The 531,067-nt window shown below is 38.6% G+C and overlaps 1 protein-coding gene and 2 long non-coding RNA genes across 5 annotated transcripts; 1 reads left to right on the plus strand and 2 right to left on the minus strand.

Moving 5' to 3' along the window:
• Positions 1 to 98,789: 98,789 nt before the first annotated feature.
• EFNA5 (ephrin A5) lies at positions 98,790 to 369,113 on the minus strand. 2 transcript variants are annotated; one of them, XM_019727980.3, is made up of 5 exons: positions 367,201 to 369,113; positions 145,577 to 145,869; positions 108,730 to 108,795; positions 108,243 to 108,323; positions 98,790 to 103,260 (listed from the first exon to the last, which is right to left on the minus strand). In XM_019727980.3, exons 1-5 carry the CDS (start codon positions 367,323 to 367,325, stop codon positions 103,139 to 103,141), a joined length of 687 nt encoding a protein of 228 aa, XP_019583539.1. In that variant the 5' UTR covers positions 367,326 to 369,113; the 3' UTR covers positions 98,790 to 103,138. The 2 variants fall into 2 exon arrangements, with proteins under 2 accessions (XP_019583539.1, XP_019583540.1); XM_019727981.3 differs by lacking the exon at positions 108,243 to 108,323.
• A 189-nt stretch (positions 369,114 to 369,302) lies between these two features.
• Positions 369,303 to 377,298, plus strand: LOC141570678 (uncharacterized). Of its 2 annotated transcripts, none has more exons than XR_016020705.1 (3): positions 369,303 to 370,663; positions 374,356 to 374,447; positions 377,008 to 377,298. It is a non-coding gene; the product is annotated as an uncharacterized LOC141570678 (long non-coding RNA). The 2 variants fall into 2 exon arrangements; XR_012494977.2 differs by having other exon boundaries at positions 369,303 to 369,785.
• Positions 371,921 to 449,575, minus strand: LOC141570399 (uncharacterized). Its single transcript, XR_016020706.1, has 4 exons — positions 449,433 to 449,575; positions 412,086 to 412,207; positions 377,292 to 377,389; positions 371,921 to 374,244 (listed from the first exon to the last, which is right to left on the minus strand). It is a non-coding gene; the product is annotated as an uncharacterized LOC141570399 (long non-coding RNA).
• Between the last annotated feature and the right edge of the window lie 81,492 nt (positions 449,576 to 531,067).

Here is a 531,067-nt window from a genome sequence, read left to right on the forward strand (position 1 = left end):
TTTACTTATGCTTAAAAACACATTATCTTTTGATTTCATACCCCCTTCAACTGTCACTCCATTTCTTTGCTCCAATTCATAGGAAAATTTTTCAAAAGAAATTCTCACATTATCTCCCATTGATTGCCCCCAAACATTTGTTTTCTGTCCCCATCAGTGTACTGATATTGTTGTTATCACAACCACCAGCAACAAACTCCACATTGTTAATTCTGTGAACAATTTACTTTTCTAACCTTATCTTTATAGGGTGCTCAGTAGCATTTAATAGGTTTGTCTATTTCCCTGTTCCTGAAACATATTCCCTGCTCTTCAGCCTGTGGTGGTTTTCCTCCTACCTCCCTGGCCAGTCCATCTCAGACTTCTTTCTTGGTTCCTAGACATCCAGTTGACCTCAAATATTGGAACACTCCAGAGCTTGCTTCTGTGCTCATGTATCATCGTTTGGAGGGAACAATAGATAATAATATATGAGGTGAACCAGGTAAGTTGTCCAGGAGAAATGGACCATTCTATTCATTTTCCATCTTTGCCTGGGAGTCAGCCAAGAAAGCCAAGAGAGTTTAGTTGGGGCAGGAAGAAAACCTGTAATGGGTGATATTAAGAAAGTGGAAGTGACCAAGAGTGCTAAATGCAACCAGAAGTTAAGTGAAATGAGGAGTGAAATATATCCCCTGGATTTTTTGACAAGAAGATTATTAACGACCCTAGAGAGAACCAGTTCACTGGACATAGAAATAGAAGACAGTTGAGAGTGGATTGAGCTGTGAGTGGTGAAGGAGCAGAAATAGCGAGAAGAGATTACTATTAGACAACTAGGTACTATTATACTTTAAAATTCTTCAGAATAAGTGATGAGATTTACATGTGTATGTAAGTTAGCATTAATCAGACCTTAATGGAAGGTCAATTGGCACTTAGAGGAATTCAGTCAGGAAACTAGCCTACAGAGACACTAAGGCATACTTCACATATTATCTCAGTCTACCCTAGACAGTTAATTAGTGTAATGATTTGGGAAATATTTTTTGTTGTCGTTCATGATATTTGGAGAACAAAAGAGATTGTACGGGTTCTGCTACCCTACCTAGAATGTGTTAAAGACTTCAGTGAACCTAATAGCCTTTTAGTCTTTAGTCTAAATAGCTCTAGTCTTTTAACTAGAGCCTAGGCCAACAGCTTCTTGTGCACCTTTGTCCTCCAAATGTATGGGGCTATAATGCCTAATCCAGCTAGAAGTCCTGCAGATTGTCTCGGTGTCTGCTGTGGAGTAAATTTTTCATACAAGTGCAAAAGGACAGCAATTAAGGACTCAGTTGATTTTATGAGAACTGGTTGTATGAATTTTGTACCTATTTTCTAATAAACATTTGCGTAAGTAGCAGATTTCCAGTTGACACTTGCATTCAATGTATCGCCCCACGAGGAAGTGAGGTTATAAGGAGGAGCTGTAAAGCCCTATCTATAGCGAAGAATCGGAGCCTACAAATGCTTACCAAAATAATCTGACCATGGTTGAACTGCAAATGTGAATTGAGGTCACTTGATAACAACTTTCTAGAGAAGTGTAGCTATGAAAGGAAGGAGAAAGATAAGCGGTTGTTAGATGGAGGGCGAGTGAGCTGCAATCAAGAAAGTGGTTCTTATGTTTGTTTACTTGTGTTTTTAAATGGAACAGATACCAGCATATTTAAACATTGATGAGAGGAGTCTAGAGAAGGTGAAATATGTAAGATAAGGAATAAAAGAGAAAGAACAGTACATGGCAGCCAGGAAGCAGAGAGAGCAGGGACTTGTAGCAAAGGCAAGGGAAGCCTTAGAAATAACAGATTCTAGAAGGATGGGGCACTATCTGGTAGCTTTGAAGGTTTTGTGGCAGGGATTTGAAACAGATCTTATCTATTTCCTCCTAAAGTGAAATACAACGTGAAGTCATTCTTTGGGGTTGAACGAGGTGATAGATAATTCACAGATTTTAAATTGTCCAAAAACGTATTGATTAATGGGAATTCGGTGTAATATGTAGTTTCTGTTGTTGGTTATTCTGAAGAGATCACTGTTGTGCTTAGATAAGAAAATATAGGAGAGAAAATCTGAATTCATGGTGGAAATTTACTTTACTTTTTCCTACAGTTGTCTCATTTCCAGCACTGAAAATGGAGAAGGTCATTTAATCAGTTTATTTGGGAATTAGATCACTGCCTTGTAAAAAAGGACTGTGAGGCCCATCGCCACATAAATACATCAGTGAAAGGGCATAGTCACTCATGCAGCCATACCCTAAATTCCAGGTGGGGAGGGATGGGAAGGGAGAAGGTCAATATGAAGAGTATAAATTTGTTTTATTTTATTTATTTATTTATTTACTTTTCGTTTCTTATTGTATTTCTTAAGTAAAGCAATTTGGGAATAGGGGCCTGCTTGCTTTTACCTGGTTTTGAATTTAATCCAGCTTTGGAGATATTGTTTACTTTGCAGCTGTCATTCTAGCTTCTATTATATTCCATTTCAAAACCAACATTTTAAAGTATTATCTTTTAGAGGCCTGTCATATGGGAAAGTGCCTGCTATAAATTGCTGGAGAGCAAAATTATTTAGTTTCTATACCAACAACTATTTTTCTTTTACTATTAAATGGAAATAGTACTTAGCTTCAGTTTTCTTCTTAACTTTTTATTCTATACGAAGCTCCAGAAAACCCGTGTTTGACAGGGAGGTTATATGCAAAATGCAAAGGTTAGAAAGTACATGAATTATCTGTACATATGGTCTGGGGTTTGGGGTATCGAGCCTTAGAAATCTGGAGTATTTCATCCTGATTAGAAAGCCCTGTGGAATGCTTCGGGTGTCTCTCCACATGGTGGAAGAGATGGGAGAACACTGGCACAGGCTCTTCCTTCCCACCCAGTTTAACTGATTGAGACAGGGCAATTTTGTTGGAAATGTCTGCTGGCAATCTGTAGGTCTCAGCTTGCTCCTTTAAGCCTTGCTGAGAGAAAGAGCTATTGGAACCGAATCAAGGCATGAAACTTTTGCTGCTCTAGTTTAAAGCTCATGAAAGCAAATGATCTCCAGGGCACTAATCCTTTCACCTTGGTAAACATGCAACAAATCTACTCCAAAGAAAAGCTGAAAGACATCCCATTTCTCCTCCTGCAACAACTCAGATACCTGTAGGCTCCAGACTGACTAATAGGTGTCTCATGAGTCTCCACAGGAGGAGAAACATCCTAAGAAAACAAAAAAGACAGAAGTTTGAGGGTAAAAAAAAAAAAAAAACCCAAATTCCCAAACTGACTCTGACAAGATGCCCTGTTATTTCTTCGTCCTTACCACACAGATAAAGATAGTTTGACAGAAATCAACATGGGTTGCTAATAGTCATTTTGCTTTCTTTTTAAACACAACAGGATGTCAGGTTTTGTGTTGTTTTACTTTTTAATCAACCCTGTTCTTTCCTATTTACTGGCACAAACTCCCTCGGCAACTTGCTGTGTCAGGGAGTGACTTTGAAAGGCAATGTATTAAAGTCTAACTGAAGGAGTTTTTTTTTCCCCCTGTAGATCTGTTTACCAGTTTTAATTATTAATTGAAAATTGTTTGCAGTGGGTAAAAATACACGCTGAACATAGGGGATGAAAACACAAACACACCCAAATCCAAAGACTTTTTTCCTGAGTCATTTATTTCTTTTAAAGTACTGGTATGGATCACCAGTGTATTTGAGGAAATCAGGCAATCTGTACCAGTGCTTTTAACTCTGCAAATCTAGTATTAGGCCAAACTAGTAGTTTTATCAAGCCCTTCTCAGCAAACAGGAGCATGAAAAATAGCATTTGATATACAGTCCCTAGAGAAAATGGTGAAGCAACCTGGCACCAAATTACAGAAAAATTCCAATTATGAATGTTGTACCAAGGTTTTAATCAATAAAGCTGTGATTTTCCACACCAGGGATACGTCACTTGGTGAAATACCTGAGCTTGCTTTAAAAACTAGGCTTCTGGGCAGTGGGGAAGCAAAGAGGGAGGAGGTGAGGGGCTTCCTCTCTAAAGGAATCCTAATCCTAACATCTCTATAAAGAGAATAAGAGAAATTCACTGCGTGAACAAAGGTAGGAAACCATCAGAATGAAAATGTCCTTCAATAGAAAGAAAAGAACAGGATGAAGATTTAACCAAAGAGTAAAACACAGTTTTATGTTTCCCCCCTTTCACCGCTCCCTCCAATATAATGATGAGAAATCCTTTGAAAACTTCTGCTATCACCCATTAAAAACCATTAGCAGAGGTTTGTCAATGACCATGGATTTTCCGCCATCTACAAATGAGACATGTATCTGGAGGACTGAATTTTTCCCCTTCCTTCTCTGGAGACAGACTGGGACACTGAGGTAGCCAGAATAAAAATGTAATGAAGACTTGACAGGCTGGCATTTCAAAGTCATGGGAATGGATGTTTGCCTTACAGAAGGGAGAGGATAAGGATGAATGGGAAGATGGAATCTGAGATCAGACCAAACCTTAGAAATACACGGTGAGGTTTCTTAAAGGCTGGTGGTATGACCAAGGGTAGACATATAAAGTACCCATTTTTGCCAAGAGACCTGAAGAGAAGCGAGATTATAGATATTGATATAAGATGACCTCCTAAGGAACTAAAGGAATTTATTATACAAGAGCTTCAAAGTTCCCCCTACTGCACTGTCACTACCTTTAGTTAACTCAGTCCATCTTAATATCAGTCATCTCGACTCCTGTGGCAGTGATGTGGAGAATGAAGGGATGGAGTGATCAAAAACCGTGTGCCGTTTCCACAGACAGGCTGTCTTGGCAAAGAATAAAATGTCATCAGTTCACCATGGGGCCTGATTCCAAGAGTAAAAGAGGGTAACTACAACAAAGAAAACATTGGCCTAGAGGAAAGGGAAGTGACCAAGAGGGGACTCTTGGTGCTGAGGACAGAGAAGCCCAAGATGAAACCATTGTCTTGCCTATTCTAAGCAAAAATGTGACTCATGAAATGTGGGAGAGGTGGATGCTTGGGTTACGTACACCGTATCTCTTCAGAGCTTTCTTCCCTAGAGCCTTTGATAACGTCTTCCAAGTTATTCAGTTTCTTGCCAAAATGTTCAGCCTGAAGATTTTCTAAAGCAGTGGCATCATCTAATACAGTGATTATCAACCAGCAGCATAAGGACCACCAAGTGGAACCCAAAAGAAAGGCTAGAGTTGAAAAATATTTCCTCAACCGAAACCTTGATTTTCTCTTCCATTCCTTCTTTTTTTTTTTTTTTTCATTCCTTCTTACTACTGACTCATTTCATAAATATTTATTTATAATGAGGCTAGAACATAGCAAGATCATTTTTAGGAATATTTGTGTGTGTTTTCTGAACTCCTGGGACTTTCCCCCTAGTCAGCCAGAGGCAAGCACATTGCCTTAAGGATAAGTCAATTTGGGCTATTTGTTTTTAATTTCTAAAACAGTCTCTAGAGAATCAAAAGAGAGGGCCTGAGGGAAGCAAATAATGAAGTTCAGGCCATCAAAATAGAACAGATAAAAGAAGAGAGGAATGGGGAAAACCGTAGGAGGAAGGCTGGGGAAGGACAGGCCTAGAGGCCCCAGAAAGGAGGAGGTCACTGTGGAATGTAGAGAGCGGGCCACTGCCAGGGACCTCATGAAAGCTGCAGGTCACCTCTCAGGATTCCAGGAGCACAGCACAACATCTGGGAAGAAGAGCTGTGTGAAATATTCTTTATGATGCTGTAAAGCGAGGATCTCCATTCAACAGCTAGCTGCCTGCGTATCCCCGGTAATGTTTGGCAGAAGGACCCTCACTGTGCCTGGGACTTTCTAAGCTTATCTGGGCTGCCTTACATGAACTACTCTCCCTTCCCTTTTTGCACAAACCCCAAACAAGTACAAGCCCTCAAAACAGAAAAGATGATCCATCCTGGGTCAACAGTGGTGGCTTCAAAGTATAGAAGGAAACCTCAGGGCAAGATGACAGCGACAAAAGAAGCATTACAACTTTACTGAGCCTATGTGTCAGACATTTTGCTACCTGGACGCAAAGACGTATGACACAGTTACAGCTCTCAAGCAGGTTGTAATTGTGGGGAGTGGGGTGGGGGAGAGAATGAATACATAACCTTAATAAAGTAGAAAGAATATTGTGTTAGCTGTGGAAACAGAGAGAAGAATCCCCTACACCAGAATTGTACTTAGCTGAGTCTTAAACAATTAATAGAATTTAGCTACAGGAGAGGTGTATTATTTTTCCTATTGTTGCTATATAAAATTACAACAAATTTAATGGTTTAAAATAACAAAATGTATTATTTCATAGTTCTGGAGGTCAGAAATCTGAAATGGGTCTTACTAGGCTAAAATCAAGTTGTCAGCAGAGCTGTGTTCCTTCGGGAGGCTGTAAGAGAAAGATCTATTCCTTGCTTGTAGAGGCTGCAGCCTTCCTTGGTCCACAGCCCCCTCCTAGAAATGACCTCACTCTGACCTCTGCCTCTTTCATCACAATGCCTTCTCTGTCTCTGATTCCCTTTTCTATTAGTATCCGTGTGATTACATTGGCACATCTAGGTAATGCAGGCTAATCTCCCCATCTCAAGATCCTTAACTGAATCACATCTGCGAAGTCCATTTTGCCATTTAAAATAGCATTCACAGGTTGCAGGAGCTAAGAAGAGGATGTTTTGGGGTAACCATTGTTCCGTGTACCACAGGAAGGTTCCGGGCAAAGGCAACAGCCTAGGTAAAACCCAGAAAGCACAGAGAACAGTATGAGTGAGACCCTCAGGGTTATAAGGCTAAAACAAAAAGGAACAAAGCAAGAGTGATGAAAGAGTTTGAAGGGGGCAGGTCAGGAAGAGCTTTGAACTCCATTTAAGGAACTGAAATTTATGAGGACAGCAGTAAGTAGCCATTCATGAATTTTAAATAGGGCCATAACATCATCAGATTTGCCTTCTCGAAAAATCATTCTGGCTAAAGTATAGTGCAGTGTATAAAAGCCCAAGGAAGATGTGAGGTTGAAGGCAGGGAAACAAACCAACTGTTTTTATGAGCCAGGTAAAAGTGATTAGAGCCTGAACGAAGGCAGTATAGTATATAAAGAGGAGTAGGTGTGTTCAAGAGAAATCAGAGTGCCTATCCGCAGGATATGTTGGTTGATTCTAATATGCAAGCAACAGAAGAGTCAAAGATGATAGCCAGGTTTTTATCTGAAGTGACTGCATATATGGGGGTGCTTCCCTCAGTGCCTTTCACTGAATACAAGAATGAGGGGAGATGGATCAGGCTTTAGATGGACGTAGATAATATATTTCATTTCAATCCTAATAGTCTACTCCTTCATTCCTGTCTTTCAGCTCTCAGCAGTTACTTGTGTGATGCCCAATTATTGAGATTTTTGGAATGCCAAGTAGTCCCCCTAATTCAAAGTGCTACTTATGTATTATTTTGGCTTCATCCAATCCAATGTGTTTGTCTGTCTAATTTCTTCACATGGTGTCATTTATCCTGGGAAAATTTGCATGGTTTGGGATTGGCCTGATGGATTTCTGGTATACCAGCAAGATCCCCCCACTTCAAGACTTAAGCACTTAGTCCTCCAACTACCTGGACCATTGCTTGAAGTACTCACAGCTTAGCCCCATTCCCGGAATTCGTAACCTGAAGGGAACTGCCCACACACCCAAAGTTACATTCTCTCCACAGAGACAGCACCCGTCCAATGACTGGTCCAGCCAGGAGTACAAAGGTCCAGCCTCTAGCTTCAGTTTGAGACTCAATATATATCTAAAGAGTCATACTACCTTTCCAGCTCCCTGTGGGGTCTGCTGAAGGCTCTGTTGCAACTGAGTCACAGTTCAATCTCTCCCTCTGCACAAACCTACTTTTCACACCTTCTTAGATATCATCCACCACTGTTACACTAGTGTTTCTCCCTCATCTCACACCTAGGACTGCATGGGAGTGGGATGTCCCATTATGACTAGTTGATGGAGGAGAAAAGCATGGATGAGTTAGCTTAGTATGTAGATGCAAACCAAACATGGCCTGCCATTGCACTTTCATGGTGGCTCTAAAAGACATCAGTGCAGAAATTATCCCAGTGAAGCTTCAGGTGGTGCTACTAGGCACCTACTTTGTGTGGAAAAAGATATAGCCTGAGGCAAATGTATTATCCAAAGTAGCAAATGGCTCTGCTGGTTGATCAGGAGCTTAGAAGGAAAAAAGTTGAAAAATCAGGGACAAGGAAGCTAAAAGGTGTGTGGCTACAAGAGTGGGCACTCAGTCTTCACCTCAGAAGAGGAACCAATCAACAACGTAGACAAGGTGATTTGGGCAGAGGACATCATACAGCCTATGTCATCAGCCATCCCAATGTTGGAATAATATTTTCATGAACAGAGTAACCCCACTGACAGGGATGGCGGATATGATGGTTCAAACAGCATGGACTCCCCACCCACTAAGAATTATCTAATTACTCTACTCATGAATGGACAATCTGCCAGCAACAAAGACAACTAAAACTGAGCCTCCACTTTGGCAATATCCCTGAGAGAAATGAAATATCACATGGTGGCAAGTCAATTACATTAAGCCTCTTCCATCCTCAAATGGGTAGTATAATAGAATTGATTCTAGGGTAGAAGAGGTCCAATGTAATAGACTTGACACCAAAGAATGTTTCACCTCCTCAAGGATGGTGCCATATTAGGAGCTCAGTGTTGGTCTCTTGCTAGTAGCAATTTATCTTGCCTGGAATCGGTTGAAATATAGTGCTTCCGTGAGGGGAGACAGTAAGATTCCCACCATATTTTAAGCTACTGCTCAGTCGCTTTGGACTCCTTGAGCCAGGTGATCAACAGGTAAGAAAAGGAATCACTTTGCCAAAGGAGTTATTTATTTGAAAATAAATGGACAAGTGCACCAGCTATGATCTGATAAAGGCATGGTCATCATTCAGTGTTAAGGTCTGAGTCAACCCACCAGGTAAACCACCTAAACCAACAGCTGAAGCCAAGAGGAATCTAGAATGGGTAATAAAGGAGGGGGAGGATATAAGTTGCAGCCCTGAGACCGAGGGCTGTGGTGGGGGCTATAGGTCATCTTACAAACCTTACTTGAGTAAGTTTCCCCAGGAAGAGAACTCAATTGGAATGCTGGAGGTGTCATTCCCAGATGGGATGAACCTATTATCCAAGTGGATCTGAGCAGTACGAACGGTGGCATCCTTTTTAGAACTGAGGCACTCATTGCCCAACTGACCTCTGTATTGTCTGAAGACAGCCCAGGGTCAAGTCCCTTCTCAAAAGAGCCATCCCAACTGGAGAACTCCATGTGAGTTTGGCTGGGTGGTTGTTGCAACTATATTGAAGCTTAACTTTTCCCTGTGTAAGGTCTGACTTCCTTCTTCTCATTAAAAGTGTCATTCCCAAGGCCACTCCAAAGAAAGCAGCTACACACAAACCTCCATTGCAGAGTCGGCTTCCCATGGAATCCAAACTGTAAAAGTTGGCTTTTTTTCTTTTTTTTTTTTTGGTGTTTGGCAGAACTCAATCTATTATAAAGCCTTCTGTACATTTACAGAACTGTATAAATAAGAGCTCTGATATCTGTAGTTGCGTAAGTTTGAATCCCTCATAATTTCCGTATTGCAAACAAGACCAGGTAACCAAGCCTCGTGGTTCACTATTCTTAGGTAAATCTAACGCTATTTATACATTAACAAAATATAATATACCTGCAAGAATTCCAAAGAATATGATAGATTCTGTCTGGGTCAAAGCTAACATGTTTTAGAAAGTACTTACTCTGCATCATGTACTCTTGCAAATATTTGCCAGAGTAGACTCTGTTATATTTTTGTTCATCATTTGTTAGCTATCTTGCAGACAGTAGCTCAAGTGTCATTATTACAGAAAGAAAACTTTTCCTCTGTAATTTCCTACTACTAGGTTATAAACGTTTCTTAAAATATATTTTTAAAACGTGTCTTACCATACAATGTTCTATCAATACAGAACAATATTCCACATTGAACTATTATTAAAGATAAGACTATAGAGACCAGACATGGTGGTTTTCTAGGATCAATAAGATAATTCTGAGTCTCGGTAACCTTGGTGTCTTCATTTTAAATATCTCATGGTTTCAAAAGTGACATAAAATATTTTTTTTTATTAGTTTCAGGTGCACAAGACAAAGCAAAACTTAGACGTTTATCATTTATATCCCTCCCACTGTGTGAACCCCCCGCCCCCCATCCACTATCCCTCTGTACGTTCCCCAAATTAATTTTCAAACCCCCATGACCATCTTGTGGTTACCGACATAAAATATTTTATTGTCACCAGTTTGCGTTATGCTGTTTCTACAACTACTTGGACTTCTATTTAAATGTGTCATAGGCTTTTCTCAAAATTATCATGGTCAAAAAAAGTTCTTGACTTCTCTCTTCTGTCAAAAAAGCCATTCTTCCCCAATTTCAGAAAGTAGCCTCACCACCCATCTTTTTGGTCAACTCAAAATTCTCTTTGATTCCCCTTTTCCCCGCTCCAAAAACAATTCATCAGCAAGTTCTTTCACCTCTGTCCCCAAAATATATCCTTATTCTACCCATTGCCACCCATCAGCACTGCTCTCACCCTGTCAGTCCACCACCATTTCTATCTGCAATAACCTCCAAACTGGCCTTCCTACCTCTATCCCTGCCCCTTGTGGACACATAAAACAATCAGAAAACATTTTTTTTTCTTTTTAATGTAAAGCAAAACACATCATGACTGTTTAATCCCCAAATACTTCCCATTCATCATAGAATAAAATAAAAACTCCTTATCATAACCAACAAGCCAGGCTACCATAGCTACCTTTCCTGCCAGCCTGAGCTCATATCATATCATCTCCTCCACATTCTCTAGCTTCAGACTCTTTGGCTTTAGTTATTATTGTAGTCATTGTTCAAATATGTCAGTCTCCTTTCCACCTTGGCACTCCTGTTCTGTTCCCTCTACCTGGAACATTCTGCCCCATGGCCTCTTGTTTGCGACAGCTCATCATGAAGGTCCTACTTAGCTCAACTGTCACCTCCTCAGAGGTTTCCCTGATCAAAGTAGATTGCTCCTCTTCCCATGCACTCATTACTGAGTCCTCTATTTTATATTTTATGGTCTTTTCACTATCATTTATTTTAGTTTTATAGTAAATGTTTCTCCCTTTTCTGGTATGTGAAAACAGGGACCTTACCTGACTTTTTCCTGTTGAATATTGTTACCACACTTAGTACTGAGTGATCCATAGATACATGCTGAATGAATATATAAATGATATAAATAAATAATAATATAAATACATTGATATTTATTAATATATACAGAGGGTGCCAAAAAAAAAGTATACACATTTTAAGAAAGGAAAAAACTATTAATATATACTCATAGCAAAAGATGAATACAAGTCATATTTGACTTCTGCAATTATAAGAGGTGCTCAAAGTGGTTACCATCAGCGTCCAGACACTTCTGATTGTGGCGAACTACTGCTTGAGCAACGTTAACCAAAGTGTCCACTTGTATACATTTTTTGGCACCCCTGGTATGCATGAATATATTATAAAATACATAATTATATAATATATTCTGTATTTAAAATAATATAAGTATATACATATAAATGAATGAATTATATCTCAGTAGATAGGGCAAGTAGTTTAATCTCATACAGAGAATGAGCTTTAGATTTAATAACATGCGTATTAGATTAAAGGTGTCTCCATCAAAATTACAAGGTATATACTTCTGTGTGGTTTTCTTGTACAAGCAAGAGGTTACACTCCAAACCATGTTTTACAAATTCTGAGACAAAATATTTTCTCACATTTTACATTTCTATACATATTGTAATCCATGAGTTTATTTCATGCAATAAGGTTTCTTTTACTCCCAGTATTAAAGTGATGATGCATCTTATCATGAATGGTGTCTTAGACTTGCAGGAATAATAGTAATAAGAGCTTAATAAATAGTGTGGAATTAAATCCAAGGAGGAAACCCCTACCTTGTAAACAACTGGCCACACAGGAGGGACAGACAACCAGAATCACAGTAGGGTCAGTGATAGCTGAACAGCCTTCTGTGTGTTGATCTAACTGACTCTGACAGGAAGGCAGGGGACTAAACCCCTGACTAGGATCTCATTCGTGCCAAGCTGCAACCAACCAATTTAAATGATACCTGGATCAGAAAGCAAAAAAATCAATGTGAATGCAACGTTAACATTACAAATGAAATCTCACTAAATTGTAAAGAAAATTGAAATTCTTAAATAATAACAGCTTTGTCCTGTGAATTTCTGATAACCTCAGTGTCTCTGACGTTTTCCACTTATACGTCTTTTGTTGTTGTTCTATTTTATTCTGTTTCAAAACGAGAGAAACCAGTAGTGCTTACTTTTTTATATTTAGGCAAAGTTAACACCCAAGAACTGTAGAGTGAATTCAAGTTCACACTTTTTCTGCTGCTATTAGTGAGGTGAAGAATATTTAACTATAGCAGTGAGATTTAATAATTTCTCATAGTCCTCTTATCTGAACACACATCACCCCCTGAAAGATACAACAAAGTCCCCTGGTGTCACGGGAAGAAATCAGAAATAGCAGTCCTTGTTTCTCTCATCCCTGTCACTTGGGAGTGGCCAGTAGGAAGCAGGGACAGGTAAGTCATTCAAATGAACATAGAATAGAAACAAACTCCTTATTTATCAGTCCTAGAACCGGTACATTCCCTGGACCTCGGGATAGTAATTGGGCTTGCTTCGCATGCCTATTCTGATTGGTGTTGTCATCCTGCAACACTGGGGTAAGGATTTCTAAGGTCCAGCCAAGCTTAGAAAGAAAGAGTATTATCATCAATTAACAAACTGGAACAATTTGCATAGATTATAGTGACCAGAACTGGGAAATTCCAGGCGTAAGTAAATGCAATTTTTAACCATAACACTATGTTCTTACAGATGTGGAGGGAAATAATAAAGGAAATTAGAAAAGCTTACTCTCTAATTCCTACAGTTAATATAATTTTTTTTTTATAAAGGATACTTTTAACAATTTTCTTGACATTAGTTTTTGAGTACCAACAATGAGCCACATACTGTTCAAGTGCTAAGGTAAGTAAACAAAACAACAACATCCGGCCCTCATGAAGCTTATATTCTAATGAAAAAAATTTTTCATAAAAATATCAAATATTCATCCAGTGTTCATCATGTGCCAGATTCTGTTCTAAGTGAATTTTTAATGTATTAGCTCATTTAATTTTCATAAGAACCCTGTAACATGGGTGCTATTGCTTCCTCTAGTCTAGCAGGAATCCTAGGTTGTGGGACTGAGTTTCTAACACAGTGTTCTAACTCTAAAGCCTGCATATTAACTATCATTCGGTATTGCCCCTTCTGTGCTGCACTGCTTCCTGTGCTTTTAGATACTGGGTTACAAGGATGCATAAGCCAGAAAAAGTCCCTGTACTCACATAACTCACATTCTGGGGTAGAGAGACAGACCATAAACAAATAATAAAATTATTTCCGGTAGAGATTAGAGCTATGGAAAACCAAAGAATGTTTGAAAGTAGGGCAATATCATATAGGACAATCCGGAAACAGCTCTTCAAGGAGATAAGGACTAATGATAGCCAGCATCACACAGAAAACATTGGGCTCCAAGGCAAAGCATCAGCTCCGAGTATCTTGGGAAGGACAGTATGCCAGATGCAGAGTGAGAATGAATGCGGAAGAGAAGAAGATCAAATAAGAGAGGCCATGGCCAGATCTTAGAGAACTTCGCAGGTCAGAGTAAGGGATGAGGATTTTACTCAGAGCAAAGGGAAGCCACTGAGTGTTTTAAACCAATAGAGACACAACATAATTTAGGTTTAGAAAAGATTCTAGGTAAAAGAAAAGAGGAAATACAGAAACTTCTAATTGATGCTATTTGGCATTTGCCTTAATTTGCTCATTAATTAATTTTCATTTTCTAATGTTTGCATCTTCTAAAAGAAGCCTGAGAGTGGGTGGGTTATCATTCTACCCACATGTTTCCGGCATATGCTCATTAGCAGAAACGCTCCACCATGGAACTTTAGAGCAACTGCTATAAGCCCTCGAAGAAGGATTATAAACAGACCCAGTTCCAAAAGTGGAGGCGGAAAGAATGAGGAAGGACAAACTACAACACACTCAACATCAAAATTGTCCTTAAAGAAGCATGGGGATGTGCAGGCCACCTGGTTTCATGCCAAGGTCTCTATCCTCTGTTTGGATTACCGTCATTATCCTAAGGCTTCTGGTTTTTGGTCTTCAACTGATGTGCTGGAATGACATTCATTTCCCTAGCTCTTTGTCAGAGTGACATTCAATAGAGTCAAGACCCAGAAGCACTCAGGCAGTGGCCAGTAAAACAGGTACTGCCTGTAGCACTAAGCAAAGGGCCCCTGTTAAACCAAGAATTATGCCTTGAGTTGCTGTATCATGGAGCGGTTTAGGGGTGCAGGATCTAGGGGAAGACATCCAGGGGTTGTGGTGAGGTAGGCTACTCAAGACAGTGGCTGTATGCCAACTGGTAGAATTCAATATTTTAACAGCTCTTGTGGCCATAGTGATATCACTGTCTGCATCGCCCTCTCTCCCAGACCCTGGGGAATTTAACAAAGAGCATTCTGAACTGGGTGTGTCCCGCAGAAACAGGCAGTAGCTGGTTTCACATAAAGTTATGTCAGCTCTCTTCTAATACTTGGGCTGTTTACACAAGCACAATCAAATGTATTGGCTGGAAAATTCCCCTCACTGTGAGAGAACAGACGCCCATAATACATTTTTGCTGGAAGAGCTAGCTGGACCAAAGCAGTTCTGTTAGGAAAACACCACCCACCTCAGTCTGGTCAGCCTTGAACCAGACTGTTGTCCTCATGCTCACACCAAGGCATAGTACAATAGAGGGTATCTTGCCAATGAATTTTAGTTGGTTGGCCAACAGTTTAGTAATAAAGGCATTGGATCAGGCATACTCACAGTTATTATTCTTGAACGCCGAACAACACAGAATCTACCTTGGGTAGCATGTAAGAAGCACATTTCTCTCTCTCAAGGAGTTTTGATAAATACCCACACCCCAATTTGAAATAATCAGTAACAGAACTTCTGATGAAAGTCAAAGGCATCTCTCCATCTTTGAAATCTTTAAACCATATAACTTTTCAAGTGTTCTTAAGTGATTATTTTATAATGCACATAATAAACATATCAAAATGCAATGAAACACTTAGATCCATGGAACATAAAGAAAACTGTTGTGTTAGTAGATGATTCTCCTGGTGTTTGGGGACATGTTTTTGCTGGAAGTGCCCCATGCATAAATGCAATATCTAGCTCTGTAATTTCTTCAAAGACCTTTTTTGCTTACAGTATATTGCTGGTGTTTTTCCCTTACAGGGAAGAAGTGGGAAAACCATTTACATTAGCCTAATTTTATGGGTTTTGTAACATTTTTCCAGCTATCTATTACTTTTATACTAAGGCTATTTTTTTTCTTTAAAGAAAAATAATATAGTAAAATCTAATTTGTTTTTAGAATTGTGTTAAATTTGGCACCATGCATTCTTTCTTTGTATTAATTATATTTTATGTACATGTAATTGTAGCCACTTTTTCAAATTATAGTTTATAAAATCCATAGTCTCTAAAGTGAATTTCTATAAAGATTTAGTAACAAAACTATATATCTACAGTTTTTAAATTTACTTAAATTATAATTATTTTTAGCTGTCAGCCCAGTTTTTAATTCAATTTAAATATCTGCTTCCTATTACATTACTATAGTACAAATTTAAGAATAAAAACATGTTAAAAGATCAAAGGCAATATTAATGTCTAAACCACTTTAAAAATTGATTTTAAACTTTTTGATCTATCATATTTAAATAAAAAACTTAACATACTTTAGCTGCTTTTTAGACGAGAAGCATTCATGAGGTTCATCTAAATAGCCCTTCAATTCTGTGACTGGCTTGAATCCAAATTTTGCAATGAAAAAGAATAAAAGTGGTCATAGTCTCAATTATTACCATATCCAAACAAACATAAAGCAATCAGTAGCTTAGGTACCTACAATTAACAGAGTTATATTTCTAATAACTCAAGGCACATCATCTTCTAGTAGTTGCCCAGGATAAAATCTATGCTTCCAATCTATATAATTTTCTTACAATTAGTTCAATACATAATCATGTCAAGGACATTTTAGGCAACTGCCCAAGATGCATTGGCTTTCATTGGGTATTTGATAATTGCTTTCCCAACCTCCAGCCTCCCTTCTTCAACAGCCCTGAATTTCATTTGGACTTCTACCCTTCTTTCAATTTCTATCTCTAAACCACTCTAAGGCAATCAGCACATCATCCACCCCTGGCCACAGTGATGGGTTCAGGATGGGATGTGACCACCACTGCTAAGTCGTTGAAATTTAGATCTGTGGTGGGAGCTGTCATCGTTTTTCTACTGCTTTTATCCTGAAATGATGAAGATTCAGAAATCAATGCAGTTCTTTGGCTACTGCCAGAACTGAGAAAAGAGGCAGTAGAGAAGAGGCAAAGCTGGGAGATGGAAAGAAACCATGACATTATTTGGGCACTAAATTCAGTTATTTCCCCTTGCTTAAGCTGGTTTCAGTTGGGTTATGGCCCACTCACAGTCAAAAATATCCTGACTGTTGAAACCATTCTACATTTATTACTAATCAAATTATTATTAACCCTTAAACTCAACAAGAGTCACAAATTATGTATGCGACTCAAAGAGTGAAAAAATACTTTTTGACAATTTCAATAAAAGAAGCCTTAGGCTCACAATCATCCTATAAAGGCTATTTTTCTCCCGCTGTACTCTTCCAGTTAAGCTAAGCCTCAGTTTCCTAATCTGTAAAAATGAACAGTGCTGAAACCCACAAAAATGATTGGTACTACCATATATGGAGTACCATGAATTCAATCTTAGTTTGGCCCACAATAATCTTATAATGTTTTTAAAGGAATTTTTTATTTGTTTAATCCCTTAATCACTCACCACAGTGATTATTTTCAATATTCATTGACTCTCCTTAGGCCACCGATCAATCCTAATCCTCATCTAATCCTATGTGAACTTTTTCAGGTTCTCTCCTCCACGCTCCACCACTTACAAAACTCCAAACTTTTGGTAGCTAGCTATATAAACTGTGTGAGTATGCGTGTGTGTGTGTGTGTGTGTGTGTGTGTGTGTGTGTAGCTACAGTTATGTCGTATATATAAACTAACATCCTGTACTTCTGGAACCAATTTCATTATCTTCTAAACAGTATATATTCCAAGCACTCTTTGAGGAGACCTGGATTCTAGAGTTAATGGTAATCATCATCCTTATTTTACATTTATTGAGTGATTACTATGTACCAGGCACTATCCTAGTGGCTTCACATTATTAAATATAAAATCCTCTTAACCTAGGAAGTAAACCTATTGTCCTCGTTTTACATTTAAATAAACAGGAGCACAGACAAATCAAGGTCACACCTTACTAGATGGTAGAGCTGAGATTCTATCCAAATCAGTCTTATGCAGCACCTATGCTCATAACTACTACCCCGTAGTACCTCTTATAGGCTCATGAAGATGTTGTCCAGACAATAACTTGTTACATTTGTATATATATAACATTAGAATGTATAAACAGCTTTTATATTAAAATGCCATATTAAATTAATGGTTAAGTTACTATTATTTCTGTTTTACAAATGCAGAAAAAGTTCAAAGATTTATGGGCTTATTTACCCAAGGTCATTAAACTAATGAATGGTGAATCCACATCTCCTTCCACACAAAGGAAATTTAGATCAGAAAATTATTTTCCCATGGGCTCCTTCTATAGAGATACATGTTTGAAACTTTGATGAAAATAGCTGGTCAAACTCATTTTCTGTAACTTTATAGCATAAATGGTACTTACCCTCTGGGCTATCTGAGAGACATCAGCATTAATGATCAATTAATATTATAATTTCTTTTATTTTCACTCTTCAGATTGATACCCTAGCCTCTGCTGAAATTGTTTCTTTCTTGCTTAAATATATTTTGATTTTCAATGTCATTATTTCTGAGTCTGGCTACATAGCTAGTAAGGTGAGACTACGATGTTGGACAATTAAGTTCGAAAATTTGTTGCAGCAATGTTACTAACCTTTTTTGATATCAGAGGGATTATTCATTATGAATTTTTACCAACTGCACAAACAGTTAACCAAATTTACTATTTGAAAAGTTAGACAACCTGAACTTTTCGCCAACAATTCATGTCTCTTGCATCACAACAATGCACCAGCTCACACGGCACAGTCTGTGAGGGAGTCTAGCCAGTAAATAAATAACTGTATTGGAACACTCTCCCTAATCACCTGATCTGGCCCCCAATGACTTCTTTCTTTACCTGAAGATAAAGGAAATATTGAAAGGTAGACATTTTGATGACATTCAGGACATCAAGGCTAATACAACGACAGCTCTGATGGCCATCCCAGAAAAAGAGTTCCAAAACTGCTTTGAAGGGTGGACTAGGTGCTGGTGTTGGTGCATAGCTTCCCAACGGGAGTACTTCGAAGGTGACCATAGTGATATTCAGCAATGAGGTATGTAGCACTTTTTCTAGGATGAGTTCGTGAACTTAACTGTCAGACCTTATATCAGGAGAGACTACAGTACAGTTAAGAAGTCGAGATAGAAGATGCATCTCACCAATTCTTCAACTTTCCTTTTCAGGTCACAGGTAATAGAGAAGTAAACCCATATTTGGCTGTTTTCTATCTGGGAAAACAAAGGTCTGGCTTTACATGACTCTTGATTGTATAAAAATTGACCCCATCACCACCAAACAAACAAACAAACAAAATAAAATATCCCCTTGTTGTGGGTTGAATTATGTCCCTCCAAAAGAATGTGACCTTGTATGGGAATAGGGTGGCTGCAGATGTAATTAGTTAGGTTAAGATGAGGTCATACTAGAGTAGGTTGGGCCTTTAATCTAATATAACTGATATAACTGGTGTCCTTAAGAGAAGGAGAGACACACAGAAGATGACCATTTGAAGGCCAAGGCAGAGGTTGGAGTCATGCTGCCCTAAGCCAAGGACTGCCTGGGGCTCTGAGAAGCTAGAATAGGCAAGGAAGGCTCGTCCTCTAGGACTTGATAGAGAGCACAGCCCTGCCAACACCTTCATTTCAGACTTTGGCTTCCAAAACTGTGAAAGAATACTTTTCTATTGTATAAGACCACCTAGTTTATGGTGCTTTGTTATGGCAGCCCTAGAAAACTAACACCCTTCTCTTTTCTTCACTCTCCTCTTATTTCTACATTCAAAAATGAGTCAGAATATACTCGTATACAGACATATATATCTTAAATATACATTTTAGAAAACATACTATGATTTCAATGAGAAGCTTTGAATTCAGCAAAGGAAACAATGAAGATTAGGAGAAATGGTTATTTGTCATTTAGCCTTTGACAGAATTACTAGAAGCAAAAATATGCATTTAAATTCACAAACTGTATCTTTTTATAGAGCATAAAAATTTATCTAGACAAAGTACTAGATAAATCCACTTTAGTGATTTTAAAAGACCCACTCTTGTCCTCCAAACTATCCCCAATCTATTCTTACCATATTCTTGTCCCTGTAAAATTAGAGGTCAGAGTCCTTCACAATAGCCAACTTTTACAGATGGACGCTCTTTGTTTTCTTAATTTCAACTGCTTGATCAGTTAGACATGCCCTTTAAACTCTAAGCCACAAACTGATTTCTGGCACAATAATTTAACTTCCAGTATCTTAACCCTGCCCCTCTTAGCTCACCCATCTTTCTTCTGTCTGTGGGATTAACAGCCCAAACTTGATATGATTATTAGACTATGAGTGTGTGAGTGGACATAAGGGCATCCTAGCAAGCACTTGTCTCATTTTAAATTGGTCTCCAAGAGTGCTGCATCCTAGCCTCACTACTTTTATTTTTTCAACTACACAAAATGGTAAAGCTGTTCAATGAATAAATTGTATTAACTCCTGCTATAGCAAACAAGATGCCAAACATCCTTCTTTATGTTGGACAAACAGTTGAATTTTCTCTGACAATAAAACAAACAAAGGCCTTAAGCACTGGACTCACCAGTTTGTAAAAATCAAAAGGGGTCACTTAGTCTCATTTCCACCAAAATTGGTAACATCTGGTAGGCATCCTCTAACATTTAAAAAAATATTTGCAAATAATACCATTCAACAGGTTTGGGTATGTTGTGTGTATTTTGTAGCTAACTGTACCTGGCAGGGTTATCAAAATGTTGTTCTGCTTAGAAACTGGACCTTCCACAGGAAGGATAAACATTTTTTTCCATCTAATTAAAACCATCATGCTCTATGATTGCAATAGCTAGGAAAGTAGGAAGATTTGGAAAGCATACTGGCCCTATCTTTAAGCACTGCTAGCTGCCCATGACTGTGCGAAAGCACACAGCGCTTTCTGGGTGGGTGAGAATGCACGTTGGACTTGCATAATAGAACAATTGTTCCTCTTCCCATGTACAAGTTTCTGGTTCAGAATTGTATCTTGAAATTGACTGTGATCCAGCACTTACGAAAGGCCTGCCTAAAGCATCTGAAATTTGAGAGAGACTGCCCAGGGGACTTGAAAGCACTTCCTCCTTCTGGATTCTCCTAGCTCCATCCCCGTATTAAGCCAGATCTTCAACAAGTGGAATACTTACACTTCATTATCTGTGCCCCCTTCAGAATGCCTTCACTGAGTAAGGGCTTAATATATCCTCAGCCTTCAAAGAGAACTCAGTCAAGAAGGTCAATTGGAACAACGTTACTATAAGATGAAGCTGCAGTTGAAGACATTGTTTATTATTAAACTCTGTACCAAGATCCCGATAAAAAATTCTCTTTGACTTTACATCCTGACATAAGTTTTTGTCCACAAACTAACGTATATACTTGCTTTTGGATTAGACAATGAAGATTATGTAATCAATTTATTTCCCTCTTGCTTTAGATGCCAAAAATTTCAAATCAGTTTAGTTCAGTGAATTTGTTTATCTACTATACCCAGTGCCATAGCGCCTCTGTTTCTTTCTCCATTTGTTTTATATAGTTGCTTACCTCTGTCTTAGCACATGTTGTGATTCCATTTTACAAGGGACTTCAATCCTATATTTTTGATATAGGATGGCAATTAATCTTAAAAACATATACATATAATATATATTATAGTATATATTATATTACATATATAATATATGTAATATAATATGTATATTATATATTATATATGCAATATTAATATATTACAATTATATAATATATTATAATTTATAATAATATATATTATATAATATATGTTATATATGTAATACATATATATATATATTTCCCGTTAAGAAAGGAGTTGAAAAGACTCTTTGGAGACAACAAGTAATAAGTCTTCCTTGGAAATGCAATGATAATGGAAGAACAAAAATTATCACACTACTGTATTATACTAGCCAAGTAACAATATTAACACTTAGTACTATGACTTTTTTGTAAATCTCCTTTTTTTGGTCTTGGTGATTCCCAGAAGTATACAAAATTCAAAAAGAAACTGAAGATAAATGTATGCTTTCTGCTCTCGTCCACAGAGCATTAATAGCTTTTGGAATTGAAATTGTTTTATTAATTTCATTAAATTGAAAGAAAGTCCAAGGCTTTTATGAATAATTCAAGTTTCTGTAAGATCCTAGAAAGCCTTATGGAAAGTACTGTTAAACTTCAAAAAATGCCCTCACAGTAGACCATACATTTAATTTTCAATAACATTGATTTATAGTTTTATAAAGAAAAATAATAAATATAATGAATTACCTTCATATTTCCTGATCTCAGTCACTATAAAATAACTGCTGTAGTTTTACATTTCCAGTGTGAAATATTAAATGCATAAATCAAAACAAAATTATTTTTCATCTTAGAGAGAGAGAATGGTTCCTGAGACTGACAAATTCATTTTATTTTAAAATTAATGTTTTAAGAAAAAAATCCCCATTGAATCCCTACCACCTTAAAAAGGGGGGAAAAAAGAGCTTGCATTTTACTATTTTGCTTATGATGTCTTTCACAATAGGGACTGTGTGTAAAAAATTATTAAGGTCCCTACAACTCTAAACCTACCAGGAGCCAAATTATACTTCCTTGCATGAGTCATCTTCCTTTCCTACTTCCTTTCTCATGGCATTTCCTTTTACCATGATTGTTTTACCCTAAGTTGCTACCCAGAGATAAGTGTCACCCACAATATGTTTCTCCAGTGCCACTACGTAGACTGGCATTTTTGTAATTTAAATATTCCCTTACAGCTACAACTAAGTAATTATGTAATGAGAAGAATATTATCAGCTAAGAACAATCCAAGAGAGATACAGATTTTCAAATAAGCAGAAACAGATGCATTTACTTTCACATTTTATGAACTTTATCCCCTCAATTTCACTGAGAACAAGAAACACTATTTTGCATCCTTGATTAAAAAGAGTAAATCTAATTATAAGAATTCATTTTCACATTTAAGTACCTCTCAGCTTTTGTGAGTGTTCAACATTCAGCCACAAGAATCTTTCAGGAGTAATGACGGCTGAATACTAAAAAGGGCCAAATCCTTGAATGAATGGATAACACTAACCTAATAGGTCAAGAAGAAAAATTAAATCATGTAAGGACCATGATATTGGAAACCTGGAAACAACATACGTGAAATATTTTCTCTAAGGCTCAGTTTACATGCTAAAAACAGATACATTTAAATCACCTTTTTAAAATATGTTTATCTAAGGGCTTGCATGATTCCTAAAACTATCATACATTTTTTTTAGTCAATTATGAGTATAATTAATTCAGTGGTTATAAAACCAGATAAGTTTATGGACAAATCTAATTTTAAAAAAATATATGTTTCTCATGTGGCTAAATACAAACTAACTCCTACTAAAAGAATTAATGTGAATAAGACAAGGAATCAATACCTTTTTAAAATCTTTATAGTAACTCAGTATAGTTTTAAGATGGTGTGCTTTCTGGGGGAGTTTCATAAAGAATTTCTTTAGTCCTGAAATAGCCGTCTGGCAAAGATCTGAACAGGCCTCTCTAAAAATAACAATGGCTGTGGACTTCATAAACATTTTTAGAAATTAAATAGCTGCTAACTTGTTCCATATGGAAGCAAATTCAGAGCCCAACATGTTGTTCATTGAGATCATCAGAACACATATACCAAAGGAAGAGGCAAAATTGTCCACAGTCGTTCATGAGAAGCCAGAGGAAACAGATGATCTTGAAACCTCTTTAAAATATAAAAAACAAAAAGCAAAGGGCTCTAAAAACCACATGATAGATACTCTTGCCCTAAGACTTCCTAGAGTTTCTTATGTCAGGCAACCTTTGAAGATCCCCAAATAGTAATTGGTACTCATTGGATAAGGGCAATTACAAAATTGCTAAAATTTTGGACAATAGTCAGGGTTATGTCAATCGTTTCTAACTATATAAAGGGTTATATATTGTTTATGTTAAACCATAAACGAATTTAATTTTTTTATTCAGACCAAAAGGATAGTATCTCATAAACCTACTTTCGTAATATACTTAAAACATGAAGAAACAGAGATTTTAAAATGCTGCTTAATCGATAATATGCTTACAGAGACATACTGTTATTCAAAATGCCCTATTTGTCTTTTAACTCAGAATTTTATGTAGTCCCAAATAATTTTCCCAAACCCCGGTTTTGTTTTTGTTTGCGTCTTATTTGTTTTGCATTCTCTTCATATAATAAAGGAGAATGAGAAGGCAGAAAACTAACAGCACATTCTCCCATCTGTTAGTCTGTTTACCAACGTTTCAGCATCAGCTTATGCTCGCCAAGGGTTTACTCGTCCCAGTGTTATATGAGTAAATTGGGAAAATTGGTTTCCTCTGGTAAGAAACACTTACACTTCAAAGTATTTTTCGTACATTCGTACTCCTAATTTTCCCTTTTTGATCTTTACATCTGTTGTTGTATAGATCCAAAAGCCCTGAGTTCCCTACGTCCCCTCCAACCATCCCAAACACATGGTTAGTATTTAAGATCCAGAACTTCATTTTCATTTTTTTCTACTTACAATTTTGAATGAAACTGTCACAAGAAATGAAATTCAAAGAAAAGATAATATCAAATATGTCTTGACTAAATTTATTCAGGGTTTTACATTCAAATCAAATTGTGTGTGTGTGTGTGTGTGTGAGTGTGTGTGTGTGTGTTTAAATTAAAGGGGGGTTAAATTTCTGAGGCTGTTGCCATAGAGAAAAGTAATAGGGAAATCTATAGGAAAGAAATTTAGGAAGTCTGGTGCAGCTGATTGCATTCACACCGGGGAAACACAGCGGGGCTGTGATATTATTACCTATATGATCGTTACAGCATGTTTGTTCTTGGATACCAGCAGAAGGATAGGGAATATGTCTGAGGAGAAGGGATAAGATAAAGACATAATCTTTGTAATATGTTACAAAGATTAAAATTGCTCAGAATTAAAATTTGCTGTGAGTTAATAGTTGGATGCTTATCTCAACAACAAAGAGCTTCAATTAAACTATTTTCATCTGATGGCGTGGACATCAAGTGGCTCTTTGGTTGGTGGAATGCTGGGTTGAGACAATTTCTCAATGTGTATTTATCAAATTTAGGACCATTTTGTAATAGTTGGAGTAGACAGCCATAACATTATAAAAGTATGTAATTTGAAGAGAGCATTCCCTCTTTTAAAATGTTTCCCGTGTGCTATTGGGAATTTTGTCATTAAATATTGATTTTACATAAAAGCTTAGTAAAAGTGTTTACTTGTAGGAGGTGGAGGAGATGATACAGCATGTATCCAAATTCTTCTCGGTGTGTATTATTTTTCTTTTGATCCATGTGAATCTATTACTATGTATTACCTATTAAAAATATTTTTTTCAAATAAAGAAAATATTTTGTTGAAACTGTAGACGTCTTCTAGAAATTTCAATTGAAATGTAAATGCTTCTAGATAAAGAGGCACATTTTTTAGCTTATAGCCAGATGGGTATGAGAGGAACCATCGACCCAGAATGATCCTTCCTTATCTGTGAATTCTTTGCTTCCTTGCAGAGTTTGCCCAGTCAGCCTGATTCACCACAGCAACCCTGACTATCTGTACTTAGGGCCATGGATGTCATAAAGAGCACAATTTTGAACTTGAGACAAGAAGGGATTGGTACTGGACAAAGAAGAAGATGAAGGGGTCACTGCAAGGAGAGGTAAGACTGCAGGCCGCATGCTCTACTGCACTACCTATGGTTAGCCCTGCCTGTGTCCTCACGTATACAGATACTGTGGGTACACCCCACACACACATACACACACTCTCAAATGCCATCTATAATGCTATAGAACCCGGTGGAGAACCAAGAGTCATTCCCAGGCAGAAAATTATGTCTATTTTTGGCACCTCCTAGTTTTTTTGAGAAGCAATCCTTTCCTTGCTGAATGTTCACTGATCCCACCACGATTTAGCTTCCTTCTCCTTCAGTGAAGCATGTTCTGAGCAGAGCTTAGAACAAGAGAAGAATAAGTATATTAATGTTTGTGTCTATGAGTATACATAAGTTATGCTAGCTGCTATAACAAAAGATTCCAAAAATCTCAGTGGCTTAACAAAATAAAGGTTTATTTGTTGTTCACATCGCAGTGCAAAAAGGTTGGGGAATTTCCCTGGGCAAGTCTCCTCTGAGTAGTAGCTCAAGGATAAAAGTTCCTTCCATCTTTTTATGCCACCATCTTCCATAGATGGCCTTCATTGTCACCAAGGAAAGGGAAAGGAGTATGGACAATGATACAGGAGATTTTATGGCCAGAGTGGGAAGTTGCAAACACCGCATTTGCCCACATTCCACGGCCTCTAAATAACTTAAAGGGAAGTTAAAAAAAATTTTTTTTTCTTTTGCGCAGAGTAGAATGAAACAGGATTGATGAACATCTAATCAGTCTGTTATACAAATCCCCCCCTGCAGTCATAAAATATTCATCTGTCTTCCTCTCTCAGTATCTTCTGGTCATTGCATCAAATGCAAAATCCTGCACCTCTGAACAAAGCACAGCCCTCTCCCCAAGGCTGGCTGTGATTAATCTAGTTGCTGCCACATATGAACCAAAAAGACAAGTTTTCTGTTCCTCATGTGCACGTTCTCTATACAATGGTGGACACTCCCATTTAGAAAGAGGAAGAATAGGAATCAGAGAGTAGTCAGTGGTCCTTTCCAGTTCCAAAATTATGCTAGGCAGATGGGACAATTCCTTAATTTGGCTTTGATTCTATTCACTAGGAGAAACTACTTTGTCAATTGTTCTCCACAGCCCCTGATTCCATCTTCTGCCCATTTTTCTGGACCATTGTCCTTTTTGGTGATATCTGATGGAGGTGTTTCAGAGCATGGCCTCTTTGGGGGCTGTAGAGCATTTGAAGCCCTGCCTGCTTTCCATGGAAGGTAGAGACCTGTCTTAATATGTGTTCCCTAGAAATAAGACCCTTGAACAAGGATCTAGGTGCAACTAATTGACTATCAGTTAATTGAGAGCCAGCTAAGAGAGGCACACACCCTTAGTATATATAATCTTTGCCCTGAGTTACCTGGTTCAACAATTTTTTAAACCCAGTTTTTTCCGTTTAGGTTTTAGAAACCACTTTTCCGAGCAAACCTTTCTGGACTTCATCTATTCCTTTTCATTTATGTTTGTAAACCGGCCAGTTCTTTCCTGAGCCCATCTCTATTTGTAACACCTTAGAAAATATAGTCTCTAATAGCTGGCCCACACTAATATTCTGATTCATTTCCACCATCTCCCCTAGAGCTGCAGGCTGAGTAGGGACTTGTTGTGACCTCCAATTTATGGCAGGTGACAGTTGTACAAGATATTTTGCCACTGTGTCACGTAAACAGCCCTCTTTCCAGATTCCAATGTTAGTTTTCTCACTACTTACCTATCAACAGTTAAGTCAGTGCCACCCAATTTAACTTTGTCATGGCAACACTTCACTTCTGACATAAATGTCTCTATTAGAATAAATAACCTTAGCTACTATAACAAACAACCGCAAAATCCCAAAATGTGTATGTGTCATTTGTACATAGTCTGATGTGAATGGGAAGCTCTCCTAGGAGGCTTTCCTCCCATGAGTTCCGGGAGTTCAGGCTGTTTCCATTTTGTAATGGTGCCATATCGAATAGAATAGTCTCAAACACCGAGCTAGGAAAGAGAGCTTAGAAGATCAAGCAGTATTTTTAAGCCCAGGCCTGGAAGTGGTAGGCATACCTTTCACTGACATTCCTTTAGTCCAAACCTGACTGCAAGGGATGTTGGAAATGCAGGTTTGCATTACCCAGAAAGAAGAAATAGGGGTTCATCTAGCTTGACTCAAGCACAATGACTGACAAGTCTAATATGTTACCACTCTAAAGCAGGACTAATCTAGAAACAAATAAATTAATCTCTTACAATAAAATTCCGTATTGATTATTGTGGGGGCAGAGCCCCAGAAAGTAGTTTCCAGGCTCTCGGCCTCACATAGACAGGTGCTGGCTCAGGTAGTAAATGGCCAACTGTGATTGCATGGCCATCAGCTGTGGCTAGTTGGCCGTCAGCTGTAACCAGTGAGCCATTAGCCACTAATATAACTGCCGTGGCTACGCTAGGAGAGAGAGAAAGAAGAGAGAGAAAGAATGGGGGCTAGCAAGAAGATGGCAGCTGGGCTGGCAAGTGTGGATGGCGGTTTGCGGACAGTGTGGATCCAGCCTCCAGTGAGAGTATAGTGCCGCCAGAGAGAATATAGTGGTATGACTCCCCTACCTATGGCTCCGTGGGTGTTCCTTTTTGGCCTCACCATATCCTGCGTTCTTGTATGGGGAGCGGGAGCAGAGACCCCGCAGGTCTCCCTGCATGACATGGCGCAGCGAGCAGGGTCTCCCTCAGGCCGCCCCGCACGACAATTATAGACCAGATTGAAGGGACCACAGTCATTTGGTTTCTCATTCAAAATTTAAGGTTTTTTCTGTATAAACCATCTCTATTTTAACTGAGAAGTAAACAACCGAGAAGAATTGAGCAGAGACACTCACTCAATTTGATGACTTATCTTAAAGTGATGGCATGTGTGTTTTTTTCCCACTAATCTCCTATAAAGTAGAAACCTTGCCAATCCCCCTTAGAATCAGACATGGATACAAGACTATCTTGTTTTACTTTCCTAGATGCACGTTTGTTAAAACTGATATTCAACTGCCTATAATACTAAAAACCTTGGAGAACAAAATATCCACGTTACCAATCACCTTTTACCAACTACCTCTTTTCCAGAAAAATATACATTAGCTGTTAGGTGTCAATGTGCATAAAATAGTATGCAAGCTAAGAAAAAATAGTACAACACACAGTCCAGAGAATAAAAATTAGCCCCGGGCCTAACGACGATTATAAAAATAACATAATAGGTACATTTTACTTAGGTGAATTCAGTATCCATGGTCAAGATTCAGTTTTAAATATTACAGAATACTGTGAAATTACAGTTTGTATTATTTTTCATATAGTATTTAATTTTTCATACATTACATTTTCATATAGTACTTACAAGGTCAGACAATTAAGTTCAAGAACTCATCCTAGAAAAACTGCTACATACCTCATTGCTGAATATCACTGTGGTCACCTTTGAAGTACTCCCCTTGGGAAGCTATGCACTGACCCCAGTGCCTAGTCCACCCTTCAGAGCAATTTTGGAACTCTTTTTCTGGAACAGCCATCAGCACTGTCATCATATTACCCTTGATGTCCTGAATGTCATCAAAATGTCTTCCTTTCAATATTTCATTTATCTTAGGGTAAAGAAAGAAGTCATTGGGGGCCAGATCAGGTGAGTAGGGAGGGTGTTGCAATAAAGTTATTTGTTTACCGGCTAAAAACTCCCTCACAGACAGTGCAGTGTGAGCTGGTGCATTGTTGTGATGCAAGAACCACCAGGTTGTCTAACTTTCTCACGTAGCCTTTTCAGGACTTCCAAATAGTAAATTTGGTTAACTGTCTGTCCAGTTGGTACAAAGTCATAATGAATAACCCCTCTGATATTAAAAAAGGTTAACAACATTGTTGCAACAAGTTCGTGAACTTAATTGTCAGACCTCATATACTATGTAGGGTTGTACATACAAAACCATCTATATTATACTTCATGAGAGATACAAGGGATTTTTAAGGGTAATTTTAACTGTGTAATTTTTACAAGTGTGGGCTTTTTCAATCTAATGCCCTGGCAAGATACAGTTCCACTCAATTGTAATCTCAATTCTGCACATAACCTGGCTCCTGACTCACCCTCCCTGCCTTCTAACCTGGTTTCCTCTCTGCTGGTTCATCTTCCATTCTGGTCCTGGACCCGTCTCCAACTTGGTAACAAACATCACTTTTTGGGTAATCTTTTTGCTTGATGTACTGGCATAGGTGTTGTGTAAAACAATATACTGACAAAGACTTGAACATTTTCAAATGTTTTCTAAGCCAGTCATTTCCTGCAGAATGACAAGATCTTGTCCAAAGCAGAGATCTTGATAATGCTGTATATACATCAGACTTAGACCCAGACTCCAGAGCAATTGTGCAGATGAGGTCAGGCCATTACTGACTGAAGAGAAATGACTTTTGCTACCGCTCTGTAGTCCTCATCAGCCAGTCAGCTCTTGTCCTTTTTGGTCTCCGCCACACTTTTCTCTGTCTTTAATACATCTTCCCATAAGTTTCCCTTTGCTAGGAACAGCCTTCATTTACAGCAGCAAGAATGCACTTGACCAAAGTTTTTCAGTTCCTGGCTCCAGTTTCACCTAGGAGTCTGAAAGGCTTGCCGCTTTGAATTAAGAAACACTCAAAATATTGATGAAAACAGTAACTACCATTTATTGAGTGCCTACTAAGTACCATACGCTGTGCGAAGAGCTTCCTGTGTATTAGCTCATGTAATCATCACAGCAACCCTATGAGGTAAGTACTGTTATTGGCTTCATGTCATGAATGAGGACATCAAGGAAAAGGAAGTTCAGTGATTGGCCCAAGGACACAGTGCCGGGAACAGTGGAGCTGGGATTTGAATTCAAACATTCTGGTTCCACAGTCTGTGCTGTTCCACATTTATTCCCCGATAGAAAGCTCGAGTTTTATCTGTCAATAAACAATTTCTTGTTTGTAGTAGCCCCAAGATTGCTGTCGGCAATGACAAAAATATAAGGAAATTAGCATTTCAGCTGAAAAAAACCTTCCTTTCAAGATTGATACCTTCTGGATGTTAGACCTGAATAAGTTCTTGGATGTGTTCACACTGATTAACTAAGGATGATCACTTAGTCCAGCATTATTTCAAAGATTACTTACAGCTATTTACCCTGGCAGAAAATCAGTAGGAGTTGTCATTATTTAAATCTGTTTCTGAGGCACTACACTCATGGAGCTATTTCCTGAGTGGGTGCTCAATGAGAGAAGACAGATATTCAATCATTGAGACCCCAGAAGACAGAGTGAAAAATGCAAAGTTATGTAAGACTACGTCACAGTAGGTACGCATTTACGCATAGATTTAGGCATGTATCCCTTGAATTGGGCTGTGTCAATACAATGGCAGGGAAAAAAAATCTATTAATTTGCTCATTCAAATAAGTCAAAAATTTAGTCAAAGTACAGAATTATGGACAAATTATTCAGTAGTACATAAGCTTAACAATATATGTATAGAAGTGTGTGTGTACATATACATACACATACACACCCCAAAATGTTTTCTAACAAGACTTTGTAATTATTTATTTAGGTGTTTGATGAATTAAAGAAACCTAGAATATAAATGGGAGGTTTCATGTGTCATTGTTACACGTGTAGGTGCTTCCATTCACATTATTTGGTAGTAGAAGGAAGAACCTCACAGAGGAAGAATTTTGTTTTTAAAAGCAAGTGTCCAATGACAGAGAAAGTAAAATTAAAACAGCACAAGGACGATGAACTGAATTTAAGTTCTTACTATTCAGGAGGCAGTTATCCGACTGTGCTCTATTTAGGCATCTGGGTACTTCTTCCTGTAGCCTGCCCTGTGGGGACAATACTTGAACTCCCACCAGCAGAGTTCAAAGACGGGGCAGTAGGCCCTTGGCTGTATGATATAACCTGAAGGATATGACAGGAGTGTTTGCCCCAGGATATCTGCCCTCCCTTTCACCTACACCCTCCCCATCATGAAATTTCCACTTCTGGCCTCATTGTTAAAACAGATTCATTACTTGTGAGACATTACATCCTAACTCAGTACTTGTCACTTATACAGTGTTCCCATTTACTGAGAAAACTAGAGCACATGTGCCCTGGCAGAACACAAGGTTCTGAAGGAATGTGACACTGTGTAATGGGTACAGGAGGGGAGAAGGAAGAAGGAAGTAATAGGAGCCATCCTGAGTATGGGCATTGCTAAGCGAGAGGACGATCAGGATCTAGAAGCCAGCTCCAAAAAGGACAGCGGGAAGGACACTGAGTAACTCAGCTAGTTGGGGACTGGGGAGAGAAGGGTTTTACTCCTGTCCAGCAGATAATAGAGAAAGAAAGGAGAAAAAATTACATGATTTGTGAAAATCCTTCAAAAGTTTTATTGGGAAAGAGCTCAGACTATAATGACTAAGAAGTTTAAAATTCATTATCTTCTGGCCATCCGCATTTTTATCTTCATGAATGTGTTAGGCTGCCGTAACAAATTACCACAAACAGGATGGTTTATAACAGCTAATTTATTCTCTCACATCTCTGGAGGCCATAAGTCTGAAATCAAGAGGTTGGTAGGGTCAGGCTGTCTCTGACGCTCTAGGAGAGAATCAGTTCCATGCCTTTCTCTAATCTTTCGGTGTTGCCAGCAGTCCTTGTCATTCCACAGTTTGTAGACAAACCACTCCAGTCCTCTGCTTCATGATGTTCTCCATGTGTGTCTGTCTCTTTGTCTCTTGTCCTCTAATAAGGACACCAGTCATTGGATTAGGACCCACCCTAATAGCGCATGACCTCAGCTTAATTACATCTTCAAAGATGCTATTTACATTTAAGGTCACATTCATACGTACCCTGGGTTAAGACTTCAACACAAGTTTTGGGGGGAACAATTCAACCCACAACAATGTTTTGTTTTGTTTTTTTCTCTGAAGAGCAACAATATTTAAGTGTTGGCTAGCATTCTTCCCAAAGCCTTCCCGTAATTCAGGGATCATTCACTGGAGGAGTAGTGGCCACTTTGTTAAAGGAGCAATTGAGGAAAACTCGATCACTGTCATTATGAGCCTGAACAGCTCCTAGAAATTTAAGACCATTTTCTTATTACGTCCTTGCATTTGGTGCTTTACTGGCGTCAGAACTTCCATAAAGTTTTCAGAGTTTCACCCTTGGCAATAATCCAACACATGAGCACAACAGTAAGATGTTGGCAGAGAGGCATAAAGGACCATTGTTAAGTTGAGGAGTGGCAGCCCAGGAATAAGGAAGAAAGAGAAGAGCTAATCTCAGGGGCAAAGTAAATTGCACACTAAATCAGTGATATCCATAATACAAACAAAAGTGGCTTAAAAGACAGGTTCTTGTTTTTAAAAAGAGAGAGAGAAACAGAGAAAGAGAGAGAGGTTTTGAACAGGATGAGAACCTGAGCTAGCAACTGGATTTAATGAACACGTAAATACAGTTTTGATTCTATAATTTTTCCCATCTTTAATTTTTACCACACACACACCCAGGTTCCAAGTAAAGCAAAGAAACTAATTACCAGATCATTCGTTGAATAAACGAAACTCAGGTTGTCCATAGCATCCACTGAAGATGGGCCAGCATCAACACACCTCCACATCCATGCCAGCCGGTCAGCTGAGACAAGTCAGAGTCACCGTCCTTCAGTGTTTAGGAGTGAGCCATTAATCGCGAAAGTTTCAGAATAACACTCTTAAGTGAAATGGACACACGACTGAATTAGAAAACTTGAAAAACTTTAGAGATATTAGGGATAACAGTGGTCTCTCAACCATTTAACATTTAAAATTAGATAGAAAATGACTTTAAGATCTGAATCTACACATTAACTAATACTGTAAGAACTTAGGCTGCACCCCCCACCCCTACCTCCCCCCCCACCCACACACACACCAACTTTCAACAAAGCTGGCTTTTATAACTTTTTATTTATGAACTCATCTAAGTTTCCTGGAAATTAAGTCCTGAGCTGCTTCTTCTGGTTTAATTGCCAAAAAGACAGAAAAATGTTATTGAATACCTACTATGTGCTACGCACTGTTCTGGAAGCTTGTGATTCAAAAGTAAACAAGGCAAAAAGAATCCTTACTCCATGGAGATTACATACTACGTAGTAAATGAGACAGACCAGAATGCCTCATTTCAGAAACAGGTGTCCAGTTGGTTATAAAAGAGATTTTGCGGTTTTGGCTTTTTCCCTATTACAAAAGTATTTTAATATAAGGTACTTCTAGTAATTAGAAGTTCATTCCTGATTTTAACACCCTTTTATAGACACCATACAAATGAATGCAAAGATGTTACAATGTGTTTCATAAACTGCATTAGAAGGCCTGAAAATTAATCTTATAAGGTCAAAATTTTTGACAAACTTGCATTATTTGGTACTAAGAAAAAAAAATGAACAGTGTGCAAAGTGGAAAGGGCCACAAGCCACAAGACAGTCAGACCTGTGTTCTCTCCTAGACCTTCTCTGTCTTCTCAAGTTCCCTGAATGGGCTTTGATTTCATAATCTGTGATATTGAGGGTTAATTTGATTCATCTTTTTAAAGAATTGTTTAGACGTCACTGGTATTCCTCAGCGAAGCTTTGAGTCTTGCAAAACTTTGACTTAAAAACTGAATTTTTCCAAATAATTTTAAAGGTATTTTTGAAGTAACATAGAGCAATAGCAGTCACATAATGTTTTATACCAAATTTTAGCCCATTGCAAACTGCCAACAGGATAATTTATGCATTCAGGTTAATAAATGCTTGTATAGGCCTCATAATGATCTCTGGGCACACATTTGAACTTCTTGAAATTGAATTATTGACCAAGTAGGTTGTAGCTCTGACCCAGTCCTTCAATAAATTTGTTTCTTTCTATGTGCACTTGGTGAAGAATGATTCGAGGAGGTACCTGCTGCAGCACGGGCCAGCTGTCCTCTGTCAGTGGCAGCCCAGAGTCAGCCAGATCCACTCAGTGTGCATTCTAGCCACAGCACAGGTCAGCTGTGCAGCAACGAAGAACACAGATCTTGTGACACCATAATGCAAGTCATTTTCACATTTTCTTCAAGCGTTGTGAGTTATTACCTCCCTTTCATATTCATTATAAAGAACGCAAACAGGTTGTTAGGTTGGTGCAAAAGTGATTGCGGTTTTTGCCATCATTTTTTACCTTTCAAACCGCAATTACTTTTGCACCAACCTATTAGCTATTGAGCCGAATCCAGACTTTTAAAGAAAATTAATCATTATTCCACTTTCAAATTTCTAGATCAGCTTATGTGAAGAAAATCCTAAGAGTTCAAGGTGAGCTGTTAAAATCATTTATCATTTGCACCTATTTATCGGTGTGAATCAGGATATTTTCTAAATTGTGCACGCCATGCAAAATTTAAAAAAATACAATTGAAGATGCAGACTGCATCTGTCATCTATAACCCAGAGTTCACATTTTTATGCCCATTAAAACAATGTCATGTATTTCATTAATTTGATTTTATACTAAGCAAATATTACAAACATGAACTTTTAAAATAAGTTGTCAACAATGACACTGCTCTCATTTCTTTTCTGTATAAGGGATTTTACATGATATTGAATTAGAAGAAAATGCCTTTTTTATGAAAAATGTTTTATAACTACCGTTTCCCCGAAAATAAGACCTAGCCGGACAATCAGCTCTAATGCGTCTTTTGGAGAAAAAATTAATATAAGACCCGGTCTTCTATTACATTATATTAGATAAGACCCGGTCTTATTTTACTACAATAAAATTTTACTTATAGTAAAATAAAACCAAGTCTTATATTAATTTTTGCATTAGAGCTGATTGTCCGGCTAGGTCTTATTTTCGGGGATACATGCTATTCTAGTCAGAGGTTGTTTTCAAGTAACAGAAAACTACTCAAGCTAGCTTTAAGTAAATAGTCACAGTTATTGGACTATTATTATTGGAAAACACAGCACCTCCAGTTTGCCTGTTCACAATGTCCTTAGGCCCTACATACTCCCTTCAAGGCCCTACGTACTCCCCCACCAGTGTAGCTTTCTGATCTCGGGTTCTACAGCTCACGTCCTGGCTGATTCTGCTCCAGCCATGCTGGCCTTCTTGCTGTTTCCCAGCACCACCCTTATTCCTGTCTTGGCATTTTCTGCTCTCTCCCCTTGGAATGCTCTTATCCCAGCTATCACAGTAGCCTACTTTCTCACTGCCTTCAATTGTCAAATGTCACCTGAGAGATGCCGTCACCTTGGTCAGGCAATAAAAATGCCATCACTTATATTTCTGGGTCACTTCTCCATCTGGACCCTCCTCTATTTTCTTCTAATATCTCTCTCTCTCTCTCTCTCCATATATATGTAGGCTTTCCTCATTCTTTTCTTACTTCCTCTTTCCTTCCCTTCTTTCCCTCTTCTCTGTTCTCTTTTCTTCTTTCTGCTTTCTCTTCTAAATTATAAGCTCCAGGACAAAGGTAGGAACTTTATCTGTCTTGTTTACCACTGTATCTGTAGAACCTAGAACAGACAACCCAGAGCCCCAAAAGAAGTCGTTTAATCATTATTACTAAATGAATAAACAAGTGAATTAATCAAACAATTAATTAATTAATTAATGAACAAACGAACACAGGCCATTCAGTCAAATTACAGGAGTGAAACTGAGAAGTCAGAAACTTAAATGATTTCTTTCATCTATTGTAGAACCTCATGTCTTCTCTTGCTCTCTTATTTTTTGTTTTTTTGTTTTCACTTATAGATTGAACTCTCGTGTTCCTTTCTCCAAACTTGCTTTTTCTGCTTATTAGTCAATATGTACATGGAAGAAAATTACCTCCAGATTCAACATGACCTGCAGTTCAAGTACTCACCATTCTCCAGTTGTAATCCTGTCTCATAGTGTAAATACTCAAATGAGATAAAGCATTTGGCTCAGCTTAACCTCTAGATTGACCCAACCTTTGTCAGGTCCCCAAAAGAGGTGGCATGGAGCTCAATATCACATGGAACAAAACTTAGCCTTCTAGGTCCACCACTTTAGCAGGTACTGTCAAGGGTATTGGTGGCAACTTAAAAGGGAGACTTCTCTTAGACCCAAATAGAATCTGCTAAACAACAACAACAAAACAAATAGTGAGAAAGATGACTTCAGATAGTCCCACCTAACTTTAACACCATAATATCACAATAGAAAAATGTAAATACATTTTAAGAAGTTTGTAGCTTTGTTTCCTTTTTCATTTCTTTTTATTTTCATACTTAGGATTCTTTCCATTGCAAATCATTGACACCTTAATTCAAACTTGCTTAAACAAAAAAAATGGTATCTACCAGCTTACATAATTGAACAAAAAAGAGGTGTTCTGGATTCAAGTAAGGCATGATCCAGAGTTTGGATGGTTTTATCCATGATTTTTTTTGTTGTTCTTTTTTTTCATCATTTCTTAACTCGATATCATCAATGTTGGCTCCATTCTCATGGCTTCTAACTGGCTGTCAGAAGCTCCCTTGGCTACATCCTCAAAAGCACAAATAGTCCTAATGGACTGATTTAGGTCGCACTTGAAATAATTACAAATATTAAAGGAATGTCACTCCTTTAATTTTCACTCCTTCTGTAATTTGACTGAATGGCCTGTGTTCGTTTGTTCATTAATTCATTCATTCATTCATTCATTCATTTGTTTATTGGCTTAGTCTTTGGTCACATGGTCTACCCCTAGTACTGGGAACAGAGCCTACTCGACCAGGTTTACATGAGCTAAGATTAGAGGAAAGGAGTGTCTACCAATGTATAACCTGGATGCGAAGCAGCAAAACAATAAATTTTCACCAAAGTTGACATAGTACTTAAATAGTGATGCCTGGAAATAACTTCACACAAGGCAACAAAATCTGATCTTCTAATTTTGCTCTGCTAACCTTACATGAACAGATACTGACTATCAAAACCAAAGCATTTTTTCAGTGGTCTTTAGATTAAAACATTATATACTTCATATTCACGCTTTACACTTTATATTTGGCTTAATTACTGATTCTGCCAGTCAACCCTCAGTAAAGCATCCATAAAACCCTACTCTCCAGACATGTACACGGGGAGGGAGAGTGAACATTTAATGAAGTAATATTTGCTGGCTAATGTTTTTACATTTACAAAGGCTGGGCACATCTGCATGCAAGTCTAAAATAAAATTAAGAAAATGATCAAGAATAAGATTTGATGAAAAGAATCCAAAGGAACCCAAAAAGTAGATGCATTTCTTAACCATTTATGAGATTTCAAATGGCACTTATTGTCTCCTCAATGAGGGAAAACTATTTGTCAGTTCGTTCCACCCACCACTAACCAAACAAATAGCTCCATTTCATGGACTCATGATCAAATGATTGGTGAAATATTTCAACGTTCAATAGATTGTCTAAGCATCTATGCCTAAACAGATAGAAAATTTGAACCCCAATTTGTTTTGTGTTATGACTGTTTTTAAAAGAGCAATCAGCAGTTTTTATCTAGAGAGAAAATTTGCTATAGAGGTTTAAAAGTTGGGCTCTGGTGTCAGACTGCCTGGATGTAAATCTTACACCTGCACTTAACTTGTTGTGCCTCAATTTCATCATCAGAAAAAAATGAAGATAATAGTAGCTGACTCAGGGGGTTGTTGTGAGGATTAAAAGAGTCAATCCATACGAAGCTCTTAGAAGCTCCTGGCTAATAGGTAGTACCCAAGGAGTGTTAGCTGTAATTTTCTCTCTCTCTCTCTCTCTCTCTCTCTCTCTCTCTCTCTCTCTTCATTTTTTTCTTAACATGAAGAAATGCTATTAAATTATTGTATGAACACCTCCTTTCTATAAAATGCACAGCACAAACTGGTCCAGCCATAATTGAGATATAATCACCAAAGAGATGGCCTTTGACAGAGATGGAGTAGCTGACAAGTTGCTAAACACAATGTTAAATTGTTTGTTATTGTTGAGGAGTGGGAAGCTTCTCTTTTAAAAGACTCCCAAGTTTAAAGCCAACATGATTAATATTCACAGCAGACAGACTCGTTTATACAGCCAGAGACACTGAGTGAGCCTGGATGATGGGAAAGCATGCTCATTCCTGAGCCTGTAGTGACATATACTTACATCTCGACCAAGCTCAGGCACCTCAGGCTTGTCAAGGAAAGGTGTGTCCATAAGGCTGTAAAGATTTGAACCTTACAAATGAGCATCATGTAGTCATAAGCATCCGAATGAGTCATGGCTTATTTTATGGGTGTAGCTCATCTTCAAAGAAAGATTGAACTGACCATAAACATCAGATCATGGAACATAAGCTTTTCAAAGGCACCTCATAAAAAGTACAATAAAAATAAATACAACTATTGCTTAAAATTCAAAGTCTCACACAGATTTATTGTGAATTAGATGCGTCATTGCTCATCTTCTCTTTTTGGATGATATCTATACCATTGAACTGAGTTTCTAAAATGTTGATAAAGCTATTTGTGTTAACGTACATAATCAGTTATACTCATAGGAGACAACCTCAATACAAGCATAGGATATGAGAGAATTTGAAACATTTGCATTTTCACTATGTTTTCCAATTTTCATTGACTATTAGGAATCTTGTTGACATATATCAGTTCTTGGCCCCTCGACATGTAATCTGTCATGAACTCAATAATACCCAACACTTAGAGTGGCCAAAATGCCAAAGATTTCAAGCTAAAAGTAAGTGTCTATATATGTAACCTTCTGAGGGTTCTCAAATATCATAGAAATTAGAAAATTTTATTATTTTCACCAAACATGCATTAGACCCATACATTTGCAACCTTAGGTGTTGTCTTCAGCTCTCAGCAGAGAATACAGGTACCATGGCAAAAAAATATCCGAAGTTCAAATGTAGATTTTTTTTTCGGGGTGGGGGGAGGGAATGTGTAGCCCACTCTGAATTTTCTGAAACTAGACATAAAGATCATTTTCATGGAAAACAGAAATTATATTTTTGATAGCTCTCAGTAAATGTGAAATCAATTAACACATACTGTTTTAGCATACCTGTTACTTCCCCAGCACCTTCTAGGTTCTGTAGGAAATTTAGAATAACTATGAGAAGACATCTCTGCACCCTAGGAGCTTATATTTCATGCAAAGATTATACTATGTGCAAACAACATCAAACATTAGACAGACAATTTAATAGGGTTTTTGGTACAAATTAACTATTATTGAGGTTTATAGGAGAAGGAGAAGAGCAAGAGTGTAAGTTTGGTAAAATTCAGCAAAATTACATGGAAAAATAAGTCAGGCACTGAACCTCAATGCATTCATAGAACAAAGAGGAAAGGTGAAAAATGAAGTCTGTTGATATGGGACGCCAATAGGTTATTTAAGACACTGGCCTCAATAACAATAACATCATCAAAATGTAGGTAAAGAATAGTTGATTCTTACAAAAATCCCCATATTTCTTTGATAAATCAGAGGCATAAGTCAGGGGTAACTCCAGGATTTCAAACTTGAGTAGCCTAGAAATCTTTATTAGAGACCTGCGTGGAGAATTAGAAACCAGAGCTCAAAGGCAAGAAAAGTTCCATTTAAAAGATATTAGAGTTGAGGTAATACCAAGATGTCCCATTGTTGATGTCTGGCACACAAAAGGAAGTGATACTGGGAGTAGAGTTTGGGAGAGAGATCTGGAAGTCATAGGCTGAAAATTACAGTATCACTGAAATTCCCCCTATGCAGCTTCTTTAGTAGTCAAATATCTATACTCCCTCCCCCCAGGAACAGCACTACAGTGCTTTTTTTGTTTTGTTCGTTTTTGTTTTTGTTTTAATGAGAGGCATCCTACCACTCTGGAATTACTACCATTTTGTCTACATTGAGACACCTATGGTTATTACACTCTAATGGATCTGAGCTAATGGAGTTATATTTTCTAAATATCCCTCCCTTCCAGTACCCATAGACTTTATCAGTACCATGCGTCAGATATGCCAGATTTCATTTTTTCTATTATATCAGTCATGCTACTATCAGCTGACCTAGTGTGATGATGAAGCATTAATATTTTACATACACTATTATTCCTGAGAGTATGTTGAAGCATAAGAAAATGTCAATGTTTTCAGTTTTACTTATTCCCATTATTTGAGTCTCAGCAGTTATACTGAAGTAACTTTATAATATCCCTATTATATATATAAAATCTAGAATTTATAGCCCCAAAATATACATAGAATTGTTTAAAACTATATTGTATTTTCCAGTCCTGGCCAAGTTATTTGAACTTTCATTTAATACGCACAAGAATCAGAGATGTGTGGCCTAGGTGATAAAAGCAAGACTAAGAGATATAGTGGACGAGGGGCAAGGATTGGGGAGACTAATGTTGTATATGTGAACCATAAGTAAAGCATATTTGCAAACAGCATTTCCCCATAGGCTTTACCATGGAATCTTAGCCCTTTGGGTTGAAGGGTACCTTAGAAATCCTCTAGTGCTCACATTTCTTAGGAAGGATTCGGGCTGGGGCAAATGCACAGGGATTTTCTCAGTGAAATCTCTTTCTTGTGATGTGCTGCTCCCACTTGGAGCATAAATTTAAGCTTTGTGTTTGAGTATTTGTAAAAGATAACACTGAAAAATTACAAGACCCCGATTCCTAAGCTTGACCGCTCTTTTCCTACCAAAACTTTGAAGGATTATTAAAAAGTAAAAGGTCATAAATATAGTAACAGAATCACTGAGATCATTGTTACCTTTTATAGTGGACACTCCTAGATGGCCTTTGAAGGAATTCTGGCTATAAGTGGATAAATGGAGGTCAGCTCTGTCTCTAACTAGCCGACTGCTCAACCTCATTTGACCTTTCTCCCCTCAGTTCAGCTAGATGCTCTGAAGTTCATATCCACCCCATCATGTTATAATTCCATGCATATTCTCAGAAAGTCTCATGAAGCCTGTCAAAAGTGTTCATGATGGCAGCCTCCCAATTCAGTTTCCAGCTGAGATTACGATTTGGCAATTTTATGGACATGTGAATTATTGTTCATGCCTTGATGATAACTCTTTAAACTTAGAGAAGCTGCTATCCAAAGCACTTACTTAACATTTGATCAATTCTTGAGCATAATATAACAATTCATGAGAACAGTGTGAATACTAATTTTTCAAAGTGAAAAAAATAAACATAAGAAAAATTAAGCATAGCTATTAACCTCCGGAGGCTATTTTGATCAATAGTATAATCCTATGCAGAGCTGGAAGAAATTTATTGCCATATATTTTAATTTCGCCTCAGGTGAGGCAATTTGCTTCCATATCTAAAACCACGTCACTAACTGTAGCTTCCAGGCTGCCAAGCTATTTGTTTGCATTTAGGAAAGAAAGAAATTGGGAATATATGTAATTATTCAATTTCTACTTTTTTTAGAACCAAAACATTTTGTAATTGTGAAATCCCTTTCTCCCCTGCATCTGCGCACATATTGTTGGAAATTACAGAAATGGTGGATGGTAGTCATCACTAGAGAACTTCGTTCATCTTATTACCTGGAAAACCAGATTGCCAAATTAGGCCATTGAAATATATTCTTACATACGTCAGACCAAACAGACATTTGTAAAGGAGACTATTTCCCTCACTTCAATGGTCCCCAATGGCAAAAAACCCATCCCCAGCTTTTGAGCATTTCACATCTCCATGGAACCTGCTGGGTAGCAGCTAAACCTGTGGAAACAACAATGAGTCATAAGAGTAAGGGAAGCCCTGTGTCAGCACTTGCTGAAAGCCGAAGCTGAAGTCCTGTCCACACTGGTAGCAAGACAGGCTAGGCTGAAAAAGTGTCTTACCACACCTGGTAGTTAGCCGGGCTAACTAAAGGTCAGCTTTGCCTGCCCGTTCCCTAAACCACAGAGCATGTTGCATCCAGCTTGCAGTGTCTTCCTTGGTGACTTTCCCTTGGAGTCCAGAATGTCCTGCACCAGGATAGGCACTTGAATTTTGAGTTCAGCTCAGGGCGTCCTCTTCCCCTTCCGTACACTTTCCACATTTTTCTGACAGGTTCCCTCTCACTTAATGGAGCCTTTCAGTTACTGCAACCCCTCATCTGTCTATATCTATCTTAACTTAGGGAGGGGTGGTTTACATGATGAGCATCTCTCCAACCAAATCGTCTTTCTTCAGTGTTGAGAAGGAGCTGATAAAGTAGAGGGCCCGTTCAGCCTCGGCACAAATGTCTGACCAGGACAAGCTTGCTCCAGCTCAGCCCAGATGATGATAAACGTGGGCTTCACCATTTCACACTCTTGAATCTAGAGAACAATTCAGCTGAAATTTATATATAGTGTGTAATGTGAAGCTTGGCTAAAAGCAAAACTACTCTTGGAAAAAGATAGACAATTTCCAACAAGGCTAATTGAAAATCCCAAATCAAAGATAAATCGGCTCTCTGAGCTTAGAGGGACAGCATCCAAAGCAGAGGTCTTCAGAGCCCACCCAGCAGAGGAGTCGCCCTCCCTCCCTGCCAAGAAGAGAGACCAGGATTCCTCTGTGAGTTCTCTCTGGATGGGGAGAGACGGCTCGGGCCCTTGAAAAAGGCATTAATCACATTTGGTTCCTTGTACCTGAGAAAAAATAGCTATCTATGGGATCTGATTTTTTTGTGTTTCAAACTGGAAAAAGCTTTTATGATGTCTCTTGATGAAATATAACCACTCTCTCATTCTAAGCAGCCTCTAAATTCTTAAATGTGTGTAAATGGAAAACATGCTGTGGGTCTTTATTCCACCGAGCAGCAAGAAATAAATCAGAACTCTCCCCTTCTTACGCCCCCACGCAGGCTCTCCCCTGATACCTCACAGATGTGCAGCGTTAGAGGGAAGAGCAGAAATGCTTTATAAAATTAGTATGTGGAAACCGCTTTATTTACCATAAATGCCTGGCCCGGGGCTTTCTCTACAGTGTCCAGTCACGATATTAAGCTGAGTCCTTGCCTTCTGCTTACGAAAAAGTCCTCCCTCATTTCTGTCAGACAGGAGGGTCTCCATTTTCCATATAGGAAAGGCAGTTAGTGGTGGCATGATGTCCAAGGTGAAGACGCTACAAGTTAGTGGTCAACAAAACATTTAATCCACAATGTATAAAATGTGTAAACCATTTGAGCATCCTGCTGGGTCCAAACTTCTAAATAAATATCTATCATTACTGTAATTGATGTGAAACTGGATGCTGGAGACCCAACAGATGAATACAAATGCTAGAACTTGCCTCCCTGCTTCATTCATATCTCAAAATATGTAGAAGATATACCACAGAGCTCAGGAAAGGCATTTAACTGATTTTAATAGCAGTCATTACATTCGAAAATGAGACTTCCCCTTGTAATGGAGATGAACTGGGAAGACACAAAGGAGGAGGGGTAACTAGTGCAGTCCCCCCGTGCCCTGCCAGAATCACTGCTCCTCATTCTTGCTTTCAGCAGTTAGCCGGCTCCATTTTTCAAAGATTACCATCCCCTAATTAAACAATTAGGGCTTGACAGTTTAAATATGTTATTTTGTTCTTTTCAAGCATAAGTGCCAGCCACTAAGACAAACTATACCCACCACCTTCGTTTCAGCAGAGCCATTGTTATCCCAGATAGAATGCCCTAAAAATAAAATTCATTTCGTATGTGAAGCTTCATCAAGTCAGGTCATGTCTGCTCCTCAGGGCAGACTGCAGTGTACTAATTTCATTATGCTATTTTTAAATGTGGCCTCCTTGGATCTCTCAGTATGGCCTACATAGCTCAACAAGGCCCCGAGTTAATGTTTAGGGCTTTCTTGCTAGTTAACCTCTGCCCACCCTGCCCTCAACCCTAACCTCAATCACCTTTTCAGGCCTGGATCATTAACGAGGAATAAGCACACTAATGATGAATGTGTCTACACTTAAATCCGCATCACCTACTGGACACTGTCTAACAGACGAGCTAGCAGAAGTTCAAATTGGCATGGGTTTCTTGAATTCATTATTAAAGTTACTCCAGCTTAAAAAAAAAAAAAAAATCCACAAAAAGAGAGACTGGCTTTCTAAGATATCATCTTAAGCTATTGTTGAATCTCTATGTACTTATTTCTGTTTTGCCTCTTGTATCAAATTCTCTTTTTTTCCGTTGTAAAATGAACACATTCATACGTAGATGAAAAGTGTAGAAGAGCATATCATTATCCACGACTTCTAGTTTCAACTAATAGAAACTCAGCTCGAATTTGATATGCAGTAAAGGATGTATTGTTCATGTAATCAGAGATAGAAGTGGCTTTTAGGCACAACTGGATTCCGTTGTGGCTCAAATTAATGCCATAAGGACAAGATTCTCTCCCTAATCTCTCAGTTTTATTTTTTCCTGTTTCAGCCTGTATCTCTCGGAGACTCTCTCCTCCTGGTAGCCCATGACAGCCCCCCGCTTACACCCTACCAGCTGAGTAATGCTGATGAAATAACATCTCCTTCCTCTCAATTGTTCTAGTCAAAGTCCCCAGATTGAATCTTATTAGCACGGATTGGATATGTGCCCATCCCTGAACCTATCAGGGTTCAATATGGTCCAAGCCACCTGCCCGATTGAGCAGGTTTATGCTATATGCCCACCCATAAAGCCAGAATTGTAGATCACCTCAGATAAACCTCATGAACTGAGGAGAAGTGAGGGACGGTTCCCCCAAAGAACACCAGGTGTATCATCAAAAGTAGAAAGAACAAATGCAGAGCAAATAACAGATGTCCGTGCCAGAGAACTATGTCCTCACAACTTGAAAAAAGAATCATACTTAGAAATCATACTTAGAAAGATACATACTTAATCCTAGAGGAGATGGAAGGTCCCGGACTATTTTTGAAAACTTGGATGAATTTGTACTAATTGAAGTAGTAAAATAATTCCTACACAAAAATTCAGAAACCGTCAGGAGATAACGTGGGGAATAATGAAAAAAATGATATAGGACAGAGAGAGAAAGACAAATATATGACATGAAATCACTGGAGAATAATGTCCACAAATTGCAGTCTGCTCTGCACACTCATATTCTGCATGTGTTGTCCCACTTCCCCTTGTTTCTGATGAGAACTTCCTAATCTTATTGGATTTCCCTTGTAGATGAGGAGTCATTTTCCTTACTGCTTTCAAGATTTTCTTTTTCTTTTGACTTTTGACTTTTTGATCATAATGTGTTTGGATATGAATCTCCGTGTTTATCCTACTTGGAGTTTGATAAAATAATGGCTGAACACCTCTAACTTCGATGGAAAATATTACATGTCCAAGAAGCGCAACAAATATTTCTTCTGCCTATTTCTTTCTCCTCCTCCTCTTTGGATTACTCCTTTTTACACATATGTTGGTATGTTAATGATGTCTCACATTTCTATGAGGCTTTGTCTATGTTTTTTTATTCAATGGGGGCTAGTTTTCTCTCTTCTTCAAATTGCAACCTCTCTATTGATCTAACTTGAAGTTTACCGATTCCTCTGCCAGTTCAAATCTACTTTCGAGCCCTTCTAGTGAATTTGTCATTTTGGTATTTGATTTTCCATTTTAGAATTTCCATTTGATTCTTTTTAAACTTTCAGTCTCTTCATTGATATTCTCTATTTGGTAAGACACTGTCATTATACTTTCCTTAATTCTTTAGACAGTATTTTCTTGAGTTCCTTGAACATACTTTTAATGCTTTGAAGTCTTGTGTCTGCTAAATCCAATACCTTGGCCCCTCAAAAGCAGTTGTGGGTTTTCCTGTGTATGCGCCATACTTTCCTGTTTCTATGCACATGTGCAATTTTTTTTAATTGAAAACTGGATATTTTAGATAATACATTGTAGCAACTCTGGATACTGATATCCCCCGAGGGGGGAAATTGTTGTTTGCTTGATCATTTGTCTATTTGTTCAGTGACAAGGTTGAACTAACTCTGTGATGTACAGTCTCCGATGTCTCTGCTCAGATAATTTTTCCCTTGTTTTTATCTTTTACCCTGGCTTCCTAGGGGTTGCCTTATTGGTGAAAGGTTATTTGAAGCCCCCGTGTTCAGTTAGGTTGTACCCTTTATCATTGGATATCTGTGTGGCTTGGAGGCTGTTGTCACGATTCAGGGAATTTATGAGTTTGCCCCACAATCAGCCAGGGACCAGTAGCGTCGAAGTTCCCCCTCCAGGTGTTCCTGGAAGGGTGCAGTTTGGGGCATGCACAGTTACCAAACTGCCAGGGATGCATATGATATTTATTTCTAAGCCCACCTTTCTAGATATTGCCCCCAGGGCCAGAGCAGGTATTGTTCAGCCAGTGTCTGGGCAGAGGTTGTGCTAGGGAGGCTTCCACCCTGTGCTAATGGATCTGTGTGCAGCTTGGGGAATGATTTCAGAACAGCCCCAGCTCCTGCTCTGATTGCTTCTGAGTGGATGCCAGGCACATAGGCACAGCCTTCCCAACCCACAGAGCTGGCTGCGATTCCAGGAGGGTGATTCTTGGCTGTCTCTTTGTATGGTTCTCTGTTAAACTCCTGGCTGTACTGTTAGTTCACTTGTTGCTGCTGGTGTCATGCAGCTACCAGACCTCTTACTGCTCTCCACCGAGATCACTGTTGTGTTCAACAACACCCTTAGGCCTGGAATTCTCCAAACTCTGTTCCAAATATAGTCAGTCCCCTTCAACAGAGCTGTTTACAACCTGCCTCTCTCCCTGAGCAGAACCTCTCCACTGCTGCACAGAGCTGGGAACAGGGCACAGTGGCCTGCCTCTCCAGCAGTGACATCCCTGCTCTAAGAGTGGGTGCTGGAGTGGGGGGTGGTAGCCCCTGGTCTTCTCAGCTTGCACCCCCTTCCCAGCATGGAGCCTCCACACTGCTTGGTCAGGGGCAGTTGGGGCCCCTGTATTCTTGGAGTAGAGCTTCTGCCCTATCAGGAAGAGCTAGTGAGGATGGGAACCTCAGTCCTTTTGGCCACTTCTGCCCTAAATGGAGTTTCTACAACATGGGAAGAATGAGGAGGGAAAAATGATAAGCACCTTCAGCCTGCTCCTTGCAGGGTAAAAGGTACCCTAGGCTGGGAGCTGGGAGAAGAGGTGGCCTTCTCCCCTCCCCCCTTACATTCCCTTGTCTTCTTGGCCACACTACACAGAGTGGAATTCCCAGAAAGGACTTTCCCAAACACAGAGCTGGGGGGTGGGGGGGGGAGGGGGTTAGTGAGTGACTCAAATGCTAAGGACTCATTGTTCTTACGAAGATTTAGTAGATTTTCTTGAATGAATATTTCTCCATTTGCTGTAGGCCCTTAGGACAATTTCCAGAGCTTTAAAATGATTATTTTTTCATCATTTTCATCAGTGAAATGGTTGTTTTGCTGGGAAAAGAGTCTGTCAGTCTCCTCACTTATTATTCTAGAAGTCCCTTGTGGGGACAGAGCCAGGAGTGCACTTTCCAGGCTCTTGGCCTCACGTGGAAAGGTGCTGGCTCAGGTAGTAAATGGCCATCAACTGTGATTGGATGGCCATCAGCTGTGGCTAGTTGGCCGTCAGCAGTAACCAGTGAGCCACTGTCGTGGCTACACTAGCAGCAAATGGGGGCTAGCTAGAAGATGGATTGCAGAAAGGTGGATGCTGCCAGCGAGACTATAGTGGTATGACTCTCCTATCTATGGCTCCGTGGGTGTTCCTTTTTGGCCTCACCATGTCCTGCGTTCTTATGTGGGGAGCGGGAGCTGACATCCCGCATGACACCCTGCATTATATCCCTCCACCCTCACATTTACCTACCGTTGCTGTTAGTTACAAATCCACGAGTCAAAAGCCATTCAAGAGCTTAAAAAGTTATCTAGTCTATTTCCTCTGCCTTTGAGCAGGATAATACCTTAGCCAGGCAAGATAGATGAGAATCTATACTGGTTTTGAAAACCTCCAGAGGAAAAAAATTTCACAACCTTCCTTAATAGCCTAAATTAATGCTTACCAACTCTCACTGCCAGGCATTCCTTTCTTGCATATAACCTAAAGCACACGTGGTACAGCTTAAGGGCCTTCGCTCTTCATCTGCCCTGGAGGTGATAAAGAACAGCTGGTCACCACACAGCACAATTCCTCTCCAGGAGGAACAGCCTCTACTCACTTTTTAAAAAACTCCTCCTTTGGTCCTGTCCCTGGAATAAACAATCTTAATATTTCTCATACTATTTTTCAACCCCTGAGCGACCTTTATGCTCCCTTCTAAAATTGTTTCACTCTTCACGTTACCCTCTTAAGACTGGAAGTGTTTCTCAAAGTGAGGTCTAAGCACTCCACACGATTCTCCTGGAGAATCTGCGCATTCCTCGACTCTGGATCCGAACCTTGGCTGTGGATGTAGGTGCGAATCGGCACGCCTCACACGCTCCCTAGGTCATTCTGATGCACCAAAGTCCAAGACCCTCTGTGCTCGATCATAGCCTGTTCTCCAGCATGAGATAGCAGGTTGCAACACTTGACCTGCACAGAAGAATCACATGGAGCTCTTAAAAATCCCAATACCCAAGCTGTACCCCCATCCAATTAAATCAGAGTCTCTAGGCATGGCACCTGGGCCAGCACTCTTTAAAGCTCCCAGCTGAATCTCAAGTGCAGCCAAGGTAGCCAGTTTCTCCAAGGAAGGGACTCATAGTGTTGGTATCCCAGCGCCTCTTGACACGAAGCCTAATGAATGGGATATTTCATTGTAAGCATGAAATTATCTTCATCATAGTGAAGATAAATCTTTTTGCTACCGTTTGTTTTGGAGAAGAGTTGAATTTGAAGAGAGGTGAAGACTTCTGATTTGGAAACATGTAAGATTAGTGATGCTGAAAGATGCCTGTGTGAAGATTCCTGCTAGTCGTTATGAGGATTGGAAACGTGGACGGTGAGTGTTAAAATCTTCACACTAAATGATCTCAAGTCTCCTTTCATGCACCACCACCTCAGACACACCGGGCCTATCCTGAGTCTTATTCCATCATCTTACTGGGGGACAAACTACAAATTTTACACCGGAGTGTATCACTTTATGCCCAGGCCATGTGCCCCTCTCCTCTTATAGGAGATAAGAAATAAGACAGACACCCTCAATGCTCACATACAGACAAAGCCTAAGTGTGAAGAAGTTAACACTCCAAGGGGCAAACCTTCATTCAACCAACGAAAGATAGAAGCTGGTAGATAAATTTGTCCCCCTTTCTCCACAACCTTCCAACCCCCGCCATATAATGTTCTGAAACAAAGGTTATAAAGCTTCTAGAGGGTAGTTCTGAGGGATTCACTGTCAGTTGCATTTAGTGTTGGTGTGGGGACAGGGTCCCAGAGAGCAGTTTCCAGGCTCTCAGCCTCACGCAGAAAAGTGCTGGCTTGGGTAGTGGATGGCCATCAGCTGTGACTGGTTAACCATCAGCTGTAACCAGTTAGCCAGTTAGCTACTGATATAACTGCCGTGGCTTGGTTGGTTAGTTGGTTAGTTTGTTGGTTGGTTGGCTAGCTGGCTGGCTGGCAGGCAGGCAGGCAGGCAGAGAAGTGGCTGGCGGGTTGTGGATCGTGTGGATCCTATTTTGGGTATCTTGTCCGGGCTGCCAGGGAGACTGGGGTGCAGGAAGACCCCTTGTTGGGGTACTGGTGGATGTTTGCTCCCTGTATCTCCAACCCAGCTGCCAACGAGAATATAATGGTACGACTCCCCTATCCATGGCTCCGTGGGTGTTCCTTTTTGCCCTCACCATATCCTGCATTCTTGTGCGAGGGGCAGGACCAGAGTCCCTGCGTGACAGTTGGCAAACTCAGTAAGTAATGCTTCCTTTTATTTCTCTCCCTGCTTCCCTGCTTCCCTGCTTCCCTGCCCCCATCCCCCATTCCTATCCCCAGGGATCACACTCCCTCTTGGAGCGCTTATTAACTATGGCGTATAAGGATCATAACCCTACTAGGGAACCCAAGTTAAGTAAACGGTGTTGGTATATATTCATTTTTATATCTTTACCTATCGCAGTGCCTAGCACAAATTGGGTACCCAATAAATATAACGTAACATGAACACGGAGCTGATTGCTGAACAGAGGAGAGAATGCACCACAACTATGCATGATGAGAGTGTTTTGGTGAGAGAATAACCAAAAGATGGTGACTTAAGTTTTCCATTTAATAGCCATGGGGCCATGGGCAAACTGGCAACATTTTGATGTTTAGCTTCTTTACTTTATAAAATGGGATTCCAAGTTGAATCTGAACCTCATGAGGTTCAAAGGAAAAAATACATATGGCAGTGGTCTGAAAATTATTAAAGCAAAGTATTAAGTTACTGTTTTGGTATCATAGTGTTATATGGTGGCTTTTTTTCCTTCAGATTTTGAGAGTATTAGCAATTAACACATATTAGAAATAATTAGAAATAGCTGTGTGAGATGGGATAACCATAATCAAGAATTGTGAGTGATTACTTGAGTTGAACATTTTTATTTTTGCTTCATGCTACATATATTTTTTGAAATATACAATATTATTACTATAGTTACCACACTGTACATTACATCCCCAGGACTTATTTTATAATTAGAAGTTGTACCTTTTGACCACCTTCATGCTTTCACCCACCCCAACACTCCCACCCTATACCCTCCCCACCTCTGGCAATCACCAATCTGTTCTGTGTATCTATGTTACATTCAGGATTTTGTGGGAGTTTTTCATTTGTTTGTTTGAAATTCTACAATGAGATCATAAAGTATTTGTCTTCCTCTGTCTATTTCACTTAGTGTAATGTCATGAAGGTATATTCGTGTTGTCACAAATGGCAGGATTTCCCTTTTTGGTTGGGTAATATTCCATTGTGTAGATACACCACATTTTCTCGTCCATTCATCCATCAGTAGACACTTAGGTTGTTTTCATGCCTTGGCTATTATAAATAATGTTGCAGTAAACATTGGAGTGAAGATATATTCTTGAGTCAGTGTTTTCATTTTCTTTGGATAAATACCCAGAACTGGAATTACTGAATCATATGGTAGTTCTATTTTTAACTTTTTGAAGAACTTCCATACTGTTTTCCATAGTTGTTGCACCAATTTACATTCCTACCAACAGAGCACAAAGTTTTCCTTTCCTCCATATTCTCACTAGCACTTATTTCTTATCTTTTTTATAATACCCATTCTAACAGGTATGATATATCATAAATAATATCTCATAGTTTGATTTGCATTTCTCTGACGATCAGTGATGTTGAACACTTTTTCATGTATCTGTTGACCATCTGTATGTCTTCTTTGGAATATATTCAGATCCTCTGGCCGTTTTTTAATAGGATTGTTTTATTTTATTTGCCATACAGTTATATGAGTTCTTTATATATTTTGGTTATTAATCCCTTGTCAGATACATGGTTTGCAAGTATTTTCTCCCATTCAGTAGGTTGCTTTTTCATTTTGTTGATGCTTCTTTTGCTGTGCAGATTTTTAGTTTAATGTAGTCCCACATTTTGTTTTTGCTTTTGTTGCTTTTGCTTTGGTATCAAATCCAAAAGATTATCACCAAAACTGATGTCAAGTTGCTTATCCCCTATATTTTCTTCTAGGGAGTTTTATGGCTTCAGGTGTTATACTCAAGTCTTTAATCCATTTTAAGTTGATTTTTAAGGCATAATATAAGATAGTGGTTCAGTTTAATTCTTTTGCATGTGGCTGTCCAGTGTTTCCAACACCTTTTATTAAAGAGACTTTCCTTTTCCTATTGTATATTCTTGGCTCCTGTGTTGTAAATGAATTGACTGTGTTGTGTGTGTGTGTGTGTGTGTGTGTGTGTGTGTGTGTGTGTTTCAGAGCCCTCTTCTCTATCCCATTGATCTATTTATCTATTTTTATGCTAATACCCCACTATTTTGATTACTGTAGCTTTGTGATATACTTTAAAATCAGAGAGCATGATGCCTCCAGCTTTGTTGTTCTTCTTAAGATTGCTTTGACTAGTTAGGGTCTTTTGTGGTTCCCTACAAATTTTAAGACATTTTGTTCTATTTGTGAAAAATGCCATTGGAATTCTGATAGTGATTGCATTGAATTTGTAGATTGCTTTGGGTAGTATGGACTTAACAATATTAATTCTTCCAGTTCATGAGCATGGGATTCAATTTTTGTCTTCTTCAATTTTTTTCATTAATGCCTTCATAATTTTTAGTGTATAGAGCTTTCACCTACATGGTTAAATTTTTTCCTAGGTATTTTATTCTTTTTGATTACATTGTAAACAGCATTTTTACTGATATGTAATGGACATAAAACATTATATTAATGTCATTGTACAACATAATGATTTTATATTTGTATATATTGAGAAATATTCACCACAGTAAGTCCAGTTATCGGTCACCATACATAGTTACACAATTTTTTTTGTGATGAAAACTTTTGAGATCTGCTACCTTAGCAACTTTCAAATATTAATTATTAACTATAGTGACCATCGTGTATATTACATCCCCATAACATTTATTTTCTAAGAAGTTTGTTTTGACCTCATTTTGACTCCCTGCACCCATTTCACCCACACCCTGCATCAGGCAACCACCAATCCATTCTCTGAATCTATAACTTTGGAGGTTTTTTGTTTTGTTTTAATTCCAAATATAAGTGAGATTATATTGAATTTGCCTTTCTCTATCTTACTTATTTCACTTAGCGTAGTATGGTATCCTTAAGGTCCATCTATGTTGTTGCAAATGGCAAGATTTTCTTCTTTTACATGGGTGAATAATATTACGTGTGTGTGTGTGTGTGTGTGTGTGTACACGTGTACCAGAGGTGCCAAAAAAATTTATACAAGTGGCTACTTGGGTCAGTGTTGCTCAAGCAGTAGTTCGCCGTAATCAGAAGTGTCTGGATGCTGATGGTAACCACTATGAGCCCCTCTTATAATTGCAGAAGTCAAACGTGACTTGTATTCATCTTTTGTTGTCAGTATATATATATATATATATATATATTATTACAATTTTAATAGTTTTCCTTTCTTAAAATGTATATACATATATATGTTCATATATATATATATATATATATCTTATGTCGAATATATATACATATATATTTGACATAAAAACATCCAAACCTGTACAAAATTTTTATAAAATTTTATTTGAGCCAAAAAGAGGATATACCTGAAAGCAAGATCTCAATCTTGAGATAAATGCTTTAGAAAATAAGTTTGACATTTCTTTTACGCATTTGAAATTAAGGAGGAAACATAAGGAGGATTACATGGAGGTGGAAGAAAGCAAGGTGGGGATTGGATTACAGGATAGTTAACATGATTATGTGCTCTCTTGAAAGTGGTTACAGCTAATTTCAAAAATGTGTTTTCCTAGATGCACAGAAACAGTGGACAGGGCTTGCATAAGGCAAAGATAAACCTTTTAATAAAGAAGTTAGATGCCTAGGATGTGACTACCCACTATGACCTGCCCAGATAAGAATTTATAATTAGGCCACCCTGTGAGGTTACATTCCATAGAACTCCTTTTTACAACCACAATGTATAGTCACCAATTTTTTTTGTCCATTTGTCCATTGATGGACACTTAAGTTGTTTCTATACCTTGGTTATTGTAAATAATGCTGCAGTGAACATGAGGGTGCGGATAGCTTTTCAATTAGTGCTTCTGTTTTCTTTAGGTACATAATCAGAAGTAGAATTATTGGCTCAGTGGTAGTTGTTTTTGATTTTCTGAGGACCCTCCGTACTGTTTTCCACAGTGGCTGAACCAATTTACAATCTCATCAACAGTGCACAAGTGTTCCCTTTTCTCCACATCCTCACCAACAGTTGGTATTTCTAGTTTTTTTTATAATAGCCATTCTAACAGGTGTGAGTTGATATCTCATTGTGATTTTGATTAGTATTTCCCTGATGATTAATCATGTTAAGCATCTTTTCATGTACCTGTTGGCCATCTGTATGTCTTCTTTGGGAAAATGTCTATTCAGATCTTCTGTCAGTTTTCAATTGGATATTTTGTTTGTTTGTTTGTTTGTTTTTGCTATTGAGTTGTATGAGTTCTTTATATATTTTTGGGTATTAATCCCTTGTCAGGAATACATTAGCAAACATTTTCTTCCATTTAGTAGGTTCCCTTTTCATTTTATTGATAATTTCCTTTGCCTTTGCTGTGCAGAAACTTTTTTGTTTGATGTTGCCCCACTTTTCTATTTTTGTTTTTGGTGACTTTGCTTTTTGTGTCAAATCCAAAACATCATCACCAAAATTGTGTCAAGGAGTTTACCCACTATGTTTTCTTCTAGAGGTTTTATGGTTTCAGATCTTACATTCAGGTCTTTAATCCACTTTGAGTTGATTTTTGTGTATGGTGTAACATAGTGGTCCAGTTTAATTCTTTTGCATGTGACTGTGCAGTTTTCTCAGTATCATCTGTGGAAGACACAACCTTTTCCCTATTTTATTTTTTGCTTCTTTGTTGTAAGTTGAATATATGTGGGTGTTTATTTCTGTTTTTATGTCATTACCATACTGCTTTCATTACTATAGCTTTGTAATATAGTTTGAAATCAGAAAGCCTGATACCTCCAGGTTTTTTTCTTCTTTGCAAGATTGTTTTGGCTAGTTAGGGTCTATGGTTCCATACAAATGTTAGGTTTCTTTGTTGCATTTCTGTGAAAAATGCTATTGTAATTTTAATAGGGATTGCATTGAATCTATATATTACTTTGGGATGTATGAACATTTTAACAATACTCATTCCTCCAAGCAATTGCACATGATATGTTTCCATTTATTTGTGTATTTTCAATTTCTTTCATCAATGTTTTATAGTTTTCAGTGTGCACAATTTTCATCTCCTTGAATAAATTTATTCCCAGGTATTTTATTCTTTTTGACTCAGTTTCAAATGTCTTTTTCTTAATTTCTCTTCTTGATAATTTGTTATTAATATAGAAATGTAACAGAATTTAGTATATTGATTTGTATCCTGCAACTTTACTGAATTCATTTAATTCTAACAGTTTCTTGGTGACACCTTTAGGGTATTCTATATGTAGTATCATGTCATCTGCAAACAGTGGCAGTTTTACTTCTTCCTTTCCAATGTGCACGCATTTAATTTCTTTTTCTTGCATAATTGCTCTGCCTAAGACTTCCCATACTACGTTAAATAGTGGTGAATGTGGATATCCTTGTATCTAATCTTAGAGGAAAAACTTGCAGCTTTTCACTTGTTTAATATGATATTAGCTGTGGGCTTGTCATATGTGGACTTTATTATGTTGACATATGTTCCCTCTATTTCCATTGTATTGAGAGTTTTTAATCATAAATGGATGTTGAATTGTGTCAAATGCTTTTTCTGCATCTATTGAGATAATTATGATTTTTATCTTTCATTCAGTTAATGTAGTATATTACATTGATTTGTGGATGTTAGTCATACTTAGATCCAGGAAATGAACTTGACTTGATCATGGTATATGATCCTTTTAATGTATTGTTGAATTAGGTTTGTTAATATTTTGTTGAGGATTTTTGCATCTATGTTCATCAGAGATACTTGCCTGTAATTTTCTTGTGGTGTCCTAATTTGGTTTTAGTATCAGGGTATTGCTTTCTTGCTTTGTAAAATGAGTTTGGTTGTGTTTCCTCTTCTATTTTTTGGAAGAATTTTAGAAGAATTCGTGTTCACCCTTTTTTAAATGTTTGATAGAATTCACCAGTGAGTTTCTTGGGAGGTTTTTGATTATCAATTCAATCTCCTCACTAGTAATCAGCCTGTTCAGTTTTTCAGTTTTTTTGTTCTGTCTTGGTAGGTGTATGTTTTTAGGAATTCATCAGTTTCTCCAAGGTTGTCCAGTATGTTGGTATATAATTGTTCACTGTAGTCTCTTATGATCCTCTATAGTTCTGTGGTATCAGTTGTAACGTCTCCTCTTTCATGTTTACTTTTATTTATTTGAGTCTTCTCCTCCCCCTCCCATCCCTTTTTTTGATTGTTTGTTTGTTTTTGGTGAGTCTAGCTAAAGATGTTTCAATTTTGTTTATTTTTTCAAAAAAGCAGCCCTTATTTTTATCTTTTCTATTGTCATTTTAATCTCTATTTCATGTATTTCCACTCTGATCTTTATTTCCTTCCTTCTTCTAACTGTAGGCTTTGTTTGTTCATCTTTTTCTACTTCCTTGAGGTGTAAAGTTAGGTTATTTATTTGAGGTTTTCTTGTTTCTTGATGTGTAGGCATTTATTGCTTAGAACTACTTTTGCTGCATCCCATTAAGTTTTGGTATATTTTATTTCTATTTCCATTCATTTCAAGGTTTGTTTGTTTTTTCTCTTTTGATTTTTTCTTTGACCCATTGTTTATTCAATAGCATGTTGTTTAATTGCCACATATTTGTGAATTTTTTAGTTTTCTTCTTGTGATTGATTTCTAGTTTCATACCATTGTAGTAAAAAAAAGACGCTTGATATAATTTCAATCTTTTTTTTTTTTTTAAGACTTGTTTAGTAGATTAACATATGATCTTTCCTGGAGAATGTTTCATGTCTGTGTGAGAAGAATGTGTATTTTGTTGCTTCATGATGGAATATTCTTGTATATGTATGTAGTTTAAATGCATCTGGTCTAATATGTCATGTCAGGCCAGTGTTTCCTTAGTAATTTTCTGCCTGGGTGATCTATCTATTGGTGAAAGTAGGGTATTAAAGTCCCCAACTATTATTTTATTGCTAATTATTTCATCCTCTAGATTTGTTAATATTTGCTGTATGTATTTAGGTGCTCCTATGTTGGGTGCATAAATATTTACAAATGATATACCCTCTTGTTGGATTGACCCATTTATCATTATGTAATGACTTTCATTGTCTCCTGTTAAAGTCTTTGTCTTAAAGTATATTTTGTGTAATGTATTTATTTGAGTCATCTATCTTTTTTTTCTTGGTAAGTCTAGCTAAAGGTTTGTCAATTTTGTTTATCTGTTCAATGAACTGACTCTTAGGTTTGTTAGTTTTTTTGTTTTTTTTTTTTTACTCTTTTTCTATTTTCTATTTTTGCTTTTTCTGCTCTAATCTTTGTTATTTCCTTTCTTTCGCTTCTTTGGGGCTCAGTTTGTTCTTTTTCTAGTTCCTGGGAGAATAGAATTAGGTTGTTTATTTGAGATCTTTTTTTTTATTTTTTAACATAGGAGTTTATTGCTATAAACTCCCTCCTAGAACTTCTTTTGCCACATCTTATCAGTTTTGGTACATCATATTTCCATTTTTGTTTTTCTCAAGATTTTTTTTTTTAATTTCCTCTTTAATTTCTTCTTTGATCTTTTGACTGTTAAGCAGAGTGTTAACTAATTTCCATGTGTTTGTGAGTTTTCCAAGTTTTCTTCCTGTTACTCATTTCTCATTTTATACTATTGCGGTCAAAGAACATACTTGGTATGATTTCATTCTTTTTGAATTTGCTAAGACTAGTTTTGTGTCTTAACATATGGTCCATCCTAGAAAATGTTCCATGTATGCTTGAAAAGAATGTGTATTTTACTGTTGTCAGAATATTCTGCACATGTCTGTTAGGTCCATATAACATACTGTGTTAGTCAAATCTACTTGTTTCCTTACTGATTCTTTGTCTGGATGATCTAGCCATTGGGAATTAAAATACCCAGTTTTAACTGTATTGTTGTGTATTTCTCCCCATTAGCTCTGTTAATTTTTGCTTTATATATTTGCTCTGATTTGGGGTACATAAATATTTATAATTGTTGTATCTTCTTGATGAATTGACCTCTTTATTTTTTGACCCCTTTGCTATTAAATAATGATTTCTTTTCACCATTTTAAGTTTAAAGTCTATTTGTCTGATATAAGTATAGCTATTATAGCTGCCTCTGCCTGTTTTTTCTTGTTGTTTGCTTGTAATATCTTTTTTCATTCCTTCACTCTGTCTATGTATGTTTTAAGTGAAAAGTTAGTTTGTTATAGGCAGCATATCATTGGATCTGGGTTATTTTTAAATCCATTCAGCCATTCTATGTCTTTTGATTAGAGAATTTAATTCATATACATTTAGAGTAATTATTGATAAGTAAGGATTTAATATTGCATTTGTTAATTGTTTTCTAGCTGTTTTGTTGATCCATTACTTCTTGCTACTTATTTTGCTGTATTTTTTGTTTTGAGATATATATGGTTATTTTAATATATTGGTATCAGTATGCTTTGACTTTTTGTAATGTCCTTTTCTGTTACTACTATAGGTTTTTCCCTTGTGGTTACCGTAAGGTTTACATAAAGTATCTTAAAATTAGATTGTCAAACTGGTAATCCAATTTTGATAGCATTACTAAACTTTACACTTTTACACCTCCTCCTCACATTTTAGATTGTTGATGTTACAATTTACATGTTTTTATATCATATGTCAAATAACAGATTCCTGTAGTTTACAATTATTTTTCCTACATTTGTTTTTTAACTTTTAACTAGAGTTGTAAGTGAATTATGCATCACAATTACCATCTTATAGAATCTAACTTTGATTATATATTTACCATTACCATTCAGTTTTATGCTACCTTTTTATGCCTTTATAATATTAATTAATATCCTTTTACTTCCACTCAAACTATTCCCTTTAGAGTTTCTTGTAAGGCAGGTCTAACAGTAATGAATTCTTTCAGGCTTTGTTTATTTGGGAATATCTTTATCAGTTCTTCATTTCTGATAGACTGCTTTTCCAGATATAGAATTATTGGTTGGCATATTTTTTTGTTGTTTTTTGTGGGGTTTTTTTTTCCCAATATTTTGAATGTATTGTCCCAATCCCTCCTAACCTGAAATGTTTCTGTTAGAAACCTGCCTATAATTTTATGGGGGTTCCCGTGTATGTAACTTCTCTATTTTCTCTTGTTGAGTTCAAAGTTCTTTCTTAGTCTTTGACTTTTGACAATTTAACTATAATGTGTTATGGTGCAGCCCTATTCAGGTTGAATCTATTTGGAGTTTTTTGGGTCTCCTGGATCTAGTTGTCCTTTTCTCTCCCCAGGTGTGGGAGGGTCTCAGTTATTATTGCTTTAAGTATACTTTCTGTCCCTTTCTCTTTCTCTTCCCTTTCTGGGTTTCCCGTAATGCAGATATTGTTTTTTTTTATTGTGTCTCATAAGTCCCATAGGCTTACTTCACTCTTTTTCATTCTTTTTTCTTTTTGCTACTGAGTGGATAATTTCAAATGTCCTGCCTTCTAGGTCACTAGTTCTTTCTTCTGTGTTCTCAAGTCTGTTTTTGAAGCTTTCTATTTAGTTCTTTAGTTCAATCATTGTTATTTTTCAGATCTAGGGGTTCTTGTTCTTTTTTTTTTGGAGGGGAGGGAGGTAATAGTTTTTATTTTTTGGTTGAAATTTTCATTTTGTTCATGCATTGTTTTCCTAATTTGGTTTTGTTATCTCTGTGTTTTTGTAGTTTACTAAATTTCTTTAAGGGGATTATTCTGAATTCTTAGTCTGATATTTCTTTTTATATTGTATATCCATTAACAAACTATTGTAGTTATTGTTACTACTTTTGATTTTTTTACCTTTACACTAGCTTTATAAGTGATTTACCCACCATCTTTACAACAGTAGATTATTCTGAATTTTACTGTATAGTTACCTTTACCCATGAGATTTATACTGTTATATGTTTTCCTGTTACTAATTAGCAAAGTCCCTTTTTAACATTTCTTATGAGGCCAGTCTAGTGGTCTGCCAGCCTCTGTTGTATTTGGAGAGTATTCCAGTAGGCTTTTAGATGTGTGTTAAATTAGAAGTCTGCCCCTTCAGGCTGAATCTTTAAGATAAGCTACTTGGTCTCTTACATAAAAACACTGAGTGCATTTAAGTCTGTTGCCTCTGTACTGTGTCTTGGAGGATGGGGATAGCCAGGTAAGAACTGTGTTATAGCCCTATGGAACCTGTGAAAATAAGCCCTGCTGGCTACCAGAACCAGGTGATCAAGAATCATCCCCTGAGCACATCTGCAAAAACTGGGGTGCCAGATATGTGCATAATCTCCTGTCTGTAAGATACTGGTGACCTGGGGTGAGGTAGAGGGAGATTGCAGAGGGGTGCCAGCTGACTCTTACCATCTTGAGAGAGTATATCAGTAGGCCCCTAGATGTATGTTAAATTAGATGCCTGCGCCTCAAGCTGAAGCTTTTAAGATAAGCAAATAGGCCTCTTTCACAGAAAGACTAGGCACATTTCAGCCAGCTACCTCTCCGCTGTGCCCTGGAGCATTAGCTACAGTGAGTCCAAGCAAGCCCTATAAGATGTTTTTCAGTTTGCTGTAGCTTTGTGTGGCTTGTGGACATAAGCCCCAGGTGCTTTCAAATCTAGATGTTTTGAGAATCTGTCTCTCAGGTACAGATCTTAAAAGTTGGAGCTCCAGATGTGGACTTCAAACCTTTCACTCCTCAAACAAAAGCTGGGATTTGTGAGTTCCCTCCTGATTTGGAGTCACAGCACCAGGGATGGGCTTTATTGGAAATTGTGTTTTCATCCTCTCTTACCCCTTTTGATGTAGGATTTTTCTTCTTCATCTGATATGTAGGATTTGGTCAGCTAGTTTTTAGATTTCTTTAGAGGGAATTGTTCTGTATGTAGCTGTAGATTCAGTGCGTCCATAGGAGGAGGTGAGTTTGGGATCCTCCTACATTGCCATCGTGAACTGGAACTTTTTTTTTTTTCTTTTCAGGAAGATAGATGAAATGCCTAACAACAAATATCAGGACAAGACTTTTTCTTTCTTTTTTTTTTTTAAATTGCACTTCTAAAATGTTGGGTAATAAATAGTCCTCCCTGGATTAAGCACTTAAATGACTGGCGCAGAATCTTAGTAATCACACCAGCTAACAAACTGTGTTTGCCTTAATTTGTATCTACTAAGCAGATGAGTAAATAGGTTGAGTAATTATGCTACGATACTTGTATATGTTGGCTGTTACCAAAGGTTTTCCCAATCTAGGCCATTTCATTAAGGGACAAAGGGATGGAATCTTTGTTGAGTCAGAACTGTGAAGGAAGTTATACCAATGATGACAGAAACCTCTGCTCAGTGTTTCCAAAAGTTTGGGATCCATACCCCTACTATCATTAAAGATTGTAAATGGTAGATAAACCTGGCATCAAATAACTTTGAGTGCCATATGAAGAAATGTATTTCCCTTTCAAAGTTCTTTCAAGATTTTAGAAAAACTTAGATAGTACAAAATATCTCCTAAACTTGCCAGTTTCCCTTTCTCCCTCCCTCTTGTTATTTTATTTTACTTTTTTCTTTTTTAAACTAATAGCAAGGTTACAGCTCAGAGAATTTGACAGCAACACCTCACAGCTAGAATTTACTGAAATTGGTTTAATTTCATTATATTTATTTTCTGTTATCTCAAGTCAAGTGATAATGACTTGTCCCTTTATAGTAACATAAATTTTCCTTTTAAAAAAATTGTATTTAAGTTTTTTCAAAAAGTGAACCATTTAAGGAAAATTATAAGCAAATAGTACAGATGGTATGCAGATTTTAAAAGTAAAAATATGAATGTGGTCCAGAACTAAAGTTTAAGAATCATTATCTAGGCCTCTGCAGAGTACAGGAGACCTCTTGTTCTGTAAATACAGTATTTCTTGTTTTGTATGGTTGCTACAAACTTTAATATGAGGAGTAGAAGGAAAACTCTAGTTTTTTAACATTCACTGGTAAAATTATATTTTCTCCTCAAATCAATCCTAGAGGGGTTTCAGCTAGAGCTTCATGGGATACGGCTATTAAGGATAACACCTGATCAATGCTCATCAGAGAAAGTTCAGAATAGGAATTCAACTGGCACTGTAGGTTTTATTGAAGGAGGAACTCAGTCGTATTCTTTTCCATGTAAGATTGTGTGTATGTGTGTGTGTGTGTATATATATATATATATACACACACACACACGTAATACATATATATGTATTATACATATGTATATATATATATAAATTCATATTCTTTCTCTACAGTATGTCTTACTCATGTGACAGTTTATGTACAGAGACCTAGAGCAATTAATACAAAACATTCTTTAAAAGAAAGTTTCCACACTGCAAAGCTAATTATATAAAAACATGTTAGAGAGGGGATTAATTTAAGTATATTTTTTTCAAACCACTAATGAAATAGCTATGTGCAAAACACACATATAAAACAAAAATTTGTGTTCTAACCCATACATGGGTTTTTGTTTTCATTACCTTATCCACTTTTTTTTTCTCTCTCCTTGATGGAAATCTACATTATTTACTTCTCAGGTATTTTCTGTCTGGTCATTTAACTATGCCAGATGTCTTTAAATAGGTCAGAAGAATGACAAATAAAGCGATCCACATAGCAAATAATTGAACAAACATATTTTTATAAAGTGCAAATTTCTCTAAACCAAACAATTTTTTGTCAATAAGTCTTATAGACAGCTCTATGAATGATGAGTTTAGTCAATGCTATAAATCACCTCAGAGATGGCAAGGTTAAAGGATAGGCTCATTATTTGAAAAACCAAAGTGAACAGCTGAAGTACTTATCTAAGAGGTTAGTTAAAATTACGGAAAATGTGCTGTTACATAAAAGAAGATGGAGGGGGTTAGAGAATGGGATTTGGGACTGATTGTTGTAATCAGTTGTCCATAATGATCAAAAGCATTGGATAAGTGTTGATGTTATTTGGCTGATACAGATAAAATCACAAATTCCAATGAATCTTAAGAAAGAAGATATACATTGAACCAGGATTTACTGGGATTACCACTAGTAGTTTTAGTAATACTCTTTGTTATAGTTATTATGGGATTAACATTTTGAGTTAAATGATTCCAGTTTATATCCCATGGGGCTTCATTTAAAATTAATGAATTGTGGAAAAGAGCTCCTAGGAAGTAGTTCTTTTGTTGGGCCAAACCACATTAATGCCAAGCTAGAAAGTCAGACCTAAGGGCTGTCATGATCTCATACAGTGCCCTTGGGCAAACTGGAAAAGGTGCTTCATCCTTTGGGTTTATGCAGCTCTTCTTCAGAGCACCCAGTTTAGCAGATGGGGTGTGGGCTGGATTTCAGCCCTCACTTCCTCCCTCCCTTAACCAGTAACCTACACAATTGTATGCAGCAGTCCTGAACAGAATCAAGGATTTCTAAAGCATTGTCAAGGATATGTCTTTTTGAAACTTTTTTTGACTGCTCATTTGAATGTTTAACAACTAGTATCATCAAGTCTTTTCAATAATCAACTACTTGACAAACTAGGAACTAGGTCACTTACCTCTGTGTACTAATAAACGTTCTAATTTTTTACAAGAAGCCCACTGCTGGTCTCATTTGTGAAAAAAAGATGCCCTGTTATAGCAATAATCATTGAAATTTTCCTCAAGGAAAGCATTAATTCAGGACTTACAATGATTTCATCATTGACTGAGTGGTCCTGGGAGCACAAAGTCTCAGATAAGAGCAGAGCTTATGTGGCAATTCAGTTTCTATCAGGTGGAATTATGCCATAAATCCACAAGACAATAAAGGTTAGATCCACTGAATTAACATCTGTGACGATAAATACAAACATATTTTAATGCAATTTGCTCTGCCAGCCCAGGATTCAAATGTGATTGATTTTAAACTTAAAAATGTCTTTAAAATTAGATTTTAGGATTAAATTCTGTAGTTCTCTGAAAGAAAAATGGGGGAGGGGGGAAATATATTTAAAATATTTTGAGCTTGTTTAGATGTTACTGGATATATAATGGGCATATATTTTCCTTCCAGATCGTTAGGAGTCTCAGAAACCTTTTTTTCTTAAGCAGGGGGAAAGAAAAAACAATCAAGAAAGGAGGTGACCTTTAATTTAAGAAAGCTAGAATTATCATATCATGCAGTATATTAAACTTACAAAAATGCAATGTCCTCATCTGGCTTGCTTTTGAGAACAAAATAATCTGTAAATTTGACATTATTTGTCTAAAATACATTAAAACCAAAAAAAAAAAAAGTAAGCTAAATTGTTGTTAAATTTGTGCAAACGCAGTCACTAAATTTTAACAGTAAAGCATTATTATTCAAATGAGAGTGGATTTTACAATATCCCGATGTAATTGTTTACAATGCAGTAGAATTATGGCACTGTTAAGCAGGACGGGACATTGTGAGAAAGAGTATGTTTCCAATTTGAACCATTTTTACTTCTGTGAATTTTTTTTCCTTTTTTTTTTTTTTTCGTTATAGCAAGCATGGGAAAGGATTTAACATAGAAAACAAGGGCAGATGTCTCCTGCATTGTATACTCAAGGACTTAGCTAATTAATATTTTCCATGTGCTGCGGACTCAGAGATGGAATTAGGCTCTCTTCAGAGGTGCACAAGCTTCCCTTTTTCAGTCTTTATGAGATGTCAGCTAGAACAGTCTACAAAGATTCGCTCCAAGGAATATTTTTAAGAGATTTGTTTTGAGATGAAGGGCTGCTTGAGTGTGAGGCATCCTAAGTGGTCCTAAGCCTCCAGCTGTGTTCCTTAGCAGTCGGGGTTAGGGAAGGCTGCTCCCATATGACAGCACAGAATTAAGTTTGAAACAGCACTTAAGGAAAGGTTTGAGGAAGAAGACAAGACCACTCTCCATCCCATCGGAAAAAGCACATTGAATAAACAGTTTTAGCAAGAGGTCAATGAATGCCGCCTCAAAGGAAAGGCCCTTCATCTTCTTAGATAAGCAAAAATCAGTGTCTGGGATTTGTTTGTGGATGGCGCTCTGCTTCCTGTTCCCCTTACAATCCTTATTTATCCTTCCTATTACTCAGCGATTTTATATAAGTTAAACTGTCAGCATATGAGAAACCTCTCTGCCAATGAGATGACTTTTTTCCTTTCCAGAAAGCCTTGCCAAGTTTATGAGCCAAGAAATAGCTGAATTATAATGGCTGGAACTTCAAAGAGAAAGAGTGAAAGGTATTAAAATATTTTGGTAAAAATTCCTGACTCGTAAAATCAGCAGGGACTGATCGATATGAGAATAAGATAGTAAATTTTATGGATGGGACAGGAAGGGGGCTGAATATCTGGTGATAAGAAGGTGCCCCCAGGTGGAGCCTTCCAGCCTAGTTATTCTCCATCTGGGAGGTGGGGGATGTGACTGTAAAATTCAAGGGAGAAACACCACCAGATAAACAAAATTGCTTTGTTTTTCTTTGGGCTTAGAACAAGTTGCCCTGCTGTGTGTTCCACAATTATTTTCTTTGTTTTGGAATCTTCCAAGAATCTCAATACAAAGCTCTTGATCACTCCTCCGTTTATATTAAAATGAGCCAATTTATTAATAAGCTGTTTAGTTGTTTATGTGATATGCCCTCCATGACACCTATAAGCGCCTTTTATTTTTATCCCTCTAAAGCCTTCTATCTCTATTTTTGCTCTCTTTGTAAAACCTGCTGTACAGAAATGACCTTAAACTCAACAATGTTACTTCTCTCAGGAGACTTTGCACTTCAACAGAGATTAAAGTTTAAGACTAACAATACCCGTTACCTTCTAAATGTAGACAGTAGTATTTTATTAGAGATATCAATTAAGAATTGTTTGACTGCTACTAACAGAGACAATGGCTTAAATAAGCGTAGCTTTCATCCTCAAATTCACCTTGTGGTCTAAGATGAGTGTTATCACTATGTCCACATCCAGGCAGGAAGACAACAGGGGAGGGTGTGGCAATGTAATATTGTGATTTATAATAAGAAATGTATGTGGCTAGTCTTCGTCCCTATTTCTGGTAGAGCTCTTAAAACCCTTGGAATTTCCTAAGTGATGAGAGCAATAAAGAAATATTTTGTTATGTTAATGAGATGGCGGTCCCCTAAGGATGGGGGCTAATTGCCAGGAGACCCAACCAGTGATAAAGGGGTTGGAACTTGCAGTCCTACTACTGAACTCCCACCTCCAGGGAAGGGAGAGGGGCTGTAAGTCAAATAAATTACCAATGGCCAATGATCTAATCAAGCATGACTATGTAATGAAGTCTCCGTAAAACCCCCAAATGTCAGGGTTCCAAGATCTACTTGGTTGGTGAACACATGGCGATTTGGGGAGAGTGGCATGCCTGGAGAGAGCATGGAAGCTCCCAGCCCTTTTTCATACCTTGCCCTATGCTTCTCTTCCTGCTGGCTATTCCTGAATTACACTTTTAAAATAAACCAGTGATCAAGTAAGTAAAATATTTCTCTGAGTTCTGTGAGCCACTCTAGCAAATTAATCGAACCTAAGGAAGAGGTGTTGAGAACCTGTAATTTATAGCCAGTTTGTCAGGAGTACAGGTAACAACCTGGGCTTGCAACTGATGTCTGAATTAAGTTGGTAAGGGCAGAGGTCTTGTAACCTCCAATCTGTAGTCAGTGAGTCAGAAGAATGGATAACAGCCTGGGCTTGGGACTGGCATCTGAAGTGCTGGGGTGGGACACCCTGTTGGTGTCCAAGAATTGCTTGTTGCAGGTATGGCAGACCACCCTGCCACATTGGAAAATAAGTCTCAACACCAATTCAGGTAGTATATATGGATACTAGCTGACTGTATCCCTTATACGGTGTCTCCTCAGAAGTTCTCCAAACAATTTGGCATACATTGACCATAACTTTTTGCTTGGGAATGTTTCTCCTCCATAAATTCAGGAGTATTGGTATTAAGAAAAAGGAGAGAATAATTTTTGGTTAGGTGACTAGAAGTTTCTACTGAGCCTCTTAAAATGCAAACTTCCTGACAGTTACCTACCTGCTTCAATTATGTCCAACCCAGTCCTTTCTGTTAGCCCATTTTCATCACTTTTTTTAAAGACCGCAATTGTAGTTAGTATGTGAAATGAAACAGTGATCCCATAATCAAGAATATAGTTCATTCTTCATTCTAAGTTTTATAATAAAATTAGCCGACTGCGCATGTTCGTTGCTTATTAGTCTCTCATGATTAGGCAACCCTTAATTTTTCACAGTAAGGGGACACTAGATTATCATGGATAACAACAAATAAAGGAAGCTGGTGAAATGCCCAAATTAAACACTAGTTTTCAGAATTAAAAAAAAAAAAAAAATTCCCACTTAAATTTCAATTGAGTTTCACACATACGAAAGTAAATGAAGAAACCAACTACTTTTCTAAAAAATCAAATTCTGTGTTTGTAGACAAACTGACACACGTAAGAAAATTATAGTTTGTATAAGTGAAAAAGACAGAAGGAATTCTTCTTGTTGTTTAAAGGAAGTTGTCAAAAAAAGTGTCTTAATATTTAGTATATTAATGTGAATTATATAGCATTTAGGGATAAACAGCTAAGGTAATATGTTTTCAGTTTCTTTCTTTTGCCTTTCCCTGCTTACACTAACAGTGGGGTTAATGAGGAACCAAATGGTAAATTCTAAAGAAATCCAGTGTTAAGACTGCCAGAAACATGCATGGATAATGCTGCCTGAAGGAGCAAGGGAGGATATAATCAAATTCACAAAATGTATCATTAACAGCCATGAAACTCTTCGATTGGTTATGTAATACTCTAGGCTCTTCCCCTGTTAAATTATGACCTTGGCAGAGGTCACCTCATGGCTTTAGCTCAACCCAGTTTAAGTCACAAAGACCTCTGGTAGACCTCTGGACACAGCTGGCTTCAGACCTTGCTCTATTCCTTAGATGGCAGAAGGCTTTGGGCAAAGGACTCAAACTTTCTGAGGCTCAGTTTCTCCACCTCTGATGTGTTGTTATGAAGATAAGAGAGATAACATGAGGGACAGACTTGGCACATAGTAGTAGCCTGAAAATTAGTTGATGCCAGGGAGACAAGGGGAGAACTAAAAGCCAGTTGGAGACTTGTAGACAAAAATATGTTGTTCTTCCTTTATGATTGCTTGGTGAAATATAATAGTCAGTCAAACAAGTGCAGTTATTAAAGTTTACTGTATATACTGTACATGCATCATCAACTTGAATGGTCAATTTTGAAAGACTAATTATAATAAAATAAAGTTAATACTACAACTGTAATGAACATTATTCTTAATTGAGTTATAATTGACATGTAACATATTAGTTTCAGGTGTGTAATATAACGATTCGACAGTTGTATCATAGATAAATGATCACAATATCTAGTTAATGTCCTTCACCACACAGTTACAAAATTTTTTTCTTGTAATGAGAATTTTTAAGATCTACTGTCTCAGCAACTTTCAAATATACAATATAGCATTATTAACTGCTGTCACCATGCTGCTGTATATTACATCCTCCAAGAGTTACTTATTTTATAACTGGAAGGTTATACATTCTACCTGCTCACATTTCTCCAACCTCCTACACTCCTGCCTCAACCGACCACCAATCTGTCCTCTGTATCTGTGAATTAGTTGAGGCGGGGCAGGAGGGGAGAAGTCAGTGTTTTTTTGTTTTGTTTTGTTTTGTTTTAGATTCCACATATAAGTGAGATCCTACAGCAGTTGTCTTTCTATGTCTGCCTTACTTCACTTAGTATAATGCCTTCTGGGTTCATCAGTGTTATTGCAAACTTTAGGATTTCCTTCTTTTTATGGCTGTATAATATTCCATGGTATATACAAGGTCAGACAATTAAGTTTGCGAACTCATCCTAGAAAAAGTGCTACATACCCCATTGCTGAATATCACTACGGTCACCTTCGAAGTACTCCCCTTGGGAAGCTATGCACTGATGCCAGCGCCTAGTCCACCCTTCAAAGCAATTTTGGAACACTTTTTCTGGAATGGCAATTATAGTTGTCATTATATTCCCCCTTGATGTCCTGAATGTCATCAAAATGTCTTCCTTTCAATATTTCCTTTATCTTCGGGTAAAGAAAGAAGTCATTGGCAGCCAGATGAAGTGAGTAGGGAGGGTGTTCCAATACAATTATTTTGTTTACTGGTTAAAAACTCCCTCACAGACAGTGCCGTGTGAGCTGATGCATTGTCGTGATGCAAGAGCCATGAATTGTTTGTGAAAAGTTCAGGTCGTCTAACTTCTTGACCCAGCCTTTTCAGCACTTCCAAATAGTAAACTTGGTGAACTGTTTGTCCAGTTGGTACAAATTCATAATGAATAATCCCTCTGATATCAAAAAAGGTTAGCAACGTCGTTGCAACAAGTTCACGAACTTAATTGTCTGACCTCATATATACCAATCTTTATCCAGCCATCTATGGATGCACAGTTAACGTTGCTTCCATGTCTCAATGTGTCAGCTGTTGTATGCAACAGTGAACATGGGATGGGGGTAGAATACAGGTATCTTTTTCAAGTTAGTGTTTTCTTTTACTTTGGATAAATAGTCAGAACTGGAATTGCTGGATCATATGGTAGTTCCATTTTTAATTTTTTGAGGAACCTCCATACTGTTTTTCCCCCACAAAAAGTGCACAAGGATCCCTATTTTTTGACATCCTCGACAACACTTGTTATTTCTTGTCTTTTTTATGATAGCCATTCTAACAGATGTGAAGTGATACCTCCTTGTGGTTTTGATTTGTATTTCCCTAATGATTAGTGATATTGAGCATCTTTGCATATTCCTGTTGGCCATGTATATGTCTTCTTTATTAAAATGTCTGTTCATATCCTCTACCCATTTTTTACTTAGATTGTTTGATATTTTTGCTATTGAGTTGTATAAGTTTTTATATATTTTCAATATTAACCCCCTATCAAATATTTGATTTGCAAATATTTATTCCCATCCAGTATGTTGTCATCTCGTTTATAGTTTCCTTTGCTGGGCAAAAGCTTTTTGCTGTGATTCAGCCCCACTTGTTTATTTTTGCTTTCAATTGCCTTTGGTGTGGTGTCAAATCCAAAAAATCATTGCCAAGTCTGATGTGAAGAAGTTTACCACTCTGTTTTCTTCAAGGAATTTTATGTTTTCAAGTCTTAACATTCAAGAATCCATTTTGAGTTAAATTTTGTGTGCAATGTAAGATAGCGACATTTCATTCTTTTGCATGCAGTTGTCTGGTTTTCCCCACACCATGTACTGAAAAACCGTCCTTTCCTCATTGTATATTCTTGGCTGCTTTGTTGTGTGTTAATTGACCATATATGTGTGGGTTTATTTCTCAGCTGTCTATTCTACTCCATTGATCTACATGTCTGTTTTTCTGCCATTAGCATACTGTTTTGATTATTATACCTTCATAATATAGTTTAAAATCAGGAAACATTATGCCTCCAGTTTTATTCATCTTTCTCAAGAATGCTTTGGCTACTCAGGGTCTTTTGTGGTTTCAAACAAATTTCAAGATTTTTTTGGTCCTATTTCCATGAAAAATGCCATTGGAATTTTGATAGGGATTTTACTGAATCTGTAGATTGCTTTGAGTACTATGGACATTTTAATATCTGTCTTCCAACCCATGGGTGTGGAATATCTTTCCATTTTTAAGTCTTCTTCAGTTTCTTTCATCACTGTCTTATAGTTTTCAGTGTACAGATCTTCATCTCTTTGGTTAAAATTTTTCTTAAGTACTTTATTCTTTTTTATGCAATTTTAAATGGGTTTGTTTTCTTAATTTCTCTTTCTGATAGTTTGTTATTAATGTATAGGAACACAACTTGTTTTTGAATATTGATTTTTATGCCCTTCAACATTTCACAATTTATTAGTTCTATCAGATTTTTTGGTGGATTATTTAGGGGTTTCTATATATGATCTCATGTCATCTGCAAATAATGACCATTTTACTTTTTACTTTTCAATTTAAATGACGTTTCTTTTTCTTGCTTAATTGCTCTCCCTATAAAATCCAGTAAGTACAGTGCTGAATAAAAGAGGCAAGAGTGGGCATCCTTGTCTGGTTCCTGATCTTTGTCTTTTGATTGGATAATTTAGTCCATTTACACTTAAATTAATCATTGACAGGTATTGAATTATCATGTTTTTGTTATTTTCTGTTTTTTTTGTAATCCCTCTGTTCTCTTTTTCTTGCTCTCTTCCTTGGTGATTTGAAAACAATTCACATTTTTATTTTATGTATCCCTTAACAAATTAGTGTACTTAAAGTTATTTTTACTAGATTGTATTTTAACCTTCATACTAGCTTTATAAATTATTAACCTACAATCTTAGAACTTTGAATTATTCTTAATTTTACTATATATTTCCCTTTACCAGTGAGATTTATACTTTTATAGGTTTTCCTGTTACTAATTCCTATTTTGTTGCTTTAAAAAGTCTCTTTAATTTTTCTTGTAATGGCGATATAGTGGTGATCAACTATTGTAGCTTTTGCTTGTCTGGAAAACCCTATATCTGACTTCCATTTCTCAAGGACAACTCTGCCAGGCAGATTATTCTAGGTTAACAACTGTTTTTCTTTTATCACTTGGAATGTATCATGCCACTTCCTTTTGGTTTGGAAAGTTTCTGCTAAATGTGCTTATCGTCGTATAGGGGATCTCACGTATGTAACAAGTTGGGGTTCTTTTGATCTTCAGTTTCACACTTTTTATTAAAGTATAGTGACATTCAATATTATATTAGTTTCAGTGTACCACATAGTGATTCAACATTTATACACCTTACAATCTGATCGGCATAAGTAACCATCTGTCACCATACAAAATTATTACAATATTATGGACCATATTCTCTATGCTATACATTACATTCTTATGACTTATTTACTTTATAACTGGAAGTGTGTACCTCTTATTCCTCTTCAACTTTTTCACTCATCCCTCTACCACCCTCTCCTTTGCAACCTTCAGTTTCTTCTCTGTACCTATGAGTCTGTTTCTATTTTGCTTTGTTGGTTTATTTATTTTGTTTTGTTTTAGATTACACATGTGAAACCATGCGGTGTCTGTCTTTCTCTGATATTTCACTTAGAATAATACTGTTTAGGTCCATCCATGTTGTCGCAAATCGCAATATTTCTTTATTTATTGGTTGAGTAATATTCCAATAGACAGACAGACAGACAGACAGACAGATAGATCTTTATGGATAATTGTTTTCTGATTTGGGGGTGGATACCCAGAAGAGGGATTACTGGGTCATATGGTAAGTCTTTATTCTTAAGTTTTTGAGGAAACTTCATATTGTTTTCCATAGTGGCTGTAACAATTTACATCCCCACCAGCCATGTATGAGGGTTCCTTTATCTCCACAACCTCTCCAACACTTGTTATTATTTGTCTTGTTGATAATAACCATTCTAGCAGGTGTCAGGTGGTAGTTCATTGTGGTTTTGATTTGCATTTCCATAATAGCTAGTGGACGTTGTGCATTTTTTCATATATCTGTTGGCCATTTGTTTGTCTTCTTGGGAGAAGTGTCTGTTCAGGTCCTCTGCCCATTTTTTAAATGGATTGCTTGTTTTTTTTTGTTGAGTTATATGAGTTCTTTATATATTTTGAATATTAGGTCTTTATCAGACATGTTGTTTGCAAATATCTTCTCCCATTCAGTTGATTGCCTTTTTGGTTTGTTGATGGTTTCTTTTGCTGTGCAGAAGCTTTTTAGTTTGATATAGTCCCATTCATTTTTGCTTTTACTTCCCTTGCCTTTGAGGTCAAATTCATAAAATCCTCTCTGAACCTAAGGTCCATAAGTTTAGTACCTATGCTTTCTTCTGTGCAATTTATTGTTTCAGACCTTATGTTTATGTCTTTGATCCATTTTGAGTAAATTTTGGTATATGGTGACAGATAGCAGTCTAGTTTCATTCTTTTGCATGTGGCTTTCCAGTTTTCTCAGCATCTTTTATTGAAGAGGCTTTCTTTTCTCCACTGTATGTTTTTGACTCCTTTGTGAAAAATTATCTGACAATAGATAGATAGATGTATTTCTGGGTTCTCAGTTCTATTCCATTGGTCTGTGTGTCTGTTTTTCTGCCAAACCATGTATGCTATTTTGATTATTGTCACTTTGTAGTCAGGGAGTATGATACCTCCAGCCTTCTTGTTTTTCTTAGGATTACTTTGGTTTTTCAGGGTCTTTCGTGATTCCATACAAATCTGACTTTTTTTGTTCTATTTCTTAAAAAAAAAAAAAAAAATGCCATTGGGATTTTAATGGGGATTGCATTAAATCTGTATACTGCTTTGGTAATATGGCCATTTTAACTATGTTGATTCTTCCAATCCATGAACATAGAATATCTTCCCATCCCTTTGTGTCTTCTTCAGTTTCTTTTAATAATGTCTTAAAGTTTTCAGTGTATAGGTCCTTCACATCCTTTGTTAAGTTTATCCTTAGGTATTTTATTATTTTTGTTATGATTCCAAAACAGTTCTTTTTTTTTCATTTCTTGTTTTGAAATTTCATTGTTAGTATATGGGAACACAATGGATTTTTGTACATTGATTTTGTATCCTGCAACTTTACTGTGTTTATTGTTTCTAGTAGTTTTTTTGGTGGATTATTTAGGATTTTCTATATACAGAATCACATCATCTACAAAAAGTGACAATTTAACGTGTTCATTCCCAATTTGGATGCCTTTTATTTCTTTCTTTTTCCTGATTGCTCTGGCTAGGACTTCCAATACCGTGTTGAATAACAGTGGTGAGAGGGGGTATCCCTGTCTTAGTCCTGATTTTAGAGAAAAAGCTTTCAGTTCTTCACCATTAAGTATAATATTAGCTGAGCATATAACATTAGCGTATATGGCTTTTACTGTGTCAAGGTACTTTCCTTCTATACTAATTTTATTAAGTGTTTTAATCATAAAATGGATGTTGTATCTTATCAAATGCTTTTTCTGCACCTTGTGATGTAATATGGTTTGTATCCTTCATTTTGTTTATGTGGTGTATTATATAGATCAATTTGCATATGTTGAACCATCCTTGTGCCCCTGGAATGAACCCCACTTGAATGTGATGTATAATCTATTTAATGTATTGTTGTATTTGATTTGCTAGTACTTTGCTTAGGATTTTTTGTGCCTGTGTTCATCAGAGATATTGGTCTGTAGTTTTCCTTTTCTGTGTTATCCTTACCAGGCTTTGGTATTGGGGTAATGTCCTCATAAAATGAGTTAGGAAGTATTGCCTCTTCTTCAATTTTCTGGAAGAGTTTGAGGAGGACAGGTATCAAATCATCTTTGAATGTTTGGTAGAATTCACTAGTGAAGCCATCTGGTCCTGGATTTTTGTTTTTGGAGAGGTTTTGGATGACTGATTCAATTCCCTTATTGTTACTCAGTCTATTTAGATTTTTCCAGTTCTTTGTGATTCACTCTAGGAAGGTTATATTTTTCTAAGAATTTGTCCATTTCTCCTAGGTTATTTAATTTGGTGGCATATAGTCCTTCACAATATTCTTGTATGATTTTTTATATTTCTGTGGTATCTGTCATAACTTCTCCTCTTTCATGTCTGATTTTGTTTGTCTCTTCTCTTTTTTCCTTAGTGAGTCTATCCAGGGGTTTCTCAATTTTATCAATCTTTTAAAATAACCAGGTTTTTGTTGCATTAATTTTTTTATATTGTCTTTTTGTTTTGTTTCACTTACTTCTACTCTAATTTTTATAATTTCTTTCCTTCTGACTTTGGATTTCATTTGTTCTTTTTCTAGCACTTTAAGGTGTAATGTTAGATTATTTATTTGGGATTTTTCTTGTTTTTTGAGATAGATCTGTAATGATACAAATTTCCTCTTAATACTGCTTTTTCCTCATCCCAATAATTTTGATAGGATGTATTTTGATTCTCATTTGTTTCTATGTATCTTTTGATCTCTCCTTGTGTTTCTTCTTTGTCCCAGTTCTTCTTTAGTAGCATGTTGTTTAACCTCTATGGATTTGTGTGTGTTTTTCTGCTTTCTTTTTGCAGTTGCATCCAATTTCAAATCCTTGCAGTTGGAAAATATGCTTGGTCTGATTTTGGTCTTCTTAAATTTGCTAAGGCTAGTTTTATGTCCCAAAATATGGTTTATCCTTAATAATGTTCCGTGTTCAGTAGAAAAATGATATATAATCTGGTGTTCTAGGCTGAGAGGCTCTGTAAATGTCCATTATGTCCATGTACGCTAATGTGTCATTTAAGGCTGATATTTCCTTATTGATTTTTTGTTTGTTTGTTTGGATGAGCTATCCTTCGCTGTCAATGGTGTATTTAGGTCCCCTACTATAATTATGTTTTCATAAGTTTCTCCCTTCAGTTCTTTTAGTTGGTTTATATATTTTGGTGCTTCCTGATTGGGAGCATATATATTGATTAGTGTTATGTCTTCTTGTTGTATTGTCCCCTTTATCATTATGAAATGTCCATCTTTCTCTCTTGTTACATTTTTTTTATCCTGAAGTCTGTTTCATCAAATATAAGTATGAATACACCTGCTTTTCTCTGGATGTCATTTGCTTGGAGTATTATTTTACACCCTTTCACTTTAAGTCTATGTTTGTTCTTGCAGCTGAGATGTGTTTCTTAGAGCAGCATTTGGTTGGGTTTTTTGTTTGCATTATCAAATCTGCTACTCTTGCCTTTTTATTGGTAAGTTCAGTCTATTTACATTAGGGTAATTATCAGTATATGAGGATTTCCTATAGTCATTTTTTATTTTCTGATAGTTTGGTGTCTCCACTGTTTCTTTGCCTATGTGTTTCTGTCTGTTATTTTAGTTTGGTTATTCTATGATTTTTTTCCCTCTGTTTCCTCTTTTTATATGTTATGTGTCTCAGTTCAGGATTTTTTTTTTTTTTTTTTTTTTTTTTGAGTGGTTACATGAAGTTTATGTAAAAGAAAGTTTCATATATACAGTAGTCCTTTATCTTTGGCATGCATCATATCTCCATTCCAGTTTGCAAATTCAGACCTTTACCCTCTCTCCTTTTATGTTTTTACTGTTACAAATTATCCCTATTTATGCTGTGGGTTCATTTCTGAGTTACAGTAGCAAATTCTCTTCTTCTCATTTTCTTCTGACATTTGTTATTTTTAAGTGTATAGTAAGTGCCTTATTCTGTGTAGGGGTTGCCATTTCCTGCTTCTATATGTCTGTTAGTACTCTTACTCATAGTTTTGTATCCTTTGGTCTTTTTTGTTTCAGGTAGAATAACCTCCTTCAGTATTTCCTGTAATGCAGGCCTTGTTTTGGAAAATTCCCTTAGCTTCTGTATATTTGGAAAGTTCTTTATTCCTCCTTTATGTCTAAAGGATAACTTTGCTGGATATATTATTCTTGACTTGTAATTTTTCTCTTTCAATAGATTGAATGTTTGATTCCACTCCCTTTTAGTTTTTAGAGTTTCTGCTGAAAAATCTGATGGTAATCTAATGGACTTTCCTTTGTAGGTTACCTTCTTCTTTTCTGTGGCTGCCTTGAGAATTCTTTCTTTGTCATTAAGTTTTGAAAATTTCAATATAATGTGCGTTGGAGAAGGCCTTTTAAGATTGATGTAATTAGGTGTTCTATTTGCTTCTTGGATTCCAGAATCCAGTTGTTTCCATTGGTTTAGGAAGTTCTTGTCGACTATTTGTTTGAATAGGCTCTCTGTGCCCGTCTCCTCCTCTTCTCCTTCTGATAAACTCATTATTTTTATATTCTTTCTGGTGGAGTCAGATACTTCTTGTAGAGTTTTTTCTTTTAATTTTTTTTAACTCTCTCAAGTGTCTCCTTCCATTTGCATCCTTTCCAGGATTTTATCTTGGATATCACTATTTTTTTTCCCCTCCATCTGTTCAGCTCTATTTCCTAAGCTCGCTATTTCATTCTTCATCTCTTTTATTGAGTTCTTCAGCTCCATAATTTCTATCTGATTCTTTTTAAAATTTTTAATCTCTTTGGTATTCATTTTGTTCATTGATTTTATTTGTGTTCATTAAACTCCCTGTCCGAGTTTTCTTGCATGTCATTGAATTTTTTCAGAACTGCCATCTTGAATTCTCTGTCTTTTAAGTCACATATTTCCATGTCTTTAAGTTTATTTTCTGGAGATTTTTTATTTTCTTTTTGAGCTGCCTTGTACCTTGGTTATTCATAGTAATTAATGGATTATTTCTCTTCCTGGGCACCTACAGGAGTGAATTCTGCAGCAGGTTGATAGGAAGGTCTTTCTTTTGTTTTCCATTAAATAGCACTGGAGTGTTTTATTTTCTCTTGCCCAGTTCCAGCTTCTCGCACAGTTGGAGATATACTGGGCAGGTGAGCATCTTCCCTGTGACCAGGTCACCTCAATTTCAGGGTCCCATCCTTGTGGGAGGATGTGGTGGGCAATGGGCTTCTGAGCCCCTGAAATCCCAGGACTGCCACTGCAGCCAGATGCAGAGCTGTGTGCCTCAGCAGCTCTGAGTATCCCTGCTAGGATCAGTCATGAAAAGTGGTTGCAGGGTGCACTGGGAGAGGTGGCTGGTGTGTTTGTGGTTTTTTTCTCCTCCAAGTAATGACAACTGCCAGACTACAGCTGCCTTGCCCTCCCTTGTCATTGGTATTAGCTGCAGTGTGTGTGTGTGCTGACCAGGAATTGTCTCTTCAGTTTGCAGGGCTGTAGATATTCTGCTCTTTAACCCAACACTGCTACAGTTTCTTCTGGGGCCTGCTGCTAGCACTGGGAGGGTGCGAGGGCAAGCTCTGAGAAGTTGGGGGGAGGCAGCCAGGCTCTGTGGCTTTGTTTTCTCCCTGGCAGTGAGGGCTGTTAGAGCACAGCTGTTGCATTTCTGTATTTGGTCTCACCCTGAAATCTCTGCCCTGGTCACTAGGTTCAGCTGGTAACTAGGTACTATAAGCTGATCCCTTAGGCAGAATTTCTGGGCCCACAGAGAGTGCACTTGGAGTCTCAATCCTCCGCTGTCCCAGGAAGGCAGTGAGTTTCAGGCTGTATTTGGGGTCCTGGACTCTGCACTTCTCCCTTTCCTCTAACCCTGTTCGCCCCCTTCACCTACTTTCAGGTGTTTCAATGAGCAGATCTACAGACATGTTTGTGTATTGCATAGGGAATCCTGTGTTGAATTATAGCTATTCAACTTGTTGTAACTTCATGCTGCCATGTTTTTGACATCACTGGGTTGTTTGTTTTATTGATGTTGAGTTAGTATGTGTTCTTTATATTTCTTGGATAGTAACCCTGTTTCACTTATATAATTGTAGATATCTTCTCCCATTTAGTAGGTTGTCCCCATTTTGTTGATGATTTTTTTCACTGTGCAAAAGGTTTTTATTTTGATGTAGTCCCATTTGTTTATTTTAGCTTTTGTTTCTGTTGCCTGAGTCCTATCCAAAAAAAAATAAAATTACTAAAGCAATAACAAAGAGATTGCTGCGTATGTTTTCTTCTAGGAGTTTTATGGTTTGGTGTCTTATATTTAAGTCTTTAATCCATTTTGAGTTTATTCTTGTATATGGTGTAAGAAACTAGTTTCATTTTTTTGCATGTATCTGTCCAGTTTTCCAACACTATTTATTGAATAGACTGTCTTTACCCCATTGTATACTTTTGTCTCCTTCGTCATAGATTGGTTGGGTATATTGCTGGGCTCTCTATTCTTTTCCATTGTTCTATTTGTCTGTTATTATTCCAGTATTATGGTGTTTTGATTGCTATAAGCTTGTAGTATAGTTGGATATCAGGGAGTGTGATACCTCCAACTTTATTCTTCTTTCCCAAGATTTCTTTGGCTATTGGGGATCTTTTTTGGGTTATATATAAATTTTAAGATTATTTGTTCTAGTTCTATGAAAAATGCCATTGGTGTTTTAAAAGAGATTGCATTGAATCTACAGATTGCTTTGGATAGTGTGGACATTTTAACCATGTTACTTCTTCCTATCTTCTTCAATTTCTTTCTTTGATGTTGCATAGTTTTCCAAGTTACAGGTCTTTTACCTCCCTAGTTAAACTTATTCCTGAGGTATTTTCTTTTGATGCAATTGTGAATGTTTTTTGTTTTTTTTTTTTAATTTCTCTTCCTGATAGTTTGTTATTGGTATATAAAAATGCAACCAATTTCTGAATATTAATTTTGTATCCTACTACTTAACTGAATTCATTTATTAGTTCAAATAGTTATTGGTGGACTCTTTAGTGTTCTCTCTGCAAATAATGATGTTTTTTACCTGCAAATAATTATGTTTTTGCAGATTTGTTATCTGCAAATAATGATGTTTTACTTGTTCCTTGCCAATTTGAAGCCTTTTATTTCTTGTCCAATTGCTGTGGCTAGGACTTCCAATACTTCCAATATGTTGAAAGTGGTGATAGTGGCCATCCTTGTCTTGTTCCTGATCTTAAGGAAACTGTTTTTAGCTTGCACCATTGAGTATGATGTTAGCTGTAGGCGTGTCATATATGGCCTTTATTATGTTGAGGTATGTTCCCTGTATTTACACTTTTCTGAGAGTTTTTATCATAAATGGATGTTTGACTTTGTAAAATGATTTTTCTGCATCTATTGATATAATCATACGATTTTTATCTTTCATTTTTATATGGTGTGTCACATTAATTGATTTGTGGATATTGAACCAACCTTGCATACAAGGAATGAATCCTACTCGATCATGGTGTGTGATCGTTTTAATATATTACAGAATTCGATTTGCTAATATTTTCTTGAGAATTTTTGCATTTATTTTCATCATGGATATTGGCCTGTTTGTTTGTTTGTTTGTTTGTTTATTTTGGTGCTGTCTTTGTCTGGTTTTGGAATCAGGATAATGCTGTCCTCAAAAATGAGCGTGGCAGCCTTTTCTCCTCTTCAATTTCTTGGAATAGTTTGGGAAGGATAGGTATTAATTCCTCTTTGAATGTTTGGTAAAATTCACCTGTTAGCTATCTGTTCCAGGACTTTTATTTTGGGGGAGTTTTTCATTACTGATTTACTTTTGTTATCGTGTTTCCCCAAAAATAAGACCTAGCCAGGCAATCAGCTCTAATGCATCTTTTGGAGTAAAAATTAATGTAAGACCCAGTATTATATTATATAATATTTTATTTTGTATTATATTATTATATTATATTAGACCGGGTCTTATATTAATTTTTGCTCCAAAAGACGCATTCAAGCTGATTGTCCGGCTAGGTTTTATTTTGGGGGAAACACGGTATTAGTTATTGGTCTGATCAGATTTTCTGTTTCTTTTTTATTCAATTTTGGACAATTATATATTTCCAAGAATTTATCTATTTCTTCGAGGTTGTCCAATTTGTTGGCATAATTATTCACTGTATTTTCCCATAATCCTTTGTATTTCTTTGTAATGCCAGTTGTCGGTTCTCCTCTTTCACTTACGATTTTTATTTGGGTCCTTTCTCTTTTTTTCTTGATGAATCTGGTTAAAGAGTTTATCAACTTTGTTTATCTTTCAAAGAACTAGCTCTTGATTCCATTGATATTTTGTATTGGTTTTTTTAGAGATTAGTTCATTTTGTTCCCTTCTGATCATTTTTATTAACTATGTTATACTCACTTTGGGCTTTCTCTTGTTGTTCTTTTTCTTCATGCCTTTATATGTAAGTTTAGGTTGTTTATTTGGTATTTGTCTTGTTTCTTAAGGCAGGCCTATATAGCTTTGATTTTCCCTCTTAGAATTCCTTTGGCTGTGTCTCATAGATTTTTGGGTCATTGTGTTTTCATTTTCATTTGTCTCAAGGTTTCTTTTGGTTCCTTTCTTGATCTTATTGTTATCCTATTCATTGTTTATTAGCGTGTTATTCAGCCTCCATGTGTTTGTGTGTTCTTCAGTTTTCTTTTTGTGTTTGATTTCTATTTTCATACCACTGTGATCAGAGAAAATGCTTGATATGATTTCAGTTTTCTTAAATGCACTGATACTTGTCTGTGGCCTAACATGTGGTCTATTGTGGAAAATGTTCAAAGGTCACTTTCAAAGAATGTATACTCTGCTGCTTTGAGGTGAAATGTTTTAAAAATATTAATTAAATCCATCTGGTCTAATGTGTCATTTAAGGCACTATTTCCTGTTGACTTTCTGTCTGAATGATCTATCCATTGATATCAATGGAGTGTTGAAATCCTCTACTATGACTGTTACAGTTGATCTCCCCATTTATGTTTCTCAGTACTTGCTTTATATATTTAGGTGCTCTTGTGTTGGGTGTGTGAATGTTTACAAGGGTTATAAACTCTTGTTGGATTGATCCCTTTACCATTATGAAATTTCCTTGTCTCTTCTTATAGCCTTTGTTTTATAGTGTATTTTATCTGCTATAAGTACTGCTACCAAGCTTTTTTGTTTGTTTGTTTGCCTGAAATATCTTTTTCCATCCCTTTACTTTCACTCTGTATGTGTCTTTCAATCTGAAGTGGGTCTCTTATAGGCAGCATATGTATGGTTCTTGTTTTCTTATCCATCCAGCCACCTTGTGTCTTTTGATTGGGGCATTTAATCAATTTACATTTTAAGTAATTATTGATAGATATGTAGTTATTGCCGTTTCATTATTCATATCTTTTAATCTTTCCCCCCCTCTTCTTAAAGAAGTAATTTTAACATTTCTTTAAACATTAAGTTGGTTATGATGAAGTCCTTTTGCTTTTTCTTGTCTGGGAAATTTTATCTCACCCTCAATTCTAAATGATAGCCTTTCTAGCTAGAGTAATCTTCGTTGTAAATCCTTGCTGTTCATCACTTTGAATATTTTGTGCCAGTCTATTCTGGCCAATACAGTTTCTGTTGAGAAATCAGCTGACAGTCTTACGTGAGCTCTCTTGTAGGTAACTAACTGCTTTTCTCTTGCTGCTTTTAAGATCATCTCTTTGTTATTAACCTTTGGCATTTTAATTATGGTGAGTCTTGATGTGGGTCTGTTTGGGTTCCTCTTGTTTGGGACTTTCTGTGCATCCTGCTTGTACTTGTACGTCTGTTTCCTTTACCAGGTTAGGGGATTTTTCAGTCATTGTTTCTTCAAGTAAGTTTTTAGTGCCTCGTTCCCGCTCTTCTCCTTGTGGTACCACTATGATGTGAATGTTTTTATGTTCGATGTTGTTTCAGAGGTCACTTAAACTATCCTCATGTTTTAAAATTCTTATTGCTGTTCTGCTGGGTATTTTCTGCTATCGTGTCTTCAGATTGCTGATTAAATCCTCTGCGTCATATAATCTGCTCTTGATTTCATTAATATTTTCTTCATTTCAGTTATTATATTCTTTATTTCCAACTGGTCCTGTTTTATGCTTTCTATCTTTTCGTGTAAGTTCTCACTAAGTTCATCTACTCTTCCCCTAAGATTGAGCATTCTTATAACCACTGTTTTGAACTCTGTATCAAATAGGTTGCTTGCCTCCGTTTTGTTTAGTTCTTTTCCCGGAGTTTTGTCCTATTATTTGGTTTGGGACATGTTTCTTTGTCTCCTCATTTTCGCTTCCTCTCTGTGTTTGTTTCTATGTATTAGGTAGATCTGCTACATCTCCCAGTCTTGGCCAGGTGGCCTTAGGTGGTAGGTGTTCTGTGGGGCCCAATGGTGCAGTCTTCCTGATCACCTGAGCTGGATCTTCCTGGATCACCTGAGCTGGTGTTCCTTGTGTGGGTTATGTGTGCCCTCCTGTCGTAGTTGAGCCTTGCTTGCTGTTGGCACATCAGTGGGTGGGATTGACCCACAGGCTGACTGGCTATGAAAGCTGGCTGTGATTACAGTGGGCACGTTATTGTTTAGTGGCTCTTCCCATGGAGTGGGATTCACATTAGTGGGCCTCTGGTGCCCGCCAAGTCCACCTTTTGCATGTATCATTTGTGGAGGTGGTTGGTTGGTGCTCTGGTGTGGTATGAAGCTGGCCACCACGTGTTTTGGTTCTGGGGACTCTTGGAAGGTGCTCCAGTGCATGTCCAGGTCAGCCACTTCTGTGCCTGACGTAAGGCCACCTGGTAGGAGCTACAAAATTATCTGTGGTTGGTAGCTGCCAATGATGGGCTTGCTATACTTGGGAGAACCTATGCTGCAAATTGAGGCTGGCTGCCACTAGTGCCAGGCCTGTGGCTACTCAGCAAGAGATTCAGGGCACATCAAGGTCAGCTGCTTCTTATTTGGGGTTTGTCGACCTTTGAGAGGTTTTAGAAAACACCTCAGAGCCATCTGAGGCTAGCCATTTGTGAGGAACAGCCACTGAAAGAGGTTCAGGTCTGTGCATGAGTTGGTTGGAGCAGAGTCTCAGGAAGTAACCGGGGGGTGAGCAGTGTTAGCCAGCTTGACAGAGACTCACATTTCATGCCAGTCTGCACCTGCAGGCTGTTGGAGAGGGTGGGATGTTCACCAAAAGAATAATGGCTCTTGCCAACATTTCTGTCCTGGGAGAGCTGCCCCTCTAGCCCTCGCCTTAAAACCAGACAACTCAGTTCCTCCCTGTAGTCCTGGCACTTTTTGAGCTGCTGTGTCTTCTTTGGAGATTAAGACAAGTATCTGTGAGCCAGTGAGTCTGTGCTCCAGCCTTTTATGAGGACACCGGGGATGATAGCAGCCATCTATCTAACCTGGATGCAGTCCCCACTGATTTTCACAGCCAGACATCGGAGAGACTCCTCTTCCCAGCACTGGTGCTCTGGGCTGGGGAGCCCAGTGTGGGGCTGGGACGCTTCCTCCTCAAGAGGGGCCTCTCTGAATTCTTTATTAGGCAAATTAGTTATCTGTATTTAGGATTTTAGGATATGTATTAGGATTTTTCTGGGGATTTTTTTGTTTGTTTTTTCTGTTCTTTCATTTGCATCATTTGACTTTCTCTGTTGCAGAGACTTTCTCTCTTCTTTGTTTTTCATTTTCTTTCTATGAATTAGATGAAATTGCTACCTCTCCAAATCTTAAAAGAGTGGCCTTGTGTAGGAGTGACCTCTGTGTAGATTGTTTGTACCGGGTGGTTTGGGCAGACTGGCTAGAGCTGAAACAGGTGCTTGGCTCTGTGTGTAGCCAGGTACACTGGCATCCTCCAAGGATTACAGTCAGGCTTGTATATATGTTAAATTAGAAGCACCTTAGGCTGTGAAAAAAGGCTAATAGGCCTCTTTTATGGAAAGACTGGGTGTCACAGTCTGTTGCCTCTCTGCTGTGTCCTGTGGGTGATAGCTGGTAAGATATCTTTCTCTGTTACAGTCCTGTGAGACCCACAAGGGTAAGTCCCTCTGGCCAGCAGAGCCAAGTGATCTAGAGATGTCACCTGGGCAGCAGCAGCAAAAATTGGGGTACTGGATGAAGATACAAGCTCTTTTTCAGCAGAGCTGGAGCAAAGCAAGAGAGCTCAAAGATGTCACTTGCTGGCCTCTATCTTTGGAGAATATTTCAGTAGGTTTCAAGATGTGTGTAAAATTAGATGCCTGCCCCTCAGGCTGATACTTTAAGATATGCAAATAAGCCTCTTTCACAGAATGTCTGGGTACTTTTCAGTCAGCTTCCTCTGTACTAGGTCCTGGAGTGGATGAGTGTGCCTGTGCAAGTCCTTTAAGACAAGTCCAAACTGTTTCTCAGTTTGCTATACCATTGTGGGTCTCATGGATGCAAACTTTGTTGGCTTAAAAATCTAAATGTTTTGGGGGGCCATCACTCTGGTACAAGTCTCAGAAGTTGGTGTGCCAAATGTGGGCTTCAGCTCCTGCTCTACTTGGAGAGGAGTTAGGGGTTTTGAGTTCTCTCCTGATGGTTTCTCAGCCTCTTCTACCTACTTTGTTGTGAGATTTTTCTTGTTTGTCTGCTCTGTATGAGGAGCTCAGCTAGGTTTTATTGTTTTGTTTTCTCAGGAAAAAAAAAAAAAATGTTCCATATGTAACTATAAATTCAGTGTGGCCATGGTGGACGTGAGTTCAGAATCCTCCTCAATTGTCACCTGAACAAAAACCAATGTCATTTTTTGTGATGACTCATAAAGTATGCTATCCTGTGTAATCGTGGGATGACCATGACTTTAGGAGATTTTCACTGTAGTGCCAAAAAAATACTGGTGAATAAGATGCCCAAGATCAGAAGTTTGCTGTGTTAGTGCTGTCTACCTTCACGTGTCTTGCAAGTGTCATTAACTGGTTCCTAGACCAAGATGTTTCCATTAGGCCACTTTTACACAACATATAAAATGTACATCTTGAGCTGATGAAAATAAGTCTGATCCACTCCATAGTAAACATCCCTAATTGCTCATTTTCCCCATATTTTTGATTACTTGGTATATCAAAGATGTGAGAAATGTTACCATCTCTGGGTCTATTAGAAGTGACCGTAAATTGATGACTGATGACTGTGTGTGTATATGTGTATTTTGAACAAACACAACGGCAGTTTGCTTAAATAGTTACTCTTCAAAGGAATAACTTTCAAAACTCATATCGATTCCAGAAATTCTGAATTTATTCAAAACATCTCCAGACTTTCACTTGGAAATGCTTAAAATTCCTGAAGGAAAATTGTATTGATACTTTACAAATTATATCTCATTTGTACTTAGAAACAGTACTACCCAGATAGATTACCCTCTGTACTTATCAGTTTTGCTTTTGATGACTTTTGACTACTTCTCATAATTAAATGCACCTTCAAAGTACAAAAACTGATCATTGCTGAGGACACTGAAAAGATTCTTAAAGCAATTACAAAAGGGGAGTGTTTTAAAAAGTTTTAAAAACAAAGACAGTAATGTTGGGAGTGTGTATATGGCTTCCAGAGGACTGTACGGAAGCAAGAGACTAATTTGGAGGGATACATTCTGTGGGTTTCTTTTTATAAAGTTGTCACATCAGGTGTATCATTTGTAGAGTCTTCCTGATCCTGTCACACAAGAACATTTTCATTATTTCCTCCTCCATTCTTAGGGAGTATGACAAGCGACAGGGATCAGGGTAGAATTCGGGAAAGCTAAATATTTGCAGCTCAGGCTAAGGAAGAAGAAAGGTAAGGAAGAGAAAACAGGAGAAGCTAAGCACTAAAAGCCAAATTAGGAGGAAGAAGTTACTATGTTCAAATATTTCCTAGGATTGTTTCAACTGTTCTTGTTGATGATGGCTGTTATTGAGTATTTACCATGAGACAATTGCCATGTTTGTTACTTGATATACAATATCTTATGTAACTTTTCCAATAACTGTATCTAAGGGAAGTGTCCTTTACAGTCCTTCATGAGTAAGGAGGTGGAGGAATTTTTTTTCCTGTAAGTAAATGGTCTAGACAGCATTCAAACTCAGGTGTCTGATTCCAAAGCTAGTGATCTCTCAAATCATTACCAAGAAGCTAATAGAAGCCAGAATTCCACTCTTGATTTTTAGGAGGATGGCAAGTTCAGGTACTAAGACACTCTTTTAAGAAATTAGGACAACTTGTTTGTCACTCTGTGCCTGTTTCATGTGATTTCTGTGGATTCCATCAGATACCTTTATTTCAGGCTTGGCCATCTTTTAAGATCTCAAAGCACATTCTTGGTATCCGCAGTTAGCCATTGCGGTACTGTTAGGTACTGTTTCATTTAATTGATTATGTTTCCCTTTAAAACTGTATTCATGTTTTCTACATAGGTGTTTCGGTCCATTTCTGTTTTTACCATGATTCTAGTACTTCTATACCACGATAGGACACTATTAGGCATTAATTATCTTAATTCATCAAATACCTGTCAACTGGAAATAGTTGATACAGACTAACACTGATATTTCTCTATAGAGCAGTATTGCCTGGGATTTTCCATTCCTTTCTACCCTTCATCCCACATGTCACTTCCCACTCTTCCTTTGTAAACTGAGATAAAAGGAGCCAGAAAGGAGGAAGTCTTCCTTCCACCCGACTTCTAATTGCACCTAACTACAGAGCCTACTTCAGTTGGTCAGTTTCTCCCAATCTCTGTCATGGATGTTTTATCTATGGATTAGGACATCAAGTCCTTGACAGTAGAGATTGTTTCCAGCTACGTGTTGCACGCAGCTCTGACACCATGCAAGGACCTTCAACTGACCAACTGTAACCGTGGTGCAAAGAGCGTGAAGCAAGTCAGGCGCTTTGTCTTAACATTGTGATGAGCTTTTTGTCCTGTGAGCTGTTACTGGACATGGTGCACAAGTATATTGTTGGGATTCTTGGTCCTTTGGAATTAGAATGTACCGACAAAGATTTCAGCTTTGGGGCGTGATTATGCTTTTTGTTTTACTAGAAGGCTACTTATTTTTCCTCTGAGAGACTTTTGAGTTTTTTCTGCTAATAAGGTGGCATGGGCAGAGACTTTCCTTCCAAGAACACTTCTCCTTTCTATTAGGCTTTCCTGCCTCTTCATTCCTCTCTTCTGCCTCCTTCCCTTCTAGCTTTCCCTCTTCTAGCTCTGTTTCTGATTCCCTGGGGTGACAATCCCGGATCTGTCCTATGGGAATCCAGATTCCAACTATTCTTTTTGCTCTATGAAACACCCATCATCCATTCCTCAGATTCTAATATCTAGACAGATGTGTGTGCTCCATTAAGGGAGAAGTGCTGTGGAATGTGGTGTGTTGTGTGCCAAGACTAATCTATTCTGTAGATGTTGGTACTCAGTCTTGGTTGACTGGGCAATTCCCGTGTAGCTTTTGCTTAATGTCTGAGTGATTGGAGGGAGAAGGACTGTGCTGTGTCTTTCTCCTTTTGTGACTTACTGTTTCTGCTCTTTATTTGAGATTAGGAGTGAGTGTGATTTCAGATGAACACTTAACAGTCAGTCAGGAAGATGAAATTTCACTGAGATGCAGAACACAGGAAGAGAAAATGTGTGAAAAATCACGTTGACGGGGTTGTCTTGGTAGCTAGTAAAGCAGAGAGAGGAAATTCCCGCACAGCAGGCTTTAATAAAATTGGCAGGCAGGGATGTTGGACTGTGTGAGAATACTGGGGCGGAATACAGAGCTGGGGGGAGCAAATAAAGGAATCATAGGGGCCTATCAGACATTCTTTCTCTGCACCTAATTTATTCTTTAAATGAGTTTCCAGATGAGAATTTTCCCCCCATAAATTAGCATCGGTAGATTTAAGAGCATGGTTGTGCACTTCCAGTACAGGGGGTTAACCAAATATTAGGCAATATTATGGTTTGGTACTAAATACTTTCAGTGCCATGGATAGTTCATGACGAGTGTACATTGATATCTGTGTATTCCAGACTTTGAATAAGGACATTCAGAGTCCCAAAAGAGAGAAAGCAGGACACGGTCATTACGTGCCGAAGGGATTCGTCATGTCATTCTGTTAGACACACACACTCACCATACTCGTTCCTCAAGGGCTTTAAAAATATCATTTGATTTTCATACAGCTTTTCTGGAGTTTTTATATTGATCGTGTCAGGCTAGCCTATTACCAGGATTAACGTAAAAGTCCTATTTCCTTGTTGCCTGAGTCACTTGAACAAGAACCTGCAGCATTTTTTTGATGATTCATAAAGTATGCTATTCTGTACAATCATGGATGACCACGAGTATAGGAGATTACCAAGGAGCCACCCTTTGCTTATTGGTTTTGCTTATTTTTTGCATTCGTTCTCCACCTACCAGTTTGTAAGATTCTTGACAGCAGACTTGCTTGTCGTCTTCCTAGATGTGATAGGCACACTTAGTACATTTTGTGGCACATAATAGGTGCTCAATAAATACTGAATGAATGATGTTTAGAGATCGGGGCAAGTTTGCCTCGTATGAATAAGTCATCTAAGTCAAAGGGGGCAGCTAGTCCAAAACTTCTTTATATAAGCTGCCTTTATGTCAATCTCTGTCTTTTGAGGCTTTCATGTGAGAGGGCAGCATGCTTCCAGGGCAGACTGCCAGAGAATAGGAACTGGAGCATAGAGTGTCCCTACATGCCGGGCCTGGCAGGGCCACATAAGGAGTTTTTTGCCTTCAATAGATGAAATATCGGTGGGGATAACAACTTTAACATTTACCTTTTAGAAACTTCTGCTGAAGGCCTTCCCCAAATTGAGGTTGGTAGCTGTGAGATTGTCAGCTTTAGCCTCCACCAAGTGCTTTTTAACACGTAAATGCCTCCGAAAAGGCAAAGCAGCCAATTTTGCTGGTAACTCCAGGATGAAATAAACACTGTCCGTGGAAGTAGGAAGTCATTTTACAAAGGTGTCTGTCTCTCTACGCTGCCTTACCTCCAGAGAAGACCATGAGCTTAGGCACAAATAGGGATAAATGGCTATTTCAGCTGAAGGTATCTATTAAAAGAGGGGGAAAATAGGCTGGTACCCCTGCTCTGTACTTGGTTCTGGTAGACAGAGAGAGAGGCCTTCAGCTCCTGCTGTTCTCAGTGGGGTCCCTCCAAGAGCAGTGCTTGTGTTAACCACTCCACTGTTTTGTCCCCATCTCCTTATCTGTTCTTGTTAGAATCTTTAAATCTTTATTATTCATGGATGCAAAAAAAAAAAATCCCATCATTAAGCCATCATAAATATTCATAACACTGCAATTGTGTGCATTTCATTAGCCACTTGGCAAAACTTCTCTGAAGTACCAGAGTTGGAAGGAAATCTGGTTAATGAGACCAGAGCCCAGGAAATGCAGGGTGGCTTTCCTACTTTTTGTTATTTGTTTTTAACCTGAAAACAAACGCAGAATATAAATAATAATTAAAAGAGATAAGCAGGGGAGGCATTCCCTTTCCGTGAAGGGCCACACATTCCTCGGCTTTGTCTTACTGTGCTTTTGTGTCAAGCAAAAGATAAGGGTAAACACTGCACTACAAGAGAGGGAATCACGAAGCTGCATTGCTAATGGATTTATCCCAGAGCCTACAAAGGCAGGATAAACCCCCTGCTTTGGTTAACAGGGACTTCTCTTCTCAAGTTCTGTATAATTACTGACATCAGGTTGGGGAGTTGAGATAAGCGAGGCTCTTTCCTTGGACTTAAGATAGCAGATGGCCATCCCATTTTTAGTGTCTAAAAAAGAGTTATAATCCATCCATCTCTCTCTCTCTTCGTTAATCCAGTTTATCTAACCTGTGCACTCTTCATCAGTATTGAGAGCTTTTTGGGAGTAAAAGCGAACCCAGGAAACTTCTGCCGCCACCAAGTAGAACTGGGATAAGGTACTCTTCCCCTCTGCCTCTCCCTCCTATCAGGACACACAGATGTGAACCAGTGGGGGCATTTTTTGTTTTGTCCCACAAATTCATGCCTTGAAATGTTTCTGTCCTGTCTTTTCAGCTTAAGGATCTCACTACTGAAAAGGAATTTTTAAATAGCATGAGTGTGTAGAGAGAAAATAGTTATACCAGTATGTTCTGTGGCCCTTGCCTGCACTCATTTAGGAGGCCCCCATGCCATTACGGACAGCCTTTATGCTTGATAATGAGATGCCTTCCCTGCATAACAGCTAACAGGTGCCAGAAAATATTGGTTAACACTCAAGACTGCTCAGCAGGTTCTGCTTTCTCCGAGGAGCTTATGCCAAGTAGAAATGAGTTTCCACCAATCCATGTATCAGACTGGCTGCTGTTGTGCCTCGCTCTGTTAGGAAATGTCACGTGCTAATGAGGGAGTGCTCCAGATTCCCAAGGAGAGGACCCATTAAGGAACGTTCTCCTTGGTCTGTCTGCTCCTGTGGAATTAGAGTGGATCCTTTTTCACCCCGCTATTGATTCTCGAGCTCATTTGTGGTGGTCATTGGCATTCGTCTCCATGTGTGTTGGCCCATCTCAAATACTTCTAATTAAAGTCTTACTCTTATAATGCCTCCCTGTGCTAACTGATGTGGGGTATCAGCAGGGAGAAGGGGTTCTTTTCCCTGCTTTCTTTTGCCCTCATCAAAAAGAAAAGTTGGAGTCTTCAAGAAAATCAAGTGTGTTGTTTTATATAATTCATGGTGTCAATTTAGATGTACTGACCTTTGAAATATGGACAATTTCTTCAATCCTATAACATTGAAATTCAAAATCGGGTTTTCAAAATTCTAGCAGTGTTAATTACTCCCTCTGTGCTTCCATTGCACTTTCTTCATAGCACTTTGATTCTATCTTATCTGTTTAATAGACTATTTTGCTTGCAAGGAACCGTGATTCACTCAGACTAACTCAAATAATGAAGACTCACCTTAAGGATGGCCCATGCTAATCACGGCGTTAGAATCTCATGAAAACCTCAACATAGAAGCCAGGTAACAACCAGGCATCCCAGTGACTGGAATTAGGCAGTGGTTCTGGGTTTAAGGCAAAAGTTAGGGCTTGGCTGGAAGAAACGTGACTAAGACGTTTTCTGTGTATCTGTTTCTGTTTTGTTTATCCCCTTTTCTTCTGACTCATTCTGTTTGTAATACATCCCCTCTCAAGCAGGATTTACTAATTGTCCTGAGTAACTACTAAATAGCAAGGAAGGGCTGAGCTGTCTTTTCCTTGCAGAACACACATAGGACTAGCCTGTGTGTTGGCTGCCTCTGAGTCACATGCCTACTCTGTCCAGTCAGCCGTGACCCGTGGATGTGATGATGTGGTCTGTCATGTGGCTGCCGAGGACTGCCTCCCTTCTTTTCCTGAGAAGGGTCTGTGGCTGTGACAAGCTCCCTAACTAATGTGCATAATCCCTAATGATTGGGAGCTTTACCTGAGTGAAACAGTCTCCTATGAAGTACTAACCTGTAGTGCTCAGCCCAGGTTCTGGCCCATAGCAGGTGCTCCACAAATTGTACTGCATGAATAAGTGAATCTTTATATCCTCTTTCCCTGGGCTAGTTTTGGCTGACGGGAAGTAACTTGCGTTCTGCATGTGACTTTTATATCATTTACTTGCAAACAATAGGCAATGGCAGAGGATTCTGGATTTTTTCTAGATTTTGTCTCTTGATCTATAAGGATCAAGCCAAGGGGGGCCAGTCAGTCCTCATAGTCACGGCCGCAACCTGTGAATACAGGCTGCTGCTGTTACAAGCACCATAAGCTGTGTGGCCCAGACAGTGGGACGTTACTGTTCCCAGTTCTGGAGTCTGGGAAGTCTGAGATTAAGGTGCCGGCATGGCTAGGTTCTGGTGAGGGCCCTCTTCCTGCTTTGCACACGGCCTTCTTTCTGTGTCCTCACGTGGTGGAGGCAGAGAGGAGCAAGCCGAGGACACCAATCCCGTCATGAAGACCCCACCTTCATGACCTACCTCCCAGAGACCCTGTCTTCCGATATCATCACATTGGGGATCAGGGTTTCAGCATATGCGTTGTGGACGGACACAAACATGCAGTCCACGGCGAGGCTAAACCTCATTGCAGATGAGAAACTTGCAGTGATTCCAGCTGTTGTCTCTGTACCCTGGGGTAACAGGGAGACTACAGAATAAGCCCCTACTGGCTTATTCACAAGAAAAGCTCTTTTGAAAAATATAAATTTGTATTCTGGTTTCAAGGGGGAGGGGGTCTGGGCCTGTTTCTTTAGGGGGAAGGCTGGAGAGCCCTCCTCAAAAATACGAACTCCTCCCACTAAGTTGTGTGCTCTTCAAGGCCGTGGGGAGACATCACTAATGTTGGGGCCGGGGCAGGAGGCATACATAGGTCAGCCATCGTCCCAGGGTCGTAAGCTCATCACATGACTATGATCAGTCCCTCATGGACATTTCCCAGTGGGATTGTCTCCAAATGACGATTGCATCGAGATTCTGTGACCACAGTGGGCCGCGCAGTCAGGTAGCACCAAGTACAAAATTATGCTGGGCGGAGGCCTCCTCCTGCCTGGCATGCCCCCATCACATAGTTATCGTTCAGTTTGTCCTGCATGTACGTCCATCTACTTGATCAGGGCAAAGAAAGGGATGAGAAGGAGAGGAAATATTGTACTGATTGGCAAAATCTTCTGCAGCTGTCCCACCAAAAAAAAAAAAAAGAATAATTCCTTTGAGGTAGGTTCTTGGCTCTTTGCATATTGCTTGAAAGGAAAACTTTCCAGTACTTGGGGGGCTGTTTCTGAAAGGCTATCTATACCCGCTGCATATAGTAACTCGGGTTGCTTCATGAGTTACCTTTGCTTCCTTCTCCACTGGCTTTTGTGCTTCCCCAGGGCATGTTGGGGAGTTTGGGTCAATTTCTGTGCAAATAGTGCTCACCCACTTTTTTTTTTTTTTCTCCTCTCTGTGGTGCTGACAGTTTGGGCCGGAGCAGCGTGGAGTGTGAGCCTGCTGTGAACAACTTAGCTAAAGAGCCTGGTGTCCTCAGTCGACAGAGTAGATAATAAGTCCTGTGGGCAGGATCGATGAGAAAAGGAGCAAAAAAAAAAAGTAGAACTAAGAGACGAGGACAGCCAAACAGATTCCAGCTAAAACTGATTCAGCTTGCTAATGAATCCCCGAGCTAGTACTGAATTCTTGATACTCTCTTCACTTCTCAAATCAAGTTACAAAATTGATTCCATGCCAGTTACAAGGGGCAGAGCTGTCACTTACCAGGGAGATTAACTCTTGCTTTGTTGAGTACTGACGAGGACCAGAGAAGGGCAAGACCCAGGCAGAATGCACGGCGCTCTAATGCGTGGCAACTTCAACATCTGAAGTAGAACTAAATCGAGGGTCTGTAATTTGCACCAGTGTACAAACTAGAGTGAGGTAAAGCTAAAGAAGGAATTTAAGGAAATCCCAAACCAATATGGATTTGTGTCATCTCTATGGATCCTTGTGCCCAGACTGGTTAGCCCTTGGGAGGGATGGATCTTAGTCTGCCAGTGCTCAGAGTCCGCATTTTCATACTTAGCCAGCTGGACCCATCAAGAGCGTTTGGGGCCCAAATATTAGTGTAATGACAGCTTTGCTTGGTTCCAGAATGTTGGGGAACTCTGTGGGTGGGAAGGACAGGTGAGTTGAGGAATAGACACCAAGGATCCAAACTGCCCCGCCAGTGACACACCCCGCCAATGTAGACAGTTTCCCATTTACATCTGGGGATCTGTAAAATTCTTTATACACTGTGGTCAGATCTGCGAATGCCACAGTGCCTGGCTGGCTATCCCCTAGCAAGATTTCTTTTAACCACTACATTTTTGCCCTATGGCTTTAGATGTTCTCATTCTGATGTTTAAATGTATCTAAAGAGACCCTCAGAGCCGTGTCAAATATCACACAGCTCAGCATAAACAATGGCAAGAAAAAAAGTGCTGTGAATATATAAAATTAGAAAACAAAAGTAAGAGTGTGAATGTGTGTATGTGGATCAGGGGAAACTACTGAAAGAAGTGACAATACAACTTATTTTTTTTCTTATAGGCTTCCAAATTTTTAGACAAGTTTGAATGTGCACATAAACGGGGTACATTGAGGAATTATAGAATTTAAGTTACATTTGAAAAGTCCACTTTTAGAATAAAACCATTGACTCACAGACAAGAACAATTTGGGAAGTTGCCTAGAGCCCTTCTGCCAGTTACACTGCATTCGAAACTTCTTAAAGAAGGGATAAGCACTTCATTTGTTCTCCTTCAGCGGGAGCTCTTAATCAAGTTCTTAGGAATGAAGAGTAACAGAATGGGGCCTCTTTCCAAACCTTGGATCAACTTGACTCGGCTGCTTTCCTTGGGCTACCTGAGTTAAGTTGCTTTTTTTCTGTATCTCCAGGGAAGAATGATGGCAACCCTGCTTCCATTTAATTCTTCCCAAGCTTGTTGGAAAGAATCATTCGTGTATGTTTTATTCTTTATGCCTGTAAGATCTTGGGATGAAATACTCTCAATAAACCACAAAGCCTATTACTATTTTAAGTACCTGCATCTTCCAGGAGAAGGAACACACTGGCTCCCTGCAGGAGAAATAAATGGAGTCAGCTTTCTGGCTGGCACACAGTCTTTAGGAAAAAATTGAAAAAGACACAGATCTTCTTGTTCTGTCTACTGCAGAAAATGTGCCCAGTTCTAGTAAAGCAAAGCACAAATTTCAAAGGAGTTACGTGTTCCACGCTACACAGATTTTTTTTGTGTTTTGTTTTTTGGTCCAAAAGAACAAGCTCTGAACACAAAAAGGAGAGGGTACTAGGGTGTTGATAAAACGCTGTTTCTAAGATGTGTAGGAGACGAAACATGTTCTTTCTCTTATTAGAGTGTCTTGTTTCATGGTTGTGAAGGAAAGAGAATGACTTTGACTACCTGCATTTCAAATGATACGGCAGTTTGAGGGAACACCTGGCACTTGTCAACAAAACAGCATGCAAAAATATTTTGTTCTATTTTCCCATTGTAATTTCTTAGATTTTTTTTTTTTTTGGTCCCTCTCTTTGTGTTCTTGTCAAGATTGACAAGCATCTGTGTGTTACCAAGTGACATGGAGTTCTTGCTTGAATAATCATGACTAAAATCCAGGATATTTCAAAGCACATTATTGACTCCGGGAGCCACCCACTAGATAGACTCCTTCTGAATTAACTCTGACTGACGGCATCCGTGAGGCAGTGCTTTTACCCCCAATTGTCAGGTCCTCCCAGGTCCCTACCATAGCTCTGGTGTTGGCATCCTCATCCCAGGGTGTTTTGTACTGTTAAAAAGGTTTATTTTATGAATGTTACAGAAAACCCCACGTTTAGAAATTAAATTGAGTCAAAAGCAGACAATGTGGCGCCGGTGTCACTGTTGTTGACCTTCCTTTGGGTGGGGCCCACATAATGCCATTACTGGGAGTAAGATGGCAAAACCCATGGGACACTTAGAATGCAGACAGCAGTGGCTTTCGTGAACTGTCATGATATCATGTTTACTCTCAGCATAGACTGAAGTTTTTGGGGAAGACAGTTTGATAGTCTCGGATGAAAATTGCCAAAAGGGTCATTACGCTGGGATATGCTGAACGTGAGACCTTGAGTCCCCTTTCACTTGCTACCGAAAGGTGGCTCCAAAAATTCTGTACAGGAAGCGCTCAGAGCAGCATTTGCACAAGCCTACTGTTTTTACTTAGATGCTGTTTGTTTGTTTTTAGAATGGTTTGGCTATTTGGCTAATCGCCTCGCCCCCACCCACCAAGCAAATGAACCCTTGGTGATGCTGTTGACAAATTCCTGGGGCAATGCAATTCCTTTCAGTTTTTTTAATCTTGTGCATTAATTTACACACACACACACACACACACACACACACACACACACACACACAAAAAAAAAACTTATTGCAAATTTACTGCTGGCAGGGTCCATCAACAGTTACAACTCCACTTTTAAAATAGGCACACATGTATTTAACCACTGAACAACTTGGCTAATTTACTGGAATGTATCCAACTAAAAACTGGCAGTGAATATTGGCCTGATTATTTATAATCATTTCAGAAACACTTGTTTTCCACAAGGAACAGTGCAAAATCATGTTTTTCATAGCATTTTTGCTAATACTTTCCTGAAGGATGCTTATGTTATCAGCAGAATGAAACTAAGCCTTACAAACATCTCTAAGAAACTTTTGCAAACAATTGCTGAAAAACTGCTAGAAAGGTCAATGAGCAATTCATCAGAATTTTCTTGAACTTTTTTTATGACACCTAGATTATATACATTCCTATAATAAGATGAAAGACTCTAATCATTTTCACTGGGAGATTGAACTACATATATGTGTTTTATTCACCAAAATTTCCCGTGATTCTTTTTGTCAAGCACCTTAGATGACTCAAGCATTCCAAATACTTTGTTACCAAGCAAACTAAATGTGATATTCACATAGCACTGCTTATAGTCCCATCTGTGGTCTAGCCTGCTTTTCCATTACACTGTACAACACTATCAATTCGGAACTGGCCTTTTAATCAGGAGTTCACAGTGACTTTCAAATTATCTTAGTCCCCAATTTTTCATTTTATCCCTTATCTCTAATCTGTGGGTTAGGTATCCTTCACCTTGGTGAGATCCTACACATCTCTCAACAGGCAGTCTCAGCCTCAGGAGCGGCTATCTGATTATTCTTTAAAGGGGAATCTGAAATTGTCACCTTTTCAATACTTCCCCTACTTCCTTAGGGCACTGTGGTAATTTATCTGGGCCAATATCCTCATAATTTGCCTCAGTGACACTTGGATGTTGTCTTGGGTTTTCTCATTTCTACTGTTGCCTTTGTAGATATGAAAATTTATTCTACGCACTGCACCATTCTCTTACAGCCTACAATTGTTATTAACTAACCAGGTTCTGTTTTGTAAGCAGTGCCTAATCCTGTTTTGACTATTTGTAAAGATGGTTTCCTTTACCTTTTAGCTTCTACTCTTAAAATTCCAACTCACTTTTTAAAAAAATCTATTTCCCTCTTATTTATGCATAATGTAAATTCTTGAATTTTATCATTACTCTACAAATCATTACTATATCATGCGTACACACAATGGCTGCCTTATGTTGTAAACTTTGAAAGTACAGATTATAAACATTAGCTTTATTCTTCGCTGCAACTGAGCACGATGTCATGATCACTTAAATGCTTTTGATGATGGTGATGATGATATGACAACGTAATGCTGTTCTGTTTGAAACTATCAAAGGTGGTCCAGTACATCTTTTTTTTTTTTTTTTATGTGAGTTGTTCCTCATTCTACAAAGCTGTCATTCTTCATTAGCAAAAAAGGTTACAGTAAGTTATAATTAGTGTTTAGTACCCTGTCAAATAATTAAGCATAATAAAAAGCTTTCAATGAGTTTAATGTTAACATGGTGTAATTAAAGCCACGTCTTGAAATGCATTTAAGTGTCTATTATGTCAGATATTTGAGGCTTTTTCCCCCTACAGATGAAATTTTTAAATTGTGCTCATAGCAATGTCATCATCAGTGACAAAAACTCACATCACTCAGGTGCAAAATGGGCTTGACAGTACCCAACAAGAGCAATATTCAGAAAATAAAACCAATCACTTATACAACCCTTTTATTTACTGGAAAGGAAACTGAGAGCCAAAGATATTGTGTGACTTGCCCAAGGTCACACAGTGTTTAATTCTTTCTTGATAGTCAGAAATGAGGTTTTTGGGTTGTACTGAAGTGATTATTGTTATTACCATTATTTCTTTCTGATGTTTAAGACGTTTACTGGAAAAAATGTTTATTATGTCTTTTCTTGGTGGGGTGAAAAAAATACTAGGTGCAAAGCAAAAGAACGTAATTTGTATTTAGTTCTCGTATTTAAGTCATTTTAGGATGTGGGGCTTGTCATAGTGCCTATTTTAAGGCTCAAATACAGAAACAAGGCTGAAATCTCACCGTTTTCTCATTAGAATAATTGGAATGTGCCTAGATACTTGGCCATTTCTAACCCTGCATTCTTTGAGCTTCTCAGGCCTTCTTTGTATTGTCTTTTCGGTCCACAAAGATTGTGAAAAATCAGCAGAGTACAAGTAGCCCCTGAAAATAAAGGCGTCATTCAAGGAACAAAGAAGTAGAAGGAGGGCTCCAATTAAAATGATGAAAATCTTTAATTTTTATTTAGGTATACTTGTACGGACAAGTGTATATACAAATACAGATTGTATGGTTTTGTCTGTGTGTGGGTTGTTTTGTTTTTGTTTTTACATTTTTTACGTTTCTATAATGTCAGCATTTCAAAACAGCATTCGATGAGGCAGTGCAAAGGGACTGCAAAGCAGGGCACCACAAGCAGAGGACCACACGGAGCTGGACTTCACACCCAGACGCACACACAATGAGTGGCTTCAATGGGGTGTCAGGAGTAAGCATGGAAAGCGGATTTTGACTCATGGGTAACCTCCAACATGCCAGCATCTATTAAACTGTACACACAACGGGAGCGAGCCCATTGTAGGGAGATTTGTCTCACATCCGAGCAGCTCTGGGGCAAATGCCTGGGAAAAACTCAGTGATGCCAAACCAGAGACAGACCTGCCCATTCACGGTTCTGAGGGAAAAGAAAATGTGGGAGGAAGGCGAGAGACAACAAAAAAATAAACACAAGAAATAAAAGGCGGTTGTAGGCAAACGGGGTGGTGTTGGTGGAGGTGGTTTTCAAAAGCAAAACTCGTGACCACAGCTCTGTGGACCAATGAATGGAGGGAAGGAGTTTAAACTGTTTCACTAATTTGGGAAAAACTAATAAAAATGGTTGCGGCTGTTGCCAAAGCACCAGAGAAAAACAAAGTCCCTGGAAGTCCACAGGTGCTGGGTGACTCTTCCTTTCACAGTGACACAGAGGGAAGCAGCCCCCATTTAACCTTCTTCAACGAACCATTTGCAATCGTTCCCACGTGGAGGCTGCGTGCTACTGGCAAGACTTCCTGAGAAAAATGAATCTGTGTGTGAAAACCACCACAAACAGAAAACCAAACCAAAGTACAGAACCGTTTCTAAATTTCCTAAACTTTTTCAAACCAACATGCTGGGGGCGGAGGGAGGTGGGGACCCCATAGGGCTCCAACATCAGACCTTGAAAACATTGAGGACAAAATATTGATCAAAAAGTCATGTTGTTCCAGGTCCCAAGACGGTGGAGTCTTAAGATTGGGAGGGCGATGACCACATGTGAGTCCTGTATGGAGCAGTGTCTTGGCCAATTGTGACTCTTCTCAAGCAAGTATACATTGGATGTTTCAAAGCTTCAATGCATGTTTTGTATCCTGAAAGACTATTGTTCTCACTTACAAAAGACATAAGAATCAAATTAATACTTTATTATCAAACACTATATACAACAGAGGTTGCTAATAATACAGAATTTAAAGAACGCAGTTTTTTTTTTTTTTTTTTTTTTAAATGTTTTACTTTTCTTTCCTCTGCCACCCAAGAAAGTACAGTACAAAACAATAGTCTAAACTAACACCAACTGTTACCTGGTCTATTAAAGGATACACGGTATCCACTAAACAGACAGATCCTTATTTCCCTGCTTCATGTTGCAAAGCCCTTGGCAACCAGGGGCAAAGGTTGCTGGGGGTTGACTAAATGGAGCTGAGAGGCAGCTAAGGCTGCCCTTCAGACTTTTGAATTGTTTTTGAAATTAAAAGCTGCTATAAAGTTGCACTGACATCCTCCAAGCCCCCAGAGGGTTGTAAAAACACCACAAAAGGCCACCAGCACGTTTTGGACAAGATGAAAACTGATACCAATCATCTCCTTGAAAACTCCATGGCAAGCACTACCCACAATCACATCACTGATAGGTAGAGAAGCACACTGTCTACTGGCGTGGATAGTCTTGCTAATGTTTTTCTTTACTTAATTTGTAGTAGCATGATGGTGAAGTAAAGGGGTCTAATTTCACTGTGAAAAATGAACGACAGTGGCAGAGAGGGCCGTGAGTAATTATTTCATCATTTGTTAGAGACAAATGCTAGAAAAACCACAGAAGTCACCATTTCTAAAATGATATTAGCACTGCTAATGTAGTCATGACTAATTGGAATCATTACAGGATCATTTGATTTGCTTGTGGTTATAGAACATGCAGTATTATTTTGGTTCTGACTATTGATCCATTTTAGAATGTATATTCCCCCTCCCCACCCCACCCACCCCAAATCCCACTGGACCAACAAGCCTGTAACTATTAATAAAAATAAGTAGTACTGGCTATTACTGAGAGTATCGAGCATATAAATAAAGGAAAAAGAATCCAATGCTGTGAACTTTTGTTTCAGTGAAATGGTGGCCGCCTTCTGTGATAACACTCTGCCACTCCAGAGAAGTTCCTGATGTCAGGGGAGTAGGACTGATTGCATCTGCGAGGCTGGCAACCCCACTCACTGGTTCCAAGTGAGCTCAGACCCAGCAGTAACATCCATTCCCACCGGATCAGGTAAGCCCAGATTACATTTCCACATGTGTGCAGCTCTCCAGGGTGCAGTACCTGTACAGCTGCCTTTCCTTCACATGTTTTTCTAATTCTGAACTACTCATAATTCTTAGCAAATTCCCATTCATGAAATCTGTCCATACATGAAATCTGTCCATAATATGACCCCCCCTCTTTTACATATACAATTTTTAAATGTATTTTTTAACTGTATTATTTAAAAAAAAAAAAAAAAAAACACCCTTATTTCTGGAATCCTTCCAATTTTTTCACATCTTACATGATCATTGCATTATTATTATGTTTTTGTTTGTTTTGAAAGGCATGGTTTCTATTGCTATGTCGTACAATAGCAAACAAGGCAAGATTTCTTTTCCATTTGGTCTGACACTTTTCCCTGTCTGGGCTTTGGAGTTGAAAGTTCATGACAGCCTCATCAGTAGAAACCCCCAAGGCTTGCATTTCCTGGTAACCAGCCAGCGGAAACATCCCTCGCTGGCCATGCTAAGATTCTTTAAACAGGGTCATCCTGCTTGCTTCTCCTTCTGCCCCCACCCCCACAATGAAACAAGATAGCCCCCCATATTTCTAAATGTATCAAGGGATACCACTTTTTCTCACAAGTTTAAATAGGACAAGCATATATACTCACTCTCAGCATAAAGTATATCTAAATAATGTATTTTCTATTCTAGTGGATTTTTAAAAAAATATTTTGTTAAAGTCTTTGGGACTCCATCTTGTTTATCTCCCACTTATAAACACGTGTTCCCCCTATGCTTCAGGCTGTGTCAGAAAGGGAAAGAATATAAAATCAACACTTGAATTTTTTTATTTCAAACTTTGGAATTTTTATTCCAAATTTCCCTTTAGCCCTCCCAAGTAGTGCTGACTGACTCTCTGGGTGGCAGGGGTTTGTGTCCGAGCCCCTGGAGTCATGGAGTGTGGAGCAAAACATGGGTACTAGGGTGGGAGTCGGGGAAAGGCCACCGCACACTGGCACTCCAGCAAAGCCAAATCACATCTCCTCTGGCCACTGACCTCCTTACCTCGGTACATACTATGCCCCAGAGGAGTGTCCAAAGCTATTCCACTGTGTACTCATCAACCTTGGCTTGTCAGCCTCAGGGAAGGTCACTTTAGTCATAAAAATGCCTCTTTGAGTTTCTTTAAAAAACAAAACAAAAATAGTTGTAGCACCACGGTGATCTATAGTCAAAGGAAAAACAAAACTCTGGTGTACACTGTCCAGTCACCAAAAATATTAGAGGCACTCATACATACATACACCCACCAAACTTCATTGTCTTTGATTTCACACTTGCTCTGTGCTAGCATTCCGGCACCCTACCCGCCTCCTAGAAAAAAGGCTTCTTTGACAGAGCACAAGTTTTGCTGTCAAGAAGGCTTTAAGACAGGCATCCTAAAAAAAAAAAAAAAGTGTCTGAACCTTTCAGAAGCCTGTTCATTGATATACGCCTAGAGGAAATGGTGTAATAGTATATCCATTCTTAATACCTCCCCTCTGGACCTGACACGGTGACATGATGCCCTGCGTGATTAGCTTACAGACCTGAACGAGAAGGCATAAATATTGTATGGGAGAGGAGAACCCTCCCGGGCCTCACAGTCACTGGCTGTATCTGACACAGTGCGCTTACGGAGGTGAGCTCTTAGAGGAGAATGCACAGGAGCTGATGACCACTGGTGTCACAACGACAATTTGGCATTTTCGTCTGGAGTCCATTGAATTTGGAACGGGTGAGAAAAGTCAAGGGCTGGGGGTGGGGGCGGGGTGGGGGAGGCAGCAACTACTTTAGCCCCCCCCACTGATCCCCCAAGTTGTTGCTTAGAATTCAGGCTGAAAGAAAGAAAACCAAAAAATCTGACATCTGCCAAAAAACCAATCACAAGTCCCTTCTTAGGATGAGCAGTTAGGTGGATCTCTGGTGTTCCAAGACCCTGATGTTTTCTGTGACAGGTGACGGGAGGAGACTGTGCTATAATGTCAAAAGCATCGCCAGGAGGAACAGTAGGATTGCCAAAAGGCGGCTGGGTATCCTTGGTGTTTGTGCCGCGTTCTCGCCGCGGGATGGCTCGGCTGACTCATGTACGGTGTCATCTGTTCAAATAGAAAGAACACATTCCAGTGAGATTTCACATCCTTAATAACTCTCTTGCAGCAGCCTGCTGTTAACAGACCTTGCCACCCTCTGCAAAGTAAGGTAATGAACCTTGTGCCACCATTGACTTTCATGTCTGCATAATCACTCATTATTTACAGCAAACAAAGGAGAGGCAGAGAAAATTGGACTTTCTCAGCCACAGTAACAGTTTCCTTGAAAATTGAGGGGAAGCATTGTGCACACACTGCAACCTTTGGCACATGAGCTTACTTTGGTTTCCTAGCAGTCAGACACACTTCGCACACACGTGAGATACCTGAAGGTACCTTTTAAACCCAAGATGCCTTTGAGAAGCAAGTAACATGTTTGGGAGGTGGGGCAGTTATTTTGGCATATTAGTGGTTAACAGGAATGGGTGCCCGTCTTTCTCTGTTCAGCACTTCCATAGTATCAGTGTTGAATGCCTGGTTGCTGGGAGCCTTGAATTTTCAAATATGAAAAAGTAAATGCCAACACAATAGCATTTAAAATAAACTCTACATAATGCCCCCTAAACTTCAGTGAACCGGTGTGCTTACAATTAGACATCAATTACGGTGCTGTTTCCATTACAGACCCTGTAGCTCCAGGGTTAAGTGACTTGAACTGAACTATGTTTTATTTTTATCAGGCTGAAGCTTGGCACATAAATGATCGTCATGGATGCAAATCTTCCTCTGAATAAAATGGATTCAATGAGGTAAGCTTCATAGCTATAAAGTGTTCTGTGAGGCTGTTATGACTTGGGCTAGTCTTCCTGATCTGTGTGATTAGCAGGCGTAACTTGCAAGCAGGAACTTTGCAGTAATTAGGACCCAAAGATAGACTGCAGGCGTGCCTCCAAGCCACACTATGCTCTCATATGGCACATCTATCTTCCTTCCCCCGGGCCCAACTTATGCTTTTAGACTAAGTGATCTCTGAACTACATTTTTGGGGTCAACAGTGGGGTTCCGGGGTAGATTTTCAGCATTGGGGGAATCTTCCTGGGGGAGCTCAGCAGTTGTCATCCTGGCTTCGCTCAATGGTCAGAGAAAACGGTGACAAGTGAGACTTTAGTGGTTACTCTCAATTTTGGAGACCTCAAAGGAAAATCCTTAATTATCTCTGAATGGTTCACCTCAAATCCTGTAATGGAATAGCTATCTCTTGGTCTAAACTCATATTTTCATACTGCACAACATGTCCCAACAAGGATGCTTTTTCTTCAGTGGGTGGAGTCACACTCCCTATTATTTGTCCTAAAGTGACCACTTTTCGGCCCCTGCTTCTGATATGCTCATGTGGGCTCTTTCTGTTCATCACGTATATGAACTAAGAAACATGTTTTCTCAGCACTGAGTTGTCTGCCCTGGAGGGCTCTTATGCCAGCCTGTCCTCATGTAAAGCTGCTGTAGCCCTCTGCCACATTTGCTCCCCTCTCCTGGCCCTTAGCAAACCTGCATCGCGAGACTATTAGACTAAAAAAGGTTAGGAAGCAGGAATGGGAAGTTAAATGGATGTAGAGGAAAATACAGAGCCCCACATGGTTTAGGAAATACTGGTGGACTCTTCTTTTTTTAGTCTTGCAAAGGTATTAAGTCTATAGTTAATGGGAGGCAGATGTAAATGCCCTTAATAGTCCTGAAATTAAAATCCATATTACTTTCTTAAGAGCACCAATATGTTGTCAATCAGAAGAATAGCGTACTTCAGGCTTAATTGTAACAGAACCATCTACCACAAGGCATATTGCAGAGTTCACTTTGAAATAGGACTGATTTATACTCCTGAAATTACATCAGCTGATGGGTTCTTCTCCACCTCATTTTTACTAAGCTATTACTTAGTCCTCGTCCTTGTAAAGGTTGGAAGGGAAAAAGGTACCCAATGATACTAGGTACTCAGTATGAGCCTGAGGGGGGCCTGCATTCTCTGTCGCTCTGGGGTGAATGAACCTTGCAGGACATTGCCAGAAAAGCATTTGTTTTCCGTATAAATGATGCTCAATGTGCTTTTCAGGCCTCTAACCATGGACAGTCTTTGTTATTAGCCCTTTTCTAAGCAACCAACTAGTGTGGTACTGTGATGCCCTCCAAGGGGACAAATCCATCCATGAGGGCCTCACAGTTCTTCTGTCCTTCCTGCAACACACTGGCCCTGGCTCAGGAGTCTACAAAGTATCCTTTGATTAAACCAGGGCATTAGTGCTGTGAGAGTCTATGTCCCCCAAGAAGCAAAACGAGAAACAGGCTGCCATGTGGGTAAATCTGAACGATTTCAGAGTTCTGAGGAGGAATGTATAAGCATAGTCTGTCCCAATAGAAATCGCCCCTGACCGCTGGAGAATTTCTAACACTTGTAACAGTGACTGTGTCTTGGAAGAATAGTCCTCTTCAGAAGCCAAATCAAAGTTGGCCTCCTGGCTACAGGATTCCACAATTCGAGGGTTTCGATGGTTAACTGAGAAGACACTCGTAATATTTTGGAGCAGATTATGTGGCATATGTCTGCCCTGTATCATTCTGTATCCCTGATGATAGGAAACTGGCAGGCAGAGTGTGCAGGCAAACAACAAAGACAAACACATTCCAAAGACAGGTGAATTAGTACACATATCTGAGCACATGCAATGGGATCCTTTCAGGCTCCCTGGATTCAGAAAGTCCGGGTCTACACTCAGCCACTCAACACACTGATGCAGAGCTGCAAGTCTAAATTTTCTGAGGAATAAGGCAAAGTATTCAAATGTATTATTGCATTTTTATAGGCAGGGATCATAGCTCAACCTTGTCTTACTGTTTTCCGTGAAGATGCTCACCAGAAAGCTCTAAAATACAGTCACGACTGACCAAGGAGCCTTTCCTGCAAGTATACTTATGCATGTCCACTCCCCGACCTCCATGCACACATTCTCTCTCTGGCTACATTCTGTCAAACTTTTGCACACCTCCATCAGTTATATGTGCATAGATATGGGGACCATCATGGTTTTTAAGTGCTCAGTGGAAAACAGATTGTTTCCCAAAGGACACTGAAATACGCTCGCGTATGAATGCATTTCAGTATCTTGCATTTTATCATTAGTTGAATTCAAAGGTAATTTTCTTATTGTCAGAACAGTCCTCAATGTGCCTCTTCATTACCAGAGAAAAACATACTGTTAACGTTTCTAAACACCCTCTTGCTTTCTTGATAGGCAATGGAATTTACGTGGAGATAAGACTGGAAAACTATGCCACCATTCTGTAATAACATGCATGAGAAAATCATAATTCAGGGTAACTTGTATTTATAACATGCCTAACTCTGCTGGCTATGCTCTGCATTGACAAAGCCAAGAGGATGACGTTCTCTTTATCAACATCTCTAGTAGCAGGTAAGAGAATCCTACTTTTATATTAACGTTGGAATGGGAGTTGAGAGATCTGAATATTAAACCTGGATCTGTCTTTAGGTGTATAACCCAGACAAGTCTCCGTTAACAGAGATCCCATCTAACTCACAGGTCCTATGACGGTCCAAGTCCTCAGCTTCTGAGGAGTCTGGTACCTTGAAAAGCCACAGTGATGCTTCCAGATTTCCAGGACACAATTAAAATGTCTCCACATTAGCACTCATTCCTTACAGCTTTCTAAAGGGCTAACTGATCCCTAGGGAGCCACTAAGGACTCTGAGCGCTTATTGTACACACCTCTCATTTGCTCTCTGGGTAAGATGCCTGCCTTAGAAAAACAAGAACACTTGGGGAAAACACCTAACTCCTCCTGTCAGTTACAATGGTGAAAGCTATTGTATGTCCTGAGGCTAAGTTTCCCTAAGGCTCATTGACTGTGTGTCCCAATAACAACACTCAGAGGAAAAGGGGACCTCACAATCCTTTAATTTCTAGGACCATAAGAAAGAGAAGTCCTGCTGCAAATAGATGGAAAAAAGTCTATGTTTACATAAGGGAGAGGGCTAAGATGGAAATAATTTTATTTCCCTTAAGCTTTGAGATGGTCACAAGAGATGGGTGAGGAAAGGAAAGGACTGGGAGATGAGCATACAGGGGACACCGAGGCACACTCCTCAATATACAATAGCTAGGGAACTCCCACCCCTCACAATCTATAGCTGCATTAAATAATCAGATTGAATTTACAACCAAATGGATAGTTTACCTGTTTCACTGTGTATAGTATGCTACAGTGTAAATGCTTCAATGAGTACTTTTGTGGGTTCTGTTTGTCCTCAGTGATAAGAAAGTCTGGGTGTGTGGTAAGTTAGTAGAAAAATATCTACCCTAATACTTGTTTTGCCTCAGCAATCAAGGATCACATTTGGCTCGACAGACTACAAAATACGTTTGTGGGAACAGCAGGTATGTGAATTTGTGGTATTAGGGAGGCAACATGGTTATAGTTCTCTAAATCAATTGCTATTGACAACCACAGCACAAATATTTGACATAAAATGAAGTTCTTTAGATCACTTCAGTGATGCATGTGGATTTTTAGAAGAAAACTAAATATGTTGAATTTGTTACTGTTTTGTGCAATAATCTTATTTTATCCATAGATTTGGACATAATATAAAATTTTAGAAGCATATACACAATAGAAAATTGTTCTGTCTTATATGAAAACAGATCCATTAATATTCACAGTGATTCGCCAGCATGCTCGGAGGATATGGTAAAAAGTAGTGCGATTTTAGCAGTCTGATGGGGCTTCTACATTAGAATACTGCATTATATCAAACCCATGTCCAAAAAAGAAAAGTCATATTTTATCTAACATGCACTACACAAAGATACTGGAGGAATGGGAAGGATATAAGTAATATTAGCATTGCTAGCAATGAGCGAAAAGCAGAGCAACTCTAACATGCAAACATGCAGAGAGGAAGAAAGGAAAAAAAGTACTGAAGCACCAGAGAGAGATGCATTTGTTAAAAGAGATTCTCTAAGCATACTAACCTGCTGGTTCTAATGAATTTTCTACTTTGTCGTTAACATCGAAAACACGATCATGAACACCTATAGTTTTCATACAGCTATCTATAACAAAAATAGAGATAACAGCCAAATATGTTAGTGAAGACACCCTTCAACTCCCGTTTCTTTTTTTTCTATCTCTCTATTTTTTTTTTTTCCTTTTACTTAGGTAGAGATTGGTTTACAATCAATGGCATGTATCCAAATGCCAATATTATTCCCATTTGCTGTGCGCGTACAACAGTCTAAGAAACAACAAGTTAGCAACTGCTGTGTACTTAAAATAAAAGCTTCATGAAGAATGATGAGGAAAAAAAATCTGATGAAAACTAAAACATGGATGTTGATATACAAAACAGATACCACACAGGATTTAACAGTAAAAAAAAGTGTTACCGCTGCGGACCAGACCACACACTATCGCATGCGCAGTGAAGCCGCCCTCTGAAGCTCATTCTGGCGAACTTACTTGTGGGTCTCACAAAGACTTTGAGCTTCAGACAGGACCTTCTTCCATTATCTGGGATTGCAGAGGCTGTGGATAAGACAAAAAGAGAGCAGGAGGGAAAGGAGAGAACAGATTATTCTTCGTTTTCAAATGCACACGGTGAGTCTACAATGCATTCTTTCCTGAACAAGAGGAGCCCACTTTTAATTCTTTCCAGAAGTTAAAACAAAAAAATACGTTTCGGATTGATGTAGACGGCTACAGAAACAGCTACTTTCCTACCCCTGTTTTCTCTTTTCAATATAATACAGACAGGATCATGCAAGAATGTTGGTAATCTACAGAAAATACTGCGGATTTTTATTTCAAAGGCTCTTCCATTTAACGTGATCTGTTATCAATTTTCTCTAAAATAAGAAGATAATGCGTGAGCCCTCCTGCTTTCACAGCGCTCCTCCTCCTCTACTGCAGGAAAGGGGCCCAGCAGAGCCCAAGGTGAAAGTGCTGGCAGAAACCAATAACAGATAGTTACAAGGCCAACTTAAACATGACCTACTTCTGCTGGGGAAAGCAAAGCTTTGTCTGTCCTGAAAGCCTGTCTGTCAGTGCTTTGCAGGTAATTCAATTAGAGGTTTTACTCAGAACTTGGCTCCACATTCTATATGACTAAACCGAGTCCAGCAACTTCCATCATGCTCTTATAAGTACAATATGCTATTGAGAAAGGACTATGCAATGGTACATTTATTCTTAAAAATTTGCCACAGAGAAGGATGGAATTAATAAAGCGGGCTTACCAAAACATGACAACATGTTTCAAGTTATAAATCATTTGAGGAAGAAACTTTCTTCTCCTCTTCAAGATAATAAGACTGTAAACTTTCCTTGCATTTGAAAGATTATCTCCCCTCAGTACACACAGCATATGTCAAAGGGATTTCCAAGGGCTGTAGCACCCTTAAAAATCACATATGTTTACTAATGCATTCTAGAAATGACAAAAATTACAGAAATGAGTGCTGCATACTTTCTTCCCTATGTGTTTGCTTCAAGTGGTTTCTTTGTTCCGAAAAAGCAGATGACATCAATCAAAACACACATGGCTTACAATTCGTTTGGTATTAATACCCTCAGTGACAAAGAGACGACGGGTGTTTGGTGTGCCTTCTCTTTCCTTTATTTTTACCTTTTCCTATTCCTTAAGGGGAGCCCAGAAAACTAAAATGCTGATTTTGCAGGTGAGAGGATTCAAGAAGCAAATTCCAAACTAATTTTACACAAGTCTCCTCATGAAATTCCAGATCCACGTCCTTTTAGAGGAGAACTGATAAATTCACCACCTAAAAGACGTCAAGCTGCAAAGAACTCCAAGTGTTGCTCTTCAGCACCTGTTGAAAACTCTTCTAATTCTAAGACAAAAGTATACAGAAGAGATGTTTTCGGCCCTCCCCATCTCCCCCATTCATTCTGACAAGCAGTTAAGAAGTGTTAACAGCTGGCTTTGCTGTAGGCTTTCATTAAATCAAAGTCGGAAAAACTCCCTCTACTGACATTTACAGTAACTGGTGTGTTATTTAAGGCACAATATTTGCACTCTGTGGTTTGATCCAGGAAATGGTGTCCTTCCTGTGGACCCCAACAGCAAATGTGCATGTCACAAATACGGTACACATAGGTGACTCCGATTCACTAGGAAAACCATGGGTTCTTGAGAGTTTCTGTCTTATTCATGAGAGGTGGTGTGGAAAAGTGACACACAGATATTTACACTGCCGTTCTACAGATTTCTGAGCTGAGATGAACTCACTTTTGAACTTGATTTGCACTGATTTTACCGAGACACGGCAAGAGATTAACAGGCTCAAGGCAGAATCAAATGTTTAATTGTTTTAGTGGGGAAACTTCTTGGAATGAGTACAGTCTTTCAGATTTATATGTAGGAGAAATCCTATAAATCCAGGACATAAAAATCATTGTAAGTTGCCCAGGAAAAACTGACGAGTTCTCTCATCAGCTCTCAAACAGGGACAATTTGCCTCAGCCATTGAATGAGCTACATTCTTTTGTGAATTAATGTAAAATGTAATACTTATACTTATGTAAAATAAAAACCTCTCCTTCCCATCGAACTTCTCCATTAGTTCCTCATCTCTCTAACACCGGAAAAGTTGTAACAATGATAGCGTGACTGACACCTTATGGTACTGTTTGACTATATTATACGCTAATCCTTAGAAAAATTGATGAACAAAGACTAATAAACACACTGTGAATACACAATGCAGATTACATTAAATCAGTTGACTCTACAACCTGACCTGATTTCAAAGTAAAATCTTAACCCTTAGAGCCAACCTGAGAGGGTGTGCCTTGCTAGGTCAGTATAGCTTGGGTTCCTTATTTATCACACTGAAAAGGAAAACCAAAAAGCATAAAAAACTTTTTAAATGCTTTTTTATCCATTTATCAGCAAAACTCAATGTTTTATGCTTTAAAAAGTGAGAGTGTGGCTTTATTCCATGTTACGTTTCAGGTTTCTGAGCCCCACAGCCCTTGGCTGACGTAGGATGCTTTTATACCACTTACAAATATAGGTTAATTAATTATTAGTAATATTTGAAGATATGAGTGCTCTACTAGTCACAAGTAAACGAAAAGCAGAGGATTGAGCATTAAAAATACAAAATAACAGACGCATTGAAAATGTAATTTTCACAAAGAAAATCCTCTCAGGATCAATATGAGTAAAAACTTAAAATGTGCTTGGCTTTTGTCAGAAGGTCAGTAGTAATATCCCTATGATTCTACAGATATCACTACATAATGACCATTATCTTAGTTTAAAAAAATTTATATTTAAGTTCTTATGCTGCTTTCCTTAGAAAATTAATAATGAACATTTGAAAACTGATAATGATTAATTACTAAACATGTATTATACCGGGGGTGCCAAAAAAATGTTTACACATTTTAAGAGATGTTACCTATGCTCAAGCAGTGGTTCGTCATAAACAGAAGTGTCTGGACACTGATGGTCACCACTTTGAGCACCTCTTGTAATTGCAGAAGTCAAACATGACTTGTATTCATCTTTTGTCATCGGTATATATTATTACAATAAATACAGTTTTTTCCTTTTTAAGATGTGTATACTTTTTTTTGGCATCCTCTATATATTACTACAGCTTCATCCATCCATCCATCCACTCAAATGCTTTTAAAATTCCTACTGTGTGCCAGTTACCCTATTAGGTGCTGCGGATACAAAGATTTATGGGACAGACGGCTCCTATTCTTGCACTGTGCTTTTTCCAGCTGGGGACATAAATAGGAATGACAGTTTAGGGCACCAGCAAGGATCTGTGTGATAACTGAGGTCTGCATGAATTGCCAGCCCAGCTTTGGGCAGGCAGTTAGCTTATCTGGGAGGGAGAGGGTGTCACACACATGTTTAGCAGAGGGAATTTTACTGAGGCTTTACAGGTCCTCCAGAAGCTAACCAATAGCAACTGGGACAAAAGAATGAAAACATTTCATCCCCAAGTTCCCAAACTGGAGGTTTAGCAACCAAGAAGAAGTATTAACCTGCAACAGGTAAATAAAACCTAGATCTGAACTCTTCCTATAAAGGTATATGGATTTTCTCATAGAATTTGTCAAATTAAAATGAGAAATTCAACTCATGTCTTAAATATTTGTCACACAATCCAAAGCCATATCCCTTTACTCAGTTTACTACTGAAAATGTACATTTGGAGTCAGGGAGCTGGGTGTAGGGACATGGGGACCATTAATACAAATACACCCTCCCACTCCATGATCTTAACAGCAACTTTATAAATCAATCCATAGGGTCCCTTCCCCACTAACGATCTGCAAAGTACCAATCAAAACCTTACAACACATAATGAAATATAACCTGGGGGCCCTCTGGTTCTCTATTTAGAGTATCCTGCTAATAAGGCTGCAAGGGCTGCTTATCTTCATTCTGTTCCCATGACTTCAAACCTTCAGCCTTCCTGAAAACCCATTTCCTTGGTCTCCTGGGGCTCAGGTGAACCCTGCTCAGCACTTTGCAGCCAATTTGATACATAAAGGGGACCACATTCAATGCCCCAAAGCAGTACTTCCAAAACCTGTATTTAGGATTGCAAATATATGGGATATTCACGTCACAATTCACTTGAGGCCTCTCAGTCAGATATGGCAAGAGAATATTGGCATGGTGCTTGAGGTAGGCAGTTTCTGACCTGCCTTCCTCCCCACCTCCTCATGTGCGCCCTTTGTGTACTCGCCTCCCCTGGAGAGTGGGCTGGACCGAGTTTCTGGCTTCTAATGAGCAGAATTCAGTAAAAGTGATGGGGTGTCACTTCTGTGATTATATTGCAAATGACCGGCTTCCCTCTTGCTAGCACTCTCTCTCTCTCTCTTGCAGTCTCTCTTGTTCATGAAGTAAGGTGCTGTATTGTGAGAGGCTCATGTGACAAGGACCTGAGGGGAGACGTCCAGCCAAGAGCGAGCCTGCAAGAGCAGGCAACAACCTGTAAGCAACTGAGTCCAACCACGTGCGTGATTTAGAATGAGAATCCTTCTCAGCTGAGCCTGGGGCTGACTGTCGCCTGGTGAGAGGACCCAGCTAAGCGGCCCCTGCAGTCCTCACCCACAGACACTGTGAAATAATAAATGCTGTCTTAGACACAAATTTGGGGGTCATTTGTTACTTGTGCTAACGGATACGATGCTATATATAAACAACTCCGTGCAATCAAAGACTTCCCACGCTGACGTGGGATTTGAGGACAGAGGCACTGCTGTGTACTCTGCTAAAAGTCCTCCTGGCCCTCGCTCCCACCCAGCAGCTCCTGCCTTATTCTGCTGCCTTGTCTAAACAACTGCATCCCCTACTAGTTTACTTCTCGAGCTACTGTTACAAGGTCACTTAAAATAGGCCCCGAAGAGTGGTAATTATAAACTGCTGTGCTGTTGAGGAAATACTACAAGACATATCTATTTGTTTTCACTCCAGCATTTAAAAACCTGTTTTTCACTTTCTGTCCCTTGCCACTTAGTTTGTTTTTGCTAATGCAGTCAACGTGTGCTGTCCTTGCAATTAGCATGATGTCTCCCTTTAAGTTCAAATCACCAGGTAAACCTAAATGAGCTTTGATACAAAATGTAAACTCAAATCATAAGAGGCAATGCCATTTGTCAGATGAGAAATAGAATGTAAAGGTGAGCTTAAAAATACCTGAAGTCAAAGAACTTTATAATGAGTTAAAACTTCGTATCAAAAAACTCCTATCAGTTATCTTTTACACAGGCTAAAAAGTTGAATACATACATTATGAGATTTCAAACAACTCACAAATAATCAAGGTAACAAACATTCTTTTTCATAAAGAACTGGAAGTTTAGCGGGAAAGCGGTGAGACTCTATATTTTTTTCACATTTTCAGGCCCAATACTATTAGTCAACTTTAACATCTCTGCATAACCTTATTAATCCTCAAATCTTAATTCCAAAAGCCCAAATCCCTCTCCTTTTCTGTGTCCCTTGTCAATCTGGGTACTTTGAGAAGTTTTATTTTTAAGAATAGTCAGCTGCTTTCTTCTTTTTAAAGAAATGAGAGTGTGTGGAAGCATTAAAAATGCAGTTTTCCATTATGTTTGCCACATGCAATCTTTCTCAATTTGTGCAAGTCAAAAGATAGGCTATTATTTGTTAGCAGAGCCCAGTTTTTCCTTTGTAGGATTCATGTGGTTTAACATACAACACAGTTATATGCAAATTAGAGAGGTAATGGTGGAATTAAGCATTAATATTCCTTTCACAATAAATGCTGAAAAAATAAAGCCCATTTAAATAAATGGTACTACTGCAAATGTCTTCTATAATTTAATGAATCAATAAAATCTATTTTGTGTATGTGGGTAGAGGGTGGGAAACAGAAGTGGTGGGAATAGGACAGAGCTTAACCAAAGCCAAATGGACTTCTTGGAAAATGGTTACCATACCCTCAGAAAAAGTCTTAAAACAAAAGTTAGGCCTCTTGTTAGGAAAGAATAATGCAGCAACAATTTGCAACTGGCTATCTGCCCCTTTTTGAAAACAGAACACCACCTATTTTCAGATGGAGAACAAAATCGCCAGTTATGACGGAGCACATCTCACCCTTCTTCTACCTTTTGAGATTTAAAAGTCTCATGTTTTAATATCCTGCTCTTGGCCCCAGGTTTATCAAACTTGCGTCCTAAGGGCACCCACAGCAGCTGGCTCCATTTGCTCACACATTTCATCTCGAGCAGCCCACAGGGTCACCAGACTTAACTCACTGGCAGGTTAAGGTCAAAGTCCCAGATGTAAAACTTGAAAATGAGGTTACTAAGGAAAGGTGGAAGCTTTGGCGAAATCTAAAATATCATGTAAATAGTAGATATTTTGATATGGCTCTGGGGTGCTTCTTTTTTAAAAAAAACTAGAAAAGGAAGAAGGGTGTGCTTCCAACAATATAATAAGGGTAAAACAATGTTCTCGGCAAGCTAAAACTTGGTTTCAATACCAGGGAACTGTAACAGAGACAAATAATTAGAGTAAAGTTCAGGGCAAGGGAAGTAAAATAAGTTCCAGCTGTGCAGCCTCAGACAAAAGAGAAAACACGAGGTACCACCATGCCCCCACGGCTCTCCCCCCATCTCTCTACCCCCTTAGGCAAAGTTCTCACTGCAAATGCTAATTTAAGTATTATTTAAATTCCAGCAGCTAAGCCTCAGTAGATCAATTACTTTCTCTTAGCAACCTCAAATAAATGGCTGAGGACAAGTTCCTTTCCACCGATTTGTAGGAATAAACAAATAGGACATTATTGTGCTTTTGTACACATTTATATGAAGTGTGGGCAAACTTTTACGTGCATTTTAAAGCTCAGTGACAGCAAACTTGTTTCCACTGCTTACTGAATAAGCACATATGACTTGTCCCATATATTTTGATATCTATTAAGTCATGACCAAAAATAACCTGGATTTCAGAGAATGCTTTTAAAATCTCCTCTATAAGAAACATTTCTAATTCTTGTTCAGGAAAATTCAAGTCAGTTTAAATCTGAGATTTGGCATCTAGACTTTATTTCCTTCCATGATGTGATTGGAGAAATCCAGTCCACATAGGCACGGAAAGCAAGATAACATTTAGATATCATTATAATTAACAAAACCCTAAACAAGGAGATACAGTCAAGTCCCTTATTGGATATTTTACTATTTAAAAACAAAGTCACGGAACATCTTTGAACAGTTAGGAAAAAATTAGTTTCTTATTATGAACTAGTGTTGTAACTATTTTCTGAGATCTGGGCTTGCCTGAGGCCACACTATTGAAATGACAGTCCCAGGCCATGAAGGTCAGATAGTTCTTTTTCTCTCATTTGTAGTAATTTGGTGAATTTTACCTGCTGTACCAGATAGGTATAATCTGACAAAACAAAACAGATAAGCAGAGTGATTCATTTACAAAAACTTCTTTTCAGCTAGAAGCCGCGTAATAAAAATACTAACGATAAAAACAAAGATTCAGACAAAAGGCAGAATTCCTAGAATCCCAGAGAGGAACTATTTGTATTATTCTTCCCCACATGCTCTTGGTACCACCTCCTTGTGTCATATGCTAGTGGGGTGACTATTAACTGGGAAGTAAAGAAAGCTACAAATCCCATTACTCATTTGTGTAGTATTAACAGAAGCAATGTTAGCATGTAGCACTAATGTAGTGTGACGGTACATTACTAATAAATTGTCAAGTTAATACAATTTGAAGAAACTCCTAGAAAAAAGTTAGTGTTTCTTTGAACCTTTCCTATCCACCTTGATGCTTATCTTCCTTGGTGAGATGTTTTAGAAGGGACTGGTTTAGTGGTTTGAGTGCATGCATAACGATGAACTTTCTCCGTGGTTCACCCATTCGTTCTGACTTATTTTGTGCCTTCTGGTCAGCTGCTTAAACCCACCCAGACCTTGTTTTCTCTGACCTTTGGTTTCTCTGGCCTTCCCCTCTTGAAAAAATATTTAAGTATGACCTACTTTAGAGGGGCACTAAACTTTTATATTGCACTTGGAAACTCAAGTGACAGATCCCTATGGATCTAAAATACCATGTTACTACTCCACAGATTAATATCATCAGCTATGCTATGTCCACATTGCTCCCTCTGCCCGGCAGTTTCCCTAAGCAAGTAATCTCTAGTTCTGAGTACAAATTTGTAGGAGGGAGAGGGGATTAGGTTATGGATAGTTGGGATAAAAAGTTATTTATGAGTCATAAGGAAAAGTACAACCCTTTATTTCTAGCCTAAATTAGAAAAAAACGAGATTCTATCATAGTTTTGTGTGTGTGGTGAAGGCCTTTATGTGAGGATGCGAACTGAAGCTGGGGTGAGAATTCAGAGAATTAGAAAGGGCATTGTAAGACTCAGGTTCTGTGAGTTCTTTTTTAATCCATGTTAACAGTGTGAGCATGCCACTATGTGAGAAGGATGCTGCCCGACAGTGAGGACGTAAATCCTGCGGAGAAGCAAGCAGGCTCGGAGGTGAGACCACCTTTGCAGCCGCGCAGGCTGTTACCGCAATGGCGCTCAATAAAACCAGCCTGGAGGTGGGTGCAGACACTGTACCATGCTCGCACCAGTCTGTGGGTACTGGGCTGCAGTGAATGGTACCTAATCCTGTCTCCAATATTCTTTTGCATCATATTTGGGTAAATATCTTGTTTACACAAATCAATTATTTCTTCAGTTGTTTTTCTTAGCCTGTAGGCCTCATTCTCCCAAGTATCTCCCATTTCTGGTGATAAGGTATGTATCTAGACAGGTGTAGCCAGAAGCCTAGAGAACTGAACAAATTAATTTCTCTCTTTAGAAGGCTAAGTTCTAAAAAGGAGGGAGTCATTTAGGTACCAGGATTGTCTATCTGGCTTCACACCAAAACTGCTCTCCTTGATGAAGATTATATGTTGACAGAGTGAATAAATGCAATGATAGGGACTAAATTCTATTTGCTCTGGGAGCCTGACTAGCACCATTTCCAGTCAAGTTAATGGCTGTGCAATGCAGAACAGCAGAACAGGACGACCCCACAGAACAGCAGCTGGGGTCGTCCATACTCTGCCCCCAACTTTGATTTCCTTCTTTCTCTCTCCTACTCTTTCCCCTCCTTCAGTCCATATTAATAGCAACAATATTTCCTCCCAGAACCTCGCCATCTCCCTTCAGTGACCTTCCCCTTTGCCTCTCAAGATCCCAGCTCCCTCTGGCCACGTGAGCTATTTCACCATTTCTCCAACACGATAACCCTCTCTTAGGTACTTGCACCAATTTGTGTCTGTCCCCTTGACAGCACGTCCCCCGCTACTGTTTTGCTGTTACAGCGCATCTCTGCTACTGGAGGTTTGAGCTCCCTGTAGGCAGGAGCCATGCAGGGTTCTCAGTTTTGAGAAGTCACTGCTTTGTTCACAACGTGTTCAATTAAGATTTGAAGAATGAATCTAGAGGTTAAAAAAAAATAATAAAATAGATCTGTGTATCTGCGACATGATTTGTTGAGCAAACATAAACCAAAACTCACGTTTAAAATAAGGAAAGAAAAACAGAGGAGTGATGGCAAATGTCAAAGAAAAATTTTTTGAAACCCTCCTTCCTTGGAAGGTTCCTCTCCCTTCTCTGCTGACTCCTTCTTATGGAATGATCTTGGAAACTGTGACCTAATAATCAGCCAAAGCCCGGAGCGACGTACAAAATTCAAATGTATCATTTTCATATCTGTGAGGATGTGGTTGCAAGAGATAAGAAATACATGAAAGGAATCTGGGTATCTTTAGAGCCAAAAATATGCAGAAGCTCATCAAGTGATCAGCCTGTGTAGGGGTGGCAAGCCCCTCCAGGACACAGGAGAACAAAGACAAGCTGATGCTAGAATCGAGTGGCTTCTTGACGTAAGGACCGAAAAGCGACGTTGGGGTGATCATGATCAGAGGTAAGGTGAGGCCATCCTGGCTGCAATCCTCTAGTCACTCAGAAGCCTGGCAAGGTTAAGGAGCCTCAGACGTTCCATGAGGACGTAACCCCCCAAATTGCTAAGGGATATAACTCGACTCAGCCACAGCTGAGTTTAAAAACTAACTACAGGCATCTTTAAAAGAATCAATACCATAGACGTAGTATCGTGGTAAAGATGCATCTGAGAATGTGAAACTCATACTTTTAAAGGGTAGGAAAACTTTGGCAATTTGGAGTAACAGATCAAACATGCAATTCCAATTTAAATTACATCAAGGAACAACGGATTTAGACTTTGACTAAGTGAAATCTTAGGTTGACAAAGTTTTAAAAAATTTAAGAGAACTAAAACTTCATCGTATTTTTAAGTTTAAATTATTATAATGTTAAGAATTACTTAAGTACCTAGGAAGGCTTTATAGTCAAATGATGTAAGTGCTTATAAAGGAAACAGAATATATTAAATATTTAATGGTTAAAAGAGTTTAATTCACCCAGTTTGCAAATGGAACAAAACATTTTAATTTACTAGTCTTATATGTACAATAATAAGATGTATAAGCTAATTTGAAGAGGCTAAATTTGAAATTTTAAGGAAGAATTATAGTTTAAATTGTTACTTTAATAAGTCAAATATTAAATTTTAAATCCAAACTAACCCTTGGACTAACCTCTCCTATGGACAAAAACTATCCTCTGTGCACCAGAAACTCCTATGATCCTTCTATTCCTGTCACGGCTCACATGCTACCTCCCCAGAGAGGCTTTTCCTGATCACCCCAGCAAAAGCTGTCTACCCTCTCTACTCTCCATCTTTCTGTCACCACGTCTAACTCCTTTTACAGGTCCTAGCATAATTGGCAGTTAGAGAGAGATTGGTTTGTCTCTCAATTAAACTGTAAGTTCCAGATGCAGGAACCATTTTTTTTTTTTTTTCAATATACCACTGTGTTTCTAAAACCTAACATAGTGCTTGGTGCAAAATAGGCATACAAAAAAATATTTTTGAAGAAATGAATAAATAAATGAAGTAACAACTAAATAAGCCAGAAATATGCAGGTCCATATTTTACAAAAATAATCAAAGGGACTAAGGTTTTCTAGAAACCTGAGATAGTCACAGACTGATTTGCTATGTTTTTCACTCACTCTGAATATTACTTTTATATTTCCTGTTGCTATAAGGCACAACAATCTCATAGCTAGATGAAAACTTTGCCCAATTTATTGTTGTAGCAAACTTTTTAAGAGATTTGTTTACTATCGAATTGGCCAAAAACCCTAGTTCAGCAAGAGGATAATGCTGCACAGATGGTAGCAAAGTGGATAATAAAAGGTTGACAAATTACAATTATAACTAGCATAAAGTATATTAAACAAATCAATGGTGTATTTTTAGGAGCTTCTAGTATTTGAGAAGTCCAAAAAATGGAATAAAGGATAACCATACTTCAAAATATGTTCCTATTTTTTAAAGAAATTTGTGAAGCTACGTTATAAATACAGCATTCTGTCCACTATATTAATGATAATTTCCTATTTAGGTTTTAAGAAATCATTTACATTTCAATGCTGGCTACATGTCATAAATAGGAAATTTTTGTGTCGCTTCACATTTTGGGCAAAAAATATGCATTCTCATATTTTTCTTCTGCTATAGTTGAAGAAAATGTACATACTCTTGAGTCACGTTATCTTTTTAATCTAAGAGGTCTCAGATGAAATTGGCTTTGAGTTTGCTAATTACAAAACTCAACAGGGGTTTTTCCTTATTTGGAGTAAGTCATATTTCTAGTCATTAACCCCAGCTTTAAAAAGATTAAAAAGTCTGAATACAAACAACTTAAAAGTTTGAAGAACATCCTTTCCCCTGTGATACCTTTAGACACTTCAAGAGCACACTTCCCAGTACTATCTAATTACAAATCTTTTGCCGTTGTGGGGGCCGGGGGTGGTAACACTCATACATTTTGAACTTCGCGACTACACAGTTCTGCAGGGAGATGAGAAATCGGTCATTTTTTTTTTTTTTCATTCTATATGTTGGAAAATTTATGTCAATCGGAGCTACAAGGAAATCAGGGTTCTGAAGGGCAATCCTGCGAGCTGCTTTTCGCAGGGCCAAGCCACCGGGTTCAGATGCTTTCATTCTGGTGAAAAGATCATTACCAGGCCGCTCTGGGAAGTTGGCCCTCCTGTAAGTGTGCTCCTTTGTTATGAATATGGAACAGATGGAGCCAAATCTATCTGCTCCGTAGGAACAAAAACACTTACAACCCAGCTCTCTCTATTAAAGACTCTACTTAGCTCCTTTATACCATCGGCTTTCTGTGCACTGCTGTGAGGTTTTGACTTTATAGAAAAAGGCACTTCATAAAAGCAACAGTCCTTACTCTTAAACCAAAGTGGCCTAAGAACTAAAGAAGATGAATACAGGGTTTCACCCACAGGATTCCTTGGAGATATGCAGATATTCAATTAGGGGTGTGTGAGTGTGTGTGTGTGTGTGTGTGTGTGTGTGTGTGTAGACACACATGCATATAGACGGAAGACTGTATTAAAGTCTGGTAAGTGTCTGCATTAAAACAACATGAAAATATAGAGGAGAGTGATGAAGATGTCACATTTCCCATTACGAGGATGGCATCTAATTGCTGTAGCATAATAAAATGCCAGGATTTAATTTTGTATACACGTCCGTAAGGCTAGCAAGGGCTGTCTTGAACAGAAAAAAAAAAAAAAAGAAAAACGTGACTATGCATAACAAAATCATTCAGGTAAATATAATTAATAGTTAGGGTCATACCACAAAACAAAGGCTATATGATGCTTCTTCACTATGAAAAATAGTAATAATTACATTCAGCATCATGACAATTGGCTTTTATAATCTGAAAGATGTAAACACTACTGGTAAAACCGATGTGTATGCTTCTTTACCATGCCGATGGGTGGAAGCACACCAAAAGGCCATACCTACAACGTGCTGTTGCTGACATAGGCGTATGAGCAGATAGCTAGGTGAGTGTCACAGGCTTCTGGGTATGGATGCACAACCGTGTATGCACTTCCCCTTGTTAGCAACGGGGAAGAAGGGAGTGCCTGTCTTATTTCATTGCATTTATTATACTGATGCATTTAAAGTCTGGTTGCCTCTTCGGAGATAATTGAAAAAAAGAAATTCTGTGGAGGATGCTTTGATTCTGACTAAATCAAGTCTTCGGGCAAATTTCCTCCTGCCAGTGGAAGCACAGCTTGCCTGAAGTCGTAACCTTTGTGGGAGGAAAGGAACTGGCCTTGAAGCAGATCATGAAGCAGATGTTTTATGCCAAATCAGAGTCTGGGGATACGTAGGCTACTGCAAATAAAACTCTTCTTCTGTCTGTTCAATCATTTCAATTCCCTGCAGTGTGAAATATGAACTTGCCAACAAATGGCCAGCGTGCTGTGCCTCCCAGCAGGGGGGGTAAAGTGCCACAGCTGTGCCAGACATTGGAAATCTCGGGACGCGCATGACATGTTCATTACTTCTCTGGTACAGCCGGAGCCAGAACCAGGCCTTTCTCCAGAACCCATATGCAGGGCAGGAGCTGGACTCCCTACTACACCCAAGAGTGAAAGACATTATTTCCACCAAAATGAGACACACACCTTGGATGAGACACACACTCATCTCTTGGATGACCCCAGAAGGTTAGTCTTTAAACAAGAAACCAAAGAGCAGATCCTCTCTGGGTATAAAGAGATTGAAAAGAATATGTCTGCCAAAGATCACAGCTTGTTCCGGACTTTATTAGCAACCTGCTCTGTGAGCAGTAAGAAAATTAAATAATGAAATATACTTTGAGCCTCAAAGCATCTAGGAGAGACTGAAACGGCCCAGTGAAGAACTTATCGGGAAAATATCTTTATCAGAAAGATGCAATTGTGGAAACTCTCTGGCTCACCTGTTACAGGCAAATGTAACACTGGTTTCTCCTACGGCATTGGCTTTCTAGTTCCTTTTACATTACAGTTTCCCAATAATAAAACAGTTTATCTAAATGAAAGAACAGTAAAATTAGACTAATAAGTTTCAATTTGAGGTCCTTTGCAGCTCATTTAACATATTCACACATACCCTTATAGCTGCAATCCTAGATTATAAATATACCATATTCAGTTCTATTGTGGGATTTTTCAAAGGTTATTCACATGCTTTCTAGTGCCACATTCTTTCACGTTTTAATCATGAGCTCCTTAAATAGAAGTCATTTGCATCTGTAAACATTCCCTTGCAGTAGTATTTAGCAGTGTATTCTCTCTGTGCAGAGCTATTTTAAAAGGAAAATAAACCTTAATATGGAATAACAATCAAGCATAGGCATAAAAAGATAAATTAGAGGATTGAGAAGGCTCTGTAACTCTTTTATGCAATTTCTGAAAAAAAAAAATGCTTGAAGTTTTCCAATCTTAAAATAGCCCAGATCATCTCGTTTTGGACGATGGATTATAAGAATACTACTCTTATGATCCAAAGCATGACCCAAATCATAAGGATAATTTCAAGAGACAAATGAGTTGGAAATAATTTATTATTTTGAAAGAAGGCCAAATAAGTACACATGGTACAAGCTCAAAATGATAGACCATTATCACAACTAATGGCCAAGTTCTCATTAGCTTAGCATTTCCAAACGAATGCTGTACTCAATAAATCTCTTGCAGAATGGTTACAAACGATTGTTTTAAGGGATTAATAATAAGACCTATATTTTTATTTTAGGATTTTTTTGGCACCAATTACTCATTTAGAGTATTATTTCTCCGTAATGTTTCTTTTTCTCTATTTAACTTGACCAAATACAAATTAGAAACATGAAATTATTTCTTAATTGATATGGAGCTTGGTGGGAGGGAAATTCATTTCAGGATGCATAATAATATTATAATAGTACCATTTATCTACTATTTCTATGCACTAGGCACTGTGCCAGGTTTATTAAATTTAATCCTCTGAACAGTTCTGCCAGGCAGGTATTATTATCCTCATTTCAGAGACGAGGAAACTGAGGCTTAGAGGGATAGGCAGTTACCAATGACATACGTAGCTAGTGTACGGCAGACCGGATATTCAAATCCACGTCTTTCTGATACCCAAACTCTACAAGCTCAGTTTACAGTAATAAGTCATACTTTTCTTCATGACCGCCCTACTTCAAAAATGTGTTTTATAATTGCCCAGAAGCTCCTAAAAGCCCTCCCAAAAAAGTCTAGGGGGTAGGTTAAAACTTGGTAGAACTTGACTGTGTAATCTGAAGCATTCACAGTAGGTTTCAGTAAGAAACCCGAGTGGGAGTTTTGCCTGCAGAGACAAGCCCCAGGCATCCTTCCTAATCAGCTGCATGTCAGGAAGTCTTTTCATATTACTGTAACTGATGTACTCCTCAGTACCCGCATGCACCACTGTAGGAAGAAATAGGAAACAAAACACAGTAACCCAATTTCCAAAAAGAAAACTGGGTAAATTGGCAGCATCCTAAGTACACATTTCCAGTGAATGCAGAGATTTCTCAGCCTGGAGTCGCTGTCCCTGACCTCATGGTACCCCTTGGGATCTGGGCGGTTCTTGTCTGCTCCCACCCCTGTGGTGCCTTAGCCTTGGCCTGGAGGAGAAGTAAATGAGCCGACAACTTTGTGGCACAAGAGCCAAAATTAGCATGCAAAGCAGAAATTCCTCTTATCCAAAACCCAACTGAGAGGGCTCTGTCTGGAGGAGGGGCATGCTGAGCCCAAAGCCACCCACCTATTTACACATCGACAGTCCATGGCCCGATGCCTCAGAAAAAGAACAGATGCAGCAGAGTTACTAATTTTCACCTTATATTCAATAAATACGAGGGTTTATTAATAAGATACACCAAGGGTGACTTTTCTATTTTTCCTTTTTCTCTTGCAATGTAGGTATTTGACCCATAAATGTCCTCCTCAGCAGCACATGTACGGTTTCCGGCACCATCCCTATTCCTAAAATTATTCCCCTTAATGAACAGAATCCCTACAATCCCATCCTGCCAGAGAACGAAAGGATTCTGCTCCACTTTGGACAGATGGACAACAAGAGTCCAGAGTGAGGCTGGTAGAACTTGAATTAGATCATGTTACTCAGCTGCTCAAAATCCTCCACGACTCCCAGCCCCCACCTCACTCAGAGTGAAATCCCAGATCTTCTCTATGACCCCCCCCCATCATCCATCACACACCCTTACACACATTTGCAGAGCTGCCCCTTTCATCCTGCTCCAACCATGTGGGCATGCAACTCTTCTCAGGCAGGTCCTTGGTGTTTTGTTTCCTCTGCTGGAAAGCCCTTTTGCCAGATAGACACATGGCTTTCTTCCTCACTTCTTTTAGGTCCTTCCTTAAGTGTTAACTATTAGAAAGGTCTTTCCTGCTGGTTCACGTTCTCGTTCTCTCTCTCTCTCTCTCTCTCTCTCTCTCTCTCTCTCTGTCTCTCTCTCTCTCTGTCTCTCTCTCTCCATATAATCACCCTATATAATTACATAATAAAATTGCTCACCCTCCATTATATATAATTACATAGATAGGTCACACTATATAAGTACATATTTAAATATATTTATATGTTAAATTATATAAAAGCAATTTCCCTACCTTTATATTTTCTATTCTCCTTACTCTGTTTTAGTTCTTCATCATAGCATTTACCAACTACATGACATATTTCATATTTATTTATTTGTTTGTTTACCCTCCTCCCCACCCCTGCTCCCCAGTCACGTGTAGATTCTATTAAAGCAAGGATTTTGACTATTTTTTTCTCTAGTGAATTCAGAGTCTAAAATCCTGTCTGGCTGGCAGTATGCACTCGACAAATATCTGTGGAATGAAGGAAGGAAAGAAAGGATAAATGAATGAAAGACAAAGTCACCCCAAAAAAATGCTGGTTTGCTCACTGACATACTGTGAATGCCCACAAAATCACAAGTTTGGAGTAGAAAAAAGCAAAATAAAAAAGCCAGTAACTGAGTAGGCAAGTGAGTTCCCTGCACTGTAGGTAGGTCCTTAAGCTTGCTATATGCTGTGAATAAGTGGCTTATTTTTCAAGACAGGGTTATTCTTTTTCCAAATTCAATTTAGATGCACAAAAACATTTGCATAAAGGAAAATGATTTTAAAGTACCATTGAAAAAGGTTCTACTAATAACCTGGTGCTTGTTTTCAAGGCATTTCTGTGAAGGGTGAAGGCAAGTGACAGCAAAATATCCGCCAAGTATCAAGTTCGAGAAGAAGGTCAAGTTTTTGTTGGTGGCTTTTATTTGGAGTAATGCTGAGCCGCTGCAGCCCTGAATAGTAGCCTGAAAATGCATCAGAGGGTGATGCAGACTCGGAGGTGAACTTCATCACCATCATCATCAACAGCCAAACACTGATCACTTTTGCATCCTTCTATCAGTACGAACCTTTGAGCCTAAATCACTTCATCACAAAACTCAAGGTTGCGAACCCAGGGACCATCTAGTTCAGTCTCCTCATTTTACAAGGTTAAGAAACTGAGCTTCAGAATTTTAGAGAGGCCAAAAAACCTAAAGTTCATCCTACTCAGATATTGAAGTATCTCAGAAGAGAAGGATATTGAACATGTTGATTTGGCCCAGGGACATTTATCAAAAGAAAAGAAAAAGGGCTCACTCAACCTACAGAGGACAGAACTAGGGCAAAAAAAAAAAAAAAAATCCCCAAAGCTCCTCTTAAATACAAAGAACCAAATTATTAGGAATTAAATATTTAATGAGTTTATAGTATAGCTAGTTCTGCTAAAATTTATGAAATAGTTGTGTTCAACTTTTTATTTGCTGAACATATTCTTTAGAGTGCATGTAAAATCAATGTGTATATTTATGTCCCTTTTTATAGAAAATAGTATAATTTTACAATTTTAAATAACTGTGGACGGTTATGGCTACTGCATCTTTTCTTGTGACATAAGGTTGGTCATAGCTCTAATTTATTTTTTCTCAAATATATGGCCAGAGACGCAGTCTCAATTAAGTTATTACTCCTGGAGGAAAATAGGAGGCACTTTACAACTCTCTGCTTTATGATTCTATTTCCAGAAAGCACAGTGGTGAAAAGTGGGAGCTGTCTGTGATACTAATTTGAAAAACTAATGAAATTATTGGGCTGTTATTTCTCATAAGTAGCTACCAGCCCCTATTCTCCACACAGTATATACTGTATTATACATGTACAACTTCAGCCAAGGCTACAACTTGCTCTCAGAAATAAAATATATACCCTAGCCCCACCCCCACCCCCACCACCGCCACCACCTTACTAAGAAAGTGGTTTATAAAATTTTATCTCAATTCTTGGGCATCGAGAATTTCATCCCACTCTCAAGGAACTGTTCTTCCCACTCACCTACAGCTAGCTATGTTTCCAAAACTTTCAACTATTTCTGTTCTTTGCAATCCATTTGATCCTGAAAAGTATATGTAAACTGGATTTTTTGAAATCAAATTGTTTAAAAAATGCTCCAGGGCTACTGAAAAAAAATCAATGTCTGTAAATGGAACGATCACTGCAACTCATCCTTTGTGAAATCCTAAGGTTCACATGCCATGCTTGTTTAAGATGATATAGACCTGTTCACAGTTCCTCGAGGGGATAAAAATCAACATTAATTATTTCTTTCCATTCCATGTCGGTTGAAAATTTCCTCTAGAATAGAAAGCATAATTTAAAAAATACTTAGCAGTATCTACCTGGTCATTTTTAAAAAATCTGCACAGACCGAAAATTCCAGAAAGCTGGAATCCTCACTGCCAAAGCCTTGGTGGGCTGTGTTGGAATCCCCTGGACTCTCACAGAAGTAGACTGTCCCATGCTTTATCCATCCCCCCTTCCCTACTGCATGCCACTATGCTTATAATAAGCAAGAAGATATCCACTGTCCCTGCCCTCAGGACCTTAAATTTTAGACATGAAGACACAAAATTCGAAATTGCCATCATTGTTCTGAAGGAAGAAACACAGAGCTTCACAGCAGAAGGAGGCCAGAAGCTTTGGGGTGAGGTGGTTCCATCAACTCTGAGCCAAAGAACCTAGTCCAAGGTGCTAAACTCTATATCAAACTTGGCACAGAGACATTCAAAGTCTCCAAAGGGGCAGCTTCAAGTAGGACCTTTCGGCAATCTAGATACATTTGCTAATTGCAAGAATGTACCAGACACAAAGCAGTTAAAAGCATTTACCGAATACCTACACCATGTTCACCCAAGGAACTGAACTACTGCAGGCAGGGGCTATGACTCAGCTTATGTTTTGGATTATCAATGCAAGAAGTCCCTATATAGCTATATCCTAGAGTAGCTTCCAATGATACCAAGACTTTGGGGACCCTTTGGGCCCAGCAGGCAGAATCTAATGATTCAAAGCACCAGGGGCACTTTCCACACAGGCCTGTGGGGGAGCAGAACTCCTGAGCGTGCAGTGGGGACAATGCCCTGGAGCTGCTATGTAGGCAGCATGACGCCTTTTGCAGAACACAAGGTATCAGATGAGAACACAACTGCGTAGTACTGGGGAGTAGAAAACTGGCTAGTTTTCATTGCAAAAATAGGATTATCAATATTCAGGATCAACTTTAAAGGCATATTAGTGAGTGCCTCCCTTCCTCTATTCTCAAGTCCATGTGAGATGGACTTGAGAATATGTTTATAAGTAGAATTATTTGGGTAGGGTAACTAGTCCTTGAAGACAACTAGTGAAACGGTCTATAAAAGTGGGACGAAGTCCAATAAAGAACAGAAGAATGGCAGAGTAAGCACAGGTATATCTCAGGGAAAACAAAACCCAGCAGACTACAAATTACATGCGCATCATAATGGTCTACTTATTTGTTAGATCTAATCAAAGTGCTGTTTTCATGTTTTAGATCTACATTTAAAGTAAGACCAGGAAAGTGACCAAGTTATTTTAAGAACTTAACACAGCTCTCATAGGGACAACTAGAGGAATATAAATGGCATAATTCACTGCAAATACATGAAACTTTGACGGAAGCACCAATTAACCTATATTTGTGGCTCATCTCAAATGACAATTAGATGCAAGGATGTGGATTCCACTACACAGAAAGCCTGATTTTGCTGACTACCATGTTTCCCTGAAAATAAGACTGGGTCTTATATTAATTTTTGCTCCAAAAGATGCATTAGGGCTTATGTTCAGGGGATGTCATCCTGAAAAATCATGCTAGGGCTTATTTTCTGGTTAGGTCTTATTTTCAGGGAAACACAGTGGCTATAAAGGGCCGGATGATGAATGGTGTTAAAATAGATCTCACATTCCTCAAGGTTCAGAGACATACATGCTTAGTATATTTTAAAGCTGAATAGGGTTTTATAAATAATCTAACCTCATCTGATGCAAGCAAGGTCCCTCAAGATGCTCTAACGAGAAAAGGATTCCAAAATCTAGTAAGTTTGGTGAAGTTTGGAAAGTAAGACATACTGTCTTACTCTCTTTGGAGAGTTACAATGGTATCACATTTTAGGCCTCAAGAAGTTTTGCAGCAGGGAGAAAATTAACTTTAACCCCAAATTTCCTAAACTTAACTTGAACTTGACATCACAAATTGTAACACGTTAGTAATTTTCTTGTTCCTTGGAATCATCTCCTGGGACCCCCAATCTAGCTGATTTTACATTTGAAGAAACAGACTAAGTTATATGACCGTACACAAATCTGACTAGTCGGGCAGTGGTAGAAATGGAAACTTGACCCATTCCACTGCATTTCTTGTATTCTGTTGATGTCAATGAACTAAAGCTGGAAATCAACATCCTATTGGATGTTTTGCATTATTTGTCTAGAGTCTTTGCTTTTTCACATTATCTCCATTAAAAGAAAGAAAAGCAATTAAATGTGAGAGAAATCCTAACTGAAAAATATGAGTCCTATTCTTTAACTTGCTGGAACATAGTAAAGCCTACAAAAGTACTAGACAAAGATAAAATATTACTGTACAACTGGAAATATAAATATTACATTGATGCTCTGCCCTGTTATACTCAAAGGAATTATTACATAGATTTTTCCCCCCTTGTTTTGAGCAATTCTACGTACTCTACACTACCACACATCAATGAAATACATTGTTGTTTTGGCCAGTGGTTGTTTTTGCCTATTCAGCATCATTGCCTCTCTTTCTTAGGCTAAAACCCAAACAACTACAAAAACTTTGAAGAACTCCTCTTTCCTTATTCCATGCAGTCTTTGTGGGGTTGTCAATCAAGGTGCTCTTTATTCTTTCCAAACGATAGGCATATATGCCAGTCAAATTCCTTTTCCCAGGAACTTGAATCCTTAGTAGAGTAGCACAAGTAATGGAGAAATGCTAGAGCTGAGAAAACTGAATGGCTGGGTCTTGATGAGATAATTCTAATTATCCACTTGTTTCTACGTTCTAGATCCCCAGCATTGCCTTGATTCTTGTCCATCCTGAGGTCTTCAGTTAAAGAAAAATCAGTCTTTTAGTAGGAGAAAAGTTCTTTTTCTGTTTGTTTCAGAGAGAACTGATAAATATTGTTTGCCAGTGGAGAACCTTAATAAATATAGTACTCATCTATGGTGTACTTGGCAAATGAATGGGTAATTATCAAATATTCATAATTATTATAAGAGTTACACAGTTGGCAATGAATTATTACAGAAAGAGAGTGGACATAAAAATGAAAAGTAATATTAACGTAGTTTAAGTGTGATGGGTAAAAATATAGCTGCTCAAATACCAGGATTAGACAGGGATTTTGCTTAATTTATCTACAAACAAAGCTTGCCAAAATTTAAAAAATATGGGTCGGGTGATATCAACCTTGGGCTGCGTATTGGTTAATCTATTTCTGATGGTGGAAAGAATTATATTAGCTTGTGTCTTCATTTTATAATTTTATCAGGAAGGTGACAAGCCATGCTTTTCAGATATGCCTTGAACTGAAGTAGAACGTACAGTAAAATATAGATTTCCTGAAATGAATTGCCAAAACCATTAATCTTTATCTAAGGACCCATAATAACAGTTTGTTCTCAGTAGCAGGTGGGGGAGGAGAGAAAATGTCTTCCAGAAAGCACTTTGGCAGTCAATCTGGTTAATAATAAAACTTGATGAAACATCTGTGATTAATATTAATTCTAATTCTCCCTTTAATGGATAATTGTGAAAAAGATAATTTATCCCATTTCATTAAGACTACAGCTGAGTTTTTCAATTTAGGAAAGAACATTTCTCCATGTTTCTCAGGTATAAGACTCTATGGGGAAAAAACAGGTGCACAAAGCCTGCCAATGATAAAGCAGTTTGTAAGTCAGCCCTAAAAATTATTTTGTACAAATTCAACTGACCACTGCCGACTTGAATGTGACCCAAAGAATGGGTCTCTAAATGACAGGCTGGTATTTTTGAATCTTCACGATTGTAGAACATTTTAAATGAAACACAGTGAACTGAATTAACATGGTTTGGTCATATTTGATCCTGCAAAGAATGTGAGAAAAATGCCCTTGTGAGTAAATGACAGTAAGCTATTTCTGACCACCAGTGTATTTCAAACTAGTTGATGATAGGAACTATTTTTGACACATGCAAATGTATAATTTAAAGTACCCATAAAAATTTGTCATGGAAGCTATCATTAATTTTGACAGAAACTAGGAAAGTAACTAATTGCCTTTCAAATATCAATATTAAGAATACCATTTATTAAACTAGCATTTTAACTCATTTACATATGGAAAATTTGAGGTATGAGTTGAAGCCTTTTACCCAAATTAACACACCTAATAAGTGAGGGAGTCAAGACCCCAATCTCCTCATTCTTATCTCATCTATTCCTCTAAACTTAATAATATTTTACAAAGAAACCTATTAAATAATAGTCTTATTTTCTAGGAATCAGGACATATTATATGGCTAAACACATGATTGCTGTCTAACCCAATACATGAGTAGTAAATAGTAATTAAATACACATCATTGTTGACCTTTAATCATAACCAAATCACGGCTCCATTTAGATATACTCCTTTTTCATCAGACTCTAACTAAACAATCAGGGAGAAGAAACCAAAAACTGACAAGCACGAAAGGTCATGGACAATAGGCACCCATTCTCAATGTAACTTCCAAAAAACTTCATGTCATAGAAATAGAATATTACAGGAACTACTCACTATTCTTTCCCTTTTCCACAAGCACACATCTTCCTTCTAAACTGTTGGTCCAAATGGATATTTCTTATCACTAAATATCTCACCTGTTTCCTATATATATGTCACTTCCTGATTCTTGTCCTCACTTCACAGCTTACTACTTTGTAAAAGGAATTCATTTTATAACAAAAAAAATTTTTTTAATTATGTAATACAAAAACCTCAGGTTACTTGGTTATTGTTTGCATCAGCCCAGTGAAATTGTATCTTATTTATGGATGAAGCAAGTGAGACAGTTTGTTTAGTGAGGCAGAAGGAAGGATTTGTTACCACCGTCTTGAATGAGCCGACTCCCACCATCTTAGTCTTTATCTTAGACTAGCTTGGTCTCTCTCTCTAAGCTAGTTCCCTGGGTGGTAAAAACATTCACATAACAAACACCACCTTTTCTCACACTGATGCTGCTGTTCCATTCACTCAAAGCTTGAATTCAGACCCATCTATTCCCATTTTAAGCCAATGTTCCCAACGTATGGCACAAAGACCACTTGCAGCAGAAACCACTGGAGAGCTTGTTAAAAATGAACATCCCTACTGCAGCCTCATAAAATTTAATGAACCAGACTTTCTGGAAGTGGGTTCCATGAATCTGCATTTTTACCCCCTGCCTTCCCCCCCCCCCCCACACACACGTGGGTGACTAAAGTTAGGATAGTGTCTTGGGCCCTGAGGTCTGAATTTCATTTTGCCCCTCAGGTCAGCACTTCCAATCTTTAATGTTTTCCTCCTGAAACAATCTTCTCTTCCTGTTTGTTATGAACAGTGTCGATCTTGTAATTCACTTCTTTTTGCTGTGATTTTCATGAATATATTTTTCTCACAGTGGACTGTGAGCTACTGGAGGATAAAGATTACATCGAGTATTTTCTATTGTCCCTCTATGGTGTCTGCTACATTGGCCTGATGAGTAAACACAGCTCAGTACGTACCATTTCACCAAAAATAAGACCTAGCTGGACAATCAGCTCTAACGCGTTTTTCACAGTAAAAATTAGTATAAGACCTGGTATTATATTTAGTATATTATATTATATTATATTATATTATATTATATTATATTATATAGACCCAGTCTTATATTACTATATTATATTATAGTAAAATAAGACTGGGTCTTATATTAACTTTTGCTCCAAAGGATGTATTAGAGCTGATTGTCTGGCTAGGTCTTTCTTTCAGGGAAACATGGTATTGATAAATTGCTTGTCTAACGATGAAAATAATATGTAATACTGAAGTGTATCCTTCTATAGCTACTGTAGATTTTCTATAAATTTAATGATGCACAAGTACCAACAGCCTGAGTAGATTATAATAAATGGATTTATATATTAATAGTATTCTGAATATAAATATTTCAGGAAATAGCTGCAATAAATCTTCTAAAATGAACTTTAATAATAAACTAACACTTTATATCAAAAGGTCAGAAATTCTGCTATTTTATTAAATTAAATCCAGCAAATGTTATTGATTGATCAATTTTACTTAATAAACATATCATAAAAGCTATGCAAAAATATATTAAAACTCTGCAGCCATGGCAATGAAGCTGAAGGCAATATAGAAACAATAGGAACTCAGGTAAAGGGTATTAATATCTCTAAAATTAAAATAATTTCTTCATAAGTACCAGTACTATTTATGGAAGAAGCGTTTGAACATCACTTGCTATATATGGGTAAGAGCTAAGAGCATGATTGTTTGAGTCAAAATGCCTTTGCTCAACTTGACTCCACCACACAGGTATGGTGTGATTTTAGACAAGTTATTTGACCTGACTGTGCTTCAGTGTCTTCACCTGTGACGTGGGAACAATGACAGTGCCTAACACACAGCTGTGATAAGTGAGGCATGGATGAGATAACATGTAAGCGTGTGGAACGGATAAGTGTTCACTACCTGTGAGCTATTATTATATAACCAGCCAGCATCTAGCCCTAAAATAATTTATTTCAATGTATTTATACAATAAGGGACAAATCAGTATCACCTTCAAAAACGTACTACTCCCTACTGCCTGCTAGGTAAGTTCCAAACTCTTCAGACCAGAATGAATGACCCTCCATAATCGAGCACAACCTATATGGTTTCATTTTCCAAATACTTTCCTTTCTTGTCAGACCTGTCTTTTCATTGATCCCAGAGTCTGTGCTGTTCTGATTTCCTTATCAAGAGAGAGGAGGCAGGTGAAAGAGGAAGCCCACGTGAGCTGTGGGAACCTTGTTCTCTGGAGGGTTGCCAGGTGGTCTCCCCAACTCTGGCAACAGCTCTCATGAAACAGTGTCATCCGTGATCCCTCCTGCGTAAAATTTGAAGCTCACACATGGCTGCCATAATTCCTGTTATAAATTCTCAAAGTCGCCCTATCCCTTGTAGAATCTCTACTCCTCTTTCTTGCATTTGTAGAGATGTGTAATAACTTCAAGTGTGTGAAAAAACGGGTGGATTTTAAATAACAATAGCAATAGCAACTAAAATAATTGAAGCAATCTTTTGCAGCTGCTGTGCGGCTGAAGGACAAGGTAAGGCAATCCCTAACATGTCATATTAATAAGCTGTGATGTTGAGAGTCGGTCACGAAGCTTTGCAATATACCTACCAATGTCTACCCCTTGCGATTGCTTCTGTTAATCCAATTTAAACCTCTGAAACACTGACCAGGGTGCCAAAGAGACATACTTTCAATTGTCTTGCTAATCACTAAATGTTTTCATCATAATTAAAGAAGGGAAAGTGAATGACATTTTATTATATCATGTGCTGACCTCACACACCATTCAATAGTGCTCTACTTTGTTTTAAGAACCCATATATCTCTTAGTATGTGAATCTCAGGAATCAGATGACATGAAACGTTCCTCTATATGTCACATTAGCCATTTTTAGAACTGGGTCTGCCTTAAGTTCCAGGGTGTAGGTAGGACTTACATAATGACTTGCCAAGGATGCTTGAAATCTGTCTCTTGTTAACTTCTTTTAAAATATTTATTATGAAGTGAATAAAGAGCGTAGGCTTAGAGTAAAACTGCATGGGTTCAAATCCTGACTCCACTGCTAACTACATAATCTCAAGCAAGTTACTTATCCTCTCTCAGCTTCAGTTTCTTTATGTATATAATAGGGATAATAACAGTACCGACCTCACAGATGAGGATTTAATGAGTTAAAATAAGTATAATGCTTCATACAGTGCTTGGCACATAGTAAACTTGCAATAAATGCTAAATCACTATAATTATGATTATCCGAACAAGTGTTAGGGGAGTAATTATCAGTCAAGGTATGAGTAAGCCTTCAGCAAAAGGCTGCCTATACAACTATAACAGCTTAACTTCATTTGAATCATTGCATTTATTACATGGTCTCAAAATTAACTGAACTGCCCTCAGTATATATAGCAAGGCCTTTAAGCAATCTATTAAGAGTTTTTTAAAAAAATGCCTATTCATTATTTTTGGCCTCTATTTTACTCTCCTTGTTTAGATTTCTCCCTTAAAAAGTAGGCCTGAAATAGAGCAAGAAGTTCCAAATGCTAGGTTGAGGACCCACAGAAACTGTTAAAGCAAAACACACTGGAAAACTTCATCAATTCAGACTGTAGGTAGAGCCTATGATAATACACTTAAAGGAGAAAATTAACTTTCAAATACTTTGGTTAAAAAAAAAAAAGAAAATCAGAAAAATCATATTTACCTTAGAAGCCAGATATTGGAGCTACTAAAAATTGGGCAAATTTAAACTAAAAACAATATGTATTCTTTTTTCATGATTCAGAGACATTATTTATTTTTAAAATTTTGGGAGCAAAAGGGAGTACTAACTGTACACTTACTTAACGTTAATGTAGATAAACCTAGTTGGAAATATTGTGCATCTCTGAAAACAGTAAAATGAAAAGATATTATCATTCCAATTTCTAACAACAATAGACTGGCTGGTTATTCTCCAATTCATGATATTTTGTTTTTGGTGCTCAGAATGAATTAATATTTTGTAAAGTTTTAAGTTTTAAAACCAAACTTGGATATAGCATATGTATATACCTATATTAAAGTTCTGTTCCTAACATGAAATTTCTACAATCTGCCTAAAAAGTAGTCAATGGAAAAGATGGCTGTTGCCAAAGTCCACATATTTCCCTTATTAAACAGAGGTAAACCATATCTCCAGAAGCCATATTTCAAGCTCACAGGATACTCATGAACTAAAATAATGAATGATAATGCCTTGTTCTCTCCATTAATATTAAAGAAAAAACAGAAAAGTTTATAGCCACTATCAGCTCTCTGAACCATAAATCTCAAGTTTTGAGAACTGCTTCCCAAAAGGGTAGGGAGCGGGGAAGAGTTGTGAGAGAGCTTTACAGCCTAGAGATATTTTTTAGCAAGCCAGCAAAGCACTGACACAAATTTCTACATATCTCTGGCTGTGAAAAGTCTCATTTGTGGTGATTTATATTTCCTCATAAAGAACTCTGTAGATAATATAAGCCTGCTGTGAGGCTATATGACAACTTTCAAACCAAGAGTTACACGACCATTCTGTTAAAATAGAGCAAGAATAGATGAGTGGGGAAATCTGTAGAAATAGTATTTCTTCTGATGAAAGGCCAAATACTGTTCTTCCAGCACGTACAATGTTCAGAGAGTCACCTTTCACTCTGCGTGCATGTCTCATGGATAATATTTTGGTTGCCTATACGAGGAAGTGTTATTTTTTTCTGAAGATTGACTATGCGTTTGGTCTGTGCGTGCTTGTGTAATTTACAACAAACCACACTTAGACATCAGCACACTGGAGTTCAGTTGCCTTAATAAGTTACTAAGGGAAACACAGACAATAGCATGCTGACAACCCAAAGTCAATGAAGTATAAACACTGTTATTCCAAGTGTCACTAGTGTGTTATTTCCATTTCTCTTGGCATCTGCTCTATGTAACACTCACATACACACAATACAGCAGCTCATTAAACTGTTTTCAGTTAATTCTGAAATCAAATTAGTACATTACATGTTTATAAGGCTGAGAATTACTGCTTCCCCGTGAAATTACACAATTAATCAGGTGCATTATTTCTTGAGGAGATGTGACCACTTTTGACATTTAGGGATAAAAAGAACAATCCTTTAATTTGTTTCCATTTTAGCATTTAGTCTCAGTGGAGTAAAAAGAAACAAAAGGTGGCATAATTCCACCTTCCCCCTCAGGAGGTTAGAACGCTACACGTTCCCTCAGTCTCGCAATAGCGTTTTAAATTCGCAAAAGGAGCGCAAATAAAAATTATTTGGTTTTTGAACTTCTTATCTGAGTGTCACAGCCTTTGAAAACTTCAAACAATGGGAAGAGTACTTAGGAGTCTTCTGCTTATGACTGATATCATGAATTTCCATAGAGCCCCAATTCAAGAGCTTTTAAGGCTCCCTTTGCGAACTTTAAGAACACTCCTAAAGTCAAAATCTATTAGGCAGTGATGTTTGCTCCAGTTTCCTTTTTCACAGACCTGCCTGGCACTCATTGCTTTGATTCTTTTTAACAGTACCTCACCCTTTAGTCAAGTCATTTAACAGAACATGCATTTCTTTTAAAAATTCTCCCCACATGACCAAATAACATTGATCCAAATGTACAAAATAATAAAGTGTTTTCAAATATCCTGTGTTCCTATCAACTGCCTCCTCCACCTTTAATTTTCCTCAGACTATCTGACATGTGCTGGGTGACGTGTTCATGCCCCAGCTGTGCCTGAGCTGAACATTCTTGTTCAGAAAGTTCACAGGGCACCTGGCTATAAACAACCATTTTCAGAAGACAAACTTACAATTAACACAGAAAAATATCCTGAAGTCCCTAAATATCCTCTTTCATGTTCTTCATTTAACCTTCATTTAAGAGCCCTTGAAATCCATTCATGCTTTCCTAAAGACGGCAAGGGACAACTTGAAGCAGACGCAATTCTCTAAAACTCATTCTTTAAATGAAAAGGTGCATTCTTGCAGGTTCACTAAAGACCATGGGAAGTACACAAAGGGAATAGAATGACTATTTTCAGACAGAAATCTGATATAATCCCAGACAAACTTCCAGTGTCTGAGGGGAGAAACACTTCTATTGTATGTTCAACATATAACAAAACTTAAAAAAAAAAAAAAAAAATCTAAGTAGGTTTTAATGACTAAGATATACTCTGTATCTATATCTGAACAATTACTATTTGATGTTTGTGCCATAAAATTCCTTATCACTACAGAAAATATTAAAATTTGTAAATTTACGAACACTGCCCTTCAACTTCCTTCTCAGTTCGTATAAATATGCCTTGCTGAATAACCTGATCTGAGCCTACATACGTAAAAAAAAAATAAAACAAAAACCAGGAGGTGAACTAGTAGTTAAACACAGTCCTTCTGAAAAATGTTAGTTATAAACCCTCTGAATCTCAGCAGAAGTATATGCTAGAACATTTAATGCTAAAATAAGACTCCAGTAATCAGAAACATTTTTCAATAACAAAAATAAAATGCACATACAGGTTGAAGCAAATATTGAGTTGTTCATTTTAAGAAAGTACATTGTACTACAGGTCACCTCCCTGCAAGAGTAAAAGACTATGAGAGATGAAACAGATTACCTCCTGCTTTGATAAATGTGCTGTTTTGACACTCTTCTATTTCAATAAGAGCAACTTAGAAAAAAAGGCGGTTGGTGTGAACTGTCAGGACCCAAATAATTCTTAATGTAGATTACTAAAGTAAGCTGTTGAAAAACAGACATCTCAAAGGGAAAGAAGACTTCCTTCGGTTTACATAAACCTGGCATGTAATTCCTTCAGAATATAAGGCATGGACTTAAAATGTGAATCTGTACTAGGCATTTATGATTTTTTTTTTTTTTTACTAAACTATCAATCAGGACTATTTAAATTGCTTTAACTTGTCAAAGGATGCAAACACTTTTGGACGTGGATGATTGAAGTTATCTATTTGGTAGCAACTGGTGCTTGAAAAAAATATTTCTTTGTGAGTCCTGGAAATAAGAAAGATTGTGATTTAAAAACAAAAACAACAACTATTACTGTATACCCATTTTACAGATGAAAAAAAGTGAGGTTCAGCGAGGTTAAGTTACCTAAATTCACACACAGTTACTGAGAATATAGGAGGATTTGAACTCATGGCTGCATTCACTGCAGTCCATGCATTTTTTTTTAAACCATGTTCTGCTCTCTCCTTTGATGTAATGTACCCCCAGAATACAATAAGAAAACATTGTTAAGAAACTAGGGAACTGCTGCAATGGGCTTCTAAATTGTCTGCTTTTCTCAAACACTAGTATATAAGAAATTTAAAAAATAATAATAATAATTGCTTTATTGTTCTCTTTGGTTTACTATTATGGCATTTGTTCATTCAACAAGAATTTATTGAACACCTCTTCTACATGCTGTTTTCTACTATTTTTTTTGTTAAAAATATACAATTTTAAATCAATATTATGGTTTAGTAGATTTCCCACATTATGGACAGCTTGCCTGATTTTAGAAACACTTCTATGCGAAGCTACACTCTAAGTCCCAAAAAACTCACCTGCAAATAAGTTTTTGGAACATATCCAGTTGGCAAGTGAAGAGCTTTCTTTACGTTAGTAGTCTCTGGATTTACTGAATACTCTTACAACTTTTAAAGAATAGTCAATAATATATTGTACAGCAAATGATGTCTGAAGCTAATCTTGATCAATTCAATAAGATAGCGCTTAAGAATTTAGGTTACTTACTTTGTCAGTTTTAAAAAGGGTGTAGTGCTTATTAAAACTGCCTCACCGTTAACTTTTAACTAAGGTACATAGAGCAGAGAATTAGCAGTTAACCACCATGCATTCAAGTCGTTGTACTCGTCGTACGCTATGGATTTAAGAGTGATGACCATAGTAACAGAATGTCCCCATGATTTTCTTTCTAATTTTGAAAAAAGTATGTATACCAAAAAGACTGCAGCAGAAGTCTTCAGCTCCCTGAAAGTTCTCTTCATTAACGATATGTTCAGGATTTTCACATCAAACAAATGGACTTTTTGAGGTCTGTACTTCTATCATATCAATTTAAAAGAATAATACTAAAAACAACATGTCTGTTGAAGTTCAGTTGCCAATAAGCTTAGAAAGGGTGTGTTCCTTAACCATCTCCCAGAAACTCCTGGTTTCCATCTGGATGCTGTGACAAGAAACTATCTTTACTCTGAGTATCTTGAAAGAACATTAGCTATACCTTAGATGTAGCAAATGCTCAAGAAATTTTCCGTCTTTTCAGTATCACTTTCAGAAAATGACAGTGTCTTCCTTATTGGAGGTCTCTCATTAAAACTCATTCATTCCTGTATCAAGTGTGGAATCATGATTCAGTCTGCATGCTGAATACTTAGTGGATTTAAAAAGAATTTCTTTGAAAATACAACTTTTTCTGGCTTCTAAAGTCATCATATTAAAAGGATGAACCATCTGGGAAGATACAGTTGAAATTTCTTTTGGAGATGGAAAAGTATCCTTTGGAGAGTTGAAAATGCATTAAGTGTGTTTAAAATGTATCTTGCTACTATCTGATTTGGGTTTCTAGCAGTTTATAAAGTAATATTCTCTAAATAGTAGTGCTAATTGTTCCTAATCTTTGTTTTTAAATTCAATATAAAGTATGTGTTTCCATGTTAAGTATATGATACGCTGGACTCCATCACTTCCTTTTAGTTGCTTACTCACTCAGTTTCCTCTTAGATCAGTCACTTGTCTGTGCAAACCTTTCTCAAGTTACTTAGCTTTTCTGTGCCTCAGTTTTTTCACCTGTGAAATGGGAAATAAAAACAGTACGTAGCACTGTTTTGAAAATTGTTGGGTGCTTAGTATACAGTGCCTGAAAAAGAGTAAGTGCTATATAAACATCACTTCCCATTATTTATTGAACATCTATTATGTGCTAAACAAATAATTACAGGGCACAGAGCAGAAACAGCTATAAACAACCATAAATATATAATGTCTGGAGTGATAAGTGCTTGAGGAAAAATAAAGCAAAATAAAAGTGTAGAGAATGATAGAGGAGGTATCTTTATATAGGGAGGGCAGAATATCCTCTCTGATAAAGACATTTTTTAGTGTAGACTTAAGAAAGTGAGAGCAAAGGACACAGATGCCTGGGACAATGAGAACCCCACGCAGAGAGAAGATGAAATACCAAGGCCCTGATGTCTGGGGTACTGGACAGGTATGAGAATGGGAAGCAGGGTGGGGGTAGTGGGGCTGGAGCAGAGACAAGAGGGCAGAGAGGGTAGGAGATGAAGTCCAAGAGGCCAAGGGTGGGGGAGACAGAGAAGTACCTGCCAAGGAGAACCTTGTTGTCCCGGTTAGAGACTTTGGATTTTTGTTTTGGTGAGACAGGAGGTCACTGGAGGGCTCTGACAGAGCAGTGACTTGAGTAAGAAACACAGAAGCCTGCTGCATTACTGGGGACCACAGATGATGGGGTTTACACAGCGTGGCAGGGGCAGAACTAGTGTAATAATTCTAATACACTTCTCCACTTTGCATGTGCCCTACAGATAGCCCTTTAACTGGCATTTATTGAACACCTACTAAGTAAGGCTTTGGGCTGGGCCATTTTACAGATGTTCTCTCTTACCCTAGTGGTGCAGACCCTTCGGTAAAATAAAGATTAGTATAGTAAAGCTCCAAGATGTGTTTGAAATCATCTATTGCAAACACATTATTTTACAGATGTGGAATTAGAAATCCAGAGACATTGAATGATTTACCCAAGATTGTATAACTAGTGAAGTCAAGAGAAGTGCCTGGGACTCAGGTTTCCTGACTTTACAAAAGAAGACATTCAAAATGAGTGTTTCTACTGACTTGCAAAAATAACTTATTGTGCCCTTATTTAGGTTATTTCCCTTTGCCTCTTCCAATTTAAAAATAACAACAGCAAAACTTCTTTTAAACATGTTCTCATCTGGTTAATATTTATAAGAATCATTTCTAAAATGAGTATTTTTGAAGTTTCTAAAATAACTCTGCTTAGGAAGTCTATATAAATGACTATTGCCATCACCTATTGGCGGGCAGTTCTCCAAATCTATCACTGAAAGAAACACCATGGACTTTCTGTAATTATTTCAGTATGCCAATCACTTACCAAAATAACTCCTGTTGTTGACAAATGGGCTCAGCCTGCCTTAGCAATACTCAGCAATTGTAACAACTTAATATACTGCCTGTTTCCAAGGAAAGGACATAGCATAGAGTCATTGGGGCAAATAAAGAATCTAGAACAGGGAAGAATATTTTATTCCTAAAGTAAATTGGAAACTTCATTTGAGATATCTCCAACTACTGTATTTTCTTAATTTTGTATACCTCATAGAAATTAAGGAGGAAATAAATCTTGTTTAGGATAAAGCAGAACTTGATAACAATTCCCTAATTTGTGTCCTCTCTGAGTCTAAGTGATGAGGTGGATACCCTGGTATGAAATACTCCTCTCCCCTTCTCCCAAATCCAAGTTTGTATATGAATTTTGGTTCTCTACAGTCACCACTAAACTTAACCCTTTCTCTAGCACCCTAGAGCAGGACTGCCAAAAGGCTATAGCTTTCTTTTTTTCTCTCTTGGAAAACCTGGAAGAGATTTTTAAGGCTGTGAAGAGCTGAAACATATCCCTGGCCTAGTAAGAACATTTTGTAAAATTGAATGGTGGGCAGTCACTGTTGTTCCTGAGACCAGCAAAGGAGCTTTCTGTGACATAGTGAGTATGAAAAGAGCCATTTCCCAATCCTTTTGTTCATTCCATGCATATTAGGAGAGAGGAAAATTCAACTGAGGACCAATTCTCCCCTAAGAATCCTTTAGTGTAATTATGACCACAGTATATTAAATGTCTGTAAGACATCCACATTAGCTCTGCTGCTCCTACTCTCAGCAGTGAAAGAAAGAGGAAACCCTTTCGCTACTAAAAAGACAGAGAAGGAGGCTCTTGTGGTTCTAAAACATGGTTAAAAATTCAATTTAACCAACTACAGGCCACTGTGCTTCTTGTAAATGAACATCTCCTTGCTGCTAATTTTGTGCTATTTTACCTTTCATTAAAAAGAGGTAATTCAGGTTAAACTCAGCTGAACAGGAAAAAGCTCTTGATATTTTCAAGCATTTTGGAACAATTACTTTGACAGGAATTCTTGACAGTTAAATGGCTCCGTTAAATGAATGTTATAGAAGACACATAATGATTTTTAGTGAAATATTGAATTCAACCACAAATGAGGAAAAACGAGTCACAAGCGCTATGGGTACATCTGAATAATAACAACTCGCTTATGAACCTCAGTGGATTCCATAATTTGTAATAATCATGCAATCAACTAGTTAGCTGGTGAGTGCATTTCCCATCTTAGTGCTTGTTGTTCATTTTGGGGTTTTGCTTTCGTTGTTGTTTTTTAATCTGAGCTTTGGAAAATTTAGAAACTGGCAATAATTTCCTCCTACACTGATATAATAGTTTAGAGCTAGGCAATTACAGTGTTTCCCAGAAAATAAGACCTAGCCAGACAACCAGCTCTAATGCATCTTTTGGAGCAAAAATGAATATAAGACCCGGTCTTACTTTACTATAATATAATCTTACATAATATAAGACCAGGTCTTATGTTCACTTTTGCCCCAAAAGACGCGTTAGAGCTGATTGTCTGGCTAGGTCTTATTTTCGGGGAAACACGGTAGTGAGCTGCTGTCCCGCTACTGAAGTCCTCCTCTTTTTCTCATTTGCTGAATGAGATTCTTTCACAATGTAAAAAATCGGCAAAAGGCAAGAGCCTGCAGCCTGAGAACGTGTGAATTCACTGTATGCCAGCGTTTCCTACAACCGTGGGACTCAATATTCCTTTTCTGATTTTATGCATCGAATGTGAGATAGTATCAAGGGTTTTACATGTTTTCTCATGACTAATGACTGAAATATGCACTGAAATAATAAAACTGGTACTGTTCAATTTCCTTTTTAAATTCAATTCCAATATAAGTGAGAGTGCCTTTGTGATGGTGAAATCCAGCTTATTATAAAATTCTGTTTTCTGGAGGAGAGGAGGAGCTGGAAATCCTTGTAGACTTAAAACACGTGGATTAGGGGTGGTGGGGACGGTTGGACTGGAGAAATGAGTCAGAAGAACCGGAATTCTTCTTCACCTTGTTAATCTGGCAAATGGAGGTGAAAGTCGATGCTAAGCATACGAGGTGGTCTCGCTTGGCTCTCCACACAGTGTGCCACTGCACGTCCTGATTCTCCCAAGCAGGTGAGGTACACCCTCCACCACGCTCCCACTGTTCCCTGCTTTTACCTTCATTCGGCAACGGTCTGTTTACACTTTGTCTACTGACATGTCTGCTCCCCACTAGACAGTTACTCCTTGAGGACAGGGGTTGTCTTTTCATCTTGTGTCCCCAATATGTATGAGGCATGATAAGCTATTCAATAAATGTACTTTTGAACAAAGACACTTTTACCTCCTTCAGCTGACAGTGAAAATAGGTGGGAAAGGTCAAATAACTTAAAAACTTGATATTTGTTAAAGTAAAGTCCAGATGGACACACAGCAAGCTGCCTAAATGAGACATTACCTACAACCTTGCTAACTCAAAGTGCGGTCCATGGACGAGCAGCATCACCCTCACCTGGGAACCTTATAAATACTGAATCTCGGGCCCCACCGCAGAGCCCCTGAACCAGGATCTGCATTATAACAAGATCCCCAGGTGCCTTATGCACAGTGAGACTTGCGAAGTGTTTACCTGGAATATATGACTAGTCTGGTACCTGAAGTAGTGATGGTGTACGTGACGAAGAAAACGGAGACCATGGAAATGTGATTAATTCAGAGGTCTGCAGAGAAGGCTTTAGAGCTCTCTCAGGACAGAGTTACTTAATGCTCACAGGTGGGAAACAGTCACACCAGTTCCCTTGGAACCCTTTCTAGATCCTTCTTCATGATCTTTCCTGTTTAAAGACACAGCTGCTCTTAATACTTGTCTTTTCTCTTTGGTGCAAAGAGAGTATTTATCGTCAGCATGCTGACATTTGCAGGAGTTTTGGCTTTCTCCACTGAAAATGTGGATGATTGAAAGGGTATTGCTGACACCTGACTAAGAAATCCAATGACTCTAAGCTATGTAAATTTAATTATTTCCTTTATTTTTCTTTTTTCAGGAATCTCTTTTTCTGTTCCTCAGCTTTGGAGAAGTCCTCGCAATTTTCATTTGAAAGAAATACAAGTCAGCAGTGGTTCACTGAACAGGCTGACACGCAATTTCATAGGGGGAGAGCGCTGTGTCTTTAATCTAATTTGTGCTCTCAATTCCCAGCTTATGTATCTGGGGACCCTGATGTATGCATTTACAAGGAGACATTTGTAATGCAGAGTCCAGCTCACTGCAAGTCTCTGAAACATGGGTAAAAAATTACTCTGGATTCTTGCAGCTGCCCTACAACATGATAAATCTGTATATACTCACAGATGTAGAAATATTCCCGGCCTGGCCTGAATTCAAATCCTAGAGAGAAAGGTGTGAAGAGCTGGAATTTTTCTGAGAACTTCAGCGGTCCATTTGGAGAGTGAGGCCGGTTACACTCCCATCTCTTGAACCCTTTGGAAGTATGGTCGCAGGCACTGTAGCCATCAAAGTTCACCATGTAGAGGACATAACGCTCGGTCTTATCTTCCGGGACCGAGTCCTCATAGTGAGGGCAGAAAACGTCCAGGTAATCATTGATGCAGACGTCGATGTGGTAGTCACCCCTCTGGAATCTGTTGGAAGAAGGAAAAGCTGAGATGACTCATAGAGGAAAGTCTTTCTGTTTGCAATCAGTGGTTGAACCCTTAATAATGCCAGGACTAAAAGATTTATTATAAGTTGTTTCTGCTGCATGCTACTGTGATTTGGGGCATGGTTTGAAAGGTTACTGTTCCAAATCGAAGCCACAACAAGCCATTGTACAGAGGAATTCTATTCAGTTGGTGCAAAATGAATTGCTGCTTTTGCAACTATTGTTAACCTGGTAAAGCACAATTACTTTTGCACCAACCTAATAGTATATGTTTGTTTCAAAATACCCTACAAATGGAACCCTTTACAGTCATTTTAAGTATTAAAGATAATTATGTGTTGTTTTCCTTTCATTCCTCAAATCACACATATTGAAGCAAAGTTGTTGTATTTCTAAAATAGTGTTTCATTCAATAAATGTTTTTGAATAAATGAATAATTAAAGAACAAATAAATGACTGAATCGTTTCGTTATAATTGAGACCATCCTCAATTTTCTATGCAAACTGAGAGAATCAGAGTCATAAAATGGAGAGAATTAAAATCATAAAAGTTAAAAAGAAAAGCCCTAGAACAACACTTCCACTTTACAGGAAAATAAAAATCTACGGCACACTGACCACATAGTGAGTGACTGAACTAGATTTGTAACGGAGACTTCAGATCCTAATTAAATATTTCCCTTAGTAAATCTGCTCATGTCACAAACTCATTTTAGCCAATCTCTTTTCTTGATGCCCTATCCCTTTCTATAGTAAGAAAACTGAAACCGTCTACATCGAATGACACTTCCTCCATTTCTTTTCATTTCATAGGTTGTGTTCTAGGGCTGAACTGATGAGTAATGAAAAGTAACAAGCTAGAGAAAAATAGCAAAAACCAGAGCCACTTCATCCTGAAATAGTAAAATACACACACTCACATGCGCATGAGCGCGTACGCACACAGGCATACGTCACACTGTCTGCTCCAGTCTTATCTTACACAAGTTTTGCTTATTTGTTTTAACTAATATGCCTTTCCCTGAAGTATTTCTCAGGACCCAGTGACTGGAAACAGGAATTGTTATGCGTACAACTTTCTAAAATCAGGGTGGAAAACCAACAAAACCCCTCTGTTTTTCGCCAGTGAGAAAATTCTTCTCTGAGCTCTTAGAAGGTTCATCATAACATTGTGTTACTGCTGAAATACAACGCCCATAAAGTCATATAATCTTCAAGCCAGACAGTCTCAGCGTGAACACTTCTCAGTGACGGCAAGCTGGTCTTTTCCCATTTTCGGACATCTTTGAATGTTAGAAAGTTTCTCTTCTGTTGAGCATAAATCTGCTTCTGTATGACTTCCAGCCAGTGATCCTAATTCTGCTGCCTGAAGTGACAAAGCACAAATCTAATTCTTCGTCGACCAGGTAGTTCATAAAACATTTACAGATGTCAGTGATGGCTCTCCGTAGCCTCCTTTCTCTAGACTTGAAAATCCTGATTCCTTTGGTTACTGCGTGTATAACTCCCAGGCTCCTCACCATTCTAGTTTCTCAACCCTCATGCCTCCAGTTTCCCAGGGTTCTCCTAAAAATGCAGCATCCAAACGGAGCAAGGACCTTTCACAGGTCATTGTGATCCACGTCCAGCCCAGGAGAAAAACTACCCCCTTCACTCTGGGTGCTAAATAGTCACTGACAAAGCCAAAATTATTTTCTGAAATATAACACGGTACAAGTGGAAGCACTAACAATGAGTGAGTAGACCCGGATTTAAGGATTCTGCTGCAGGTTGAATGCGAAAATCATAAACCATCCCAAGCCTCAGTTTCCTCATATTAAATTGGAATCATAATGAGAAGCCGCCTCGCTGACCTCACACGGCTGCTTTGTCTTAGATATGGGAATGTATGAAAAACACCATGTCAATGTGAAGCATTGCTATTAGCAGGACATATTAAAGCACATTAAAATGGGTAACAATAAAAAACTAACTTTTAAACAACAGCAATAAGAACATACAACAGAAATAAAACTAATCCTCATTTCCCTTTTTAAAAATCCAACATCATACAAAAATCCTCAAGTCTGCCCTCAAATATCAAATGACCTACAGAAACTCCAGTGGACCCAAGCTTTTGAAAAGCAGCATGCTGATTTATATAAGGGAAATAAGGAAATCAGTTCACTTTTCAGGGAGAGGATCTCAAAAGCTAACCATTTTTAAAAACAAAAAACCCTTGGAAGTATTTATTTCTGTATATTTACAATGATCACGGAGCCAGGTTTACTTTTCCTTCATTACTGGCAGACAACGATTTCTCAAGATGCGAGGAAAGCCTGTGTTGCTTTTAAAAGATTTCTGGACATCAAGGTAACATCACTGCCAAAGTACAAAGAAAAGACACTGCAATGTTCAGATAAAAGGGTGCTGGGCCATGAATCGCCAGCACTCAGAGTAGCCCGACAAGCTCTGGAGGAGAGCCAGACAAGAGCTGCAGCAGCAGGAGATGCCCAGATGCACTTTATATTATTATATTATTATTATAGATTTTAAAGACATTCAAGGGGGATGTTTTTCCTTTACCGAAGTGTCACTCATTTTAGCTTTTACTAACACTTGATGCTGCTTAAAACTGAAAATAAAAATTAAAACCTCCACTGTCAGGACCCATTGTGTTATTGCTGAATTCTACAAATTGTCCTCCTTTTCTGACTCTCCAATTTGGCTTCCCTTTTCCAACTTTCACTCTTGTAAACACTGCTAAAAGTTGAATAAAACAACAAAGCATGAGACTGAAGACCCATTTTCCATTGGGTTGACCATTCTGGTGACATTTTCCTTTGTGTGGGGTGTTAAGTGAATCACTGGGGAACCTATTTTAAAAATGTGATGGCCCAGGAATTAGTATTCTACCCTTCTATTCATAAATAGAACAAAGATGATCATTCAGCATAGAACTAACTTACACTTGTTTCAGATCTTTAATTTACATAAATTAGTTTACTAATGTTAATTTCAAAGGGCCAATATAAACAAAAACAATGATTAGAATTCATAAAAGCCATCTGCATAATGTACGAAGTACCATCCATAAAAAAAGTTGAGGGTTAAATATTCTAATAGTATCCCAAATGAAGCTCTCTGGCTACAAAGTAGCACTGAACCATTCTTTTCCACCCTTCTGTGAAGAAGCACATATGTATGGCTAATATTATTCAGTGCTTATTATGTTACATTTATTATCTCAATTTAATCTCCTTCCCAAATCCCACGAAATAGACATGGTTTGTACACCATTTAAAAACGAGGAAACTGAGATTAAGAAGTCAAGTAATGTTTTCAAGGTTATACAACTACTGTAGTAACAGGTGCAGGCAGATTTTAAATCCAAGCAACCCAAGTTCTGACCTCCTCTGAACTGAAGCTCTTCACTTTTCCACTTCCCTGCGAGACTAGATTGCTAACATCAAGCTCTTAGGTCTACTCTGCATTTACCCAGAAGTATGATATGGTTCTCATTCTTGATGGGGTTTCATTTCATTCTTCACTCACTGGTGCAACAAATATTAGCCACATCCAAGATGTGCTATATTATGGTTTTATATATGTTGTCATATGAAATTCTTATGGTTATAATGAGTTTCATTTGACCAGTGAGTAAGTGACTTTCTGGGAAGTTGTTATCCTCTTAGTTCAATTTTTTTTTTCCATAGGAAATAAGTAGCAGAGTTAGGATTTCAACCCAAGTTTTTCTGGGTTCTGAAGCATAGTTTCTTTCCGCTTAATCACAATGGTTCCAAAGCCATTACCAGTTGTAACTCCCCTCCTCCAATTTACACTGATCTTCCAGCAAAGTCTGCTGCAAGGTGGCCCGGCCCTTCTATCTTCCTCACTAGGTTGACACCAAACTCCTAAACTGAAAGCTGAAGGGCACATCAACACTTAGAATAAGCCTCAGATTGTAGGGTTAGCTCCTGAATCACACACATCATTCCAGTCTTTCATAGAATAAAGGTTTCACATGAAGAGATCCTTTTTTTCATCCGCTTTATGAGCTTTAGCTCATACTAAAAGAGCTAAAGATCAAATTCACATCTAAGAATGATTTCACATGCCAATATTTACAAATGTCATGGGTAGCAAGACCACTGTTTTAACATATTTGTAAATTTCTTAGAAGTGTTCTTACAAATGTGTCCTCTTTACTCCTAGCCTTAATCTCATCCATTCCATCTGTGGATCTCTACCTCTCTGAAATCATTGTATCTGTTGAACATTTTACCAATAAGCCAGCAACAATAACAATACAATCTCTACTAAATTATCACAGTGGTTTATAATGTAAAAGCATGCATAGTTACCACACTTAAAAAAGTGACTGTGTTGGAGTAAAATGATTATTGCCCTGACTGTGTTCTCACAATACAAAAGTCTCAAGTGCCAGGAAACAACTCATATGCATAGAATGATGTTTTGTTCTCCCCTAGGTTCGTGTACTCAGGTCAGTGTTCCATATTGCATATAATAGTATACATACTCTGTTATAGCAAGAATACACGGTACACATTTATCAAAATTTGGCAGAAGACTGGTTGAGGATGTCATACATATTATGAAAGGGTCATTTTAGTTAATTAAGAAGAATAAAATTCAGCATGGAAACTAGTTCCTTATAATCAACTCAATTACCAAAAATGAATTATGTACTTTATGATAGTTCTTGATGACCCAGAGGCTGCCTGGAGGATTACGGGGAAAATAAACACACACACACACACACACACACACACACACATTGGTGCTACTGATAGTAAAAATAACAATCAAAGTTGGATTTGAGCTAGAAAGTCTATATGTAGATATGTGTGTTTGTTTTCAGTTTGTTACCTGATGCCATTCCACAACTAAACATAATTTCAATTGTTCATTTAAAACTATTATTAATCTCTCTCTCCTTCTTTAACCTGTCTGGAGAAAGCGAATAATGACTTCAGTCTCGGAGTTCAAATGAAATAAATAGAGGTGAGGTAACAGGTGACAATCTATCTTTCCATATAGTTATCAACAATGTACCCCTCAAGATTCTACTAAGACAGGGACCGAAACATTATTTCATGACCATAGTTAACCTGAATAAGGACTTTGCTCCTCCTAACTATTTTGTTTTCAAACTTAGGTCCGTCCACTGGGGACATCTAGTACTTGAGTACTCCAGCCCTTTACTCCAAGTGGAAATTCTCAACTTACTCTGTCTTTGATTCCTCTTTGCTATGGCACATAGACATCACCTGGCTTTCTTCCTGAGTGGATGGTTTTCTGTGTCATTGACCTTACCTCCTCCCCTACATCACGTGCTCTTGTGTTGTGGCCACGGACAAATGAGGAGGCCAAGTCCAAAAAAGACGCAGGTGATACCTTGGGTTTCAGGCTGTGGAGGAACAGCATCAGATCACCCTTCTCTCAACTCCTCTTTGGCCACTTTCCCCTGCAGTGTCCTTCCCCTCATGCCATCCTCATTTGCTAAAGTCAAAATGCATTTTATTTTAGTAGCTGGAAAAGGAAGGGGATGGTGCATATTTAAAACATTCTAAATTGGCCTTTAGCATATGTTGCTGGCACAGCAGAGTGCCTGCTTCCAGGGAAATATGTACTGAGGTATTTTATCAAGCAGCTCCTGAGTGAAGTTTCTTCACGCCATAAATATAGAAACCGCATTCCCGAACGGAGGCACAGGGGTTGTGAGAGGTTAGGAAGCTGGGAGACACTTTATCCCCCTTTCATGTAGTGTTTTAAAGGATTCAATAATGTTATTTCTCATGAACTAGATAGTTGATTATTACATTTTAAATGTATTTTAATCTGTCAAAGAGGTGATTGTTTTAATATTCCTATTTGACCAGTACAATGTCACTTCTTTAATTACAAGGCAACTTAATATATTACATTCTGAAATTGAAATGTAAAAGGAAATGATTTATGGTCAAAGATTAAGCAAATTTATCAGCTCGGGGTTCCTCCCAAATTTTAAACTAAATCTAGAGCGAATATATCTTGGCAGCACTGTCTTTTAATTCTACTATTATTGATTTAAAGGCTAATTTCAGAATAAGATGTCTCTTTTTAAACAGAAGAATTTCTCATTTGTCCTGGAGGATCTAACAGGCCCTGCAACAGACCTGGGATTTGATTTATAAATATGTTTTGTGAGGAGATGGGCAGGACGGCAGTCTCTGTTACATAACACATCCCTTCTTGTCTCCTTCTGTTACTCCTTTCAGCACAGAATGCAAGCCTTATGGTTTTCATGTCCTAAATCTGAAGATGTGTTTTGTTGTTGTTGTTGTTGTTGTTGTTTTCCCGCAGCAGTTAAAACATGTAATATAAAGCAAATCAAACGGGGGGGCTAAATAATAATATTAGGTTGGTGCAAAAGTAATTGCGGTTTTTGCAATTGTTTTTAACCTTTAAGCAGCAATTACTTTTGCACCAACCAAATAGCATCACTCAGGGCTGAAGACAGATCTGTTTTACTGATTTTGGATATGTCCTCTCTCTCATGGGCTGAAACATGCCTCTTTTTCACATATATTGGTAATTGACCTTTATTTTTGGCTCTGATATAGTCAGTCCTGGACGCTTTTACTGTTACCAGGCCAGTAGTTACGGCTGAATGAGGTATATAGTACACAACGACTGAAACACATCATTTCAGGAAATCTAATCCAGCTCTTCCAGGCTCTAGAACACACCAATCATAACTAAAATTCCCACCGAAGTGAAGATTTACAAGTTGGGGGAAAAAGATAAATAAATAAATAAATAAACAAAAACTACTCAAGGATAAATTTCAGAGATGTTTCCTACGTACTCTTTTGCAGTTGAAATGCTGTATGCTACAACACATACATTTTCAGCCAATGAAGCACAAGATACTGGCAAAATATTTAGAACTCAGAGTTGGTGCTGTATTTATCCATTGATGAAAATTCCAGTAAAGTTCTTACACATGCGTGTTTTGGTAATTATAAATTCTGTAGTATGAGAGGTCTGTTTTCAATTCAATAATAGTTGGCCATGGAAATAAGACATAATTTACTTGGCCAGATGTTTAGAATTCATTAGTTGTTTAGTATACTAACCTGCCCTTTTTTTTTCCCGTGCGCACATGCACAAATGTACTTAAGCAAGTGATTTTAAAACCCCACATTTAATACTAATTATTCATATCAAATAGATGGATAAAACGCTCAAATAGTTTTCACTTGTTGCTTTTCTAGTACAAGTCACATCAGTCTGAATGCCTTTTTAAAACTGGGAAATCCCAAGAGTATTACCTGTTTCAAACACAGGGCCCACAAAATTTTTCTCCTCCAGTGTTTTAACTCATTTGGAGTTTGTTTTATTAGCTTGACTGAGGAGCTCCAAAGGAAATAAAGCATTAAATTGGCAGAGCCTAAACAAGACTTTCCTTCAAGAAGGGACTGGGAGCTTTGGGTGACAGTCTAATTGCTTCAAAGCCCCCTCAGAGGCCTTGGGCATGGAGTAAGAATGTGTCAACAACAGCCCAAGGCAGCCAAAGAATTAACCAGGCAGAGTTCTGCAGACCCCACAATCACAGATCACTTCAAACGGTTTTCAGACAGGGATTAAAATAAAATAATGAATTATCGTCAGGCAATCAGTTAGTATATGTCCCAACAGAGGTTACTTCCACAATGCAAAACAAGCTTTTTCTCAACTCCTGCTGGCTAGGAGCTTCCTGACAAAGCTGCCCTTATTGCCTTATGTTATCCAGAGTTTTCCATCATGTCAAGTGGACAGAACAGAGCACCGCCACTTACACACAGATCCAAAAGCAGATGCAGGAAAATCATTGAACAGGTTATCCAGCCACTGTCCTAGGAGAAAAGGATTAAACAAACTGATTCTGTTCAGGGGATGAGGGAGTCAATCAAACAAATAAGCCACCTGCCAAACTGCTTACACACAGGTAACCCTTTTGTATCCTTTTGGGATGGAGTTACTCAGTGGAATTTCAGGCTATTTCTAGTTTCAATAATCAAAACACAACCAAAGCATTCTAACAAATGTCCTTTCTTTTAACCAATTTGAATAATGATTGAATAGTTCTTATGTATGCTAACAGTGAAATAAATATCTGTATTATGGCTTGATGATAACGTATTGGAATCATTACCAACTAAGTCTGAAATTTGGTCCTGACATTTCAAAAATCGGGGCGAGGTATTTGAGACCTGTGCCACATGGAACTAATCTCTATTAATCTATTGTTAAATAAACAAAAAACAAACTGGAAGAAAGGGAATAAATGTTTCATTGCTTTCTTTCATTTGATCTTCATAAGACAAGGGGACACATATTTGGTAATGCTAGGGCACAATAATGTTTCATACAAAGTTTTAGGATGTAAAGCAGACGTTGTTGCTCTTTCTGTGTAAATTGGCATATAAGAAGTAGTTACCTTTATTTGATTTGTGAGAACACTGTGAACAGCTGGATACAAATCTGAGACACAGAAAGAGGCTAAGGTGAGAGAGAAATACCCTAGAGTCATGAAAAATCAGGTGGTGGGTATAGTCCAAAAGTATTGAATTTGTTCAAGGTAAATTCACTGATTTCAAAGAATGGGGCTGCACTGAAAGCAAATCACTGGAATTATTTTTATAATATTTTTGTGCAGACCTCTTTTTATCACTATAGTACAGAGCTCCTTGGAAACAGTGCTGGTGTGTTTACGCATCTCGGTATCCCCAAAACTTAGCACAGTGTCTGCACATAGTAGTGACTTGGTAGATGTTTAAAGGAGGGAAACTGCAGCTGGAGGATATAAGAAGCAATGCTTAAAAACAGGAAAACTGTGTAAAGTACCCAAGAATCTCCTGTGTTTTGGGTCCCATGTCAAATTTAGAGAAGAGCTAAATCATATTATAAACAAAGGTCAAGATCAGGAAACAAAATAATGGCAGACTGCAAAAAGGAAAATGATAATCAGGACTGTTGTTCAAGCAATGCCAGAAAATTATGCCCAGCCGAGTAGACAACTTAAGCACCTTAAGGCAGAATGAAAGTTTCTCTCTTGTCATTAAGTCCTCTATTCAATTACCATTTATCGGGGTAATTAAACACTGGAAAGTGATGCCAGGCTAATTGTTAGATTATGATAATTACATGTCTTTGCTATGCTACAGCTGATCAAAATAAGATGTGGTCCCGTGCACTTAGCTAAAGCTGCTGTGTAATCGTCAGACTTTCGTGGAGCGCTAGGCCATTTATTACTAATTCATTACAAATCAGGCGGAGAAGCTTATTATTTGTAATGCTTCACCCCCCCCCGCCCCCCACCCCCCCCACCCCAGTCTCCTGGAACAAGACTTCCAAAAGGTTAAGCACAAACTGCTGCCTCTCATTGGCCCGTTTCCATCCCAATTACACAGCTGAGCAGCATTAGGTGCCTCTATTTGAGAGGGTTCATCAGACTGCTTCACAAAATCCTGCAACCGCCTATCCTAGTGGCAGGAACATCCACGGCTCCCTTTCAGCCTCTGCCAACCACTGTTCTGCTCTGAGCTGTGTCCCAGCAACCACGAGTTGGCAATCCAGAGGGTCTTTGCTTCTGAGGCTCCCTTGTGCTCAGGTCAGGCCTAGACCAGGCTGGGATATGGCCAGGCTGTGCTCTAGTTGGCAGGAAGCACGGGGTGTACAGACGGGGCCCCTCCTACCAGGATATCCAGTCTCTGCTCCTCAAGCTAGGGTCAGGAGAGAAATGCAACTTTCTCAGGAACCGACCAGAGTCTTCTCAACGCTACCAAATAGTGACTCAGATCTTTCTAGAGAAAGACTAGAACTAAGCCATTGTTCGGAGGCCCTTCTGGGAGTTAAAAATCTCTCCTTCCATCCCTCGACTAGCTATTCCAGGTCACTGTGGAAAGACGGCAAGGCAAACAGGAATTTGAGATTCTTCATTTGTCTTTATCCTGAGCCTTCTCACGCTCTCCCCTGAAGCCATCATCAGAATGTGTTCACACGGGACTTTGCTAAGTAGAGGAAGCACTGAGCTTGCATCAGCTTAAAAGTTTAGCAACTGCTACAAAGGTCGTGTTGTGGTATGGTTCTACTTTAGGTTTATTTTTTCCTATTACTTGGGCAGTATTAGAGACTGAATGTTTGTGTCCCTAGTTCCCAAATTCATATGCTGAAGTTCCAGTCCCCAGTGTGACTATATTTGGAGACAGGTAAAGTGAAATGAGGTCATAAAGGGCGGGGCCTTGATGCAATGCGATTAGTGTCCTTCTAAGAAGAGACAAAGAGAGCCCCTCTCTTCTTTCCCTTCAGTGCCTCTGCAAGCCAGGAAGAGAACTTCTACCAGAAACCGACTCTGGGGAACTCTGATCTGGAACTTCTAACTCTAGAACTATGAGATAATTAATTTATATCATTTAAGCCACCAAGCCCATGGTATTCTGTTATGGCAGCCTGAGCAGGCTAATTCAGACAGTGTAAAATGTAATTAATGATCGAGTTGGGGGTGGCGTGGTACTGAATTACATCACTGCCAGGGACATCAGAGATATAAAGAATCAATGAAAAACAACTAGGTGATGATGGCCTGGAAGGAAGGAAATGAGGGGGAGGGATGAGAGCTGTTAAGCCAATGCTGGTACCCCCAATATCCTGCACGTAGGAGACAATATCCATCTGCTCTTCTGAGCAGATGGCTGGTCTCAGGGGAGAAGGCACATTATTTTCCTAAGTAAGGATAGTTTCACCTCTGAAATTAACTTACGGCACCACAAAAATGACTGTATTATCACCCAGTAACTGTGTTATCTCACTGTTTCAGCAAGGCTTTCGCCCACAGATAGAATGAAGGGTGTTACAGACAAGTCACATACTCCATTTTACCCTTCCTTGACCCTGGAAATTAAAACAGAATATGCTACCACCTTTCAAAAATCATATTAAGTGCATTCTGGGGACAAGACAAACCATGAGGTATCCTGTTAACACCAGAACACATAAAACTGTCATCTATGCACACATTTACGGGTAGCCTGTGGTTTAAAACTAGGGAGCTGGGGAACAAAGGTACTTCGGTTCATCACATAAAAATGGTTTTGCAGTACTTAGTATTATCATTTCCTCCCCATACTCATTAAAAGAATATCCATTCATTCAGCTGGATTCTCTATTTACTTTTATGGCCTAGACCACAGAAAGATATATGCAAGAATAATGCAATCATAAAAAATAAGAAACTAATTGCTCTAACCCAAGGAAACATAAGGAAGAGAAAGAAATAAACAATTCACCATTTATTTTTTAGAAATAAATCTCAGCACTTTAGGGGATTCTAAAGTGCTGTAGTATCTCCACCTACTTCAATGCTTGTCTACGTCAATGACAGAGACCAGAGTTGCTGTTTACCCTTTCCCCTTTCATTTTAATAAGCTCTACTTTCTAAATGTCCATCTTGGAAAAGAACTCGAGTTTAGAGCAAATGCACATGACCCTCCCCTTGAACTTGCAGAATGTTTGGTCCCGCTACAAGCACTGAGTGAGCCCCTTGTGGGGACTGGGAGCTTTCAGAGGGATGCTTAGTGCCAAGACACAAAGACAATGAAACAGAGGGTAATAACGGGCACACGGGGTGACAACTCAGCAGCCTGGGCCTTGAGGACAGGGTCACAACTGGCTTTCTTCTGCGCTCAGAAGTATAAGCCCAAATCCCAAAGTTTCTTTCACATGCAACATTAACATTTTATTGCTGTTCAAATGGTTCAAGTCCGAGAGAGAGAGAGAGAGAGAGAGAGAGAGAGACAGAGAGAGAGAGACAGAGAGAGACAGAGAGAGAGACAGAGAGAGAGACAGAGAGAGAGAGACAGAGAGAGAGAGACAGAGAGAGAGAGAGAGAGAGACAGACAGACAGAGAGACAGAGAGAGAGAGAGAGACAGAGAGAGACAGAGAGAGAGAGACAGAGAGAGACAGAGAGAGAGACAGAGAGAGAGACAGAGAGAGAGAGAGAGACAGAGAGAGAGAGAGACAGAGAGAGAGAGACAGAGAGAGAGAGAGAGACAGAGAGAGAGAGAGAGAGAGAGACAGAGAGAGAGAGAGAGAGAGAGAGAGGAAATGTGAGCTACTGTGGAGTTACAAACTCAAATGTTGATGAGCTGGGTCAAAAACAACAAAGGCATGAATGAAACCTAGGGGAGTCATTAAACAAGCCTGGGTCTTAGCACAGCATCTGTATCCAGTATGAGGAGAACCGTGACACCGTCTCATTGATCAATTTATTTACAGAAAAGGGCAATTTCATTGATTGATGTTTTCATTCAACATCTGGGTATCTACTCTGTGCACGTTAAATATTTAAATAAAATCATAACCCATTTTGTATATTAAAACAAACTTAGATTTTTTTTTTTTCCATTCCACATGTATACGTTTCAACCCTATCTCTGGAGGCAAACATGTAGGCAAAAGGGGAATTCTCTTTGGTACACTCGCAGATTTTCTGTCTCAGAACACCCCTTAGCTGAGAAAAGATTCACAGCAGCAAGACACACCCAAGGATGTTTTAATGAATCTAGTTATTAATTGAAAAGCACAAGTCTTGGGGCGGCCAGATGGCTCAGTTGCTTAGAGCTCGAGCTCTGAACAACAGGGTTGCCGATTCGATTCCCACATGGGCCAGTGAGCTGCACCCTCCACAACTAGACTGAAGACGAGCTGCTGCTGAGCTTCTGGAGGGGAGGCCAGATGGCTCAGTTGGTGAGAAAGCGAGCTCTCAGCAACAAGGTTGCCAGCTCAATTCCTGCATGGGATGGTGCGCTGCTTCCCCTGCAACTAAACGGTGACTGGACTTGGAGCTGAGCTGCGCCCTCCACAACTAGATTGAAGGACAACGACTTGGAGCTGATGGGCCCTGGAGAAACACATTGTTCCCTAGTACTCCCCAATAAAATGTATTAAAAGAAAGAAAAGCCAAGTCTTGGTCACTAAAGATGCTGGTTACTATGGTTTTATGATGACCAGAGAAAGTAACATGACATGCGCCATCCAAGTGGGCAGATTAGATGCTCCATCTATGCTGCTAATAAAGAGCGTATCCACTGTCGGTGTCGTTAAGCTGCCGGGAGCATGCACTAATTTGCAGAGGCTATTGGACGGAAGGGAGACGGTGTCCTAGCTGAAGAAATGCCTTTTCCTTCTGCCCATGCTAACAGTAAAGCTGAGCTGGAGTTTACTATGTGACTGGGTGTCCTGTGAAGCTTACACACTCACCCCAACTTAGGGTTTTGAATCCTAAGAAGTTACAAACTATTCTAACCCACTGAAGGATATGGACTGACGATTGGGAACTATGGGAAGTGTTTTTTGTTTTATTTTAAATATGCATTTCCGGCATAAAAGCTGAAGGAATAAACTTACATATGCATAGCAGCATTTCCTGGTAGACAAATAAATGTAGGGTTTTGTTTTTTAAACCGGGTGGTGGCTTCAAGATGAATTAATATCTCTAAAGATATGAGAGATGTTTGGAACTATATGGAAACATGAAATACTGCTCTTCTCTGGTAGACAATTAGGACATTTAAAAATTCGTATCACATGAGAGAAAAATGTTGGTTCTAATGACTAGAAAAATTTATAGGGGAACTCAAAATTAAGACACATCACTTTTGTTTTACTTAATAGTAAATTGCAACCCAGCATCCCCAAGCACTCACTGAATTCAAAAAGGAATTCTCAGTATATTTGTAATTATGCATTTATGTACACTACTGAATCTATGAATTCCTCTCACATAAACTTTCTATAATTAGTTTTGACACAGCAACCACCACAATTAAGTTATTAGAGCTGAGAGGGACAAAATCCTAACTCACCACTGCTTAAAAACATCAGGTTTTTTAACCTTTATAGTCCTAGACATTACTTACGTTTACTCGTCTTAACCTACAGTTATTGTAAATTTCTTAATGCACATAGCGTGCGTGACGTAGGCTTATCAAGAGATAGCCTCTCGTTTCCCCTTGGCACTTGGTGTACTCAGTAATAATTTCACACGCACCCTACTTCTGCATCAAGACTACAGAGAGACATACTAGGGGAAGGAACTTTGAGACACCATCTCATCCAGCTGTTTCCTTTCAGGACTGTTAATTATCTAGACTCTTTTTAAAAAAAACAACCTCGAGGGAGAATTTGAGTCTTAAATAGTAGCTCTTCTCAGGACCTGTAGATGTCATTCAAAATTCAATGCATAAAGAAATTCTCTATTCAGGAACATCCAGCTTTTCAGTGTTGTTCAGAGCATTTCCATCACCCCCGCCTTATAACAAGGTTTGAGAGAAAAATAGAGGAAATTTAGCTCATGTTTTCCTAGGAAAGTCGAGCTGATTGTATTATCGACTGTCTACTGCATTAGCAATTTCCAACTGAATTACAAACTGTTTCGCGGCATTATATTGCTATTGTTCAATACCATTTTCATTGCCCTAATGAAACAAAGCTATATAATATAACCATAAAGTACTGATTACAGTTAACCATAATGAAAGAGAGCGAAGGAAAGACCTAGTTTTAAAATATGCAAAGATAAGAAACGCTGATACTCAGCGGACATCTTTTTAAAACTCTTTTTGGCTTTCTGGATTGAGATCTAAACAACAGTGGCAAATTAATTCTTCTTTCTCTTCCAACAATACAGATGGCATTTCCCATAGGATAGAATTTCTACAAGATTTCCCAAAGAGCAAAAGTTGTCCAGGTGCTAAAAAAAATATGTAACAATGTGTATTTTACTCTTATTGTAAAAAGTGCCTACTTTAACCAGAGTATTCCCTAATATCATAGATGAGAATATGTAAATTTTTCTCCCGGGTGCAGGTTTCTCCCTGTTTATGGGTGAGCTCTTTCAGGGAGTGCTATTATAAAACCACTAGGGTATTTCTTATTGGCCCATATTAAATCAACCAGCAACACAAATGTTCAGGTTGCTGTGCTGGGCTGAAGGCTGCCCAAGTTAGATGGCAAATCCATGGCTGAGATTTCTGCCCTTTAGCAAAGGCTGTGAAGGTTACTTGGCAGCCCTTTATACACCCAGCAGACAGAAGCGGAAAACAAAGAGTTGGATGAACGAGCAGAAGTGACAGAGAAAATTCTTGGGTCTTGCAAATTATAACATGGCTAGAAGCTGTAGTGCTGGACAGTAGCTAACCCCTGAATTTGTGCCAGAGCTACCATACACCTCCCTCCCCCCAAAACAACCCTCAGAGTATAATTGGTATGGTTGACCCTTAAACTATCTGGGAGTTAGGAGCACCAACCCTCCACACAGTTAAAAATCCACGTATAACTTTTGACTCCCCAAAAACTTTACAGTCAGCCCTTTGCATCTGTGGATTCAACCAACTGCAGATCGAAAACACTATTTTTGATCTGAAGTGGGGAGACCACAGATATGAAAGGCCAATTGTATTTATTGAAAAAAATCTACATGTAAGTGGACCTGGGCAGTTTAAACCCATGTTGCTCAAGGGTCAGCTGTATACTGGGAAACAGCACACTGCTATCACTCCCGAAGAATTCCTTGAACTGAGATGGTGATGGTTAATGAAATAGCTGTGTGGTGCTGGAGTAGCAGATGTGATCTGTGGCTGCCCAGGTCCCAGACCCAGACATTTTACATCTGACAAATCCTTCCTGTCATTTCCTTAGTGGACATGGTGTCAATGTAAAGAACATTGGAAATGCCTGAGTGACAGGATCAGAGACTAATTCCTCCAAGACAAACTCTGATCATGGGACAAACCATCCTCTGAAGATCTGTGTTTGTATTTCTATGAGCAATACCGATAATAGTGTCTGTCATCCGTGTGGACACAACACGCTGAGTTCTACATACTGTATTTGACACATTGATCTGGTTTCGGAGGTTCAGGAGAGTCACCTCAAAGCTCATTGCATTTTCTAGTTTTTGCACCCCTGAAAAAAGGTGAAAAATAAATTCAGGGTGGTACATGTTAAACCTCTTTCAATAATGTGTATTGCCTGAAAGATAAAAGAGAACATGCATTTCTCGTTCCCTATTAGAGCGCTAATTTATGCAGGTTCATTTGCCTTTTGCGTCTATTGATTGGCTTCTTGTTGTCTCATCTCCTGCTCAACTCCATTAGAATCTTTGCTGACTTAACAATAATGCAAAGCCAGACAAAATTTGTACAGATTTTTATGTGCTTTTGCATCTACAGACTATTTTAAAGTTTGCATAAGCCAGACATTGTAAGTAGAAATTATGGGTGACGTGAAAAAGTATTTCACTTCATCAGAACCAAATTTTCAGGGAAGATGAGAATACTTAATAGTTGAACTCCTCTTTTCAATTTTAAATAGTCAAGTGTGAACATTTGCAAAGAATCCTGGGCTTTGGGCACGCTGAAATTAAAATAGAAGAGCAATTTGAGATTACAGATTATAAAACCAGTAAGCACAGCTGCTATATGCAGGGCAGGAAATGGCTCTCCTTTTCCAAATCCATTTGTGAGAGACAGGCAAACATAGAAGTAAAATATACTTTACTGTGAAAACTAGCAAAAGGGCGAACACCCTGGAGAACAATTTTCAGACATGGTTTGTTCTTTATTTGCTCCCACTCTCAAATAATGCTTTTATTTAGTGCTTCTCTCTGGAGGAAAAAAATAAATGTATATGTATATAGCCCCACATATTTTTCAATATTGATTAGTCTAAATGCTTTCTGTTTATGGGTTCAAATAAAAAAAATCTAATTTTAGTCTCAGGATTAGCGATAAAATAACTTACTTAAATACGACGTGATCCCAAAGCTGTGAATCATAGGACCAAAGAGTACAAAAGTTGCCATCTTAAGGTATGATGTTTAAACTCCAGAGAGTATTTTAACGCAGTTTGTACAGAGCACAGATGTGCTGCACTGAAGGATTAATATCTATTTCTTCTGGTTTGCATGTCACTAATTTACCTGTGTCTAAAAGGAAGAGGGGAAATGTGAAAGTCCAGTGAGAATCTGCTCCCAGCCTCCTTCAGGATGATTACACTGGCCCCACGGATTTGACTACAGAGAAATCACAAGATGTTGAGCCTAGGAATGGGGAGACTTCTCGCTTATTGAGCATTCTAGAACTGCTCAGGCAGGGATGTTCGACAGGGGCAGAGGGACATCTGGCAGGTGTGGAGTTCAGCCACCCAGACCTCCCTAAGGATGCTTGCAAATCGTACAAGATGTCCAGGAACACTAATAGGCATTCTCTGAACCACTTGGGAGGTGTCACTAATAAAAAGTGGAAATCAGAGTGGAAAGAAAATTTAATTTCTAATCCTCCTTGTGGCACCTGGCTTTTTCAGCACATATGGTTTGTAAAGTTTGCTAATGTCTGGTGGTTATCAAGGAAATCAGAGTTGATTAAAGATATTTCAACTTTACCTTCATTTCCCAGACTTTGCAGACATCCATCTGATAACTGAGAAGAAACAATTATCCTGATTGGTTGTGGCAGGCAGCACAAGAAAGAGGTCAGAGAAAGGGACTGACAGCCACCTGGCTAGATTCAAAGGGCTCTACTCATAACTGGTAATCCGGTAAGTTACTTTACCTTTCCGTGCCTCAGTTTCCTCAACTGTAACATTGGAATAATAATAATGCCTCACTCCTAGGGCACTTGTCAGGATTAAATAAATAAATTAAATGAGCAAATCAGGACTGTAGGTAAAGTGCTTAGACTGTGCTTAACAAATAGGACAGATAAAAGGAATATGTGAAATTATATGCCCGACGAAAAGGAGGTTTTCGACAAAGAATTTTAATACTTTGAAAAATATCTTGAGAATCTCAAAGATCTTTAGAGATAAAAATTGTCATAGTTATTGAAACATCTCAAGTAGATAGAGTGTAATTATAACAAATTTTTGTTTATGAAAGAAAAGTGATTTCTGATAAAGGTCTAACTATTACATTGTTTTGTATACCTGAAACTAATAAAAAAAATTAAAGCAAAAAAGTGATTTCTGAAAGAAGCTTATAGAACGGGGGAGGGGAATATGCTGACTCTTGGGAGGGATTGTCTATGCATACACAAAGAGAACTCAGTCACCTCTGGGAAGTGTGTTGGATATATAAATACATGGAGGAGAGATGGGCAGTTGTCTATCTGGTGTGGTTTCTGAGACACAAAAGCCATCTTCAAACAAAAATGCCTTCCCCAAAGTGAATTTCAGTTCTTAAATATGTATAAAGTATTGTTTTGCTTAGGAGGGAAATCCTACTTGCCAGCCACTGCATTAACGTATCTTCATATCTCTGACTCATTAATACCTGCACCTAGCAGAAGTAAGACCCCTGAGAGATGAAGGAACATGGTAGGTACATTTTGAGGAGAAAGAGTAAGGGCCCTGCAGGGTTGGGAGAACATGCCTCAGAAAAGGGACATCAGACAGAACGACAGAGGTGTAGGGTGACACACTAAAGAAATACTTGAGACTTCCCAATTCTGCTGAGGTCAGCTCTACAGATTGTCATCATGTTGCATTAGAATAAATGACATATCGCTACAAGAAGGTCTATTTTAACTTAAAATTACACTTCAATTGAGCAATATAATATTAGCTTGACCTTCCATCATTTCTTAATTTGGTTGACGTTTCACTATTTATCTCCTGTCTCTTTGTGTTAATTAATTCATTCAATACAAGTACATCGATTGCCTCCTGTGGCTCAGGCATTGTACTGAAGGAGGAGAAACAAAAATGAAGCAAGATGTAGTCCTGACCTAGAGGAACTGGGTCTAGTGGGAGAGACAGTCACACAAATAAATCACTGCAATAAAATGTGATAAATGTCATAAGAGAAATTTGTACCAAATGCTTGTGGAAAATAGGAAACAGCAAAGATTTTGAAAGGGTCAGAAAGACCTCACCGAGCAGCCACATCTTGGAATGTGGACAGAAGGGGAGGAAGTGGGTTTTCCAGGCCAGGGAACAGGTACAAATCCCAGAAGGCTTGAAAGCAAGGAGTTTGCTGAGAGGGCAAATGAAGCTATCGAGGGAGGTGAAAACTGTATTTTGAAAAAGGGGTTGGGTACACAATGAAGAACCAGAGAAGAGTTTTAATAATATAAGAACGCAATTGGATTTGTATTTTAAAGTGATTGTTCTCCTAGTCCTGCAGAAGACAGAGTGGGTGGGGAGAAAGCCTGGAGTAGTGAGATCACAGCAGTCTACTGCAACAGACCAGGCAAACACCCACAGACATCACTAGCGTCACTGAGGAGCCTTACTCCGCTGCACCTGACAATAAACTATTCACTTATTCATCCATTCAGCGACAATTTGTAGAGGTCCTATTTTGTGCAAGATACTTTGTATTGTGGAAGCTACAAAGTAAGTCAGACACAAACTCTTCACTTCAGCTTCTTATGATTGCCTAGACATGACGAGCTTGAAGTAGGGCATTTGTGGGATTAAAGAAAAGGATGTGAACAAGAGAAAAGTTACAGAGGCAGAAACATCAGAAGACGTTTAAAAGTATTCCCTAATATTTGTTCATTATTTTGCAGCACTTATGTAGGACCACATGCATTAAAAGTTAATGTGCAGTGGCTGAAAAAACAATGGAGTTAAAAGTCCTGGGTTTAAATACTGTCTCTGCTTAAATACGGTATGAATTGGTCCAGTCACTTAATCTCTCTGGATCTCAGTTTTAAATAAATAAATGAAAAACTAGCTGTCGTAAACGTTCTATCATGCTCTTTCAGTTTAGCACAGAGATCACGCAGAATAGTTAGTAAATTTTTGGTGACTGGATTATTTCATAAACTAAAGGATAAGACTTGGTAGATTGCACCCAAGTCCACTCCAGGATTTCCATCCATTACATTTTAGTGGCGTGAAGAAAAGCCCTAACCAAACACTCAGTATCTAGCATCTAGCATCTCGCACCCAGGGGGAGCAAGGAGGCCACGATAAATGAGTGTCTGGTGTCAGGTATGGAAGATCGGAAGGGCAAAAATACGGCGAAAATCGTGTAAAGGATTCCACTCTTTCCTCATGGACAGTGCAGAACTAGGGACTATTTAGGTGGTGGCAATTAATAGAAATGTCACCACTGATTAAAAGCTATAAGAGAAGCTGAAGTTACAGTTTAGTACATGATCATTTTACCCCCACACCTGCTTTCAACCCTACTAAGGGCTGAAGCAGCACAACAGGAAATGGCAAGCATTATGATGAGAAAAATCAGTGAGGTCACCATTTAGAAATTTCCCAAGTATCTTCTGAACCGCTTCATGGAGTCTCTTAACATCTACAGTCCTTGAGGAGCTGTCCAGGTTCCAATATCCCTGTTACCGGGATATAAATATATAACATGCACTTAATCAAAACTGCTTTACACCTGTTCCCTCCTACTAAAGACGATAGGAAAAAAACATCTGTATTGCTCTCTCTGGACAGATAAAACTTCTCTTCCAAAGTCTTTCGGAAGGTAATTAGGTACTTTAAGTGTGGGGTAATTTAAGATTTTTGTCCGACTCCAAAACTGTTGACAATATGTTAAGCAGATGGAGGTCATTTCTTTTATTTCTCTAACTTTCCCTTTTGGCTCTCTGATGAAGGCTATGCTGACATAAGTGTTTTGTTGTTATGCATGGTAGATAGACCTGCCAGTCCCAAAGGTGAGGCAAACCACGTCCTTTCAAATGATCTGTTATTTTTGGCCATAAATTTGGATTAACTATGACAGAAAGCCTTGAGACATTTTATATGCCTCAACTTCAGCATTAGGAGGAAGAAGGGGACTTATAAGACATGGAATGGGGTATGCTAAACAAAAATGTGTTTTGGACATTCTGATTCATTGAAACAAAATGGCTTTTTGAGCACCCTGGGACCTCTGTATGTTTGGATTTAGTATCCCAAAGGCAAAGTTCTTGGCTTTAGAGAAAACAAAAAAATCTTCAGTTCTTGGAAAACTGCTGCTATCAGCCTCATTGTGAGTTGATTTAAATTAAAGTCACAGGTCTTGAATAGTGAACCACCTTCTGCCATTCTCCCTCTTTTGTCTTCCTTCTCAAGTAGTTTTGCTGACTAAATATTTTCTCCTCCTGATGTCGTTAAGCATGTACAAAGCTATAATTCATACATCAGATTCATAAAAGCCTAATGCCTGGAAGTATTGCTCAGTAACTCAAATATTTTTCTGCTTTTGCTCCTTAAATTTGCCTATAATTGATAAACTCATGAAACACTGGGAAATTAAGAGGCCTAAGGGTGAAAACCAGGGCACTGGATGTATGTGGTTCATCTACCAAATCTTCCAACAAAGAATTCATTATTTCACATGAACTGGACTCTGTTTCGTAAGAGACACTTGGGGGTGTTTAGAATGCTAAAATTATATAGTATTTTTGAGGTCAACCAGAGACCACTCAAACCAATGAGGATATGAGAGTTTTGCTTATATGAGGAAACTCATAAATAATATTTAACAAATCACAATCCTTTATCATTCATCACATCTCTTAAGAGAACAAAACAAAGGTAATAATGATTTTGGAGGCTTTTCATGTTCTGTAGACAATTACAGGCAAATGAGAACTGCATGACCTTGGCATTTGATCCCTTAGTATTAACCGTTTAGGAAGTCCTAGAGAGCTTTCTTCTCAATGCGTTGAGGACCACACTGTTCTATCACATAAAAGCTGTAGACCTCACCAAGCCTGAAAACCTTAAATACAGTTTATTAGACTATTAAAAGTTTATGACATCACTTCTCTGTTCTCTGGTATTCATCAATAAACCCCCATTGATCTCTACAGGAATCTGAACATAGCCTCTTGTACAGTAACACCTACGTGCTCAAGCTTCAAAGACTCATTTACTTCACATGTGTAATTTGCTCACTTATTCTTGCTGAGATAATGCTCCTGGTTTAATTGCCCATAGAGCAACTGGATAAATCAGCTATGTTGGTTTGTATTAGCTGTCTCTGCATATGTGTAATGCAAAAAAAAATTTCAAGGTTGTTCAAGCTATAAACTGCAAAAATGAGGATAAAAAATTATTCCCATGAACTACAAACAGACCCAACAAATATTTCTAAATTTTGCAAAATGCGAAAAAAAACACACCTTAAAAATATACTTGGTGATATCAACTACTTTACAGTTTTGGAGGTAAATACATAGTCTCAATATATGTTTATATATATAGATTTATTTATATGTAATGAGAGAATGAATAATGAATGAATTGATGAATAAATAAAAGTTTGAATGAATGCATAAATTATAAAGATAACTCAAATGTGGACCCACTTAAAAAATATCAGACATTTGCTTGTACAAACTCAAGTCTATATTCACTTAATGATCAGAACTATTCTGAAAGAAAAATATTTTTATATAAAACAAATTATTATCTCTTATGTATTATAGTAAGCCCCTTAAAGAGTCATTTTCTAATTAATCTTCCCTGTGGTGGTCATTAGTGAAACATGAGTTACAGTGTATTCACATAGGATAATTCATGAACACACACACACATGCACACACATAAAGACTTAACTCAGAAACATAGTTCAGTAAAACATTTTAATCCTTCAAGTAACAGAAAAATAATGCTTGCCTGGTTTTTTTTCAATCTTAAAAAAAATTTATATGAACCTCCTAGGAGGTTCTTATATGTTCCCTTATGTAAGAATAACAAGCCCCCACTATTTTAAATAAACTTCTATTTGATCTTCTGACTTCCTTCTAAAAACATTTTACTTTAAAACGATACGATACATAGTATGAAACTAGACTTGAAATAAATGCTATATATTTGACTATAAAACCGTATGTAGAACATGGTTACATTTTAGCTTGAGTTCTAAAACTAGCAGAATTTTCAATTAGAAAGATGTGAAGTCAATTCAGATATATTAGATATCGATTTGATAAAAGGAATTGCTTTTTTGATTAAAAAACTTCTAATGTTTGGTAAAATCAGACAATGACCAGACTAACAAATAAATCTTATATCCAGAACAAAATTTATTTCATATGAAAAATAGGAAAATGTGCTTGTGCCAAATGGGTTTTTTGTCATTCTGATTTAAGTAAGGCTTAAAATATGCTAGGCCTATTATACGTGGAATTCTGTCTAATGCACTGTATGTATATACATTTTACTTAGGAATCAAACTATAAATTGAGTTCCATACGTACAGAACCAAATAGAAACCTATATATAGGTCATTGATTTCATGATTTTTAGAGCTATTGACTAGGTGATTTTACAAAGGCACTAGCAATGAGGTCTGCCAAGTTTCCACTTTTGAAAATTTCAATACCTTGTGGTCTCAAGATAAAATAAACAAGAACTCAGAAACTCAAGCAATTCCAGAGATGAAAAGCAGACCCTAACGGCAGCATGTGGAGTGGAGTAAGTATCACTGAAATACTTGTTGATATGATTCAAGAGTGCTCAAGGCCATCTAATGCCACGGGCCACATGCAAAATCAGCAGAGGCCTAACCTGGCTAATTGTTCTCCTGATTGTGATGGGTTTCATTAGAAGAATAATCAGTTCTCAGCAGCCTACATAAAAATGTCAACTGAGAGACTGAGGTGTGTGTGTGTGTGTGTGTGTCAGAGACAGACAGAGACAGAGAGAGACAGAGACAGAGAGAGATGGATGCTCAGCTGAATGAATACAGATCACCATTAACCCACTCTTCAAACATTAAAGGGGTTCCAATATGAACGAAGCCAATAATTGCCTTCATAATTAGCATGAACATTTTCCTCCTGTCACTTTGCAATTGCTTTTATACAAACTCAAGTTGATGCTGACACTGGGGCATCAGCCCCAGTAAAAATATATTCGTATTTCGTCACTGAAAATTTGAAGACTAAAAATCTAAGTCATAACCCATTCTATAGCCAACTTTTGAGTAGTTATTTTAAAGTAGTTTATGCTAAATTCAATGAGAAATTGTTTTAAGATACTTTTTCATTAACTGTAGCTCCTTATTTTCATCTAAATATTAATGAAAAAATATAAAAATATAACTTTTTAAAAATATAGATGAAGACTATACATTTAATCACCCCAAATGCTATACTGAAATCAGATAATCATTTCAAGCCCTACTTTGTGATCTGCTTCTTTCAATGCCAGATTAAAATGAGTTCGGCCTCTGTGCAAAGAATCTTTTACTTAAATGGTAATCTACTTCAACTACTATTTCTATGCTAGAGATGTGAAACCTTGAGATTTAGAAATAGAAAACTTCCAGAAGTTATTAAGCTCTGAAAAAAAAAAAAAAAAAAAAAAAAACCCTTAGGGAAATTTGATAATATGCAAATACTACTATTTTTAGTGCCCATAATGAATTTAAGGTCATTTTGTTACTGTGAGAATGTAAAATGTATTATGTATATCTTTATTTGCTCATAAATGTATCATGGTCAGTATAGAGATAGAATAAAGCAGACAGTGTTCCAGGGAAATATATTTCATAAATGTTTTGTAAATATAATTTTTACTGTTTAAACTCTCTTCCCATGGTGGCTACAAAAATCAAAGAGAGAGAGAGAGAAAAGAGTGAGAGATGGAAGTATTTAGGTATGAAGCACTAAAACTAGGCTATTTTAAGCTCAATTCCATGGACAGAGGTGGTTTTATCTTCACTTAAGTGTTTAAAGGCATGTGATAACATTAAATGCAGATTTCCATCTACTTGATGGACTTGACAAAATCTCAAATCCTCATCTGGTGCCTCCAAATGTAACTGTCAGTTAGTTGATGTCAAAACCTAATGTCTCTGCCATGGCCTTACACATCTGGTCCCTGTCAGTGTCAACAGGGTTTGGTGGATGTGGTGTCATGGCAGGCAAGATGATTTATATACACGGGCCCAAAGATCTCAGAACTCATTTGGAGGATGCATTTCATCTGGTATACTTGCCATCAGCAAATGATTGACTGAAATTAAACAAAACCTCATATCCTGAAATTTGAGCAGTCTCTGCTCCTCCCCTCGCTCAGATCATGAATATATTTAGTTAGCCAGGGAATTCACAAAAGACCCATGTCAACAGTCTATTAGTGACAGAGTGAAAAAAAATGTGCATTAAACACCTCCATGCTTTAGCCTCTGACCTCCTTAAGCTGGCACATTTTTAAAATTCTTCATGGGATAAGGAATTACCAGCCACACTGGGAACTCATGAAACCGTGGTGTTCAAATCTGACCAGCCTTTTCCTTGAAAAACTTTTAATGTGGGAAGATCTGACATATTATGTATATCAGAAGTGGGCATTGCTTTTATCAAATACGTTACTTAAACTATTGTATCAGATTAGAATGGAAAATTCCTCAGTCTCTGCCTTTAACCTATCTTGATTCCATCTCCCTAGGACAACACACAGGCATGTAATATAAGACACTCCAAATGTCTGTTTCTTGGCTGTTAAAGCTCATCGTTGCAATCTGGTAATGGATAATTCTCTCCACTTGACTCAGTGTGAATTATCATTTTTCACAAGCCTCGTAATGATCTGTAAAACTAACACTTTGGTCCAGTTCACATTAGCATATGTTCAGAACAACTTTAATGCACTGCCACCCTGATTGGGTACAGCCAAACTTCTGATTTTGAGTACTTCCTGCAGAGAAATTCCATCCACTGACTGGAGATTCTTCATACTCCAAGACTATTTGATTAACACAGTTTTAGCTTTGATGGGCATAACACAGATAAGAGGTTTTAACTGTCCCTTTAACTTAGAACCTTAATTGAAAAAAAGAATTAGGGACCCAGTAAATGGCTACAGATCCATATTCCACATGGAGAGAGCTAATTAAGAGCTGTGGGGTGGTGAGTGGCGCTTCAGCTCCTAAAATGAGGCGTCCGTGTATATCAATCTAAAGTTCATTTAACCTAAGCTAACTAGGGTGTGACATATATTTTTATCCCGGTGCTCTAGGCTATTTCCCACGTATCTCTTTTCTAACATGCTACAGCTTGCTTAAGCTTTGAAGGAAATAAAAAAAAGTAAGTAATGATTGTTTAGGTAAAGTCAGGGCAGTGAAAATCAGCTCTTGAAGAAGGCAGCTGTTCCTGCACTGTCATCTATCCAAGCAGGCTTGTTCGAACACGCAAAGCAGCAGGTTACAGTGCTTTCCATCTAGGTAAAGGTGTAAAAAGTGGCATGTGTAGCAGCAAGCAAACAGAAGCAAAATCTTTTCGGATCTTGCTAAGCCTCTAGAGAACTGGAGAACATACCATTTTAAGAAAAGATGTTCTGAAAGCAAGTGCTGCTGCAGCCACGCCAGTGGTGGAGGTATGTTCGTTGCACAAACCATGCTCGCCCCAGCAAATCCATCTGGCCTCACTACTGCCTCGGGTGGAGGCTGATCCATCACCACTGTGGCTTCCTTTACAGCTCACCTCCCGTCCAAGCGCACTGCCTGAATATCCTAGCTTTCCCCTTACTCAAGATGGCCCTGCAAGAACTTTGGGGGTTTTTAAATCCATTTTCTTTAAGGTCAAATGCTGCTTATATATTCAGAAAGTTCCCAAGAACCTGCATGATCTTGAATGTCCATTTTGACTCTTTGTGCAGTGGCTCGGGCCTGCAATTGTAATTATATTGAGATGTAAAGATGGGATTCCAAATATATCCTTGAAGATAAAAAGTTTTCCTAGAGTCAAAGTCTGAATAAGAGTTATCTCGGGTTAGCAGAGGCAATCTAGGTAGGGTAGGCAGCATGAGGGAAAAGGTATGGAGGTGAGAAACAGGATGCAGGGAACACGGGCTACTTGAGTCTTTGTGGAAGTAGTGAGACAACAAATTACTATGGTTATAAACAAATATAACAGAATATTTGTTTTTCATTATGGCAATTTTGTGATGCAGAAAACAGTGTTGGAAAATCTTACTGTAGGTCAGTATCATGAATCATTTGCCAAAATCATAAGTTTACTAAGCACAGAACTCCCTTGTACCTCACAACCCAATTTAAAACATTTGTTAAAGGGACCAAGTCTCTCTATGGAAGGGTGAGCTTTTTAGGAAGTTTTTTGTTTTTTTTTTAATTGCCTCTCTGTTACACGCACCAGAAATTCAGAAACTAATCACCCACTGTACCATTAGGGGACAAAACAGAATAATTTTAATCTTTCTCTGGAAATTTCAGATATTACTGATATTTTAATAAACGTTTTCTAGATTTTTTTTAAGTTTGATTCTGTATAAAAACTCTTCAGGCATGAGTCTTGATTTTTACCATAACATCGAAACACTTCTTTGTCAATGCTCATCTGACAATTGTTTGTTCTTTGACCGAAAGAACATTTCTTCCTTCCTTTCAATTTACTTTTTTTAAATTAACAGTGTTTTATTTTAGGACCTCAAATATCAATGGGAGCACATTTTGTAATGGCCCAGGACACACAAATAATGAAATGCCCCAGAGAACAACAAAAGTCTCGAACTACAAATAAATAGAATGTTAAAGTGAAGAGGGACTTGGAGCTCATACATCCTATGCCCATGTTTTATAGCTGAGTAACTGGCACCAAGAGAAGTGGACTCACTTGGTAAGATCACAAAGTTTATTAATGACACCTCAGAGTAGAGTGAATTCCTGAGTTCCAGGACCGTGTTGCAAAACTTATACCCTGGAGTTCTGTGAGTGCAGGCAGAAGAGCTAATGACCCTGAATGCACAAGCGTAGACGGAGAGTGATCAGAATTGAGTTGTCAAGCAATGCCATAGACAGAAGATAAAGTTCTAAGCTTCAAGTGTGATGGGTGGGTTTAATATGACTTCCTCAGTGGGACCACACCTGGCATCTCACCTGAGGGGACATCAGCTGACAACAGGCCCTGCAAGAGGTTTCACTGGGGTTGGTTTTAATGGCCACGACTCTGTCTCCAACAGACATCAGAACCTGCCTGACATTGGTGGCTACAGGTGGTGTCATGCCATTGCATATTCTTTCTTCTACTCTGTTTTGTGCGACTCAAACACTTGTCCTTAGAAACTACATTTTTGTGCGCAGTTTTTGGCTTTTCTGGTTTCACGCTGTCTTTTGAATGAGGAAAGGCTACTGTGCCACACAGATGACACTAGATCCAATAAGAAATTGCATGCGGGAATGGTCTGCTCTGCTCATCAGAAGAGACAACCTTTCTGTCCCTCATTTAACAATCTGTATTGTAATAAAAGCAGATGATTTTTAAAGGTTTGGAAAGTATCTGCTTTTGTATTTTGCAGACGCCATCCTCATACTGAAGAGACTAGAATTTAAAAAAAAAAAAAGACAAACACTAAAATTAATTTTTAAAATGGACCCAGCACCATGGAGCAAAGGATTGTGGGTCCCATCCATTTGTGTATGTCTTCTATTATTGCCTGCTGACTATTTCTGCTCATAAGGGACCGTGAACTATCCATGAGTGCAAAATGGATACAGCACAAATTGATTCAGTAACATCACACAGACATGTATGAATAATGAGGTTCAGTTGCAGTCTGTCACACAGCAAGCATATCAGTATAACTGATTTATTGAAAACTTAACTGGGTAAAGCTTCACTCTTAAGAGAAGGTATCAGCTGCTTCTTTACTTTTTTGGTAAAAAAAAAAAAAAAGAAAAAAGAAGAGCAAACTCAGAGCCTTTGTAATTTAAAAAGCGGAAAAAGCTAAACTGGCATAGAGCTGACCTATTTCCTCTCTCTTAACCAAAAAAGAAGAAAAAGGAGGAGGAAGAGGAGAAAATGATACCAGCATTACCATGACACTTGAAGGCTCATCATAAATGCTAATCAATTTCCAATTCCCTAAGGAAAGCTGTGTCTTGGTATGGGTGTCTTATGACCGTTAGATAGATAGCTAAATCATTACAACAAGAGAAAATGAGCTTTTCCTTAACCCTTTCTTTAGAAATACCCAAGGATATTCAGTGAGAAAAACAAAAGAACACTGCATTCCTTCCACATTTGTCCTGCAGATATGATGGGCATAGGTGTCCAAAGAAAAGGGGAACATTAACCACCTCAGGCACAACAGCACGCTGACTCTCTCCGTATTCCTTTGTGTTTTCAGAGCAGAAACATCACATTCTGACTACCCGCGCATTTAAATATAAGAGGTGGGAACCAGACTACCTGACGCCTACGATTTCTTCCAATTCCCAGGTTCTAGGAGACATTGAAATTTAAAAATAAAAGATAGAACAAGGAAAGTTAAGATTTTCTAAAAAGAGAGATTGAAAGTAAAAGCATGGGTTAAGATACCCATAATTATAATATGTCATTCTACACAATTTTCAGATGAAGCAAGGACAAAGTACACAGATGTAAAGATTGAACTTGCCTAAGAGTAGAGAAAAAGCTATTCAGTAGAATGGGTACCACTTAGGTCCATAAAGATACCACCTAGTAAGTCACTGAGTTCAAGCGGCAAATAGCATCTCTGTGAATCTAGTCAATGCACCCTTAAAGGGGCCCTGTGTGCCAGATACTAAGGACAGAGAAAAAGACCCTTCCTACAGGTTGTAATGTAGGGAAGAGAGTACAAGGGACTCAACTAAACAGACCTGGAATGGCTTATAGATGCAGCACGACTTCTACAGGTGAAAAGTGTTTAATTTTATACAATAATTACAAAGAATCCTAGAAATACCACTTTAAACAAGGCATTATTTTAAAAAGTGGGGGAAATTAAGCAAATCCAGCAATAACTTGATTAACCTATTCAGTCACATAGGTTCATTAAAAAAATCAATTATTTAATATAGGCATTAAGTAAAATTAAAATTAAAAAAAAGCATCTGTAATTTATACACTGGCCCTAGGGATATCTTTGGAATCAAAGACAGCTTAACTGAGTTCTGAAGTTCTCACCAAGTACTTGCATGGGTTTTCAAAGAGCCTTGAAAACAGCTAGGCACTTTCTGCTTCAGGCCACACATTAACTAAATTCCAGAGTGCCCCACACAGAACAAGCTCTCACAGAACAAGCTCTCGATCAATTAGTTCCTGCAACTCTTCGGAATGTTCTTTTTGTACAGTGTGTAGTTAAGCCCTGGGATCTCTGTAGAGATCTTGATATACACATACATACTCTGAAACTCCACGGGCCTAAAATGCATGCATTTGTCATCTTCACAGCAAAGAATGAATAACTGAGGAAATTCAGAAGCATTAAGGAGGACAGAGTAAATGGAAGAGCGTTCGTAGAGAGGGAGAAAGAGAGGGAAAAGAGAGATGGGAATAACAGAAAAACAAAGAGGACATCTTTTGTTTATAGAAACGGTTTCCGGATTGAGATCTTTATTTTATGTTGAGAAATCAAGTGAACAAATGGGACAAATGCTATACTGAGCAACTGATGTCACCATTTCGAATAGAAACTTGCTCCACAATAAAAACCCACAATGCAGAAAGCCCCATAGTAGACGGCCCCAAGTGCACGCACACTGTGAGCTACACCTAAACCTTCACAAATAGTACTAATATTTTCTTGAGTCCCAGAATTTAAGTCACTAGTCCAATATTTGTGATGATCCAAAAATGAGAACAGAGATGAAAACACCTGGCAAAGTATACACTGTGTCTGGCTGTGACGGACAGTATTACCCAGAATGCCCTGCTTCCTAACACTGAGAAGGGTTCCCACCTGCCCAGTAAGTAACCCCATAGACTCGGCCAAACCAAGTTCAGTTCCCTCTTCTTCCCTGTACTCCCAAATCCATTATATGGACAGTTCATACCTTTTATTGTGCTAAGATTTGAAAGGTTCATGAACCTGAAGTTTATTCATGAAAGCAAAGGAAAATGATACAAAGATTTGTACTGGAGAGAAAACACAGCTGACTGTAAGGCTGGAGACCTGGGTTCCAGTCCCCATTTTGTCACCAACTTCCAGTGTGACCTTAAATGTGGCTATACTCTCCAGGGCTCAGTGCCCTTATCTATGAAGAGAGGGTGCTAAAATGAGATGGGGGGGAGGAGGGGAAGCATGGGCTCCAGCTCTACATTCTTTCATTCTAAAGTAGCATACTTTTTATTTTGCTGAAAATATAACCACAATCATGCTCAAAATATTTTGAGAAAGTTCAGTTTGGTCATTTCTCTATTAAAGTAACAGTCATATATCACTAAATGATAAAGCAGTTTACAACATAATGATATACAAATAACTTTGATCATATTCACACATTCTAGATGGTATTATAGTATGAAAATAAAGTTTATTTTCATCAAAGCACTTTAAAAATATATTTCTAATTTTCTTCAATGACAATGCATTTATTTTATAATCACAAAAACAATATTAGAATTAAAAACTAAACAACTATACCTAGCTATTTTCAGGACTATTTTCCAAGATTTTCCCAACAAACATTTGTGATATACATACATGTGTGTGTGTGTGTGTGTGTGTAAATTATGAAGCAGAGATTCAGCGAAAAGATTTGGGACACTTAATAAAAACAATTGACCTAAACATGTTAGAGAGTAAATAAAAACCTGTTACAGGGCTTAGGAGAAATCTGATAATAAAGTACTCAGGTAAGAAACAAATAAATAAATAGAACTATTGCTTGAATTAATTTGAGAAGCTCTATCTATAAGAAATGTCTTGTAAGCAACTTAAAATCCATTAGGATTGAATTTTTCTATATTCTTTCATATGCTTCCATATCCTGTCTTTTAATAAAATCTATACATTTTGCTTCCTTGTGAAAATGATCTGAAGTTACTAAGTTGACTTCAAAGGCATAATGTGACACCTGTCCAGCTGTACCAAAGCACCTGACTGTGAGCACATCACATGTAGCATCAACTACCTCCTATTAGATCAAGGTTTACTCTCTCCATGACAGCAGCAAGGTGAATGGGCTGAATGCATTAAGAAAATAATTTTAGAGCTCAGGAGAGCTTTTAGAAAGTTGTAATATCCATCTTTGAACCAGAAGCAGTAATTACAGAGAGGGAATAATAGGAACGTTATGAGGTTGAAACAGGAGGCAGGGAAATAACTGAGGTACACCCTGCCCCAGCCCCTAACCTTGGAGACTGGGTGGGCTTCAATTCTAGAGCCAACACAACCGTGGTCCACTCTACTGTTCTCCAGAACGATGTGTCTCAGCCTATCCCTATACTCTCCATTACCCCTGTCACAACTCAGGCCCTGGGGTGCCTCCTGATATATATAGATGAAAGTGTGCGACACACCCCTATGCCAGGACAGACTAGAGCAAAACTGTGTTCTAGCAAAGATGGGGGCAAAACACAGAGGTAAAGCAGCTTCCAAATCTATTGTGTGCACTTCCTCAGGGGACAAAAGGGAAAAATTCTTTACTTGATTTTCCAGAGAAACAAAGCATCACAGAGGACTCAGGGCCCAGAAATTCTCCTTTCCTGCTGTAACTCCCTTCTCTGGGGTGGTGAACAGTTTCATTTCCTGCCTGAGCTTTCTACAATGAACTCTAATAACTCAGCCCTCTGCTTTCCTGACAGTTTAGTTAAACCCATAGAGCAAAATGTTACAAATAGAATCCCCGGCAGGAGGGGAGTTGCCCATAGGCTCAAATTAACTACCAGTCCCAAAGTAGCTAACCTTCACTTATCACAAGGAAAGAACTCCGAAGCAAAACCAAATCCTTGAGCAAAATTCATCATGCTAGGAAAGAAGAGAGGGGAAAATAAACACCTCAAGTCTATAGCCACCATTTCCCACTCTCTCTCCTTACTGCAGTCCCTAACAGAGACTGTGGTCACAGCCATCCCTCTGCCTAGAGAGGCAAACCTGTTTTGAATGCAAAACTCCTTTTTTCTTTCTCTTTTTTTGTCCTTGAGACCAGCACTGAGCTCACTGAGGAAGCAGGGCCTAAGGGTTTACACCTGTGACCCAAACTTTCCATTCTGTGTGAGATTTTAAAGGAAAACAATTCAAGGGAAGTTTCTGAACCACTGCTTTTCCTTAGGCCAATGGTTACCGACAGCGACAGCAGCTTTTTTTTTTTATTTTCAAATGTGACCCAATTTATGACTTATAATACACCAGACTTCACCTTCACTTCTTTCCAAGTCCCTCCCAATGCCATCTTTTCTTACAGACGTAGAGAGAGTGAACATCAGCAGTGAAGCCCCTAAAGATAATGGCTGAAGATTCCCTAAGATGACAATCCGATGTAATTTCTTTGTTCCCTAGATCTTGTTCTAGCACAACTTATGTAGAACACTAGTAGAATTAATATGGACAGGAGAAGCCTAAAAATGAGTCATGGATCACTCCGAATTGGGCAGAACACCAACATTCTACTGCTTGAGTCCAAGGACAGCACATAAATGTGTGGATTTGCCTCACAGTGTGAGCCAGTGTGAGCCAGGATGGTGTTCATGAAGTCGTGGCAGTTAGTGTGTGAGAACTTAAGTCCAACACCGATGAAAAGCCCATAAACAGGTAGTTAAACAATTACGAGAGGTTTTACTCCCCAGCACATCCATCACAGCAGCCTAAGAAATGTAACAAACAATAATAACGATACTCTCCTGTCCACCTCTGGCTTTTCCAACTGGTTTGTAGACACGTTCCCTCATTTTAAATGTATTGTTGTGGGTGGTCTTGTACATTGAAAGAGGAGGGTGGAGGCATGGAGGAGGGTACTCCCAAAGATAACACACAGGATCAAAGCAAAACAGAACCTAAGATCCTCACCAAAGAATAAGGAAAAGGGGTGTGAACTAGGTTTCATGACTACTGGTGTCAGACTCCGTGCTGTGTGTTCTACAGCCACCCCGTCTTTCCTCATACATCCAGCAAGACTTGGAGTAAGAACTGTCATCTCATTACCATCTGCAGTTTAGGATTAAGTCAGGAGCACTAGGAGACTGACTGATTTATCAAGTCAACCGGTTTCTAAGTATAGGAATAGGAATCAACCCCAGGTCTTTCGGACCCCAAAGCACATTTCATGACATCATGATTCCTAGGGCGGTGCCCGAGTCATTTAGAGACACATCCCTTTGCTAAGGCAGTTCGCCCTTGCGCTGCCAATACTTCGCTATGCTACCAAAGTTCCACTGTGGATTTAGAGACAAGAAACAGCTCGTAAATCGTGTTAAGCCATAGTCTAAGTCAAAGATGCAGGTATTAAGTGCTGAGTCACTGCTATGCTTTGCAGAGATAATACTGTGTCTTCCCTGTCCCCATATTCTAGCCAGTCAGCAAGGCTTAGAGAAAGATACCTCAAGTGGAACTGGACACCAGAGCTAAAATGACAGAGATGACTTCTCTAGCCCGAATTCCTTTCTCCACTCCCATAGCTCAGCAAGCATCAGTGTCTGCCTGTTTTGATGAATCATATACATGGGAACACAGCTGATGTTTCTGGGCCAAATCTGGGTGAATGGAATGCTATCATTCCCATTGGTGTTGCATGAGGAATAGTCTTGCAAAATGAGTTTAGAGAAACTCGCTTTGTGACACTCATCTTTCCTACTTTTTGTCACCGTCAGTGAAGTCAGGTCTTCTGTTAATGCACCACTCACTTAATGTCTACTAGAGCAGATACGGCAAGCTCGCAACTAGCTGCAATGCAAATTAGCGTGGTGAGTTAGTATGTAAGCAAGACGCACAGAGCCTTCAACATTCAGGGTGGACCACCAGGGAGGGGTGCACAGGTGTTGGCTTTTGAACTGTGTTGTAGAAGGTGTGACAGCAGAGTCGGGGAAACAAGAGAGACACTATTCTGGGCTGATAAAAATGCCTAAAAAGAGACTACAACCCAAGTTAATTGTGAAGAGTGTATGTTTGTCTGAAATATTTCTTTTTTTCTTCCACAGCCCAAGTCTCTAGCCCATGTCCTTCTTTGGGGGAGCTTAGTCTCAATAAGGAAAACCAATCTTTAGAAGACTACTAAGAGGTTACAGAGTAATTTACATTTAAATAGGTAATTACTGAATGAAATCGAAATATAAGTCTAAGGGAATGATTACAATGGAGGAATTGCGACAACATGACAAGTGAGGGGCCCTCTCCAGCATCTATCAAATCTCATCACTGAAGGCAGTATTTTCAAAGTGAATGATCTGAACTTTTACCAGCTGTGAGAACTACAGATAATATGTGGATATAGCATTAACAAACAATGAATCATAGAACGAGAACATTATTCCTCTATGAACCCTATCTCAAGTAGTCCAGGAAAGTCTCAGTATGGTGTTAATAAGTTTTTAACACCTAACACTGGTGAATCTCTACTTTTAACAAAAGGAGAGAGGGGTTCAGGGACAGAGCTTCGTTTGCTTACTTATGGCAAGTACTATTACTCATCACAAGGAATATTTAGGAGAAAGATGTAAAGTTTCCATGGAAAAATATTAGGTCTATATTAAGAAATATATTAAGGTCTATATATTTTTTAAAAATATTAAGTAAATTCTATCTGCAGGTGACCCTGTCTCATAGCCTGTTCATAAGGCAGCTTTACTTTTTGGCTTTAATGACCCAGAAGTAAAATCTAAGAGTGACAGTCAGAGGAAAAGCCAGCTCTGAGCACTAATGGCAGCAGACCCACAGGTAGGGCATGGAAGTGCTATCACGCTCTCCTTCCCAAGCAGAGGCAGGAAAGAGATCCGAGGCCCACTGCCCAGGTCTTTTCCTTCGCACAACAGATCAGAAATAGTCAGAAAAGGTAATCATATGCATGCATACATGCTGACATCAAAATCACGCTTTGTTTTTTGTTTTGCTTTGTTTTGTGTTTATGGTAAATTCATAATAACATTATAGTTACAGGAATGAACCATTTAAATCCAAATTTTCAAATGCAACACAGCATTGTGTTCCCTTTTCATGACCTATTTATGCTTCACTTAATACTCAACACCACTGACATCCTTGTAGAAATGATAATGCACAAAGCCATATAGCTTTCTTTTTTAAAAGCAGAGTTATGTGAAGTGTGCTTTAAAACACATGTAGAGAAATGTGAAAGCACAATTTTTTAAAAGGAAAGAAATCTTGACTGTTTTGTTTTGTCAGAAAGAAAGTTTAGCACCCAATAAAAAAGAAATTATACTTACAGCTTTAAACAGGCAAGACTCACATTGTCAAAATGCACATTTTTTTTTTTTAAATAGTCTCCCTTAGGCAGGGAAAGTAAAATTGCTTTTAATGACATAACTTTTTAGATTGTACTTGGAAGGGAAGGGTGTTTATGAGAAATAAAGCTGATGGGTCACAGAGCAAAATAAAATGGAGTAGTTCCTCACTTCTCAGTGCATAACTTGATAAGAAGGCAAGCCCTGCAAGCCGAGATCATCCATTAAAGATCCATTCTGCACAGTACCACTGCCAGGTAACCTTCCTTTAGAAGGTGCTTTTGAAATCTTCCAGGTCTAAACAATCACACCCTTTAGCAATTAAGGAATGTGCCCTAGGGTGTGAGAGTTAAAACCTTACCATTTTTGGTATTCCACCAGCTTTAACACTTTTTGGGTTGAAATATACATTACAACTTATGAAATTAAACTCATTAGGTAATCCTTCATACTTTAATATGAACCCATAGCCTACATTGGATGTAGAAATACCCAATTGAAAAGTTATTAAAAAAAAATAGGTCAAACAGGTTATTTAGGATCATAAAGCATTAAGGAAATAGAGTTGCTTCACTAAATGTCATATTTTCAAAGGAGCAAGGCTGAGATGTTGTCAAACCCGTTTGTGTTGATGAGTGTACAAAATTTAATTACTTGTGCGTGGTGGAGGAGAATCTGGTTTCTAGCACATTTGGTGAGATTTAAACCACATTCTGCTCCATGAGTACTCAGCAGGACCAACTACATAATTTGCAGGGCCCAGTGCAGAATTAAAATGTGGGATCCCTTGTTCAAAAATGATGAAGGATTTCAAGGTAGCAGTGCATACCATTACATCAAGTGCCAGGCTGTGTGAGAGGGCACAGGTGCAACATCATGGAGCCTGTTATTCCTCTTTCCAGCCTCTAAAAAAGTTCTTTTCAAATCAGTGTCACAGACGTGCCCATCCTCCATTCAAATGAAAATAGATCCTCAAACGTCCATTCCCCTTAACAGATTCAAAGATGGACATAATTCTGGTATTCTCTCTCTCTCTCTCTCTCTCTCTCCCCCCGCGCCTGAATCAAGACTTCTCAAAATATTTCAGTTTCCTGCTGCGGACTGGAGCCAAGGGCTCACATGGTCATCAACAACAGGCAGTTCAGTATATTGTAAAGGAAGAAGTTAACAGCCATCTGAAAGTCAAGGCCTGTAGCCCACCACCGTCTGGCTGACCTTGCCACAGTGGCGGCTTTCTTTTCTTGTTAATGTGTCTTTCAACACTAAAACAGGATGTCAGCTATGAAAGAAAGTTCCTGCCCTTTTCCTACCATGAACCCTAGAGCCGCTTTCACGCCACACAGGAATCCCTGTTACTTTCCAGTGATCAACTGTACATTCTGGCTTAACTTCACAATGAAGCAAACGGACAATACCTTAAAAGTAAACAGACACACTCACGGACACTAGAAAGAGAAGTCATTCTACAGATTCTGCCTCTGAATTTTAGCACCTTTTCTTGATTTCTCCATTTTGGATGCTTTGAAGGATCCTCTTTAACAAGTCTTTCTGGCAGTGAAATATGAAGAGGTGATGATTTCCTCCAAATTAGGAGGACCTTAACAATTAAGTGTTAATGTGAACACGGTTAACAGTAATCCAATTATAACCATATTCCACAAAGGGCAATAGGAAATAATTACTCTGATTCTCAAGTGATAGTTGTAGGAGAATGAGATTCTCGGTCTAAAATTCCTTAGGAGGGGCTCTGAAACTTAGAAGCACATCTGCAGCTGGAGGAGCCTTTCCTTCCCTGGAAGGATAACCCTATCGCTGCCAACAGAGGCACTCTCTGGCTGTCTGCTTTTGCTCCTGAAAAATGGCTGCAGTGGGGGTCCTGGGACCAGTAACCTATGGCTCCTGAGGCTGCCAAACTGTCCTGAAAAGGGCTTATCTGAATAGCCAGAGATGCTGTTTTAAGCCTCCAAGCTGGACCAAAAGCAAATGGCATCCAATCATCATTGCATGGCTTCTAAGGATGATGAAGTGTATCCCAGGAAATGACTAATCTCCAATTACCATATGCATGTCAGCAGGACCAAAGAGAGTGATGTAATAGCAGATAAACCATTAATGCCTATCTCAGTCTTATGTGATTAAAACTGGAGGACTAAACAGAGAAGCTGACAGAATCAGTCAATTGCTAATGTTTTCTCCTAATGATGCATAGATGGGACTTTAAAATGTTGTCTCAATTCCATGCTAACCCTCGATTTTAGCAGTCCTTCAATCCATAAATCCTTCTCCACTTGCATTCATCAAAGATTAACACTGCTAATCATGGATAAAATGAACTTTTTGAAATTTCATTTCTCTATTCCCTGCTCTCTGATGGACATCCACAAGAATGATAAAATGAAATCAGGAGAAAGATTTTTTTTTTTTTTTTTTGGTCTCTTTCCTTCAACACAGGCCCATCTGTTAACCAGTTCTGATGATTTCTTTCTTTGTTACCTGCCCAGAGCTATTAGAATCTATCCCAAAACCAAAGGCTCATACATGGGTGAATTACCATCATCATCTCCTACCTGCTCTCCCTTGTTCCCTTCCTTTCTCCCCTCCCAACTCAGCAGGCCTTCACAGACGAAGAACCCAAATGACTCCTTGACCTGTAATGGCAAATCCAATCCATGCTTGGTCCTTCAAAACCCGTGAACCTATCCAACATGATTCCAGGACTCCTCTGTCAAACTGGTCTTCTCATCTGCCCTGTGAACTCCCACCTTCAGGCCTCTGTTGATTCTCCTTTTGCCTACCATTCCCTCACGCCTCCACTGGGCTTTTTGCAATGGGTAAGCTCCACTCTAATGCTTCCGCCACATTCTCGGCCCACAAACAATTATTCCCTTTCTGAGATCCAACAGGACTCAGAACATTATCACTTGAAGCTTGTATTTATAGAGATTACCTTTTTAAAACCTGGAGCACAATCCCAGTGGCATTTTATATTCCTTGGCATTGACAAGGACCACATCTCCACCTTCTTTATCCTTCATTTTGAGATCCATGATCTATAAATTCAGGCTAGTCAGTTGAGGACAGAAATATCAATTCTCTGATTGAATAATGCAGCCTGGATAACTGATAATGAACTTCTTCTACTAATAGGTTGTTCCACTTGCAAATTACGGGCAAAGTAAGGCAGTGTTGCTTAGCAATGCCAGACCATGGGGTTGTGATGATTCACGACAGTATACCATCTACCAAAAAGTGCCAAAAGGATGCATTTGGTGATCGGTTCAGATGTAAATGGTAATCAATGAAAACAGAATTTAAAAATCAAAGAATTCAGAGGTAGGGTTTCCGGGCAGGAATTCCCACCCGTTCTCATCAATTTTTTTCCGCTTCCCAGTTCCAAAATCCCGAGAAAAGTTGATTGGGAAATCAGGAAAATCGGCTCCTTGAAACCAGGTGGTTGGTAGTATTGGTCTGCACTTTGTGGAAACAATTCATCGTGGAGAACAGAAAACAGTTTATATCTCAGGATTCAGGAACCGGAAAGCAAAAACAATCCCTGAAAATGGTCGGGAATTCCCACCTGGAAACCCTATTTAGGGGAGGCCGGATGGCTCAGTTGGTTAGGGCAGAAGCTCTCAAAAACAAGGCTGCGGGTTCAATTCCTGCATGGGATGGTGGGCTGCGCCCCCTGGAACTAAAGATTGAAAACAGCAACTGGACTTGGGGCTCAGCTGTGTCCTCCACAATTAGATTGAAGGACAATGACTTGCCTTGGAGCTGATGGGCCCTGGAGAAACACAGTGTTCCCCAATAAAATTAAAAAAAAAAAATCAAAGAATTCAGTAATTTTCTTCACTGCTGGGGATTGTATCTATAGGGAATAATAAAGTCAATAATATTATACATATAGCTGTTACACAGAGTTGAAGATTTCTCTATTGTTTCTTTCAACATTTAATAAGTGACTTCTGTGTCAGGATATTTTAGATATAACTGTTATAAGCCATCCTTGCTGTCAAAATAAATAGCCTTAAGTCTGGACTGGTAATATAAAAGTTCTAAAAATTGCAGGAAAATCTATAGCAAACACATGCACACACGCACAAAACCACACATGCAAAATATGAAATGTAGCCGAATAATGTATTACTCCAAAATAAATGTAAATGCTGAGGGAAAGGAAAAAATCCAATCTTTACAGGGGTTGGAGCTAGTTTCACCTACAGTAACTGGACATCTTGCAGACCTCAGAACTAGTCAGACCAGTACTTCCAAACACTTGTTTTATCACAATAGAGTCATTTAAGGATCTATGCTTGCAATGAGTTAAGACCCTCTTTCTCTCAGCTACTACAATAATCATGTTAATAGTCATGTTAATAGTATTAGTAATGATAAAAACTGTAACATTGTGGATGTTAAAACATCCAAAGTTAGTAAAGGTCTCTTGAGATTTTTTTTCTCAGAACGTCAAGGAGAACATGAGATAGTTTTTACATTCCTGGTTGCTCATTAGCAACCATCACTCCACAGCTTTTATATTAAAAGCATGAGCACTTGAAGACTTGAGTCCTTCATAAACTTTGCCCAAAGGACATTAGCAAGAAGCATGCATCAGGTGACAGGGTAGTGCCTCCCAGGACAGGGGGACTTGTCAGCCGGTGCAACAGGATCCCACGGACCTGTCTCAATCAAGTTAATTAGAGACATCTGCGGCACAGAGATCAAGCCAGGCTGGCCCTGGGAGCTTATTTGCACCAAAAAGGTACAACTCATGTGGGAGGTGAGAGGGCTCGAATGACAAACAGATAGCAATCAGTAACGTGAGCCGGCTCCGTCATCCGGAGCCTACTCACCACTGAAATAAAGCTGGTAGGACCGAGGGATGCAAATGTCAAACCGATGAAAAGGCTCAAGGATATTTGAACAAACCTTTGATATTCTTAGCCCCTGCAGGAATCTCAACACTGTAAATGGAGCCCCCTCCACCTCCACCCCCAGCACCTGCTTGAACTCTTCATTCACCTATGCATTACCTCCCGGGGTTGCTCACACTCATTCCAGGGACCCTGACCACTGTTTTTTCTGCAAACAACTCTGCCCTCTTCCAAGATGTTGTTACTGATGGAGATTTAGCTCAGGGACACACTGTGTTTGAAGTTGTAGCCTTTGTACAGCTGACACTTTGAAACCTTGCCTCTGGAACTTATACTCTACAACTCAAATCTTGGCTAAAGAAAGCCACACCATTCCTCAGCGCTGCATGCCAGGCCAGGTTTGCAGCAGGCTGGCTCTACTGAAGTTAGTAGAATTTAAGTCTTTAAAAATTTTCTTTCATTCATCCTTTTCTTTTTTTTTTTTTTGTATCATTCTTAAATTTCCAAAAAACGATAGCAACCAGCTTCTCACAGATTCCACTGATTCTGCTTTGTGTATACACACTGAGAAGAGCTAGGTCTTCACCAATGACACACAGGCCGTTTTCTCTGTTATTATTAGGGTCTCGTGTTAATGTTAACTGCAGTTCACTGGAGAGGCTGATAGAAGTCAGTCAGAAACTGTGGCTATGATAGACCCAATTCTCAAAGCTGAAGGAATCTGAAAATACAATTAGCTTAGTCATCTATAATTTGGTGTGGGATGGATGTCCTTCCATGACACACTCTTCCACCTCCGGAACATGTTTTGCTTGAATGTTCTAATTCATTAACAATTATGTTTTCATTTGACTTTAACATCCCCATAGTTAATATACCACTCTCATGGTTTAGCTATAGAGCTCCATGAAAGCCAGACTGTCAACTGGTGGCCTATGGACCAATTTCAGCTCCGTAGCTTTAAGTCTTGGCCAGCACAGTGTTTCGGAGTAATCTGAACAAATATTTAGAAATCCAGAGGCCTCATTTAAGTACAGGTTCCTGTCTTCCTGTGAAAATTAGAAGATCTGACATCACTGGCTTCATATTCTTCTCCATGGAAATATTCTGCTAAAATGGGTGAGCAGCCATCCCTTTCAGCAGGGTCCTGACTCACCCAGTTTGTATATCAGGCCTGATTTTCTCACTTAGGTATCTGCATGGTTGCAGCAGCATGTAAGTTTGCATCCAATGCCAAAGAGTCGCTCTCTGTCACGTCTCAGAGTTTGCCACATAACCCAAATTTTACAGGTTCTCTTCTGCTTTAAAAAATATTCATCATCACAGAATAGCCAGAATACTGTATTCAAGGATTTCAGACAGACTGACTTCCCAGAGGATCAGAAACCCTTGCTGAGTTTCCCTCTAAGCACGATTAAAACCATATAGGGTAGGTGTGATCATGGGACTATGCATCTCTGCACTAGCAATTCAGAATGGTTCAATTGCAATTCTCCCACCTATAGCATCCTGGGATGGCTTCACCATGGTGGAGAGCCTATCTCCAGGTCAACAACTTTCATATAAGATGCCAGGCCTCAAGGGTCAAATATCGGCTATTACAGGGACTATCACTTCCATCTTGTTAAATTTGTTTTGGAATGAAAATTACTGACACTAGGCTACCATGTTCCAGACAAGAGTCACTCATTCTGAAGACAGAGGGTAGAGCAGCAAGTGTTCCAGAATGTTGGCTGACCTGGCAGCGGTAGGGAATAAGGAGAAGCCATAAAGATCAAAGACAGTATAGATGCATGACTATTCAAGGACGTTGTAAGTGAAAGGACAAATTATGGTAACGCATACCTGTCCAAGTGACAACCCTTCAAGGGCTATGAAACTTTCATAAAAACCACTCCCTATTAGAACACTGCTCCTCGATTACCGTAGTGACTGTGAAATTTGATGTTACTTCCTGCTTCTATACTATGACTGTACCGTACCAAGTAAACTTGTAGGCTAAGACGTTCACTTAATCAGGAAGTGATGACTAATAAGTTATTAAAGGATGTATCCTCAAGTTACTACCTGTGGCATTTGTAACACGTTCCCTGCTGAACAGAGGTGTCATAGTGACAATGAATAAACAACCCTTTTTTTCCCCCTGTAAGTTATACAGTATTACATGTTAATAATTAATTTGTCTTTGTTAAATAACACATGATCTTTTCAACTAGGTACTGGTGCAACCTCACCCCATTCTTGTGAGGTGGCTAATCATTTCACACACTTCACACTTACCCAGCTATCAGTATCACTGAACTTAGCTGGCTACGTGTGAAATGGCAGATGGTTTGTAGTGCTCAGTAATACCTGATGAAAATTTAGCACAGGAAACTATATAAGGGCTTTGAGGGAGGATGGTGGTTTATATGAACTTCCCTAGAAACTCAAGAGAAACAAAATGCCACTGCTGTCCATATCAAAGGATTTGGTGAGGATTCTGGGAGAAAAATGTCAAGAGATTTTAAGGCTTTCAGTAGCACAATATTTTCAAAGTGCTTCAGAAGTTATTTTAATCTGCTGCATTGCTAAAAGGGGAGCAGGGCCTGAAAAGCCAGTAATAATTCTGAGAGCTGCTCACGGACTATATCAACAACCTTATAACCTTGCCTAAGACTTACACGTCTGAAGATAGATTTGTCTAGGGAATCCACAACCTTATTACATATTTCTCATGAGAACATCCCATTTGTACCACCCGCAAAGTGAGTAAGCCCTTTGGATTGTTTTACCTGAGATTACACTACTTTAGAGTCTTAAAATACCCAGGCTGAATTGTTTCTGGAGCAAAGGGATGTTGTTAATTAATATCAACACTTCCCAGATCCTTTTAAAATGTCTAATGTCGAAATATTTTACAACAGTGAATTTCAAACTGTGTTCATGTTTTTCACAGCATGGCACCTGTTTGAAATGGTATAGTTTAAAAATCAATAAAACATGAGATGGAAGATACCAGGGTGGCTTGCGAGTTTATACAGAGCCACACTCTTGAGAGTAAAACTCGAGTACATAATGCTTAGAACAGAAATACGTGAACCTTTATAAGTCTATGTTTTCATAACTCCCTCATGAAGTAGGGATCCAGTGCTATTTTACTGATACACAAAGCCATCAACTGGCTTGTTTAGAGTTTCAAAACAGATCCCTCTATTCCTGTTTTTTCTCCCTTCTGGTTTAACTATAAAACAAATGAAAAGGACCAGTTCAATAAGAATATCTGAGTGGAATTGAGTTGGGACCAGGGGGGAGGGTATACTTTATTACCTTTCCATCAAGTGCAATGTCTAGAATTTTGTGTGTCAGGATTTTATTACTCTAACTCCCTAAAAAATACTTTATTTTTGGTCTATTTAGCTGTCTTTAAAATGTTTACACACACACACACACACACACACACACAGAAACATACAAACCATGTTGTCACTGTGTACAACAGAGGCATATTCCTTTCATGTTTATTATATCCTGATTCCTCCATGAAATGATTTGATGTGGTCAGAAACAAGAGTCAGATCTAACGAAACCATCAGATCTTAGACAGGTTAAAAACAAAAGAGCCAAATATGAAGAGGATGAGAAGTCAGTTCCAATAAAAATGACTTCAAGTCATACATTTGCTGACTATTTATTTATTTAGCCTGTATTACTATGTGCTATGCGCCGCTGGGCCTGTGTAGGGAACAGGAGAGGCTATGTGACAACTGCACACAAAACCTAACTGAACGTCCTAATGTCCAAAATAAACAAAAAAGAAACACAAGGTATCACACAGTCTTAAAAAGGAGCTAGTAATGGTTTGTCAAGAGGTTTTTCTTGGTAAGAATCTGAGGAGAAATTTAATGAATAGGTCAATATATATAAAGAAGATATTAGACATAAAAACAAGAGTATTAAAATACAGATATTTGTTTACCTACCCTTAAGGCTTTCTCTTCTCTTAAAATAGATAATTCCTAATCTTTTGAACTAAGTGATCAATACAGTAACACTGGAGAAACCTTATCTTTCTGGACTGTTTTCAGGTACAAATCTAGACCTAAAATCGCATGTGCAACTACAAAAGAGCAGGACAAGAAAAGGTCATTTTTTATACAGGGTATTAATACTCTAAAAAATTTTCTATATTGTATTTGTAATCGTAAAAGAATCTCTGGCAATTACATTTATTACATTCCTTTGTTTTTCAGGTGTCTTTTGGTGATACATGTTATGTTTTTATTTTTTTAATGTCTCTATATAATCCTACTTTCTTTTGGGTGGACCTGATAATAATAACCAAGCTACCAGGTGAAAGGTTTCTCAAGGTGTGGCTTGACTAATTTCTACCTGACATGCACAGTCTCCTTTTTATAGGACAGTTCTCATGTGACTAATCTAGGCCACAGGATATGAATGGGATTTTTTTTTTTAACTTAGGTAAATGTCTCCAGACCTTTAATTACATAGTACTTTATTTGTTAAATTATACAAATCAATACACCCTAAATCAAACACATACTACTCTAAACAGAGTCTCCATTGGTTTTGAAACTCACTTTAACAAGCTATCAATCAGAGGCTCATTTTAAAGGTAGCATTACTGATTGGGAGCAGCGGGATTTCTGGCGATTTTTAGTGATAACCACTGCGATATAGGAGCAGGTTTTCAAGCCCTAGAAAGAATAAAGCCTGACCAAAAAAAAAAAAAAAAGCATGAAAAAAAAACAAAAAAAACCCCTGACAGATATAGAATGCCAGGATAGAAATACTACTCGTTATGTCATACCTAATAATCCACATGTGCCTCATCACACAGCTGTTTGCTATACCCTGTTGCCAAAGAAAGCTCCTGGCTTCTCTTCCTCAGCCAGCAATTAACATGCACATCAAGCGCGGGGGTGGGGGGGCATCTATGGAAGAAGGACAGGCGGCAGGCAGGGGATCTGCAGGCATAAAGACCTAAGCGAGTAATATTCTCAGCATTATTCAGGAATTTTAGTTGCTTGCTCAAATTCACCATCAACAAAGGGCCTATTTCCCAAAGGTTTGCACTGTGTAATTAGCAGCAACAAACACTGCCCCTGCTCAGGTCAACCTATGGGATTAGTTACAAAGGTTTTGTAAATTTCAGAAGCTATCTACACAGATGTCTGGGAAACACACACACACACACACACACACACACACACCCCAGTATAATGGATGCAGTCAGAGCCATTAAGTAGTTTAGGATTTGTGAGACTCAGACAACCAATACATTTTATGGGGAAAGTCATAAAAGTCAGACAGGAAAAAATATATAGCATGAAAGTTGCAAACTTCTAGACAGCATATAAAAAATGCTGAAAAGTGGCAGGGGCAAAGGAATAAACATACCAACCAGAGCTCATCGGTCTTAATAAATAAGACAGGCTCACCTGAGTTTACTTCTGGACCCAACATAAGTCCCTTAGTATCTAATTATTTTTGTAAAAGGATTGAATTTTTTTCATGCTCCCATTTATTGTTGCATTAGATTGATTCATACTTCCTTAGTCTTTCTAAAATAAAACTTTCATTTATTTATGGAAGTTTTTATACTTCTCTAAAGTACATATGCTCCAAAACATAATTATTATGTTTTATATGTAATGCATATAAAATTTATAACATATAGGCTCCAAACACATATAATTAAGCAATGCTAACCTTTCGATCATGAAGGTATGCTATACTAAAAGAGATGCAAATACATGCTGATAATTCATATTGATTAAAACGCCTCACATTAAATCACCAAAATTGTACACTTCAAATATCTTACAATTTTGTCAGTTATACCTCAGTAAAGCTAAAAAAATCAAGTCCTTAAATTCAAGGAACTTATTTTATTTTAGATTTAAAAAATAATTTGTAAGTGGAGAGGTCTGGAAAAACATCGTGAATAAAAATGAAGGCTAATGACCTCATCTTAATAATGAATTACTCTAGTTTGTAGAGATTTGTTCATGCTTAGTAGACAGCAGTGCTCATTTTTTATTTTTTTATGATGGTTATTAGTGTTTAAACAGGCTGGCAACTTTCAATTCAGAAGTAAAAACTATTGTCTTGGTTGCCAACAAAAATAAAACACCTCGAACCCCAGGGTAAATATGTAAGCAAGTGCATGATAATGGATTATAAAAATAGCACTTTCTTCTACATCTAGTGCTAATTAAAATCTGATCAGAGTAATAATTGAGCAGTGCCCAAGCTACCATTGATTTTTCTTGTCAGGTTTCAATTGTTTCACACAAATGCACTGACCTCAATAAATGAAAACATATTAAAAAAAAACCAAAAACTAAATTATAGCTATCCTTATTCAGGACAAAAAGTGATTGACGGTAGCCATGGGGTTTTGAGGTTACAGGAGACATGAGTTTTCTAAGGAGTCACTCACCGCCACTTCTCTTCATGAACTAGAAAGCACCAGGCAAGTCTGTAAGACTTGTCTTGAGAGGATTCCCCCACCAAATACACAATCCCCTCCCTAAACAAATCCCAATTTAAATAAAAGAATAGTATTATCCAACCATGTTCTGAGTGAATGTAGTTAAAGCTCTTAGGCACACTAAGAGCTTTACAGGTACAATCTCAAATCTCCACAGCATTCTGATGAAGTAGGATCATTAGCCCCATATTACGGATAAGGAAACTAAGTCTCAAAGAATCTGACTCCAGAGCCCTCATTCTTCATTTGCTGCATAAAATAAAATAAAATAAAATAAAAACAATAATAATGAATACCAGAATATTTTGAAAAGCAAGATAACGGAACTAGGGTTTCCTGAGTACTGCAATACTTGCAATCTGAAAAATATTATTTTATAAAAAAGGGAAAAATACCCAAACTCAGTTAAATAGTACTACTAAATTCTGCAGTGGGATGTCTAAAGAACCTACAAGTGCCTGTTTCTATCAATTTTTTAGAAAGTCATTAGAAAATATAGAATAATACATATTTCCATCTCCAAAGTGCAGATATCCTACAGATATACTTCATATATACAAGGCTCTATTGAAATCAGAAAAGCCAACCTATTACTATTTTGATATGATTAATGAAATATACACTAATGCTCAAATTGAAGAATTTTTTTTCCATAAATCAACATATGGCTAGAACTGTCTGCATTTTTATCCAGTCAATATCCACTCTTTCTATTTAAAATTAAATTCGACCACATTTTGCGTGTACCTCCTTCTTGCCCTATAAAAGGCTACAAAGTTGTATCAGAGATGCTCCCTGCTCCCAAGGAGTCAGGTGACAGGCACCAAAAAACACCAACTATCAAATGTCAACTGTAATATATGACAGAGTATAATAAAGGCTAGAATTCATTTTTTTTTAAATGCACTTCACCAAGCTACATGCAAAGCACCATCCTGAGTACTATATGGATATCAAGACTAATGGCACAGACTGTTCCTTCTGAAGCTTTTTAGTGAGAAAAAGGAGGTGTTCAATAAACCAGCTATGTGAATACCTGGTTCCCTTTGATAATTGCATAAAAGGCAAACAAAATCATAAAGACAACTTCACGGGAGCCTTCTCAGAGGAAGCCACAATTGGAGCAGAACCAAGTTGGTGAGACACTGAGAAGACTGGGCTTGAGTAGGAGGAGGCAGAAATAGGGAAGAGCGAAGTGACAGACATATAAACAAGTGCCAGATTGAAAGGAGCTTTGGATGCTGTTAATCATGAACTGTCTTCACTTTGTTACGACAAGGAGTGATCTTATGTTTCTCAATATATTCAGATTTGTGACTCGGGGGAGGTAATTCTGGTAGCAGAACGGGGTGAACAGAAGTCAGGGAAGGCAGTTAGTTACAAGACTCTTGGACTAAGTAGTCCAGGAAAGACTAGCTGAGGGCTTGCACAAGGGCCTGGTAAGGGGAATGCAGAGGAGTGGAAGGATTGAGAGAGAGTGCGGAAGCCGACATCACAGGATGACTGACTGCTTAGCAGTGAGAAGAAAGGAGAACTTGGAAACCACCGAAATCTAAACCAAGGGAAGGAGACAAGATAGCCCTCAACAACAGAACAAATGAGGATACGTAGGTTTGGCAGAAAAGAGAAATAGGTGTGGTGACTGACTTCTTGAGTTTAAGGAGCTGACAGGGAGATATCCTGGAGAGAGTCATGCAGTCAGTGAATTCAGCACGTATTTACTGAGCTCCTACTAATGGCAGGCACTGTTCTAGAATCTGGGGAGGTAACAGCAAACAAAACAGACGTAAGAGCTGTACAGCAGGCAACAGGGAATTAGCATCTCCTGACCAGAGGCAAAAGCCAGATGTAAGGACTGAGATGTGTCCAACTGTAAGTGAGGAAGCCCCATGGTTCTCTTGGATTCAGGAGAGTTGAAAAAAGGGGAGAAGATAAGCCACAGCATTGAATGCTGGAGTGGGATAGGAGTGACAACCTGGCTCAATGACAACTGGATCAATGGCTCTGATAATAAGGATGTCATCAGTTCCTGCTGAGACAGCCTTCTCCATGAGGCTAGGCCAGGATCCAATGAGGAAGAAATAATAGCAAGTATGTGTTTACGACGTTAGTGGTAAAATAAAAAGAGGACGGCATTGTTATGCATAGTTTTATACCTAGTTCTCTGAGAATGCAGAGAAAGTAGTGATTCCTCCTGACTAGGAAACCTGAGAATGTGTATGTTTTGCACAATATACACAGGAAGAGAAGTAGAAAAGAGATGATGAAGAGAAATAGAAAATAGATGATGGAGAATTGGGGTTAAAAAACGGTTCACCCACTGTCCTACCAATGTATTTCCAAGTTAAATTTCTGAAAAAGATAAAATGTGCTACATAAAAAACACACACCAAAAAACAAAAAACTGTTTTAGTTTAAATTAAATAAATATACTTATCTGTTATTTGGGGAATAAAAACTTAGCCTTGGCTGGTCATCCATCTAGAAAATATTCGATTTTAGGACAAGAAAACAGTAAATCTCTTTCTTGTTTGAACGGGCATGAGAAGTTGAGGATGGCAGACCCCTGGCCCCACCCTCACTCTGGGTCTTCCTCATCTGCTCTCAGCAAACACCCACCTCCTGGGAACCAAATTAAGGATGCATCCCAGGGATTGGGCCTCGCTGTGTTGGGAGTTGCCAGAGTGCTCTGAGCAGCAGCAGGAATTCCTCTGGGCCTTGTCATGACATCATTTGTGCAATGTAGCCTGTGATGGCAGAAAATGAAGCTGGTATTTATACAGGGTATTAGGGAAGGACCCTCCCGCGCCAGGCTTAAGATGACAAAATGTCAGCCTCAATCATCTGACAGGCTTTGGTCTCCCTTTGTAACCTCTTTCTTTTTGGCTGCTCTTTTTTTATATACATATGACACTAACAGAAAAATAAATTGAAAAGAGCACTGAGGCAGAGTGTATTTCACGCACTGGTGCCAATGTTTCATATCTCATGAACCTCGGGAAAACAATTCGTAGAACTAATTAGTTTACAGTGTTTAAGCAGCTTGTTCCTCGTCTTTAATCTTCTTTATGTAATACTGCGAACAAAGCCATATTATCTTCTGATTTTTTTATACAATTTAACAAATATAATCTCCCTTTCCTTTCCAGAGATTACTTCATTTAGACATCAAACTATGTTGTTGTTGTTGCTGTTGTTTTCCTGGGGAGAAGGGATATAAATAGATTGACATCTATTCGCATAGGTCTCAATGGTCTGCCATATCCACCCAGGCCCTAATCCTCTTTGTTGTCATGGAATCCACCTGGCTTAATTATATTTACAGTCTGCAACTATACCTCATAGCATGCAGGTTTCCCTTAACTCTGCACATCTTCCTGAATCCTATCTATAAGTCACATCTAGGCTGCTGTCTCTTTCTCAGATTCTGGATGATGACGAGGCAATCTTGCTTTGCCTGAAACTGAGCACCAGGTCCCTAAAGAATGGAGCCCTGATAAATCTCCCCTCAGGTATTTTTATGGCCCACCAAAAGAACAGGATTTACGGGCCCTCGTGACCTAAACCCAAGTGAACAGAAAGAGATACATGTGTGCACAAATTAGTTGGGGGAAGAACAGAAAACTTAAGCTGGGAAAGTTTTATCTTAAAATATGGCTCATCAAGTATGATTTTTAAGAGAAACTGAACCTCTTTGTGTTTCCCTGTTCTAGATGGCTATTTAATTGCTAAGCTGCTATATGGCTATGACATATTAGTCTAAAACCTGGCAACTGAAACCCAAGAACTGGTTAAGGCTAGTGTTGAAATAATTATTTATCTGATGGGTGATGTAGCACACACATTATTACTGGCACTACACCAAGGATTTGAAGCACCGTTATTCCCTCAGAGAGACCCTTTCCAAGAATTTTTTTAAAAAATTATTTTATACATTTGAATCCACAGTATTAAAGCAATTTTACAGTCTCAGGAAAACACAGTGCTCGGTGCAAATTTTGATTTTGCTTCCCTGAGACCTGTTTACTGTCCCATGGTACCGATCTGTTTTAAGTTCATTCTGTCCTAATTGTCAAGCAGATTCATGGTAACTCCTAATTAGTGCAAAACAGGTAATGGAGCTGCGACTTTGCAACTGCTGAACACCTTTAGCATCTCTCTCAAGCTGAGCTCAGGAGCTCTCGCTGCTCTGCTGCCAAGGTTAATGGTTTCAAGTCTTCTGAGAATTATGGAGTAGGTGCCCACAAGGAGAGGGGATGCCTGGTTCTCCAAACCGCTGCTTCTACTATAATGGAGTCAGCATAAAACACTGCCAGCTTTCGGCAATGTTAGCACAGGAGAAATTTCTCACTGCACAGCCTCCAAATCATATCGAAGATCAGATTCACAACTAACACAGAAGATGTACCTGGATCCAGTGCAACAGACCCCACTGGAATTAGAGGGACTCATCAGACAGCTGAGGTGGTCTCTGAGAATTCTTCTGAGTTTAAGATACATGAGTCAAATGGCACAAACTATGGAATTGCCCCAAGATTTTACTCTAAGAGCATTAGTCCTGGGAATGAGACCACTAAGAAACCCAGTGATGCAATTCACCTACTGTATGACCTCAGGCAAATTAATTCAATAGGATGGTGGTGAAGGATTACAGAGGTGGTACATCTAAGGCCCAGGGCAGCCAGGTAGGGCACACAGAAGATGATAGGTTATTACTGTTGTGTCACTTATGATTCTTTTGCATTTGCACCACAATTCTGAGACACAGCAGTGTTTGCAAGCAAATGCAGTAATGACCCAACTGAGGTGTAAATAGAAAAGGAAATATATCTTACAAATAAAGGTGCCATGGAGAACCAACAAGTAGAAAAAATGGAAGCTGAGAGAAAAAAAAAAAAAAATTCATGAGAAATGGAATGACAAGGCAAAAAAGGGAAGAAAAGAAAAAGGAAGCAAGAAACAAACATATATGAAAAGGGGTTTGAATTTCTAATCCTGTTCTTTTACCTTGAACTTCTTTCGGCATCCTTTTTCTGCATCTTGAGTCTACACTATATGGCCCAGTTTTAGCCTGGCTTCAACTTACAGCAGTCCCAAGGTAGAAACGAGTAGAGAAAAGAAAGTTCCCTCTTGGCTATGAAGAGTGAAAAATGTTAAAATGCAAATTCAATGTAAAGAAAAAAGAAAGACTATAAACAAATTTCTTAGTAGGGAATTCTTAGGCAGAAGTGGGAGCCAGCAAGTAACCCCTGAGGTGCACTGGTATCATGTAAGTGTTTCAAGTTTGTAGGATGACAGATAAACAGCTAGCCCTGCTACTACTGAATGGATCTCTCTTTTTGCAGGGCCGAAAATGTTTGTGGGAGAACTGAGCCTTGAGAAAGAGTGAATTGATCTGTTAGCTTTTTGTGTTGGACCAGAAATAATTACTGCCATACCCACTTCCTATAGATTATGTTCAAAAGCTACAGATACTCACTTATTCTGTCTTTACTGTATTCTATAGGGAACTAATCGGAACTGGGGTTTGCTTCACTGACTTTCACTTATTTTAAAAGTCAGGCTTAGTAGGAAGAAAAAGTCAAAGAGCTTGACCAAGAAAGGAAGAAGTATGCATTTAGGGTAAGCAAACACTATTTCAGATAAAGTGCTCCATGGGTCTCGACCTCACCTTCTACAGCGTATGAATTCATTTCGCAATATTCCTTTTATAAGCGAGATCTCTGTGTGCTTACTTTCAACAGGGGTTGGCGATTGATTTGTTTCCTATTGAACCTCGCCAACTGAAAGCTGAAGGGGGGATGGCATATTTAGATGCCCTTAAACTCTCAGATTCACCTTTAAAATGTGCCAAGGCTATGTCACATTCAGGGTACATGTTGTGCAGTTTGTGCTAGACCAGGATGAGAAATGAGGGTCTCAGAGGCAAAACGGTATTAAAGGGCTTTACAGTAAAACAGAGTCCAACCTCTATTGATTCATTTTCGTCAAATCAAATTCCAATTGTCTGATGGACATGAAATACCAAACAAAAAGAAAAACAAACCAGATGATTCCTGAGTGTGTATACAAGAGTAACTAGGACCAGGAAGAATAAAAAACAAACCTGCCAAATTCAATCCAAGGGGTTTTCACAAGCATCCACTTAAGCTGACTGGCTTGTCCTTTGGTGTCAGGACCCATGAGAGACGATAAAAGTAAAACTTTGCAGAACACACAGCCTATCCTTGAGAACTTACCAGGTTCAGGTAGTCGGAGAGAAACAAGGTACAAGAAATAACAAGATAATAATTCTAAGGCTACACATAACTAACTAGTAAAGAGTGGATCAGGTAATATATGGAAATACGAGGAAATAAGAAAAAAATGACAACGGATTACGGAGTGGCAGGGTTTCTAGAGTTCACCCATATTCACTTTCTTCTCCTGAGCACATGAAAGTATAGACAGGGAGAAACCTGCACCCAGAGGAAAAAATTTGCATATCCTCTTTCATGATACTAGGAAATACTCTGGTTTGAAGTAGGCACTTTTAAAAATAAGTTTAACATTCACATTGTTATTTCTTTTTAGCACCTGGACAACTTCTGCTCTTTGGGAAATCTTGCAGAAATACTATCATCACCTTAGAGTTGTGAGCAGAAGGAAGGAGAGTTGTTTGTGAGCTGAAGCAAGACACTTAGGTAGTGTTCGTTTATATGGAGGGTTGTGTTGAGATGACAAAGTCACAATATTAAAGACGCCTCACTGAGGCTATCTTGAGTCACTGCATGGAGAATAGTTACCTACAGTAAGAAATAAGTCTTGTTATGCCCCAGAAACCCTGGAACTGTTTGTTACTGCAGCACAACCTATCCTGTCCTGAAAATTGTATGAATGCCAAGGAAGGGAAGACCCAATGCCTTTAGCATCTCCTCATTGCCTTTTCCCCTTGGTCTGGGAATATTCCCACACTCTGGCCTGTCTGCCCCCAGTATCGCTCATTCAAATCTCCTCACTGCTGCCAGAGCATTCTAGGACCCACATCTGTCCACATCTGTACTTGAAGCTCCAGGGGGATTTTCCTGACACAAAAGATAAAGAATGAACTCCTTGGCATAGGCGTAAAAGTCCATGATAAGCTGGCTCCCAGATTTTGCCAGCGTTATTTTGTCCACCAGCTCTCATGCAATATTCCGGTCACCAGCATCCTGATCCAGGCGCATTCTGCTTGCCTCCATGAACTGCTTCTCCCTCTTCTTGGTGAGCCCCTAATCAACTTCTGGCAAACATTCCCTTCCTCTGTGAGGCCTTCATCTCCTCTGTCCTTGCTCAGCACTTTGTGCATTGTGTTACAACCCAACACACTGTTCCTTACAATTTTTTTGTCTGTCTCCTCCCACTGGATGGGGAGTTTCTCAAGGCAGGGATTGATTCATTTTTGTTTCCCCCAGAGTACTTAGCACAGTGTCTGACAAGCAGTTGGTACTTTCAGAAATAATGAATGAATAAAGGAAGGAAGAAGGGAATGTGTGGATGGATGTGTTCATGGCAGTAGTAGGACGAGGACAGGAGCAAACTGGAGGTTTATTGGATCATAGGGAACCATAAATGTAAGCAGCTAGGAGAATGTCAAATTATGAAGACTGGTGGTGAACACACAATGTGATACCGTGTTTCCCTGAAAATGAGACCCAGCCGGACAATCAGCTCTAATGTGTCTTTTGGAGCAAAAATTAATGTAAGACCCGGTTTTACTTTCTTATAAGAAAATAAGACTGGGTATAATATAATATAATATAATATAATACCGGATCTTATATTAATTTTTGCTCCAAAAGACGCACTGGAGCTGATTGTCCGGGTAAGTCTTATTTTCAGGGAAACATGGTATATAGATGATATATTACAGAATTGTACACCTGAAATCTATGTAACTTTGCTAACAATTGTCACCCCAATAAACATTAATTTAAAAAAAATTATGAAGACTGGAAATTTTTTACTTGATCCAAAAGGTGATAGGAAGTTACTGTAACTTCTTGAGCAAATGATGAAAATTTTGCTCAGCCTCATAGCACCTGGTGACTTGAATGACAGCTATGTTTATATCGCTTTAATTCCCCCTTTGACTGTAAAAGCTCCCTGAAAACAGGGGCTATGTCTTAATCATATTTGTATCCCCTCTAGCAACAAGCATGGTGTTTGTATAACAGATGCCAACAAATATTTGCTGAATTTAATTCTAGAAAAATTACTCCCTATGCTGTGAGGTTGGAGAAACCAGCTAGCAGGCTATTGTGTTATATACAACATTACATGGGAAATGGATTTAAAGTGAGTAGTACCTACGGAAATATGGAAGTAGAAATCCAAGACAGTCTTATAGTCCCTGATAGTCTCTAATAGAGACCCTGACAGCTTTCAGGGTCTCTAATATAAATTAATGGTTTGAGCCTGTGGTCCTGCAAAAATGGTGGTCCATTTGGGAGGAAGATTTGTTTTTCCCATGAAGTAGATGAGCTCTCTGCTGGAGATGTGGCTTCTAAAGTGGCAATGGGACAAACAAAAAGAAAATATACTATAGCTACAAGCAGCTAGAAATACTGATTGTTGTATGCAAATTTTATCCCCCATCTTGGGATGTAGTTAAATATTGATTCATTAATTAATTCATCTACTCCCTTATTCATTCATTTTATATTTATAAGTTATAAACATCGTACAAGTCAATGATGTTTCCAAAGCTTATTCAAAAGTCTGCTTGGATTCATTGTCTGTTTCACATTGACCTTGGTCACTTAATCCTCAAAGGCAAGGATGGTGAGTGAGGTAAAGGAATGATGTGTGTGTTTCTTCTACTGTGTTTTGTTTCCCAAGTATCTGGTTATTCACTATCAGACAGGGTTGGCAGGGGCCTCCTCTTGTTGAAGCATATATGTATGTATGTATATATATATACATATACATATATATATATATATATATATATATATATATATATATATATATATTTTTTTAAACTATGGCTGTCAACATGTAGTTCTACAGGCATCTAATTATTTTACCAAAGTCAAATACGGAACTCCACGCAGAGCTACACCTGGTTTTACTGTGAGCCACTTCTTCAGAACACACACACACACAATGATATAGTGAAATGATATCTTTAAAAGAAATACAAAGAAGAAAAACAAAAGAAATCTGTTTTAAGAAACTGACTAAAACTCAAACCTCAGTCTTAAACCGCCCAACATAGTATATATGTTGGAAACAGAATTCAAGATATACATAATATATTGACAATATAAGCATTACCATTGTCACGAACACATCTAATACATGTAATACATCATTTCATCTATAGCAAACTCCTGTATTAACCCAAACAAAATTTAAACAAAACTTCAGATTTAAGTTTTCCTTGGGTTGATCTTAAAAGAATACCTAAGAAAGTGTGATTCCAGTGTGAACACAGAAGGTACCTGGAACTTATTTCATTAGGCCCTGAAACTTCTGAGCATTTGTTAGTTGATATGACTCACAACTACCACCCACAAGGTCTAACCACGAGGTGTAACATCAATATTTCACTCCTGCAACTGAACATAATCAGTTTTTCACATCACTTATTTGTGATAAAAGGAGAACAAGCACACACCCATGGCAGAGAGCATGCCTTCCCAGTATATTCGTTTTTAACCCATCCCACCCACACTTTCAATTAAACAATTATTCTTCCTCCATGAATCGCATTGCACTTTCCAGAAAAGAAACACCAAATTGATCCTTTCAAAGGAAATCAAGCATTTCTTTCACCATCACCCTGCAGCACTGAGATACCAGTGAATGGTGCACAATTCACCTCATGCTTGGGGTGGGGCCAGCCTCCAGCTGCACTCCAGAGTCCATCAGATGTGGGAGTGTCCTGGGGGGGGGGGCACAAAATGTTGACTCATGTCTGTCACTACACAGGTAAAGAAGTCAGCATGTGCACACACAAGTCCGACACAGTACAGTGCATGCTCAGATTCATCTTTCCTTGCTGGGCCACCATTCTTTGAGGACAAGAAACGCAGTGTTAATCCCCGTTACACAAACTCCAACATAACATTATCTTAACCATTGCAGCAGCGTTATGGTACCTGTCCGAGACGCGACTCATTATACATGTGAAAACAGGATGAGATTTCATTAACCATTTTCCTCGATAATCTTAAAGCCCTGCTCCAAGACAGCAAAAGGGCTTTGTGCCTGCTTAGAGCTTAAAAACATGTTTTGCAGTTATTCTCATTCAAGCCACATCTTGACATGATTTATGAATTAGGGAGCACAAGTGTTATCAGAATTCAGTTATAAAATGTTCAGGCCCTCTTGCCTTTGTCACCACTGGGGACAGCACAATTGCTGATTTTCCAATGTCTAGCCAAACTGCCTCCACGGTAGTGGTTAGCGGACAAGGCTCTTCCTTTGGGCATATTAAAAATTATGAGATGGGATGTGCACAAGTGGCAGGACTCTTAATTCTAGTATTTTCTCAATGGCAATAAAAAAAAACCACTTCCACTATGTTCTTGCCTTTATTCTTGGGAACTTGAATAAAGGAAATATGCAATTTTTATGACTTAATATGTATACCACAGAACCTATGCACAAAAGTTGCCACTTGAGAGAGGAACTGGATAATTGGAGAATAGGAGTGGGAAGGAGACATATGTTTCACTGTGTACCCTTTTATACTTCTGATTTTTGCACTATGTCATGTATTATACATTTTTAAAAAATGAAAACAATTTAATTTTAAAAGAATAAATAAAAGCATAAAAATTACAAAACGTTTCCAGATTATATTGAAAGGAAATCATCCAGTCTTACGAAGTTATATAAAATTTTTTTAAAAAATTCTTAAAAACAAACCAATATTCACAACTGATTTTGTAAAAATGCTTCAAAGACCCTATATCTAAAACACTGCATTTGGACAGATGCTACTAAGAGTCATATACTATCCTTTTACTTACTATTCAGCTAGAAAGATTATTACCTATTTCAATATTATAAAAGTCAAAGTTTTTTTTAAAAGATGTGTTTTTAAAGCTAAGTGTATTATTTTTCCCTCTAAGGTATTTTTCACAAACATTCAGCATTTCAAGCAAATACTTATTATTTCTTTTATCTACTATGATCATCTATTCTCTTCAGTATGACCCAAGAACCTTCATGAATGTAGTTCACCACATCATTCATTCTCACACACTAGGATCCCACCAGAGAAAGAAGCCACCTGTTTATGGTCCTCAGAGAACAAAATTAGACTGATAATAAGTCAGGTCCTTCAATTTTACCGTGAAAGAAAATTATTCGTATGGCCTATTCTTATATTTGATTTTAAACTGGAGAACTTAAAACATGCTAAAAAACAATGAAGTCAAGATTTGAAGCCACCAACTAGGGAAAAGTAAATATATCCTGTTTGTTCCTTAATGCCCCTTTGCAATAATTACTTTTATTTGTTCATTTTCTGGAGCAGACACAATAGTTGTGTCTTTATCTTTACAACCAAACACTTTTTAGTAAACAGGAGATAAAAGACCAATAAAAACCTTTGTTCTCCCTGCCTTCAGCCAACCTTTAAGGCCTACTTTATCTCCAGAGTTGTTATCTGAAGTGAATTACTGATAAGAGAAATTAAAGGACTCAGAAGCTGAATGTGTGAGGTAATTGCATAGTGTTTCCCACACCTTCTTTCTGTTCAGCTGCCCCGCTAAGCCTTCTCACATTCCCACCAGCCTGCTTTGCAGTCAATGAATGCAAGAAAGTTGCCTAAGTAGAATAGCTCCAAGGCCTAAATTCCTTTTCCTCGAGAGAAATAAATAAATAAATAAATAAATAAATAAATAAATAACAAGACTCTGGAAAATCAAAGTCATACACTTACATTGTACTTATTTGAATCTGCAAATTGCTAAGTGGCAGGAGAATATTAATTTGCACTTTTAAAGGACCTTCATGTACCAATAGATTAACTTTAATAACTACCTGCAAAAACTGTATGATGAGCTATTGGTCCTTTTTTCTGATTCCCTTGGCCGTAAGTGGTATACCTTGCCTTCAGAATAGCAATAGTGTATGTTTATTGAACACAGGCACAGTTTTAAGGACTTCACATGTATTAACTCATTTAATATTCACAGCAATCCATGGGGTTCATATGATTATTGTCCTCATTTCATAAACGAGGAAATGAGGCACAGACACTTACCAAGGTTATACAGCTAGTTAATGTTAGTGCCGAGACCGAAAACTAGGCAGTCTGGCTCCACAATCTGCATGCTAAACACTATTTTGCAATAAGTTTAATTATCCTGAAATGACCAGAAACAAAGTATAAAACAACCTCTTTTTTTTTAACCTCAATAATCTTTTTTATGATGTCAATGTCTCAGCAAGCAAACATGCATGAATTCCTAATCTATTAATGTTCTTCATTGTTAGTAAATAATTTAATGAATCCCTAGAACATTCAAAGTGGCAGATATCTGAGAGGAATGTGAGGTACCTCCACGTATGACAATACCATGTGTTTTCAAGTCGTTTAAAACTCATGACCTCTCCTCACCCCCAAAATAGGAATGGAAAAAAATGTTAAAAAACAACACATTTCCAATTATTCCTGGAAGCCAGGCTCATCTAATGCCCATGGTCTCTGGTACAAAATGGCTCTTGGCCTGGTGCTGACTGATTGCTGCGTTCAGTTCAGGCAGAAGAGAATTCTATGGCCTCCTGGCAGGTGGGCTCCGTAGTCACAGACAAAAGGAAAGCTTTGGGCACCTCAGGTACTGGCCTGCGATCAGACCAGGAAGTCGACCTCCTGACTGACTGTCCACATGCCTATTCTCTCCTCCGCGACCCTCAACACCATCTTCCCCAAACCCCCAAATTAATTTTAAAAACAGAACAAAAAAAACTGCACTCGGCGGCTCTTTGCCACAGACAAGATGAGAGGGCCTGGTTCAAATCAAGCTTCTGAGAGGTCCCTGTCTTACTGGGTTCTTCCATTTTAGGCTGCTTGTATTTCAATAGAGGAAGATCATTTGACCAAAGGAGGGAATATGAAGTCCCTTATCACCACCCTACCTACAGGACACATAGTCCCTACCACACTCCTCCTTCCTGCTCTCACAAACACAGCCTGTAGCAGAAGAAACATGCCTTTCCTGGGGAAAGGCTGTCAACTCCTGCTCAAGACAACAGTTAATACAGTCTGCCTGGGATTTGCTAAGCAAGAGATGTATTTAAAGAATAACTGCAACTTCCCTAAATGCCTAACTAAATTGCTAGGGAAGAACATGCTGGAAAAGAAGTTGGGGTCAGAAAACCTACGACAAAAACCAGATCAGGGTAGGGCTTTTGGCTTCTCCTCCTCACCCTGGCCACAGTTTGTCCTGCTGAGATAAAATGGTTTTAGCAAAGTATCAAGTAGACCTTTCATGCGGTTGGCTCCTAGGAGCAAGTCATTCCGCATTTAGAGTCCTGGCCTTATGCTAAACTCTGGACAATGTCCCCTGGACTCCTTTGGCTTGGCTCACTGCCTGCCCTCCTCCTGACCAGCTCTCCTGAAGTAGGGACCTGTGGTTTTAATACGGGCCAAATGAAAGGGCTTGTTGCTACAGAAACTCTTAAGTTTTCTTTCTTTAGTGTTTTAACTCCATTAGTTTCTTAATCATAAATAATAGATTGTTTTTAACCTAAATCATAGAAATCTCCTACCCCTGCTTTATTTAGATAATTACCCTAAAACTTGTGATTCATACTTGTTGATTGTAATCATTGAAGCCTAATGTTCTCTCCCCCGTTTGGGGCCTAACTCCTGCAAAATTAACACCTGAATTACTGGTTGAATGGCCACAGACTCTATAGAGCTAACGGATTTATTAATTAAAATCTATTTTTCCTTATTCAGGGGCCTTGGGGATGCAGACGATGCCCCAGCAAGGTTGCCAGTCGCAACCAAAGAAGCTCACGTGGTTTTCCAGGCAAATCTCAAGACCCCTTCCTCTCATCTGAGATCAGACAGGGCAAAATTCCATGAATCCCCCAATAAGTAGGGACAGCTCTATGCCCCTGCCCAGCAGGAAGCAGATACAGAAGAAAAGACCTCCTGTCCCTCAACTTTCCATAGAGATTTTATGGGGATCATGTCTCTCAAGGGGAAAACATGGCAGGCAATTAGAGATAGGCATCGGGTCTCTGCATTCCTGCATGTCCAACATAACCCACAGAATGTGACCGCCCAAAAGACCTCCCCTCTCCACCCAAAACTTCCCCTTTTCATTGTAATCATCTACCCCTATGAGGAAACAAATGGGTACAAAATACCGAACTAGATTAAACCGGCCACTCACACCTGCACAGTAAAGGCCACAACGACCTTCATTTCACCTGGACCTCATTATAGCATCATTATACTATCATACATATGCCCGGAAGTTCATTAATATCATTATAACAGACTGAATTCTGGGAAGGAACAAGCGCAGTCTAAAAAGATGAAATAATAGCCTCTTGTTAATCACAGATGTCAATCATGTGGTCCCAAACCCAGAAAGGAACAGCCCATTCTAGAGAAAACAGATAAAAACTCCAAGTCCTCGCCAGTCTGGGCCCTTTTGAGCCTCTGGAGCCTTGCCTTTGCCTGGGGCCCGCTCCAAACCCTTTGGAGTGTACTAGCTCTTGTAATAAACTATTCTTTCACTACTTCATTTCTGTGTCTCGTTCAATTCTTCGCTTGAGATGCCAAGAACCTGGACACCGTGCCAAGAACAGCCCACTGTCTGGTAACAGTTTTAGACGCTCCTGGGGTTGCTGCCATTTATTAACACAGTTTGGACCTAGAAGCTGGTTGATAAGTGGCCTTGGGCTAGAGTAGTATATAGGCTCAGTTGATAGCATGAGCAAAGTGTTCAGTCTGACAGTGTTTCTGTCTGTGGTGGTAGGCAGGCTTTTATCAGAGAACTGTTGATGTTCTCCAGGGCAAATAAATCAACACGTCCACATCTCCTAACTCACCTAACTCATTTGCAGGAACAAGCACACATTCTGTTGCAAATGGAAAGTCAGCACGGGGTCAGAGGCAGAGACCTAGGAGGGAGAGCCATTTTATAGCATTACCAGGCTGGTACAAAATTCCTCTTTTTGCCAACCACATCTATAAAGTAAAAAGACCCTCACACATTATTGGAGAAAATAACAGTCATGAAAAGATAGGTGGCCTGGACATAATGTTTGCAAACTTTTTGAATAGGTAGGAAGTTTGAAACACGGTGTCAATAATTAAATGGGAACCTGTCTGGTCAATGCTTTGCTTCAGTGAACGCTCTAAAAAAAAAAAGCACGATGTATATCTGTTTGGTGCCTGCATCTCACAGGCCACCTGAGAAACATCAGGAGATCTTAGCACCCTCTCAATCTGACCCAGTTAAATCTGAGACGATAGACCACCTGAGTGAGGCCCACTACATAATTTACAGGGCATTGTACAAAATAAGAATGGAGGTCTCCTTGTTCAAACGGCAGAAAAAAAAGCCATTCAGGGCACTAAAATGTAAAGCTCTTTCCTTTTTTCCACAGTCACTCAATTTCTCATAATGTTATTCATTTGCTATTTAATATTGTTCTAAAGAAAAACTAAAGTATTTGATTAGCATAAATTATACCATTCACCTTTACACAGTACAATGACAGTGTTGATTGCCAATATAAGCGCATTTAATTTGTATGTAGAATCACCAAAATGACACAACCTGTATATTGTAGCTCGTATATGCATTTTGTGCCTACTACGTACTAGGACACAGTAAAAACACTTCATGAAGCTACTAATTCAATGGAAACTAACTCACCTTTTAAAATTTTACTTCTTGATACATGCATATCCTACCAACACTCTGTGGGAATGGATGGCTTCCATAACATGCTTACCCTGCACTGGCTTGTAGTCTCCCTGAACTCACATACATCGCGCTCTGTGTTTAGGGGGTATTGTGAACTCTATATGCAAACCGTGCCCCAACAGGTGAACACATATTTTATATACCACTTCGGCTCATGCACATGCTCCACTTAAAAAACACTGGTTCAAAGATAAAACTAAGAATCTGAAACGGTGACAGCAGAGTTTTAAAACAAGTACTGGGCCCTTCTCTGTCACTGTGTGACTGAACTGGTCACATGCCTGAGGCTGGCCCTGTACTCCAGACCCGGGGCCATTATTGTGAGAGGGCCTAGCCCTGATCACCAATAACCGGGCCTTCCAAGGATGTAGGTTTGATGGCAAAAAATTGTACTGTGGTAAAGCTGCAGGGCATAGATTGCATGTAGTGATTACCCTGTAAATTACCTGTTCACACAGTTTCCTGGGGTTGTGTGGTTGGGGCTATAATTATATGAGGCTGTCCTCCTTAAGGAGGCTCCAAATGTCGCCTTGCTACTAGCCCAGGAAACAATTCAGAAAACTATTTATAGCAGCCAAAGGAATGTGTGATCTCTCTTACTGTGAGCTCTTCTTTCCCACTGGAAACAGAGACAAATACATACAGTGAATCGTCACTTAATGTCCTTGATAGGTTCTGCAACTTTAAGTGAAACGCCATATAAAGACACCGATTTTACCACAGGCTAATTGATAGGAACAAAAAGGTAAGTCCCTATGGCATCTTACCCACATGACAAAATGACATTAGTTGATTAGTTGAGAACCTGCCGCATCTGCTCTCTTCCCTTTGTTTACAACACGCCATAACCAAGCAGCAAGCACAGATTTAGTCAGTCATTCTAAATCAAAAAGGACACACAAAAAAATACGTAGGAAGATATCAAAATAACAGAAGGCAAAGAAAGATGAGTAATATCATAAGAAATCAGGAGAAAGTGAAACAGGCCCTAGATACTTAAATCCCCAACAGCCACAGCGGACGCCAAGGAAGCTACCCCTGATATGGGCACTGCCATGAGCACACTTCTCTTCCTTCCAGTCCCTGAACGGCAACGGGTTTCGACTAGTTTGAATTAAGGAGCCAGACTACATGTGCAGCCAACAGCTGGAATTCAGCAACTGTTGTTAATCCACCTTAATTGCTTATTATTCTATCAGTTCTTGTTTGTGCTTTTGTTATTCAAAGTAATTTTCCCTACACACACAACCAAGCATGGTTTCTACAAGCCATGGCCAAAGAACTCTGTGTTTCAATCCTTAGGGGTGTTATTGTTTTGAAACAAAAGCACATTGACACTGGATTTTTAAAAAAAAATAAAGTTAGCAGTGATGCCCACAGATGGGCAAACGTTGGCCTACATGTACACAGAGATGCGAGAATTAGCCACCTCTAAATAAGAACAAGTCTTCTTTTGGTGTTTTAAGTAGAGGGGCAGTTAGCATGGTTGCTTTATTCCCTCAACTATTCTTCCCCACCCCACCCCCCTTGCTTTAGGAAGGGATTTTCACTCCAGCAGTTTATTGCACTAGTGAATAAATGAGATCCCAGAGTTCCAGGGAGAAAAAAAAAATTACCAATATAAATGCATCAGGTACAAATTACCAAGGTAAATAGGCCCATAGAGACTGTAAAGCTGGCAACACCAACTGGAATATCTGAGAGGGGCCAGCAGGAGAAAGCCCACGGGTCATGGTCCCCGTTCTGCAGTATATACTGTGCAAGCATCAGCCCAGACCATTCGTACTGCAGATGCAGGAAGCCTTTGCGCACGGCAGCGGTGCCTGGGCACGGACAGTCGTCTTCCTAAAGCTTCTGTTACAGTTGTGTCTCTCTCCCTCTCTTTTTAATTCTCCCCAATGCCACTCTTGGGTAGCATCTCTCAAAGCAGGTCCCCTACCTGGGAAGACCACTGCAATATAATTTCCATCTATAAGTTGGTCCCTAGTAATAATTTGTTTTGTGGGGCTTTGTTTATAATCTGCAATAAGGCAAAACTAATACAAATTTTTCATTAGTAATTGTGATCCCTAGGCCATGAAGGCCGATCTTTTTATACCTTCCCTATATCCTATAACATATGCCTTAAAGAATGTATTTATGGCTTTGCAGATTCTTCTCACCAGAGCGCTTTACTGCCAAGTCTTTCTTGTTCTCTAATGACTTTGCCAGTGCAAGCTGGGTACCCCTGTGAGCTTCTTGAAAAGCAGAGACCTATCATATACTTGTCTCCCCCACGGTGCTTCACTATTTACTGAACACAATTCAATTTCCTCTAGAGAGGAAGAGACAAGGCTCTCTGTTAGCCTGGCCTTGGGTCCACCCAGCATGTCCTCATATGGTACGGCTAACTTACCTTCTTCTAGGTCTATCCTGAACACATACTTATTAGTCTTATTTATTTCCCTTTTTGTGTCATGGAATCATATCCCTTAAAAATTAGTCTGCTCTGCCCTGACTGGAACATGAGACACTGCAGGCAACTGAGCATATGCTCAAATATGATAAAAGAGCTATTTTATGACAAAGGTCTTTAAGGGATATTTGCCTTGCCCTTAAATCACCTTGACTGTTTCTTCACACAGCAAGAAAAATATTCCTTAAAAACGTATTTCCTGGGAACATTTTGGCCAGGATCATTCATTCTGGAACCTGCAGGAATGAACCTGTGAACTAGTGGGGAGAATTCACAGTGGAGTCTGTTTCAGTTTCCAACTCTTAACTATTTATTCATACCGGGTGTTGTCTTGGTTTTATGCTTCCTGTTTTAGAGCATGCATGAGGCCAGGTAAAGAGACACTGTATGCATAATATAAACTAACATGAGGACAATTTCTACAGGCCTTCTTTTAGTATATCCTTCATATGTCATTTCCAAAAAACCACAGACTTTTCTTACAACAATTTATTTGTATAGGTTAAGCCTCATTCACAGAGAGTGCTTCAAATATATGATTTAAAAATGTCTTTTAAAAATATTCCTTTGCTCATTTATGATACTTCTTACTGCCTTCATAATATCAACTATATAACCAACAAAATATAGCCTTTATCTGTAAATTAAGCCTCTTACTCTATTTGTGTAACAATTATTATATGGTTTGAGATGATTTTCAGATTTACATACATTATATCCTGTTATATGAGAAATGACATGTAAATGTAAGTATTATAAATTATTAAATCAGCCTCTCATTCATCGGTTTGGTAGCAATGAATCAAATTACTCTGATTAGCAAAGAAATTCCCAGGAATTCCTTGTTTTTTTTAATTCAAAATAGATGATTTCAACCCTTTAAAAAATATTTCAGTATTTTGCAATCATTCACTGTTTGAAAAAATTTTAATTATAATATTTTAATAAGTTATTATTAACTAAAATTTAAGATATATATTATAAAATATATTTCTATTGTGGTATCTTAACCCTCACTCTGCTGAATCTACAATGATGTTTATAACCTGATTTTAAAGAACGCTGATTTTGTATGCAAGTGAGAAGGGTGGAGGGAAATGCTCCATTTTAATTCGTGGCATTCAAAAAATAAGACCATGACGTCAAAACATAGGTGACAACTAGGTGAAAAAATGTAGTGGATCTAGAATCCTGTGAGATTTGATCAAATTTAAACTCTTTCTTGCCTTCCAGAAAAGTACCACAGCTGGTTTACAATTCTGACACCCCCTCCCCACCACCATTACCTTCCTTGGGAGCTGAACTCAAGGAGGAATACCTCATATGATGGGTTTCTAAGATGACCCTGGGCATTTCCTATTGAATCCAGTTAATTACCAGTTAATTATGCCAACTGCCACTGCTAGCACTGAGGCATTGTTCCCTTTCCCCCAACACAGGGCAGAAGCCAATCCTCTCACTTCACTGATCTAATTTCAGTTTTCAAGCACCCTGCTTTCTTCCCTCACCTTCCTCCTCCAATTCTTTCAGAAAATGAGAGGAAGCTAATTAATGTTCATTTTATCCACTTCCCCTTATGCCTCACTGCAACAGGAAGTTGCTGTCTCTGTTGTGTTTAGCCCAGTCTCATCTTAGCCATGAGCTAGCAATACCATCGTCATTTAGGAAGAACCCTCATCATACTGCAGTCAGCATCAAAACTGCTCCTCAACATTCTAAATTTATCTAGCACATCTTCCCCATCTGATGTAAATGAACTGGTAATAATTTTAGTAGAGGAAGCAGTGCTTCAAAGAATTGCGATCCTGACACTGAGGAGGTTTATGCATTACATTACAGAGCACAGCTGTATCCTGTTGTTTTGTCATGGGGCTTTTGACAGCACATGACTATAGTTGCTGAAAAGCATGTTGGCATATATACACATACATACCTACTTGGGACATGCAAAGAAGAACGTGGCTGTGCTTTAAGTGTATGAAACTGTGACTTCTAAATTCCTTTCCATCAAATGCCAGTAGAAGCACTTGATAAATGGCCCCTAGGAGAGCACTTGTTATTGCCTCAGGATGGAATGACTCGCAGGCATATGACACTCCATCAATATAGAGAGCTGGCAGATTGAAAGGCGGGAAGGACCATCCCTGATATGGTGCATCTGCTTACTAATAGCAGCGGTGCTTCAATCCTCTTCCCATTCATTGCCTACAGAAACCACTCCTCTGAGAGGCACGCCAGTCAACAGATGGTCTCTGGCTAAGGTGTAATCAGGAGCAGCTTGCTAAATTTACCCAAAACAAATAGAATTACAGGCTTTTGCTCGAGTCTGAAATTGAATTGAGAACTTGGGTGATGGATAATGGAAACTAAAATGGAAGAGCTCAAAATGTATCACAGTACATTGGGAAAAGGCCGGCATGGTAAGAAGTCTGCTTCGAACTTCACTATTTACTACCACATCATCTATTATATTTCCGATAATCTTGTCTACCATGCAGGATCGTTGGCTCTATCAAACTTTCCAGAATTGGTACAATTGTCACCAACTAATGAAGTCATCTGCCTTTATCAGATGTGTAGTAAACAAAATACTACCCAACAGTTTGAATATGTTTTCCCCAGTTACAAGGTCTTCATTCCAGGATTACTGTAAAATGTCAACAGTTTTAACCATTCTTGAATTCCAAAGGTAAGGGTCACTAAGGGCTCTGAATACTCTTGATTTTTTTTATATACTGGTGTTCTTAAAATTTATCCCTAGAATCCCCTTACTGTGTTGAATCATGCACTGCTTAGAATAATAATGATGTAAAGCCTTAGAAATTGCCTGGAAAAAAAAGATAGCATAAAATTAAGAGTAAATGATTTAACCTATGACTGAATTTCACTACCTACATAGTAAGGACTATGCCTCCCATGCAAATCACCATGTAAGGATGCTGTAAAAATAAATGAGGCAAAATATGTAATGACACTTAAGTTCCAAAGAGATAAGGTCTTAAAAGGTAAGGCCATTTTTAACCCAAACTATCAGTTGTCCTTTAAAATTACTTTCTTCATAAACATTGATATTTATCACTAGAGAAACTTGTTTACTCAGTTAAAGAAACTAAAAACCTCAGTGACATCATGCATGAAACTTCCTTTAACCTAATAATTAAACGGAATTTCCTCCTTCTTCATGATTAAAAAAAAAATCACATTATGGAAAATTTTATTTTCATACATCAGTCAGACTAACATTTTCAAATATCAGTTAATATGAGAAGTGTCTGAAAAGCTTTCTGGTTTCTCTCAGAATTTTTGTTTTAAGGTACTCTCTGCCATGCAAAAAAGGAATCCCCAAAGAAAGGTCTTCTGTGTGGCAGAATCAAAGTATTTGAGGAGGGGATATTTTTTAAATAAGGCTTCATTCTTCAGGTTTGCATTACAGATGGATGAGTTAAAATATCTTTTGGTATAAATGTTTTTAAAAGGTGGATAATTTGAAATGAAAATAACTCTTTTTGTTAACTGTATGCCATTAAATAAACACGATAAAATGTGTTCCTGTTCTTAGGGAGGGAATATTTTTAGTGATATGTTATGGAAAAGTACTAGATGCTAGACCCACCTTACTAAAATATGTACCCTCTCTATAGAGAACTTGATATGCTATCCTTTCTTCTTATATAAAAATAGAAAATGAATTATGGAAGTACAAATAATATCCATGTTTATATGAATAAATATGTTGAGCAGCAGAATAATCTAATGGAAAGAGCACAGATACAGATATCTAATTACTACATAACCCTGGGCAATTCATTTAACTGCTCTGTGATTCAGTTTACCCATCTGTAAAATCAGTAGAACAGGCTCGCTACCTGTCCCCAAGGTAACTGGTGAGAGCCCATGAAAATATGTTGATGAAGCCTATTTAGACACCAAGCCTAAAAGGTCTGGCACATATTTGTGGAAGTACAATTACAATGATTTTCATTACTATTCTAGCAGACTCCGAATTTCAATCTTTGGGAATAACTCTTACTATTTTATTTTATTTTATTTTATTTTAAAATGCTTCAAAAACATAGCTATAACAGAAAAACCTCCCATACAATTCTCAGTAAAATTATGTCACTATAATAGTGCCATATTTATTATTCAATTATCGCTTCAATAAACTACTATATGTATATAAAAGTAGCCTTTGTTTTCTGTATTTTTAATGTAATTTGTTCTGAAAAACTACCATGACATTAGTATAAAATAAACAAACCCTGAAAGAGAAAGCACCTAACAAGGACTTGGCAATAATCTCAGTTTAAGGCAAAAACGTTATGAATTTTTAAGATGAGGGACCTGTTACATACCAACTAAATATTCATAGTGTATAATCTGTGAAGCAGTAGGCATTATATATCTGCGAAAAAAATATATACTGTTCATTATATGAAAAGCAATTTTAAATAATATCAGATGATTTAAGTTAAAATGACTTAGAAGAGCTTCATGGTTTCTCCATGTTATTAATTTCATATACATCTCATTAGAGAGGAAACTGATTAATATACAAAAGATGGGAAATTGTAAGGTGCACCGTGTACTGATTCTCCATGCAACAAATCTGCAAACACTGCCTACGGCATGCTGTATCAGAAATCTAGGCAGCTGGAAATCACAGCAGACAAGAAGTTTCAGGTCATTGATCTCAGAATTGGAAAATTTCCCCTAGTGAGCCTAAATGAATCTAGCACGTATCTTCGACACACACACACACACACCCCCATACCCTCAAAAAAGTAGCATGTCACTGAGAGAGATCATTAGAAAATGTACGCTTCTGTAATAGACAAAAGGTATGGCTACGTGACTAATTGGTAGCAATGTTCAATTATTCAGGAAATATTCATTGAATACATTCTATGTACATGGCACTGTGAGAATAAATAGTAACAAATATAAAAATAACTAACAATTATTAAGCACTTTCTAGTCTAAATTCTTTACTTCATTTAACTCATTTAAAACCTCCTTCCTAATTTTTACACTCCCTCTCTTTTTCTTTCTCCAAAGTAAATTATCATCCATGTATTCCATTTGAGAAAACTGAAGCACAAAATGACTGAATAACTTGTCCCAGTTGACAGAGCTAATAAGTGGCAGAGTCAAGATTTGAACCCAGGCCACACATGCAATCACCACACCACATTGCTGTAAAGCAGAACCACAAAGGAAACACAGGAAGCACTGCAAGCTATTTGGCACTCATGCTTCATAATGCAGTTCCCACTGGCCAAGATGACGCCCAGCTTGGGACTCACCAGCCCCATAGACCTTCCCCAGATTTCCCTCAGGAATTCTTTTCTCCTGCTCCCTCCTCCCATCCATCCAGGTGTCTTGTACATATTCCAATTTTTACACTTAGCAGATCTATCTTGTCATTACTTGCCTACATATTTTCTTTTTTTTTTAATGTTTGGAGCCTGGCCTAGACAAAAGATGGGAAACTATAAGGGGCAGTAAAGAAAAGATTAACCTGTCCTTAGAACATAACTTAGTTGGAGAAATAGCCCAAAATCTATTGGTATAAATGTTTTCGCTTGTTAAAGGCAGCATGTGATAACGACAAACAAAAAAAGTGTTATTTCAGCACCCGTTGCTAAATTATGGATTGGGGTGAAGATGGGGGCTAGAAGCTGACTCTGTCTGACCTTAAAGGATGAGAATGATTCTGATAATTGGAGGAAAGGAGAGGCGTTGTGGGGGTGAGAGACCAGAGAAGGCACAGAGAAAGCATTGCCTGAGGCATGTCTAGGTGGGACAGACAAACCAATCTGCAACCCATGTGGGAGACTCAGTGCAAGGAAGGCAGGGGCCAGAATGAGCATCCAGTCCCTTCAATGCCAACCTAAGCACCTTCTAATGTACTCCTTAGGTACTGGAGAGTTTCAAGTGGGAATAACATGATCAGAAAAGCAAGACGGGAAAAACATTTTGGTTGTAGGAAAGACAAAAGTGGATAAAGAAAAATAGTCAAAATCTAGTTTTTGAGGGTGAAAAGTACTCAGAATCTCTCTTAGGTAAGAAAAAAAGGCAGTGACTCATTCACCACTTGCTGACATATCCCAACTTTGTCCACCAAACATACTATAACCAATAGTTTTTAATGTAAGTGAAACTTCACATTCATTGTTGCCTTATTATCCTATGTGCTGAGGGCACAGAAATGATACCACCATCTTCAGGGATAAGAATTTCAATTTTTGAAAATGAACATAATATGAAATAAAGAAGAAATTCATAAAAATGATAACATGTTTGTTTGCAAAGGTCAGCAATGGAGAACTATTGTTCTTCTATAATATAATCTGTGAAAAGAAAAACAAATGCATTTGTTCAAAAACAAATTATACAATCAGAGAATGGAAAACAGGACATAAGAAGTAATTTAATCCCACAGGATTTTACAGATGATCACCTTGAGAGGACCGGAGAAATTAAGCAATCAGCCCCAGGTCACACAGAAAGTTGATAGTATAATCTGGATTCTAAATGGAGTCTCCCAACTCTGCTTTGCTTCTGCGATATTTCACATCTATAAAAATCACTATACTAGAAAAAGAATTTCTAGTATATATTGATGCAAAACAAAATTTAATTCTTTAATAATACCTACATTGTTAAGCCGTATTTAGGCCAGGAGCAGAAACCTTATCTTAAAAGCCATCTTGTCTTGATCCTGTCTTGCTTTATCTCCTAAGGGCCTGTGATCGGTGCCCTGAAACCCTTTGTCAATGAAAACTCCCTGAAGCATTGAAGGGGGAACAGCCTCGTTTCCCCACTCCTATAAAACTCCATACCCCTCTTTGCTGGAGGAGGTTATGGTCTTTTCTAGCCTGACCTCCCGCAGCTCAAACATGCCAAATAAATTCTAATAGACCAATTTGGGTCTCCCACACTCATTCCTCCGGCTGTGCCTGATACACATGAATTTTAAAAGATTAAAACAATAGGGCTAATGGAAATGGATCATTCATTCACCCATTCATTCAGTAGCCTTTATTACTTAGGAACTTAGGGAAGCAATGTGGGAATAGAGGAAGGATTCAGATATAAATAAAGATTCCAAACCCTACTCTCTCTGTGTTCCCAGTCTGGAAGTTGTGTCGTAAAGTGTAAAACACACACCAGATTTTGAAGACTTACTGTAAAAAAAAGTAAACATCTCATTAATGTTTTATATTGATTAGGTGGTGAAATTTTTTGGAAATTTTTTGGAGATTAAATATAAAATTAATTTCACCTGTTGTTTTCTTTTTAACTTTTAAAAGTGTAGCTATGAGAAAACTTTAAATTACATCTGTGATTCGCCTTCTATTTCTATTGGACAATGCTGCTTTGGAGAACCAGCAAGGAGATTAACTGGCTGTCTGTGGGCTCTGGCACACCTAGGAAGGCTGGGAAAGGAGACAAGAGGGAATCTAACCATTACAGAGATAAGGATCTTAAGAGGGAAAACAGACTAGTCTTCAGGGCATTATGTTGTCTCATAGGAAAAAAATCTGGGGAGTTACCCATGAGAAAGGAATCTCTCCCACCATCTTCCATCTTCCCAATATAATATAACGCCTTTGGGCAACTCAGGTCTCCTCCCTCTTCCCACTGAACTAAACTTGTAGTTGATCTGTTTGTTTTCTGTAGAACCCTGAGCCAAGTAAAGTGCAGATGGATGGCTTCTTACAATATAACTGAATGCACGCCAGTCCTTATGTTAGAAAAGCATCCACTTTCAGAGGCCACAGTTACCATGTGAACATCTTTGCTCCTCGTGTATGATGTCACCAGATTACAGAAACAGCTCTCTGGGACATTAAGTGCTTAACACACACACAATATCACCACAGAGTTGTTAGGTACAAAGCACTATTTCCATGCATGCCTTATGCTGTATAGTTTATTCAATCCCTTAATATACTTTTTAGATATAAATGTGGGCCTCATCTATATTACACCAACCTCAAATACACGAATTGTAGACAGACTTTCTGAATGGCTTCATGGTTACCAAACTGGCAAGAGTTGAATAAGTAAGGTCAATTTTACCATTTTCTAATCCTCTTTGGCCACTGAGATATAGCAATAATCTTAAGTAGATTCTTCTCAAAACTAAGGATGAATAACACTATTTTCAAACAGAAAAATATATACTAAAAAGCTAGTAACATAAATATGTACAATGAATAAATCCTGTTTTCATATCAATGAGAAAAAAGTTCTAGAAGTTAATTTCACTTCAAGGTGTTTCAGTATTTAATTTTAATAATTAAACTTGGTTTTCATGTCTAGTGTCATTAAAGAATCAGGCTTATCCACTACTTAAAGCATTTCATTTCATCATTCATTCATGTATATATTTGTAGTATTTCTTTATTGTATGTCATAATTACTCTGATATTTATGCTTTCTCAATTAAATGAGTACATTGGGTATTGTACTCTAAATTACCTAGGAGTAAACCATTTTTTAAATTGTATCTGGAATAGTGCTATTCTTATAAATTTATTTATAGGATGGCTTTGCTCTTGAACTAATCAGAATTTGTGTCACTTATGTAACAGTGTTGACTAGCATGACATGTTAGTCTTTAATGCAATTTTGTCTAAAATTTTCTTATATCCCCTTAAAACATGAGTAGATGTATTTGGATGCTCCTTCCGACTCTTTGATACAACTACTAGTTCTTCTCATCTCAAGGAACCAACACAAAAGAACATACGTGGTGCCAATTCTTTCTACATTCATTAGAAACACACTCTCATATACATATGAATAGTTATTAAATGACATTAAAATGTAGATGAAAAACACTGGAACGTGTCTGCATGGAAGGCAGAAAATTTTGCCTGTTATAGTCATTGCTATATCCCTAGAACCAAGAAGAGTTCTTGACACATAGTACATGCTGAATAAATATTTGTGTATTGAATGGCACATAATAGGCTCTCAAGATATAAATGTTTAATGATTGAATGATTCATGGTAATGGTGAGGCCATTAGTTATTAACAACACGCTACATAATTACCATTTCACTATATGCTACAATGTGAACATTTTAAATGGTAGCTGTCAGAAATTATTAAATGTAATGACAAGTCGGTACTTAATAAGTTTTCTTGGATAAATGGACGAATACATAAACTACAAAGACTGGGTCAGGGTTTAGAAAAATAAGTCATTGAGACATCATGATTTCAAAACTACATGGTTATTTTAAAAAGCTGAAGACCAGAAGAACTGCCCATTTTTTTCTTATAAACCTTGTGGGATGCAAGCTTCAACATAGTGTCAAAGTTGTGATCAGTTTCTCCAAAATTACATATAAAGACTGGGATGACAATGAGCCATCAGTCAGGAATTTATCAGGATCAGAAATCTCTTGTTGACTGAGAATATTCTCAGATACAAAAATTAAATAAATAAATAAATAAATAATAAACAAACTAACTAAATGGCAACTTCAACCATGTGAGCTGGGTGGTCATCACAACGATTACATAATTATTTCAACATATGATGTTGAGATCAAGGACATTTTGAATGCTTTTTTTTTTTTTAAGTAAATGGTGTCATCTATCTTGCAAAATATACTTGCTTTTGCAGTCTATTGTATTTTGCTGTAGTGATTCCCCATGCATATCCATTTTAAAAGTGCTGTGTCCTAACATCAGACAAAAAGGTACAAAATCCCTTTAATTTAAATTTAAATCTTTAAATTGTCTTAAGTAGTCTGATAGCACAGCTGTAAATTCAATCTTACTACAATCTTACTACTGCCTATTTAACATCAAAAGTGTCCATTAAAAACAAACTCACAAAAATTCAGTTATCTATCAATGCATACAGGTATTATTTTTCTCTTAAAAAAAAAGAAAATTAAAAAAAAAACCTGACTAATAATGTGATTCAGGAATATGTGCAGATGTTGTTTGTTCAAAGGGAAAAGAAACAATTATAGCCCCATTCACTCACAATGCATTCCCCACCATTTCTATTAGCTTACATCAGAGTACCACTTTACAAAATTTTCATTTGAAAAGATCCACTTTCCTTAAGATCTTGTGCACAAAATACCCAAAAGATGCATTTTGGGAAAAGCAAGAAAATGTCATGATGCTATCTATGGCTGCTGCAAGACTTGTTTCACTTCCTTTTGTAAGAAGTGGAAAGTCAAAGGAGATTTCAAACAGTGGGCAGATGTAAATGGCACTGGACTGAAAAGGCATAAAGCAGCATTCAACAGGGAAGTCCCACCCCACTGAGTCTGTATAAGCGCTCACTCCATCTCTGTTGTAGTTGAAGACAGCAGCTGTCAATCAATCCACGCTCTGTGGTTAAAGAACCCCATGTCTGCTCCTCAGTAGGGTGTAAATTGCTCCAATAGTTTAAGTAGAAGCAACTGATTTGCAAGCTGAGGAGAAAAAACTCCTTTATTCTCACATCCTCTGAAGCCAGTGCTCTTGCCTGTTTTCTGTCTTCTCTAGAAGCTTCAGGCTCTTGTAGGCCACCATTACAAGGAGCCACAGAAGGCACAAAGCTAGAACATCTCACTCAGGTTAAGAAGCTAAGGACATCATGCAGATTTTCAGTGACCACTGCCATTACACTAGAGCAATGAGATAGTTTTACCAAAGCAATACAAACACCGTGGTGTTGTCAGGACGCATATACAGGACCTGAACTCTAGGGAAACTGCTCCATCCTGCAGTAAACACCAAGAATACAGTTTTGAATTCAAAGGTAACCTTGCCAACCACTATTTCTGAGTAAATCACTTAACCTCTTTTACACTTCAGGTTGTTCACTCAGTACTACCTCCACATGGGTTTCTTACCAAGAAAGAGTAATAAACATAATTGTGGAGCTCTTTGAAGACCTAAAAGCGCTATAGAGAAAAATCTACTGTGAATTTAAGTCTATGCTCTTTGGGTGAAGAAGTCTCCAAGTAGCTAGTTTAGATTAGGTCTCTCCTTTGGGCTGTTCTGCTATTAGAAGCACTGCCCCCTTGCTAATGGGTGTCCATGTATGCAGTAGCCTGGAGCCAAACCAGGACCCAAAGGGCAGACTGGCGCCAGGCGTGGGCTGGGGATATGTGCGCCCCCTCAGCTCCTTGCTTTGGGACCCTGCCTCTGCAGCACAAGTTACTTAGCTGTGAGGATGAAGCATGTGCTTCCGGTCCAGCTGCCATACAGGAGCCCAAATGTAGCCAGAAGTTGTGGACTGGGAAAGAGGGAGGTGGCTTTTAGAGACGTAGCTTAGCAGCCTTCTGAGCCAAGAGGAGAGAGAGTGTGTGTGTGTGTTAAACATGATCAAAAGAAAAATGCCTGTTGAGATTTATAAGGAAACACTTACTCGGGAGCTCAATTAATAATAATTATAATGTAATTATAATTAGATATAATAATAATGAGGAGCATGTTGATTCTGTAGATTTTGTTTCCAATATGCTTTCCTCTGACTTGCTCCCCCACCCCACCTTCAGAGCATTCCAGAAACAAGTACTGTCCCATTGCAAAGATGGGGGAATTAGTCAAAGTTGCTCTATTGTATAGCAAGTGGAAGCCAGATGTCAGAAGCCGTATGCTGGGCAGATGTTAGAGTTTTAAAATGAGGACTACCTGAACAGCCCTGGATGAAAACATGGTATTCTAAAAATAGGATACTGACACCCCACTGAAATCAACTGTTCATGTATTTATTCTACGCGACGAGTGTTGTGGGGCACCAGCTTCTTGCAAGCCTGCAAAACCGCGCTCATTTATTCCTAAGATGCTTCCAAACAGAGGCCTGTGGTACCTGTCCGTTAAAAACAGACTTGCCACTGAGATATTGCCTCTGTGTGGTTTTTCCTTTTATTCCAAAAATTCAAATGGAGGGATAGAAATGTTGGGTGGATAGTTATGGGTGGATGAGCAAAGGGGAGAGGGAGTAAGTGTCACATGAAATCTGAGCTGCGAGATAAAGTAAGAGTTGAGGATGTTGCAAAGCAGGCCTGGGTCAGTGTCACACAGGTGCTGGAGCTGGAATTCATTTCCTGAACATCTGTGCTGAACACAAAAAACAGTCAGGACCTTGAGGGGGCAGAAATAACAAATCTCACATCACCTTAACAAACACAACAAAATAAAGCCATTCCTGTTTTTCGCTGTGTCTGTCATACAAAACGACATCCCTGTCCCCAAATCTAGCTCTGTGTCTTGCTACCTCATAAAACCCCAGTCAACCTTCCCTTCTTTCCTGGCACCAAGGTATGAATACCCCTGATCTGCCAGCACTAAAGAAAGCAGCACCCAGACCAGTCCCCTATATCCCTCATCTGGGAAGGTTTCCTTTCTCTCAGAATTTGAGACTAAATACAGATTGAGGTATTCAAGTGGGAATTCAACAGAGATCCATCTTAAGGAAAATTCTAAGTGCACAATCAGAAAGAAAGCATGTGTATGCTTTTCTGTGTCAAGAAGAAAGTCAAGAGAAAAAAAAAGGTTACTGTTTCAGGTGAAGTGATTTCCCCCTTCTTGTGGTAGGCAGAGACCACATCATCCTACCTGGAATGAGACTCATTTGTGAAATACCTGTCTTTAATCCAAACTCAGACTCTACAACCTGAAGAGAGACCCGATGAAACAAACATAAAAGGGCAGATTTATTTTTCCATCAGCAGGGAAACATCAGTGTAGTGGCTAACGGTAACACTAAATACAGGACCGTGCCAACTGTTTTTATTGTCAGACCAAAAAAAAAAAAAAAAAAAAAAGAAAAAAAAATCCAAAAAACCAAAATCCATTATTCTTTCTTCACAAGGGGGAAAAACAAATGCTCAGAACTCTTCTGTAGATTCCAGCCCCAAGGCTCCACAATGGTCTTATGAGGCTCTAGTGACCTGCCTCCCCAGTTCTTCCTTCCCTCTGACAATATACTTCTCTTCCCCTCTTGGAGTGGTGTCATTCCAGCCACACTGGGGTTATGCTCTGACTTCCATGTTTAAATGGGCCATTCCCTCTGCCTGCAACTGTCCTCCCTCAGAAATCAACATGGCTTACCACGCTCCTGGCTTGTTCTGAGACTTCCCAGGTTTCTCCTCACATTTCACCCCATTGGAGAAAACTTTCCTGACCATGAAATTAATATAACTCTCCCACACCCGTGACTCCTTTCCCCCTGTCCGGCTTTGTAGCACTTAGGACAGTGCCTGGCTCATACGAGGTGTTCAATAAGTAGTAAGCAGTTCTTTTTTATTGGAAATTTACTATTTCTTGAAGACAGCATCTTCCCAAATGATATGCAACCTAAAATGTAATTCTGCTTTCCACATGAGAACAAGAAGTGGGCAATGGCTTTCAAAGTGCTCTGTTTTATCTACTCAAGGCCTGGACTGCACAAATCAAATCAGTGAATTATAATATAGAACTCTGGGTACTTCCTAATCTCATAACCTTGTCCTACTCATGCTCCTGGCCCCAAACGTACCTATCTTTTTATGAGATATATTGTATACAGGAGAATCCGGCACCAGGCAACTCATTGCAAAGTAGTTTTTAAAATGAACAAAGCTGATTTCACTATGCAGCTTGCTACAGCATTCATTTGTTGAATTATCTGTTATATTGTGTTACTTATCCTTACAATTCAAATTACCTATAGTCCTAGACATTGTGGAGTTTTTGTTTGTTTGTTGTTTGTTTTTCGCAGCTATGACACACAGAAATTAAGAGAGCAAAATTCCCAAAAGTCAAATAAGAAAATCATCTGGGAATGGAATGATGTGGCTTGTGTCCACATAATGACTCCCGCCCTCCAAAAACACCTGTTAGTCTGCTAATGTGTTAATTAAACAATGTTTTAACTTTTAACATAAGAAATAACCACTTCAGATTATTTCATTCACAGTATTGACAGCTTTTGTTCCTGTCAAACTGCCTGTTTGACCCAATATATAGGCAGCTATAAAATGAGAGGATGTTTTAAGTAGCAAGACGCCCACATCTCAGCCCTTAATTAATTATCTGGGAAGCTCATGATGACGATGATGTTTCCCCTCAATGGTGGAGTCTTCCGGGCTCCGGTAGGCCTAGCTAACCTGGTGTGAGCGCTGCAAACCACAACATTGAGACAGTAAAACCAGAACTCCTTCCCTTTATGGAGGCCGGCTTTAAAGAACTGGAAAGATGTCTGAAAAGAATGAAACATTTTACAAAGTCCAGTGTCTAGAACCTCAAAACCCCTGTTCTCAGTGAAAGAAAGCAGACATAAAAGAACACATGTTGTATGGTTCCGTTAATATGAAATATCCAAAAAGGCAAATTATTGGGACAGAAAGTAGATTAGAGGTTGCCCAGGGCTGGGGATGAGAATGGGGAATGAGTGTAAATAGGCACAAAGCTTCTTAAGAGTATGATGGAAATGTTATAGAATTAGATTGCGGTGATTAGATGGTATGACTGTAAACACACTAAAATTCATTGGATTACATATTAAAACCCCTTGAGTTTCATGGCATGGATATCGCATCTTCATAAAGCTGATTTAAGAAATGAATGAGAAAAAAAAAGTCCAGTATCTATAAAAGCCTATAACTTACCATGGGGGAAAGTACTAAAAGAAAATGGTGCTGTCTCAATGTTCCTCATGCACATTATGGCTTTTGTTCTCCCCACTCCTGTGCATTCATGATGAGCCATGAGAGGGTCACAGGGGTTTCAAGCACAGCACAGGTGAAAGCATGAACAGGTAAAAAGTTGCCTGGGTCCAATAGGGGTAGACGTCAGGGCAGGTCACTTTAACGCACTCCCTGGTTTTTAGTTTCCTTGTCTGTAAACAGAAATACTGATAGTACCTACCTCATAGGTTGTTATAAATACTAAATACAATATTTGAAAAATGCTTAAAGTGTCGGATACTTCCTAAGTTTGCTATTATCGTTATCCCTTTAGTCTCTACCAGTGTGCACTATATCGTTTTCTGTGTATGCCAAGATATGAGAAAAATTGGGAAGCACTGCACATGAATCAAACGACACACATCAAACTGCATTATGTCTGAATCATTTCCTATGACAAGTCATCTCGTATAGTAAGTGGCAATATTGTATTATTCAATATATGTGATAATGTATGAGAAAAAAATTAGTTGGCTACAGAAAAAGATTTTTTTCCAAAAATAAGAAGGTTGAAGGTCACTTAGAAACACATTCCTAAGGATCTACTGAACTCATATTTTCATTATAATCTCGTAAGTTTGAGCAGTATAAAAGTACTTTGTCTACTCAATTGTTAGGGCCAAAGTAGAATTAGGTTCGGTTTTTTGGTGTGTCTTAAAAATACTGTATTTTTTTTCGTGCAATGAAGTGTACCCAGCAGGGATCCAAATGATATGTGCAGCGACACAACACAATTAAAAGCTTTTTAATGAAGGCACTGTAAACAGCATTTTACTTCTGCTGTAGAATATTTCAAATACAAAATTAGCAAGCCCCAGAGACTGGGATTTCTGCTACAGGAGAGATGAAAGGTTAACTGTTTAAAAAGGAAAGAATATGTTTGACATACTTTATTTGGAAAATAAAAGGGTTTCCTAATAAAAGCAGAGCCCCACTTGATGCGCCTAATGCTCCTTCAGTGTTTGCATACACAACCGAGTAATTAGAAAGCCCCACTCCAAAAAAAAAACACACACAAGTGAATACAAAGCTATTGCAGACATCGGTCCCTTGTTTACCAGGCTTGCTGGAGGCCCCTGGAGGTCACTGTGATTGACAGGATTTTGGTGCTGGTAGGAGGGTTGATAATGCACACACATTTCTTGAGATGAGAGCTCCCAAGTCCTGACCATGCTTAATAGAAGGGCAGCTACTATGGAGAACAATGTAGCAGGCAAAGCCTGGGGGACTACTGGGCAGAAGGATGTTCAAGGATTGCAAATGACATTCCCAGTCAATTAGCACCCATTGGGAAGCTGAGGTACACTATGCCAAAAAAAGAAAACTAAAAATTCCCAGGGCAAGGATCTTCCTTTGCCAAAGGCAAGGCACCCTGTAGCCATTTCCATTAGGTACACTTCAGTAACCCCAGCTCCCAAAAGCATCCTTCTGAGCTGCTGAAGCTCAACTCATTTCGGAAAAGCAACACTGGCTTCTATAAGGTGTGGCAATGTTATTTTCATTAGGCATGTCTGAAAGGCAGAACAAAAAACAAACCCCACAGCTGTAAGTCACAAAGCCAACTTTATCTCCTTGTCATACTTGAATTCCTAGAAACTCAATGAAAAGTACTTTCTCTATTTCCAGTCATTGAGAGCTACAATGTTAATTATTCCCAAAGTTCTTACACTCGAAGATCCCTGTGACCCAAATTTAACAAGAACATCCAGCCTATTTTATTGGATATAATGATGTTTGGGACATGTGGTTACAGAGAATGAATCTATTTCCATGATACGTTATTAAATTAGTTTACTAAATGTAACTTCAACCAAGGAAGATGTCATTCTTCGAGGTATACAAAAGACAGTGGCCATAGAACTTGTGTTTTCCTGTCCCTGTGCTAGACTTCTGCTTCTTAATGAGACCACCTATTGGCTGCTGCCCACGCAAATTTTCAAACCATCAAAAAACCCTCATTCTACAAGTCAAAGCCTGGTGAGCAGAATCATCGTCCAGTTGGTGATTCTACTTTATAGAACATCAATTAAAACTACAGAAGTAGATATACTGAAGTGTAAAGTTTTACGAAATTGGAAATTTACCTTTTCATGATTCTTTCGGCCCCCTCAAAAAACACAGTCATTCCTTGAGGGAAAGGAATAAAAATAATCTTTTCTTGACAAGGTCACACCAGGTTTTTCCTAGCTTAATCCTTTTTGGAAAACTTCTCACTTAATCCACTTCATCCTGTAGAAAGCCTTGTTCAGAGTTTCTATATGATATTGAAACAATAAACAGACATGTAGGGTGTCCAACTTCTAAGGAAAATATATACAGAGGTGTTTTTTTTTTTTTAAAGGAATGTTTTCTCTTCCAAAAAAAAAGAAAAGTGTTCTTTCTTTGGGTCATTGAGTGATGCGCTCCCCTTAAAAAACACACATTGCAGAAAAATATAAAATTAGACAACTAGCCGAACACCATAAATAAAGCAAGTATTTTAAAGACAATTCAATTTTTTTTTTAATGAAACTTGGCTTAAGTGAATTTATGTTAATATTTTCACTTGCAAAACAAAATAATTTTAAGAGGCTTGTTAAAGCATTTTCATTCTGAGACCCTCAAAACTGAAACTCAATCTTTGAAGGAAAGCTTTCTTTCTCCTTTGAACTGTTAAGCACTGCTCTGGCTGCTGGAGGTGTGATGAAGTACATGCCACAGCCACAAAGCCCAGTGACTCACTTTCCCATTCTCTCCTGATTTCTCATTCATAGCTTTGTTTCCCTTCTTAAAAAGGGGGGAACGACCCTCCATTCATTCGCCACAAGGTCCACAGAACCATTTCAGGGCTTATAGGGACAGTGTGTCACCAGGACAACTGAAATAAACACGAAAGACAGATGTGAAGGCCAGAATTCTTCAAAGGCAAGAGGGTTTGACACTTCATAAATCACTGTGTCACTCTGGTATAACAAAAGCTGGTCTCATGTACTGTACCCGAGGCTTTCTCTCTCTGTACTTGCTGGTGAAGTCTGTTTGCATACCACATCTGGCTTGTCACTAAAAGCTTTATAAATGCAACAAATCAATGAGAGTGATAAAAAGGCGAGGTCTTTGTTCTTAATACAATAAAGCCCTGTTAAAAAAGAATCCAGGTAACCCATTACTAAAAAATTCAAAATATTAGAATTGTCTCAGGTATGAAATGAAAATACTTCAAATTTGAACATACGTATATGTATATGTGTATATATACACACACAAAAAAACATATATATGATAAGTTTTATGGTCTCAGTTATCTGGTTACTTTTAGTGTATACTCTGCTATTCTCAAGACAATAGGCCCAAAAAACTGAGCATCTATTGGTACCTGTATTCCGGTTAGCCCAAATCAACTATTTTGTCTTTTGTCTGGTAGGCAGAGGAAAACTCCTACTGAATTTTAAAAAACTCAATAAATGTCTGTGAGACTGAATAATTCTGCCATCTTAAGACTTTCCTCTGAACAGGCTACACAGTACCCTTCAAACTATAATTAGCAAGTTCTCAGGCATGTGTGAGATGGTGTGCGAGGTACCAGTCAGGTCTGCCTAAAGCAGAGTGAATTGATAGTAATGACTAGAGATCACAATGTTTTTGCTGTTTCTTTTAATAAATTATCTTTACAGTGATAGCTCAGGGGAGTTAGTAGTTCTTCATACCCTGATCACATAGTCATATACAGTTTTTACCTGAATCATATTGAATAACACACCCATTTTATTTATTTCCCAAGCTTCAGCCTTCTTAAATTTAGTCTGTAAATATTAATTATCAGGTAACTGTAATATGATTTGAATCTATTCAAATCATAGTGGAAAATGAACATGTGCCATTTTCTCATCAGACCTATATATTGGTTTACACTTTCTTGTTCTGTTACAAGAGTAGGCAAAACACCCTCATGTGGCAGAAAGGCACCTATCAATAACTAGAATGCAGCAGTGGTTCCCAATGTCTTCAAAAATGAAAACTCCTACATGAAAGTAGCATTTCTTTTATCTGAACACTAAAAAATGCAAAATGACAAAAACCACTCTAAGTGCAGTAATATTTTTATACAAATTTCTATTTTACTAAGCCCAACAGCATGCATATATGTCTCAACAATAATGCACATATATGCCCATACTTCAGAGTCCACCATCAAATTTTGTGATGCAAGGGGATGTAAAAGACCCCCTGGAAACATCCACAGGTCAACCAGGACTCTATGCTCCTCAAACAACCTAGTCCCATGTCTCTTTCTCATTTTTCTGGTCTCAGTTCAAATATTACCACCTCAGAGTTATCATCTGCCCCATGCCATTTTAGTAGCTTTCCTCCACCTCCTCTTCTCTATCACATCGCTAGTTTTTATTTACTTTAGTTGTTCACATCACCATCATGTCCAATTCTCTTGTTTATTCATTTATTGGAAGGTTGTCTGTATTCCCCCCACCCTCAAAAGAAGCTTCATGAGAGAAGGAACCCTGCCTTGCTGACAGAAGGGCATTCCCAACACCTAAAGCTCACCGAATTTAAAGACCACTTAATTTCCACTGATATAGATTCTGTAAGATAAAGAGGCAAAATGGCTTAATTTACCAAGTTAATGTTTCTAAGCTCCATTACTACTGATAAAACAAAAAAATTTCACAATAGCAAGTTTTTATACAGCCTGAACAAAATTGTGTTTCTTGTTGTTGGTGGGTTTTTTTGGCTTGTTCTTTGCTTCTGAAATGTTTTACACATGCCCAATCCCTCTGGCAGGGCAGTTACCTTATTATTATCTGGAGTTAGGAAACAACCGTGGTATCAATCAATTATGAAATGTGTGTGCCCCCCTCCCTTTTTTAGAAATAGTCTCAGATACTCATCTTGTTTGTCTTCCATTTGTTTAAGCACAAAACAATCTAAGATGTGTTTAAGGCGTCTGCTCTCCTACTGCTTTGCAGTAGGCACGCTGCTCGCAAATGCGCCTGGCCCTTTGTGCGAATACCCAAAAGGCTCCATCACTCAAAAGCTCTGGTTCACAAGGGGGACCAGCAGGTGGAGGGCAAAAGAATCAGCAATGAGTCTGTGCCTCCTGCCCACTAAGAAGCAACAAAGTGGCATAAAGAGAGGATTATGGTTCCAGGCACATTCAGTCTGACCAAGAGGCTCTATCCTTAACAGAGAATGCAGAGATCATATTCAGTGCCCACATGCTACAAGCCTGCTGTAATGCTCAGAAGGTTGAAGTGCACTTATCTGTCGTCCCTTCCCTTTATTTCTTTATAGAAAAAAATCCCTTTGTAATAAAAAATGAGAGTCCCCTTCTCTTTATGCAGATGAGTGACACATGGGTGCTTTCACGTTTGGTTGGTAGGGAGAAATGACAACAGGTAGTCGCAGGGACTGTGGATTACTATTGGCAATTAACAAGAGCAGATACATCTCCTTTCTTCCAATTCTTTTCACTCTCCTAATAGGAAATAATTAAATTGTGTGGCAATTTAAAGTAACAGGTCACTTTCTGAATATCTTTAAGGTAGTGCAAGAGAGACATTTAAAGGTTCTATTTCAAGATTTGGATCTTGAAAACCAATCTGTTGGGTTCTTCTGTTTGGTAGTTCATCAACCAAAATAATAGTTTAAACTCTTCCTGCCCACATCAGTCCTTGCTGTAGTTGAGGTCACTGAGCCATGCACACTCTAACTTAAATTTACCATGAGTGACTCTTTAACTTGAAATTATTCACCTGTGTTCCTGGCAGAGCAGATTTGTGAGCACAAAATGTGTGCGAGGTAACATAAGGCCATTCTTGGCACCATTTGTGCCCGTAGGAACAATTACTCACTAGGTGGGAAGGGATGTTAATAATGGCAAAACACTGTTGTTTGTCTAGTCACAGAAAAAGGCCCCCAGCACAGGTTGAGTGAGTCATAGCAGAGCAGAAAGGGCCTGGAAGTAAGCAAGTGTCTAAGGACCTTAATGCAACAACAGCTTAAGGTAGGTAAAAAACAGAGGGCATTCTGTATTATTTACACATAATCTACTCCAATAATGTAAACATAACTAAATGCACACCTAATGATATTGAAGATACAGTGAAGATAGGGAAGAACTCTGAAGTTATTTGCTTCATTAAAAACCTAGATTTTTATACATGAGATACAGTCAAACGTCATAATTTAATCCAAGGAGAGATAACTTCACTTGATATCCTCTCAGGCCTGTGGTGTACCGGCAGAAAATCCCTCACTGCAGAGGGACTTCTGTTTTACCTGTATCCATCTATCTTTGCCTATAGTTAGTAATGCCACTTGACGTCTTTAATAACTTTTGGAATAGTTGCTTCATACTCATGAAAGTCACCCTAGAAATTTCAACTGTAGTAAATAAATTTATAAAAAGTAGTAGCAAGTGAGCTCAGTTTTTAATTATTGCCGTACTGTTAACACAGATTACGCACATATACACATCGCACTTCTACAATAAGTGAATAAGTGAATTACACTTATTACTCTTAGAGTATTTGCACAGCCTCAGAGAGAAGGGTATGAGCTTTGGAGGCTGAGACACCCTAAAGGAGTTTTCTTTCATATCCAACATTGCCTAAGGGACCAGAAAATTTACCTCTCTGAGCCTCTGTTTCTTGTGAAAAAAATGAAGATAATTATAGTACAACTTGCAAGGGTTGTGCGATTATTGAGATTATGAGATTAACCAGCTAATGTGTGGAAGGAAGGAAGCACAGTGTGTATAGTATATTCTCAATTTATGCTGCTTTCTTATCTCCTTGTTCCCTAATTCATATGTTAACGTGGATAAAATCAAGGGTTTTTTTTTGTTTTTTGTTTCTGTTTTTTTAGCAATGAGCACCTCACTTAAATTTGAACTTGAAGCAATAGGAAGGTCTCTGTTTTTCCTAAAACCTATTTCTAAATTTTCTTGCAAAGCTTTCATTTAGGTAGCAAATTTATATTGTCCTACAGATGTTTATGAGGGACATGCAAAAGGTTCAGAAACTGCCCCCCAAAATGAAAAGAAGACATAATGATGCCATTTTGCTTATAGCCATCAATTGAGGATCATGGAAAAACAAAAACAGAAATTTATTATTTAGTTTATGCAAGAAGTTAAAAGGATAAAGACCTTGACATCATTCTAGAATAATTCTAGAATGTAGATTCTAGAATTTAGAATGGCACTGCTTTTTGCACTAACAGATTTCACCTAGAAGAGTCAAAGACTAAGATGAGAAGCCTGATTCTGGTTCTAGATCATGGGTCTACAGAGTTGCATTTTCTCTGCATCAATTCATTCCAATATAAGGTTTACACAGAAACATTCTTCCTGAAGCTAGGACTGGACTTTACATGGGATTTCTGTTCACCCTGACAGGAGAAAGCAAACTAGTCCAGGCTTGGCTGGGTCTGAACATGGACACACTGCCATGGGTTACTCTGCCGTATTCCACAAGGCAAAAGGGCTATGACTTCTGCCTTTCTAGAATTCATCTTTATATGTGCTTTTATAGTCAATCATGGAATATAAATAGATTGTCTGATTAAATCGTTTCCCAAGTGAAAAGTGTACAGAGTGGAGTAGAACAGGATTTACTTCTGAAAGTGAAAGCACATTCTTTTATTCTAACAATTAAATTAATGGAGTAGCAAGTCATCCCAAGATCAGGAAAGAAAATTCCTAAATAATAAGATGTTATGGTAAAAAGGGGCATATGTGAATAAACTGTGAAATGCAATGTGAAATTTTAGTTTCTTCAATTATAGTAGTAACAATAGTTTAGAGTGCCAGGAAAATACTGCCAAGCCTATTTGTAGAAAAGTCTACAAATTATGACAAAATGGTTTAAAGGAAAAACAAAGGGACTCTACCTATGCTGTTCTTTTAATATAATGACTATAGGTACCACATGGACTTACATTTTTTATATAGAATAATCAACTACATTAATTAGAACATGACAGATTTCTACTTTATTTTTCTCCTGGGTAAATCAGGGGAAAATACTTTTGTGTTGGGAAAAATTATTTGTGTCTTTTTTGCCCTCTAAGTTTATGGCCTATAATAAATATGGCCTTATATTTTGTCTAAAAGCCAACAAACCCAAATATCCCGCATTTCTTGTTTTGTTTGCAAATTGGCCAATCAGATAAACTTTATTTTCTTTTAAAAGACCTATTTAAGATTCTCCTAGATTGATGTTATGTGTTGAGAAATGGGATGAAGGAAAATAATAACAATCCTAATAATAGTATATTGATAAAATTAATTTACCTTTTCAGGGTATTCTCAAGTACACATTTTATTTCATATGCACAACGACCATATGTGGCAGATCTGGAAGTTTATATATTAATAACCTCATTTAATACATGGGGAAACTAAGGTAGAAAATGGGAAAGGATATGAGGAAGGTCAGGTAATGCCTGACAATGGCCAGGTCAGGCAGCAGGTTGGACTCCAGGGCCTTCTCTCCCCACTCTTAGAATATGAAAAATGCCACAATTTTCTCCTCGAAAAGTAAATGTTGTTCAGAACATTCTCCACAGGTATTATTTCAGAAACCAGGAAATAATATGATTTGCAGGAAGCAAAGCCTGGCAGATACACAGATGAGAGGAAATAGTGCTGTCACGGTTAACACAAAATCATTATCTCTAAATTGACACGGAGCTGGTCATTTACAGAAAGGGCAGAGGAAGCTACTCTTTACTTTAGTCATCTGTAAAATGGGACTATTAGTACCCACCTTGCTTATCTCACAGGGTAGGGGGAACAACTGATTGGGGTGACACAGGGAAATATCCTTCTTCATCCACAGAGTTCCTAACAAAACTAAGCCAGAAACAGGACCTCTGATCCTTGCTCTATGTGACATTAGTTATTACACAAAAAATAACAATGGCTTTTACTAAGCTATAGACATACAGGTTACTCATGATTAGGAAACAGTGTTTTGTTTTGTTGCTAGTAGCACAATCATCATCAATTTAATTTACTCAGAGCGTCTCCTAAGTGCACTTAAAACTCCATAATGCAAAAGAAAAAAAATGTAAAATTCAGAATTTAATAAAAATGAAGGGTGAAACTTGTTGGACTAAGTTAAACTACGGCTGTCTTCTGTACGTAATATGAGTCTAAAGTAATAGTCTCAAAAAAGAAACCCTCTAGCTAACTTCCATTCACTTGCATTCTTGGTTGTATTAATAGTTCATTAATTTTCTATCTCTATCCTCTCACAGCTGTAATGTTCTTCCTAAATACAACAATAAAAACCATTTGAGAAATTAAATGTTTAGCATTTCTCTCAGCGATGTCATTATAGTCTAAAGGATTACAAATGAAACGTAGTATTTTAATTCTATCAGACACATCAACTTAGGTGTAAGAAGGTTACCCTATCATACATAATAAATTATTACAGACAGATAGATAGGTATGTTTTAGGCTTTTTAAACTGTGGATCAGGACCCCTTAGTGGGTAGTAGCTTATTTTTCTAAATAGAACTGAACAGAACACATCACAGTTACTTACATACGGTAAAGGAAGTATTCTTTTGTGAATTTTTTATTTCAATTACATGCGTATATTTGTGTACATGTGTTTTCTCGACCATTATAGAACCAATTTCTTACTACAGGTCATTGTAAAAAAAAGACTTTAAGAAACTCTATCTAGTACAATTATGTAGTTTTCTGTGTGTGTGTATTGTTTTTTTTTTGTAAAGGTGGTTCAGCGTTCAAGTTATTTTGGCTTTCTCAACAATTACTTTAGATCAGCTGACTACTGATCCCACTATTGGTAGACATATGATTGGTATGACTTGAAAAACTAGTCTGAATCACCGAGTTGTTGGAATGAATGGGGTCTTTCAAATGATCTAATCCAATGCACTCTGTTTACAGGTGAGGAAACAGAAGTCCTGGGTGCTGAGGATGCCACAGAATCAGGTTTGTTGCTGTCTGTACTAGACTCAGTTTATGTGCCAGGCCAGATAAACTCTGGCTGCCACCACTAACTACACCACAGCCCAAGGCAAGCAGCCGCCTGGAAGATGAGCCCGCCATGCTCAGGCACAGTCCAGACGGGGCCCTCAGAGGCTCTGGCTTCCCCAGAAGCAAAATACAGGCAGCAGGACTGGAAATGCATGGCATTTTGACCAGTGAGAGACAAGAAAAGGTGGAGACCCTGTAGGTGAACTGCTTGTCTTTTGTTTCTCTGATGAATTGGTCCAAGGAAGAGAGTTTTTGAAATACAGCCTCTCTGGAGCCATTCCATGTGGCCAAATGCCTACTTCTGTGTTGTCCTGAAGCGATAGCTGGCTTAGTAACACATCCCCTTTTACTGCTCTCCCACCTTTCCTGCCTCAAGTCATTCCCCCCGTCACTCTTGCTTTCCTAGAATTGCATGCTCAAGCATCCCCCTCCCCCAACAAGGTGTTACCACCTAAGTTATTGCTTCACACTCTGCCTTCTAGAGAGCCCAAGCTAAGACGCTGTCCTATATACAAATGCAGATTCCAGTATTCATTAGTAACATAGATATTAAGAAAATAGAAGTTGTAGGTATTTATATATAGGATCGCCTTATGTGTTTTCACATCAAGAAGGTTTTTAGGCAAGTGCAAATTTTCTATCTTTGGTGTTAAATGAAGGTTAGGTTTATGAGGATCTCACTCATGTTCTTCTAGCTTTGGTTAAGTCAGTTGTAATAATCATGATAAATTAGATTCTGAAACAGTAACAACCAAGCCCTACATTTCAGTGGCCTAGAACAATACAGATCTATTTCTTGCTCATAATGTATGCCCATTTCGAGTCAGCCAGCGGCTCTGCTCATCGTAATCACTCAGGGTCCAGGTAGACAGACAGATACCATCTTTAGAGCCAGTCCTGGTCATGCCAGAGGCGGAAAAGAGTATGGATAGTACAGCGAAACATACTGCTTCTTACAGCTCCTGCCTAGAAGTGATATCGGTCACTTTCACTCACACTCGGTTGAGCCCAGCTAGTCACGTAGTCACATCAAATTTCAAGTGGGTGGGGAAGTGCAATTCAACTATATGTCTGGAGAGTAAGAGAACCAAAACCTTTTTAAAAAGCCCAAATGACTACCACAGAGAGTGAACAGTAAAAGTGATCTCTATTATAGGAACATGTTGTTCTTGGTCTCTAATCCACTGACTTGATGTGCTTTCAAATGGCCTATGCAATATATTGGGGAATGTGAGAAGTTGGCTTAAAAGCCAAGTTAACATACAAAATTTAACACAGATATCAAGACACAGTAAAAAAGATGAAATTGGAGATCTGGGCTCAAATCCAGGTTATGCCACTTACTAATATCATGGACTCAGGTAAGTCACCTAGTATCTCCTAGTGTGGTTCCCACATCTGTAAAGGGGAGACAATATCCATCTTGTAGGTTTGTCGTGAAAATAACAGAAAATGTGTGATACTGTTCCACACGGGCCTGGCATACCCAGTCGTAGGCGCTGACCAAAGGCAGCTGGCACAGATGGTGGTTTACCAGGAGCTGTGCATTGCCTGTCCTGTACAGAAGCACGCAGGTGTGTTAGTATTTGCTTTTGCCATATTTGTATAGGTATTTGGATAGAGGCACCACTTTATAAAGAGTTTTAAAAATTAAATTTGTTAATGAGTGAAAGCTGTGAAAGGGGATACATGTAGCATCTGACAAGACGCTGTTTAATAAAGGTATTTTTAAAAAAATCCTCCTGCACTAAGGTTCAAAAAAGGGAACTACACAAGAGCAAGAAAAGCGGTGAGCCTCTACCTTAACCAAAGTTTATGTGAGTTAGTCTGAGGGATTTCGATTAACTGTCATCTCACCATGAACCAGTAAGACAGGGCTGTGCCCTAAGCCCCAGGTTATCTTAACCACTGTAATTGAAACCTAGAGTTCGGATCAAGCGATATAACCTTTACCTTATGCATTAGACAGCAGGACCACATACTACTGCAGTGCTCGGGACATCCCATTCCCCCCACCCCAATAAACCTCTACTGAAAAATGAAGGGGGGCAGACAGGATGGTGGGGCTATAGAAAACATGACAGATGAGGAATGGCTGAAAAAATTAGGGATGATTAGGCTGGAAGAGAGTCTGTCTCAAGAAACACAATGTTCCCCTTCCAATACCTGAAGGGTTGTCATACAGCATAGATCTTTCTCTGTACTGCTCTAGAGAACAGGCGGATGAAGCACTAGGAATTACCCCTTGGCTACTGGTGAGATCACGGCTAAGCAGAGGCCAGATGCAGACCTGCTGAGGATACGGTTGCTATTTCAAGTGGGTAGGAGACAGAGCTTAGGATGTCTCATGTGCTTTATTTCCAACCCTAAGAATCTATCAGCCTTTGGACATGCTGTACTTGTTCTAAATCGGCATCCTCTCCTTTCCTTTTTAATAAAGACATTATAAAAATAATAATGTAATGTGCAGGAATTCATTTACACTGCTTATGCTACAGAAATCTTGATTTAGTAGATATCCCTTCAGGTTACGATTTCTGCTGCTGGCTGCAATATAATAAAGATGCTGACAGTTGTGAATTACTTTACTGAGTTCTACAAATTATCAACTGCAATGGTAAATAGGAGAGAACTGAAAGGTAAAGCAGGTGGCTAGGTCAACAGGGGTAATGTCTGCCTTTTTGGCATAATTTAAGACCCCCTGCAAATGATGGCGAATAGATGCCTCTTCTGAGTAAGAAGAGAAAGTATATATGGCTTTAAGTTTCAGGACATACGTAGAGGTTAATGGAAAATGGGAACGGCTTTGTTTTATGGGCCCTACTGAAGATGGATGACAGGGTAGATGGGCAAGAGGAATTATTTCTTATCTAGAAAAAGCTGAGGTTAAGAGATGAGGCAATGGCGTGTGAACGCTGCCCGGGACAATTATTAGTGGAGAGCTCTGACTAAAGGTGAATGGCCTGCTGGGAGATGGGAGACATCTGATAGGTAAAGTCAGTCTTGCCCTGAGGCCATGACCTCATTAATAGTTAAACAGCAGCACTGAAAATTAATGACCCACACCTGACTGCCCAGTGAAATGGCACTCCTCTTCACAACCATCCGGAAATCTTCACATGCACATTCCAGCAGGGAGTCTGGCCGCCATGGCTGCAGCAATCCCTGTGGGAATTATCTGGGTTAAATGAATGGTAGCTGGACAGATGAAGAAATAGCCACCATCCAGCCTCCACGATGCAACGTGGGATAGAAGCAGCCTGGAGTTTCTAAAAAGTGGAGATTAACCATATTGAAGGTATTTAGCAAGGAAAAACCATGAGCGGTCCTCTGTCGGAACTGGATGTGTGGACTGAATGGCACTAATCTGAGTAAGGAAGCCTGGACACCACAGTGACCTCCACCCCATCTGCCATATGGCTGTCTGACAAAAGTGATCCGTCAAGCTTCCTGGTTGCCAAATACGCTGGCTGGCTTTAAATCACCAGGTGGAGGGAAGAACATCTTTAAAAGAGCAATTTAAACAACCTCCTAATTTTAAATCAGAAGACTTTTCTTCTCCCCAACCACAAGTTCACCTAAGGTGTTCCGTTCATACCACCTTTAAGGTCTGAGAAAGCAAAGACCGCCCCCACCCAGTCTCCAGGTTGCCTTTCTGCTTTGTGCAAAGGTTTTTGAAAATAGAGTCCAATAAATTCCATGCACGACAGCTTACTGCAGTTAAAGAGGGAGCTCCTGAGATGCACCTTTTTATTTATTGGGGTTGGGGAAGGGAGGTGGTAATGTTTCCTGTATTGGATGCCTTATACTTTGCAGACCTTTGGGGACTCATCTCTGCTGAATTCTTTAACAGCTGAGATGACAGGGATGTCCATTACCCAAATGGACAGCACTCTCTATTGATCAGGGCTCCACTTAGCCATCTCATTTGTCATCCTATTGTCTCTCATCTTCCTTGCTCTCCATATGAAGGGGGAATCTTTTTTCAGGCATTAGAGAGTTAATCTACATTCCAGGCACAACTGAGCAATTAAAACATATAATGAGCAGAACACTTCAGCGCTTTACCTAAAGAGAAGCCTAAACTGGGCCTCTCCCTATCTCCCCTACACAGGCCATAGGAAGTTAAAGAAGTAATCCAGTCCTGGAAAAGCCCAGAAGAATAACTATAATACTCTTCAAACCTTAGCTGTGTCAAGTGCTTGCTTTGCCTCTATTTCTGCTTTCGGAAACTCATTTTAAAAGCTAAAAAAGGAATATTACAGGAAGAAAGCCCAAATCCCAACAAAACAAAGGAAGGTCTACCTAATCTTGCCAGTTAATCATTTGGGGAAAGTCTTGCTCTGCATCTAATTAGATCTACGCAGTTAAACATCCGTCAAGAACTCTCCTATAAAGAGTATGTTTTATGTAGTTCTTGTATGAGGAATTAAATTGGGTATGTGGAAAGCAATGTTGATCCATTTAATGGACTCCCCCAAATACGCATCTATATCAGCATCCTTGTCACGGAGCTGGGCAGCTTCTTTATCCTTTCGCTAAAATGCAATAACAGAAATAATTAAACATCTTTCAGACCTGAACTGCACAGTCATTAGGCAACTGTCAATGACTGGAACGGCCATCAGAGCCTGAATCGCTCTTTACCAGGGCTTTTCTGGCCATTTCTATTCGGAAGGCTTTCCATATCCAGATTTCCCCTGAGAACCAGTTTATGATGCTATAAAGACTGTCAACCAGAGGCAGGAGCTCCCCAACACCTGAGCCACACACAGAACTATCAAATATCATTTAATTGCTAGATGACACTGTGCGTCTGGGCTTGAATTCTGATCTCCAAATATTATCCACACAACTTTCTTCAGAGATAAGATTATGATAACAGCAGATAAAACTAATTAAACCTGGGAGCAGCAAACACTTCAAGATCTTGACTTTCACCATAAATAGTTTGAGGGTATATAAACTGTAAGAGATTTGATGCTATCTTCCTTTTCTAAGAAACATTATTTGAGGCTTCTTTCCTTTTGTGTTTGTGGTTATTTCCACGTGAACACATGAGCTAAGAGACAGCAACACATACAATTGGCATGAGCTGTTAATTACTTTTACATTTAGTGTTGAAGAGCAAATGACAAAGAGTATAAATCTAGTTCATTTTTAATACATAACACTATTTGTGCTTTCATTGATAAACTCAAGCTCGCTATCATAAATACACTCAGCACAATTTTTTCCTTTTCACATTTCAGAGGCTTACTACTTTCTAGCTGACAAGATACTACTAGGGTCTCTATCTGTTTGTACACATATTATGTCTGCTTTGTGATATGTTTGCAGCACAAAAGCCAAAACACCAGGAGGAAGTGCCAAACCTTAACCCCAAGTTACTTCTGGTAGACCACAGATAAGGACAACAGCACTGAATCGGGGTGAAATTAACAGTGTTTGTGAGCTCCCCAGAAAGCTTATCAATATCTAACAGCTAAACAGAATACTAGGAAATTTATCAACCAAATGATGTTCTAAAGGAAAACAAAATTAATAGAAAGGGGAGTAGTATAGCTTCAAAGGGAGCCTGATTCTATACAGCATGACATTCTTTCACGAAAAAAATAAAATAAAAGCATAATGAAAGTTTGTCACTATGGAAAATACTCCATTTTCTTTGTAAAAATGACGTTCTATACTTTTCATGAAAAAATATGATATACCCTCCTACATGTATGCTTTTCTCAGAAAAAGGGATAAAAAAAATTAGAACCTATTTATTTCTATTTAGCTATTTAGGTCTCTGTCATACCCGGGGTATAAATAGAGGGTCATAACCTGTATTGTCCAAGAGAAAGGGGGGATAGCAGAATACCACTACATAGTGGTGGGTAGGCAGGTAGACAGAGGCCTGCAGACCTAGAAAGCAAAAATAAGTGTCACATATACCAAGTGAACAATGACTATTTGTAGATACAGGAGAAAAGAGATTGGAGGGTTTATGACCCCACCTAAAAAACCATACAGTGTGCAGTTTAAAAAGTAAGTTATTTACCAGTAATAACAGATGATACAGAATACTGAAAAACTTTCGTGTAATCATCTTACAATATTTGGGCCTGATTACACCCTATTAAAACTATGATGACCCTAAAGAAAAAATACAGAAAAAATCGAGTCAGGAGTAAAATTTTAAAATTTGTAGAAAATAAAACTGATTAGTAAAATTATGATTAAGTTTGAAAAGAAAAAATATACTGATCTTTATTATATGAAAGAAGGAATATTTTATAGAGAGCTGAAGCTAGGCATTCTTAAATTTAGGATAAAGTATAGAGTTCTCACAAAGCAGCATAAATAATTTTTACTAGCTATAAGAAGGAATTTCCAGATTTGGAAAAGTCATATGCAAAGCATGCATTATCTGATCCATTTTCTTACTCAATGACCATTATCTTTTGAGGTCCTTTTGAACTAAAGAGGGAGCAATTAATTTTTGTCATGAAGATCATCATGATCATTACTCACAATTAATATTTACAGAACAGCCACTGTGGGCAAGGTCTAGAGGAAATGCTAGCTAGCATCCCTTGTTTTGAAAATAGCTAGAATTCCTCACCCACCATCTAGTCTACACTTCCTATTTCATCCTCTAAAAAGCATTTCCTTACTCTTTCAAGCCACACTGCACCCTATCCTCTCCTCTAATTCCATAGCATCTTCTACATTCCCTCTTCCTACTAGCCAAACACTTGTCAATGGCAAGGACCACTGCTTGAGCAAGTTTGCACACTTAGCACAGAGCACCTCCTAACAGAGGAGGTATTCACTGAACTTCTAACACCATACAGCATTTCAGCTCTCCTTGTTCTAGTCCTTTACAACATCCCTACTGCAACATCCCTACTGCCAGAGAAGCAGCTAAGTTTAGTAAGACATTGAATGATAGCACATGGAAGTCTTCAACTATTCTGCTCATTTGATACCATTTACCTGTAGCAACAATGGGCTTTCCATCTACACAAAAAAGACAAATCCTAATTGGGGCAGAGGCCAAGAAACTAAATTTTTCTAGGCAATTCAGGTGGTTGTGATCTGTAACTAGGGTAGACAAATACTGACAAAGAGTTATAACTTCTTTCAAATCCTTTCCTTCATTTCCTACCACGAGCCATGCAATTGCATCTTTATATCGCCTGTGGTCATGTATATTGTTAATAAAAAGTATTCAATATTTTAAAATTTTCTCCCAAGCACACTTTAAACATGGTTTATAATCTATTATTTCTAATGAATGGTCAACATACCTACCTTGAAATGAATAGACAGCATGCCCAAATTCTTAAGTCAGACAGCATTTCATATTAATATGTAAAAATATGTAAAATGGAAGCTCAGAAATCTTTCAATCAGCCTGCTAATATGTCAAGGGGGAAAAATACATTTTTTCAGCACTATGTACCTGACATGATTCTCAGTTTGGAGATAGAGAAAACACAGATAGTTTCCTCAAGGAGCTTATAATCAGTGTGATAAAGATTTTTTTTGGTAAAGTTAACAAGCAACAACAATTTTTTTTCCATTAGTGTGTTGGTTTACAATTTTAAAACATTTGCTCATCCGTAATCTTATTTAATCTTCATGATAATTCTATGAGAAATTTTTCAGATGACAAAACTTAGGTTCAGAGAGGTAGAGTGATTTGTTCAGCTCACACAGTTATTAGGTAAAAGAGTCACGGCAAACCAAATTTCTGAATGCTTTCCCCTAAATCCAGGGGCAAACATTACGCTAATTACTGTGTGTATGCAAAAGGATTAAATTGTGGTCCTGAGACCTCGAAGGAGGCTACAATCTGGTTATGGAAGAAAGCCAGATACACACGGATGATCAGAATATACTTTAGTATTTGCAAATAATAAAATGATGGGGGAAGAGTCCGCCGTACTCCAGGGTTACAAAGAAGGAGCAGATGGAGATTTAGAAAGGTGGAGAAGGCTTTTTTATAGGGTTGGACACTGGGCTTAGTCTTAAAAGGATGGGTAAAGCTACATAAAGAGGGGAGGCAGAAGCTCTACAGATAATGTGTCTCATTACAATCAATTTGGAAAGTTCAGGCTAAAAATAATTCCACAAAGTATGCATCAATTTTCATTTACTATATAATTTGAGGCCAAGAAAATGTCACCACTTATAGTCAAATTTAGTCCAATATAAGGGAGGCATCTGTACTCGTCTCTCAGACTTATCCATTCAAATCCATTTTCTTCAAGAAAAAAAATAATGAATTAATCATTGAGGTATTTACTGAGCCTCTCTACTATGTATAGAGCACTATGCTTAACACTCGGAGAAGAAGTACTATCTTTACTCTGTAATAGTTTACAATCTCACTGAGCACAGACACAAAATGTTAGATGCTCAAATTAAGTATCAGGTGACTGAAGAAAATCATAATGGTCAGACCAGTAAGTGCAATGAATGTTAGAGGAGCGAGATTTAGATGAACTGGATGCTGGGATGGTAGTTAAGAGAACAAGCAAAGGTGACAGGGATGGGGTGAAGAAAATGCATTCAGTCAACTCATCTGACGGACCGTGTCGGGTCTACTGTGTGTAGGAACTGTGTTAGGCCAGAGATACAAATTTTACCAAAACATAGAGCAGGCATAGAAGGTTCAAGAAGAGATGAAATTGTCACTCTATGCTATGTTAATAATTCTGTATTCCATCAGGAAAGGCCTGACTCAGTGGCCGTGACATCATAGCAGCATCTGGGTCTGTGTGTAGGGGTTAAGGGGAGAATGCACACTTTTCTATTAGTGGTTCCTTTGAGGCACTCAGCATTTGTCTTTTGTTAAGGCTGCCTTCTTTTGATATGGTTTCTGCATTACGGGCTTACACAATTAACAACTGCATACCTGGGAACAACAGCCACTGTGACAACATTCACACAGAATGTACACTGGTATCCTAACGAAAAGGCAGACTTTAAAATCCCATTCACGCCCGGAAAGGTCATACCATACCAACATGTCTTTGGAAGCTGCCCGGGAGGCACTGGTTTCTTTGAATGCGGCCCTGATCATTTTCTCAGCAAGATAATCCTGCCTTCATGCCTGGACTGTTTTAAGGCCACACGTGCTAATTTAATTTATGGTGTTAAGAAGAGCTGCACCATTTGCGAGGGTTGTGGAATGGGAAGGGCTACCCCCAGCTTTGTATCCACAAGGAATTCCCCTGCTCCTCTGAACATGAGAGAAGACAGAGCAGTGGAAAACACTAACCAAACTCTGACCGCAGCCTGGCTGCTGGTAATGTACTTAATCCATGACCACCACAGGCATGGAGACTAACTAAGCTTGGAAGGAAGTGAGATTTAATGGGGAAGACTTGGAATCACCTGACTTTGAAAGCTCTGAAAAGGATTCAAGCTAGTCAGCATACCATTGGAAGAAAACTCTGGTTAAAAGGACAAAGGCCGGGAGGGACATCACTGAAAGGCATTCGTGCCAGAGCTGCAGGTCAGAAGAGGCTTCTGGATGTGGTTTTCGAAATCACACCTTAGCCAATGGCTTCCTGCCTCAGACTACACATAGCGATTGTTAAGGTGTGAAGTCTGCCTTTCATGGAGAAACGCCCATCAGCTTTTCTTTAGCCATGGACTATTTGTTCTGGATGATTCTGAGAGGGCGAGGGAATGCTAACTCCTAAGACAGATGACCTGACAGATAGATGGACTCAAGGGAGGCCAGGATCTCTCCTGGGGCTAAAGTGGGCGAGGAGGCAAGTCAAAAAGCAGACAAGAACAACACAAGAGCAGGCTACTCTTTAGGCTTTATAAACACACATAAGTATGCCTATGACTAAAATACAGAGTCAAGACAAAAGAAGCACAATGGATTTATTCTAATGTATAATCTAAAACCAGATTGAGAAAGCATGACAAAACCCATTTATGTAAGTTTGCTACTATAAAAAGAATCTGATTCTCTCACATATCTAAGAAAGGAGAAGTCTTATTGAAACGAAAATGATGTCACTGAAGAAAGTTGATTATACACAACCTTTTTGCCCTAACTTTATGAAAACATCATTGCAAAGATTATGAGCAGACTGAAGAAATAATGCAAGTGTATAATACACATGAAAATGCCCCCCCTTATCACTGAAGTCATCAAAGATGTGACAAGTTAGTCATTTTTGCTATAAATAATTAAAGCTAATGAAAAGATCACTCAGTACTTTCAGACACTTTAAGACTATAAATCTGTAAGAGCTTTATTAAAAGCAATTAGACAATATACCTTCAAAATCTTCAAGTGTTAATAGATCTTGACCAAAAAAAAGTCTAATTTCCAGGAGTCTAGCCTAAGGAAATCATTAAAATATGGATGAAGATTTCTGTTTAAAAGTTTTAATTAAAAAAAAAAAGAAACTTTATAAAGATTTTATTTTTATTTTTCCTCAATAATTTACTGGGCTTGAGGTTGAGTTTCCTGCTTTAATCTGTGTGTGTGTTGGTGTGTGTGTGTGTGTGTGTAAAAACAGTTATAATATTAGTGAGAAAAATTAAGTCACATACTTCTATCATATGTAGACAGAAAGAATACTGAAAGTTAATGCACCGAAACTCTAACAGCAATTATCAATGGATTCTTATTTTACTTGTAACTCATTATAATTTTACAAATGTTACAAATGATAAGTATTATAATCAGAAAAGTGTAATCAAAGTCTACAACTGCAAAAGTAGAAATAAAAAATTACCAAAGCTACTCCACGAATTATTTATGAAGGAATACCAAAAATATTGGATTACAGCTGATATGGTCAATTTTCTCTGACTCATATAACATGGACCTGAAACTTGTATTGGTTTATAGATTGTATAGAAAGGGCCAGATGGTTATATCTGATCTTTTGTGTACACACACACACACACACACACACACACGCACACCTCAACCTCAAGCCCTATAAACTGTAATGAGTAAAAAGAAATAATTTTCTAAGTAGCCAGAAGCCAACTCTATAGATTTTGTACTTGATAAGAGGATAAGGAAACAATTAGAGCTATCTTTTAGGAACCTGACTGAATGACACACGGGGAATTTTCATGGCTCACCTGTAGAAACAGGCCAGCCAACATTTTAATTTTTCCTCTCTGACCTATTGATATCTTAAGACACCTAAATTAGTTTTTTATTTTAAGTGTTTGGTAGATAGACTACAGTTTTACTTCACATATATGTACATATATATGTTTGTTACAGTATACAGCAAACATCCTTTAAAGTCACATATTCTCAAGCAGATAAAAAAATAACACTGAAAATTCTTCAAGAAAAATCATCTTTCTAAGAAAATGCTGACATTCTATTAAAATCTGATTATTTGCAACCTTTCTATTTCCCATATACTCAAAGAGTTGAGCACACAATGGGGACCACACTAAGGAAAAAAATACATTGTCACAGAATGTATTCTTAAATCTGGCCTGGTTTAAAAGTTTTTCATGTCATAAGACTGCTTATAAAATGTTAAAATCTCAAAGAGCAAGACATAAGAACCCCCTTACCCCCAAAACTGCACAGAAAGGAAACTGCCAAAGAGAACACCAAGTAAACTCAGATAAGAGCTCCATTTTCTCTAGTCTTACGGGCACACGGAGAATTTCCTGTGGCAAGGACAAGTACAGCTGGTGTCAAATTAGTAAAAGATGGCAATGAGAGGATGTAATTACTTAGGGTCTGTTCTTTGAAAATAAAAATGATGAACTCTGATTTTCAAGTATAATGAGTCTGCTGCTTGCACACAGGCTGCTCATAAACTACCTTTTCACTTTCCTTTTTAAATCTGTGTTCTTATGGGATAAGGGCAGGGGCGGGGGTGGAGATGGGGGTAGGAGGGTGGAGGTGGTGGTGGGAGATACAGGGTCATGCCTTCTCTGTTGGGAAATATGACTAATGTGTGTACTGGAAGGAGGAGGAAAACACTCACCTAGTTATCAGCCAGCCTGACTCATGTCTCTCTGGATTTTAGAACACCAAGTATCTAGAAACGCTGGTTGGTAATTTAAAGAGATTTCTATCAGCTTTCACAACATCTGAGCCATGAATGTGCTTCTAACCTCACTTGTAATAAATATTAGTTCACTTATTGAAAGTGATTTTAATCACCTCAGAAAAATTAAAGTAGTACACAGGCTTGCCTCACTCACAGCCTAACAGGAAGCACATTCGTGACTTCGTTCTGTCTGTCCCGAATGGCGAGGCGAGACTCAAATGATCAGAGGTGAGATGGACTGTCACAAGTGAAAAATCAAAGCGATGGTGTGATACCAGCCCACTTCTGTACTTCAAACTATTGCTACACAGCCTGGCAGCACCAGGAACCAGTGCGCCCGAGAGCTGGATGAGGCCGGCAGGGAGGCAGCCAAAGGCCTGCCAAGCCCTTCCTGGGCAGGGCTGCCCGGCAGAGCTGCACAACACTTGGCACTTGTGGTGCACATTCCCGGAGCTTCTACTCTGAGAAAAGCCCAATTCACCTTTCACCTATTAGTCTGAAAGAACACAGTAGAAGGAAAAAGAAATTGAGGACTCCAGGTTAAGAGAGAGAGAGAGAGATTTCAAAGTAATTTCTTCAAAGACCCTTTTATATGTCTTTTAAGGAAAAATTTGAATTTAAGTGACGCTGTCAATCATTTGCTTTTTGAAATATGACAGTGCTGTTCTAACCCTAACTCTTTCTCCTGGCTTGATGGAAATGGGGGGGCGGGGGAGTTATTTTCCATACCCAGAAATTCACACAAGGACTATCTCAGCAGGGGCAAGTAATTACAATGTTTTATTTTCGGTGTTCTTTTTAACTTAGCTCTTTTTCATTTACTCATGATTAAACAAACTTTTACATAGAGAGTGTGCAAATTTTTCTGAGGCTATCATTTGGGAATACCACAGACTAAAAGAAGGAAAGAACACAGATTGAAGAGAGAGTAACAAAATGGTGAATACTCCTAAGTATAACTAAACATTTTTTCTTATGACTTCCAACTTTTCAGAAGCTATGAAGCCAAAATGTAAACCACCACGATAACTTTCATATCCTAAATGCGCTATCCTTTGTGAGATTATTACTTAGGTTTTAATATTTGTTTCGAAAATGGTATTAAAAATGCCTACCAGATAAGCATTCCGTTCATTCCACAGATTCAGAAAACTAAAACAAAAATCAAAAGGTACAGGGAGGCAGCTCTGGCTCCCTAACCCCAGAGAGGGCAAGAAATCAGGGGACAGTCCAGGAGTCTGTGCATTGTGGGCAGTGCAGGTATTTGAGAGAGAAGAAGCTTGTCAGGTGGGCCCTGGAGGGAATCCCATTATATCTGTGGGGGTCCTGACATTTGGGGTAATCTAAACCTTGTTATTGTGTGAATCACCCCTGGTGGGATGGGGATTTAGAATGGATGCCTCTTTACCCAAGCAATTAAGATCATTTAGGAAACAGAAAATGGGCAATAAGGACCTCCCTCCTAGAGAGCACTTGCTGGTGTTCAATCAGACAGTTCCAATGACAGCTGGGTAGTAGAAATGCAGCATTTGCTGAATAGCACACCGGAGTAAATGCCGGGGCTCAGTCCCCCAGAGGGCTTTGAAAATCTCTTCAGGGGCACAGCACAGACATCGGAGAGCTGTACCTTCGTGTCCATGGGGTCCCTGAGCACCTAAGAACCAGGCAGAACAAGGATGGTTTTTCTGTGAGTGACCTTTGAATGTGTCAAACACAGGGCCTCCTTGCAGACAGGGAACAAGCTGGTACTTGGAGTGAGGTCATGTTCTGTGAATGACTATAAAATTCTGAACTTCAAATGACACATAAGCAGTACTTGGAAAAAGCAAATAATGAATGGTTGTAAGCTCTAAAAAATTATCTTCAGAGCTTACTTAAACAATTTGAAGGGGGAAGAGCAAGCAGTTCAGGGGCAGGTCCCACAGAATTAACAACTCCCTCCTCATGGCTCTTGGAATATTATTCTTCAGTTACAGCTCTCTCACCATTGAGTACTATAATTACTTATTTACTTGTAATGCTCCCTAAATGCCTTGAGAGCAGAGAATGTCTTATTCGCATCGTGACTTTAATGTTCAGCACAATGCCTGGCACATTTTAGTTGCTAAATATATGGTAAGGACTCATCTGAACAAAACTTCCTCAGATGTGTGGTCAACAAACCCCGCAAGACGACCATCATCTCTGATCATTTTTCATCTCACAACATGTCTACACCTCCTTCAGTGGTCACTGTCCACTCTCTATTCTTGATGTTGTCTTTGAAGCCATGTGACTCGTAAAAAATCATGGATAACAAGCACAGCTGAGAACTTCTAAAAGGTGAGTGACAAGCGAAAACATGTCCTCTGGGCTCCTGAAGCCCTCCCCAGGTCTCAGGTAATTGAGGAAATAAAAGTCACACATCAAACCTCTTACTTTCCTTAATTCATCAAAGCCACATCTTTCACAAACATTACCTGCCTGCCATGGTTATCAGAGCTTGGCTGAAGGCCTGGGTGTTGATTCAGTAAAACTGGCTGCAAGCCAGCTGTGTCCAGGGCGATGGGCCACATTTTCAAAAGCACATGCAATATTTCTAATGGTCTTCTACATCAGGTATCTTGAGTGCAAAATCCTATTTCTACCACTCTGATTAAAAAGAAATAACTGGAAGAAAAATATTCACTGAGAGACAGTAGAAGCAAAACAGAGGTCATGAAAATATTTCAGCACCACTTGGGTTTTAGGATGTCAGTCCTATCCGTTTCAGAAGTTAGCTCTGCTTCTACACTTGCATCCATTCATTAAGGATGAGGATGCATTTTCCTCCAAGATGCCCTTAGAGGACTATGTGGCTCCTAGACAGTTAATTACTTCAGGCCAGGGTCAAGAACCTGCGGTCAGAAAGCCACATGGAGCTCCTCGGCAGCTTCTGTTCAGCTCTTCAATCTGCTGGCATCAGACGGCAATTTTCAACAGTACCCAAGTAAGTGCAAAGGAGTTTTGTTGCTAAGGGCCTTTGATGGCTCTGTAATCAACTCGTCTTCAATAGGCCTTTTGCACGAACTGAAAGCAAGTCAAACTTTTGGAAAGCCATTAGCTTTCTCCAAGTGAAACACTATCTCTTGCCTCCTACTGTTGTTCCTGTGGAAAGGATTTCTATGAACTAAGAGAAAATTTTGTCCACAGCAATTTGAAAACAGAGCAAACAACCCTTCTACAATCCTGTCATTAGTGTTTTGTTTTTAATTGAAACTCAACATCAAACAACATATTTATAATCAGGAGAGGAGAGAGAGTAAACTTAGAAAAATGGATTTTCAAGTAGATTTTGCTACACAGCGAGACTGAGGTTGTTTTCCATTTCCATTAAGCTATCCTAAAGTGGTTATATTTTCAAATGCATAAGTGAAAAAGTAGAAAAAGGCAGCCTTCCTTCTTGTCCCACAATATAGAAAAGAGCTAGTAGACAACAGTCTCAAAAGATAATACAATTTGTAGGGCTGCCCTCTAGCACTGGCGCTGCTGCTCTGCTCATCCTCACGGATCAATCTGGTTGTCTCCAGCCCATCTGCTCGAGCGCTGACAAATGATGAATTCCATCTCTGAATCCGTAAGCAGAAAGAAGCAGCTGATAAACAGCTATAAGCGGAAACGTATGCACCTTTCATACGCAAGACAAATCACTCATTCTCACCAAACGCTTCCAATAGGAACACTAATTTTGTGTTTATTTGCACAGCATATGTACTGTGTCCGAAGCAGTGCATTAAAAAAGATCTCAGGCAGCCAATTGCTTTGATTACATTTATTCATCACAGTATTACAAGGGCTCAATGGTACAGGAATGAAATAGGAAGCTAGTGAAGACTGAAACACATCAATGGCTTGTCAGGGTTGGAGATTTTTGTGGTGCATTAACATACACACACACACACACACTCATCCCTGATGTAGGGAAAAATTTTAATTTTTTTTTAAACAAAATAATGTGGTCATGTATCTTAAATCTGCCATATGCCTTTCCTGTCAACCAGCAGTTATTTTTATTAATAACTCCAAGAACATATTGTGGAATTCTTTTTGTTTTCAGATCCGGTCATGTGACTCCTGTGGCACCAGGGAACACTGGGTAAATTGTAACGTTCTAACATGCCAATGAATGGTCCCTTTTAAAGTCAAGTTGGTGATGAATTGATATTTGCTAAGGCCTAAGCAAGCACAAGGCACTATATATACTCCTTCTTCTGTGCTCTCTGAAATGATGGATGGAAGTGAGAGGCAGAGAAGAAGTCACAGAGACGAGCTCAAGCTAACAACCCAGCAACTACAAGTGGATTGTTTTAATCAAGCTGCAACAGAAGTGGCTTTCTGTATTACTTACTGTGGTTTCATTCTCCTACTGTACACATAGATCATGGATATACTGTACCACATTGGCCTGGCTGAAAATTGGATTGTAGTCAAAAAGCAGAAAAGATACAGCTTCCTTCGGGCCTCTCTTAGAGGAAGGTCATTTTAAGCAAGACATTTTCACAGAGATGCCAGAACTGGAGATTCATACTCATCTTCCTCAGCGATCTAGAGGACAATCAAGGTGGGTTTGCTGTCCTTTAATAACACTGGTTCCTTCCTACAACAGAAACCTCTGGGACAACGATACAGGGGTAATGGTGTCACACAGCATCCTCCAAGCCATCTAACAACAAAGCTCCCTTGGTCAGGGGTTTTCAATGTGCAGTTTGTAATGTTGGGGCAAGAAACTGATGTTGTTCAAAAAAATAGAAGCCTCCCTCCTGAAACTAGTGCATGCTGTGTAAATAAATACAGAATTAGTGTTCACCCTTGGCAGGGCATTTTTGGCTAAATTGGCTACAGAACATTAAAAAAGACATTCAGTGGATTATATAGTCACATCAAGTCCCTTGTGATTTTTAACCGTTAAAAAAAAAATCAAACAAAGAACATTTTCCTTTTTGATGACATATACTAATTGTGAATATTACAAGAGGTGATTGTATAATTGTGCACTTTCCCCCCAGAAATTCCGTGGTAATATAACTTTGGCAAAATAGTTTAAAAGAATTCATTATTAAAATAAGTGTTTTGGCGTAGATGGAATCACCAGTTTTTTGAACCAAAAAAATCATACCCTAAAACAGCATTCCATTTCAGGGACGGTGATTAGTTCTTTATGTAGTAAGCTTCGAGTTCCTACTGTGTTTCACCCAAAATAAGACCTAACCGGAAAATAAGCTCTATCATGATTTTTCAGGATGACATACCCTGAACCTAAGTCCTAATGCATCTTTGGAACAAAACTTAATATAAGACCCGGTTTTATTTTGGGGGAAACACGGTAAGAAAGTCTCTATAAAGTTCTGTGATGGTTGCCTAATTTAGGAGACAAAAAAAAAAAAAAAAATCAAGTGGTCTAAACTTTGACCTTAGAACAAGGAAAATGAAAAGAGAGATAAACTAATCTACCCATGGAAGCAAGCTAGCATAACTGAAATTAGACACAAAGTTAAACCTCAGAATCCAATTCATTATTTAAGTTGGGATAGAGTGGGGGAAAGCTAGCCATGTTTTCTTTTAAATTCTTTGAAGTTTAGATTCAACATAAACCTTATGAAACAATGAACTTCTAAAATAATCTCTTCTTTTCCCACACTTGGACTGTAGGGAAGAATTGGATATCACATGCACAAGGCTACCACAAATGATCAAAATCTATTTTCCCACAATTTAGCCACACACATTTAACATAAGATGATTATTTTTACAAGGGTAGCAACCAAATTAAAGGAATGGAGAAGATATACCTGCAGAGCTCTCTCTCTCTCTCTCTTTCTTTCTTTTTTTTTTTTTGGTAGGGAGAATAAGTTTCTGAAAAGACCAACAGGTGAAGCTTGAAATTTGGGAAATACTTGTTTTGATTCCTGTTATACAATGGGCAACAAGACTCTGCCTGTCACAGAAATGAACCAGTGCTGAGGAGGACAGCTGACGTGAGATGTGAGTAGAAGTCTCTAGAACAGGTCAAAAGACTGATGCTGAGTATCTGTTGCACCGGCCCTTTGTTTTAAAACCAGATATGCAAAATGTGAGACCATCTGTGTTTCCTCCTCTGTAGGAAGCAACCTTTCCAAAGTGTGTTGGCTTTAGTGGATTATGGTGGTAGGACTAACACTCTAAATTTGATAGTGCTGCAAAGTGGAATATGGCTGAGATTTAGCCAACAAAAGTGTTTGAGAGAATTTACTCCAGACAAGATAAAGATCTCGAAGACCGCCAGTGTCTCAATTAAGAATGACATAATTCACATATTGAGTGGAAAAACTACACAAAACATACACACTTCCACATACACATTTATGCAGGCTGGATATTTCTTTCTTATACAATGAAACTCAAGGAGAGTACAAAATTTATTTAAAGTTTTCCAAGAGCCTTGTTTCCTAAAATAGTGATTCTAATACATTTTAGAGTAATAATAATAATAATAATTTTTAAAAAATTAAGTCCAAATTGTACTTGCTTTACATGCAGTTTTAAGAACACTTATTTTCTTATTGATTAACAATTAATAGTGGTCAAAAGTGCTGAGGCTTTCCAATATGTGGGCACCTCAACAATCTCAGTTCTGCCTGGTAATTAATCAAGAAAACATTATATAAGGGTATTGTAATAGCTATATATGGTATCAGAGGGGTAGTAGATTAGGAGAGGGGGGTTATCATTTTGTGAAGGGTGTAAATGTCTAACTATTACATTGTTTTGTACACCTGAAACTAATTAAAAAAAAAGAATTATATGACATAATCCTTCTACTTAGGTGAAACAGATGTTATTTCATTTGATCCTGATCAAGTTTAAGACAGCTAAGGCAGAACCATCCTCATTTTACAGATAAGGAAATGTATGCTTATAGTTTGCCAAACTCGGAGCTAATAAGTGGCAGCTTTCCAGTCTCCTTGAGGAGATGGAAAGTAAGTGATAAAAATCTAGTCCCTAACATAAAACTGAGGTGATTTTTGTGTGTGTGTGAACAGATGGACCTGGACTATCATATTCTGTGCTCATCCAAATTGAGCAGCCCCCCTTTTCAGTATATCTCACACCAAATTCAATCTTTTCAGACATCATCTGAAACATGATGCATCCCAGGTTTCTCACAGTGGCAAGAGGAAAAGGGGTGTCCCTGTGTGCTTTCTTGCAGTGGCCCTGGGCTAAGGTGTGGTTTCCTGAGTCCTGTTCTCTCTACTCACGATCAGTCAGATTTCTAGGCCTCCTATACTGTCAAGATTCTCACCACCCACAGGGCTGCCTGATCCAGACAAAAAGTGCCTATCTCAAACATAATCAGGGATTGGCAAGTATGCAGGACCCAATAAAAATGGAAGTCATTCCTTATGAGGGATATACCTACCTTTCAGCTTTCAGACTTCTGCCATTTAGATCCATTGTTAGGATGGCAAGCTGTACTCAAGTAGTAGACTGCTGGTTACAGGGCCTTCTTACAGCCAAAAAGACATTAGCAGAGAAGACTCTAAAATAGCTCTCATCATGGGTCAAGTGCTCTCATAGGGTTCTACTAAATACAGAGATACTTTTAGATGTACTCTGGTTTCTGATAGGTACACAAAACTGCTAGTCCTTACACATAAGCAATAACTCTTGTCAGCAATATTCTCAGAGATGTCAAATATCAATTTAACATAGAACTATATCAATTTAATATAGAAATATTATCACAACCCAATAATCTAGAATGTTTATTTTAATATGATTGAATTACACAATACCCACAATAAATTACCATTTATATAATCTATCAGTGTTTCCTCATGTTTATATGCAGGAGAGGCAGTGTCGGGACTTGAATACAGGAGACTGAAGTTTATTCCTCTTTGATTATGCTGTGGAGGACAGTGATTATGTGCTTATTGCCTACTCTGTAGGTAAACTCGTTCATCTTTCTGAGCTTCAATTCCCCCCGACCCCATTTCTCAAAAGGGATAAAAAACACACAGCTTGCAGTTCTGGCATGAGGGCTACATAATAAAATGTATGTGATATACCTTAATTATAAGGCACTTACAACTTTTGTTCCTATTTTGCATATTGAAATAAAATTTATGCATTTTATTAAACATTCCGACTCACCACATTTTTCAGTTTTATTTCAATTAGTCTACCATCATGAGGGAGCCCAGTCTCAGCTGAAGCCACCTCAAATGCCATTACTTGATAATCTACAATGTAACTTCCTAGACTATTTCTAGGCCAGACCAGTATTCTGGTATTTTAGGTAGACTATTATATTTTAGTAATAGTCCTGCTAAGTACAATGGAGAATATATAATCAGCTTCCATAACTGTCAACTTAGCAACCTTAAAAAGCTTTAGCGTACAAATATCAAATGCTATAGAATCCGAAGCCTATAAAAACTGTCATTTAATCCAATAGCACCCTGCATTCACAAGGGACTTTAATAAATATCACGTAAACCTTATATATAGCATGCCCTAAGAGCTCTTTACATGTGTAATTATGTGTATTAACTCATTTCATAGTCTTTGCCACCCTATAGCATTGGTACTAACCAAATCTTCATTTTAAAGAGATTGAACTATAGAGAGGTTAATTCATCAGCCCAAGCACTCGAAGTGGCAGAGCTAAGATTCAAATGCAGGACACCTGGCATGAGGGTCCATGCTCTAAACCAGGAGTCTGCCAGCTTGTTTTTGAAAGGCCAGAGAGTAATATTTCAGGCTTTGTGGGCCACGTGGTGTCTGCCATAGACAGTCCATAACATGTACTTTGCCAACTCCTGCTCGAAACCATTACACTCTTCTGCCTGTCAAGTGCTTTATAATTTCCTAAGTAGTTTTACATGTAACCCATTTGATCTTCACTACAATCAGTAATGACATGTCCTACTGTTTCCCTTTAGTCGGCAAGAAAACCAACCACAGTGTGGATCTCCGTTAAAGCAGCAGCAGAGACTAGCTGAGACCTACATGCCTGGACTCTGGATTTAGAGATCCACCCACGGACTCTTTCTGATCTCCTACAGCAACTTCCTACAAACCTCCACATTCTTCTCCACCGTTCTTACAAAACAAGAGTATCAAAGTGGAAATGATGACAGCCAATTTACCCCTCTCTGCAGTACTGATGCATTCCATCTCTCTCCGATCCCACAGAAGAACTGATGCCTCTGAACATTTATTCTTAACTTTCCCTACATACTTTTAATACACAACATGGACTGATAAATCTCCTAAGACATGATCATTCTTTTAACTCTGAGAAGGAACTACAAGCAAAATATGTAAGCTTAAAAAAAAAAAGTGCTAGATTTTACAAAGCTAAAAGAATCCCCACTACTCCCTCCCTATGACCAACACTTTTAGCTAAAAGTGTACTTTTGTGACAATCTTTCTCTTTTTTCTTTCTTCTTTTAATTGAGATCCAAATTGTTTAAAAACATTGTCAAATACATATACTATAAAATGATTTTATTTGATTATTTATTTATATTTTACTGTGGCTCTTTGGCAGACGTACACAATCCTGGCCACTCATTGTGGCCCAAACACTGTACAACATGACCAGTGTTCTCATGGTCTCTGATAAGTTCTGCAGGGAAATGTGGAAAAATACCTAAGAAATACCTAAGAGCCTATCATAGCTTTATGATAAATGGTAGTAGCAAAACACGAGGGAAAAGAATAACAGTTAAAATACAATGAATGATAATAACAATAACTACCAATATTAACTGAAGGCTGATTAAGAGGTAGGCGTTGTTCTATATATACCTGAGAACACCTAATCCTCACGCAACCCCTGCAGGAGGTACTTGGATCATTCCCACCAAACAGGTGAGAAAGTTAATGCAGAGAAAGGTGAGATAACTTACGAGAGAGAAGAAAGCTGGGAGTGATAGACTTGGCTATGAGTGCTGGCTCCAAGGTCTATGTTTCAACCATTCTAACTGTTTCACTAATGCAGTAATATCTGGGGTCCACATAGAGCAAGATACTATTGAAAATGCTGATAACTCAAACTATATCAGTCCAAAAACCATGTATATGAATGGGCTTCATCTTACCGCGGAACTCTATACAGTCCTAACACTCTCTACTTTACAAAACCAAGGGAATATATTTTTTTAATCCAGAAAAGACTATGTTTTGATGTTGTCTACGTGCACCAGAAGTTGCAAACAGCCATCAGTGGCATGGTGAAGTGGAAAAGACTAGCCCATGCCACAGAACTGGATTTTTGGGTCCAGTTCCTGGCTCTGCCCCTTTGAGCCAACCTTTCTATAAGTTGTAGCATGGGGACAATAATAATTGACCTCTGAGAGTTAGTTTGGGGCATAAAAAAGGATATGTGTGAGGACACTTTGAGGACCGTGAAAGGATAAAGAAATGCAACTTGTTATTTTATTTTTACATCTCTCCTCTAAGGAATTAGGTATTAGATATAAATTTCCCTCCAGAGAGGAAATCCTGACCATGAAGCAATATAAATACACCAAAAAAGACAGAGTGATGAAGATAGGAAAATTATTGCTACTGATCCACTAAATACCCTAGAACTTAAGGTATTATTTGGCTTCCCCGGGGACCATATGAAACTGTGGCTAGGGAGCAGCCACCCCTAGGGTGGGGTGAGTACTAATGCCTGCTCTGTAATAACTGGTGGCCCTGCTATAGTTTTAGAGAAAAAGAGTTTGCTACACAAGGAGGGGAAAGATGGGAGCCAGGAAAGATCTCGTCCCTACTCCACCAATGCCCTGCTGCTTCCTGCTTTCAAAGCTTGGTGAGAGTAATCTACTCCAAAAGGTCAAGGTCATAGTAACCCCAGGGAAGATAACCCATCCATTAGATTTATATCCCTAAAGGGGAGAAACCATCTCCATTTCACGTCTCCCGGAGGTATAGCTGTTTTAACAGACAGAGGAGACCTTGACCCTGAACAGAATCTTTGGCTGGCCTAACACAGACTGCCTTCTCCTAGTGGTAGAGCAATTATCTGGCAGGACACTATGCTTTGTGGCCACTGCTATTGACATTAATGTATCTTCTTCAACATCCAATGGGAATTCTACAGAATTCACTAAGTAGATAACAGAGGTGAGGAATGGATTCCATTTATAATTTTCTTGTACTAAATGAAGTATATTGAATAAGGATTTTTTTCTAAATTATATGTACATTATAATCATTCTGTGGTATTAATTCATTATAGAATTAGTGACAATGTATTTACTTAAAAAAAAAACACACCTTACACCTCCTAGGTTCTTCCACACATCATGATATGTCCTATCTATCTTTGCAGCTGTTTTTTTGATTATTATTTAATCTGGGATGCAAAAATCTTTTATGATACTTTATAAAAACAAATTAATACCTAGAGTTCAGAAATAATTACTTTAAAAAGTAGAACGCTGTATTCAGAATATAGTTATTTCAAAGAACAGGCAAGCTGTGACTGATGTACTGAAAGCTAGGTGATCACCTTATGATCGATCTGTTAGCCCTGCTTTTAAAATGGTACTGACAATAACAGCTCATTTACTGAAGCATGTATTTTTCTCCTATATTTCAAAGCTAACAAATTTTAAAAAGGAGGAATTAATTACTCTGGAATATAAACAGATGTATGTTAAAAGCACACATCTAATACGTATTAGAAAGAAAACCGATTAAAGCTTCGAGCACCTTTTTAAGAATCCTCCCATTTTGATGTTCCAATTAAATCCTGTATCCAAAATAAAGGAAGTATTACTGCCAGTGATTTTTCTCTGTCACTGATATGGGTACAATTAGTATTTGCATAATACACATAAGATCCTAATAAAACAAAAAACTACTAATAGTAATTTTGAGGTCTCTCTACTTATCCTCATGGAAACATTAAGTGAAAGATGGAAACAATTATAATCATCCCCTCCCCCCAAAAAAAGAAGGTGGTGGGAAGAAACTAATTGATAGGCAAAGAAAAATACCAGTGATGTACACAGAGTTCTCTCTTTAATCCTTTATACCTACCAATAATTGTGTGCCCAATACTGTGAGATGAACTTTAATCCCAACAACCCTACGAATTAGGCACCATTATCTGCACTTTGCAGACAGGAAAACTGAGTCTTGGGAAGGTTATGTATCTAGGCCAACGTCAAAGTGCTACTATGTGCAGAGCCAAGATTCAAAGGCCTACACTGCACACCTTTGGAGGAACACTTGCTATTAGATTCTGCAACAGCAGCTTCTCTGCCATTTGGGAGGTATTGAGATCACTGGGCTGTCTCTGTACATTTCTCCAACTGAGCTCTGAACAACAGACATGTTTGACTCAACTTAGAGTGGGGTCTCAGCCACTGTCTGTAACCTGGGCCCTCTCACAGTTTCCCACCTCTCGCTCTCTGCTGGACACTTTTTTTGACACATCCTGCAGAGACAAGTGTAGAGAGTAGAACAACTTAAAAAATGAAAATGAGTCTTGGCAAACTCTCGGCTTATTAGCCCACACGCCAGTTCACAGATGATTGGAATTCTCAAATCAGATTACCTGACAGGCAATTTCATTATCTTTCTCTGGTACACCTTCAGAACAGCGAGATAGCCAGATATACATCACCCATTAATCTGTTTGGTCAGTCAACATGCAGCTCTGTAATCCTGTTTGTGCAGTTACCCAAGTTCAAGGTTTTCTTAGTGCCTCTGTGTCTGTTGTTATATATTATTTTGTGTAAAGAAAGAATGGAGATTTTCTTATATTTTTTTGACCTATTTAAATTCATCATTTTATTCTACAATTGAATCTGAAAATCATTGAATTCCTACCCCTTTACTTCTCACCTAGTCATCGAAAACTGAATATTAAACATTCTGCCACATAAACTGACCACAACATGAGTTTAATTAACCTGTAACAGAAGAAAGGAATGCAAAGAATGGCTAATAGCTTAAAGTTAGATATAAGATACACACATTCTTTTATAATGGGAGTATATGCAGCTAATCTGATTTTCCTACAAGTCTTCATTAAATCTCAAGCTAAAAATAATGGAAAGGAACTTCTTTATAAGATACCAACTTAGTGCAAAGTTCCATTTCAAAAATGGAGTAAAAAAGACATTCTCTCTACTTCTTTCTCATCTTACATCCAGGAAGCTGAGCACAAAGGGAAAGCTTCCTTTGGGGTACAGGGTAAAATGTCCTGGTACGTATTAAATGTTACCATCCAGCTCACCAGTCAATCCTTCCCAATGAAGATCTGGCATTCCAGGAAACTGGACAACTTAGTCTATGCTTCTGGATACACCTACGTTTTCACTTCCCCACACTTTTGTTCCCCTCTAGAATATTCCACTCCTGAACTCCTGAATCCCTACCCCACTTACTGCCCAGTTGGTAAGTCAACCCAGTAGCCGTTCTTTGGCCTCCATACATCATAAACTGCCCTTTTGTGTGGATAAACATAGTATCTCTATCAAGACTGTCCATACCTGGCATAGCCAGTGTCTTACCTACCTTTGGTTTCTCCCACACCAACTAATAGCAAGGAGAACTAAATTTAATCAGTACTTAACTATGTGCCAAGCATGTAGGAACTATTACAGGTACACATTCTGTATTTATTGTCACAAGAGTCCTGTTAGATTTTACAAACAACAAATAAGTTATCTGGTGACAAAGTACAAAGTAAAATTCACTTTTTCTATCCTTCAACCTTGGACTTCATTCCCTTCCCCCACAATAGTCTTAAATTTCTCAAATCCAGTTGTCTGAAGCAAGAGGAAGTTACCCGAACCAATGCCCTAATGGAGCCAATTCATCACTCTATTTCACATTCTACTAATGAAAATCCACAGGAAGACATTTTTTTTATCAAAATTTTGATCTTATTCAGATCGCTTCAGCATATCTCATCTGCCCTAAATTATCCACTATGTGGGAAACTGTCCCCATCGAGGTTGGGCCACTTAAGAAGAAATTAAATGACTGCTTGAGCCCAAACCTCAAGGCTCCTCTCCCAAATATCCCTCCTGTCACCACCTACACCTCTCTCCTTTATTACTTTCAGTATGCTTATAATGGCATGTCCCTTTGTGTGATTATTTCCTAATGGTCACCTCCCCACTGAACCGTAAGCTACATAAGGGCAGCAGCCATGGTTGTTATCGGTCCCAATTTAGCCCTGGTGTCTGGCATGTGGTAGGGACCCGGTAACTATTTGTCAAAAGAGAAGGGGTGAGAGAGAGACGGATGGAGGACAGGCAGTGGGCATCCTAGTAGGAATCTGGACCAAGTGATACCTTCAAAATTATGCAGTCCAGTGGCCAATGCTGAGGGCTGACAGATTTTCGGAGGCTTTGGTGTCTACAGCAATGTGGCAGAAGTTATTTTTGCTTTCTCATGTCTAAATGATGGCATATGTCAGCTGGCCTACACAGAAGTGAATTCAGTCCTGGTTAGTTGTGGGATTCTCCTACATTCTGCCAGAACTACTTTCCTCTCCATGCGTGCTGTGGTTCTCCGCTATACTATGGGGATATTTTTTTTTTAAGTCTCTTTTTACTACTAATATGAAATATTTTGCTTAATAATAAATGACCTTTCACAGAGTTCCTTAAAAGACCAAACAGTTTTATATCAAAATGTTACCACTGTATATGTTTAGAAATGTATTCAGCTTTGAATAACTGAAATATTTGGCCTCTTATAATAATGATGTAACTAACGAGGCTGTCAAGCATAGTGGTTCAGAGCACAGATTTACAATCAAAGAGACTTAGGTTCAAATAATTGACTTGCAATGTTAGGCAAGATAAAGCAAGAACTACACTGCAATCATATGATAGTAGCTACCCTACAGTGTTGTTGGGAGGATTAGGCAGTCAAATGTGAAGGGTTTAGAATAGTGCCTGACACACTGTCAATATAAATGCTTATTATTATTATTATTATTATTATTATTATTATTATTTATTTTGCACTAAAAAGTCTGGCCCCCAAAAGATTAAATGATTCACCCAAGAGTACATGGCAAGATTCAAAGATAAGGCTAAAATTCAGGTCTCAACTCCCACCCACCCTTGACTTCATCACTCCATGACACACAGGTTATGCTATTGAAAAAAAAAATGTAGCTGGCTTTTTTCTTTTTCTTTTTCCTTTTTCTTTTGCATATTACACTGAGCAAATAATTCCCTAGCTTTCAGGAAATAGTAATTTTTAAATGCTTACTACCTGATTATATTCATTAAAGATTTCCAAATGGTCCCGAGTCTAGCAAAGTAGAAATCATACCATTATATTATTACAGAGGTGAAAGAAGAGAATATACATTTCTCTTCCAAAACTTCTATGAGAGTCAATATAATTCTCATTATACTTTCCCGGCTATTTTATTATCCCTTTCTTTATTAGAGGTTTAGATTTGAAGCTGCTCTTACTTAGAAAAAGAATAGGAAAGGAAAGAGACTTAAATTGCTCTTTGTCCATATTGAGGCCAAAGCTTTAGCAGATAAGGGCAAAGGGAAGGTTAAGTCACAATGGTCAAATGCTGTGACCTAATTACATCTTGACTTACTTATTTTCTTGGCCTTTCATTAATGAGAATCATCCAACGTAGACCAGTTATTATGCAACAATGAAAGCTGTATATATGTTAAATGTACAGCTTTCTCTTGATGCAATTTCTCTCTAAATGGGAAATATTTACTGAACAGAAGAATCTAGGCTGAATGTAAGGAAAGAGAACAAAAGAAAGCTGGCTTATATGAGATATTTTTTCCCTTGTATATGTTCTGGTACTTTTATGCTTAAGCAAAAAAACTGATGGTAGAAATGAAGAGAACTCTGTAACTAGATGCGTGCTTAGATGACAGAATGGCAAGAAGAGATGGTAGCGATAATCTTGTGTTTGAAAGAACGGACACAGAAAAGGGTTCAGTAAATCACTGAGATCAGGAATGGCCACGGCTGGGCCACATGCCCTGACTCCATTGCCTCAGCCCCAACCAGGTGCCCTCTCCCAACACTTACCATCTTTGCAGCCGCACTCAGTTCCACTTCCTCCAAAACCCTACCTCCTAGCAATTTCTGCTGCCTGGGAATTTATTTTTTGATTATGCATTTTGACTCTTCTTAAACCATCATTTAACTCGTTCATATATGTCTGTCTTACCAAATAGAAAAAGAAAACTATACATTTATTGAGGGTATCTTATTTATTTGCAACTTTCTTGGGATATAGTAGAGTAGAAAGCCCATAATGAGCATTTACTGACCGAATGAATGAATTCCTCTTGACAATAATAATGTTTGTATACAGGACTCTCTAAAGGCCCCCTCGTACTTTTTTTTCTCCCACAATATAATTCATGACAGAATGATAACTTTAAATTTAACAAAGACAAGATTACATCTGTTTTTAAATTCACTTCACTACACAGATCAAGTTTTTAAGGAATACGTACAATCCAAAGAATACTTATATTCTCTCTGAAGGAAAATATGGTCTCAAATAGAAACATTTAAAGGTCATTCATTACATCCCTGGAAGGAGTCCTCCTGCAGCCATCCTGGTGCTCGGAGTAAAATTACTAAAAGAAAACAGAATTGTACTACACTGCAAAGATAACTATTGAAACATACATTGATGCCTCTAGAAGAGGAATTATCCTTTAGGGAGTTTGTTTGCTTTAAAAAACACTCTTTTCTAAATGCTTCCCCCACCCCAAATCTGAGAACATTGAATATGCTTTGAAACTATTGTGCATATATATTGCTTTGCTGAATATGTGTTCTGAAATTGACTAAAGGAACAGGTTTGCTGTGAGGATAATATATTCATATTGGATCCTATCTCAAACTTGTTACTGTAAAACACTTTGGTGTTCTAAGAGTATTAGAGTAGTTATATAAAACTAGATAGATACTCTATTTTCTCAAATGCTCCAACCCTGAAGATTCAAGTGTCTTATGCTAAAAGTTTATTTTTTAAAAGATTGCTTTTACATTGAAAAGCTAAAGAATGAATTACTTCCAACTTCAAATTTTATATAATGCTTATCAGCCAATATATGAAGATTTTCAATTTTTACTTAAAATACAGTCATTCTTCTTTTGTTTAGGTATAGTATAGTATAGTGACTTGTAAGAAAAATATACATTTGGTCATTCAGACAACCAAAATATATCCCTAATACATATTTGGTCTTCCTCCACGGTTCCTGTCTCAGCGCTCCCCAAACATTTGAAGTTTCCTAAGTGTTAAGAGCAATAAAAAGTATCTTTTTTATGTTAATGAGGTGACTTTGGGAAAGCACCTAAAGATGGAGACTAGTTGCCAGTGGAGACAACTATATGATCAGAGGGTTAGAATTCTCAGTCCTTTCCCACAGCTCCTGGGATGTGAGAAGAGCTGGAGGTTGAGTTCAACTACCAATGGCAAATGACTTTAACAATCATGCCTTTGTAATGAAGCCTCCATAAAAACCCAAAAGGATGGGGAGAAGGTTGGTGAAAATATGGAGGTTTAGGGGAGAATGATGTGCCCAGAGAGCTTGGAAGCTTCCCACCCTTTCCCCTTACCTTGCCCTGCACATCTCTTCCATCTGGCTGTTCCTGAGTTATACCCATTTATAATAAACTGGTGATTTAGTAAGTAACATGTTACTCTGAGTTCTGTGGAACACTCTAGCAAACTAATTGAACCTGAGGAGGGGGTCACCGGAACCTCTGATTTATAGCCAGGCAATCAGAAGTACAGGTAATAATCTGGGCTTGTAACTGGCATCAGAGGTGGTAATAAGTCTTGTGGGACTGAACCCTTAACCCGTGGAATCTGACGCTATCTCTGGGTAGATAGTGTCAGAACTGTGTTGAATTGTAGGACACCCAGGTGGTGTCTATGAATTGCTTATTGTAGGTGTGGGGGAACCACCACCACCCAAAGATACACTGGAATTAGGTCCAGGAACCCAAAAGATGTAGTGTCAACCATAAAGAGCAGGTGAATTTGGCTTTTTGTATAAAAACATGTGAAAATACCCTGTTCCTAAATTTTTGATTAATCTAATATTCCTACCTTTAGTATTACCCACTTGTTCTTTCTACGGAACTACTTGTCATCTCCTACCTGCATCTTGAAGGGGGCTCACCTTTTGGCTGGTACAAATGTTAAGTCAAGCTATTTGTTTTTATACATTCTAGTTTCATATATGCTACTACCTAGATGGGCGACACAGCTGTGGGGCTTAATGCCTTTGAATATCAGATTCTTCATCTGTCAAAAGGGATTAGATGAGAATTGGGCTCTTCTCCTTGCCTGGTCACCAATCACCCTCCCTCCGTATGATACTGGGGGGACAGACTTCATCTTTTCCTAGAGGGAGACTCCTGGAGATCAGAATCTTAAAGATGAATCAGACCCAGGAATCACCTTGAGGCCTACCTCTGAGGAGCATTGTTGGGTCAGGAGTTCTGTATGTGAGGGCTAATTCTACATCAGGTTTCTAATCTCAACCAATAGAGAATAAATGCTTTAAACACCTATGAAGATTTAACTGGCAATTAACTACTCCTTGGTGAAGCATTAGATAGTAGACAGACGCAATATAAAGGTTATAATCTGTGTTTACTCTTCTAGGTTCCCTAAACTCTATCCCTTTTAGGGCCAAAAGATCAAATTAAGCATATCTGGACAATCTCAGTGCACAAAAAAACTGCAACCTACCTTTCCTGTTGAAATGTGTTCTCTGAGTTAGGATTCAAAGACATGCATTTGGTCTTCAGAGGGTCATTAATAAGATACAGCCATAAAATGCAATTTATAAAACTCAAAGTAAACTCGGCTGTCCTACCTGGTACCATGTATATTAAGAGTCATGTGACAAACACCTTTTGGTCATGAGACTATGACAACTATGTATACAATCAGGTTGCTCTTTTACCATAACCAGTAGGAAACTAAAAGCCAAATTTAATGCTTGACTGGATATTCTGGATTTCTCCTAAATTCTCCCTAAAATATTCTCATCTAAATTTCTGACCTCTTTTATAATCTTTATTTCAACTGAATTTTTTTTAAAAAGATGTATCTTTTTCATCTATAGCTTCAAAATATACTTGGAAGGAAGTGAAGATATATAATACATATATACCAATACCTCAGCCAATCCTCTCCCCAGGGTGAAGACATATGTCACAAGGGCCAGAATGGTGGTAAAGAGAAACACAAGGAACCCAAGGCAATGGGGACCCCGCAGCCTCCTTCCCACCCAAGTCTATGTGTCCTACCACCTGTGGCAGCGGTGACCCAGCCAGTGGTGATGGAAGGGTTCCCCACATCAGGAAACAGTCATGTGGATTCACTACTGAATGTCAACCGCACCAATGCTTCATACCTAACTCTATTCAGCTAGGAATTTTCTTTGAGCTCAGCAATATTGCTTCTTGATCCCTTGACAAAATTAATGATGTAGAAATTCATTACTGACAGGGCAAAAATTTTTGCCACAATGTTTATAAGCTCTAATAAATTATGGATAATTTACCAAATCAATACCAGTGAAATGAAGCCCGCTTTTTCAGATTTTCATTTATCATTCTATCTAGTTCCCCTTTCTGTCTCTCACTTCTCATTCTCTCATTTCCCTCTCATTTCTTTCCTCTCTCTCTCTTTCTCTCTCTTACACACGTGCGTGCGCGCACGCATGCACACACACACACACACACACTTTCCATAACAGAATTTGACTTGAAATAAAAATTGCATTATATATAATTGTTGTGTTCTACTCTGGTCTCAGGGCTAATAAAGAGCTGGAATTAGACAAAGTAATGAATGAATTCTATAGAAAGTAAGTGAGCATCAGTATTTAAACAAACAAACCATTTTCAAAATCCATAGCAGACTCACCAGACCACAGCGAGTAACAACAACCTTTGTTGAGGACCCACTATGCAGAAGACTGCCTCCTCCATCAAAAAAATTGTAATCTAGTCCACGAAATAAAATTGAAAGAGCTTCCCTTTCTATATTTTATGTTTTGGTTTGCAAAGAATAAATTGGTGTATGACCTTATAATGCCGAATTATTCTTAGCATCCAGATAATTTCTTGTGGTAATAATGGGAAATTATACTCATAATGTAATATTTATATTGGAAAAACCAGCATTAAATTACTGGGCTGACTGTTTGTGTTGTAAAATGTGAGAGGAAAGGCCTCATTTTCAGTGGATTCACAAAACCAACATGAAAGTCAGTGGGATACAAAAACAATCGCCCTCTGGCTCTGCAACCAAATGATGTAGTCATGAGATCAATGCAAATGTTTTCTTAAAGAGGTACCAGAGTCTTTGTGAAACAAAACAAAAAACAACAACAAAAATTTAAACCCCTTTGAAGAAGCAGGGCTAAATTAATAATTCCTTCATTGTAATGATGAAATCTTTTAGAGAGATCACTCTTATTTTCTCTTTTTGAATAATTCCATACTAATGACTCTATCTGAAGTAGTCTGACATTTTCCGAACAACCCCCCTGCCATCCCATCGTTAAAATGTGGGTTATCATCACCCACTCCTTTTGTTCCCCACCTGTGGCCACAAGCCTTCTCTTCCAAGTCTTGGGACACATACTTTTTTCTCCTTTCCCAGAGTCTCCTTGTATCCACACTCATGTCCCTTTCTTGCACTATTGCAGCAGCCTCCTAACTAGTTTTTTACATCTAGTTTCTCCCTGCAAGATTGCTCTTTCTAAATCACAATTCTCAAATATGACAGTCCTGCCCAAAAGTCATCAGAGCTCCCTCCCCACTATGTTCCTGGTACAAAAACTTCTCAGTCTACTGTTTGAGGACTTCCGCAGTGGGCGGGCCAATGTTTACCTCCACCCTGCTTCACTCAAAGCATCTTCACCACTGTGCTCCACACAGATTATACTTCTGGAGAGAGATTTCTCTCTTCAGCTAAGGAGAACGGGTGGGACAGGGCCTGAGAGGCCCCTGGGGGGTTGCAGAGGGATACTCTGCAGCACCTGTTACTTCCCAGCCTTGAACAACTGGGTCTATTTACTCAAGTGTCCTGCATAAATTATATTCTGGAAGATGCTCCTGGCAAAGTGGCCTGAACACTTACCGACAGAACTTCAGAACACTTACCATTACAGACAGAACTTCATGGCTCTCTCAGTCTTGACTCCTAACCTCCCCTTTATTCTGCCTTTCAAAATCCTAACACTTCACATCCATCTCTGCTGAGAAATCCTTTCTACCTCACCAGCATATGAGACTTCTCCTTTCTTTAAATCTCAACAGAATGTGACATATACTTGATGGCATTAATTATATTAGTCCTGCTATTAATGAATGATAGTCTACTTGCCCTGTTCCCATTATTAGGATGTTAAACTGCATTGGGGTCCCAAAAGCACCCAACTTAAACTATAGGCACCCAGCGCATGTTACACTATTGAAGAAAAGACGGTTAAAAACCACAGGTGGGATACTCATACTTTATTTGCTTTGATTAGTTTTCTGATCTGATACCCTTCATCACATAACAGTGCAATCTAGTTTCCTAATAGAACCATCGGTAATGATCTGGGAAGGCTCCTGCAGGGCCTCTCGTCCTGATCCTCTTCCTCTTCTAGTTTTCTCGAGGGTCCTTTCTCAGATTTAGAATTATTGCTAAGGGTGGACTATAAATGTCTAGCATTAATTCACTGTCCAAGAAGTCTTTAGCTGGAGTTTCATAAACTTTGACTCTAAGAACTAAACATGACAAGCCCAAACTTTTCACTCCCAGTCGCCTTCCCAAGAAACCATACATGCCTCAGCATGTGTGTTTGGCCATTTGGTAAGTTGTATGTGACCTTTTCAGGGATGTGATGCTAAAAGATGGAAAAGTAGAACTATTCTGGCAAATGTGAAGCCTGATAATATGATATTATTCCAATACAAAGTTCACACTGGAACTCATTGGCACCGACCAGGAAGTGTGATACAATACTCTTTCTTCCACGAAAACCTTCTGTGGTTTCAGGGTGAGGACAAAGAGAATGAAGAAAAATAAACACATTATGAAACTTAAACCACACCAGGAACAAAAAATAGGGATTGAAAGACCACAGAGTAGTATTTTTATGGGTAACTTTCAATTTTATCAAGATAGTCAGGAAAATAGTATGCATAGCTATGTTATGTGGCTTAAGTGCCAAGTTTTCATTTTGTTTTTACATTAATATTACGACTTCTCATATTTCATCTGTTTATGTTTACATAAATTACACTTATATCAAATCCAGATTTGGAGCATCTCAGAATAAATACTTGGGTAATTCTTGTTAATATTTTCAGAATTCAATTTTTGATTTTTAATGTTTGTCTGGGAAATAATACCTATGTGTATAAATTTAAATTTCTCACATTACTATATTGCTACATCATGTTTTCATCCTTTGCACCAAAAACTTTCTGTATCTAATATAAAATGTATGTCCATCTAGAAACACATATTTTTTCCAATTTATAGAAGCTGAATAATGCTAGATATGTTAAACACACACACACACACCCCTACCTCAAGGGAGCTTTTCTTTTTCATATTCTTTTCTAAGTGTTAAAGGGGGCATAAATCTTAAAACTTATGTGGCTAAATGATTAAAATTCTGTAAATCACAACATAGGTGAGTGACACCAGAAAAGAGCAGAATCAATCAACTTTCCATTCTAAGAAAGAGGAGGGAGGCAAAAAAGGTTAATTTTACATGATGCTGCATAATTTTAATTTAACTGCTGTTTCATTCAGTGCCTAAAAACAGTGTTTGGGAATATCCTTTTGTCATATGTACTGAAGGGCTTTGCTATTGTCCCTCAGGAAGGCTGGCAGCTGGCCCTGCACTTTGACCTCCAACCCTGCCTCAGCAAGGGGTTCATTGATATTCCCAGAAGCTTCCCTCAATGGAAAAGGACCATTTAAAAAAGAAAGCCCCACCTCACGGGCTGGTGGTCCTCCCGCTCCCACCCTCTGCTCCTGCCCCCCTAAGTGGTGACATGCAGGTCCAGTCAAGCCCAACAATTCCTGGGCCTTCATAAACGCACTATTTTTCATGTATCGTTGATGGGTCCTTTCCCGCTCATTCAAAGCGGCTTTCACAGTCATGTTAGTGGGTGAGAGACTTCTATTCTGGACTTAGATTTGATTAATTTGTGCCATTCATGTGTCTAATTCTCTACACACAAAGGGAATGAACTAGCTTGGACTCTATCGACAAGCCATTTCTGCCAGGAAAGTTCAAAAGTAAAGGAAAAGACTGTGTCAGTGGAGGTGGTTTCCAGCTTGCTAAAAGCAGCTTGGAATAAAACAAAATAAAACAGTCTAGCTTAAAAAAAACAACAACAACAAAACACAGCTAACATCTCCAATGCTTTTGTTGATGATATTTTAAAACACGTAAGCAAATTCCTAGATGCTGCATTCCTTGTCACGCATGTGTAGATCTTTACAAGTGGGAGCACCCAAAACGACTGCAGCTTTACAGAAATCACACACATACCAAAAAAAAAAAAAAAGAGACTCCTGGCTTCCTTTCAAATCCCATCAGTCAACTTTTATCAAACATGGGGGAAGCAGAAGATGATAAACACTGCCTGCAATACAGTTTGGTTTTAAGCTTTAGGTTTCCAATGATATGTACAAAAGTGTGAAAGTATTAAGGAAGAGAATATTGATCCAATTTTCTATTCTTACTATGTAATAAATACTTTCAAATATGTCCCTAAATGCATTCCTTTGTGATTCCGTTAATTGATCTTGGCTAATCCTTACAAAATAAGGACAGCAAAATTTTAGTGCCCGCAATAACCTTCCTTCTACAGTTTCCCTTTTTATTAATAAGTCCTCATTTAAATTTGACAACATTAAAATATTTACTGAAAAAATCCATAAAATTCTATTCAAGAGCTACTTGAGCTTTTACATAACATTTCAAAGAACTTAAAACTAGACCTGAATTATTTGAAGTCAACGGGACGAGAGCGAGCTGTCCTATGTGTAGCACAGCCCTGCATGCGTCCTTTGATAAAAAGCAGGACCCTGCTCCTTCCATGATGTCACGGATATTCTGTACCAAAAAAAGTCCCCACAGACCAAATTCCACTTCCTTTCTGTATTGCCAAAGATGAAATAAATCTTTAAAATGCAGGGGAGAAAAAAAATGTATATGAATTCTTCAAGAATATATGAGCGAGCCTGCAGGGAATAACATTAAAAAAAATCAACAACACTGGCTTCCACTTTTGCCGATTTATTTCTATGACCTTGGGTTTACCCTCCTGCCAGAAGTGGAAGATGTGTGTGCACGTGTGTGTGCATATACTCAGACAGACTCTGGGACCGGAACATGTCATGTTTCTACTCTGGAAAGGTACGAGAACACCACACCAGGTCACTGGAGTTTGAGACAAAGCACCCCACTCCCGTGTGTCCCAGGCTGGGATGCCTGAAACCAAGACAAAAGAGGTCCCTAAGACAGGGAGGACAAAGGGTACACATTCCCATGCAGAGTTCTAGCAACAGTCCATCCAATCTCACAAGGACAACAGGACCTTAAAATACCAATAACGGGGTTCTCTGAAGAACATGGAGAGAAAATACCTAGGTTGAGATCTCTGTGTAATTTCTAGGCTACACTAGGAAATTGAGGTGTGTGGCACTGAGCACTGGAAGTGTAAACCCCTAGGCCAGGCAGCGTGCAGCTTGGATAAAGAGTGTGTTTCTAGTATTTACATTCAAGTTTTATACAAACATACACATGCCCCTCTGCATATATCCATATATACCCATGGATAACAATATTTACATCTACCTTCCTATAGGGAAGAGGAAGAGAAGGGGGAGATGAGGGATGAAAGATAAAGACCTTGGGGGAGAGAACAACTTGTGGGAGAGCCAAGAAAGAACTGAGAGATGCCTGGACTGGGACAAAGCCTGCAAAGTCCTACTGAGGTAGGTAGTGAGGGAAAAGAATGGTGAAACAACATGTATAGAAGCTCTGCAGTGATACAACAATTAAAGGGTGAAAACTAAGAAAAGAAGGAGACCACAGAGCACCTGACAGCTGTAGTCCTTAACTGCCCCAACTTGGAGATGCAATCACTCCTTCCATCGCCCATCCGCAAACTCCAGTCAGGAATGTGCCTGAGTGCCTCTGAGCAAGTTCTCCTGGACAGAAAACTTACAAATAATTGTGAAAGGTACATGAAAGAATTTGAAGTGGTAACATAAACAAAACGTAAGAGTCTGTTAGTTGTCTGAGTGTTGTGATGAAAGCAATTCACTGAAAAATGTTTTTTTAAAACTCGATAATAGAGTACCTCATATATATATATGTGTGTGTGTGTGTGTGTGTGTATATATATATATAGTAATAAAATTTCAGTTCTGTAACATTATTACAAGCCCTCCATATTCTTAAAACTCCATCTTAGTTTCCAGATTCAACAAAAGATCTATGATGGAAGCTGGTTCTGAAAAGTCCTTAAAAAGGACAAAGTCAGGAGAGTCAAAAAGTTAACTTTTGTTTTAAAAAAAAATCTTTTTAATACTAGAGGAAATAGTCTGCTAGAAAAGGCCAGTGAACTATTAAAATTCCTCTCCCTAGTCAAGTATATACTAATTTTCACTATGAATTGAAATGTTAGAAGATCTCTGGCAGGGAGAAAAGTAGGCCAGAATTATCTGGATTATTGCCCTAAGTCCAGAAACTTGACGTAGCATAACCAAGGCCTACTTAAAAGCTGGTTCTATCTGTTTAACACCGAACTCTGAGCGGGGAGTTACTTCCTAATGGTGAAAGAAACTGTTTCCACATTTTGAGAGGCAAGGCCCGTAAAGCAAGGGCCTCTAATTTCTAGTAATTACCCTGGTACCTTAAAGTCAGTAATTACATAGAGAACCATGCCCTGAACAGGCCTTCAGTTTCTTCCAAACCCAGTGCGTGTAATTAGCCTTGATTAATATCCCACATTTCACATCAACAGAAACAGTGCATCCAAATGATCCCCACATTCTGCTACCTCAGGAAAGCTCACTGTTTGAATTCTGTGCCTTTATCAAGGGAACATGCTAAGCCAATGGGATCAAATGATGCCTTGGCACCCACCTTGGTCTAACTATTCAGAGGGAAGCAGCAATGCCTTTCATGTAATCATCTTAATCCCTTGTATCAACTAATTAATACACAGGGAAAGCTTTTACTTGCATGTGAGCAATTATAGCAAGTTCCTGGTCGGTGTCCAAATGGATTCACAATATAATTCACGAACAATGAGGGTCTGGGAAAGACAGCTTCCAAAGATGACTTTTCAAATGAAAAGGAGTTTGGGGAAGTGGCAGGAATGAAATGATTTTGTTAATAGGAGAGAGAGAAAACAAAAAAAAATAAACATCAGTTTCTCCAAAAAACAAATGAATTTCAATTTCAGAACCCTATCTTGCACATGACTTGCTGAAACAGGTCTATTTATGTACGCAAAAATGAGACCCAACAGATAACAAGAGCTTTGAGTCTATGTCCTTATATAGCTGAAATGCCACCGAGTTACTTACAAGGGGCATGAAAACAAAGAAAACTGATACCACTAAATAATTAGTTTCTATTAAAGATAAACCAAAAGAGAATCACTGCCCACAGCCTTCTGAGAGCCAACTAAGATTTGAGCTCAGTGATTTCACATTCCTCCCTGGGAAAGGGGGGAGTACCTGTTGCACAGGCTTTTTTAATTTTAATTTTTTAATGCAGGAGACAATGCATCAGTATTTGCAGCTGCTTGAGAACTAATCCCAGAATCGGGAGCAGGGGCCACAGGGGCTGGGGGTCTGTGAGCGACTGGGGAAGACATCTTAGGGGCCTGCACAAAAGTATATCCGAAGCACCAGCACCTGCTGAGGGGTTTCTGCTCTCCAGTTGCCCCAGCCAGAATGGGAATCGCTCCAGCGGCTGGGCAGCTTGTAATCCAACATGGGGCAGAGGGCACAGGAACCTAGTGGCTCAGGCATTCAAGAAAAGGCTGTCCGTCATAAAGCACCACATTGTGGAAACAAGCTCCGGGTATGTACCGTGACCGTTCCCTGCACAGATGGCTCACTGTCTGGGGAAAGCATTACCCAGCACAGTCCACTCAGCGAGTACACTGAATCCAAGTTTCAAGGAACAAAACGCTTCCTCAAGTCACCCCCTCCCATCAGACTATGCTAAAGCGACTTGAAAATTGCCAAGGGTTGTCTTTTTTTTTTTTCTTTCCAAGAATAAAATGCTAATCACATAGGTTTGGGCCCTCTGAATTAAATACTGTACTGAGCCACCCTGGGAACCAGACGGTATCCTCCCGTCTATAAGACTAAAGAATGAGCAATCACCAGCCCATGGAATTTTCATGATCCAGTTTCCCCACCTTCCCATCGCATACCCACTGGCAGGAACCAAAGGGCTGTCACCCTGATGAGAGAAAACAAAGCTCTGCTCTGCGTTATGAAACAGGTTTTTCCTTTCCCATAGACATTCCTTTATGGCTAGGTCATGTAAAACAGCCAAATGCTCAATGAACACACTCGGTCCTGTTCCCTGCAGGTGACTGTGCCCTTCAGCTTGACCTGAGATACAGGGAGAGGGAAAGAAAACCTCTCTCCAATTTCTAAGTAAAAGGTGACTAAACAGCAGCTATGCCAAAGCAGAGCCTACTGCTAACAACAGAAAGAAACTGAAAAGAGCAATGTGGACAGCTGAGCGATACAGGTGTGGACTGGGACCTGAGAGGGCAAAATTAAATGCTTCTGGGGTTGAACGTGGAGCCACATTGATAAAAAGGGCAGACTGGCAGAAAACGTGATTTGAGCTGCTCTGGCTTCGAGAAACCTGTTCTTATCTGGCAAGGGCACCCCCTGCTGGCCGCGGTGCTGAACGCCGCTTCTTGGTCCAGCTCCAGACAGGCCGCAGATATCTTTGGATACGGCCGGCAAGGGGCAAAGAGCTCTAGCCGAGCGAGCCCCTTGTAAAGCACACAATGGGAGCAAAAGGTCCCGTCATAGCAGTCACCGCCCAAAGCCACAATCTTTGTCCAGTCATGGTTCTCAGCAGTCAGATAAATCCCAAGCAGGCTGAAAAGAAAGCATATGACCCTGATTGCTGTTTTGCCTGTGAGTTTAGAAAGTCGGGGAGGATGGGGGACACAAAAGAGGTCCCACCAAAAAACGATTTAAGTCACTTGCTCATACAGTGCTTGATCACTGAAGGAAATCTTGACTATCCCTTTAAAGGCAAGAGTTTATTATAACATTCTTAATAGTAATTATTTAAATCCTGAGCACATGTCACTGCAGCACTGGATTCAAATACATTCAAACATTAGGGCAGAACTTATCGCCAGCAAAATGTAAGACTAAAATCACTTTTGCATTCCCATTGTTTCTCTTTTACATGATGCTACTTCACACACACAGAGATATTTTCATGTTCCTTCCAAGTTTTCACCCCCCCATTTCCTTTTCACCTAGTTCTTGTACATTTCTTTTGCTGCTGGGTTCTTACAAAATCATCCTGATGTGTTGTAATGCCAGCCCACTGTCCCCTATAATGATTCCCCGCAGAATCATAGCTCTCAATGTCTTTGGCAGGAACCCCATGTAACACGGGCTTGTGTGTAAGCTCATCCCTACTGTCATCAATTGGGGACACTTACTTACGGGAAACTGCCAAGACATTCAGCTAGGCTCCATCCACTAAGACAAGCAGAGAGGAACCTGTTTGTAAAGGCCCAGTAGGTCTCTCCCACACTGGCACAAATGTCACACTTGAGTATCTTTAGTTTACTTTATCTGTCCTTAGTCTTAGTGAGTTCACCAGTTCAGGCTGAACTTGGCTTCTCTCTGGGACCTCAATCTCAGGTCTGTTCCTAGCTCTCAACTTCAAACACAGGGGACAGAGAAGGCAAGGCATCTAGGCGTGAGCAGAGAAATATAATGGGCAAAACAAACATGTTTCATCTCCTTTGGGTCAGTTGGTCTGGTTTTCATTTTCTAGTTTACATGTGAAACCACAGGGGTAAGAAGTGCCAGTGGAATACAAGCCCCAAGGACAAATGTTCTCATTTCAAAATTTAAAAAGAATTTCCAAAAAGCTGGAAATCTCGATGCTCATCCTTTATTTAATCATCCTTGCTGAATTTTTTTTTTAATTCCGTTTTTTCACTGTCCAGGTGAAAAAAAAAAGGGTCTGTAGTCATTATTTATTTGTTCAATGAACATTTATTGAATGTTAGACCTGTTTTTGCCAAAATATCCTATGTGGACAATATATACTATAGCAGTGGCTTTTCTTCACTTCTGTTAGCTTGTACTATAGATGTCTAACCCCAGGAATAACATGATTATTTGGGCTTCCATGCTGTGGTGTAGAGAGCTCAACCTTTACGTATCAAAAATGTCTAAAAGTGAGTGTGTGGGTCTATTTTTACTTATAAAAGGGAGAGCAGAACAGTTTTAGAATGAACAAAATGAATTGGTACCAGTTTAGGGAATAAGCTTCTGCTTTGAATAGAGCTGTCAAGACATTCACAAGCTGTTTGGCTCTGTGTCCACAGGAGGCTAAAGGTTTCATAATCAAAAAGTAAGGATTTTTATTCTTTACCACTCCAATAGCAAAGCCTCATAATACTTGGGGTGATTTTAGTGTTTCTATTATTACCGTAAAGCACGTAAATACATATTCATATTTATACTCCCATACACATACTATGTGCAAAATAATCTATAAGAGAAACAGAATCTTAGGATCATTATTGCTTTATTTTAAGTGTAGGGATAAGCATGATAGCTACCAATAGCCCTTCTTAGTGAATTTAAGATGTATTCAAATTTTCTTCAATAAGGTCAGGTAGAAAAGAGTTTCTTGGAAGAACTCTGAGGATTTGTACTCATGGTTTCAAACATCACTAAATGGTAAGCAGAGTGTTAAGTAGGAAGAAAAGTCCTTCATGAATCAAAACCGCTTTTTTGGATACTAAGTATATTTTTCTCATATTATAACAATACTAAGGCCCCTCCATTGCCCAAAAAAAAAAAAAAAAATCAATAAATAAGCTCTGACTGATACCAAACCCCTTTAGATTAAGCTCAATATGCCATTAATATGAAAAGAATTTGACAGTTTACATAAGGGATGTGACCTGGTGCCAACCACCTCTGGCTTCTCCATTCTCCAGATGGTAGCAGATTAGTAGGCAGCCTTTATTCCCATAAGAAGATTTTTTTCCCCCCCATGGAAAAACTATAAAGGCCAATTCTGTTCCGAACTTCAAGTCTCCTTCACAAACGTCTACTCAATTCTGGGCCTTAACTAATGCCTATTAAAAGAAGCCCTTGGGCCTGAAGCTGTGGAAGGGGGGAAAAAAGACTAAGGCAAACTTAACTCTAATGCCGGCCTTTAAAAGATCTATTGACAGAAGCAGTGGGGAGAGTTTGAACTAATGTTAACTTAAAGAAAAAGGCTGGTGAGATTCAATTGTGGATGTGAATGCTTGCTTGGGTTTGATCTTGAGGGGGCTTAAGATAAGGGAGATAAAACCCTAAGCCTACTTACATATTAAAAAATGCAGTTGTGCTAAATTCACTCCATACCACTGTTCTCAATTTGATTTATGCCCATCATCACCAAAGACTTTGAAGGGCATCCCTGTCTAATATGGTAAAAAGCCACAGCAGAGGGCACTTGCTCTGCTAATGCAAACATGAAAAATCATTTCCTGACAATGCATGATGTTCTTTCACATTAATTCTTCAAATATAACAAAGAATAAAAGCAGAATTTCTCTTTGGTCCTTTTCTCGAGGTATAAATATAACAAGCGGTTAATCAAAAAGATCTGAGAGGTTAAAAACAGACCTGAATCTGTACGAAAGTCTTCCCCCAATGGACGGGAAGTAATCTTTGAATAATCAGGGGGGAAAAATCATATTTTATAACCAAATTGACCGTAGTAAAAATTTTGAAAACATTCAGCCGCATTAAAAATCCAGAAAGCTAAGTAGATACCTCCCTAAATGTTTTGCTTGTTCTGTGGTCATCTGGATACATATTATTTTTTCTGAAGAGGAAAAACTGTTTTCTAGGAATCTTTTGAACACATGTAGACTTCTTTTTGTTCCAATTAGTTCATAAAATGTTAGAGATACTTTTTAAATATTTCTATTCATATTTTCACAATGAAAACAAGACATATAGCACTCGGTCCCTACCCTCAAGGACTTTACATCCCACTAGGAACACTGGACCAAAGAAATGAAAAGTTTTAGTAAAACTTCAAGATATTAGGAAGAAAGAGATCAAAAAAAAAAAAAAAAAGATACACAGGGTCAAAGATTCCAACTATTTATTTAGCATGACTTACTTCGAAGAACATCAGCATTTGCTGATAGCAAATAAATGTTTTCATGGAAATCTCAAAGGCAATTAAAAAAAAAAGCAGGATTTATTTTATTCCATTCTTTTCTGCAAACTGCCTCATTTCCTTAAAAAGGAAATGCCGAGCAAACAGTAACTTAATTGGTCAAGTTAAGCACTCACACAAGGAAACCTACCCTGTAATGATGGCAACGCAGAACTCCTCTAAGTTAAATGTTTAATTTTCCAAAGTCATTGGCGTGGTACGAAATGGACTGTTTTCAAGCCTTCAATTCTTACTGCAGTGTTCTCACAAAATGTCCATTTTCACTGTCAGTATCAAATTCTTTTTCACTGAGAAAAGTTACCTCCAGTAAAAGAACTATCCCCCAATCCAATAAGAGGGACCATCCTGGCAATCAGATAACAAGTTTAGGAAACGGCTTAAGGAAATGAGCTAATAACTTGACTGCACACCAGCAGATTATCTCTGATTGCTACAAAGAATGCTATTAGGGGGCACTATGTTTTCAAGTGATCATTTTTCCAGCCTGTTACAGAAAGGTTAATCTGCAGCCTTGTTCACAAAATCAATTTTGCATCATGCCAAATACAAAAGAATTGCATTAAAAATCAGGAACTATGCTGACGTTTCATTCAATTGTCTTGAAGGAGACTAATTCAGAAATTTTCCTGTTCATAAACTTAGTCATGAAAACAAAGGCAATGCAACCATAGTTGTTTATAAAGAAAGGCTTTTTTTAAAGCTGTTAATCTCAACATTCTTTAGTTCATGAAGATGAGGGAACGTGATCAGAGAAGCTTGCCTTAACTATTATTTAACTCCAAAAGTACTAAAACCTCCTTCCTTTAGGACCTCAGGAGAATTGCTTAGATTGTATTATACAACACCAAAATATGATGAAACCCTTTCTCTAAGCCACAATCGGGCAGTTAAATCATTACACACACACAGACGCCCCTCATCTCATAGGTTAACATTCCAGGGTTACCTCTGGTCCCAAACAGAAATCTGTCTCAACCTGCCCACTACCTCAGCTTTAGTTGGAGATTTTTTACCTGAATAGTAAGTGTATACATAGTTCACTCTTAGTTCAAAACAATCTAGTGGCCAATTTTACCAGTTTTTCACCCTTGGCTGGCAGCAGATCAGACTGTGAAATGTTAATCAGAATACCTTTTACCTGCAAAATGACTAACATAAATGCCAATACAGATTTCCTCAGGCCCTAAGGGGGTTTTCAGAGGCACTCTGGCCACCTGGTCACTCTGAAACAAGTTGATTGTGAACATAAAACTCAAACCTTGCTTGTGAAAGGAGCCTGGGAAAACGGGAAATCTGCCATTCCCAGATGAAGTCAGTTTTTCGGCTGGGCTGTTGTGTCTATGAACAACATTTTGTAGTTCCTATGAAATCTAAATATCAGATATTACTGCAGGCCAAAAAAAAAAAAAGAGGAGCCATGTGCCCTTTTCTGATACAGAAAACCCAGTGAATGTTTCGCGATCAGGGTTACATCCAAAGGGCACACCGAAATGGGGAAATTTTAGGATGCCTCACTCCAGCTGGATTACATCCTACACCCACTTATCGGAGATAGAATTAGACCAAATGTCAAGAGGAAAGAATGGGCAAGCTTACCCCTTCGTGTATAGGGAAGAGCCAGTCTTAGTGTTTTGCTGACATTTTAAGCATAAAAGGGTCTTATTGTAAACCCTGGACCCCCAGACGTGCTGCTTCTAGAGAACTCTGAAAGGAGAGATTAGTTGGGGGAGCTTCAGCATGGGAGCCTACCTTTCAATCATGTTAGACACAGAGCTTTAGCCACTTTTTTGCTTAAAGTCATGCATGTGGTCAAAAGTTTAATTATATCACTGGCTGCATCAGCAAGCATATTGTCTGCAGTCCACAGGAGGCATACAACCTTTCTGGCGCACTGGACTTCAGACATTGCTGTGGAATACTTCCTGAAATCTTGGGTCATGCCTGACAGTTGGCATTTTTTTCCTTAACTGATCAAAGAACATAGCCGGGATCCTGATAAGATTATAGGAGGTTTCTCTCAAATCGTAAACTTTGGAGAGAGAGAGTAGGAGCCTCACCAAAGCAGCTGAGTTTTTAATGGATGGAGTCTAAATATAATGCAAACAAATTGGAATCGTTGACATAACTGACTGGTTCTTTGCCAGCCTCTCATTCCTGCGTTCAATCAACAAGAATTCATTAAATGCTTAGGTGTTGAGAAGATGCAAATAGTGCCTCTCCTAGAGAAGTTTACAAACTAAGCCAGCCAAAAACACCAAGTAATTAAACCAGTTATGAGTCAATCAGACTGGTTATGCATGTAGATTGGGCCCAGATCTATGAAGTCTGAGGTAACCACGAGTTTCATTCTGAAAGTTGAGCAATGCTGATGGTAATCAGTTTGGGGCTGTGGATTTGAGGGGTACAAGGCAAGAAGCTGCTGCCCTGGAAACCAGCTTTCAACCCAGAGAGGACCGGGAAGGGGCCCAATGGGGCCAAACCCAGCTGCCAGTTCCAATCGGGAGAGGATTAAAAAAAAAGTGAAAAACTATTCCAGACCTTTCCATAAATAGATTTCAGTATGAATCTGAGTGGTCTGAAAGTTCTAAGATATGTCAAATACCAGAAAAAATAAATGCTAAATGGCATAAGCCAGGCTAATCAGTCAAGAGCCATCCTGATAAGCACCCATTGTTGGGAACATCTGTCCAGCTAATTCCAATGATGACAGACACTGGTTCCACACAAATACACACACACACATACACCTGCCGAGAGGAATTCATATTTCAGTTAAAGGACATAAGAGCACTGTGACACATACAAGAAAAGGCCACTGCTCTGACACTGATAGTGTGTCCATGAAGATACAGGCTGACTCATAATTGAGCAGAGCAGGCCGGGTGCTTAGGCCCTACAGGATGTTTTATTATTTTTTTTAATAAAAGAAAAAAAATGATTAAAATCAGCCTTAATTATATTAATCTTTCTACCAACACAGTCATAAAACGGAATTTTTAATAATATATATATATATATATTTTAATGGAGGCGAGGGTCCATGTAGACGAAAGTGCTGGGGGCCTACACAAATCGTACTGTGGCTCTGATCAAAACTGCAACTTTCATTATGCCTACTGGATACCATGACCTCTACATAACCTCTCTATTCTTCCCAACAGAAGGATTGGCATGGTCCTCATTTTAGATATGTGGACACTGTAGTGCAAAAAGCTTAAGTCATATTGATACAGAAGACTGAGCACAGATTTCAGAAACAAACACAGCTGAATTGGAATTCTGGCTCCTCCATTAACCCATTGTGTGACACTGAGCAAGGTGCAACTTTCTAAGGCTGAGCATTAGACAAAAATGTATGCAAAGAGCCTCGTGTGAAATAGGTAAAAAATAGTGGTTATTACTATAATCATTTTACTATAATCATATCACTGCCAAAGATGAAATAGCTAGTGGCTGAACCAACTCGGGTCTGCTGCTGAGGTCTTTTCTTCACGCTGTGTGCTCTTTGGACCTATACGACAGACAAAAAACCCTAAGAATTCCATAGTTGTGTGACCCAGCCTTTCAAAAACGAGAGACCATCTCCTTGAATAAAATCATTCCATGCAGAATAGAAAAAATTTTAAAAACCGCAGTTAACAGCACCACAATCGTTCTTTTGCCTCTTACTAACAGAAATCGGCAATGTGACTTGGTAATCTCAGTTCAGAAAAAAAACAAAACAAAACAATGCAGGATGAATGAATTGTTTGGTTACAATGATTTCCTCCACCAGAGAGGGTGCACCCTTGGTTCACTCCCAGCAGAACTTTATATGCCCTACCTCCTCCATCTGAGCTGCACTTCTGGCCTGCGTCATTCAGCGATTTCACTTATTAGTCAACCACACTTTCCACAGTTGTTTACAGTATTTCAACTATCTAAGAAAGAGGTGGAATGTTTAATCAACCACAATTCCAAATACTTCTAAAAAAATTCTTTATTCATAAATCTCTTAACAGTTTGCAGTCGTCCGTAGCGTTTCCTGGACATTTCAAGGCTGATTTTTATATGCTTTTGATGAGGACTTTAACAATAATTCAGCCCCTCAGAAAGGTTTATTAGAGGACTAGATAATCGTGCTTCTGAAAGTACTCGACATGTCTATACGGCTCCACACAAATTACAATTTAAAGAGTTCTTTTCAGTTACCAGCTGCCATTGCAATTGAAAATACTTAATTCTAAAAGTTAAATCTCTGACCAGACCTCATGAACACTGTGAGGAATGTTCCATTCAGAGACAATTCTGATAATATATCAAATTCTGTGTTCGAATTTAAAAAATTAGGGGCATTTGCATGAGAACAGGGTCTATACCTTAACACACTCATTTTCTCCTGCTATTTATTCCCCTTTGCATGGATCATTTCTTCCTGGTTATCTGAAATGATGATAAATTGGGGTGAGCAAATGCAAAGCAAAAAGAGAGGCAAACTCATACCTTTTCACAGGAAAAAAAAAAAAAAAGGTGGGGAGAGAGAGAAAGAAAAGAAACAATGAAAAACAAGCACGCACACATATTGTATAGTACCACTTCATGAGCTGTGTCCATGTGAAAAGCTTGGCTGGTTTGGTCAATTTGTTGCCCTCCAAATAGTAGGAATCTCTGATCTTGAAATCAGCATGTTCCAAGAAAGTAAGCTTAGGGAATTTCCTGATCTCAGCACTGAGCTAGTAGTATGAGAATAATTTTTACTGTAAGTTTGTGCTTGGGGTGAAACTGGGATATGACTTGGAACAAGACATTTTTAAGACGTGTGCGTGCGTGTGTGTGTGTGTGTGTGTATAAAAAATGTATCATAGCACAGTTGTAGCAAGATCTAGTTAAAGTTGAGCAATTCAGGCTGTGATCAACATAGCCAGCCAACCCACGTAATTCAGATCCAACTCCTTCCTCCCCACATGCTCATCTGCCAAAATTTCATTAATCACTTCCAGAAATATCATATTTTTCACCTTGGAACAAACGAATCCAGGGTGAATTGTTTTATTAACACAATACTGAAGAGACTTTAGAAATAATGCAGTGTGCCTCTTTCCCCCACTTGCTTAAGTTTCATCCCCCTGTGATATGATCCTGAGAGATTAATCATTATCATAGTCCTTCACCCTTGAGACATATGAAGAAATAACAAAAAGCAACAGAGACGCACTGTGCCTTTAGGGATGGAAACAGCCAAAAACAATTAAAAAAAAAAAATCCACTGGTCGAGAGCATCTCGAATATCTGATTAAGCTGCAGGCCAGATTTATATTTCAGTTCCAATGAAAAGTGTTTAAAATCAGTTCCAAAGCCACCTATACTGGTGACCCAGTGCTGCTGGAGCCTCTACCACCAGGCCCAAGGCTAGGATTGAATTTCCCCAGACAGCTCACTACTGCAGACAATAACAGTTGCCACATTCAAGTTTCATATGTTATAACACCCTGTGATTTAGACTCAAGTTCCACTTGTACAGCTGCCTGACTTCGTGAGTAAATGGGAACAGAGGGTAGAGTCTAGGTCCCCAGTGTAGGGAAAACAGATCCTTTTATATCTTAAGAGACAAATTGGCCGTCCCAGGACATCCTGAGCACCAAACCTCCTATATATCATTTTAGCAGCCAGCATAGCTCTGCTCAATATTCAGAAGAGGATGTGAGCTGCATGTGGTAGATTCTCCTCAGATCACTGGTATCAATTGAGGTCAATGTCAACAAGTAAAAGAGAATCAGAGAAAGAACCTCAAATCCTATGTCTTCAAAGACAGGGAGAAAAAGAACCACTTTTCTGCATTGTAGCTGGAAAACAAACCCTAGGGGACAAAAGTCTCATTCTAAGTACGAGAGTATAAATGAATTGTATGTAAGTGGGAAATGAGTGTGAAGAAGACTGCACACTTTAACAAACATAAGTTGGCAGTAGCTCTAATAGAGTGATACAATATTAAAGTCAGTTTTCACTTTGTAATTAGTTTAGTGGTGTGTGTTTTTGACATGCTAAGGCATCCACCTGGTGCCTGGCATATAGCAGGTAGTCAATAAATATTGGTGGATTGAACAGATATTTTTTAACTACTCGTATTTATAATCTGTCAACATATCTGCATAAGAATTAAGTTCCTTTGGGGCTAGGTTATGTTTTGTTCACTTTAGCACACATAAACAGAACATTACAAGTAATAAATGACTTAATGTTTAAAAAACAGAATACGGGCCTTCTGAAGACGAAAAGACTTGTACATTACCTATTTTTTGCTAGTTTAGGAAGCTAAGCTGAAAATGTTTTGGTGTTGCTTAACCTAAGCAACCAGAAATAATTTTCCACTGAATTTTGCTACAGGCCCCAGAGTATAAAATACTTGGGAACAAAAAGTGACTCTTCCGTTATTGTCCACATTATATTCCTTTGAGATAAGTTTTTGATGTTATTTTTATTTTCATCCAGCCCCATAAAATGAATGGTTGAGAATGAAACTAAGCATAATTTCTGAGGAATTTCTGAAGATCTTGTATGAAGAAAAAAAAGTAAAAATAAATGGAACTCATTCTCTTTTTCTCTTTCTGTTCCCTCTCCTTCTCTCCTCTCTGGCCAGATCGATGTCAATAAATTCCACATTCCACCTCGAACAACAGATGAATAGAAGATTAGCTTCTCGCGGAAACAGCTGTAAATAACTATAATCTAGTTAGTAGGATTCCTTTATGACTAGATAGGTTATAATAACAGGAGTCCTAACTTTCCCCGATCAAAAACTTTAATTCCCTCCTATAGAGAAACAACAGGACATCTTCTAAAGTTCAAAACCAAGGTCATGTGCATAACATTTATATATGTGAACTAGCAATAAAGAACCAAGATAAAGAATTTTAATCCTATATAATCTAGGTACACAAAGATCCAAAGGTCTCGTAACTAAATATTTTTCTGAGAAAAAGTGAGAAACTAGCTTAATATGAACTAGTACTCCTTGTCCTAAGAGTGACCCTCCCCCTACAAAAATGTACAAATAACTTTGGCTAAGTTTAAAACAACTCAGAATGAAGTAGGAATAATTTATTTGGCCAAAAATTCTGGTTCAGACTGAAGTACCTTTTTAAAAAGAAAAATATGAAATATCAGGTTTTAAGGGACCACTAATAATTTAGATATTAAAAATATTAATTGTGCACTATTTACTATGCACCGGCAAGGCAATGGGAATATGAGGGGTATAATGTCCTCATGTTTTAATGTGAACTCGCTTCATCAGACGTCTTTCCAGTGAATGAGGGTTTCGATGGAAATGCCTGTTGCCTGGCAACAACAGAGAGGGCACTGTGTAGGATCAGATCCACCCCGGAAGGCCAGCGTGGGTCATACCATGGCTAGCGAGCAAAGGCACAGTGGACACAAGAGAGAAAGGGTCTGTATTACGGGACATCAGCACTGCCATGGAACATCAGTTTGTACCCTAGAAGAGAGACATGAAATTTGTTTGTTTCCAACAAGTATTTTATTTGGAAGAAGACAGCTCTTATCCAGTAAGAACGTAGAATGTCTTTTATTTGAAGGTTAAGTGAGGCACTAATAAATTGAGTATATTTATTCCTTTAACCACTGAGTCTAGAAACCAGATATGATAAATGCAGGTCAACTACAGGTAGACTATCTGGTGACCACTGGCCTGCATACTTAATCGACACCTCAGAGCAGAGCGGGGGCCCTACCCCCAGTCATGGTTCCAAGAGAGCCCATCACGGACCTAGGCAGCCTCGATGTCCATGGGGCTTACACATCTCTAGGGAAAGGCCACATGCAAACACTCCCAAAGGTTCCAATTAACTCCATGGGAATACTAAGAGGTCCAGGATGCTCTGGGAATATCAGGATTTTCCCTACAGAACCAATCAGAATCCCCTTAGGAAGGCCACAAAGCAGAACTCGGTCCTAAGGAGATCAATGAAGTGGGCAGTACGCCAACAACACTGCTTGAGTTATCCTCTGAAGCAACCTCAAACTTTCAAGGTGACTGGAATCCAGCATTCAACACATTCACCTAAACCAGAGGCCTCTAAACACTAGGGAGTCAAGCTCACGGAAGACGAACCCCTTTTTGATGTCCTTATAGCAAACCTGGCTGTCGAAAATTCAGTCCTTTCAGGAAAAGGAGCACAGCCAAGACAGAGGCCAGGCAGCTGGCTGCAGCATTTTCCCTGAGATTTATATATTCCCTAATCTTTTTAAATTTAAGCATTAGTAACCTTTAAATGCAATAAGTGGACATTTCTATTTCAAATATTCTTTGAGTCTTTCATCACCTTCTCAACATCACCCGTCTCTCTCTCTTAGTATAAAACTCAACCATTAAAAAATGTAATGGGCACAATTAATATCTCTGATTTGTTTTCCTTCTCAACTGACAGCATTTTCTAGCAGTTATTGCTGATAAGCAATTTGCTAGCAATTTCCATAGCAATTTTCTTGTTTGCTAGTGACGGGATCTTTTGTGAATTTCCTAGTTTATAGTAGTTAGTCAATAAATATTTGTGGAATGAATGAATGAATGAATGAATGAACGAACGGACCAATGAACTGGGTGCTATCAGAATACTACTGTGAGGTTCCACATGAAGAATGTAAGAAGGAGACTGACACATCGCTGGCATTCAACTATTGTGAGGCCAGAGCAGAAGTGGTGCTCATGCTGGAAGGTGTCAGAGTGGTCGCATAATGAGAGCGAGTCTTCTGGTATTCCACTGTAGGAAAAAAAAGGCACATCAGATGGAGAATAGTCAGGAGGAAAAGTCATCCTCCAACAGATGTGGACAAACACAGGATAGGATCTAAAGAACAGTTTTGTGCAATATCCATGGCAATAGGCAGTGGGTATAATTTCCTGTTTCTCATTTGTAAGAAGAGCGACTGAATGGAAATTCTAAATTAACGTCTATAAAATACGAAAGCCAAAGACTGTCTCACTGACACGCAAGCAGCTGGCTCATTCCTCTTGCAGCACATAAGGGCCCAAAGGGGTTCTTCTCATACCCCCAATGTCTTGCCATTTCTAATAGCAGTGACAGCCAATTCATAGCAAGAAGACAAGTGGTTTGCGGATCTGGAAAGATAAATTCTTCCAAGAGTGACTGGTAGTTCAGTGACCAAGTTAGGGTACTGATAAATTCTAAATGCTATTAGGCCCTATGTAGAAATGGAGAAAAATAGGTGAATAGCAACCTTTTCTCCCCTGAAAATTGAAAATAAAGAAACAGAGTGCTCCTAATAAACCTGAGACGACTCAAACAATGACACTAGGGCAGATATTACATCCACTATCCAAGACAGGTGACAAGTAACCACAAAACCAAAGGGAGGGGGCCTTTATTGAGTTAGTGAATCCTTTAAAATAAAGTCAATCTCCAAATATGAAAAAGATAATTCTCTTTCCATGACAGAAGTTGAGACAGTGCCATAGCAGAAATTAGCACTGTTTCAGAACTGTGGTTAGACGTTAAGTTACATAAGAACATCTGGATGGTAATAAATCAGTGGAAGACATTAGTATATGGTATAAAATGAAATTACATTTTGGGGACAGTTTAGTTCACTGGTATGTTTAATGCTTTGAATAGCACGGTAAGTAAAACTGCTGAAATGAAGATTACTACGTAAAGTAGATCACTCAAAGAGAAAAATCAGACTGACATCAAAATCCCTACCAAACTAATGCTGGAGTGGGTGTGATTTTAAAAAAGTGTCTTCTCATGCCACTGGACTGAAAAATACTATGTTTGCAATATTTTCCTTTGTTTCTGAATTATTTGGTTGATTCATGAATTGCTCAAATTCAAGTATCTCTGTTTTATTCAATCATGTTCAGTGAAGAATTGAGCCTGCCAAAATAAAACTCACTACATGAAGATCTGCAATTATGGAAATAATTGCTCACAGTATAGATTTTTACAGGCACTTCACACCTACCGTGTTTCCCCGAAAATAAGACCTAGCCAGACCATCAGCTCTAATGCATCCTTTGGAGCAAAAATTAATATAAGACCAGGTCTTATTTTAATATAACATAAGACTGGGTCTTACATAAGATCGGGTCTTTCTTTAATATAATACAATATGTGGGTTTTATATTAATTTTTGCTCCAAAGGACGCATTAGAGGTGATGGTGCAGCTAGGTCTTATTTTCGGGGAAATACGGTAGAAATCAGGGAACGGGAAGCTAGGGGCTAGCCTTTCCTATAGAGAACTAAAGAAAAGATGGTAAACAGATACATCTCCAGCCCTAATTAGGGCTACTGAGTAAACAACTGGAATAGCAGACCTCACAAATCCACTTTTAGGAAGAACAGCAGGAGGTTGAGGAAGGACTTAGAGCCATAAATAGAATGTAAAAATGTAGGACATGCTGCTCTATCCAGGCACCTAGATGAGAGGATGGACCTTGTGCTACTGTATCCCAGGAATCACTGAAGGGTTTTCACCTGACTACTTTTTTATTATCCCTCTCCCACAAATAATTAGAATCCATTAATGTATACATTGCAAATGCAGGGGCTAGTTTAAATGTCGTTCTCAATTTTATGACACAAAGCAAGGGGACAGTAGCTCCGATGGTCTTGTATTTATAGCAAGATGCCAATCTTAAAAGGGACACAGCTACTCTATAAAGGATAAGGGAAACCAACACTCCTTCAAAAATTAGTTATTTTAAGGGAAGATTTTTGGTTTAAAATTAAGAGACAATTTTGATTTTAAAAGTCTTTAAGCATATTAGTGCATCACCAAAGAATACTGCAGAGTCTCTATATCTGGAAAAAATAACTGCAGAAGGTAACTGCCTTTCAGATATGACTAAATGTAATCTTACAAGGACACAGGAGGATCAAGTAGATTCTTTCTTCCCCAAACTCCCCAGACCTGGATGTCAACGCAGACTAAATGGACACACCAAATCTCTTAGAAAGAACATTTATTTTCACCTGTATCTGAGCAAAATGTTGAAGGGGATATAAGTTAATTTTCTAAGCAAAATCATAATTGCCATTCAAGAGACACTTAAATGATTAACATGTATGACACAGAAAAATACTTGAGAGCATGCTTAACCAAACCACACACTGGTCTTCCTTTTCTCTGTCTATCCTTATTGCCTCCTTCTTTTGATGGAAAATTAGGGAAGTACTGAAAGGGGAAACCTCTTGGCCTCCCAAGAAACCCGAAAGTTATTTCAGGACTCTCAGAGGACTTCTTGACCTACTTGCATGCTGGGGGGAAAAAGGGAGGGGGCCGGAGAAGTGGCAGAAATAATATGTAAGATTTTTAAGAGGCATGAACATTAAGCATTTACACTTGAAACTGTATAGATAACAGTGATTATGCTCTACACCCATATGACTATATCTACGTGACTAAGACAAGGTCATTGGTTTTCTCCTTGTCTTTGCCACCTACAGTTTTAAGACAAGACGACTGTTCCTCCCTTCTGGGGTTGCCACTCTCTAACAACTAGGAAAATAATCCAGGCAGCAGAAGATGCTAGAAAACAGGTGGTCTCACAGTGCCCTAAATGAACGACTGCAGGCCCCACGGTCCCAGGCATCAGGCTGCAAACCAACATGCACCATATAAAGTAATAAAAGCCAGACAAATGAGGAGAGCTACAGAACTTCACATGTGCAAAGATGACACTTAAAACTCCCAATGACCTTCTTCCTTGGCTCATGCAATCATTCATTTTAAAATACGGGTTGGCAAGAAATTAGTCAGGGAAACCAAACCCCTGTCTGGGAAGACTGTTCAAGTTCTACGTGCTGCTTATGGGGTCAGAGTTAGTCTTCAAAACAACCAGATTTTATTTTCATTAAAAACCAAAACCATAGAGGCAGCCACCAGGCATTCTGTCATATTGCTCCCCGGTTAGAATACAGAACTGGGAAGGCCATTCTGATCACCCCAATTATATCCTTATGTCCTGGAAGATCGTCTCATGATTTTTCTTTTCTTCAAGTGATGTTCATCGCCTATTTATCCTGGTCTCTCTGCACTGACACTAATCTGCCTTGAAATTGGCTGATTCCGCTCAAGCCATGTTTACAGGGAAGCGAGTTTCATCAGGCCGTTCTTGTCCATAGACCCGTTTATGCTCTACAGCAGAGAGATTATTAAAAACTATATATTACGTGCATACACTTTTAAATGACTCAACTTGGGGAAGATAACTGTGTCATATCTGCATTTCATTGCCTGGGCTGTAGAAAGGAGCCAGGTAGCATTACAATCTTGAATGAAAATTGTTTCCTAAATATATTATCCTCCATATGAAACACTTAGCAACTGTTAGTGCCCAGGAGACCAAGGCTAAAGGGGAAAAAATGTGTGTAATAGAACGCAGAGAGGGAAGGGAAAAGAGGGGCAAGACTCATTTAAATCATCAAGCTGAGCAATATCCACAAGGAGAGAAAAACAAATGTTCTATGTTTTGCACAAACATAAATTACATCTAGCAATTTAGCTAATTCCTCTTACTGAACAGGTGCTCTGGCTGCAGTGCAACGTGAAAAGCGTGCACGCCACTCTGGCTTCTCGAAAAGGTACCAAGGGTCCTCAACTTACTCTGAAAAAGATTTTCCACATTCGCTAGCACTGCCATTACCGACCGTTTTTCCAGAGCCCGTACCAGGTATGTGGCAGTGTGAGAGTGAAACCTACCCTACACACATGCCATTTCAAGAGGCTGCAACTTTGGGGCAAAGAGAAAAAACTCCAAGAAGTTATGTAGCTAAATGGTCGTGAGTCCAGGCATGTTAAGCCAACTGAATTATGTTCGACAAGAAGGATCAAGACAAATGCATTAAGTCTACAGATAGCCACAAACTCTAAATATAAGTAAGAGATTTAACTTTCTCATAAACTGAGCCCAAAACCGCTTAAAGAACCAGAGTCAGTCATTTAATTTCCAGATGCTCTTCTATTCAGGCTGTAAAAGCAAAGTAACTGCAAGATTTAAGAAAGCTGGGGGTGGGGTGGGGTGGATATAATCTAGGAGCCTGCTAAAATCCAAGTGACTTAAGTAGCCTCCAAAAACTGAAACTAATTATAAACAAACAGACACATAGACACACACGTGCACACACACACACACACACACACACCAGTAAAAAGAAAAAAATACTACTTTTTTTCACAATAAATATTTTAAAACTATGTGATGAAGTTAAACTACATGGAGTTTCTTTTGCAAAGAGGTACAAAGCTAGTAAGTGGAACATCTCCCAAATGAGACTTGAAATCAATAAGAGGTAATTTGCCTGTATCTTTGTTATTTTATCATCATCGTTTTGTGTTTTTTTAAAAAAGTCTAGAAGAGACCATCCTTTAACACTCTTTGTATCTCTACCTTGGCTATTGATGTTGATCCCAAAACAGAAGAGTGGTTTCTTCTGTAAAAGCAATCATCTTAGGTACTAAAGTATCTGTTGGCTTGAGCATTACCCCTTGCTAAGTAAACTAAAATGACTTGTGTTGTTCTGTCTTTGCTTACAGTTCCTAATTCCTAAATTTCTCCTCTATAAACCCTGTCAGGAAAGAATTCCCTCAGTACTCCTGGCTTCTCTTGACAATGAATGGCTATGTTCCCTTGTCTTATGTAAATACATGACCAACACAATATTTACATAGGACCAGGAAACACAGCCATGCCTTCTCCTGCCTTGGATACCTCACAACTCTGAACACACCAGGTTACACATCTCAGCATGAGTCTGCTCCAACAGGAGGGGGACCCAGACAAGGTGACCCAGAAATACCTTAATGGATGTTAATTTTGGCTCTCATTGGAGATGGTGATCTTGGATAGACCAGTTCGGTTTCTATACCTTGGTTTCCTCTCCTGTACAAGAATGCCGTCTACCAAAGCAGTTTAGAAGATAACTGTAAATGACTTAGGAAGACTGTCAAGACTTTTATAAACATGCTAAAAGAAAACAGGCATACCCCTTCTCCTCTCCTGTGGGGGGTCATTCCTTCTTATATCCTCAACTCTACCCTCCAAACCACAACTTTAGGAAGAATGACATTCTTGAAATGCTTCCAACTACGTTCCATCCAGAGGGAGGAGAATGTATAGTTCTGGGTCAAACAGCAGTGATCTGGGATCTCTAGTGACCAGCATGGTTTTATCCTAAAGGGAAACGGAATTCACACACAGGCAAGAACGTCATATGCTCCAGTGCCATAAGGCTGAATCAGGCTCAGTGCAACCACAGCTGCTTTCAGAAACTGTTTTGACAAATAATGTGACCAGAACTCATTTAGATAGTCATTTGGATAGTTTATGTGCCCATACTTATGAGCATTTTCCACACCAATAACCATAGACGCTTGTAACCCGTTTGGTTCTTAATGCAAAAATTTTAACAGTTGTGTGGGTGGGACAAGAGGGGAGTGTATGTGTGAAGTGAATCTATCATTGTACACATTTTATTACCATCTGTTATTTCAATGACTTTTAATTACTCAACATGCAATACTCAGTGCTGAGAATATATTTAAAAGCAAGCTACCCCATTCAGATAGTTCCTATGGGTTTGGGTAGGTGGGGAGCAACAAACAGAGCTATAAAAATCAGCGATAACAAAGTCTTCAACCTACATTCATGCTTTACTTGGGTGGAACAGAATTTTTTTTTTTTTAACTTGAGCCAAGACTTAAAAGTCAGTGTAGAATTGACCAAAAAATCTAGATTACCAGCTTCTCATAAAAATATGGTAACATTGGGCAACACCATTCATATTAGTATTCATGCCCAGCCACAGAGCTGAGCAGCAGCCACCCCACAGGAGGCCTAGACTCTCCAGATGACCGCAGTCCCCGTCTCCTTCAACAGCACCCGGTCTGCCTCACTCACATGTGCTACCCACTCAGCCTTATTGGCGTTGGAGTTGGAGACACCTGATGTACCTCAAGGAGTTTCACACGTGGCATGTGCTTAATGAAGATCGACTGAATGAGCCAATGAAGAATCAAACTTTAAGAACATCAGAGTAGACAAGCCCCAAATATTAATAGATAGTAATCCAGTTCTCAAAGCAGTTACTTTTTCTACTGCCAATTTTGTAGAAGTATTAAGGTTTATTTGCAAATAGATTGCCAATTTTTAAAAAGGAGTTTGTCGTGTGGAGAAAACTTCAAGTATACCAATGTTCACTCGGCACTAAACCACAGTACACAGCTGGTACACAAACTTGACCTTGAAGTCAACTGATGGACTGGCAACGACAACCTCCATTCTTGAACAAAGCTAAGCCAAATACTGCGTGGTTGTTTGGAACAGAGACAGGCTGTAAATACTCTATGAATTCTGTTTCTTTTTCTTCTCTGAAAAACAGACCATACCCAAACCTGCTGCTTTAAAAATTATTTAAAACTGGCCTTGAGAAAATGAGGCAGACCAACAACATGATTTCTTTGAGATGGTTTTAAACGTATTCCATGGAGGTTAGGGGAGCGCCAGATCCCAGTCACAACACGACTACCAAAGTCTGCAGAGACAAGTTCGTGCAGACCAGGACCTCGTTAGAAGGGGAGGACCTCCGAGAAGGGATGGGGCCCTTTCAACATGAACAAGTCGGCAGTGGCGAGCAGGACTGGCTGATGCCGTCCACAGCTAAGGAGGTAAAATGAGATCTGTGACTGTGACCAAACCATCACAATTCCTAATTTCTCCACCAAAACGACAAACCAGGGAGTCCTGTGCCATGTTTTTCTGTGGATGAGTTTAGCTCACAAGCCAGAGTTAAAACAAGGGAAAAAAAAAAAAAAGCTTCTTTTGACTCATTTTTCTGACTAGCCCCAAGAAAGCATCAATGAAGCAAACTCGGTCAAATTTAATGTTTCACAAAAGCCAACGGTGATAAATACGAAAAGGGATGTGAGAAACTAACCTGCAGAAGAAGTTGTAGCAGGTGATCTCTGTTCATGCTCCTAGTTAGCAGTTTCTGTGTAAGTCTTTGCTGTCCAAGGATGTGCATTAGCACCTGTTTTGAAACAGCTCTGAAAGCAGCTGAGAGCTCATGACTCGGAGAAGACAGTCATCAGATACAGCTACTCGACCACTATGAGCACTCCTAGCTGTCCATCATCCATCCAGGACTCTCAAAACGAGACCCTGCTGTTTCCAGGAGGCAGCGTGTCCCCAGTGGAGGACTGGACTTCAGTGTTGAGCCATTGTGTGGCTGTGCACCAGAAGAACAAACCTGTTCTCTCTGGAAGGTGAGGGATTTCCAGGCAATCTGCTTCATTCCTCTAATGTGGTTGATAGTGCGAAGACTACGACGGGGAAATGGCACTGCTCTTGACTTAACATCCAACCTCTTCCACGATTCCTAGGGCATGCCCAGTTTTGTCAGAGTTTTTAAACCTCCACAGCAGAGGCTCTTAGTTCTGACTACACGTTAGAATCACCTGGGGGAACTTTTAAACCCACCAACACTCAGCTCTCACCTGACTCAAATTAAATCGGACGCTCTCCCTCCCCCCAAGGTGATTCTAAGTATGCAGTCAGTGTTGTTGAGAACCACAGATGCAGGAGGATTAAAGTGAAAAATGAAACAGAACTAGAAAGGAAATGCTAACTCAAAAGAACAAAGCAGAGTAAAACATGGAATGTTGCTATAAAAGTGCCCCTTCCCCTCCTAAATTTGTAGGGTATTACAAATTTACCCTACATCTCCCAGGACAGCTCCGATCTATTAATTCCTCTCCTGACCCAGCTATCATCCTCTTTCCACCTGAAAATCCTTCAGTTGTTTATAATCCCCTTTTTTAAAGCTACTAAATTAGAATTACATTCAACCTTCTGGAGAATCCTTGCTTCTAATAAAATGGTTATTTGATTAGTAAAAAAAAAAAAAAAAAAAGGTAAGACAAAATAAGACACGTGCTCGCCTCTCATTCTTATTACTGGCTCTTTGAAAAATTAAACTTGAATGGAAAAAAAAAGGCATCTTGTTTCAAATAATACTGTAAGCTTGGGTATACTGGCCTCCTTGATACAATCAGCTTCATCTGTACTAAAAATGCCAACATCTGAGATAGTACTAATGATTGGGAGGATCTTTTATCAAAAATGAATTTTGAAGGTAAGATGGATTGTTCAAGATCATGTATGCGGACCCATTCATAATTACCTTCTAAATGATGTTGTAATTGGATGAGTCACCAAAGCTACCTTAGGCCAATACTGAGGCAAAAAGGGCTACCTGGTGGTGGTCCTGAGAGGCTCAGGGCCAGGAAAAGGGAAGCAGGAGGGCAGGCAGGGGTGGAGGGGCCACGAGGAGAAAGGAAAAAATGAGTAGTGTCCCTCCCTGCAGGGTGTGACAGTAAGGGGTTTGGCTAATGTGCCTGCTGCTGTAATCACCACCATCCGCCAGCCAAACCCTTACACATAAGCTCAGAGATTCAACTTTTTTCAAAAGTTAATTTTTTAACGCAAAACCCAAGTTAATAAAATGTTCCAGTAATCCCCTATCATCAAATTTTACTCAATTTGTGGGATGGAACTTCATTTATTCATATTTTTAGCTACCAAGTCAGTGCCTGCTTCCTTCCAACCATTTTCTCATCCTTCCCCCGACACAGGGTATCCCACAGATGTGCCCTGTTGTTGGCCTCGGCAAATGGGGCCCCTGGCTCTGTTCCAGATGCCGTGGCACTCCGCTTGAAATTAGAACACAAGAATGGAACACAAATCAATGCTCCCCAATACAGATGACACTGAGGCCTTTCCATTGCTCATTTTCATGACCTGGATACCAAAGGAAACTTTTGGCCCAAACGGCGGCTGAGTGGGTGTGCCATTTCTTTTATTACTGTATCTCATATCAGATAGTTTAATTTTGTGTAATTTGTGGCATATGGCTGGATTACAAGAAGAAACAAAATGGAATCAAAGAAAATATGGAAGAAGAAGGAAGTGGAGTCATTGGTCCCCCCTGCAGAGGCCAAAAAGTACATTATAAAACCAAGATTGAAACTTTGGTTAAAAAAAAAAAAAAAAAATTTAACTTTGATTACACAGCTGGGTTGGTTTGTGAATATGGTAATAAGTATAACCTTTAGACTGGAAGGCAGAATAAGCAGATGGAACCTAATTAATAGTGAAAAATTATTAATCTGTCTTCCTAAGAGGAAGAAAAGTCAGTCATACTTTACAAAGGAATTTCTCTGTACAATTTAATAAGGGCAGGACTCACTATACCACTGGGGGCTCATTATGAAATAGACATGTTTGATGTAAGCCTGCACCAAACCCCAATAATTAAAATCATCTCACCCTATCCTATAAAGCTTAAATGTACCATTAACATGAAGCCCAATTGTTATATGTTGCCACGCACCCTTTTAAATCCATTATTCAATAAATATCCGTTATAGAAAGAGAAGCAATAACATTTTTTGTTTTAGGAAGCTGAGAAAGGGAAAGATAAAATTAATTTACTATGAACTCAACTTTATTATTTATCAGAAATTATAACACTTCTTTAGAGAAGGGTTCACCTTTTGGTAGCCTCCCTACAATGCCACCAGAAAGATCCGTTCCATTCTGGGTCGACACTACACTACAACAGGGGGATTAGAAGCACACAGTTCCAAATCAGACAGTTCATCCCCAGCTCTGCTACCGTGTTTCCCTGAAAATAAGACCTAGCTGGACCATCAGCTCTAATGCGTCTTCTGGAGCAAAAATTAATATAAGACCCGGTATTATACTATATTAATTATGTTATATTATTATATTGTATTAGACCCAGTCTTATATTAAAATATTCTTATATTATATGAAATTTTTATAATATAAATTCTTATATTAAATTCTTATATTATATTAAAATAACATCGGGTCTTATATTAATTTTTGCTCCAGAAGACGCATTAGAGCTGATGGTCTGGCGAGGTCTTATTTTGGGGGAAACACAGTACTACTAGCTGTGTGCCACAGGCCAAGTGAATTAAGCATTCCAATCCTCAATTCCCTCATCTCTAAAATGGGGGAAAAATACGTACTTCAAAATGTCTGGCACATACGTATTAAATAAATGTTACCTATTGCAAGAAAATGATACCTACACCTTAGAAAGTAAAAGTGAAAAACAAGGAGCACTTATATCACTAGGTGGTGATAAGCAAAAAGACTTATTATACTCCTAGCAGGTGATAATCAAAAGACTCCAAATATTTATTTTTCTTAAGTTGTCCAGGGAAAAATACATCCTGCTTTCTATTTTACCATTTTTCAAAACAAGATTAAAAAAAAAAAAAATTCAAGGGTACTGAAGTAAAGCTACAATTTTATTTAAAACTATTTTGATGTAAAAAAAAGTGTAATTTTCTTAATAGAAAGTGATTAACAAATGTTTCCTTTTCTATTAATTATCAATAATAATTTTGAGGTTTTGGAAGGGAGCCCAAATTTATCTTTGGCCTCAAAATGTTTGAAAAGTTATTTAACATGCATAACTTTGAAATTTCTCTCTCTCCTGGCAGCAGGAGGCACATGGCAGTAGCAGGTTTGGGCCCAAGTCCTCCATCCCTCCCCTGTCCAAAGCAGACAAGGGGGAAATACTGAGGACTCTATTTTTGTCAACACCGACATTTTATATTTAAGAAAGTCAACAAAAAGTGATCCCTAAAGTGAAATCTCACTGGCATTTCACTAAACACACCAAAACAATCCACCAAAAATTGGATCAAGGTAGATCAGGACCCCAGGACTCAAAGACCCACATAGTTCTGGCACTTAAGGAACTGTGTGGACTTGAGTAAGTTATATAACTTCTCTGAGCTTATTTCATCATCTGTAAATTGGGGTTAATAATCCTTTCCGGACTGATGCAATGATTAAATGAGATAATATAGTTAAACTGCTACGCACATACAATTATTTTAGAAAATAGCTTGTTATTTTAAATTTTGATTAAAACACCCACCAAGAAAGAATTCAGTAAGGGCAATGAAAGCTACTATTTTAATCCTTTAAACATAAAATGTACTACCAAAATGAAATTATATCCTATATACATCCATAGCATAAGGTATACATGAGTAGGCAAAGACAGATAACATATATAGCCTTGTCTTGGTCAAATTTGGTTTCTGTCAGACATCCTAACAAATTCCAATGTAAGCTGCTTCTCAGCCAACATTACTTGGAAATGGATTCATCTTCCACAAAATTATTTCCTTCCACTGGCACTGACCCATCACCACAAACATCATCTAGTTTTTTCAGAGAACTGAATTAGTAGCTGGATGCAAAAGCTGAAGAACATCTTGAAACATGGCCATATTGTATCACACAGAATATAGCTTGGAAAAATATTACTTTTCACAAACAAAAAAAGTGGCTAGAGAAAAGGAAAAGAGAAGATTAAAACAAAATATCTCTAAGTAAAAAGTGTAAAAAAGGAATGGAAACAAAAACACTGAGAATTAAGTGCACTCAAGCCTGTGCATTGTTGCTGCTTCCAGGAGATGCATTTTGAATATAACAAGATGAATTTCAACAGACCATGAACCAGAGATTTTCAACATGATAAAGGGGAAACGATATATATTCAATTTTTACAAGCACTGAGTGAGCAGAAAACTGAAAATTCTTCAGCTACTGATAATATGCTGATAGAAGTGCATCTCCCAACAGAATTCCTAATGAACTGCTAGAAAAATGGAGAACTGTTAAATAAACTAGAGAGAACAAATGATATATAAAGCACACTGACAATAGGTTAAATTATATATAAGCGCACTAACATAGATCTCTAATAACTTCTATAGTCATTTCCTATTTTTGAATGAGAAAATCATTAGATCATTTGAATAATTTATTCAACCATTTACAATAACTTTTACGAGCCTTCAAAGACAACAGAAACTCATAAAGTAATACATATGTAAGAGGTAATGTAGAACAGCTACTATTTCTACTGTTTAATGAGTGCCCACCACAAGCCAGACATCAAGCTAGCGACCCGCCATCCCCACTACCCATCTCTCAGTAACATGGCGGGGGAGACAGTGTTATTACCCACATCTCACGTATGAGGAGGAAGAGGAGTTAAGCAATGCTCCTTACCTGGGGTCCTGCCCTGGCTTCTGTATTGTTTTTAACATATTATCTATCCATAATGAGTGGCTCAGACAGCAAATTGAGTAAAATAGTAAATACTCCAAAAGGATAAATGATAAGCAATAAACTGAATTTATCTACGAATGGAGAAAATTCAATTCTGGGAAAAGACTAGTTATACTTAAATATAGAAAAAGCAAGTTCATAATGGATCACAGATTCTCTGTGCAAAACCAGATGTGATGGGAAATACAAGAAAAAAGAAAGCCTGGAGAATAAAACGGAATTATTCACTTGAAACGTTTGTATTTCCCTTTCCCCTTCTGCTCCCCTTTCCTTCCTTTCAAAAAAAAATCTATGTGGTATAAATGTACCCACAAAGCAACTTCTGAACACATAAATAGACATCAACATGTAAAAGTTCTATAAAAGTCAGAATTCAGACTCAGAATTATGAACCCTGCCATGACACTGATTTGTTGCTCATCCAGTTACATTTAAATTCTCTACTCTTAAACTTCAATATAACATGTTTCATTCTTTTTGTTTAAAGTAGCCAATAACCTAATTAAAATTTTAATATTTCATTGTATGACAAAATATCACAAAGCTTAATTCTTTAGCTACATCTGAATATGGAATACTTCTTCTGAATTATATTCACTGTCTCTTAGCTGAATTTACTGAGCTAAAGATGTTCAAAGAGGCCAGAATAGAGACTCAAATGAAACACAAGAAGTCTGGGTCGGGGATATCCTGCAGTTCAAGACATTGATTCCTTAGTCAGGAAGCATTGTGGATATATTAAAGCAGATAAAAACATGATGCTTACTCGGTTTTACAGTGGCTTACATGGTCTACAAGGAAATGGGTAAGGAAACAAGATAAAGATCAGTAGGCATATATTTGAAATGATGTGTGTACAAGGTTATTTATTACAGCATTATTTATATAGCAAAATACTGCAAACAATCCAAAGGTCCATCACTAGGGACCACCTAAGTAAACTATGACACATCCACACAATAAAATGGTATGAAGTTATAAAGAATAATGAGGAAGTTCTCTATGTGCTGATGTGGAAAGCTCTCCAATTCCAAAAGCGAGGTATAGAACAGAGTATATATGTTCTGAGTATAAAAATGCCTTCAGTAAAAAATTAGGGTTTATAAAATGTATATTTGTAGGTGCTTATATTTGCACAAAAAATTAGAATACTCAAAAAACTAATAAAACAGGTTCTCTATAGGGGATAGTGGGAAACAGGGATGAAGACAGGAGTGAAAGGCAAGACTTCAATGTATATCGTTTTATATCATGTCGATTTTTTAACCTCTTGAAAGTATTAACTATAAAAAAGTAAAATAAGATAGAAGTTCTGTTATAGACAGTTAGAAATTGATAGAAAGTTTTTGATATGTAGTAACTGATTCACCATAGCCTAGAAGGACTTAACAAATATATTATAAAAAGTAGCTACCTATAGAACATGTGACAAAACTTTGGAGATTTGATGAGGAAATTGGAGTAATTGCCAATGTATTATGTTTCCAGGACAATCTTACTGTCGTGACGTGGCTATAAAGACTCCAGTGAGAGCTCTCATTTTCAGAAACACATTTTCCAGGGTGTGCCTTGCAGGCAACTCAATGGCAGCTGCCTCTATGAACAAACCTGGTAAACCCTAAAAGTATCTGTACAGTCCAAAGCAGCAGCTTCCTGTCAGAATGCTCCCCAATCTCTAGGAAACCTTCCAAACCCAGTAAAAATAAATATGAAGTAGGCAGACTCAAGCAATGGTAATTATAACACAACCCAGAATGACAGAAGAACTTGGATGCTGAAGCTGCTCATGAGTCATCTGTATGACCGGGATGAGGGCTCAGTGTCAGGGTTAACCACAGGCTACTGCCAGAGGAAGTAAGTGTGCGCCAAGGTTTGAAAGTGACAAAAGAGAAAGAATGCCAAGTTGATAAGAGATGAATTGCAGTAAGATTTCAGAGGGCTATGTGAATAGAAGAGTGGCACAGGGCTGAAATGTGGGCAACTGTAATGGCACGCATTTCAGGAAAATGAAAATAAATTCCACTTGGAAGATGATCCTTGGGCTACAAGGCGTCAGTTACAAACCAAGAAGAGGAACTGCTGGCCACTGATGACTATTCACTAAAGATTACAAGCTAGTATACTGCTGTGGCCCAATGACCAACAATAAACTGAAGGTTATCAGCACAGTTATGAAAAATGTTGCCCTCTGAATGTACACATCTGAAGTACGTTTACAGCTGCCATTCCATCTTAAATCTGAACCCTATGCCCTAAAGAGCTGAAGACAGTCCAGAGGAGAGAAACGACATTCATCAAGCTAGGGAGAGGTCAAGAAGACCTATAAAAATTAGAATTCTTTTGTCAAAACTGGGAAAAGTGATGATCAATTTCTTACTACTTTCACACCTGGGAAACCTAAGTAAGTAAAGCAAGCAGTCTTTATAAAGTATGTGGCAAACTTGGAGAACTCATTACTCCTAGAGAAGGTATAAGCTAAATCTAAAAGTGATTTCTAAAGACATTTAGATTGTTTCATACATTCATAATATAGTGTTACTAGAAACAAAGACCATTTGTGATATATTCCAAGGCTGGGAATCCTTGACTGGCCACCATCTTTTGGCCCTGCTGACAAGCAAAGAACTCACAAGGAGCCCCACCTCTATTTCAGCTCTTAGGTCCACTGGCACAGTTGGCAGACAGAAGGGAAATCTCAAAGGAAGCTAATATAAATAGTAAAGCATATCAGGAGAGACTCACAAGGTAATTCACTACCAGTCTCTGCTCACCACTGATTTGGGCTGCGTCATCTTCTCAGGACTGTGGAAATAAACACTATTCTGAAAAATCAACTCAACTGAATCAAGTATACAAAAGCAAGCAAGGTTAGGAAATCTGTATACTTTAATCTCAAGAAGACTGCAAAATAATATGAAAAACTTCTCAGTTGATTGGGTAGATACAGCAATTATCACCTTTTTAAAGAGTCCATGAGACTTAACTCCAGAAAGGATTGCCTACAACTGACATTAAAAACATTTCCTAAGGGTGAGTGCGTAAACTGTGCTTTTACTAGCTGCTATATACTGTGCCAGGTGTTCTATGTCCTTTACCTCATGTTTTCTCCTTTTACTTTTGGTTAATACCTTTACAGAAACAAGAAGAAGAAGAAGAAAAAAAACACACGATAATTTGTGGAGATAATCTGGAGTCCTGAGAATGTGACTGCAAGATGATGACTCATTAAGAGAATAAACTATACATGCCAAAATACTCATTAAACATATTCGATGTTTTCTCAAAAACCTGTTTTTGGAGAGTAATTCACATCTATCCAGGAACGAATTATTATTCTCTTTCTAGCCTTATTGCATGTATTTAAATTTTCTTTAATTTACTGAATACTTACAATGAGCATTACTCTGAATTTAACACTCCGGTTAATCTTGAGAGAGAGATGTGAGTTCACAAGAAGCAAAACTGAAATGGGAATTTATGATTACTCAAGGAATATGCACTTATTAATGGAATCCGAAGCAAAGATGTGTCCAACACAAGCAGCCCTTTTCACTAGTCTCCAGGTGGTGCAGGAGTTAAACACGGAAAATCAACAGACACGTCACATAACTATCGAAAACCTGGCCTTTCACAAAATATTGATAATTTGGAATATTGTGGAGAGGTAGTGGGCAGGGTTTGGGGCTTCATTACTTCTAAATAGGCCTGTTCATGTACATTGATGTATAGTCCTAACAAATAACCGTCCCAAGAATGAAAAAAGGTGAAGAAACTAAGGGACAAAGACAGACGTCAGAGCCTGTTAACTGACTCTAGAAGGGAAAGTGGAATTGCTTCTCATTTGGGGGTCAAATTTAGTCAAGAAAGCCAGAATGTCAGGAACAAAACAAAGGAACATTCAAGCTAAATGAACACGACAATTACAAAGCTCACATACTTTATTTAACAGAAGAGTGGTCAGCCCTGCCCCTCCTCTCCACCAAACACCTCACTGCTTGGGGACAGGACTCATAATCTGACTTAATTACCAGGTCATTCTTATCTGGATTCAACCAGAAATCCTCCAACTGGTCCTCGGTTATAAATGGAGACAGGACAGAAAAACCAATTTGTGATTCTGGAAGTCAGGGCAGGCTCCCAGTGGTTAAAAGTGGCGAAGGAGAATAGAAATTTTCAAAAGGGAGCAAAAAGACAGAAAAAAAAATACTAATTAGAAGAGCACAGTGACCAGAGGCTGTGGGCTTTAGGATAAAAAGCCGTAGACATTGGCAGGAGGCAGGAGAACCAGCCATCTGGAAAAAATCATAAAAAGTCAGGCTAAACCTACAGACCTCAAAGGCTCCAGAGTGTATTACCAAAGAGTTCAATAACTGGTGTTCTTAATGAGCGTCCTGGTTCATTGAGAAAACTCACCATACTTTACCGGACCGCGTCTGGTAATGACTGTGACATTTTAGAACCATTTGCAAGGAAAGCAGTTATAACTGTTTCATTGTTTAAAGGATTAAGTAGATTTAGGCAGAATTCCTCTTTCCTGAACACCTTAGATAAATTAGTTACTATAAGAAAAGTTGCAGTTTTAGATGTATCGAAGAGTCACTATTCTTTTTAGTGGAATTCCACCACCACCACCCATTCTCATCTTGGCTTACAAGAGAAAGAATACACAGAATTACTTATGGATCTCCAAGAAAATATCATGGCAATTTTTGTCCCTTACTTTCACATAAATTTACAGGTTCTTCTAAGTGACAGGATAAATCGCTGTGTCTGTTGCATGAGGACTTAGCACTTAGCAGAGATTAACAGGCCACACTTCAGGAGAATAACACTCTCATTCTGAACGATGCACATGAACCAAACAACAGTAAGGTTCCGTTTTAGTCATTTACTTGCATAAAATGCAAGTTAGTCATTTCAGCCCCTGCTGAGATGCGACTCACCTACTACGTACTGGCCCCAACAACATGAAAAATAGTAAACCACCAAACCTGTCCTCAGTGTTTTTATACATTTTTGTCCATGCCTGGTAAATGTCATTTGTTAAGAGCAGAGAAACGGTACAAGTGGAAGCACACTGTAGACATAATTTGTGTCCGTCCTGCCACTCCACCCATGAGAGGTTGTGACTGCTGTTAGCAAGTGAAAACTGGTAGACATGAAATTTCTTTGACAAAAGCAAGCCAAAATAATAGAAGACATTAGCTTTATATATATGTAGATTTACAGAGCTGCAGCGTGGTTCCTGCTCATAGAGCAAAGTGAGCTAATCTACTTTGCAAGAGACAATGACCTTTTAAAGTAAGCTGTGATAGGTTTATTCCTTACATTACAAAAAAACTATCTTTAGCAGAGTCATCAGGAGAAGGTGATTTTGTAAGGACTACTTCCGGTACTCCATTTTCAAGGTGAAATACACACATTTCTCACATCTTAGAGGACGCGAGCCAGTACATTCGGCATACATGCAATAAAATTCAGATAATCAACAGATCTTGAGTAAGACATTATTTGAGAGTTAAATATCTATAAGAGAATGGCTGTTGCCTATCACTAACACTAATCTTGATATATTTTTAAACAATCCCAACTTCATTTTTTAAAAGTCACAAGAAGAGGGTTGGCTATGTAGATTTCACATCTTAATTCTCAGCAGCAATAAGAAATACACAGGAGCTGGGAAGAAGAAACAAAACACTAGTTTCAGTGTAGGAAATAATTCAGTATTCTGCCTGCCCTAGAAGCATCTGTCTTTAACTTCACTATCTTTAAAAAAATAAATAAATAAATAAGTGGAAGACAGAATGGAGACATGAGTCAAACACATAAGATAGAATAATCTAGAACTTTTTTACAAAATGAATAGTTCCAGTTGCAATCCTCTTCCCATGGAGACATGTTGTAACATAAATCAATGTAAGTCTATACTCCTCACTCTCAGGTTTATTAGAATAGAGGGAGATCATAAGGGGAAGAATTTGGGCGTGAGACTGAATTTTTTAAATGCCCTAGATGATTCCGGTATACCCCACTAGGTGAAAACCACATATCTATTCAGATCACAATAGAACACTCCGTGGCTCACAATCTCATGCATTTAGTCAACTAATTTCATAGAATGCTTAATTAAGAGATATTTTGATAAGTCACCTAAATGGGTTCAGAATTTGTCTCCCCCAATCTACAAATGGTTATCTTCTCCCTATTCACAAGCACCTGCAAGCCAGCAGCCCATGACAGTGACCCAAAGCAGTCGAGCTAGCTGATTCTTCATAACTGTTTGCTTTCGCTCAAATAGGGCAGCGGGAAAAGGGACAGCCGCCCTACTGGGAGCAAAGCCATGTGGGACAAATTAGGTGCCGCTGTAAGATTTAAAAGCTAGGGGGGGAAACGGAGCTAACTAGAGGCAGCTGTTAGGATGTGGTTTCTGTGTTTATATTCTTCTCCTTCCCCCCTAAAGCCTCTTATGGGTATTAGGAAGGAAAGCATGTGTATGACCCAACGGAAAGGATCAGCTCTCTTGACTATAGATGAGGCCAGAGACAATAACTCAGCGTGTTAAGAGACAAAAGTTACCTGCCAGGGGAATGAGGTAAACTACTTTAAACCTTTATTTGATAATTTCTGAAAATCTTCTCTATCTAAATACAGTAGTACAGCAGAAAATTGCACCGTTAGCAGATAGCAGTCACGATAAATAAGACAAACCCTACTGGAGCCATAAACCTGAGTTAACTGGAGTTAATTTAAAGCTGACCTATCAGTCTGCAAATGGTACATCCTGTGGCTGTTGTGACCTTTGCACCCACCACCCCCAATTCCACCTTCAAACTTTCAGCCAAAGATTTCAATATGGCTCATTGCCAGCACCTTTCTCCTTTTTTGGGTGCAAAAGTGGTTTTGGTGATCCATACATATTTCAAGAGGCTTTGACTTTTGGCTTTAACTGAGAATTAATGTCACATACTATTTAAAATAACACAGGGAACGTATTGTTCTTCCAAGATCCTCCCTTTCCCCCTGCCTGCCCTGACCTCTCTTCCTTTCAATATTGTCCTCAATAACGGGCTTTCTTCCCTCCTTGTAAAGCCAATATGGGGAACTGAGAGGAAGCAGGGGGAAGGGAAGTATTTCTGTTTCTCTTGGCACTGAATAAAATGGTTTTCTAGGGGATGGAGTATCACTCCCATTTTAATAAAACTCTTGTTCTCTATATAATATCACTTGGGTCACTTCAAGGTGAGAAGGTGATCAAAAACAGAGACAACAGTAGGAGACTACATTTGTGAATAGTAAACAACAGCTCACATGCTGCAAATCAACACAGCAGGACAAGCAAGCCCTCTACCCAATGCTCCAGCTCCTCAAATACAGCAAATCTAACACTTTTATATGCTCAGAAAAATAGCTGTTGCAAATACCTAATGCAGTAAAGCCACATTTTACTTACCTTTAAAAAAAAACAACTGTTCAATTTCCCAAACTCGGGTATTATCACCTGTCATATAATGAACATCCATCGAAATTGACTTTCTCTGGCTCATATGATTTATTTAAAGCTTTAACGCAGAATAAAGAACAGACTAGAATAACATTGGTCTTAACTCTTAAAATAGCTTTTCTCTTCCCACTGGGTGAATGAGTAAATTAATCCACTTGATTCACAAAGGAAAACTTTTATTCCTCCCTCCCTCTATCCCTCTCATCCATCCATCTGCCCATCTACCTGTTTCGCTTTGTTTTCAATTGCTTAATGCTTCACCCTCTTTCATAAATCTATATTCTCATATATTTGGTACATTGATGTTCTCTGTTTCTCTATCCAATCTTTCTTAAAGGTAAAGAGATGTCATGTAACTCTATTAATAATAGATATCAGTTTGAAACAAAAATCATAGTCATCCTGGTCATTAGCCTTGAGTTTTAAAGCTGTGTTTAAAATGTTAAAAATTTCCCACTGCAGTGAAAGCCAATATTAAGTTATGTCCTAAAAGAGATTCACAAGTTCAAATGAAAACACTTAAGAACCAGACTACTATCATTAACGACGTATTTCAACACATGAGGATAAAAATCGGAAAGGTTGGTGCTTTCCCTCCCTCAGAATAGTAGCATGGTCACACACACGGAAACAAAACAGCTAATACACTAACCCGCCATCTTCTGGGGATAGCACTGGACTCATTTCTTCTCCATTTCCAAACATTTGCAGTAGAGTTTGAGTCTAGTGAATCAATACCTTAGAAAACTGGTTTAAGACAATACTGTCTATTTTACTTTCTAACCATTTAATGTACAAACTTTTAAAACTAATGATTTTTTTCCCCCATGGATGTCAGGTTTTAGTAACCTAAAGCGCAAACAATAAAAAATAATCTGGTGCTACATTTAAAATCAATACTCATCATGAGAGAGACTATGATATTTGGTAGCTAAAATTCAAAGTCTGTCTTCTTTTTCTTCTTCGCCTCTCAGCAAAGTTTGGTGGGGGGAGGGTGAGTGGGGCCACAGGAGAGAAAAAAGACACAAATAAATCTTCAGTGTCAAAAAGGGCCTCACTTGGATTATCATGTATGGCCCATATCTAAAAAACAAAAAACCACCTGGCCCAGACAAACTTATTACATCCCTCAATGTTTCCTCATGTCCTTAACACTCTTCTCTCATATCCTCCCAAAGCTACCACCTTCACAACAAAATGCAGATAAGCCGTCAGAGCCTGACAGTCCAATCCATCTGCTCATAAATGTCACTGAGTTTTTTAAAAATGCAGCACCATAAGAGGAAAATGGCGTCCAGCAAAACCAAAATGAACACAGACCCAGTTCTTGTCTAAAGAGTGCTGGCAATGCGTGCATCCCTGCAGTTAATTTTGAAGCCCGCGTTATACTTCTAATATAGAAATGTGTAACTTTCACTGAAGCACAGGCTTCAAAAACGAGATGCCTGATGCCAGCCTCTCTAGGTGTCTTGTTTGCCATGCAGATTACGTGCTTCTCAGCTCAGTCCCCAAATGGCTCGGCATTTCCTAACCCATTCTGTGATTCACTTGTACCCCCTCTTGAGTAACCGTATGAGACCTGATCTAGCCATCGATGGAACAAAACAAAGCCCGATTCCCATGCTGCGGCCCACAGCCTCATATACAATTTAAAATGATAAGCCTCATTCACCATAGAAATACACAGCTCAAACCCTAGGCTTCCCTCTCCCTCACGCAGACATACTTTCAAATGTTATGTCTCACGCAGGCAGGTTTTTCTGCCTATTTCCGTTGAATATGCTCTTTGCAAAATGTTCTCTTTGTCACATGCATGTCATGGTGTCAGCAGGCTGCCAGCAGCGGGGTTCCAGGTTCCTGAGAAGGGGGCTCCCTGGAGATGGAGGCTCAGAGGTCCAGCTTGGACTGCCGGCAAACACAAAGCATGACCCAGCTCTCAGCAGAGGAGTGGGAAGGGAGGCAACTACAGCGTCATGGCTGGGCATTACGTCCCTGCAGGGTGAGACACAGCCACCAGTCCACGGGCGGGGCTCACCTTCTACACAGAGGGAGCAGAGCCCCAGGTGGCCGCAGCCTTCCTCCCTTATGCACAGTGGTGCTAAGGATGGCCATGAACAGGCCGCTCTGGGCTCGGCTGAGTCCAGAAGCTGAACGAAGACCTCAGTCTCTGTGAGTGTCCAAATACCCAACCAACAGAACACTACGGCAGGTCAGGGGATTCTCGGCTTTTTAAAGTAACCCTCACTAGTGCTTTCTAATCGCGATCTGCTCAATCAATGGGCACTACAAAACTTCCAGGTCTTCATGTGCAATTCCTGAGTGTAATAGCTCTTCTTGTGAAACACGGATGTTATATATTCCATACACATCTCTGTGCAGCTACAATAATTCATAAAACAAAGAAATCTCAAATAATCAAGTGGCTGTTAAATTAGGTAAGAAGGAAATTGGAAGGAGACCAACTAAAATTACACAGTGTAATTAAAAGGGTGTCCTTTCCATTTCTAATAAAATGTTCTTGGTTGTTACCGTTTATGACTGTGTACAGTTTTTATGCCAGCATTCAATATCACACAAAGAAACAAAAACAATGAAAATTCACTATCGATCATTTCCATTCATTTAAACAAAAACCGAAATCTATCATTACAAAAATCACCTATAACACTGATCATTAAAACTGTCTGCCCTGCTGGCCCAGGCTGCCCTCCTTCCATCTTTCCGGGGCTTGGCCTCCTTTGATCTTCCTCCCCCAGTTATTCACATTTCTGGCAGGAGTCCGTAGATCCATGTCAAAATGAGAAAAATAATTCCTAAGAAGAGGGCTTAAAACGCAGCAAGCACCCCAGATACTGATCCATGCAAAGCGGGGGAACAAAATCACTCCAGAGCTTATGTGGGACTGAGGCTACCCTACTGTAGATGCCCAGCCGTGTCCACCATTCCATCAATGGCGTTAGGCAGAGAGAAAGGGTCACTGTTACAATTATTTCTATCAAAAATGACCTGCCTCCCAAGATCACAGGCCTCCAAATTTACAACCCTCCTGCCTTGCACCGTACCACCCCTCACACCACCCGGGCCCATGCCAGCCGCCACCGATTAAAATAAGATGACTGAGCGGTGCCTCTTGAAAGGTCGCGATAACAAATCCAATTTACGATTCTCAAAGGGACAAAACCAAAAGGTGGAAGAGTCTGAATAAGTGAAAAATTGTATTATCGTTTAATTTTATTCATCAACAAGATCACCTCTCATTTAAGAAGCTAGGCTAGATAGCAATGTTCAATGGAATGGAAAGGGGGGAAAATTGCAGGCTGGGGGGTGCTGGGAGGGAATCCCACCTGTCCTTCAAAGTATAACCCTGAGTTAAATTCTCTTCTATTATTTCCGTCCTTAAAATAGTCAGATAGCAAGATGTTCAAAGGAACACAAAGCAGTATAGTGGAGCTGCCTTCTTTCAAAGGACGAGAGCAGCAATTCAAAGAGTTATTCAGGTCACAGAGAAATTACACTTCTTTATGCATCTATAAAGAATTCAGAGTTTTCCATTTTTATTAGCATTATTATAATAGTGAAGGTTTTCAGGCATATCATGAGAGGAGCATTTACAGAGAAATGCTGAGCAGACCAGCCTCATACAGCACCCGCCTCTCTTTATGAGGTGCCATAGCCTGGCAGACATTTTGAAAAGCCTAATAAACACATAGCACTTCAATTGCAAGATCTTTTTAATTTATGTATACATATAGCCAAACACTTTCTGTGAAAAATGATCAGTTATGATGTCAACTATTAAGATATACCAGGATGCCTTGTCTTTATGAAGGCAGACTATTTGGGGCCACTCGACTTAAATAGAATTGTCACGCTACCATTGAATTATCATTAAACGTCTCATTTTTTTTAAATCCTTTCTTAAATTTTGCTACGGAAAAACTAAAATTATCTCTTGATTTTTTTTTTTTCAATGCACTTGGTGTCAAAATCCCATGTTTCTGACATGAATTCCGTGCACATTGAAAAAATTTAATACAGTCATGTCACCAACTGCTCACTTTATTCACATTGTTCCTGCCTTCTTCCCGGCCCTTTTTATGCCAGCCCTGATAGCACCACTGAGGCATAGGCACACATTCAAGAGGGGAGGACCAAAAAGGTCATATAGCAAGCAGAGAATATTCTAGCAACGCAGGTTTCGATCTTTGCTATTTCAGTGTTATTCCCGCTGAGCCTTGCGTGCCAAGAATACCACTGGCACCGTTCAGAGACACTCATGATGACTCAATGGAGAATCAGGAGACCGCGGCACTTAACTATGTGCCTATTCCCAATGATATTCTGTCTCAACTCATTTCCATCCTCATAGAAACATGAAAGTGGGGCAATGACAGATATGAAGCCCAGCATGAACTGTCTGGCAGAATTCTGCCTAGCAACACAGCTTCATCACTCCACCACACAAACGAGGCCAGAGTCTACGGACAAAAGTAATGACATTAAAACCAAGCTGAAAATGCCATCGTTTAAGGAGGAGCTACAAAAATCGTATCACAAAAGACAGTGTTTAAAGTAGTTCTACATTCAATCACTAAGTACAAATGAAACATTAGTAGATATCTTAACCCACAGTGAACCAAATACTGTGTCAGCATATGCTTTTTTTGCTATATAAAATTATGCATTTGCCTACAGAAACCCATGTTTGTAAAAATTCCATACAAGACAAAATAAAATGATTTACTCAAGTCTTGACTTAACATGGTCTTTGATATGGGAAAAGAAGGCTGAGGTTACATCAACGATTCAAATTTCGTATGTAAATATATTAGGTTTTCTTTATTCTATTTCATCGATGGACACATATGTCTACAAGGTTATTTTAGTTTAGGTTTTTTGTTTGTTTGTTTGTTTTTTACCTTTATGGAGTCCAGGTTCTAACTGAAAATATGTGAATATGACAGGACACAGAGCATAAGCTTACAATTTTTTTTCCCCCCGAGATGATACGGGTTTGTGCTGTAGTCACACTGATTTTTCAATTGCTTCCAAAGATGAATATTGGAAGAGAGCAGGCCAGGGCTGGGTGGGCATTTTTACTCTTGGGAGGCAGTTAAACTAGTTAGTCTGATACAGCCTGAATCTACATCGTTGACCTGATTAGTGACAAAAAGCACTTTAGTGGCAACGAAGGAATGAATGAATGTGCCAGAAGTAGTTATTTCAAATAATTTTCACTGCTAGATTTCATTTAAAGAAACTGAATGGGTAACTGCCTCTGTACCCAGTGATGCTACAATTTTGACAACATACTAACATAACACTAACATAGGATAGAAAGTGGTTAAGTAAGGGACGATAACCAGATATCCTTCAAATGTATCTACTTTTCTTAAGAAGTTAAAGGATTTTTAACATAAAATTTACATTTGTTCAATATTATCATTCAGTAGGAAACGTCTAGCTATTTTTTTTGTTACGGTGTATGTTATGCATAATAAAGCACTTGCCTGAAAAATATTTCAGGTGATTGGAACTATATTTCTCTTATTCATTTCTGATGTTTCTTAGAAAGTAAATTTTACTGATAAGTGTTAAACTTGATTAATTATAATTTCTATAAAATTTGTAATGAATTGTAGTCTAATAACATAATGAAATTGTACAGAATCAGGAAAATACATGAATCATTGAGGAATGTCTAATAAAGCCATCCTAACTATGGACTCTGGACTCTTACAAACAGGAAGTTTGTACATTATTACAACATGCAATCTAGCCCAAGCAAGCAAAAAAATTGACTAAGAAAGTAAATATTCTCTTTTCAAAATATAGCTGACCCTTGAACAACACAGGTTTGAACTGCATGGGTACACTTACACACGAAGTTTTTCAATAAATATGTATAGCACTGTAAGTGTATTTTCTCTTCCCTATGATTTTCTTAATAACATTTTCTTTTCTCTCATTTTATCATAAGAATGTACTATATAATACATATAACATACAAAATATAGGTTAATAATCTACTATGTTATTGGTAAGGCTTCCAGTTAACAGTAGGCTATTAGTAGTTAAATTTTGGGGGGAGTCAAAAGTTTTACTCAGATTTCTGACTGCTCAGGGGGTCAGCCCCTTATCCCCTGTGCTGTTCAAAGTTCCACTGTAGAATATGAAATATAATTTGAAAAAAATAAAACCTCATCCAAAATATCTACCTTGATTGGACCCCTAAATCTACTTGGTAATCGTTCAGTTCCATGCAGAATTAGTATTAAAAAGTTATCACAGAGAGCATACTCTTTGTTTAATCAGAACATAGATGCAAAGAGAAGCACTCCCTGCAATGCACAGTGAAGATCTGGAACAAAGCTGCGAGCAGCGCTCCAACATAAAGGCCCCGATTATGATATTCCGTCAGTCACTTTGTTAATACAGGGGAAGCCTACTTAATGAACTGCCGAGAACGGAAGAGAGCCACTACAAGAATACATTTTGTGCTTACCAGACTGTAAAATCTGCAAAAGGATCCCAGAATCCTTTTAAATGACTAAAAGTTAAAGGAAATAACCTTCTAGATATACAAACTCAGTAGCAAAATAGGGAGTAAAACAAATCGTTTCCAAACAAAATTTCTGAAAGACTCATTGCTTGGCAAAAGCCACAAAATTTGCTTCATCATCTACAAACAGTGATAAAATCATACAAACAACTAAAGATAATTTCCTAAACAACTTGAGACTCTATAACCATTTTCTTTATATATATATATAAAAAATATATATATATATGTATACATTTCTTTATAATATATATGTGTATATATATACATACATGTACATATATGTGTGTGTGTGTGTGTGTGTGTGTATATATATATATATATATATATATATATATATATATATATATATATATGAAGAAGGTAAACCTTGGGAAAGTCTGTGATTTTGTTCATTTTACTAACAGCAATCTCAACTTGAATTATATCACTAAGTTTATTTGATAGTTACTCATTTCTAAGTGTCTCACACTAATAAAAATAAAATCTCAAGTGTTTTATAAAAGTAACGGGTCTGGAAAAATTGCTGAGGGTGTTTTTTAATATCGTATAAGTTTCTTTTATTTTCATGCCTTTGGGATTGCAGAAATGACGTACAAGTTATTAACTATAATGTGGCCAGTGTAATTACTACCACCAAATTAAAATAAACATAATCTTCAAGATGTTTCAAGTTTCCTAAAAAGGAAGAAAACCCTGAAAACCCATTATAAATTGGTGATTGGATGGCACAGCATGACCCTAGCTGTATGAACTTCTGTTCTCTCTCTATTTCTTCCTGACAGATCGTGCTTCTACAGTGAAATAAATTAAAAACAATTTTCAACTGATTGATAGCTTTTTAAACACAGTGCACCTTGAAGGAAATCATTTACATAAAGTATTTCAAGAGTTACATTGCTAAGTTAAAAAATCAAAGTAATGACCCCAATAAGAGATTCCTGAATCACTAAGTAATTTCAAATAGATGAAAAGAGAATGAAAAGCATTTTTCTCACTGGATGATAGATTCCTGATTAAATCTTCTTCTGACACTAAAGCAGGCCTTGTAGTTCTAACAACTCTTCATTTCAGCTAAAGCCATCATGAAAAGAATGATTATCAAATAAACCCAATCAAAAAAGACCTCAAAAATTTTCAGGGCCTCCAATTCCTCAAGATTTCTAGGCATCCTGATTGACAGTCTTGTGAAACATAAGGGTAATTAAACTGACATGAAAATCACTACCCTCCATAAATCCTAAAAGCAGTTTATCTAACCTTTTGATCCTTAGAGACTCATAGTTGTCCTAGCAGCTGTTGCTACTCACCATCCAATGACCTTCATAAAAAGATTAACACCCAACTATCACACCCTGTATAGTTTACACACATAATCCACCCCCTGCCCCCCAGTATCATTGCTGCGCTAATTATGCAGATAATGCGTCTTGCTGGAACAGGTTCATAGCAACTTCAATCTCCTCCTTAGGCAGGAGATGGAATGGGATGGGTCTTCCAGAATGAAGATTTGTGATGGTGAAATGAAATTTCAATTTTTAAACCATGAAGCGCTGAATATTTAACATATTGACTTGGTGTTGACAATGTTTAAATAGTTGTATAAAATCAGGGGTGTTTTAAAGAATCTCAAATCATAAACAAATTATTACCTAATGTAAAACCTGCAATTATTTTCAAACTGCCACTGAAATACAGCAATAAAAAATAAGATAGTCTTATGTGGAAACACTTAACTTTCACTAGCTTTCCCCTAGGTAGGACGGTGTTCAGCCCATTTATCATGTGTCCATGTATAATTCTGCCTTATTTTGAAGGCAACACACACACAATCTTTGAGCACCTGCAGCTGACTTGAGATAAGGATCTTTTCTCTAGTGAAGACCAATGATTATTTTAGCTTTCGGGTAAGCATGCAGCTACATCCACATGAATTTCCTATATGATTCCTAACTGTGTAACTATTTTCTCTCTCAAAAATCCAGAAGCAACTTTTGAATATTTGTATGATATTAAAGCAAGAAAGGCAAAAATCCCAGCAATATAATCAATAAACCTTATTAGGAAATTGCAACATTATGAACAATGTATTTAAATGCTCAAACAACTCAACAACTTTTTTTAAGTAATACCAAAAAAAATTACCATATATGACAAGACTGTTCAACATTTATTTGTTTTATTTTCCTACATGGAATTTAACTTTATTTTGTTCTGTTTTGAATGAAAACAAATTATTTAGGAACCACAATGCTTTGATGTTTGAAAATAACTGTGAACTGCCAAAAGAAAATCAGGTATCTACTAGATATTCATGCAAAAAGCATTGAGAGAAACAGCCAAATCCTGCTTCTAAACAATATTACCACTAACCTGTTTTTCTTCCATCCTTTTTTTTTTTAATCTTTAAAATGACATGGTAATCTCAAATTTTAAGGGGCACCTGACTGGCTTGTCAGACTCAAGTGGCATATTAACGGCACTCATTGTGGCACCATTGGAGCCTCAGTTTTTATCATTCTGATAATCCCCTCCAGGGTTTCCATCTTCTCTCTTGGAGCTCAATCATACTCTGTGATGCTCTGCTCCTATATGAGCATGCAAGAAAATTTCTATTTAAAAATACATTCGGGGAATGGGGTGTCAGGCACTGCTGATTGAGAAGGCATTCCGTGATGATCCCTATTTTCAGTTAAAATGCACACTTATGGTTTTGGATTTAACACTCCTGCCTTTGCAGTCAGACAGTCATTTAGCTGGAGTCAATCAAGCGTGTGATTAGAAATAATAACTCACAAGCAATGAATTCAAAAAGATTAGATCTCTGCTGAAATGCACAAGTACAGCATCCCATTATACCTCCTTTCCTCTCTGGTTTCTAGACAGCAGACTAAACACACACACACACACACACACACACACACACAAAAGAAAATTCTCTTGCATTCTAAAACCTGGCTTCACTTAACATCTGACTAATAACTCTCCTATCCCAAGAGCAGAAACTCAGTCAGTTGCAGATATAATCAACACAAAGTGGTGATTATATCTGCAAGTTTCATCTCATCTTTTCTTCTCCCCAGGTATACCAAAAGCTATGTTTTACACTGAGTAGGTCAGAAACTAGACACACTTTATCTTATTTACACAGAATGAGAAAGACAGATCGAGCATGATTAAAGCACAAAGATGGTTAATATCCAAAAGCAACAAGGAATAGTTTTCTATTTATGAATTATTCTTCAAATTATACATCACTTCAGGATCTAGTATTTTATCTCTAAGTAAGGGGTTAGAGAGATAATTAGAGAAAGTATGTTTGGACTTAATATGTATTACATTGAAAAGAGTAAGGCAAGTTCAATCAAACCGTTCCATGGATCACCTTGGATCAAGTCAAAAGGATTTAATTTCACTAAGAAAGTTTGGAAAAGTTAAGTGAACTATAAGATTTTATATTATGTGGTGCTTTATCTTTAATCAGAGAGCATATAATTCATCGTCAACAGTGTTAATAATGGGTAGAATGATTCCGAAGGGGAAAAGATTGACAAAAATGATGAATATTGTACGTTAGAATATAATATAGAGGGGATGGTTTGATTTGCCTTCCCAGCTATGCTTGGTTTGGGCAGCTCTTCCGCAGCACACACTGATGACACTACCATAATTCATACAGATGAGGATAGCAGAGAGCAGCCTGGGATTTGACAAATTTCTGCAGAAAATTCCCAAGGCTGAATAAACCACACGTGGGTAACTGGGAGTTAAGGCACTACCGGAGAGATATATGAATAAAGTACACAAACACACCCTTAAAACATACAAATAAATAATAAATTGCTCCAGAGCTTATAGTATGTTTTTTTAAAAGGAAAGAAAGAAAAGACCCACGTTTTAGTTGTTGATATAAAGTGTCTTGCCAATCAGGAAATACCTGAATATGCTGAGCAGCTGGTTGCACCAATTAAGGCTTCTTTACAGAAAGATCCACTAGATCCATTAAAACTTGTGGTCTTAGAAAATGCCACTAAGAAAACTTTTACGGGGGTGGCCGGTTAGCTCAGTTGGTTAGAGCGTGGTGCTAATAACACCAAGGTTGCCAGTTTGATCCCTGCATGGGCCACTGTGAGCTGTGCCCTCCTTAAATACATACATACATACATACATACATACATACATAAGATAAGAAAACTTTTAGGAGCCAATCCTTTTTATTCAATGAACAAAATTCAGATTAAAACCAAAAATACAAATATTAATTTGGATGACTTGGGTACTTTATTTTTTTTATTTTATTTTTTTTAATACTGGCAAAACATTTATATTAAACACACACACAGTACTGGCCAAAGAAAACATATCTGCAGATAATATTTACCAGTGTGCACCTTCTGCATTAGGCAGTCATTTTTAGGGAGTTTGAATTTTTGGCTAAACACTCAAGAGAAAGAAAATTCCAAGTGACATCAAACAAAATCACTAGGTGATGGGGTACTTTCTTATTGAATACTTTTTCTGCGTCTACTAAGACAATTAGAAGTACTTTCCCTTTATTCTGTTAATAGGACAACTTATGTGACAGATTTCATGTGTTCTTGGGAAAACCCAAGTTGTCCGTGATACTGTGTGTGTGTGTGTGTGTGTGTGTGTGTGCACGCATGCACGCATGTAAACTCAGCTTGCTAATGTTTTTTGTAGAGTTTTGCATTTTTGTTAAGGGTAAGATTAACCTAAATTGTTCTTTCTTTTTAAAATTTTTTGAAATTTATTTTTCAATTACAGTAAACATACAATATTATTAGTTTCAGGTAGGCAACAGTGATTAGACATTTATATACCTTAAGAAATGCTCACCCCAAAAAGTCTCATAGAGTTTGGGTATTTACTTTGACTACATTTGAGAACAGCCAGACCTGACATTTTTATTATCTTCCAGGAGCCAATTAGGGGATGAAATTCTACCCCTTTGCCTGATCTTAACGTCCAAGGGCAGAGAGAACATCAATGGTCTTGTGGAGGAAACACTGACCCACCATTAACATACTTTTATGGGAAGATCATCCAGTGTCAAATCTACATGCTTTTGCACACGGCATCTCTCCAGCTTTAAGCCTGGAAAAGTTAATCCTGACTCAGTTGACACCATTACTTCCTCCCCTGCCTTACTATTACATTCCAATCCATAAAAAAGTCTCTCTCTCTCTCTGTCTCTCTGTCTCTCTGTCTCTCTGTCTCTCTGTCTCTCTCTCACACACACACACACACATACTCAAATACAGTCGCCAAGTATCGGAGCAAGTGGAACTGGAGCAGCATTTCCTATCCCTTCAGCCATTCAGGTTAGGACCCATTCAAGAAACATTCATTCAGTACCAACCAGATGCCAATCACTGTACCAGAAACTGGGGGAAGATGTAAAACAGGTTTCTGCTCTGAGAAGTTTACCTCCTAATCAGAGAAGCAGGTAAAGAGTCACCTCTAGCACCCGCACCCTAAGCTCAGAACTCGCCCAGGTATGTGCAACGGTAGACCTAACAATGACAAGAGACAAAGGAAGTAAAACAGAAAGGAAAAGGAAAACCTCAAGCGGAGAAGGAAGTTTGTCCCAAAGAGTTTGCATTCATTCAAATGTAAAGAAGAATTGAAAACCACTAATAAAATAAATACGGTTCTTCTTTTCCACCTTCTACTGGGAGAACTGGGAGAGGTGTAACATAGGATGAGCACTCAAGTGCTCTGCTGAGGCCACGGCGAAATTCAACTACACGTGCAAACAAAATACAGTTTCATTTTTTTGCCATACAGAAAGGCATCCACTTAAAATAAGAAACTATTAAACATTTAGATGAAAAATCATGCCTCTCAAGATACAAACAAAAAAGATATTTCCAGCACGCTATCAAAAATCCTGCATTCACTCATTAAACAGGGATTTGCTGAACTCCTACTATGTGCCAAGCCCATTCCAGATAGAACATTTTTATGTGTATAATTTACATGCAATCCAAAGATGTCATATTCAGTGCTGCCAGCAATTCTCCTCTGGCTCTTTTAAACAAGGCCACAGAAGGAAAATTTGAAGGTTTCAGCACTAATTTGATAATAAAATCTTAATGTAGTTCTGTTACTTTATATTGGTAAAAAATGTGTAAGCATGAAATCCATTTTAAACAAAATTCATTATATGAACTTGTGACATTTTCATGCACTGGTTTTTTTCCCCTCCATTTCCAAACACTAATTGACAGCACTTGAAAACAGTGATTCAGCTTCGTCATGGCATATGATTCCCAGGGACTGTAGCTATATTCCTCAGGCCAGCAGACTGACAAATCAAAAGATAAGAAGTACCTCTCAGCTTGAATCAACTGAAATGTGTCAGAAAATACATTTGGCATAATCTTCAAAAATGTCAGGTTTGCCGATGACAGGATAGGCACAGTTTTCCTGACAGTTTTAGCACACCAAAGTTTCAGAGTCCAAGTTAGAATGAGGGAAAAGCCTACTTTTGTCTGCTATTTTGGAGAAAACTACTACACGCAACAAGAAGTGCATGACAAACCACATGCATCTCTGAAAAAAATGGCATAAAATGACTGCCTAATTAACAAAACACACAACGTGGGAAACGTCCCCTAAAATGAAAAGGATTAAGGGATATTTCAGTATCTCCGCTTATGAAAACCATCCTACTTGCTCCTCAAGGGATGTGCCAGGCTTCCCTTCTCTTCACAAATCCAACATGCCTTGTGCCATTGGGGTACTTTTATCAATGTGTGTCAAATGAGTGAATGAACCAATCGCATCAAGTAACAATGCTGAGACATCAAAACTTAGCTGAATATGTTACAGGACTGGACCTTGCATGTAACCTATTAGCCTTGGCAAATTAAAAAACGAGAAAAAAATCAAAGTACATTCACAAACAAGCAGGCAAATTCTAACATACATTATGTTCTTTTCTGAATTCAACATAAGCGGGATTTTCCTCTATCTTTCATCACCACCACCATCCCCTCTCCCCTTCTCCAGAGCACACTCACATAATCATATTCTACAATTTGTGGATAGAGGAACAAACAGCTTAATCAGGTTTCTAAGAGGCACTACACAGAGCTGAGACCCATGTTTCAACCTGTGCCTACAGAACTCTGACTCCTCCAATTTCCCATTTGTAAATAGATCTCCAGAAGAAATCAGCCTGAGGGCACTAAATGGCTGTAGATCTCCTCAGGAGCACAGTACTGACAATCGCAAACACCAGTGAGCTCCTCAGATAGGAACTGCACAGTGCCTTATTCAGACACATTCCCTCCAAGTAATCTAGCAACTCCAGCGCTGTCAGCCTTCATCTGATTTTCATTTATAAATGAAGTTGCACAAATCTGCAACAATAAAGAATATTGACAAAACCTTTGTTAACACTTGCTAGCTCTCATTTTTTAAAATACAAAAACAAGATCCCCATTCAGGCAACTCCTAATTGTGCTGGCCACATTTCATTTACTTTCACCACCAATTCAGCAGCAATCTGTCAATATTTGTATCGTAAATCACCAAATACGCAAAATGAGTTATTTCAAGCTGATCATGCATTTACATATTTATGAATATTGTGCACTGAAATAAAGTTAAAAGTTATTTCTTTATTGCCTAAGTCTATACATACCATCTCCCAAACGAGAGATGTACCAAGTCAATTAAAAGAGATACTTAAAAAAACACATTTTTCTGACTTAATATGGTTTCTGTATTTTCAGCAGGGCTTCACAATATTTTTCCCTTTCAAAGGAGCAAAGTCATATGTAATTTTTCACTATGTTTGGCAAACGTAACATAATATAAGTCATCACCACAAAAGACTCTTATTCCACTATCTTCCAAGAGTTAGTCATTTCAGGATATTTATTCTTCAGTAAACATTTACTGAGCATAAATTATGCCCACTACCATGCTTGATTAAGGACACAGGGTAGGGAAAACAGACTAGGAAAGTCCCTACTATTAACTTACAGGCAAAAAACAAAAACAGAAAGATGAATAACTCTAATGTAAAATAATTAGTACAATTGTGGAGTTTTGTGTGTAAAATTTTAGGTGCAGGGGAGCAGGAATAACTAAAGTGGCCTGAGAATTGAAGAATGAACAGGAACCAGTAAGGTAGAGAAGAGGAGTAAGAACATTCCAAATATGGATCGCCATGTGCGAAAGAGGGTGAGAAAGCATGGAACTTTAAGGGAAGGGAAAGTAATCTGGTATGTCTAGAAAAAAGTGGGTCGGAGGGCAGTGGTAAATGTTAATATGAGAAGGTGGGGCTGGAAGGTAAAGAGTCATCCTCTAGAAAATTAGGAGCAAATAAAAGGTTTTTAATTAAGCAAAACAAAGATGTGTTCAGGTTCATGTTTTTGAAAGGTAACAAGATAGGTTGGCTACCTTTTGCCAGAAAGGCCTGGCAGAAAATTACTTTAGCAAAAAGAAAGAAAGAAAGAAAAAGAGAGAGAGAGAGAGAGAGAGAGAGAGAGAGAGAGAGAGAGAGAGAGAGAGAGAGAGAAATTCTAGCAGAAAATGGGTTGAGGTGGGAAGGCAGAAGTAAGGACAGAGACATTAAGAAGCTAGCAGGAGGGTCCAGGATTGGGAGATGAGATTCTGTGCTCAGGCAGCTTCCCCTCCCAGCCCTTGCACTGCTGACAAGCGTTCTTGTCCCAGAAAGCAGGGTTGGGCCACTCTCCACCCAGGGGTAGTCACCCATCACACGAGGATGGGGGCTTGATTCAAGAGCAAACGAAACATAAGTGCCAAGCCTTCCTATTTTAGTCTTCTCAGCCGAAAGAACCCAACTGAAACAACATGGCCTAGTTAAGGTCAAGTCAACAAAATTTAACACCAGATTATGTGTGGGCGGCCAAAGAGCACCAAGGTTTAGAGAGTATATTTTGAGATTGGCAAGACCTGAACACATTGCCGGCCCCACCCTCAAAAATCTTGACTTAATTGCTGGGTTGAGACCAGCACATGGGTATTTGGGTATGGGTATTAAAAGCTCCCTAGGTGACTAAAATGTGAAGCTAGGATTAATAACCACTGATTTAAACACATCATTATCATCCCATTATATTATGCAGTTATCTTAGTCCATCAAGACTTGTGTTAAAATAACACAACTAATACAAAACAATAATACTAGCTACCACTTATTGAACATCTCCATCATGCCATTGTGCTAGGTAGGCTCCTTGCAAATCATCTTGCATTCATTCTCTAACTCGATCCCTATAACAACACTCTGGTGTCAATATTTTCATTTTCTTTTTACTTCCTGGAAAAGTGAGGTGTACAGAGCTTGAGTTATTGACTTAAGAGTCCCACAGGTTAGCATTCCGAGGCCAGCACTGACAACATCCAAGGCAGTTCTCCTAACTACTGTACAGTGATGCCTCTCCAGAGGTGCTTTACATCCTTTCATTTCATCTAGTAGTGCCAGGGAAGGTGCTAATGAGCAGTGAAAGGGTGGGCCAGGAAGAAGGAGGAATTCGACACTGATAATATTTAAGATCAATCTCCCCTGAATCACCAGTAGTTAACCTGACTTCTTGAGTCAGATGATTTGCTCAACAACGGACAATGGACCTAACTGAAAGTTACTTTCCTGTAACAATTATTTAGAGCTCCTAAATAAAAGTTTATGTTTGTTTTCATGTACATTCCTCTCTGATCTAGATCCAGAAATATACCAAGTTTAGACTAAATTCCAAAATGTGAACAGAAGCATCAAATCCTCACCTATTTTCAGCTTCCTGGTTCCAAAGTGAAAATAAATCATGTGAAATGCATAGGAAAACTCATCTCTTTCTCTCCTAATGTTTAAAGATAATTTATAGCCTTAGAACATTTGTAAATTTAACAGCCCATCAAAGTGTCTGAGAGCAGACCAGTTCTAAGGACTCATTAAATGACATTAAACATAACTTTCCATGAAGTACTGTACAGCATGAATGGGTGGGCAGGCTGGTGAACAGCCACCACTACAATAATTTATCGTTTGTAATTTTGCCTTATTACTTGCAAAAACATTTGTTAAAGGGGGGCAGTCAGTTACAGAAAAAAAGCACTTCACTACTTTGTCAGTGCTATAAATTACAAAGGCAGAGAAATCCGTTATGATCCTAAGGATGTGCTAATTCTTTCTCCAGCCCCCCAAAAATGACAAGTTTTGCGGTAAAGTCTTACAGGATTTTAAAAATTAGTTTTTTTGAACAGGGTTGTATTGTTTCCAACTCACCTCCTCCCCAAATTCCAAAGAGTATCAGTAAAAGGAAACCAAAAATGTAGAATTATTTTCCACTACATAGGTGGGAGAGTCCCCTATTTTATGGATCCTACTCACATCCTTAAAATGGAATTTCTTTCGCTCCAAAAAGTATTTAAAGAGATAAGGCCTGAAACAGGCCTTTATCCCACGTAAGTGGATTTTACAGTAACACAAACAGTGACCCCAATTTTGCCAAGGCATCCACCCTATCTTAATAAGCAAAAGTAGCACAAGGATCAATGCTGTAATTAAAGCGAAGGTCAACTTGAACCCGACAGCAACCACAGACTACGTTACACAGACTACATTAAAGTGACAAAAGTCAGTGGTCAAAGTTTAGCATTCACCCTTTATATGTTTTCCTTAAAAACAACTCAACCATGTAACTCATGGTTTTCATTCTCTCACTGTATGTATATAAGTTCAGACTTAATAGGATTCAAAACTTTTAACTGTCAGTGCATTAAGCCTAGTACAGTAATTATGCTGATAGCATAACTGATCTATTTTATGTGGTAAAACTTATTTGATTTAAGCTTAGCTTAAAAGACTTGTTTCTCCACTCCCCCATTCCCCTCTTCTCGACATGTGGTCCCCAAGTCTAAGCACAGGAGTCTGTATTTCTTTACTAAATTCCAATTATCACTTTTACTAATTTTGTTGACTAAAACTATTCTCTCTATAAACTTCAATAACTCGGTGGTGAATTTCAGCAGGAGAAATAGTTTCCTGTATGAAAGTCACAGGATTAGCTTCGCCTCAAAAAAGCAGTCATTTTGAAAATGACCCATCCAAAGTCACAAATAACCATAGCTAATTCACTTTAGACTGTTCTTATGCATATTTAACAACATATATGCTAGTCTTAGCAAAATTAGTGGTTGCTATAAGAGCCGTTGTTAACCTTTAAAACTTCCTTTCTGAACATTATATAAGGGGAAAAATACAACTTTCACAAAGATTATATTTTATACATAAACATTCACTTGCCAACCACTTAATATACTAGTACCAGCGAAACAATTCAAAAGTAATTTCAGTGATTTTTATTGGGTTAATTTTAATGTTTCCATAAACTTTCTGTGTTTGTAACTGGCCCTAACACAACCCCAAATGAGAGCATCTAAATATGGCTGAAAGTTTATCAATTAAGAAAAACTCTCACCAAAACAACATCTAAACTTAAGCTGCAGCGACCAATTTTTAAAATTTTATTCAGAGCCAGTAAACAAGGGAGTTTTTGTAGGTTGTTTTTTTTTTTTCCCTGAATAACCAAACCAGTTGTTTGACTTAAGAGAATTTAGTGGCTGTTTTGACAACAGTTGACTTTGCTGACATACACACTCCAACTTGACAGGTAAGATGGTTTGAGATGTCTCATGTGCATTTCTGTTTTTAGCAACCACCATTGCGTTAGCATAATTATTAAATTCACAATTAGCCAATTTCTTCCAACATATAAGAAACCAAGCAGAACCAAGACAAGTGAAAGAAATTCATCAGGCAGTGTGCTTTCTTCTTTTCCTGTCACTAATACCAAATTATATGAATTATATAATGTGATAATTTGGAACATTTTGTTCACATCTAAAATTATAATTCTAACTCCTTATTAACTGGTGTTAAGTAAGAACTACCAGATTATTCCAAAGCTAATATTCCATAACAGTAAGAAGACACAGGTTGAGCCATCATCTAAAATTAGCTTATTCATTGTAAAATAAAGATTGAATGTTAAGGTATAAAATTATTCTAAATCCCCAAACACACCAGAACTAATTGTGAAATTAAATGTGACACTTTACATAATTCAAACTCCAGTCCTTGATTTTTGTCTTTCTCCTCAGCTACCTACACCTAAATTAAATTAGTCTTATTGATTATAACTCACAAATCCCTGTCTTGTTACCATGATTTTCAAATTTTAATGAAATGCACAATTCAGTTGTACATAGTTAAGTTGGCTTTCTTAAATTACAATGTAGGAGATTAAGTATAGGTTCAATTAATATCTCAATATTGTAGCTTACAGACACAGTAAAGCCAATTTCTTTGCTAACTTAAAACCATTGGTTACTGCATGCATCACAAACCTGTGTGCAGTCTACCAAGATGGAAGATCACTCATTATTGAAGTAAGATCTTATAAATTGATTAGCAATGTTATTTAACTAAACACTGGCTGCACACCAGTCTTGGAATGAAATAGAAGCCTTAGTCCATTTAAAATATGTTACTGTGTACAAATGACGGTTAATAACTTTGGTAAAAGCAGAACCATCAAATTAAAATTTAAAAGTCATTATACTAGAAAACAAAAGAGTACACAGTATGTTTTTTCTATAAATTTACTAATGAAACATCCATGTTATGGACCGTAGCTTTGTTGAACCAAAAGCCCATATTAGGTGCTTTGCCCTTATAAAATATATCTCTGGTGTTATAATAATAATTATTACATAGTAAACATAATTACATAATAAACAGCCTCAAAGAACACATTTATTAAACCCAGACTGTTTTAGCATTGCTTTTAATGCACTGGGATTTAAACTTGGTTTTGATTTTTTAACTTAAGAGGAAAACATTTCTTTGATGTATTTCCTTGATGGTCATAGCTGAGCCCTATTCTTCACTAAGAACAGAAAGGAATTGGAAACCACCCCACCACCTCCCGCCGTCCCACCTCCAGACCTTTCATCCTGCCTCCCCAATCCAAAGCTGTGGAACTAACTACTCTCCAGCTGTCCTTATTTGTGAACAGGGCTGAGATGCCTCTCTGCGTGGCTAATACTAGATTTTATACAGAATCATCAAATTCTCTGTAACAATTCCTGTTACTTTGTTAACGATGGCTCCCTTCCATTAAAGAATAGATAGATGTGTACCCCCTTTTCAGTATTGTCATACTAATATTTAAATGATTCAGTTCTATCTTTTATTTCTTCTGTTTATTAACTTCAGTGAAATTAATATAAAAATATTACTAAAGAGGGATATTAGAGTACCTGGATGAATTGATTTCAGCTCTCATCTTTCTTCTTCCCCCAAAGTGGGGATGAAACATTCATTTTCCCCACACAGATATAATAATAAACGTTCTTAATCATTTTATCACCTGAGGAATTGTCACCGAGGGACCAATTCACATGCAAATGCCTGTATCAGAGCTACCTCCTACCTCAACACAATGCAAGTCAAGACTTCATTAAATAGTCCCTGGTCATTTACATCACACTCCAAAAACAACTGAGGAGGCTGCTTAAGATGAGAATACATTAGCAGTTGCAGAGCATTAAGCCACTGTTTTTGTATCATAAGGCACCAATTCTCAGCTGTAAATATGTGTGTGTTTCATTTATTGAATCATAGTTTATATTATGATAAATTTCTATTTCATTTCCACAATGATGTTGAAACAAGCTGCAAACATTTGTTTTTACTACAGGAGACCTATTCATTAACACTGTTTACTGTCAATCTATGAAATACATTTATTTCCACTATCAGAGCTATGGAATACTTAGTTGCAAAATATATGTCATTATTCAATGAGAATAAATGAAAATATAGCATCAAAATTAACTAGGCTAGAACTACACTAATCTTTCACCCAAATAATTATAAAAAATAATGCTTATTAATTTCTTATGATGTGCCACACACGAAACTAATCATTTCATGTATATGAGTTCAATGTCATCCATAAAATAACACTGAGAGGTAGGTACTGTACTGTTATCATCCTATTTTACTGACAGGAGAAAACGATGCACAAAGAATTTGAATTACTTGCCTAAGATCACATAGGTAGTAAGTGGCAGGTAATTAGTTCTAGAGCTTATGCTCTAAACTCTAAAATAAGCGAGTATGTCACGATGCCTCTTAAGAAGCCTTACATGAATCAAATGCTGCCTGTTACCAGCACCAAGAGAACTTTAATTTTAAAAGTAAAGTAATAGTTTTATTAAGTTATGCACATTGTGTAGCACTTTAGAAAGTTCAGGTTAGACAGAGTCTCAAAAACGTATTAGCATATAAAAATGAAACATAAAATACAAAATAACCAGAATAAATACTTCGTATAAATTGATTACCTCATGCTCCACTTTTCCAAATCCATTCATTATATAAATCTGTCGCTAGGTCTATAAAATATTGAAAGTATTTCCTTTTGTTTTCTACTTAGACTACAAGCTGTTCATGGTCTGGAAAAGCAGCTAATCTATACATTATTGAAAATGCCACACCATATTGTACTCAGAGAGCCTTTGATAAATACTAAATATTACATTGACAATGAGTAATGGCAACTGAAAACAAAATTGCAATGTAAGTTAAAGATGAAATATGAAGCCGGAATAAAATGGACACTGGAGTCCCACTGGAGCTCTCCCTTAGACTTTTGAGGTCTATGAAAAGAGAAGTCCTTAATTAGGACAAAGGAAGGTATTTTAGAGGTCTGGGCAAGATAATGACATCACTCCCGATTAACCTTACAATACTGAAAAATAAATCGTGTAAGAATGATATGAGGAAGGATATACAAGTTATCTCATCTAAATGTTTTATTTTCTGCATATACAGAACATAAATGTGAAAGGGCTTGCATGTTATCTGAAAATGTGGTTTTTAGGTATCATAAATGATTTTCTCAGTCTCATTTATTTGCCTCTAGTAAAAGGAACAGGGGTAGGAGGAAGAAGAGGTCTTCATTTTGTACCTCTGAACTGCTTTGTACTGTTTGAAAATTACTATGTGTGTGTATTACCTATTATTTTAATAATAAAAATCAAAGCATCAGTCCACACTCAATCAAACTTGCAATATTTAGCAAATCCTACTTACTTGTTTTAAATAATAAAGGATTGGTAAATAATGCTAAATATTCTACATCTGAAACAATAGGCCAGGGAGAAAAATATAAAATGATATATAACATATGCTATATATAATATATACCTATATGTGTGTGTGTGTGTGTGTGTCTACACACATATGACATATATATAAGCCCTACACTTTCCATATATAGGGAATATATATACAGATATACATGTATTGCATATACATATTTATACATAAATTTGTATTTATATCTAGGCATCCACAGAAAAAATAGTTTTCTTAGACATCAAAAATCTTACTGGCTTATATGGAAAACAAGAACAATTCTTCCTATAGAAGACTCATAGATATGAAATAAGTGATTGATATCAAATGTTTCTTTACACATACTTTTTTATACAAATGAAGTACAATTGGGAATGCAGGGATGTATATTTCCCTAATTAAAAAAAAGAGAAGATAAATATTTATATCCTCTTAAGTAATCTCTCTAGCACAAAATATTCTAACCATCTTCAATTTAAAAAAGAATTGATGCAAAGTATTAAGTTTCTCCTATTAGAAAAAGGAGAGGAAAAATAAAGTTATCAGAAGAGATTTTTCAAGGCTATAGTTGGGGGTCAGATTTCACAAAGTAATACAAAGGGTACCAAAAAAAAATGTATACGCATTTTAAGAGAGAAAAAACTGTATTAAAATTATACCGATGGTAACCACTTTGAGCACCTCTTGTAATTGCAGAAGTCAAAGGTGACTTGTATTCATCTTTCGTTGTCAGTATATATTGAGTATTATAATTTTAATAGTTTTTTTCCTTTCTTAAAATGTGTATACTTTTTTTTTGGCACCTTCTGTACATGCATTTGAATGTTTTGCGTGTATATGAAACTTCTTAGGTATCACTCTGATTTTCTTCACAAGTCCATTAGGGATGGGCGCCAGTTTCTAAAGGAAACACCTGACCAGCCACTTGAAATGGAGCCCCTGCACAGCCGCGCCAGGAGGCCCTGGACAGCCACTGGCTCCACAGCACAGCCTTCCAGCCCCCAGCAATCCAGCACATGGAGGAGAGAAGGACCAAGGGACAGGGTGACGTGAGGCACAGCATTGCAGAAACAACTGCTTCTCTAAGGCATTCCCATTTCTCCCTTTTCTCCCTCAAGTCTCCTCTTCCCTCTCCTTTTCTTTCTCTTTTCTCAAGGGCCCTGTCTTTTTGTCCCATCCTTGTCTCACTCTCCTTGTTTACCCAGTTCTCCTTCTCTTCCTCTCACTGGCTCTCCTTAACTCCCTCCACAGTTTATTTTTCTGTCTTTTGACATATTTCACATAGTTATAAACTGTGCCCTCCCACAAAAGCCTTGGCATACTTACAAGAATACACAAAACTATAAAACTTTGGGAAAATTCCAGCAGGGAAAAACACAGGTAACAGTAGATGAGCAAGACTAGCAACTACTGGATCTTGCAGCTCTCCCTTCGCCACACCTCAACCCCCCACCCTGCCAACTTTTACTTTTTCCTGTTTTTAACCACACCATTCTCCACCTCTTGTTTATCCTCCACTCCAACATCCTTTCCCCCTCTTCTTTGTTCTTCTCTTCATCACTCTACTTGAAGAACATGCTGTCAGAATTAACCAAGTGTCCACAGCCTTCCCCTCTGAATACACATAAAATCTCACCAACCTTTATCCAGAAAACATTTCCTTCTCCCATCTTTTGCCCTCTCTCTAGCAAGCCTAGAGCAGGAAATCTGGAGGCTGTGTCTCAAATAAACACTCTCCTAGGATGGAAATAATACTTTTTAATCCACCATAGGAGATCCCCAATATGGTTGTTGAAGATATCCTTTCAAAATATTTTCCTAATCTATTCACGTATCCAAACACTGTATTTAAATTAAGTTCTACAATTGTCCTTTCAAAATAATTTGGCCAAGATTACATTTTAGAATTTACCTCAAAGTTCAGTATTTTGTTTCTGTACATGCACGAAATCTGCACTAAACTCATTCTCATTGTAAGTGTACTTTAAAGCACTTTTATGCACAATGCATTATATTCTCCCTATCTTGCTTTCCAATAAATGCACACAGAGGTGTAACAAGAAGGAAAAATCCTTTGCTAGTCCAAATTGAGTTCATTTTTTTATGTGCGCTCTTTTTAAAAACGTCGTCCTGCTTTCGTTATTTGTGAGTCATTTGTTCATCTTAGTACCAATCACACCAAGACTCAGGGTACTTATCTGAAATGAACTCCTCCTCCAAAAACTTTATAAATGTATTGTTCATGAGGATCACTGGTAAACCCCAGCTGTACTCAAGAGCCAGGATAAGACATGCAACTAGGCATATCAAAATCTGATATGCTGACCCTTTCCACTGTTCCTGGCCCTTTCTGCATGGCAAACGTAATAAGAAAGGGAACATTTCCTGACCAGATGCTAAATGAGCCTCAGAACTTGTGAGGCGTTCTGGGCGGTGGGTAGCGGCCCCTTCTCTGCGCAGCCAACCAGCTCTGCGCCCTCGCGGCACCGCTGCGGCACATTACTTCCGCTTTTCTAACCTTTCCACTTCTGAGCACATCAATTATGCACTAGAATAACAGAGGCCTGGCAAGGCAGTGTAACATAAAGGACGATTATGACAATAAATAATTTAAACACCTGCGTGCTATGTTCCTTTTACCACTGATAGGAGGCGAGGGTAACGGAATGCACGTTGACGATTCACATGCAACATTCACGATGAGTTTGGGGGAAAGCTGGCAGAACACTCAACGGGTGAACCTTCCTGTGCACTGGCCACTGGGAGGAAAGGGGTAAAAGCAACAAACCGCTGTGCAAGTATTCATATTCGCACAAACGGGCTACGAATCTCAAAGGCCAGAGATCCCAATAACTGGCGTGTGTGTTTTTGGGCCTTAGCTCCAGAAGTACAGGAAACAATATTTTGGAGGTCCTTGGCATTTTATACCTTTCAGGAAAAGATAAACAATTACATTTACAAAGATTTTAAGAGAAAAGACATGCTGTTTCCATGAAAAGTTATTCCAACTTGAACAAAATTCAAACTTGGAAACCCTCACAGAGCCTACACGCTCTTGGAGGACTGAAGCATGCTTGGAGCTGGCAGGGGATGACAGATGTAGAGATTGCTGGTCTAACCTACTTTTAAATTCCCCCCTCACCATTTTTCAACTGCTGATTCAGAAAAACTCTTCCAGTTTCCTTATTAGTATTGTTTTTTAAATTGTGATTTGAAAATTCACAGCTGAGAAGACACTTTTATATGCTCAATACTGCGAAGAAAACCAGGACCCTCCCTACAATGCCCTGGAAAGTTAAAAACTCAGCCACATTGAGAGGATCCGAAGGCCAGGATTCCTTATCTACTCCCAACAAACTGATTTCAAACCGGGTCTTTATCAGAGTACACCCAAACAAAAAAACAAAGACGATTTCAAACTGAAAAAAATTCAGATAACTGCCTCAAGTTTATTGATCTCTTTTACAAAGTTAATGCCCAACGTGTAATGCAACATTTCTAATGCTTTAAAAAGGTAGAATGATCCCAGTAGTCAATGCAAGAGCAAAAGGGGAACGAAGAAAACTAGGTACCACCAGGGATGTTGATAAATCAAAAGCTGACCTTAAGATCTATGACATTCAGGAGAACAGCAGTTAATTCATGTCAAGTGATACTCAACTTCAATTCTGGAATGAGGCTCCCATTATCTAGAAATATCCAGAGTTAATCCTTAGTCTACACGAGAGCTAATATTACATTTCTAAATGCAAATTGACGAAAACTCTAGGGGGAAAAACCATTTTGAACTGTGGTTTCCAGAAGGCTTCAGGTTTAGTCATGTCAAATTAAAGGGGAGCAAAGCTTCTTAAAATAACATTCTTCTTAAATCGCATCCATATGATTTAGCAAATTGATATGGCCAAAGTCAATAAATCATGATGCAGAGTTTTTATTTTAATGTATGACTGCTTTTATTTTATTTTTGCTTTGAGCCAACTCCTTATAATTTTTAGCCCAAAGTTGGATGTATATTCTTGTCTAGGCAAAACAAGCTACTTCTCACGTAATGGGTTCCTGCTTTTCAATGTCAACCTACCACCAGTGAAAGAACTCGTCCCCAACAGTTCAGCAGGGCACAGCGTTAGCTGCCTCTGTGGTTGCACCAACATGCAAGCCATTAACTGCCTTTCAGTCAGCAGTATTTGGATTTGCAGATTTTTCACCACTTTTCAACGTGTAAGTGCTTCTTTTTTCTTAACCCCAGGGATTTCATTTTGTGCTGACACATACCCAAGAAGCAATCTCCATGAAACTACCCTTTTAAGGCAAGCATTTTGTGCACTCCTTAATGATGGGTGTTTAAGAGAAATGGTAATTATGATAGATTTTAAGCCTTAGGTAACAGACAGCCTCACAGTGAGAAGGTTCACTACATTTAAGACCAAACTCCTCATTAAGAAACGGAGATGTATCAATTCAGATCTGTGCAGACACACTGACAGTATAGCCCAGGTTAGTAAAAGTATTCATCCTTACAACGGATGGTGTCATGAGTGAGCCAACACACCCCAAGGTCATGCTAGTTTGCCCAGACTGTGAGCAAATGAAACTTCTAGGAGACAGTTACAACTAAGGGACGTTGGTCAGAAATATTATTAAAAGCATTAATGCTTTACATAACGTTTCCCTCTTTCTTATCTTTTTATGACTAAAACTTTTTTGTTTAGTGGCAGCCGGATAGCTCAGTTGGATAGAGCGCCGTGCTCTTAACAATAGGGTTGCCGGTTTGATCCCCGCATGGGCCACTGTAAGCTGCATCCTCCACAACTAGATTGAAACAGTTACTTGACTTGGAACTGATGGGTCCTGGAAAAACACACTTAAATAAAAATACAAGTTTAAAAAAAAACCAAAAAACTTTTTTGTTTAAATGTGTCTCTTAAGCTACCACATTACATACTCTACATGCTACAACTCTGACTCTGAAATCAGTTTTAGACCAAAAGCAGTCTACATGGTTTTCATTGCTAGTAATGAAGCTAGCATGAAAACATTATTATACATATGTGTGTGTGTGTACGTGTGCATGCATGTTTTATATATATATATATATATATATATATATATATATATATATATGACCCATATGACTCTCTCAAAACACATTCCAGACAAATATTACTGTTAAATGAGAAGGAAAAAATCCTTGAACCAAGATGCCATGACCTCAATCCCTTACTCATGTGCATGAGTAAGTTTTCCTGCCCAGCTTTCCTGCAAAGATGGCAAACAGAATTTAATATTTCATGGAGCACAAAGCATGTTCAAATTCAATACATGGAAATGCTTTATCTCAGCCTTTGTATATTAATAATCCAAAACTGTGAGAAATTTCAGAAAGTTCTAAGCAAATGACATGTAAGTTTCTTCCAGACATTCTCAAGCTAGTAATAAAATTGAAAATCTGAAATAAAGGATTTATTTAATTTATGAGTTTACTTTATTCGTTTCCAGAAGAGTTGCTTATCTCAAATTCCATTATTTACCGCAGCTAAAATAACTTAAGACTATCATATCCAAATTTTTCTCTAGAAGGTAAGATTTTGTTCTCTAATATGGATGGCATAAGCCATGGATCTTGCATAACAACGCTTCTTCTTTTAAAAGCCAAACCCCATGAAGACTGTCTAAAAGGGAAAGAGTGAAACATGGGCAAACACGGTCCCATAATAACTAGCTGTGAAGGTTATAGGGTTCTGGCAGAGGAGTGGGCGTGATGATATTGATACCAGGCCGTAATCTGTAAATCATCAGAAAAGAGTCTGAAAAGTATTTAGCATTTTATAAATATTTGAGAGCAAAGCAAGCATTCTGGTTTAAATCAACCAGATTTTAAGCTTTCTGGTTTTATAAGAACATCCTACCATAAATCTTTCTCAAATTTGCTTGCTTTTTGTTTATTTTATTTTTCTCAGGCCAGTAATGACCACGACAAATACCTAAATGCTGAACTAAGCAAAGACTCTATCCCTAAATTTTATGTGGGAAGCTTAAATTTCTTCTATAAAGCCAACATCAGTAAATAAGCTCAGTATTGGTTACTTTCTTTTTGTTAACCATAACCAAAAAATAAAATCTTTATAGAATCTTAAGGGAAATCTAAAGTCTAGAAAAAACCAAATTGTGGCCATATCCTTTCCAATCTTTAATCCACCCTCAAAAAAGATTTTTGGTTAAAATAAGTCTTTTCAATCTATAATATTTAGAATGACAAGAGAAGTCCTGTAACTCCATCCTGCTTCCAGCATCTGTCAAGAAAATCACAAAGCTAAATCTCAATTCATGGGAGAATGCTAACAGAAGATGAATAATGCTTCAAGGAAGAAAGCATATTATTAGAAAGGTTCAAGAACAAATATTCACAGAGAGCAGCAAAGTACTTTTTTTTATTTTGCTTTTCAAGTATGAGTTACTGAATTAAAAAATGTAGATGAAGAACAAGTTATTTTAGTGAAAATACTCAGAATGTATATTATATATATTTTATATGTATTATATATGAATATATATGTAATCAGTATAAAATTTAGGTTGCTAGAGAGAAAAATAAGCTAATAGCTTACTATTTCAGGTCATTTTTGCATTTGAACTACTTTTAATTATAAAACTGCCTTTAAGGGCTCCTACATCCAATCCACATAACAAATCTTATCAAAGATACTCACATGTGCTAAATTGTAGAATACTGTAGAAGCGTACAGTCTGTACTGCAGCTGGTAAGATTCAGACTTCAGTTATAAAGGTGTTTTCTTTGACAACACAACATATTACTTTGAGCATTTACTGTTCTCCCACTTTTCTTCATTCTATACCCTCACATACAGGAGAATAACATGCATAAATTGAGATTTTAAAGTATGGGCTATAACTTGCACTTTCTAGAGTATTACTCCTTTCAAAATGGCAGGGGAACGGCCAGTGACACAGCAGCACTCATTTGGTAAGTTTAATAATATGACATATACCTGCTTAAATAATAGCAGAGCAGAGGCAGCACGGTGCGAGTTGAGAGTGTAGTCTCTGGAACCGATGGCCTGGGTTTCTAATCCCAGTTCTGACCCTTATTAACCGTGTAAACTTCCTCACCAGATTTAATCTATGGAGATGGCAATTATAGAACCTACCTCATATGGTTATTATACAAATAGTATGACTTAATAGATGCACACTGCTTGAAAAGAAACTGGAGCAGAACAATAGCTTTGTAAATGTGTTCTGATTTTAAGGCTGTTGTGCAGAAGACGAATGCAGTGAGTGCTCAGCGCAGGGCCCAGTCCAGCAGAGTGCTAGTCTGTAGTGATATTTATTCTAATGGCACAGGTAATATTTATTCTAACATTTATTCTAATGGCACAGTACTAAGTAAAAGCTTTACTAATTATTAGTTCCTTTATAAACAGTGAACAAATAAACAAGCACCTCATCTCACTTATTATCAAAGAAATGTGTATTAAAACAGCTTTCTTGCTTATTAAATGGAACCCTTAAAAAAAAAAATCCAGTTCTAGTAAGAGTATAATGAAACTATAAAGCAATCTGACAATATTGCCAAGAACTGTACAGTGTTAATACTGTTTGACCCAATAATTCTACTTCTTTACCCTAGAGAAAAAACAAACTATGAGGAAAGCTTTAAGAAAAAAAAGTTATTCATGTGTTCTTTATATGATGAAAAATTGGAAACAATATATGCGTTTAACAATAAGGAATAGTAATCCAGTCTTTTTAAATAGTCAGCAGATTTGAGATATGCCACATATAGCTAAATTTCTCCATCTTGGTCTGTCAGGGATTGTTCATATATTACAGGCACTGAAAGATTCAGACTTAATGTCATTTCTTTCCTTCAGCATTTCCCAAACATATTGGTACCAGAAACTTTGGGTGCAGTAGGGGAGGGGGAGTTAATATCTATTTCCCATTAAACTAGAATGCCATGGAATGGGATGAAAAAGTATTGATTAAGTAAGTGATGGTTAATCTTCTTGATGAAAATTTATGCAGTCATTGACAAGAATAGTTTTCAGTATTAGACAGGCTGCTTCCAGCAATATGAGAAAATACTTATATAATGTTCAGGAAACAAAAAAGCTTAGACTCAATTAATGAATACCCAAGCATATGAAAAAAGCTCCAATAGAAATATCTCAACGTGAGTTGTAGAATTATTGTAAATATTTCTATAGTGATGCTACTTCTCAAATGAAAGCAAATGCATAACAACAATAAAACCAATGCGAATTAGTAGTATCAAGTCCCATCTTCGTTGTTCCTGATTTGGAAGCGTATAGTTTGTTTATCTGGTTGTTATTTTAATAAGGCCTGAGGGAAGAATCCTTACTGAAAGTGACCTGCAACAAGAAAATAGAAAACAAACAGAGCGATCCTTCAGCTTCACCAGAGGAATACATGGAAGCAGCCAGCCCTGTCAATTTGAAAGAAGCTAATGAAACATTATCTGCAGGTGAGCGGACTGTCTCCCAGCATTACAACTCTAAGCTACAAATGATTTCCTAACCGCAGAGGTAACCACTATACAGATACTTTGAAAGACAAATGAGAATGCTGCCACATGCAAGGTCAATCACAAACCTCCCAGAAAACCCAGATGCCTCTTCTTCCCCAGGAGGTGACCTGGGGGGTGCCAGTGGCACACCTGAGCTTGAATTTTAGCGGCCTGGTATACATACCTACTTATATTTATGTATAAACAAATAAAATGTATGTATACATAAACTAAAGCTCTCACAAACTTTGAAAACTGTGCTGGGGAAATGAATAAACATCAATTTCCAATCCTTATAATTATTTGATTATGGTTAAAATAGTTTCAGGAAATCATTATACAAGAGCCCAGTAGGCTATGAATTATGGGGGGGAGAAAAACAACAAAACCTAATTAAGAATGGACAGTTCACTTTTATCTATGAACTTTATTAATACATCAACTCCCCAGGTTCACCGGGACCATGATTATATTTGATGCAGTACATTCTCTTCGGAGATTTTTTTCCTTTTTTTTTTTTTTATGGCCTAATGAGGCATTTAATTTTTAATTCAATTTCATTTTTAAAGTATAGAGTATGTGTAAAAGCCAAAGCAAGTGGGCAGCATCTGTTCATTGCATCTGCACTCACTACCACAAAAATTAACCTTAATCTAAAGAGGCACAAATGGGTTTTTATGCCATCAGGAGGCCGAACTACTGAAAAATCAGTGACTGTCCACCCAGACGAAGAACAGCTGTTTCCTAATATTCCAGCTCCACATTGAGCCCATGTTCAATGACTAGCTGAAAACTGCCCACACTCACAATGTTCCTAGGTTGGAAATGTCAGAGAAGGATGCTACCCAAAAGCCACGAACTGCATTGGGTGGAGACAAAACAAAGTGGACCTGGCCTAAGCAGACGGCTTGGAGAGGCACCTTCTAGCACCACCACTCAACGTTTTAGTAAAATAATAACCAACCTTATTTCCTGAGTCCAGAAATCTACCTAATGAGACAATAAACTCACTTGTGTTAAAAAGACCAAGGAATGTTCAGAGTGGATTGATTCTCAACCCTCTGAAACAGGGGTTCTCTCCCTGCAACTCATGAGACTTCTAAATCGGGCAGTCATGACATTCTCTGAAATGTGCTTTTATCTTACTAAATGACATGAAGTCAAGATGTTATGGAGAGAGAGGAGGAAAATGAGCACGTGCAAAAAATGGAAAGAAAAAGAAGATACGAGGAGTGGCCATATTTTTCCTTGACATACTGGGATTTCCTAGAAATCGTTTCAGGAATCACTTTAAACATAGAATTCCCCAGGGGAGAGTAGGGAGGAGAAATATTTCAGAAATCATAGGTGAGAAGACAGACTCGTGTAACATCTAAAATGCCATTTTGCCTATTTTCCCCATCTAAAACAAACAAACAAACAAACAAAAACTTTAAGAAACTAAATTAGATGAACTTGAAGAACCCATGTGCCACCATCTTTTTGTAGTTTTCCTGACTCAGTCTAAGAACTAAATTTTAAAAGCCATGTATTGGGACAAATTTCTAGGTAGTATAAGAAAACAACCAGGAGGCCTTCAAAAACAAAGAAGAGGCAATAACACATTTCTAACCCTGAGGCACTGTACCACCTGACTTCCAATAGGCTTAGCTCTTAAATAACACCTCAGTAGATCTAACGAATGAGGTCACCAACTTGTCATCTTACTTCCCCAACTATAGGGGAGCCCCCCACCCCCACCGTGGGGGTTCTGATAAGCCCTGGACCATTTAACTTGAGTGGTAGCAACTCTGGCTGGTCACAAATTCAAATCCAGTGATTTAAGGGAGCAGGAGTCAAGTGGGTTGAGAAATCACAGGAACCACCCTCTGTTGACTACTTCCCAGTTGATCCTTCAGGGCTCACAGACTCCCTGCTGCAGGGATCCACTGTGCTCCACACATCCTGAGCCTCTGCCTGGACACAACCATCTGGACCCTGAAAAGCCCCACGGTCCCCAGCCTGAATGGTGATTGTCTCCCAAAGCGTCTTTACTGCGTTTGAAGCATCAGGGCTTATTAAAACCCCAAAGGGAAGTAATCCCTGAATGCCACTAAAAGATCTCCAGCTGCTACTGTTTATGAACTAGGCTTGACGAAAGAGGGAAGGGAAGGAGGGGGAGTAGGAAGGACAGGGAAGAGAGAAGAATTTAGACAAGGGCAAGTTATCCAAACAGAGCTGCCATCAAAAAAGAGTGGTGTTTTATCAGCTTAAGCTTTCCTGCCTCCTTTCCCAAAGGTAGTCCCCCCCCAGCTCTCCTTAATTCTTCTTTTTAGCTGTCCGCTTTCTTTGAAAAATAATAATAAAGGCAGCCCATAGCTAGAGAAAGGCCTAAGTGTTTGAAAATCAGAAAGAGTAGCCAGATCAATTACCTGGAAACAGGACTAAATATGTCTTCCCTAAAAATTTAAAAAGAAAATTTTTTTCAGAGAAAAAAGACTTAGAGTAGCTCTCAGTATCAGTTCCTCCCTTCTTCATTCTTTTGAAAAGGTCTTTTCATTTCATTAAGTTAAGCTGATTAATAAAAATTCAGCAGTTTGCCCATGGATCCTTTAGAAGTGGTGATACAAGCTAGAAGATGTAGGCGGAAGGTTTTTGTGCTGGAGACAATGAGAAGGAGTGACTTCTTAAATCCATCGTTGTCATCCTCCATTAGAGAGAAATAGCTACCTTGGCTCAGATTCATCAAACATTATACTGCTAAATGTTATCTCCTAGTAACCTCTAGAAAAAGTTTAGTGCTTACTTAATAAATAAAAGGAGAGAAAAAGAAACATTTAGAGAAAAAGGACAATGAGAATATTTTGCTTCATTTCAAAATTATTTACACAAATTAATGAACAAAACATAGCCTGTAGTTAAGTTTCATTAAAGAGAAAAAGTATGCCAAGAAATTTCATATTTAAACAGAAATTTGTACTTTTTGCTATAAAGTGAAACAAGTACATGCATTGTTATTTATTCATGAATAATTGTGTATTTTGTCATCCAAAAATATCTTTGTTAATGACCTAGTCAGTACCTAACACACTAATAGTTGATACTCAAGAGTTAATAAATGAATTTCCTCAACAAATTGTAAAACACCATTGTTTACTTTTAAAGTTGAAAAACTTGTAAGATTATATAACATCGACTTGCAACTGTTCTCAACTGTTCAAGGATGAGTTAAATTCATCAATAAAAAAATCATAAAATGTCTATTATGTGACAAGTTAGAATAACGTGACAGAGAGATGAGTAAATCTGTTTTGTAGGAATTTAAGTATTTTCCTAGTCACCTTTAACTTGCCTAATACTAAGCTGTTAATTAGCACTTTATGGAAAGCATTTTTCCCAGCTGACTAAATTAAATTTATACTACCATTCATAATAAATTGTTTAAAAGTCCCCCTAAATGGCATTCACTATCCATATGTTAATGCTACCAAATTTACTACTATCAAATCTTTGTATGTGATTTCATGACATCTTAACCAATTTGCCCATAATATACTGGATGAAGTTTTATAGTCTATCTGGTCCTATCATTAAATTTGCCCTAACATACCAATCCAAATAATTATTTTTGTCTAAATTTCATTTCAAATGGATTTTGGGGGAAAATGTTATTTACTCTTTACTCATATCATGTGAACATTGCACATACTGCAAGTCATTAAATCTTTACAAAATAGCCCTCACATATTTTAAAGTACGAGGCATTTTTAAAGATGCAGTTTCTTGATTTGAACATTGCTAACACAGAAACAAGCACCATTAAAGGACCATCCTAAACCTAGACCTAAGCATCTATTTAGCTATCACCATTTTCTCCAGAGGATTCAGTGACATTAAGAAAGACAAACTCATTTGACCACACATTCCCTGTGGCCTGAAGACTGTCACCTGTTTTGCCATCATCTCTCCATCTCTTCAAATACCTAAGAGGCTGAAACCAAACCACGCAGCTGGGAAAAACAGTAATAAGCGTCCACTTTCACTTCTACTCTGAAGAATAATCGCAGGTTAGCTGTGGCTTGCAACTGTCCAATTCAAAAAAAAGGGTTAACTAAAAGTGTAGCTCTTTTTCCAGGAAATGAAAGATGAGCAGAATCTAAACAAATACTATATGCTTAACAGCATTCAGTCTCATAATTTGAAAATGCTACAAAGTACCTACTGTGTGCCAAGCACTATGCTAACTACAGTAAACACAGAGATTAATGAAGTGTGACCTTGACACCAAGGCAATTACAATGTATCTGATGTGATGTCTTTAGTGAGGTAAGAAGTCACTATTGAGGGATACTAAAATGTAATGGGGGAGGGCACTGATTAAACATGTCGCTTGCTCTGTTTTAGCTTTTTTTACAAATTTACCTGAGTTCCTGGATCTTCCTGTAAACACAGAGACAGGAAGGGTCACACACATTCACTTGTGTGTGTCATATTGAAAAAGGTAGCTATGGAGAGAACATTAAAACTACGGCTTCTGAAGATATAAAGTATTTATATGGGGAATACTGCTACTTACTACCAGTGGATACTGTCACTGAACTTGGTTCTTAAGATGGAATTCCCTGATTCCAAATGAAATATGGAAAAAAAAAAAAACTTATTGAAAAAGCTTTATCATGTAGGATTTTTGTGTGAATGTAAAGTATGATCATTTGAGATCAGTTCTTCAAGTTCCTCTAGAAATAGTAATTTTATTATATAAATTCCACTGGAATCGGGACTTTTAAATATTATTATCAGCACATTGAAGCCTAGCTAATAAGCATGTTTAAATAAAATATATAAGTGAAAGTTATGACATGCACAAGGATCCTAGAATACAAATCATTGACTTATTTTCTAAAACTAGCATCTCAGTAATGGTGTTATTCTGATAACAATATAAATAAGATAAAAAGCAGTTTATGTGTGAATTTAAATAACACTATTTATTTTAAATATTAACTAACATCAATGCGTCTCTCTTATATAATTATAGAAACTTAGCAAGCAGGCACTTAAACTTTTCAATAGGCATACAGCTACTATATATATACTTTCTTCAGCATCTCAGAGTTGCACCATGGGTACAACAGTCTATAATGGATTAACAGTAACTCAATATTTGTAAAAAAAAGAAACATAGTTTAAAATCATAGTCCCATAATTAGCACTGTCATTACAATGAGCTCTAATTTTAACAATGCCTTTTAATCAACATAACTATATTGTTAACTGGACACAAATATTGACAAAATAAACCTACTTTAATATTCATTCTGATAAAGAGATTACAAAATTACAAGCTAATGGGAAAAGAAAAACAGATTCTACAAAAGTTAAACTTGAACTGCTTTATTAGGTAACAAGGAAATGAGAAACATCATGTCTTACAAATTGCTAAATGCAGAAACATACTGGTAAACACACATCCCGCTATCGGTAACGGTTGCTACTCACAAATCAATCTGCTTGGATGAGAATAAGACCTAACCTCTAAGAGGACACATCTTCGTGCTCTGTGGTTGTGATTAGTCCACTGAAAACCCACACTGCCACAGGAAATGGGGTGAATCCAGTCCAATCTACCCATGAAACTGATTAGGAATAATTTGACTAGAAACTGCTGAGAAAATAGACCCTAAAGTGGGCCAGCCATCTCCAAATAAATGAGACAATTTCTCCTCCGTAAGCAGGTCTGTTCAATGCAAGGCAGGCATAAAACAGGTGAGTTAGGTAATAATTGCTCATTACTATTTATATACCTATCTCTACATTTACCATCATCTTGATGCAAATGCATTTAATTACTTAAACTTTTAATTGATTTTCTGGCTGAATCATTCTTTCTTGTATAGTGAACTGGCATCTTGAAACTTATTTTAAAGATTTCAGTGTGTCATGTCCACTTAGGTTTTTACTGATTATTAAAGTGATTTTTGAAATGTTCATTTCATACTATAAAGTCTATTATAACATTATTTATATGTTTTTAATTGTCACACATAAAAATAAATATGCAAAATTAGATGAGCTATATCATAAAACAGAACAGAAGATTGTAATAGTGGAGTTACATTTATATAACTTATGATAAAGATTTATATTATATATGGTATACTGTCTTCCAATACTTATACATTTATCCAATTGTCAAGTCTGCCATATTCTACTTCCTATCTTCTCCCAAAAGCAAAGGAAAAACAAATGAAAATCAACCAGTTTCAGTAAATCAACTTATGACAGAACTTATAGCTATCATTTGAAAATATATTTGTTTTATTCTAGATTCTTTCACTTTTGAAGGACTTTTTAAAACACTTAATTTTTAGAATCAAACTAAAATGAGAGTTTTTAATCAGACACAATTCAGTCAAAATCTCCTTGTGTCATATTTCATGATTGGACTCATCAACTTGGATGAGGGTGGCTGGCTCAGTTTGGGTAGTTGGATACATGTCACACATTATTTTTCTTACTGATTAACTATAACTGGAGTATGGTTTTCCAGATAAATCCTGAAAATCATATTTAAAGTAACACAGAAACAAAACTTTGAAAATAATCCTTAAAGTCATTTTTGAAAAGAAAATCCCGTGTGTCTTCAAAACTTTATACGTTTTTGACCATATGTTTATATGGTCAAATTGATCTAACAATTGATATAACAAAATGGAGGGGGCGAGGAAATTATATGTTTTAACCAAGAAAATTAAAGAGACCAAAAGATTCATGAAGCTGAAAATGATCTCCCAGAGGACAACAATCCTTCCATTTCACAGATGAGAAAGCTGGACTTGACCAAGGTTAAGTGACTTGCCCAAGGTCAAACAGTTAAGCAATGTCAAAGCCTTGACATATCTCAGATCTTCTGAGTCAGACACTCTAGCCTAAGATATCAACTAGTTCAAACACCTTGTAAAGATGAAAAACAGAGTTCCTCGATGTTTGCTTAAGGTCAAACGTCTTGTTGATAGAAAAGAAAAAGTGACATCCACATTATCTGACCCCAGGCCTTAATATATATATATATATTTTTTAAAGATATTATCTTATCATTCAAACTGACAAAATCAGAAAGGATTTTCACTCAATTAACACGAGTTCAGTTAGGTTACCAAAACATTTGGCAACAGGCAGGCAAGAAAATGAAATGAAGAAAGGAAGTCTCTGGGCAGACAATATATCTGATAGGTTAACACTCAAGTGATTAATTCTCCAAATTAATCAGAAGAACAATAATAATATCTAGCTTTTGCTGAGGAAATATTATACACCAGGCATTTTATATGCATTCACTTTCTCACTGAATCATCACATAGTATATATATCCTCCGTATTTCATACAAATGGAAACTGAAAGTTAAAGAGTCGGCCTTTGAAGCCAGGTCACCCCAATTCCAAAGTTAGTCAATGCTCTCTCCCTGACAGATCGCTGTAGCATATAAGATGTTTTTGTACATGAAAAGATAATGAAAAAATACAGAAATTCATTCAAAAGTATTTATTAGCTAACATTTACTAACCACAGACTTTGTGCCAGGTATTGTTCTAATGTAACATGGCATGTACTTATCACAGTAACTTTATAAATACATTGGTATTCTCATTTACAGAGGAGGAAGATGAAGCAGGAAAAGGTGAAGTAACTTGTCCAGGTCCGAGGCACAGAGTTAGAGGAGCCAAAACCTGAACCCCGAACCTCAGGCTCTTCACCATCATGGGGCAGACCTGTGTCTAATGTTTCTGCATGTAAACCACCATCCCAGACCTCAAGAATCTTATAACCTAGTAATGGGAACGGAACACATACAAGGATGCAGACAGCACACACACACTGCAGTATGATCCACAGACAGACAGTATTCACACCAACAACTGAAGTAGAAAGGCGGGGTGACAACTTACACTGCAGAGGTACGAAGGGCGGTGCATGAGGAATGAATCACCTATCACGTCCAGGCACACATTTCAGCCAGAAGACCCGGGTTTGTCTGGCAGAGCGGATGTCCATAATGGATAAGGTGCCAAAACTCTTTCTTCCCCGTCCATGTTTTCTCTCTGGTGATTATGTGAGAACCTGATCCATCTACATTCTATCAGGAGATTTCTGTCTTTGAAACTAACCAGGAAAAAAAAAAATTACTGGCTATTAAGCTATCGGGCAAAAACTCCTGGGATGGAAGGAAGAAACAGGAAGAGAAAAAAAAACAGGGTTGAGGGGATTTGGGACACAAAAGCACACAGAGTCAACTCAAGCATTCATATACTGTTCCCTATGGTTTTAAAATAAACACAAAACCCATGTATTTCTTGCTTAAAATGTGTTTACTGTGGAGTAAGTAAAAGCTGCATTTAAAATTTTTAAGTAAATCTGTATTGTTATTATGCAAACCAAAAATGACTGAAAGTGTAGTAATTTAGATTAAAAATAGGGAAAAATTTCCTGACCATGTGACTGTTAAACTGAAACTTTTATGCAAGGAACATTGAGAATTTCTTCTGAAATTCTTCACAAATAGCTCTGTACTTAGGCCAGCTCTCAGGAACCAAGCTTACCTAAATGCAGACAAGGAGAACCAGCTGGCATGTGAATGGCCTCGCAGTCAGGTTATCTTTCATGCACACCACACACTGTATATACACATGACCTCACAATGAGCTAAAGGGAATGAATCCACAAAACATTTAACCCCTGGTTGCACTAATCTGCTGTGGGTGCAACACTTGTGTCTCACTGCCTCTTCAGACCATTAAATGCTCACCAAGAAGGAAGCTAAGTGTGCATTTTCAACCCTGTGCATATTTCAGAGCATACACGCTCTATCCTTCTCCTCCACTGTGCCTGCTTGGAAATTCTGCCCCAACATCGCCTTTCAACATTGCACTGAGTTCTATTAGACAAAGTGTGTCACTCCACACAGCCCAGCTAAGTGGTGGAAGGGCCCCTTACCGGCCAAATTCAAAGTGTGTAAAACTCAGTGTTCTCATCTGTAAAACAAGGATCATGATAACATCCCCATCATAAAAGCTGTTGTGAGCATAAAATAAATAATAATGATTGTGAAATCTGTAAAGCACTGTGCTTAGTATACAGTAAGTGCTCAATAAACGGGAGCTATTCAGAAAAGCCTCCATTTCTAGAGGGGGACAGGAGCACTTCTGTGCCCCATAAAACAAAAGCGAATCACTCCTACTCACCTCTCAGTGAATGCAAGGGCTTTATCTGGGGGCTTTAAAAATATGATTCAGAAGGCCGTATGGGGTCACTGCAGCTCTCTCAGCTTGAGAAAAGGGGTGGGCAGAGCCCTAGACCTCAGTCTCTCCTAAAGATAGCCTGACGTTTGTCTGGTGGGCTTTGTTTTTCTTTTTCCATTTTACATAAGTCTCTGCTAATGATTTTTGTGAACAATGTTTTGGCTAAAAAACAAGTTTGAAAACACGTGTTCAATCCAAAAATCAGTGAAACAATTCAGATATACTAGAGCACACCCAGGTTCCATCTGGAAATATTAAAATTGCCCTGAGTTTTACCATCACCTAACCACTTACAAACCAAGCCTAATTTGAAGACCTTCAACATTTTCTAGTATTCAGTTCTCTTTACAAAGCAATTACATAGTGGCTGAGATACACAACAGTGCAGAACAATTATAATACATATGACAAGCCTGTTAATTCATCCATTACAAAGAATAATCCATTACAATGACCCTTCTCCCTGATATTAGAAACGAAGCCTCACAGTGACACCCTACAACACAGCTAACCCATCCATGCTTCACATACATTCACCAGCTCCGCTTCACTCTGAGTTAACGACTTTCTGTATACCCCCCAAGTCCGTATACAAGGTCACATCCAGCAAGTCTTTACTCCTGTTGCTATGGATCCCTGGGATACTCTTCTACTGCTTCACTCCGTCTCTATTAAAATCACATCATTCAAGGCCTAGACTAAATTTCCCCTCTTCCTGGAAGTAGTTCCTGATACCCTTGAACAGATGTACTTTCTATTTCAGTCCATAGCATTCCATGCTTTATTGTGACATTATTTGTTGTTCATTTTTAGTGGCCTCAGTGAAGCAGAACATTTTGATCACTGCCTTGAGAATTAATGAATTTTCTAATTGTCTTGGTATTTGCCTAAATGTGGTCTTTAGCACTGACGCGCACACATCAACTATCACACAAGACCAGGCATTAAGATGAAGGGATACTTACAATATCAGTCAAAATGAGTAACAATCCAAATACGCTATTGGTTTTACTACACATTTATTAAAAATCACTTTGCAGTCAGGACACATGAGAATTTCTTTTTAAGGATGTTTACTTTTGCAGTTCATAAATGTACTGGGGTGGTTTTTCACTAAAACATAAGTCAGCCAGCTGTTTGTTTGGGTTCTTGAATTGAACAGTGAAAATACAGCCAGTTTTTACTCCAAGTACGGTACTTTAAACAAAGGAAGCTGTTCCATATTTAAATGATTTAATTTTCTTAAAAAAAAAAAAAAAAGTTCAATTTTTTTCATGCGGTAAGAATATGTCCTCTTCAGAACTTCAGAACTTTCATTTAGTTGGCATATGGTTCTCCCTCGCCCATCGGATACCCCCGGGGTGCCAAAGCACTTAGGAGACCCAAGAGAGTGTGTAATCCGACATGACAGCTGGAGGAGGAAAGGCTGACAGAAGCTTCAGAACAAACAGGTATTAGGGAGGGAGGAGGACTGTGCTGGAATCTAGGTTTACCCCTTCTCTCTCTCTCTCAAGTCCACCAAAATTCTGCGTGTCATTTGCCCTGGAGACGACGGCATCGCTGGCCTGGAGGTTTCACGCAGATACAGGCTAGACTCACCAAGACAGTTTCCTGTACCTTAAACGTCTCTGAAATAGGGTGGGCAGTGTTTCTGCACTTTGGTCTCCCAAATTCTCCGTAACCCACATAAGCGCCTGCTGGCTTTGTAGTCGGCTTCCCTTTCCTCTGTAGGGCGTCTTTACGAGTTCAGCTGTGGGCCCTGTTCATTGCCCTCCGCAGCCTTTCTTTTCCTCCTAACACATGCATACTTCAGCCGGCTCTGGAGTGCTGACTAAGGAGGAACAATGGGAGGCTTTGAGCTGGGCTCAGCCCCAGACCCAGTCAATATTTACTTCAGTTTGGAGCCACTGTTTTAAAGATCCTTCCAAGCAGAACTCAACAGTTGGGAGTCCCCAGAGGTTTCTAGATTTTATTTTAACAAGGGGGAAGAGGGGTGGTAGAGATAGAGTAAACAGATTATTGTCCAAACCACTTTCTCAGAGAAAACAAGGGAGGCTCTTCAACAAAACAGGTTAGACTTTCAATACTCATTAGCAATTTATAAGACAGAGAACCAATCACTTTGCAACACTGATTACTGAAGTCTTAAAACTCCGTGTCAGGCTGCAAAGCAAATCCACTTCATGTGACCCCTGGATATCTTGTGAGCAGGTCGTGATCCTTTCAACCACCCAGAGCTTGCCAACGTTTGCCTATTCTTCCTGGGAAGGCCATGCTAGTGCCCTAGGTGAAGTTGAGTCCAAACCCGTGACTGAGTTCCAACCTGGATCTGTGTACACTACCAGTTCAAATGTGTCCGAAAATGAAGTTGTGATTACCAAACACCCTGAATTATGAGTGTGCTCTGGTCAACACTAGCATGTGTGTCTGCTATCTTGGCAATATTGGAAAGGTTGATGTATGGCCTTGAAAAAAGTAGCTGAAAAAATAAGTCACAAACATTCTCTCCCTGCCAGTGGAAGTAGCTTACTGCGGGATCGTTGGTGGGAAATGGGATGGGGTGGGACAAATAGCTGGTTCTAACACCATATTGGAGTAAGTGAAGTTTTCCTGTGGATTCACATTGCCTTTTTTAAAGATAAATACAGAGATACTCTCTATAGTAAAAATAAAACTACTTAAATGTAAATATTTTTGTATTTTCCTAGTTGGTTTAATTTCTTAAAAAAAAAAAAAAAGTCAATTGTCATAAAACTAACCTAAAGTGACAGTTGGGAAATTTTACTAAAATGATTAAGACCATATGAAATTACTAGAGATTTCAGTTAGATACCCGAGGGAAGAAATTCGTAGCTGTCTGCTGTAACCAATTGCTCCTTATTCTATTCAAATCAATACATAGGCTTTGTTCTTTTTGCTTAAAGACCTAACTGTACATTACATTCACATTTTATAATATTTTCATAAAGACAGAGACGAATGATCTGAAAAGTTCAATACGAGAGAAACCGAAGAGGATTTGCAACTATCCAAACTCAAAAATTCTAGCTTATGACAACTCTAGTATTAAAGGGCAGCTTACTATCATCTATATTCTAAACAAATAAAATACACTGACATAATTTGGCATTTCACAAAGAGAAATGAAGAAAATTCAAACTACTTCTTCTCCAAAAATTATGAGGTAAAAGGTTAGGTATACTAGGTACAACCTGTTCTATCATGTTTGTCTCAATTCATCAAATACACTGAAATATGTTCAGCTCTCATATTCGCTACATTATTTACGATATTAATAAAAGTTAAATACTTAACATGCAACTCAATCCAATCATTTACACATCTTAAGGCCTTCCTGGATCGCTGTACACTCCATTTGGGCAATCAACATGCTCTCCTTGAAAGAAAATACTGAGTCAGGTTAGCTGAGATGAGGTCTCTAGTTGGTATTTTTACACTGATATATGAGAGTATAAGGAATTATTTTTTTTAATAATACAAAGTGTCAATAAGTAAGTCATCAAAATTTAAACTTCTTGACTACCCTTTTGCCAAGAAAGGAAGCCCGGAACACAGGAGGAACTGTAACCATTAATCATTCATCAGACACCGAATCCAAGTAACATAAAATTACAGTTTTAAACTTGAAATAAACTCATAGCAAGCTCATTCCCTTGACAAATCTTAACTTCCAATTTAGCAGGACAAAAGAAACACGCTTTTGTATGAAATAGTGCAAGAGCAACAGAGGTCTAGCATTTCAGGGAGCATAGGAATTGTAAATATTAAAACACTGCATTTTTAAGAGAAATCAGTTACACAGAGTTATAGTGCTCTTTCAGATAATTTTGGTATTGCGAATACTACTATACTCAATATTTTTTGCTACTGGCCAAGTGTTGCCCTCAATTGTCACTAAATTTCTGTATATTGCACATAAGGATCATTGGTAATTTCCCTTATGAATTACCTTTTTTTTTCATAAGTGAGGTTTATAAAACATTATAAAATAATTATGTAAGTATATGATTGCAATTTTAAAACAAGTAACAGGCACATTTGCTATTCTCCTAAATAACTATAAACATATGAAGTAAAACCTGCTTTGAATAACCACCAGACGATTGTACAGGAAAGTAGCCCTTTGACAGTAATGTGTTACTCAGGTTTCAATGCATTAAAATATATGTTCCTTGACAAATTCTGTTTCCTTTCTCAGCTAGATGCTGTTAGGATCTATTCAGGCTCCTAACATCAATGTGTGTATAATTAATACGTACTAAGTTTAAAAGCAGTTGATAAAGAGTTTTTTGTAAGCACAGTGGTGTCAGGAGGTTAAAACATGTTCTTTTGGCAGTAGGATTCAGAAGATTCTAAGGGTCCAAGGGACAGTCGGGCTGCCTACAAGGAACAGCTCCAGACAGAACTGATTTGCTTCAACAAGCTCCTCATTGGAAAAAACGAGCATTCTCCAAGAGGGTGTTGGTATTCATTAAGTTCTCCTTTGACATGAAGATATCTCATTATACCTGTGAAGTTCCATACCAGAATACTAGGGTTTTAAAAGTCTAAAGAGGAAAACATATAGAAGAGACAAACTGAGAGGGGATGAGAGAATTTTAAAAATAAACTTGACTAACTTTACAAAGGAGACCCAAAATTCCTTTCCAGGAAAAAGGTCCTAGACGGGAAAAAGGTCCTAGCCAACTTGCCTCTCAAGTGTCGTTCTACGCACATTATTACTCTTGTAGAAATCACAAGATAAAGCCTAAACTGTTTATTCCTTTCAAAGAAAACCCATTGTAAATGCGTAAATCATATCTATCAGGGACAACTTATAAAATAATACAACTCAGTCTATCTTTTAAAATGTCAACTCTTCCATAATGCTTTGAAAATGTTTGCATTTGTAAGAATATATTTTCTATGCAACTTACAAAAACATATAAAATTATAAAGTGAGATACAGTACATAGTAAGGTGACCCTCTTAATCTCTATTCTTCACATAATGGTTTTTTAACAGCTTGTGAAGTCCTGTCACGGACATACTTTCCTTTAAATGTTCACAAATCTGAAGGATGCATTATGCTTATTGTGCCCATTTATTTACGAGGGTAAAGAAACTCAGGCTCACATTCATCACTATGAATGGCATACTTATGACTCAACGAGAACTAAAATTTAACTAGATCTAAAATATAACAAAAAATGTTAACAAAGACAAGTGAAAAATCCCATCTGATGTAAGTTTTATAATATCTCACTCTCTGAGCTCGTCTATACAACAGCCAAGTGCTTTTGAAGTTCTATCCCAAAAAGCTGCTATTACAAAAACTCAAAACAAAGCAAAAAATAGTACATGAATGCTTCTACTTTGTGCAGTTAAAACAACCTGTAAATCACACATATCAGTGTACTAATAACTTGGTTACAACCTGTTAATCTGATAACAAATTACTGTTAATAACAAACTTGAGTTAAATAAAAACCATTTTATGTATTCATTCTCTTTTTAAAACAAAAATGGAGCAGAAAAACAATAATTAGAATTATTGAGCATCTTCTACTTTAACCAAACATGGCAATGACCAAAAATCGTATGTATATCAACTCCATTTTGAACACAGCCATTGCTTAGAGATATGCAAATGACTTTATTTGAATTGATGAAGAAAACCTACTTCTAACTTTAAGAATAATCTAAGCACATACCACATTTCTCTTTTAGGGACCACTTAAGTTCACACATAGTCACTGAAGAGTCTTGCGTTTCTTTATCTACCATGATCATAAAACTAGAAACTCTAAGTTATCATCACCTCAAAGTCATTGCTTCAGTACACTTCTTTACACCATGGCAAGCACAAACACAAGCCTAAAAAAAAAGCACAGCAGTAATGTCTTGATTTACTATTCTTAATAATATCCATAGTTCTTACAAAATGCTGCCCAATGTTTTAATTAAATCCATTTACCAAGGATTTAAAAATGAAAAGATTTGCTTCTATTTGAGAAGTAACTATAAAAAGTGTTGGTTAAAAATTATTATGAAAACAAAAGGATACTTGAATTAAGAGTGCTTACCATCCTTTCCCTCTTTTGGGTTGTTTTCATAAAAATAGAACTGATTTACAGCACAAACAGTTTCATCTTCCTTTTTATAATCATTTCATAGCAGGCTATTGGTTAAGTAAGTCTACTTACTGACAATTTCACAGACTTTGAAGTTCAGTCAGGAGATACTGTATTTATACACAGTGAAGAACAACAAAAAGTAAGCAGGCAGAGTAATCTGAATTTAACTAACTCCATTCTTTACTTGTTAATACAAGCATCACATAGTATTTGTTTTGTAAAAGTAAATGATATACATGCTGTGGAAAAGCAGAAGCATATTTACAGACTTTCTACTATCAAGTGTAAAGGAACAAAGTTTTCTCATTATGGACACCAGACTCACAGAATGTTAGAGAAGGAAGGTATTCTTCCCCCAAGTTTTGTGTAACTCCACCGGAAGTGTAGGCTCCTGAAAGCCACCCACAAGAAACCGAGGCAGTGGGAACAGAGAAATTGTTAGTCATCGTCTATGCTGCATGTAAAATGAACATTCGGGGTCCATTTCAACATATGGATTTAAATTGGAAAGTGTTAAAAATCTGTCTTGGAGGTGTGATCCTGGCATTGCCATATAAAAATATCTGGGGAGGGTTTGCAAATAAATGTGTTGGCCATTTATGATAGGAGCCTCCTTGACTTACAACAACATCCCTGGCCTATTACTGTTGTTGGTGGGTGTATTTTTTAATGACGCATGAACCTCCAACGTAAAAATCTATTTTATTTGTCTGAGATTTGGGAGAAAGTGGCTAGAAATGAAGATTGCCAGGCCTTAAGACCAATACCTTTCATTCATGCAAATACTGAGCCACTTTAGACATTGTAAAACTGTACAGAAAGTTCAGGGTAAATGCAACCAGAGTCCTTGATGAGGAGCCAGCAGGAATCTCTCTCCCACTGACGTTATCTAGAACCTTATTGCTCAAGCTGTGGTTCAGAGCTCAGCGGTATCAGTATCACCTGGGAGCTTGTGAGAAACACAGAATGTTGGGGCCCAGCCCCAGAGCTACAGAATTAAAATCTGTGTTTCAACAAGACCACCCCCCCACCTACGCACCCACCCACGCAGAGGATGTGTGTGCACATTAGAGTGTGAGAAGCAATGATCTAGAAATCACTAACCAAGTGCTCCATGATGGCAGGGATATCGTTTATACTGTTCAGAGACGTCGCCAGCACCAAGAACAACACAGGGCTCACAGTGGACACTCGAGAAATATTTGCTGAATAAATCCACAGTGAAGATTTCTTACAGTATTTTCTAGTTTGCATTGTGATGATGAGTATAAAATTCTTCTATCTGCACAAAACTGCAAGTTCCTTAAGGGTGCAGAAGCTCTCTTCTTCATCTCTGAACCTGCTGTATCCTGCCTGTATTTGTACACATCACTCAATAAATGTTTTATCAGTCGTAACTTAGATATTCAGTATAGCAATACACTATTACTGTTAGGTATTAGCTACAGCATTGCTTTAATCTGAAAACTTTGGAAAACTAAGTTGAACTCAACATATAATTTCTGAATTCAGCCTCTTGGCTTCAGTTTTAAATATAGTAAAGAGAACTGACCCAAGGAATCAAAACAGTAATGGAAAATATTATATAGGGCCAAGCCCTGATTCTACGTGGTACCAGAGAACAGGGAAGGCATGGATGATTGAAATCCAAAATTGATTCCAAAACCTCATGTTATTCAATAGCCTCAAAGTCTTTTCTTACCGAATCTCATACCAAAGCTGCTATAAGTTTAAGAAAAGTCATTTTTTAGTTCTATTTTCTTTTTCAAACCCACCTACCAGTAAGGTACACAGACCCAAAGACCACGAAGTGGACAAAGCCATCAAAAGAGAAAAATAGTGATAGAGAGATCTACATAACAAACAAACAAAGTGATTAGTCCTCAAATAACCAGAAATCAACACAAAAATCTAGAGCTAAGTGAAGACATAATTTGTAAGAGATGACTGTAAGAAATAATCAGACACGTTAATAGCATAGACAAGACCATTACTAAATAATACTTAAAATAATGAGATACTCAGAGTCATAAAAATTGCTGATTATCTCAGTCCATATTATACATGAATGATACTAAAGCAGGGACCCCCCCACCCCCGCAACACACACACCTTCCCCAATAAAAGAATTGCTTTGTTTCTTTTTCATTAACTGGATTAGATTATCCTTCATACTTTTTTTTTTTTTTTGCTTCAGGGAACTGAGTTTAAAGTTAAGCCATCAGATTTGTCTAACTGCATATGTACGTATAGACTATCTTGCATACATATATGCACACACACACACACACACACACACACACACACACACACTGTCATGTTGTTGTTTTCCCAAAAGCATAGTTGACAATGGTGATAGCAGAGTGTGTAATTAGTTTTCATTGTTCCCCTGACAGCTATAGTTCCATACAAGACGCTTTTCTTTTCATGTTGTAAATGCTATGGGAAAAAAATACACTAATAACAGGCATTTAATTATGGGTCCAGCAACCATTGTGGGAACATAGCCAGAAGAGAATGGAACCTCTCTTGGCTTCAGCAAAAACACTGGGACAGCAAAAACACATATTTGCAGTGGGGGGAAAAGTTTTGTTCTTCAGTTATAGTAATGCTCAAAATATTGACCGGCCTATGACAGAAAAACTTTTAAATTTTTCCTCGAGTCTCTATGGACAATAAAAGTATGTATATAAGGTTACATCAATACTAAAACCAAGAATACGATCACATCTGTATTATAATATTAATGAGCATAAATTCATTGCTTATTAATAAGGGAAACACTCCTTAAAATAGCTTTATGCTTTGATATTATCAATGAAGAGTACAAAAATTTAAATTTTTTTCTGTATTACTTAGCTTTTCACCTACTTAAAAAATAGCACTTGTGATGTCAGATATCTGGGTGCTACATTCCTTGAGGCTTACTTTCATTTGTTTTCTACAGTATTTAAAATAAAGCATTCCCCAACTTGCTGTCATGCGGACACCAGACCTGTCACTGAGGTCCTTTCTCGCCTGATTAATTAGTAATTGGGAGACACATTTGGGCAGCTTCCATTTCCCTATTATTTTCTCTAATTTGACACAAAACCCTGTCAGAAACACGACTATTTGAACTGTACCCCTCTTAGTGCTGGGTCACTAAATTTTAATAAATGGAGCCCCTGCTAAAAAACTACTGAAATAGGCATAAAAATTTACTGAAGCAGTAACAGTAAACAAATATATGAAGAAAACATTGAATGTCACAGTATCTAAAACATTAATGGTCTGTCTGAACCCAGGGATTACTGGTAAGATTGCAGAGACTAAAAGAAAAGGCCTTTCAGCTGTCTTTAAAAATAATAACTATATATATATATGTGTATGCATATATATATATATATATATATAGAGAGAGAGAGAGAGAGAGAGAGAGAGAGAGAGAGAGAGCTTAATAAAACAAAAACTTTGATGAAGCAGAACCATACATCTAAGCCTCTTCCATTATCCCATTCTGATTAATAAATTTATTGGGAGGCAAAAATTGACAGTGACTACAGAGATCCAGAAGTCACAAAAGCTCTCTGAGACAAACAAGGAAACGTTTTTCATGGAAGGTAAGGTGAGGAACCTAAAATTGAAGCTAAAAAGACTGACTCTGTGGAGAACTGCAAATAGTTACAGAATCAGTTTCAAGGTTCTTCATCTCAACGTGTCAGTCACTTCAAAAAAGCATCCTGCTACGATGGTGGTTCAGGACCACCATCTATGGCACTAGCCATGCTGTGTGGGTCAGAGGTCACAGCTTCCACATTGCAACATCTGCCTGTATTTTCTTGCCCTGAAACAATAGAAGGGAAACTAGGCTCATTTGCTCCCACTTTGTTTAACCTAATTGTTAAACATGAAGGATAATTTCTCCATATTTAGAATTATTTTTCCTTTTTTTCTCCATTCCCATTTGTCTCCATAAAATTAAATACTATAAAATCTTAACCAAAAGGTTAAGTAATACGTTATTAAAGTTCAGTAAATATGACAGTCATACATCCCAGTTGGGTCTATGCAACATGAAACATCAAGTAGCATGTCCACTACCATCAAAATATAGATTAAAATTTGCACTGTAATTATCCAACCCAAGTAAGCCATGACTTTATTTTATTCCAACTACAAAACTGCATTTTTCCTATGAGAAAATATTATTTACCTCATAATCTGTATTTTCATGGTAAGTGGCAAGAGCTAATTATTAACTATAATTTCGACACATATAAAAATGTCACTAATAAAAACACCAAATGGACACTGACAACTTAGAAGCAACAAGAAAAAAACAAAAGTATTTGTTCATTTAAAACAAAAGGGTCACTTTGAACACTGTTATTTTAGTCTTCTTCAACCAGTCCAAGAAAAATGGATGATAGATATCAGAAGAAGAAAGCATTTTGGTACAAAACTGTCAAGTCACACCTGGACTATTTAATAAGAAGTCCATGAGATGTATATCCATTCTTAAAACATGTATTTTATTTATCACCTTTTATACTGCATCTGCAACCACCAAAAATCCTACTTCTAATGAACTGAAGCAATCTGTGACATAAGTAATATTCGATCTGTGCCCAATTTAATCAGACTGACTGAGTCAAGTTACTTTGAAATTAATCTTAAAGAAGTTCTGTTCTTACTGTACTGCATGGGAATAATGTCACCAGAAATCATCAAACAGAGTAGCAAGAAGTGTAGCATACATTTTTGGTCAAGTTTATTAGGCAACATGTTCTACCAAATGTATCCAAAAATACAAAATATGGCGGAAAATATAGCAGACTCAGTTGATATACACTTAGTTGATATATGCTCATAATTTTTAATAATAAATAGAAGTTACTTCTAAAATAATTTTTTATAAGAACGCACAAGAACGGTTTAGTAATAAGAGCGTGAAAGTCTATAATTCAAGGACAAAAAGGCTCTGACTTCATATACTGCTTCTTAAAGCACCCTAAATGCTCTTTATTTGGGTTTTCTTCTTTTTTTTTTTTTTTTTTTTTTTTTTTTTGGTGCCTACGGTTTTTCAATACCTCTTACTGAAGAAAGATTTCTGGTACCGCTGAGCAATTTGGGGGAAAAAAAAATCAACAAAGAAAAAGGAGTACTTCGTACAGTCAGAAAAAGGAAATCAGGATTTGGGTTAATAATAGGGTCTATTAATACATTACTTTGGAATTAACAATCAGATATAAACTTCAAGAGGAAATTATATATGTAAACATGGTGCAGCCCAATATTTAACATTAAAATGTAATGTGCCTGGGTTTAAAATATATTATTACTAAGTTAAAACATTCTTTTTTTTGTCAACAAAACACAAAAAGATAGCATTTTAATGAGTTCACAAATAACTCTTAAGTTAGAGCTTTAAATGTGGAGCCCTGACAAAACGATTATACAGTGGTTTAGTCCTTTTCTATCGTCCATATTCATTTCCGGACCATATTCATGAAAGAAATAAAATCGGTCTTAAAACAAGATGGCTGCTTCTAGGAAAAAAAAAAAAAGAAAAACGCAGATTTAACTGAAAGAAGCCAAAAACCTAGCTTTTCTAAATCGGGAAACAAGAACTTAGTCATATATTTTTTTCTAATCCCTAAATATGTATTCATGCCCTTCGACAAAGAAATGTATGGGTTACACTGTGCAGTTATTTATAATTATTAATAATGAAGCAATATTTTAAAAAGGTCTAATCTTTGTGTGCCAGTAACTTGATTGTCCAACACATATACACAGAGATATCACATGACCAAAATTCCCATTTATACTTCATACCAGGATCATGATGATTGGCCATGGAAATTAGATCTCTTAAAAAATAATAAGTATAATATCGATACCTTGTATTTCTTAAAAGATCTTATCTATAAAATGTCCAGTGATATCCTGTTACAAACACATCAAGTGTATTTGGCTTTTTAAATTAAATACCCTGTTAGACAATCTCTCCTTGAATTGTACTTTGTTGACCTTCCCTGAAGCAAATGGCACATTAATTCTATGACATACATACACAAATTAAAAACATTTCCTACGTTTTGAAATAATGTTTAAATAGATTGTCTTAAATCACTCAAAACTATTTTTATTTCTCCCTTGAGTAGAAAATAAGGCCTGACAGTAACATTTTCTTCAAGCTGTCAGCTGTCAATTGTATGAAGGATGTTTCTAAAGATGACAAAGGTTTATTTTTCCTTATTGAAAATGATAGAATTCTACCGGAATGAAGGCTGGCTGAGCTAACCATCGCTGTGGTACACACACGACTGTCTCTCAGCAACTTGCTAACTTGAACTAGAAATTTTCACTATTTTAAAATACTGTTTTTGTTGCAATCTATGGCTCACTGTTTGAAAACTACAGTCAAATGCCTCAAAATCAAGAGTTTACATCCACACACATTTCAGATTAGAAAATAAGAGCAGAGATATCAGTAGTTTACAATAAATTCTCCAAAGTACAATAAGTAATATAGATTATTAATAACACTAAAATATAAGGAATTTTGTTTGTTTATGATGCAAACTATGCAGGACAGTTACAGTATAGAAAAACTTGCATTATTACTTTTTGACTTTAAACTAGGTGCTTCTGGGTCATTGTGCTGCCTTGGTTATGACTGACTTCATTTTGAAAACTTAAATACAGACAAATTTAAGAGGAAACAGATCTGGTAGTGAGTAATATCCCATTCAGAAACACTGGAAGTTCAAATTAATCACAAGAAACTTTTCTACAAAATAGCTCAGGATACAGGTTGAGGAACAGACAAAAATATAAATCTAATAACATAAGTCAGGCCCTTAAAAGAGACAGTAATTTATTGATGTTTAGCTGTCTAAGACCACCATCATAAGACAAATTACTAAAAGTGAAAATTAATACCTCATTCTTATACTCCTGTTTGAGGTTTTTATACCTGAATATGAAGGTGTTATCCGTCACAAATGATTAAAAGGCAATTTTTCTCAGTCCCAAATACTGATCCTGACTATCTTGGGTAAGTGACCGGAGCCTTCCTCACTGTACTTAGGGACATACACAAAAATGAAGAGGGTTGAGTGTCATCTTTTTAAAAAAACTATTAAGTAAGCGATTTGTATGGGGGGGGGGGGGCAGGGGCGGGAATGAAGCAATAGACCACGTCCTACCCAGATGTAAAATTGATTTCTTATGTTTTGTTCATTTTATATTTTAATGTTTTCTTTTGCAAAGGTATTTTCTTTTGGTATATACTTCTCCCAAGCTTGCAAAGACCAGGACACCTGAAGGACTGATTGTATTCATTCATTTTCTTGGCCCAGCGTGAGGCTGGTACTTAGCAACAGGGGAGAAGAGGAGGTGTCCATCTTTCTCTGTCCCTGTCCAACAGGAAACCAGGCCAGTGGACAGCATGCAATGAAATCCCTGTTCAGAAGGCATCTTGCAAGATTAAATGGCAAGAAATTCACAAGGTTAATTTGCCCCCAAATACTAAGTGCTCCTTCCAAACCTGATTCTCAGCATTCAAAGGTGGAAGCCTCTAACGCTATTGAGTATCAGCCAGAACACACATGGCCACTAGGTATTCGTTCAAGGAGTCAATGGTTTAGTTAATACCACTACTAACTAAATCCACTAACAGGGAGTCATGGACTACTGAAGCCTCTCTCCGATGCTTTTCATCACAAGGAGTTTATTAACCTTGGCCTCACACTGCAAATGCCAAATTAGACTACACAGACAAGCGTACCTCAAAAAGCACCTAAAGACCCTTCCTGATAGCTTATTATGAATATGTAATATAATGCATAAAATGGATGGAACATAACATCTCAGTAGCTAACTTTGCTTTTCAAATTGCTATGGAAAACTGGCCAAAAACAAGAAGCCTACTTCACTTTACAAATTTCTGGATTAAAATAGGGGGAGAGGAGGATTCACTTCTAGGACTTTATAGGTCTCCTATAAATGGATAAGGGTGAAAACATGAGATATACCTCTCCATCATACAACTTTATTTTAACTAGGTATTTACATAAATTCTGCTATAACTATCAAAATAATAAAGTTACCCCATTATATCTAATAAGCTGATATATTGAGGCTCAGAGTTAATAAAGTTAAAAAATCCTAAGTAATGCCTTTTGGTTGAAGAACTTTTGTTTCTAACATATAAAAATATTATTTAAAACATTGAAAATTTCAAAATTAAAGTTAATCCTTTACAACTTTGGTGATAAAACTCATTCAAAACCAAGATCAACTTTCCATCTTTCCTCAAAACAAATTCTTAGATTGAAACCAAACTTATTGCATGTATTTGTCAGTGGAAAAAGCACAGTGCTGTATACTGGTATACATACATTAAAACACAGATGGGTCAAATGTTTTAAAATGAAAAAAGTGAATTTTGAAAGAGGAAAAATACCCAGGGAGAGACTGATGGGTTTGACTTTTATAACAAATCATCAGGCATGGAGAAGTATCTTTTAGAAGTGTTAAAATAAACGTTCCTACTGTGTATTTAAAATTTAAAAAAATATTACTTCTCTCTACTTAGCCACATACATACGACCTATACATATATATGACCTATACTACCAGGAGGATTTGGGAGTGTTGACCTAGAATTCACATTCACTTTCACAACTCCAAGATTACAGGTTAACAAAACTAAATGGTGTCAATTACCTGCTACTCTAACATGAAATATTTAATTTACAAGTCGCTACAAGAATTGAAAAAGCTCAAAAAACATATGATTAGGTTAAAATTTAGTAAAACCCGGGTGAATTATAGAGTTATGTTTTCCTGTAAGAGATTAACATTTTAAATTGGTGAGAATGAAACCTTAACAGAAGCAAAGCGCACTAAAGTAAGGAGAATCAGTATTCTTAAAGTGTGCTGGTTATATTTGTCACTATTCCATCCACTAATGCCAACCAGTAGGAAACATCTTTAATTACCCTAGCATCATTTTGGCAGCTGATCAAAAGAATCCAAGAACTTTCCAATATACAGTGTAAAAAAGAATATTCTCATTGGAAGTACCCAACCATTTATAGCATGCTTCAGATTAAGTAGCATGTTTTTAATATTGATTCATCTCTATCTTTATAAGAGTAGCTACTAAGGGAAAATATAAATAAAGTTTTATTACTGATAGTCTTTTTTAAAAGTTATTTAAAAGCTTTTTACATTCTTAAAGAAATTAAGGACAAACAGTTATATTCTCCTTGATTTGAATTTTTCATTACTCAAAGTTACTTAGTAGCATGCCGGTTCAGAATTTAGCATAACATTAAAAGGATCATTCTATTACTCTCACTACTTAGGTGAAACTCATACAGTTTTTCAAATTTTTAAAATATGGAAGATGCATTTAGGCAAATGTTATATATTTCCATTCCGACTGATAGTTCTCAGTTACTGTTCCAGAGATTTGTGCCAATTCAAAATATAAAATCAGTTTGGCCCATCGCCCAATAAATACTGCCGACTAAAAAGTTATCAGCATTTGAAAATTGAACATCCACTTCCCAGAAGTGAACACCTGGGAAGACAGATTCTAACAGTAAAACAGTCTGACAGCAAATAATTTAAATATTTTTTTCTTCCGTGGACCCAGATCAATGGATGCTTAAGGTATCAATGGAGTAACGAAACCTGAAGTAGCGGATAAACTCTTATGACTACATGTTACAATATAAGCTATTTAAACCCTGTGATCAAGACACAATATTTAACTCTAATTTTACCTAAATATATTTTTAAGTTAAAGTCCATTAGTTTAAGCTAAAATATATTTTCTTCATCTTGCACAGTATCATTAGCAGTTTAATGTGTCCACTTCTAAGAGAAACTTTTTTAAATCTATTGAAGTTGCAATTAAAATTTTCCACTTTTTTTCCAAAAGTTGAAGTCTTCTGGTTACATTATTAGTTTAGCAAATTTTTAAAAGATAGGATTTATGTAAAACCAAAAGTCATGGCTAGATTACCTTGTAAAAGGATAACATACATGAAAAGGAAATGTAAAACACTGAATTTATAAGATTTAGTAAACCTGTGCAAATTTTCTAAGATACTTCCTATCTTTTGTGATAAACTGTGTTTATTTCTAAACTGCTTATTTTGCATTTGGCTCCTTTTAAACTACATCCAAGTTGACTTTTTTAATGCATAAAAAAAAGCACCATTTTATTCTACATTTCAGAGAAAAATCTGTCTCCCAGTACTTACTTTTCAAATTATATTATTTTTTAAAGTAAGTTTTAGTGTAATAACCTACAAAGATAAATGAACCCATATACCCCTAAGAACACTAAAGTTAGGGCTAACTCTCTTGGGAGGCAGGAGTACCTCATTCTTTCTTTTGATCAATATCAAAATGATAATGATCAAATAGGAAGGTATTTTCACAAAACTCAAATCAGAATACTGACTTGAGAATACTCTTGGTATTTTAAAATTCTACAGATAAACTTTGTCTGGGCAGGTTCAAAGCTGTCACGGCATCATCCTGAGCAGAACAGTTTTCTGCAGGCAAGGCATATCTATTAAAAACATGACCTGTGACAAAAATCAATGTGCTAATCTCAAAACAAATGACAGTATCAAACGCATAAAACAGAGATAACCTAAGATAAAATGTCCTCAAACTCAGACTAGCTTGACAGATTTAGAAGGAGGGGTAGAGTCGGGATGTTGCTGATTCTTACTGTTTTAACCCAGGAACTGGAACATCCAAGTATCCAAATAAATTAATAGCATGAGAAAAAGATCACAGTGTGAAATTTGGAGTGGGAAAGAAAAGACAACCAAGAGCAAAATGTCCCAAACTCAACTAACCCATTTCACCGTTGTTTTATTTAATAAGGCGCTCAAGTTTAGAAATAGAAATTCCTCTCTTCCGTATATGCTGTCTAATAAAGCCCAAAGGGGAATAAAACCAACCAATATAATGAGGCTTACTTTTAACACCATCACAACTGCAAAGCTTGCTCTATTTGTCTTGTCAGCTCTAATAAAAGACATTTCCCCTGGCAGGATGGCTTCTCTTTCTCTTTTTCTAATAGTGGTAAGTGGCATGTCAAAGAAGAAATAACTTCCCATCCCACCACCCACCTCCATGAGACTTTTTTTCTTAACCAAACTTTCAGGAATGTCTCCACTTTTGCCAGGCGATGCAATTAGGACTTGGGCTATCTGGGTGTGACTATCTTTCCTGGGGTAGGAAGGCGAAGAGAACTCTTTCTTCTTTCGGCAACCAGTGGACCGCTTGTGGGGAAATCTGCCTATCTTCATCTGAGCTGACATTACTTCAAGTGGGGAATGCACCCCCCTTACACCCCACCCAGCCAAAGCCTGCTAAACGTTTGAAGGCGAGAGGACCTCGGAGAGGGCCACCGGGAGGTAGAAAGTATTAGAAGCTCCCTCCGGACCCCTCTCCCCAGGCGCGCTGGGCGCGAAGCAACCAAACTCTCCCTTCGGTCTCCTGTCTCTCTCCTCCCAACTTCCCCTCCTGCCCAGAGAAAAACCTGAGATTTTAGGCATAATCGATGCTATTTCCCTGATGGGCAGGCACCGAAACCAGCCCACAGCTGGAAGCTGGACTCGGTCCTAGAGAAGCTGAGCAATGTGGGACCAGCGGAGCCGAATGCTTGCCCACAGGCCCGGGAGAAAGCAGAGATCGGAGCTGTTTTGGATCTGGAGCGCTCCTTCCGGCACTCTGGACAACCCCCACCCCAACCCCACTTTCAGGGTCGGTGAACAAGGGATGTCTGCGGGTGGCCGTGGTCCGGCAGGCGCGCTAGGGCGGCCCCGGGCGCCCACCTCTAGCCTTCCGCGTACACGGCGGGCTTCGGGGACCGCCGCAAAACGGTTCCAGGTAACCGCGCGTGTTCCTCTGTCTGCACACCGCCAGGCCACGGACGAAGAGCTCCCACTCCAAGCTAGGCCAAATCCAGCAGCTCTCTCCGCACACATGACGTAACCCGACATTAGATCAAACTTTCTAGCACCTTGAGCCCACCCAGGGGTGGAGGAGGTGGGAGAATTTTCTCCACTGCCAAGAGCGTCGGGCCCAGACTGACCCACCCGCCGGATGATTTGCTCGCAGTTAAAGAGGAAAATAACCTAAAGCTTCCGATTCCCAGCCCCCTCCATCCCCCAGCCCGTGCGCTCTCTGAGCGCACCGAGAAAAGAGAAGATTAAAATGAAAAAACAAAAAACAAAAAAACAAAACTTCGGGGATGTTTTGTGGGTTCTCCCTGCAGTACCTGCGCGCCCACGCTGCAGGCGGGAGCTCCTGGCGGTGCGCATCCGGGGCTCCCGGTGCCCAAGCCCTGCGCTGGTATCGGGATGCTGGCCAGCCTGCCCGGGAGGGGAAGCGGGAAAGTCTCCACTACCCGGCTCCCGCCTTTTCCGAGTCTCCTCGCTCTCTGCAGAGGCAGCCGGTCTAGGCAGACCCAGGGGCGCCCGGCCTCTCCACGGTGGTTTAACAAAGAGGGGCGCGTCGGGAGCGCTTCCCGCGGGCGCCTAGAAAGCCATCAGCGCCCGGGCGACGCAGTCTCCGAGGGTGCGCGCTCCTTCGGCAGGGCCCCGAGGCCCGGGTAGCCCCGGCTCTTCGCCTTCTAGTTATTGCCTTACCTGGGGTTGCTGCTGTTCCAGTAGACGGCGTAGCGGTCGGCGACGGCCTTGGAGCCCGGGTCCTGGCTGAACACACACATCCAGAGCACCAGAAACATCAGCGTCAACATCTCCACGTGCAACATCACGCCTGGCCAGCGGCGGAGCCCGGGACGCGCCACTCGCGGGAGAGAGCAGGGATCCGGAGGGTGGGAGGGGCAGAGCGAGAGCAAGAGAGCGGGAGCCAAATAAATATGAATAAATAACAATGAAGAGGGGCGATAAAAGAAAGAGGCACACACCAAGCTGGGGAGGGAGGGGAGAGAGAGAAGAATAGAAGACAGTGGAGTGGAGGGGCCAAAGACAAACTCGCACCCCCTCTGGAGGGTTCAGAAAGAAAAAAGAAATCACAAGATGGAGAGAAGCGTGCGTGTGGTGGCGGCAACGAAGGCGGGGGAAGGGGTGCCAAGCTGTGTCTCGGGCGGCGGCGGCAGGCGGGTCACCCCGGGAGAAGGAGGTGTGCGCCCGGCCGGGCGGTGGTGGCAGCGCGAGTCAGGGCAGGCGGCGGCGCACGCTGCACAGTCACCGGGAGCTGCGCGCCGCGGCCGCGGGGAGACATACACTGGCCCGCCGGGCCCGGCTCAGCTTTGGCGCCGCGAGCTGAGGACGGCTCCGCCGCCGCCCAGGGCCCTCGCACTGCGCCCCGCTTCGCTCCAAGTTACTTTGGCGGCCGGTGGGAAACTGCAGGATGGCTCCTTGTGGATGGGGGTGGGGGGGCTTTGCGCCTGTGGCCCCAGGAGTCTGAAAACCCTCTTCCACCGCCTCTTCTGTGCCTTAACTGGGCAACCCCTGGGAATCTTGGAGGAGTCGTAGGTGCTGCGAATTCGGGGCGGTGAACCGAGAAGGGTGGGGATCCGGAGCCACAAACCCAGCCCCGCCGGCGTCCTGGAACTGGTTAAGCGGCAACTAAGCTGGTGAGGAGCGGTCTTGCCTCACAAACCTCAAAGAAAAGTTTGGGTCTTCGCGTCTTCCGGCAGGTTCTCCGGCGTATTCGGACTGCGGCGGCAGCAGCGGCGGGAGACAACACCGCAGGCGCTGGCGGAGCCTCGGGGATTTCTCGCTTTTCTACGCCGGGTGTGAGTGCACCAGAGTGAATGAAGAGCAGAGGTTACGAACCAGCCAGCCAGGTGGAGCTGGGATGCCCAAACCTGCAGGACGACGCCAACCCAACAGCTCCGCTGGAGAGCGGGAGGGGAAACAATCACTTTCAAATGAATCCGTCCAACTCCTGGATGGGCTGATGTCAGTCTCCGATCGCCTTCCAGGAGCAAGATTGCGCCCCCAGACGCGGTGCCAAGAGCCCCGAATGAGCTCTCAGAAGTGTCCCTGCGACTCCAGCGGGTTCGGCCCCGAGCCCAGCAACTTGTAGAGACGCATCAATCAGTTGTGGAGAGAGAGAGAGAAAAGAGAGAGAGAGCGCGCACGAGAGAGTGGCACCTCCCCGATGACTACATCAGAAAACCTTTCCGATCCTCCCGCAGCTGCTCCCCTTTCCCTCCTTGGGCACAGCAGCAACAAGAGGTGAAAACCAACCAAATCCTAAAACCCCTACCAGGAGGGAAAATAAACTTGAGTGCAGCAGCAGCAGCAGCCCGAGCAGCCCAGGAGGGATTGAAACGACTGGCGAGAAGTGGAAAAGGGTAAAAGTCAGTTTTGCAAACGAGAAAAAAAAAAAAGAGACAGAAAAAATGCTTTATGGGAAAATTCTCCTCGGGCACGCCCCCTCGTTAATGACCTGCGTGTAAAGCCGACAGCAGCAGCAACCCAGCAGCAGCCGCCGCGCGAGAGCGCGAGGCTGCGCGCGTGAACGTGGGCCGCACGGCGGGAGTAGGGGCGTGTAATGCAGGGCGCGGGGCTGGCAGGCAACGCGAGTGCGGGTGTGAGCTCTGGACAGAGCAGGGGGAGGCGCCGCCAGCCCGAGCCCAGCACTGCTTGCGCCTCAGCCCGGGTCATGTGGGCTGCTCCCGTCTCCCCAACCCCCCGCCCGTGCAGTTTACTTGGGAAGGGGGGTGCCGGGAGCAGCCAGTCATGGAACGGCCTGCCGTTTGCTTACGGATCGGGGTTTTTTCCTCTCTCTTTACTCCAACCCGATTGGTTTGTTCCACGAGAAAGAGGCGTTTTCCTAATCTCCTCCTTTCCTCACGCCTCCTACCCCCTCTTCGGCACCACCTTCCAGAAACCTGACTAATTGAATTACTGGGAGTGCCGAGGCGCCCTCTCCTCCGCCGGAACCCAGCAGTCGCTCGTAACCCTTTGGATGCTGAATTCCGTCTGGGCTGGCAATGATATGACATCTTTTTACCTGAGTGGGGTCTTTCAATTACGAAGGAACCGGTTCCCACCCTGTAGCGCGAGAGCCGAAATCTTTTCCTGGGCCCCTCAGGTAACATGAAGCCCCAGCAGACGGGCTGGCAGAAAGCCTCAATGAATATGTGTTCTTATAAATTTCTGCCCTGTTCTTCACAACGCGCACTGCCCGTGCTGGGTTATCTGGAAACCCGAGCATCTCCCCTGTGGCTTTCAACTCTGCTCTTCCTACCGGGGATGTAAGTGTTCATGAACAGGAAGCAAGACTTTCCTTTAAAGTGATGCTCCGAAAACATTTTTTTTTTCATAGAGAAAAATCACAGTGTAGAATGATTACCATTCAGTGTGAACCTTAAGCAGGGAGGAATGAATGAGGCCTGGGCGCCCAACAGAAATACACTACACCCTTTCCATTTCAACCCCGAGGTTGGTTCGCTACCCACTCCCCAAAGAGTAAATGCTTTGAACGAAGCTGTTTATGGGAAGAAACCTAACTCAGGGAAGCCGAGGAATGAGATCCTTTATTATTGGAAAAGGCCTCGCATTCCGGGACTTCCAGAGCACGTTGCAGCACTTTGGCCCCCGGCTGCAACCGAGGCGCGATTGCCTGACAGCGAGGCGGTCCCAGCGCCCCGGGACGCGTCACCTGTCTTCCAGTACCCAGGAGCCTAGCCAGGCACCCGGCACAGCCGGGACACAAACCCTGGAGACTCACTCTCGCGGGCCTCTACGGGCTCGGGCCTGTGTGTTATTATTCTCTCTTGCTCGCTAGGGAGTTTGCTGCCTCAGTGGGAAAGGGCTGATCTCAAGACAGAAAGAAGTTTAGTTTCGCTTCCAAACTTGCCTCTTCTCCCCTTTACTTATTAGCCCAATAAAATCAAATATCACGTTCTCTGTCCTGCGCTTTCCAATCCTGGAGCTCGGGATTTCCAGGCGCTTCGGAACTGTTTGGAAGCGTCCAGACGCCCTCCAGTGGTGGGCCTGCAGTCCGCAGCCAGTGGGGGTATTGCCTGCAGCTCAGACCAGCGGGATGGAGTTTGAGGGATAATCTGGGATCATGATCTATAAAGACTTGAGCGGAAAGAAACAGTTAACAGAGGCGTGGAATTACCTAGATGTATGGGCCCTTGCCTAAAAATTGAGTAGTTTCTCAATTACAGAAGTGTTTCTCATCTGAAGAGATCCTGAAATTGTCCTATGATAGTAACTCTTCTCTTTGTGACTGGGTATAAATTGCTATCTCTGTAATTATAGACTCCACTACAGACCACCCTAACAAACCAACCACCTTCCTAATTTAAAAAAAAAAAAAGTAAACTCAGCATATTAGCACAAATGCTTCTCTACCATCAGTATAGTTCACAAAATTCCAACAGTGAGAAAGAATTGGGAAAACAAACAAGAGAACTAAAGGATAAACTTATTTTCAAATCAAATTTTCATTTAAAAAGTTATTTACTTTTCCCTCCTGGTCTGTAATCTTGTTGGTGTTCAAGTTCTTGGCCTATTTTAGTATGCGTTTGTTTTTTTCTGTTGCAGGAAGAATGCATGTATTTCTTCCCTCAGCCCTTTTGATAGTAGCTCTAATGGGTGCTCATATGACTGAGGATGTTTTGCAGGAAATATTCTGGACCCTTTTAAAGGACATCTGTATCTTTCGGAAGAAGAGAATTCACGACTTCTGTCTTGGGGAAAATGCTGAGCATCATCAGAGTCTTTTTAGTCAGGGAAATATCAGGTATCAGGGAGTTAGCACACTGGCTTCCTGTGGCTTCAAAGCCAAAAGAAGTGAAGAAAAAGAAATTACCGCCACTTATTTCCCATCTGAAAACACATACTGTAACCAAAATTGATATGTGAAAATTGAACATATCAAAAGAACATGGACATCCTAATATTTTAAATATCTCTAATTTATTTAAACTCTGGAGAGTCCCATTTTAAACAAACAAAAAAATTAAACATTATGGCTTTAAAATGATTCAAGCAGTTTAGTTTCACTTCCAAACTTGCCTCTATTGGATTGGATATTGGAATTAGCAACTGCTGAGAACATAACTCAAATGTCTGTGTGAAGTGATTCATAAATCTAAATCAAATGCCTTCTTCTGGGATTGTACACCTACTACCGTGTTTCCCTGAAAATAAGACCTAGCCAGACAATCAGCTCTAATGCGTCTTTTGGAGCAAAAATTAATGTAAGACCCAGTCTTATTTTACTATAAGACCGGGTCTTTAGTATAATATAATATAATATAATATAATATAATATAATATAATATAATATAATATAATATAATATAACATAATATAACATAACATAACACAACACAACACAACACAACACAACATAATATAATATAATATACCTGGCCTTACTTTACTATAAGACCGGGTCTTATAGTAATTTTTGCTCCAAAAGATGCATTAGAGCTGACTATCCGGCTAGGTCTTATTTTTGGGGAAACACAGTATGTAACTACTGCTATTGTAATAACTAAGCAGCAAAATGATAGAACATAGAGTTTGAAAAGAAATTACTAACTGTGGTCTTATTGCTAGTAATGTGACTTTGTCGCTTCAGGAAACTATTCAAGTGATTTGAATTTATACAAATCAGCATTATATAAAATAATTAAATTATGATTAGCCCAGTGTCCCACAGCCAAAGACCTTTAAGCTGGCCTTTAAAGGATAAGTATTATGTTGGTGCAAAAGTAATTGCGGTTTAAAAGGTTAAGAACAATTGCAAAAACCACACTTTTTTTTTTTTTTTAATTGGGGAAGGGGAACAGTGTGTACTTCCAGGACTTTTTTCCAAGTCAAGTTGTTGTCCTTTCAGTCTTAGATGTGGAGGGCGCAGCTGAACTCCAGGTCCAGTTGCCGTTGCTAGTTGCGTGGGGCACAGCCTACCATCCCTTGCGGGACTCCAGGAATCGAACTGGCAACCTTGTGGTTGAGAAGACACACTCCAACCAACTGAGCCATCCGGGAGTTCAGCTCAAGGTGCCGTGTTCAATTTTAGTTGCAGGGGGCACTGCCCACCATCCCTTGCGGGACTCCAGGAAGTGAACTGGCAATCTTGTGGTTGAGAGCCCACTGGCCCATGTGGGAATCGAACCAGCAGCCTTCAGAGTTAGGAGCATGGAGCTCTAACCACCTGAGCCACCGGGCTGGCCTGACAATTACTTTTGCACCAACCTTGCATTTTGCCAAGTGAAGAAGGAGGCTCAGGTATGACAGAAAGAAAACATCAAGAAGCTAAAAACATTGAAAGAATACAAGTGCAGGGAGTGTTTAAATACTTGGAGTTTCACAAGACTGAAACAGGGCTATAGGGAGCTGAGGCCTGAAAAGTCAGCTGAGAATGGACTGCAAATGGGCTTAACTGCATTCTAAAAGTGTTTGGATTTAAAATGACAGGCAACCTAGTGCACTGGTGGTTTTAAAACAAATGACATTGAAGCAATAATCATTATGCTTCAAATTAAAACACAAATAGGAAATGTATTTATTTATTTATTCATTTATAATTTGGGGGGCCTTGATCTAGATCGATGTTCCAACCTTGGCTATGAATTAGACTCACCGAGGGAACTTTTTAGAAAAGAACAATACCAGTGCCCCACTCCCTGTTTCAGTTGGTTATGGGAGGGGACCTGGGATCTGTAATTTTTAAAAGCTTCCCAGGGAATTCTAATGAGCACAGAGGATTGAGAATCACTGATCCAGGTAATTTATTTTTACCTTAACTACTTCAATATTTCAGGCAAAAAAAAGTAAGTTCTGTACTTATTTGTCTGGAGAAATGTTCCAGCTAACCATCAAAGTAAGAATGTTGATACTTTAGAGATCTGAATTTTATGATCCTCTCTATTAAAATGAAGTAATACTTTAAAAATAATTCTCATATGGCACAAAATAGAATACCATCCCCAAGATGTGGTTGCAGGGGCAAAGTTTACTTTTAAGTATTGGTTAATCTTCCTTTTTGGACTAGTTTGAACTTCCTTTTGGCATTAGCTGTCACCAGATAGAAGTGGAGTTCTACTGCGTCAAGTGTCCAGACAAATAAATAAGCTAGTAAATCAAACCCCACAATCCACAGACTAAGCAGCTCTTGTTTAATATGGAAGTTAAGTGGAAATGGATACCCAGAAGAGATAACAAAGGAAATAAACTCAAAAGCAAAGATTAAAGAAATAATAATTGACACAAAACTATGCAACAGACAACTAATTTAATGGTGTTCAAGCTAACCCTGCTATCATTCTAGAACACTGATAATTCATTCTGAAGCCCCAAGAAACCTAGGTTCAATCACCAGTTACCCAGATGTCCTGCCCACAGACTGAAGTTATTTAATGAAACCTTCTCACCTATTCACCCCTTTTATAAGAGGTTTCTCAGAATCTTTAGAAATATCTCTTTGCTATCTTTCTCTCCTTTGGAATGCTCCTTCTCTATTTCTGATCTAGCTGTCTCTTCTGTGTACAACCTAAAAGAGAGAAACAGGAGAAGAAAAAGAAGAAAAACAAACAAACAAAAAAGCCCTCCACTAAATAGAGTAAGTTCCATGTCTCTACGTTGTCTTCTGATCTTCAACTTCCATCATGAATTTTCCACTTTTACTCATTCTCCCTTTACTTTCCTGGTGCTTCCTGGAGTTTGGTTTCACAGTATCTCTTCTCTTGAATTCTGTAGATAAGTAGAAAGATTTTTATAAGTTGCTGCAATATTCTGAAAGAGGCATTTAAAAAATTTTTGAACTAACCATGTATTTGTTGTTTTGCCCATTTCAAAACACAGTTTAAATAAAACCTGCATAGCAAGCTTTTGAAACATACTGGAGTTTGGGCTGTCATTGTGATAAGCAACTAACCACATAACTAGGCACATAGGTAAGTATATGTTATGTTTCTGTGTATTACAAATGTGTATGTGCTTAAGTGTAATTTTAAAGGAAGCAAACAAGAACTAGTTGATTCAACTAAATTCCACATCACTTTTCATATCAAGACTTTGGTCTGTATACCATAGAGTTATATGGCCAGTTTTCCCATAAAGCTGAAATTGGTAGATGATTTTATTCCCATAAAAAATTTTCATGTCGTTTTTAAATATTTTAACATGTGTGTTTAGTTTTTACTGCTCTGTATTTCCCCTCTTCAAATTTTTAAACATAAATCATCAAAGAAAATTTATTTGCATAGTACAAATCTAAGTGATCAACTAGCATACTCTATACTGTCAGTATGCGGTCCTAAAATGTTCTTTGTGAATTATTAAACACTACAATCCTTACTTAAAAGAATATACATCACCTTGAATGCATTATTAGCAAAAAATTAAAATTTTGTATTTATGTTTTATTACAATGGCAATCATGGACATCTATAGCATACCTTTATTGAAATAAAAATAAAACTAGCCTTTTCAGAAATAAGGTTAATTTATACTTTTTATCATATTCAAACTAATAATTAGGATTTTTCCCCCCACCAGCTCCATTAACCACCACCCAAAAAGCACATAAATATGTATTTTTGTATTCTTTTGTCTGCTTAGAGACCAAAAAAAAACTAAAACTTCTTTTATTTCACTGATCACACACACACACACACACACACACACACACGTGAGTGTGTGTGTGTGTGTGTGTGTGTGTGTGAGCATATAGAGAGATAGAGAAAAACAGAGAACTTATTTTCAATCAATTTCACCCAAGATATTCATCAATTTCTGGGAAAATTCTATTTAAAGATGAATAGAGGATATAATCCTTAGTCAGTGAGCGTGATTTCATGAAATAGGAAATACTGTTTCTAAGCCCCATTTTAGCTTTGGCTTTACTTTTGTCCCCCAGATCTAAACTAAGCAAAATGTAGAATTACGTCAAACTGAAAAATTATTTCCTCAAATTATGTGCATTTCTTTTCAGATAAATGCCTCCTTTAGGGGAATTTGGATCCCGGTATTTTGGAGTGTGGGTTTTTCTTTTTTTTGGTTTTGTTTTTCAGTTCTCTCTCTCTCTCTCTCTCCATTTAATTTAATTTGGCCACAGTAGAGATGATCTTTTAAAATATACTATAAATTTTTCAAGGAAAAGTGTCCTCTTATTGCAGATTTATAACTCAAGTCTGAAACTTCCAAATACCTTATGCTAACATTATAAATTTTATTGTGATGCTATAAAGTTACAGTTAAAGTATAATTTTTTAAAAGCATTTCATCTTGTAGTTTGAGATAATAGTTATAAAGCTGGTCTCCTTAGAAACCACTGTAAGTCATGATCTTAGGGCTTCAGACAATAATGCAGAGGATTCGTGGCCCAAACTTTTTTAACATAAGAAATATTTTACTGAATTGTGTCTTTCTAAACTCAAGAGGAGAAAAGTGTGCTCTTAAAATGACTATCTTTTAATCAGAGATTATCACTCTCCATTTCCTTTTTTTTTTTTTTGGCCTATGATGTATACTAAATTGAATAGGATTTATTGGTTCAGCTAGATTCTGAATTGCTCTCTTTTCTTTTGGATTAAAAGAGTGCATTTCTTAGCCTTTTTTTTTTATTGAAATCCATCAGGATCTTTTATGTGGACTATCTAGTATTCTGCACACCTCCAATGCTTAATAAATATTACATTACAATATTAGCATAATAATAAATCATCTTAAAGTACTACATGGGTTATTAAGTGAGATCCTATTCAGTTTAAGCCAAGACATCAAAAAGTTTTATTTTCTCTACATGCATACAAAGTAATTTTAAAACTCCCTTTCCATGAAATGTCCTTGTATCCATAAGATGTCTACATATTACAAAGTGAAATAGTGAAGTGTGTATCTTCCAGTTAGTGTATTTCATTTGTTCAATTTATTCTGGGACCTGAATTTGCCATTTTAGTAAGAGGAAATTTAAAATTGGGCAGACAAAAATGGAAATAGCACCATTTGTCACATATATGCCCCTTTCCCAATGGCAATTCTAAAATCTTTATACAAAATGACCAGGCCAGCAGCTAGGTAGTGTTTCTTGCCTTTAAGAAGTTCTGCTTTGCTGTGATTGGTTATGTCACATAGACCTAGACTAATAACCACTGAAAACACAAGGATTTTCTGTACAGTTTCAGAAACAAAACTAAAGTAAAAAATATTCGGTTAATACAACCTCATCCTAATTCGTTGCTTTGAGGGAGGTCCTAGTTTGAAACTGTCAATCAAGGTAAAAGACAAAAACATTTTTCCTCCAAAAGTAGTGTTCAGATATTGTACATTTTATCTACCAATATGTGAATCAAATAGGATAAAAATGATGCATCATGTGTGGTAGATAGCAAAATGGCCAAAATTCTTCCTGCCTTGCAGTGTACTTTTGCATTTAGCCCCTCCCATCAATTGATGGAGTCAATTTTCACTCTTTGAATATGAACTGACCTTGTGACTTGCTTTGGCTAACAGGATGTGGCAGAAGCAATGCTATGCCAATTCGGAGCCATGCGTCAAGAGACTTTGGAGATTGTGCTCTTTCTCTAGGAACACTGCCCAATTGCCGTGTGGACAAGCTGAAGCTACCCTTCTGATTGATGAGAGACATGTAGCCCTTTCACCCCCATTGTCTGCACCAATCCCCAGAAGCAGAGCTGCCTAGCTGACTGGCAACTGCCCGCAGATGCATGCATGAGAAATTTCCAGCAAGACTAGAAGAATTACATAGCTGAACCCAGCCTAAATTGCCAACTTACCGAATCCTGTGCTGAATAAATGGTTCTTGTTTTGAGCCACACTTTGGGGTGGTCTGTTACACAGCAATAGATAACAGATATATCTTCTTCTTAAATTACTGGAAATAAAATTTTGGATATTATTCAGCTGAAATAAGTGTTATTCTTTCACAATTTTGATTTCCATTACTGAGTTACTTGGTGTTAAATCCATAATTGGCAATCATAACTTTCTGAATATTTCTAATAGGAACGTTTGTTTCTGCTACTTTGTAAATTTCATAGGCAGTCTTTTTTCCACAACAAATACTTTATATAGAATCCAGAATGAACATAATTAACATTCAGGCCCTTCTGATCCTCTTAGGATAATGTCATTTGGTTTGAAGAGCAATCCAGAGCAGATGATTTATCCAGAAGTAATTCTTCTTCTAAAGTGGTGCCCAGTGAGAAAAATGAAAAGGTAAAATCAAAGGAAGCTATGTTTAGCTTCATTTCAAATCTCCACATCACTTACTACTATTGATTTAACATCATGGCACCTCCATATTTCAGCAGGAAGCTCTGCCACAAGACAGAACTGTAGTGACCCTGTAAGGGTCATCTTGCTGTCAGACTCAAATTACAACATCTCTGCTCTTGGCTGACAGCCATGGCAGGACAGGGGATGTACAGCTCCCTTTCCGTAGATGGAATAGATGTGTTTCTAGGAAGTGAGATATAAAGTGAAATCTTATATATCAGGTCTTATCTTCCTATAATTTAAAGTTCTAAAATGGGAGGAGGGTTTTGTCAAGGTCTCTTATGTACTCTCCCTCTAAGTCTGTTTACTGGCCCAAATTTCCAATGTGTGCCATCTAGGAGGAGACAATGCACAAACTCAGTTGTCTTTTCGGCATATATCGCATTCTCTTCAGCTCTGAAGAAACTGAACCATTGGCCACCCTCCTTCTTGACTTTCTTATCTTTTGGTGTTTGTTACTCCCACATTTTCAGAGTTCCCTTCTTTTATTTCCAACTAGTTTCTTCTGGCTGCTCGACTATGACTCACAGCCCAGTGCCAGGCACACAGTGAACACTTTAAAGTATTTGTGGAGTGAATATCCATCCCATAAATATAGGTGTTTTTCTTTAGCCCTCGTTTCCTTCTTCACTAACATGAACTTGAGCATTCACACACTCATACAGTCCCTTTGCGGATGTCTCCCAACATCAGACCCACATTCCCAGCCGTCTCATTGACTTATCCACGTGACTGTACTTGGACACCTCAAAACCATCAAGCCCCAAAAGTGCATCTATTCACCTAACAGACCCAGACACCCCCTTCCCAGCACTACTGTTCTCTAGGTAATGCTCTCCAAGGTCAGGATAAAGTCCCCATCAGTTCCCAAACGACAACTTCTAGCTGACAGATTTGATACAGCAGAGGACTCCATATTCGGTTAAGGAATGTAAAAATTAGTGTCCTGATTTTTGTATTTCTATATCAAGTTATTTCCTAACTGGGCTCAGCCACTCACTCTTAACTCTGTTCAATATATACTTGGTATTCTAATATATACTCCATGCAGAATGGCGTATATATGGCTGGTGTGAGCTATTCCAGAGGGAAACTTGATGTTACCCTCCACCACTTAAATGGCTTCCCATACCTCTCAAAATAAATATAAAATTCTCCACATGGCTACCAAGCCCTGCATGAGCTGATCTCTGCCTTCCCCTCATCTTGTAGAATCCTCCCCACACTCACGAACACCAGCCACTCTGGTCTTCTCCCATGTCCTCAAAGAAGCAACGCATCTTCCTGCCTCCCATCTTTGCTTCTGCTGTTCCCTCTGCCTGAAACACTTAGGGTCCCACCTGTTTAACTTATATTCATCCTTCAAATCTCAGCTCAGGTATCACTTCCTCGGAGAAATCAGTTCTGACCCCATAGAATAGAGCAGGACACCTCTAAATAATCACACGGCATTCAATTTCTTTTCTTCATACCACCTATTCCCTGATTGAAGTCGTGTATTTGTGTGGCTTCCTCTCCCAGTTCAATTGCTATTACCTCTCCAAAGCTTAGCACCGTTGCACAGCACAGAGTAGACACTATTATATATGGAATGAATGAAAATAGAGTACTTTACACTGTGTTTTCCCCTGTGGTGTGTATGAGGAATGAGAGCTCAGAGTTATACAAAAGACTGTGGTGATAACACGGAGGAACAGTCAAATGTCTCTCAAAGATTTAGAAATGAAGGATTTCCCCCAGAAGATTTAAGTAGAGAAGCTCCATACGATGAACCCCAGCAAAGATACACAACACCAATCTTAAGGAAGTACTCGCAACCTAGAGCCAGACCTAATTAAAAGTCTCTCCATTTCTAAAGAAGGAATGTGGCATCTTCAAAGACAGATGGTCAGAAATGGAGCAAAGAAAATGAAATAAACTGAGGCATAGTTCTAATAGTCACAGTTCTAATTCCCAAGCCGGAGGTAGGAGTGCCGCTTGGTCAGGTTGGCAAGTAAGTCCAAATTGTAAAGAGCTTCCCCCCCCACCCCGCCAACCTGTCTGAGCACAATACCATTAAACATTTAACTTACACAATGCTGCCCTTTGTTCTGAGACCATCAAACAAACTGTTAATAATTTTCCTCTGTGTAGCTTGCCACCCATTCGTTCATAAATTTATTGAGCATCTAATATGTGCAATGTCTTGAGAATATAGTGGTAAGCAAGATGAAGCTGGTTTCTACCCTCATTGAACTTATATTCCAGTCTATGAGTGACAGACAATTAAGAAAGCAATTTACCATCAACATATTGGGCCCTATAGTGGATTAATGCTGCCTGCCTGCTTGAGATTAATTCTTCAGAGACCCTCTCTGTCTCTTATCCTTCCAATCCTGCTGGAACTATCTATTGCCATGATGTAGCACCTGCAACCCCACCACACTCCTACCACCACCACTGGGCATTCAGGGGCTGTGCTAAGATTTGTAAGTGCAACTGGGATTAGGAAGGCCTCCTTTCTCTGGGGACTTCAGTCATGTATTAGGTTGGGGCAAAAATGATTGTGGTTTAAAAGGTTAAAAATTGCAAAAACTGCGATTACTTTTGCACCAACCTAAAAGATATAGGTTTGGGGCTCTCAGCAACCATCTTTCCTACTCTGGGGAATTGGGTCACCAGCTTTAACAAATAAAAATACAACAGGATCAGTTGGGATGTTTTTCTGAGAAGCAGGGAAACCATCAGGATGCCTGAAGTGAAAGACAGGGTCTGCAGGAGAGTTGTGATGACCATGAATTACCTCATATTCACCTTAGGTAAGTTCTACACGTCAGGATTTCAGGATTACTACGGATTTACTTTTTAAAGTTTTTAATTATTATTTTTCTTTCCTTGACACCATTTGACTTTGAAGCCCAACAATGTATGGTTTGGGGCTGAGGAAATGGTTACAGAGATATTTAAATATCAATAAATGATCCTTTCCCCAGGATTTCTGTTTTAGAAACATCCAGGAAACAAGAGGGGAGATTACAAATGTCACCCTCCTTCCTTGATGTCACAAGTCAGAAAACAACTCTTCTGCAGCTGGAGGGCAACTTAGTTGCTGGTTCCTGTGCAGCTGAATTATGGTTTAAATAACAGAAAATTTTAAATTACTAAATAACTTACATTGAAAGAAACAGAAGGGAGAAAAGATGCATGAGTTTAGGGAAAGGATTTTATAATGTACCCCAGTCGACTCAATGATAAATGTACATAATTAATCACAGACATCATTTTAGCAAATGATATTTTTAAATGATAGAGGCAATTATCTGTACAATTACATATGCGCAGGAATGCATTATTTTCTGGCTGTAACAGGTAGCCTACCTTACAGAATAGGTAAGGAAGAGTCTTATTCATCTAATTTAGCATCCTAATTTATAACCTTGATCTAAAAAGGATATTTTTTTTTTTTTTTTTGTGGTTAGAAGAGGTTCAGAAGAGGAATGTAATAATGGGACCTGCTTGGTTCCACTACTATCTTTGTGAAACTATTCAATCACTTATTATTTCAATCCATAAAATATGTTCTGTATTCTCTCTCCCTCTCTTTTTAAAGGAATATAAAATAATTTTCTAAGTGCCTTTCCGATAAATGTCCTTGTGAAAAAAAAAGGAATATTTGCTATTCTATATAATCTTATTACAATGAGAGGGAAATTTTCAGCACCTACAATACGCAATGGTCTTTTTGCTAACAGAATGAATCTCTCTGTTATTTCTTTAGCCTGATGGTCTTATCTTACCAAGGCAGCATAGTGTGGGGAAGAGTTCAGGCTGCAATCAGACAAACATAGTTTGAAATCTGGCTGTGCAGTTTACTATGATTCTAACCTTGAACAAGTTACTAAACGTTTCTAAGCTTCAATTTCTTTGTAAAAGTGATTGTAATCATATCAGTCTCATAAAATATGCTATGAGCAGTACACGAGATAATGTTTATTAAGCATCTGGTCTAATGTCAGGGATTCGACACGTGCTCAATACCTAGGTGTTATTAATGTTAAGTCCTCCCCCTCGCGGAAGCTCTTTAATATATTATCCTTCTAAAATAAATCATGATGTCACCCTATCATTCACACATTCTACCAATGTGAATTGAGTGCTATGCATACAAGCAAGATAACTGTATATAAATAAATGAGTCATTTTGGATGTAAGTAAGGAAAAGATGGATTACTCACAAAATGGCTTGGAGTGACCAGTTACCAATTTCCGTATCTAATTCAGATGATCTAAAACTCTGTTGCCCAATACACTAGCCACAGGAACATGTGGCTGTTGAGCACTGGAAATGTAGCTATTTAAATTGAGATGTCCTCAATATGTAAAACATACTCCAGATTTTCAAAATTCAGTATGAAAAAAAGACTGCAAAATACCTCATTAAGATTGTTTTCAGATTGATTAAAGTTAAAATGACAATATTTGGTATATATTGGGTTACATAAAATATATTATTAAAATGAATTTCATCTGTTGCTCTTTTTAATGTGGCTGTGAGGAATATTAAAATTTTCTTGCTCATATTTGTGGCTAGTATTACGTTTCTGTTGGGCATCACTGATCTAAATATTTAAATACAACAAGAAAGGATGGGAGGGAGAGAAGAAGAAAGGAAAGAAGGAAGGAAGAGAGAGAGGGAGGGAGGCAGGGAGGGAGGGAAAGAGCTGGAGGGACGGAGGGAGAAAGATCTTCAAGAACTAGAAGATATAAGCCTTAAAAGATCTTATGTTGGAATAATCCTTTCTATGCATAACACAATGGTAAAAAAAAAAAAAATCCAAGAGCCTGAGATACTGTGCTTATAGCACAAGGTCAGGCACTTAGCAAATGCCAGCTTATATTATTTATTCATTTAATGATCACTGCTCATATTTTAGGCATCATACGCGGTGCTACAGCTACAGTGATGAACAAAACAATCCAGTCTATCCAGATGTACTCAGTCTAATGAGGAAAACAAAAAAATTTGCCAACTTTTATAATTTGTATTTTATATTGTTCTTACAGACCTAAAAGGTGTTTCAATTGTCTATCAAAGAGTTTGTACATACCTGTCCACATCTGTCCCTTAGCACAATAGACAATAATTTTTATTTTGTTATTGTAAAAATTAACACCAGCGGGATATTAAAGGGCATTTTTTAGTTCCTTTGGCAAAACTTTCATTTACGAACATACTGCAAAGGTGTTCGGTAACAAAAATTAATATAGAAACACCCATCTGGCATCCATTTCTGTATCACACATATTGTTCTCACACAAAATCATTCCTGAGTCCTTCCACAATATTTCATAACAACTGTCTACGGCTCCCTATGTAGTCATGCTGGCATATATGCATATACAAATATGTTTGCAGACAAACGTGGAGAGCAAATACGTTCATTTCGGAGCGCTCGCAACATTTGCTGCCCGTTCCACCCCGAGGCTCTCTAAGAGGAAGGAAGGAGCCTTGGAGCCCCCGCAGCTCCAGGCCTGGCCTTTTGTCATGCTGATCAGGATGGGAGCTGAGCTGTAGGATTTACATCTTAAAGGAAACAGTGCCCTGGCCCCAGAAACCAACCCCTGAAGCTGGAGGAGAGAAAAGGAATGGTTTACGGGGAGCCAGAGTTGGGAACCAGAGTTTGGGGGAGTGGAGAGAGAGAGAAAAGAAACAGAGAACAGTTACCTTGGCAAACTGTACAAGACACTGAGATCTGAGATAAAATACTGAGCTATTGATAAGGGATGAAGCAGGACTGAAACTCTGAAAGAGAAAAGAGAAGGCAGAATGAGCTGAGGCAAGACGATCCCAGGAAGGCTTGCTGAGGGTGACATAATCCCTGGGTGATTTTCTGAGAGGCTGTAATGAGGATTTAAAATGCTTTTCATTAATTCTTGCCTATCCGACTAGGGTTTCTACTGCCTATGCAACCATTGACTCTGGTGAGAGCAGCACTGTTAAATTAATTAAACAAGGAGGCCATTCCACTGATGTAGCCCTGAGGCCGTGATGCCTTAAGGAAGCAAACCAAAACCTAAGCCTGTACATGCCTTAAAGTTAGGAAATCAAAACACTAAGAACAATCAATCACAAACAGCCAATAGGCTTTAAACTATAGCCAGTCGAATAATTCCCTTTCTTTGCTTCTGCACTTTCTCTATATAAGTCTTTGCCCCAGCTTCTATGGTGGGCACTTCCAACCACTTCTGGTTTGGTGCTGCCCAGTGTAAATTGAGGGTATTTTTCTCACACTCTTAAAAGGTTTCATATGCCTCAGTTTATCAGTTCAAAGTTCAAAGCGGCCGGCTCTTTCTGAGTTTCTTGTGTTACTTTAGGAACTCAGTGCTGCAAGTGAAGACTGGCCGAGTTCTCTGTAGCGCAGCAGCAAATATTGCTGTCTTTGGCACCCTAACCCATCTGATGCTGCATAAATAGGGGTTAAATGAAAAATATTTGGGGTCTGAAGGTAGATTCAACGTTGGCATCTTGGTACATTAAATGGGTACAGAAACCAATTTAATAAATGTGTCTGTGTGACTCCACTGTCTGTGATAAAGTACTAACCCAAGCATGCCTCTAAATCTTCCTGTCTGTCATGCTAAGAGTGGCAACAGACTTAGGTTATGGGTTTTGTTCAAGTTTTTTTTTTTTTTTTTTTTTAATATTCAGTTGTCCTTGACAAATAATACACATTCTCAGCTTAAATACTCAAGCTCACTTTACTTCAGCACCATCTCCTACTGTCTCAGAATTGGGGGAGTGGGGGGGGGAGAGTTGGGCAAGCAGGGAAGAAACGCCCCAGCTGCGAGGCATTCCCCATCACCTTGTCAGCACAGGCTAACCCGGGGGGGGGGGGGGGGGGGGCAAGGGAAGAGAAGGGTACAGTCCCCTAGAAGCCGGGGGGGGGGGGGGGGGGGCACTGTACAGTTCAGAATCGGTTGCACATTAGAATCACCAGGCAGCTTTAAACATGAAAAGTGCCCTTGTTTAGACCCAATCCAGAATAATTAAAATGGAATGCCAGGGCATCTGTAATGTTTTAAAGTCCCTGGGTGATTCTGATGCTGAGTTAGAGGTAGGAAGCTCTCTCCCCTTCATCCTAACCCGGTTTGAGGCTTCGGCTTCCTACATAATACAATAGGTTTGAGTCGGAGCCTTCAGTCCGCTACAATTTAGTCAGTAGCCTGGGGCCATGAATCTGAAGGGAGATTACTGACTTTGTCCCTAACTATTGAGACCTGATGTCCTGGTTTGCTGCGCCAGTCCCAGGTCATGCTATTACCTTGGAAAAAATTACTCCCACTTTCTCTCTTGAAGAGTCTAGGTTTTGATGGTAAACTACATGGCCCCCTATACATATCAAACAAGGAAAGCCAAGCCAAGCCTAACCCAGTATCGTATTTTCCTGGGATTCCTTCCAGCAGCAATTTTAATATTCACTCTCTTCCTTCCTCAAATGTCTCTCTGTCCAGTACTTTTTCCCCCCCTCTTCTATCAGATAAAGCTTAAACACCCTCCAAACTGTCCCTTCCCTCACTCCCACCTCACCACATCCTGAGAATTTCCCCCCTTCACTTCCACATTTGTAAAATGCAAGTGAAAGCTGCAGCATAAAGATTTTATGTTGTTTGTTCTGTACGAGGGAAGGAAGAGGGAAGTATCCTGAAGCTCCGTGGGGCCAGACCACCCCTGGCCTTTCTCCAGACCTGTGATGGTTAGAGAAAGTTTCTATCAAGCAGTGTCCACAAGGAAATCAGAGGGGCTGATGAGGGAATCAGACACTGCCAAGGGGAGACTCACCAAAGTGTGGGTCTTAGACCACTGTCGATAGAAGAATAAGGAGACACACGGGACTCCTAAACTCATCCAAATCATTGATGTCCCACAAAGGAATGCAAAGGCCGAAACCTGGCATCTACGTCTTTCCTGCCCCAACCTTTCTTCTGGTTTTGAGTTCCAATGCCTGTAATGTGAGGCTCCTTGTCTTTGGTACAGGGTTTCCTTTCTCCTCTGCCTTTGCCTTGCATCCTAACTCCAACACAGTGCAAACACCCACCGCACCTCAAGCCCCCAGCCTTGGGCCGACTCCTACCTCACAGAGTTCCTCCTGGACCCCATTTCTAATTCAGGTGATTCTCCAAGAACACAGGCCAGGACTAGGAACTACTGCTTGGGGCATAGACGATACCCAGACCAATTCAGTGGCAGAGAACCTCTGACATGGTCATAAATGTTGCTGATATTTCTTTGTTTTTACTACCTAGCTTGCTCTCTTCTCACCAAAGTTCAGAAGATTTCTTTGCAGGGCTAATACTGGGTCACAGACTGGAGCCTCGGAATCTGTTTTCACATAAAGTGTGATTCTTTTCATGACCCCTCTTTTTCGATTCAGTCCCTGCTCAGGCTCTCCATTTCCTTGTATTTCCTACCACCCTCCTAAATAGTCTCAGCTCTCCAGCTTATTTCAAACACGAGTTGTTAAATTAGTTCGTGAGCAAAACATTGGGTAATACTAACTACCCACATTTGCAGTTACAGACCTCAGTTGTAATGGCGCTGGGGCTGCAAACTCAAATGACCACAAGGGTACACACTACAGGGTGACCGAGTGAAGCAGGCTGGGTGGGAACCAGGCCAGGCAGGCGTGGGGCTGCCCTCTCTACTGTGTCCTGCTGCTGTTCTCTTACAGTGAACTGCTGCCCTGGAGGAATGCTGGCCCCAAATGCTAGATCTTTCAATTTTTCAAGGAAAAAAAGAGATCACCAGAATCTTGCGAGCAACCTATTAATATGTATTTTTTAATATTGGCAATTCATTTTTAAAAATTTCAATTGTATCCTGGCTAAACAAAACTCATCTGTGAGTAGGATCTTGTTCTCTGGCTGCCAGTTTGCAATGGCTTTTCTACTGTGTGTGCCATTGAATCAGCTCTGATTCCTGGTGACCCTATGAATGAGTGACGTGCACAATGTCCTGTCCTCAGCAGCCCTGCTCAGCTCCTGCAGACTCACGCCTATGGCTTCTCTCATGGAGACAGCCCATCTCCTGTTTGGTCTTCCTCTTTGCCTGCTGCCTTCTATTCCCCCAGCATTATTGTCTTTTCCAGAGAACGCTGCCTTCTAACGATGTACACAGAGGAAGACACCTTCTAGTATATTCTCAGGTAAACTTTTACCCATGTGATTTTTAGATGGAGAAATCATCTGAGGCAACAACCCAACATGAAATCAAGGGGTATGAAATTCTAAAGGATATCCTGGCAATCAACATGTGGTATTTTTGCATAAAAAAACAGCAGCAAAAATAGGCATTCCTATTAAGTGACAAACAGCACTTATGAAAATCTTTTAACGAAAGGAGATTTTAAACATTCTGTAAGAAGTCCACTGTACATGCTTTTGTGCCCGAACACTTCATTTTTCACAAACAAAAAGCCTCTAATTGTCTTCTATTTTAAAACATCTTCATCAGCAAAGATATCGAAATCAGTTAACCTCTTATCCCTTATGACAGTTTACATTTTGAGTGACAACTAAGGTTATCTACTTGGCAAATATTGTAGCTTTATTCTTGAGCAAGGTGATAAGAAAACAAATCATTTTCCACTATTACTGAACATTATCTTTTAAAAAATCAAGATGCAGTGTTTTACTATTTCAACAAATGCAATACTTTGAAATACAATATATTTCCACATAAGATGGCCAAAAATGGCCAATTTACTACAACTTCAGAGCAGAGTTTTTCCACCTTAGTGCTATTGACATTTTGAGCCAGATAACCTTCTGATTTGAACGGCCATCCTGTGCAATGGAGGCTGGTTAGCAGCATCCCTGACACCTACCCACTGCGTACATACCAGCAGTGCCCTCCCCAGCTTGTAACAACCAAAAAGTATCTCTATACATTGCCAAAAGTCTCCTGGGAGCCAAATTTGCCCCCTTTTGAGAACTGTTATTCTAGAGGAAAAGTACATCACAATTTGGATTTTGATTCTCCAAAGAAGTCTTAAAATGGCATTTCATAGAAAGGGGAAGATATTGGAAAAGTCAGCATCACCACTGACTTCACTTAAGTCCTCAGGGAGCTGTGGGGTTTGGGAATGGAGGTCTTTGAGGCAAGGAGCAGTGAATGTATACTGACAAGAAAGTTGCTGTGTGGGGCAGGCGGGGTCGACCCCAGATGTGAAACCCACTCTTCTTGACAATAATGCCCCGATAAGCAGAAACGAACAGAAATCAATCAGTCCAGACACTGACATCTGGTAGAGTCCCAACTACAGATGGGGAACTCCAGCTTTCCTCTCGCCAAGTCTGAGGTGAATTTTCAACATATTGAAGGAAGGGATGATACCAAATCGTTACATATTTAATACGGAATCCTTTTCCATTTTGGAAAGAAAACATTTTTCAAGAAAAACATGAAAGGTTATAATAGTGGTTTGAAATCAGTAACTCTCAATTTTTTTCTTTGTGGTTATGGAAGAAATCATCAATTCCATTGCTCAGTAGAACCTCATAAACACAATAGGCCAGATGCCAGAACAGAAATTAAATGGATGTGTGATCCTCAAGGGAAGACATACTTTAACTATGAAGTATTCACACCAAACCTTGAGAACAGTACACAAAAGAGAATTAGCTAGAGCATGTGGTGTTCACATTTGCTGTTTTGACAGCACTGTTTATCAAAATAACTACAATTTTTAAAGAGAAGACTACTTAATTTTTACAATATTGCTTTTCTGTCTTGTAGGAACTACAAAGAATAAGTTCACTGTTTTAGGTTGAGTTTGAGTTCATTTAACTTGTTTCACCACAGTGAAATGTTTCAAGATGGAATCTTCCAGTATTATTTTTATATTTTGTTAATTTAAAATCTGTGTTGGTGATACTGTAATGGTGGGTACATACCAATATGCATTTGTCAAAATCCATTGGATATACAACACAAAGAATGATCACTAATGTAAGCTATGAACTTCAGTTAACAATAATGTATCAATATCAATTCACCAATTGCAACATATGTACCACACTAATGCAAGTTGTTAGTAAAGGGGAAATTAGGGGGTAGAGTAGCGGTGCCAGGCAGAGAGGGGGTATATGGGAACTCTGCACTTTCTGTTCACTTTTCCTATAAGCCTTAAACTGCTCTAAAAATAAAGTCAATTATTTTATAAAAATCTGTTTTGTAAATTTTATAATAAAAACTCAACAGTATTAAAATTCTTTAAGTGTCTTTTACTAAATATGCTTTTTGAAGATTGATCCACTCCCTGCTTATACATTGCTGAAAGATGGTTGCTCAAGACAGAGTGGAGAGAAGATAGGACTTTTCCCCTTCCCTAAGCCTGGCCACTGACCACTCTCATCCAAACTCCTGGAAAACACTATTTGAGCACTGTGAATAGTGGACCTGAAATTATATTTATGCATTTTCTTCATTTCGGGAATCTCATATGCTTTTATGTTTTCTCCTCAAAAAATAATTTTTGAAGTAAAATTCACTTAGTTGTCTACAGTGCATTTTACATGATAGGCCAAATTTGTTTCTAATTAACACCATATAATATTCACTAGAGAAACAGCAAGTTATGATGAATCAGAGAGCTTTTTCTTGGTTTATGCAACGGCAAACAAGTTATTGTGCTGAAATACAGGAAATTTGTTTTCTCAGTGGCATTCTAGTGACCCTGTCATTAAAAACTATTGGTCCTAGTTTTAATCTCTGCCACAATGGAAGATTTTTCAATATAGAAGCTTCCTGGATGGTTGTCAGAGACTCTCCAGGTTAATTAGACCCTCATCAGTCATGAGAGTACTCAGCGCAGAGATTCATACTAGATGCTCTGAGGGGAGAGGGCAGTCTAAAGAAAGTTTTAAACAATTCTGTATTCAGAGGATATGCAGTCTAGTAGGAAGGCCAGAGTCTGTACTTATGACAAATGTTGAGAACATACCCAAAGCAGCTAAGAGTAAGTGCAACTGAGATCAAGAGACGACCAGTGCTGGGGCGGCGGGGTGGCTCAGCTGCTTAGAGCGCAAGCTCTGAACAACAGGGTTTCCGGTTCGATTCCCAAATGGGCCAGTGAGCTGCGCCCTCCACAACTAGATTGAAGACAATGAGCTGCCGCTGAGCTTCCGGAGGGGCGGCCGGATGGCTCTGTTGGTTAGAGCACCAGCTCTCAACAACAAGGTTGCTGGTTCGATTCCCACATGGGATGGTGGGCTGTGCCCTCTGCAACTAAATACTGAAGATGGCAGCTGTACTTGGAGCTGAGCTGCGCCCTCCACAGCTGGATTGAGGGACAACGACTTGGAGCTGATGGGCCCTGGGAAACACACTGTTCCCCAATATTCTCCAATAAAATTTATATTTAAAAAATTATTAAAAAAAAAAAAAAAAAAGAGTAGACCAGTGCTGCAAAGCGCCAAATACAGAGTTAGAAGCCACAGAACAAAGTGGTAAACTCATGGAGTCTGGACCCCTAGAGCCTCGGGTTCTGCTCCAGGTTGTGGAATCCTGGGCAGGTTACTTTACCTCTTTGGGTCTCAAATCCTACATCTATGGAGCAAGCAAAGCAAGGTTAGGTCATGTCTTTCAATAGATAGATTCATGGTAAAAGGGCAACAAGTTGTGGTTTCATCATTGTTGTTAAGAGTAGCAGTAATTGTAGTAGCAGCAGTAATTCTACATCCTGAAAAAGGTGCATGTTTCCAAGAGGTGAGACATAGTTCAGGCCAGACAGTGACATCTGGAAAGTAAGGACACTGAATTTCAGCATGAGAGTTTGTATTTCCAAAGCAGTTCGAAGGAATATTTTTTGAGGTGAGACTAAGAAAGGAAAGTTCCTTTGGGGGATTTATATGGAGTAAAATAGATGCAGTGCTGATATTTAAGAAATAATATTTGAAGGTTCGGTGGAGGACAGTGAAAGGTAGGAAGAGAATTGGTTCGGGGGTCAAAAGACCTGGGTTCTATACAAAGTATTACCTTTGGAGTCCTAATTCCTCTCCCGATGAGCTGTATGACTTTGAACAGGGCAAAATCTCTAGGAATTAAGTTGTTCATATGTGAAATTAGACGTGTGGTCTCTGAGGGTCACTTCAGGCCTGTAGCAAATAAGAATCTAAGTTCACGGGCATAAAAATGGCATGATTAAAACAGGATTAAAAACAATTCTACAAGTTCTTTGTAGAATTGATTGGCGTGGGAAATAGAGAAGGACCAAGATAAAGAGTTACATTTATTAGGTTGGTGCAAAAGTAATTGCGGTTTAAAAGGTTCAAAAACAATTGCAAAAACCGCAATTACTTTTGCACCAACCCAACACAAAGTACTCTCACAACGGGACAACAGAGACGATTGAATCTGTTAACTTGGTGCAGGAATGGATATGAAGAGACCTATGAGTTGGGAGAATGGACATGACAAGAAAATTACTGAAATTGAGAGAGAGTAATTATTTGTAGAAGAAAGGAAACATGATAAGCTTATTTTTGGACATGGCAGGATAGCTTTAATATTGACTAATGAGCAATAAATTAGATTTAGTGATTTGATATAAGTAGAATAGATTGTATTACATATTTTTACTACCACTTTATCATATTAAAGATTTTCTAAAAACTGATTATAAAAGTCCCATGAGAACATAAAGGTCCAAGGATAGCCAAAAGAAATTTGAAGAAGGAAAATAGAAGAAAGGATTTGCTCCATTAGATATCTGTACCACTATATCAACTAAAATAATGTGGTATTAGGGGAAGTTCAACATATCAGCGAAAGGAAAAGAATCCAGACCTATCAATGAACGGAAATGCCTAGTTTTATACCAGGCCTCAGTGCATGCAGAGGTGACCTTAAAAACCACCAGGCATTGTAAGTAACTTCACTATTCATATGGAAAACAATGTAATTAGAACCCCACCTCACATTTCAAAAAAATCCAAATGAGTTAAAGACATAAATGTGAAAATACAACAAATACCTTTTTATAATTTGGAGAAGGAAAAAGTTCTTAAACCAGGCTCAGAGAGTAAATATGATAAAAAAAATGATTGATTAATTTGATTATGTCATTTTTGGTGAGAGTACAAATTTGAAGAGCAATCTGATACTATCTACGAAAGCTGAACACACAGATATTCCAGACCCAGAAACTCCAATTGTTACAGACTTTAAAGAAATTTGAACATTTATACATAAGGAGATGTGCATAGTCGATAGTAGTGAAAAACTGGAAGCAATCTAAATGCATCTCATTAGAGGAATTGATAAATAATGATGGAGAATCCCATACTTGTTAAATTTATTTAAACCTTGATCTACTTGTATTGCTATAGATAGAACTTAACAAAATATTGAATGAAAAAAACAAGGTTGAATATGATACCATTTTAAGAACTCACAAAAATACTATTTACCAAATGTGGATTCATATACAGGTGGTGAAAATGTGGACAATAGACATAGGCAGGATATACTCGTACTTCATGGTAGAAGTTTTTGGAGAGGGAGGAAGAGAAATATCACCAGGGACGGGTTTAAACATTCAACTGTGTGTGTTTTTGTTTATTTTTACTTATTTTTTAAATAATACAGAAAATCTGTTACTAGTTTACAAATGAGTGGTGAGTAATGAATTTGTATTATAGTATTTTTAATATTTTTCTGTATGTTTGAAATAGTTCAGAATAAGGAATTAGCATTAGTAAGGTACAGTGGTAAAATTTTTTATCACGCTAAGAATTTAAATATTACCTACGTATCGCTGTTTGAATTTTAAGGCATTATAATTACTGTTTTGGGAGTGTTTGGAAATTTTATATTTTCAGAATGACTCTTTTTTGTTTGGTTTGGTTTTAGTTCTCCATTTGCCAAACTGTTTAATAAAAATTACATGGGAAAGAAAACTTGCCATAAAACAATGATAGTTATATACCAAAAGCATTCTTAGCTTATAAAGAGATTCATTGCATGGCTCTACCTCAGTTTTTATTTTAATTAAATCGTCAGGGGCTACTACTAATTGATAAAATGAGTGGGTTAATAAAATTCAATTCACTAAAATTTACCTTCCAATACATTTCAAACATAGAAGTGCTGTGTAAAATGAGGTACACCTGTAAATTCCAAAGTGGAACTCAGGCTCTTGGGACTATAGACCCCTTTGATCTTGTCACAAATTGGCTCCTGGAAACCAGAAGGCCTCCTGGACTCCAGTCTCCAGGGACCTTACCCCTGAAGCATCTCAAAACAAATAAAGTGGCTGAGACAGATGCTGGACCCAGACAGCATGGCAACCATTTCACAAAATTAACCCCCAAACGATGTGAACAGACAATTGTCCACATGTAATTATGGCTTTTGTTATTTTTCCCCCATGAAAGCATTCTATTGCTTTGTCTTAAATGCAACGGATAGAGGTATTCAGCCTTGGCTGGCAATATTTCTGATCCATACCTCAATAGATTATCCTGAATTGGCCTCCTGGAAGCATTTATGCTGACCCGTTTTTAAAACCTCTTTGTCAGCCCTCAACCATACCTGCTAACGCCCAACTCTAATGGATGAAAGCAGGGGGTGATGATAATCACTGTCTGCCCAGCCTGAGTGCAGTGCCTGAGTCTGCAAAACAGTCTGTCTGGAAGGAAAAAAAAAAAAAAAGGGAAATAAGGAGAGTAGTAATTCAATGAATACTTGGGAACCAAGCTTGAGGGTTTCTTATTCCTTTTAAAAGAGTAGTGCTATCAGAAGCAGGATTATGAAAAATAAAGAGTTAGTAAAAAATGGGATCTTCGTGAATTAGAATAGCAAGGCCATTTCAAATTGAATTACACAGGATCATGGCAATTAGAATTGGAAAAGATCTCTTGGCCTTTCTCTGTCAAAGCATGATTACTCCCAACGGTATATTCTCCCGAGCTTAGTCCAGTCCAATTTTAAATGATTCAAGTGATGGAGCCTCCTCGGCTTCTCTTGGGATATCACTTCACAGTCTAAAATAGCTAACTGCTGGGGGAGTCCACTCTCTCTATTTTTTGCCTTATTTCCATTATTCTGTTTTGTGTTTCCCCAATCCACTTTAAAACTACTTGAATTTAATTTTAAATGGGTACAATCTACATTTAAATGATTAAACCCAGCTGAGTCTGGGTCTTCTTGGATAGCCTAATGTCTATTGCTCTGCCTCTTACACTCCCACTCTCTCACACGCATACACACTGAAATAGATGCATATCGACAAACACAAGCATATGCATATCTCGCATATACACAACTAGAAAATATTTCAGAGTCGCAACATCTTTATGAGAAAAATTAACAAAGACCCCTGAGTTTTAAGTCATTCATTGATAAAACCATCATAAAGAAATCAGTAACCTACTGCTTTTAAACTGATAAAGTGGCAGCAAACAGTAAACCCAAGTGTTATTTTACTTTATGAATATTACATTTATTGTACATGAATAAAATTACATGATCTTTTAATATAGTGTTTACTATAGTTTATTCAGTATAAATAATATAGGTGAACAATATGGTGCTAATGCCATAAATATATTTATAGAAATTACTTTATTCAGACGTTTTTTGCATCCATTCAAACAATAGTGACTCATATTCATTCTTACACTAAATTTGGTTTGAGCTTTGCATAAGTTGTAGAGCCTTGGGGAACAGCTTGGGGTGCTCAAGGTTAATGGAGGTTGCTTAAGGGTATTTAAATTTGATCAAGGAATTTATACAGCTTTCCAAAGAGCTGTGCTATAGTGTTTTTCACACCTGTCAATCAACAAACTAACATCTAATCAGGTATAAAGATAAGAAACCTGGAAAATGAGAAAAATATGTAAACAAATAATTTGAGCTTTCTTTAAAAAGATGGAATTCACCGTTTTTATTGGCATGATTTTTCATGTCATCAATTTATAAAATTTTTCTGGACGGACTCTTAGAGCTAGGAATCTTTGTTGCATCATCATCATAATTTGCTAGAAACATCTAGTTCAGTGATTACATAGTCACGGTCTGGGAAAATTATAAAGTGGGTCTGTGCGGCAATTTAAATTTTTATATGTGTCAGTTGGGTAAATTTTAAATATGTGGGTTGAACATGTTTTTTTTACATCAAATTCCTCCAGAATTATTCTAAAAATTACAACAAAGACATTTAAAAGAACAAAGAGAATGAGAGAGAAGACAGTAGCCAAGGAGACATGCCTATGCATTTTTGGAAGATGAAAGCAAATGGAGTGATAACTGAACAAGTTGAATGGAAGAAGCTAATAATAGCTAATGATTTTGGAGCACTTATTATGTGCTAAGCATTATTATAAATGCTTCACATACTTTAATTCAGTTAACCCTCACAACAACCCTGTGAAGTAAATAGCATTATTATCTCCATTTAATAGGTGATGATTCTAAGGCAGAGGTGGTTAGTAAGAAAGCTGTTAAGAGGTAGAACTCCAAAGGATCTAACTCTCACTTCTGTGTACAGGGAAATATCAATGACAAGCAAGCCACATTGCCCCGACCAAATCCCCAAAAGGCTAAGTACTTGGAAGCACCTTCACAGTGGAAAAAGGAATGAGGGGTAAGGCTGAATAATTGTTTCAAAGACCATAGGAAAAACAAAACAAAACTTAAACCACTATCTCCTCTTTACCATGCCATATGAAAGGAAATTTTAAACATCTAAATTGTCGGAAAATTGGAGGAATTTTTATGGCAGAAACTGAATCTTCTTCAAAAAGATGCTTATGATAATTGACATTGTGGATTCCCAGAAAAACCCAGGTGGCCACCCAATACCCACACAGTGGTACCTAACTGTCTGTAAGTCCCACTCACATACTTACAATCAGATTTTACTGCATATTCTCGATGTCTGTTTCTGTTGACTGCTTTGTCTCTTGCTTACAGGTTGCCCTTTCCCTCCCTTTTTCTGTGTTTCATTTATTTATTGAATATAGAAGATCAATGGAGAGTGAGGAAAATTTTGTTTGAATATCCATACGAAAGAAAAAATGAACCTTGATCTCTATCTCATATCATACACACAATTAGTTAAAGATGGATTAGTGATCTAAATATAAAACAATTAAGCTTTTAGAAGAAATCATAGGAAAATGTATACATGACCTTAAAGTAGCAAAGATTTCTTAAAGAGCATAAAAGGCAATAATCTTAAAAGAGCAGGTTGATATATTGGACTTAATTAATATTAGGAAACTCGATTCATCAAATGACACCATTAAGATAGTGAAAGATAATGACCCAAACAGGAAAAACATATCTGTATTATACAGATATGACAAAATACTTATGGAACATGTGAAAAATGCCTTCAAACAAATAAAAGACAACTTAATTTGTAAAAATTAACTGCAAGGCTTGAAAACAAATATCATAAAAGAGAATATGCAAATGTCCAATAAGCATAGGAAAAGATACTCAATACTAATCATCAGGGATATGTAAAATGACAATGGACTATCACTATAAAACCACCAGAATGGCTGAAATTAATAAAGACTGTCCATATCAAGCTTTGGTGAGGATTATGAGCAATTAGAACCCTCATATATTGCTAGTTGATATGATTATAAATTGAAGCAACCACATGGGACAACTGTTTGGCAGTATGTACTAAATCTAAATACAAACCTATAAGTGTGCAAATCTACTCCTAGGTATATAGCCAGGAGAAATGAGTTTATATGTCTAGCAAAACACTCACAAAAGAATATTCATAGTATTTATTCATAAGAGTCACAAATAGGAAATAATCAAAATATCTATCAGTGGCAAAATGAATAAAGATAGTGTAATATATTTTTGTGGTGGAATAGTAAACAGTTATAAAAATGTTTGAAAAAAAAGAACTACTACTATATGCAATAACATGGATAAATCTCACAGGTAACATTTTTAGTGAAAGGCAGATGCAAAATCATACATACTCCATAATTAAGTTTATATGAAGTTTACGTACAGGCCAAACTATGGTATTAGAAGTTAGAATAGTGATTATCTCAGGATGAGGGGTCTTATCTGCAACGCCGAAAATGTTTTATATCTTGATCGTGTGTTGGTTACATGAGTTCATACATGTGTAAAACTTCATTAAGGTGTACATTTATTATCAGTGCACAATACCGAACATACATTATTCTCAACAAAAAATTTAAAAGGCTGAAAAAAGGGTTAGTTAGTATCACAGCACACTTAAATGTAATTGTCTGGCCTTCATATGTGTGTGTATATATACAAGTATACATATATATGCGGTCGGACAATTAAATTCATGAACTCATCCTAAAAGAAGTTCTACATACCTCATTGCTGAATATCACTATGTCACCTTCGAAGTACTCCCCTTGGGAAGCTATGCACTGACGCCAGCATCTAGCCCACCCTTCGAAGCAATTTTGGAACTTTTTTTCTGGAATGGCCATCAGAGCTGTTGTCGTATCATCCTTGATGTCCTGAATGTCATCACAATGTCTCCTTTCAATATTTCCTTTATCTTCAGATAAAAAAAGAAGTAATTGGGGGCCAGGTCAGGTGAGCAGGGAGGATGTTCCAATACAGCTATTTGTTTACTGGCTAAAAACTCCCCCACAGACAGTGCCCTGTGAGCTGGTGCATTGTCATGATGCAAGAGCCATGAATTGTTGGCAAAAAGGTCAGGTCCTCTAACTTTTTCACGCAGCCTTTCCAGCACTTCCAAATAGTCAACTTGGTTAACTGTTTGTCCAGTCGGTACAAATTCATAATGAATAATCCCTCTGATATGAAAAAAGGTTAGCAAATTCATTGTAACAAGTTTGCGAACTTATTTGTCAGACCCGTATATGTATGTCTGTGTGTATATATGTACACACACACACACACACACACACACACACACACACACTTCCATAAAATAGAAAGCAGAAATTAAAAACAAAGAATAGAGAACAAGAAATAGTTTTTGAAATAGATAAAATGTAAAAATTACACAGAAAATAAAGTTAAAGAAATTATCTAGAATGCAGAACAAAAAACTGGGAGATAGTCAATAAAAGTTAAAAGATTTTTAAACAACTCCGTCTCTCCAGGCAGAAACGCACATCACAGGCCATGGCTCATGACTTCACTTTGACCCTGGGAAAGACGTGGGCATATTTTCCTGTAACGAGGCACCTCAGTGACTGCAAAACTGTGGTTTTTTTTAATTTTTTATGAAATTATATCATCTCAGTTTGGTAACAACTATTTCCTCTGCTACGATTGACAACTATACGTTTTTAAGAAAATTGAGAAAACACATTAATTAACCTTTACTTAATTTTGTTTGGTAGATGAAACATTTCAAAACATAAGGTATAAATGAGAAGGAGAGAATAACAAACGCGGCTCCTGGTGGTTAAAGAACAACAACAAAACAGCGAAAGATGTGGGAATAGTTTCACAGAGGCACTTTGACATATCACACTATCTTTTTTTTATCATTTAACTCTTCGTATTTATTCATTTAAAAATATTGTGTTTCAAAATCTTTTCTGCTTTTCTATTTTCTTAGATAAATTGGGTATACTACAGAAAATATGGATAATACAATAAGACACAAACAGAAAAATCAACCATTATTCTTCAGCACAGAGATAATCACTACTGATATTTAGTCAGTTAAGAATTCTTATAGCCTTCTTTCTCTCTCACTACACACACACACACACACACACACACACACACACACACACACATTTGCGGGACAAAATGAAGATCATACTATACATACAAGCTTGAACCTTTCTTCAATTAATAATGTATTGTGGACATCTTTCTCTCTATATAATAATTTCTGATTCATAATATTTCATAATATGGATAATATAAAATATTGGTACATTTTAAAGATTATGACACTTATTTCCAAATTGCCTTTAGAAATGTTATCTAAATTTACATTCACACCAGGAGGCACTGAGTGAAGTAAGTTCCTGTTTCACTGAGCTCCAGCCAAATCTGGAAATATTTGTTTTTATAAAATCCTCAACAATCAAAAGGAGAAAAAAAAGTAACGCTAATTTTAAAGTTTGAATTCTGTGTTTCTAATATTGTTGACCATTTCTTCATGTGATTATTGGTATTCTTATTTCCTTCTTTTATGAATTACCCATTCATGATATTTTTCCCCAAGTTTCAATTGGGGTATTTTTCTTTTTTCTTTTTTTAAGAGCTTTAATAAATTAAAGCTATTAAGACTAAATTTTCAAAAGCTTTCCACTTTTGTTATAGTTTTTGTTTATTCGAAAAATTATACATGTCTGCATGAAGGAACATTTGTGAATGGGAAGATAGGTAGAAGATCAGAGGCAAAAGGATCAACAACTTATATTACCTTAAGCATGGTTATGTTCGAAAAACATAGCTGAAAATGGCTTTAGTAAATTAAGAAGGGGAAGAAGGCTGGAAGAAAATGGTTCTCATGGATAAGATGTATTTTGGGGAGTTTTCCATATGTTTGTTTTATGTAAGTAGGGTATTAGCCGAATAACGTCTCTCTCAAAAATCTACTCAGAAGTCAAGTCTTTGAACAATGATAGCAATCTTTCTTTTGCAGAATAAATAAGTCTTTTGGCTAAACATGGATAAAAGCTTTTGCTCAATATAGCATAATAACTCCAGTAGGCTCACAGCAGCAAAACTAAGTCTGTCTCAAAGTGTCTTATTATAATAAAATCAAATTTAACCTCTTAAACTCAAGACATAAATCACTCACTTTTCTTTTCTTTCAAACAATTTTTGAGTATATTATCATAAGTGCTACCTGTCACTAGACTGATAGCTGTCAGTAGCTCCAAAATATGAATAAAATTGAAAATGCATTTGAATATGGGAACCATAATAGCATTGTGTAGAGAGGTGACAATAATCAGAGGTTATGGCAGATAAGAAAAATTCTCAGAAATAGGGAAATCCAGAAAACTTTCTTCAAATTAAATAAGCTCTCAAATCACTCTCACCAGAGTTGTATTTTCACCAAACATACAGTCAAAAACTGCTTATTGGCCCTTGATAGTGTGTAGCAATGGCAAATGAGTTTACCTCCTGAATTTTTATATTGAAAGTATGTATCAAATTGCTGAACATAATTCAAAACTGCACAATCTGAGTTTATATTTCTTTCCAAATGATACCTGAAATCTTCACTAATATTTCTCCAACAATGTAAAAATTAATATCATCTGAATTTTAAAACATACTTTTAAATCATTAACTAGGATGAATGAACTCAAATGCCTTTTAAAACATCCAAGTTAATTTATTTCAGATAAAATAAGTTTCATCCGAATTTTAGAACTCAATTTGTATCTCTTTTGCATTTTATGGTTTAGAAAACATTGATACATGCAATCATTTGGGTGGATCTCAAGGGTATTATGCTGAGTAAAAAAAGCCAATCTCAAAAAGTTACATACTTTATGGTTCTATTTATATAACATCCTTGAAATGACTAACTATAGCGATGGAGAAGAGATTAGTGGTTGTCAGGGAATCGGGTGGAGGTGGGTGTGACTAACGAAGGGATAACATAGGGAATTCTTTGTGTTACTAGAACAGTCCTGTATCTTGACTGTGGTAGTTACAGAAATCTATATATGGGATAAAAATTGCATAAAATAACACACACGCATGCATACACAAATAAGGCCATGTAAAAACTGATGGAAAGTGAACAAAATCTGCAGTAGTCTATTGACCAGTACTAATGTCGGTTTTCTGGTTTTGATATTGTACTACAGCTATATAAGATATCATTATTGGGGAAAACTGGGTGAAGGGTTCATGGGGCTCTATGTATTCATTTTGCAATGTCCTGTGAGTCTAATTATTTAAAAAGCTTTTTTAAAAAAATGTGGTTTCCACTCACCCACACTTTTAACCTCATGTAGACAATAATCTGAACTCTTAGCAGCCAAATCATGTCAAAAATTCATGCACTAACAATAATTCATTTTACTTATTGGAGAATTTCTCAGAGCCCGCTTGCTCTTACTTCAAACACATTTCTAATATACTTGGTAATCTGGTTTCTACAACTACAGCAGATATGTTCATTCAAATCAGCCAGTCATTTATTCATTTATTTATGTTTATTCATTAACAGTATTTTGCTGATTGTGCTAAGAAATATGATAAGTATGACATCCTGATGAATGATGCTTGTGGCTTAGAGCAATGATTTCTACACGAAGGCATGGAGAGGATGAGGGAATACACATATATCAGAAAGTTATAGGACTTTAAAAGTATACACTATTCTATCCCAGAAATTCTTATGTATCCCTCACGAAGACATCCTTCCACTTCCTATAATTGAGAAGAGATGGTAAATGGCAAGAGGGAGGAAAGGGGTAGACGGGATCAAATCAGGAAGAGCCTCATATGTGGGAGGTTTGGACTTTACCTTTAACGATGGGGCGTTATTGAAAGATTTTACACAAGAGGGTCGGGAGGATGATCACATTTACAGAATTTTGTTTGTTTTTTGTTTTCAAAACTACACAAGCTTCAGTGCGTAAGTCTGTAGGATGGATGACTAGTCAGGAAGCTATCGCAATAATTTTGAGATGACTGAACAATGGCCACGGGCATGAAGAGAAGTAGACAGTCTTGAATTCATTAGGAGGAAGAATTGACAGGTCTTAGTGAGCAATTATTCTTCAGATCCATAGAAATGGAGGCAGCCAAAGATGACTCAAATGTGATTGGCTGCAGAAGGAGCTTGGAGCAAAGGAGATTTACTAAATGAATGACATAATCATGTTACATCCAATGGTACAAGTTTAACAGAAATTGGATATATGGGCTGAAGTTCAGGAGAAAGATTTGGGCTAGAGATATATCATTATGGGAGTCAACAGTCTATGGATCAGTGGTTGCCAACCCTGGCTACACATTAGAATCACATGGGGAGCTCTGAAAAAGACCCACATCCGTGTTCCACCTCAAACTAAATATGTAAATTAGAAGCTCTGGGGGGTGGGGTGGGCACAGACATTGATTAAAACACACACACACACACACACACACTTTCTCACACACACAGCAATCCCCAGGTGACTCTAATATGCAGCCAAGGTTGAGTACCACTGCTATCGATGGTAATTGAACCTACCAGAATAAATGAGATCACCCAAAGAGACTACTATGTGGCAGTCTCGCTCAAACTTGGTTACATAACAGAATCATCTCGAAAGCTCTAAAAATTATCAGTGTCTATTTCCCCTCTTCAGAGCATCTGATCTAATCGGTCTGACATGTAGCCTAGGAACCAGGATTTGTAAAACTTCCCCTGGTTATTTTATTAATAGTCAAGGTTGTCAACTGCTAATATATATGGGGGGTGCCAAACAATGTATACATGACTTGTATTCATCTTTTGTTATCGGAATATATTGAGTATTACAATTTTAATAGTTTCTTCCTTTCTTAAAATGTATATAGATTTTTTGAATCTATCTATCTATCTATCTATCTATCTATCTATCTATCTATCTATCATCTATCTATCTGAAAGGTCAAGGTCAGAACCCTGGTGCTATGGACTGAATTGTGTCCCTTTGAATTCATATGTTGAAGTCCTCACCTCCAATGTGACTGTCTTTGGGAAAAGGTCCTAACAGAAGGTAATTAAGGTTAAATGAGGCCATAAGGTGGGGTCCTGATCCAAAAGAATTAGTGTCCTTAAAAGAAAACACTCCAAAGATCTCTCTCTCTCTCTCTCTCTCTCTCTCTCTCTCTCTCCCCACCCCTTCCTTTCTCCCTCTTTTTTCCTCCCCCTCCTTCTATCATCCCTTTCTTTCCCTCTCTCCCCGCCCTCTCTCTTTCTGCCATGTGAGCACACATTGAAAAGGCAACTGTCTGCAAGCAGGAGGGAATTCTCACCAAAAACCAAAATGACCAACACCTTGACCTTGGACTTTTCTGCCTGCAGAGCTGTGAGAAAATAAATTTCTATTCTTTAAAATATCCAGTCTGTGGTATTTTGTTATGGCATCCTGAACTGATTAAGATAGATTTTGGTACAGAAAAATGAGGTGCTATTTCAACAAATATCTAAAAATGTGGACATGAATTTGGAACTGTATGTTAGGCAGAGGCTGGAGTTGTTTTGAGGTGCATGCTACAAAAATCCTAGATTTCCATGAACAGAATGTAGTTTAAAATGTGGATATTAAAGTCCATTCTAGCGAGATCTCAGACAGAAATGAGAACCAGGTTATTGGAAACTGGAAGAAAGGTGGTCCTTGTTATAAAGTAGCAAAAAACTTGGCTGAATTGTATTCCAGGGTTTTGTGGAAGGTAGAACTTGCAAGGGAAGAAATTCAATATTTATTAGGGGAGTTTTCTAAGCAAACTTTTGAAGTAATGGTTTGGTTCTTCCTGACTGCTTATAGTAAAATGAAAGAGGAGAGAGATGAATTGAATAGATAATTGTGGGAATGTAAATTTGCACAGCCACTATGGAAAACAGTATGGAGGTTCCTAAAAAAATTAAGAGTAGAGTTACCATATGACCCAACAATCCCTCTTCTGGGTATCTACCCAAAAAATCTGAAAACATTTATCTGTAAAGATATATGTATCCCTATGTTCACTGCAGCATTATTCATGGTGGCCAAGATATGAAAACCAAAGTGTCCTTCGATAGACGATTGGATAAAGAAGATGTGGTACATATATACAATGGAATTATTATTCAGCCATAAGATGAAATGCTGCCATTTGAAACAACATGGATGGATCTTGAGATTATCATGCTAAGTGAAATAAGTCAGACAGAAAAAGTTGTGAACTATATGACTTCACTCATATGTGGAATATAAAACTGAAAGCAACAATGAACAAGACAAACAAAAAATCATAGACATAGACGACAGTTTAGTGATTACCAGAGGGTAAAGAAGGAGGCGGGAAGATAGAAGGACATAAAGAGGGTCAAATATATGGTGATGGAAGGAGAACTGACTCTGGGTGATGAGCACACAATGTGATATTTAGATGATGTATTATAGAAATGCATACTTGAAAGTTACGTAATTTTACTAAACCAATGTCACCTCAATAAATTTAATAAAGATAAAAAGTGATAATTGTTAAGCAAAAAGGAACCAGAACTTGAAGATTTGGAAATTTATCAGCCTAATATATGGCAGAAGATGAGAAACTTGCTCTGTATAGAACACTAAAGGTTTGACAGCCATTTGAAAAAAGAGATTATGAGTGTGACTCATGGACTTAATAAGACATCTCAGTAGAAGCCAGGAATAGAGATGGGATTAAACCAACAGACACACTGTCAGTTTGAACTAAGAGAAAGAGAAAGCAAGACAAAATGAAGGAGGGCTATCAGACTTCTTGGATTCTATAGGATGTGACCATAGAGCTATTCAGTTGTGAATGTGTGCTATGCTTCAAATAAAGGGAAGAATGACCCTGAAGGTAATTCAGAGATCATCAGGGCTGCCATTCTCATCACAGGTCCAGGAGGGAAGGCTGTTATTTCCTTGGTTTAAGAGAGCAGAGCCCTTGCAGGGAGCCACCTCAGTGAACCTGGAAGGCGGGACATCCAGCCCAAGAGAATTCTTCTTCTTTCTTCTTTTTTAAAAATTTTATTGGGGAATATTGGGTAACAGTGTGTTTTTCCAGGACCCATCAGCTCCAAGTCGTTGTCCTTCAATCTAGTTGTGGAAGGCGCAGCTCAGCTCCAAGTCCAGTTGCCGTTTTCAATCTTTAGTTGCGGGAGGCGGGGTGGGGGCAGGACGCAGCCCACCATCTCATGTGGGAATTGAACAAGCAATCTTGTTGAGAACTCATGCTCTAATCAACTGAGCCATCCAGCCATCCCTGAGGAAACTCAGTGGCAGCTTTTTGTCTTCAATCTAGTTGTGGAGGGCACAGCTCACTGGCCCATGTGGGAATTGAACCGGGAGCCCTGTTGTTCAGGGCTCGTGCTCTAAGCAACTGAGCCATCCGGCCACCCTGAGAATTATTCTTGATGCTGAACATCTAATAGAGCTTTTTTTTTTTTTTTTTTTTTTTTTTTTTTTTTTTTTTGCCAGGTTTTGGATTTGCATAGGACTCACCAACTCTTTCCTTCCCCCTATTTCTTCTATTTGGAATAGGAATGTTGATCCTATACCTATCTCACCATGATATTTTGGAAGCACATAACCTGTCTGGTTTCACAGGTTTACAACTGGAAAGGAATTTGTGTCTCAGGATGAATTAAACCTCAAGTCTCACCCATATCTGATTTAGATGATATTTAGATGAGACTTCAGACTTTAGACTTCAGAGTTGATGCTGGAATGAGTTAAGCCCTCTGGGGCTGTTGAGATAAATAAATGTATTTTGCTCATAGGCAAATTTGTAGGATATCCCTCAGATTCTAAAGGACTCAGCCTGACACAAAACTGTTGGATCTCCCCCAGCTGTGTGCAGTTATTTTGCACTTTCAACTTAGATCCTCTGAGGATTTTCTCCACTTTTGCTGGTTATCAGATTCTCCTCACAGGAAATGCAGTACCCCTTCTTTGGGGGAAGTATGTGTTGATGGTTTGTTTTCATGCCTTGTAAGATATCTGGTAGACACCTTTTAAATTCTTTGCAATTCTTACTGTACAATGATTGACCTTGGTGATTTATCTATACTCACCTCTATTCGGAATTTCTGTGGATTCTTTTATCTAGTTTTTAATATGTCATCCATGCTTTTTCACAAGTTTGCCATCAGAGCAGAGGTGTTGTGAAAACCACCATTAAATTTAAGCCAAAATAGGAAAGGAAAAGACTTATATCAACATCATCGTCATCAGACATTAGATTCCAGCAAGTCTACTAGTACTCATCATCTGATCTATAAATATGGTGGAATCGACAAAAAAACATCGAAAAATTTGAGAAGGAGGCTGCTGAGATGGGAAAAGGTGTCTTCAGGTACACCTGGGTCTTGGATAAACTGAAAGCTGAATATGAGCATGGTCTCACCATTAATAGCTCATGATCAGTTTGTTTGTGTTAACAAAATGGATTCCACTGGGGTGCCCTACAGCCAGAAGAGATACAAGGAAGTTGCTAAGAGTTAGCACCTACATTAAGAAAATTGGCTACAACCCTGACACAGTAGCATTTGTGCCAATTTCTGTTTGGAATGATGACAGCATGCCGGAGCCAAGTGCTAATGTACCTTGGTTCAAGGTATGGAAAGTCACCCGTAAAGATGGCAATGCCAGTGGAACCACTCTGCTTAAGGCTCTGGATTGCATCCTCCTCCCAACTCATTCAACTGACAAGCCTTTGCATCTGTCCCTCCAGGATATCTACAAAATTGGTGGTATTGGTACTGTCTCTGTGGGCTGAGTGTTCTCAAACCTGGCTTGGAGGTCACCTTTGCTCCAGTCAACATGACAACTGGAGTAAAGTCTATTGAAATGTACCATGTGGTTTGAGAGAAGCTCTTCCTGGGGACAATGTGGGTTTCAATGTAAAGAATGTGTCTGTCAAAGATGTTCATGGTGGCAAAGTGGCTGGTGACAGAAAAAATGACCCACCAGTGGAAGCAGATGGCTTCTCTGCTCAGATGATTATCCTGAACCATTCAGGCCAAATCAGTGCTGGGTATGCACTTGTGCTGGATTTTCACACAGCTCACATGGCTTGCAAATTTGCTGAGCTGAAGGAGTTGTTGTTCTGGCAAAAATGGAAGATGGCCAGAAGTTTTTGAAATCTGGTGATGCTGCCGTTGTTGATATGGAAAGCCCATGAGTATTGAAAGCTTCCCTGACTATCGTCCTCTGAGCCATTTTGCTGTTCGTGACATGAGACGGGCAGTTGCTGTGGGTGTCATCAAAGCAGTGGACAAGAAGGCAGCTGGAGCTGGCAAGGTCATCAAGTGTGCCCAGAAAGCTCAGAAGGCTCAATGAATATTATCCCCAATACCTGCCACCCCAGTCTTAATCAGTGGTGGAAAAACGGTCTCAGAACTGTTTGTCACAATTGGCCATTTAAGTTTAATAGTACAAGACTGGTTAATGATTACAATACATCGTCAAATCTTGAGAAGGAGAGTGTTTTGTGGACCATTTGTTTTTGTGTCTGTGTGGCAGTTTTTAAGTTATTAGTTTTTAAAATCAGTACTTTTTAATGGAAACAAGTTGACCAAAAATCTGTCACCGAATTTTGAGACCCATTAAAACAAAGTTTAAGGAGAAACCTATATGTTCCTTTGGTCAACACTGTAACTTCCTATAGTACTACTTAGGTAAGAGATTTTAAAAAACAAAACAAAACAAAACAAAAAAGAGTTGCCCATAAGCTGTTTCTGGTGTTACATCAGCTGAAACTTTAGAATTTGATAATTCTGGGTTAATGTTTTTTTCTGGTTGGGAACTTTGGGTTTTTCCAACTTGTCTTAAGGGGAGGAATCATCTGTTTACAGGGTAAAAAGTTATGGGGGGGGGGTGTATCTGTTGGTGCAGCACTTTATAGGTTAGGAAAGAGAAGCACAGTAAATTTATGTGTGAGCTAGTTGACAAAGGCCAAATTCTGTCATATTGAAGTCCATGTGTTGCATATACTATTTTGTGTAGTCACATCACTATTGAGTAAATTTGTTGGTATGTCAAAAATAAATAAAATAAAATATGTCACCCACATTTTCTTCCCCTACTTCTGATTCGCTTGTTTTGCTCTCAGGTGAAATTTGGGAGATTAAAAAACTCCACTATCACATCTACTAAACTGAACATAATGTATAAGTCATATACTACAACCTAGCACTCTCACTCCTGGGTATATAATCATTGAAAATGCAAGCATATAATTCCAAAATACATGTGAAAGAATATCTATAGAAATACTAATTGTAATAGCCCCAAACTTGAAACAACCCAAATGTTATTTTGATAATTGATAAATTAATCTTGGTGTAATTATACCATGGAATTCTATATAGCAATAAAAATGAATGAACTACAACTATAGGTAATATAGATGTAGCTCACAAGCATAACACTGAGAAAAAGAAGCCAGACAAAAGAATATTATATGCTTCTATTACATTAACTCCAAAGCTATTAGAAGTCAAATTAGTGTTTCCTTTTTAAGGGGCATGTGTTAGTCTGTTCAGGCTATTACAAAATACTTCAGCTGAGGTGACTAAAACAAGAAACATTTACTTCTCACAGTTCTGGAGGCTAGGAAGTCCAAGATCAAGGCACCAGAAGACTTAGTGTCTAGTGAGATCCTGTTTCCTGGTTTATAGACAGCTGTCTTCTTGTTGTGTCTTCACATGGTAGAAGTGGGGAGGGAGCTCTCTGGGATTCTTTCTGTAAGGGCACTAATCCCATTCATAAGGTTTCCACCCAAAGGCCCTGCCTCCTAATACCATCACAGTGGGGATTAGGATTTCAACATATGAATGTTGGAGAAACATAAATATTCGGTCCATTGTAGGGAGGAGAGGATAATGACTGGTTGTGGTCAAAGGAGTGCTTCTGGGTTTCTGCTCATGTTTTGTTTCTTGATCTGGGCTGATTAAAAATCATATATTCACTCTGAAAATTCATTCAGCTGTGTAGTTATGATCTGTGCACTCACTTTTCTCTGTGTATTTAAATGAAAATGAAAATGCAACTCACAAAAATTTATGGAATGCGGCGAAAGCACTGCTAAACAATAAATTTATAGCAGTGAATGCATAATTAGAAAAGAATAAAGATTTAAAACCTATAGTCTACAATTCTATCTTAGAGAACTAAAAATCAAAGAGCAAATTAAATCTAAGGTAAGCAGCAGAATAAGAAAAATTAGAGCAGAAATCAATGAAATTGAAAAAAAAATCAATAGAGAAAATCAACAAAACCAAAAGCTGGTTCTTCACAAAGATCATTAAAATCAATAAGCCTCTAGCCATGCTAACTAAGAAAAAAAGACACAAATAACTAATATCAAAAATGAAAGAAATATCACTACAGAGCCCATGGATATTGAAAGGATAGTAGAAGAATATTATGAACTCTATGCCTACAAATTTGAGAACCTAAATGAATGACCCATTCCTTGAATGACACATCTACCAAAACCCACATAAAAAGAAATAGACAATGTAAATAGGCCTATGTATACTAAAATAATTGAATTACTAGTTAACCTTCCAAAACAGAAAACACTAGGATTAGATGGTAAATTGTACCAGACATTTAAGGAAGAAATTATACTAATTCTCTACAATTTCTTCCAGAAGATAAAAGCAGAGAGAATACTTCCTAACTTTCAATGAAGCCAGCATTACCCTAATAACCAAACCAGATAAAGGCATTACAAACAAACAAACAAACAAAAAAACAAACAAAAACCCTATAGACCATTATCTTTCATGAACGTAGATGTGAAAGTCCTCAACAAAATGTTAGCAAATCAAATCCAAAGATGTATAAAAAGAATTATACACCATGACCAAGTGGAATTTATACCAGGTATGTAATTTTGGCTCAACATTCGAAAATCAGCTGATGTAATCTATCACATCAATAGGCCAAAAAAGAAAAATTACACGATCATATCAATCAATGCAGAAAAGGCATTTGACAAAATCCAACACCCATTCATGATAAAAACTCTTAACAAACTAGAACTAGTGGGAGAACTTCCTCAACTTGATAAGGAATATCAATAATATACTTAAAGCTAATATCATATTTACTGGTGAGAAACTCAAAGCTTTCCCACTTTGAGATTGGGGGAAAAATCAAATTAAAGCAACAAGATACCACAACACATGAATCAGAATGGCCAACGCCTGGATCGCTGACAACACCAGATGCAGCAAGGATGTGGAACAATAGGAATCTTCATTCATTGCTGGTGAAAATGCAAAATGGTACAGTTTGGAAGCAATTTGGCAGTTTCTTCTAAAACTAAACACATTTTACCATACAATCCAGCAGTATTTACCCAAATGAATTGAAACTTATATTCACATAAAAACCTGCACATGGATGTTTATAGCAGCCTTATTTAGAATTGTCAAAACTTGAAAGCATGCATGATGTCCTTCAGTAGGTGAACTGATAAACTGTGGTACTAAATAATCAATATTATTCAGTACTAAAAAGAAGCGTTAACAAGCCATTATAAGAAACTTAAAAGTCTACTACTAACTGAAAAAAGCCAACCTGAAAAGGCTACGTATTGTATGATCCCAACTAAATGACTGACATTCTGAAAAAGGCAAAACTATGGAGCCAGTGAAAAGATCAGTGGTAGCAGGGGTTATGGAGGGCGGAGGAAGGAATAGGTCACGCACACAGGACTGTTAGGGCAATGAAACCACTCTATATGATACTACAATGGACACATGTCATTATACATTTGGCCAAATCCATACAATGTACAACACAAAAAGTGAACCCTAATGCAAACTATGGACTTTCGGTGATGATGAGGTGTCAATGTAGGGTCACCAATTGTAATGAAGTTTCCACTCTGGTAGGAGGTGTGGATAGTGGGGGAAGTGGTGCCTGTGTGGGGTCAGTACTTTTTCCTCAATTTTGCTGTGAATTTAAAACTGCTAAAAAAAAGTTTATTAACTTGTAAAAAGTATGTTCAGAAAACTTACACTAATTTTCACACTCACATTTAGAAGTTCCTACACGTTGAACTGTCTGTGAAAACTAGAGAGAGATGATTTTATTCATCTCTCTCTAGTTTCTGGAATCATTAACACCACTTAAGTCTCTTATTCTTTTGAGCCTTGAAGCAATGCTTCTTTTCATGGCAGAAATATAAAGAAAGTCTCTTTTTCTCACGTTACTTGAGACTTAGTATACAACCTTTTACAATATAATATAGAGTTCCACTTCATATTTTTATATAATTCTGTATGACTTTTAGAATTTTAGAGAAAAATATTTCAAGTGTCTTAAAAATAGTCTCTTGGTATTTCTAGTGAGGCTCTAATAAGAATATATGTTAACAATTATTTTATTAATATCTTATTTAGGCTAGTATGAATATAAAATATATAAAAATTTCATTTTTAAATTAAAATGTACTGGGGTGACAGTGGTTAGTAAAGTTACATAGGTTTCAGGTGTACATTTCTGTAATATGTCACCTATATATCACATTGTGTGTTCACCACCCAGAGTCAGTTCTCCTTCCATCACCATATATTTGATCGCCTTTGCACTCATCTACCACTCCCCGCCCCCTTTACCCTCTAGTAACCACTAAACCACTGTCTGTGTCTACGAGTTTTTGTTTCTTTGTTTGTCTTGTTCCTTTGTTGTTTTCAGTTTTATATCCCACATATCAGTGAAATCACATGGTTCTCGACTTTTTCTGTCTGACTTATTTCACTTAGCATAAAAAAATCTCAAGATCCATTTCACTTTCATGCTAATACATAATACATTGCATTTAGATTAGTTATATAATAAAAAGAAAATTTTTTCACTGTGAATTTTTTTTTTTTTTTTAAATTACAGGAGTAATTCAAGTACCAGAAGAAAAACAGAGCGAAGTATATACTATCAGGTATATTTTCTGATTATCTGTAGGTGGTAATATTTATGAAGAACTAGGCAATTTATTTTTTTACAAAAGTGTTCATCCCTGAGCAGATCTTTGCTGTCATCTAGTCTGTGCCCCCTTCTAACTGCACCTGTTAGATTTAGAGATCATGTTGCATATAACGATATAATTATCTACTTTGGGATTTTATTGATATATTATAAGCAAAAGATAATGGATCAATCACTATGTGTGACTGTAATTTTTAAAACATTTTACCAATAATATTTGCTCCATGAAGAATGAGTAGAAATCGATTTTCAAAACATGCAATGTCCTGAGAACCAGTGGGGACCATATTTAAAAGGTCTCAAAGGCAGATACACTGAGAATTTTTTTCATATATAATTTTTTAAAAGTAACTCCCAATATATTATAGAAATGACCATCTGATGTTTCAAAACTTCATCCTTCAGTAGAGGATATTTCCTTCATACCAAATTTACTGACCTTCCTTCCAATTATTTTCAACCTCATTCTTCTTTCATTTTACTTAATCATCTATCCTCTAAAGAATTCCTATAAATGGTCTTAATAACTATCTTTTACTTCTGTGATTTCCAACTTCTCTTCTATGCATTATTCTCTCTTCTGACTCTGTAGGGATAATGAGCTCCATGCTTTGACTCACCTGCTCAGGCCTCTTGAGGGATGTCTGAATATCACCATGGTGATGGGGTACCAGTGAAGACGTACTGGGAATGAGATGGGGCCCAAGGCTGAGGCATATGTCTGGCAGAATGAGTTTAAGTCCTGGTAGTTGGGAGAGAATAAGAGGTAGACAGAGAGAGGTACATAAAACTACTTTCTGATACTGATAGGCCTTGGAAATCAAATTTAATTCACTATTTCAAAGAAATAAATTTGGGTTTTTCAGCTTATCTCCCTATTCAAATGAAAGGGTAGTCACAATTCAGCCCCCCAATTATTGCTGTATCATCTCTGTGTTGATGAGCCTGGAGGTGTGTGTGCGTTTCACTATAATGTTCTTAAATAAACTAGGCTGAACACTCTATCCTGAGTCTTCTATTTGTAGAGGTAGTTTGGGAATAATTAGTGTTGGGGGGATAATTATTAGCAATCTTGCTATATCAAAGTGCCCTAACCTAGGACAAATAATCCAGTTACTTCTTCACAGACTGATTTTAGATCAATATTGTTAAGCGATAGCCCCATGAACGCTGCAAATCTATGGCAATCTGCTTCATTAAGAGTCCATAATTAGTGATTTAGTAACCACTTCACAACTGTGGGCTGACATGAAGAAAAAGAAAATCTCAAAATTTTCAATATAGATTTAAATCTAGGTTTTTCATTAAAACTTTTAGAAAGCACAATTCTAAACAATGTATTTTCTAAAATTTCAAAGACATTCCAATAATGGATGCAAAAGGGGAAAAACAAATCACATATTGATCAAAACCAAGAAAAACAGAGAATCACTGCCTCAAAACACTAAGGTTAAGAAGGGATTCAAGGTTACAAAATGCATTTTGAGTTTGAAAATGCAGGAAGTTAAAAGTTAAGAGACTACACAGGCAATATTCCATAATTCCAATTTCAAGGATTTGGTGTGAGAACTAAACTGAACACTCTTTTATATAAGAGAAACATTCTAACCCAGCATCTTACAGTTTCCTCCTCCCAATTGGTTCCATGTGGGTCACTCTCCAGCTAGGTTCTTACTCACTCTTGTCTAGCATGGTGCTAGGTATGAAAAGGTTGTCTAAGTCTGGAAGAGGCTCTCCACAAATATTTAGGGATTAGGGAAATTTAAAGATACTGACTGGAATGGAATGCAATTTCCTTGAGTGCTAGAGTAGTGGTTCTCAGACTGTAGGAGGCATCAGAATCCCCTAGAGGGCTGACTGAAGCAGATTGCTGGACCCACACCGAGTTTCTGATTCCGTAGGCCTGAGGTGGGACTAAGAACCTGCCTTTCTAACAATTGCCTAGGAGCTCCTCCAGGGGGCACAGAATGAAACTCACTGTTCTGGGCCAGTGGTCTCAACCCTGGCTGCACATTACAGTTACCTGGGGAGGTTTTGAAATTCCTGACGCCCAGATTATTACCCAGACCAAAAATATCAGAATCTGTGGTGGTCATGACTAGGCTTCAGCATTTCTAAAGCTTCCTAGCAGATTCCGTTGTGCAGCCCAGGTTGGGAGTCCGTTCTCATAGTGGTTCTTAGCTCAGGCTATACATTAGAGTAACCTGGGAAGTTCTTTTTTTTTTTTTTTTAATTGAGGTATAATTGATATACCATAAAATTGACACTTTTAAAATGCACAAGTCAGTGGTTATTTATTCAAAATGTTGCACAACCATCACAACTCCAGATCACTTTCCTCACCATCTAGGAAAATTAATTTAAACAAAGTTCTGAGACACTCCGCGATTCTGATTCGACTAGTCTACTGGGTAAAGGCATCAGTGTTTTTGTAAGTGCCTCAGGGGACTCTAACGGCTGGGCTGGGAACACCCTTCCTGCGTTTGGTTACAGACCTTCCAAGGCTGTTTTAGGAGTTAAGACCTGTTCAGGAGCTTTCAGGGACCTGGCAGGAATTTTGTTAATACAGAGGAACTAGCTCACATTCTCTGTCTAAACTCCTGCCTATCTATTAAATTTGGTCGATTACAACAATATAGGGGAGATATCAGCCTTGATTTCTGGCTTGCAGAGCAGAGAGCTGGGTGGCCTTTAACAGATGGACCTGGAGGTAACTCTGGTGTGAGCCTGCCTCCACTGCCTGCAGCATTTCCCTGCGAGCCAAAGCTGATCGACAGAGACTTCCAGAGACTCCGGAGGGCTCAGTGGGCCCTCAGTAGGACTCAGAGCTGCTGGTAAATTTTTAAACATTTGCTTCTACATTTTTAAGAAGCTCACTTCTTAAAAGTGATGTTGGTCTGACGTTGTTTCAGTGTTGACCATTTGTCGATTAAGGCACAAGATTAAGCAGAGTTTGAGTCCTGGCTCCTGCAATTTCTATTGGCCTGATTTTGGATAAAATCTCTGAGCTACAGTTTCCTCATTTTGTAATAATCCCTTCCTCCCAGAGACGTTTCCATTATTAAGGAAAAGAATGTATTGGGCACATTCACCTCTGTAGAATGGATTCACAGGAAAGATCATGAGATTTTATGTCACATGATCTGAATTCAATCCCTGGGCAAAATGTGAGCAATTATGATCTATGAAAGGAAAAGCTAATAATAATAATAATAAAAATAAAAATAATAGCAATAATACCTGACTTACCTTTAATAATACCTTTGCATATGTTTGTGAGCATTGAGTGGTATACTTCACATGAAAATGCTTTATATACTATGGTACTATATACATGATTATGCCTTAGTATATAACTAGATGGATAGACATATGAAAGGAAGAAAGAATGCATAACTTATTAATTGATTTCTTTTGATGTATAGACAGTTTGAACCTTAGGACCTCAGGAGCAAAAGGATACTTCCTCCATAGATCAATTAAAAGCAGCTATTGCCTGAAATCTAGACAAGGAAACCTCATTTAAATGTTTTAGAGAAAGGAGAACTTAAGTTGGTATCATTTAAGTATTTTTTTTTTTCCATTTTCCTTGCCCCCTCCCTCTTTATCTTTGGTCTTTTCCCGTATAGAATTGAATTAATGATGCCATTTAGTCCACAGCACTTAACTGGTCCATGCAAAGCCCCTCCTTTAACTTATTCTCCTCCTCCATCCCCATCGCTGGTCCCATTTCCCATCCTTTCATAGGTCCTCATTTTTACGTTTGCAATGTGAATTCTTCCAACATATCTTCTGTACACTTGTGTGTGTGTGTGTATGTCTGTGTGTATCTGTATTTTTTACATATGTAATATAAAAATATTGTTTGGTATTGTGTGAAATTTATACAGTTGTTATTGTGCTATAAACGTCATTTGTTTATTTCACTTAGCAGTATGACTGTTTTATTTACTTTATTTTATTTTGGTAAGAACACTTACATTAGAGCTACCTTCTGAACAAATTCAGTGCACAGTACATTATTGTCAACTATAGGTAGGATGCTGTAGAGCACATCTCTAGAGCTTATTCATCTTGCTTGACTAAAACTTTTGCCCGTTGATTAATAACTCCACATGTCCATTTTCCCAGTCCATATCTACCACCATTCTATTCTTTGATTCTATAAATTTGACTAATTTACATACCTCATATGAGCAGCATCATGTAGTATTTGCCTTTCTATGACGGGCTTATTTCATTTAGCATAATTTCCTCAAGGTTCATCCATGTTGTCACATATGGCAGAATTTCCTTTTTTTTGTTGAAAGGCCGAACAGTATTCCATTGTATGTACTGGTATATACCATTGTGAGATCTGGCCATGCTACTTTATGAAAATCTAACTCATTTCCTTTGATCACTGCATATTTTTTCACCTTAGGCAAGTGATCTATTACACTTACCTATTTCCCTAGTGAGGGACACACATGTTGCCTCCACCCACTGCCAAAAATAATAGTGCAGCATTCTTCCTTGGGTGTCCCCCGGTACTTCATTGTACCAGGAGTGGAGTCCCTGAATCACAGGGTATATACATACTTAGTATCACTAAATCCTGCCACACTGCAATCCAAAATGATCACATCTGGTTTTCCAGAGTGTTCCTACTTCCCCGTATTTTTAATACATCACCCTAGCAGGTGATGTATTCAATGCTTGAATTCTGCCAACATGAATAGTATCAAATGATATATCCTGATTGTTACCTGACATTTCTCTGATTATAAGTAAGATTGGAATCTCTTCAATTGTTTTTTTTCATCATTAAGTTTTCAGTGAATTGCCTATTCATACCCTTTGCTCATTTTTATTGTTGGGTTTCTGTCTTTTCTTTTGAGATTTTTGAGAATTCCTTATATATTCTAGAAACTAGTGTTTGGTCTGTTATAGATCTTGTGAAGACCTTCCACTCTATGAGTCACATTTTAATATTATGTATAGTGTTCCTTGTTCAATAGGAAACTTCAATTATTTTGATGTCATCACACTCCATCTTTACTCTCTCTAGAAATTGTACTTTGAGGGTTTAAGACATACTTTTCTACCCTGAGGTCCCAAACATTCTCCTGCAGGGTCTGTTTTGTAACTCTATTATTTATTTCTCAATTGTGTTTTCACTAGTAACATGTTTTAACTATGACAGTTTTTATTAATATATGTATTATTTCTTAATATCTGCTAGGTCAACATCTTATTTGTTCTTTCTTTTTGAAACTCCCTTAGCTGTTTATGGGTCATTATTATTGTTCCATATTAATCTTAGAAGCAGTTTATCCAGTTTCCCCAAAATACTCTGCTGGAATTTTTTATTGAAATTGCATTCAATTTATAGATCAATTTGTGGTAATCTATATCTTTAAATTGTAAAGATATCATATCCATTTACAAATATTCTCTCTTAATAGAATTTTAAAACTCCTTCTATAAAGATTTTCATCAGGTCAGCCCCTAGTTTTTAGCTTTTGTGTTAGTATAAATAATGTTTTATTTTTCTATTGCATTTTCTAATTGGATATTGCTGGCATAAAAGAATGCTATTGGTCTTTGTTGAATAATGTTTTATTTCTCAATCTTGCTGACCTTGAACTATTTCTTATAGTTTGCTTCTCTTGTATTTTTATATAATAATTATATAATCCACAAACAATCACAGTTTTGCCTCCTCCTTTCCAAATTTTATTCCTCTTATTTCAATTTTTTGTCTGGTTGTATTGGCCAAAACCTCCAGTATTATGATGATCAGTAGCATTAAAGAAATTAGCCTGTTTACTTCCAGACCTAATCATATTGTGGTTATGAAACCCAGTATCATATCTTCTTGGTAAGGAATGCAGTATCTTTTCCCATAAGGTTTTTATCTGTCTGTGATGGGCAAGAGGTCGGGGGTAGAACCTGGCTGAAAAGGAAATATATCAAAAGTTTAGATAATACAAAGCCTGGGATTTATATCAAAAGCTTATAGGTATGCTACAAATATATTTTGGGTTTAAACTTGAGTGATTACTAATTAAATTCCCCTTCCTTTCCTTTCTTTCTATTTTCTCGCACCTTAAAAGTGCTCTGGAGCCCTCTGTCTTTAAACACCCCCAAACTCTTGACATGTGATCCTGGGCTTTTCTGTATCTTCCTCTACCCATCCCCCTTTCCCACCTTATTATGTAGAATAACTTAACTTCTCTCCCAGAGAAAAATTACCCTTCCTCTTTGGGAAGGGGGAGATAGAAGATCCAAATAGCAGGTGGGAACATAGAGAGGGCTGTGAACATTCCCATTGGTAATTTTTATCCTTTCTGCTGACATGATTTGGCACATTGGGGCAGATCATTAGATATTCAGGTAAAAATATCTGAAAAATTTATTTCCTTTGGTTCTATATCCTTCTGCCCTACCAGCCTACCCATGATTTGTTCAATATGACATCTACCTCCATCACTGTGTCCTATTTATGCATCAAATATAGCCATATTTATTTATTTAGGCAGCTGTATCACATTACTGATTCATTTTGAAATTACACTCAACTAGGCTTCTAGTGTTACCCCGTTATTTGTATAATTAGTTTTTGGATCTAATTCAAAGATTTTACATTTGTTGTTCTTACAATTTCATTCTGATGCTTTAGCTTATGAAGAATTTTAGAAACTTGTCTCTGTTATCTAACATACTACCTCATGCTCCAATCATCTTGTCATCAGAATTTGATAGGAAGGCCATCAGTGTGCTCATCCAAACCTTTGATAAATATGTCAAAAAGGACAGGGCCAGGAAAGAACCCTGAGGCACACCACTATAAAATTTCCTTCAGGTTGACATGGAATTAGCATTCTTAGACATGAGTCTTCAATTATTGATGAAGTCACTTGACTGTACCTGTATCCATTCCACATTTCTGCATGTTATTCACAAGGATTTCCTGAGAAATATTGTCAGATTCCTTGCTAAAATACTGACACACTGTGTGGGCAGCATTTCCTTGACCTACCCGATTAGCAAACCCATGTATTAGTCAGTTCTACTTCAACGCCAAATTATAGAATTTCAATTTAAACTAGATTAAGCAAAAGAGATAATAAGTCCGCCTAACTGTATATTCTATACCATCAGAGCACTGGTTCTCTCCACTTAGTGGTTCTACCATCCGCTGTGTTGACTCCATTCTTATGATGTTTCTCGACTCCTGGAATCAAGATGGCTACCATCAACTAGACAATCTTTTTCCTTAACAGTTCCTTTAACATTATAGAACTGAGTCTCATTGTTTCTGACTGGCTCATGAGCCCATTTCTAAACCAAACCCATGGAGATGGAATGATCTGCATGGCCAGCTCTAGGTCAAATGTCCACTCTTGAAGATGGAGCCGGACTCTGCTCCACCCAAATTATACGAAATGAGAAAGCCTCAAAGATAACAATGCTACCAAAGGAAGAAGAATGAGTGGATATTTTATATACCTAAGAAGAATGTCTTACTTCTCAGTGTAGGCTCCAAAGTATCTCCTGAACATATTCTTATCCACAACTCAAGGGTTATTTACAGATATATATATATATATACATTTATATAACCGATAATTTTATTTGTATGTAACCAATTAAATATATTGGTTGGTATAGATGCATATCTTCAATTATTATGAAATTGGAAGCAATGCTCTGCTTGGATATACAATGTATCATCAAAAGTTTTTTTTTCTAGAAGGATAACTAATGAGTGTTCTCCATTCTACAGCTGGCCAACTGACTTCACACCCCCTCACCACAGAAATCAAGGCAAGAGCACCATCTACAGATGAGGGGTGGGGTATCATGTATGCATTTTACTGTGAGCTGTCCTGCTATGAAGAGATCATTTCTTGGTCCTGATTCATTCAGATGCCAATGGTAATACACAATCCAGAATATAGTGGTCTTAAAGCAATAGGACATGCCAGGGTTGAAAGCTGTAAGAAAAAGGGGTATATTTTGTCTTTAATATAACTAGTAAAATCTGGGGCTAAAATACCTTTTTAGAGATGGATTCTCCAAATGCACTTACTAATCTAATTATAATAGTTTGTCACCAAGGCTCTTTTCCAGACAATTAATTTTATCTGGTCCAACCACATTCAAGTCTATAGAGAAGTCTCACTCAACTTGTACAAATCTGCTAATGGAGAGTGCAGTGGTGTACACTGGAGAAAACACTCTTATGGAACACTTTAAGAGGATGCTTCTGAAGGAAGAAAATGAACTTTTATATCACAAGCTGATCTAGAATGCTTTGTAACCAGACTCAATGGCTAAGTGAGGACACTACAGGTCTGTCTGCCTGATGAGAACAGCTTTCTCAGGTCTATGCTGCTAGGCATCCCAGAAGAAAAGCTAACAGCAACAAAGGCAGGACTCTACTCCCCCTGCTTGACCACCCCAAACGACACAATACGGCCTTAGACGGAACTATATGTCTCTATACACACTAAGTAGTGTTTGTCTCTTTCCTGTTCTTACCCTACAGACAATCCTGTCTGTTGTGTTAGGTGAACTTGATGTTATATCTGGGCAATATCTGGGCAGCAGCAGAATCACTGTATCTTATACTGAAAGGCAGATAGGCAGACAGCAGGGAAATAAAAAGAGGATTGTCAATTGGCAAGGATGTATTAAGCTTTTTCTGAATGTACTAGATGGAAAAATGAAAGCAGAATCTGTTGGGTATTTCTCTAATATGCTGAGCATATTAAAACATAAGGGACCACACTTAGAAAATGTAGGGAAAACAGTGGCTACCTCTCAGTGGAGAAGACCCATAAGCCACTGTTTTTCTTGACATGGTAAAGCCAAGCCATATAAACATGGAAGTGTTAGGGCATCCTAGCACTTTCCAGACTGATCGATAACAGTAAATGCTGCAGTTAAGTCCGACAAAATGAAACTAGCAAGAACATATCAATAAACACAAAGAACCTGATCGTTATCACTCCTAGGATGTAAAGAACGACAACAAAATTGTAATTTATCTGAGGTTCCTACCATTAGAAAATAGGGCAGCGTCTTAATTTCCATTCCCATTTTTACAATAAGAAAGTCAATCCAGGGCTCTAGGCACTATTACATTAAATATTGATATGAAGTCACTGTATAGTAGGTTTTCCTTCTAAGAAATTGATAAATTCTTAATGAAGATTAGGGAGACAGAGCCCAACATGAATGGGTAATTCATTCAAATACAGTTGACTTTTGTCTTTAGGGTTGTTCTTTTTCCATATTGCATAATGAATAATTTTCTTTGGAATTTAATTTTTCTGACACTAAAACATACATACCTAATAAATCTTTCTAGACTAAAAATGAACATTCTTGGAAACCTTTCATTTGGCAAAACATAACAGGGAATTGCCTTAAAACCTGTATTTTACATGAGGCCAAACAATCAATAGTGCCCACTCAGGAATTAAAAAATAAAAAATAAAAAATCTGTTTGGCTGTGTGGTTTCTGCTCCTACTGCTTTCTAAACATTTTGAGGCTATCAACATTCTTTGTGCTCTAGATACATGGAAGAAGTGGAGATTATAGAGCTCTGACACTAATAGGGCCTTGAGATGTCCATCTGCATCAGAGCTACACAAAAACCATCCAAATACATGGCTGCCAATTCCAGGGATCAGCTCCATTCACTTCAGCTCAACAAGTTTCCATTGAGCATTTAAAGTACAGAGGTGTAATGAGAAAGCCAGAGATACTGAAAAAGGCAAAGAAGATGTGATTCCAGTCCTCAAGATGTATATCATCTAGAGATATTCAAAATACAAACACATGAGCTAAATAGTCAGGACCAGTGTATAATGATAATATTTATCAAGCTACATGCAGAGATGCTACGTGAGTGCAGTTAACTAAGAAAGTTGTCTTTTTTGTTGTTTTGTTTTTGTTTTGTTTTTTAACTTAGAATTGAAGTGTAAAGAAAATGACAGGGTTATCTTTTGATCTCAGCTAGCCACGTATGTATCACTAAAAGAGTGTCCCAATCAGATGTGCGGTAGGAGCTGTCTTTGGATGAAGACAACCACTGGGAACACTCTTGGTAAGTTAAGAAGATGTGTTTTCTGGAACTGTGTATATATTTTTCTAAAGATCACAGCAGAGCACTTCTCAGAAGATGGCCAATGAGATGTTCAACACAACTTCCAGATGACCTCTAACTGGATAATTGTCAAGTGGAGGGCAGTCCAGTCTCTACAACAGAAACAGCAATGGAATAAAATAATTCCCTCATATATATATATTAAAAGAAATCTCTTAGAAAAGAAAACATATTAGAATATTAGGCAACCCAATAAAAGTAAAAACATACTGTATTTAAAAGAAGGAAACTGAATATCAAGAAATTCTAAAGGGTGTTTTATACCAGAGGCACTTTCTCAGGGAGCAGCCAGCCTTGACTGCACTGCACTCTTTCTTGGACAACTATTGGGGGTTCACAGGCCTGAGACAGGTTGCAATTGGCCTCAGTGTGCTCTGAGACTTCTGCTGAGTAGCTCCAGTCTCAGCACTGGCACCTAACCAGCATCTACATTAACCTGGTGACAACTCTTCCCTCTCTATTGACTCCCTGAGGCCTTGCCTCACCCAACTCACTTAGCACATGGCTTTATCAGTGGCTGAATCTTAAAGTAGCTGGCAGGCGGCAGCAAGCCTCAGGGTATCCTGGCTTTTTGTGGAGTTATCGCAGACTTGGTACTGGGGACAGCCATCCTGGGTTTGCAGCATGGGCTCTCGCACATGCCTCTAGGTTTAGCACAGGCAGCAAACAACTGCAGATCACTTTGTAGCTCCTACCAGGGAGCCCATGGCTGGTCACAGGCAACGGGTGACCAGGACCTGCACTGAAGGCCCTGCCAAGGAGCCCCAGAACCAACATACTTGGGGGTTGGTTTCAGACCACAGCAGAGCACAACCCAATTAGCTCCACAAGTGGTACACACTAAGGGTGGTCTCAACAGGCACCAGAGCCCACTGGGGCAAATCCCTCTCAGTGGGGTAAGTCCCCCCAACAGCAGCCAATAAACTGTGGACATGACCAAATCTCAGAGCTAGTAAGCCTGAGGGTCAATGCCACCCACTGACATGCCAAGAGCTATCAAGGCTCAAGTATAAAAAGATGGCACACATAAGGGGCAATCCTGGAACACCTGGTGCAGATAACCAGGGAGACTGTGCCTGGGCCCCACAGGGCACCTACTGTGTGAGGTCACTGGCGTAGTCTAGGAGACGTAGCAAAACTACCTAATACATAGAAACAAACACAGAGAGGCATCCAAAATGCAGAAACAAAGAAATACATCTTTCTCCTGAAAGAACAAGAGAAAACTCTAGAAAAAGAACTAAATGAAAAGGAGGCAAGCAACCTACCAGATACAGAGCTCAAAACAATGGTTATGAGGATGTTCAAGGAACTTAGTGAGAACTTCAACAAAGAGATAGCAATCATTAAAAAGGGCATAGAAACCATTAAAAGAACCAAACAGAAGTAAAGAATATAGTAACTGAAATGAATAATGCACTAGAAGGAATCACCCGCAGACTCGATGAAGCAGAGGATCAAATCAGTGATTTGGAGGATAAGGTAGCAAAAAACACCCAATCAGAACAGAAAAATAACATTTTTTAAAAAATGAGGATAGTTTAATTAAGAGACTTCTGGGACATCAAGTATAACAACATTTGCATCATAGGGGTACCAGAAGGAGAAGAGAGAAAGCAAGGGATTGAGAACCTATTTAAAGAAATATGACTGAAAACTTTCCTAACGTAGTGAAGGAAATAGACATACAAGCTCAGGAAAGGCAGAGTCCCAAACAAGTGAACCCAAATAGACCCACATCAAGATATATCATAATTAAAATGGCAATATTTAAAGACAAAGAGAAAATCCTAAAAGCAGCAAAAGAAAGTTAATACTTACTTATTACAGGGGAGCTCGCTTAAGATTGTCAGCTGATTTCTCAACAGAAACTTTGCAGACCAGAAGGGATTGGCAGGAAATATTTAAAGAGATGAAAAGCAAGGACCTACAACCATCATTACTTTACCCAGCAAGACTGTCATTTAAAGTCAAAGGACAGATAAAAAGCTTACCAGACAAGAAAAAGCTAAAGGAGTTCATTAGCACTAAACCAGTTTTACAAGGAATCGTAGAGGACTTAAGACTAAATAAATAAATATATGAATAAAATGGCAATAACTACATATCTATCAACAACTAATTTTACTGTAAATGGATTAAATGCTCTATTCAAAAGACATAGGGGGGCTGAATGGATAAGAAAACAAAACCCTTACATATGCTGCCTACAAGAGACTCACTTCAGATTGAAAGACCCACACAGACTGAAAATAAAGGGATGGAAAAAGACATTTCATGAAAATGGAAACAAATAAAACATCTGGGGTAGCAATACTTATACTGGACAAAATAGACCTTAAAACAAAGATTATAAAAAGAGACAAAGAAGGATCCAGTAATCCCACGTCTGGGTATTTATCTGAAGAAACCCAAAATGCTACTTCAAGGGGACGTGTACATCCATATGTTCATTGCAGCATTATTTACAGTGGCCAAGATATGGAGGCAGCTTGTGTTTCCATCGATGGATGAAGGGATAAAAAGGATGTGGTACATATATACAATGGAATATTGCTCTGCCACGGATGGGAATGGGTTCTTGCCATCTGCGGTAGCAATATTATAACTATGTGTGGTGTCAGATGGGTACTAGATTTATCGGGGTGATAGATGGGAGATATGAGGGTGAAAAGGGTGAAGGGAGTAAGAAGTACAAATTGGTAGTTAGAAAATAGCCATGGGATGGATGTCAAGTGCAAGTAGAGTCAATAGTACGGTAATAACTGTGTATAGTCCAGGTGGGTACTAGACTAGTCAGGGGGATCACTTCTTAATTTATATAAATGTCTAACCACTATGCTGTACACCTGAAATTAATATAATATTGAATGTCAGCTGTAATTGAAAAATTTAAAAAGGGGGAAAAAGGTGAAGGGGAATAAGAGGTCCAAATTTCCAGGTATAAAACAAGTAAGTCTTGGGGATGTAATGTACAGCATAGGGAATATAGTCAGTAATATTGTGACAGCGTGGTACGGTGTCAGATGGTTGCTGGACTTATCATGGTGATCACTTCTTTAGGTATATAAATGTTGAATAACTATGGTGTATCCCTGAAACTAATATAATATTACATGTTAGCTATATTTTAATAAATAGTCTTTTAAAAAGAAATTCTAAAGGGTGTTGTGAATGAATCTCAACTGCATGATTAAGGTTTAAATTAATTAAAATAAATTAAGAAAAATAGCTAGGTAAGATTACATACTAAGATTAATAAGCATTCCTACTGGTACTGATCAGTGTCAGACCTCGGTGACAAGAGAACAAGAGATTTAATTCATTTTATGAAACAACTGAATGAAAAGTCTTGAATTTGCTTTATGCCTCTGGTTTTAGCATAGTGAATGCCTTTACTTTTCAGCATTTCTATCCTCCTATGTCTTTACTGCCTGACAGAAGCTATAGTATTATATTTTACTTGAATTCATCCAAGGAATTTCCTTATTCATCACTTGACACGTGTAGGCTCTTTCAGTTCTTAAACCTTCCCATGGTTAACCCTGCTGTCTCTTATCAGCATCAGGCTGAAGAGTGGGTGGTTGACAGTATGACTTTGGTGTCTAGCTGCTGTCTCCAAATGATAACCCCACCATTTACCATTTGTGTTACCTTAGGCAACTTATATAAAGTCTCTGTCTCTATAGTCCTGTATTTGTAAAAATGGAAGTAATAATAGACCATGTTTCATGTATGCTTGTGAACATAACAGCAACAATGTAAGAATAGCTAAGCACAATGCCTGGTCTACAGTATGCTCTTTAAAATATTTGCTATTAGCACTAAAATTAAAATAATCATATTAACTTTAATTAACATGGTTGCAAAGTTAACATTATTGTGCCATCGCTACAATTTATTAATGTTATCATTGAATAATTTTCTACTTGATTTCTTTAGTTGTGGTCAACAACTAATTCCAGGTTGTTTTGGGTCTTTTCTGAATCCTTTAAATGAGGGCTGATTAAGATCCTGACCTGACTTTTGAGGACCTACCCCAGGTTGACCTCCATTTTTGGAATGACAAGAACTGGAGCAGACCCACAGACAAAAGGTTAACTTTTACCAGACATTCATCCTTTTCTCTTCTTTTTCTACCTTCTAATTGTTATATTTGTGGTATTTATGGTTTACCATATATTTCTCCCACTAGACTAAGGCCCAGGAGGAGAGGGATCTTTGTTTTAGACGTGTGTGTATCCCAATTGCTTAGTAGATGAGTTCCTGGCACATAGTAGTAGCTCAAGAGACATTTGTGAAATGAATCCATTGCTATTAGTTACAGGGCAATGAGCATCACAAAGACGTGAACATTCTTTCATTCTTTATTTCAGTTGCCCTGCTTTAGACTATGTTCACTCAGTAAGTGTGGATTAATTCGGGTTGTCATGTATATATAGTCTTACAGCCTATACACCAAATAGTCCTCAGAGATGCCTCCCAGAGAGAATACAATTTCTACCCCCTCCTGAGATATGCATAGCCGAGGCTTTCTGGTTGAGCACCAACTAAGTGTGACTTACTTTTGGCTAGTATAAAATATACTCCTGTCATCTGACCTGCTTACTAACCAGTTAGAGAGACAGGACAATGCCAGAGAAAGAGACAACTAAAAATGTAAGACTCTGCATAATCTGTGCTTCAAGAGTGATGGTAAAGGTGTTGCTATTGAGGCTAACATTCAATTGGGGTGCAGAATAGTAAAGGAAATATTCATAAATCCATTGACATGTTCTCAAGATTATCAAGAAGATCCACAAGATTATGGCAGAGACTGTGAAGACTAGAGCAGAGCAGAAGGTATTAATATGGGAAAAAAATTTTTACCATAGACACTGTCTCCCCAAACATGTATTGCTTAAAAACCGACATGGTCTCTGCCTTTGTGGAACTTAGTCTATTGAGGGTTAAATAACTCAAATAAATGTAAAATTACTTCTCCTTTGGAGCACTTAACACATGCCATTAAAAAATGTGTATAAGGGGACTTGACCAAGACAAAGGAAGTCATTGGAAGGCTTCCTTGAAGAAGAGAGGAAGAAATTTGTTTCTTGCACTATCATGACTTGAGGACCGAATGTATTCTATTTTGCGTTTGTGTTCCCAGGCAGCATACTAGTCATAGAGCATCTTTTTGTTGAGTAAAGGAATGAAGACATGGGTCTCAGAGAGCCTTGCATGCTAAATAGAGGTTATGAATCTTGTTCCAAATTAGATCCCGCTATGAGCACACTCCTACCAAGCTGGTGGGAAAGTCCATTTCAGCCATTATTTTGCTATCTTCCATTCTAGGATCACACCAAAATCTGGGAAGTTTATCTGGATCCCAGAAAAAGGGGACTGCATCTCTGCTGCCTATTCCAGCCCAAAGATGCTGCCCATTCTTATTCACTGAGCCCATAGTACCCCCCTGAAGTCCTGTGACTGTCTGCTCTTTTGAGACACATTGGCATATAGGAATCTTTGCTACGACTGTGAACATGGTCTTACTTCCTGGATTGACCCTATAGCCATTACTTTCGATATCCTGCCTCCTTTTGGGGGCATCGCCACAGAGGAAACACTCTATTCCCTGTCTCAGTAACCTCTAATCCCTTTTCTGAATCTAAAGCAATCACCCTCTTTCTCCTCTAGTTACCTTCAAAGTCTTCGGGGAATGCAGGTTTTAAGGAAGTGCTGTGTAGTCACCAGTTAATACAAACGGCCCCTCTAAGAAAGAGCGAGCCAAAAGGCTGGGCTGCCTTCGTGGAATAGGGTAGGGGAAAATAGATGTGGTGGGTCCTCAATTAATTAATATCTCAAGGTGTTTTTCTGCCTCACTTGGATATTTGTAATTTTTCTTATTGACAATGATTCTTTCAAGTCGTGAAATGGTTCTTCTCATAGTAGGATGCAGAATAGATTGGAAAGGGGAAGACATTATGGGGAAACCAGTTAGAAGCTGATTGCTAAAATCTAGATATGATGTGAAAGATCCTGGACCTTAGTGGTGGGAGTGGATATGGGCAGACATCAGAGGCATATAAAGACTTTAGTAACTGATTAGCTATAGAGATTGTGTGAGAAGAAGAAGTCAAAGACAAACATGAGCTTTCAAATTTCAGTGAGTGGAAGACATTGATTTGGAGGGATGGGAAGGGGAAACAGGGAACAGGATGATATGAAAGTGTTAGCAGGATAGACATTGATGTAGAGAGATTCAACTAGATGACATAGTTGTTACGTTGAAGCTCTGAAAGATAGTTCAGCTCTAGGGAGGAAAATTTGGGGATTCATTTGAAAAAGGCAAGGGCTGAAAATATGAAGATGAATGAGAACTCTGAAAAAGAGAAGAATCCAAGAAAAGGCTGGGCCTTGGAGTTGAGTGGTGTTTGGGCACAGGCAGAATGCCATCTCATGAGGAAGAAGATAATTTTTTTTTTTTTTTTCAGAGTATTAGCCCTGAAATCTCAGGATCAAGAGGGGACCAGTGAAACTAGAAACTTTATGAAGGACAGAAGCAGAAAGGATAAGAATGGCCAACTCCCCAAGATTAAATTAGGAAACTAATATTTAAAAGCATTAGAGTAGGTTTCTAGAATCTTTGTGAGAACAGCTTTGGTTATTAAGTGGAAAGACAAATGAGAAGTGCAAGAGCAAACAGGTGAAGGAAGAGAGACAGGGCTTGTAGAACCATTCTTTAAACAATCTGGCAGAGAAAAGACGATGAGAAATATGACAATAACTAGAGGGTGCTGTAGAATAAAATGAAGGATTTTCTCTTTCCATGTACCTCAAGAAAATCTCTTTAATGAGGGGCAGACGTATCAGAATGATACTGTTAAAAGAAATAACCAGGTTTCTAAAACATTTTGCCATTTGCAGATAGTGCTAGTGGAAGCTGTTTGTTTAGATTATTTGGCTTGGGCTCTACCATGACTCAGCAAATGGTTAAATGTCCGTATTTGTGGCTTTCTGAAAGAGACATTCACCACCATGGCACAGTCAGCAAATGACAATGGATTCTTTATTCTCTGCTGCCATCAGTCACTAAAGTTGACCACTCCTGCCCAGTGGCTACCAGTTCACGGCACATGAAACAAGAAAGAGAATGAGAACTTTGAAAGAAAATGTATACTTCAGTTCCTCACAGAGATCTAAAGGGCTGGATCTAGACTTATGCTCTTTTCAGAATTTGGATTTGAATTAGGCAGAGATGGAGTCTTGGAGAATAGTGCCTCTGGCGTTGTGACTCACTGTTTGAGGATTTCATTAGGACGGGAAGTACATGTCCTTCAGCCAGTCACCAAGAAATCATGACTGCCTGCTTATTCCACCAAATCCTGCAGAATTTAGCTGGAGAGGGTAAGAGTCTGGGGGTGGAAACTTCGACACTCTAATGATTTCCTTGCCTAAATCCAATTTTTTCTATTTCTAGTCATGAAAACACATATTTTTAGATAGGTTGATAGACATACACATGTACAGTGTGTGTCATCTTTTCATAAACATTTACCTGTCAACGTCTGTAACTTAGGGTGCCTTTAAATAAAATCTCAGCTGAATCAATCTAAAATAAAATGTTCTTTATACAAGTTCCCAAATGAAGATGAACCCTTAGAAGGACCCATTAAATTCATTCCAGAGGAAATGAGAAATAAATGAGAGGACCAGGTAGAGCTAGAGGGTTATTTTGATGAACCGATTTCTATATAATATGAAGGAAGATTAGCGCTCATAGGGTTCTATATTTTAAAATAAATCACTGCATGGGAGCAGAGGAAATATAACTAAGAATTTTGTTCTGATGTCTTGTCAACACTTTCCTCCATTTGTAGAATTCAGCATTTCGGAAGGAAAGCAGTTTAGGCACTCCTTTCACTCAGTCAACAAAAAAGGCATTGAAAACTCCCCATGAGCCAGACACGATGTTAGGCTCTAAGACAAGATGGTGAACAATAAGAGACCTTTCTCACTCACAGAGCTGAGAGGCTACTGGGGGAGGGGAGAGTAGTAAACAACGGCCCTGATGAATGTATAATTACAAACTGAGATAAATGCTTTAAAAGAAAAGAATGGAGCCCTATAAAAAGTAAAGAACAAAGGACTCTACGTGGGGGGTGCAGACACAGGAAGGTTTCCTTGAGAAAGGCCTATTTGAGCTGAGATAGAAAGAACAAGGTTGAGTTAAAGCTAACGGACAAGAAAGGCTGCAGGGGAGCATTCTAGACCTAGAGAAGGGCGTGCACAAAGGTGGACCCCACCCCCACGTTCAACCCCCACAGGGGCCAAGCCCTGCAGCTCCTAGTTAAAGATTTAGTCTTTATTCCAAGAACAGTGGGAAGCTATTCAAGGGTTTTAACCAGGTTGGTGACATGATCAGATTTGTGTTTTGAAAAGAGCACTCTGGCTGCAATGTTGAAAACAAATTGGAAAGACATTGTCTAAAAGCCATTGTTTCACTAAGTAAATGCTAAGGCCTGCAGCTGTCACAATCACTTTCCTGTGGTCACCTGACCCTACTCATATTTTTCTGCACCCCTGAGGACATTTGGAAGCTATTTTAGGTGGAAGATCAAGAATTTCTCAATCCCAGATTAGTACATGATTATGTCAACATTTGGGCTAGAGAAACAATGCCTTTCTGTCTGCTTCAAGTTTTGACTGGCACAACTAATCACCATTCTCAGACTGATAGTACAGACAAGCCTAACAAACTTCCCCGTTTTATAGTAAGGGCAGTAGCAGATGACTCTTCTCCTCCTTCTGTCATTGTACATGTTCATCATATTTCTGGTTTCCCTGTCTGCTCGTTGACTCTCCATGCATCTCCCCCTGTCCCCAACTTCCTGATCTCACATCATGCCACCACTCTAAACAGTTAATTTCCACAGTACTCTTGTTATGGTACCTGACTGGGGAGGATGGGGAGAGGACAGGCAGGGGCAAGGCAGAGCTGCAGATATCAGGCAAGATCCAGTCACCGGACTAGTTTGTAACTTTGTCTTAGAAAGGCCTGATTACAAAGGCCCACCTACCCAATTTCAATGAACCAGGACTAAAACCATGAGTAGTGAGTCATTGCCCTCATCAGAACCTGCAGGTGCCCGCAGGTCACTTTAGGAGTGCTGGAGCCCCCGGAGGGCTGAGCTGCACTACAGAGTTGGCAGTCTCAGCTGTAGGACATGGATGGAAGAGGAGACACGAAGCCAGGCAGGTCCTGAGGACCCCAACATGGAGAACATACCTTCCACCAGATCTGCTGCCAAATGCTGCTGTAGAGCTGACACACTCAGACGGCATGCCTGGGCACTAAAAATCTACCCTCCACTGTGTGTAAAAACTCTCTTCAACATTCCAGGCACGTGACTGTCACTTGGTGTCAATAACATGGCTTCATTTGTTATGTCTTCTTTTTATGGAGCCCCAGCAGACTCCTCTTTTAACTTCCACTAATTTAAGCTAATCGTGGCCTCTGCCACCACCCAGAAGCCTAACCCTTTCTTGACAAGATAGCCCTTTTGTACTTTAAGTGTGTCATTACATCTCCTCAATCTTCTCTAGCCTGAAGCTCCCTATTTCCTCGCATGGATGCTTCTCTGGTGAGATTTCCAGGGCCTGCCATCCTGGCTGTACTCCTGTGAACCTGCAAAGAGTTTTAAAAATACCACTCTAAGACTTGTAATTGGCTGATTAAACAAGCTGGGCTCAATAACTTTATTCTTGTACCCATTCTTTTCAAACCAGTTATTTTTCCATCTGTGTACAACATTTGAAACAGACCCCATAGCTTTTCCCTATGGGAAATAATATTAATTCTTTGGTTTGGGCACTAAAAATCTAGTAACTCTAACTCCAGTCGAGTCCACCCAGTTACTCAAAATTGCAAATACATGTCCAGTTTAGGGCTTATTCCCTGCTCCTGCAGTCTTTCAGATCTGACCGCAAAACCTGGAGATGGGGGACAGAGCATGGTTGCCTACTTTACTAATTCAGAGCTCTTCCTCTACTTCTCGTCAGCTGCTGTTTCTAACCACACCTGAGTGGAGCTGAGGTGAAATAGACCTGAGGAAATTGGCTGATACAGTCAAATCTCTTGATGGCATCTAAGTATAATGGACATGTAATGCTGATTCTCTCTCTTCTGCGGCACTTGTACATGTTCCTCTGAGATTCTCGGCTGGTGACCAGTGCTTCTCAAAGTGTGGTCTGTCCACAAATAATATTATCATCTGGGAGCTTGTTAGAAATACATATATTGGGGTCCTTCTGTCCTAAGGAATCAGAATCTCTAGGAGTGTGGCCCAGGAATCTGTTTTAACAAGCCTTCATGGTGATTCTCACGCAGGCTTAAGTTTAAGAATCACTAATCTCAACAGTGGTTAGTCACTTACTACCCTGGTCAGGCCCTGGGTTCTGGGTAGGGTTTCCTGGGTGGGAATTCCCACCCGTTCTCAGGAATTTTTTTTTGCTTTTTCGTTCCCGAGTCCCAAGGTATAAACTGTTTTCTGTTCTCCACTATGAATCGTTTCCACAAAGTGATGGCTGATACTACCAACCACCTGGGTTCAAGGAGCCATTTTCCCCGATTTCCCGACCAACTTTTCTCAGGATTTGAGAATCGAAAAGGGAAAAAGATTCCCGAGAATGGGTGGGAATTCCCACCCAGAAACCCTAGCGATAAATAGGAAAAATGTCTAAGAAATACATTGTGAGTTTATTTCCCATCGTGGGTATTACTGGGTTCAAGGAGCTGATTTTCCCGATTTCCCAACCAACTTTTCTTGGGATTTGGGAATGGGAAAGTGCAATATATTCACGAGAACAGGTGGGAATTCCTGCCCAGAAACCCTCGTTCTGGGCATATTGCACCTCTGGGCCTGTGTTCTCCTGCTGAGTCGAGCCCACAAGTAAATCCCAGGACACTGTGCTTTCTCTATAGCTAGTGACAGTACAGTCCCTCTCAATCCATCTTCTCTTTGTTGTACTCCTCAGAGGTCCCTGCACCTAACTGTCCATCTTAGACTTTTGGGAAGATGAGGATTTCTTTCTCTGCCCCAAATTTCATGAGATATGGGTCAAGCTCTCGAAGAGTTCTCCTGAAGCCTCTCTCGGCCTAAGGAGTGGAGTATGTTCCTGTCTTTCATCTCCCACTGAGGTAGGTAATGGGCTTATTCTGACCAAACTGGATTTACGATCTGTTACCATGTTCCACAAAAATTTTCTAGCACAGCTCTTTGGGATATGGGAGAACTCAATTCCTCTTGTATTATTCATAACCTTTGGGGCCTGATTCAAAAATCCAAGACAACAGAAGAGTTTTACATGTCACATCTTGGACATTGCAACCAAAACTCAACCCTATAGGATGGTTGTACTTTGTTCTGTGTGCTACTTTTAGTAATATAGTCCAAGTTCACATTAGTCACATCATGTCATGGATATATAATGATATACTGTCAATTCCCTTAACTAATTTTCACTGACGCTCCCGTTAAGTCTTCTCCCCAAATTTATTCTTAGCTTGGTCTTTGTGCCAGTTTTAAAATAGATTTATGCGTCTCTTCTATATTTAACATGGTGATGTACCATTCCTGCCTTCTTGTATTCATACATTGCTGAGCTCAAGGAACTTTCCAGACATTGACTTGCCAAATATCCAGGCTATCTGTCTGCCTACACTACACACTTTCAGGTGAAATAACCACTATTCCTGCTTTTCCTAACTTTTTTCCTTCATGTTGATCAGAATTAAGGAGAGATTACTGATTCCCTGGTCCATTCATCTACGTCTGAGATGAAATTATCATCAATGCAAAGGAAGAATTTATCAGATGTTCTGCTGTCATTGCATTAACGATCCCACAGATGCTCATTATGCATATGTGCTACTCACTCCCCCTGGCTGCGCACTCACTGCTTCTTGGCAATTGATTTCTTAGCTGCTCTTGATTGCTGCTCCACGGAGCTTACACCAGATCTTCACCCCCTTAGAACGCAGGCACCATTTGCTCCCATTACCTCCCATAGATGACTCCCCATCCATGTAAGTAAAAGAATTAATGTCAGACAATATAAGCTCCCTCAGCTCCCTCTTCCTGAACTCAAAATTTCTCCATAAGTTGACTCTTACTCTTTCCTTTTTATCACAGAAGACATCCCTCTTATACTTGCCAAGGCCATACTTCCACCTCAATCACATTTTCTCATCCCCTTTCAGACTTTTATTTCTTTTGCCTTTTTAATGGGTCTCTCTCCATTAGCTTCCTGACATTAGTCAAAAAAAGCTTAAGTCTCATATCCTACAAACCAACCAACAAGAAAACATCTCTTGACCCTCAAATTGCCATCATGTTGCTTTTCTTTTTCATTCCTGTTGACCTATCTCTGCTCACTTTTCTCCATTTTCCTAATAACTTTCCATTCAAAGCTGGTCAATAATCTCCTAGTCATTTAATGCAATGGCCTTTTCTTATTTTTCATCTTCTTGGGACCCTAATCTTTTTGTGTTACACTTTATATGTCTGACTCTCCCTTGACTACATAAGTCCTCAATATATATCAGTCCCATCTGGGACCGATAGATGGGACTGATATCTATCATAATTGCATCAGCTTCAAAATGATCTCCCTACTGTTAATTTCTCTATTTGTTGTATATTCCATTGCCAGAATTACTTTCCTAAAGGAAAATCAACTTTGCTTAAATATTTGAAATAAGCCAGCCCTAACATCCATTTCCAGGCTTATCACCTAAAGTTTCTTGACATACCAACCAAAGTGGATGACACAGTTCCTTGTCTCCAAAGTGTTCTCATTTCTTCAAGTTTTGATTATGCTATTTTCCCGCTTTGAACTTCTCCTTCTTCCGAGTTCTTTATGTCATAGTACTACTTATTCTTTAAGATCTATCAGAAACGCTACATCTTTTGTGAAACCTTGCCTGATTCTTTAAGTGAGTGATTTTTTTTCCTGTAAGTTTCTATAGCCTATTGGCATCCCTTACGTTATACATTCAAATGCACAAATGTGAATAATTACTAAATATAAAGAGCATGACATCTTTCCAAAACGACATCTTTCCAACACAAGGAAAACAATATAAACTACTCCACCTTTCTTGTCTTGCATTAGTTTAGACAAAACACCACCTGAGAACTGGAAAAACCATAATTTTCTTTAATGTTTTGCCTGTAATTTGTAAAACAACAAAATATTCCTGTTGACATGTTTAAAATTTTTCCCAGATGCCATAATTTCAGAACTGTATGGCAATGTCTTCATGACACTCACTGAATCTCCAGATGCTGAGAGTCTGGTAGACAGGAACTAAAATCATTAGCAATTTTGGAAATAGGCCCTATGTGGAAGTAATTTATATTAATATATAAGAGGAGGAAGAGGAGGAGGAGGAGGGTGAATTATTTGACTCAGAAAAGAAAAGGTAGGGGCAGGAAATGTTAGCAATTAGTTTCTGAGTGTCTAAAAAAACTATTATGAGTGACAGTGAGCAGCTGTTTCATGTTTCTACTCAGAGGAGGACAAATGCTTTGGGCTATTGCAAGAGAGATTATGAAGAAACATGAGGAAAAGCCTCCAGATTCTAAAGTTGGTAAAATGTGTTATCAAAGAAAGGGAGGAGAAGGTACCTTGGCTGGAAGATAAGATGCTGGGAATAAAGCTCATTTAGGGTTTTTGTTCCAATGAGGTCATACATGTAGAGAAAGAAATGATTGTATCACACAGTATATGAGAAAGCTCTTTGAGAAAACTTTAAGTTAGGAATATAATCTATAATCAAGGAAAAAAGGAAGATTGTGAGTATAGGCATTGTAGGTAGATGCACAGTCTTTGAAATGACATTCTGGTTATTTCTTCTGGATCACTCACTTCCTAGCTTTGTTGGAAAGTTATTCAACTGTTCTAAGAATCAGTTTTCTAATCTGCAAAGTAGAGATATGTAATAGTTGTGCCTCCTTCAGAGATGTGAATAGTCACTGAGACGATACTCAATAAATATTATTCTTTTTATTATTTTATTAGATATATAGCACCTTCTACGTTCTATGTTAGACATATTCTCAATCATTATCGCCTTCACTGAGCAATCATTCGAGCCCCATACAAAATAGGATGATATGATGACTTTTCACCAGAGTTATGTTCTTTAATTAAAAATGAAAGCCCTAGGTATCAAAGACCAGCCTGCTGAGTTTCCTCACCTTTCCCAACCATGAGACATTTCCCTGATGTCTGCAGCACGTCTTTGACGTCTGGGACAGAAGACCAATTTGCCTTCACCCCCACATGGCTCCACCTGTCACTATTATGTGATCTTTATAAATTTAAACTGAGAATGTACCAACGTTTTTTTTGTTCATTATGCTTTCAACCAAAGCCATTAAGCTTACAAATATGGTGTCTGTTTAATAAAATGAATGGCTACAGGAAAGAAAATCCCTGTATTTAGTTTCACATCTTCAAAACAATATTTATACGAACTAATGTATTCATGTTCAATTTGAACTATAATGTATTTCTCACCATCTGATGAACTCGTCATAGAGGGTCTATTTGTAGCCAGTGGTTATAAAAAAGTATTTTCTTCTGGGTCATTGCTTCTTTCTTCCTCTACAATTTACCTTCAGTAAAAAAGCCATTTTCTCCAGTATCCCAGGGTGTGAATCCTCTAACTCTTCTCTCTTTATATAGAGTGAGGAGATCATCATTCTGATCTTGGCAGCAGTTACTGTATATCAATATAGATACCAGGTAAGCTTTCAGTTCCCCATTTGAGAGTCAGTTAAAAAGCACAGAATGCTCAACTTATATATTTGTGTGTGTGTGTGTGTGTGTGTGTGTGTGTGCATATGCATTTCCTTTTTTAAGGAAAGTTTGGATTCTCAGAAGCAAGGCTAGTGAGGCATATGCTCCAGTCTCAGCAAAACAAAGTTCAGTAAAAAGTGTTACATGTAGCTTAATGTAAAAATATATTAATGACTATTTCTATGCTAATAGTCAAATTTCAAAATCCAAACTGTAGGGTTGAATTTATATGGCTGAGTCAGAAAGAGTCATTATAATTGGAATTTTGACAACATTTTTGGATGATAGAAATCAGTGGGGCATGACAATCTTTACTTTGAGTTATACATAAAGATAGCTTAGGACGGGAATGAGACATGCATGATGTATAAAGGAACCCTAAGACACTAGAAAAATAGTTTACCACTGTGAAGAGAAAAGTGGATGGTTAAATTACTTTGGCTATAAAACCCCAAGTAATGCAAAAACCAACTGAAACAACTTTGTTTCCGATGTCTTCAGAACTGCATAATTCAGAAGTTGGAGGACTATATGAAGATGATTTCAGGGTATGCCCGATATTTGCTACAGGAAGAGTAACAACAATTATAAAAGTTTTAAATAATCCTAGGATCGACAAAGGAGACTCTATTGCATAGATGTAACAAAGCATTCTTTCATAGAAGATGCCTAAAATGTCAGCCCTTGGAGTAAGAAACACTTGAGTTTGAGCCCCAGCACCACCACGTCCTCTCTATTGGACTTTGGGGAAATCCTTCAGATCACTGAGCTTTAGTTTCCTCTGTAAAGTGAGCACATGGGGCTTAAGTGAGCCTTTACAGTTGGGGGAACAGAGTAAGGGCTCAATGAGTGTCAGCTATGGTGTTGATGATGATGTGGGTGAAAATGATGAAGAAGAGGCGGAGACAAGGACTGAAGAAATCTTGTTCAAAGGACTCCTGAGAGGAAACAATTAACTGGTGATGAAATGGGAAAATCCTCCCCTTTCAAGGATAAAACATATTATAGTGAAGTATTTAGATGCATTCCTTTATCTGTCCTTGCAGAAGAATATTCATTATAAAATTGAAATGTAATCATCTGCCTTTTATCAGAGTGGGAAGAGTAACGTTTTTTAAACCTAGAATTAAGAAGAAACCTTAAATATGCTATTAAAAAGAATTCTGTCTTGTCCTTTGGCTAAAGCCCTATGTAGCTAAGAGTTTATTTAAAAAGAGCATTTTCTTCACTCTCCCTAGTCTGTAGGGACAGTGGAGATGGAGTGTGGCACATCAAAAGTCCAGGACTGATGACCAGGCTTTCTTGAAATTGACAAATCGATCCTAAAATTTGTAGGGAAATGCAAAAGACTTCAAATATTTGGAGCAATCTTGAAAAAGAAGAACAAAGTTTGATGACTTATACTACCAGATTTCAATATTCTGGGAAACCACAATAATCAAGATAGTGTGGTACTGGCGTAAAGATTGACAGAGCAATGGAACAAAATAGAGAGCACAGTAATAGACTCTTGGGTGTCAAAGTAACCCAATAGGAAAATAAAATTCTTATCAATAAATGAGAGGAATAATACATAAAAATAAATAAATTAATACAGACAAGGAAATGAATATCAATAAATTGGATATCCATATGGAACAAAGTAAACTTTGAGCCCTGTCTCACATTATTCACATAAATTAATTCAAGATGAATAATAGACCTAAACATAAAGACTTAACAACGTAAACTTTTAGAAGAAAACATAGAAAAATATCTTCATTATTTGGGGTAGGCTATGGGGTTGTTTTTTGTGTAGTAGGACAAAGAAACACTAACCGTCAAGAAAATATTGATAAATTAGATGTCATCAAATGAAAAGCTTCCTCATCAAGACACTGCTAAGAAAATGAATAGGCAATCTGAAGACTGGCAGAAAATATCTGCAAAACACATATCTGGCCATAGACTGGTATCCAGGACATAAAGAACTTCTCCAACTCATTAATATAAAGTCAAATTACTTTATAAGAAAGAGAGCAAAGATTTTAAAAGACTCTTTCCAAAAGAAGATATATGAATGGCCAATAAGTACATTGAAAGCTGCTTAACATCATTAGTCATGAAGAAAATGCAAATTAAAATTACAATGAAATACCATTACATACCCACAATAAAGGCAAAAACTTAAAAGACTGATGACACCGAATGTTGGCAAAGATGTAGAGTGGTAAGAAGTTTCAAATATTATTGGTAGCAGTGAAAAATGATACAAACTAGAGTAAGTACAACCTACCTTATGCCCCAGAAATTCTACTCCTAAGTACTTACCCCAAAGAAATTAAAACCTGTGTCCACAAAGGCTTATACAATAATATTTGTAGCAGATTTATTCACAATAGATAAAAACTTGAAACAATCCCTCAACAAGATAATGTAGGAATAAACTCTGCCCTATTCATACAGTGGAATACTACTCAGCAATAAAAAGAGGGAAAATATACTGACTATATACAACATGAATGACTCTCAAAACAATACTGAGGGAAAGAATACTTACATAAAGATTCCACTTACAGAATTTTTAGAAAAGACAACACTAATTTGTGGTGGAAAATATCAGAACAGTTGGTGCTTGAGGAGGCCAACAATTGACTGGGAAGGGGCATGTGGGAACTTCCTGGAGTGTTGGTAATATTCTAAACTTGGATAGGAGTTTGTGTTACACACATGTATACATTGGTCAAAACTTGGTGAATGTTTGCTTAAGATTTGTGCATTTCATGATACATAAATTTTACCTCAAATAAAAAACAACCCTGTAAACAAATATTGAACCCTAGTTAATGGTATGCATGGAGAAATGTATGGAGGGAAGAGTCTTGATGTTCAAACTGGCTTTTAAATACATCAAAAATAAGATGAATTGATAGACGCATAAAGCGATGGATAGTTACGTAGGAAAGTAGGTATAATAAAATGATAATGGCATAATCTAGGTAGGGGGTATATATGCATGTTCACTGTAAAATTCTTTCAACTTTTCTGTATGTTTGGACATTTTCATAATAAAATGTTGGGAAACAAGTTAAGACTTGATGGGTAGCAAAGACCCACATGGGTGAGTTTGGTCCTTTTCTTGTTGAGTATAGAATGGGAGCCATGAAGGTAAATCGCTATAAACAGATTTACATTTTAGAATGATTTATGCCTGAAATGTACAGGGCGAATTGTAGGTATGGGGGTAGGAACAAATTTCAGGCTAGGAGAACAGTTAGGAAACTATTCCAGTTGTCCATGTAAGAGATTTAACAGGGTGAGCTCTACAGAATTATAGTAGGTGATGATCAGATATTAGAGTAGAAGGCCAAGAAGGAATCCAAGATGGCATTGCTCACAGAGGGAATGGCAGTGCCAGAATCTGAGAGGAAAGAGAGACGAAGCAAATGAGGGGTTGGGGCGGGGGTGGTCAGAACTTGTTGGCGGGGGTAGGACTTGATGAATTTGAGGTTCACTGTGGTTCTCTGTGGTGAAGATACTCAGGTAGCATCAGTAAGTCATATGGGTCTAGGTTAGAGATACAGATTTTAAAATTATCTGCTAAATGATGGTAGTTGAAGTGGTGCCAATGAATGAGATGATCCAGGGAAAGAACACAAATGAGAGAGCTCTGAGGTTTACCAACACGTTGGGGGTTGGCTGTGGAAGAGGAGCAAACAAATGAAGGTAAATCACTATATAAATGAGTCTGAGAAGGAACAATGTAGATCAATGTTTGTAGTTCTCAAGAGTACTACTGACAAAATTCATATAGAGGGTGCAAATAAACCTGGTAGGGCTTTTGGGGTGGGAAGGAGAGCAGTCAGAAAGGTTTTCACAAGACTTTAAAGGGTAAATAGGAGTTTTCCATGCAAACAAGGGAGTAAAAGAAAGGCAGAAGGAAAAACCTGATAGGCCAGAAGCTTCAAGGAGTATTTGGGGAACTGCAGGCCACGCCTTTTTGACTGTAGGTTGGGATCGTAGTAGTGTGCCATTTTCACCAAATATGAGACTGTTGGAATATAGGGAAAGGCGGCCTCTGTACTTCTCCCTGATATAAACTGGTAGTTACCAACTGTCATACTCATCAGAATCTTCTGGAGGGCTTGTTAAAACACAGATTTCTAGGTCCCACCCCCAGAGTTTCTGATACAATAGGTGTGGGAGGCCTGATAATTTGAATTTCTAATAAGATCCCAAGTGATGCCAATGCCGCTTGTTCAGGGACCACACTTGGAGAACCACTGAGGATGCTGGGAAGAAGAGATGCCACACAGTTGCCCAGAATCAGCTTCTCGGGGCAGACCACCTCTGTCAGAAGGGACTAGTTATAATGGAGATAAGGGACAGTTCCCAGCACATAGCCTTCACTTCCTTCTCATTAGATAGATTCATTAGATTCTGTCTCTTCATAAGCAGATTCTTATTTAAACTTCAACTTTGGACATTGGGAAACTTTTGAGGTTGAAGTCTCTTCAACAAAATAGGCTCATACTCATGCTGAGTCCCAGGTCTGCTCTGTCCATACATCCTGATGACACGTATGAGAGAAAACGACTGCCCTTCATTTCTCCCCTTCCTTGGCCACCCCATGGAACTGATGGCTGGATGAGATTACCAGACTGAGGCTACCTGATACAATATTTGTTGGGTGTTTTGTACATTTTCAAGTACATTTATATCAATTCATCGCTTTATCTTCCTGATAAGCCAGCACTGTAATTACTGGTAGATAAAACAAATGAGCACAAAGAGATGATGTGTGTCAAAGTCTCCACAATAGTTCCTGGTCTAGTGGTGAACCCAGTGACACCACAGTGTCTCCTAGAAAATGGTGACAGTTTTGTTAATTTCTAATTCAATGCTTCCACAGGTCTGCAACATATCAACAACACAATTTAATTCAAATGTCCAAAAATTAATCAGGAACTGTAATCCCCATCCCTCCCGGATTGCAGGTTTTATGGCAGTGGAATTTAGAATGCCTCTTACTTTGACTCCTTTTAACTCCTCTCCTTCCTCCCAAACTTTGAGATTGCAGAGGTCTTGGAGAAGTGTCTGATGCTACCATGGCTGGGAATAGTGTAGTTAATACGTCTGCAAGGTGAATGGAAATGCATTACCCAAAAACCTCCCTGAGACGGGTGCAGTAGAGGAGCTGGGCTATATCTGTGCCTACAAGAGGAACACAGAAGGGATGAGCAAGGACCAGAGCATCACATTATTCTGCAGTGAGGAGGACACAGAGTGACCTGTGAGGGCCCATGACAAAGAACATGGTAAGAGGAAAACTGAGTTTGTTAGATGACAGATCATAATCCGGAGAGGTGTTCACACCAGCTAAGAAAGTTTAAACAGGGAGAGTTATACACAATGGCAGAGACAGGGCCAAACTAGAATATACTTACAAGGTACTTCAGAGTCTTAGAAGACATTCAACTCACACTGAGCCAAAGGAGAGATGAAGTGACCCAATTCCAGGATATACTAAGAGAAACGTGATTACCAAAATACGAGGTGTGATAAAAAAAAATAGGGTGAATGTTTAAATAAAAAAAAATAGGGTGAATGTTTAAATAGGGTTAAATGTTTAAATAAAAAAATAATTATTACAGTAAAAGACATATTGCCGTTAATCTCCCTCAAAAAACTCCCCCTCGTTTTGAACACACTTATCCCACCATTCTTGCCACTTTCTGCAGCAGTTCTGGAAGTCCTCTTTCATGAGTGTCTTTACTTCATCCTCTATCATGACAACACTCCGTGTCACACGTTGCTTCTGGTATATGGCAATTTCTGTCAAATAAAAACATTATGGTGTGTCCTCATCCACCTTATTCACTGGATCTGGCACCATGTGACTTCTGCCTCTTCTCCAAAGTCAAAATAACCATGAAAGGTAAATGTTTTGAATCAATTCAGAACCTCAAGGCAGCCATGACAGTGCAACTAAAGACACTCACAAAACAGGACTTCCAGAACTGTTTCAGAGAGATAAGTATGTTCAAAACGAGGGGGAATATTTTGAGGGGGATTAATGGCAATGTGTCTTTTACAGTAATAATTTTTTTCTTTAATTTAAAATATTCACTGTAACTTTTAATCACACCTACAACACATGTAGTCTGTGATCTGGAGGAAAAAACCAATGGTGTTGAGCCACCAGAATAGAAAACTCAGGGGAATGTGATATTCATCATTGAATATTTAAAGGCCTGTCGTGTGCAAGGGGATTAAACTTGTGTGGATAGATGTTATAGGAAATAGATTTTGGAGCAAGCAATATAAGAAGGGATTTTCTAGAAAGTGGAACAGCACGAAAATTAAGAGCATGGGGTTTAAAGCAAAGCTGCTTAGATTTCAATCCCAGTTCTCCTAGTCCTGTTGTGACCTTAGACAAATCATTTATCCTCTTGGTACCTCAGTTTTTCTAGTCAGCAAAATGGCATTAAGAATAGTATCTTTTCTCAGAAAAACAGACACATAGGCCAATGGAATAGAATTGAGAACCCAGAAATAAAACCACATAAATATGAACAGATAATTTTTGACAAGCAAAAAACATACAATGGAGAAAAGACAGCCTCTTCAATAAATGGTGATGGCAGAATTGGAAAGCCACATGAAAAAGAATGAAACTGGACTGCTATCTGTCACCATGTACCAAAATTAATTCAAAATGGATCAAAGACTTAAGCATAAGACCTGAAACAATAAACTCCATAGAAGAAAACATAGGTACTAAACCTATGGATCTTGGGTTCAAAGAGCATTTTATGAAATTGACTCCAAAGGCAAGGGAAGTAAAAGCTGAAATAAATGAATGGGACTATATCAAACTCAAAAGCTTTTGCACAGCAGAAGAAACCATCAACAAAATAAAGAGGCAACCAACTGAATGGGAAAAGATTTTTGCAAACAGTGCCTCCAATAAGGGGCTAATATCCAAAATATACAAGGAATTCATACAACTCAACAACAAAAAAACAAACAACCCAATTGAAAAATGGGCAGACGACCTGAAGAGACATTTTTCCAAAGAGGACATACAAATGGCAAATAGACATATGAAAAAATGCTCAACATCACTAACCATCAGAGAAATGTGAGACAATACCCACAATGAGATATCACCTCCTCCTAGTCAGAATGGCTGTCATCAACAAGACAAATAGTAACAAGTGTTGGAGAGGCTGTGGAGAAAAAGGAACCCTCATACACTGTTGGTGGGAATGCAGATTGGTGTAGCTGCTATGGAAGGCAGTGTGGCATTTCCTCAAAAAATTATGAATAGAATTTCCATATGACCCAGTAATCCCTCTCCTGAGTATCTACCCAAAAAATCAGAAAACATTTATACATAAAGACACGTGTGCTCCAATGTTCATTGCAGCTTTGTTTATGGTGGCCAAGACATGGAAACAACCAAAATGTCCTTTGATAGATGAATGGATAAAGAAGTTACGGTATATATGCACAATGGAATACTATTCGGTGGTAAGAAAAAAAGATGAAATAGGAGCATTTGTGACAATATGGATGGATCTTGAGATTACAACGCTAAGCGAAATAAGTCAGACTGAAAAAGCAGACAACCATATGATTTCACTGATATGTGATATATAAACCAAAAACAACAAAAGAACAAGACAAACAAATGAGAAACAAAAACTCATAGACACAGACAATAGTTTAGTGGTTATCAGATGGTAAAAGTGGAGAGGGGTGGGAGATGAGGGTAAGGGGGATCGAATATATAGTGATGGAAGGAGAACCGACTCTGGGTGGTGAACACACAATGTGATTTATAGATGATGTAATACAGAATTGTACACCTGAAATCTATGTAACTTTACTAACAATTGTCACCCCAATAAACTTTAATTAAAAAAAAAGAATAGTATCTTCTCACAGTGTTGTAAGATTAAATGAGTTAATAGTTCTACAATGCTTAGACATCATCTGGCACATGCTAAGCATGCAATAAATACCAGCAGTTAGAGTTGTTGTTATTATTGATAGAGCTAAAGATGGAAGGATGGCTTTGGGGGATGGTGTGTACTCTCTGAGTTGTCCCAGCACAGATCTGCAGAAACATGGCAGGAAGTCATGGAGAGAGTAAGCAGTGGTAGGAACAAGGTGATGGCACTAAGCTGATGGTCTTCAGCTGGTGGGCTGCATGCGACCTATGAGCTGGAGGAGTAGGACAGCATCATGACTACTTCTGTATTCTAAGGGGAAATATTTTCAGTTTTGCCTTAGAAAAAGCACTAAAGCTCACTCTAAAAAATACTTCTGCAATTTTAATATCTTTAAAACTGTCCATTGATTATGTGTGTGTGTATTCAATTATAGGTACATAATCAATTATATATTATATATTTTATATAATCGAATGTGTGTGTGTACATATATATAAACATATATATATACATATATATATTTTTTTTCTTTTTTTTTTCCCCCCTCAAAACTAATAAAAGTCAGCCTTGAGAAAAAATGAACATTTTGAATCATGGTTAAGATCCAGGGACACTCATCTTGCATTAAAAACCTACAGAGCACTTCATATGGTGGGCATGATGCTAGTTGTTGGGGATATTTAGATTAATATTAATAAGCAACTAGACCTCCCTTGAAGGAATTGACAATTTAATCACATTGGTTGGACCTAAAATACAAAAGATTGAGAAACACTTCTTGAAATGAACCAAAGAGAAGGCGTTCAATACCCCGTGAGAGTCTATAATTCTACAATTCTTGGCATGGTAAGAAGCAACAGAAACATCCCAATCAACAAGACAGAGAAGAGACCAAACAAAAACAACGCCCTACCCCAACCCTAGCAGCCTAGAATCAGCCTTTAAATTGTGTAAGCATATTGAGTTAAAAGTTCTGAAGGTCATTATGCTTTTGAAAAGTAAAGTGTAAGGGCCAGAAAGAGTAATCCCCATGTGACGAAGCAGAGAAATTTCTTCAGAAAGAAAATGGAAATTCTTTAAAATATAATGTAGAAAATAAAAATGTACCTGGCTATATTTATAGGCATTGAAGTATTAAATACATATATTGAATTCAGTTGGGATGAGATAAATAAACAGATGGTGCAAAAAATAAATTGTGGAGAACCTTTATGAAAACTACATGTTGCAGTTTAAAAGCTGGATGAAAAACTGTTGCTAAAGATAAATTTCACAAAGAATGTGAGACAAAGCTGAGAATTTAAGAGATTCAGTTTCAACAAAAGTAGTTTAAGGTAAAACAGAAATTTCTTCTGCAATCATTTTTAGTACAATGCTGCTGGAGAATAAAGTCTTACAGGAAGTCATTACGTAGCACTTAAGACATGTAAGTGTTTCGACTCTCCAAAGCCAGATGGTATTCATTGTGGGGTCCCAGGAGGACTCACATGTAAATGGCCATAGTATTGGTCAGGACATAAAATGCAGCCTCAATGCTACGTTCTTACCTAAACATCAGTCTCCACTGGGAGTTTTGTCTTCAATAAAGGTTTGAGAATTGGGTCCATTGTCCATTAGTGCAGAGGAATCATTTCTGAAAATTAGAAAGGTGCTCTGGTCTCAGGAGATACAAGAAATTAAAAAAACTCTGAGCCTCTTGAATTCTAAAACACTGGCTTCAAAGACTAATTGAATCAATATGCAGTTTTAATCTTGATATATTCTGAAGTAAAAAATAAAATCAATATTTAATTTAAATTCTTTCTGGGGAAGGACAGCAAAATGGGGAGAAAATAACTAACCCAACACTACTTTCTAAAAGTGATTTATATGTTCTCTTTTTCCTTCCCAAATTTTCTATCATGAATATGTATTATTTATTCCTATAATCAGGAAAGATAATTAAAAGAAAAGACTAAAATATACTAATATTAAAACATTCCTTAAAATATTTATCTTAAAAAATATAACTAATGATGATGGCTTTGCTCAAAAAGATTTAGGATAGCCATGCATAACAAGAATTAAGGCAACCACTCTGGATTAAGATTCCAAAAAGAGACTGTACTATGTATGGATGGTCCAACATACATGATATGAAATTGAACAGTCTGACATTATTTTATTAGAGAGAAATATTATTAGAGACTTTATTGAGCTACTTAAGCCCTCAATGAAATCTGAGCAACTCCATATTTTAACCAATCTGTGCTAAAGGGAGAAAAGGCACACTGTATGAAAGAAATAACAAGGAAAATTAGTAAAAACATGAGCTAATATTTCACTTTGGATAGACCTGAAGTATAAACTATTATGTCAAAGACTATAGTAGGGAATTCATGAGGTATATATTTTATGATCATTGATTGTATTAGTTTCTACAAATATAAAAATTATTCTTTATTCTATCAATCTCCTGGTAGGTAATCTGAATCTATCAAAAGCAATAGGTCATTAATTGATCACCTACACAAGAGATTACATTTATTCTGCTTGGTCAGTAGCATCACATACCATTGGTTACTGCATTGTGAGACCAATGACTAATTTATTTTAGAATTATCAGATATTGGTTACTAATGAAACCAGACACCTGGCGAGGGAACCAAAATTTGATCATTTATGGGAGATCTTTATTTCTTTTGCAAGATTTTTCAAGAGAAGCTCCTGGTCCTTGGTCAGGAAGACCAGTGTATTTCCCAGGGAACTGAAAGCTCTGTGTAAAATAACCTCTATTAAGTATGAGATAGCATCTGTCTCCAGGTCAAAGAGATGATATACTGTGTGGAGGACACTGGTTCCTTTTTGTTCCCCTTGGATTAAGATAAAGTCAGACACTTGGCTTTAAGTGACTGTCTGTGCCAGTCTTATACCCCAAAGTTTACCCATGGCCTGATGTCAATCAACTGTCTGGAAGACAGAAAGCTCTTCCTATGTAACAACAATACTTCATTTTTAACTGATAGCTGACATCTTCCTTAGGAGCTATTAGCACATTTGAAAACTCCCAACAATGAACCTTGGGTAGGGAATGGTAAATACTTACCATTAATGTCTTTATCAGGGTCACGGACCACCATTTTATTGCGCTCACAGCCTGTGAGTATGTAGATTTCTTATTAATTTGCTGATCATGTATAGACTTCATGCTCAGTGTACATATTTAAAATTTGTAGACGTTGATTCTATAAAAAACACTATCCCATGACAGCTGTAACAGAATTAAAATGCCTAAGCAGCCCTGCCAATACAAGTCTCCCTTTGCATATATGACTTTTGAAAGACACACATTCTCTTTGTAGTGTTCAAGCAAGTAGCCTTGAGCTGGAAGCAAGAGTGAAGGTCAAATAACAGAGGAAATCTTAAATGAATCAGTAACATTTCCTATCACATTTACTTCTATCACAAATCAGCCTATCTTTACCTTTTACTTTTTACCTGGAGTAAAAATTATAGTTTGCAAATTGTAAATATAGGGCGAAAGATAATTTGGCACTCTGTTTTATCACTGTCAACCCAGTGGCTTTCATAACCGAAAACCACACATTTTGTGAAAGTCATTACTGCCTTGCTGCGTTTATAGGGCAGAGAGAGAAACTGAACGACCCAGGGAAGGACAAAGTGGGACCTGTTTGTGATTAAACCCTGAAAAAGATCAGTGGAGTTAGGAGAGGAGCGCGAGTGGGAGGGAAGTAAGAAAGCCGTCATATTTCCTGAGCCTTTTTATTTCCCCCGCCTCCCCTGATGATGCCACGGTTGATAGCTGCTCTTTTAGATCAGGGCATAAGTACTCTTTCTTCAGTGTAGTTATTGAAGCTAGGGGAAGGTGAGGATCTTGTTCAGTGATGCCAAGATGTGCTTCTTGATTCCTTTGTACTTAGAGACAGAAAAAGGCAAGGGGAGTTGGCTCTGGGTTTAGACATCTGTCAATATCTTAGTAGAAATTTTGTGAAGTTAACCAGTTTCTAGAAAGTGCTAAGCAACCATACCAAGTGTTCCCAACTAACATTACCTCTGAATGTGTATGACCAGGCATATTTCAACGTGCTCTGCCAGGCGGTATTAGTAATGCGAGCAATATGCAGCTCACTTTACTTGCTGACTTGCTTAAAAAGAGAAAATTAAATACATTTCTCATAAGGATATTTTGTGGAATTTTTCCACATCATTAAATAAAATGTAGCCCTGGTTTAAAGGCATTTCCTGAGAGAAAACATTTCTTAACTTAAACTAACTGAACTATGTGAAACAGTCTGCCTATATACACCATAATATTTTTTCCCTGATTACATGTAATGGCTCTCCTATCATTCTGCAAGCTTACCCATATCATTGAATTGTTTCACAGCCATCCCAAAGAACTGACTGCAAACTTTTAAACGCAGTTCTTGGGAAATGGCTGGTTATTCAATTTTCTCCTCATAGTTACAAAAGACTGGATGTTATCGGAGATGACATTTCTGAAATAATTAAGAAAAATAACGACATGTCTTCTTCAGCTAGGTACATACTTCCTTCACAGCTTCGATATAACAAGCTATCACATTGCTTCCTTATTGCTAGAATATGGAAGATAAGCTCAAATAAAAGACAGAAAGTAGCAAATGCTATAAAGAAGTACCGAATCAAATAGAAAGCTTTCTTGTTTGCTACCTGAATGCATATTTTCATGTTCTTCCCAAGGAAGGGTTGGCACATCCCGAGTGACGGCTTAAATCCATTCAGAGTTTGGTTTTGCAACACCCGTTTAATTACTTTAGATCCCCAGTGAAGAGAATTACCAGTCCTAACTTCATAAATCCATGGTCCCTGCATAGGAACTGAGGTGCTATACAAGATTTGTATTTCTTTTTTATTTTCCATTGGGATAGTCACACGAGATATTCTGATTTTTCAACAGACTCTTTTGGCCCCTTTGTCTCAGTCAGAAATTTTCTATCAAAAAGAAAGAAAGAAAGAAAAAAAAAAAGATCCTTACCGGAAGATACCACACATCTTCTGTTTAATCCCAGGAGTCCTCTAGCCAATTTGAAAGTCAACATCAGACAGAGAGGTAATGCTTTTTTGTTTTGTTTCAATCTGAACTCTCACAGTTGTTCAAATTGAATCAAGAAGCAAGAGTTTCAAAGTGAGTGGTGCGCTAAAATAAAACTGGGAGACATCCGTTTTACAAGGTTGTACGAGAGCACCGCTGAGCACACCCTAACAGAAAAAAGGAGGGGTAAAGTTTCCATAAGAGGTGATGGCTACACAACAACCCACAATGCAGTGTGTAGGAAGAGACTGAACATACCTCCCACAGCATAACCCCTAGCGCTGTAATATGGCTTGGTGACATATTTCATCACTGGGGCTTTTGAAAGAACTCTGTGAGTGAGATGCCCTCAGAAAGAAAAACAAAGTCAGGCTCCAAGAATCTTAGCGATTCTCATCCCCAACTAGCAACACACACATACGGTAGATGTGCCTTAGGGACAAGGGTGCTGTGTCTAAAGAGAAACATAGAACAATTTTCTCTTTGGGATGCTGGATCAAATTCCCAGTCTCCTAACTAGGTTAGGGCTTTGTCCCTGCTCTGGGCATTGCCTTATGGCAGAGAATAACCTCCTACCCTAGTCCTATTCCTTGAAAAAATAAAACCTTCAAGAAGAAAGAATGTCCTATTGTTGGAGCAGAATTATTCTTCCAGCTTTTCAAAGAGGAGGTATTTTTTGGCATCTGGGAAGAGATTGTGTCCAGCAGTGCTTCTTAGTTTTACAGCTGGGTCCACTCAAACCAGTCCAACAAGCCAGCATTACATAGAGGAGCCCAGCCAAACACAGGCACTTCAATCAAGCTCAATTCACTTGGGTTCTGGTAAATGAAATAAAACCCCAAAGCTTGGCTTTTTATTTTTCTTAGGGCAAAGTCCATTTAGAATTGATATAATCGCTTGCTATGGTTACATATGCCACATTTATTTTTAAATAGCTCCACATCCCAAGGGCTCCTGATTTCCATCCACACGGCAGGTAGGAAGGCTGCAGGAAAATAATTTTCAACACAGTCTACATTTTATGAGGCTCGGAAAAAAAAAAAAAAGCACATCTGGAGATGCACACCTAGGCTGTTAAGAAGCTGGGCCACTTGGTAAACGTGCCCTACATTTTGTGTCTTGCAAAAGGCAGCCTAGCCAAGGACATGGCCGATAAACGAATCCATCCCATAGTCTGTTGACCAAGCTGAGCATCCTGTCATGAGGTTGCTAACTGCCTAGAGGAAGTGGCCTTTTTTCCTACTGTGTAAATATGCCATCCACTTGTAACCCTTGTGTATGTGCGGCTGTGTTCACAAGTGAACAGGCTAATGGTGGCCCTGAATACAAAGTCCTGTGTCTGCTCCTGAATACTGAGTGGAGGGAGTTCCTCTACTGGGGAGGACTCAGACTCTTCCTGGCCTGTCAGAAGCCTGAATAAGTTACAGGCAAGCATTGGAATAAGACACAAGCTCTCCCAACTCTGTTTGCTCTACTTGCTGACTAAATGGTAGTTTGTGCTTCGCCCAAGGAAATTTACCAAATATTGCCTAATAGTACCCAAATTTGGTGCTTTCCTTCTCTCCTTATCAGTCCCTTGCAATCAGGGACTGGGTCTCACTCACTCATCTTTGAGAGTCCAAGTGAGTCTTGCTAGTTCATGTTTTGTTTAATCCAGAGATTGCAAACTGGCCTACAGACCAGTCTGCCTGGTTGTGTACCATTTGGCACAAATACAATTTAGCAAATTGCGAATCCGGTTCTGTGTTTTACATGCATTCTTACATTTACAAATGGAGATTCTACATTAAAATCTGCATTTCTAGTTTCTGTGGAAAAATTGGGTATGCTGGCAACAAAGGGCTTACTTTCTCTCCTGGCAGCAATCACCCGCACAGAGGACCTGCTGCCCTTTTTGATGTGGTGTGTTCTCTAGGTCACAGAGTCACCACAGTGGTCTGTTCCTTCCTGTGAACTATCTGCCTTGTTCTTCTAGGCATATGGTTTAATTGAATAGGAGTCTGTTGGGAGCAATGATCCAATAATCTCCCTTATATTCAATTACTGGATCCAACGCTATAACGTGGAGTTTGTCAATGTTTTTTCTTCCTTATCATCCATGGTAGATGACTTTCACATGTGTAACATAGTCTCATGGGTGCTGTCAGGGTTATTCTAGCTGTAACAAGACTGTGAGATGGTTGCTATAGCCTGGAAAACTCTCTGCTTAGAAAAAGAAAGCAAATGCTTTGCAGGCTTCAGCAAAACTATTAGTGGTAACAAATTTCTTGTGACATCTCACAACTGATCTTGACACACCTGTGTGGAGTGAGAGCACAGTTGAGAACAGCTCTTGTAGCTGGAAAAGGAAAGACATAACTAAGTTTAGAGAATTTTATTTATCAAGCATGACAGAAAAGAAGCATCAACAAGACCTCCAAGTAAATGATTTTAGGTCAAGGTACATACTAGGTTTTCTAACTTCAATTTCCCACACACATACTTACAGCCAGAGCCAGCCCACTACATGGAAGAAATTGGCAGCCACCTTCTTCTTGTGACTGAGCAAGTAAGGAATCTCTACTATTAGATTCATTTCTAGGACTAAGGTAAAGACAGGATCTCAGAGACTCTTGAAGACAGAGAAGACCAACAACAGATTCTTTCAGATGTTCCCCTAGAACTTGAATTAGGATCGGTATCTTAGATTAGTAGTTTATACTAAGAGAGCAGCAGGAATCTTGGGTATGTTTCAAGAGAGGTGAGGGAAGCTGGGGGAATTTGACAGCAATAGGGAGGGAGAAGCATAGGTCTGGAGCACGGGGTGACAGAACCAGATGAAGGATTAACAGGGGGCCTGAGGTGTTGGGTGCTGACTTAGAAAAGAGACCCTGGAGATGAGCTTTTGAGAAAGAAGAATGTAGTGGAGAAATCCATGGGGGTTGGTTACTCTATAAATTCTCTCCAAAGTTTGCTTTGTTAGTGAGTTTGAAATTCACCAGTGTTATACCAGTTCATTTAAAAGCACGGTTGATGGATTGCATGAGAAGCCAGTCTTCACCTGTGGAGCAAGTGGAAAGTCAGATGCTAGTCCCTAATGTAGAGTGTGGTTTGTGTCTTGATCACAGGTCTGTTTTTCGAGATTTTTAATAGGGTGACTGGCATTTTGCCTGAAAGCAATAGATTCTTCGGGTAAAGTCTTGAAAGCCTGATGTTTCTAGGACTTAGATTGTTAACAGGCACAGTACATGGACCAGGCAGTTCATTTTTCTTTGTAGGCTGGATTATTTACAAATTGGCCTGAGCAAATTAGGAACCATCTATCTAGAATTAAGTATTTGGTACTCTGCCCGGGTTATGATTTCTTCAAATTCAAAGTGGAAGAATTTTGAAAGAAGAAGGGATTTGGGAGGCTTCTAAAAATGTGGTGTAGCTAATGTTTTTCGTCATAGCTCTTTAAAATCTTTTTACCAACTCTCAAAGGGACTTAAATGTTAGCTGTCTGAGGTGGGCTAATTACCAAGGTAAAGTTAAAAGTTGTTCTGTGCTCAGAGAGAACAGAGGGAATAAAAGCAGTGAACCACAAAACTGTGTCAGGAAAGTTTACTTTTCATGGTCATTGAATTAACGAAGAAATAAGCCAGCTCTGGTCCATCTCTGTCTGTCTCCGTGTCACCCTGGGCCTCCCTGCCACAAAGGGAGACACTTGTCAGACCACAACACCTTTTCCACCAGAGGGGAGCTGGCAAAATAGAATGTTCCTTGATGTGAAAAAAAGAAGAAAAAGGTTGAAAATTCTAATTCACACTTTCCACCCACTTGCTTAAAAAGTGACAATTGTGTTTCTGGGATGTCCTTCTGTAGACACAAGGATGGGAAGTCATGGGGCGGAAAACACAATGCCTGCCTTTCCCTCCTCTGCAGAAATAGTGAGTAGAATGACTTACAGGCGTCCCCATCTGCAGCAGAAAGGAATGCAACGATTTTGGAAAAGAGCTCTACTTCTATTTTTCTATAGAGCTCTACTTCTATTTGTCCTAATTGTAGAAAAGAATGAGGAGAAAATGCTAATAGTTGCAGCTAGAAAATAAACCTGGGAGAATGGCCTTTGCCATCTGTTTTTAAAGTAGAGGCTGAGAAAGAGATGAAGCCAGGGAGAGAACCTAGAGAGCCAATCAGCACACAGAGTGCTGTGGGCACCAGGACACAATTGATACCTGAGGGAGAAACTTTTCTCTGAAGTCATTTCAAACTTATTCCATGATTTGGTAAGAGTAATTTATATGGTCTTCTAAATGGTATGTCCCTGTTTCATCTCCAGACAAGAATGCAAGAGATGTTTATAAAAATCCCAGTCTCTGTTTAGGGATGTCTAAATACATTCGGTAATTAGCTTAACCTTGATCCAATGCAGTGCTTTCTCTTGGTAAAACAAATAAATCGGTGAAAAGTTCTGGAACACTCCCCTCTTTGAGATCCCTGCCCATTAATAACAAACTGAAATATTTCAATGGGTATTGCTAAATGTGATGTTTACTTTTTTTAAAAAAATCTCAGATCTGGTTATCCTGTCAGTAAATATTTAATATCTACAAATAAGAGTTCAAAGTGAAAAACTAATTTATTAACGAAATGCCTATTTTTTTCCTTGTAAAACAAAACATAAAACTGTTCTATATAAGATTGTCCGCACTTTGGTAATATTCTTATCATAATCTGCATTTCAGCTTCTCACTTTATTGGTTCAAAATGTTTAGTCACATGGCACAAGCAATAAAGAGAGGAAACAGAGTTCACCTTCCATATCAATGAATGAATTACATTCAACTCCTTTTGCCATTTTTATGTATCTCTGTTCCCTGAAACCCAGAAGGGAAAGAGATTGGCAGAATTATTATTTAGCTGACAAGTATCACAGGCTAATATACAGATATACTGTCTCTCCCTGTTTCCTGGTATTTTCTAGTTGTGTTGTTTCTGGAAAGGGCTGGCCCCATATCAGACCTGGAGATCTGAAAGGAAGTATAATTCCTTTTGTTATAAAGGGAGGAACAGATATATTTAATTTTTGATATGAACATTGAATTTCATCAATATAGAGCATAGTATCATTATACTAATAGCCGATACCTTTTAAAGAAAAATTTGAGAATGCTATTTCAATTTGTATAACTGTTAAGAGTATCTAGAACAGGGGTGTCCAAACTGCGGCCCACGGGCCAACTGCGGCCCGCAATCCATTTTTTATTGGCCCGCAGCAAATTCCAAAAATATATTTAGTTTACTTAAATAAACCAGGTGAGGCAATACGTACTTCACCTCAAGTGACTGGCCTGGCTGTTTGTGTATTTTACCGCATATGGCCCTTGGTGAAAACTGTTGAAAAAAGTTTGGACACCCCTGATCTAGAACAACATTCTCACATAAAATAGCCCTAACTCAAAGATAATAAACAAAATATAGTTTAAGGAAGAAAATTTACTTGTCTCATCATGTCGAAATAATCACAATTAACATTGTGAACTACTCCCTTTCAGATTTTTCATATGCACATAAATGCATTTTTGTAAGATTGGGATCCTGACATATATAGAATATTGTACCCTAATTTTTCATTTAAAGTTAAATTTCTTCTCCCACATGGTATGTTACTTAAAAATTAGCAATCACTTTTGAAACGAAAATTACACCTCTATATAGTGGGAAAAATCAATGCACTGTAAAATGTGATGGAATGGGAAGGAACTCTTCCACTGTAGGACTCAGTTTTACTCCCCAGGGTTAAGGAACCATGGGCAACAGTTTCTTACAGGCACCAGTTTTTAGGAATTCCTTACTACCGTGTTTCCCTGAAAATAAGATCTACCCCCAAAATAAGCCCAGTTAAGATCGTCAGACAGACAGACGCATTCAGCGTGTTTCCCCCCAAATAAGACCTAGCTGGAAAATAAGCCCTAGCATGATTTTTCAGGATGACATCCTCTGGACATAAGTCCTAATGAGTCTTTTGGAGCAAAAATTATTACAAGACCTCGTATTATTTTGGGGGAAACACAGTAGTACATTATAATGATGTTCCAGAAGATGACATGACTGTATTTGAATAAATGTAGATTGTTGTACAAGAAAAAATAAGATATACCTTGAAAATGAGCCCTAATGTGTCTTTTGGTGTAAAAATTAATATAAGACTTGGTCTTATTTTTGGGGAAACATGATAAATTAGCATCACACTAATGCAATGAGCAACATATTCCACAGAATTTTAGTTAATGAAAAAGGGAAAGTTCCCCTGCTCTACTTTTTAAGATGATGTGAAGTCAAGTCCACTGTTACTGTGAACAGGATTGTTGATGTGATTAGTCAGGCGAACAACCAAGGATCCGTATAGGTAAGTGCAAACAGCCCTGAAAGTGCTATCATGATCCAAGGAGATAGAGCAGCAGTAACATTGGCCCCTAACAAAAAGACTGTGGCATCCGCCAAAAAGGCCAGGTATTGTCATGCTTGATATAGGACACAGCACCCCACAGTGCCCCCCACCCCCACCCCCCCCAGCAGGCTCTTACATCTGGAGTCACAAATTCAGGTTTGGCCAGGAGAGGAAATTGAGTGATGGAAGTGGGAAGATGTGACAAATGAATAGAAAATAAGACCTAACCAGAACATGGTGAACAGGAACTGGACCATCTCAGGGTGTGTATGTGTATGGGGGGGACTTGCCACTCAGACTAGCACTTTATGGAAATGCAGCCTAGTGTTAACTCTCTGGATTTTTAAAGGAGAAATAAGAATCCCAAATTTTCACGTGAATTTTCCCAATTTTTAAAGGTTGGTAATTTTTTAAAAAAAATTAACGATGCTGGACTAACTAAACTTGCCTACAGGCTGCCTTAAAGCCTGGCCTATTTTCCTCTCTTAAGAGCTCCCAGGCCAAGGACAACCATTTCCTTAACTTTGCCTGCAAGCTCTGGCATCTCTAAGCTCTGGAACAGACCTCCTCCATGCTAGCTCCTTCCCAACAGGAAGCCGTGCCACACAGCTAAGGGGCACACACGTGGACATAACATTATCGCACAAATCCAAGTATATCCAGGAGAAACAGTGAGCAGGGTCTTGGGCCATAGACGGAAGTGGCCTTTTGCCCTCCAAGTTCTGCTAGTGTTATAATGTAAGAGGAACTCAGGGCCGCAGGGCTAGGACGGTACGCATCCGGCCACCACAGCCCCTGCCCAGTACCTCCCTGATGGAATGATTGTCCCTTTGACTGGAGCACTCAGGCCAGAGAAGCTGTGACTTAAGAGGTCTGAATAGGGACTAATTGTCCTTTATTTAAAAATCTACTTAATATGGCCTCAAACCCTTTTCCCCCACTCTAAAATATTCTTTCTGAAATCCAGCCCAACTCCCTTTATTTGTATTCGCAGATTTGCCCTTGAGTGTGCCTGGGTGAGTTTATTGTATCACCTAAGAGACAAAAGAAAGCAAATTCAATTTTACATAAGTAGTGAAAGAAATATACCATCAAGAAATTTCTGGGCAGAACTTGTAGATGTTCACCACAAGGGGAATTTGAGAATGCGCTTTGTAAAAGTGACAAAAGTTTCCTAACAAGAGTCAACAAACCAGCTGTGAAGCTGATGTCCCATATAAATGATGGCACTTGGCACGGCATGGGTGCCAGAAAGGACACTGGAGCTCAATGGATTCCTTAGGTCCCATCGTTATGATGAAGCAAACTTCAGTTTACTTAAAATGGCTTACAATTCATGTCTTTGCTGTTTTCCTATCTAATGGGCTTCCTTATTATGTGCATATTGAAACATGGAATCGAATAAACCTATCAATCTATTCCTCCTAGTTATCTGCATTTCAAATTGGTAAGATCTTTTAAAAAATGTGTATTCTTTGACTTGGTGATACCCCTTGCAGGAAGTTATTTTAAGGAAATAATTCTAAACAATAGCAAAAAATAGAAAACAAGTTAAATAATCATTTAAAACAAGTTAAATAAATAAATTCAATAGTAATAGAATGGTTAAGTAAACCAGTTTAAGATCTCTGTGAAATGTTGTACAACTATTATAATGATTATAAAGATTATGCAGTAACACAGAAAATACTTATGCTACAGTGTTGTTAGAAAGACAAGATGCAAAATTCTAAATAAACATGGTTATATATTATACAAGCCAGCCAGCCGGTGAGCAAAAACTCCTCTGTATATAAAATATAGGATTAGGGAAAAATTCATTGAAAAGTTAACAAAGCTGTGTCTGGGTAATATTGCTTTTTCTCTTCTTTCCTTTTTTGTAAATCATTTTCTACATTTTTGTAAATCAGCATGTATTACTTTTATAATGAATAAGAAATGTAAATTTTTAAAACGGGGCTTAGCACTAATACTTCAGAAAATGACAGCTAACGCCAAATGAAACAGTCTCTTCAACAAAGTGGATTTCAGGTTGTTATGAACAGGATTTTCTAAAGCAAAAAGGTTCATCCAGCTCAATAATGATCCAAAAGCCCTGCTTCTGAAGAGGGAAAATAAATCCAACCTCTTTTCTCGAATAACTCTGCCAACACTGTGCACAGAATCAACTTAATCATTCCAAGGATGGTTTACAACCCAAAGCAAGAGATTTTCTTATTTTTATCATAATCTCAGCTAAACCTTATACAAGTGGCACAATCAGACAGAAAATTAACCTTATTAAAATCCAACTACAGTATTAAATCAGGGATTTCCATGGAAGCAGATTCAGAAGGTTGAATGAATGTAATGTGAAGTGGAATTTCCTTTCATTTTGTACCCCCTCCCCTCATAAATCTCTGCCCTTCAATTTCATCAAGTGATCCTTTGTTCTGACATTCTGGGCAGGAAGTAGGGAGAGAACTGATCAGCTTTCCCAACACCTCTCCTGATTTTTGAATATGCACGTGTTTGAATACATCAAACACATCTGCTTCAAGACAGTCCATGCTAAGTATTCTCAACATGTGTAATTCATATACCACATCAACTTCCTTCTTCTCTTCTCTCCTTTATGTAATAGCAACTCACACATATGCACACTAGCTTCCCCAGCCTGATTTTTTAAATGAAGGAAAACAAATTTGCAAAAGGAATGTGCAAAGCAGTATATGCTACTATGTCCAAATAAGCATCAAGAGTGAAATAAATCAAATTCAGCAAGTGAGAGGGGGGCTGGGAAATGGAGAGGACTGACAGGAAAGAAATTTAGGCCGGAAATTCCATTGTGTGGTTTTCAAAGGCCTTTTTGAGCTTTCTCTTCTTTCTCACCTTACAAATAGCCTTATTTATGCTCATTGAAGAAGACACACATATTTGTTTGGTTCTTTTGTTTTGTTTGTTCATTTTTTTGCTACCTTCTTCTAAACTTAATGGAGAAAAATTTTAAAGAAATTTTATTATTCTTGTATAGTTTTTGCTTATATTTCTTTGTAGTAGCAAAAAGACACAAAGTGAACACACAAAACCAACCGTTACTATTGATGCCACAATGACTTACTTCTTTATCTTGTTTTCTTGATGTCTGTGGCTCAGGTTGCTAAAAAAATGTATCAATCCATTGACAGTTATTTCCAAGTCCCTTCCATAGGGATGTGTTTGAATTATGTCTGTATGTACATGAATTAAGTTTGAAGTAGGCAAAGTTTATATTATCTCCTCCCCCGTCCCCTCGACAGTCATTACTATCTTTCCTTTCATTTGACCAATTAAATACTATATGCTTTTCCCAGGCCTCCTTCACAATTTGTTGCTCACATCTTGGTTGTATGCTTGTGTCTTCAAATTTGCTATGGCTTATCCTTGAAGGAACAGAATCACTGGCCTTGAACATCTACAACAAGGCTTCATATTTGGTTCAGGAAGAAATCTGGGAGGAATTATCTTCTGTCTTTGGACTTTAGTTTACTTTTTCGAATGTTCAAAAATTAAGGATAATCATATACAGCTTAATATACCAGAATTCCTAAAAAGTAAAGTTCAACGTCATTTATGGAAAACCGTATTCACTTCATACTCCCTATAGCAACACTCAACATAGGTAAGAATGAATGTCCTACCACTAAATGTTGCCTCACAAATCCACCAATTCTTTGCCTTTCCTAACTTGAATTCAATTCACAAAGAAATCTGATCTTGACCTTCTGGTTTCCTATTTCCTTTAAAAGTCAGGAAAAAAATTATGAAATACTTTATAAAATGTCTTATAAAAGACTGTTCATTCCTCAAAAGCTGGCTCTTGACTCTTGGCTTCTCTCTTCATCCATTTCCACTGGGATTTGAAACATGACTCTAGTTACTAAGTCATGGTGGAAGTTTCTCTTCATTTCCCATGGAGTCTCCTGACCAGAGCGTATATTTAAAATAGCAATAGCATGCAAATTTGAATAAACAATTACATGGTATTCCAAGTGCCCACTCAGACTTGGGATTATCAGGAGGTGTGGAGATGGCCTCTAAAAGGTTAGTAGACTGACACACTGGTGTTAAAATTAATTCAAGGTAAGTGTTCCTCAATGAACTATTTCTCAACTAAAAATTGAAAGTAAGGTTCTATAGTTACTATGCACTGTGTTAAGATCATTATTCATTACTTATTCTAATGTGAAAGATTCCCTGGTTTGTATGAACCCTTCATTTTTTCCTCTCAGGTCTGTGTTCCCAGGAGGAATTTTGCTATGTGTGACCCCAGCAGCCGCCCCAAATCTTTATGGGTCTCAGCTCTTTAGGGATTCCACTGACAACCACCTCAAAAATTTTGACACTTTGTTTTTCTGTGACATTGGACAGACCATCTCTGTGATTGTCCTAATGAAAATGGAATTCTGCTAGAAGAACTCTCTCTCTCTCTCTTGCTTCCAAACCCAAATGCTTTTACTTTCATTTTCAGCCTGCCTCTTGGGGTGTAAAGAGCTACATTGTTTTAGGCGAGTTTCAGGGAATGGGTCATTTCCCTGCCTTACTTCTGCAGTATGAACACACTCATGATAACAATTAATGAGAGGAAGGGTTTCTATGATAGCGTCTGGCATCCGGTTTTCAGCTCTTAAATTCTCCCTATATGCATACAGATCCTATTACCTCCGGGAGAGCTCTTATTAATCTCAGTGTCAGAGCTGTTTCAACAAATCTACTGTAATAATGAAAAGTCATCTTATCACACTTGGCGCTCAGTAAATTTACCATTCTTTGATAAGGTTGCAAACAACTGGGAAGTAATTGATCTGTAATTAGTGTGGCAACTGCTGAAGAGAGTCTGTGCTGGGGTTTCATCATTTATCTGCCCAGCACAGTGCATCCTGCTCCGGAACACTGAATTATTTAGCATTCCTTTCAAATACAAATAGTCTCAATGGGTTCTCCATTATTCTAAGAACTTTCTGAAGAGGAGGCTAACATTTAAATTTGTGATTATCTGTCACCAATGCAGTGCTTAAAGGAATTGGGAGGAGAAGGGGATCATTTTTCACACATGGCTTGCCTGCTGAAGCCAGCCTGTGCTATGAATGGAGGAAGGCAGGGGCTCTTTGATCTGAACCAAACTTGCCCAATTTATCTTTCAAATGCACTAAAGCTTTTGATAAATGTCAATTTGACAATTAAATTCTTCAAGGGCCACAATATATCACCATCACAGTGTCTATTTTTGAGGGCCGGTCAGCCATAACATCTTTCAGCAGGCTGCAGCAAGCAGAAGTCAAAGGGGAGGTGATAGCTCTCAGGCCTTCTACACAGGGTATTCGCATCTGTTGCTCAGTAAAAGAGCTGTGATCTTTTCCTTCAAGATAGGGCACAACTCTTATGGCAGAGTTTAAGGTCTGCCTTGCAACCCAAAGGGATTGTGTTCAAGATGTGTTCCCTATCATTTCTCTGATAGTTCAGGGTTGAAATGACCAAACTCTACCTTGCCATGTGCTCTTTTTGACAGTCCATTGCTATATTAATACATATATTTTTTCTCCTCTCAAAGGTATTTTCCTTTGTGTTTTGTAGGAGACAAGTTAAGGCAAATCTGTCAGTCTCCGAGGTCTCAGAGTTGGTAGGAGGAGATGTAGGACAATTGAGCTGTGACTTTGGTTTTGTGTAAGACCCAGTTTATCTTTTGATTGCAAAGGACTGATAAGTCAAAAAGTGTGGACTGCAGTCGCAGGTTCAAGGGAATGGAAAAAATTAATAGGAGGCCTGACGGTTTGGGGCGACATTTCACCTTTGAGGCCATTCCAATCTCTTAGTGTACAGGAACTTCAAAGTTATTTCATACCCCCGCTTAGATCTTTCTTTGCATCTTTGAGAACTGAAATAGCCATCAGATCATGAAGAAGGACGGGTCCCTGCCTTCTCAGGGTTTACATTCAAAAGCACTTCTCTTTGCTCTTTTTGAGCCATAAAAATTCAACCCTCACTGAAAGAATAACAATTGTAATGTGACATTTTGAAATGTTTCACATGAAAGATTATTTCAAATTCCTTGGTTACGAAGAACTTTCTGAAGAGCTGACAAAGGAAGATGCTTTGGATATAGCAACAATGCCTCTGTGATAGCCTTTCAGACTCGTCCATCATCACAGATAGTGTCGCTATGGCCCACCGTGGCCCCACCACCCAGACATTTGACATGGATGTGATGCTATCTTTGGACAAAAGCGACATTTCAGTATGATTGTGAAGAAGACTAAAGCTCTCAGATTAGATGGCTGACCTGCTGAAAACACAGACATAAGATGCTGCTCTGATGTCTGCATGGTATCTTTTCTTAAGGATTGAGAAGAATCACTATAATACTGTCTCTAAGGAAAAGTGAAAAAGAACCAACTGACTGTTTTGAGGGCATCTTACTGTTTCCAACACTTATTTTTTGGATGGGCTATCATTCAGTATTGTCAGTCAAATCCTCCTAGGATTGTAATGTGACATCAGCCTTCAGTACAGCTGGAGTCACGAGTGCTGAAAGTTAGCTACAAAAGAAATGGAGGTCATTTCCCTGACCTTCAAAATGTTTGCAGTCTCTAACTTTTAGTAAAGGACTCAGGATAAGTATTATTTTGTAGTCAGGGCTACCAGAGGATGTTTGTCAGGTGCCTAAGGTTATTTCATGTTGGCAAAACTGGCTGTAATGACATGAAAAAATATCATTTCAGTCAATATGATTTCAAAATATAGTACTAACAACTCTAGATGAAATTTCCCAAGTGATCATTTAGCTTTTCTATGGCAGCCATATAACACTTAGGTCTTTGTTCTTTCATGCCTATTAATGTAAGGTACACATCTGCCCTGTAAGTAAATGCCTCTTTTGTGTTTCTCTCATATTTTCTCATATCTTATTGGATAATATGAGATCAGTGGATCTTATTGGATCCGTGGTTAGGTAAACCTCTACTTACTGATAAACAATCATCTATTTTAAGTGCTGTTAAGACATTCCATATATCATAATATATATTTTTAAGAGATTGGTCAAGTCATTTGGAATGACATTGCTGATGTAATAAACCTCTAAAATATCCTTTTCTAGATATTTGCCAATGATACATCTGATAAGGGTTTAACATCCAAAATGTTTAAGGAACTCATACAACTTAACAACAAAAAGACAAACAATCCAATTAAAAAATGGGCAGAGAACCTATATGGATAGTTCTCCAAAGAGGACATATAGATGGCCAACAGGCATGAAAAGAAAAGATGCTCAACATCACTAATCATCAGGGAAATGTATATTAAAACCACAGTGACATATTACCTCACACCTGTCAGAATGTCTATCATCAATAAATCAACAAACAACAAACGTTGGTGAGGATATGAAGAAAAGGGAACCCTTGTGCACTGTTGGTGGTGGGATTACAAATTGGTGCAGCCACTATGGAAAACAGTGTGGAGGTTCCTTAAAAAATTAAAAATAGAACTACCATATGACCCTACAATTTCACTTCTGAGTATTTATCCAAAGAAATCCAAAGCACTAATTTGAAAAGATATATGCACCTCTCTGTTCATTTACAATAGCCAAGATATGGAAGCAACCTAATTGTCCATGGATAGACAAATATATAAAGAAGTGGTACACGTATACAATGGAATATATAGAAAAGAATGAAATCTTACCCTTTGCAACAGCATGGATGGGCCTAGAGGGTATTATGCTAGAGAAATAAATCAGAGAAAGATAAATACTATATCATTTCTCTTATTTGTAAAATCTAAAAATCAAAATAAACAAGACAGAAACAAACTCATAGATACACAGAACAAATTGGTGGTCACCAAATGGGAGCAGGGTTGAGGAGGTGAAAAAAGTGAAAAGGATGGAGAAGTACAAATTGCCAGTTATTAATATAGTCATGAGGATACAAAATACAGCATAGGCAATATAGTTAATAATATCACAGTAACCACGGATGGTGTCAGACGGGTACTAGACTTACTGGGGTGATCACTTCATAAGGTATGTGTATGTCAAATCGCTATGTTGTACACCTGTAACTAATATAATATTGTATATCAACTGTAATTGAAAATAAATTAAAAAAATACCCTTCTCTGTGTAAATTGCCTTCTGAAATGTTGCTAAATGAATCATGAACATTAAACATGGGAATCAGATTGAAAAATTAATCCATAACAGAGAATTGCACCATTTACCCCAAAGTAGCACTTAGTAAGCATCTCCTGTTATGTGACACTCGCCTGCACATCACTGGATGAGCTGCTTCAAGAACTGCCCAGAGCTTTGTTTGTCCCTTTTCAGGTCAGGGATAGGCCAGGTCCATCCTGCCACTAGTTGGTAGAGTCTAAGGCAGGAGCAGAGTCTGACGTAGGACAATATATCATATGTCTAAATATTTAAAAGTTACATAGTATGTCTAAAAATTACAAAAGTTACACTTTAAAATTAGAACTCTTAATAAAGTATGTTCATTCGTCTACCTTGGTAAATATATCATGATTACAAAATTGAATAATATCCAAAGAGACATAGTTTCTGGATGACTGAAAGTAAGCAAAATATAAAAATGAGAGAATTCAGTTACTCTTGCACATGTCTGGATGTTTTGTTGATGTGCTGCTGATGTTTGGATGAATAAAATAAAATATATATAATTCATAAATTATAATACAGTCACCCCCTAAATTTTTTTTGCCTTCATTTCAGCAAAGATATATTGTTTTATTATTTAATTTTTTTTTAAATTTAGGCAAAATCAACATAACATAAAATTAACTGTTTTAAAGTGATCAACAGCACTTAGTACATTCACAATATTGTGGAACCACCACTCCTATCTAGTTCCAAAACATTTTTATGCCCCCAAAAGGAAACCCATACCTATTAGGTCCTTACCCCCCATGTATCACTCCCCAGACTCTGGCAATCGTGAACAAAATGATATTGTAATAATTAAGATTTTTTAACATAATTTTCATTCCATTGCCAAAAGTAATCTAAAGTGTTAAATGTAAAGGGTAATAGTAATCAAAGTATATTAAATTTGAATATATTTTCATCAAAACTTCAAGTCCCACATAAAAATTTAATATGTTTTTGATATTTTCAAGTTATTTTTCTTCCACAATGTTACAATTATATATTAAAATTAAAGGACAAAATATAAATTATAATTACTGAATATAAAAAAATTTAAGTAGACTTTTAAAAGTTAACTTTTAATTTAGTTTTATTATTTTTACAAAAATAAAAATATACACAATTTTACCATTCAAATTTCATGTGTGATGTTACCTACAAATTTAGCCGTAACATTAGCTATTTAATATTGCAAAATGTTCCTCAGCTACCTTATGAATCTAAATTGTAAGTGCCTCCAGAACAGTAAATAGGGACAGTGACTAGAAGAAAAAGAACAGACACTTCGACCCCATGGTGTGACTCTAAACCAGCATGGGGAGGGAGGCAAAATGCCTTGGTTAGTAGTGTTTACCAATTCTATGGTGTAAATACTTCCACAGCGGCTAATTTCAGGTTACCAGCAATTTAAAAACTGGCTTGCAAAATTCCTCCTTTTTAACAATTCACTCGGGAGTGGGTATGAGCTAGCCCCAACACATCACAGCTTTGCACCTTGGGAAGTGATTTTTCATTATGCAGGAATCTGTAACATTCATGCTACCTGACAAATTACTTAATATGTCTTTTCTTACAAGTAAGCACCCTCAGCTCAACACTCCTCGCACTCAGAAGCAGTCTCCATCTTTGATGTAAAGAGCCACACAATCCCCAAACTTTCAGATCATTTGGACACAGTTCCCTTTTGTTTCAATGACATAAGGGCAATAGATGTGGTAAAGTATTTCTCAAGAGCCTGAACAGTGTTAATGAAAAGATGGATGTTTGGGAATTTTAGCCACTGTGTGCCAAAGCTGAGCATCAGATACTGAGACAAGGAGGCACCTTGTGTTTTTAAATCATTTTTATGGGTTTGAAAAATCCAGAGTCCTTTAAAGTACAGAGCCCCAGGGTCCCTTAAAGGTGAAACTGCTTAGTGTCAATTGGATCAACTATACTAATTGGGTTTGTTAGGTCTATCTCTTTCCTTAGGTTTTGATCCACTTGAACTGTCAGATTCAGAGAAGTTAAAATCTCCTAACTTAAGGGCTTTTATCTATTTCTCCTTATATATCCTTGTGGTTTTGATATGTATTTCTTTCATGAATAATGGTGTTGAGCACCTTTTCATGTACTCATTGGCCATTTGTATTATCTTCTTTGGAGAAATGTCTATTCAAGTCCTTGTCCATTTAAAAAATTGGGTAGTCTTTTATTACTGAGTTATAATAATTCTTTGTATCTTCTATACAAGTCCCTCATCACATATATGATTTGCAAATGTTTTTTCCATTATGGGTTCTCTTTTCACTTTATTGATGGTTGCCTCTGAGGCACGAAAGTTTCAATTTTGAATGAAGTCCAAGTTTTCTAATTTATCTTTCTTTTTCCTTTTATTTCTTATGCTTTTATGTCATGTCTAAGAAACCACTGCTTAAACAATGGCTACGAAAATTTACTTCAGTGTTCTTTTTGTTTGTTTGTTTTGTTTTCTGTATTTTATAGTTTTAGCTCTTGCATTTAGATCTATGACCCCTTTTAAGTTAATTTTTATATATGGTGTCAGATAGCAGTCAATTTCATTCTTTTGCATGAGGATATCCAGTTATCTCAGGATTGTTTATTCAAAAGACTATTCTTTCTTTCATCAAACATTCATGTCACCTTTGTCAAAAATCATTTGGCCATAAATATAAGAGTTTATTTTGGAATCTCAATTGTATTCCATTAGTCTATGTGTCTATCCTTAGGGCAGTATCACACGATCTGGATTACTGTGAATTACAGTAAATTTTGTAACTGAGATGTGTGACTCCACTCACTTTAGTCTTCTTTTTTCAAAATTGTATTGGCTATTTTGGGTCCCTAGAAAGGCTATACAAAGTTTAGGATTTGCTTGTCAATTTCTACCACAAGGTATTGGGGATTTTGATGGGAATTGCATTGAATATGTACATGAATTTTGGGATTATTACCATTTTAACTCCTAAGTCTCCTGATCCATAAACATGGGATATCTTCCCATTTAATTAGGTCTTCTTTAATTTCTTTTAATAACGGTTTGTATTCCTCATTGTTCAAATGAACTTGTACTTCTTTTGTTTAATTTATCACTAAATACTTTTTTCTTTTTGATGTTACTATAAATGGAGTAATTTTCTTAATTTCATTTTGATTGTTCATTGCTAGTACATAAAAAGTTTATTTTTATATCCTGCAATCTTGCTGAACTCATTAAATAGTTCTAATAGTTTTTTTTTTGTGTGTGTGTGTGTGTGTGTGTGTGTTTGTATTCTTTAGCATTTTCAATATACAAGATCATGTCATCTGCAAATAGAGATAATTTTTTAGAACTTTTCTAATCTCGATGTCTTTTATTTCTTTTTCTTGCCTAACTGTCCTGGCTATAATCTTCTGTACAATGTTTAATAGAAGTGGCAGAAGCAGACTTCCTCATCTTCTTCCTGTGTTTAGGGAAAAAAAGTATTTTGCCTTTCACCATTAAGATGTTAGATGTGTAGTTGTCTTTTTTTTTTAAAAATATGACCTTTATCAGGTTGAGAAAGTTCCTTTCCATTCCTAGTTATTTAAGCATTTTTGTCACAAAATGGTGGTGAATTTTGTCAAATGCTTTTTCTGCATCTATTGAGATGATATGTGGCTTTTGTCCTTTATTAGTATTACACTGGTTGATTTTCAGATATTAAACCAACACTGCACCTTTCGGATAAATCCCACTTGGTCACTAATAAAATGTGAATGGGCTCAGAATTTCAGTTGTACAAAAGGTTAGACAATGAGATAGTAAGGATAATAGAAGGAATGTCTATTAAGGTGGATTTAACTATTAATGAGTATCCTGACTTAGTTGAGATCATGTCAGAGAATTCACTTTACTGCTATAACGTTGTAATAGGATGGCACTGCTGGGAAAAACAGTTTGCACATTTTGCTGACGTATCAATGAAACTGGTACCTACATGCATGTATATAACTATGAATTCATATTTTTTGTAAAACATGCACATGGTTTTCCTGTCTAATAATGACAATATCTATGTTAATTAAGAGTAATTCTCTAATTTTATTTATTATTCTTTTTGAACTTTTTATGGTAAAGGTATTTTTTAAAATGGAGATATTATTAACTTTTTGGTCCCATTTGCAAGGCTTATGACACTTAATTCAGACTTTATTACTCCCCTCACCTTTGTCTTTCTAATGTCACAGTCTGAAAAACTGTCTAAATAGGAGACAGCCTGGAGCTTGCCCTCTTGTAATGGCACTGAAGGTGTTTTGTATGGTTTCCCTGTGTTTAGAAATGCAAACTTAATTTTTGTCCTGGCTCTAAGACAGTACTTTCCTTTCACGGCTGTTGAAATCACTATACCCAACAAAAGAATATTCAACTGTTTCTTGCTAATGTAAGTTCATGGGAAAAAATGAAGCAGAACTCCTTGAAAAATAGAAATTGTTCTTTCCCTTTGTTTCCACAAAATGACAAGAGTATCAATGAACTGACAAATGTGTAGAGTGCCAACTTCATCTGAGAATTTCACTGTTTCAGAAATGCAGGTGCAGATTAATATGACTTTAGATTTATATTTCGAGATGAAATTTTAACACTGCAATACCCTTGATATATAATAAAATATAAATAATATTCAGCTGTTATGTTCCATGCTGAAATTTTCCTACTGCTTCTCATCATTTGTCATTTCTTTCTGACTATAGACATCTATAACTCTTAAACTGGTGCGTTCTCTTTCATTTACTTTGAGACTGCAATTGTAGCAGGATTAATAAATTCATTTCTTCCCTCAGTTCAGTGGCCATCTGTAATCTAGATCTGACGTATTTTTAATCCCCTCATTTCAATAAAAAGATTCTTTGGAAATAATAAAAACAAAATAAGTGTACTATATTCACATTCATTGATTATATTCTGGAAGGTATACCTATTAAAGCCACCACTCATCTGTACTTTTGATAGAACTGCATTCTGCTAACAGTACTTTCCTTCTACTTTCATTCTATGAGGAAAAAACCCTATAGCAGCTTTTCCCCAAAGTGTTTCTTGAAATATTGGAGTTGAGCAGGATATGACAGGTCTTTAGCCAAAATAACGGGAAATAGTATTTAATGAGCAAGTGTATTTGGGAAATTCTGGGTTAATACCAGGTAAGGTGTTTGCAGCTTTTTACTACAGAATTCTCAGGGATTATATATGCTAATACATATTGTGACTTTCTGAAAAGATCATGAACTCTAAAACTTCCAAAATATTATAGAACATAAAATCATTCAAAACATATTTTTAAAAAATGAAAACAGGTCTTATCAGGTTAATGTTCAAGTTCCTTTTCTGTTGAGATATTGAAATCAATCCTAAATATATCAATTAAGGAATAACTAAATTACAGAATACACAATAGAATATTGTACAGCAATCAGAAGTAATTCTTTAAAGATGTTTTTTAACGGTATGGGGACATGCTAATGATATAATAATATTGAGTAAAAATACATAACTATAAAAAGTTGGCAATATTACTGAAAGTTATTGAAAATTACCCCAAAATTAGTAGAAAATTACTGAAAGGAAATACACACAGATTAAAAAAATAGCCATGGCTTCATGGCTGATTTTTTTCTTCCTTGTATTTCTCTATAAATTTCATTTATTAAAATATTACATGTATTAATTTTGTAATATGAAAGGAGTTAAAATTTTCTCTTCATTTGCTCTACCATTGTCAGCCCATCATTTCTCATCTGAACTTTTTTGATTCTACTTTCCTTTTACTTCCAATCAATCCTCTATATCAGGGGACAGCAAACTATAACCCACAGGCCCAGTGTGGATGCTGCCTGTTTTTATAAATAAAGTTTAAATAGAACACAGTTGTGACCACATGCTTACATGTCTATGATTGCTTTTGCTGAGTAGTTGAGTAGTTGTGACAGAGACTACATAGCCCACAAAGCCTAAAGTATTAGTGTGTCACAGGGCTGGGACTAGGGAGGCAAAAGCGGACTCCAGGGTACATTCACTGAGAGATGCACAAACATGTGCTCAAATGTATGCAGCACTGAACTGTCCATAGATGCTTGTGTCATTTTGGGCCTGTGAAGAATAAATGCAAAGAAGGAAGGCGATACACAAGAGATTTATTAGGGAAATGCCTGTGAGGAGTAAAGGGAAGAAGGAGAAGGAGTAGGTGTGGGGGGTGGGGGGTGGGGGAAGGAGGGAGGGTTGGGGTGGTCAGTAGACCAATATGCAGGTCTGAGTCCTGTGAAAGGGGAGAGGAACTGAACCCCCACTAGGAGCAATCTCAGAGCATAGCGCTTTTCTGTTAAAGTCAGCCTGGCCAATGGCGGGGCGGGGCAGGGGGGGTCGGGCAAGAGCAAAATTGACAGTGGAGGGGCCCCACAGTAAGCAAAAATGGCCTGGATTTAATACCCCTGCCTCCGCATGAACACCACTGGTGCCACAGCTAAAGGCTGTCAGCTGAATACATGCTTCACACAAAGTTCTTTTGAAGCAATATTTGAGCAGTTAACTTCCATGGCCACCAAAGTGCTTTTTAATATTTACCTATGTGATTTGAGGTGTGTGGAGAACACTGTGGTTCTTTTCCCCAAAATTTCACACACCCCCACTTTGGGCTTGGGAGAGTCTGACTCCATTTTGGACTGAGGCAATCAGAGGTAGGTCATCCCCAGGGCCATAATGATTGGGGCACAGATGGTTCAATCAGAATGAAGGTTAGGACTTTCATTCAGTGGATATAGTTAGTAGTAGGTTCTATCTACTACAAACAAGAAAACATGTAACCCTGGTTGATGCTGGTTGTCTGTGAACAAGAAAGCATGTAACCCTGGTTACATGCGAACAAGAAAGCATGTAACCCTGGTTGAGGCTGGTAGTCTGTACTAGTCAAGAATGTATTCAGCTAAAAGTAACCAACACACCTGTTTGTTTTTGTTAACGAACAAGAAGATCAGAGATGAGAATTTGCTGATATTAATTCAGTGGTTTTGAGGCAAGTCTCCATGATTCTCTTGGCCTCATTACTGCAGCAGCTCCATCCTCACACATGTATATTCAGCGGCAGGGGGCAGAGGGGCACAGGGCATTATTTCTCCTCATATGCGCTCCTCCCCTCAGGGATGACAAAGTATCATTCTCAGACACCCCCAAACCAGGATTGGGTTACACACCTACTTCCAAGTCAGACCGAGGACCCACCTTCCCTGAGATCAGGGAATCTGTTACACACAAAAGTAGGGTTCCACCTAGTGTGGAGGTACCAAGAGGTGGGAAATGGCTTATGGAAGGGCAACAGACAGAACCAGCTATGTAGTTACCTTACGAGGCCAGCCCGAAGATGAAGCTGACAGAGAGAAGTAGAGCTGAAAAAACACAGAAATAGAGCCAGAGCCCCTATCAAACAATCAAAACCAAGGAATTTTCTGTTATGTGAACCAATTGTAATCCTTTGGTGGTCAAGTCAGTTTCAATTGTTTTTTTCTTGCCTACAACTGAAGAATCCTAGTTGACTGAAGGGGAAGAGATGTTTCTTTGTTTTTAGACTTGCCAAGCAAAGTTGAAAATAACTAAGAGGGTTGGGTTGTATTAGTTACTACGTTTTTGGTTGTAAGTTAGAAACAAAAAAAATCCCTAAGTCAAAGCAACTAAACAATAACAAAATATATTATCTCTTATAACAAGAAACCTAAAAGGAGGGCAGACTCTAAGATTCAGCAGCTCAAGAACATAATCAAGAACTGAGACTCTTTCTGTCTCTCCACTCTGCCATCGGCGTCAACTTCAGCCTAAGGCAAAGATGGCTTCCATTAGCAATGGAGGCTACATCCAACAGGAGGCAGAAAGAGCACAGAACGCATGCCTTTCTCTTCACTTTAATAGGGTCTATCTGGATCAACAACACATGAGCAGCAGGGATGAGATTTGGGAATAGCTGATACGCACATACGTGTGCATGCACACACACACACATATCCATGTAGCTAGTGACTTGTTTCTTCAGTTTAGAATAATTCTAATCTCAAGTACTGCTTTCATCATCATAATTACATGCATTAGTAACTGCTAAGTGTTTACCACTTGGCTGTCACTCTTCTAAATATATTTACTTACAGTGTATCGCTAATCCCTCACAACAGCAATAGGCTTTGAGACTTTTTTATCATCCCTGCTTTACAAAGGAAGCAACTGAGGCACAGAAATGTTAAGTAATTTGGACAAAACTGCTTGCAGGAAACCTGAGTACAAGTTTTAGTATCAAACAGTCCTTGATCTGGATGCTTGGCCCTGTTATTTCTCAGCGGTGCACCCTTAGGCAGGTAAGTCACTGCGGCTGTCTGAGCTTCACGTTCCTCAGCCGGGCACTAGCGCCGTACGATAGGTCTACACCATGGATATGCATGGAGTTCTCAAGACGGCCCTCAGGTTCAATGATTCACTAAGAGGACTCACAGAACTCAAAAAAGCTGCTTTTCTTTGGACTACAGGTTATTACAGTGAACAGATACACATTAAAACAGATACACAGTACATGGAGTATGGGGGAGAGTCCGGAGGATACCAGGCACCGGCTTCCAGTTCTCTACTCTTAGTGGAGTCAGCTGGCAACGCTCAATTCTTCCAGCAATGATGCATGATGACATATACAGAGTATTGCCAACCAGGGAAGCTCATCTGAGCCTCAGTGTCCTGTGTTTCTGTGGGGGTTGGTCATGGAGGCATGGAGTACCCACATGGCTGACGGTGGTTGCTTGGTCTCCTGCCCCTACCAAGATCAAACAGATCCAGCCCACCCCAAGGCCCCCACCACAATCACAATTAGGATAAACTGTCTGGGGTGGCCCGAGGCCCCAAGCATACAAAGCACTCTTACCAAGCAGAATATGTCAAGGATTTATACGTTATCTCCCAGGAGCCAGTGAAAGGCTAGTCCTTCCTCAGGAATATGACGAGTTTGAATAACCCAGGCCTGCTAGTTAAACCTTTACTGTACAATCAGATTACATCAAATTTGTAACATTTCTTGGATCAATCTCTTGGGCCTGTTTCATGATAGTCACTCTCTACTCTCTCCTTTACCCCCATCCTCACAGACAGAAATCAGCATTTAACCATTAAAGACTTGAGAAGATCCATCCAGTTTCAACTCATTGATTACCCTAATCTAGAAGATGAATACTCACTATCCACTTCTCCCACAATTCACAAATATTAATTGAAGGGAACCAAAATTTTGCTATCCTGAAGCAGCTTTTTGGGATATTGATTTTAAGCTGTTTATTAAGAACCAAACCTCAGAAAGAACCTTCCACCCTTCCCTCCCACCCCCCACCCCCCAGCACCCCCCAAACACACACCTTGCTTTCCTGGCTAAGAGATTCAGACAGAAAATCCTGCTTCAGGAAGGAAATCTTAGGACGCTGCCTTAGCTTTAGCCTAATTTGAATTAAGTGTGGTAAATAAGAAGACTTCAGGTAGGGGCCTGTTAGCTAGATCCCCGCTGTGCCCCATTGTTTCTGAGGTGCAGAAAGAATGTTCCTGCCATGTGTTCTGCTCTTCCTCAGCTACCTGTAAATTGCGCACTCTCACTTCTGAAATCTAATACCCCGTGACCCTTCTTTCTCCTTTGTCCAAAATGTCATATCTCCCCAATGTTGACTCACTGTCTATAATTTTCATGCCTATGTAAATTTCCATGTGCATGTATTTATTTTCTTACATTAATCTGTCTCTGTTAATTTGACTATTAGTCTAACTAGAAGAACTTAGAAATTGGGAGGAAAAGTATTAACTTTTAGCCCCCACATCACAAACTGCTAGACTTCAAAATCTCAGAACCAAACACTTTTAAAAGGGAAGATTCCTCCAAAGTCATAGAATTTACCACAGCAACAAGTGTCAATGGTGTAAGGTTACATGCTATGATAAATATATTAGAAAGTTCCCTTCAAAAATCAGATTATCTCTTTTCATTTCATTCAGGAGCATGTAGACAGGACAAGATGTTTATTTTTCTTCTTGGACTCTGATGCCCATATTCTCAAAAAATTTTAAACTGCACACCCCACCTCTAAAATCATTTTGACCTAGCCCCTCCAATTTACTTGTATGCGCTATTATTTATAAATTATGCACAGCTATATTACTCTACTAATGTAACACAGGTATGATAAATCACACACACTCAAAAGAAATATTAAAAGGATGAAACTGGAAAGTAAATGTAAATAGAAATTCGAATGCTGTCTTCCCCTAACTGAGTGGATCATCTTGGGAACTCCTTGGGGTACACACCTCCAATGTGGATATCATTATTCTCCACACTGGTACCAGACTCCAATTCCTTCATGTCACATCATCCTGGTTATTCTGGACCTCTCTGAGATCCTCACTATTACCACATCATTGTAACAGTATTGAATTATGGAGAATATGTGGTAAGGTAGTAGGAGAAAGAGCTGATGAAATAACTCAGAGCAATGGAATGCTAAGCTGTGTGGCACGGGGGGATTCAAGGCAGTCTCCAAATGTTGGATTTATTGCCCTAGGAGTAAGGAAGAGTCCACAAAAGCAGGAGGGGTATGGCTAGCCTTTAAGATGGATGGGATTGGACTGGGAGATGGAAGCATGAAGTGAGCTAAGGCCTGGAGGGGAGATTAAATGTGACCGAAACTGGGGAAAATGTGAAGCCAGCCCAACTGAAAGATTACCCAGGCCAGCCCTGAAGGTCTCTACCTCCTCTCCCGTTAGGCCACTAAGGGGATTAAGTCTGGCTCCTTTCCTAACTCTGAGAAGCTCCAGGGGCTGAAGACAGTCCTCTCAGGTGCCATCTATCAAGCTAGCTAAGGACTGTCCATAGTTCTCATAGGACATCTCCCTGCAAACTCCTTTCCCCGAGCTTTATAGCCTCTGGCTGCTGTTCTGGCCATTCCCCCAGGTAATCAATCCTAGACTTTCTCTAGATGGGACTAGATTGGGTAGGTGATGTGAGGGGAGTTTTAGGCAGGATTAGGACCTCCCTGCTCTGGTAAGCAATTCATGTTTTCAAGTGAAAAATTCTGCCAATAAGCTGTGTATTATCTTGAGCTATGCACAATTTTCATTTAAAAAGTGTGTAGTGGGCTGAGGTTGAAACAACATTCCACTGATACATCAGGTCTCTCAGGGAACTTCACTAGGGATCATGCCTTGAGAATGTTCCTTGTCCTGAGAGTAGATCTGAAGGAAGATCCCCACAAAGAAAGCAAGGATGGTGGGTGGCATAGCAGGAAGTATATGTTGTTAATAGAGTTAAAAATTAATTGGCACGTGTGTGGTAACAGGAAAAATGAAGGGAACAGATGTTGAGGAGCGGCCAATTGCCAGCATACAAGGATGGATTGCCTGTCTTTCTGCCAGAGCTCAATTCGAGCTCCTGGGAGAAATGGTTTTGCTACCTTACGGTTTTAACGGAACATTAGTCAGGGCTGTGTGGACTGAGTTTCTGCCAAGGAGATGTCATTCTAGAGCAGATTTCAAAAAGGCAGTAGAAGGGCAGGGCTCTGCAACTTGTGCACTGTCTCAGACCGACCACTTCCAGGCTTGTATGCTCCTGTAGCACCTTCGTGAAAGCAAAACTCACGGAGCCTGTTGTTTTATTGGCACTCTTGCGTGTGGTCCCTGACATGTTCAAGAGCCACCAAATCTCCAGGTTCAATCCAGCCACACTCAGACTTCAGGTTGCATGCAACACCCTTACATTACAATCTATTAGGGCACTGGGGTGTCTGCAGAGATAGGCTTCCATGCATAATGAATTCATTCATTCATTCATTCATTCATTCATTCACTCACAACAAAGATACAGTGAGTGCTCCCACTCTACTTTGTGCAAGTACTTGGCTTTATACTGAAGATCTATCCATGAACAAAAACACACAAAAATTCTGCCCTTCATGGAGCTTACATTCCAGTGGCAGGAAGATAATCAATAAATAACACACATAACAAATAAATTATTGATTATGTTGGAAGGCATGTGTGCTACTCGTATGAATGAAAAGAAAAAGTAAAGAACGGTAAAGGGTGATAGGGAGTGCCAGGGCTGGACATGAATGACAATTTTAAATTGAGTGGTCAGGGCCGGCTTCTTCAATGAAGAGAGTACATGGATATTAGGGGAAAAGAGTGTTCAAGGTAGTGGAAATGGTCAGTGCCCGAGTCCAAATTTGGGGGGTCCATGAGAAGACAGAGCAAGGCAGAGAGGAGTAGGGGCTGAGAAGAACAGATGGGAATGCTGAGGCCCTTGCGAGCTTTCGCTTTGGGTCTGAGTGAAGCGGGAGCCATTGCAGCTTTGTAAGCAGAGGCGGGACATGATCGGATGACATGTTTTGAAAAGATTTCTCTGCCTGCAGTGTTGAGAGAAGGGACAATTATAGACACAGGGAGATGACTTAGGAGGTTACTACAGTGGTCCAAGCAAGAAATGATGGTGGGTTGGACCAGGGTATTAATAGTGAAGATAGGAGGAAGCGCTTGGGTTTTCGATATACTCTTTTGGGACTATCCTCCTTACGTTTGAGTGTCCTCAGGTATAAGCTCCTGTATGGCCTTCATGCGTTACCGACTCATTCTATCTTGAATTTCCCAAATATACTTTTAAACATTTAAAATGTATAGTTGACATTTAGAATTTTATCAGTCCCAGGTGTGTAACACAGTAATTCAACATTTATACCTTAGGAAGTAACCACCACAATAAGTCTAGTACTCATCTGCCACTATACATAGTTATTACAATATTATTAACTATATTCCCTATGTTCTGCATCACATCCATGTGACTTAGTTTAAGAAATTTGTACTGCTTAATCCCTTTCTCCTTTTCTAACCGCTCCTCCCCCCTCCCCCCCCCCCCGCCCACTGGCAATCATCAGCCAAACACACTTCTTCATATAACACTATGATCAATGTTGGGAAATGTTGCTTTACTGTCTAAGGCTCAGGGCAAAGAGTGGTAACTGACCATCCACAGGCTACATCTGGTATAAAGTTGTTTGTTTTTGCTTTTTAATTGAGCTAGCCATCTAAGAATGAGAGATTCATATAAAAATTGAATTTCTGGCTTCATTCAAAAAATTGGAATATCTGACAATGCATTTTCCCATGGCTACCACCAGCAGGAAATGAGCGGCTATTCCTATTGTGCCTTCCTGCCCCCCTCAGTGCCTATGTGGCTGCTTTCACATGTCGACATTACTTGCCTGGATCATGTAGATGTCAGGACATGTGAAACTGCCCTGGTCCAGAAGGAGTTCTGAGAAGAAGTTGTGACGTGGGCCAAGAGCACAGACGCTCCTGGGCCATCAGATTCTGGAGTGTGGAACACTCAAGCAAACAGAGGTTAGGGCTCATCTGACTATACAAGTACCCCCTTAGGATTTTCTCTGAAAGCACCTTGGGCTCCCTAACCTTCTCTCACACAGATAATATGATGAGAGGAGCCAGACCCCTTCCAACTTGTGAAGAAGATGGCTTCTCTCCCACTCTCCCCTGTAGAAAGACCTGTGGGTCCAAGGTGGGCTTCCATGTATCAGGACCCATGGAGTAGATGGCAGAGGCCACGTGTTCTAGGCTTTAGGGAGAAAACTCCTCTCTCTTACTCTTGTGTCTAACTTGATCTGCATTTTCTTGCCTTCTGACTAGTAAGACCTGGAGGGCCAACACTAGTATGAACTTCTAATTGACAGACTTGAGTCATAGACCTTGGGCCCGCCAGCTCTCTGGGGTCAAGTGCTCCACAGAGGCTTCTGGGACCAAATTTCTCTAAACACGAAACACGCACATTTGTTTAGAGTTTCCCTTGTGAATCTGGAGTACCTATAAACAGTCAAAGACATGGTGACTAGGGCTTCTGGCCATCTCTCCATGTAAGTGATATGAGGCCCTCAACTGAGAGTGCTTAGTCAAGGGGAAATATTCCAAAAGGCTTTATTTCTGCACTTATTAGGAAAAGACAAGGAAAGACTCGTTGTGCCCCCTTCCCTCTTGCTATGGATCCTAAGGATGGATCAACCAGGTCAACCTAACCCATCGTACAGTACAACCCCAAGCACACATTCTCCTCTGTGACCCTTATCAAAATCATCCACAGACTTGAGGAGGCTTGAAATCCCAACAGTCTTTCATTCTACAGTTAAAAATAAGATTTAAAATGCAAACTGGAGAAGCATCACACTCTGGCAGGCCCCATTAAGGTCTCAGGGCAACACAGAGAAGGCAGAGATGACAAGAAAAAGAATGCAAGTGTGTTTACTAACCACCTTTTGTCACAAAATGAGAATCAAGCAATATCTTGGTCTGGGTTGGGCTCAGAGGATGAAACATTCACAAAAGTTTTATGCATCTCTTCATCTTTTCCTAACTCCCATCCTCCCATCACCATGGCAACCCATGTGTTATAAAAGCAGGAGAAGAAATTTATGAATCTTAGCTCCTTGACCTTACGGCCACTTTAAGTTTTATTCTGTGTGTGTGAAGAGCATAAGTTACCTAACTTCCACATTTCAAGGGAGAGGCTCCCTATGGAGGGATGTGGGAAACAGCACAGAACTTCTGAGTGGTTAGCTGGAAATAGCAGGGGAACCTGGCTTGGCCACTCAAAGCTATTCTACCAAGAAAAGAAGATGCCAAGCTCCTAACTGACAACGGATGGGGCAGAGGACCAAAACGTTTATGGCTCATCTAAGTTCATTTCAGTCCTGTTTGAATGTTAGACCTTATCATAAAAAATTGCCTCTGCATGCTGAACTTATTGTTACAGATAAATAGTAACATCTGGGAGAAGTGATAGACGTACTCTAATTACTAAGGTAGAAATGACAGATTCCAGATTATTTTTGAAGAACAATTTTAAAAAGAGGAAGGGGAACACCAAATCTAAGTGCCCAGATGAACACAACAGAGAGAGGAAAATCAACTAACCTTGAAACGTCAGTAGGCAATAGGTACCGAAAACGCTGGAGTATAGCATTTAAACAGTTTGCTTCTTGATGTTTAAATGAAACTTGAGTCTGGAGTGCCCTGGGAATGTGGAGTTTCAGGGATGCTCTTTGCCCTCACAAAAGAGATTACATAGTGAGTACCGTATGATAGGGTTTTAAATTCTAATGTGTGTCCTGATTCTGGGTGAAATAAGGAGCTCAAATTGGTCTCAGCATTAAATCATTCCTTGTATGAGGCAAGTCCATCCAATGTGGTTCCCAGATGCCCCTTAACAAGCTCTAATTTCAGCCAGGTGCTCGGGCATGGTCAACTCCCTGCACCCGGCTTATCCTGAGCTGTTGCCCGAGTGGCATGTCCATTTTTCTAAGCCCCGAAAAGCAGCAGTCAGTGCATAATGGCTAACAGTAATTAGCGGCCTTGCAGAGGTCTGGCCCTCACTGAGTCTGGCGCTGTCTCCTCCCTCCTTCGTGGAGCCACATTTGTTGCTGTCCACAGGCAAAGAACTATTTGTTGTTGTTTTTTTCTTGACTCCTTTGAAATCCGAAGAGGGATTTGAACCCTAGGATGCAAATGACAAAATGTACTTTGTAGCCTTGTACATGGTTTGAGCTCCTGGAATTCAGAGTGTTCTAGTCACTGACACAAGGACACAACATTCCATCGAGGAGGAACAACCTGCTTAAGTCCCAGGGTGGTACCTGGGGACATCTGAGGGTTCTCAGACAATAGTGGCGGAAACAGAGAAACAGGAAAACAAAATCACCATCCCGGAAATCCAGGAGAGGATAAGTAGGGCGTGAGGAGGTTACGACAGCTAACATATGGAAGAGTTTTCAGTTATGGAGGAAGGAAGCCAAACACAGGGGCCATTATTTCAATTTTCTTCAGTTTCCAGCCTTAGGAGATGCCCAGGAAATATGCTAATTCTCTTTTCTTAAAAACCTGAACTATATTTCAAAACTAGAGAGAAGTAAATATGGCTTACAACTGGTTTGGCTTTTTTTTTCTTTCCTTTCTGTCCTTCAAAATAAACTGCATTTTTTTTTTTCTACCCAGGAGTTAACTAGTTCAAAGCTGTTACATGAGTGACAATTTCACTAAAATAATCAGAAATATTGGCTCTACAGAAATCCTCACGAAGTTAATACTGCATGGGAGCATTTCATACAACATGGGATTCATTCACTTTTGAATATTCTGCACACACAGAAGCTACCCTCTAATAAGAAAAGCACTCTGGGCTTTTATTAATTTCCACAGTGCTTCTTGGCCTGTTTTCACCTTTTCGTCAGTAGCATTCTCTGCAGAGAAGCAATTTAGCTGAGAAAAATAAACAGACCAGAATTTAAAGCAACTCTTTTTCTTTTCATAAACCTTACATGGCTTCTGACTGATATTTCAATAAGCATAGTCTAAAATTTTCATGGGGATAAACATCCTTTTGTAATATTTTCTAACAAAAATTTCCAAACTTCTCGCAGATTGCATTAATTTTCACAGCCATCAAAGATTGTACTACTTCTATTATGTAGTCATTTTAATCACTTAAGATAAGGTGTTGAATATTTCCTTGGATTGCAAGACAAGCAAATCAAAATAACAGAACAAAAACTAATCTCAGGTAAACAGACTGCAGGACCTCTTCATATACAGGTGCAGGTTTGTGTGTTTGTGCACCCAAGGTTCACACAGAGCAAAGTTTAATTCTCTCAATGTGTCACTTTAAAAACAAAGAAGATTAAAGGTGAAAATTTGAGAAATTTTAACAACAGCTGTACCTTTTAGTAACAGTACCTCCTTTTAATACACAGTTTTGCTTGGAAAAGAATTCTCCTAACATAGACTTTGTCTTAAAATTCATATATTAAAATTAAGTGTACCTATTACACATCTATCAGGATCACAAAACCATTGTATAGTTTGCCACAATCAAGAAATAAATATAATTATCACAAATGGTAAGAAGAATTTGGATACTCACAGTCCCACGGCTATGAAATCTGTTGTATTTTCCCAAATCCTTGTGATGTCAGAGCAAATTCTTCTAGAGGCTCCATGAAGAACCGTACCAGACCCCGTTACCAGTGTCAATGGCATGGGTGCTAGAGCCTTGGGGACCCAGGTGCAGCTGGGGAAGGACGTTGCTGAAAACCAGTGAGCCCAGCAGGGCCTGCAAAGATGGATGAGAGGGTTGAGCTCGCTGCCTAGGACCCAAAGGCTGGATCGAACCCATCTGTGGGGCTAACAATGTTTTTAAAAAGGTGAACGAGGAGCCAGCACTTAAAAATCAGTACCTTTTACCTTTTACCTAAAAATCAGAAGTTCTGGCTCCTCTTACAAAATTGGACAACCTGAAAACACAGGGCACACATTCCTACCAGGAAATGCTGGGCTCAAACGAATGGAAGAGCTCTGCCCCCTTTAGAGTCAGCGCATGTTCTGTCTGGGGTATCTCTGACACCTTGCCTTTCTCACTTAGATTATCTCCCTGACACCTGTGGGCATTTGCATGGATTCCTGCCTTAGCAAATGCATGGCCTACACCACTAATTTGGGCATGAACAGGTGAAATATCTTGACTGTGTGATGACAGAACTAGAACATACACCAGTGCCTTTCAGCTGGGAAAATTCTACCCAGTCTTAGGTGTCCTCATCCTACGAGTCTTCCGTGTGTCTCTAAAAATGAGTCTGTTGTCCTTACGCCTACAGGGCCCTGTATGTGTCTCTGTCTTTGCACTTTCTGTGTCATATTACAATGACGGCTTAATGGCTCGACTGCCCAAAGGTTTGTATACAGCCCTTACTTTCTGCCAGGTCCTCAGGGATCCTAAGATAACATATTCCTGAAAGACATGAAAAAATACAAGATGAAACAGGATAAGGGCCATATTCATGTTCAATGAACAACAAGAAGGACTTCTTGGAGAAACTGACATCTGAAATACGTTGTGAAAGTTGTCAGAGGAAAGATGAAGCACGGGATGTGTCCCAGGAGAAGGAGACAGAAATTGGAGGAGCATGTAGGGATTTATGAGTTTATAAGGTGTGTCTGAAGCACAGGAGAAGACCGTCAGTGCAGGGCTGGGGAGCTGGCACTCAGATAAATGAATAATGAGAGGCCTTGGAAGTCTTTCGGTTGTAGAGTGACTTAATCAGTGCTGAACTACCTCTGCAAAGTAGGAGGGATTGGAGAGGAGAGACATAATGTGAAAGGAGCAAGCATTTGTTGAATGTGTCAGACCTGTGGTACATGCTTTTTATCTATGATTTCATTTTATCCTCCCTGGTCTATGAAGAGGTTGCTAGGATTTTCATTTTAATTGCAGAGGGAAAAGCTCAGACACAAGTGGTTAAGTAAATTGCCAAGCTCTCTATGTATCCTTCACATCTTGCCCAATAAGTGTTGTATGAGTATAGACAAAGATGAACAAATGGATGGGTGGATGGAGCTAGTACTGAATCAGTTCTGCCTCATGCTAATCCTATAGTCTTTGCCTTCTTCTGATTGAAGATATTTCAATAGATAAGAATAGGCTCAATAAAGGTCTAAACTGGGGCTGTGGTGCAGACAGTGGATGGAGGGCCAGCAGGAGAAAGTTGCTGAGCTAGAGCCACATAAATTAATGAAGTCCTTATGAGGGAAACCAGCCACCTGATTTGCCGGGAACTAAGGGATTTGGGGAATATGAAACGTTCAGTTGAAAAACTGGGACAGTTCCAGGTAAACAAAGACTGTTGGTTCTCCTAACTGGGAGCCCAGAGAAGAGTCACACTTTCCAAGATAGGGAAGCAGAGGTGCCTGGAAACCCTCTGGAAAAGATGCAATGTTATAACTGGACAGAATTGGTTGTAAAACTGTAGCCGGTGTCAGAACCCTCTGGAGGGCTTGCTGAAACAGAGTGGTAGGCCCCACACTTTCTGGCTCAGTGGTGTTGAGTGGAAGCTGATAATTTGCATTTCTAACAGGTGGTGCTGCTGCTGGTTGAGAATCCCACTTTGAGAGACACTTGTTTTCCAGTCTGCAAAGCTCTTCTGCAGACCTCAGCTTATTTGCTCCTCACAGTGACCTTGTGCTGTGGGCTGGGACTACTGGGATGGTCTGAGGGGGACTGCTGTGCCGTGGAGCTCTAAGGTCTCAGAGCAGGGAAGAAAGAGACAGGGGTATCAGACCAGACATGGCCTTAATTCCATCCCTGGGGATTTATCTATACTTCTTAGTCAAGACCAACCCTGAGGCTCCAATACCTGATCCATCCTTGCACCCCAAGAGGGCTTTTCTGTACATGAGTGCCGTCCTGAAGTCCCAGTAGTCATGAAGTCAGTCCCCTCTAACTAGACAGGTTCATGCAAGTCCTGCCCTGACCCGCCATGTGCTATGCGTTGCTCACCCTGTGATACTGCGTAATTGGTTTCTGCTTCCCGAAAGTGCTCTCCCAGAAGCTGCCCTGTTCTGGTGTTTACAGAGATGCCTGGCTATAGGAGAGGAGCTATGCATTTGTAATTAGCAATTTTCCAAAAGCGCCCCTAAGTCTGTATCTGACAGTCTATGCACTAAGCCAGAGGCTGCTTGCATTAGCTTTTATGCCTAACCATTGAGGATGTCAGTTAGATATAGGCTACCAACTTTTACAGAAGAGATTAGAGGGACAAAAGCTTCTTCTTCTTTTTTTTTTTTTTTAGGTATTCTTTATCATTGCAAAGCACTTTCATAGGTCATGTCTTGCTTAATCCTTGTATATTCATTCCACATTTGATAAAAGAAGAGGATAAAGTGAAGTATCTTAGGGTTGTCAGCTAAGAGGCAGTGGAGTTAGGACACATCCTTACTTCTACCCATTGTCTAGCTCTACCAATTATAAAGGCAGAAAGTCAAACCAGCTGCATTCTTTCATATGTACCTCATGAAATGTACATAATTCTTTTATACATACATTTGAGTGTCAAGACTCTGAACTATTCAAACCCTAGCCAGCCCTTCAAAGTCATGCCATAGTGAACCTTTCTTCCTTTCCTGTAGCTCTTGAACCAGTTTGTATTATGGATTTCATATGTACATGTTTATTTTCTCCAATTAGATGGTAAGTCCTAGCAGACCGAGTCTCGCATTCCTTCCATTCTCCCCAAGACCCTAGGACCAGGCTGTGTACATAGCAGGAGCTCAGTGAGCATGTGCTGAACATTCAATGACAGTTAAACAACAGCGTGGCCTTGGTGCAGCTCTATAAACGCCAGTCAGAGTGAGATGTGTGTTCATTTCCCATTGCTGCTGTAACATAATACAAGTAAAGTGACTTAAAACAACACAAATGTACTATCTACAGATCTAGAGGTCAGAAGTTTGAAATGGCTTACATGGGGCTAAAAGCAAGGTGTTGGCAGGATTGCATTCCTCCTGGGGGCCCTAGGAAAGCGTCCTTTCCATGCCTATTCCAGCTTCTCCAGGCTGCCTGCATTCCTTGCCTCATGGCCGCTTCCCTCCCTCTTCAAAGTCAGCAACAGGAGTGATGAGTCCTCACATTGCATTGCTCTGACCTTCTCTTCCGCCTCCCTTTTCCATTTTTGATGACCCTTGGGATTGCACTGGGCCCATCCAGGTAATCCACGATAACGTCAGCTGGTTAGCAATCTTAATTTCATCTGAAACCGTAATGCCCCTTTGCTATGTAACAACATAGTCACAGTTTTCAGAGATTGGGCTGTGGACATCTGAGGCGGGAAGGTAGTATTACTCTGCCTGCCAAACTGAGGGCGGCCGAGAGTAAAAGATGTCCAGATACTGGTAAAATTCCATAAACAAAACTCGCTGAAAGCTCCCGCTACCACTGCCTACTGTTTGAACACTTACGAGGCATCTGGCACTGTGCTAAGGGCCTTATGTACATTTTGCTCATACATTTAATCCTCACGTCCATCTAGCGATATCAGTACTAGCCCCATTATCAGATTAGAAAACAGGCAAAGAGAAATTACATCACTTGCTTAGGGTCCACAGAAGTGCTCAGCCACTGAGCCAAGATGCAGCTGTTCTCTTCCCACCAGCCTACGCTTGCCTCCTGGGCTCCATCTCAGCTTGGCTCTGTAGGTCACACACCACCGTGGATTTCTGTAGGTTCCCCTTTCTGTAACTCCCAGCCCAGGCCCCGCTTAACTATACAATGAGAGGGTAGGGTAAACCACACCTGGCAAAACACTCCAGCAGGTACCTCAGAGGGGATTTGTTTTTCCTCTTATTCTTGTTGTTCAAGGAGACAGATGATAATTAAAATGTCAGAGCCCTTCATGCTTCCCCGATCAAGATAACTACTTTACCACAGGTGATAGAAAGAAAAGGAGAAAAATGTCTGTTGTGGGGGAAGGTAGGTGAAGATTCTGAGAAGGGGCAAAGCTGGGGAACCAACTGCCCTCTGCTCAGGGGAGAGCCGACTGCAGTTCCAACTGAACTAGGTGAGTGCTTACCCATGGGGTCTTCAGGGAGCCATCCCCGCGCCCCCCCCCCCGCCCCCCCAGCCCAAGTCCCCATCCCTCCCAGCTCGAAGGGAGCCAGTTCCCAGGAGATCCATCCGACAGCTTGCTAATTCTCTCCAGTCGCTCCAATTCAGTTAATTCCCAGTTTCAGTAACAGAAACAGCAGCTGTCAAGCTAGGCAGCTGTGTTCTTTGTCGTTCTGCCTCTGCCTCTCTCCCATCTCTCTCCAAGTTAACTGAGTGGATCACATACAACCTTCTAGGGGAAAAGAGAATAAAGATCTTGGATAAAATGAGAGAAGAAAGGAGAAATGAACTTGTAGAGCTTGAAAGTGTCAGGTTGGCTGGAGGCAATAGAGAGAATTCTTCTTCACCCTCCAAGGCCCAGTGTAACATCAGACGGTCTCCACAGTCGTGGGCTCTTTAGAACAGTCAGTTCTTGAACTTACTGGGACAAGGAGGTGGCTTTTAAAATGCCAATCTGTTGTGGATGATTCTCCTATGCAGGACTAGTGAGGAAGCTTGTTTTGCCCCATGAAGTTGCCTTTTTGAGATATTGATTTTAAGCCGTTTATTAAAAAACATGACTCACCAAGAACCTTTGGCCCTGCCCCTCTTTCCTGCCCAAGAAATTCAGACAGAAAACCCTGCTTCAGGAAGGTAATCTTAGGATGCTGCCTTAGCCTAATTGAATTAAATGTGGTAAATAAGACATCAGGCAGGGGCCTGTTAGCTAGACGCCCACCGTGCCCCATAGTTTCTGTGGTGCTCAGCAAGAATTTTCCTGCCATGTGTGTTCTGCTCTTCCTCCGCTACCTGTAAATCGCCCACTCTCACTTCTGAAATCTAATACCCCTTCACCCCCTTTCTCCTTTGTCCATAATGGGGTATCTACCCAATGTGGCCTCACTGTCTTTGGAATTTTCATGCTTATGTCAATTCCCCATGTGCATGTATTAAAATTTGATTTTTTCCCTGTTACTCTGTCTCTGCTAATTTGATTATTAGCCCAGCTAGAAGAACATAGAAGGTGGGAGGAAAAATGTTCATTTCTTTATGGCCCCACACTTGCACCACATGTAACTCGGCCTGGAGTGCAACAATACCCAGACTGGCCTATATCCTTTTCAAGAGAACACATGCGTCAATGTTGGGGCAATGTCAGGTTGCTATGAAAACTCCTGCACTCGTTCAGTGTCCGTATTTACCACTAGGCCACGTTCTTCCTAGAGGCCTCACAGAGAAAGTGTGATCTGCACAAAGATGTAAGGTGTGTTAGCCTTGTGGATTTCTGGAGGAAGAGTATTTTGGGCAGAGGAAACAAGAACAAAGGATTATAAATGAGTCAAATCCATTTGATAAATATGCACTAAGGGTAGTTACTGTCCTAGGTACTTGAATTTCAATGATGTATCTCAAGTAGGAGGTTACACATCTGTAAAACACCTGCCCAGTGGCTGACCCCAGAAGGTGCTCAGCAGATAATGCTACTTTTCTGTTCAGACTAGCAATTGCCTATGTGTGGTCTATGTGGATTCACACTCTCCTCCACTCCTTGAGACCAATTAAAATTACTTCGTGCTAATTAGTCAGGATGGGTAAGCAAGGGAATCTTTCCTTTCTCCGCCACTCCAACGATCTAGCCTAATGCTCTGATCCTCCACAGAATATGTGGATTTCTTTCTCAGGGAATAAAAAGGATCCACTTTGGGAATTAATAACAAGCCTTACCTGGGCTGACCCAAGAGGCTTCAGTGCCTGAAGTCACCCCAGGAAGGCCAATAGCCCAAAGCACACCATGTATACAACTCAGCCCCAAGCCCCACTGTCATGCCGGGCACCAGGAGGGGGCTCTGGTCCCGCTCCCCACATACAAACGCAGGATATGGTGAGTCCAAAAAGGAACACCCACGGAACCATAGATAGGGGAGTCATACCACTATAGTCTCGCTGGCAGCTGGGTTGGAGACACAGGAGGCAGGAGCCACACGATCGGCAACCCGCCGTCCACTTGTCTCTGCCAACCAACCTCACTTGCTTGCTGCAATCCACCATGCTAACTGCAATCGCTCTTGCTAGCTCAGCTACCATCTTCTTGCTAGCCCCCATTTTCTGCTAGCATAGCCACGGCAGTTATATTAGTGGCCAATGGCTCACTGGTCACAGCTGATGCCCATCCAATCACAGTTGATGGCCATTTACTACCCAAGTGAGCACCTTTCCATGTGAGGGCGAGAGCCTGGAAACTGCACTCCTGGCTCTGTCCCCATACCCACCTCCATAGCCTAGAAGGAGGTGAAGTCAAAGAGCAGTTTCCAAAAGGGAAAAGAAATCAAGGAAGAGTGGCCCAAAGTTTGTGGCCAGGAGAGCAGACCCACTGCTTTATCCCATAGAGAGGATATAGTGTGTCCCTTGCTTCCATGATCCCAGAATGTGCACACAGGTTTATGTATAGAAGTAAGACTTACTCTTCTTTTCTCCCACAAGCCAAGGGGCCAGTCACCCACTCACTGTGAGAGTGGCCCAGCAGCCTATGGCTGGAACAGCACCTTCTCCTTTCCCCGCCCTGTCTCTGATCCTCCTGTCTCCACACTGGACTTGGCAGTTGGGCTCCATGGACCAGGTATCCAAAGTTGCCCAAAGCCCCAGGAGCCCCGAGGCCTCCTTGAGGAGGCAGTCTCCATGGGGCAGCTCCGGCAGCTGTGTTCATTCTCCCCTGAGGTTGCCCGCCCATCTGGGTGGCTGCTGACTGAGGCTCCTCCAGGCTGGCTGTTTTCTTTATGACTCTGGGTGACATTGCACAGGCCTCCAGTTTCTCTCACAACACCTTTGTTTTGATCTGCAAAAGTCTGCTGAGTTACTTTTGGGCCTTGTCATGTTAACAAAAACAAATGTAATAATATGCACTTGAAAAGGCTCGCCTGTCTTGATATTTTAATAAGCTTTTGATTCTACCGGGACCTCTGAAGCTTTTAGAAGTTTAAAGTTAATAAAGAGAGTAGAAGAAAAAAAATATGAATTGTTTTTAATTATTGTTATATAGGATTAACCAAGCCAGTGGTGTATAATTAGACAGTAGCTACCTTGCATCGGAGAGGCAGTAAATAGGCCCACAGGGGGGCTGCCAGAAGGCTGAGGTGTTTACAAGGCACGGGAGATGTTTTCACCAAGCACATAATCCCCGTTGCAGTTACTATTGCTTTTCTAATGGATGTGTTCATTACAGCCAGAGACTAATATGCGTATCCATCATCTTTCCAGCACAGATGACTCTGAAGTGGGGCATGGCGGTGGAGAGTGTACGATATAATTTGGTGGTGAAATTATTAAGAGTGCCCATTAGGATGCAGCCCTTTTTGTGGTTTTTTATTTTCGTTGCCATGGCTGAGAGGAATTTGAAGAAGTTAAACAATTGCCAAAGGAGTGATGATTAAGATATTGCTAAGAAAGGTTTTTGTTTTGGTTTGGTTTGTTTTAAATACCTCCAGCCCTGGAAAGCAATGGGCCAGGAGTCCGAGGGCTTTGTCATGAACCAATCTATGACTTTAGGGAATTCATTCACTAATTTAACACTTATTGATTGCTTCCATATACCAGGCATTGTCTTAGGTGCTGGGGGGTGGAAATAATGAGCAAGAAATACTGGACCCTTCTTCCCAGGTGTTCTCAAACAAGGACATCCCTCAGAGTTACCTGGAAAGCTTTTCAAAACACGTGCACTGAGACCCCAGCCTAGACTTAATAGAGCTGGGAGCGTCTCTAGAGTATGACCTGGGAATATGAATTTTGAGAAAATGTTTCATTGATTCTGTAGGTTCCTGACTGAAGTGGGAGAGAGCTATAGTTAAACAATAAAATACGATGAGCGCTACGAAACAGGAAGTGTTGATTGTTCTGAGCTTCCAGTCCTATATTTTTTTATGGTGGGGATAATAATATCTGTCCTATATATCCATCTTCGGTCAGGAGTCCCAGGAAGCAGACTGAGACAGAGCGTGTAGGAAGCTCACTGGGGAGTGCTCTTGGGGATAAACCGTTGCTGGGAGTGAGACGGACCAATCACTGGCTGCTCCCTGGCAGGGATGTGACTTGGGGCAAGGCAGCTGTCTCCAGCCTGGAGTGAGTCAGCTGGCAGCTATCAGCATGACCTTCACCTGCACTCCAGCCAGCTGGAGAAATAAGGCCCTCAGTCCTGACGGGGGGTCTGGGTGGCATGTCACAGCATCTACTACAATATCCTATAGACACAGATATTGAAATGGAGACTGGGAAGTACTTCAGAAGATACCAAGTTACAACTCAGTTGCTATTATTAACCCATAAATAAATGTGCTCTTGACGATGCCTTTTGAATTTTATTTTTCATGTGAGAATGATCTGGTTGTGACCTATGTCACCTCATTATTACTAGTGTTGATTAGGCTGAGTCGGCTGGCGGGTCCAGTACCTGCTCCTTCCCCCAAGGCTCCCAAACCTGCACACTTGGGCTAAGAAGGTGCTTTTCCAGGCAGAGAATGACGGGCTGTTGATAAGAGACACATATGAGGCGGAGCTCCTCTACTACACACTCTAAAGAAGCTGGCAGGTTCTACTTGTACTCAAACTGCAACTACGTAAAAAGTGCTAGTCCTTTCACCTACATTTGTTAAATATTTTTCTTGGGTCTCCTACTAAGGATGAGCTGCTGGAGTTGTTGCACGCATTTGAAGAGCTGAAACCCTGTGTTTCTCCATTCCATTACAGAAATGAAAGGGTTAATGCAAATGACCTTTAAAATTTCTCTGGCTCTAACATTCTACAATTCCCCAAGTATTTATTTGGGACTGAGAGTACCAGATTTTTTCCCAGACAAGAATAGGCAATGTAAGAACACCTCCAAGTAGAAGCCTGTTTTTGAAAGAACAGCATTATAAGAAAGGGATTATTGGAAAGTTATTAGAAGAAAGCATTATAAAACTCCTGTAATATCAAAACAAAGCTGGAAGGAGAGTCTTTACACATGCATCGTCTCCAGTGCCATCTGTTCATCGTCTACACTGTGGAGTAGGGAATGTCTCCAAGTGGTTACACACAACTGCGGGAGGGGCGCAAACGGGAAGATGATAAAAGGATTGAAAGTGGGTAAAGAGTTGGGGTCTCCTCCATGGTCTTGGCTGCACACACGTTACACTTCATCCTCAAATCATGTTGACCCACATCCCTGATGTAGTCAAGCACTTGGGATGAGAAGTATCACTTTATAAAAATTTTACATTTCTTTAAAGAGCCATCTCTCCTCAAGCTGCTCCATCTCTCAGCATGTTCAAAAATATTTTATACAACAAGAAATGCCCCACGCAGCTTCACTGGAGCCTAGAACTCCCTGATCTGGGAATTGAAAACTGCAAAGCAGCTCGCTGGGGGATAGTAAGCTGAAACACAATAGTTAGCGCTAGATAGAAACTTGGAACTCGAGAGTGCTGGGAGGGAGCCGAGATGGCAAACTGGAAGGGTTTTCAGTATATTCACTTGGCAAACGTGTTTTGTAGGACATTGACCTTCAACCACAGGCCGTGGTATTAGATACACAAATAGGTATTTGTGTAAATACATGTTTATATAACATTTTCATAATTTCCTTCCTTATGGAGCTGCAGATGGGGCCATCAGGACCAACTGTGAGGCCTAGAACCAAACTACTCTGGGGACCTGAAAGGAATCGTAGCTACCAGGATCTGGGGACTAGGAAGAGTGAATTAGGTGAAAACAGTTTAAGAAAAGATGAAAGAATTACTTTGGAGCATAGTTGGCAAGGAATAATATTAATGCTCTGCCTTTATTGTGTTGCACAGAAACTGAAATACTGAGAAGCCACAAACAGTACTTATCCCCATGGTATAACTGTGAGGTGTAATAGGAGGAATTTTAAAAGAAAAAATTGGAGACAGGCATTAGGGAAGAGACAGAACTTCCATATCCCCGGGGAAGGTGAGCACACTCAAGGAATATAAAAACTGAGGTTAAATTAAACTCTAGGAAATACTTTCTATTGTCCGCAACAATTCTCTGCTGGCCCACTGGGACAGAGCACATCATCTAACAAGACGTTTTCATTTCTAATTTCTTTAACTCCATGGAAAATCCTTCCTGAATTTGCCACAACTCTCTGTGGTGTTTACCAAGTGAAATAACTTAGTGCTCTCTGCAGCCTTCACTCACTTACGATGCACTTGCTTCTCCAAATCAATAATAAACACATTAAATAACATTGGTCCCCAAACGGACCCCATATGCACCACACTATTAACCTCTTCCCTCCTGGAGACCAGCTGACGCTGTTTCCTGCTGCTTAGCTGGTTTTGTAAAAACCTCCAGCCTTCCACTGTTCCCGTGCCGCTTAAAGAAGAGTTGAACCCCGTTTCTGCTCTTTCCTGGCTAATGCTGCGTGACCGTCAGGCTGGGGGCCTGGACTCCTGGGTGCAGGAACTAGGGGTCACACCAACCCCTTTGAAAGAAGGCCCAAGATTGAGCTAGAAAGGAAAAGAAGGAAGAAAAAAAGTTTATTGTTCTGGCTGAAAACTCAGTTGCACTGCCACTTTTCTATTCCATTGAGAAATGTCAATGTTCTGTCCCACCGTCTGGCGGTGGCAGATCTGACCAGGTGTCTCCACACAGAGTGGGTTCTCACAGTCGGGCTGTGTGTGTGTCATAAAGCTAAATAAGGACCCAGTTCAGTCCGCCACCCCTCTTTGCTTCTGCTGGCCAGACACACTTCCCCATATGACAGTCTTATAAATAGCTGCTAAGCAGCTGCTCCTCCTCTCACCTCCTGACTCCTACAGATTCCTCCACCAGAAGCCCCTGGCAGTCATGCAGCTGGGGGCTCCCGCTTTCCCTTCTTCTCCCCTCTCCACCCTCCACCTCCGACATGTGGCCACCACCTCAGCTCTGTCCGCTAGAACTATTCAGAGACTGACTTATGGGAGAAGGGCTCAGAGAGGTGGGGGCTGGATTTGACCATTGAAGCAAGCTGTCACCCAACTAAACAAGGGGATGGAAGGTTGGGAGATACCACAGTGAGATATTAGTATAGATGCCAGATGGCTGACCCAGCAAAAATCCAGGGAATTATTCTGGAGTCAGTCAAATGCTATAAACATCTACAAGACTCTGCTATGCCTCTATCTATATATGTACATATTTGAGACTAGCTTTTGGGAAAATAAATAGGATAAAATGCATTTTTTACTAAGTTTTACAAAAATACCAAGAATGTGTTCAGAGTTCAAACATAAGGGTAGGATTTAGGATAAGAAAATATATGAAAGAATTAAAGATTTGGAAGCCAACATGTAATAAGGAGGTGATGTAACAGGAGTGGTGTTTTCTTCCTCAGCACTGTTGGCTTTTATGAAAACTCAGGGTGTACACTGCAGGGTATCAGAGCTGCAGGGATGGTCCAAGACAGTCAAGTCCCTCTACAGGGATTAACTGAGTGCCACTACGTGCCAGGCACAGGGAATACAGAGATATCCCCTGGCTTCGTCAGCCTCAGGGCTGCTGAGATGGCCGGACAATTAAAGGGCCAGCAGATGCTGTAGAAGGTGGTGTGGCCAGTTTGGCTTTTTAGAAAGAGTGTTGTGGATGTACCCAGAGAGGACGCAGGGCAATCTCGGGCACAGGGACAGCAAGGGGTCAGGCTGGAGGCTGTGCAGTTTCAGTGGGTCTAGGAAACAGTAACCAGTGGACAGTATCACCGATCTTGATTGTCACCTTAAGAATCCTTCTACTTTCTGGTGCATGTACACTAATCTGAATGTTTAAACCTCTCACTGTTTAAATTTATCAAGAAGTCATCCTGAACCATGGCCCCATCAAGATCATTTCCCAAAATACACGTTTCATGGGAAATACATGGACATGCCTGCCACTGAGACACCCTTCCCAAGGTGGACAAATGTTCCGGCCCCGCTAATGCCGGCCACGGTTAACCCACACCTTAAGACCATTGGGTTATTTCCTGGGTTGGGCAAAGGCCCGAGGACAGGAAGGACAGAGATTGCCAGGAAGGGGATAGGCGGATGTGTCCTGAAGGGCTCGTGGGGCCCAGTGGAGGGACAGGTAGATGGTGCTGGGCAGGAGCTGGAATGCTTCCCTCACATGCCAGCCAGCTTTCACATTCTCTGGGATGTCTTCCCAGCCCTTCATTATATATACTCAATGTACCACGTGTCTATCTATTCTTCACATACCCATGGTCATGGTGTGATTATTTATTGATATATGTTCCCTCCCCCTCAAGGACAGTCAGCAGAATGGCTTTCCTCGCCTCTGAACATCCTACTTCTTCCACCTGCCTGGCATACACTAGACACTCAGGAAATAAGTGTTTCTTAAAGGATTATATAAGCTAGTGTTTACTGAGAAGTTTGTATTAAACAATTTAATTTTCAGCAACCTGTTTTGAAATGAATAATATTAATTGATCCCATCTTACAGATGACTCAATGGAGTCAAAGGATTCAGAAAGTTGCCAAATGCTAACAACTGGCAGAGCTGGGATCTGAACTCCAGTAGTCTGGCTTTAGAGTCCATGTTTTTCCACCTTGCAGGGACTGGAAGAGAACACAGGGTGGGCGTGGTGGCAGAAGAGGAAAGCAAACTGGCCCAGAGAAGGGAAGGCAGAGAAAGTGGTGGAGAGGTGTGGGAGGGCATAAGAAAATCCTTTCTTTCATGTACACGTAAGAGGCCCAGATTTCTGCCTTCACTGCTAGCAGGCCTCCATCTCAGCTGTTTAGAGAGTATTTGGCCAGTGAATGAGGCTGGTCCTCCTTAACAGATGCTGCCCACCACTTGGACTGGTCTCCTCCAGCTAGCTGTGCACCGCGGAGCTCAAGTTGTTGAATGTTTCCTCAGACATCCCCTCAGCAGCAGGTCCCTCTAGCTCCCCAAGCAGCATCCATGCCATTACCCGACCTAGGTCACGTTCTTGGGAGCTTCTGCACAACAGGTGAGAGGCCAGGTGGCTGGGAGTTCAAGGGTCACATAGTTTCTGAGAAACACAGGAGGCGATACATAGACTGTCACTATATGCCTAAATCTGAAGCGTCCTGTAACCTCTCAGAGCCTGAGGTTTAGATGGTCCCCTGCATGTCTGATTCATTCTCTATTTCACAGCCACTTCATTACCAGTGAGTTTTAATTTGATACTAAGTGGTCACTATTTTGCCATGTCCTGAAAGTCAAGATGGCTTCCTTAGGGTAGTTTTCTTCAATAAACTGAACCCTGATCTGGGTTAAGTACTCCACAATGATGGCCTCATTTCACCCTCACAGTAACCCAACAAGCAGGTCTTAGTATCTCACATTTACGGAAGAAGAATGAAGGCTCAGAGGAGTGAAGGCACTTCCTAAATGTCACTGAGGGAGTGAATGGTGGATCTGGGATCAGAACCTAGAGGTTTCTAAACATAGACTCGAAGATCTTAGCAACTAGGGTATTCTGGGTTAATAGCCCACGATGGCTGTCAGGATACTATATGTATAATTTTTTTCCATTTTTGGCTCTTGAAATAAGATTTTTGAACAGTGAAATATTGTAAGGAGTTAATGTGAGGATTTCTTTCTTAATCAAAAATTTGATCAATGACTTTTTTTTGTTTGTTTTAGAAAATGAGGAGCTAGACTAAAAAAATCCCATTTTGGTCTGTAGTCCTAATTCTAGGAGGCCTAATCTTTATCTTCTCAGAGCAAGATGCAAGGGCAAAAAAATAAATAAAGGGTGGGGGCACCATTGTATGAATGGTTTCATTTGGGGAATTTTTTTTTTTTTTTTTTTTTTTTGGTGCTCAACTGAACAACAGCCTTTGTCTAAAAAATTAAATGTGACAAGAAATTAATCAACATTGTGATCTAATTATTTCTAGAATTATGAGAAAAATGTAAGGTGTCTCAACTATTTAATTTTGAAAAGTGTCTACGGAAATTAACTTTCATTACCTTTCACAAAGATTTTTCGTTTTCTTGCCATCTTTAAATGGCATTTTTAATAGTCACTAATGTTGCTATTGCTGTCACATAAGGTCACTAGTATATAAGGTAGGGTTTCTTGTAAAGCCTGACTTTAAAGAACATGTAACATTTGATGGTCTGGGCTTGTCCAAAATGTAATTTATCAGATTCATGAATTGGAATGCAAGGGCAAATCAAAGACCTAGCCAGATCCTTTATGTCTCTGAAGGACCAACTATTAAACAGGAAGGAACACCAAACACAGGGAGCTTCCTTGTGGGGTGTTAAAAGCAATATTAATCTAAAAATAAGACCAAAAAGGACCGAAAAGTGGTTAATGGAAATGGAATTAGTTAACTGAATTACAAACATTTGAATTGGGAAAAAATAATTCATAACTGTTACATTTTTATAACAAATGTTTTAGAGATGTTAAGGCCCTCCTGTCTTTCCCAAAATATGTCCCCCAATTGTAGTCCCCAGTAATAAAAATTCTGAGAATTGAAATTGATCTTTGGGGGAAAAGGCACCGGATCTAGAAGATACCAAACTCAAGAATGTAATCTGGGAAGGAACCTGCTTAAGTTGTCTACTCTCGGAAAAATGTGTTTATTACATCACTTAGTAGAGAACAAGTGAACTACAAGCTTTGCACCAGAAGTAGTAGAAATTCTGTTGTGGGGAAAGAGTGAGGGGAAAGTAATGAGAAAAGGAGAGAACACGTGGCCTTAAACGAGAGAGGGTGCCACAGTGAGTAGTGAATGGCAAGTGTGAAACCCCCAGTGCTGTGAGAAGGAAAGGAAGGAGCCCCAGAGATGGGGAAAGCTAGGAGATACTTTTATTTATTTAGGAATTCTGTGCGCCCCCTCCGTCATTCAAGATCAATGCTAGCACCTGACTATCTGTAATCCTGAGCATTCCTTCTTCTGAATAACACCTTTAAACCTCAAGGAACACTTGTTAATATGTCTTGTCCTTGGTCCTCGAAACAAACGGTGACCACATCAAAATACCTTCAAGTTCTATGCTAAGGTGGGAGATGGAGGGGATGGATTCTGCCCAGAATACAAGGAGGATTTCATCAGTGGAAATGCTGAGCTAAGAGAAATGATAAACTTGTCAAACTCATCCTTTCACAAAGCTTGAATGCAACAGATTCTTCCTTAACAAAGAAGCATTTCCCAGGGGTGACAAGTGTCCATTTGTTTGCTTCTCTTTTTCTCCAACTGGGGATCCCAAAGATACTCACACACTAACATGGCATTCATAGCATTAACACATGGCTGCTGCTGTTACTCTGGAATTTGTATATAAACATAGGTTTATATGTATATATGAGTGAAGCCTGATATTCTTTACATTGATAGCTAGGTGGAAATTTAATAGTAGGACAACAAATAGTTTTCTTTTTTTAATAAAACGCAAGATTTATATCTAAAAAGTTAAATAAAAATCAAGCCTTTAAATGTTTATTTAAAAGTTTAACAACTATAATTTGTATTGTGCCTTTTATATTTAATAAGGTTATTTTAAATGTTTTAAAAGAAATTTTTTTGTAAAAAACACATAAAATCTATTAACTATTTTATAGATTTAGAGCTTAACTGTTTTTGAAGTGTATAATAGTGTTACTACATGCACCTTGTTGTAGAACAGATCTGTAGAACTTTTTTATCTAGCAAAACTGAATCTCTATACTCTGAAAATCAATTCCACCCTTTCCCTTTTCTCCAGCCCGATAACCACCATTCTACTTTCTGTTAAAAGAAAGTGTTGACTGTAATAACATCTTAGTGATTTTTTTTAATGAAGGAAAAAAGTATGGACTAAATATATGATAGTCTATGAATTATGTATGTGTTTATTTTATTATTCATTCAAATATCTCCAGTTCATGAACAGAACACCCAGACATATGTGATAACAATTAATTCAGTCATTTCTGATGTTTAGCAACTTTTTAAGTCATATAAAGGCTTTAATTTTACTCATATTTTTCAATTTTGTCTCTATGAAATATATTTTTCAAGGGAGGAAAATAGAACATACTTTAACAGTTTACTAGCTTTAAACATGTAGGCATATGGTATGTGGGCCTCAATTTGTACTCTTGTCACGGCCCCCAAACTATGAGCTTGCCTGACTGTAATTGCCAGGTCTAATTATGTCTTTATCATGTTACCATAAATTTTGAAGGGGGAATTACTTGTTTTATTATTGTACCTTCAGTATTTGGTATAAACCCAATATATAGTTGACTATCCTAGGACTGTGTTAAATGTCATTGAAGTCACCTTCATTGATGACAACTACTTGAGTGTGGACCACTATAGTAAAACTTCACATAAGTACATACCAAGTGCTATGGACAATAAGTCTTGCTAAATCCCAGACTCCATTTGTAATACGGGGATGATAATAGTATCTAGCTTGCAGTGTTGTTATGAAGATTGGAAAAGATAATTCACGTGAAGCCCCTAGCACAGGGCTGACACAGAGTACCCACCAAATAAATGATAGGTGGTGGTGGTAATACACACTGTAGTTTTGATAATAGTAGTGGTTGTGAGAAGTAGTAGCAGTAGTGGTTGTGACAGTAGTAATGGTAACTGATACAGACGTTCAGTAACAACCAGTATCTATGGGCTCAGACGGACAGGAAAGGCTATAATTTTACTTCTATTTTTCAATCTTGTCTCTATGAAATATATTGGTCAAGGATGGAAAATAGAACCTATTTTCCTTAACAGTTTACAAGCCTTAAATACGTAGGCATATGGTATGTGGGCATCTATTGGTACACTTGTCCTGGCCCCCCAAATATGAGCTTGCTGTTTGCAACTGTCATGTCTAATTATGGAGGAAAATATAAAGGTATTAGACAGTTGAGGGTGCTTGAAAGAATGTAGTATTTTTGAAAAGATGTATCAAGGAAGTTACTTTGGCTAAAAAAGAACTGAACAAAGATCAAGTGAAGAAACCCACTAGTCAGTAGATGGGAGCAGTGGGAAAGGGGACAGGGTGATACAGCTGAATGGTGTAGTTCACAATGGAACTGGCGTACAGAGAAAGAAGGTGGAGGAGTGACAGTCGAAGGGCAACACAGGAAGCAAAGAGGACTGGCTCTGAGCTCTCCTGCCAACCCTGAAGCATACTGGATGGGAAAGAATTCATAGCCAGGGCTTGAAAAGGCTGCAGGGGATGCAAAATCCTTGGGGAAGATCCAAGTGTCAATTAAGGGAGAAAGTTAAAGAGAACACTCTGAGAAAAGATGATAGACCAATTTTTCTGGAATATGGCAACTACAGACAGCAAGGTAGAAGCATTGGTGGAGCTGGGTTGAGAATCAGGGAGCTGAGTCAGGAGCAAGGAAGAAAACAGATGATGGAGCAACTCAGCAGGATGTGAAGATCTGAGTTTGTGGAGAATCCATGCACTGTGAGAGGTATTGCAAGTTTACTTCTACAAGTTTCCTTGGAAATAAATAATATATTATTTCAATTCTGTCACCAAATGTGTACGAACTTAGATAAATGACTCAACTTTCTGTGTCGATCTCTTCACTTAAAATATAAACTCAGTTAATACTTGCCTTGTGTACCAATAAAAATTGATAAGTAGGTAGGTAGATAGATAGATGATAGACAGATAGACAGACAGACAGACAGATTTTGGAGGCTTGGAAAAGTGACAAATACTTTGAAAATATAAGGTGTGATTTTGATACCCATATGAGGTCCAACAATTAAGTTCGTGAACTCATCCTAGAAAAAGTGCTACATACCTCATTGCTGAATACCACTATGGCCACCTTTGAAGTACTCCCCTTGGGAAGCTATGCACTGACGCCAGCACCTAGTCCACCCTTCAAAGCAATTTTGGAACTCTTTTTCTGGAATGGTCATCAGAGCTGTCATCGTATTACCCTTGATGTCCTGAATGTCATCAAAATGTCTTCCTTTCAATATTTCCTTTATCTTCGGGTAAAGAAAGAAGTCGTTGGGGGCCAGATCAGGTGAGTAGGAAGGGTGTTCCAATACAGTTATTTGTTTACTGGCTGAAAACTCCCTCACAGACAGTCCCATGTGAGCTGGTGCATTGTCGTGATGCAAGAGCCATGAATTGTTGGCGAAAAGTTCAGGTCATCTAACTTTTTCATACAGCCTTTCCAGCACTTCCAAATAGTAAACTTGGTTAACTGTTTGTCCAGTTGGTATAAATATATAATGAATAATCTCTCTGATATCAAAACAGGTTAGCATCATTGTTGTAGCAAGTTCACAAACTTCCTTGTCAGATCTCGTATATCAAGTCAGACTGGGTTTTCAGTCCAAATATTACAAATACAATAAGTGTTGTAAATATGTAGACACACGGGGCACTGCCTTCACTACTTGTTAGATTTTTGTGAGACACAGTGGATTCAGAGTATTGGTCCTAACAATAATCTCAACTGCTGGCATGCTGCAAGTCAAGCTGGATGAAGAGGTACATAAAGAAAGAAAAGAAGGGATTAGAAGAAAGCGAGGCCAGACAGCTGGATGGTTCCATGGAGCCACAGAAAAGACTGGTGGTGGAGAACAGCCCTCCATAGACAGGGCTTCCACTTCCTGACTGGAGCCGTGGTTCCATTACGTGCTATATAACGCAGAGGTCTTGAGTGGGGAAACAAAGAGTGACTTAACAGAATATAAATTAAATTAGCACCATGGAAGGATCTGAGGCATATTTAAGCACAATAGTGATATTCTTCCCTGGCTCTAGCGATGTTTTTCCCCTAAAACTTGGCTGTGTACAGTTTTAGTCATACATCTCTCCAGAAAGTTGTAATTCACTGCAGATTCTCACGTGTTAATATATCACATTGAGTGTTGACAGGCTGGGCATTTACTTATCTAAGGATTGCTGTACTTTCTTTGCTCCTTGAGTAATGGAATGGATTCAAAGTGTGAGGACTTACAGCTTCTCCGAGATACCAAGGACTCCTTAAGTTGCACAGGGATTTAGCGAGTCACATATATCCCGAGAGGGTAAGTGAAGCAATTATTTGGACATTTCAGGAAAACCACTGACTCATCTTAATTATCTGGCTATACATAAAATCCAATTTTTAAAAACTTTAAGACACTGTTTTAATTACTCTGTATATTGAATACTGTCTGCAAGAAGTGAGTCATTGTTTGGGCATTAGGCCTCAGTTATATAGGCTGTTATCCTTGCAATAGTGTCTGTTATAATCAGATTTAACCTGCTTGAATTATCTAGAAAATGGCCTAAATTATCACTTCACTTTTTGTTGTTGTTGTTAAGTATGTAATGTACCTTGAGTAGAGATAGGCAGAAAATGCCCGTATCAGTAATGAATGTGGGTTTGCTGACCATGAACTCTGCCATAGTCAAATTATGGTTCTTGTGAAACAATTTATTCAGAATTCACCAGAATGAAGGCAGCAGTGGGTGTGGGCTCCTTGCCCTAGTCAGTTCTGCAATCCGGGCTGCTTGTTTAGATCAGCTTGCACACGGTGCAGCGCAATCGTTTCTGAGCATTGCCTTTCCTTAGCCTGTCCCTTCTTATGGGCTGGTTGTAAGATCTGCATCATTTACCAAGGTCATCCCTCCCAGGTCTGGCCCTTCCTCTGGCCATGGTTAGTACTACAGGAGGGTATGAGGTCTTGTAACCTTACATTTTCACACAATTACAAAAGCTTTAATTACTATAAGGCCACCAGAGGTTGAGCCCCATTAAGAAACAGAAGGCAACACACCAAATTACTACCTGAAGGCCTTCTGTAGTGTCTTGTACACAGAAGGTGCTCGAATATTTACTAAGTAAATGAGAATGCATCAATCTATGGCATGCCCCATATTCAAACACAGCTGCCAGCGATCGCTAAAAAAACTGCCTCACACAATTATACTTGACCCAACGCTCCTTTTCAACTTCAAACCTATACTTTCAACTACCCAACTGACACCAGAATCTTAAGGTCCCAGAGGCAGCTGGAAACCAACATTCTAAAAGGCTGGTGTGGTAGGCAGCCCCTAAACTGGCTCCCAATGATCTTGCTTCCTGCTATTCATGCCCACGTGTTATCCCCTCCCCTTGAGTAGGCTGGACCTGGTGACTCACTTCCAACAAATAGAATAAAACTAACAGGATATTAACTGTCAAGTTGGTTCCCCAAAGACTCTGGTACCTATCTCACTTGCCTTTTCTTCCTCTCTCACCTTCTCTGTCTCTTCCTCTTTCTCTCTCTCTCTACCCTTGCTCTGGGAGGAAGCCAACTTCCATGTTCTATGTAGCCCTGTGGAGAGACCCTTGTGGCGAGGAACTGATGTCTTGGCCAACAACCAATGTGGACCTGAGGCCCGGCAACAGCCATACAAGTGAGTTTGGAAATGGGTCTTTTGAGACCTTCCAACCGCCATGTGAATGAGCTTAGAAGTGGATCCTCCCCCAGCCAAGTTTTGAGATGACTGCAGCTGATATCCTGATTGCAGCCTTGTGAGAGATTCTGAGTCAGAGATACCCAGCTAAGCCATTCCTGGATTCCTGACCCATAGAAATGATAATAAGCATTTGTTGTTTTAAGCTTCTAAATTTTAGGGTAATTTGTTACACAGCATAGATAACTAATACAGATAGTCCTGTATTTTCTAGGTATTACAACTGTCTGATAAATGGTATCTTTGCTCTATGTGCTTTTTCTCACCAGAAATCCAACCATACTCACCTTACTAAAAAATATTTTGTAAGTCCTTATTGCTCCAAAAGAAACAAATTCTAAAATACAGAACATCCTAGGTCGTTTGTAACCTGACATATACCCATAGCTTTTCAATCTATTTTCTATCACAGCTCCCCCTCCTACGTGTCTCTGCTTTAACACCACCAAATTACTTGGAATTCCCAAGTACGCCACACATTTTTTTTCTTCTGTTTTTATCCTGGCTGTTTCTTCTGCCTAAAATGCCCTCTCCACTTCACCTTACCCTCCTGGAGAACTGCTACCCATCTTTCAGGCCTCAGCCCCTAGTATTCCTCTTTGTAAAGCTTTCTCTGTTACAGGGAAAGTGAGATACTCCATTCTCTGTGTTCCCACAGTTCTCTGCTCACTTACACCATTCTCCCTCTGACTGGACCGCAGGTTTCTCACATGGATGAATGTGATTCCTAGAGCATGATCATTAAAAGCAAAGGATTCGGAGCCAACTGACTGAGTTCAAAAATCCTGACCCCACCTTTTTATTTAGCTGCGAGCCTTGGACAAGTTTTTTAACCTAAGTCTCAATTTCCTAATCTGTAAAATAAGGACATTAATAGAATCTACCTATGTACTGTTTTGTAGTTAAATGAGATACGTGAAAAGTGCTCAGCATAGTGTCTGGTGGTACTGAGGATTAATACATGCTATTATTATTTGTTTCTATAACCACAGGGACTCGCATATAGCACAATTTCCATTAATGTTTCCTGATTCTCTGCGAATTATTTACATTTCCACTGGGAACAAAGGTAGGCAAATAATACATGGTACAGTGGTAGCATTTCAGGCATCATGGACACTTGTTTTGCCTCCTCCCAAGGTCGGCCCTGGGTATTAATATGAAAACAGCTAATAAATTAGCAGGTAGGAGAGAGAGCAGTATTCAGTTATTCACTGGAAACTATTTGTCAAGAATCTAGAAATAAGATTTCCCCATTAATATGATGAAGTGATTGTAGTAGTCTTGAGGTTGAAGAAACCATTTCCATTTTTTTTTTTTTTTTTTTTTGAAAGCAATATTGCCAGGGAAACAACTTGAGGGGTCTGTAGTCTTTGACAGACAAGCTCTTGCAGGCAGCAGGATGCATCAGAAGGGGTCTAGGATGAGAAGGCTGAAGAGAGGGGTTCTAAATCCAACTCTGCATGGACTGGTGTGTCTTAGGGCAGGACACATTCCCGCCATCTGTGAGGGGGATGGTAATACCCATCCTCCCTAATTCACAGCACTGTTGGGAGGAACAAATGAGATCATGTACTTGAAGAAAACGTCTGAAAGTTTAAGAAAACAGAAATGCATAATGTGTATATATTTGTGGTTTCCTATTTAAATACGAAATAGTTAAGCACGTGTAAAGACAGCAATGGAAGACATAATTGATTCTGCTTATGTAAATGTGTTTTTCTTAGACGCTTTCTAAAAACTCAAAAGGAAGTCATAAGACTAAAAGTCATTTGAAGGAACTTTTTTTTTTTTTTGATTGGAGTAAAAGTGATTTTTCTTTTTTGGAACTAACAGAACACGACTTAAAGAAAAAGAAACCCCAAGGGAGCCAATATTTAACATGAAGGAACTAAACGTTAAGAACCAGGAACTAGCTTCCTTACTTAGTGCTTGAGTTCTAGCAGATATCATTGGGCGAGGCAGATCAACTCCTAAATATTGGTAAGTCTCTGGATTTCCCCAGGGTCTACTTGGAATTTGCCCAGAGTCAGTTAACAACTTGTCTTGAAAGGGGCAACCCATCTGATCTTCTTCAAAACCTCTGTTATAAGTGGGGAAAAAAATCAAATGCAGAAGACAACTCTAAGACTTTAGGTAAACATAATGGTCCTTAAAGAGTGATTCATTCCAATAGGAAAAAAATAATGAAAGAAAATGGTAGATGACCAACATGGTCCACACATTAATCAGGTGTTCCAATTCCAGAGGTTTCTTCTTTGATGATCTCTCAGAGCTGAAAACCACTCTTCACAATTTGAAACAAAAGTAAATAGAACTTTGCAATGCTAAGAACACCAGTGGAAATAAGGCGAAATAAGACAAGGCCTTCAGACCTGTGAGAAAAATCAATCTGATGGAAAATTGACAACCTTGTGTAATGTGAGGCACAAGGGCTGAGGGCTGACCCCAGAGGCCTCCAGTGAGACACCCGTGAAGTTCCCATCAGTTCCCTTAATCCATTCAGTTACACAACAGCATGGCAAAGGGAACCTTTTTTTTTTTTTTTAAACCAAACATCACTTTAAATTAACTTTTTTGCCATTGTGTTTTAAATTCTAATTTTCTCTTCATTCTCTCCTCTCTACTAAATTATTAAAATCACCAACTGCTCTACAATCAAAAATATTTCAGAAAGCAGTGATGCCAAATTTGGATTGACTAAAGTGAAATCAGACAGAAGGAAAGATATTTTGAACATTTCCATGCTTGGTGCATTGTTTAAAGATATGGCAACAAGTAATTAAAATCGACTTCTTGGCTTTTCCCCATGAAACCAATGCTAAGCTCAGTGTTTAGCCCCATTACAACCTAATTCAGACCAGGGAGGCATCTAAATGAAATGAAACACACAAATATGTTTATAAATAGACTGATTTTTTCCCTACATCTATAACTTGTTTCTTTTTTAAATATTTATAAGCTAAGTTAAGATGATAAAATAAGTAAAATCAGATTTTAATTTGAAAGACAAATTGGAAAGTCAGATGAAAAGCAGATTAACTTTCACAGCTAGAGAAAGGAAAAGGTGCTTGATTTATTTTTTAAGGACAGTTTTTACTAAAAATGTCGCATAAAAGGATCTGCATGTGTAGCTAGCCATCGAAATTCTCACCTGTGTACTTTTCATTTACCATCATCTATCTATCTAAACCTTTACACAAATAAACCTCACAGAGGAAGAACTGCACTCTAACTGCCTTTCCCCCCCAATAACAAACATACTTCCCACCTGGCCCCGCTGCCTTCTGATGGGTTATCACTGAGCAAGCTGTCCCCAGGCCAGGCATTCCTAGTCAATGCCTGTCACCTCCTGGCCTCACCCTCAGTTTACTACACTGTCCTATGTATCTGCCATCCCAATTCCACCCAGTTCAAGAGCCGAGTTCAGCCAGCACTTACTACACTTTGTGCCAAGCCCTGTGCTATGTGCTGGAGATGCAAAAATGGTCCCTGCTCTGAATAAGTTCATGGACTAGTGAGTCCTTTAAAGTTCCTTCGTGGAAGGGTCCTGTATTACAGGTAGTACTGAACAGAATTTTGGGGAAATAGGTGAATCCCCAGCTAACAAGTAGGCTTTGTTGAAAAAGGAAAATAGGGGGGTTATTGTTTAATTGGAACTCAATTCATATCTTTTTTTTCTATGAAAAAATGTTCAAAACGCTGGTGGTGGTTACCTGCCTGGACATATGAAAGCTTATTTAACTCCCAATGTTCTTGAAATTCCCTACGATGGCAAAGGAAAGTGCAATTAAAGGCAACAGCATTGTTGTAAATGTGTGCCATTTCAGATATTAGTTTCATATTTCTTTTTATTTGTACTTTTAGAATATAGTAAACAAACATTAGCTTGTTTGACCCCAGGAGATGAAAAGCTTACTGATCTCAGTTTTTATAAGTTAGGAAACCAGTCTCTCTGAGGTCAAGCAACTCACTAGTGATGACCTGGTTAGGAAGTGGCAGTTCCAGGCCTGGAATTCTCCCGCTATAAGATCTCATGAATTTCTTCTGTCTGAGACTGTATCAGGCACCTCTGGGGTAATACAAGATATTGTACCAAAGCACTGAATTTTATTTAAAATTAGAAACAAAACGTTCACCTAGAACTTTCCAGTGTTCCTGGTAAATATGATTTCTTCTTCGTGACTTCAAAAAGTAACTGTACCTTGGAGATGGACAAATTTATCCTGAAGCAGTTTTTCTGGCAGTGGCTGAATAGCTGGTTAAACAAAAAGTGCTAGGTTTACTACTTTTTGGTTCCATTTCTAGATAATGACAATCTTAAAAATTTCCCTTCACTATGAAGGCTTGGAAATCAACATACTGATTAATTAGAAAAGGGAGAAAGGAAATGCTGCTAAAAGAAAAGGAAATGAGTGGCCGTTAGCTCAATGGTTACAGCACAGTGCTCATAACACCAAGGTCGCTGGTTCGATTCCCACATGGGCCAGTGAGCTGCACCCTCCACAACTAGACTGAAAACAACGATTTGACATGGAGCTAATGGGTGCTGGAAAAACACACTGTTCCCCAATAATGCCCAATAAAAAAAAAGAAAAAGAAAAAGAAAAAAAGAAAAGGAAATGCTTGTAAAGACTGGTCCTATTGGGTTTAGACATGGGTCATCTAAACTTTTTATTTCTTCAATGCAAGAGTAAAAAACAAATCTAACCAGTTGTTAAGGCATTGGTTGTATGGCATTACATATTTTATCAAGTATTTTATGTGAAACATTAGATCTTCAAGAAAGTAAGACTTAAGTAGATTTTATTTCTTTGCTAAGGGACCACAAATGAGTGACACTTGTAAAAACTGATTTTAAAATTAAAACATATGAATTCTAGTCCTGTGCTAAAGATAAATAAACAAAGGCATTTAGACTACAAATTGCTGAGTGTCAGAAGCGAATCTGTTACGAGAAATGCAGTATCTTCTGCTATTTTTAAGTTCACAATATAGCCTCTGTATGAAGACTTCCTCCTGCCCCCTCCGCCCAACTCCATTTCACTTATAATACACACATAGTTTATTACTGTACCATGCAATGGTGACATATTACTTTTACTTTGTGAGTAGAAAATTGCACTTTCCCACATGTAACCAAGCTGCAAGTTTTTGTTAGCTCTCGTGGGAAATTTGTGATGGTGTGAAGTGAACTCCTGTCACCACTCAATGGATTGCAAAAATAGCGTAGCACTTGCTAAAGACCTGGATCATATCTTGAAAGATTGCACTGATCAAATCAATACCTTCAGCAAGATTTGTTATAGCCAGGCTTGTGTCAATGTGTGAAATGGATATAGTATGTTTAAGAACATACAGTTGGCTATCCCCTTCTATTGTGCTCCTGCTAGCTAATCCTTTGGCATGGATTTTTGTAAGTATTAAAAACACAAGGTAAGTGTGCCCAGACACCTATGTTGGCACTCTCTGAGCACTCAACTGACCACAACCAGGTGTTGCTGTGAAAAGAGGATGTTGTGAAGTCCCACAGACTTAAATTCAAAGCCAAGCTCTGTTGCTAAGTAGACATGTGACCTTGGACAAACTCCCTAACCCTCTGAGCCTTGGTTTCTTTCGTGTAAAACGGAGGTAATAATGTGTGCACCACAGGCTTGAGAAGGACCAGACACAGGGCAGAACCCCCTGTCTGTTAATTTACTCTCTTTTTCCCCTCCTGGGCACCATTCTCCTTTCGGCTCCATGATCCACACATTACCCATCTCAACATTAACCCACTCGTGAGTATATCTGTATATTTATAGGTGTTTGTGCACATGTGTGGATTTATGTCTTTACTCACATACCACTGAATATTGAGCTTAGCAGTGATTTTTCCTACACTACATTTAAGGAATTTCAAAATAACATTTCTTTTTATATTACTTAATATAGGTCCATTTTAAATAATTTAATAGCTATTTTTATTTCTAATTGGTACAATCAATAAAAGGAAATATCCCTTTTGAAATGGGATTCCTGACCCCAAAATGTGTAAAAAAGAACTTGTAATTAGAAAGAAAACTCTAAGTGAGTTCCTTTTACTTGACGCTTATCCAGCAATATGCTGAAAAGTTAAGCATATTAAAAAAATAGAGCATCTATTACAAATTTACTAACATAACAAAGTAAATATTAAATTCTAAACAGGAAAAATACTAAGAAGTGATGTTAGGGAAGAAAAAAAGAACAAATTCTTTCTGAAGGCCACACTCCATTTGCATATGAATTTTGCCCTCGGGAGTTACCAGGAAGAACAGGGCAGACAGAGAACTAGACAGATCTTGCTAGAAGGAGTCCTGGTGTTCATTACCATATTGGTAATATGACTTTAGAACATGTCTGCGGTCCTTAAGCCAGGATGTTAGAACACAACCATTTCTGAAAAGAGGAAAAAAAACCTTAGTGTGCCGAAAAGTAGCCACGTTAGAAAAATGAGTGTCAAAATTTAGAGAGTTTGGACAGGGACTTTATCCTAATACACTGCTAGGTTTCACCCTTCAGCAAGCAGGCATCAGGGGCTGCATCGGAGAGACCCTTCCAGGAGAGATTTCTGTTTATTAAGCTATTTTATCATGTGGCAGAATAGTGTTTGAAATATTAATCCATGTATTTCATACCCATTCAAGCAGCTGGGCCACTTCAGCATCGCTGCTTTAAGGAGAGGATGCTACACAGGGTGGAAACCAAAACTGCATTCCTGGCTTTTGTCATCCAAAAGCCTGGGCCCCTGAGTGTCCTTAGAAGAGGAAGTGACTATAAAGAGTCGTGGATTTGAGTGGGGAAAATGTAGAAATGTATTATTCCTCTCTACCTTTAACTCTTCAGACTAGAAAAATTCCCTAGGTTGGAGAAGGTGAAAGAGAGATAGGGAGGAATCCATAAGAAGACAGATGCTGATGCTCCTCATTAGGAGGGAGCCTCTTTTGGTTCTGTCTCCTGGGCTGAGCAGGAAACCCACAGTGCTTTCCAAAATCTGAGACCAGAGGGCAGCTGCGTCCTATCCGCAAGGGATGAAATGGCAGTGCAGTGAATCAAGCATGGCACCAAGAAGCAGAGACATCATCGGGACAGGTGAATGGGAGGGAAGGACTTAAGACAGAGACAGAGAGCTGACAGACTCCTCCACAGAAACCCAAGTGGCAGACACGACAAGGAAAAGAAGCGTTTCCTCCCACCCTCTTTCCACACTGCCCCTCTGTGCCCTCTGTAAAGCCCTGGCCCACAGATGCCATCCCAGAGAGAAAGGCAAAGCAGAGCCTAAGATTAACAGAGGGCAATTTTCTTCCATCTCAGCAGAGCCAGGGCTTAATATAAAATTAGCCAGAATTAAAGAAAAATAACCTATTACCACTCTTGCACACCTGATTCGTGATATGCAGTCTTATCAAAGCCTAATGAGAAGTCCAGAGATGAAACCAGACAGCCTGCCTGAGAGAGATTCGCAGGTGGGAGGAGTAGCTGGAACTTGGATGGGGCAAGAATGTCTCCTCTGGTCACAAAGTGCATCCTCCTTGCTCTCTTCCTGAGTCTCATTTACAGTTCTGTTCCAGTGGTGAAGCTGAGAGAAAAGAAGGCACGACAGAGGGAATGGGGACCTCTAATGCTGTGACTGCAGCGAGTTCTTGAAGCAGAGTAACTCTGCCGAGGCGTTTAAAACTGAAGTGCAGTCCTCAGCTCTCAGAGGCTCGCATTCAGGAACTTCAGTGCGCTCACGCTCCTTTCACATTTGTCCCTTACACCTGAGGGTAAAGTTCTTTTCTTTCCCTTTTTTGCGACTGTTCAAATGCAGTGTTTGGAGCTGGGCACACAGTTTCCATTCCAAAGCAGGAGCAGTGGAGGATGGAGCCTGAGGCACATCAAGTCTTTCTGGCCAGGTCCCAAGCAATGTCAGGTCCCCCAGAAGGCAGCCTGCAAGGAACTGTGGACTCAGACCTTCCAACTGGAGCCAGAAAGAGCCCGAGTCCAAAGGGGAGACTTTGCTCACGGAAATACTGAACAGCTGAGCTGAAAAGACTCCATGTCACTAAGTCACAATACAGCAGGCTTTATTTTACAGTAAAGCATGGGTGTTGGTCCCTAATTCTGAGGGCAGCCGACTGATAAGCCTTCTATATATATCCCAGGAAGGAAATAGGACTGACTGAATTTTAAGCAAAAACCTTGGAATGACAAAAACAAATATGTTAAGGGCTGTCCAAGGGCGAGCCAAGAAATAAAAAGGGAAAGACACACTCCGTGGTGTGGCTGCCAGAGGTGAAGATTGATGCCTTTGCATGTGTTATAATAGAATTTGCATGTAATGCACTTCATATTTTTGCTTCTAACCACACCAGTTCTGGCTTACAGAGGAGTACTCTGATCCTAGACACGCATTGCCAGGCCTGGCAGGTAAGGGAAATGTATTCCTTCTGGACAGCCTGCCTGTAATTTGTGGTCACTATGAAATCACTTGTACTGTCTGTGGATTCCTTTGAGAGTGTGGGAAGGAAGATGACAGGAGCATCTCCTGAGGTCTGCAGGGTCGTTATCCCTGAAAGCGGGGCCTTAGAAGGTACAGATCTACCCGGTACTATTTCAGGGATGCCTGGAAGGCTCCTTTTGCCTGCTTCTCCCAATTGCTCCCAGATGCTCAAAAATCTTTTAAATAAATACAATCTTTCGTCCCACTGTTAGAAAGAATTTCATATTAAGGTATAAATGACTGATATCGATTCTTTCCCAAAGATGGGTTTTGATAACAGAAAAGTAAGAAGGGAACATGGAGTTATTGATAGCGGTAGTAGTGCCGTGGGGGAAGAGAAGGGATGCTGTGTTGGGGGGATTGATGAAAAATGGGAAGGGAGAGGTTGCCAAAAGGTCATCACTTCAGAATTTTCCAAAGGGCCAGTCTTATCCAAAAGTAATGAAATAGCTTTGCTGAGCTACGTGGAGGTGTCATTTAGAATAATCTACCAGTTGAAAGATCTAATATGTTTCACATTATTAACAACAATGTAGGTGGAACTCCCACCAAAACACACTAAAAACACTTGGCCTCCTCCAGCTCTGGCTTTCTGGGTTACTCAGTCTTCCGGTAAATCACAGTCCCAGTATCTGTCCAGCAGAGCTCACGGTTGAGCCTGAGGGCAGTGGTAGGAAATCATCAGAATCCCTTTAGACCTTTTACAAGTGAGGGATCCAAAGTATTCTTGATTAAAAGAAATCTTTTCATCATAAATATCTCAATTCTTCCTAAGCTAAGTTACAAATTTAACATGACCTCGATGAAAGTACTAACAGCACTTTTCTGCATCGAAACAAGCTGATTTTAAAGTTAATATGGAAAAGTAACCAAAGTAATCTAAGAAATTTCTGCAAAGCAGTTGTCCAGGGCAGGGAGTATTAGAGACCAGCTGAAGATTTTAGAACATAATAAAAAGCCTCAATATTTAAATAGTGTGGTGCTGCCATGTAAAAAGACAGAACCTTTGGAACAGACTAGAAAGTACAGGAGAAGAATAAAATATACAGAGAATTTGGTATATGATAAAAATGGACCTCTTATATAGGGTGTTGGGACAACTGAATGATGTATACTAGAGGATAAAATTGGATGGACCCATACTTTACATTATACACTACGATTAATGATTTAAATCTGAAAAATGGGGAGTTTTCGTTAAGATGGCACAGTAGGTGAATGTTGTCCTTATGTTCTCTCACGACATCAAAATTACAACTAAACTATAGAACAACCATCTCTGAGAATCACCTGAATCTTGCTGAACCAAAGCCCCACAACTAATGGCACACAGAATAAGCCAACTTGAGACTGGTAGGAGAGGCGGAGATGCAGAATGGGCTGGTCCCACACCCACATCTGACCATTAAAAATTGGGAGGGGTATCTCGGCTGTGGAGGTCCCCCTTCCTGGAGGAGCTAGGCATCCCAGACCCTCCCCAGCCCAGGGTTCCAGTACTGGGGAGAGAAGTCCCCATAACTTCTGGTTGTGAAAACCAGTGGAGATTGTGACTGAGTGAGCGGGAGGGAGGCTGGAGTCCCAGAAGCTCCTCTTAAAGGGACCGTGCACAGGCATACTCATCATCAGAATCACTGGCTCTGAGCTCTAGCCCTGTGGCAGCAGCTGGAGAGGCAGCAGGGACATATGGTGGGGAACAGAGGTGTCTGGCTTGGGACGGGGGCTGGAGGGGCAGCTTTCTGGATGGAGGAACTGGTGGAGGCCATTGTTACCTTGTTGAGCCCTCCCCCCTTCACAGCGTGCAGACACAGGTGGCTGCCCTACCTGAGTCTCTACCGTTCCTTCATCACACCCTGGTGATTCAAGACCCTGCCCTGTACAACTTTCAGGCATACCCAAACTATTTCCAGCGGATTACTCATACAAACCGCTTGCCTTGGCTTATGCTGCAGACTTTCCTATGGTCTCTCAAAGGTTCACAAAACACAGACAAGCAGCATCTGGCTTGAACGTGTCCTGTACCTCTAGCTTAACAGCCCTAAGCCTGGCACTAGCAGCAGCCAGCATTGGTTTGCGGCTTGGCTTCTCAAGGCAATTCTAAGCACAGCACTGGCAGTGGCCATCTGCAGATTGCTTTGTTGCTCCTGCCGGGTGGTCCCCGGTGGGGCATGGGCTGTGGCTGAACTTGACCTGCAGCAGGTCCCCTCCCAGGTAGTCCTGGGGCTTGTGCCTCCAGTGGCCAGCTTCGAAATGAGCTGAAGCATGACCCAATCACCTCTAAGGACGACACACCCAAGGGGCAGATTGGGCAGGCACCAGAATCCTGCTGAGGCAGATCCTGCTCTGTAGGGTCAGCTCCTGCACAACTCCTCCGCTACAGTCAGAGCCAGTCCTCACAACCAATAAGACTGAGAGTCAATCCCTCCCATTTATGTGCAAATAGTAACCAAAGCTCAACTACAAGAGGAGGACACACACAACCCATACAGGGGACACACCTGGAGAACACAGCTCGAGTAACCAGGAAGACTGTGCCACTGAACCCCACAGCACACCTACTATGTAAGGCCACTCGATTAAGATGAGGAGATATAGCAGACCTACTTAATACATACAAACAAACACAGGAACACAGCCAAAATGAGGATACAAACATGTCTCAAGTGAAAGAATATAACAAAATGCCAGAAAAAGAACTAAACAAAATCGAGACAAGCAATTTACCAGATGCAGAGTTCCAAGCACCGGTTATAAAGATGCTCAATGATCTCAGGGAGAGCTTCAACAAAGAGATAGAAAACATGAAAAAGAAACAGTCAAAAATAAAGAACACAATAAAGGAAATAAAGAACACATTAGAGGGAATCGACAGATTAGATGAAGCAGAGGATCAAATCAATAATTTAGAAGATAAGGTAGCAGAAAACACCCAATCAGAACAGAAAAAAAAAAAATCCAAAAAAACTGAGGAGAGTTTAATGGGCCTCTGGAAGAACATCAAGCATACCAAGATTCATATCATAGGTTTACCAGAAGGAGAAGCGACACAGCATGGAATTGGAAACCTACTTGAAGAAATAATGATGGAAAACTTTCCTAACCTGGCAAAGGAAATATATATACTAGCCCAGGAAGTGCAGAGTACCAAACAAGATGAACCCAATGAGGTCCACACCTATACACATCATAATTACGAATGGATTAAATGCTCCAATTGAAAGACAGGGGGACTAAATAGGTAAGAAAACAAGACCCTTACATATGCTGCTTACAACAGACTCACTTCAGATCAAAAGACACACACAGACTGATAGCAAAGGGATGGAAAAAGATATTTCATGAAAATGGAAACAAAATCTGGAATAGCAATACTTATACCTAACAAAATAGACGTTAAAACAAAACTGTAACAAGGGACAAAGAAGGACCTAGTAATCCCACTTCTGGGTATTTATCCAAAGAAACCCAAAATGCTACTTTGAGGGGACATGCTCATCCATATGTTGTTCAGTGAGCGTTATTTACAATACCCAGGATATGAAGGCAACCTCGGTGTCCCTGAATGGATGAATGGATAAAGAAGAGGTGGCACATATATGCAATGGAATATTACTCAGACATAGAAAAGAAGGAAATCTTGCCATCTGTGACAACATCGATGGACCTAGAGGGTATTGTGCTAAGTGTAGTGAGTCAGACAGCGAAAGACAAATGTCATATGATTTCACTTATAAGTGGAATCTAAAGAACAAAACAAACAAATGAAACAGAAACAAACTCATAGATACAGAGAACATTTTAATGATTGCCAGATGGGAGAGGTGTTGGGGACGGGCAAAAAGGGGAAGGGATTAAGAAATACAAATTGGTAGTTACAAAATAGTCATGGAGACATAAAGTAAAGCATAGGGAATATAATCAATTATATGGTAATAATTATGTATCGTGCCAGGTGGGTACTAGTCAGGGGGATCACTTCCTAAATTATATAAATGTCTAACCACTATGCTACACACCTGAAATTAATATAAAATAATATTGAATGTTAACTCTAATTGAAAAATTTAAAAGGGGGGGGGTAATAAAGAATAAGAGGTTCAAAGTTCCAGATAGAAAACAAGTCTTGGGGATGTAATGTACAGCATAGGAAATGTAGCCAATAATATTGTGATAATGTGGTACAGCGTCAGGTGGTCCTGGACTTACCAAGGTGATCACTTCTTTAGCATAGGAAATATAATCAATAACATAGTAATAAGTATGTATAGTGTCAAGCGGGTATTGTTAAATAACCATGATGTACACCTAAAACTAATATAATATTTTATGTTACTATATTTCAATAAAAATGTTTTAAAAAATGTGAAAAATGAAACCACAAACGTACTAGAAGAAAACCTAGGACAATTCTTTTATAATCTTGGTATAGGAAAGGCCTTTCTAACTGTGACTAAAAATTCAGAATCCAGGAAAGAAAAGATTGATAAATTCAGCAACATCTAAAGAAAGTGAAACTATTTCCATGCAAAAGTAGCTTAAAGAAAATCAAAGAGAAAAAATAATTGCAACTCATATATATACTAAGTGATAATTTCTCTATATAAAGATACCCTGGGAAAGAAAAAAGCAGTCTAACAACCCAAAATAGAAAAATGAACAAATGACATGAGCAAACAGTTTGTAGAAAAAGGAACACAAATGCCAAACATGTATGAAGATTACAAGTATCACTCATTACAAGAGAAAACAAAATTAAAACTGCACAGAGAAGGCATTTTTTCTCCCCATGAGACTGACAACAACCCAAAAGTCAGACAATATATTTTGTTGGTGAGGCAGGAAAAAGGGAGCTCATATTCATTGCTGGTCAAGGAGCAAAATGGTAAACTCTAGAGGTAGGTAATTTTACAGTGTCCTTCAAAATAGCAATGCATCTGCCAGATTTCCACTGTTAACCATGACAGAGTAAGTAAAACTAAATGTACTCTCTCATTTAAACAACAAAAATAAATATCTGAAGCAAAAATTTTTAGACACTTGGACAATAAACAGCACAAGATAGTTACGATGGTTAATTTTATGTGTGAACCTGACTAGTCATGGGGTGCCTAGATATTTGGTGGAACATTTTGGAGGTGCCTGTGAGGGTGTTTCTGAATGTGATTCACATTTGAATCAGTTGAGTGAATAAAGCACATTGCCCTCCCTACTGTGGGTGGGCCTCATCCGATAGGTTGAACTCCTGAATAGAACAAAAAGCCTCCTGTACATAAGAGGAAACTCCTCTTTCCGGACTTCCTTCCAGGTGGGACGTAGGGCTTATTCTTCTTCTTGTTCTTCTTTTTTTTTTTTTTTTTTCCTATTTTCAGACTGGAATGAAATCTTGGCTCTTCCTGGATCTCAAGACTGCTGGCCTTCAGACTAGAATTATACCATCTGCTCTCCTGGGTTTCCTCCAGCTTGCCCACTGCAGATCTTGGGGTTTGTGAGCCTTCATAATCATGCAAGCCAATTCCTTATAATAAATCTGTTTTTGTGTATATATCTCCTGTTTGTTCTGTTTCTTTGGAGAATCCTCAGGTGAGCCTAGCCTATGGTTGCCACAGCCTGCTGCCTGGAGAGAGACTCCAGTTTATAGTCCAAAGAGGGGGATCTCAAAGAGCCTGCATCCTTGCTAAGCTGTGGAGACAGAGTTCAGAATTCAGAGAAACCAAGGAGACTAGGCTACATAAGACAAACTACCAGAGAGGTAAGAGCTCTTGGAGAGAAAGCTTCAATGATTGCAGTGTTCCCCTTGAGTCTTTGCATATGGACTCTCTTGATCCATAAGTTGGTCTCAATTCTAGGTGCCTCTCATAATGCAAGCATCCTTACAGACTGTGATTCTTGACTTTAAAGACTCCTCTTCCACATAACAGGGCCTCTAAGCCCCAGCCCACTACTTCATTTGGTGCATAACTCAAGAAACAATGGTCTATTCTTAAGAAAAATTGTGTTGGACTCAATGGAAGATGTGTTTGTTTCCAGCATGATGCCTTTCTAAGAGATTTTCAGAAGTTATTCTGTCCATCTGCTATTTTCACCTGGTGTTGACTTCATCTCTGTGCAAAATGCAAATTAAGTAAAATGGCAAGAGTACTAGATTTTGAGTCAGGAGACTTGTTGTAGGCTTTAGTCTGTCACATAACCTCTCTGGGTTTGTTCTCATCTTCATAAAGGAAGTTGCTCAATTACATGATTTCTAAAGCCCCTGGAGTTCTAGAATTCTATGAAAATTTCTGATACCTCACAGTCTAAGGAATTTACAACACTCTAAGATAAGGCATAATTGGACTAGTTCTAAAATATAAAGTTATGCTACTTAAATTTACAATGATATTTAATTAATTCTCATTTTCCACTGTCAAAAACCTCAATGGAATAATTGTCTTGGCAAGTCATGCAGCGCTTTGGTGCCCTGCTTGGACACTCTGGATTCCAATTTGTTCTCATAGCAGCAGGAAAAAATCCTTGGAAGGCAGCCGTGCTTTATTCACTAGAGAAAAAGACAGTGCAGAGTCATGTGCTACTTAACGATGGGGGTACATCCTGAGAAATGCATCATTAGGCGATTCTGTCGTGCGAACATCATAGAGTGTACACTAACACAAACCTAGAGGGTATACCTATTACTGTAATTGCATGAGCCCTCCTTTTGTAGATCTGGCAGCACAAGTTTGTTTACACCAGCATCACCACAAACACATCAGTAATGCATTGTGTTATGACGTTCAGAAAGCTATGACATCACTAGGTAATAGGAATTTTTCAGCTCCATTATAATCTTATGGGACCCTCATCATATATATATGCAGTCCATTTTTGACCGAAACATCGTTATGTGGTGCATGACTATAGTTTCCACAGGAAAAGCTACCTTCATCCTCCTTTTAGAAAAGCCCTCCCAGAAGAGCTGTGACACCAGGTGCTGGCTAAGTGCCATGGGAAGGATTTAGCCCAATGGATAAATTTTGTTTTTTCGGCTGCCTCAAACAGGTGGATCCATCTGAAGCAAATGTTACGAATTGGACTTTTTCATATAGCCTTGTTGAAAGAACCAGTGCCCCTAGGCACCCCTCAGCCACCAGGGAACGTCTGACTTAACCACAGTTTTACGCATCTCTCAGTGGAAGCTGACCTTCAAACATAAACCTGAGTCATTGGGGGCACTGAGTGCATTTGTGACCCTCCCTAGAGGCAGTTGGCTCCAAACCCCAGGAATGTGTTATATGAAAAAACAAATGCTTTTTTTTTTACCATCTGTGAATGAAAAACATACTTCATAAGTTTAACTGTTTCAAATTGCCATATGTCTCACACACACACACACACACACACACACACACACACACGCCTATTTTGGTGCTGAGATCAAGTTGGTACTATAGACTTTAGACTCCTCTTCCAATCCTCTGCTTTTTCTTTCAAGGAGGCTATAGGTAAAAAGCTTCCAGGTTTGGACCCACCCAGAAACAGAGCAATTTTAATCTCAGTGGGAGTGCTGTGGCTGACTTTTCTGGAATTTCAGCCATCTGCTGCAATACTCACCCCCCCACACCCCTCTCCCCGTTCAACCATTCACTTAAACTGCCCCCATGCTGCTACAGAATCATAAACATCTGAGGCCAACACTTTATGTAGTTTTATTTTATGAGAGGGGTGGATGGGTAGAGAGAAAGGGGAGAAGAAACTGAAAAAAACCTTCTGAATTCAACTGTCCCTCATTAACTCTGAATAAGACAACTAATTGGCTTCTCTCAAAGACTTTTTGTCTGGTTGTTTGCTTGAATCAGTTTTTCTGGAAAAACTAACAAACCAGAGCTTTTATTATTAACTAAAGTTCATCATTCACCTCTCAAAGCCATGAGAAAATAAAGGCAAAATCCTTAACAGTACTCACTGTAGGGCCTCCTTTGGTCTGATCCTACTATGGCGACTAAGGAATTGTCAGCAAGCAAGGTGCTAACCCATCGCAGCCATTATTTTCTAAATCTAAAAGGAAACTCTCTTATTCTGAAGGACCTTTGTGATCAACACACAGGTATTGCCAAATAAATCCTTTTACAGAAAGTGGTGGGTACTGATGTTTGTCTTCCCAGATCAAGCCCCTTCTTGACTCACAGCACAAATGCTTCTTTGCCCTGGAGGTTGAGAGTGATTCCATTCCCCCTGGATAGGGTTTTCATTTAGTCATGATCACGTGACCCAATTCTAGACAGAGATGCAAGAGACTTGGGGCTTCTGGAACAAGCTGTTTTGGAAGACATGGCTAATGTGTATTAATGTCTGGTTCTCCTCTACATCTGGACACATGGTATTGTGCCTTCCTCCCCCAACTAAAGTGAGGCAGGGCCATGTAGAGTTCTGGCCAGTGAAATCTAATGGCATATGTATCACTTACATGTAACATGTTACATGTACCACTTACATGTAACATGCATCACTTCAGGACAAATGATTTAACAGCAGAAGCCAGACATTCCAGCCTCCGCTTCCCTTGTCACCACTAAATCTGAAGTTTTTTTAAGATGAGAGCCTCAATCAGCCTGGGTCCTTAAGGAGAGCCAGCCATGGGACATGTGCAAGCTATGTGCTTGTATTGTTTTAAGTCAGTAAGATTTAGAGGTTTATTTGTTACCACAGTGTAATCTATTCTGTCATGACCATACAGTTTTCCTTGCTCTTGAGAAATAGACCTAATATCAAGAAGGAATAGCCCCTTTTCTTACCCTGGAGACTATTACATGATGATATGACACTTGGGGCTGCTGCTGTCATCTTGCAACCACAAGGGGACAAACTGTGGATCAACTCAAGTCAGAGGAGGAGCCAACATATAAAAACATAGAGAAACTGGGCCCTTGATATCATTAAACCACAAAATTTAACCTGGAAGAGTCTGTCACCAGACTTCTTATGCAAGGTAATAAATATCTCATTTTTATGCCACTTTCAGTAAGATTTGCTCTTATTTGCAGTCAAAAGCATCCTAATTGATACAGTGCAGAAGAAGTTATCTGCCTTTCTCCTCTCTGGATCTTTCTTTGTCTCCATCTATCTATCTATCCATCCACCCATCTATCCATCCACTCATCCATCCATGTGACCAAAAAATATTAACACTTACTTTTCAGGCTATGTCTACCACAGGAAACAGAACAAAAGACCCCATAGTTTTAACTAAAGCCATTAACCTATTTCCTGGCACTCTGGCTCCATCAATCACTCCAGTGATTAGTGATGCTGCCCTCATCACTGACCACCTCCAGGAGGCCACACTGACTCTTTTAAGGTAGTGCTGCAAATTCAGGCTCCTCTGAGCTGTAAGACCTCTTTGTTTGCTACTTCCAGTTTTTAAATTTAGTTCTTCTACAAATATGTGTATAAGTTCTACACTAGGTACTGCAGTGACCACAGGGAACGAAGCATAGTCACTGCCCTGAAGAAGAGACAGGGCGGTTGGGCGGAGGTGAGACAGACAAATCAAAAGACCACATGAATATAGGGCCAGCCACTGTGACCTGCAGACCCCCTGCAGGTTCTCATGACGTTCTCTCTGGACACCACTCTGCCCACCACATCTGCCCAATGCTGGTCACTCATGTCAGCTGGTCACTCATGTCAGCAGCTGTGCCTGTCCCATAAGCTCCAAACCTTCACAGTCAAGGATCCGTCAAGCCCTGAAAGTAGCTGCTCTGTGAGGTCTAGACTGATGCCCAGAAGGGGGGGTTACACTTTTTCTTTAACTTCCCACTTGCCATATTGGAGCCCTGCTTTGCCCACCTTTAACTAGTGATTGCTTTAGGATAGTCCCTTACCTGTAAGGTGGCTCCCTAAGCATCTGTCTCAGAATTGGAAGACGATCTTCAGTTTCATTCCTTGATGCCTGGCTCTGGGAGCAAAAATCCTTTTAAAGCTTGAAATGGAAAGAAACCATCCAGACGCAGATGCTTAGATGGCATTTTGGGTTCAAGATTTTTTTAGGGAATAATGGCTGTGAATGGAAGGCAGAGAAGGCAGGATTAGGCAGAAAAAAGAAGTGAAACTATAATGCAAGACCAACCAACTCAGCCAACCCAGTGTGAGAACAGCTCAGCAGAGTATACCGAAATGGTCAGGCCTTTATACTGATCTGCCTAGATCACTCACCAAATGAGAGCTGCCCCAGCGTGACCTCTGCAGCTGAGGCAGACCATGACAAAGGTGACAGCTGAAGCTGTGTCCAATGTGATCCCCACAGCTGGATGGTGAGTGTTTTTCCAGAGGGGTTCTGGGAGGCACTTCTCATGTTCCACTATAGTCCACCCTTTGGGCTGCTTGGATCAACTTCTCCATATATGTTCAGGGGGCAGCTCCTCCAGGACTCCCATGGGCTTCTTTCAGAAAGGGGAAATCTGCAGACAGTAGTGTGATCCCAGATAGATCATGCCCATCTTATGATGGATTGTTGCTGGGCCTACCCAACCTTCTGATGTGGTGGGTCTAATGAGACCGAAACCCTGATGGGCAGTGCAGGCTGCTTGGTTACTAAGTGTCCTGTGCTTAGGTGACCAGTTGTCCCAGTTTGCACAGCACTGAGGGTTTCCCATGATGAGAGACTCCCAGTGCTAAAACTGAAAAGTTGGGGAAGTCTTGGGCAAACTGGGATGTGTTGGTCATCCTACCCATGGTAAGACATTCTGTCTCTATGTTAGAAGCTGTATTTCAAAAGCTGTTTAATTCTCCACTAAAGATAACATGGCTTTGTTCCAGAACTCCAGGTAGCTTCACTGTTGTTCTCCCACTGGGATTTGCCATAAATTATTTGAACACATCCACTCAGACCTTCTTATTCCACGTGTCAAGGTCCCAGCTTTCTCAGCCAGGGCCATGACTTTGGGTTAACAGACCTGTCCCGGTTGGTTGAGCCTCTCTGACCTGAAGTCCTGGGCTTGGTCCTCGGTTTGCTGTGCTCTCCAGCCAGAGAAGATGAGAGCTTCATTGCACGCGAGCAAAGAGGCTTCCATCCCTGGCTTTGTTTTCTGTTACTCATCCTCAGGTGTTCATGATCTTTCTGTGAAGCAGCAACAGTACTTAGCAACAGCCATTTTGTCCCATCATCTTTAGGTCTGCATCTTCGTAAGTTTCAGGTGCCTTATATATTGTCTTATTGTATGTAGTACATTCCCCGCTATGAATACACCATCCCAACTCACCACTGAGGAAAGTTTTAACCATGGGACCACCACTTGCTGCCAGAACACGGGCTCTTCTTGCCAGCCAGGCCGTGAGTGATTTGACTTTCAAACTCCATCTTATCATCCCATTTCTCAGACTGGTCTCTGTACCAGCTGTTGCAGGGGTGACTCTTCAGAAGACGTCACTGACAGTTTGGGGAGCAAGATATGTATTCGGAATTTAATACCTATAAAGGCAAGGGGGAAGAGACAGGACTGGTCCACAGAAGAAGGTGATCGGTGATGCCGGCCTGACAAAGCTTTGGCTAACCTGGCGAAGCGCTCTGGAAAGTGTTGTGTGTGGTCTACAGCGGGCTGCCCCGGAAGAAGACGACGGGTCCAGTGGCTTCTGCAGCGGAGGCTGACGCCGAAGGAACCGACAGCAGGAGGCTGGCTGCTAACTGCATTCACACCCTGCGTCCAGTCAGGGAGTCCGCATAGGGCGGGGTCTGTGCAGCGCACGTCCCAGTGCGTCATGCGCACGTCCGAGTGCGTCATCCGCACCGCGCATGTCTGCGTGCAGCACCTAGTTGTGCTCGGGCGACTTAGAGACTTCACGAAATAGGGCCCGAAGGGGGCACAGGCTGAGCCGCACTGACTTTCCTGGCTCATGGAGTCTACAGACTGAGCCCTTTATTTTCCCACTGTAGAAGGAGGGGGAAGATTGTGGGAAGGATCAATGAATAATTATGGATTAATTAGAAAGTAAAAAGAAAAAAAGCACCCAGCAGTCTGAGGAAAAGAAAAACAGAAGCTTTTCCTTCTCCAGATCCTTCTCCAGATACCCTCTTTCATTGTCTTTTCTTCTCCACCTTTTCCAGTTCAAGACCCAGAAGAAAAACATCTGGGCTAGGAATTTCCTTAAAGTCTCCTGGAAAAGAATCAGACACGTCTGTGTGAACCTTTCTTCCAGATTTCTGCCAGAAATGTCCAAATGATGTTTGCGCTTCCTTGTACTTAGAAGTCCAAACAGGAAAAGAAAAGTCTTTTATCTTGTTCCATAAATGCCACTGGTCCCATGTCCCACCCTTTCCCCAGCTGCCGTGTGCCCTCCCCACACTGACCGTCCTGCAGAGAACCGACCAAGGGCACTAGCCCTTTGGTGTGACCAGCTATGAGAATATAGTGAGACCACTTTCTACAGGTCTACAACAGTGTGTTTTAAAAAGTTAAGAGCAATTGAAAGTACAAGTATTACGCTGAAAATGCTCCCTAATTAATAAATGTTCTACATTTTTATGTGGGAATGTTTAATATTTAATTTTTCAATAATTTTATCATTTATAATTTATTAAATTTATTTTGTGGCTTGTATTTATTAAAAATTGATATACTTCCTATTTCTGTTACTCCAATGTTAGATTATTTTTATGGGAAATGAAAAAAAAATTGATGCTTTTAAGTCATTGGACTCTTTTTTTTTAAAGCCTCAGTTGCATCGTGTTAAGACTCCAATATCCTAGGCCTTCTTTATGGTATCTCTCCCAACGTTTTCTCCATGACTGTTGCATTTGTATAGATCAGGGGGTCAGCCACCCTTTAGAAGTGGACTGAGATGGATAGCTTTCTTCTCTGATGAGCTGGGAGTAGAGCTTATCGCAGTGCTAAATTTCATGTCATAGGAATGACACAGGCTTATAGCCAAAATGGTCTAAATGCCCTTAAAAATTCAGTGTGAAGATGGGTTGAGTCCAGGATTGCTGGCACTTGGGGATTGACAGCTCAAGTGTGTTCAGTTTCCAGTCAGGTAATATAAAAGAAGGGAGGCAGCTGGCAGAGAATACTAGAAGTGGAGTTGGTGGTAAATGTCTTAACCATTCAAAGCCAAATGTTTTCAAAGAAACAGAACATGTCTGATGTCTGTAGTCTGGATTTTGCAAGTTTGTAACCTCTGCAAAGGAGCCCTTAAGACTTAAATTGAAGTCTGAATACAGGGCCATATGTCCTCCTAGTTGGAGTGAATGCTATTCTTAAACTCGTTTCATACTGTGGATTTTAGGCAGCTTGACTTGTGATTAATTTAAGGTCAGGAGAACACGTGTGTGTTAAGTGGACTGGGATACTAGGATATATCTGCAAGCACACAGCAAGTCTAGTTCATTCAGTGCACACGTGTTTATTGCGTATTTACTGTGGGAGGTGCCCATGAGGCCAGATAAAAAGAGAGGTGCAAGGGGTGAGAAGGGCATATCAATGAGAATTGACAGCATGAACAGGGGTGAAGCATGACCTTTGCTATTTTGTTAGTCACCAAAAGTCTATGAATAAAAGCCCATCAAACAAGTCTGTGAACTGTTTAAAAATATGATATAAAATCATTAATGCCAAAATCTACCACTGATCACAGTTGATAGTTTTTATGACAACTTGTGAACATGTTTTCTCACCCATTAGAACCGAGGGCCGAATTCACATCTGTTTTATCTTTATTTCCCAGCATTCAGCACAGTGCTTTGCTCAAAGTAACTCCCATAAAGATAGGCCAAATGAATTTATACCTAGACCATCTCTAGCTTGCAAGCCATAGGAAGATAGGTTGGATGTATTTTTCATCCGTATATCTTCCAAGGAACTTAGACTAGTGCTTTGCACTGAAGGTGCTGAATAAATGCTGATTCAATTGAAGAGAAACCTCTGATATCCAATTCTTTTTCTGACCTAGGCCTCCCCCAGTGCCCTTCTTCCAACCTGGCAATGCTGAGTTGGGTCTCCTTTAGTGCCAGACACAGCTAGCTCCTGTAATCTAGTTGCTGAGTTTATGTAACATTTTGATATAATGCATTAAAACATTTCCTTAGCCAAATGTTTTACACAACATAAAATATTTTCCTATGCTAATGTTTCTTTTATTGAGTTTTTTTACAAAAAAATTATCACACATTCTACAGATATTCAGCAACACTTACTCAACTGAAACATAAAATAAAATTACAGAAACGCCAAATACATTCTCTCAAATTAACTGAAAAGAACTGATTGTTAGTGAGAAATAAACTCCACAAAGTAAATGGCAGCACAGCCCTTGCCTAGGGTTCTCTTCCATCAAACATCACATTAGCGGGGCGCTTTACAGGTGGGTCAGCTTTTCTGTCCCTTTACCTGCTGACTTAGCAATCAGGTTGGAGACCAGAGCATTCCAAGTTTAAGTTCATAGAAGAGGGCTTATGTTGTAGACCCAGGAGTCCCAAAGCAGACAGACACTACAACACTGCACAGCCCCACATTAATGAAAGCAAGAAGGACATGTAGACTCAGAAGAGCTACTGAGTTGAGAGACATATCCTGCCAGAAGAAAGTGGAAGATGCCTCAACCTGGGGAAGGACCATAGCCTGGGAAAAAGGTGATGTGGAGATGTCAGAGGAGAGTGGATAATGAAGGTCTGGGCATGGAGGTGAGTGTGTGAGAAGGACGAAGTGTAGGAAGGATGTCAGGTAGGAAATCAGTGATGGGAGGTCACGTGAGGCCCCTCTGTGCTGGGAAGTGAGGCCACAGCTGTGTACCGTACTCAGGGAAGATTGGAATGACCCTGCAAAGCTCAACTCTTTATACTTCCAGTTGAAACTCATAATGACTCCAATTTGGTTTCCCTGTGAGCCATAGGCAAAGGGCCAAGTAGCCTTGACCCTGGCTAATAGGGTGACTATCACTCATGTATATAAGCATCATAATGACCTTTGAAAGCATGATTTTATTTTCACTCCTAGTTGACATATGAGGAGACCAAGGGCCAGAAAAATTAAGTAGCTTGTAAAATGTTGTCCTCCACAGAGAGGGTAAGTCCCAGGACTGGAATTCAGGTCCCCTGACCACCCATCCACTGGTTTTCTCCCTTGTTTCCTTCCCATCTCTGTTCAAATTTCACTGTCAGTGAAGGTTTTCCTGATCACTACTTATAAGTAGGAATCCTCACTCCAAATCAACACCCCTTTTCCCCTTTCTGTACCCTAACATTTAAACACCATTAGAAACATGACATACTTGTCTGCTTGTTTGTCGATCTCTTCCACTCCCCACATTATAATGTAAGCTCAATGAGAGCAGAATTTGCCTGTTATATTCATTGCTGTAGCCTCCAAACCCAGAACTGAGCCTGGTATATTATCTTTGTCTAATCTTATTTGATATGTGTGGACCAAGACTTCTGAATTATCAGGGGATCTTGTTCAAAAGCAGATTCTGATGCCTGGGGTAGGACCTGTGAGCTGATGTTGCTGCCCTGGGGACCATGCAATAGGACATTTGGTCTTCTTTTAGCTTTGATTTCGCGGTGGGTGGAGTTGGCTTTAGAGGAGGGCAAGGCAGAGAGCCGGAATGGAGGGGAACAGCTGAAAAGAATCTCTTCTAGGTAATCTCTTATCCTCAGTAATTCATCTTTGATCTCATGCGCATCTTGAATGTGTAATATTTCTAAATTGTACTTACGAACTTCTGTCTCATAGATCTTCTAACTCATGTCCATCAGGCCTCCCTCACGAACACTCTAAGAGCAGCACTGCAGTTGAAAACCTGGTTCAGTTCCCAAGCATACCTTAAAACAGAAAAGCCTCAAAGGCTGCAGCTGAAGGAATCAACTCTCTCACACAGGGATTTTCTTTAGGATCTGTTTGGCAAACAAGTATGTTTCTTACTTTGAGGCAAGCCATGTCAGCAGTTTAATTTAAGACATCAAATGAGAAACAATCTGTCTGGTGTAACCTTTTGCTGGTGAAATGAACAGCCTCTGAGCCAGTTCCCAGAGAACACTCTCATTATCCTGGTCTCCGTGACATGGGACACATTGTCTCTTTTCTTGACTTGACCTTAACACATCACTGATGCAAAACATATTTCTAGTTTGAAAAATAATCATTTAGAAAATAAAACCATTTCATCATCTCAGCCACAGTCCTGAGCCTCAGCACTGTGGAAAATGTGTTTTATTTGAGTTGTACCACTGACTAGATCTAGCCTCTTAAAAATTTAAGGAAATATTTATAAGCAGAGAGGTACCCGGCAAAAATGTATTCTTTCCATTCACAACATAAAGTCAAGAGGCTAAGATCAATGGGAACATGGAGTCTTTGATTTTGGTCACAATATGTTCTTGAAACTAAGGGACAAAGGGAGTTTTGTTTATAAGACTCATGATCACATTAAAGAAAAAAAATACATATAATCTCCCTAACGCTTGAAAATAGCAAAAATGTGTTTCAGTGGAATGGGGGGAAGGAAAATTAGGGACAATTTAAGGAGACATTTTCAAAGATGAGGAAACTATGGCCTGGAGAGAGAGACTTGCTCAAAAATATATGGCTATAGTTGGAAGAGGTAGGACTAGAATTCAGGTCTCCTGGTTTGCAGGCTAACGACCTCTCCACCTCACTACTTTCTTCCCTGATAAAAGTCCTATACAATGGATATACTTGTACTTATTGGTACACTTCTTACATGAGGCCTCATTGCACTCATATCAGCATCAACCACGACTAACAGTCCTCACTGGCTAGAACAAGATAAACATATATGTCTCATTCACTTAAAAGCTTAGTGGTAGGCAGACCTGGTGTAGTAGCTCTGTAGAAACTAAGAACCCACTCTTCTTTTAAATTTTTTGCTTCATCTTTCCATTTTCAATTCATGATTCAATATGGATGATGCAATTTCAACCATTTTGTCCACACCACATGCTGGAAGAGAATCAAGATAGAGGGGGAAAGGGCTTTTCTTCTGCTGTCTCTCTTTTAAGGAGACGTCCATAAATTTCCTCCTAACAATTTACACTTACATCTCACTAGCCAGAACTTATATTGCCACAAGGAAGACTGAGAACCACGCATTGTGACTCTACATCAAATTGGGGCTTTACTCCTGAGGAAGAAATAAAATGTGAGTATTGGGAGGCAATGAGCTGTCTCTGTCACTGCACTAAGTGTTTCTGTAGCTCTAGAAGCACTCCTCTGGTATGTCTATATGTGGTCTCTTTAAAACCAACACATTCTTGGGAGTTCTGGTGCTGGTAATGGTAAAACAGCTTGTATTGGACTAACCCTCCCATATATAATAATGCAATTCTGGGGAAAAAACAAAAACAAAAAAATCTCTCTTCCTGTCACCGCGGAACAACCAAAAGTGGGCAGCTAAGAATTCAACCAATTAAAGAAGGAATCCACGGTCCTTGGGTAAGATCCACTTTTACATGGCTTTTCCCTTGGGAGCACTCTCCCATCTACATGGTCCCAGGGAGGGTTAGAACCTGCGCAGAAAGCTGCAGTCTATAGACTTGGAGGGTCAGAGAAGAGTTAGAGAGGTGGAAAATTGAGTGGGGGAAGCCTGGAAATGACAGAGGCCCGACAGACTCTACATAGAACTCTCTACTAATCCTTGGGTGTCTCCTGTTCTGAGCACACGTGAGGAAGATTTTTCATACAGATCCCTGTGAAAGCAACAACTGGAAGGCTGAAAAGAGGAAAAAAGATATTTCAACTCTGTCAACACAGGCAAGAAAGAATTAGGAGTTTAAGTCTCTCCAAGTTAGAGGGACTTGGCTATCATGTTTTCAAATATTTTTCTCCCCCATTCTTTTCTTCATCTGTCTGGGATTCCAATTGCACATATATTAGGCCCCTTGTTGTACTACAGGCTCCTGAAGCTTTGTTCTCCCTCCCCTAACCCCAACTTTTTTTTCTTCCGATTAAATAATTTCTCTTGCTATATATATTCACATCCACTGACTCTTCTGCCAATTTACATTTGCTCTTAAGCTCATATTCAATGGATTTTCTATTTCAGATATTACACTTTTGAGTTCCAGAATTTCCATTTTTTAAATATAGCTTCCATTTCTTTGCTGAGATTCCCCATCTGTTCACTCATTATGACCATTTTTCTTCCAAACACTTGGGCTTATTTACAATAGTTCCTTTAAAGTCCTTGTCTGCTAATTACAATATCTGGATTATATCAGGTCTATGTCAACTGATTTTTTTTTTTCCTTGAACATGAGTTGGATTTTCCTTTTCCTTCACGTATCTATTAGTTTTTGATTGTACACAGGACATTGCAGATGATATGTTGTAAGATTCTGGCTTCTGTTATATTTTATCAAGTTTTTCACGTTTATCCATTAGGAAGTTAGATCATTAGCTGATGACCTTGAATTTATGGAGACTTGTTTGGAGACAAAACACAAAATCACTACTAGCAGAGTGAAAAAGGGTATCATTATAGATCTTAGAAAAATTTAAAGATAACAAGGGATTATGAACAACTTCATGCCAATATATTCTGTAACTCTGAGGCAATGGAAACAATTCCTTGTGTTGTTCTTATACAAAAACGAACAAAACACCCAGAGAGAAAACCTTCCCACAGAAAAATTTCAGGCCCTGTAATTTCACTGGGGTAATTCTCTAAAACATTTAAGAAATAAATAATACCAATTTTACATAAGCTCTTTCAGAAAATAAATGAATATTAGGAGGTCATAGTATAACAACAAAATAAATAAGGGAATCTATATGATCACATCACTTGATTTTAAAAATACTAAAAAGAAGTTCTTCAGGATGAAGAAAAATAGTATCAGAAAAAACTTAATAAATATGAAGGAATGAAGACTAATAGCAATGGTAAATATGAAGGTAGATATTAAAAGATTAAGAAAAACATTTGACAAAGTTCAACACCCACTTGTAATAAAAAAAAATTCAGCAAACTGAAAACAAAAGTAAATATTTTCAATCTTATGACGGGCATCTACAAAATTCTACACCTGGATCAAACTTAACTGTGAAAGATTAAATGCTTTCCCACTAATCTCAGGAGCAAGGAGGTCAGCTCTCACTGTGTCTATTCAATATTGCACTGGAGGTGATAGCCAGTGCGATAAATCAAGTAAACGAAATAAGAGGCATACAGATTGGAAATAAATAAACACTACCCTTATTATTGTGTATTTCTTGGATAAAAAAATCCTAGAAATCTGCAAAACAACTATTAAGAACTACGAAGTGAATTTCGCAAGTTTGCTGAGTAAAAAGACAATACATCAAAATAATTGCACTTTTATATACTAGCAACAAACAATTTAAAAGTGAAAAAAATTAAGTTACATTCATAGTAGATCAAAGTGCATACGATACACAGGAATAAATTTAATAAAATCAGTACAAGACCTCTATTCTAAAAGCTACAAAACATTGTTGATAGTAATTAAAGAAGACATTTAATAGAGCAATATACCTTGTTTATGGACTACAAAATCCGATATTGTTAAGATGTCAATTATCCTCAAATTTATCTAGACATTGAAGTAAAATCCCAATTAAAGTTCTAATGGGCTCTTAAAATGGCTAATTTTAAAAGACTGACAACATCAAATGTTGGTGTGGATGTGGAATAACTGGAACTCTCTTTCATTGAAACTAGTAGTATTGGAAAATGGTATAACCACCTTAGACAACAGTTTGACAGTTTCTTATAAGGTCTGTTAATACACATATCCTGTGGCTCAGCAATTCCAATCCTAGGAATATATCCCATAAAAAGAGTTGTACAAATATATTTATAGCTGCTTTTTTATAATACTCAAAAACTGGTAATGACTCAAGTGTCTATTAACAGAATGGATACATAAATTGTATCATTTTTGTACAACTACAACTACTCAGCAACAATTGATATATACAATGGAATGGATGAATCTCAAAAACAATCACGGGAAGACATTAGGCACAAAGAATACAAACTGTATGTTTTCATTTATAAGATGTTCAAAACAGGTAAAAATAGTATGGAATAGAAATCAGAATAGTGGTTGTCTATGGTGGGATGAGGGGATTGGGAAAATTCTCTGGGTAGTATATACACATACACACACATACATTGCATATCTTGTGTTGTATATGTTGTACAGTTTGGAGTATTTGTTACAAAAGTCTACACATTTGTCAAAATGCAAAAACTATATTTTAATATATGTGTATTTTATTGTAGGTAAATTATACCTCAATTGAAAAAAATGCTTTTAAAAACATGATTTCCCACCAGTTGGGTATCTGTTTTGGTTGAAGCAAGTATAGCAAAAGCCCTCTTAACAGCACAGTCAAGATAGGTACCCTGTTTCCCCAAAAATAAGACCTAGCCAGACAATCAGCTCTAATGTCTTTTGGAGCAAAGATTAATATAAGACCCGGTCTTATTTTACTATCATATAAGACTGGGTATAATATAATATAATATAATATAATATAATATAATATAATATAATATAATATAATATAATATAGTATAATATAATATCTAGTCTTATATAAGACTGGGTCTTAT

This window comes from Rhinolophus sinicus, chromosome 3, assembly GCF_057876585.1.
Source record: "Rhinolophus sinicus isolate RSI-liver-muscle chromosome 3, RSI-T2T, whole genome shotgun sequence".
Lineage (NCBI taxonomy): Eukaryota > Metazoa > Chordata > Mammalia > Chiroptera > Rhinolophidae > Rhinolophus > Rhinolophus sinicus.

Excerpts from the sequence above, each read along its gene's own strand:
- EFNA5 (XM_019727980.3), bottom strand. The coding sequence starts at position 367,325 with ATGTTGCACGTGGAGATGTTGACGCTGATGTTTCTGGTGCTCTGGATG. Across the intron at positions 145,870-367,200 it reads TGGAACAGCAGCAACCCCAG|ATTCCAGAGGGGTGACTACC; the intron begins GTAAGGCAATAA and ends TTCTTCCAACAG. Across the intron at positions 108,796-145,576 it reads CCGGGAATATTTCTACATCT|CCTCTGCAATCCCAGATAAT; the intron begins GTGAGTATATAC and ends TCTTATCCACAG.